The sequence below is a fragment of the Salvelinus sp. IW2-2015 genome, linkage group LG11, assembly GCF_002910315.2.
Source record: "Salvelinus sp. IW2-2015 linkage group LG11, ASM291031v2, whole genome shotgun sequence".
Classification (NCBI taxonomy): domain Eukaryota; kingdom Metazoa; phylum Chordata; class Actinopteri; order Salmoniformes; family Salmonidae; genus Salvelinus; species Salvelinus sp. IW2-2015.
In genome coordinates, this window is record NC_036851.1 from 725746 (window position 1) to 1130586 (window position 404841).

At 42.2% G+C, this 404841-nt stretch overlaps 8 protein-coding genes and 1 long non-coding RNA gene across 21 annotated transcripts; 6 read left to right on the forward strand and 3 right to left on the reverse strand.

Moving 5' to 3' along the window:
- Positions 1 to 11531: 11531 nt before the first annotated feature.
- Positions 11532 to 35436, forward strand: LOC111969633 (RNA-binding protein 39). 5 transcript variants are annotated; one of them, XM_023995775.2, is made up of 17 exons: positions 11532 to 11845; positions 12329 to 12391; positions 12574 to 12637; positions 14185 to 14234; positions 14368 to 14553; positions 21847 to 21912; positions 22019 to 22114; positions 22466 to 22583; positions 22920 to 23078; positions 25618 to 25755; positions 27321 to 27386; positions 29087 to 29291; positions 33748 to 33834; positions 34131 to 34245; positions 34421 to 34526; positions 34613 to 34691; positions 34814 to 35436. In XM_023995775.2, exons 3-17 carry the CDS (start codon positions 12605 to 12607, stop codon positions 34915 to 34917), a joined length of 1608 nt encoding a protein of 535 aa, XP_023851543.1. In that variant the 5' UTR covers positions 11532 to 11845; positions 12329 to 12391; positions 12574 to 12604; the 3' UTR covers positions 34918 to 35436. The 5 variants fall into 5 exon arrangements, with proteins under 5 accessions (XP_023851543.1, XP_023851541.1, XP_023851542.1 ...); XM_023995773.2 differs by lacking the exon at positions 12574 to 12637 and having other exon boundaries at positions 11538 to 11845; XM_023995774.2 differs by lacking the exon at positions 12574 to 12637 and having other exon boundaries at positions 11538 to 11845; positions 22920 to 23072.
- A 9373-nt stretch (positions 35437 to 44809) lies between these two features.
- Positions 44810 to 49665, reverse strand: LOC111970624 (pyruvate dehydrogenase [acetyl-transferring]-phosphatase 1, mitochondrial). The gene is made up of 2 exons (XM_023997430.2): positions 49468 to 49665; positions 44810 to 48430 (listed from the first exon to the last, which is right to left on the reverse strand). The coding sequence occupies exon 2, from the start codon at positions 48398 to 48400 to the stop codon at positions 46838 to 46840; it is 1563 nt and encodes a 520-aa protein (XP_023853198.1). The 5' UTR covers positions 48401 to 48430; positions 49468 to 49665; the 3' UTR covers positions 44810 to 46837.
- Positions 49666 to 81252: 31587 nt separating this feature from the next.
- On the forward strand, positions 81253 to 97229 carry nfs1 (NFS1 cysteine desulfurase). Its single transcript, XM_023995785.1, has 13 exons — positions 81253 to 81584; positions 82004 to 82080; positions 82265 to 82381; positions 82470 to 82553; positions 82788 to 82940; positions 83139 to 83232; positions 83348 to 83482; positions 83782 to 83939; positions 84274 to 84379; positions 84708 to 84789; positions 95509 to 95592; positions 95777 to 95866; positions 96158 to 97229. Exons 1-13 carry the CDS (start codon positions 81491 to 81493, stop codon positions 96219 to 96221), a joined length of 1338 nt encoding a protein of 445 aa, XP_023851553.1. The 5' UTR covers positions 81253 to 81490; the 3' UTR covers positions 96222 to 97229.
- Positions 97230 to 97455: 226 nt separating this feature from the next.
- On the forward strand, positions 97456 to 154675 carry cpne1 (copine I). Of its 4 annotated transcripts, none has more exons than XM_023995783.2 (16): positions 97456 to 97545; positions 118931 to 119062; positions 119168 to 119347; positions 119681 to 119755; positions 119896 to 119967; positions 120075 to 120158; positions 124313 to 124402; positions 124772 to 124864; positions 128442 to 128525; positions 128623 to 128682; positions 131066 to 131199; positions 134885 to 134939; positions 135021 to 135072; positions 137530 to 137663; positions 151485 to 151721; positions 151968 to 154675. In XM_023995783.2, exons 2-16 carry the CDS (start codon positions 118931 to 118933, stop codon positions 152079 to 152081), a joined length of 1596 nt encoding a protein of 531 aa, XP_023851551.1. In that variant the 5' UTR covers positions 97456 to 97545; the 3' UTR covers positions 152082 to 154675. The 4 variants fall into 4 exon arrangements, with proteins under 4 accessions (XP_023851551.1, XP_023851549.1, XP_023851552.1 ...); XM_023995781.2 differs by lacking the exon at positions 97456 to 97545 and adding an exon at positions 98254 to 98336; XM_023995784.2 differs by lacking the exon at positions 97456 to 97545 and adding an exon at positions 98254 to 98336 and having other exon boundaries at positions 151485 to 151688.
- Positions 97457 to 109205, forward strand: rbm12 (RNA binding motif protein 12). Of its 4 annotated transcripts, XM_023995778.2 has the most exons (4): positions 98255 to 98336; positions 98469 to 98518; positions 103904 to 103990; positions 105520 to 109205. In XM_023995778.2, exon 4 carries the CDS (start codon positions 105545 to 105547, stop codon positions 108176 to 108178), a length of 2634 nt encoding a protein of 877 aa, XP_023851546.1. In that variant the 5' UTR covers positions 98255 to 98336; positions 98469 to 98518; positions 103904 to 103990; positions 105520 to 105544; the 3' UTR covers positions 108179 to 109205. The 4 variants fall into 4 exon arrangements, with proteins under 4 accessions (XP_023851547.1, XP_023851548.1, XP_023851545.1 ...); XM_023995779.2 differs by lacking the exons at positions 98255 to 98336; positions 98469 to 98518 and adding an exon at positions 97457 to 97545; XM_023995777.2 differs by lacking the exon at positions 98469 to 98518 and having other exon boundaries at positions 98254 to 98336.
- Positions 154676 to 156426: 1751 nt separating the features above from the next.
- Positions 156427 to 157873, reverse strand: LOC111970609 (uncharacterized). Its single transcript, XR_002878132.2, has 2 exons — positions 157195 to 157873; positions 156427 to 157046 (listed from the first exon to the last, which is right to left on the reverse strand). It is a non-coding gene; the product is annotated as an uncharacterized lncRNA (long non-coding RNA).
- A 3465-nt stretch (positions 157874 to 161338) lies between these two features.
- On the forward strand, positions 161339 to 270340 carry fer1l4 (fer-1 like family member 4). The gene is made up of 46 exons (XM_023995786.2): positions 161339 to 161543; positions 164345 to 164400; positions 173147 to 173235; positions 181005 to 181104; positions 181290 to 181384; positions 181586 to 181627; positions 181853 to 182020; positions 182119 to 182179; positions 182576 to 182707; positions 183620 to 183682; positions 184443 to 184527; positions 184757 to 184919; positions 188817 to 189000; positions 192411 to 192597; positions 197006 to 197278; positions 197468 to 197571; positions 197752 to 197860; positions 198136 to 198328; positions 198479 to 198599; positions 198713 to 198813; positions 199099 to 199186; positions 199491 to 199607; positions 211341 to 211493; positions 211681 to 211864; positions 212199 to 212323; positions 213300 to 213434; positions 222155 to 222328; positions 222644 to 222754; positions 223344 to 223505; positions 224131 to 224302; positions 238135 to 238244; positions 242514 to 242633; positions 242994 to 243033; positions 244176 to 244270; positions 244484 to 244615; positions 244814 to 244930; positions 245151 to 245278; positions 245648 to 245818; positions 245955 to 246109; positions 246765 to 246946; positions 250782 to 250867; positions 250992 to 251090; positions 251247 to 251488; positions 259584 to 259870; positions 262745 to 262845; positions 268986 to 270340. The coding sequence occupies exons 1-46, from the start codon at positions 161465 to 161467 to the stop codon at positions 269164 to 269166; spliced, it is 6072 nt and encodes a 2023-aa protein (XP_023851554.1). The 5' UTR covers positions 161339 to 161464; the 3' UTR covers positions 269167 to 270340.
- A 10124-nt stretch (positions 270341 to 280464) lies between these two features.
- Positions 280465 to 393942, forward strand: unm_sa1614 (un-named sa1614). The gene is made up of 28 exons (XM_023995787.2): positions 280465 to 280783; positions 298248 to 298320; positions 298596 to 298741; positions 299085 to 299159; positions 299275 to 299324; positions 301679 to 301808; positions 302132 to 302217; positions 303067 to 303142; positions 304247 to 304333; positions 306719 to 306819; positions 309856 to 309925; positions 312624 to 312711; positions 318865 to 318913; positions 319244 to 319407; positions 322762 to 322895; positions 323313 to 323404; positions 324763 to 324949; positions 325359 to 325444; positions 342575 to 342690; positions 348418 to 348485; positions 348845 to 348946; positions 349257 to 349497; positions 380343 to 380534; positions 381341 to 381404; positions 386648 to 386709; positions 386957 to 387132; positions 387731 to 387853; positions 390468 to 393942. Exons 1-28 carry the CDS (start codon positions 280658 to 280660, stop codon positions 390540 to 390542), a joined length of 3039 nt encoding a protein of 1012 aa, XP_023851555.1. The 5' UTR covers positions 280465 to 280657; the 3' UTR covers positions 390543 to 393942.
- On the reverse strand, positions 360028 to 363137 carry LOC111969640 (L-rhamnose-binding lectin CSL3). Of its 3 annotated transcripts, XM_023995788.3 has the most exons (9): positions 363030 to 363136; positions 362680 to 362715; positions 362558 to 362602; positions 362263 to 362398; positions 362015 to 362133; positions 360723 to 360767; positions 360477 to 360612; positions 360293 to 360400; positions 360028 to 360221 (listed from the first exon to the last, which is right to left on the reverse strand). In XM_023995788.3, exons 1-8 carry the CDS (start codon positions 363058 to 363060, stop codon positions 360295 to 360297), a joined length of 654 nt encoding a protein of 217 aa, XP_023851556.1. In that variant the 5' UTR covers positions 363061 to 363136; the 3' UTR covers positions 360028 to 360221; positions 360293 to 360294. The 3 variants fall into 3 exon arrangements, with proteins under 3 accessions (XP_023851556.1, XP_023851558.1, XP_023851557.1); XM_023995790.3 differs by lacking the exon at positions 360723 to 360767 and having other exon boundaries at positions 363030 to 363137; XM_023995789.3 differs by lacking the exon at positions 362680 to 362715 and having other exon boundaries at positions 363030 to 363125.
- Positions 393943 to 404841: the final 10899 nt, after the last annotated feature.

Sequence of the window (404841 nt, forward strand, 5' to 3'; positions counted from 1 at the left end):
AACTTCAACTGTGAGAGACGGAATCTAAAAACAAAAATCCCGAAAATCACATTGTATGATTTTTAAGTAATTAATTAGCATTTTATTGCATGACATAAGTATTTGATACATCAGAAAAGCAGAACTTAATATTTGGTACAGAATCCTTTGTTTGCAAATTACAGAGATCATACGTTTCCTGTAGTTCTTGACCAGGTTTGCACACACTGCAGCAGGGATTTGGCCCACTCCTCCATACAGACCTTCTCCAGATCCTTCAGGTTTCGGGCTGTCGCTGGGCAATACGGACTTTCAGCTCCCTCCAAAGATTTTCTATTGGGTTCGGTCTGGAGACGTCTCTCACAGTTGAAGTGTACCTATGATAAAAATTACAGACCTCTACATGCTTTGTAAGTAGGAAAACCTGCAAAATCGGCAGTGTATCAAATACTTGTTCTCCCCACTGTATGTGGCAGGGTCGACAGACAATCACGGACTACAAAAGGAAAACCAGCTACGTTGCGGACACCGACGCCTTGCTCCCAGACAACCTAAACACGTTCTTTGCCCGCTTTGAGGATAACACAGTGCCACCGACGCAGCCAGCTACCAAAGACTGTGGGCTCTCCTTCTCTGTGGCCGATGTGAGTAAGACATTTAAACGTGTTAACCCTCACAATGTCACGCCCTGATCTGTTTCACCTGTCCCTGTGATTGTCTCCACCCCCTCCAGGTGTCACTTATTTTCCCCAGTGTATTTATCCCTGTGTTTCCTGTCTCTCTGTGCCAGTTCGTCTGGTATGTTTTCCAAGTCAACAAGCGTTTTTCACGTTCTCCTGCATTTTACTATTCTCCTTTTTCTAGTCCTTCCGGTTTTGACCCTTGCCGGTTTCTGGACTCTGTACCCGCCTGCCTGACCTTTCTGCCTGCCTTGACCACGAGCCTGTCTGCCACTCTGTACCTCCTGGACTCTGATCTGGTTTTGACCTTTAGCCTGTTCACAACCATTCTCTTGCCTACTCCTTTTGGATTAATAAACATTGTAAGACTCCAACCATCTGCCTCCTGTGTCTGCATCTGGGTCTTGCCTTGTGTCATGATACACAAGGCTGCCGGCCCAGACGGCATCCCTAGGCGAGTCCTCAGAGCATGCACAGACCAGCTGGCTGGTCTGTTTTACCAACATATTCAATATCTCCCTATTCCAGTCTGCTGTCACCACATGCTTCAAGATGGCCACTATTGTCCCTGTTCCCAAGAATGCAAAGGTAACTGAACTAAATTACTATCGCCCCGTAGCACTCACTTCTATCATGAAGTGCTTTGAGAGACTAGTCAAGGATCATATCACCTCCACCTTACCTGTCACCCTAGACCCACTCCAATTTGCTTACCGCCCCAATACGTCCACAGACGATGCAATCGCCGTCACACTGCACCCTGCCCTATCGCATCTGGACAAGAAAAATACCTGTGTAAGAATGCTGTTCAATGACTTGCAAAAGTATTCACCCACCGTGGCATTTTTCCTATTTTGTTGCCTTACAACCTGGAATTAAAATGGATTTTTAGGGGGTTTGTATCATTTGATTTACACAACATGCCTAGCACTTTGAAGATGCTAAATATTTTTTATTGTGAAACAAACAAGAAATAAGATAAAAAAACAGAACTTGAGCGTGCATAACTATTCACCCCCCAAAGTTAATACTTTGTAGAGCCACCTTTTGCAGCAATTACAGTTGTAAGTCTCTTGGGGTATGTCTCTATAAGCTTGGCACATCTAGCCACTGGGATTTTTGCCCATTCTTCAAGGCAAAACTGCTCTAACTCCATCAAGTTGGATGGGTTCCGCTGGTGTACAGCAATCTTTAAGTCATACCACAGATTCTCAATTGGAATGAGGTCTGGGCTTTGACTAGGCCATTCCAAGACTTTAAATGTTTTCCCTAAACCACTCGAGTGTTGCTGTAGCAGTATGGTTAGGGTCATTGTCCTGCTAGAAGGTGAACTCCGTCCCAGTCTCAAATCTCTAGAAGACTGAAACAGGTTTCCCTCACGAATTTCCCTGTATTAGCCCCATCCATCATTCCTTCAATTCTGACCAGTTTCCCAGTCCGTGCCGATGCAAAACATCCCCACTTCATGATGCCGCCACCACCATGCTTCACTGTGGGATCATGTTCGCGAGGTGATGAGAGGTGTTGGGTTTGAGCCAGACATAGCGTTTTCCTTGATGGCAAAAAGCTCAATTTTAGCCTCATCTGACCAGAGTACCTTCTTCCATATGTTTGGGGAGTTCCCACATGCCTTTTGGCAAACACAATTGTTTTCTTTAACAATAGCTTTTTCTGCCACTCTTCTGTAAAGCCCAGCTCTGTGGAGTGTACGGCTTAAGGTGGTCCTATGGACAGATACTCCAATCTCCGCTGTGGAGCTTTGCAGCTCCTTCAGGGTTATCTTTGGTATATTTGTTGCCTCTCTGATTAATGCCCTCCTTGTCTGGTTCGTGAGTTTTGGTGGGCGGCCCTCTCTTGGCAGGTTTGTTGTGGTGCCATATTCTTTCCATTTTTTAATAATGAATTTAATGGTGTTCTGTGGGATGTTCAAAGTTTCAGATATTTTTTTATAGCCCAACTCTGATCTGTACTTCTCCACAACTTTGTCCCTGACCTGTTTGGAGAGCTCCTTGGTCTTCATGGTGCCGCTTGCTTGGTGGTGCCCCTTGCTTAGTGGTGTTGCAGACTCTGGGGCCTTTCAGAACAGGTGTAGATATACCGAGATCATGTGACAGATCATGTGACACTTAAATAAATTCCACCTGTGTGCAATCTAACTAAGTATGTGACTTCTGAAGTTGATTGGTTGCACCAGATCTTATTTAGGGGCTTCATAGCAAAGGGGATGAATACATATTTTGAAACAAGTTATTTTTTTAATTTCACTTCACCAATTGGAATATTTTTTGGATGTCCAGTACATGAAATCCAAATAAAAATATTTTTAAATTACAGGTTGTAATGCAACAATGTAGGAAAAACGCCAAGGGGGATGAATACTTTTGCAAGGCACTGTAGCTCAGCATTCAATACCATAGTACCCTCCAAGCTCATCATTAAGCTCGAGGCCCTGGGTCTGAACCCTGCCCTGTGAAACTGGGTCCTGGATTTCCTGACGGGCCGCCCCCAGGTGGTGAAGGTAGGAAACAACACCTCCACTTCGCTGATCCTCAACACTGGGGCCCCACAAGGGTGCGTGCTCAGCCCACTCCTCTACTCCTTGTTCACCCATGACTGCGTGGCCATGCACGCCTCCAACTCAATCATCAAGTTTGCAGAAGACACAACAGTAGTAGGCTTGATTAACAACAATGATGAGACAGCCTACAGGGAGGAGGTGAAGGCTCTGCGAGTGTGGTGTCAGGAAAATAACCTTTCACTCAACTTCAACAAAACAAATTAGATGCTTGTGGACTTCAAGAAACAGCAGTGGGAACACCGCCCGATCCACATCGCCGGGACACCAGTGGAGAAGGTGGAAAGTTTTAAGTTCCATGGCATACACATCACCGACAAACTGAAATGGTCCACCCACACAGACAGTGGGGTGAAGAAGGTGCAGCAGCGCTTCTTCAACCTCAGGAGGCTGAAGAATTTAGCTTGTCACCTAAAACCCTCACAAAACTTTTACAGATGCACAATTGAGAGCATCCTGTCGGGCTGTATCACCACCTGGTACAGAAACTGCACCGCCCACAACCGCAGGGCTCTCCAGAGGGTGGTGCGGTCTGCACAACGCATCACCGAGGGAAAACTACAGCACCCGATGTCACAGGAAGGCCAAAAATGACAACAACCATCGAAGCCACTGCCTGTTCACCTCACTATCATCCGGAAGGCGAGGTCAGTACAGTTGCATCAAAGCTGGGTCTGAGAGACTGAAAAACAGCTTCAATCTCAAGGCCATCAGACTGTTAAATAGCCATCACTAGCCGGCTACCACCCGGTTACTCAACCCTGCATCACTGATCACTTTAATAATGGAACACTAGTCACTTTAATAATGTTTACATACTGCTTACTCATTTCATATGTATATACTGTTTTCTACTGTATTTTAGTCAATGCCAGTCTGACATTGCTCGTCATAATATTTATATATTTCTTAACTCCATTCTTTTACTTATGTCACGTTCTGACCATAGTTCTTTTGGATTTTCTTTGTTTTAGTGTGGTTAGGGCGTGAGTTGGGTGGGTTATCTATGTTTTGTGTTTCTGTGTTGGTTTTCTCGTTTGGCCTGATATGGTTCTCAATCAGAGGCAGGGGTTAGTCATTGTCTCTGATTGGGAACCATATTTAGGTAGCCTGTTTTCTGTTGGGTTTTGTGGGTGGTTGTTTTCTGTCTTTGTGTGTCTGCACCAGACAGAACTGTTTTCGGTTGTTTCTTTGTTATTTTGTTATTCAGTGTTCTGTTTTGATGATTATTATGATGTTCAGTTTCGTGTTGGTTTGTATTGGTGCGCGACGGGTCCTCGTACCCACTTTGTTTTATTGTTATTATAGTTTTGGAGTTATGTTTTATTTATTGTTATTAAACAACTCCATTACCTTAAGTTTGATTCTCCTGCGCCTGACTTCCCTGATACCTATACACACGACTCTGACATATTGTCAAACGCTCAAACATTCTCCTGTACTGGGTATGGTTTCTGAGATATGTGTGGGTGATGGCAAGCATCAATCCATCTTCTGATTTAAGAGATGCTGGCACAAATCAAAGCAGATGGCAGAGGAAAGAGTTTCTGCTGACACGGCTTTGAACTGTGCAATACATGAAATTATAATTTCCTCTGTTTTCCACTAACAGACAAAACAAGAAGAAAAAAAGAGAGAAGAGGTGAGAAAAAGAGAGAAAATTAAAGTTGGAAACTCCTGAACAATGCAACAGTAACCGAACCACCTGGGGGAAGTTAAGGTTGTAGCACACCATAGCAATACATTACGAGCCGGTTTCACAGACAAGGCTTAAGCCTAGTCCCAGACTAAAAGGCCTGTTTGAGCTCTCTTAACTCAAAGCGACTTGCACAGACTTATCTTAAAATAGTCATAAATTTAGCCTGTTCTGGATTAAACAAAGCCGATTGCAAGAGGGAGGATAAGAGCTACTCTAGTACTATATTAAAACTTAAATTAATCCTTCAAAGAGGCAGGTTTAACTTCTGCTTAGTGCTGTTTGTGAGGGAGCAAGGACTATTTGGAATGTCTAAATGAAGACCAACATGCACTACAGAAGCCAGCCAGATGAGTACTTGTGGATAGGAGTAATCTATTAAATTACTTTGATGAAATAGCTTTGAGACTGCTTTCGTATGTACAAAGAAAATGCATTGGAGATAATATCTTTGCTTGAGCCTAGACTTTCCTCTCTGTCTCAAAGAGGAAGGCCTTTAGCCAATTCTCTCCAAGTTCTGATCACTGAGGTTTTTGGCATCTGGAATGTTTCATCTTGAAACTGGTGATTTGTGTGGTGCCAGTGAAGCAACTGCATGTACAGTCGTGGCCAAAAGTTTTGAGAATGACACAAATATTAATTTCCACAAAGTTTGCTGCTTCAGTGTCTTTAGATATTTTTGTCAGATGTTACTATGGAATACTGAAGTATAATTACAAGCATTTCATAAGTGTTAAAGGCTTTTATTGACAATTACATGAAGTTGATGCAAAGAGTCAATATTTGCAGTGTTGACCCTTCTTTTTCAAGACCTCTGCAATCCGCCCTGGCATGCTGTCAATTAACTTCTGGGCCACATCCTGACTGATGGCAGCCCATTCTTGCATAATCAATGCTTGGAGTTTGTCAGAATTTGTGGGGTTTTATTCGTCTACCCGCCTCTTGAGGATTGACCACAAGTTCTCAATGGGATTAAGGTCTGGGGAGTTTCCTGGCCATGGACCCAAAATATTGATGTTTTGTTCCCCGAGCCACTTAGTTATCACTTTTGCCTTATGGCAAGGTGCTCCTTCATGCTGGAAAAGGCATTATTCGTCACCAAACTGTTCCTGGATGGTTGGGAGAAGTTGCTCTCGGAGGACGTGTTGGTACCATTCTTTATTCATGGCTGTGTTCTTGGGCAAAATTGTGAGTGAGCCCACTCCCTTGGCTGAGAAGCAACCGAACAGCTAGTTCGGCATGATGGGAGACACCTTTTCATGGTCACTATTTTGAAACAGATTTTCAGCACTTTTTCATGAACATGGGCAAAAATCTTTTTTTAGGACCTATCCAGCATGACACTAGTTCGGCATGACGGGAGACACCGTTTCTGGGTCACGAATTTGAAACATATATTTCAGTCCTTTTTGAAGATGGCTGAAAATATTTTTTTATGCCCTATCCAACTTCCGCTAGTTCGGCATGACGGTAAGGGACCGCTTGTGGTAAAGAATCGCCAGCAATCGCCACCAATGTGAGCGCACAATGACGTCTCACATCTGTAACAACTGGTTACACTTCATAATATCTAACCAATCTCAAGTGATTGGATATCGTTGTCTCGTTCGAATTAACAAGGAAGTTAAATTGGAGACAACCAGGACACAAATAAAAAAGCAGAAAAGGAAAAGATACTACTATCCGAGGAACTGCGTTTGAAAACAGAAAAATTTAAAGAAATGGCAAAAACTTATGACGACGAATGAGCACAAACTGTTCAACAAAATCTTCTAGAGGAACAACTCGATTTAGCCAAAATAAATAAGAAGAAGTCCACGCAAACTAGATAAATCTGATGAGTTAGCTACAAACGGGTGCACAAATTCATAACATGCGTACAGTTGATGAACAAAGCAATAATGGTTGAGTCCAAATGCTGCAGACCAAAGACGATCAGTTAACGAACACAATGTTCAAGTTGGATGACAAAACAGCGGAACTCATTGAAGTCGCTGACCAAATGAATGATGAGAGGACCCAGGTGAGGAAGATGGAAAAAATTTACTTCAAGCAAGCGGAGAAAATCTCATCACTGAATCTCTTGCTCTGCACTCAAGACCTCTACCTGCAAACCATGACAGATAAGTATGAGTCCAAACGGCGCAAGTGCGACACTCACGTGTCTAAAATAAGTACTAAGTGCCCAAGTGGACTCTGCTATGCATAAGAATACCACCCTTCGGCACTGAGTAATATGTCACCTCCTTGCCAACAAAGCCGAAGCTTGGCTTCTCCTCTTGGCCTTTCGGCCCAAAATTCAAAACAGGATGAAGCCAACCCTCTCCGCGCTCTTAGCACGGAGCGCCTTGACAAAATCGTCAAGAACTTTTGCTCCTTTGACCCCATTCCAGGGAAGCCAAACGACACTGAGACGTTCTTATCAGACATAAAATATGTATTGGATGGCTACCCAAACGCTACGGGTACTGAAAGGCTTTACCTGTTGAACAAACATTGAATAGACACGTGACAAGGTTCATCCGTCTACAACTATATTTTAACATTACAGATTACAGTTACAGTTTTTTGGTAATCCCTTACATGTAACTGTCACACTTACATGTAATCCGTTACTCCCCAACCCTGTCCGGAAGTGATCATAATTACAATGTACACTACCGTTCAAAGGTTTCAGGCTTTTTCTTTATTTTTTACTATTTTCTACATTGTACAATAATAGTGAAGACATCAAAACTATGAAATAATACATATGGTATCATGTAGTAACCAAAAAAGTGTTAAACAAATCAAAATATTTTTTATAGTTGAGATTCTTCAAATAACCACCCTTTGCCTTCGACAGCTTTGCACACTCTTGCCACTATCTCAACCAGCTTCACCTGGAATGCTTTACCAACAGTCTTGGAGTTCCCACATATGCTGAGCACTTGTTGGCTGATTTTCCTTCACTCTGTGGTCCGACTCATCCCAAATCATTTCAATTTGGTTGAGGTCAGGGGATTGCGGAGGCCAGGTCATCTGATGCAGCACTCAATCACTCTCCTTCTTGGTCAAATAGCCCTTACACAGTCTGTAGATGTGTTTTGGGTCATTGTCCAGTTGAAAAACAAATGATAGCCCCACTAAGCGCAGACCAGATGGGATGGCGTATCGCTGTAGAATGCTGTGGTAGCCATGCTGGTTAAGTGTGCCTTGAACGTGAACTGACGACCGGATGAACCCGCTAGGTATGTTGACTCTGCCTGTCGGTGGTGGATCAGATAATGTTTCCCTTTCTGCTGGTCTGCATTCAATGACTCGATCTCGGTCTTCAAAGTTTGAATCAGATCCATGTGCACCTTCATCAAATGAGCAGAATGGTACCGCCCTGAGCCCCCATCGATTACAGTGGCCTATGATAGAAACGGTAGATCAATTAAGAATTAAAAGTGACTCCATCACACAAGTACTGCATACAAATTTTAAGAATCTAGCAAAACTAACCGCTTTCTTGGCAACCATGTGTTTTTCGGTGCTGCCTGTTGTCCAGCCCTTTGTCCACTGATCTCCACATATGATTGTCGGCATGGTTGTATGCTCTACAAAAACGCATTCACGTTTTCAGTACACAATGTTTTAAATCTATTTATCCTTTATTTAATTATCGATTTTATTACACAGTATGTGCCACGGCCGTCGTAGGGAGGAGACCAAGGTGCAGCATGATAAGCGTACATTCTTCTTTATTTAAAGAATGACCACTGAACCAAAATGAACAAAATAACAAAACTAACCGTGAAGCTAATATGGCTAGTGCAGACAGGCAACTAAACATAGAATAAGAACCCACAAATACCCAAGGGAAAATGGCAACCTAAATATGATCCCCAATCAGAGACAACGATAAACAGCTGCCTCTGATTGGGAACCATAATCAGGCCACCATAGACATACAAATACCTAGACCTACTAAACCCCTAGACTTACAAAAACCCTAGACAATACAAAACAAGCATACCCACCCTCGTCGCACCCTGACCTAACCAAAATAATAAAGAAAACAGAGATAACTAAGGTCAGGGTGTGACAGTATGCCTGCACATTGATAGGCTATATACCTTTTTTTTAAAGAAAATGCACTGAAACCAAAATACCTTTTAGTTGTGGTGATCCTCTCAGCTCTGGCTCATTTTCAAGCCCTCTGGTGGTTACAGTCCTAACCCTGGAACGGGTAGCACCATAGAAAGAAGCTGGCTTGATGAAAATGATGTAATTTTTTTTTTTTTAGCAAAACAGCTCGTTTTTGAATGGTAACTGTTGAGGGTGGAGTTTGGGGCACGATGAGGAGTACTGGAAAGGTGTGACTTTCACACCTACAGTACAGTAGCCTGGCTATAAAGAGTCTATTGTCCTGCTAATCGGGCTACAAGTGTACTTTTAGAGTTTGGGATTTACAAATGTGTGCTTTTCATGTCATTTTTCATTAATTCCAGTTAGGATTTAAGTATAACATTTGAGTGGTGGCTTTAGTGAGAGGTCTAATGCTTTAATATTTAATAATATCTACCCTCCAAATTCATATCTAAGGGGAATTTTTCACGCCCTTATTAGTTACATTGTTTAAGTCTGAACGTGCAGACTGGCACTAAGAACAGCGGGAACGTTTCCCTAGTCAGCACCATTATTAGCGCAATGCCCTTCCCCATGGGCTAGGTCCGTCTTCTGTGCGCCGCTCTGTGGCCCATCCCATGCCCCCTGCCTTGAACCTTCCGCGCCCACGGCTATTTCAGTGGATACAGCTGGAGAACTGCAAGGCAATCCCATTGTGCGCCACTCAGGAGCCATGACCTATATGACCAATAAATATTGTCCTGCTAATAACAGGGTTAATAATATATCTGTGAGAATATCCAAGGGGCTTTTATATAATTCTAAATTAATCATAATAATCGCTTTGTTTAAAAAAATAATATGTTGGAGATGATTTCGTTTTCAAATAACATAAAATGAGCGAGAAAACGGTCATTCTTGAACATGGGGTGAAACATTGCTACTAATTTGTAATTAAATTATTGTTACTAATTTGTAATTAAAGCCAGTTTGTTATTTAGAATTATTTATTTGGGTTTTTAGAGGAAGAGAAACCAAAAACCTTCAGTCATCTCATGGATCTGCCAGTCGAGGCCGGCATGTGTATTGAACCAGCAGCATCTGTAGCAACACAGCTTGCACTGTGATGCAGTGTCACCGCTGTGCCACTAAGGTGCTGTACAATATAACCGGTCGGGAGTAGGCCACAGTACTACAGCGACACAGTAGCGCGCCTTGGGACCCAAAAGCATAATCAGTGCTCTAACGCCCCCTTGCGCTGGTCTGGAGCAATGAAGTAGTGACTCAGGGTACAGTACTAAACCACAAATTACCTCTAAATCCCAGAGAATAGTCACAAAACTTTAAGTGGAGCAGCCACTGTACTTAGCAGTCAAACGGCTCCAATTTTTCCACCATTCATTTTTCCCATAGGAAATTTTAGAAACACTTAAAATAAGGTCTGTGTTTTGTGTAGGTTTACCCTGGCTTGATGTTTTAATAACCATGTAAATCTCTCTCGGACAAGGTGACTTTTATTATTATATTCGGCTCTATTTACGCTATAGATTCGAAAAATGCTAATTAGCGTCAACGTAGACATCATGCAAGACTACAAATCCCTGCAAGCTCCTTGCACATCTTCTCTAGCTGACACCTTTGCTAACAGGTATTGTGTCAATTTAAAACTTGCACAAGACAGTTCAAAGAATTGTCAATTTAATCCAATGAACCATTGCATTTCTGTTCAAAAGTTTGTATCAAGACTGCCCAAATGTGCCTAATTGGTCTATTAATAACTTTTCAAGTACACTCTCCTCAAACAATATCATGGTATTCTTTCACTGTAATAGTTACTGTAAATTGGACAGTGCAGTTAGATTAACAATAATTTAATTGCCCGTATCAGATAAGTCTATGTCCTGTGAAATGTTCTTATTACTTACAACCTCATGCTAATCGCATTAGCCTACGTTAGCTCAACTGATCCTGAAGAAGTTAAAGAAATGTAGCCAATTTATTAATAATTTATTACTACATGTAACTAACATTAGATAGTTAATCCAGAGATTCTTACCTTTGCCTCGATTCGGCAGTCTCATCCAGATCATCATGGCATTTGCAGCTATTTATGATAGCCACAATAGCATCTAAATAGCGTTTCGGGTTGTTTTTTTTTTGGGGGGGGTAAATACAGGCGAATATATCGCTATTTTAGAGATATACACGGTTATCAAAATGTCACGCCAGGGTAAGCCTACCTACATGAAACACAGCCCTTATTCTGAGTGTTTCTAAAATCCCCTATGTGAAAAATGAATGGTGGAAAAACGATTGGAACCACTTCCTTGTTTGACCTCTAGGGTTTATGGGTATTATGACTCATACTGTGGTACTCTATTGAGTGTTAACATAGCAATCAAAGGTTTTGTCCTTTCATATACAGTATATTGATACATACTGTACCATAGATCTGGCAGACGACTGCAATTAATTTTGTCTGGAACGCGACCACAGATTATTTATAGCATGCGTCATTAGATGAGCACGGCGAAAAAGAAGCAACAACAGTGTTTCGCACTCATACATATTTCTCAGCACATCAAGGTTGTTTATATTGTTGTCTGTTTTCACAGTGTATACTGGTTTGGGATTTAAAACATGTACCTTTGAAGTTACATGTAGCCATTGTTAGTTTGTATTAGCAACGTGGAAGAAAAGATATTCGTAGCTTCAAAACGCGAGGCCTGCTAGCTACTGTTTGCTTGTTGCAACAAGAACACGTTTCAAGAAACCCTCACGAGTTGGTCTTCTTTGAGCAGAAACGTTTTCAACAAATTTCAGGTACGTTAATGTTCACTACTTGTATATCTGAACGTTGTCTTTCGTAATACAACTAGTTAATTAACTTGCATGCAGTATCTTAGTACAGTAACTATCTACGTTTGTGGTCGTAGATTGCTACAGTTGTTACCTCCCCTGTCCATCTGTGCTAGCTAGCTAACCTGGTCAAGTCAAATAGGGTCTCTGGTCAAATGAACAACCTTAGCTAACCAAGATCAGCCTGGTATGTTAAACACACAGGCCGGTCAGATTTAAATAGCTAGTAACGTTAATGTTATGTGGAGTGAACTGAAACGTAACTGTTCGCTAATTAACTAACTATGTTAGCAGCATGTGTTGGCTAGCTAATGTTAGCGTAGGCAGCAAGTTGTGGTTCAATAACTGCAAACAAACTTGCATCAACGGGATGGAAATCCACGGTTCTCGTAAGACTAACGTCGTTTATTATGACCGTGTTTAAATGATGTTTATCTTCCCCTCTAGTGCTCAATCATCATGGCTGATGACTTTGACATAGAAGCAATGCTTGAGGCTCCATATCGAAAGGTGGGTTTTGGCCTAAGGTATTGTTTGTGATTGTAATGTACTTTATTGTAAATACTGTGGTGGTCTATGTCACTTCTTTGCCCCAGACTCAACATTTCTAGCCTATTCTATGTGTGTTTCTGATGTGATGCTGCAGTTCCTTTTCAGACTATGAATAAATGCCCATCTATCTCTTTTTGTAGACTTGCCTAACGATATCTCACCTCTACTTCCATGAATTCCAGTGTGATCTGTCAAAAAATGAAGGTAGTAATTGCCCCAATGTATTGCTGTACTGTGGTCCCCTTGGTAACATAATTGTGGTCATTGAATGGCCAGTCTACAAGGCGAATGCAGTGGATGCACAATAATATTTAATTGAGGGACTGGGTTCTTGATCAGGCCTAGTTGGCATTCTCCTTTATCTCAACAACTGGGCTAATGTTTTGTGCATGGACTATGCCGAACCTGTCAGCAAATGCCTAAACCATCTTCTGAGCATGTGGGTGTTAACCAATAATTTGACAGCTGTCAAACAATGTCTGAGAAGTTTGTCAAAAAGTAGAGAAGTGTTCAGAATAGATTCCATATTTTAGCCTACATGGCAGACGATTGTAGGCCAAACCTTCTGATTGTTTCACCTCACATACAGCCTTTCTGCTTTGTGATAAACTGCAGAACGTTAGCCAGGTCGATTAGAAAAACACAAATGCCCATCGGGCCTGGTCGAGAAGCCAGTTCCTTTAATTTAAAAGACATACCATGGAGACAGTATTCAAATATCTGTATGCATGGTGTGGTTGTTCCACATGATTGACTCTACCCCGCTATTGATTGAAGACCGATTTAGTAAAATCGGCCTCTGTAATGATAAAGGTTTGGTAAGCTGACACATTATTGAAAACATGATTGCATGTCCTTTACTTTCAATACATGAGATGTGTATGGTTAAGTACAGGAAGCAGGTATGTTAGTTCACAATGTTCACTCTCATTTCTCATTCTAGTGAGGGAGGAAGTGTGGATTTTGTCGTTACACTGCATTCATCAACAAGTTATACATTTTACATAACCTGTATAACTGAAAATTGCTTTTTCTCCATGGTTGACCAGAATGTAATTATTTTGCATGCTCATTCACGAGGAGTAAATGTTTATTTAATCATAAGTCCATTATATTTGCCACAATTTGATGTAAGGCCTATATTTAATAGAGTACAAACAGTAGGAAACATGGAACTCTTCTATGCTGCTGGCGACAGTACCAACTAGGGAGTTTCATATACCTCATCTTATATTTAATCATGACTTTCCTTGGTAGTTGATATTACTAAGCAGTGTGAATCCCTGTTTGCTTCAGGGCGAGATGTGTGACAGAGGTGGCATCGAGCTCTTACAGTCCACGAACGAAAATTGGTGAAGATCACTGGAATGGCATCCCCCCACTGGAAATCAATCAGTTTTTGGTTGCTAGCATGGCCACATTGGTCTTAGGCAAAGAATAGCCTTGGAACTGATCTGGATGGGGCTGCTTAAGAAAAATGCACCAGAGATATGACTTTAGATATGGATAATTACTCATAGAGCTTGACTAGATGCTAAATGTCTCATCGACAGTATGATTGGGGAGAGAGAACAAGTGAATAGACACTCTTTAAAAACTCCTAACTGTAGATCTCAGTCCCCATGTAAACTTTGCATGAATACTTTTTTAAACAATTATTATATTTTCTCTTGTTCCCACCCCCGTTTATCCTGACAACTTGAAATGTTGCCTCTTCGTCCTCATGCTGTTCTTCTATCGACCCTGCTTAGGATGAGATCAAGCACAGTAGTCCAAATGGACATAAGGAACGCAGCAAGAAGTAAGTGAAACAGACATGGTTTAGTAACAAGCACCGCTCACCCAAATCTATTTATTATTTTGACAATTGTTCTAAAATGTTTATTGGTCTTTACTTATTCACTGCCTCACATTGAGTCATTCTCTTTCCTCAGGAAAAAAAAGAGCAGGAGCCGAAGCAGAGACAGGAAGAGAAGCAAAAGCCGGGATCGCAAGAAGAGCCATGACCACAAGCGGAGCCGCAGCCACGAGCGAAAGCGGAGCCGCAGCAGGGAGAGGCGCCGGAGCCGCTCTCGGAGCAGAGAGCGCAGCGGCCGCTACAGGGACCACAAGACCACCTTGTATGTATGCATGCCTCATCTGGTGTCAGCATTTCCCTTCAGTCTGCATCACCCTAGTCTTAGAAGCAGCTGCCCTATGTACATAGTCATGGAACACTGGTCACTTTAATAATGTTTACATACTGTTTTACCCACTTCATGTATATACTGTATTCTAGTCAAGGCCTTTCCTATTTAACTATTGCTGTACATATACTATTCTTCAGATATTCTATCCATATTGTGTGTATATATATATATATACACAATATGTGTATATATATATATATATACACAATATGTGTGTATATATATATATATATACACACACACACACAGTTGAAGTCGGAAGTTTACATACACTAAATTGACTGTGTCTTTAAACAGATTGGAAAATTCCAGAATATGATGTCATGGCTTCAGAAGCTTCTGATAGGCTAATTGACATAATTTGAGTCAATTGGAGGGTTACCTGTGGATGTATTTCAATGCCAACCTTCAAACTCAGTGCCTCTTTAGTTGACATCACGGTAAAATCAAAAGAAATCAGCCAAGACCTCAGAAAAAAAATTGTAGACCTCCACAAGTCTGGTTCATCCTTGGGAGAAATTTTCAAATGCCTGAAGGTACCACGTTCATCTGTACAAACAATAGTACGCAGGTATAAACACCATGGGACCGCGCAGCCGACATACCGCTCAGGAAGGAGTCGCGTTCTGTCTCCTAGAGATTACTGTGCTTTTGTGCGAAAAGTGCATATCAATCCCAGAACAACAGCAAAGGACCTTGTGAAGATGCTGGAGGAAACAGGTACAAAAGTATCTATATCCACAGTAAAACGAGTCCTATATCGACATAACCTGAAAGGCCGTTCAGCAAGGAAGAAGCCACTGCTCCAAAACCGCCATAAAAAAGCCAGGCTACTGTTTGCAGCTGCACATGGGGACAAAGATTGTACTTTTTGAAGAATTGTCCTCTGGTCTGATGAAACAAAAATAGAACTGTTGGCCATAATGACCATCGTTATGTTTGGAGGAAAAAGGGGGAGGCTTTCAAGCCGAAGAACACTATCCCAACCGTGAAGCACGGGGATGGCAGCATCATGTTGTGGGGTTGCTTTGCTGCAGGAGGGACTGGTGCACTTCACAAAATAGATGGCATCATGAGGAAGGACAATTATGTGGATATATTGAAGCAACAACTCTAGACAACCAGTCAGGAAGTTAAAGCTTGGTCGTAAATGGGTCTTCCAAATGGACAATGACCCCAAGCATACTTCCAAAGTTGGACAACAAAGTCAAGGTATTGGAGTGGACATCACAAAGCCCTGACCTCAATCTAATAGAAAAGTTATGGGCAGAACTGAAAAAGCGTGTGCAAACCTGACTCAGTTACACCAGCTCTGTCAGGAGGAATGGGCCAAAATTCACCCAACTTACTGTGGAAAGCTACCCGACACGTTTGACCCTTTGACCCAAAGGCAATGCTACCAAATACTAATTGAGTGTATGTAAACATCTGACCCACTGGGAATTTGATGAAAGAAATAAAAGCTGAAATAAGTCATTCTCTCTACTATTATTCTGACATTAAAATAAAGTGGTGATCCTAACTGACCTAAGAGTTTAAATGTATTTGGCTAAGGTGTATGTAAACTTCCGACTTCAACTGTATATGTCCTAGGTATTGCATAAAGATCTTGTTTGTGTTTTCAATAGGAAGTCCATAAGGACTTGCCAGACAGTGACAAAGTGCGTGACTTGTCAGTAGCATACCGAATTGCATCGATAAGAGAGCTGTTCATTTGGCTTTATAATTTGCATACTGATAGGCTTTTTGGCGATTTCCTGCAGATAAATTATGATGAAGATGGTAAATCCACCTCTGCAGGAACATTAGGCAGGCTAGTGGAAAGAGAGCCTCACTTGGGTCGAAAAGATTGAAATGTTTTAAAAGCTATTGATAATTATATGGTATTTTCAAAGATATTGATATATTGTAGGTCTACTGATTTAATCAAAGTGTTGACAATGGAGTAGAAAACTGCTGCTTTTTGCGTAGCAAAGCCAATGTTTAACACCTGCTTCATTCTTCAATCACACCTGTATTGCAGATAGCTGAGATTAATGCCTCTGAAATGGAAGCTTGAAAAAAGTGCAACTCCCAACCCTACCACTGTGTAGTGAGGTCAAAAACAAGAGCCGCTGTATAGTGGATAGGTACAACAAACGTAGAGGAATTCTTCCTTTTCAACCCCTTTCTACCTAGAGAGATGTCTATGCTGAACTGGAGAGAGGGTAGGGCAAGGAGCATGGAGTTCTTTGTGAACTGCCTCTTATAGGCTAGAGTGCTACTCCTAGGCTTTCCAGTCCTCCAGCCTACCATGGGTCTTGAGAGGTCGGAATTTCACTGTGATAGCAGCAAAGGACTGTTTGTGTCCGTGCTGCCCTGGTTCTGGGACTTCGCCTGGGTATTAAAAGTCGGCTTCTCCGTTGTTCGCTTCCAAACAACCCCACAGGACCCCAAAATCCGCCACGGAGCCCGTGTCTGCAGGGTATGCAGAACTATAAAACCTTATCCTCCGTCCTACGGATTTTGCATTTCTGACGCATGTCGATGACCGATGCCCCCAAACAACCCACTGGGTGTAATAGGTGCATCATAGAGGCCAGGTTTTTCCTGACCGTAAGACTTGCCAAGTCCAGCCAAAGGGCCCTCTCTCCTACTACCTACAAGGCTCATGTTACGGCCAAACCGTCTCGAGAGGTGCCTTGTCATGTTTTCCAGCATCTCGGATTGATAAGCCGTTTGTAAGGTGGACACGTTAAGTGCTCTGACCGAGTGGACTGCATTTCTGTACATCTTATGACAGATGGTGGCGAAAAAGCATCCCATCTTGTCCGTGAGGGAGGTGTTAACCCACTGGAGGAGGCTTTTGGAAACCGGATTCCTCCATACCCTGAATGTTCAGGGGACCACTAGGAGTTAGTCTACTTGAGAAAGGATTTTCCCAGAACCTTTTCACCTCCCTTAAGCAAGCCGCGACCACCGTAATGCTAAGTTTGGTCGGGCCATTTGTGGTGGGAGTCTCCTCCCATCGTACAAATCCCTTCCTCCCCCTTGGTCCGGCGGGACATTGGACCACTCGATGCTGAGTTTGGCCGCGGCTTGCTTGCAGATGTCGATGAGCGTGTAACCTGGGAGGGGATTGGCAACCTTGTTACTGTCTGTGCCCTTGGCTAGGCGCCTGGGGACAGGTGCTGTGCTTGGGAGGGAGGTTGCGGGGGCTCCCCCTCACTTGCTCCATCCTCAGGCTCAAAGTTGGAGAAGCTGCTATTAGCTTCAGCCTCCTATCTCGCCTTCTCACGAGATCGTGTCTTTGTTAAATGAGGGAAGAGAATTAAGGTTATCCATCTCCTCTGCCCAGCTTTGTACAGATGAGCGCTTGTCCCCTATCCTGGGGGGTGGCTCGGAGGCGGGGGTGCCCGGAGCAGGAACAATCTTTTTGATTCTCCTTCTCTTGCTAACCTTAGACCGTGTGCTGCTGTGCAGACACGACTCTGGGTAGTCGACTGCTTCTTGAGTATGCTTGTGTCCTAAACAGGCAAAGCATAGAGAATGCTCTTTCTCTGAGATGCGAGAGCAGCAGGGGGTAGAGCTGGGGCTCAGGTGCCTGTCTTGGGTCATCCTGGCAAGGGTAAGCGGTAGCAATGACTCTGTGGCGAGGCTACAAGCCTGTTGTAAATGGCACCCAGTAAGCCGGAGAGCACCGCAAGGTGGAGTTGCTCTGGAGGCTAGCAGTGGTGTAAAGTGCTTTAGTTAAAATACTTTAAAATACTACTTAAACTTCTTACGGCTGAAATCCCGTTAATGGGATCGATATGACAACAGCCAGTGAAAGTGCAGGGCGCCAAATTCAAGGAACAGAAATCTCATAATTAAAATTCCTCAAACATACAAGTATTATACACCATTTTAAAGATACATTTGTTGTTAATCCCACCGGTGTCTGATTTTCAAAAATGCTTTATGACGAAAGCGTACCATGCGATTATATTTGGTCAGCACCTAGTCACAGAAAAACACAGCCATTTTTCCAGCCAAAGAGAGGGGTCACAAAAAGCAGAAATGGAGATAAAATTAATCACTAACCTTTGATCTTCATCAGATGACACTCATAGGACTTCATGTTACACAATACATGTATGTTTTGTTCGATAAAGTTCATATTTATATCCAAAAATCTCAGTTTACAGTGGCGCGTTATGTTCAGTAATGTTTTGCTTCCAAAACATCCGGTGATTTTGCAGAGAGCCACATCAATTTACAGAAATACTCATCATAAATGTTGATGAAAATACAAGGGTTATACATGGAATTATAGATATATTTCTCCTTAATGCAACTGCTATGTCAGAATTCAAAAAAGCTTTACGGAAAAAGCACACCATGCAATAATCTGAGTACGGCGCTCAGAGACCTAAGCAAGCCATACCCGCCATGTTGTGGAGTCAACAAAGTCAGAAATAGCATTATAAATATTCACTTACCTTTGATGATCTTCATCAGAATGCACTCCCATGAATCCCAGTTCCACAAAAAAATTATGTTTGTTCGATAAAGTCCATCATTTATGTCCAAATACCTCCTTTTTGTTTGCGCGTTTAGTTCACAAATCCAAATTCACTAGGCGCAGGCCAGATGAAAAGTCAAAAGGTTCCAATACAGTTCGTAGAAACATGTCAAACGATGTATAGAATAAATCTTTAGGATGTTTTTATCATAAATCTTCAATAATGTTTCAACCGGAGAATTCCTTTGTCTTTAGAAAGGAAAAGGAACGCAGCTACCTCTCTCGGGCGCACTTTGCTCATGGCATTCTGCCAGACCTCTTAGTCAATCAGCTCTTATTCTCTCCCCCTTCACAGTAGAAGCCTGAAACAAGGTTCTAAAGACTGTTGACATCTAGTGGAAGCCTTAGGAAGTGCAATATGACCCCATAGACACTGTATATTGGATAGGCAAAGACTTGAAAACCTACAAACCTCAGATTTCCCACTTCCTGGTTGGATTTTTTCTCAGATTTTTGCCTGCCATATGACTTCTGTTATGCTCACATACATCATTCAAACAGTTTTAGAAACTTCAGAGTGTTTTCTATCCAACTATACTAATAATATGCATATCTTAGCTTCTGGGCCTGAGTAGCAGGCTGTTTACTCTGGGCACCTTATTCATCCAAGCTACTCAATACTGCCCCCAGCCATAAGAAGTTATTAAGTAGTTTTTTGGGGTCATCTTTACTTTACTATTTCTATTTGACAACTTACTTTTACTTCACTACATTCCTAAAGAAAATAATGTACTTTTTACTTCATACATTTTCCCTGACACCCTAAAGAACTTACATTTCAGATGCTTAGCAGGACAGGAAAATGGTCCAATTCACACACTTATCATGAGAACACACTGAACACAGGACTCACTGAACACACATGCTTCGTTTGGAGATTATGTCTGAGTGTTGGAGTGTGCCCCTGGCTATCCGTAAAAATATATAAACATATAGTGCCGTCTGGTTTGCTTAATATAAGGAATGTGAAATGATTTATACTTTTACTTTTAATATTTAAGTATATTTGAGCAATTCTGTTTACTTTTGATACTATATTTAAAACCAAACTCTTTTAGACTTTACTCAGGTAGTATTTTACTATCACTTTTACTTGAGTCATTTTCTATGAAGGTTCTTTACTTTTACTCAAGTGTGACAGTTGGGTACTTTTTACACCACTGTAGGCTGAGGGCTTTCAAGACCGCAGTACCGGAAGGTAGGATCAGTCAGCCTAGCCAGTGCTGGTAATTAAAATAAAAAATAAAAACATTTTTTTTTTTTATTGAACCTTTATTTAACTAGGCAAGTCAGTTAAGAACAAATTCTTATTTACAATGACGGTCTACACCGGCCAAACCCGGACGACACTGGGCCAATTGTGCGCTGCCCTATGGGACTCCGAATCACGGGCTGTTGTGATAAAGCCTGCTAAGCTAGATGATAGAAGAATACTATTTTGCAGGTAGAGCGAGCTAGCAAAGGAGCTTGTTCTAGTTGTGTGCTTTGCCGATGCTTAGCTGTGTAGCCAGCTAGTCCTGGCGTTTAGCTAGCCAGTTATGTGGAGTTCACCTCGAGGGTTAGTAGCCTAGCTATAGCAAGCCCACAACTAGCTGAATAGAATTTGCATTCTTCATTAGCAAGCTAGGTTAGCTTAGTGTGGCTAACCAAATCTAAAAAGTATCTTTCCTTTCTTTCACCTTGGTGGGAATAGGCAGCACAAAGCAGGTAGCTAAGTGGGCTTGTAGGGCGATAGCTAGCTGTGTGGCACTAGCTAAGCCAGAGACTGAGAAGTAGCTGTCGTGTGAGCTCAATCCGCTTGACGAGATGCTGCTATCCTACGCTCGGCGGGGGAGTCCTTGAGGGTCCACCTGTGAACAGGTAAGTAGTAGAGCAGAGGTCCAAGTCAGTAGCTGAAGAGAATAGAGGCTCTTAATCAAATCCGTAAGGAAGACGAAATAATGGAAGCTGGGAACGGACTACGGACCCTAATGTGAAGTGGAGTGGTCCAGTATTGGCCGTTGCTCCTGTCTCTACGAGAGATGTGTGATTGGATATTCCTGGACTCCGCTCCTAAAAGGGGACGCTACCCATAATTGAGAGACCTAACGAGTAATTGAAATAGAATTACTCATTCTAGGTAATGCAATACAACGTCAACGTCACACTGGCTTCTTGTCTGGTGAGCTCTCATTGGCTATTGCTTACCACCGTTGTCAAAACTTGTCGTTGCACATCTCACACTACAAGAGCATTGCATATTTTGTGCTGATAAAATAAAAGGTTGGAAAATATCTGGACGGTTCTAAGACTGGATCAGTGGCACTCAGATTGCGTCTCTGAGGGAGGAGAATTAACGCTTACATTAAACGAGTGTCGGTGACGGCCGCGTGCCTCGAGTAGGCAATGACATGGGGATTTTGTCTTCAATCTCTAAAACTTGTCTGGCAAAAATTGTGTAGTGTACGTCTGACTTAAGGGTTTTGTTCAAGAGAAGAGATACGGAATAAAGAGTTCCGACCCTCAGAATTGACTTGGCCAAGATGGCTCTGTTCTTTCTAAACACTTCTATCACATGGTCCCCAATACCCCCCACTCCCGCCTACAGTGTATTGACTGGCATACTTTAAGGTCTGGAGTGCCTTTTCCCTCTTATGAGATCAGAAGTAGTGGACTGAGATTAACCTTGTTTTCAATTGCAGCTCTGGGCCGAAATTTAACGGTGGTTCCAGAGGGAAGATTGGCCCCCCACCTGTCATCAAGCTAAGGTTTCTATTACACTATTTTTCTGTTGTTTGTGTGGGTAGTTTTGTGCTGTGTATGTGTGAATGTGATGAATCAACTCATAGATGCTAATGGAAGCCTTTCTTTCAGCCGAAGACGTTCCAGAAGCAAAAGCCCTTTCAAGAAAGAGAAGAGTCCTGTGAGGCAAGTGTTCCTTGGGGAGATGACGCAAAAGAGTTCAATCAGGTTGACGTTCCACTTTTAAAGCTTGTGTACCCTTGTTCGACAAAGTAGGCTTACCATTTTGATAATACCTTGTTGACAGACATATGTAACGTAGATGGTATCGTAACATATGTCACCATACTGGGATTTAAAACGTAGGCCCACAGTAGATTTGACCGAAACTTGCAGGCACAAGATTTTAGTTCTGGGTTATCCAGATTACCATTTTGCTGACAAAATATAGTGAAATAAATACACAAATGCTTTTACAGTGCTTTTACAACTTTTACAGTGATGATACAAGATTGGGGCCACTGGAAAACAAAAAATGGCTTTACCACATAAGAGTAATTCAATGCTTTGTTTCTACAGGCAGCCAATAGACAACCTGACTCCAGAGGAAAGGGATGCTCGCACAGTGTTCTGCATGCAGCTGGCAGCTAGAATCCGACCACGAGACCTGGAGGAGTTCTTCTCTGCAGTGGGAAAGGTGAGTGTCTTTACTTGTAATGTCATTGTCATTCCTGCCGAAAAAAAATGTGGCCACCGATTTGCTAAGGATTTGCACCAGGTGAGAAGTTTGCTCCAGTTTTTTTCAGAAAGCTATTTAACACCAAAGTAAACATGAAACTTGCAATTTACAATAGTTCTTTATTTATTTATTCTAACCTTTTTGTTCAAGCCTCAATATTTTATTTACAAAAGATGGGTGTTAAAAAAAAACTGTATTTAGGTGTTATTCACAGCCAAAGAGCAATGGATTTAGCAATGTCTTCTCTTCTTATGCTCCATCCATTATAAAACAGATTATTTTTTATTTTTCAAGGTGAGAGATGTGCGCATGATCTCTGACAGAAATTCGAGGAGGTCGAAGGGGATTGCTTACATCGAGTTTGTGGAGGCCAACTCGGTGCCTCTGGCTATAGGATTGTCTGGCCAGCGACTTCTGGGGGTGCCGATAATTGTTCAGGCCTCACAGGTAATGGTCAGTAATCATCTCACAGAGATTTTACATTTTCTATTTATTTTAGCTAGGGCTGTCAATGTTAACGTGTTAATTACAGTTACATTTTGAAATCTTCATGCCATAATGAAAAAATAACAAATTTAAATAGCAACTGCCCATAAAAAACAACTTCTCATTTAGAAAACAGTCATCAATATGAGTCAGAAACATTTATTCTGTCAAAATGGACTACTAAGTGTAAATAGAATAATTATATTTCATTCAAAACCGCTACTGGTCTTGACTGCTTCATAACATAAATGAAGGTTGTAATACCTGATCGTAATACCTGTGGTAAATTTGAGTTGACTTTGGATATCCTTATTGGGCTAGTTGGGAACCATTGGCAAATTACACAATGTACATGGGACAATGTGTAAACTATAAATTGTAGACATGCCTATACAAATATTAAAAGCATTTAATGAGAACTAAAAGGTGTGCAACATGAATAGATTGTCTCATATACATTGTGTAATTTATTGACAGTCCTTAACTAGCCCCGGAGATGGTCTCTCCAAAGTTAAATTAATTTTGCCACGGTCGCACATCAACCGGCTGAAGCTAATTGGCTAAATAAGTTGGCTAACTCGTCCCACCTACGAACACACACATGAGTCACCCACATCAAACCACCCCCTGAAACAAACTCACGTTTGAATTGTCATGGCCACTAACTAGCATTTCTTAATTAACCAAATCTAAAACGAGGCCAAATTATGAAGTGCAGTCACCCTTTAATCGCATATCAATTTTTTTAGACCAAAGTCTGTTTCCGCACACATTCCTTTGAGCTCACACACTCTTTGCTCTCGACAGCTAGCAACCTTTCTTGTGGTGGAGAAACCATCCACTATGCTTTCAGCTACAAATGTTAAGGAAAACTTACAGAAAGTTCAACCATAAACACTTTCTCAGGTATTTCTTTAGATCACAGCAAAAACGTATTTGCACAGAAGTAGCTAGTCAGTTATGCTAACATTAGCTAGCTGGCTAACCAAACAAGAATGTTTAGAATGCCATGGCTGATTGCCTCTAGATTCAACACTAATTTCCCACAATAATTTGAATTTAAACAGAACTTCAATTCCTTTTAGCTATTGTTTTTGTTGTAGTTCTCAGGTCAAAAGATTTAAGCAAATGATCCCATTTCTAGTACAGTAGCAGCTTGTGACTAGTTCAATGTCGGGCATGGATAAGAAGTAGCCTAGGCAAGATCTAATAGCTGTATGATATTTTACATTTATATCACACCTGAGGCGAGTTCAACAAGGCTACTGTTTGTGGTGAACATGTTGCCAGAGTAACACTTTTAGTTGAATGAACATTGCAAAATGTTACGGTGAAGCATAAAACATTTACTTTTTGTAAGGATTACTGTGACTTTTTAGCGACAATGTTCAAACTGAAAATGACTTCGCTATTCCTACTAAATATCGTGGGAAGTCTACATAGCCAATTTATATATTTTTTTGTGGCAGTTAAATGGAAGAATGATGGAACCACCAAGACTCTTCCTCGAGCTGGATGCCCGACCAAACTGAGCAATCGGAGGAGAAGGGCCTTGGTCAGGGAGGTCACTAAGATCCCAATGGTCAATCTGGCAGAGCTCCAGAGTTCCTCTGTGGAGATGGGAGAACCTTCCAGAAGGACAACCAACTCTGCAGCACTCCACCAATCAGGCCTTTATGGTAGAGTGGCCAGACGGAAGCCACCCCTCAGTAAAAGGCACATGACAGCCCGCTTGGAATTTTCCAAAAGGCACCTAAAGACTCTCATACCATGAGAAACAAGATTCTCTGGTCTGATGAAACCAAGATTGAACTCTTTGACCTGAATGCCAAGTGCCACGTCCCTTGGAAACCTGGCACCATCCCTACGGATCAAGGGAAAGATGAACGGAGCAAAGTACAGAGAGATCCTTGTTGAAAACCTGCTCAGGACCTCAGACTGGGGCGGGGCGAAGGTTCCCCATTCCAATAGGACAATGACCTTAAGCACACAGCCAAGACAACGCAGGAGTGGCTTCGGGACAAGTCTCTGAATGTCCTTAAGTTGCCCAGCCAGAGCCCGGACTTGAACCCAATCGAACATCTCTGGAGAGACCTGAAAAAAGCTGTGCAGCAACGCTCCCCATCCAACCTGACAGAGCTTGAGAGGATCTGCAGAGAAGAATGGGAGAAACTCCCCAAATACAGGTGTGCAAAGCTTGTAGCGTCATACCCAAGAAGACTCGAGGCTTTACTCGCTGCCAATGGTGCTTCAACAATGTACTGAGTTAAGGGTCTCAATACTTATGCAAATGTGAAAATTACAAAGCAAATAACGTGATTTCTTCCCCTATAATCAAAATATATTATACCTAATTAGCTTCAAATTTGAACAATTTCTTCAAGTTACGATTAATCTCTGCGGTTAACTCGGTTCATTCTTTTAAATCATTTGACAGCCTTTATTTTAACAGCCTGAGGCAATCTGCACCGTTTCCCTACGTTCACTTTGTGTGTGCTTTCTCTAGGCTGAAAAAAACAGGGCTGCTGCCATGGCCAACAACCTGCAGAAGGGCAACGCTGGCCCGATGAGACTCTACGTCGGATCCTTACACTTTAACATCACAGAGGAGATGCTACGAGGAATATTTGAGCCTTTTGGAAAGGTGAGAGGCATTGTACAATGTACCATAGGCGTCGCATGAATTTCAACTTTGGGGAAGCTGTTTTTTCACACACACAACAAAATCACCTTTCTAATAACGCATTGCATGCATCCATCACATTTGCAGACTAACATAAGGTAAAATGCCTAATGTGATGAGTAGATTTGTGGACCGTAGGCCAAGTCATTGTTATAAGTATATATATAACTCACTCAATGTTTGCAAAAATTACTGTTCTGAACAGAATGCAGGTGAGCGATTGCAGGGGTTAAAATTCTACGTCACTGCAATAAAAATCTCTGGGGGGTGGTTTAGAGATGACAACCTAATCCAGAAGCATCCAGAAGCATGTCTGTTCTACGAAATATATTCCCAAATATTTATTTTCTCTGTTAAGCTGTGTACACTGAACTGACATGTGTGATTGTTACTGACGAACGGCTCTTTGCGCAATACCAAGTGTCGGCTGGAGTGGTGTAAAGCGCACCGCCTTTGGACTCTGGAGCAGTGGAAACGTGTTCACTGGATGGTGATGAATCACGCTTCACCATCTGGCAGTCCGACAGAATAATCTGGGTTTGGCGAATGCCAGGAGAACGCTACCTGCCCCAATGCATAGTGCCAATTGTAAAGTTTGGTGGAGGAGGAATAATGTTCTGGGGCTGTTTTTCATGGTTCGGACTAGGCCCCCAGTGAAGGGAAGTCTTTATGCAACAGCATACAATGAAATTCTAGACGATTCTGTGTTTCCAACTTTATGGCAACAGTTTGGGGACGGTCCGTTCCTGTTTTAGCATGACAATGCCCCCTTGTACAAAGTGAGGTCCATACAGAACTGGCCGGCTGCGAGCCAGGCCTTACTTGACACTACGATGTTCAGAAGAAGGGAATTAAATAGTCTATAATGTGGCGCTCAACTCAACTGTGTAGCCTACTGCAGCTGCTTGCAAAGCAATTCAAAGCCACTACTTTTAGCATTCAGGTCAGGATATAACTTTCCAGTGCTACTGTTTTGCTGTTAATAAAACAAAATCAGACAACCCCATAGTAGAATAGTTTACCTATTTACCTAGTCGGCTTGTGTGTTCTGTAAGATATATTTCTCTCGAGGCGCATTCAAGTTGCGATAGGGAGGCGAACCTGCATTCTGACAAGCAGTCAATGCACAACAATTCTTAATAAATGTACAAAATGATCCTCTTTCCCTAAAAGCATGATGGTCATCACTTTCTTACATGGAAGGGGAGGTTAACCCTGCTCCGTGTGTTGCATAGAGCAGACCTAGAGCTGAGCAGAAGTGTTTATTAGGATATGCATGCAGGGCCTGGGGAAAATATATTAACCCAATTCATCCAATTCTATGTCATTTCACATGACTGGAGACATGAGCATCTTTTTAATACCACAACATGACCGACAAGACAGGCTACCCGACAAACTGAGATAAATAAAAACGACCTAGTCTTGAATACAACCAATAGCGTAGTCCTACAAAAAGAGGTGGTAGGTCTACAATATATCAGTGCTATGTCGACTTTAATCTGTTATCCATTTCCTTCTACCAGATTGAGAGTATTCAGCTCATGATGGATAGTGAGACGGGGAGATCCAAAGGATATGGCTTCATCACTGTAAGTAGCACATTCAATCCAGTCAATGGATGCACACAATAATACGATTAATGTGAATACTCAGAATAACAAAATGGTTCGATTAAAACGTTTACATGCTTTGCAAATAGAACAATTTCCCTTACAATCCGGTTTCCATGGACATATATTATAATCTGATGGGAAATAAACGTTATCACAACGACCATATTATTTATGGCTGGGAATTCCCAGGGTTCTCATTATACGATGTTATCACGATAATTAGGTGCTGATACGATATATATTGCGATTCTATATGTATTTAGATTGTATATGGACACTATTTATACAAAGGTATGTGGACACCCCTTCAAATTAGTGTATTTGGCTATTTCAGTCGCACCCGTTGCTGACAGTTTGCACACATGCAATCTCCATAGACAAACATTGGCAGTAGAATGGCCTTACTGAAGAGTTCATTGACTTTGAATGTGCCACCGTCATAGGATACCACCTTTCCAACAAGTTAGTTTGGCAAATTTCTGCCCTGCTAGAGCTTCCCTGGTCAACTAAGTGCTGTTATTCTGAAGTGGAAACCTCTAGGAGCAACAACAGCTCCGACCGCGAAGTGGCAGGCCACACAAGCTCACAGAATGGGGGTGCTGAAGCGTGTAGCGCATAAAAATTGTATGACCTCAGTTGCAACACTCACTAACGAGTTCGACTGCCTCTGGAAGCAATGTCAGTACAATAACTGTTCGTCAAGAGCTTATTGAAATGGGTTTCTATGGCCGAGCAGCCGTACACAAGCCTAAGATCACCATGCGCAATGCCAAGTGTTGACTGGAGTGGAAACACGTTCTCTGGAGTGATGAATCACGCTTCACCATCTGGCAGTCCGACAGAAGAATCTGGGTTTGGCGGTTGCCAGGAGAACGCTACATGCCCCAATGCATAGTGCCAATTGTAAAGTTTGGTGGAGGAGGAATAATGGTCTGGGGCTGTTTTTCATGGTTCGGGTTAGGCCCCCAGCAAAGGGAAATATTTAAGCTACAGCATACAACGACATCCTAGACTATTCTGTGCTTACAACTTTGTGGCAACAGTTTGGGGAAGGCCCATTCCTATTTAAGCATACCAATGCCCCTGTGCACAAAGCGAGGTCCAATCAGAACTGGCCTGCACAGAGCCGTGACCTCAACCCCATTGAACACCTTTGGAATGAATTGGAATGACAGCTGCGAGCCAGGTCTAATCGCCCAACATCAGTGCCGACCTCACTAATGCTTTTGTGGCTGAATGGAAGCAAATCCCCGCAGAATTGTTCCAACATCTAGTGGAAAGCCTTCCCAGAAGAGCGGAGGCCATTATGGCAACAAAGGGGGGACCAACTCCATATTAATGCCCATGATTTTGGAATGAGATGTTCAACAAGCAGGTGTCCACATACCTTTGTCATGTAGTGTTTCACGATATATGTATTGCAATTCAATACTGCAGTTTTATTGCGATTGGGAAGACCATTCATTATTCTTTTTGTTAATGCATACTCTTTTGCATGCATTTTTGGGGGGACTGCTTTTTCTAAATTACTACAATTAAATATATAATTGAGGTCCTTGAAAAGGACAATTAAGTACTTGAGAAACTCCTTGAATTTGACTCTTCAATGTCTTTATGAATCCTGATTAGTGTGCATGTAAACATAGTCAATTAATTTGCATGTGTTTTCTCTCCAGTTCTCAGACACAGAGTGTGCCAAGAAGGCTTTGGATCAGTTGAACGGCTTTGAGCTGGCTGGCCGGCCGATGAAGGTGGGCAATGTGACTGAGCGCACAGACGCCTCCACCGCCAGCTCCTTCCTGGACAGCGACGAGCTGGAGAGGACAGGGATCGACCTGGGCACCACTGGGCGCCTGCAGCTCATGGCCAGACTGGCTGAAGGTAAAGCCAGAGAGAGCCCAGGGCCTGTATTCACAAAGAATTTTGAGGAATCATGTAAGGGATGGTTCAAAATGTACAGAATGGGGATCTGCAAGGAAAGGGGGAGGGTCATGTCATTTGTAATTGATGAAAGCAATGTCAGCACAATAATAATTTCAACATTTCTCCGAGTTTTAGAAATAGTTGCTTATTAGGCCTGACGCCGCCCCTCATCTCTGATTCTGAGCTGGGCACGCAATATCAAGTGCTCCTTTAGGGTATTTAGTGTGGTGTCATTGAAATGATCCATAGGCTATACGAAGTGCATGCTCGGAGAAGCAGAGAGCAAAGTAATATTTTGATGAAAATGAACTTAATTGAGTCATTTGCACTGCTGGTATGGCGTAAATATAACGAGGCTGCATTACACACTACAATGGATATTCCAACCCTGAGCCCGGACTGCTTTTTTGCGTGCTGCCTAACCAGTGGCTGTGCAGTGTAGGCCTTCAGTCGCAGTTCAGGCAGAGAGACAAAGGCTTTTTCCCCAAATATACAAAAAAATTGTCATTCTAAATGCAATATCGTGCATGCGGACTAGCCTCTATATTCTGTTCAGTTTGAGAAGGAGAGCGCTTTAGATGGTAAGTAGGACTGGAGGTGAACTTTGATAGCTTGCTACTACTATAATTGATGTGATTTAAAAAACAATGTTTCTTGCTCATGATGTATTTATCAGCGTTATTGACCTCACAATAAGCCAGATTCGAGTAACTTACATTGTGGTGCTGAAACTTGAAGCGGCAGCGTGGCGAAATCTAGCGGAAATCGACAGCTCATCAAATCAAATTTTATTGGGCACATACACATATTTAGCAGATGTTATTGCTGGTGTAGGGAAATGCTTGTGTTCTAGCTCCAAAGGTGCAGTCATGTCTAACAATGCACAACAATACACACATCTAGAAGTAAAAGAATGGAATTAAGAAATAGTGGGGCAAAAAAGTATTTAGTCAGCCACCAATTGTGCAAGTTCTCCCACTTAGAAAGATGAGAGAGGCCTGTAATTTTCATCATAGGTACACTTCAACTATGACAGACAAAATGAGAAAGAAAATCCAGAAAATCACATTGTAGGATTTTTAATGAATTTATTTGCAAATTATGGTGGAATACATTGGTGCCTTACGTTCAGAAGTTCCAAAACATCCTTTGATTTTGCATAGAGCCACATCAATTTACAGGAATAAACATTGCTAAAAGATACAACTGTAATGCATGGAATTTTAGATCCACTTCTCCTTAATGCAACCGCTGTGTCAGATTTCAAAAAAACTTTACGGAAAAAGCATGATCTGAGAATGTCGCTCAGAGCCCAAACCAGCCAAAATAAATATCCGCCATGTTGCGCAGTCAACATTAGTCATAAATAGCATTATAAATATTCACTTACCTTTGATGATCTTCATCAGAATGCACTCCCAGGAATCGCAGTTCCACAATAAATGTTTGTTTTGTTCGATAATGTCCATCCATTTATGTCAAAATAACTTTTTTTGTTAGGGCGTTTGGTAAACAAATCCAAAAGCGCGTTCAGGTCCAGTCGGACGAAAATACCTGTAATATACAGGTCGAAGAAACTTGTCAAACTAAGTATAGAATCAATCTTTAGGATGTTTTAATCATAAATGTTCAATAATGTTCCAACCGGAGAATTCCATTGTCTGTAGAAAAGCAATGGAACGAGAGATACCTCTCATGTGAAATGCGCGTGACTGAGAACGAGGCTGCTGGCAGACCCCTTAGTCAAACAGCTCCCATCCGGCCCCCCTTCACATGAGAAGCCTGAAACAACGTTCTAAAGACGATTGACATCTAGTGGAAGCCTTAGGAAGTGCAACATAACCCATATCCCACTGTGAATTCGATAGGGGCTGAATTCCCACTTCCTGGTTGGATTTTTTTCTCAGGTTTTTGCCTGCCATATGAGTTCTTTTATACTCACAGACACCATTCAAACAGTTTTAGAAACTTCAGAGTGTTTTCTATCCAATACTAATAATAATATGCATATATTTGCATCTGGGACTGAGGAGGCAGTTCACTCTGGGCACGCTATTCATCCAAAAGTGAAAATGCTGCCCCCTATCCCAAAGAAGTTAAGCTCCCTTCCCCTGCTTTTGATCAGCTCCTTTTGTCGGTAGTGTTCAAATTTTGCGATGATTGGTCGGGGACCCTTGGTCTTGTTGCTCCGAGCTCCAAGTCTGTGTACTCGGTGGAAAGCCACCTTGTTTCAAGTCTCTATAGGAAGTTTCAAGGCGAATTGCGTGAATTCTCTGATCCCATCCCTCTGGATTATTGGATGCGTCCTCAGGAATGCCAGAAAAATATATATTTTCACACATGCTATGACTTCGTATGTCTAGTAGCGACTCCTTCATTACCCTGTTTTCCTTGAGTAGACAATCCATGTTGGAATCGTGGATTTTTACCTTGGCTGTGAGTGCCCTGTTTTCTCCTTGGAGCGTGAGAATTTCACTCTGAACTCCAAACTCCCCCTCAGCCCTGCTACCTCCTCATACAACTTTTCCAGTGTTGCATGGATTCCAGCCAGAGCACTAGCCTCTACTTCAACGGTAAGTAAATCATCCATGTCTGTAGTTAAATCTGTTTTTCTTTTTTTTGTCGGGTTAAAGTTATTTTGTGAGGTAGTCGGATCTTTCCATGATGGGAGTATGTTGTTCCTCCATAGCGTGAAGCTGTTGGTTCTCGTCGATTTTCCTCAGGATGTCCTTAGTATCCAGATTGGCTCTTTACTGCAACCAGTTGTTTTACGAAAGATAGCAGTGAGTCTTTCCCACGACAATGACAGGTGTCTGTAGTACAGCCAGCTATCACTCACGGTATTCACGCAAAAAAATGGAACACAAACTTGCGGTCCCAGCCGTAAAGGCTAACCGCATCGTGAAATCCTTAGCAACAAAACTTTAGTTTTAGGCTCTCAAAATACCCAGATAATTTACAGGGGATGCTCAAAGACGATCTGGGCTTTATAATACTGTACTTGTCCTCTTGCTTAGTTGTGCACCGGGGCCTCCCACTCCTCTTTCTATTATGGTTAGAGCCAGTTTGCGCTGTTCTGTGAAGGGAGTAGTACACAGCGTTGTACGAGAGCTTCAGTTTCTTGGCAATTTCTCGCATGGGATAGCCTTCATTTCTCAGAACAAGAATAGATTGACGAGTTTCCGAAGAAAGTTCTTTGTTTCTGGACATTTTGAGCCTGTAATCGACCCCACAATTGCTGATGCTCCAGATACTCAACTAGTCTAAAGAAGGCCAGTTTTATTGCTTCTTTAATTAGCACAACAGTTTTCAGCTGTGCTATCATAATTGCAAAAGGGTTTTCTAATGATCAATTATCCTTTTTAAAATGATAAATTTGGATTTGCTAACACAACATGCCATTGAAACACAGGAGTGATGGTTGCTGATAATGGCCCTCTGTACGCCTATGTAGATATTCCATAAAAAATCTGCCATTTCCAGCTACAATAGTTATTTACAACATTGACAACGTCTACACTGTATTTCTGATCAATTTGATGTTATTTTAATGGACAAAAAATGTGCTTTTCTTTCAAAAACAAGGACATTTCTAAGTGACCCCAAACTTTTGAACGGTAGTGTATGTGGATAGCAAAATATGTTTCAATTTCAACCGTTTTCTGGAAGAAATTGTGCATTATTTGGAAAAAGTGCAAGGGTGCCAATATCTTTTCAACAGAAAATAAATCTTGTCTTGGTCAGATTTGAGTTGAGCTAGCTAGCCCAGTTTGAATGCAAATCCGAGGTTCAGTATTTTTGGGCTGGTTTCTAAGGTTATTTTGGTGTGGCAGGTAACCTAGTGGTTAGAGCGTTGGGCCAGTAACCGAAAGGTTGCTGGATCGAATCCCAGAGCTGACAAGGTAAAAATCTGTCGTTCTGCACCTGAACAAGGCAGTTAACCCACTGTTACCCCGGTAGGCAGTCATTGTAAATAAGAATTTGTTCTTAACTGACTTGCCTAGTTCAATGAAGGTTGAAAAATAATAATGTTTTCTGTTTTTGCCTGTTGGCTCGCCAAAGTTCCCAATTTATTTGTGTTCGATTGCGCAGCTGCCATACACTAGCGAAAGCGAAGACTCTATGGCCCAAATATATTAAATTGCGTCAGCTGAGCTCATAGTGGAACTCATCATTCATTACGTTATTCAGTATGCGCAGCACTAAATCTGGTGGGAAAACTGACAGGGAAAATGAATGGAGCCGTTTCCAGGCAGGCTGGTGGCGCAAAATTATCACAGATGAAACACATTGGCGACTTATTATAGCTTTTGAGCATTAAAAAATACTAAAAGCTACATAATTCAGCTTTAAGAACCGTATCATAAAGTGTGAACAAGGACGTATGTCGAGCCCAATGTCTTCTGTCTTTCAGGCACGGGACTGCAGATTCCCCCAGCAGCACAGCAAGCCCTGCAGATGAGTGGGGCCATTGCTATTGGTGCCATGGCCGCTGTATCAGGTAATAAAAGGATGATCAATTGGACAAGCCTATCTGACTGCCATGATTGCTTTTCTCTAAGCTATTTGGAGAAGGCAGATATCATCCAGCATTGATCAAATCTGTTGGTTTGCAAGTAAGACACTGATTGGTTGATTTGGTGCGAGGAGCTGGTCTGTTGTGAGACTCGTGTCAGAATTGGGCTGGATTGAACATACATTTATTCATGTTTCTTATTATTTATTTAACATTTCTAGCACATAGTTCAGTTAGTTTAATGTGATATGTGTTTTGACACTTTCTTTTTAAACTTTTAGCTGCCATGAATCCTGCTATGAACATGAATATGAACATGAATACAGCTATGAAACTACCCTCACAGCCACTTGCTACACACTGTTTCCAGCTGTCTAACATGTTCAACCCTCAGTCGTAAGTATTTAACATTTAATCAAGTTCAATCTAGCGTATTTGTATCCCAAGGGGGCCAGCTGATGAAAGTACACAAACTTAAGACTTCTTAGACCTTAAGATGTTATTTGTTCCCATAGACTGGTTCCCAATCACTAGTCCATTGTGGGTGATAATTTTCCATCTGATTTTACAGTGAAGATAACCCAGGCTGGGATGTTGACATTCAGCATGATGTCATTGAGGAATGCAACAAACATGGAGGAGTTGTGCACATATACCTTGACAAGAATTCCACTGAAGTAAGACTTTTAAGTGTATTTGAATGGTTTTGAAATGGTTGCCGTCCTAAATAGCAACTCATTAAAGTTATTATCATTTTTTTTAGGGCAACGTGTATGTGAAATGTCCATCCCTTCCTGCTGCCATGGCTGCAGTAAACGCATTACATGGTCGATATTTTGCAGGTAAGAGGGACTGACTAAAGAATGTGGTACTCAATTATGAATTGTCATTGACGCAGTCATTTAAAAAAATATATATATGTTTTGTCTAAACTGTCATCATTTCCTTAACATTTTCTTCACAGGTAAAATGATCACAGCGGCATACGTCCCTCTCCCAACATATCACAACCTTTTCCCTGACTCTGTGAAGGCTATCCAGCTCCTGATCCCTCCTGCTCTCCGATGATCTCCCACAGCAAGACACGAAAAACCCAGATTGGTGGGACACTGTATAATAGATATTTTTCCCCCTTCAATTTTCTCTCTTTAAAAGTTAGACTTTTTACAGTCTGTGGTCGGTTTTTCATTCCTGCAAGTTATGGCAGTATGTCTTTCTTTTATGTTAGTAGATGAAGTAAAATCTTCTTTTTTTCCCGCAACATGTTTTTTTGACTTTCCATATGTTGGCTTTCCATACGCAAAAATAATCAAAGCTTTACTTGCATAGTCACATCCAAACATGTGTTGGGCATTGAGGGTGGAGTTTCAGCCAGTCTAATAAAGGGATTATAGTCCCTGAAGAGTTTTATTGGTTGAGCTGGACAATTTACCATTTTATATTTTGTAAAGCTTATTCTTGTTCATACATTCTTGTGCTTGAAAGCTTTGATGGGCATGTTTTCCCTGATGAAGTATACAACTTACAGTTGAAATCGGAAGTTTACATACACGTAGGTTGGCGTCATTAAAACTCGTTTTTCAACCACTCCACAAATTTCTTGTTAACAAAAAAAAATGATAGACCTTCACAAGTCTGGTTCATCTTTGGGAGCAATTTCCAACAAAATAGATGGAATCATGAGGGAGGGAAAATTGTGGATATATTGAAGCAACATCTCAAGACATCCGTCAGGAAGTTAAAGCTTGGTCGCAAATGGGTCTTCCAAATGGACATTGACCCCCAAGCATACTTCCAAAGTTGTGGCAAAATGGCTTAAGGTCAACAATGTATTGGAGTGGCCATCACAAAGCCCTGAACTCAATCCTATAGAAAATTTGTGGGCAGAACTGAAAAAGTGTGTGTGAGCAAGGAGGACTGCAAACCTGACTCAGTTACACCATTTCTGTCAGGAGTAATGGGACAAAATTCACCCAACTTATTGTGGGAAGCATGTGGAAGGCTACCCGAAACGTTTGATCCAAGTTAAACAATTTAAAGGCAATGCTACCAAATACTAATTGAGTGTATGTGAACTTCTCACCCACTGGGAATGTGATGAAAGAAATAAAGCTGAAATAAATCATTCTCTACTATTATTCTGACATTTCACATTCTTAAAATAAAGTGGTGATCCTAACTGACCTAAGACAAGGACTTTTTACGAGGATTAAATGTCAGGAATTGTATAAACTGAGTTTAAATGTATTTGGCCAAGGTGTATGGAAACTTCCAACTTCAACTGTAGATACCCAGACATAAGAAAAGAGGATATTGAATCTTTTTGGAGAGCAAAAATAAAATTCAAACATTGCAGTTTCGTTTATACATCAGAATATTATTCAATGTTTTAAGCTCCATGAGCTCTGGAAACGTAATGACTGATTTCATTTGTGGTCGTTTAGAGACTATTTGGTTTTTCAGTATGTTTTCTAATCAAGATTAGATTTGATTAAAATGTATTTTAGTTACACTCAAGTAGTTTCTTTCCTTGCTCAATACTGTCTGTAGCACATCATTCTATTATCCTCCCATTTGGTATAAGCATACATAATATACCCACAAAATATATACACTTCTAAGAAAATCAAAAACTTAATTGGAAAAAATGTCAATGCTGATGAGACATAGAATCCCAAAGATGCAAAACTCGCTCTAGGTATTTACTGGTCAGCCGAACAGGCAATATCGAACTGACTGTTAAAAAAAAAACTTCTGTAGGCAACAGACTAACGTAGAGGTTGCTTTAAAGGGGCAATCTGCGAATATAACTTAGCTTAGTTCAACTGTCATGCCCCATCCCTCATCTCTTTACCAAAACGGTGGTGGGGTGAAACATTTTGTGAGGAAAAAAAACTTGTGAAAAAACAATATTCGGCTAAACAGTTAAAACATGTTAACACAATTTAAGGATTTCCACAAAATGTACTCTGTAAATTTCAAAGTAACAAACATTTCAGTATTACAAACAACCTCCATTACCAATATATCTGAGATCCTACTGTAATTAAGCTTTGGTATGAATTTGGAGCAAAACTGGACTCTATGTAGGCCGTCATTGTAAATAAGAATTTGTTCTTAACTGAATTGCTTAGTTAAATAAAGGTTCAATAAATAAAATAAAAAATGTAATAAATAAAAACATATATATATTAACAAACCTAGCGCAATGGTCAGTCTTACCGCAGCACTGTCGAGTTGTGGGTGTCAAATATATTTTCTTTTTTCAAAGCGGGAATCATGGGCGCAATAGTTAGTTTGACGAGGGCTTGACCACTTACAGGTCAATGAACGTCCTCTATGGCTTACAGTTTTTATTTATCACTTTGGTGCAATTTTCACAACTCTTCACAAAAAACAAAACAGATCATCGAAAAGGCAGTTGCTTCAAAACTCACTTTTTCTCAAGAAATTTTCTCATCTAGAAATACATGTTTCACATTGCAATACATGATCATATAAAGTAATTGCCTCGAATGTACTACTATGATGATTTAACTTCAAATTAAATCAAAGTTTATTGGTTGCATTCAGAGATTAGCTGGTTTTGCAGCAGGTGCTGCGAAATGCTTGTGTGTCTAGCTCCTACAGTGCAGTAACACAATATCAATACAATATCAATATGCAAATAATCCAGAAATTCCACACTGCTTTTCTAAAATTTAATTGGCCAATACAGTACTGTAATACTGTAATATATGCAATTTACGTAGCAGACACATTTATCCAAGTGATAACAATCCACCATTTTGGTATGTGACCCCAGTTGGATTCAAACCCACAACTCTGGTGTTGCTAGTGCCATGCTCTTATCTACTGAGTCACATACAGACCACTACAATACATGCAGTGTCTTCAGAAAGTATTCATACCCCTTGACTTATTCCACATTTTCTTGTGTTACAGCCTGAATTCAAAATGGATTAAATATATTTTTGTTTCTCCACCCATCTACACACTACCCCATAATGACAAAGTGAAAACATGGTTTTTATAAATGTTAGCAAATTTATTGAGAATGAAATAGAGAAATATCGAATTTACATACAGTAACAGTCAAACGTTTTTCTTTATTTTTACTATTTTCTACATTGTAGAATAATAGTGAAGACATCCACACTATGAAATAACACATATGGAATCATGTAGTAACCAAAAAAGTGTTAAACAAATCAAAATATATTCAAAGTAGCCACCCTTTGCCTTGATGACAACTTTGTACACTCTTGGCATTCTCTCACCAGCTTCATGAGGATGCAAAAACCATCAAGCACTAGGATGAAACTGGCTCCAATGAGAACTGCCACAGGAAAGGAAGACACCTCTGGCAGAGGACAAGTTCATTAGAGTTACCAGCCTCAGAAATTTCAGCCAAATAAATGCCTCACAGAGTTCAAATAACAGACACATCTCAACAACTGTTCAAGGAGACTGCGTGAATCAGGCTTTCATGGTCGAATTACATTTACATTACATTTAAGTCATTTAGCAGACGCTCTTATCCAGAGCGACTTACAAATTGGTGCATTCACCTTATGATATCCAGTGGAACAACCACTTTACAGTAGTGCATCTAACTCTTTTAAGGGGGGGGGGGGTTAGAAGGATTACTTTATCCTATCCTAGGTATTCCTTAAAGAGGTGGGGTTTCAGGTGTCTCCGGAAGGTGGTGATTGATTCCGCTGACCTGGCGTCGTGGGGGAGTTTGTTCCACCATTGGGGTGCCAGAGCAGCGAACAGTTTTGACTGGGCTGAGCGGGAGCTGTACTTCCTCAGAGGTAGGGAGGCGAGCAGGCAGAGGTGGATGAACGCAGTGCCCTTGTTTGGGTGTAGGGCCTGATCAGAGCCTGAAGGTACGGAGGTGCCGTTCCCCTCACAGCTCCGTATTCCTTAAAGAGGTGGGGTTTCAGGTGTCTCCGGAAGGTGGTGATTGACTCGCTGACCTGGCGTCGTGAGGGAGACACCAATAAGAAGAAGAATTGATGCAAAGAAACCACTACTAAAGGACACCAATAAGAAGAAGAGACTTGCTTGGCCAAGAAACACCAGTAATGGACATCATTCCAGGCAATCTCTCCTTGGGTCTGGAGTCCAAATTTGAGATATTTGTTCCAACCGCCGTGTCTTTGAGAGACGCAGAGTTGATGGATGATCTCCACGTGTGTGGTTCCCACCGTGAAGCATGGAAGAGGAGGTGTGATGGTGCTTTGCTGGTGACACTGTCAGTGATTTTATTTAGAATTCAAGGCACACTTCACCAACATGGCTACCACAGCATTCTGCAGCGATACGCCACCCCATCTGGTTTGCGCTTAGTGGGACTTTCATTTGTTTTTCAACAGGAAAATAACCCAAAACACACACTCCAGGCTGTGTAAGGGCTATTTGACCAAGACGGAGAGTGATGGAGTGCTCATCCGATGACCTGGCCTCCACAATCACCCGACCTCAACCCAATTGAGATGGTTTGGGATGAGTTGGACTGCAGAGTGAAGGAAAAGCAGCCAACAACTGCTCAGCATATGTGGGAACTCCTTCAAGACTGTTGGAAAAGCATTCCAGGTGACCACCTCAAGAAACTAGTTGAGAGAATGCAAAGCTGTCATCAAGGCAAAGGGTGGCTTCTTTGAAGAATCTAAAATACATTTTCATTTGTTTAACACTTTTTTGGTTACTACATGATAACGTGTAATTTGATAGTTTTGATGTCTACTATTATTCTACAATGTGTAAAATAGTGAAAATAAAGAAAATCCCTTCAATGAGTAGGTGTGTAAAAAATATTGACTGGTAGTGTAAGTATTCACACCCCTAAGTCAATACTTTGTAGAACCACCTTTGGCGGCGATTACAGCTGTTAATCTTTCTGCATATGTGTCTAAAAGCTTTCCACACCTGGATTGTGCAATATTTTCCCATTATTCTTTTCAAATTCTTTCAGCTCTGTTAAATATGTTGTTGATCATAGCTAGACAACCATTTTCAGATCTTGCCTTAGACTTTTAGGTAGATTTAAGTCAAAACTGTAACTCGGCCACTCAGGAACATTCACTGTCTTCTTGGTAAGCAACTCCAGTGTAGATTTGGCCTTGCGTTTTAGGTTGTTGTCCTGCTGAAAGGTGAATTCATCTCCCAGTGTCTGGCAGACTGAACCAGGTTTTCCTCTAGGAGTTTGCATGTGCTTTGCTCCATTCTGTTTCTTTTTTATCCTGAAACACTCCCCCTGAAACACTCCACGATTACAAGCATACCCATACCATGATGCAGCCCCCATTATGCTTGAAAATAGAAGTGGTACTCAGTAATGTGTTGTATTAGATTTGCCCCAAACATAACACTTTGTATTCAGTACAAAAAGTCAATTGCTCTGCCACATTTTTTGCAGTACTATTTTAGTGCCTTCTTTGCAAACAGGATGCATTTTTTAAAATATTTTTTATTTTGTACAGGCTTCCTTTTTTCACTCTGTCAATAAGGTTAGTATTCTGGAGTAACTACAATTTTGTTGATCTATCCTCAGTTTTCTCCTATCACAGCCATTAAACTACTTACAGGCCTCATGGTGAAATCCCTGAGTGGTTTCCTTCCTCTCTGGCAACTGAGTCAGAAAGGACCCCTGTATCTTTGTAGTGACTGGGTGTATTGATATACCATCCAAAGTGTAACCATGCTCAAAGGGATTTTTAATGTTGTTTATTAACATCAATAGGTGTTGTTTTTTGCGACGCATTTGAAAACCTTACTTGTCTTTGTAGTTGAATCTGTGTTTTAAATTCACTGCTCGACTGAGGGACCTTATAGATAATTGTATGTGTGGGGTACAGGGTTTAATAGGCGACCAATCAGCCTGTTACCAACCCTTAGTAAACTTATCGAAAAAATTGTGTTTGACCAGATACAATGCTATTTTACAGTAAACAAATTGACAACAACATTTCAGCATGCTTATAGGGAAGGACACTCAACAAGCACTTACACAAATGACTGATGATTGGCTGAGACAAATTGACGATAAAATGATTGTGGGGGCTGTCTTGTTAGACTTAAGTGCATTTTTTGACATTAAACATAGTCTACTGCTGTAAAAACGTATGTGTTATGGCTTTACACCCCCTGCTATAATGTGACTAAAGAGTTACTTGTCTAACAGAACACAGAGGGTGTTCTTTAATGGAAGCCTATCAAATATAATCCAGTTAAAATCAGGAATTCCACAGGGTAGGCCCCATGCTTTTTTGAATTTTTACTAACGACTTTGAGTAAAGCCAGAGTTTCTATGTATGCGGATGACTCAGCACTATACACGTCGGCTACTACAGCGACTGAAATGATTGCAACACTCAACAAAGATCTGCAGTTAGTTTCAGAGTGGGTGGCAAGGAATAAGTTAGCCCTAAATATTTCTAAAACTAAAAGCATTGTATTTGGAACAAAACACTCACTAAACCCTAAACCTCAATATATCTTGTAATAAATCATGTGGAAATTTAGCAAGTTGAGATTACTAAACTGCTTGGAGTAACCCTAGATTGTAAACTGTCATGGTCAAAACATATTGATGCAGTAGTAGCTAAGATGGGAGAAGTCTGTCTATAATAAAGTGATGCTTTGCCTTCTTAACAACACTATCAACAAGACAGGTTCTTCAGGCCCTAGTTGTCGCACCTTCACTACTGTTCAGTTGTGTGGTCAGGTGCCACAAAAAAGGACTTAGAAGAATTGCAATTGGCTCAGAACAGGGCAGCACGGCTGGCCCTCGGATGTACACAGAGAGCTAATATTAATTAATATGCATGTCAATCTCTCCTGGCTGAAAGTGGAGGAGAGATTGACTTCATCGCTACTTTTATTTATGAGAGGTATTGACATGTTGAAAGCACCGAGCTGTCTGTCTAAACTACTGGCACACAGCTCGGGACACCCATGCATACCCCACAAGACATGCCACAAGAGGTCTCTTCACAGTCCCCAAGTCCAGAACAGACTATTGGAGCCACATAGTACTACATAGAGCCATGATTACATGGAACTCTATTCCACATCAAGTAACTGACGCAAGCAGTAAAATTTGATTTAAAAAACAGATTAAAAAAACACCTTATGAAACAGCGGGGACTGTGAAGCAACACAAACACTGGCACAGACACACACACATACGCACTATACACACACATGGATTTACTAATGTTGATATGTGGTAGTGGTGGAGTAGTGGCCTGAGGGCACACAGTGTGTTGTGAAGTTTGTGAATGTATTGTAATGTTTTAAAATTGTATAAACTGCCTTAATTTTGCTGGACCCCAGGAAGAGGAGCTGCTGCTTTGGCAGCAGCTAATGGGGATCCATAATAAATACAAATACAGATGAAGTAGTCATTCAAAAAGCATGTTAAACACTATTATTGCACACAGAGTGAGTCCATACAATTAGTATGTGACTTGTTAAGCACATTCTTACTCCTGAACTTATTTAGGCTTGCCATAACAAAGGGGTTAAATACTAATTGACTCGGGGACATTTCAGCTTTACATTTTTATTAATTTAATTTAAAATTTTAATTAATAAACATAATTCCACTTTGGTATTGTATGTAGGCCAGTGACAAAAAAAATCTCAATGTTATCCATTTTAAATTCAGGCTGTAACACAACAAAATGTAGAAAAAGTTTTAGGGGCTCCCGAGTGGCGCAGCGGTCTAAGGCACTGCATCTCAGTCCTAGAGGTGTCACTACAGACCCTGGTTTGATTCCAGGCTGTATCACAACTGGCCGTGATTGGGATAGGATGGTGTACAATTGTCCCAGCATCATCCGGGTTATGGTTTGGCCGGGGTAGGCCGTCATTGTAAATAAGAATTTGTTCTTAACGGACTTGCCTAGTTAAAATAAAGGTTAAATAAACGTTGTCTGAATACTTTCTGAAGGCACTGTAAGTACAATACTGTAAAATACAATACACGATTACAAGACGGAAAGTATTCAGATCCCTTTCCCCACATTTTGTTACGTTACAGCCTTATTATAAAATTGATTAAATAAAACAAAGCCTCATCAATCTACACACAATACCCCATAATGGAAAAGCAAAAACTGTTTTTTAGAAATGTTTGCAAATGTCTTAAAAAAAAAAACAGATACCTTATTTACAAAAGTATTTAGACCCCAAAATTGAGCTCAGGTGCATCCTGTTTCCATTGATCAGCTCTTGATCAGCCTAGAAACAACATTCCATTGATGTTTCTAAAACTTGATTGGAGTCCACCTGTGGTAAATTTTAATGACGACATGATTTGGAAAGGCACACACCTGTCTATATAAGTTTTACAGAGTTGACAGTGCATGTCAGAGCAAAAACCAAGCCACGAGGTATAAGAAATTGTCCGTAGAGCTCCAAGACAGAATTGTATCGAGGCACAGATCTGGGGAAGGGTACCAGAAAATGTCTGCAGCATTGAAGGTCCCCAAAACCAAAGTGGCCTCCATCATTCTTAAATGGAAGAAGTTTGGAACCACTAAGAAAGACTCTTCCTAGAGCTGGCGACCCAGCCAAACTGAGCAATCGAGGGAGAAGCGCCTTGGTCAGGGAGGTGACCAATAACCTGATGGTCACTCTGACAGAGCTCCAGAGTTCCTCTGTGGAGATGGGAGAATCTTCCGGAAGGACAACCATCTCTGCAGGACTCCACCAATCAGGTCTTTATGGTAGTAGGGTGGCCAGACAGAAGCCACTCCTCAGTAAAAGGCACATGACAGCCCACTTGGAGTTTGCCAAAAGACACCTAAAGGACTCAAAACAAGATTCTCTGCTCTGATGAAACCAAGGTTGAACTCTTTGGCCTGAATGCCAGGGACTGGGAGATTAGTCAGGATCAAGGGAAAGATGAACGGAGCAAAGTACAGAGAGATCCTTGATGAAAACCTGCTCCAGAGCGCTCAGGACTTCCGACTGTGGCAAAGTTTCACCTTCCAACAGGACAATGACCCAGGAGTGGCTTCAGGAAATGTCCTTAAGTTGCCCAACCAGAGCCCGGACTTGAACCCGATCTAACATCTCTGGAGAGACCTGAAAAAAGCTGTGCAGCAACGCTCCCCATCCAACCTGACAAAGCTTGAGAGGATCTGCAGAGAAGAATGGGAGAAACTCCCCAAATACAGGTGTGCCAAGCTTGTAGCGTCATACCCAAGAAGACTCGAGGCTGTAATCTCTTTCAAAAGTGTTTCAACAAAGTGCTGAGTAAAGGGTCTGAAAACGTACGTAAATGTGATATTTGCATTTCTAAAAACCTGTTTTTGCTTTGTCTTTATGGGGTATTGTGTGTAGATTGATGGGGGTGGAAAACTGTTTAATCCATTTTATAATAAGGCTGTAACACAGCAAAATTTGGAAAAAAGTCAAGAGGTCTGAATACTTTCCGAATGCACTGTATGATTGCCATCCCCATGAGCGTACCACCCTCCCTCAGGCCATGGATGAGGCATGCAATGACTTCAATCAAGATCTATCTCAGGCTTAGATTCGCCAGGCCAAAAATATTTTTTCCCAGGTGCATGAACAATGAGGATATTAACTGCGATTTCAATGAGAACCTATGGCCAAAGGCTCAAGACAGGCTTGATTCAAACTAGTGCCTGTTAAACATAGTTTCATTTCTTTCATTTGATTACATCGTGAAAGATGTCTTCAATGATCATTATGGAAATGTGATGCTCAGTAAATTTGTATGGGTAGTTCAAGTGTATTGCCTAATTTGAAAACGGTGTAATGTACTGTAATTTACAGTGCTGTAGCATACTACTTTCAAAGGCCAATTTAGATAATGTTTTGCTATTGGATTAACTGGTTATTACAATAACTTAATTCAAAATATCTAATATTTATTATTATTTATTACAAATGCCAATGCAGCATCTACTTTTCCTGTGGTCCATGAAAATTAAGGCAGTTATATTCCATTTTTAAAAACATTACAATACATTTCACAACAAATTTCACAACACATTAAGTGTTTGCCCTCAGGCCAATACTCTACTGTCACATATCTGCAACACAAAATGTCTACATGTGTGTGTAGTGCGCATGTTGTCATATGCGTGTGTCTGTGACTGTGTGTGTCTCTTCATATTCCCTGTTGTTCCATATCAGTTTTTAATCAGATTTTACTGCTTGCATGAGTTACTTGTGGAATAGAGGAATAGTGATGTGGAATAGATGTGATATGAGTAGAGTTACATATACTGTGCACCTCCCATAGTCTGTTCTGGACTTGGGGACTGTGAAAAGACCTCTGATGGCATTATGTTCTGTTTTGGTGAATAAACTGTACTCATGTACTCATTATATTTCACAGTAAACATATGTTTTGGATCAATAGTCATGTGGTGAAAGATGTCTACAAAGAAATTGAATGCACAATGAAAGATTTTGAATGTAAGAGCGGCTGCGTTACAAGTGTTACCCGTTTGAAGTTTTGTACAAAGAGTTCACCACATACTTGTGAAAATAATACCAAAGCGATTAAAAAAAACTGTAATACTGATTTGCGGTTGTCTCAAGTTGTGTATGCAATTGACGGTTTGCGTTATCAACTCCAATTTGTCTTGAGGGCATGGAATATTCACATATTAGTGGATTGATGCCTTTATTAAATAGCATACAGTAACGAATAATAGCAACAGTAGAATTGCATCCAGTTTTGCTAAATATGTTTGGTGTTTGCAGTCCACACTGTTAAAGATGGCTTCATTATGTACTGTTGGTATTTTACGCATTACATTCACACATCTCCAAAAGTAAAAATATTAGGCTTCTATAAATGGTATTGTATATGTGAGGTACATTCTCAATAGGCAAGATATCTTTTGTTGATATGGTATTATAGGACTGAACAATGTAAATAAGTTGGATGCGCCCCAGCTAGCAATGAGGAATCGGCCCAGAAGCCTCTTCCGGGGGGCTGGAACTGATTGAATCGGCCCTAATCGGGTGTCGGACTCGGCCAGGAATCAAGATAAATGACTGCTCAGAATCGGCTAAGTACATCAGGCCGTTTCAGTCTATCGGAATTCAGCCCACTTTGTCCGCAACTTATCAGAATCCCATAGCAGCAGCCCGATGCAAATTATCCGATTTAGTCATTAAAAAAATTACTATTAAACCTTTTATACATAGAAATTATACCCATCCACAAAACATTTTGTTGGAGGAAACACCGTACACCTGGTGACCGTGTCAGAGTGCAGGCACCTGGCCCGCCACAGGAGTCACTACAGTTCGATGGAACAAGGACATCCCGGCCGGCCAAACCCTCCCCTAACTCGGACGACGCTGGGCCAATTGTGCGTCACCTCATGGGTCTCCTGGTCGCGGCCGGCACGGGTCTCGCCAGATAACTCACACCGGAATCGGCCCGAGCTCAATCCCCACATCCTAGCCATAAGTAATACTGCCGAAGGCGGCCCAGACTCGGGCCACATGACGTCAGCCGAGTCTGACTCTCAGCCGAGTGCCCCGACTCTCAGCCGGAATCGGCCCAGATCCACTGTGCTAGCTGGGGGGCATATATGAAAATGGGGATAGATGCAGAAACACGCGAAATGAAGAAGGCTATGCAGGTGTGAAAATTGTCTAAACCTCCAAAACGGCACCCACGAGTAGACAATAAAAAAATAAAACATCTTGATAGGCTGCTTGGCATATGCATAGCCAGGATAAAAAAGACGCAATGACGCATTGCTATTGAACGCAGCTTCGTTATAGTTGGTAAGCTTACAGAGGACTTTTTAATCAAATAGAACAGAAAACAACTGAAATATTTAAAAATATGAGGGTCACCGGCATCATCACATCTCTCTTGGAAAATGTCAGAGCCCCAGTTTGACAAGAGCGCCATTCTTAGCGCCAGCCGGAAATAGAGCCCCTTATCCCCCTTTATGTCTGATCTTTGATTGGCTTACATGTTGGCACTATTTAAATGGATTACAACAATTGTTATGTCATCCCTGTACATCCTTGCCAGGTCCTGAGGCAAGCTGAGCATTTTCGACAAGCGCCTTGGGTCCACAGTACCAAAGCCATCACTCCCAAAAGCATGTCGGATCAGATGTGTTGCAGAGTTCTCATCCTCTAAAGCCAAAATGGCTCTGCTTTTCCTCTCCTGGAGCAACCTGTGCATCTGTCCCAGTGTGAAAGACAGCCCAGATACAGGTTTCTGCCAGTGTAGACCAGTCAGATGTTCTCCTATGACCTGCACCACAGTTTGCCTGTGCATCAGCTCCCATAGTCCATCAGTTGCCATGATCAGAAACTTGTCCTTTGGCCTCAGTGTGTGGATTGTCACCTCTGGCTTAGCAATGAGATATGGCGGCGTGTGGTAGTTAGGTGGGAGCATCTTAACAAACTCATTGGCCGACAAGATGTCTGGTCTTGTTTCATACACCCGGTTCAACATTTCACCGCTCCATTTAAACTTCATGTCTCCGAACCCTCTGAAGGGCATGAGGAGGCCCAGTAGCCTGTCGTGTTTGACTACCGTCTTGCGTTCGAGCGCAGGGTGCTCAGATAGAACCCTCTGCAACTCAACTGCGTTTTGGGCATTGTGGTCATTACTGATGGTGTGTGCTGACCAGGTCCCGTTCTCCTCTTGGACTCCCAGCACGGCCCTGCTATCCCCCAGGTTGGCCACATGCAGGTCATCTCCATCCACATGGACGACACATGCTGTGCACCCTGACAGAGCCACTCGAAGAGGGGTGAAGTGGGAAAAGGGGTCCCCAAAGTCCACCTGGGCCTCAAGTGAAATGTCATTGTCCAACCTCTTGAATGCATTCATCAAAGCCGTTTGGACGTCCCTGTCCTCGTCCTCCTCTAGATCGATCCTCTCTTGCCAGTACGTCCTAAGGCTGTTGAAGTAAAGCTTCCCAGAGTCTCTGCTGGTATGGTCATTTGGGTGCTTGTGCCACTGTAGCATGGGTAACACCGGCCTTTCATTCTCAACTGCATCCTCAATGTCCATTAAGGTCTTCACTGGGAGTAGAGCCACAGCAATGTAGTAGAAGAGCCTTTCACTGACTGCCTGGGCGCACGCATAACCTGCATGTCCATCAAAAACCCCAAAAAGCATTCCCCTACTCTGGAGACAAGTCGCTGCACTCCTGCGGTCCTCATTCAGAGCATTTGATGCCAAGATGTTACTATCAAACCCTAAAATTGAGTGAACAGAGTTTCGTCCATCATATCCATTTACTTTATAACTGTACTCATTAGCTTTTAAGATGTGGTTTATTTTAGAAAGAGGCATCTGACTGGTCTGATGGTCGTCTCTGTATTTTCTCCCATTGATTGTTTCTGCTGGGTAGTTGATACCGATCAAATCTACTGGAGGTCTGGAAGAAAGACACAGTCTGGTATCAAAGCCAAGTAATTTAATTTGGGTCAAGCAGCTTTTCCTCATCAGTCTTAACCTGTACATGGCCCAGTATTGTTTGAGGTGTTGAAAGCAAAGCGGAGGTACCATCTTCAGAACAATGGAGTTTGCAAACGTCACCTGTCAATAAAGCAAGCATGTCAATAGAATTTAATTGAATGTGCTCCTGTGATTTACAGTACTCTGAGGGTTCACCTCAATTGAAAAATTCCCCCCCCCCCCCCCCCCCCCCCCCCCCCCCCCCCCCCCCCAGGACTCTTCTTCCCGAGAGCTAAAGAACCATATCACGTTCTGCACATGTGTCGGTATCCTTTGTGGAATGTATTTTAAGACACGATTTGTGTACATTTTTGTTGATTTGATGGTTTCTTACTTCCCATCAGTTGATGTAACCTATGGACCTTGATATAATCGTCATATATATGCTGCCATATCCTACCCTGAAAAGATCATGTTGTTTGTGGTTACAACAGACATGAGACAATTATAAGCGTCTGTGACAGCATGGGCAGTGCCATTGAGGCTACAACTCATAAGAATCTCGACCCAGTTGACGACTTTGACTACTTTTAAAATGCCTGAAGCATGGTGGACCCCCTCAATGACACTGCCCGTGCTAAAATGGCCACTCGAGGCCTCTATCATTCTCTGTGGTTAGGGTAGACAAAGAAGTTTGCACAACATGCCTTCCACCGTAAAGTAGCACATGTGCAGAAGGTACAGTTGTTCAGCTATTGGGAAGAGGCTTCGACAAAATCAGGTCACACAGCCACTGCATTTTTTTTTAAGTACATTCTTTCCAAAAGTTTTTTTCTATCTAAACTATTTGTTCTCGATCTTATTTAATTGAAAGCATGTGTAAATTATTGCCAATGACCCTTGAGACATGATTAGACTATTACATACTAGACTACATGTAGACTGTCGTAGTAAACCGGTGCAACAGACAACAATTGACGGTTCTGTGTACCGTTACAGCACTTTATTTTACTGTCTGAAGTTGAAGTTCTGTACCCATCCTCGCCACATAATTTTCCATTGACCACAGAGCTTGAACTTTTCAGACATTCAACTTTCATGTTTTAAATGTCCTTATACATTTCCAAAGTATACACAAGAACACCTTTAGACATTTGTCTCATACTTTGTCACCTTACCTGCTGTAGCCGATCAGTTACTCTGAGCAGTTCTTGAGAACAGAACAGTTAGGTTATATTTTAACTTGGGTAGACTACTTTGTTCCCATGCTTAATATAACAGATTAATCTGTTTTGTACGATTATAATGTGCTGTCAGAAGCTGATATTTCCTCCCCAAAATGTGACTATAGACAGGCTCTCAATTGTAAGAATTGGTTTGAGTATATACAACACCACATGTGCAATAAAGTGTGACCTTTGAAATGAGCATATTCATATCTGGTCTACAAATAGGTCATCTATAAACCAATGGAAGCTTGAAAGACATGCATTGTAAATATAGCAGAAAATCCATGGGACAATGGACGAATGGCATGTAAGGGCATATCATAATGAGTTTTAAAAGCCTCATATCATCCCAAAGTTCTCTGAATTCTTGACTTCTCTTTTATACATCTGTACACGTTTATTCCTTCACTCACACACAAAATAATCAATTTGGCCAATATTTAAGGACGACAAACCAAACAAAGGGGTTTGCAAACTCTGAACGAATCCATATGACCTCTTTTTCAATTGGTGGATATAATAAACTTCCGTTAAATGCCACGTCCGTAAACGCACAAACATTGAGAATGGACCAATTAAATGTCTACATATAAGCAGTCAGTACACCCATGTCTTGTCCTTTCCGTCTTGTGTTGGGAGAGGCGATTCACCTTATTTAAGGACCCGGAAACAAAACTGCTATGTTTGTTCTTTATATAATGACAAACAGGGGTGTAGGTTTAACTACTTTTAATGAACATATACTTCAGCTAGAAAACTCTATGTTTAGCCATGCAAGGCGTTCTTCAACCACCTGCCCCCCGCATAGCCTGCTGGGTAATGTAGTCTAAATGTTATTAACACATTACAACACATCTTCTATCCTTTAAAAGAAAACTACTTTTCTATGTAACTACACGTCACATCACATTTGTTTACTCAACCTGCATAACGTACCAAATTTCAATAACACACATTTCTTTCCCCCAATTTTTTATTTCTTCATTTTCTTATTTTATATAATTTTTTCAACTAAATATAGTCTGTCCAACAATACTCTATTGTGGCTCTATTTCTTTTCACATAAACAAAACATTCAGTCCAGGTGCCCTTTTTTTGTCCTTTTTGGTCGTTCTGCTGAAGTACTTCCTGAAACAGTTGGACAGCGTTCATTGTCAGTGAGGGTGTTCTGACTGAATTGTCCATTTCTAAAGGCATTTGACGCTTCAGCAGTATCCTCCTGATGATCCTCAGTCCCTTGAGTGAATGGCTGAAGCCTTAGATCCACTCTGTTTCGTCTCAGTTGTGATCCATGCTCCGTTTGGATCTCATAGGATTGCGGTGCAACTTCTCTCTGCACACACCCTTGCTGCATCCAGGTTCCTGTAGTGATGTCTCGGAGTCGTACATGATCTCCAGGTTTCAGTTCAGGTAAGTGTCTTGCACTTTTGTCGTGTCGCTGTTTTTTGTTTGTCTTTCTGTTTTTCCTTCGAGTTTGACTTTGTGAGCACCTCTGGGTGTTAGCAAGTCCTCATGAATGGGTAGGTTGGTTCTGATGCGACGTCCCATCAACATTTGTGCAGGTGAAAGTCCGTTCCTCAGCGGTGCGCTGCGGTAGATCATCAGATTTTTTAGGAAAGCCTCCTTTCCATCGTGTGCCTTTTTCATCAGACCTTTGACAATTTTGACTGAACTCTCTGCTAAGCCGTTGAACCTTGGGTAGTTGGGGCTGGAGGTGTTGTGTCGGAATCCCCAGTCGTTAGCGAACGATCGGAATTCGGAACTTGAGAACTGCGGGCCATTGTCCGAGTACAGTTCAGACGCAACCCCATGTCTTGCAGAGACTGATTTCAGGTAGGTGATTACAGCTCTGCTGGAGGTAGCTGGCAGTGTTGGTACTTCAGGGTAGTTTGAGTAGTAGTCGGTAACAACAATGTGACTTTTGCCATTGCAGTCAAAAAGGTCAACTCCAACTTTGTAGTAGGGTCTGTTGGGTACTGGATGAGGCATTAGTGGCTCTGCTTGCTGCTTTGGCCGGTAGGTCAAACACAGTTCAAATGAAGCAGTGGTCTGGCTGATTTCCTGGTTCATTCTTGGCCAGTACATTACTTCTCGTGCTCGTCGTTTGCATTTTTCCTCACACAAGTGGCCCTCGTGTATTTTCTGTAGCATTTCTTTGCGTAGTGTCATGGGAATGACAATCTTGTTGCCTTTGAACACTATGTCATCCACAAAGGTGAGCTCTGCTCTGCACATCCAGTAATCCTGTATTCTCCTTGGACAGTTGTTTTTCTGTGCGAACCATCCTATCAGTGTTGTTTCTTTCAACTCTGTCATTGTTTGGTTAGCTGCGGTCTCTCTTTTGATCTGCTCCATTCTCTCAGAAGACACAGGCAGTGATGCTACGATCATGTCGACGTAGGCCTGAATCTGTGTTTTTCTGTGTGTCGAAGCTCTCCTTCTTGTCGACTGCTCGAGAAAGAGTGTCGGCGGCGAACATGAACTTTCCCAGGGTATAGATCATCTTCACATCATACTTTTGCAGTCTGATCAACATTCTCTGGATTCTCATCGGACAATCATTCAGTGGCTTAGACATGATTGACACCAATGGTTTGTGGTCGGTTTCTACTTCGAAGTCTCGTCCGTAGACGTATTGGTGAAACCTTTCGCAAGCGTATGTGCTCGCCAGTAGTTCTTTCTCTATTTGTGCGTACCTTGTCTCTGCGCCTGTCAAGGCTCTGGACGCATAAGCGACGGGTTGCCATGTGTCATCATGCTGTTGCAGAAGAACTGCTCCCAGGCCAAACTGTGATGCGTGTGCAGTAATCCTTGTGCTTTTCTCTGGATCATAGAACCTGAGCACTGGCTCTTCTGTGATTGTCTTCTTTCGGTTTTTGAAGCAGTTTTCCTGTTCATGGGACCATTCCCATTCGTTTTTCTGTTCCAGAAGACATCTGAGTGGAGCGGACTGTGCTGACAGTTGAGGTATGAACTTAGCAAGCTAGGTCATCATGCACATGACGCGTCTCACATCGTCCTTGTTCTTCGGGCGCTCCATGTTGTTGATGGCTGATGTTTTCCTCGGGTCTGGTTTGACTCCGTCCTCTGAAAGTACGTCTCCCACAAAGGTAAGTGTTTTCACACTAAACTCGCAAAGTACTCAGTACTCCTCAAATTTAGCCATTAGCACAGTCAATGTCAAGTTTGCCTCGTCTTGCTGAAAGCTATTGTAAATGTCCAATGCATCCTCTCCAATAACATGCAGAAAAATGGAACCTTTCAATTTGTCATCTCCCCCTGCTCCACTGGCTGCTAGGTACATATTGAATCTCTGCTTGAAACGTTTCCAATTCTCAGCTAAATTGCCTGTTAACTGCATAGGAGTATGAGGACTAAGCCTATCCATGACGGAGAACAGGAACAGTGTCAATTTCTCTTACTTCAGTATGTTGCTCATCAACTTGCTTGTCAACAGATTCCAATGCAGCCTCGCTCTCTCTGCTGTCACTCTCGCTGCTGCGGCTCGTTGCCCTCGCTCTTGCAAGCTAGCATCTTCGACTACTCACGTCACTTGACTTGTGGTAGAATGTTAAATTTTTGTTGCGGAAATTTGCAGAGTTACTCCTTTCTTTTCTCTGTCTCGTCATAGCGACTACCAATCTGACACCATGTTATGTTTGTTCCTTATATAATGACAAACCGGGGCGTAGGTTTAACTACTTTTAATGAACATATACTTCAGCTAGAAAACTCCATGTTTAGCCATGCAAGGCATTCTTTAACCACCTGCCCCCCGCATAGCCTGCTGGTGTAACAGTATAACTTCCGTACCCCTCCTGGCCCCTACCTGGGCTCGAACCAGGGACCCTTTGCACACATCGATAACAGCCACCCTCGAAGCATCGTTACCCATCGCGCCACAAAAGCCGCGGCCCTTGCTGAGCAAGGGGAACAACTACTTCAAGGTCTCAGAGCGAGTTACGTCACCGATTGAAGCGCTATTAGCGCGCACTCCGCTAACTAGCTAGCCATTTCACATCGGTTACACTGGGTAACGTAGTCTAAATGTTATTAACACATAACAACACAAAAACAATGTCCGAATGTTCTGTTTTGTTGAGGTCTTCCGTTGTGGCGTTCTTGGCGTTCTTGTCGTTTTGCGAATGTCAGCTAGCTAGCTGAAAACTTTGTGCGGGAGCATCTCTTCCCAAGGTTCCATGGGAACTCAGCAACCACATATGGCAAGGAGAACAAGCAGGTGGCCTGCACATGGATGGAGAGCTGTGAGTTTAGTCTGGAGAGTAGAGGCACAGTAGTGAGTGTCAAGGAGCCATTGCTTTCTGCAAGCCCCGATGGAGTGTTCAACTCTCAAGAACTTCTAGAAATCAAATGTCCTGTTCTGAGTAAGAAGTGTGAGTCTGACTGAACCGTGTGAGTCTGACTGAACTGATTATGTTATCCCTAAACTGAAGGCATTCTATTTCACAGATATGCTGCCAAGGATTGAATAGGAGTTCCAGTCAGGCAGACGAACTTTGTGCTCCAAACATGTTCATTTGTGGTATCTGTGCTTGGGTCATAATACTTTGTTTTTGAATAGTTCTTATTTTGTGCCTAGTAAAGCTCACTCTGTCAGCTCCACCTTATTATCTAAGCATAACTCTTGGTGTTTTTTTTGTCTTCTCATCTTGCTCTTAGCAAATAATGTTGTTAATAAAAACAATGAAATTCCACTTTGTTGACATTTTCTTTGATATTTAACATTTTGAAATGAAGGACGAGAAGACATGTCTAAGGGTTTCAAATGTGTTTTCAGTTTGATTCTGGGTTTGGTTTTCAAGGGCACAAATGAACAAAACAGTGTGGCACTTGATAAACACTTGTCTTCCTTCTTGGTCTGTTAGACATGTTGGTGTTGAAGAAAATGTATTTTAAATAGATTTAAGAAGGCATGATAGTGGCACCTAGTGGATGCCTGTAATTATCAGGAACAGTTACAGAACATTTCAAATGTAGGACCATTAAAATGATTCAGATTTAACAGGAAATATATATATGTATATAGACACACACAGTATCTTATGTGGATGAAATTATAGTGTATAAAGTTACATTTCAGTTGTATGAACATTCTCACGGTTCAGTCGGCATCCTCATGGATGATCTCACCCTGCATGTTAACAAGTGCTGTACAGTACCTGTGTTTGTTAATGTCCTGATGATACGTCGCCTTCTGGTCTGTACTGGAGCATCATAGCCCAGCCACTTATCAGGGAAAGGATAGGCTGGACACATTACATTTTTTAAGCTTTTTTAAAATAAAAACTAGTTCATTGCATCCGCCGTGAAGCCCAGTTCCATAATATGACCATATTTCCCAGATGCTTGCCATCTTTTTGAAGTAATCGAGAAAAAACAGGCCTTATTTCAGGACATTTTTCACCCTGCCAGCTCCTATTATTTATATTGAGCACCTTGACACCAACTCGCCCTTCGAACGCTCAATTCCCAGTTTATTGTTCTACGTCACAATGCCTGCTTCGCTATTGTTGGCAATGAGACTTGCTCACGTTGTTTATAGTTCAAATGTAAACAATAACAACAAAAAATACTCATGGAACTCTGAGGTCGTCCAATTGTTTCTTATAGGAGAAATATAGGCATGTCTGTCTATTTCGCTAAATATCTCGCAATGTGTATATTTAGGTTTTTTCAAGTCGGACGCCATTTTAGTCATGAGAATCTCCTCTTTCTAATTATGTAAGTCTGGGCAGCGAGCTCGGTTGTCATCAAATGCTAGCCCCAAAATACTTTTTGCCCTTGGAACGCTGAGCTGACCCCATTGTTTTCCTAGGTAGAGGCGTGCTGGTCTATTTCGCCAAATATCTCACAATGTGTATATTTAGATTTGTCAAGTTGGGAACCATTTTAATCAAGAGAATCTCCTCTTTGTAATTATGTAAGTCTGGGCAGCGATCACTAGATGGTGTCATCGATCACTAGACCAGAAATAGTCCGAAGTTTTCATTTTCCCCTACTTTCTCATTACGCAAACATAAGCACAGTTGACACCATCGAGGTGCGGATGTTACGAACAGATGGTTGTGGTAAAATAAAAAGGGATACATTTTTTCTGTGCCATTTAAGTGAAATATAATTCTAAGCATCACTCCAGTCAAAACAGGCTCTGCGAACGTTTGATTCCATTCATTTTCTATGGGCTCGTGCTAGTGTTCCAGCTTAGCCATCATTATTTTGCTGTTTTTCAGCCTTGGGTGAATTTTGACTCGTTCTATTCTCCAGCCTACAAAGGATGCTCTTCAGTCGGCCTCTTGTCCACAAAGTGATAGGAACAGATAGGGTCGGTTTGGTGGTTTCTTCAAGTTCAATGCTCAAAGCCAAGAGACTCCTCATCCTTAGGAGGTGGGTGCAAATCAAAAGGCGCTTCACACCTGCACTCCGATCTCAAAAGAGTTTGGTGGTCAAAACCCTCCTGCTCCATAAACAGCTTACATTTCTGCCAGTTATTGTGGCATTGTAACGATCGTCCTGGGAAGAAGGTGACCAAAACGCAGCGTGGTAAGTGTTAATTTCAATTGAATAAATAACCTGAACACTGAAACAACAAAAACAACAAAGAGAGTGAACGAAACGACGAAACAGTTCTGTAAGGTGAAAACACACAAAACAGAAAACAACTACCCACAAAACCCATGTGGGCAAGAGCTACCTAAGTATGGTTCTCAATCAGAGACAACGATAGACAGCTGCCTCTGATTGAGAACCACACCCGGCCAAACAACAAAGAAATACAACACATAGAATGCAAAACATAGAATGCCCACCCCAACTCACGCCCTGACCAAACCAAAATAGAGACATAAAAAGGATCTCTAATTGTCGGAGTAGAGGACATTGTGCATTTCAGGAAAAATAACAACCTAATGTTTAAATCCCAGGACAAATTAGCTAGCAACAGCAAGCTAACTAGCTAAATTGCCATAAATGTTTAATGCTTTTTCGACCTGTCTCCAAATTAACGTCATTGGTTCAGAGTTTGTTTTGATATTTTAACCTGCGTGTCGTGATCCCGTTTGGTGTAGGGGGACAAAATACATTTATGCACGATGTCGTACAATGGCGCACGTACGCAGCCGGTTTGGGTTCCGTGTTAGATTGAAGATATGACAAATAGGAGTGGCAACATCGTCCGCTATTATCCTCAGTAATTTTCCATCCAAGTGGCTTGTCATTGTTTATAGACAGCAATAATGTTTTCACCTCTTCCACACTTACTTTACAGAATTCAAAATTACAACGCTTGTCTTTCATAATTTGATCAGTTATACTTGGATGTGTAGTGTCAGCGTTTGTTGCTGGCATATCATGTCTAAGTTTCCTAATCTTGCCAATGAAAAAATAATTAAAGTAATTGGCGATATCAGTGGGTTTTGTGATGAATGAGCCATCTGATTCAATGAATGATGGAGCTGAGTTTGCCTTTTTGCCCAAAATTTTATTTAAGATGCTCGTAAGCTTTTTATCATTATTCTTTATATAATTTATCTTTGTTTCATAGTATAGTGTCTTCTTTTTATTCAGTTTAGTCACATGATTTCTCAATTTACAGTATGTTTGCCAATCGGTATGTTTGCAGTATGTTTGCCAGACTTATTTGCCATACCTTTTGCCTCATCCTTCTCAACCATACAATATTTCAATTCCTCATGAATCCACAGGGATTCAACAGTTTTTACAGTCATTTTCTTAATGGGGGCATGCTTATTAGTAACTGGAATAAGACATTTCATAAATGTGTCAAGTGCAGCGTCTAGTTGCTCCTCATTACACACCACAAACCAACAAATATTCTTTACAACATAGGAATAAAAAAACGTATTGTATGACCTCTTATACACTATATTAGGCCCAGCCTTTGTAGCTGTGCTTTTCCTAGAAGGGGTGTCTACATACTTCTCTATATATCGTGTACATTGGGAGAATATAAAGGCCATTCTCCTAACCTTGTTAACCCTGTCATACTGTGGTAGCAAGGGAGCCTTGTTACCACAAACAGCTGTGGATAACAAGCAATCTAGAAAACATATTAGGATGCTGTGGCTCATGGCAAATTCATGGCTAAAATTACACAGTGAAACATCTATTTTATTATTATTATTTTCATCTGTTTTACTTTTATTTTACCAGGGAGTCATACTGAGACCAATATCTATTTTACAGATAAGGCCTGAATTACATAAATTACAGAAAATACACACGTCAAAATATAAATCCAAAACGGAAGCAGAAACAAAAACAAAAACAGGGTCATAAAAAACAAACACATTCAGTAATACCCTAGAGCAGGGGTGTCAAAGTCAAATGGACGGAGGGCCAAATAAAAAATTTAGCTACAAGCCGAGGGCCGGACTGTTCGAATGTTCATTGAAAYWTTTTTAAATGACGCATATAGTCTAGTGAACCTAATTGAACCTACTGAAAACCTAACAAATATATTCCTTTTTCACAAGCTGCTCTTTTAGATTGATGGACAACTGGTCTACTCTCTCGGCAATGGTGTTTCTGCTCAGACTCACATTTAAAAAGAGTTGCCTTTTTTCTGGGCAAACTTCGTCACAAACTTTAATCATGCAGTTTTTGATGAAATCCCCCTCCGTAAATGGCCGGGCTGATTTAGCGATCTCTTCTGCCAAAATAAAACTGGCCTTGACAGCAGCCTGGCCTTGTGATTGGCTTTTTTGAACAGAGCCTGTCGAGATTTGAGGCCTCGTTTTAATTCCTCTGCGCTTTTGTAGCCTTTGTTCCATGTCCATATTCTTGTTTTTGTCCGCGTGTTTCGTTTCATAATGTCGTCTCAGATTATACTCTTTCAGTACCGCCACAACTTTCTCCACACAGAAGACACACAGGTTTTCCAGCTACCTCCGTGAACATATACTCCGACTCCCACCTTGTTTGAAACCCCGGTTCTCAGTGTCCACCTTCCGTTTTGCCATTTTTGATGGGTATCTGAAAGTTAATTTTACTGTGATGCTGACGACTGCTGTGCCAATAAATATTGAATGAAGGCAGCCTACTGCTCGGTGCGTCACCGTTGCATTGTGGGAAATGTAGTATTGGTGCGTGTAAAAGATCTGCGGGCTGCCGGCTTGCTGCGGTCTGCGGGCCGGTTCTAATAATAAATCAAGATCATCCCAGGGGCCGTAAAAAACCTTCTCGCGGGCCGGATGTGGCCCGCGGGCCTTGACTCTGACATATGTGCCCTAGAGGGACCAGAACATCACATTTAAGAACATTTTGAAACTCAGTAGAGACCAAAGGATCCCTGAGACCAGGTGTGGTAACTCGTATGTCTAAAGTTTAGTAATGATGTAAGGTACAGTGGGACTTTTTGTAAAAGGGCTTAATACATGGTTGTGGTAGCAAGTTTCTGTTGTCAGACTGGAAGAGATGATGGGCAAACTGGAGGCAGACTGTTGGGTTCATCTCTCAATCAGTGGGTAGAGGTTGAGGGTGCTCATGTTTAGCTGCTGTATCATGGTCCAAGGAAATTCCAGAATGCTCGCTTCTGTATTCCCTCCAATTGTCCAGTCATGGTTGAGGTGTGGTAGTAGCGCCATGCAGGGGCTCTGTATTCTAGTACAGGCCCAAAGTTGGTGGTGTAAATGGTGACTAGGCCAGGTTTGGGAATGGAACCCACGATCCTTGCGTTGCACACCTCGTGGGCTTGTTCTACCAACTGAGCCACAAAGAACCACACCATTTTCTGTATTCCAGCAGTTTAATATCAGATGTTGTTTGCAGTGTCCATTTAGGTACAGGGGTTCCAAAGAGGGTGGGTTGTTTGTAAAGCAAACATGCAGGACTTTGCATTTGTTTGGGTTGAGCTGCATGGAGTGTTCATCCAACTAGGAGCACATCTTTTCCAGACCACGTTGAAGGCTGGAGAGCTGCCCCACCCAAGTGCACTCTGCGATGTTCATGCCATCAATGTATTTCCACCTGTGATCGAACTTCTGAAGTGCGTTGTCAGTGAGGGCCAGGAAGATAAGGGCCTGAATGATAAGGGGTCCAAGAAGTGTACCTTGAGTCACAACACAGCTCAGACGTTGACACGGTGAAAGGGTGCCTTTGTCCCTCACCCTCTGCTTCCTTTTGCAGATGGAGCTACAGACCCAGGGGATAAGGGACTCTCTGACTCCTAGCTGAATCAAGCACTTTGTTACCACTGTAAGGGCAACTTTTTTGAAGACTAAATCTGCTGTTATTATTGTGCCTACAGTATATAATGATCTTAACAGCATCAATGGATTTTACATCATGTCCAGGAGGCTGATCAAGACATCTGTCGCCGACCTACCCTTTTTGTATCCAAGCTGTCTTGGGTCAAGCTTGTGGCAAAACTATCAGCCCCCTTAGCTGCAGTATTACAGAATTGTTCCACTGTTCTACAGCTTTAATGCCTGTAGAACCATTCAGACTGTTTTCATTATGTTTTTTAATTATGTTTTATGAATTATGTTTATGAATTAAGTTCTGGCTGAGAAATGAAGGGCCAGAAACAGCAGATGTTCCATTTCTCACGCTGACAGTCTATTGAAAAATAGGTAAATGTCATTATGACCATTACAATTCCATAGTAGCCTGTCAAGTACAATATTATTTTGTTATTTGACAGATTTAGTGACAATATACAGTAGGTCTGTAAAATAATACATTAAGGTTAACAGATAATTTGACCTTATCTAAGAATATGTTCAAATAGAATATAGCCCATATTTGTGAATTTATAAGTGTATTTAGATCACATCGATAAAAGGACAGGATATCTTGTGGTAAACAAGGTCTTTGAAGTCAAAATATTACCCTTTTTGGTAATGTAGAAAGGAATAACATTCACAAATTTCTCCAAATTAAAGCATGATCATTGTTGGGGTGAGGGTTTGGATGTAATCATGGAGAATATACTACAACATTTGCATTACATAAGATGGCGCCGGAGAAGAAGGAAGACGTTTTACGGGCCCACAACCGATTGTGTTTTTTGTTTGTTTATTTGCAACTTATTTTTTTAACTTATTTTGTACATAATGTTGCCGCTACCGTCTCTTATGACCGAAAAGAACATCTGGACATCAGGACTGAGATTACTCATCACGGACTGGCAGAATCCTTTTTTTCATTTAACGAGTTTGACGAGGCCGACGCGAACGATATACTGCTTTCTCAGGAACAGGCCCAGATCCACGTAATTTGCGTGAAGAGGAGGCAGAGAAAAAGGGGCCGGAGGGTGGGCTGCCTTCTGAGAATTCGTAGGCGATCGAATAAACCCCCACTTCCTTCCATTCTGCTAGCAAACATGCAATCTTTGGACAATAAAATAGATGACCTATGCGGAAGATTAAGGGAAATTCAAAACTGTAATATCTTATGCTTCACAGAGATGTGGCTGAACGACGACACTCAACATACAGCTGGCTGGTTATACTCTGCACCAGCTTGATAGAACTATGTATTTTTGTAAATAACAGCTGGTGCACAATATATAAGGAAGTCTTGAGCTATTGGTCGCATGAGGCAGAGTATCTCAAGATAAACTGTAGATCACACTACCTACCTAGAGAGTTTATCTGTATTTTTCGTAGCTGTTTACATACAACCACAGTCAGAGGCTGGCACTAAGACAGCATTGAATGAGCTGTATTCCGCCATAAGCAAACAAGGAAACGCTCACCCAGAGCGCCTATAGCTCGAGACATCTTTAGATGTCATGCACCAGCTGCTATTTACAAAAATACATAGTCCGCCGCCCCTTGTCTTACTAGACACCGCTATTCTATCCTGCTGGTGCAGTGTATAACCAGACAGCTGTATGTTGATAGTGTCGCCGTAGCCGGGGACTTTAATGCAGCGAAACTTGTCTGTTTCACCAAATTTCTATCAGCATGTTAAATGTGTAACTAGAGAAAAACTAATCGATGACGTCGTCCCAACAGTGACCGTACGTACATACCCCAACCAGAAGCCATGGATTACAAGCAACATCCGCACTGAGCTAAAGGCTAGAGTTGCCGCTTTCAAGGAGCGGGACTCTAACCCGGAAGCTTATAAGAAATCCCGCTATGCCCTCCGACGAACCTTGAAACAGACTAAGCATCAATACAGGACTAAGAACGAATCGCACTACACTGGCTCAGATGCTCGTCGGATGTGGCGGGGCTTGCAAACCATTACAGACTACAAAGGGAACCACAGCCGAAAGCTGCCCAGTGACACGAGCCTACCAGACGAGCTAAACTACTTCTATGCTCGCTTTGAGGCAAATAACACTGAAACATGCATGACAGCACCAGCTGTTCTGGAAGACTGTGATCACGCTCTCCGCAGGTCAACATTCACAAAGCCGCTGGCCCAGACGGATTACCAGGATGTGTACTGCGTGCATGCGCTGACCAACTAGCAAGTGTCTTCACTGACATTTTCAACCTCTTCCTGTCCGAGTCTGTAATACCAACATGTTTTAAGCAGACCACCATAGTGCCTGTGCACAAGACACTAAGGTAACCTGTAAATTGACTACTAACCCGTAGCACTCACGTCTGTAGCCATGAAATGCTTCGAAAGGCTGGTCATGGCTCACATCAACACCATTATCCCAGAAACCCTAGACCCACTCCAATTTGCACACCGCCCCAACAGATCCACAGATGATGCAATCTCTATTGAACTCCACACTGCCCATTCTCACCTGGACAAAAGGAACACTTACGTGACAATGCTATTCATTGACTACAGCTCAGTGTTCAACAACATAGTGCCCTCAAAGCTCATCACTAAGCTAAGGACCCTGGAACTAAACACCTCCCTCTGCAACTGGATCCTGGACTTCCTGACGGGCCAACCCCAGGTGGTAAGGGTAGGTAACAACACATCTGCCATGCTGATCCTCAACACGGGGGCGCCTCAGGGGTGCGTGCTCAGTCCCCTCCTGTACTCCGTTCACCCATGACTGCATGGCTAGGCACGACTTCAGCACCATCATTAAGTTTGCCAATGACACAACAGTGGTAGGCCTGATCACTGACAACGATGAGACAGCCTATAGGGAGGAGGTCAGAGACCTGGCCGTGTGGTGCCAGGTTAACAACCTCTCCCTCAATGTGATCAAGACAAAGGAACTGATTGTGGACTACAGGAAAAGGAGGATATAAAATATTACAAGTCATAAGAGCTTAAAAATGCTTAATTAACAACCTTTGGGGCCCTAAGATCTTGAGAAACATGGCTTTGAAGAGCTTGACATGGAATTTCATGCTTAACCCTAACCATATTTCTGGTTTACATCCCCAAATATATTGTGTTCATTGTTTTCACAGCCCTTTATATAATGAAAATAAGGATTGCTGATCTGAGGACCCATGCCAAATCTTTTTTGTCTCCTGAGGGGGAATAGGCTTTGTCGTGCCCACTTCACAACTCAACCTGCTCCACTACAGCCCCGTCGATTGAGAATGGGAGGGTTACAACTGACAATTTCTCACTAGATATCACCTTTTACACAGATCACAGGTGAGGTTATACAGTAGCTAGAAAAATTATGTGAACCCTTTTTAAATGACCTGGATTTCTGCATAAATTGGTCATCAAATTTGATCATCAAAAGTCACAACAATAGACAAACACAGTGTGCTTAAACTAAAAACACACAAACAATTAGACGTATCATTGTCTTTATTGAACACACCGTGTAAACATGTATGTGAACCCTTGGATTTTCTATGTTCATTAAAAGTAGTTAAACCTACGCCCCGGTTTGTCATTATACAAGGAACAAACATAGCATGATGTCAGATTGGTAGTAGCTAAGACGAGACAGAGAAAAGAAAGGAGTAACTCTGCAAATTTCAGAGACAAAAATTGAACATTCTACCACAAATCAAGTGACGTGAGTAGTCGAAGATGCCAGCTTGCAAGAGTGAGGGCAACGAGCTGCAGCAGCGAGAGTGACAGCAGCAAGAGCGAGGCTGCATTGGAATCTGTTGACGAGCAAGTTGATGAGCAAGATTTTACTTTGGATAAAGCAGTGAATGTGTTGAGCAGCTGAAACCATCAGAGCACAAGCTAAAGAGCAGGGATGAGACGTCAGTGCATGCAATTAAAAGAGAGGAGCAACACACACAATGCCTTACGAAACAAAAACAAAAAAGAGAGAAATCAAAACACCACATGCCAAAAAATTGCTCTGCGTATGGCAAATCATGTAACAACTGTGGGAAAAATAATCATTTCTCAAAATGCTGCAAAGGTGAGGCTACAAAGAAAAAGGTTCACACAGTCAAGGAGGAGATTGAAGAATTCTTTAATGATTCTGGGGAAATATGCAATGCAGTAAAAACTGAATGAATTGTGCCATTGACTGTGAATGAAACTATAATACCATTCAAGCTTGATACTGGAGCACAGGTAAACCTGTTGTCGCTGGATGACTACAAAACACTGAAAGTGAAGAGCAAAATACACCCGGTGAAAATGAAGGTTACTGGTTATACTGGGGAGAACATACCAGTCAAAGGAAGCTGCATAGTAACTTTACAGCACAAAGGAAAACAGTTCAAAGCTCAGCTGCTGATCGTGGAAAAGAGTGTACAGCCAATTCTAGGAATCAATGCATGTGAAAAGCTCAATTTGCTGAAAAGAGTATCTAGTGACATCACAGACTGAAATGACCAAGAATCACTACTGGCTGAGTATGGAGGACGTGTTTGAGGGTCTTGGATGTTTACCAGGAGAACACAATATGTACTGAGGAAAAATCTCAAGGAGGAACTCGGACGCATGGTAAAGATGGATGTCATCACAAAAATGGATGAACCTACAGACTGGGTAAGCTCACTGGTTATTGTGGTGAAAAAGAACGCCGATCTCAGGATATGTCTAGACCCGAGAGATCTCAACAAAGCAATCAAGAGAGAGTATTTCAAGTTGCCAACCAGAGAAGAGATAATGTCGCAGTTTGCTGGAGCAAAGTGGTTCAGTAAGCTTGATGCCTCATCAGGATTCTGGCAAATGAAGTTAGATGATGCAAGCTCAAGGCTATGCCCATTCAACACACCTGAGGGCAGGTACAGATTTCTTCGTCTACCATCAAATCACAAAATCCAAGCATCAATTATATTTGTCACATACACTTGGTTAGCAGATGTTAATGCGAGTGTAGCGAAATGCTTGTGCTTCTAGTTCCGACAATGCAGTAATAACCAACAAGTAATCTAACCAACAATTCCACAACTACTACCTTATAACACAAGTGTAGGATAAAAGTATGTACATAAAGATATATGAATGAGTGATGGTACAGAACGGCATAGGCAAGATGCAGTAGATGTATAGGTCAGTATATACAGTGGGAGAACAAGTATTTTGACACTGCCGATTTTGGAGGTTTTCTACTTACAAAGCATGTAGAGGTCTGTAATTTTTATCATAGGTACACTTCAACTGTGAGAGACGGAATCTAAAACAAAAGTCCAGAAAATCACATTGTATGATTTTTAAGTAATTAATTTGCATTTTATTGCATGACATAAGTATTTGATCACCCTACACCAGTAGAATTCCGGCTCTCACAGACCTGTTAGTTTTTCTTTAAGAAGCCTCCTGTTCTCACTAATATACCTGTATTAACTGCACCTGTTTGAACTCGTCTTACCTGTATAAAAGACACCTGTCCCACCACTCAATCAAACAGACTCCAACCTCTCCACAATGGCCAAGACCAGAGAGCTGTGTAAGGACATCAGGGATAAATGTTAGACCTGTACAAGGCTGGGATGGGCTACAGGACATAGGCAAGCAGCTTGATGAGAAGGCAACAACTGTTGCGCACAATTATTAGAAAATGGAAGAAGTTCAAGATGACGGTCAACTCCCTCGGTCTGGGGCTCCATGCAAGATCTCACTCGTGGGGCATCAATGATCATGAGGAATGTGGTCAGCCCAGAACTACACGGCAGGACCTGGTCAATGACCTGAAGAGAGCTGGACCACAGTCTCAAAGAAAACCATTAGTAACACACTACGCCGTCATGGATTAAATATCCTGCAGCGCACGCAAGGTCCCTGCTCAAGCCAGCGCATGGTCCAGGCCGTCTGAGTTTGCCATGACCATCTGGATGATCCAGAGGAGGAATGGGAGAAGGTCATGTGGTCTGATGAGACAAATAGAGCTTTTTGCTCTAAACTCCACTCGCGTGTTTGGAGGAATAGAAGGATGAGTACACCCCAAGAACACCATCCCAACCGTGAAGCATGGAGTGGAAACATCATTCTTTGGGGATGCTTTTCTGACAAGGGGACAGGACGACTGCACCCGTATTGAGGGGAGGTGGATGGGCCATGTATCGCGAGTCTACACCAACAACCTCTTCCCTCAGTAAGAGCATTTGAAGATGGGTGTGGCTGGGTCTTCCAGCATGACAACGACCCGAAACACACAGCCAGGGCACTAAGGAGTGGCTCCGTAAGAAGCATCTCAAGGTCTGGAGTGGCCTAGCCAGTCTCCAGACCTGAACCCAATAGAAATCTTGGAGGGAGCCGAAAGTCCGTATTGCCGCGACAGCCCCGAACCTGAAGGATCTGGAGAGGTCTGTATGGAGAGTGGGCCAAAATCCCTGCTGCAGTGTGTGCAAACTGGTCAAGATACAGGAAACGTATGATCTCTGTAATTGCAAACTAAGGTTTCTGTACAAATATTAGTTCTGCTTTCTGATGTTCAAATACTTATGTCATGCAATAAATGCAAATTAATTACTTAAAAATATACAATGTGATTTCTGGATTTTTGTTTTAGATTCCGTCTCTCACAGTTGAAGTGTACCTATGATAAAATTACAGACCTCTACATGTTTGTAAGTAGGAAAACCTGCAAAATCGGCAGTGTATCAAATACTTGTTCTCCCCACTGTACATATGAGATGAGTAATGTAGGGTATGTAAACATAAAGTGGCATAGTTTAAGTGGCTAGTGATACATGTATTACATAAAGATGGCAAGATGCAGTAGATGATATAGTACAGTATATACATTATAATATGAGATGAGTAATGTAGGGTATGTAAACATTATTAAGTGGCATTGTTTAAAGTGGCTAGTGGTACATTTTACATAATTTCCATCAATTCCCTTATTAAAGTGGCTGGAGTTGAGTCAGTATGTTGGCACGCCCGCTAAATGTTAGTGGTGGCTGTTTAACAGTGTTGATGGCCTTGAGATAGAAGCTGTTTTTCAGTCTCTCGGTCCTGCTTTGATGCACCTGTACTGACCTCGCCTTCTGGATGATAGCGGGGTGACAGGCAGTGGCTTGGGTGGTTGTTGTCTTGATGATCTTTATGGCCTTCCTGTGACATCGGGTGGTGTAGGTGTCCTGGAGGGCAGGTAGTTTGCCCCGGTGATGCGTTCTGCAGACCTCACTACCCTCTGGAGAGCCTACGGTTGTGGGCGGAGCAGTTGCGCTACCAGGCGGTGATACAGCCCGACAGGATGCTCTCGATTGTGCATCTGTAGAGTTTGTGAGTGCTTTTGGTGACAAGCCGAATTTCTTCAGGCCTCCTGAGGTTGAAGAGGCGTTTTGTTGACGTTGGTATGTGAGTTATTTTCCTGACACCACCCTCCGGGGCCCTCACCTCCTCCCTGTAGGCCGTCTCGTCGTTGTTGGTAATCAAGCCTACCAATGTAGTGTTCATCCGCAAACTTGATGATTGAGTTGGAGGGTGCATGGCCACGCAGTCGTGGTGAACAGGGAGTACAGGAGAGGGCTCAGAACGCACCCTTGTGGGGCCCCAGTGTTGAGGTCAGCGGGTGGAGATGTTGTTACCTACCCTCACCACCTGGGGGCGGCCCGTCAGGAAGTCCAGGACCCAGTTGCACAGGGCGGGGTCGAGACCCAGGGTCTCGAGCTTGATGACGAGTTTGGAGGGTACTATGGTGGTAATGCTGAGTCTAATCGATGAACAGCATTCTCACATGGGTATTCCTTGTCCAGATGGGTTAGGGCCAGTGTGCAGTGTGGTTGCGATTGCGTCGTCTGTGGACCTATTGGGTCGGTAAGCAAATTGGAGTGGGTCTAGGGTGTCCGGTAGGGTGGAGGTGATATGTCCTTGACTAGTCCTCAAAGCACTTCATGATGACGGAAGTGAGTGCTACGGGCGGTGTCGTTTAGCTCAGTTACCTTAGCTTTCTTGGGACAGGAACAATGGTGGCCCTCTTGAAGCATGTGGGAACAGCAGACTGGGATAAGGATTGATTGAATATGTCCGTAAACACACCAGCCAGCTGGTCTGCGCATGCTCTGAGGACGCGGCTGGGAATGCCGTCTGGGCCTGCAGCCTTGCGAGGGTTAACACGTTAAATGTTTTACTCACCTCGGCTGCAGTGAGGGAGCCCGCAGGTTTTGGTAGGGGCCGTGTCAGTGGCACTGTATTGTCCTCAAAGCGGGCAAAAAAGTTGTTTAGCCTGTCTGGGAGCAAGACATCCTGGTCCGCGACGGGGCTGGTTTTCTTTTTGTAATCCGTGATTGACTGTAGACCCTGCCACATACCTCTTGTGTCTGAGCTGTTGAATTGCGACTCGATTTTGTCTCTGTACTGGGACTTAGCCTGTTTGATTGCCTTGCGGAGAGAATAGCTACACTGTTTGTATTCGGTCATGTTCCGGTCACCTGCCTGGTTAAAGCAGTGGTTCGCGCTTTCAGTTCACGAATGCTGCCGTCAATCTCACGGTTTCTGGTTTGTGGAATGTTTTAATCGTTGCTGTGGGTACACATCGTCAATGCACTCCTAATGACTCGCTTCACGATCAGCATATTCGTCAATATTGTTGTTGACGCAATGCGGACATATTCCAATCCGCGTGATCGAAGCAGTCTTGAAGCGGGATCAGATTGGTCGGACCAGCGTTGAACAGACCTGAGCGCGGGAGCTTGTTGTTTTAGTTTCTGTTTGTAGGCTGGAATCAACAAATGGAGTCGTGGTCAGCTTTTCCGAAAGGGGGCGGGGGAGGGCCTTATATGCGTCGCGGAAATTAGTATAACAATGATCTAGGGTTTTTCCAGCCCTGGTAGCACAATCGATATGCTGATAGAATTTAGGGAGTTTTTGTTTTTAGATTGACCTTGTAAAATCCCCAGCTATGATGATGCAGCCTCAGGTGTGTGGTTTCCAGTTTACAAAGAGTCAGATAAAGTTCGTTCAGGGCCATCGATGTGTCTGCTTGGGGGGAATATATACGGCTGTGTTATGATTGAAGAGAATTCCTTGGTAGATAATGCGGTCGACATTTTATTGTGGGAGTTCTAGATCAGGTGAACAGAATGACTTGAGTTCCTGTGTGTTGTTATGATGATCACACCACGTCTCGTTAATCATAAGGCATACCCCCCGCCCCTCTTCTTACCAGAAAGATGTTTGTTTCTGTCGGCGCGATGCATGAAGAAACCAGCTGGCTGCACCGACTCGTTAGCGTCTCTTGAGTTAGCCATGTTTCCGTGAAGCAGAGCACGTTGCAATCCCTGATGTCTCTCTGGAATGCTACCCGTGCTCGGATTTCATCAACCTTATTGTCAAGAGACTGGACATTGGCGAGTAGTATGCTAGGGAGTGGAGCGCGATGTGCCCGTCTCCGAAGCCTGGCCAGGAGACCGCCTCGTTTGCCCCTTTTACGGCGTCGCACAGGGTCGCCGGCTGGGATCAGATCCATTGTATTGGGTGGAAGGCAAAACACTGGATCCGTTTCGGGAAAGTCATATTCCTGGTAGGAACGTTGATGAGTTGACGTTAATCGTATATTCAGTAGTTCCTCCCGACTGTATGTAATGAAACCTAAGATTACCTGGGGTACCGATGTAAGAAATAACACATAAAAAAACAAAATACTGCATATTTTCCAAGGAACGCGAAGCGAGGCGGCCATCTCGTTTCGGCGCCGGATGTTCCATATGGGATTCTCTCAGCGCCAGAGGTCTACCACAAGACAATCCACATGATCTTCGAGCACATTCCAGGAGTGGAGACCATGATGGATGACATCATCGTCTGGGGGTCCACAAAAGAAGAACACGGCGCGAGAGTGAGACAAGTGCTGGAGATGACACGGAAAGTCAATCTAAAACTAAACAAGGACAAATGCGAGTTTGGTGTGAAAACACTTACCTTCGTGGGAGACGTATTTCAGAGGACGGAGTCAAACCAGACCCGAGGAAAACATCAGCCATCAACAACATGGAGCCCCGAAGAACAACGACGACGTGAGATGCTTCATGGGCATGATCACCTACCTTGCAAAGTTCATACCTCAACTGTCAGCACAGTCAGCTCCACTCAGATGTTTTCTGGAACAGAAAAACAAATGGGAATGGTCCCATGAACAGGAAAACTGCTTCAAAAACCTAAAGAAGACAATCACAGAAGAGCCAGTGCTCAGGTTCTATGATCCAGAGAAAAGCACAAGGATTTCTGCAGACGCATCACAGTTTGGCCTGGGAGCAGTTCTTCTGCAACAGCATGACGACACAGGGCAACCCGTCGCTTATGCGTCCAGAGCCTTGACAGGTGCAGAGACAAGGTATGCACCAAAATAACTACTGGAGAAAGAACTACTGGCGAGCACATACGCTTGCGAAAGGTTTCACCAATACATCTACGGACGAGACTTCAAAGTACAAATCGACCACAAACCATTGGTGTCAATCATATCTAAGCCACTGAATGATTGTCCAATGAGAATCCAGAGAATGTTGATCAGACTGCAAAAGTATGATGTGAAGATAATTTATACCCCGGGAAAGATCATGTACGACTCAGAGACATCACTACAGGAAACTGGATGCAGCAAGGGTGTGTGGAGAGAGAAGTTGCACCGCGATCCTATGAGAGCCGAACGGAGCATGGATCACAACTGAGACGAAACAGAGTGGATCTAAGGCTTCAGCCATTCACTCAAGGGACTGAGGATCATCAGGAGGATACGGCTGAAGCGTCAAATGCCTTTAGCAATGGACAATTCAGTCAGAACACCCTGTCTGACAACGAACGCTGTCCAACTGTTTCAGGAAGCACTTCAGCAGAAGGGCTCTGACAGAACGACTGTCAGAGCCCCTGAAAGGCTTATTGAGAATTGCTAAAAAAAGGGGCACCTGGACTGAATGTTTTGTTTATGTGAAAAGAAATAGAGCCACAATAGAGTATTGTTGGACAGACTATATTTAGTTGAAAAAAAAAAAATACATCAGGGGGGCGGAGCAGGTGGTTGAAGAATGCCTTGCATGGCTAAACAATGAGTTTTCTAGCTGAAGTATATGTTCATTAAAAGTAGTTAAACCTACGCCCCGGTTTGCCGTTATAAAAGGAACAAACATAACACTTGTCAAAGCAACATTGGGGGTTAGGTGGTTAACAGTCTAATATTGGCTATCAATGTTGAAATAAACTAACTATAACTTGTTTTAGCGAGCGACATAAGACAAGTTTAGAGTTCGTTTTTGTCAAGTTGAATGGGAAGAACAAGACAGAAAGACAACAGTAGATGGAATACGACGAGAGCCAGAACAGCATGGATACACAAGATGTTGCGAGCTCAAGCAAGAGAAAGAACAAAACTGACCAGGATGAAATCCTTGCAACCTCTTTACCTCAGACTCCATTTCAAAATGAAAAAAAAGTGAAAGAGGACATTTCTATGTCTGAACGTTTCTCTGCAATCCAGTCCCTGTCCACTAAACAAAACGCCACATTCTCCAAAGTGTCCATCATAGAGCGGGCTACCAAAGAAACATCAAAGAAGGTCGATAATTTGTCAGAAACTGTCAATCAGCTTCACAAAATGATGAGCGAGAACAAGGAAAAGATAATGTTCCTAGAGAATGAGCGTAAGAAACTGCAATCCCAGAATAATGAGCTGTGTGAGAATGTAGCTGAACTTCAAAGGTACTCTCGCAGGTGGAATCTGAAAATCCAAGGTGTAAAAGAGGTAGAGGATATTAGGGAAGCAGTCATTAATATCCCAGGAAAGGTCGCTCTGCGCATCAAAGACAAGCTAAGAGACGTGATCGACGTGGTACATCGACTTGGGAAACAAAGATCTGATGGACCCCCTCGCAATGTCATCTTGCGCTTAACTATGCACCATTACAGGGACATCATCTGGAAAATGGCCAAGGGGAACAAGTTTCTGGACGAGAAGAATCAAAGAGGCTCTGATACAGCAGGATCAGACTGACAGGGAGACACTGTGGCCGCTTATACAGAAGGCGCGACAAGAGGGAAAGAAGGCTGGGTTCAAGTGCCTGCACACGTTTATCGACGGAAGAATGATTACTGGGTAACTCTGTTGACATGAACCATACTGGAACTGTGAGTACTGCCAAGAGTACATTTAATGTACTGCCATGAGTTAATGTGGACTACAATTTATGAACACTTGCCAAAAAAAAGAAGGAAAAAAAGAAGAGATTTGTTATACTGTTAACCACTGCTACCTCGGCTGAGCGTAGTTTTCCGTCAGAGTAACCCTCTCAAGGTTCACTGTTTGTTTTATTGTTCACATTACTACTTCTGTTATCTAGTTTGTGTTCTTTCTTTTTTTAATGCAGGAGTTCGTTTTCAACTCACTCAATATTGTTAATCTGAATGCTAGGGGTTTGAGAGATCTTACAAAAAGGAAAGCCTTATTTTTATATTGTAAACGCAGTAACGCAGATTTTCTCCTTCAGGAAACTCATTCGTGTGAAAGTGATGGAAAATGTGGGAAATCACAATGGGGAGACAGCACTATTTCAGTCATGGATCAAACCATTCTGGTGGTGTTCTGATACTTATTCACAAGTTTAAAGGTGACATTCTAAGATCAACAACTTTACAGGATGGGAGATGGGTAATAGTAACTGTTAAATTTGACAATGCTATTTTCATCATTTGTAATGTATATGGACATAACTCACATGCTCCAAATAAGACCCTTTTTACTCAATTTATCAGAAAATTACAGGCAACAAATACTCAGAGGCTTTTCTAATTATTTCAGGGGATTTTAATGAAACACCTGATGAATCTGTTGATCGTTTCCCTCCTAGAACGAGTCAAAATAGCAAAATCATCACTACATTATGCAAGGATCTTTCTGTTGATGATGCCTGCCGTTATTTCAATCCAGACGCAAGGGTTATACCTGGACCAACAAAACGATCTCACGTAAATCTAGAATAGATTTATTCCTAATTTCCCCCGTTTTGTTACAATTTGTTATAGATGTAGATCGGTTGGCTCTCTTTTCTGATCATCACTTGATTTCCCTGAATTTACAAGCTACTAAAAAATCTAAAGGTACTTGAGGATATTGGAAATTAAACAATACACTTCTTAAAAATCCTATTCTCACTGGAAACATCAAATCATTAGCCAAAGATATTTTTGCAAGAAAAGACTTGGGTCATGGAAGTAGATGGGAATTTTTCAAATATAGAGTCAGAGTTGTAGCCATTAAACGTGCCAAAGAGCTGATGCACTTAAAGAACCGTAGAGAAAAATAGTTGATGAGCAAGCTTGACAGTGTTCTAAAGAAAGATAATCTATCTCAAGAAGAAGAGTCTGTATTTAAATCTTTAGATTTAATTAGAACAGCTTTACACGGATCTGGCAAAGGGTGCCTTTGTCAGATCAAGAGCAAAATGGATTGAAGAGGGGGAAAGAAACACTAGTTACTTTTTTGCACTTGAAAAGAGAAACTTGAAAAGATAATCTATAACTGCACTCAAAATAAATGATGTGTTATGCAAAGATCCCATTACAATATCATCATTTGTCAATTCCTTTTATGAAAACCTTTACAACTCACAATTTCCGGAAGATGGTTGTGAAAGGTACATTTGCCACATTCAGAATTATGTCCCTGTAATTGAGGATGATTTCCACTCAGTTTGCGATTCACCTGTGTCAATTGAAGAAATTAGAGAGGCCATGAATTCAATGAAAAAAGGGAAATCACCTGGCCCCGATGGCCTGTCAGTTGAATTCTATAGACAGTTTTGGGAGTTACTAGAAGACCCTATTCTTAATGTTTCAAGATTGCATTGAAAATGGGGAAATGGTCTCCACTATGAAACACGGCCTTATTTCACTGATTCCGAAGCCCGATAAAGACACTTCTCTCATTGACAATTGGAGACCAATTACTTTATTAAATGTTGATTACAAATTGATTGCTCTGGTTTATGCCAAAAGATTAAAGAAAGGAATAGATACCATTATAAATGAGACTCAAACAGAATTTATGAAGGTCCGTCACATAAGCTCTAACATTCGTTTAGTCTTGGACCTTCTAGATTATTCAGATGCAATTGACTCAGATGCGGTTGTCTTATTTTTGGACTTCTGTAAAGCCTTTGACACAATTGAACACAAATTTCTCTTTAGGTCACTTTAACATTTTCACCAAAGCCAAACAGTTTATCTGTATTGCTCGTCGTTAGGTGGAAGAGAGGAGGACCAAGGCGCAGCGTGGTAAATGCTCATGATGATGAATTTGAATGCTAATCCAACAAACAGAACACTAACAAAATACAAAACAACAAACGAACGAAACAGTACCGTGTGGCAAACAAACACTGACACGGCAACAAACACCCACAAAGCTAAAGTGAAACCCAGGCTGCCTAAGTATGATTCTCAATCAGGGACAACGATTGACAGCTGCCTCTGATTGAGAATCATACCAGGCCGAACACAAAACCCCAACATAGAAAAACACACATTGACAGCCCACCCCAACTCACACCCTGACCATACTAAATAAAGACAAAACAAAGGAAATAAAGGTCAGAACGTGACATTATCAAAGTCATTCGCATGTTTTACAAAGATATAAATAGTTCTGTGTTACTGAACCTTAACCCATCCAAAATATTCAGTATGAACAGAAGTGTATGACAGGGATGCCCAATTTTGCCATTTTTATTCATTTTGGTTGTGAAACTTCTATCTCTACATATTCTGAATAATGTAACTCTGTATGGCTTAACCATTTTTAACAAACAAATCAAAATTTCCCAACTGGCTGATGACACTACTCTTTTTTTAAGAGACAAAGACAAGGTCGCTCATGTTCTTAATGCTATCACTGCATTGCATCAGGTTTAAAACTAAATGTTTCTAAATGTGAAATATTATGTTAATTTGACTGTGATGATAAAGAAATAGAAAATATTCCTGTAAAGGACTTTGTTAAATATTTAGGAATACATCTGTCAAAAAAAAAACACTTAGACAGACAACATATGAATTTCTCTCCTAAAATTAAGAAAACAAAAAATATGTTTAATAATTGGCTACAAAGATCTTTTTATACTTGGGAGAGTACTTCTGTCCAAGGCAGAGAGACTGTCTCTGTCACGTCCTGACCTTAGAGATCCTGTTTATGTCTCTATTTTGGTTTGGGCAGGGTGTGAGTTGGGGTAGGAATTCTATTATTTGTATTTCTATGTTTTGGCCGGGTAGGGTTCTCAATCAGGGACAGCTGTCTATCGTTGTCTCTGATTGAGAACCACACTTAGGTTAGCCCTTTTTTCCACCTGTCTTTGTGGGAAGTTGACTTTGTTTATGGCACATAGCCTTTAGCTTCACGGTTTGTTTTGTAGTGTTTATTGTTTTGTTCGGCGTCTTTTTCAAATAAAAGGAAAATGTACGCTGACCACGCTGCGCCTTGGTCCTCTTCTTTTAACGGCTGTGACAGTCTCGCTGTCACGTTCCTGACCTTATTTCCCTTGTTTTGTATTTATTTAGTATGGTCAGGGCGTGAGTTGGGGTGGGTTGTCTATGTGTGTTTTTCTATGTTGGGATTTTGTGTTCGGCCTGGTATGATTCTCAATCAGAGGCAGCTGTCAATCGTTGTCCCTGATTGAGAATCATACTTAGGAAGCCGGGGTTTCACGTTTGGTTTGTGGGTGTTTGTTTCCTGTGTCAGTGTTTGTGCCACACGGGACTGTTACGGTTAGTTCATTTGTTATTTTGTATTGTGTCTTGTTTTCGTGTATATTAAATCATGGAAACTTACTACTCTGCACATTGGTCCTCCGATCCTTCTCGCCTCTCCTCGTCCGAGGAGGAGGAAGAAATAGACTGCCGTTACAGAAACACCCACCACCAAAGGACCAAGCAGAGTGGTAAAGAACAGCAGCAGCAGCGGCAGAAGACACAGGACTCATGGACTTGGGAGGAGATGCTGGACGGCAAGGGACCCTGGGCTCAGCCAGGGGAATATCGCCGTCCCAAAGCAGAGTTGGAGGCAGCGAAGGCAGAGAGGCGCTGGTATGAGGAGGCAGCGCGGCGACGCGGTTGGAAGCCCGAGAGTCAGACCCAAAAATTTCTTGGGGGGTGGCACATGCGGAGTGTGGTTAAGCCGGGTAGGAGACCTGAGCCACCTCCCCGTGTTTACCGTGGAGTGAGAGGGCGTCGTACTGGTCAGGCACCGTGTTATGCGGTGGAGAGCACGGTGTCCCCAGTACGCGTGCTTAGCCCAGTGCAGGCTATTCCATCTCGCCGCACTGGCCGGGCTGGTTTGGGCATCGAGCCGGGTGCCATGAAGCCGGCTCAACACATCTGGTCTCCAGTGCGTCTCCTCGGGCCGGCGTACATGGCACCAGCCTTACGAATGGTGTCCCCGGTTCGCCAGCATAGCCCAGTGCGGGCTATTCCACCTCGCCGCACTGGCAGGGCTACGGGGAACATTCAACCAGGTAAGGTTGGGCAGGCTCGGTGCTCAAGAGCTCTTGTACTCCTTCACGGTCCGGTATATCCGGTGCCACCTCTATGTACCAGTCCTCCGGTGGCAGCCCCCCGCACCAGGCTGTCTCTCCGGGTTCTCTCTACAGTTGCTCCCGCCTGGCCAGCGCTGCCAGAGCCTTCCTCTTCTCCAGCGTCGTCTGAGCTGCCTGCCTGCCCAGCCCCGTCTGAGCTGCCTGCCTGCCCAGCGCCGTCTGAGCTGCCTGCCTGCCCAGCGTCATCTGAGCCGCCCGTCTGTCCCGAGCCGTCAGAGCCGCCCGTCTGTCCCGAGCCAGTAGAGCCGTCCGTCAGTCAGGAGCTGCTAGAGCCAGTCAGCCAGGACCTGCCAGAGCCGCCAGTCAGCCAGGACCTGCCAGAGCCGCCAGTCAGCCAGGACCTGCCAGAGCTGTCAGTCAGCCAGGAACCTGTCCAGACTGCCCAGCCAGCCGGTGACACGTGCCAGATACCCTGGTCAGTGCAGCCCAGGGAACTAACCTGCGCGGGCGCGCGGTCAGCTCAGCTTCGGTCTGGCCGGGACCTGCCGGAGCCGTCAGTCAGCCGGGGCCTGCCGGAGCCGTCAGTCAGCCGGGACCTGCCGGAGCCGTCAGTCAGCCGGGACCTGCCGGAGCCGTCAGTCAGCCGGGACCTCCCGGAGCCGTCAGTCAGCCGGGAGCTGCCGGAGCCGTCAGTCAGCCGGGAGCTGCCGGAGCTGCCTGTCAAGCCGGCGATGCCGGAATTGCCTTTTACTCCGGCGCTGCCGGCGTCGTCTTTCACTCCGGTGCTGCCGGAGTATCCTGTCCATTCGGGACCCATGGCTAGGGTCCCCAGGCCAAGGTCGGCGGCGAGGATCGCCGCTCATAAGAGGCCACGGGGGCGATTAAGGAGGCGGAGAAAATCAATGTTGAAGTGGGGTCCACGTCCCGCGCCAGAGCTCACGGAGGCGAGCTCACGGAGGACAGAAACCTCACGTGGAGCAGAAGGGCAAAAGGGCACCGCGGACAGACGCCAACCCAGACCCTCCCCTAGAGTTTTAGGTGGTGCGTCCGGAGTTCACACCTTGAGGGGGGGGTTCTGTCACGTATTTCCCTTGTTTTGTATTTATTTAGTATGGTCACGGGCGTGAGTGGGGGTGGGTTGTCTATGTGTGTTTTTCTATGTTGGGATTTTGTGTTCGGCTCGGTATGATTCTCAATCAGAGGCAGCTGTCAATCGTTGTCCCTGATTGAGAATCATACTTAGGATGCCGGGGTTTCACGTTTGGTTTGTGGGTGTTTGTTTCCTGTGTCAGTGTTTGTGCCACACGGGACTGTTACGGTTAGTTCGTTTGTTATTTTGTATCGTGTCTTGTTTTCGTGTATATTAAAATCAAGGAAACTTACCACTCTGCACATTGGTCCTCCGATCCTTCTCGCCTCTCCTCGTCCGAGGAAGAAATAGACTGCCGTTACACTCGCTTTGTGTACATCTCATTATCTTTATTTGTAAATCCCTCTACTTGTAAAGAGATCAACAAGACCTTTCTTGACTTCATCTGGAAAAATAAGTCTCACAAACTAAATTAGTCAGTCCTCTTCAATGAAAGAGCTTAAGGCGGTCTGGAAGTGTTGGGTTTTGTTGACATAACACTTTCAAGATCAACTGGTTGAAAAGATGTTTGATCAATACTGATCCAATATGTAACGTCCTGACCAGAGTTATTATGTGTTTTGCTTGTTTAGTGTTGGTCAGGACGTGAGCTGGGTGGGAATTCTATGTTGTGTGTCTAGTTTGTCTGTTTCTATGTCCAGCCTAATATGGTTCTCAATCAGAGGCAGATGGTAATCGTTGTCCCTGATTGAGAATCATATATAGGAGGCTTGTTTTGTGTTGGGATTTTGTGGGTGTTTGTTTCCTGTCTCTGTGATTGTCTGCACCAGATAGGTCTGTCTCGGTTTTTGCACATTTGTTATTTTGTATGTTGTTTGTAGTGTTTCACTTGTTCTTTTATTAAACATGTTGAACACTAGCCGCGCTGCACTTTGGTCCTCTCGTTCACCTATGGAAGAAAACCATTACACAATATGGTATTTCATTCCAAATAAAGTGTTTAATAAGTTGGGAGCTCTTCAATTTTTTTCTGAAATGTAATTATATTCCTGAAAGATAACCCGCTAAATTGGCTAGGTTTCAACAACAAGCTTTAATGGCTTGGAAAATGTTTCCTGCACAATGTTTCCCCACATAAAGCTCTTTTTGTGGAATAATTCAGACATAACTGTAAGGAATAAGTAATGATTCTACCCCAGCTGGCATGAGAGGAATATTGACTTTGTTCTTGATGTTTTCGACAATAAGGGTAATATTCTTACATATGAACAATTTATAACATTGAATGAGTTTCCAATACATCAGAGAGTTTATTTCTGTGATCAAAGCCATTCCCAGTGGTCTAACTACACGAATGAAAACTCATCTTAGCTTCGGTAATGATCACAAAGCTTATCCAAAACTCAATTTCGAAGGCGTGGGCTTACTTGAGAAATCTTGTTGTAATATATTTATAAGACAAATTCTCCATTCACAGAAACAACTTACGCCTAGAGGAAAATTTTTCTGGAACAAATATTGTAGACAAAACAAATTTAAGGAAGTGCACTTTAAAATTCTACGTAATATCCATGTAATTCTATGTTGTCCAAATTTGTGGCTATTGATGATTTCTGCGTTTTCTGTGAAAAAGGTGAGAATCTGACTCACTTGTTCTTTGAATGTTTATTTGTGTCAGAATTTTGGGAAAAACTTGCAGAATACTTATTTAACATTATGAACACTACCCATGTTTTTGGCATGCAGGATATATTATGTTACTATTGCAATGACAACAAGACCATTGAAATGATTGGAGCAGCAGGTAGCCTAGTGGTTAGAGCATTGGACTAGTAACAGAGAGGTTGCAAGATCAAATCCCTGAGCTGACAAGGTAAAAATCAGGCCTGGTTCCTAGGCCATCATTGAAAATAAGAATTTGTTCTTAAGACTTGCCTAGTTAAATAAAGTTAAATTGTGATTTTTTAAATTCTTGTTGCCAAATACTTTATACACAAACAAAAATTCCAGAAATTTATACCAAAATTAAACACATTTCTGATTTAATTTAATTATCTTAAGACATTATCCCTAGTGAATAACAACAAGAAAAACATGAGATTTGAGTGAATACAATTGCACTAGAATTGTTTATTTCTTTTTTATGTTTTAGTATTTTGTTGTTAATGCCTGTTTTGTTTTGTTAGGCATGTTTGATGTAGCAATGTAAATATGTATTAAATGTAAATATTATGAGTAAAAATGTATTTAATAATAAAAAATATAAAAAAGGTATGGAACGCCCTTTGGGTCTTTGCGTGTAAAAAAAACAAAACACTATTTGACCCGTTAAATAAGCTTTTCATTTGACACAATCCTATTATAGAATGTCGTGTGTGCAAGCCAAGCGCCACCACTATGATCAGTAGCACTGTCAAAGATGTAGAAAAAAAAGTGCACACACATCGGCCATGATGTTTACAATACCGCGTTGCATTATTGCATAAGGCATTATTTGTTCGACCGAATGGGGAAAACGTCTGTGTGAGCATTTGAAATAAGAGCAGGATCAAAAATGTTTGCAAATATAGTTGATACAGATGTTATTAGAAAATTCTGGGGTAGCTTTTTTATGCGTGGTACCATCCTAGCTTGCACCAATGCAAGCAGCCTGAAAACAATGACAAGAAACTGCAATCATTTTCAATGTTCATAGCAATGATTTAGGAATCCACGTAAGTATTAGCTAGGTAGCCACTTGTGGTAGCCACTTCCATCTCCTATGGAAATTGAACTTCAATTTATGAAAAGAACTACCCTAGCCAGCTACTAAACCTTTTTACCCAAGCTCACGTTATAAGCAGCCAGCTAGCTTCAGTGAGGCTTGACCCTACCGGGTTATGTGTTGTAAAGGTAACAACAATAAGGATTAACCACAATAGTGGAATTGGCGGTATGCCTTCAAAGTAAAAGTCCCCCTTTGAAAGTGACGCAAATGGTTACTATTTATGGAATCAAATCAAATGTTATTTGTCACATGCGCCGAATACAACGGGTGCAAACCGTACCGTGATATGCTAACATGTTAGGGCTTTGTTGTCTTGCTCACTTGCTGCGCTTGAGCACAGACACACTTCCCCAAACTCTGGGACAGTGCTGGGAATACAAAAAGGAAGCTAGCTGATGCATGCAAATAATGTTTTTCCCCAAAAACATTGCAAAACGACATCTGTTTCAGTAGTTATAGTTAACTAGCTAACTATCTAGCTAGGTGTCTTAATCTAAAATAGCCCTAACATGTTTCAAACAAACCACCATAGTCCCTGTGCCCAAGAAAGCGAAAGGTAACCTGCCTAAATGATTACTGCCCAGTAGCACTGACAGCATCATAACAATCGTTGTGACATGAAATACGAGGGACAGTGTAATCTATGTGCAATAACTACGTACAAATTGTATGAATGTGTTAAATTATTATGTCACGTGCAGCCATATCCCGGTCCTGATTGGTCAACAAGCTTATGAAACGTCAAACAGGGTTATTTGATGTATCTTTTTTTGACAAGCAAAGACCCAAATGGCGTTCCAAAGTATGGTAATGAGTATGAATCTGTGTTTACTCCTGCAAAAGTGATTGCTTTTCATATAAAGGCTTTATCTACCTTCCCAATGAAAATACGAACATATAGTTTATGGAAAAGAGATGTATGTGTCTGGACGATGCACCATGCTGCCTTGTTGACAACATGACCAAGCGGTGCAGATTACTGTTCGATTTGAGATTGGCGCGCCTCCCTCGCCGCTTTTGCCCATTCCCGTCACTGGCCACAGACCGGTGCACCGCGGCTCAGGTTAATAGAACTCCCTCGCTGCCATTTTGGCTATGCCTCACATGATGACTGTGTCGACAAGGATTTGACGCGTCTTAATAATTAAACCAGCCTGTTAATCGAATACATTGTTATACCTGGGTCTCACAAAACCAGGCAAACATAGAGATCTACAAGCTTATTTTCCTCGCTGCGAATCCTGTTTATCACTGGTGAAGGTTAGCTACAACTGTATAGCAAGGTTAGCAAAACATTACCCTACTGTGAAGATGATGAGGAAGACTGTTACGACGAGGCTTCTGGGATCCATGCGAGGGTTCCCAAGCCACCGAATGAACTATGCTGTGAATGCTGTTGCGAGAGGTATTTTAGTTTATGCGGCATTTTTTACACAATGTTTTATTAGCTAATTATCATCTAGCTAGCTCGCGAGCTAATGACACTCATTCGATGACGCAGAAAGTTAGTTAGATAATGCCCTGTTTAAAATAACTGGGAACTTTGGGAAAAAACGAGCTCCGACTGGGAAAAATCGATTTCAACGGTCAGCCAACTCGGGAACTCTGACCTCTTTTTAGAGCTCAGGTTTTCCGACTTGAAGGTCGTATTTGTCCGATTTCCTAGTTGTTTTGTAACCAGTTACTCAACTTTTATGCCGTTACATCACGTCCGTGTGACAGTGTCTTTCTGCCCTGAATGCATATTAGACATTATCCAATGAATTCCCAGATCTATGTGTATGCTTTTTGGACCCAAATGACACTATTATGGTGTTTTTACAGAATCGATCAAAAGTAGGGAACTGGAGAAAGATGAGTTGCGACCTCTGTACATGGATTTTCAAGCAACAACACCAATGGTATGTGGCTCTTTAACGTTAGCTGCCAGCCTATAGCCCCTCCCACGATAATTATACCAAACTGGTGGCATGTCAAATCTGTAAAACATTGCATTTAAGCAAATTAATAAGATCCAATGCCATCTTTGAGAAATGCAACCTGCACAGAATCTTCAACTCAATATATTTTATCTCATGACTCTAGGATCCAAGAGTTCTGGATGCAATGCTTCCCTATCAAGTTAATTATTATGGTAACCCTCACTCCAGAACACATGCATATGGCTGGGAAAGTGAAAGTGCAATGGAAAAAGCTAGAAAGGTAATTAATTTACAATTAATTGAGTAGCTATTGCATTATGTCATTTGATGATAAGGCTAACATATCTTCATTTGATTTCTCCTTACAGCAAGTGGCAGACCTGATTGCTGCAGATCCTCGTGAGATCGTGTTCACAAGTGGTGCCACTGAATCCAATAATATGTCAATCAAAGTAAGTCTCCCTTTTACCGCTTTAGTAGTCAGATTAACGGCAAGGATTTCGGAGGGTGAATAATACATGCCAAGAACTGCCAGCTGATGGAAAGATTAAGACATAAGAATGAGCTAAGGTCAATCAACTGTTCTGCTGTGTAATTTATTTGTAAATGAGGATACATGCTAACAATTAAGAGGAAAAGGAATTGAGTGGTTGTTTTTGTTTCTTCGTACAATGCATTCCTCCTAGGGTGTGGCCCGATTTTACAAATCCAAGAAGAAGCATGTGATCACCACTCAGACGGAGCATAAGTGTGTGCTGGACTCCTGTCGAGTCTTGGAGGCAGAGGGCTTTGACATAACCTATCTTCCCGTGAAGACTAATGGCTTGGTTGACCTACAGGCAAGCTCAATTGTTTGGTTGTTTTATCTAAATGTGGCAATGTGCTATGTTTTATACAGCCCCATTGTATGAATCCACTCCACAATCTGCTCTTGTACCAAGAATAAGAAATTAAGTTCTCATGGCCTATTTCTTCAATACGTTTGCATGTCTTGAATACCTCACATGCTGATATAAAAATGTTGCTATTTTTTATAGCTACTGGAGGAAACGATTCGTCAAGACACAAGTTTGGTGTCTGTGATGACCGTGAACAATGAGATTGGTGTGAGGCAGCCTGTCGAAGACATAGGTAACCTTTTTAGCCAAAATAGATTCAGAAGTATATCCACTATGAAATTGAGACATTTCGTTTTATCTTTGTTTTATCTTTATTAATCCGCTATTATTTTCACACACTTCTCCAGGTCGAATCTGCCGGTCAAGGAACGTGTTCTTCCACACTGATGCAGCTCAAGCTGTGGGAAAAATCCCCATCAATGTATCTGATTGGAAGGTAGACCTGATGTCCATCAGCGGGCACAAAATATATGGTCCCAAAGGTACATTGTTGAATATCAGATACTATCAGTGTTGGGGTTCAATTCCATTTTAATTTAGGAACAAAACTGAAATTCCTGTTTTCATCACTGAAAAGCAAGGAGAGAAGATGTAATTGATATGTCGGTTTACTTCCTGAATTGATATGGAATTGACCCCAAGCCTGACTACTACATTGAGTGAACTCTTTTGTCCAGCCACATATTAAACTCCTTTAATTGTTGGTGTTTTATGTAAGGACTGTGCGAGCAATTGAGTGACTATAAATAATTACAAGTGAAGTATGTTTATGATTTGACAGGGGTCGGGGCACTGTATGTGCGGCGCCGGCCCCGTGTTCGAATGGAGCCACTGCAGAATGGTGGAGGCCAGGAGAGGGGGCTTCGCTCAGGGACAGTGCCCACTCCTCTGGCTGTGGGACTGGGAGCAGCCTGTGATATAGCCCAGCAGGAGCTAGAGGTAGACAACTCATTACTGCCTGAAACAAACTTACACAGGATGTTGTTCATCAATGCTTGCTTCTGTTTGTTTTTACAGTTTTTTTTTATTAAAAAAAAAAAATTAGCTTGTTCAAAAGATTGGAAAAAACAGTCGGAATGTTGAGGCTTGCACAGCAAACTGATGTTCTTTTATCTGACAAATCCCCACTGCATTATATGAAAGGTTCCATCATATTTTTTGCTGCATGTTGTGTTGATGGGTAAATGAGAAGTGTTTACTGTAGTGTATTCTTTATAGTGAAAGAATAAGTTCACATTATTTTTGTTGCTTATTGATCTTCTCTCCTTTCCAGTATGATCACAGCCGGGTGTCCATGTTGGCAAACCGCCTTGTGAGCAAAATCATGTCAGAGATCCCTGATGTTGTGATGAATGGTGATCCAGAGCAAAGATACCCAGGTGAAGCACAGAACAAGGGATTTGTGGACAGAATAATAGACACAGGCATATAAGTGGGTGGAAGTGGAATTCATATTTTTCATAATAATCTTTTGATGTTATTGGCTGGTAATCTGTTAAATATATTCCTTATGAGTTGTGTATGAGTTAAATCAAGTACTGTGCTGGACATTATCATAATCACATTAGAGCAATAGTATTTTGCATATGCCTACAGATGAAGTGAAACACATAGTTTGTGGATTGTACTTTAGTCAGTTGATGAATCGGTGAAGAATTCCTTAAATGTTTATGCTCTATTATTAACTTGAATCTTTGTCGGACACAGGATGCATTAATTTGTCCTTTGCCTACGTGGAGGGAGAGAGTCTGTTGATGGCCCTGAAGGATGTCGCTCTATCATCCGGCAGGTCAGTAGCAAATAAAGAGCTATTAGATGCTTTTATTTATATACAGTACCAGTCAAAGGTTTGGACACACCTACTCATTTCAGTGTTTTTCTTTATTTTTTACAATTTTCTACATTGTAGAATAATAGTGAAGACATCAAAACTATTAAATAACCCACATGGAATCATGTAGTCACCAAAAAAGTGTTAAACAAATCAAAATATATTTGAGATTCTTCAAAGTAGCCACCCTTTGCCTTGATGACAGCTTTGCACACTCTTGGCATTTTCTCAACCAGCTTCATGAGGAAGCCGGAATGCATTTAGATTAACAGGTGTCTTGTTCATTTGTGGAATTCCTTTCCTTAATGCGTTTGAGCCTATCAGTTGTGTTGTGACAAGGTAGGGATAGTATACAGATGATAGTCCTATTTGGTAAAAGACCAAGTCCATATTATGGGCCAAAATTCACCCAACTTTTTGTGGGATGCGTGTGGGATGCGTGTGTGTGTGTGTGTGTACACATATATATTTATTCATTAGAGATGAAACCGTATGAAAATTTCATATCACGATTAGTGACAAATTATCACGGTTATCAGTATTATAGCGGTATTATTAAAATGTGCCGGAAATGTTAAATGTACTGATACACACACTGAAATCATTTCACCAAGTTATATTGAAAGCCAACAAACAACAAATAAAATTAGCAGCACTTTGTGCATAAACATGAAAGATGGCGTCATGAGAGTCAAGTTTCCCTAATGCATGTTTTAATGAACACAACCTTTTTAAGTAAATAAAATTTGCATATAAAAGCAACACAAGCAATGTGCAAGTAAGATCAATACAACTATGTAAACAAATCCAATGTGCAGGTGTTGACATTAAAATAACACTATGTAAACAAGTCAAATGAACAGCACTGATTGTATGTCTGTTCTCTCCTTCATAAAGAAATAAGGTGCTGCTGGTCTAACATCCTGTATGTCTGTTCTCTCCTTCATAAAGAAATAAGGTGCTGCTGGCTTAACATCCTGTATGTCTGTTCTCTCCTTCATAAATAAATAAGGTGCTGCTGGCTTAACATCCTGTATGTATGTTCTCTCCTTCATAAAGAAACAAGGTGCTGCTGGCCTAACATCCTGTATGTCTGTTCTCTCTTTCATAAAGAAACAAGGTGCTGCTGGCCTAACATCCTGTATGTATGCATCTTTGTTCACTTGAGATTGCAAATTAAATATGCTGACATTTTTACATTTCAATGTAATATGAAAGGGCTGCAGTGAGGTCTTGAGCATTTTTTGATGTGGGTGCATCAAAAATAAGCAGCGTGCCTTTTTAAATGCTTGCTTGAGTTCTTGTTTCACAACTGTAGATGAGGTACCAGTAGCATCACTGGGTTTGCCTGCTGCACGCCCGTTCTAAACAAGCGAATAGCAAATATATTATTATTATTAGTGTTACATTATAATTATTCACTTACCCACACAGTCTATCTTCTGTGTTGCATTCGAGTATATGCTATGACCCCATGCACAATTTACATAAATACAAATGAGTCTTAAGACAGTGATAATAATTGCAATGAGCCCAAACAATTTACATGAATTCAGGAGTCTTGTAAAGGAGTCTATAGTGTTTCTCCTGTTGGAACACTTTTACAACCAAGTCGATGACTGACGGATTTTAAATGAACAAAATTTGTTGGTTGGGTGACTAAACTACATAACGTGTTTTCGTGTGCAATGGGTGAATAGACTCTGCAGACACACGACGCATACAGCAGCAGAACATGTAGTGTTTTACAAGAGTAGGTTTCACTGAAAGCTTCAGTTTACATTATTGACAAGCTATTAGCAAGTTACAGACAAACCATGACATTTTCCCCCATTCTGAAGTCCCCACATCATGCATTGAGCTAAAAGTTAACTTACCTTGCATTCTCTATAAAGTAGTGGGTGGTGGTCACAAAGATGACTCGAGATTTGAAGTGTTGCCCCCTTTCACAGCGTTTTCTTTTTGTTGCTTGTTCTGCAGACGGGGTGACCATCTTCAATTAAGTTTCCCTCTGCACTAATGTAAAACCCAAAATACGACCACACTTCAGATTTGATCCTCTAAGAAGGCTGAAAAATCTCCCGAGCGCTATCACTGCCTTCCGCCATGTTTTCACACAAAACAAAACCCACGTTGCATGCTGAGCCTGCATCAGACTGTTGCTAACTGTGGTTGATGCTGGACAGTATTTACCGTGAGTTTTTCAAACCACGGTAATCAAACACGGTTTTAATCATAATAAAAATGTGAAATTATAATACTAACCTTCTGGAATTTTACCTTGGATTATCGTGAAACCGGTAACCATTTCATCCCTAATATATACATAGAGTACCAGTCAAAAGTTGACACACCTACTCATTCAAGGGTTTCTTTATATTTACTATTTTCTACATGTAGAATAATAGTGAAGATATCAACTATGAAATAACACATGGAATCATGAAGTAACCAAAAAAAGTGTTAAACAAATCAAAATATTTTGAGATGCTTCAAAGTAGCCACCCTTTGCCTCGATGACAGTTTTGCACACTCTTGGTCTTCTCTCAACCAGCTTCACCTAGAATACTTTTCCAACAGTCTTGATGGAGGTCCCACATATGCTGAGCACTTGCTGGCTGCTTTTTTTTTTTCACTCTGCGGTCTAACTCATCCCAAACCATCTCAATTGGGTTGAGGTTGGGTGATTTGTGGATGCCAGGTCATGTGATGCAGCACTCCATCACTCTCCACCTTGGTAAAATAGCCCTTACCCAGCCTGGAGGTGTGTTGGGTAATTTTTCCTGTTGAAAAACAAATGATAGTCCCACTAAGCACAAACCAGATGGGGTGGCGTATCGCTGCAGAATGCGGTGGTAGCCCTGCAGGTTAAGTGTTCCTTGAATTCTAAATAAATCACTGACTGTGTCACCAGCAAAGCGCCATCACACAACCTCCTCCATGCTTCACGGTGGGAACCACACTTCCGGAGATAATCCGTTCACCTACTATGCATCTCACAAAGACATGGCGGTTGGAACAAAAAATCTCTAATTTGGACTCATCAGAATAGAACAGATTTCCACCGGGCTAATGTCCATTGGTCGTGTTTCTTGGCCCCATCAAGTCTCTTCTTCTTATTGGTGTCCTTTTAGTAGTTAGTGGTTTATTTGCAGCAATTCGACCAGGAAGGCCTGATTCACGCAGTCTCCTCTGAACAGTTGATGTTGAGATGTCTGTTACTTGAACTCTGAAGCATTTATTTCGGCTGCAATTTGGCTGGTAACTCTCATGAACTTATCCTCTGCAGCACCGGTAACTTTGGGTCTTCCTTTACTGCGGCGGTCCTCATGAGCCAGTTTCATAACGCTTGATGGTTTTTGCAACTGCACTTGAAGAACTTCCGAAGTTCTTGAAATTAAATGTATTGACTGACCTTCATGTCTTGAAGTAGTGATGGACTGTTGTTTCTCTTGCTTATTTGAGCTGTTCTTGCCATAATATGGACTTGGTCTTTTACCAGATAGCCCCATCTTCTGTATATCACAACTGATTGGCTCAAATGCATTAAAGAAAGAAATTCCACAAATTAACTTTTTGCAAGGCAAACCTGTTAATTGAAATGCATTACAGGTGACTGGCTCATGAAGCTGGTTGAGAGAATGCCAAGAGTGTGCAAAGGGTGGCTACTTTAAAGAATTTCAAATATATTTTGATTTTGTTTAACACTTTTTTTGGTTATTACATGTGTTATTTCATAGTTTTGATGTTTTCACTATTATTGTACAATGTAGAAAATAGTAAAAATAAAGAAATCAAGGAATGAGTAGGTGTCCAAACTTTTTTTTCTTTCTTCATGTTACACAATACATGTATGTTTTGTTCGGTAAAGTTCATATTTATATCCAAAAATCTTAGTTTACATTGGTGCGTTATGTTCAGTAATGTTTTGCCTCAAACATCCGGTGATTTTGCAGAGAGCCACATCAATGTACAGAAATACTCATAATAAACATTGATAAAAGTATTAAACATGGAACTTTATCTAAACTTCTCCTTAATGCAACCGCTGTGTCAGATAAAAAAAAAACTTTACGGAAAAATCACACCATGCTATAATCTGAGTACAGCGCTCAGAGCCCAAATAAGCCATAAAGATATCCGCCATTTTTTGGAGTCAACAGAAGTCAGAAATAGCATTATAAATATTCACTTACCTTTGATCTTCATCAGAATGCACTCCCAGGAATCCCAGTTCCACAATAAATGTTTGTTTTGTTCGATATAGTCCATCATTTATGTCCAAATACATTCATTTTGTTTGCGCGTTCAGTCCAGTAATCCACATTCTTGAGGCGCAGGTCAGACAAAGTCAAACAATTCCATTACAGTTCGTAGAAACATGTCAAACGATGTATAGAATCAGTCTTTAGGATGTTTTTAACATGAATCTTTAATGTTTCAACCGGAGAATTCCTTTGTCTTCAGAAATGCGATGGAAAGCAGGTCGCTCTCACGTGAGCGAGCATGTTCAGCTCGTGCCAGACACCTGACTCAAAGAGCTCTCCTTCCCTTATTCTTCACAGTAGAAGCATCAAACAAGGTTCTGAAGACTGTTGACATCTAGTGGAAGCCGTAGGAAGTGCAAAATGATCAATATCCCTCTGTATATTGGATAGGCAAACCTACAAACCTCAGATTTCCCACTTCCTGGTTGGATTTTTTCTCAGGTTTTTGCCTGCCATATGAGTTCTGTTATACTCACAGCCATCATTCAAACAGTTTTATAAACTTCTGTGTTTTTATCCAAATCTACTAATAATATGCATATCTTAGCCTCTGAGCCTGAGTAGCAGGCAGTTTACTCTGGGCACCTTTTCATCCAAGCTACTCAATACTGCCACCCAGCCATAAGAAGTTAAAGTGACTATGCATAGATGATAAGAGTAGCAGCGGAGTAAAGGGGGGGAGAGACAATGCATATGGTCTGGGTATCCATTTGATTAGGTGTTCAGGAGTCTTATGGCTTGGGGGTAGAAGCGGTTTAGAAGCCTCTTGGACCTAGACTTGGCGCGCCGGTACTGCTTGCCGCGCTGTAGTAGAGAGAACAGTATGTAACTAGGGTGGCTGGAGTTTTGACAATTTTTAGAGCCTAACTCTGACGCCGCCTGGTATAGAGGTCCTGGATGGCAGGATGCTTGGCCCCAGTAATGTACTCGGCCGTTCGCACTACCCTCTGTAGTGCCTTGCGGTCAGAGGCATAGTAGTTGCAATACCAGTCAGGATGCTCTCGATGGTGCAGCTGTTGAGTCTTTTGAGGATCTGGGGACCCATGCCAAAGTCTCCTGAGGGGAAATAGGTTTTGTCGTACCCTCTTCATGACTGTCTTTGTGTGCTTGGACCATGTTAGTTTGTTGGTGATGTGGAAACCAAGGAACTTGAAGCTCTCAACCTGCTCCACTGCAGCCTGGTTGATGAGAATGGGGGCGTGCTCGGTCCTCCTTTTCCTGTAGTCCACAATCATCTCCTTTGTCTTGATCACATTGCGGGAGAGGTTGTTGTCCTGGCACCACACGGCTAGGTCTCTGACCTCCTCCCTATAGGCTGTTTCGTCGTTGTCTGAACAGGCCTACCACTGTTGTCATCGGCAAACTTAATGATGGTGTTGAAGTCGGGCCTGGCTGTGTAGTCATGAGTGAACAGGGAGTACAGGAGGGGACTGAGCACGCACCCCTGAGGTGCCCGTGTTGAGGATCAGCATTGCGGATGTGCTACCTACCCTTACCACCTGTGGGGCGGCCCGTCAGGAAGTCCAGGACCCAGTTGCAGAGGGAGGTGTTTAGTCGCAGGGTCCTTAGCTTATGAGCTTTGAGGGCACTATCAAATCAAATGTTATTTGTCACATACACATGGTTAGCAGATGTTAATGCGAGTGTAGCAAAATGCTTGTGCTTCTAGTTCCGACAATGCAGTAATAACCAACAAGTAATCTAACATGACAATTCCACAACTACTACCTTATACACACAAGTGTAAAGGGATAAAGAATATGTACGTAAAGATATATGAATGAGTGATGGTACAGAACAGCATAGGCAAGATGCAGTAGATGGTATAGAGTACAGTATATACATATACATATGAGATGAGTAATGTAGGGTATGTAAACATTATATTAAGTGGCATTGTTTAAAGTGGCTAGTGGTACATTTTTACATAATTTCCATCAATTCCCATTATTAAAGTGGCTGAAGTTGAGTCAGTATGTTGGCAGCGGCCACTAAATGTTAGTGGTGGCTGTTTAACAGTCTGATGGCCTTGAGATAGAAGCTGTTTTTCAGTCTCTCGGTCCCTGCTTTGATGCACCTGTACTGACCTCGCCTTCTGGATGAGTAGCGGGGTGAACAGGCAGTGGCTTGGGTGGTTGTTGTCCTTGATGATCTTTATGGCCTTCCTTTGACATCGGGTGGTGTAGGTGTCCTGGAGGGCATGTAGTTTGCCCCCGGTGATGCGTTGTGCAGACCTCACTACCTCTGGAGAGCCTTACGGTTGTGGGCGGAGCAGTTGCCGTACCAGGCGGTGATACAGCCCGACAGGATGCTCTCGATTGTGCTCTGTAGAAGTTTGTGTGGCTTTTGGTGACAAGCCGAATTTCTTCAGCCTCCTGAGGTTGAAGAGGCGCTGCTGCGCCTTCTTCACAACGCTGTCTGTGTGGGTGGACCAATTCAGTTTGTCCGTGATGTGTACACCGAGAACTTAAAACTTTCCACCTAATCCACTACTGTCCCGTCGATGTGGATAGGGGGTGCTCCCTCTTGCTGTTTCCTGAAGTCCACAATCATCTCCTTTGTTTTGTTGACGTTGAGTGTGAGGTTATTTTCCTGACACCACACTCCGAGGGCCCTCACCTCCTCCCTGTAGGCCGTCTCGTTGTTGTTGGTAATCAAGCCTACCACTGTAGTGTCGTCCGCAAACTTGATGATTGAGTTGGAGGCGTGCATGGCCACGCAGTCCTGGTAAACAGGGAGTACAGGAGAGGACTCAGAACGCACCCTTTTGGGCCCCGGTGTTGAGGATCAGCGGGGTGGAGATGTTGTTACCTACCCTCACCACCTGGGGGCGGCCCGTCAGGAAGTCCAGGACCCAGTTGCACAGGGCGGGTCGAGACCCAGGGTCTCGAGCTTGATGACGAGTTTGGAGGGTACTATGGTGTTAAATGCTGAGCTGTAGTCGATGAACAGCATTCTTCACATAGGTATTCCTCTTGTCCAGATGGGTTAGGGCAGTGTGTGTTGTGATTGCGTTGTCTGTGGACCTATTGGGTCGGTAAGCAAATTGGAGTGGTCTAGGGTGTCAGGTAGGGTGGAGGTGATATGGTCCTTGACTATCTCTCAAAGCACTTCATGATGACGGAAGTGAGTACTACGGGGCGGTAGTCGTTTAGCTCAGTTACCTTAGCTTTCTTGGGAACAGGAACAATGGTGGCACTCTTGAAACATGTGGGAACAGCAGACTGGGATAAGGATTGATTGAATATGTCCTTAAACACACCAGCCAGCTGGTCTGCGCATGCTCGAGGACGCGGCTGGGAATGCCGTCTGGGCCTGCAGCCTTGCGAGGGTTAACACGTTTAAATGTTTTACTCACCTCGGCTGCAGTGAAGGAGAGCCCGCAGGTTAAGGTAGCGGGCCGTGTCAGTGGCACTGTATTGTCCTCAAAGCGACGCCAAAAATTATTTCGCCTGTCTGGGAGCAAGACATCCTGGTCCGCGACGGGGCTGGTTTCTTTTTGTAATCCGTGATTGACTGTAGACCCCTCACATACCTCTTGTGTCTGAGCTGTTGAATTGCGACTCTACTTTGTCTCTATACTGGGACTTAGCTTGTTTGATTGCCTTGCGGAGAGAATAGCTACCTGTTGTATTTCAGTCATGTTTCCGGTCACCTTGCCCTGGTTAAAAGCAGTGGTTCGCGCTTTCAGTTTCACGCGAATGCTGCCATCAATCCACGTTTCTGGTTTGGAATGTTTTAATCGTTGCTGTGGGTACGACATCGTCAATGCACTTTCTAATGAACTCGCTCACCGAATCAGCGTATTCGTCAATATTGTTGTTGGACGCAATGCGGAACATATCCCAATCCACGTGATCGAAGCAGTCTTGAAGCGTGGAATCAGATTGGTCCTATACTTAGTGTTGAAACGCTGAGCTGTAGTCAATGAATAGCATTCTCACGTCGGTGTTCCTTTTGTCCAGGTGGGAAAGGGCAGTGTGGAGTGCAATAGAGATTGCATCATCTGTGGGTCTGTTGGGGCGGTATGCAAAATGGAGTGGATCTAGGGTTTCTGGATAATGGTGTTGATGTGAGCCATGACCAGCCTTTCGAAGCACTTCATGGCTGCAGACGTAAGTGGTACGGGTCAGTAGTCATTTAGGCAGGTTACTTTAGTGTTCTTGGGCACAGTTACTATGGTGGTCTGCTTAAAACATGTTGGTATTACAGACTCAGACAGGGAGAGATTAAATGTCAGTGAAGACACTTGCCAGTTGATCAGCGAATGCTCGGAGTACACGTCCTGGGAATCCGTCTGGCACTGCGACCTTGTGAATGTTGACCTGTTTAAAGGTCTTACTCATATCGGCTGAGGAGAGCGTGATCAGTCTCCAGAACAGCTGATACTCATGCATGTGTCAGTGTTATTTGCCTCGATGCGAGCGTAGAAGTAGTTTAGCTCGTCTGGTAGGCTTGTGTCACTGGGCAGCTCTCGGCTGTGCTTCCCTTTTGTAGTCTGTAATGGTTTGCAAGCCCTACCGCATCCGAAGAGTGTCAAAGCCGGTGGAGTACGATTCGATCTTAGTCCTGTATTGACGCTTAGCCTGTTTGATGGTTCGTCAGAGGGCATAGCGGGATTTCTTATAAACTTCTGGCTTAGAGTCCCGCTCCTTGAAAGCACCACCACTAGCCTTTAGCTCAGTGCGGATGTTACCTGTAATCCATGGCTTCTGGTTAGGTTGTTGGTAGGTCACTGTGGGGACGACGTCATCGATGCACTTATTGATGAAGGCAATGACTAATGTGGTGTACTCCTCAATGCCATTGGAGGAATCCCAGAACATATTCCAGTCTGTGCCAGCAAAACAGTCCTGTAGTTTAGCATCTCCTTCATCTGACCACTTTTATTGACCAAGTCACTGGTGCTTCCTGCTTGAATTCTTGCTTGTAAGCAGGAATCAGGAGAATAGAATTGTCAGATTTGCCAAATGGAGGGTGAGAGAGCTTTGTATGCGTCTCTGTGTGTGGAGGAAAGGTGGTCCAGAGTTTTTTTTTCTCTCTCTCTCTTTCTCTCTTCTGGTTGCACATTTAACATAACATGCTGATCGAAATTTGGTAAAACGGATTTAAGTTTCCCTGCATTAAAGTCCCCAGCTACTAGGAGCGCCTCCTCTGGGTGAGCGTTTTCCTGTTTGCTTATGGTGGAATACAGCTCATTCAATGATGTCTTCGTGCCAGCCTCTGACTGTGGTGGTATGTTAACAGCAACGAAAAATACAAAAACTTTAAGTAGTTAGTGTGGTCTACAGCTTATCATGAGATACTCTACCTCTGGCGAGCAATAGCTCGAGACTTCCTTATAGTGCTCTGGCCTTTGTCTTACCAGACGCCGCTGTTCTGTCCTGCTGGTGCAGAGTATAACCTGCCAGCGGTATGTTGATAGTCTCATCGTTCGGCCATAACTCCGTGAAGCGTAAGATATTACAGTTCCTCGTAAGTCATCTAGTTTATTGTCCAAAGATTACACATTTGCTAGCAGAATGGAAGGAAGTGGGGGTTTACTAGATCGCCTACGAGTTCTCAGAACGCAGCCCGCCATCCGTACCCTTTTTTTCCGCCTCCTCTTCACGCAAATCACTGGGAGCTGGGCCTGTTCCTGAGAAAGCAGTATATCGTTCGTGTCGGCCTTGTCAAAGGGAAAAAAGGATTCTGCCAGTGTAATCACAGTCCTGATGTCCAGAAGTTATTTTTGGTCATAAGAGACGGTAGCGGCAACATTATGTACAAAATCATTTTAAAAATTAAGTTATACAATGCAAATAAACAAACAAAAAACACAATCGGTTGTGAGCCCGTAAAACGTCTTCCTTCTTCTTCAGCGCTACTTGCCTCAGCGTTGTACGAGCTCTTCAGTTTCTTGGCAATTTCTCAACAAGAATAGAGCCTGTAATCGATCCCACAAATGCTGATACTCCAGATACTTAACTAGTCTTTAGAAGGACAGTTTTATTGCTTCTTTAATAAGCACAACAGTTTTCAGCTGTGCTAACATAATTGCAAGAGGGTTTTCTAATGATCAATTAGCCTTTTAAAATTATAAACTTGGATTAGCTAACACAACGTGCCATTGGAACAATGGAGTGATGGTTGCTGATCATGGGCCTCTGTACGCCTATTTAGATATTCCATAAAAAATCTGCAGTTTCCAGCTACAATAGTCATTTACAACATTAACAATGTCTACACTGTATTTCTGATCAATTTGATGTTATTTTAATGGACAAAAAATTTGCTTTTCTTTCAAAAACAAGGACATTTTCTAATTGACCCCAAACTTTTGAACAGTAGTGTATATCAAATAGATTAACAGCTATTAAGTTGGATCCAAATTAAAATACTGTACGTTGATGATGCTATCTTCCTGCAGTGCCTGCACTTCTGCTTCATTGGAGCCTTCATATGTCCTGAGAGCAATTGGAACAGATGAGGACCTGGCCCACTCCTCAATCAGGTGAGTAACGGTTAGGAACACAACTCAAGAAGCTCAAATGGATGGTCATGGGATTTGAAAGATTTAAATATTTTTATCATTCCTAATTACAAAAGAGCAGGGTCAAGAATAACATGTTGCAGCTGAATGGTATTATTTTGGTGTTTTACCTAGTCTGTTTTTGTTGTTACTCCATAACCTATAGATTTGGAATCGGACGATTTAGCACAGAGGCAGAAGTGGACTATACAGTGGACAAGTGCATTCAGCAGGTCAAACGCCTGAGAGAGATGAGGTGAGTGAAAAAGAGTAGAATAGCATACATACAGTGGTTACCAGACACATTGAATGTGCTTTTTAGTCTAGGACTAGGCTTAATCTGTGTCTTGGAAACCACCGCAAAATGTACATGATGAATGTCACTTAACTAGGCTTTTACTGGTGGAAAGACATTTTAATATTTTTTGTACACAGTGTTAATGATCTAATGAAATACTTTATAATAAATAGCCTTTTAACTTGCAATATTATCAATGCACTCATAGGTTAATGTATTCATTGTTGTCCAACTTCTTTTTCTCTTCAGCCCCTTGTGGGAGATGGTGCAAGAGGGAATTGATCTGAAGAGCATCAAATGGACGCAGCACTAAAGAAAGCCTTCAGGAAACATACCTAAGAGCATTGTGAATACTAAACTTGTTTAGTTTGCTGCATACTATGCCACTCCTGTGATGACTGGTAATTATTTCTACTGTCAAGAAACACGCACAACTTCCTGACTTACTTTAGTGTAGGCTTATAACTAGATTTTGTATTGGCAGACCTGAATAATTTGTTCCTTTGTATTTGACAAAGTATTATTATTGATGCATATATTGTGCTCTTAAGTAGTTAGAAAAGTTTGTGTTCATACGCACATCCTTAAAAATGTGTGTGCTGGGCTAATAAAGAAACCTTGTAAAGAACAGAAAGTCCCTTAAAGCATTGAATTGGGAGCATAAATTTGTGTGCATACCTTCCTGTTCTTTACAAGTGCTCTTAAGTAGTTAACATAATTTATCAGCTGCTTTGACCATGGGATTTCATGACTGAGAGCAAGTTACAGAATGGTTCATTCATGTAGCATGTGCTACATTCCATTTAGTTCATGGATAAGTCATTATTCGTTGACAACATACAGCATGCTAACAAGGTGAAAGTCAACAGTACAGGTTTCCTTCCATAAGGACGAAATTGATAAAATATTTCCCTAGGTCTCAATGTGTGAAATTTAATGCCAATCTTGTGGGTTAATAGTCTTCCAATCATGGAAATTCTCCCCAGTTGGTTTGTATACAGTCTCTGGCAAAATGTGTATTGTTTGTATGAATCTTGCATGTTATCATTTAAACTGATTTGAATATTTCTTGTGAGGGAAGAATGCAAACCAATTTACATGGCCAGCTGTTTTATGACATCAGTATAATCTACCACCACCGTGACTGAACATTTACAGTGCTTGTTGTTTTTGCTTTGTACATGCAGCAGATAGCACAGCAGACTCATTACTCTTCCCAAAATGTCTTTCCACAATGTCCAACAGCAATCTAATCTCACATAATGTATACATACATGCATATGTTTGTAGCTAGCGCTCCAATAAAAATTTTACTCGGCCATGATCCTGAATTATTATGTTAGTATTTTATGTAGTTGGTCGATTGGTCCTTAAATTATTCTCCACATGATCTGATTGAATTATAGTATCCTGGGTTAGTACAGCATTTTGACAAAGATATAATATGTTCTGTCTAAAACATCATGTTTGAGTCCACTAGATGGCGGCATTATATCATGAGAGCTGAGAAGTTCTACGTCACCATTCCAGTTCGTCGCGCGACCGACATTTTACTACCAGCTACAAGAAGAGAGAAGAGCACGGAATGGAGAGAACGCAACACAAAATAAAATAAAGATCTTTTAACAGATATTTCGGTAAGGACAAAAGAAAAACAGCAAACAAATGCCACTAATGTTGAAAATGTTATCCATCAGTGAAATATAATTCTGCAGACATGCGGGGACTATAGCGAGAATGAATGGTTAGCTACCTAACAGCGTATTTTTTTATCGGCATTTTAGATGGTTGGCCTGCCCAAATGGGGTAGCTAGCTATGTTTTTAGCAAACAGGATATATATAATGTTAACTACCACTCTGATCCTAGCCATGGTTTACGTTTAGAATGGTTGTGGGGAAAGATTTAGCTTCATTGTTATGTCTTGTTTTGGTTGTTTAGCTAGCTAGCTACTGTGATGTTACTAATCTGAAGTACGTTGAAGTGCAATTGTTCTGTTTTTAGCAAATGTTGCTGCTAGTAACTACCAATCTTGTTTGGCCCAGTTTCCCATAAGGATCTTATGGCTAAGTTAATCGTTAGAACCATTCAATGGTTCTAACTCTGATCTTAGCCGTAATATACTTTTGGGAAACCAGGCCCTGGTTAATTAACTAGCTAGCTTCTATAAAGCATTTTCGATGAAGGACCAGCGCCATCTTGACTGTGCTCTTTTACATGAATCAGACTAGCTATCTAGCATGACGCTTGGCCAAAGTAAATATCAGTGGTGCACATCCAACTGGACAATAATGGCTAAAATGATTAAACAATTCTGGATGTAATTTGTATGCGGTCTTCCTGTAGTTTTGCAGAATTTGCGGTCTACCTGCAGCCCTTCAGATTGGCAACTGCTTTTGTACTCTGACGGACTGAGCTTTTAGCTAACGGTACGTTACTGGCGAATGTGTTTTACAATGAAGTCTTACAGCGTTGTTCATGTTGACAGCGTTTTTGTGTACATACAATTTCATTGCTGCTATTTCATCAACTTACCTGTGTGTGCTATTTGTCCTGTGTAGAGATTGGGGGACAACAAGCATGGATAGGGCAGCCCAGGTCCCTCTTCAATGTAAGAGGTTTTAACGTCAACTCTAATGCCTTTGGAGACCTCAAGTCTGGGTTGTTGTCTACCACTTATTTGTATGGGCAATAACCTTGATGTTTAATTGTTACGTACACAGGCTATTCTAGGTCTAGTTAACATCAAGATGGAATACAGATAGAAACATACTGGTATGTGGATCATCTGAATCAATATGTATCCCTCCAGTTACCCTAAGAATAGGCCAACATTTTGAAATGATTTCATTTGAATGGCAAGACTAGAAGAAAAGCCCATATACATTTGCCAGTGGCACACGGGGCCAGTACCAAGTGAAAAGGAGTGGCCCGAATGAGAAATGAACTTGCCCAGGCCAAGTATACAGGAAAACAAGTTATGAACCAGATTTTCAATCATGGGTTTTTTCATGTTTAATTTGCAGTCCATTTTTTTTCTAAAAATGAATCCAAACAATTGTTTGGAAAATAAAAATACACTCTCCCGAGCCCAATAACATATTGATGAACAGTATTTTTTTTTAGGTGCCTGTACATGGTCCATATTGCAGGCTGGTGTGCTATTTTAGAAATGAGCATTATCACATGTAGGGGAATATTACATTTTTAAACTGTTTTCAGCATAGTGGCCACATGGCTGAAGCATGGGGATGCTCATCTGCATTTACCCCGATCATTAGCTAGATATCGGACTCTAAATATGACCTTGTTTCTTGTTTAATATCCTAAACTTCCACTAGCCTAATAAAATCATGTGATTTTACAGTGTTTAAATAGTGTAATTGTGTGAATTTTACATTCTAGGCCTACTGTTTACACACTCTAATGACTATGATGCGCTTCCTGCAGTTACTTTTTTTGTCATGCCAGACACTCGGATTTTAAAACGCTGCAATTGTGCAAAAATTGGAGTTGTGAAATAAAACTGCATGGGAAAGCTGGGTTCCCGCTCTTTTCTATAATTGCCATCTATTTTCCCTAGATTGCATTTAGGAATGTTACACAGTGACTGGGTTTATTAGAACACGTTTCTTTCCATGCCGCAATCGGCTGTATGAGGAGCTGCACGCTCTTGCCACCCGACAGTGGATATTCCGCGGATAAACGACAGCTCATTAACAGCTTCTGTAAATTTAATCTGGTTTTTAAACAATTCTATAGACTACAGAGAGCAGCATTAGAAAATATATTTGTATTTTTTTACCAACAAGTGATTTTGTGTAAATCATTTTCATGTTTTGACAATCAGGCAGCTATATAGTATATGACTAGGCCTACGAAAACCTTTCTTTGTTAATAAAGACATTGCTCTGTAGGATGTATGATATGAAAAAGGGGAGGTGGAGGACTCTGATTCTGTGATTGTGGAATGTGCGTGCAGTTCAACTCTGCGGGTCTGGAGCGAGTATCCAGGCCGTACTAAGGCGGGGCTCACTCGAGACAGAGAGGGAAGGCTTTGACGTTCTTGCCTTCGCTTAGAAACCGTATGCTGATTGATAACAAGTGTGAAGTGTCACGTAGGGAAGATTAAATAGACCCCATTTTCTGTTTTGGAGTTTGAAAATGTACTGGCCCAAGCGGGCCATATGAAAGCTTGATTAACTGGCCCGGTGAGCTCGGCAGATGTTTCTGGGCCAGCGGACAGCCCTGAATGTCGAACCCTGCCATATGGCATTAGTAGTCGTTTTAAAGTCGTAACAGTGGATAGGCACTACTTGCATAGACTTACAGCTTATCTTTTGATCTCCATGGTCAACATTTTCAATCAACGATACTTCCTTTTTCTCGATTTGGAAGACACTGTTGTCTTAATTTGTGTTTCCAGGAGTGGTGGAACTCCCATAATGAGAGAATATTAAACCCCCCCCCCCAAAATGGCGGCATATGCATTGATGGATTATTTTATGGCGCAACAAACCTTTACTTGGCAATACTTCCTTAAATATTAACCGTAGCTAATATTAATCTGTTGCTAATATGGCATGTGCATTAAAGTTAACTTTCTCTCTTCTAGTTTATTTCTAGCGTATTATAGTTGCAAATGACTTCACATTTTGTCATCCGAAGGGTTATGTTCTGCTTTGTCATGTTGAAGTGCACACGTGTTTTAAAAGTAAGCCAGTTGATGACCTCTCTCATTGTCCATTGTTGCTGATGTGTACCAGGTGGTTAGGTGCTCTCAGGAGTGACCTTTGTCTCCTGTATGTTTTGTAGAAAGATTCCCACACAATTGAGAGATTGTAGTGTGCTGAAGCTTTGAGGTTACATTGATGAGTGTTAACGTGCAGGTGGTTGTTTTTTCTCTAACATTTTGTATACGATATAAGGAATATGGGCGGCTGCATTCCATTGTAGGCCCAGGCTTATATTTTTCATGGGGCAGGCTCTGAATACAATCCTCAGTGCGAGACTGACACAACGGGCCTGATTCAGGGTTTGTCCATAGACTGGCTGGTTGTTTAGCAACAAAACCGACTCATGGGCAATAGTGATGCGCGGGTTAACTCATAACTCGCAGTCCCCGTGGTGATATCCGCGGGGGGGATTGGTTTCGGGTAATTAAATATTGTGTGGCTGAAGGGCGGGTGGATGGCAGGCGAGTTGAATATAGAGAAACAATGCCTTAAATAAACCATAAATGTATCATTTATTATGCAATTTATTTAGCCTACGTTAATGTTTTTCCTTCATTATTTTAGGCTATCTAGTATTAGTGCGTAAGCTTTAGGGCTTAACTGGCAGAAAAAGACAACTTCAATCCACGGTGGCAAAAAGTTGAATTCAATAAGACAAAAGCTGTGAATGGAGAGTTTAAAATAAGGAGATGGTAGGTCCAGAAAAGTCATGTTCGGAAAATATTTGGTAAAGTGGTAAAAGAGGATCATGTTATGTGTGATGATTGTGAGGCGCTATACAAATTAAACAGTCACAAGACGGGACTTCAAATAGGCCTGTGGCATTTCAAGGAAACAATGGCCAACTGTTTAGATGGGTTAAATGGAAACTGAAATCTGGACATTGACTAACCAGAATAACCTACTGTTTATTGGCAAACTCCAAAGTCCTCTAATACTAGCCCAGTGTGAATCGACATCCCTGTGGTTTGAGAGGTATTGCTCGCGGTTTGAGCAAGAGAACAATAACTGATTCAATAAATTGAACGAAGTGCTGCCTATATATATATATATATATATATACACACATACATACATATATATATATGAAGGGCCTACATGTATTAACTTTTACAGTGCGTGCTTTTGTTTATACGTTTTGTGCAAATTTAATTGAACATCGCCAAATGCATCATAAAAAAACCATTGCGCCTATTTAATGCAAACCTTGCTGTTAATAGATCGCAAAACGCATACAACTGAGCTAAACGTTTGGAACAAGTTCACTTTCTCATCCATAGCCCCCCCCCCCCCACCACCAAAAAAAGCATATGAAGTGCAAGTTAGCTGTTTAGCTCAAATCTGAAGGCTGGGGGGCATTTCGGAAGTCTTCTACTGCGGATCGCTAAAATATCCTAATGATTATGATCACACTTCCTCAATTCAAATTTTATGGTGACACTATACCAAAGATAGTTTAGAAACTTGAGCTTGGTTCCCAAGTTATCAGTGTAGCCTGTTGTGGCTTGGATTTGTTGAAATATCTAAACACAAAAAATCTCCAGACTTCCATCAATTTATTAAAAAAATATAATTTAAGGGGGCAGTTTGGGGAAGAGAAAAAACGTGTCTCGTCCTAATCGTCCACTGGAATGGCAGACATTCTGGGGTAATAAACACATAGCCAACGTTCTCTAATAGTACTAGTCACGTGCGAAATAGGGCTATAGCCTTAACTCCTGCAGAATTAAGCATTTCTTGCAGAAAAAAATGTACACAATGTAGGCAAAATTTGGACTTGGGAACAGGAGTGGAGAAATATAATTGATTTATTTCTGTATCTTGAGAGAATGCAGTGCTCAGTTATTAGATATGATCTGTAGAGGTGCTGTCTTCATAAAAGCTGATACTATTTCAACCACATAATATTGCAGTTCAGCTTCGATGCATATTTTTTTCAGAAACGTGTCGTTTTCAAAACGTAATTTTTCCTTACAACCAGCCAAACTGTCATTTTTGGACATTTTTTTACAGAAAATCTTTCCTGTTTGTTTTTGCTTTATTGTAATTTCTCCCCGTCCCTAAACGTCTTTGCTCCACAAAAGATGACAGATGTCCAATGTCAGATTACCAATGTCAACTTGATTAAAGCATTCATTCTTTTGATCTATTACATTATTCTGTTGAGCAAGGGTTTATTTAGTAAATAAATTAATCTTAAATTATGCTTTTTTTTTTATTGACTGAGGCAATTAGGGTTAGTTATCACTAATGGTTATGATAAATTAGGTATTGTTGCTCACTGTTGGCATATACTGTATATCGCTAGAGGTTGGTGGGAGGAGCTATAGGAGGATGGGCTCATTCTAATGGCTGGAGTGGAATTAATGGAACGGAGTCAAGCGTGTAGTTTCCATATGTTGGATGCGTTTGATACCGTTCCGTTCCAGCCATTACAATGAGACGTCCTCATATAGCTCCTCCCACAAGCCTCAACTGCTGTAGATAAATGCGCAAACACTTTTCCAGTGAGAAATTCCACCCTTGTTCTAAAAACAGCTTATTTATTATAATTGTTGTACTTGAGTAAAAAATAAAATAAATCATGCACGTGCTCAAACAGCCACAAATGGTCAAATGCACATCCCTACTCCCGACCAGCGAACAATGAACTGAAAACTCGAAAGAGCCATGGTTCTACAAACCTGTTCATAGGGGGCTTTTTTAGAGGTGTCATTTGTGACTTATACTTGCAAAACTGTGCTTTAAACAATGTACAGTTGATTGCTAGGCAATCTGCACATTGCTAGGTGAACTGCACATCCCTCATTTACATTTAGAGATGTTATCATTTACGTTTTATATAGAATACTTTAGAAATGTACCTAAGAATAATCTATTCCGTTAGAATGGGGGAAATTCTGTATTTCACTGCTGAAGTTTTTCAATGGCATGCAAGTTTTTTTTTTTTTTTTGCTGTTATGGATTGCTGTGATGAATGAAATGTCTCTTTATGCTTGATGTCAACATGAGAAATGATGAGATGCATGATTTGTATTATTGTTGTGTGGCTTTTGGCAAGGCAGCCATTTCAAAGAGTTTGTGCTCTTATTGTTGATGTCAATTTACTACATTTCTCTGACCATCTACTGACGCAAAACAGCTGATATGGTGCTGGGGCTGAATCAAGAGTGTTTTGTACATGTTGTTCACTAAGGATGCCTACATTTGCCTGCTGTTTGCTCATGTTTTTGCTTCCATTTCCTATTCTTTTGTTACAGTCTAGAATTGATTTAAATTGCTTGCCGTCAGGATTGGCTTGGATATCCTGTGCCACAGTTTTAACGAAGCACCACTTATTATTACAGGTAAGCTTGTAAATATGTCTTGAACATAGGTTCATTCAATTGACTGCCAGTCCAACTTTCACAGCCTCCTGTGGGCTCTTGGTGTTTTTTTTACCAGTAATTATTCGCTTTGTTAGGCTATATTCATTGACCTTATTGATTCCCTTTGGGCTCGATGTTCACTATTGTGGAAACCTATGAAGGTGAGGAGAGATAAGAATGACCTACCAAGGTATGAGTGGTAGAGGGAGTGCATGGTATGTTAGTGGATTTCTTTGGCAAAATACCGCATCCACAAAGCCTTAAGTAAATGTCTCCACTTCATGACCTGACTGCCTTCTGTGGACCACATTCTCTCTACTTGCTTTTTGTCCAACACTTGCTCTAAACAATGCTTGAGACTCAGGCCTAAGCATAGGCTAATTGTTCTGCTCTTTTAATGTTTTAATATGGTTGGTGTCGTGATCAAACAACATTTTTGACTGGTATTTAAATTATTTTTATGTTTACCAGTTGCTACTGAGATGGCACAGTGTCGTCCAATGGCTTAGAGATACTGCATTGCAGTAATATCAAATTGACACGTGTTTATATTTTAAAGGTTGAGTAAGTAGTGTTTTCGTCCACAAATGTACCCAAATTCCTATTGTATGTAAATCATTTAGAATTAGTGACTGCCATAGTGTAGTTATTTTGTTAGATACTTCTCCCTATTAGCTGAGGTCTTACTTTTTCAAAGCCATTTTAGCTGTCTTGCTAATTGTTCGATACAAATCTAGCATAGAATCATGTAAATTTGTCGCTCTGCCAGCATTGTCTCCTTTTCGAGGAACTCTAGGCAACACTGGGAATTTCCTGTACAGGCCTGCTGACTAAAGACAGTGTGAAAAACGTGCTAGCCAACGTTTGCACTATGTAACTAAATACTGCACTCTGAACCACGGAACTTCTTTTCTACTTTCAAGATAGTGTAGTTAGACAAAGGAAAGTCAACTAAAGAACGTGATGTAGTTTTATTAGGATTTGTCAGCTGTTGTTGTTGGTAAGTAATGTGTCCTGCAAGCTTCGAAACTTACTTACTCAGCCTTTAAATTCAGGGACCTTCTTCCACCTGACCTTTACTGGACATAGACCTCATGATGCATCAGATTGATAAATTGGAAGTAGGGCTACAGGTTAATCCCGAATTTACAGCATTGAAATGTGTGGTACTCTGGGTCTAGTTATGAGCAAGATTTAGGCCTACGAGCGAAATTTCTCAACGATTGGCGTATCAGACCTTGGGCCTACATAATCTCCTTGAGCCAAGGCTGATGTATGTGGTAAATGAAGCAATGTGTGGATGGCTGTGTAAGAGTGGTGATGAGTAGACCGACGGCCTAATACTTGCACATGTATTTTGAATTCCTCTATTGATGCATTGGGCTCTCATCGAATACCTCAAAACGTAAGCTGTTTCCTAAATCATGGTTTGTCTCCTGCTCTTTTTGTTTTGTCTGTTCTTTACTCTCTCCTCTAGTCTTACGGTGGTTGCCTTTTTTCACCTGCAGGTGTGTGTTGTTTCGCCTCAGCAGCATGGCTGTGGTCATCCGCTTGCAGGGTCTCCCGATAGTGGCGGGCACCATGGACATACGCCATTTCTTCTCTGGATTGACTATCCCGGATGGTGGGGTGCATATTGTAGGGGGTGAACATGGTGAGGCTTTTATTGTTTTCGCCACAGATGAAGATGCCAGGCTTGGCATGATGCGTACAGGGGGAGCAATCAAAGGTTCTAAAGTGTCACTTTTGCTGAGCAGCAAGACAGAGATGCAGAATATGATCGAACATAGCCGCAGGCGTTTTGAAACAGGCAATGTGAAGGGAGCCGCGGGAAACGGTAGCAGGCCAGGCCCCACGATAAGCTCAGGTGGGAGGGGCAGTTTACCCACCACTTTACAAGTCTTCAGCAACACCACACCAACTGCAGTCACCACAGCTGCATCTGCACATGAAACTATAAGCAACAAAAATGTGTCCACGTTTGCCACAACTAGCATGGGAAACATGCCTCCCAGTTTCAGCAACAACTTCAGCAGCCCAAATCTTACCATGGGATCCACTATGACAACAGCCATGTCCTCCCTCAACTCTATACCACCACCTATCCCCCCTTTGCCAACCATGCCATCCCTGCCACCCATGCCTTCCATACCCCCCATGCCACTTCCACCACCTGTGTCCTCTATGCCTCCTCTTCCCACTGTGTCACCTTTAACCCAAGGCCCCCCTGTCCTTCCCATGAGTCATCTGTCCCACATGGGCTCAATGCCACCATTTAACCCAGGCATCCCACCCCCTGGTGGACTGGTCTCAGGGCTGCCTCTGGGAACCCCAAACCACATGTTTCTGGGCCATATGAACCCTCTGTTAAATCTCCAGGCACACATGAAGGCAGCAATAGGTAATCCAGACGAGTTATATGTCCACCTTCAAGGCCTGCCATTCTCAGGTACAGAAATGGATATTAGGGAGTTTTTCCGTGGGTTAGCGGTGGACTCCATCCGACTGGTCAGGGACAACATGGGCCGGAGTAGCGGCAGGGCSCTGGCCAAGTTCTTTTCCCCTCAGGACACTTTTGAGGCACTCAAAAGAAGCACCGGAATGTTAGGGCAGAGGTACGTGGACATCTCTCCGGCCACAGAGAGCCAGTGGATGAGTGTCAGCAGTGGGGGCAACGGGGTTGGAGGGCAAGCCCACTCAAAATCCAGTAATGTGCCCCAAGACCAGCACCGCCGCAGCAACATGAGTTCAGTGTCTCCTTCAACCAGAGATCATGCAAGGTCTCGCTCCCCTCACAACAAGGAGTTCTGTGTCTACCTAAAAGGCCTGCCCTACGAAGCAGTAAATAAACAGATCTGTGAGTTCTTCAAAAACCTGAACATTATGGAAGACTGCATTTACATTGCTTATGGACCCTCTGGCCGAGCTACAGGTCAGGGCTTTGTCCAGTTAAAAGATGAAATGGATTACAAGGTTGCCCTCAGCTGTCACATGCAGTATATGGGAAGCCGATTCATACAAGTTCACCCCATCAGTAAGAAAGCTATGTTTGAAAAGATTGATTCCATTCGTCAAAGGATGCAGGGTGTTGATAAGAAAAACAATTCTGAATCAGGCAAGAACCCTAGAAACTGTGCACACATCTCAAATATTCCATATAATGTGTCAAAGAAAGATGTCCATCTGTTTCTGAAAGGCATTGCGGTATTTGAAGAAAGTCTTAAAGTTCTGGTTGACAGCAGTGGTAACGGTTTAGGTCAGGCTGTTGTGCAGTTCAGGGGAGAGGAGGATGCGCTAAATGCTGAGAGACTACACAGGCAGAAGTTAAATGGCAGAGATGCCTTTGTGGATTTGGTCACCTTTGAGCAGATGAAAGTTATCGAGAGAAACCCACCACCACAGGTTAGGAGAGTCAAGAAACTTGAAGGGAACTCTCAAGGCCAGGCACACGGCCATGCTCAGGCACAGAATCCTATTCAAGCCCAAGCTCACCCCTTTGCCGGTATAACAGGAGAAGAGTTCAACTTCCTCAGAAACACTGTTGGCAATTTAGGCAATGGTCCTTTTGCTCAATTTACTGTCCCAGGTAATGGACTCGTGGGCCCTCCACCTCTACCCCCATTTGCAGCCAGTCTAGAGAATGTAGCCCTTAGCATTCCCCCACCCATGGTTGCCGGTCACTTGCCTGGAGCAGTTCTGGCACCCCCAAGCTTCCGACCAGGTAGCAACAATGGCCCACCTGGCTTTGGACCAGAGGGCTTGAGGGGCAGGCCACCTTTTGACAATGGCTCTAGAAAGAGCGGAGGCCATAACAACCGAGGAAGTGGCCAAGGGCGTTCAGAAGTGCGCCCTCAGTCTGCCTTGGGCCGTGGCCCTGGCTCTGACCCTCTGAGAGAGCAGTCAACCGGAGGCCCTGGTAACCCTCGTGGACCAACCATTGTAAAGATCCAAAACATGCCTTTCGCCGTAACAGTCGATGAGATCCTAGATTTATTTTATGGGTATCAAGTGCTGCCTGGTTCAGTCTGTCAGCAGTTAAGTGAAAAGGGCCTGCCCACTGGTGAAGCAATGGTTGCCTTTGAGTCACACGAGGAGGCATCATCTGCTGTCATGGATTTAAATGATAGGCCTATTGGGGCTAGGAAAGTGAAGATAACCCTAGGATAAGACTCCAATGTTCCCCTCTACCAATAATGATTAAGTGAAACATCCGGTTTCATTAATGCAAAGGTAAGAACTTGCATTTAGGATTTAAGCTCCCAACTATCTTTACCAAAGTTATCAAGTTGTTAGTAGCGTAAGAATAAAATGGAACGCTGCTATATTGATTTGATGTATAATATGATAACTAAAGTGGGATGGGGCGGCAGGGTAGCTTAGTGGTTAGAGCATTGGACTAGTAACCGAAAGGTTGCAAGTTCGAATCCCCGAGCTGACAAGGTACTAATCTGTCGTTCTGCCCCTGAACAAGGCAGTTAACCCACTGGCCGTCATTGAAAATAGGAATTTGTTCTTAACTGACTTGCCTAAAAATAAAATAAATTTTTTGGGATTTTCCAAATGGCAAAAAGCCTACTGTTGCCATGTTGATGTAGCTTGAGTCCAATCATATTTAGAGTAAGAGCCTTGAATGATATGGTTGGAGAGGATAGTCTTATTGCTGTGCTGAGATGTCACTTTTACTTGGAAGCATGTATTATTTTCAAATGCCCTGACACGTTTTGTGTTCTTGTATTTCTTCCATAGATTTAACATTTTCTTTGTGATGATTTTCTAAAGGGGGTACTCACCAAATGCTGCCATGCATGGTGTTAGTACAGAGAACACTCATTGTGTCATGGTTAAAGCATTTGCTTATTTGCTCTATGCTGTTTTTCACTGTTAATAAATGCAAATGTTAATGTTAGCTATGATGTGAGATTGTACTGCTTGTTTCTGAGAAAAAAATGTTGCATTTGGTTTAATGGTCTGCAGAGCTCTTTAGAACGTTTTGTATCTGCCAACCCTCCCACTGCGATATGTTCTTTTTGAAAGTATGAGCTGTTTGGAATGTCTTAGATTTGTAGTGTTGCCTGACAAGATACATTTTTATGTTTCATTTTTGGGGACGTTCCAGTTTATTATTTCACAAGTGTGTATATAGCCTACTGTTTAGCTTACACTTTTGTCAATAAAATGACATTCCTGACATAGATCTATCTACAAGGCATTCTATTTTTCTCCAATGCTTTTTCATTGCTTGCTGATTTTCCATATGAACAATTTAAATGGTTTTGGAAGGGAAGGCACCAAGTTTTCCCCAAACATGTTCCAGGTATGAAAGAAAGTTTAGATAGGCCTAAGTATTGCTGTTAGGGTTAGGTTAACCTTAAAGGGTCATATAGGCTTGGCTATATCTAGGTTTTGCAAGTGAACATATAGGATATATAGGGGTTGAATGGGAAATTCAATCGGATCTTACCAAGAAACCTATTTACCCGGTTTCCCAGACCCAGATTAAGCCTATTCCTGGACTAAAATACCTTTTCATGGCAATTCTGTTTAGAATAATTTTTAGAACAGGACCAAGCTTAATCTGTTATAGAAACCATCCTTTAAAGTAACTCGCCAATGAAAATCTCACTTTTAAAAGTTCATTCTATTAACTTGTACCCAAATAATGTTTTTGACCCGTCTTATACTTGTATTTGTGGCCAAAGCATATATTAGAGAGAGAAAAAAATTAATCCCCAACTCAAAGTTGCATCTCAAACAGACTGTTTAAAAAATGCTTGCTATTTCCTCATAGAACATGTCATGTTGGCTGAGCTGGCCAATCAGCGGGCTACTTGCATGAATATTTGAGAAGGGGGGGATTATATAAGATACTCTTTGAAGAGGTAGGGTTTCAGATGTTTTCGGAAGATGGGAAGGGACTCTGCTGTCCTAGCTTCAGGGGGAAGCTGGTTCTACCATTGGGGTGCCAGGACAGAGAAGAGCTTGGACTGGGCTGAGCGCAAGAGACCAGAGGTGGCAGAACGGAGTGCTGTGGTTGGGGTGTAGAGTTTGAGCATGGCCTGACGGTAGGGAGGGGCAGTTGCTCTTGCTGCTCCGTATGCAAGTACAATGGTCTTGTGGTGGACCATCCAAACCCATAAAAGCTGCATTTTTAGCAAGGCCCAATGCAGCGGTTTTTAGCTCACTATCAAATCATTTCTGAGTAACAATTACTGTGACTTTTCAATTAAAATTGTCAAAAAGAGCTTCTTAGCAAGCGCAATTTCTCAAGCAAGAATTTTGCTAGGAGTGGAGGGGAAAACTGAAAACTAGCTCTTATTGGCAGAGTTTTCGAACTCCCTTATTGGTCTGTTAACTAATTTACCACCTGGCAATGTCACCAGGCAGGCTAAAACTCCATCCCACCAAAAAAGCATGATATTTCAAGAGGTCTTTTCAAACCGCTCTTACACTAAAAGGGCATTCTCTTTTCCACAGTATTATTCCAACCTCGTAGTGTGGAAATATATAACACAGGAAAATCTACATTTAGACTGCACTGGGCCTACAAGTACCTTTTTTTATGGACAGAACTATTTGGCTCATATTGTAATTTAATTATAGGTCAAATTTCATAGAAATCTGGAAACACTGGACAGTTACTTTAAAACACGTGTCAAACTCCAGTCCTTGAGGGCCAAGTTCTGCTTGTCTTCACTCCTCCCTTGTACTTGATTGATCAATTAAGGTCATTGATTAGTTAAGAACTAGTTAAGTACTAACCTCACCTGGTTGTGTAGGCCTTAATTGTACAAGAATGAAAATAAAAAACATCAGACACATGGCTCTCGGAATTTAGTTTGACACCCTTGTCTTTACAGGGATACTTCAGGATCTTGGCAATTAAGCCCTGTCTAGTTCCACAGAGTCAGATGAAGCCGTGGATACTATTTTTGTCTCCGCGTGCAGTTTGAAGTTAGTTGCTAACTAGCGTTAGCACAATTGCTAACTAATGTTACCGCAATGACGAAGTCTATGGTAACTGCCAGCATGCCAGTAGATACCATAGACTTCCAGTCATTGTGCTAATGCTAGTTAGCATTTGCTCGCCAAACTACCTTTAACCGCCTTCATACTGGATGTAGAAAGACACACATGATATCCATCCATGAGTTTGTTCATCTGGGGAAGTAGATAAAGGGCTTCATTGCCAAAATCTCAAAGTATCTCTAGGGATCACTTCACTCAAATGTTTTTTATTTAAAGTATTTAGTAAGCCACTGTTGATATGGTCCCAAACATGTTACATTACAGCAGTAAAATTGTCAAGATGGAGCACTGTATATAATTCTGTTCATAAATTGTATCTGTGTTTGTGTTGAGAGTGGAATAAATCGTGTACTGTCACAAGGCCCACTTTCAATCCCACAATAGATGCTAGTGGCAAACATGCCTACTGTAAGGCTAAGAGAGTCTTTGTTTCTTGTGTGTTACAAGCTAGCCTACCGCTAAACCTACATTTGTCTTGTTTTTATAATGCGGTTTAATGGAAATTTATTGACTGAGTTCATATAAGTTCTCTGAACATGAATTATATATGTTTTAAATGTCATTATGTATACAGCCTTGTTTTATTTTTGGTCTCCATAAATCAGGCAGAGTAATCATATAGGGTGCTCATCAAATAAGTTGTTTACTTCGTCATGTTTGAAAGAAGAGGGAAATGCTGGGGGTTCTAACGAGTCCACGGATTGAGAAGGGCCTAGTATACAGCACTGGGGTGAAGTGGTGGGTTGTTGGGGACAGACATGACAACCTAGGGCATGGTGTGAACTAAATTGGCCTGAAAGATGCCTTTGTGTCTGTTAGAGAAAGCCGATGGAAAGAGCTGATGAATTGCGATGCAAAGCAAGTTGGGACTTACCAGTCATTCAGTATTCATACATGCCTATTTTGGTTTGCTTCCTTTCAAAGTCACTGAGTGTGCTTCTGGATTGAACTTTTTGAATATTATGCATTACACCTACTTTTTGTGTACCAAGCTGTTGGGTATAAGGCAATATTAGCAACTTGGTTCACTATTGGATTTACATGCAAAGGTAAGTACTAGTTATTTTTTATCAATTGTGCGAGGTGACACGTGGTGTGTAATAAATTAAGTATTTGAGCCATTATGCTTATCTAGGTTTGCTGGACTTGCTTTATTGTGGTTTGACATAAGACGGGGAAAGCAGGAATATAGTTCTCACACTCTTGAAATTAAGCAGTCAACCGGATTGTTACCTAAAGCAGTAAGCTACACTATATATACAAAAATATGTGCACATCCCTTCAAATTAGTGGATTCAGCTATTTCAGCCACATGTATAAAATCGAGCACACAGCCATGCAATCTCCATAGCCAATTATTGGCAGTAGAATGGCCTTAGTGAAGAGCTCAGTGACTTTCAATGTTGCACCATCATAGGATGGATCAGCCGCAAAGTGGTAGGCCACACAAGCTCACAGTACGGGACCACCGAGTGCTGAAGTGCGTAGCGCGTAAATATCCTCAGCTGCAACACTCACTACCGAGTTCCAAACTGCCTCAGGAAGCAACGTTAGGACAAAAGATTATCATTTGCAATGCTAAGTGTTGGCTGGAGATTCTGTGCTTCCAACTTTGTGGCAACAGTTTGGGGAAGGCCCTTTCCTGTTTCAGCATGACAATGCCCCCGTGCACAAAGCGAGGTCCATACAGAAATGGTTTGTTGAGATCGGTGTCAAAGAACTTGACTGACCTGCACATACATATCCCTGGCCTCAACCCCATTTAACACTTTTGGGAGGAATTGGAACACTGACTGTGAGCCAGGCCTAATCGCCCAACATCAGTGCCTGACCTCAGTAATGCTCTTGTGGATGGATGAATGGAAGCAAGTCCCCGCAGCAATGTTTTAACATCAATCAATCAAATGTATTTATAAAGCCCTTCTTACAACAGCCTATGTCACACAGTGCTGTACAGAAAACCAGAAAAATCCCAAACAGCAAGCAATGCGGGTGTAGAAGCACGGTGGCTAGGAAAAACTCCCATGAAAGGCCAAAACCTAGGAAGAAACCTAGAGAGGAACCAGGCTATGAGGGGTGGCCAGTCCTCTTCTGGCTGTGCCGGGTGGAGATTATAACAGAACATGGCCAAGATGTTCATAAATGACCAGCATGCTCAAATAATAATAATCACAGTGGTTGTCGAGGGTGCAACAGGTCAGCACCTCAGGAGTAAATGTCAGCTGGGTTTTAGCCGATCATTCAGAGTACCTCTACCGCTCCTGCTGTCAATAGAGAGTTGAAAACAGCAGGTCTGGGACAAGGTAGCACATCCAGTGAACAGGTCAGGGTTCCATACCTGCAGGCAGAACAGTTGAAACTGGAGCAGCAGCACGACCAGGTGGACTGGGGACAGCAAGGAGTCATCAGGCCAGGCAGTCCTGAGGCATGGTCCTAGAGCTCAGGTCCTCCGAGAGAGAGCGAGAGAGCATACTTAAAGTCACACAGGACACTGGATAAGACAGGAGAAATACTCCAGATAAAACAGACTGACCCTAGCCCCCCGACACAAACTATTGCAGCATAAATACTGGAGGCTGAGACAGGAGGGGTCGGGAGACACTGTGGCCCCGGCCGTCAGATACGGCCGGGGCCGTATCTCTCCCCGGACAGGGCCAAACAGGCAGGATATAACCCCACCCACTTTGCCCAAGCACAGCCCCCACACCACTAGAGGGATACCTTCAACCACCAACTTACTATCCTGATACAAGGCTGAGTATGGAAAGTATGGACACGAAGAGTGGAAAGCCTTCTCAGAAGAGTGGGGGCTGATATAGCAACAAAGGGGGACCAACTCCATGTTAAAATTTCACATTTACATTTTAGTCATTTAGAAAACACTCTTATCCAGAGCGACTTACTCTGGATAAGACACACTTATCCAGAGTGCATACATTTTTTGTTAATGCCCATGATTTTGGCATTTGGTGAGCAGGTGTCCACATACTTTTGGTCATGTAGTGTATATCAAATATTGCCATAGCTGGTATTTGTTGATATAATAGAGGGCCACACAATCCTAAATCCTGATTGAATCTGACATGGGACACTAGGACAGCCTTCTGCAGAATAAGCCACGGTTCCATCACTTCCAACTGACACTGGATTTCAAATGGGGATTCTTTTCCATTAAATTATTTTCCTTATGTGTCGTTCCCTATTAGAAGTCTCAATCAAATCTACAATGAAATAAATGTAACAAAGTGTTGGTCCCATGTTTCATGAACTGAAATAAAAAATCCCAGCATGATCATTACAGAGGTGCACTTTGTGCCGGGGACAAAAAAAAGGCCACTTTTTAAAGTGTGCAGTTTTGTTACACAACACAATGCCACAGATGTCTCAAGTTTTGAGGGAGCGTGCAATTGGCATGCTGACTGCAGGAATGTCCACCAGAGCTGTTGCCAGAGAATTTAACGTCATTTTTGAGAATTTGGCAGTATGTCCAACCGGCCTCACAACCATAGACCACTTTCATGGCCTCGTGGGGGAGCGGTTTTCTGATGTCAACGTTGTGAACAGAGTGCACCATGGTGGCGGTGGGGTTATGGTATTGGCAGGCATAAGCTACGGACAACAAACTCAATTAGCATTTTATCTAAGACAATTTTAATGCACAAAAATACCTAGATGAGATCCTGAGGCCCGTTGTGAAGCTCATTTTTTTAAGGTATCTGACCATGGATGCATATCTGTATTCCCAGTCATGTGAAATCCCAAAATTAGGGCCTTGTGAATTTATTTCAATTGATATATACAGTTGAAGTTGGAAGTTTACATACACTTATGTTGGAGTCATTTAAACTAATTTTTAAACCACTCCACAAATTTCTTGTAAACAAACTATAGTTTTAGCAAGTCGGTTAGGAAATCTACTTTGTGCATGACACAAGTCATTTTTACAACAATTGTTTACAGACAGATTATTTTACTTATAATTCACAGGATCGCAATAACAGTGGGTCAGAAGTTTACATACACTAAGTTGACTGTACCTTTAAACAGCTTGGAAAATTCCAGAAAATGATGTCATGGCTTTAGAAGATGCTGATAGGCTAATTGACATCATTTGAATCAATTGGAGGTGTACCTGTGGATTTATTTCAAGGCCTACCTTCAAACTCAGTGCCTCTTTGCTTGACGTCATGGGAAAATCAAAAGAAATCAGCTAAGACCTCAGAAAAAAATTGTTGACCTCCACAAGTCTGGTTCATCCTTGGGAGCAATTTCCAAAGGTACCACTTTCACCTGTACATACAATAGTACGCAAGTATAAACACCATGGGACCACGCAGCTGTCATACTGCTCAGGAAGGAGACACGTTCTGTCTCCTAGAGATGAACATGCTTTGGTGCGAAAAGTGCAAATCAATCCCAGAACAACAGCAAACGATCGTGTGAAGACGATGGTGTAAACGGGTACAAAAGTATCTATATCGACATAACCTGAAAGGCTGCTCAGCAAGGAAGAAGCCACTGCTCCAAAACCTCCATTAAAAAGCCAGACTACGGTTTGCAACTGCACATGGGGACACAGATTGTACGTTTTGGAGAAATGTCCTCTGTTCTGATGAAACAAAAATAGAACTGTTTGGTCTTAATGACCATCGTTATGTTTGGAGGAAAAAGGGGGATGCTTGCAAGCTGAAGAACACCATCCCAACTGTGAAGCACGGGGGTGGCAGCATCATGTTGTGGGGGTGCTTTGCTGTAGGAGCGACTGGTGCACTTCACAAAATAGATGGCTTCATGAGGAAGGAAAATGATGTGGATATATTGAAGCAACATCTCAAGACATCAGTCAGGAAGTTAAAGCTTGGTCGCAAATGGGTCTTCCAAATGGACAATGACCCCAAGCATACTTGCAAATTTGTGTCAAAATGGCTTAAGGACAACAAAGTCAAGTTATTGGAGTGGCCATCACAAAGCCCTGGCCTCAATCCTATAGAACATTTGTGGGCAGAACTTAAAAAGCGTGTGCGAGCAAGGAGGCCTACAAACCTCTGTTACACCAGCTCTGTCAGCAGGAATGGGCAAAAATTCACCCAACTTATTGTGGGAAGCTTGTGGAAGGCTACCCGAAACATTTGACCGAAGTTAAACAATTTAAAGGCAATGCTACCAAATACTAATTGGGTGTATATAAACTTCTGACCCATTGGGACTGTGATGAAAGAAATAAAAGCTGAAATAAATCACTCTACTATTATTCTGACATTTCACATTCTTACAATAAAGTAATGATCCCATCTGACCTAAAACAGGTAATTTTTACTAGGATTAAATGTCAGGAATTGTGAACATCTGAGTTTACATACACCTTAGCCAAATACATTTAATCTTCCGACTTTTACTGTAAACTGTAACTTTGGAATTGTTGCATGTTGCGTTTTTATAAATTTTGTTCAGTATACATTGTGCAATGTTTCCAACAATGTTTAATGTCTGTTTATTGAGTGACGTTGATAGGCCTACAATACTAGAAGGTTTGCTGTATTGGGTTGTAAAATGGCTACATAATTATTATTGAGAAAAATAATTTGCCTCCTCAGTAATGCAGTGAAAGGCTAACACTACAGTATTGCTTGTATTTCATGAACTTAATTCCTATACTTATTTGCAAAGTAATTGATTAACTTGCTGCACTGTCTGTTGCCCTGTATCATTAGAGCTGAATAGACCAACTGTCCAAGGATATGTGCAGAAATCTATGTATAGCTATCAAATGTATACTGTAGGTGTGGAGAAATGGATGTGTGGGAATGTTAGTAGGCCTACATAGGAAATGCAGCCTTGCTATATACAGAAAGTGAATTGTTTGCCCATTGTGTGTGGTATAACATAACACTAACTGTTATTTGTAAGTATGAATATTGTCCTTTATTGAAATGTGATAAGATTGTTTTTAACATTTAGACGAGTAGTAGTGCAGAAATTTGTAGTTTCACGTTCTCTGTTATTTGTATTAATGATTTTGATAAGGACCGAATTCATTTGCAAATTCGCAAAGCATGAGTGATCCAACAATAAAATAAATATTGTGCAGTTACGCATACATTTGTATCTGGTTTAGTTAGCTACGTTTCCAACGGTGATTATGGCTGTTTATTGAGCGGAGTTTATACGTTAACATTGTATACCAGAACATCGCCTGTATCGGCTAATTGTAAAAGGCTACATTTGTATTATCTCTAGGGGTGCAACAAAATATTTGAGTGCAGCCTGAATAAGGTATGTGTGTGTGTGTGTGTGTGTGTGTAGTCACTTCCTGCACTGGGGGCACAGCGTGAGTCACGTTGCATCTTGTCCAATAGGAACGTTTTTATGCTGGCGGCTTATCCAATTGTTGAGCTATCATGCTCACTTGACCATCTGCCACACCTTTTTGTCAGATAGCAAATTTAGTAAATCTTAGCTCGACTCGACATTTATATCGCGTTACGGCAGAGTGTAGTTTAGAGTTGCATGGCAAGTACAACTGTTTCATAGGTCACCCGATATATTACCGTTTCGTGCGACAAGGTAATATTTGTAACATTTGCCTACTTATATTTTTAAAGTTAACCAAAGCTTGATTTGAGTTTGAAGAGGCACATCCGGTGATTGTAATGTTATGGGCGTTCATGTGCCCATGGAATTCTTGTCAGTCTCTTCAAAATGGGTTTTTGATGAAAAATGGTTGTTGCCTTTATAGAAAGCTCTCTCTCCTCCAAGTCGAGTCTTTACTGTAAAATACGCACTTGGTAGGTTGCATGCAATGTGTCTGGTTCAATGACAAGTTGACAGATATGAACTAGTAGGAAGTAGGCTACCTGTCCAGTTTTAATTGTCCCTGTGCTTATCAGGGTGAGAAGCGTTTATACGCAAAATTGCGATTTTACTGAGTAGTGTACGTTAAAGCTTAGCCTGGGATATGGGAAGCTATTTTAATGTTCATTTCAATTCATAATTTTATTTTTTGTATTTAACCTTTATTTAACTAAGCAAGTCCAGTTAAGAACAAATTCTTATTTACAATGATGGCCCACACCGGCCAAACCCAGATTACTTTGGGCCAATTTTGTGCTGCTCTATGACAGTGGAAATGCGTTCTCTGGAGTGATGAATCATGCTTCACCATCTGGCAGTCCGACGGGTGAATCTGGGTTTGGCGGATGCCAGGAGAACGATACCTGCACGACTGCATAGTGCCAACTGTAAAGTTTGGTGGAGGAGGAATAATCGTCTGGGGCTATTTTTCATGGTTCGGGCTAGGCCCCTTATTTCCAGTGAAGATCAATCTTAATGCTACAGCAGACAATGACATTCTAGATGATTCTGTGCTTCCAACTTTGTGGCAACAGTTTGGGGAAGTCCCTTTCCTGTTTCAGCATGACAATGCATCTGTGCACATAGGGAGGTCCATACAGAAATGGTTTGTCTGCATAGAGCCCTGACCTCAACCCCATCAAACACCCTTTGGGATGAATTGGAATGCCGACTGCGAGCCAGGCCTAATCGCCAAACATCAGTGCCCGACCTCACTAATGTTCTTGTGGCTGAATGGAAGCAAGTCCCTGCAGCTATGTTCCCACCTAGTGGAAAGCCTTCCCAGAAGAATGGAGGCTGTTATAGCAGCAAAGGGGGGACCAACTCCATATTAATGCCCATGATTTTGGAATGAGATGTTCGACGAGCAGGTCTCTACATACTATCTATGAATTTGAGAGGATTTTCCTTTCCCTGGCCCTATCCCTCAGCTTTATACCAAAACAAGTGGCAGGGGCCCTATTGTTTATAATTGCAGAGCAGACTGTGGCTTTAATATACAGTCATAATTGATCCATTTTTTTTTCTTCCTGTGTTTTTCAGATGGATACTCAATGTGTGTCAAAAGTAGAGCTTTCCATCTCATGCAGCAATCTCCTCGACAAAGACGTTGGATCCAAGTCCGACCCCCTCTGCGTGATGCTGCAGAGCATCGGGGATGACAAGTGGACCGAGGTAGGGAGAAAGCACTAACTAATTCAAACATCTAATAATTGTTCATGTATATAATGAAATGGCCTATGGTTTGTTCATGAAGATGCTTTCTGTCTCACTATACAGTTGGACCGCACGGAGAGGGTGAAGAACTGCCAGGACCCTGAGTTCTCCAAGAAGCTGCTCCTGGACTACCACTTTGAGAAAGTGCAGACGTTGAAGCTGGGTGTCTATGACATAGACAACAAGTCTGTTGATCTGAATGATGATGACTTCCTGGGGGGTTTTGAGTGCACACTGGGACAGGTTAGTATATAAGAAAGTGTTAACCAATTATTCTCACATCATTGTGTCCTTGTGTTGAATCTTTTATTTTCTCAGGTAATAACTTAACCAGTAGATGCTGCTGAGGGGAGGACAGCTCATAATATTGGCCGGAACGGAGCAAATGGAATGGCATCAAACACATTGAAACCTTGTTTTTGATGTATTTCATACCGTTCCGCTCCAGCCAATACCACGAGCCCGTCCTCCCACATTTAAGGTGCCACCAACCTCCTGTGAACTTAACCCAATGTTGTTTTGGAATTTCTTTACGTATGGTGGTGTGCCTCCAACGAACAACCATTTGCCTTTCAGATTGTGTCTAGCAAGAAGCTTACCAGACCTCTACAAATGAAGAAGGGTAAGCCTGCAGGCAAAGGCACCATTACTGTAAGTATTTAAGTGGCTGTGTAAATGTAAAATGGTCCCACTTATGTAAATTTTGTGATAACAACCATAAGGTAATGCAAACAGTGTCTTGAGATGATCATATGAATTCCCTAATTTGTGCTTTATTGTGTGTGTTAAAGATTACTGCTGAGGAGATAAAGGATAACAGGGACATCGTGCTGGAGTTGGAGGCTAAAGGCCTGGATAAGAAGGTACAATAAATGTTCTACATTTATTAAGGAGTAATAAACAGTTTTCTAAATTCTCTCCCGCCCATTATTCATTTGCCAGTGCTCCTATTTGTCTCTCTCTCTTGCAGGACTTGTTTGGGAAATCTGATCCATTCCTAGAGTTCTTTAAGCAAGAAGATGATGGCAAGTGGCAGCTGGTTCACAGAACAGAGGTACTTATCACAATATTTGTTTGTCTTAAGTACCCAATGGCTACCGTTGACTGGGTGTGTCGAAAGAAATGGGGGTGTAGAATACAGGTGTATCGAATGCGCAAATGTAATTGGTCTGACTTTGTCAGTTCTTGCCAGCGATGGCAGAGATTTGTGGAGACCAGGCTTGTAGAGAAAGGCGCATCAAAATAAAGTTGTGGAAACTCCGAATGAACTTGTCATAAAATCACTCATACTGTGGGAAAACAAGCATGTAAATTAGCACTGACCCCAATTAGTTGACAGGTTGATATACAGTACCAGTCAAAGTTTGGACACAGCTACTCCTTCAAGGGTTTTTCTTAATTTTGTGACAATTTTCTACATTGTTGAATAATAGTGAAGACATCAGAACTATGAAATAACACACAGAATCATGTAGTAACCAAAAAAGTGTTAAACAAATCCAAAAATATTTTATATTTGAGATTCTTCAAAGTAGCAACCCTTTGCATACTCTTGTCATTCTCTCAACCAACTTCATGAGGTAGTCAACTGGAATGCATTTAAATTAACGGGTGTGCCTTGTTGATTTGTGGAATTTCTTTCCTTAAAGCGTTTGAGGCAATCAATTGTGTTGTAACAAGGTTGGGGTGGTATACAGAAGATTGCCCTATTTGGTAAAAGACCAAGTCCATATTATGGCAAGAACAGCTCAAATAAGCAAAGAGAAATGACAGTCCACCATTACTTTAACACATGAAAGTCAGTCAATCAGAAAATGTCAAGAACTTTGAAAGTTTCTTCAAGTGCAGTCACAAAAACCATCAAGCGCTATGATGAAACTGGCTCTCATGAGGACCGCCACTGGAAAGGAAGACCCAGAGTTCCCTCTGCTACAGAGGATAACTTCATTAGAGTTACCAGCCTCAGAAATTGCAGCCCAATGAATGCTTCAGAGTTCAAGTAACAGACATCTCAACATCAACTGTTCAGAGGTGATGTGCGTGAATCAGGCCTTCATGGTCGAATTGCTGCAAAGAAACCACAACTAAAGGACACCAATATGAAGAAAGGGCTTGCTAGGGCCAAGAAACACGAGCAATGGACATTAGACCCCAGGAAATCTGTCCTTTTGGTCTGATGAGTCGAAATATGAGAGTTTTGGTTCCAACCGCCGTGTCTTTGTAAGACGCAGAGTACGTGAACGGATGATCTCCGCATGTGTGGTTACCACCGTGAAGCATGGAGGAGGAGGAGGTGTGATTCTGTGGGGGTGCTTTGCTAGTGATACTGTCTGTGATGTATTTAGAATTGAAGGCACACTTAACCAGCATGGCTACCACAGCATTCTGCAGCGATACACCATCCCATCTGGTTTGTGCTTAGTGGGGCTATCATGTTTTTTTCACAGGACAATGACCCAACACACCTCCACAATCAATTGTGGCCTCCACAATCACCCGACCTCAACCCAGTTGAGATGATTTTGAATGAGTAGGACCGCAGAGTGAAGGAAAAGCAGCCAACAAGTGCTCAGTGTATGTGGGAACTCCTTCAAGACTGAAAAGCATTCCAGGTGAAGCTGGTTGAGAGAATGCCAAGAGTGTGCAAAGGGTGGCTACTTTGAAGAATCTCAAATGTAAAATATATTTTGATTTGTTTAACACTTGTGTGTTATTTCATAGTTTTAATGTCTTCACTTATTCTACAATGTAGGAAATAGTAAAATTAAGAAAAACCCTTGAAAGAGCAGGTGTGTACAAACTTTTGACTGGTACTGTGTGCATACAGATATATATATCTGAACTAATGCATTGCAGAAGCCTAGACTAAAAGCCAATTTTTGTTCGGTTTGAAAATGTGGACGGAGGCTCCATATGGAGGGTGTGACGCAATTGTGGAGCCTCTAGAGGCATGCGGAGGCCAAATCAAACTCTTTACCGCATTGCCATGCGCCTCCTAAATTGTGTAACAATGCGGAGGGCTCTGTATATACATGATTGGTTGACGGTAGTTGGGGGCGGTACATCCTGTATAAACTCACTTCCTTGACAACAGCTCTGCACTGCTCCGCGAAGCACAAGTAGTATGAATGCCCTGACTTCTGCTTAGGCCATACCACCGTAAATGCTGCATGGCCAATGCAGATGTCGGATTGACCATGCGCCCAGAATGCACTTCTCTCTCCAGAATGCGCTCTCTCCCGCCAATTTGTGCACATTCATTGTTTAATAACTTCGTAGTGTGAATTGTTTGCATTTCATCGTTAGTGTATATTAATTCCCCATTACATATATCACCAGTCGTACATTTACTGTTAATTCCTGTAATTTGTAATCTACAATGTTTGCTACTTTGGTTATGGTCACTTTATTTTAATGCATTCAATATTGTAATTATAATAATAATAGTCTTCCTGTTCTCATTGTCTGAGTGGACACATTGTTTGCAGAGAGCAGAACCTATGCCACACTTGTGAGAAACAAGTTTATTCTATGAGCTCCTGCCAAATTCAAGCATGGATTCTTATCCCTTGAGCAAACAGCCTACAGCTGTGTCTGTCCAGAGCTCACTGGCATGCTAAACTCTGAGGGCACAGAATATTTTATGTGATGTTGCAAGTTCGCTAGTGCAAGCTTCAGGCTGGACCCAAGTTAATAGTTGATACAAAGTTTCAAGTTCTTTGCAGACAGGCCATGTATAGCTAATGTGATTTATAGGATGTTTATTTTCATCAGGATATTTTCTACTTGCAGGCTGCAATGTATTTCTTTGGCTTTATGTAGGCTATCTTTACATAGTTGGCAATATAAGTGACTTTTTAGGTATTTCATTTTTGATAGAATTTTGATTATCCACATGACAATGATTTTGAAATGTTATTATAAATTTTAATTAAACTGTTTCACGAAAATGTGCATATGAATACCGTAACTGGCACGCAGATCGGTAGAAATGGTAAGATAAATTGGCGTTCACATGAGGAAGGTTGCCTACTCCTCATGTAGCCTATTACTGGCAACTTCTGGAGAGTAATGGCAAGAGTCTGTGAAAGCCAACAGGAGCGGTAGGAGGGTTAAGGTTTTTTCTTCTGGTTATCTAGATCTCTGGCGCCCTCTTGAGGCATCAAACTGTAAGCTTAAATGGTCAGACAAGCTCAATGTGTACAGTTGATTTTATTTTATATGGAAAACTACACGTTCGAAAAATGTACAGAAATTGATGGGTCGAAAGAACAGACGACTTTCGGTCGAACAATATATTTTTTGTTGTCGGGGCAGCCCAATTTGTAAATGCTCGTACCATAACATGCTTTGGTGTTGTGAACATTTTACATTATCACGTTTCATTGCGGTTGTGTAGGTTACTGTGCCTAATGTTGAAGGTTAAACTTGTCAATGTCCCATTTCTAAACACCAATAGCAAGCTTGCGCAAGGGTAGACCTATTGGTTTGCCCGGCTAGAAGTTTGCTGGCAGAAATAGCCTACCGTCTGATATCAAGACATTTTGATATCAGGAAATTAAAATTAGATTACACATCTTCATGTTTCATCACGATTGCGTATTTTTTAATTTTTTTTCATGTGAACTCATCCTCTTTAGCAGTCATGCATTTCCTCAAGGAAATTGACTAGGAGACTGAATAAAATACTCTTCGGATGTTCATGATGAATAGTGTACCGGTAATAATTTGTCATGTTTGCTTTCATAAAAGTTTGAGTTGTGTATGTAATTAAAACTGCTTTTGGCAGTTAGTTAACCTCCATGCATTTCCTAAAGGAGAGGGAACAAAATAGGATACTCTTCTGAGCAGTGATAACAACGTTCAATCAAGAGACCATCCAATAACGGTGCTCTTTCGCCACGCCCATTTCTTTTGATACACTCACTTCTTTCCACCCGCCCATTACTCCGAGGCCAATCAGGGACACAGCTACCGATACTGTATTTTTTTATTATCTTTCTGATGAAGTTACTTTGACTTGAACGGTGTGCTTGAAACATTCTCTAATAAAGTGGAATTTGTTTTATGGTAAAGCGTATCGTGCCTGACCTTGTAATTTGTCTGTATTGTTATTTTGGCATAGTACAATTTGTAATTTCTATTTGTTGTGACGTGTTGCTCTCAGCCATTTTGTAAAAAAAAACTTTTTTACTTTTTTTTTTTTAGGTTATCAAGAATAATCTGAGTCCATCATGGAAGAAATTCAGTGTGGCTTTGCAAACATTCTGCAATTGTGACATGAGCAAACCAATCAAGGTAAAAGACCATGGCATTTAGACCACATACCCACCCAAGCAAATCATGTAGAGACCTCCCCAAAAAACTTATGGTGTCCTATAGAACCTGTTGAATGACAGATATTGTGACTACTATGTTATGGGGAAAATGAGAGTTCCTCAAAGTTGTGTGTACCTTTTTGACTTAACCTACAGCCCTTTTGTTATGTTACTGGCAGGTCACGTGTTACGATAAGGACAAAGACACAAGTTCAGATATTATAGGCGAGTTTACTTGCACATTCGCCCAGCTTTTGCATGCTAAAGACCGTCCAGCGAGCCTAAGGGAACCACTCTCCGTCCTTTCTTCTCTCTTAAACTCCCTCTCCTGTCCCTCTTTCTTCGCCAGGTCCACTGCTCTGATTATGATAGTGATGGCTCGCATGAACTTATCGGTGTTTTCCAAACTAATGTGTCGGAGCTACAGAAAGCTGGTTTGCCGGTGAGACCATATCTTCCTTTTTCTTCTAGCAATCTTAAACTTTTTGGTTACCTTACTATTAAGTTTCTGTCTCTTTATGTTGTAAAGATACCATGTTACGTGCATTTTTAAAGTTTTCTGTGTAATCATAATTACACAAACTTCACTATTTACAAATTGGGACAGTTTCTGTTTACAATTGAATTATTGTTCTATGTGCCTTTTACAGTATAAATATCATATGTTTTACATTGCGTTTGGAAAGTATTCAGACCCCTTGACTTTTTCCACATTTAGTTACATTACAGCCTTATTCTGAAATGGATGAAATACTTTTTAATGACCAAGAAAACTGTTTTTCAGTTAGGTTTGCACATTTATTTAAAATCTAACTGAAATATCACATTTGCATAAGTATTCAGACCCTTTACTCAGTATCTTGTTTTAGCACCTTTGGCATCGATTACAGCCTCGAGTCTTCTTCGGTATGACGGCAGCGTAGCCTAGTGGTTAGAGCGTTGGACTAGTAACCGAAAGGTTGCAAGATCGAATCCCCGAGCTGACAAGGTACAAATCTGTCGTTCTGCCCCTGAACAGGCAGTTAACCCACTGTTCCTAGGCCGTCATTGAAAATAAGAATTTGTTCTTAACTGACTTGCCTAGTAAAATAAAGGTAAAAAAAATAAAAAAATAAAAAAAATGACGTTACAAGCTTGGCACACCTGTATTTGGGGAGTTTATACCATTCTTCTCTAGAAGTCGACCGAATATGATTTTTCAACGCCGATACCGATTATTGGAAGACAAAAAAAGCCGATACCAATTAAATCGGTCGAGAGATATATATATATATTTGTAATAATGACAATTACAACAATACTGAATGAATGAATGAATTTTAACTTAATATAATACATCAATAAAATCTATTCAGTCTCAAATAAATAATGAAACATGTTCAATTTGGTTTAAATAATGCAAAAACAAAGTGTTGGAGAAAGTAAAAGTGCAATATGTGCCATGTAAGAAAGCTAACGTTTAAGTTCCTTGCTCAGAACATAAGAACATATGAAAGCTGGTGGTTCCTTTTAATTATAGAAATTATAGGACTATTTCTCTATACCATTTGTATTTCATATACCTTTTGACTATTGGATGTTCTTATAGACACTTTAGTATTGCCAGCCTAACCTCGGGAGTTGATAGGCTTGAAGTCATAAACAGCGCAATGCTTGAAGCACAGCGAAGAGCTGCTGGCAAATGCAGGAAAGTGCTGTTTGAATGAATGCTTACGAGCCTGCTGCTGCCTACCACCGCTCAGTCAGACTGCTCTATCAAATATCTAGACTTAATTATAATTATAATAACACACAGAAATACGAGCCTTAGGTCATTAATATGGTCGAATCCGGAAACTATCATTTCGAAAACAAAACATTTATTCTTTCAGTGAAATACGGAACCGTTCCGTATTTTATCTAACGGGTGGCATCCCTAAGTCTAAATATTGCTGTTACATTGCACATCCTTCAATGTTATGTCATAATTATGTACAATTCTGGCAAATTAATTACGGTCTTTGTTAGGAAGAAATGGTCTTCACACAGTTCGCAACGAGCCAGGCGACCCAAACTGCTGCATATACCCTGACTCTGCTTGCACAGAACGCAAGAGATGTGACACAATTTCCCTAGTTAAAAGAAATTCATGTTAGCAGGCAATATTAACTAAATATGCAGGTTTAAAAAATATATACGTGTGTATTGATTTTAAAATAAGGCATTGATGTTCATGGTTAGGTACACATTGGTGCAACAACAGTGCTTTTTTCGCGAATGCGCTTGTTAAATCATCACCCATTTGGCGAAGTAGGCTGTGGTTCGATGATAAAATAAACAGGCACCGCATCGATTATATGCAACGCTGGATAAGCTAGATAACTACACATGGTTGATGATATTACTAGTTTAACTAGTGATTATGTTAAGATTGTTTTTTATAAGATAAGTTTAATGCTAGCTAGTAACTTAACTTGGCTCCTTACTGCACTCGCGTAACAGGTAGTCAGCCTGCCACGCAGTCTCCTCGTGGAGTGCAATGTAATCGGCCATAATCGGTGTCCAAAAATGCTGATTACCGATTGTTATGGAAACTTGAAGTCGGCCCTAATTAATCGGCCATTCCGATTTAATCGGTCAACCTCTATTCTTCTCTGCAGGTCCTCTCAAGTTCTGTCAGGTTGGTTGGGGAGTGTCGCTGCACAGCTATTTTCAGGTCTCTCCAAAGATGTTAGATCGGTTTCAATTCCGGGCTCTGGCTGGGCCCTTCAAGGACATTTGAGACTTGTCCCGCAGCCACTCCTACATTGTCTTGGCTGTGTGCTTAGGGTTGTTGTCCTGTTGGAAGGTGAACCTTCGCCCCAGTCTAAGCTCCTGAGTGCTCTGGAGAAGTTTTTCATCAAGGATCTCTTTGTACTTTGCTCTGTTCATCTTACCCTCAATCCGACTAGTCTCCCTGTCCCTGCTGCTGAAAAACATCCCCACAGCATGATGCTGCCACCACCATGCTTCACCGTAGGGATGGTGCCAGGTTTCCTCCAGACATGACGCTTGGCATTCAGGCCAAAGAGTTCAATCTTGGTTTAATCAGACCAGAGAATCTTGTTTCTCATGGTCGGAGAGTCCTTTAGGTGCCTTTTGGCAAACTCCAAGCGTGCTGTCATGTGCCTTTTACTGAGGAGTGGCTTCCATCTGGCCACTCTACCATAAAGGCCTGATTGGTGGTGCTGCAGAGATGGTTGTCCTTCTGGAAGGGTCTCCCATCTCCACAGAGGAACTCAAGAGCTCTGTCAGAGTGACCATTGGGTTCTTGGTCACCCTCCTGACCAAGGCCCTTCTCCACCGATTGCTAAGTTTGTCTCGGCAGCTAACTCTAGGAAGAGTCTCGGTGGTTCCAAACTTCTTCCATTTATGAATGATGGAGGTCACTGTGTTCTTTGGGACTTTCAATGCTTCGGAAATGTTTTGGTACCCTTCCCCAGATCTGTGCCTCGACACAATCCTGTCTTGGAGCTCTACGGACAATTCCTTTGACCTCATGGCTTGGTTTTTGCTCTGACATGCACTGTCAACTGTGGGACCTTATATAGACAGCTGTGTGCCTTTCCAAATCATGTCCAATCAATTGAATTTACTTCAAGTGGACTCCAAGTTGTTCAAACATCTCAAGGATGCTGAATGGAAACAGGATGCACCTGAGCTCAATTTCGAGTCTCATAGCAAAGGGTCAGAATACATATGTAAATACATACATGTTAATATATGTATTCATATATTAATTTGCGAAAAAGTATAACCTGTTTTCACTTTGTCATTATGGGGTATTGTGTGTAGATTGATGAGGAACATATTTAAGAATAAGGCTGTAATGTAACAAAATGTAGAAAAAGGGAAGGGGTCTGAATACTTTCCGAATGCACTGTATAAGATCTGAGCAACTTAATGTAAAGGGTTTCCACCTCATTTATCTAATCATGGTGAAGGTAGTTTATTATTTGAGTTAGGTTTATATTAAACCTTTTTTATTGACGTTTAATCAGGTGGAGTTTGACTGTGTCCATCCAGAGAAGCAGAAGAAGAAGAGTTACAAAAACTCTGGAATAATCAGTGTCAAGGGCTGCCAGGTAGGTTATAATTCATTGCACAGTAGCTTATCATTAGCCCTTAGATTTTACCTTCTAAATTGTGTTACTTCTAAAGCTATTTATAATTTCCCTCTAGATACAGGCACGGTACACATTCCTGGACTATGTCATGGGAGGTTGCCAAATAAATTTTACGGTAAGTGCAAGCGCTTCAGACACAATCAGAAATAATAGGTTGAAGTTGTGCTTATTAGTTAATGTCCAAAACTCAAGCGTTATATTTACATTTACATTTACATTTAAGTCATTTAGCAGACGCTCTTATCCAGAGCGACTTACAAATTGGTGCATTCACCTTATATAGTGGAACAACCACTTTACAATAGTGCATCTAACTCTTTTAGGGGGGGGGGGGGTTAGAAGGATTACTTTTATCCTATCCTAGGTATTCCTTAAAGAGGTGGGGTTTCAGGTGTCTCCGGAAGGTGGTGATTGACTCCGCTGACCTGGCGTCGTGAGGGAGTTTGTTCCACCATTGGGGTGCCAGAGCAGCGAACAGTTTTGACTGGGCTGAGCGGGAACTGTACTTCCTCAGAGGTAGGGAGGCGAGCAGGCCAGAGGTGGATGAACGCAGTGCCCTTGTTTGGGTGTAGGGCCTGATCAGAGCCTGAAGGTACGGAGGTGCCGTTCCCTCACAGCTCCGTAGGCAAGCACCATGGTCTTGTAACGGATGCGAGCTTCAACTGGAAGCCAGTGGAGAGAGCGGAGGACGGGGTGACGTAGAGAACTTGGGAAAGTTGAACACCAGACGGGCTGCGGCGTTCTGGATGAGTTGTAGGGGTTTAATGGCACAGGCAGGGACCCAGCCAACAGCGAGTTGCAGTAATCCAGACGGGAGATGACAGTGCCTGGATTAGGACCTGCGCCGCTTCCTGCGTGAGGCAGGGTCGTACTCTGCGAATGTTGTAGAGGCATGAACCTACAGGAACGGGTCACCGGCCTTGATGTTAGTTGAGAACGACAGGGTGTTGTCCAGGATCACGCCAAGGTTCTTAGCACTCTGGGAGGAGGACACAATGGAGTTGTCAACCGTGATGGCGGATCATGGAACGGGCAGTTTCCCCGGGAGGAAGAGCAGCTCCGTCTTGCCGAGGTTCAGCTTGAGGTGGTGATCCGTCATCCACACTGATATGTCTGCCAGACATCCAGAAGATGCGATTCACACCTGGTTATCAGAGGGGGGAAAGGAGAAGATATAATTGTGTGTCGTCTGCATAGCAATGATAGGAGAGACCATGTGAGGATATGACAGAGCCAGTGACTTGGTGTATAGCGGAAATAGGAGAGGGCCTAGAACAGAGCCCTGGGGGACACCAGTGGTGAGAGCACGTGGTGCGGAGACAGATCTCTCGCCACGCCACCGGTAGGAGCGACCTGTCAGGTAGGACGCAATCCAAGCGTGGGCCGCGCCGGAGATGCCCAGCTCGGAGAGGGTGGAGAGGAGGATCGGATGGTTCACAGTATCAAAGGCAGCCGATAGGTCCTAGAAGGATGAGAGCAGAGGAGAGAGAGTTAGCTTTAGCAGTGCGGAGCGCCTCCGTGACACAGAGAAGAGCAGTCTCAGTTGAATGACTAGTCTTGAAACCTGACTGATTTGGATCAAGAAGGTCATTATTGATGGATTGAAAATGCACTAATGAAGATAAGTTAAAGGGGCAATCCGGGATTCAAAAAAACACCCCACCATTTGTCTTGGTAAACAGCTGAGGGGTGGGGCTGTGGAAATGTAACCACTCAAAATCATAGACTGAGTACAGTTTTTGTTTACAATTACATTGATTATAAACAATGGCGTAAAACAAGCTTATATTTTGGGTTCGGATGGGGTATGACAAATGGACTAAGATCGTAAGGTATTTACATGTTATATTCTTTAAAGGGCAATTTCATAATTTTTCAACCTTCTTTTTAAGTATCTCCAGCACAATACCAGTGTTTACATATGTGAAAACGGTGCATTTCTACATTGTGCCGAAAAACTATGAAGTTCTGCCCGAAGACACCATCAAAAGTTAAAACATTTTAGAAGCACTGTGACATGGGGAGCAAGAAAATACCCTCGCTCTGGCTAGAAACTCGTTGCAGGTTTTGAAAGTCACTGTGTAAGTGGGACCACTGTCTTACTTTCTTTATTTTAATCCTACCCTGTGAGCTGGTCAGAGGATGGATGGGAGGGAGGGAGGGAGGGAGGGAGGGAAAGGGGGATATCTAGCTAGTTGTACAACTGAATGCATTCAACTGAAATGTGTCTTCCGCATTAACCCAGTGAGGAAGTCTGCTGATTGTCTTGTGGAGGGCAGCCACTTGACTTCTAACCACAGATCATAGAACCGTGTTGTTTTCACGTATGTAGACACTGGTTTGGTGCTGGAGATAAATAATGAGTATGAAATGTGGCGGAATTGCCCTTTTTAAGAATCAATGGCTACATCGTTTAAACATTGCTTATTTTAAATTAGTATTTTATATTTTTTGTGCCAATTGGACTTCATCACTCAGGGTTCCTATATTTCTCTAAGGTGGGCATTGACTTCACTGGGTCAAACGGCGACCCTCGATCCCCACAGTCCCTGCATTACCTGAGTCCTGACGGTCTGAACCAGTACCTGGCGGCCACCTGGTCAGTGGGCCTGGTGGTCCAGGACTATGACACGTAAGAAGAACACTCTTTCTGCTCTGTAGAACGCCCAAGAGGGAAGAGGCCATGAGTAAATTAATAGACGTTCCCATGCTTGTTCAATGAACCATAAACAATTAATGAACATGCACATGTGGAACGGTCGTTAAGACACTAACAGCTTACAGACGATAGGCAATTAAGGTCACAGTTATGAAAACTTAGGACACTAAAGAGGCCTTTCTACTGACTCTGAAAAACACCCAAATAAAAATGCCCAGGGTCCTTGCTCATCTGCGTGAACGTGCCTTAGGCATGAGGACTGCAGATGTGGCCATGGCAATAAATTGCAATGTCTGTACTGTGAGACGCCTAAGACAGCGCTACAGGGAGACAGGATGGACAGCTGATCATCCTCGCAGTGGCAGACCACATGTAACAACGCCTATACAAGATCAGTACATCCGAACATCACACCTGCGGGACAGGTACAGGATGGCAACAACAACTGCCCGAGTTACACCAGGGACGCACAATCCCTCCATCAGTGCTCAGACTGTCCGCAATACACTGAGAGACGCTGGACTGAGGGCTTGTAGGCCTGATGTAAGGCAGGTCCTCACCAGACGTCACCGGTAACGGCATCGCCAATGGGCACAGACCCACCATCGCTGGACCAGACAGGACTGGCAAAAAGTGCTCTTCACTGATGAGTCGCGGTTTTGTCTCACCAGGGGTGATGGTCGGATTTGCGTTTATCGTCGAAGGAAATAAGCGTTACACCGAGGCCTGTACACTGGAGCGGGATCGATTTGGAGGTGGAGGGTCTGTCATGGTCTAGGGTGGTGTGTCACAGCATCATCGGACTGAGCTTGTCATTGCAGGCAATCTCAACGCTGTGCTTTACAGGGAAGACATCCTCCTCCCTCATGTGGTACCCTTCCTGCAGGCTCATCCTGACAAATACAAATATTTACACATGTTAAGTTTGCTGAAAAAAAATGCAGTTGACAGTGAGAGGATTTTATACTCCCATAGTAGCCTCCCATCGTCTGTTCTGGGCTTGGGGATTGTGAAGAGAACTCTGGTGGCATGTCTTGTAGTTAAACAGAGAGCGCGGTGCATTCAACATGTCATAACACTGCATAGAGAGAAATCTAAGACGACAACATAGCATGGCAGCAACACATGAAAACACATGACAACAGCATGGCAGTAGCACAAAACATGGTACAATCATTATTGGGCACATACAACAGCACAAAGGGAAAGAAGGTAGAGACAGCAAACCATCTTGGCTACGGTTGCATCAACATGTTTTGACCATGTAACACTGCATAGCTAACACTACATGAAGAGAGACCTTAGACCACAACACAGCATGGCAGCAAAGCATGGCAGCAGCACAAGCATTATTGGGCACATGCAACAGCACAAAGGGCAAGAAGGTAGAGACAACAATACGTCAGGGACGACAAACCATCTTGGCTGCGATTGCATTAACATGTTTTGACCATGAACGTTTACAGTCCAGGGTTACTCCCAAGCAGTTTAGATACCTCAACTTGCTCAGTGTCCACGTTATTTATTTCAAGGTTTAGTTGAGGTTTAGGGTTTCGTGAATGATTTGTCCCATATACAATGCTTTTAGTTTTGGCACTAACTGTTTTTTTTTTTTTGCCACCCGTTCTGAAAACGGACTGCAGCTCTTTAAGTGGTGACTGTTGAGTGGACATACACAGGCTTTACTCAAAGTTCCATTATAGAACACCCTTTTGTGTTCTGTCAGACAGGTAGTTCTTCATCAACAATATAGCAGGGGGAGTAAAGCCATAACACATACGTTTTTCCCAGCAGCAGACTATGATCAATAATGTCAAAAGCCGCACTGAAGTCTCACCAAAAAAACTCCCACAATCTTTATAATCAATTTCTCTCAGCCAATCATCAGTCATTTGTGTAAGTGCTGTGCTTGTTGATTGTCCTTCCCTATAAGCATGCTGGAATTCTGTTGTCAATTTGTTTACTGTAAAATAGCATTGTATCTGGTCAAACACAATTTTTCCATAGGTTTTCAGAGGGTTGGTAACAGGCTGATTGGTCGGCTATTTGAGCCAGTAAAGGGGGCTTTACTATTCATGGGTAGGGGAATTACTTTTGCTTCCCTCCAGGCCTGAGGACACATACTTTCTAGTAGGCTTAGATTGAAGAGATGGCGAATAGGAGTGGCAAGTTGTCAGACCCAGGTAGCTTGTTATTGTTGATAGACCACAACAAAAAATGATCCTCTTCCACACTCACTTTACGGAATTCAAAATTTCAATGCTTGTCTTTGATAATTTGGTCAATTATACTTGGATGTGTAGTGTCGGTGTATTTAGCTGGCATGTCATGCCTAAGCTTGCTAATGTTGCCAAAGAAAAAATCTAAGTAGTTGGCAATATCCAGTAGGTTTTGTGATGAATGAGCCATCTGATTCAATGAATGGTGGTGTTGAGTTTGCCTTTTTGCCCAAAATGTAATTTAAGGTGCTCCAAATGCTTTCGATTTCCACGGCGAGTGACATATCCATGGCTGGATGGTAGGATTGATGTGCTTTTATTTTTATCCCAAAAAACTGCCTAGTCCTTGATGACAAGCATACCCATAGCATGATGCAAGCACCACCATGCTTGACAATATGAGGTGGTACGCAGTGATGTGTTAGATTTGCCACAAACAACGACTTGTATTCACAACATAAAGTTCATTTATTTGCCTCATTTTTCTACAGTTTAGTGCCTTATTGCAAACAGGATGCATGTTTTAGATTTTTTTATTTTTTATTCTGCACGGGCATCCTTATCACTATGTCGTATAGGGGAGTATTGCAATGTTGTAGATCCATCCTCAGTTTTTTCTTACCACAGCCATTAAACTCGAACTGTTTTAATTGGCCTGAAGGTAAAAATCCATGAGGGGCTTCCTTCCTCTCCAGCAACTGAGCTAGGAAGGATACCTGTATCTTTGTAATGACTGGGTGTATTGATACACCGTCCAAAGTGTAATTAATAACACCATGTTTAAAGGGATATTCAATGTCTGCTTCTTTCCTTTTTACCCATATACAAATGGGTGCCCTTCTTTGCAAGGCATTGGAAAAACCCCTGGTCTTTGTGGTTGAATATGTTTGAAATTCACTGCTCGACTGAGGGATATGTGGGGTAGCAAGATGAGGTAGTCATTAAAAAAATCATGTAAAACACTATTATTGCACACAGTGAGTCCATGCCAGTTATTAAGAACCTTTTTACTCCTGAACTTATTTAGGCAAATGAACTTATTGAACTTATTTGCCTTATTTGCCTAACTTATTTGCTTTAGGCAAATGGGTTGAATACTTTTTGACTCGACATTTCAGCTTTTCATTTTTTTAAATTAATTTGTAAACATTTCTGAAAACATATTTCAACTTTGACATTATGGGTAATTGTGTGTAGGTGACACAATCTCATTTTAATAAATGTTAAATTCAGGCTGTAACACAACAAAATGTGGGAAAGGTCAAGAGGTGTGACTAATTTCTGAAGGCACTGTAAATGGACTAACATGGCAAGTTTGCCCTGTTACTGTGTTCCTCTCTTGTATTGAGGAGTGGACAACATCCGTCCAATGTTTTCATGTTTCCTCTGTCATTGTGATAGTCTACTCAGATCTCATGTTGTTTTATCTGCTTTCTCAGTGACAAACTCTTCCCTGCCTTTGGATTTGGAGCTCAAGTGCCCCCAGAATTCAAGGTAAAACATAAACTATTTAACTAAAAAAAGAGAAAAACAGGTTTTGTAAGTTAGTTAATCATTATGTTATTTACCCTGCAGGTATCCCATGAATTTGCACTGAACTTCAACCCAAGTAATCCTTACTGTCAAGGTAAATATTTTCCTTCCGTGAAGTGTTTGTTAATATAATGCATGTCTATCGCCTCATGTTTTTTAATCTGGCTAGATACAATTTAAAATTGAACCCATACTCGTTGCTTGTTGTTAGGCCAGATGCAGAATTATTTATTCATTATTTATATTTTTTTGCCATTTGCAATTTTTAACAAATATACCTACAGGTGCCATACTCAATGCGGACCATACCCAATACGGGCCGAATAACACTGGGTTTTGTGTTTTCTTCAGTCAACTGAATGCACCGATTAGTTCATAGAACCATGGTTTCTTTATGATCATTCCTCATGTTTTCCTGAACTTTCCAGTAACTTTCTGTGCATTTTAATCACCCAGGAACAGAGTTTGTTTACTTCATAATATGCTTACTTTTGGCACAGAGAGGAGTTAGCATTATTAGTATCATCCCAAAAATGTATGTAATCCATGGTACCGACGTTAGCAAAACTGCATAGCAGGCCGAAACTTACAAAGTTTAGTAGCATTGATACTCGAGAAAAACCTGTTCAAGTTTTCTTCCCTCAGAGAATGTCGTTATTTTTGCAGTAATATCTGAATATTCCAATGGTCCGTTAGTTCCATCAAGCCAGCTGAAATTTGTTCACAGCTGGTAATCAATCTAATCTAAGTGCCCAATGGAAGATTAAATTACAATACAATAAAATTGTATTGTCCATGTTACAGCAAACAACAAACAGATGTGGCTGTTTGTTGTTTGAAATAGTTAATAAGAAATAGTTTGTTTTGAATAACAAAATTACAGCAATTATTTCAGCAGTGTAGGAAGAGCTAGTTAAAAAGCTAAGATTTTTCCTAATCTTCTTTAGAAACAGATCTTGCATCTCTCTAAACAGCAGGAAACAGATTGTACAATTAACGTTCTTTCCAGTTTTGGACTACGGTGACACCATTTATCAAAATGCAGCAGACCTAGGGCTGTTACGGTGACTGTATTAACGCCACACCGGCGGTCATGAGTCATGACAGCCGTCAAATTCCATGTGACCATTTAGTCACGGTAATTAGTCATTTCCAAGCCCCGATGCTGCTTTTGGTCATTAGTAGCAAACCAAACTTGATAACTGCCTGGTCCTCTGCACTCTTGTCCCTCTAATCACTCTGACATCAATGCAAATGTAATCGGAAATCTAATCAAACACTTAATGTGAGCTCATGTTGGTCAACATTTCTATAGGCTATGCAATTGTGTGAGAACCAGAGTGATGGCTTCTATTGTCGATTATGGCAGCCTCTCTGAATCAGAGAGGTTGGGTTAATGAACTGCATATGAAATGCATAATGTGTTGCAAAGAAAAAGCCATATCTCAGACTGGTCAATAAAAATAAAAGATTAAGATGGACCAAAGAACACAGACACTGGACAGAGGAAGTCTGCCTAGAAGGCCAGCATCCCGGAGTCGCCTCTTCACTGTTGACGTTGAGACTGTACTATTTAATGAAGCTGCCAGTTGAGGACTTGTGAGGCGTCTGTTTCTCAAACTAGGCACTAATGTACTTGTCCTCTTGCTCAGTTGTGCACCGGGGCCTTCCACTCCTCTTTCTATTCTGGTTAGAGCCAGTTTGCGATGTTCTGTGAAGGGAGTGGTCCACAGCGTTAAACGAGATCTTAAGTTTCTTGGCAATTTCTCGCATGGAATAGCCTTCATTTCTCAGAACAAGAATAGACTGACGGGTTTTTCAGATGTTAAGTCTTTGTTTCTGGCCATTTTAAGCCTGTAATCGAACACACAAATGTTGATGCTCCAGATACTCAGCTAGTCTAAAGAATGCCAGTTTTATTGCTTCTTTAATTAGCATTAATCAACAGTTTTCAGCTGTGGTAACATTATTTCAAAAGGGTTTTCTAATGATCAATTAGCCTTTTAAAATGGTAAACTTGGATTACCTAACACAACGTGCCATTGGAACACAGGAGTGATGGTTCCTTATAATGGGCCTCTGTACACCTATGTAGATATTCAATAAAAAATCAGCACAATTTCTGATCAATTTGATGTCATTTTAATGGACAAAGTGACCCCAAACTTTTAAACAGTTACGTATTTTTTTAGTGATCATTTTGTATTGTTGTGCTGGTCTCAATGGGTTTCCCCTGACTAAAAAGTAGAATAAATGTGTTTTTTTAAAGTTAGAAGTATGTACGTTAATAAATCCCTGCAAACTCCAACTACCGAACATAGATTTTTCTAGGAAGTTCTGGCTTGCAATGCGGCTTTGTTAACATCGGTACCATGGATTACATTCATTCTTGTGGACAATGCAAATCATGCTTACTCCTGGCTGTGCCAAAGTAATTCATTGTGCATGCTGTCACTGCTGGACCTTCTCAAATAGTGTTTTGGTACCATTGCCCTACAGTATATACAGCAGTTTAGCTCAAACTAATGTGGCCCTACGTGTTGTGTTGCAGGGGTCCAGGGGATTGTGGAGGCCTACCGCATGGCCCTACCTCAGGTGAAGCTCTATGGTCCCACCAACTTCTCCCCCATCATCAACCACGTGGCAGGCATCGCGTCAGGGGCGGCACAGCAGAACAACGCATCGGTGAGTCTAGACCACTTTAGAATCCTGCATCGGGTTTCGACCCACAAAAAATGAAAACGTACTTTCAACCCGCAGGTTGGCTCGCGGTTAAGAACAATTTTTGCACGTTGGAAACGTTTTAAATAAAGGTTTAAAAAAAATAACACAGGAGCTTGTTGCATTTTGTTGAGAATTCCATCCTGTGAGAGGTATGGCAGACATATGCTACCAGCCATGCACGTAGTGTATTGTCAAGTATTTGTGTGGAGCTGAAACTTATGTTTCCCCCCCCCCCCCCACGTGAGAATACGTTGCCAAGTTTATTTTCCCTGGCTAGCCTAGCTCACACGAAAATGGCTAACGTCAACGCAGAAATAAAAAAGGTGATGATAGGGAAATAGCCTACACCCCTCAAGCTCAACTCCAGACCTCGAAGACAATTACACTGCATTTTGTAATTGTTTCCTTCTAATGAGGGATAGATTTAGACCTGGGACACCAGGTGGGTGCAATTATTTATCAGGTAGGGGGGGGGAAACACCCGGAAGATGGATACACAGCCTGCAAAAAAGTGCAAGTTGGTAGGCTATTTGTTTACGATAGGCTAATTCAGTTTATTATCAGTTAATTATAGTGGCTTGCGAAAGTATTCACCCCCCTTGGCATTTTTCCTATTTTGTTGCCTTACAACTTGGAATTAAAATTGATATTTTGGGGGTTTGAGACCTTTTTATTTACACAACATGCCTACCACTTTGAAGATGCAAAATATTTTTTTGTGTGAAACAAACAAGAAATAAGGCAACCTGAGTGTGCATAACTATTCCACCCCCCCAAAGTCAATACTTTGTAGAGCCACCTTTTGCAGCCATTACAGCTGCAAGTCTCTTGGGGTATGTCTCTATAAGCTAGGCACATCTAGCCACTGGGATTTTTGCCCATTCTTCAAGGCAAAACTGCTCCAGCTCCTTCAAGTTGGATGGGTTCCGCTGGTGTATAGCAATCTTTAAATCATACCACAGATTCTCAATTGGATTGCGGTCTGGGCTTTGACTAGGCCATTCCAAGACATTTTAATGTTTCCCCTTAAACCACCCGAGTGTTGCTTTAGCAGTATGCTTAGGATCATTGTTCTGCTGGAAGGTGAACCTCCATCCCAGTCTCAAATCTCTGGAAGACTGAAACAGGTTTCCCTCAAGAATATCCCTGTATTTGGTGCCATCCATCATTCCTTCAATTCTTACCAGTTTCCCAGTCCCTGCCAAAGAAAGTATCCCCACAGCATGATGCTGCCACCACCATGCTTCACTGTGAGGATGATGTTCTCGGGGTGATGAGAGGTGTTGGGTTTGCACCATACATAGCGTTTTCCTTGATGGCCAAAAAGCTAAATTTTAGTCTCATCTGACCAGAGTACCTTCTTCCATATGTTTGGGGGAGTCTCCCACATGCCTTTTGGCGAACACCAAACGTGTTTGCTTATTTTTTTCTTTAAGCAATGGCTTTTTCAGGCCACTCTTCTGTAAAGTCCAGCTCTGTGGTGAGTATGGCTTAAGGTGGTCCTATGGACAGATACTCCAATCTCCGCTGTGGAGCTTTGCAGGTCCTTCAGGGTTATCTTTGGTCTCTTTGTTGCCTCTCTGATTAATGCCCTCCTTGCCTTGTTTTGGTGGGTGGCCCTATCTTGGCAGGATTGTTGTGGTGCCATATTCTTTCAATTTTTTAATAATGGATTTAATGATGCTCTGTGGGATGTTCAAAGTTTTGGATATTTTTTTATACCCAAACCCTGATCCCTTGCTTAGAGGTGTTGCAGACTCTGGGGCTTTTCAGACTTAGATTGCACACAGGTGGACTTTATTTAACTAATTATGTGACTTCTGAAGGTAATTGGTTGCACCAGATCTTATTGAGGGGCTTCATTGCAAAGGGTGTGAATACATATGCACTCACCACTTTTCCGCTTTTTATTTTGGGGAATTTTTTAAAACAAGTTATTTTTTCCATTTCACTTCACCAGTTTGGACTACTGTGTATGGCCATTACCGTACATGAAATCCAAATAAAAATCCATCTAAATTACAGGTTGTAATGCAACAGAATAGGAAAAACACAAAGGGGGATGAATACTTTTGCAAGGAATTGTTTTATGTTAATTCCGGCTTTTGTTAATTTAGACCAGGGATGGGCAACTTTGTAGGGGGTGGGGGCCACACCCAAAAAAATCGGGGCTGCAGTGGCTCGTGGGTCTTCCTACATTTATACCCACACATGCAGTCAGAGCCGACCGTAACCTTTTGGAGGCCCTAAGTAAAATTTAGTTGCGAGCAAAACATTTCAGTTTTAGAGTTAATTTCCTGCAATTCCACACATTTTGTCGTAGACATAGAGAGGATTTAGCCTTTTTTTATTTATTTTTTACCGCTGCGGCCCCTGCCATTTCTATTTAATTTCATGCAATTCTACAAATTTTGCCATGGAGCTGAGAGAAAAAATTTGCAGCACATTAGCTGCAATTCTATACATCTAAAAATGTTTTGCTAATTGAGTGACTGTCAGTGACTGACACACAACAACAGAAACTGCTGATGCACAACCACATTTCGAAATTGCACCTTGTGTATTCTAACTCTCAACATTAAGTTGAGAACCACAACTGAGTTCCAAATAAATAATTAATAGAACGCCATTTGCCCATCCCTGATTTAGACCATATCAATTTGAAACCGGTGCGGCTGGTAAAAGTTTGAGTAGGCAATAGCCTTCAAAATACATATTTTTGCATCCTGTATATGTGTGTGGGAATTTGTTTATTTCAGTTCAATTAAACTATTTGATTATCTAAACAAAATGGTGGTGTTTTATGACGGCTATAGGCTTTCTGTGAGAATGATGACGCATCCTCACTAAAATACTGAACATTCCACATTTTGTGTGTGAATTTGTTATTGTTAAAGGACCCTGTTTTCAGTCATTTTTCATATCCCGCCATAAACACGTTAACCAAGATCAGTGGGTCCCCCGCAGGACGGTTGAGCTAACGTAGGCTAATGTGATTAGCATGAGGTTGTAAGTAACAATAACATTTCCCAGGACACAGACATCTGATATTGACAGAAAGCTTGAATACTTGTTAATATAACTGCACTGTCCAATGTACAGTAGCTATTACAGTGAAAAAATACCATGCTATTGTTTGAGGAGAGTGCGCAGTTATGAACTTAAATGTATTAATAAACCAATTAGGCACATTTGGGCAGTCTTGATTCAAAATTTTGAACAGAAATGCAATGGTTCATTGAATCAGTCTGAAATTTTGCACATACACTGCTGCCATTTAGTGGCCAAAATCTAAATTGTGCCTTGGCTGGAATAATACATTCTACATTCCTTTCTCTTGCATTTCAAAGATGGTACAGAAAAAATACCCAAAAACAATTTTCTTTGTATTATCTTTTACCAGATCTAATGTGTTATATTCTCCTACATTAATTTAACATTTCCACTAACTTCAGTGTTTAATTTCAAATGGTATCAAGAATATGCATATCCTTACTTCAGGTCCTGAGCTACAGGCAGTTAGATTTGGGTGTGTCATTTTAGGCAAAAATTGGAGGAACAAAAAGGGGCGGATCCTTATTATCCAGAACTGGTCCTGCACCAAAGAATTGCTGCCCCTACAAGAATAGTCCCAGTAAGCAGAATTACATATTTTCCCAGATGTTAGTTAGGTTCTGAATGAAAGGTGAAAATACTTAATTTCCGGACGTTGAAATCGGGTTCATTTTCGATTCTGAATGAAAGTTGAAAATATGTCATTTGTGACCCGATTCATGAAACTAGGCGTATGTTGCAAGTCACTACTTCACAGGAGAGCTGTTAGAACAAAACATTTTTTATTTTATTTTTACATCAAAATGCGTTTTCTGGCAGAAATGTCTTCTCGAACATGTGAACTTTCATGTGCCTTAATATCAAACTAGTATGTCATCTGTAAATATGAATACAATTGTTAAATTACGAGCCTAGTTGGTTTAGCCACAGAAAAAGAGCGCAACCTTCCCACTAGCCATGGTTGGCTGAGATAATGAGTGTGCTGGATATTAAGAGAGATGAGTTTGTATTGGTCTGCCGTATAGCACATGTCTGTCTATTGGAGCTGGTCACTATGTCTAGGTAATCGTGTCAAACACAGCTTTTTTTCAATTGTATCGCATAGTAAAACTGCATAAACCTAATGCAAGTTAAAGTGTAATGTTACCTAGTTAGCTGGCTGGCTCGTTAGCTAACGTTATGTGTGTGCTCTCCACTTTCTGGAAGACCGAGTTTTGAAATCAGTGGAATTTGAGTAAGATGGCTAAGGAGATGGAGAGAACACCAGTCTGGATTACATCGTCAAACTAGTAAGGGCAACCATGAATGGCATCAGACAGGAGACGCGTCCAACCATGATGTATACTGGTAAGATAGGCTAGCTAGCTACATTTTCAGATATTACACGTTTCTAATTTTGACAGTGGTTTCAATTCAAGTGTACTGTTAGATAGCTAGCGACCCCATCAGCTAATATTAGCTAACGTTATGCGTATGATCTTATTCTTCGTATCTCAGACACATTTGCTTGATTAGTTATAGCCATATAACCTGGTTGGTTAGAATAACTGATTTAATTTTTGAGCGCTCAACACCGGTTGAATATGTCCTGTGTCAGTAAACGTTGGCAACAAAGCGTAATTCAATTGTAGCCAGCAGCACTGTTAGTCACCAACACTCTGGGTAACGTGAAAAATGCCTAACCAGCTCTGCTAGGGTGAGTAAAATGGTCAGAGTGGGGTGTTCTCTCATTATGTGTATGGAAGTAGCTAGCCAATGTTAGCCAGCCTGACTGTCGTTGTGAGGTCAGAGCTTTTGGAACAACCCTACTTATTGGCCAGAGAGCACAGAGAGCACAATCTGACAGCACAGTTGCCGTCACCAACGCTCTGGATAACAAAGCAGCCTAACCAGCTCTGCTAGGGCGTGTAATGTTCAGTGAGCTGTTCACTCACTCACTCTCATATATTTATATATAGTAGCTGGCAAGTTAGTACAGAACGCTCGGATCAACCCTTAAAGAGATGGGTGGGGCTAAGGCTTAAGAGGGTGTGAACAATGCTGAATGGGTGTAGACAAAGGGCTCTCCAATAGTAGTGCCAAAACATTGAAAGACTTTCTCAAAAGGGAGTTTACAAGTTGATCAACTTTTAAAGCATAATTACTTTCCCATTGTTTCCTCAAATGCTGTGTATGATATACCATTTTGTAGCTCTGCGTCTCTATTTTTATCCAATGTAAAAAAAAAAACAGATTCATATGTTGCTACATAAGATCGAATCCAGGCGGTGAGTCATATTTTTTTAGGAATGCCCATCTCTGTGGTAGGCCTACCTTTTGTAAAACCCCCCAAAAGACGTCCAGACAGTACCAAAAAAAGACGTTTGTCTGTGCTTACTGGGGTCTAGCCTACCATGTCGGTCCGCAGTTACATTTTATAAATGCCCATCCATATGGTAAGCCCACCGTTTGTAAAACAGGCCATTGCATTGGCTTTATTAGTCCTGATTCCTGTGACTAATCAATTTGGCTATTTAAGCTCTGAATATCAGCTACCCAACGTTATCAGAAGGAGTTATCTTGAGCAATATGTTTACACGGTGGGAAATGCAGAAGTTTTTTAAAATGTTTTTCTCTATGATCAGCTCGTAAAATATTTATGGATACAAACTTGAAACCACTGATCATGACAAAGTAGCCCACTAGATGAAACCCACTAGATGAGTAGCCTGATTGTTCATTCCATATTGTAAATTTTTACTTTGTCCTGTTTTTAGGATATGTTAGTTAACATGTCAGCTCGTGTTATATTTCATTGGGCACCATTTTAGGTTAGGCTATTTGATCGTAGAAACCTGCATGATGCAAAAAGTTTCCGTCTCATTACATTGACATACATTTTATCTCCAGCGTGTAGGCTACAGAAAAGGCCACATATTCTTTCTACCATATGCTATATGATTTATGGTCATTTCTTTGACGGAATGTTGGTGGAGCATCACAGTGCTGCGTCTCCAACAGCACCCTGGAGAGGCGCGCTGGGAATGGACAAGATAAATCATTTGCATCCCTGCCTTTGACAAAATGGGCAATGGTTATCATAGAACATCACTCACCTAAAAAGCCCATATGCCACTGGTTGAGAGAAATTATCATTGTTTTTGGGCAGAATTATGTGAAGTTGTTGTTGGAGGTGCGTCTTGGTCAGTTTAGCCCTGATGTTTAACATGTTTTTTCACCATTTCAACTGCAGCAGTTAATTGAATGTGTGTGTAAAATCAGGATTGGCTGATTGTAACTGTGTGCCCCTCCCACCAATTTGAGTTGATGAAATACAGGTCTATATGTCTTTGGAAGGAGAGAGGTAGTTGGAAGCAAGGTTAGAGGAGAGCGGTAGTTGGAAGCAAGGTTAGAGGAGAGCATGTTTGCTAGATTGAGCTTTTTGATCTTCTAATCCTTGTTTTAGCTCTTAGCCTAATTTTTTACCTGTTGTATTGATCTAATTAATGACAAATTTGATATTTTTAGAGAGAAACTGTTCCTGACTTCAAGGAAACTTTTTTATGTGTACAAGGTAACCGCCAACTTTGTCACATTTTCTTTAGTCAAGAAGGCTAATTTAGAAAGCAATTTTTTCCCTAAGCGTTTTGAGTTGTCAATGTGGCGTATCTCATTGTGGGGGGGGGGGGGGGGGGGGGGGAATATATATATATTGTTCTTAAACCAAATGTTGAATAGACATGCACACAAATTAATTAATGCAGGGAAGGGGAATAATAGCCTACTAAATAATACATTTAAGGGTTCACGGATCGGCTCTCGGGAAACAATTCTATGTGAATGGGTCGGGTTATGGAGAAAAATCTGTCCTGATGTCGGGTTTTGGGTGGTGCTTGAAATGTGGGTGCGGGTGCGGTTTAAAACAAAACGGACCCATGCAGGACTCTAGACCACATGCAACACCTCTCTTCCACCCTCCTTCCTCTCATGAAAGAAAATAGACTGGAGACCAGGAGAAACCGTCATCCATGGTTCCGGTTTTCTTAAACTGAGACTCTGGCATATGATGTTGCCACGAGCAGCATGATACTGTACATGAGTGTGATGTAAAATGTTGCAATATCAGAAGATGTGCGCGTCATGCTTTTTGAAAAGTGATGGCCGCAAGGCCAAAACAGTTGACGTTTAGCCCCGCGCTTCAACACTCTTAGTCGTTTTGGAAATCGACCCCAATGTTGGGGTTTACTTTGCATTGCTGGCTCCACCTTTTAAATGGCTACTGCTAAGTTGAATAAACTTTAGCCACTGCTAATCAAAAAATAATGGGTGTGCGAAGAGCAGAGGCAGAAGCACAGTGGCAAAAAAATAAGTAAAGGAACCTAGGAGGAAAACCTAGAGGAGAAAAAGGGAGCTTGATCAGCACGGGTCCGGGATAAGGTAGCACGTACTCCGAAGTCAGGCCATGGTTTCAAAGCTGCAGTCGGAACAGCAGCACGGGATCAGCAGCACGACAAGGTGGATTGGGGACGGGAACAGCCAGGAATCATTGTGCCAGATTGTCCTTAGGCACGGTCCTAGGTGCTCAGCCTCCTGGAGGGGAGACTGGGAGAGAGCAAAATGGAGTGGATTGATTTATAGTTACTGTTTTGGCTACACAGTTCGAACATAACGACTTCCAATCAATCCTATTGTTTTTGTGCAGTGTTGGATAAAGTTGACTCAAGTTAGCGGTGACTATTTAAAATAATCCAAACCATGAATGAAAGTTAATCCTAGCGCTATAGACTCCCTTCAAAAAATAAAATATATTATTTAGCTATCTAATAAACTGATCATGGCTGGGGTCATATTTTTCCATTTAGAAAGAGGATGCCCAATGCAGATGACCCTCTTAGTGCCTTTATGGTAGTCAAACAATAGATACATTTTGAGATATAGTGCCTTCATAAAATATTCACACCCCTTGACTTTTTCCACATTTTGTGTTAGAGACTGAATTTAAAATGGATTAAATGTTGTCACTGGCTGACACACAATACCCCACAATGACAGAGGAATCATGTTTTGTTGAATTTTTACAAATGAATAAACCATTTAAAGCTGACTCAATAAGTATTCAACCCCTTTGTTTTGGCAAACCTAAAAATGTGCTTAATCAGTTGCAATAATAGTATTTATTTTTATTACTTTTACCCCTTTTTCTTCCCAATTTCGTGATATCCAATTGGTACTTAGTCTTGTCCCATCGCTCCAACTCCTGTACAACTTCAGGAGAGGCGAAGGTCGAAAACCAATGCGTCCCCCGAAACATGACCCTGCCAAGCCGCAGTGCTTATTGACACACTGCTCGCTTAACCCGGAAGCCAGCCGCACCAATGTGTCAGAGAAAACTCTGTACAACTGGTGACCGAAGTCCGCTTTCAGGCGCCCTGCCCGCCACTAGGAGTCGCTAGAGCGTGATGGGACAAGGACATCCTGGCCGGCCAAACCTTCCCCTAACCCGGATGACGCTGGACCAATTGTTCGCCGCCTCATGGGTCTCCCGGTCACGGCCGATCGAACCCGGGGCTGTAGTGACGCCTCGTGCACTGCGATGCAGTGCCTTAGACTGCTGTGCCACTCGTGAGGCCCCAATAATAGTGTTTAACATGATTTTTAATGACTACCTCATCTCTGTACCCCACACAATTATCTGTAAGGTCCCTCAGTTTAGCAGTGAATTTCAAACAGATTAAACTACAAAGACCAGGGAGTTTATTTTTATTTTTAAAGTAGACATTTCAGCATGGTGAAGTTATTTATTACACTTTGGACTGTGTATCAATACACCCAGTCACTACAAAGATACAGGCGTCCTTCCTAACTCGGTTGCCGGAGAGGAAGGAAACAACTCAGGGATTTCACCACAAGGCCAATAGCAACAGTTAGAGTTTAATGGCTGTGATAGGAGAACTGAGGATGGACCAACAACATTGTAGTTACTCCACAATACTAACCTAATTGACAGAGTGAAAAGGAAGTCTGTACAGAATAAAAATATTCCAAAACATGCATCCTGTTTGCAAAGAAGGTACTAAAGTAAAACTGCAAAAATGTGGCAAAGCAATTCACTTTTTGTTGTGAATCGAAACTATTATGTTTGGGGCAACTCCAAGACATTACTGAGGAACACTCTCCATATTTCCAAGCGTAGTCGTGGCAGCATCATGTTATGTGTTTGCTTGTAATCTTTAAGGACTGTGGCGTTTTTCAGGATAAAACTGAATGGACCAAAGCACAGGCAAAATCCTAGAGGAAAGCCTGGTTGTCTGCTTTCCACCAGACACTGGGAGATGAATTCATCTTTCATCATGACAATAACCTGAAACATAAGGCCAAATCTACGCTGGAGTTACTTATCAAGACACTGAATGTAGGGCTGGGCGATATATCGAATTAGAGTGTATATTTTTGCGCGATATTCCAAATGCCTCTATTGCAGAATCAATTTTTTGTTTTTATGAGCGTTTATTATATGTCCGCTTGTTCTCATGTCTTTTTGGTCTTGTTCGCTCCTTCTGTGCTGGGCACCCTCCCATTTACACCAGATATATGTATATAATGACAAGAAGCCCATGTCTCCGCCCTAACAATGGGAGTCGTTGTCCGAAAGGCAAGAAAGCAGGTGACCAGCTTAGTTTCAAAATAAGCGCATATAAATAGATTGGGCTTATTTTGAACAGATTTTGGTGAGAGTGAAACCTCTGGCTCCTCCTTGTCCCAAGCCCTCCCCCTACCACTCACAACAACAAAGATGAGCGATCACGGGGGGCGCTAGTGCGCACTACATGGAGTAGACGCTTCTCCGACTAACTCCTCCTCACCCTTGCTTAAATTTGATTTAAATTCCACTTACACGACCAAACTGATACAATGAGCAACTCCATGAGAAACACGACCAAGGGTAAACTAATTAATCCAAAAACAACCGGAAAGAAACACGGCAAGTCTCCACCACAGCACGAGGAGGCTTGCGTTAGCCTGGCCATAATGGCTAGCATGGCTAACCCTGACTCGGAGCCCTCACCGACTATTATATTAGCAGCTATCAAGAAAATGGAAGAGGGCATGAACGCTCGATTTAATCATCTCGACTCATCCATACAGTCAGTGCAAGCCTGCCTGGCTGAACATACAACCCGCATTATTGATCTGAAAGGAAACAGGTGACCACGAGACACGAATCACCACCCTCGAGGGACAGAATGAAAAGCTACTAACAGCAAACAAAGCTATGAAACTCAAGCTAATTGACCTAGAGGGACGTTCAAGGCGTTCGAATATCAAAATCACAAGCTTGGAAGAAAAAATTAAGAAGGGCAGACTAACACAGTTCGTGGCAGAATTTATACCAAAACTGTTAGGGATTGACAATTTCATCCAAGGCCTAAAAGTGGACTGAGCGCACCACATCGGTGTGCGCTCCGCTACGCGGCCCCGCGTCATGATTGCCAAAATACACCACGACCCCGAAAAGGAAAAGATTCTGCGCCTGTCCCGCCAGCAATTCCCCCTGTCCTTCAACGGAGCTCAGGTTAACATATACCCAGACTACACTGCTGAGGTAACCAAGCAGCGCCAGGTCTTTGATGGAGCTAGGAAGAAACTCAGAGATGTGGGAATCAGACACGGTCTCCTCTTCCCTGCTTGGCTGATTCTTACCCATGGTACGGTAGAGAAGGTGTTCGAAAAACCACAGGATGCCTAGTCTTTCATTGACAGGATTACTACTATAGCCACCAACTCCTAGGACCAATAGGGCTGTCCCGAGTAGCTGTTCACTGTGATGCGTAGGATGGATTATCCCACCATTTTCAGATATGACAGCGCTTTCATAGTCCTACCGGTGGGTAAAACTGCACCTGACTGATTTCCCTGTTCCAGTAGGGACATGTTGACTACATTGTTTGGCTCAATTCAGTTATTTTATAAGAGCAATTGTTATTGACATAAGGGTGAGGGGGCCCAGTCGGCCCACCTGAAGGTACGCTAAATTAGTTTCATTATAAATTGGTTAGCAAGCCTATGCCTCCCTGTAGTGTCCAGCAGTTCCACAGTGTTTATGGCGGAATTTATATTTTTCATGTGTCCTTTGCTCTTTATGTGTTGCTCCAACACTACTGCTACAATTGTAATGTATTTGAGGACCAAATAATTATTTCTTATGGCTATTGATATCTCTACTACTTTGCCACAGTGTGGCGACATTACCCTTTCGTGGAATGTACGAGGTTTGAGAACGAATTTGAAGAGTTTTTTTCCCATTTGAAATCTTTATCTGGAGATATGTTTCTACAAGAAACTCACATAAAGCATACTGAGCAATGGAGATTAAAATGTTGTTGGGTATCACAGATTTATCAATCAACTTTTTCATCCAAGGCTAGAGGTGTAGCCATATTATTTCGAAAAACTGTCCCATTCAAACATATTTCAACTATAAGCTCTTTATTATAGTAATAGGCCATATTCTATCACGACATGTAACATTTTAAAATCTTTGTGTAACAGTATAACTTTAGTCCGTCCCCTCGCCCCGACCCGGGCGCGAACCAGGGACCCTCTGCACACATCAACAACAGTCACCCACGAAGCGTCGTTACCCATCGCTCCACAAAAGCCGTGGCCCTTGCAGAGCAAGGAGAACCACTACTTCAAGGTCTCAAAGCGAGTGACGTCACCGATTTGAAATGCTATTAGCGCGCACCACCGCTGACTAACTAGCCATTTCACATCCGTTACATATGCACCGAACTTTGATGACCCAGGGTTCTTTCGCAATGTCTTCAATCGCTTACCAGATTTATCAACCACACGTTTAATTACAGGCGGAGATTTTAACTGCATTTTGGATCCTTATATGGATAGGCTTCCTACTTGCCCTACCACTTCAAAGAATTTCACTACTGTCTTGAATCATTTAATTGGTGACTCCGGGTTGCTGGCCTTCTAGGCAGAGTCGTGAAGAAAAAGCCATATCTCAGACTGGCCAATAAAAAGAAAAGATTAAGATGGGCAAAAGAACACAGACACTGGACAGAGGAACTCTGCCTAGAAGGCCAGCATCCCGGAGTCGCCTCTTCACTGTTGACGTTGAGACTTGTGTTTTGAGGGTACTTTTTAATGAAGCTGCCAGTTGAGAACTTGTCAGGCATCTGTTTCTCAAACTAGACACTCTAATGTACTTGTCCTCTTGCTCAGTTGTGCACCGGGGCCTCCCACTCCTTTTTCTATTCTGGTTAGAGCCAGTTTGCGCTGTTCTGTGAAGGGAGTGGTACACACCGTTGTACAAGATCTTCAGTTTCTTGGCAATTTCTCACATGGAATAGCCTTCATTTCTCAGAACAAGAATAGACCGACGAGTTTCAGAAGAAAGTCTTTGTTTCTGGCCATTTTGAGCCTGTAATCGAATCCACAAATGCTGACGCTCCAGATACTCAACTAGTCTAAAGAAGCCCGTTTTTATTGCTTCTTTAATCAGGACAACAGATTTCAGCTGTGCTAACATAATTGCAAAAGGGTTTTCTAATGATAAATTAGCCTTTTAAAATGATAAACTTGGATTAGCTAACACAACGTGCCATTGGAACACAGGAGTGATGGTTGCTGATAATGGGCCCCTCTACACTTATGTAGATATTCCATTAAAAATCAGCCGTTTCCAGCTACAATAGTAATTTACAACATTAACAATGTCTACACTGTATTTCTGATCAATTTGCTGTTATTTTAATGGACAAAATATATATATTTTAAATTAAAAAACAAGGACATTTCTGAGTGACCCCAAACTTTGGAACGGGAGTGTATATATTTTTGTCTTTGTTAGAACAGAGTCTCTGGCACACTTATTTATTTAATGTTTACAATTTTTTTTAACCATTTATAACAGTGTAATCTAACAGCAACCGTTCGGCGAACATAATACTCAAGAAACGCTTGCTTGTATACCCTCCTTTTTCTTGATCTCCAGTATTTTACTTTGTTGTGGAAACTGTCTTCCACAGATCTGACTTCCCCATTCCCTCCTGAGCAACCAGTAAACATACACCCGTTTCGAGTTTCTTATTCACGTCCTCCACATCCATTTTGCTGTCACTTGTTAAAGCATGTGTTTGACGTTTGTGATAACCAATTTATTGATGTGATTATGACAGGATAGGACAGGACCTGTTGGTCACATGCATGCGATGCTTCCATGTTTCACGTAAAGAGCCGAGGGTTGCGGGAATAGGAATTTCTGCTATTTGGAATTTATGTTGCAGCTTCAGCATGGACAGCACAATAAACACTTGCAGTGGTGCCTTTTTTGCTGCAGTAGGGAGGAGAGCAAGACAATTCATTATTTAAACAAACAGTGTGCTTAAAGCATCAGACAAGCTCAGTGCATATGTAGTTGATTTTATTCAAACACATACTGTGTGTGTCTATATATGGAAAAATATGTTTAAATATTTCGACCAATCAATTGGTCGAAAGAACAGAACGACTCTCGGTTGACCTAAGATTTGTTGTTGGGGACAGCCCTAATGTACAAACATGATACAAATCAGACATTTGCAGTAGACGGGCTACGCAACCATTTTGAAAATAGTGTCTCAGAATGAACACAGTGGATAGTGGAAGAATTTGCCTTGTCTACCTCGTGTTCATTGCAAACTGAATGACATTTAACAAACTTTTCTGTCCGCTGCTTTTAATTTCCCTCAGCAATACTTTGTCCTGCTCATCATCACCGATGGGGAGATCACGGACATGGACCAGACCCGGGACGCTATCGTCAAGGCCTCACGCCTGCCCATGTCCATCATCATCATCGGGGTGGGCGAAGCCAACTTCAAGGCAATGGAGCTGCTAGATGGAGACGAAGGCATACTCAAGTCCCTGAGTGGCGAACCCGTGGCCAGGGACATTGTACAGTTTGTGCCCTTCAGACAGTTTGCCAATGTATGTTTATTTTAGTCTGTGGTTGTGTCATTGTGCAGTGTGCAGTGTGTTGTCAGTACCACTGAGAAGATTCTCGATGGAACATCACTTTAGTCTGTAATAGTATCAGTGGGTAGTGAAGCACCATTCCATACCACTTTGGTAAAATATTGACAGATTTGACATACTTTTCTATCTTGAGTTTGTTTGTTTTGTTGCCCCGCTGTTGGCACTCTTCCCATCACACTGTTATTCTGTCCTCTGCAGGATCCTAAGGAAGCCCTCGCCCAGAGCGTCTTGGCTGAAGTGCCAAATCAACTCGTGTCCTACTTCAAGATGCTGAAACTAGATCCAGTCAATGTTGCTGCCCTCAAGGCTTAGTGGAGCAAGCAGAACTGCAGCGCTTCCCCTTCCTAGCCACACGAGGGCGCCAACACACCACACAGGGAAATGAGTAGGCCCACTATCAGAAGTGTAAATCACATCCTGGAATTACTGTGTCAATGCTCATTGTGCCTTTTTGATACCAATTATGACCACATGTAACCGTATTTTCTATTTTATTTTCTACAATCATAGATATTTCTTATTCTTTTCTGCTTCAGATATTCTTCTTTCATTCCTCTGAGTCTGGAATTAACAAGGAGTTCAACAATGGTGATGATCCAAAATTGGGGAAAAGGAGGGCTTTAATGCATTTCATGAAATGCACCTTCAAAACATTTGATGGAATAAAGTAGGCTACTCGCGCAACAAGAAAGGTTTAACTGGTGGTGTGTGTAATATATACACTACCGTTCAAAAGTTTGGGGTCACTTAGAAATGTCCTTGTTTTTGAAAGAAAGGCACATTTTTTGTCCATTTAAACTAACATCAAACTGATCAGAAATACAGTGTAGACATTGTTAATGTTGTAAATGACTATTGTAGCTGGAAACGCCAGATTTTTTAATGGAATATCTACATAGGCGTACAGAGGCCCATGATCAGCAACCATCACTCCATTGTTCCAATGGCACGTTGTGATCGCTAATCCAAGTTTATCAGATTAAAAGGCTAATTGATCATTAGGAAACCCTTTTGCAATTATGTTAGCACAGCTGCAAACTCCGCTACCAGATGCCTCACAAGTCCTCAACTGGCAGCTTAATTAAATAGTACCCGCAAAACACCAGTCTCAACGTCAACAGTGAAGTCTTCTAGGCAGAGTTCATCTGTCCAGTGTCTGTTCTTTTGCCCATCTTAATCTTTTCTTTTTATTGGCCAGTCTGAGGTATGTTTTTTTCTTTGCAACTCTGCCTAGAAGGCCAGCATCCCGGAGTCGCCTCTTCACTGTTGACGATGAGATTGGTGTTTTGCGGGTACTATTTAATTAAGCTGCCAGTTGAGGACTTGTGAGGCGTCTGTTTCAAGTCCGTTAAGATCAAGTTCTTACAATGACTGCCTACCCCGTCCAAACCCGGACGACGCTGGGCCAATTGTGCGCTGCCCAATCACGGACAGTTGTGATACAGCCTGGAATCGAACCAGGGTCTGTAGTGATGCCTCTAGCACTGAGAAGCAGTGCCTTAGACCGCTGCGCCTCTTGGTAGCTATCTTATGTGCCTTTTACTAAGGACTGGCTTCCATCTGGCAACTCTACCATAAAGGCCTGATTGGTGGAATGCTGCCGAGATCGTTGTCCTTCTGGAAAGTTCTCCATAGAGGAATTCTAGAGCCCTGTCAGAGTGACCATTGGTCACCTCCCTGGTCAAGGCCCTTTTCCCCCGATTGCTCAGTTTGGCCAGGCGGGCAGCTCTGGGACGAGTCTTGGTGGTTCCAAACTTCTTCCATTTAAGAATGATGGAGGCCACTGGTCTTGGGAACCTTCAATGCTGCAGACATTTTTTGGTATCCTTCCCCAGATCTGTGCCTCGACACAATCCTGTCTCGTAGCGCTATAGACAATTCCTTCGACCTCATGGCTTGGTTTTTGCTCTGACATGCACTGTCAACTGTGGGACCTCATATAGACAGGTGTGTGCCTTTCCAAATCAATTGATTTGACTCAAATCAAATTGTAGAAACATCTCAAGGATGATCAATGGAAACTGGATGCACCTGAGCTCAATTTCGAGTCTCATCGCAAAGGGTCTGAATAGTTATGTAAAGAAGGTATTTCTGTTTTATTTTTTATAAATGTGCAAAAATATCTAAAAACCTGTTCGCTTTGTCATTATGGGATATTGTGTGTAAATTGATGAAGGAAAAAATCTATTTAATCTATACTGAAGTGTCATACCTACAAAAATGACTGTCCCCAGTTATGTTTACATGTTGGCGTTTGTGACGTATCCACTTTCCAAGCATATTAACTGCAAGGTGGTGTATAACATCAGCTCTCATACAGTGCATTCAGGAAAGTAGTCAGACCCCTTTAACTTGTTCCAAGTTGTGGAAACAGTCAAGGAGTCTGAATAGTTTCTGAATGCAGAGAGCTGATGTTATACACCACCTTGCAGTTAATATGCTTGGAAAGTGGACGTGTCACAAATGCCAAAATGTAAACATAACTGGGGACACAGTCATTTTTGTAGGTTTGAAAGAATAGCTAGCAAAATACAGGTAACTAACTCGAAATCAATCTAGCCAGCTAACTAACTTTGAAACAAAACTGACGATGAAGTGAACGTTTTGGATGTATCCACTTTACAATGGTGTTCTCATGCTTGAGTTAGAATATCATAGAATGCTAAATCATTTTGATACATATGCTGCAATAGAATGTATGCCATGGATTATACCAAAGACGAATGAGAATTGCCTTAAGAGTAGCGCTGTAGAACTTTTCATGGATTGTGTACTACTCCCATTTAAAAAATGTATCATTATCAGGAATTGCTATTGGTCCAAATGTTGTTAGATACTTTCAACCATTCTATTTTCTTACTTTACAGAGTTGTTCCACATGAATTAAATAAAGTGGCTATGTTTGAGCGTGCTCCATTTGATTAGAACAAAACTTGCACGCATATTTACTAGGGGTGAAACGGTTCACAAAACTCACGGTTCGGTACGTTTTCAATATATCGACAAAATAAATGCCTGAGAAATATGTAATTTGTATTTAGATTTTCCATTTGTTGTGATAGTAAACATGGGTAGCTTGAATTCCCAGGAGCATATGGAAACAAAGGGACATCAAAAGACAGCAGTGCCTGCCTTATAATGTGAAATAAGATCGTAATTTAAAACAGAACTTAAACAAGAGTGCATAGTCCAGCAGCATATATCAAATAACATTATCAGATTTAAGTTTCTTTTAAGAAGATTAGTTTATCCACGTTTAAGCCCCTCGCTTTTTTCAATTTTTACTAACGACATGCCACTGACTGAGTAAAGCCAGAGTGTCTATGTATGCGGATGACTCAACACTATAAACGTCAGCTACTACAGTGACTGAAATGACTGCAGCACTCAACAAAGAGCTGCAGTTTGAGTTGGATGCAAGGAATGTTAGCCCTAAATATTTCTAAAACTAAAAGCATTGTATTTGGAACAAAACACTCACTAAACCCTAAATCTTGTAATAAATAATGTGGAAATTGAGCACGTTGAGATGACTAAACTGCTTGGAGTAACCCTAGATTGTAAACTTTCATGGTCAAAACATATTGATGCCATAGTAGCTAAGATGGGGAGAAGTCTGTCTATAATAAAGCGATGCTCTGCCTTGTTAACAACTTTATCAACACGCAGGTCCTACAGGCCCTAGTTTTGTAGCACCTTGACTACTGTTCAGTCGTGTGGTGAGGTGCCACAAAAAAGGACTTAGGAAAATTGCAATTGGCTCAGAACAGGGCAGCATGGCTGGCCCTTAGATGTACACAGAGAGCTAATATTAATAATATGCATGTCAATCTCTCCTGGCTTAAAGTGGAGGAGAGATTGACTTCATCACTACTTTTATTAATGAGAGGTATTGACATGAATGCACTGAGCTGTCTGAACTACTAGCACAAAACTCGGACAGCCATGCATACCCCACAAGACATGCCATGAGGTCTCTTCACAGTCCCCAAGTCCAGAACAGACTATGGGAGGCACACAGTACTACATAGAGCCATGACTACATGGAACTCTATTCCACATCAATTAAACTGATGCAAGCAGTAAAATTTGATTTAAAAAAAACATAAAACTTATGGAACAGCAGGGACTGAAGCAACACAAACATTGGCACAGACACACGCGATAACATACATATACATGGGTTTAGTACTGTAGATATGTGGTGGAGTAGGGGCCTGAGGACACACAGTATGTTGTGAAATCTGTGAATGTAATGTTTTAAAAATTGTGTAAACTGCCTTAATTTTGTTGGACCCCAGGAAGAGTAGCTGCTGATGGGGATCCATTACAAATCTGCAGTGAGCAGATTGACTTGCTGTGACAATGTCAGCAGCTGTGGAGAATACTTTTGCTAGGGACAGAGGTCCCAGGTACAGCCAGGGCAACATGAGGGTATATTAACTCTTTGGTTTTCCACCATGTAAGTGGATCAGCATCCAGGGGAATACAGTCCACTTCCCTGTATGAGGACACCTCTATGACCTTGACCTTTGACTTGGTTCCTGTCAAGAGAATTATGTTCTCGATGTTCATAAACTGAACTTCAATTAACTACTCAGTCTGCTAATCAGGATTTGTAACATACTGACTGAAATGAAACAGACAGAGGCCCAGCTAAAATAGTCAATAAGGTTTATTCACGGGCACGCTGGTTAGTTGTACAAAACCATTCATTTTATACTAGCTCCTTACACACATACTCTTGCAATCAAACAGAATTCATACGCACATACATTTGCACACAAACATTAGATATCCTATGCACACACTGTCCTGCTACCCAGCCGACAAAGATTAGGGGAGTCCGTGAGAATCACTCCCCGTCCTCCCTCACGATAGGGAGACCCTGGGAAGTACTCTGTGGCCCCCAGCCAAGGTCGGCACCGAATCTTGCTCAAACAGTCTGTTTTTAAGATACTATAGACATATTGTACAGATATATTGTTATACCCTAATTCTGACTAAAAACTACACTCACAGATATATAATTCTACTGACTAAAACCACACCCATCATGAATTAATTATGATTCTAATCAATTTCATACAATTATATGGTTTCAGGGTGGAGTATTCTAATCATTAATTTAAACCTATAAATTCCATCAACAGTTCCCTGCTCCTGGGTCGTGAACAACTTCCCCCAAAAGTTCAGCCATGTCAGACTTATTTTCTGGAAGAGAACCCCTGCTGTCTCTGGAGAGGGGTTGGCTCCTGTGGTATCTGTGGCTTGACCCTGCAGAATTAAATTTGATAAATTACTTTCTGAAGTGGCTTTAAAAATATGATTTGTTGTTAGAAATATCTATCAGACACTATGACAATTACAATTGTTACTTTATAATTAATTGTTAAATGACTAATTAATAAAATAAATACAACACCTGTTGTATATTGGTCACAATCTCTGCTGTGAGTTCATTGTAGACTCTCAGATGAGCAGCAGCATCCAGGTGCAGCAGAGACTTGAACCGGGGGTCCAAAGCGGTGCTCTTGTGCAAGAAGTCTTGGACACCAGGGTCAGCATATCTAGGCTCCAGGTTAACTCTGATAGCAGTCTTGACATCCCTTACTGCGGGTTCATCTTCATCAGATGCCACCATTGATTTCAGGATCATTGTTTTCATAGGCAGGACCATGGAAACTGATGGAATGATCTCAGTGCATATCAGAGTTGTAACTGTTTCGAGAGGTTTAAGTCACAATATATTTAACATTCTTCCTCACAGCTTGATCAGTCAGTGTAGAATACACTGCAACTTTCTGCTCAAGGTATCTCAACCATGTCATGGCTTGAATTCCATCTAGTAGGGACATCTTGGATTAGTTTGTGGTTTGGTAGCTTCAGCATCTCCTGTTTTGTCTTGAAAACATGTGCAGCAGTTGTGCTTTTATGAAAGAAGGATGCCACCTTCCTGATCTTTTGCTAGGAGGCGAGAGATTGTACTCACCGACGTTGCTTTTCGAGATGCTAGATTAATAACGTGAGCAAAGCATCCTATCTGTGGCCTAGAACAAAAACAAACAGTCCTGTCTGGTGCAGACACAAAACAGAAACCTTCTACCCACAAAACACAGGTGGGAAAAGGCTACCTAAGTATGGTTCTCAATCAGAGACAACGATAGACAGCTGCCTCTGATTGAGAACCACACCCGGCCAAACACATAGAAATAGACAACATAGAATGCCCACCCCAACTCACGCCCTGACCAACCAAAATAGAGACATAAAAAGGATCTCTAAGATCAGGGCGTGACAATCTTGGTCATTGATTAAGACAAAACGTTGATTTTGAGGTCATTTTGAGGTTTTAAATAATATTCTCAATCTTCTATAGGAAACATACTTATATGATAGAATTGACATTCCCATTCAAGTTGACATTCAACAGTGGGAGGACCGGTGTTGTGCCGAAAATCTCCCCCCTGCCAGAATTCCCCCATTTAATTTCCTTAATTTTGTGGCTAGAGTCAAATACTTTCTATAGAACAAGCTTCACGTCAGGATAGGCAACCGAAATTAATAATTAATGTGTGTGTGTGGGGGATAACTGGTAAACGAAAGGTTGCAAGATCGAATCCCAGAGCTGACAAGGTAAAAATCTGTCGTTCTGCCCCTGAACAAGGCAGTTAACCCACTGTTCCTAGGCCATCATTGAAAATAAGAATTTGTTCTTAACTGACTTGCCTAGTTAAATAAAGGTAATTAAAAAAAATCTAAACTGACAACGGAGTAATGAGCAGAAAGCAAGTCGCAGCACTGAAGAACGCGAAGGGGGCGAGTATTCTGGCAATGGGGAGATTTTCAGCACAACACCGGCAGCCATCTTTGTGGTAGTAGTTGGAAGTTAAGATGTCAATGCTATTTCAAGTTCAATGGTGTACCAGCTAGGGTCTGAAAGGATAGGTCCAATCTGTGAATTATATTTGTCGGATTGAAATTACACCTACCCTGTATTCAAGAGTATGCTGTGTTACAACAAAGTAATGTGTAATGTGCTTTTGAAGCCAAAGAAGGGGATTTGACGTTGTTGGTGATACACACACAGTGCATTCTGAAAGTATTTAGACCCCTTCCTCTTTTCCACATTTTGTCACGATACAACCTTATTCTAAAATGGATTAAATTGATTGGACATAATTTGGAAAGGCACACACCTGTCTATATAAGGTCCCACAGTTGACAGTGCATGTCAGAGCAAAAACCAAGCCATGAGGTCGAAGGAATTGTCTGTAGAGCTCCGAGACAGGATTGTCTTTAGGCACAGAGCTGTTGAAGGGTACCAAAAAATGGCTGCAGTATTGAAGGGCCCCAAGAACACAGTGGCCTCCATCATTCTTAAATGGAAGACGTTTTTCAAAGAGCTGAGCCGCCGGGCCAAACTGAGCAATCGGGAGAAGGGCTTTGGTCAGGGAGGTGACCAAGAACTCGATGTTCACTCTTACAGAGCTCCAGAGTTCCTGTGGAGATGGGAGAACCTTCCAGAAGGACAGCCATCTCTGCAGCACTCCATCATTCAGGCCTTTATGGTATAGTGGCTGGACGGAAGCCACTCCTTAGTAAAAGGCCCATGACAGCCCGCTTGGAGTTTGCCAAAAGGCACGTAAAGGACAAGATTCTATGGTCTGATGAAACCAAGATTGAACTCTTTGGACTGAATGCCAAGCGTCACGTCTGGAGGAAACCTGGCACCATCCCTATGGTGAAGCATGGTGGTGGCAGCATCATGCTTTGGGGATGGTTTTTAGTGGAAGGGACTGGGAGACTAGTCAGGATTGAGGGAAAGAGGAACAGAGCAAAGTACAGAGAGATCCTTGATGAAGACCTGATCCAGAACGCTCAGAACCTCAGACTAGGGCAAAGGTTCACCTTCCAACAGAACAACGACCCTAAGCACACAACCAAGACAACGCAGGAGTGGCTTCGGGACAAGTCTCTGAATGTCCTTGAGTGGTCCAGCCTAAGCCTGGACTTGAACCCGATCTAACATCTCTGGAGAGACCTGAAAATAGCTGTGCAGCGACACTCCCCATCCAACCTGACAGAGCTTGAGAGGATCTGCACAGAAGAATGGGAGAAACTCCCCAAATACAGGTGTGCCAAGCTTGTAGTGTCATACCCAAGAAGTCTCGAATGTAATCGCTGCCGAAGATGCTTCAACAAAGTACTGAGTAAAGGGTCTGAATACTTATGTAAATGTAATATTTCAGTTTATTTGTAATACATTTGCAAAAATTTCTAAAAGCCTGTTTTGGCTTTCTCGTTATGGGGTATTGTGTGTAGTTTGAGGGGGGGAAACAATTGAATACATGTTTGATTAAGGCTGTAGACAGTGATGGACCCATTAGATTAGAAAAAAGCACTTATTGACTTGTAATTCCACAGTAGCTCAATCACCCAAATCAGTGCTGCTATGAATATGCTAAACTTGTTGGGATGTTTTTTTTGGTTTAATTTAAAGGGAATCAGTTTTGCTTCTACTTCTACTGAACAACAATATAAACACAAAATGTAAAGTGTTGGTCCCGTGTTTCATAAGCTAAAATAAGAGGCCAGACATTTTCCATATGCACCAAAAGCTTATTTCTCTATTTTGTCAATTTTTATACATCCCCGTTAGTGAGCATTTGACCTTTACAAAAATAATCCATCCACTTTACAAGTGTGGCATACCAAGAAGCCAATTAAACAGCATAATCATTACACAGGTGCACTTTGTGCTTGGGACAATAAAAGGGCACTCAAGTGTGCAGTTGTCGTCACACAACTCAATGCTACAGATGTCTCAAGTTTTGATGGAGCTTGCAATTGCCATGCTGACTGCAGGAATGTCCACCAGAGTTATTGCCAGAGAATTACGGGATTGTCTGAGGAGGGGAAGGGGGGGTGCTCAGGAGTATTTCTGTCTGTAATAAAGCCCTTTTGTCGGGAAAAACCTATTCTGATTGGCTGGGCCAGTAGGTGGACCTGGCTTCCAAGTGGGCGGGCCTATCCCTGCCCAGTCATGTGAAATTCATAGCTTAGGACCTAATGCATTTATTTAAATTGACTGATTTCCTTTAATGACATCATTAAAATATTTGAAATTGTTGCATGTTGCGTTTATATTTTTGTTGAATATACTTATGAACTCAAGCCTTGAGGCGAAGGAAGCTGTATCTCCAGTCATAACTTTAAAAAAAAACGTTTTTAAAGACACCCATGTGTTTACACCAGTCGTTCTTATATGAGCAACTTAATTTATTCTAAAAACATTATTTGGAATCCAGTTGACATGGACAGACCCTCAAGGTAGGCAGGCCTATTCGGTACCTTTTTTTTATTACTATTTGGTCTTTTGATCAGATCAGCTCTTGAGTCAATAATTGAGTAAAAGATCAGATTGTGCTGCCTGTGTAAACGTAGCCTATGTGTTCTGTCTGATTGTGACTAACCAGGCTGAACAACTCCTACCTCACATTCCTCAAACATCAGGAACTTCCCCTTTAGAAAAAATACACCGTTATAGTCCCTCATTGAATCAACACCTATGTGGATAGGAGATTTCGTTCGAGGTTCAGTTGACAGCATGTGAGCTACTGGTCTCCACACTGAAACAGATCAGAGCTGTACGATGATATCTATTGGATATAGTTACATACTCAAACAGAAACATGTCTATCACTGTCAACCTGAAGAGGATCACCAATTTACCTGGGACGTATGATCGAAAAGTGGAGTTATCCTTTAGAGGTACATACGTGCAGTTATTTTGAGCTTTCAGGGATTCAGCTTTCATGAATATGTTTGATGTGATTGTTTGCCATGGATGCAACTTATCCTCTGAACATTTATTGTATTTGATTGACATGAAAGTAAATGTTTGCTTTACCTGGATATGAAACCTGAGGTTTAACTAGATGAAAGAGGATAGTTTCATATTGGGTGGTGGTGTACATTTAGTAATCTTGTCGATCCACAAGTGTTTTACAGTTGTTCTTGAATTCTGGTGACATTTGAAGCCATAAAGTGTTTGTTTATAATTACATTGTTAACAAACAATGGAGTGAATGCAACTTATCCACAAGCTTTTGGGTTCTGATCAAGTTAGACAGTTGAACTAAGTTATATTGTTTAAGAATCAATGGCTATATACAGTTGAAGTCGGAAGTTTACATACACTTAGGTTGGAGTCATTAAAACTCGTTTTTAAATCACTCCACAAATTTCTTGTTAACAAACTAGCATTTTGTCAAGTCGGTTAGGACATCTACTTTGTGCATGACACAAGTAATTGTTCCAACAATTGTTTATAGACAGATTATTTCACTTATAACTCACTGTATCACATTTCCAGTTGGTCAGAAGTTTACATACACTAAGTTGACTGCCTTTAAACAGCTTGGAAAATTACAGAACATGATGTCATGGCTTTAGAAGCTTCTGACAGGCTAATTGACATCATTTGAGTCAATTGGTGGTGTACCCGTGGATGTATTTCAAGGCCTACCTTCAAACTCAGTGCCTCTTTGCTTGACATCATGGGAATATCAAAAGAAATCAGCCAAGACCTCAGAAAAAAAATTGTAGAGCTCCACAAGTCTGGTTCATCCTTGGGAGCAATTTACAAATGCCTGAAGGTACCACGTTCATCTGTACAAACAATAGTACACAAGTATAAACACCATGGGACCACACAGCCGTCATACCGCTCAGGAAGGAGACACGTTCTGTCTCCTAGAGATGAACGTGCTTTGGTGCGAAAAGTGCAAATCAATCCCAGAACAACAGCAAAGGACCTTATGAAGATGCTGGAGGAAATGGGTACAAAAGTATATATCCATAGTAAAACGAGTCCTATATTGGCATAACCTGAAAGGCCGCTCAGCAAGGAAGAAGCCACTGCTCCAAAACCGCCATAAAAAGACATACTACGGTTTGCAACTGCACAAAGATCGTACTTTTTGGATAAATGTCCTCTAGTCTGATGAAACAAAAACACATCATTGTGTTTGGAGGAAAAAGGGGGAGGCTTGCCAGCTGTAGAACACCTTCCCAACCGTGAAGCACGGGGGTGGCAGCATCATGTTGTAGGGGTGCTTTGCTGCAGGAGGGACTGGTGCACTTCACAAAATAGATGGCATCATGGGGGAGGAAAAGTATGTGGATATATTGAAGCAACATCTCAAGACATCAGTCAGGAAGTTAAAGCTTGGTTGCAAATGGGTCTTCCAAATGGACAATGACCCCAAGCATACTTCCAAAGTTGTGGCAAAATGGCTTAAGGACAACAAAGTCAAGGTATTGGAGTGGCCATCACAAAGCCCTGACCTCAATCCTATAGAAGATTAGACTCAGTTACACCAGCTCTGTCAGGAGGAATGGGACAAAATTCTCCCAACTTATTGTGGGAAGCTTGTGGAAGGCTAACCGAAACGTTTGACCCAAGTTAAACAATTTAAAGGCAATGCTACCAAATACTAATTGAGTGTATGTAAACTTCTGACCCACTGGGAATGTGATGAAAGAAATAAAAAATGAAAGAAATAATGATCGCTACTATTATTCTGACATTTCACATTCTTAAAATAAAGTGGTGATCCTAACTGACCTAGACAGGGGATTGTTTACTAGGATGAAATGTCAGGAATTGTGAAAAACTTAATTGTGAAAAACTTAAACTTAAATGTATTTGGCTAAGGTGTATGTAAACCTTTGACTTCAACTGTATCATTCATTTAAAACTCAGAACATTTATGTAGCTATAGCAGATTGCCCCTTTAAATGACGATCAAACCATTAACCACTTAAAAATAATTTAATAGAGTGATATGATTAAGAATTTTGCTCACAATGTAATTTCCCTTCATTTAAATTGAGTTATACCAATGGCAATCAATTAAGACATCAAATGATCAATGCGATTAGCTAATAATCCTCTTTAATATAGACACCTCCCCCGATAACAGTTTGCCACTCAAGGTCCTTGTATATCTTTGTAATAGGTGATTTTCAAGGCGATAACACCAACAACAAAATCTAGGGATGATTTATATATATTTTTTAAACAAAGGTATTTTTAATAGGATTTTGTTTTTATTGATCTGTACAATACTTACTTTCTTGCATTCAAAATGATAGATATACTATAAATTCCCTAATGTCAGTACAACTGTACTGGATTACTACTGGGATGAGCCAAGTACCTTAAGCAAATCATAATGTTTTGTAGTATAAAGGACTTGCATTATGTTGTATCAATGGTAAACAGTTCAATATAAACAAAAACATGTATGATGTGTAACTATTTGCCATTTTAAAGTGTGTTTCATGGTTGCAAAGGAGGGGGACGCAAATGCCACTGCAATTCAAGAACTACCCATTCAATTACTTACAAGAAAACAGTGTCTTATTAAAACTACGGTGGTTAATATACTTATTTTCGAGTTTTTCCAGTGTAATTATGTCTACTGTTTGTTTTCTGTCCTACAGTATATTCATACAGTGTGTGTAATATGTCTCCAGTCTTCTCAGCATATTTATCCATTTTCTAGGTTTTACCCACAAAACCAAGATTCTTCAGTGTGAAAATTTAGCCATTTTCAATGAGGTAAGATCCTTCTTGAATTAAATATTTGGCCCAGTATCAGGGTTGTAGTCAATTTGAGTTGGAACATTCAATTCAGGATTTTTTTTAAATTATTTTTTTAATAAAACAAAAAACAAAAAAAATCAGTTTATTGAAAAGAGGTGCCTTTTTCAATTATTGTAACGGAATTTCAGTTTACTTCCTAAATGGACTGATTTCAATTCGAATTGACCCCAATCCCAAGCCTACAGTAGGTACCAGTCTCTTTAGCTTATCCACTCCCTGTAATCCATATCATGTGCCAAAGAGACTGGCCTTTTTGCTATCGTTAAATATAAACATTGATTATCCAAATATTTGAACTCATCACTTTTTTCTCTCCACAGAACACGTTGGTATCTGGTTGCGCTAAGCAACCATTTGCTTGTCCAGACGAAACCAGTTTGTCAAAAGTTGCTAGCTCACGTTTTAATTCTCAAACAAAATAAATACTGCAATTCCAACCACAAAACGTCTTAGTTTTAAGCCTCAAAATACAGATTAATCCATCAGCCAAGCAATTTATTAACTTGATCTCCACTATAAAAACATATAGACATGATCTCACATTTATTTTAGACTAATATTTAGTTTTCAACAGCGGAGATTTGTGAACAGATTTTCTACGGCAGGCGAAATTGTGCCTCATTAGCTCATTGTAATGGATGTATCCAAATAAATGTCACTAGAAAACAGTTTAAACAAATGCAAATGCAGCTACTTTGCTGTTATTCTGGCTGCACTTTTTGACGTGACTAAGTTAGCCGTGGTTGGCTAGCTAGCAAGCAAGGGATAAGAACTTTGCCAGCAAGTATATCAATGGAATTTTTAGCCAAGATTTAGAACGAACGACTGGGATACAGTCCATGGATACAGAACAAAAAGACTGAAAGACTGGGTCGCGTCTCTGGCAACCAGCCGGCTTGGGTAGCAACCCTAGATTTGTGTCGGGACTATATATTGTGGACGGATGAAATAGTATGAATACTGTAATGACCTGACTAGATCATAAATGAACAATTGTCCAGACAGAGGCTTGAGTTTGCGAATTGACGGTTTATTAAACCAACTTTACACAGGCTACTGTTTGGGCCGTAGCACACGCCAAATAGATGACAGATAACCCACAAGCCAATCGTGACCTTCTCTTGTGAAGCCCAGACGTAAGAGAGAGAGAACAAAGGCTGAACCTGGTCTTAACTTCCAATGCTCCACCCCCCTGCCCAACCCCCCCTCCACGCCACTCCGCCAACCACCAGGATGCCCGGCATCAGAACATTCCAGGCATTCCCGTGATTGGCAGATAGCAGGTTGATTGACATGTCGGACCCCGCGAACACCGGGTACTGGTCAGTACAACACAACCACCTCCTAGCCTAACACAGCTGTCTGTGCGGGTCGGGGTCGCGTCTCTGGCAACCAGCCGGCTTGGGTAGCAACCCTAGATTTGTGTCGGGACTATATATTGTGGACGGATGAAATAGTATGAATACATTTATCAAAATAACGTTTTAAATGAAAATATGTCTATCATTATTTGAATATATTGGTAACCCGTTGTATAAAAGTGATAATGCCCTTGGAGCCGGTGTTTGGAGGATATATTGGCACGGTTTGCCGCACACCCGTGCCAATATATCCTACCAAGCACCTGCTTTTCGGGCTTTATCACTTAATTATATCATGGTATTGTTGAATACTCGTTTCTGATTGGATGGAAGGGAATTCTAGAGCATGCATTATTTCCCGATAACGCACAGTATATCAGCACGGTAGAATTAAATGGCTATAGTTCAATCTTACATGTTCTATGTTTAAGCTGCTTTTGAAAGCAAAAGTCGGATTGAAAACATTATTGGCATTGTTGAATTCAATTTTCATTATAGCAAGCTAGGACTGATGGTTTGGTTACCAAAACAACTACTGTAGCTAGCTATCTAGTGAACCTGCTACCTACTTCAGTGGATGTTGAACACATTTTTACCTGCAAAATAACATTTTTCTTGCAGCAAATGTGTTCAATTATAGTCATGGTATAATGGGGATAATCAACTCGGGGCTCTATGCATTCTCTGGAAAATAATGCAACTTCTGTGGAAAGTTAGTTCCACTCCGTTATGGTGTTGTGGAACACCAAATTGTTCATTATTTTCCATAGAACACATAGCCAGCCCCTCGTTGATTATCCCTAACGCCTCATGTCCACCAGATGCATCAAACTCTTTGCCTTCAGGTGGAAGTCATTCATTGTAAATGGAGCAGTCCAAAATGCTACGTAGCACTAGTCGCGGTGCGTTCTGTGCCTGCATGTATTCAATATTTTCAACTCGTGCATTGTTTTACCCTGCGGTGGTACAAACGGAAATACACACACAGACTCCAACTAGCTAGCATTTAGCTAGTTGATAAGCAAAGCACGTGCGTCGTACGGAAAATGTGGGTTAGACATCTGGCAGAACAAAACGCAAATGCAGCTGGTGAACATCGAGCATATTACACGACGCAACTTGCACACAAATGTAGTTGCTTTTTGATTGCTATGTGAAACACCCCCCTGCAACTAATAAGCAACTTATCTGCAACTTGGTTGGATTCAGTTGAAACTTTTCAACTTTGGGCAACTAGTTCCACTACTTTAATCTGATCCTACCCCAGGCCAATGGCCTGAGAGGACAGGACACTACCACTCAACACACTCTGTAACTCTTCTTAATTAAAATCTTGTACCCTGTCACGAGAATTATGTTCTCAGTGTTCATAAACCCAATTCAATTAACTACTCAGTCTGCGACCCAGAATTTGTAAGATACTGGTTGAAATGAAACAGACGGAGGCCCCAGCTATGATAGTCAAAATGTTTATTCACGGGCGTGCTCCCTCGTTGTACAAAACCATTCATTTTATACTAGCTCCTTACGCACATACTTTTGCACACAAACAGAATTCATACGCACACACATTTGCACACAAACAGTAGGTATCCTACGCACATACTGTATCAATACCCAGCCGACAAAGATTAGGGACCGTGAGAAGCACTCCCTGTCCTTTCCCAAATCTCTCAGTGGCCCCTAGCCAAGGTCGGCACCGAATCTTGCTCAGACAGTCTGTGTCTAGGACACCTTAGAGACATATTGTACAGATATATTGTTTTACCCTAATTCTGACTAAAACAACACACATAGTTTATTATAATTTTACTGACTAAGACTACACCCATCATTAATAATAATTTGATGATTCTAATGTATTTCATTAATGATTCTAATCAATTACATACATTTATATAGTTTCAGGGTGGAATATTCTAATCATTCATTTAAACATATAAATTCCATCAACATACCCCCAAGTACTTCTCTGCAGCTGCCACAACACCTAGTTTCTGTGATTTAAGTTCCATTTCTGCTGTGCAGTTGATAACCATTGCTATAAACGCTAAGAAGCCAACCTTACTGAAGCATATTTCACTCATTGGCTTATCCCTCTGTGTTCGCACAGATCTACTATTCACAGGGATCCTCTCAGAATCCCTCACCCTTGACGCATCATCCTCTACTTTCATCACTGCTTCAGCATACCACACTTTTTGCACTACTTTGACTTTAGCCACCTCAACCTGCCTCTCTCGCTCCGATAACTTCCGATCCCCAGCAACATGTGCAGTTGACACACACAAATTTATCCACCGAGTCTACACAGTCCTCTATCCCATGCCCTCCTGCACACTTCCCACATCTTAGAATCTCCCTCCTACACACTGCTGTGACATGACCATAAACGTTGCCCTTGAAACAGCGCAGTGGATTCGCCACAAAAGCTTTAACAAGATAACTGATATGTCCTAACGTGACCTCTTCTGGTAAAGACTGACTCAAAACTCAAAAGGACTGACAGTGACTCCTCTGTTTCACCATGCTCCCCACCGGGTCAAACGGTGGGCATCACGAACATCAGGAATCTTCAACTTGAATTGTTCCACCTCCACACTTAACACTACTACAGAAATCACTCCCCTCAATGGTGCCCTGTACCTAAGCGCAAAGCAAGATACAGGTCTTTCCCCAAGTTGCATCGCACGGAGCGCCTGCTCCCTCTGATCTGAAGACACACAAACAAACATCACAAGTCCACTTTGGATTTGTGCAACTAATTGCAAGCAACAGCCAATCAAAACGAATGCTTTTGTCACATGATCCATTCGAAGGTTCGGAACTCCGGCCCAGTTGTCATGTCAACAACACAGCTGTCAGTGCTGCAGAACCGTAATCAAGGTGGACATATGAGACATTACCCAAACGGAAGCTGTATAAATAAATACTGGCATGAGGGCTAGTGAAGGTTTATGTACTAGGTTTGGAAGTCAGTAGCTTTCCATCCAATTGGCGACGGATTTTCATGAGAATATTCTAGAATCTGCATAAAGAAAATATGAGCACTTTCCACCAAATGGACTTGTTGCAGATAAAATCAGTGCGTTACGTTCGATATGCTTCCATTGTATTTTAAAGTCTACCGATAGTTTTGTCACAAAAACGGTTGCATTAAATAGCAAATGTGCCTACTCTGGTCTTGGCACCTGCGCTCTAGACAGTAGCTCGCAGATACAGTGCGGGTAGGCTGTGCGGGTTGTCTAGTCTACATGGGGATATTATTACATATCTGACTGTTAATCTAACTCCACTGTCCCATTTACAGTAGCTATTACAGTGAAAGAATACCATGCTATTGTTTGAGGAGAGTGTGCAATTATGAACTTGAACATGTATTAATAAACCAATTAGGCACATTTGGGCCGTCTATACAACATTTTGAACATGTATGCAATTGTTCATTGGATCAGTCTAAAACTTTGCACATACACTGCTGCTATATAGTGGCCAAAATCTAAATTGCGCCTGGGCTGGAATAATACATTATGGCCTTTCTCTTGCATTTCAAAGATGATGGTACAAAAAAATATATACAGTGGGGAGAACAAGTATTTGATACACTGCCGATTTTGCAGGTTTTCCTACTTACAAAGCATGTAGAGGTCTGCCATTTTTATCATAGGTACACTTCAACTGTGAGAGACGGAATCTAAAACAAAAATCCAGAAAATCACATTGTATGATTTTTAAGTAATTAATTTGCATTTTATTGCAAGACATAAGTATTTGATCACCTTCCAACCAGTAAGAATTCCGGCTCTCACAGACCTGTTAGTTTTTCTTTAAGAAGCCCTCCTGTTCTCCACTCATTACCTGTATTAACTGCACCTGTTTGAACTCGTACCTGTATAAAAGACACTGTCCACACACTCAATCAAACAGACTCCAACCTCTCCACAATGGCCAAGACCAGAGAGCTGTGTAGGACATCAGGGGAAAATTTGTAGACCTGCACAAGGCTGGGATGGCTACAGGACAATAGGCAAGCAGCTTGGTGAGGAAGGCAACAACTGTTGGCGCAAATTATTAGAAAATGGAAGAAGTTCAAGATTGACGGTCATCATCCTCGGTTGGGGCTCCATGCAAGATCCACCTCGTGGCATCAATTGATCATGAGGAGGTGAGGGATCACCAGAACTACACGGCAGGACCTGGTCAATGACCTGAAGAGAGCTGGGACCACAGTCTCAAAGAAAACCATTTGTAAACACACTACGCCGTCATGGATTAAAATACTGCAGCGCACGCAAGTCCCCCTGCTCAAGCCAGGCATGTCCAGGCCTGTCTGAAGTTTGCAATGACCATCTGGATGATCCACAGGAAGAATGGGAGAAGGTCATGTGGTCTGATGAGACAAAAATGAGCTTTTTGGTCTAAACTCCACTTGACGGTTTTGGAGGAAGAAGAAGGATGAGTACAACCCCAAGAACACCATCCCAACCGTGAAGCATGAGGTGGAAACATCATTCTTTGGGGATGCTTTTCTGCCAAAGGGGACAGGACGACTGCACCGTATTGAGGGGAGATGGATGGGCCATGTATCGCGAGATCTTTGGCCAACAACCTCCTTCCCTCAGTAAGAGCATGAAGATGGGTCGTGGCTGGGTCTTCCAGCATGACAACGACCCGAAACACACAGCCAGGGAAACTAAGGAGTGGCTCCGTAATGAAGCATCTCAAGGTCCTGGAGTGGCCTAGCCAGTCTCCAGACCTGAACCCAATAGAAATCTTTGGAGGGCGCTGAAAGTCCGTATTCCCAGCGACAGCCCCGAAACCTGAAGGATCTGGAGAAGGTCTGTATGGAGAGTGGACAAAATCCCTGCTGCAGTGTGTGCAAACCTGGTCAAGAACTCCAGGAAACGTATGATCTCTGTAATTGCAAACAAGGTTTCTGTACCAAATATTAAGTTCTGCTTTCTGATGTATCAAATACTTATGTCATGCAATTAAAATGCAAATTAATTACTTAAAAATCATACAATGTGATTTTCTGGATTTTTGTTTTAGATTCCGTCTCTCACAGTTGAAGTGTACCTATGATAAATATTACAGACATCTACATGCTTTGTAAGTAGGAAAACCTGCAAAATCGGCAGTGTATCAAATACTTGTTCTCCCCACTGTATATGCATGTTTTTTTCTTTGTATTATATTGTCTTTTACCAGATCTAATGTGTTATATTATCCTACATTAATTTCACATTTCCACAAACTTCAAAGTGTTTCCTTTCAAAATGTATCAAGAATATTCATACTTGTTACTTTTATCTCTTATTCTTATCCGTATTTTTTTAAACTGCACTATCGGTTAGGGGCTCGTAAGTAAGCATTTCACTGTAAGGTCTACACCTGTTGTATTCGGCACATGTGACTAATACAATTTGATTTGATTTGAAGAATATGCATATCCTTGCTTCAGGTCCTGAGCTACAGGCAGTTAGATTTGGGTATGTCATTTTGGCGGAAAATTTAAAAAAATGGATCCGATCCTTAAGAGGTTTTAAGCATTGGTCATCATGACATCAAAAAGTATTGGAAAGCAGCATCAAGCTGTATTTACAATGGTGTTTGTTCTTCACTGGTTGCCCATTTCTTGTGAGAACAGGTCACAAATCTTGCTGCCGTGATGGCACTATGGGAGTTTATCAAAATTGGGTTTGTTTTTTAATTCTTTGTGGCTCTGTGTAATATGAGGGAAATATGTGTCTCTAATATTTATTTATTTATTTATTTTTCCGTTATTTTACCAGGTAAGTTGACTGAGAACACGTTCTCATTTGCAGCAACGACCTGGGGACAGTTCCTGGGGAGAGGAGGGGGATGAATGAGCCAATTGTAAACTGGGGATTATTAGGTGACCGTGATGGTTGAGGGCCAGATTGGGAATTTAGCCAGGACACCGGGGTTAACACCCCTACTCTTACGACAAGTGCCATGGGATCTTTATTGACCTCAGAGAGTCAGGACACCCGTTTAACATCCCATCCGAAAGACGGCACCCTACACAGAGCAGTGTCCCCAATCACTGCCCTGGGGCATTGGGATCTTTGTTCAGACCAGAAGAAAGAGTGCCTCCTACTGGCCCTCCAACACCACTTCCAGCAGCATCTGGTCTCCCATCCAGGGACTGACCAGGACCAACCCTGCTTAGCTTCAGAAGCAAGCCAGCAGTGGTATGGTCATATGGTCATACATTGGGCAGGAGGTTAGAAACTGCAGCTGTTTCCACCACATTTTGTGGGCAGTGTGCACATGGCCTGTCTTCTCTTGAGAGCCAGGTCTGCCTACGGTGGCCTTTCTCAGTTGCAAGGCTATGCTCACTGAGTCTGTACATAGTCAAAGCTTTCCTTAAGTTTTGGTCAATCACAGTGGTCAGGTATTCTCTCTGTTTAGGGCCAAATAGCATTCTAGTTTACTAAGTTTTTTTGTTAATTCTTTCCAATGTGTCAAGTAATTATCTTTTTGTTTTCTCATTATTTGGTTGGGTTTAATTGTGTTAATGTCCTGGAGGTCTGTGGGGTCTTTTTGTGTTTGTGAACAGAGCCCCAGGAACAGCTTGCTCTCTCTCTTCTTACTTCTCCAGGTTCTTTGTATGATCTTTTATTAGCAATGCTATCACTACTTGTAGGTTGGATGGAGCTCAAGGCTCTTCTCTCTGTGAGTCATCAAGTTGTCATTTACCTTACTGGTAATGGGTGGACATTCTCCACACATAGCAAACATGGGTGTTACGCTCACAGTGGCACTGGGTGACACAAGCTTGCACACACAAATACAGACAGAGAGAGAGAGAGACTGGGGTTAACCTTTCACAAACACAAATGGAAGGTGGTACTGAATCAACATCAGGAGTCTCCATGTCCCTTGTAAAGAAACGTATTCAGTTTCTTGTTTGCATTCGCAGTTGTTGAGGGTTAGTTAGTGGCAGTTATCGACTGCTAATGATGTTTGATTGATGCTATTATACAATTTGAACAGACACATGCATGATCCCATTTTATGGTGTTACTGTTTTCCTGAACAGTTTTTTTTACAAATATATTTACAGCGGAACAACAATGAACTAATGCCTGAAAGGTTTTGCAGAAATTCCAATCATGTTGGTCCCTCTTTAGCAAAACTTTAAATACAGATGTCATCAGTGACTTTTAAGTGTTTTGTTTACAAAATACAAAGTTCACTTCTGTCCTGGGATCCTGGAAAGGGCAAGCAAATGTGTGATTGATGAGAGAATATCGCCCCCTCACAAATTACTAACAGCTGTTCCATACTCTTGAATGTCTCCATTTCTGCAGCACTTCAGGTGGCCACACTATGGGAAGGTCATCAAGCACGAGGTACTCTCTGTCAGTGTGTACAACTGCAGCAAGGTTTTCAGCAACAGGTCAGTCTACAGATCATATGACGTAACTGTGAAATGCAAGGCCACACATATCAATAGTGGTTCTCTTTCAAATAATTGTTCGATATCTCACGATATCTCTCTTTGGGCTATCACCACTTCTGTCGAAGACAGACAGGCTGCGCTGCGACCGGGAGGGACTCTCCTGACCCTCCCCCTTTATAAGTCGTTGCGTGTGAAACAAAGAGGCTCTCGAAACTAGGCTAGCTAACACTGCAAAGCTAAGATAACTCGGCTAGCTAAAACTGCAAAGCGAGCTAACCAAGCTAGCTAACTCGTCAAGGCAAACTAGCTAACGTAAACTCACCCCATTCCGTACAAATGTGCGCAACCGCGACATTCAAACGAGGCTGCAAAGAAAACTAATGGGACTGTAGCGACTGTGTTGACTTCAAAATCTGGGGTGTGAACTACGTTTCTATTCAAGCGTTGATCGACATGGTAATGGCTCTATACTATTGGAGAAAAGTTGAAAAAACTGACCGTTACATTGTGACGTGTCATGCCGTAACGTACAGCACGCATAAAGCAACTATTTCTGTCTTACAATCTCTCTCCACCAGGTGTAGCACTTCTCTCATTGTTTAAAAACAAGAAATGGACAGTGACAGGGGTAAGGGGGGGATACCTAGTCATATTTTGTGTCATCACTGCAAGCGATCAGGACTCTCAAAGCCACTGTTTACTTCTGAAGATCACTTTAGCACCGCCCTAAAAACCCAATTCAAATTCATAATGACACATTATATAAACTCTTTATAGTGTTTTATTTACATTTTAGAGGCGATAAGGTGATAAGTTGGACAGATTGAGTGAAAAAAAGCCGTTTCCCCACACGACATCTCTCCTTCTCACTATCATGCATTAGTTTTGCTTCCCCACCCGCCATTTTTAAAAAGACCCGACGGAGCTCATTGCCTTCCTGAATCATGCAGAAACAGGCAGCGTGGAGGACTCGACATCGATTTTGTTGGAAAGGGGAGAAATTGTGCTTTACAATGGTATTGACATTACAGTTGATCTGGAAGTGTTACGTTTTTTGGGAGCTAAAATAAGGTAAATTGTACGATGTACAAAGGTGAGTGAATTTACGTTACCGCTTCTAGCTAGTCCTACTCACCAATGGTGGAATTACTATCCAGCTCCCTTGTTTAGCGCACCTAGCATTCACTCATTTTGTGCTAACTGCCCTGTCCAACCGGTGCTACAGTCAAAGGGACATGCAAGACCAGAGAAAGACAACACCCACGCGGCTTTCTTCGGCTAGCTTTGTGCTAGCTCAAGCTAGGCTACTAGCCCATGAGGCAAATGCCAGCTAGCTAACTACCAGTTTAACTAACTAACAGCTTAGCTAAAACTAAAGCCTCACAGCTAACCTTGTGCTTACTAGACTGACCCACCTCATGGTGATAAGGTCAGAGAAACTCCAAAAGTGAAGGAAGACGCCATCCATGTTGCTTTCCCGCGGCTTAAGCTAGGCTACTAGCCCACACAGCTAACATCAGCCAGCTAACTGCTGTCTAGCAACTGATAGCTTAGCTCTCGTATTTATTTCACCTAGCAATCACACGGTGATCTGGTCTGACGAGATTACGAAAAACAGGCTAGCTAACGCACCAAGGCGAGCTGTGCCACTGCTAGCTTAAGCTAGGCCAAATGCGCACACGGTTTACCTCTGCTAGCACACTACTAGCTTAGCTCTCTTGTATGGGCTAAAGCCCACACGGCTAATGTCAGCTAGCTTACAAAGCTACCAAACTTTCTCCCTGCTATATGGCTACCCTCACCCCATTCACAAGTCAACTCTAACAAGGCTAAGGACCCCGCACCTCGTCCGTGCGCATGCAGGTCTTTGATTTCAGACAAGGATTCATATCCCCTTTGTATTTCATGTCTGGGGGTTGAGCAGGGCCAAGTCTTGTTCAATAACCCCGAATCTTGCTCGCATTGTAGTGTGCTGCTAGAGGAAAAAGTCTACAGCTTTTTGTTTTACCAACAGAGTCCCTGTCAAGGGCTGCTCTAGTTCGGATATGTAATTGAATAAAAGAGCTCAGACTGCTGACAGCTAGCTAAATACTGCTAGCTCAGCTAAATTAAACGCTGTGTGTTACCACGCTCAAGCCCATGGGTAAGGGCATGTTAAAACAGCCCCAGGCTAACACTAGCTGGGCTAACATCACAGTTGTCACCAAGCACTGTTCCTACTCCAAGGGCCTAGTTATTTAAATGTAGAAGGTGAATCTCTAGAACGCCACTAGAGTGTAGGAGCACACCATCTCTGTCATCAAGCTTGTGGACCTCTCACTGCCAAAAGGGAGAATTGATGCGCATGTGCAGTTCATCCCTGTGCACTATCCACGATTGCGAGGGGATGCAGGGTTCAGTTCGCCATTAAACCACCCATTTTCTACCGGATAAATCTTCCATCCTCATCCAGATCAGCTAGCCCTCTGGGCCTGGCCCGTGAATGGATGAATCTAAATGCGACAGGCCTGCCACTTAAGGTTGTTGTGGGTGCCAGGGCCCCTTTCACATGTTCACTGTATGACAATAAGTGCTGTGTATCCGAAGTGATATGCTTTTTACAAAACAATACAGGAGGAAAACATCCACTTGTATGTAATTTTATGAAGGGTGTGCATCGTTTATGCCCAGTTTAAAGCCTTTAGTCCCGCCATGGGACCCCAAGCCGAATACAACAGGTGTAGTAGACCTTACCGTGAAATGCTTACTTACAAGCCCTTTACCAACAATGCAGTTTTAAGAAAAATAAGAGTTAAGAAAATATTTACTAAACTAAAGTAAATAAATGTAACACAATAAAATAACAATAATGAGCTATATATAAAGCATTGGGAAAGTATTCAGACACCTTGACTTTTTCCAGATTTTGTTACATTTCAGCCTTATTCTAAAATGGATTAAATAAAGAAAGATCTTTATCAATCTACACACAATACCCCATAATGACAAAGCGAAAACAGTTTTCTAGTTTTTATTTTAGCAAATGTATTAAAAATAAAAACAGAAATACTTTATTTACATAAGTATTCAGACCCTTTGCTATGAGACTCGAAATTGAGCTCAGGTGCATCCTGTTTCCATTGATCATCCTTGAGAATTTTCCTCAACTTGATTGGAGCCCATCTGTGGTAAATTCAATTCATTGGACATGATTTAGACAGGTCCCACAGTTGACAGTGCATGTTAGAGCAAAAACCAAGCCACGAGGTCGAAGGAATTGTCCGTAGAGCTCAGAGACAGGATTGTGTCGAGGCACAGCTCTGTGGAAGGGTACTATAACATTTCTGCAGCATTGAAGGTCCCCAAGAACACAGTGGCCTCCATCATTCTTAAATGGAAGAAGTTTGGAACCACCAAGACTCTTCCTAGAGCTGGCCACCTGGCCAAACTGAAGAATTGGGGGAGAAGGGCCTTGGTCAGGGAGGTGACCAAGAACCTGATGGTCACTCTGACAGAGCTCTAGAGGTCATCTGTGGAGATGGGAGAAACTTCCAGAAGGACAACCATACCTGCAGCACTCCACCAATCAAGCATTTAAGGTAGATTGGCCAGACGGAGGCCACTCCACAGTAAAAGGCACATGACAGCCCGCTTGGAGTTTGCCAAAAAACAAGACTCTCAAACCATGAGAAACAAGATTCTCTGGTCACGTCTGCCAAGCGTCACGCCTGGAGGAAACCTGGCACCATCCCTACTGTGAAGCATGGTGGTGAAAGCATCATGCCGTGGGGATGTTTTTCAGTGGCAGGGACTGGGAGACTAGTCAGGATCAAGGCAAAGATGAACGGAGTAAAGTACAGAGAGTTCCTTGATGAAAACCTGCTCCAGAGCGCTCAGGACCTCAGACTAGGGCAAAAGTTCACCTTCCAACAGGACAATGACCCTAAGCACACAGCCAAGACAACGCAGGTGTGACTTCGGGACAAGTCTCAATGTCCTTGAGTGGACCAGCAAGAGCCCGATCGCACATCTCTGGAGAGACCTGAAAATAGCTGTGCAGTAACGCTCCACATCCAACCTGACAGAGCTTGAGACGATCTGCAGAGAAGAATGGGAGAAACTTCCCAAATACAGGTGTTCCAAGCCTGTAGCGTCATATCCAAGAAGGCTCAATGCTGTAATCGCTGCCAAAGGTGATTCAACAAAGTGCTGAGTAAAGGGTCTGAATACTTATGTGATATTTCATTTTTTATTTTATAATAAATGTGCTAAAATGTATAAAAACCTGTTTTTCTTTTGGTCATTATGGGGTATTGTGTGTAGACTGATGAGGAAAATATACAATTTAATACATTTTAGAATAAGGCTTTAACATAACAAACTGTGGAAAAAGTAAAGTGGTCAAGTCAATTTGCGGGGTTATGGACTAGTCGAGGTATTTGAGGTAATATGTACATGTAGGTAGGGGTAAAGTGACTATGTGTACAGTTGAAGTCAGAAGTTTACATACACTTAGGTTGGAGTCATTAAAACTCGTTTATCAACCACTCCACAAAAACTATAGTTTTGGCAAATTGGTTAGGATATCTACTTTGTGCATGACACAAGTCATTTTTCCAACAATTGTTTACAGACAAATTATTTCACTTATAATTCACTGTATCACAATTCCAGTGGGTCAGAAGTTTACATACACAAAGTTGACTGTGCCTTTAAACAGCTTGTAAAATTCCAGAAAATGATGTCATGGCTTTAGAAGCTTCTGATAGGCTAATGTTTAAATGTATTTGGCTAAGGTGTATGTAAACTTCCGACTTCAACTGTAGATAATAAACAGCGAGTAGGAGCAGCATAAAAAAAGGGTGGGGGGGTGGGGGGGGGTCAATGCAAATAGTCCGGATAGCCATTTGATTAGCTGTTCAGTAGTCTATGGCTTCGGGGTAGAAGCTGTTAAGGAGACTTCGGCGCTCTTTTACCGCTTGCCATGCGGTAGCGGAGAGAACAGTCTATGACTTGGGTGACCAGAGTCTTTGAAACATGTTTGGGCCTTCCTCTGACACCACCTGGTATAGAGGTCCTAAATTGCAGGAAGCTTGGCCCCAGTGATGTACTGGGCCGTACGCACTACCCTCTGTAGCACTTTGTGGCGGTGATGCAACCAGTCAGGATGCTCTCGATGGTGCAGCTGTATAACTTTCTGAGGATCTGAGGACCCATGCCAAATATTTTAAGTCTCCTGAGGGGGAATAGGTGTTGTCGTGCCCTCTTCATGACTGTCTTGATGTGTTTGGACCATGATAGTTTGTTGGTGATGTGGACACCAAGGAACTTGAAACTCTCAACCTACTCCACTACAGCCCCGTCGATGAGAATGGGGGTGTGCTCGGCCCTCCTTTTCCTGTAGTCCGTGATCATTTCCTTTGTCTTGATCACATTGAGGGAGAGGTTGTTGTCCTGGCACCACACTGCCAGGTCTCTGACCTCCTCCCTATAGGCTGTCTCACCGGTGTCGGTTATCAGGCCTACCACCGTTGTGTTCTCAGCAAACTTAATGATGATATCGTGCTTGGCCACAGCAGTCATGTGTAAACAAGGAGTACAGCAGTACAGGAAGGGACTGAGCACACACCCCTGTCTATTGTGCTCTAAGCTACAGTATTTCACAGCGGCCTTTAGAGCCGAAGGAAAGCGAGAGTGCCTCTCTTTCAAAGCAGATTTGCTACTTGCCCTTACTTCTGCAAATCAATACGTGTGTGAGCTGCATGCAGTTCATCACTCGTGTCTGCAATTTGCCCTGGGGTTATCTAAGGTTACCCTACAGCCTGTCCTACAATTGCTTCAGATTAGAATGCTTTTCACCCACCGCCTTTCTCCTCTCTGGAGGAAGAACAGCTCCATCATTTTTGTCCAGTGCGCACTTTACGCATCTACAGTGGGGAGAACAAGTATTTGATACACTGCCGATTTTGAAGGTTTTCCTACTTACAAAGCATGTAGAGGTCTGTAATTTTTATCATAGGTACACTTCAACTGTGAGAGACGGAATTTAAAACAAAAATCCAGAAAATCACATTGTATGATTTTTAAGTAATTAATTCGCATTTTATTGCATGACATAAGTATTTGATCACCTACCAACCAGTAAGAATTCCGGCTCTCACAGACCTGTTAGTTTTTCTTTAGACGCTCTGTTTCCATATGTAATGTATTAACTGCACCTGTTTGAACTCGTTACCTGTTAAAAGACACTGTCCACCCACTCATACAAACAGCCTCCAACCTCTCCACAATGGCCAAGACAGAGAGCTTGTGTAAGGACATCAGGGATAAATTTGTAGACCTGCACAAGGCTGGGATGGGCTACAGGACAATAGGCAAGCAGCTTGGTGAGAAGGCAACAACTGTTGGCGCAATTATTAGAAAATGGAAGAAGTTCAAGATGACGGTCAATCACCCTCGGTCTGGGGCTCCATGCAAGATCTCACCTCGTGGGCATCAATGATCTAAGGAAGGTGAGGGATCAGCCCAGAACTACACGGCAGGACCTGGTCAATGACCTGAAGAGAGCTGGGACACAGTCTCAAAGAAAACATTAGTAACACACTACGCTGTCATGGATTGAAATCCTGCAGCGCACGCAAGGTCCCCCTGCTCAAGCAGTGCATGTCCAGGCCCGTCTGAAGTTTGCCAATGACCATCTGGATGATCCAGAGGAGGAATGGGAGAAGGTCATGTGGTCTGATGAGACAAAAATAGAGCTTTTTGGTCTAAACTCCACTCGCCGTGTTTGGAGGAAGAAGAAGGTTGAGTACAACCCCAAGACACCATCCCAACCGTGAAGCATGGAGGTGGAAACATCATTCTTTGGGGATGCTTTTCTGCAAAGGGGACAGGACGACTGCACCGTATTGAGGGGAGGATGGATGGGGCCATGTATCGCGAGATCTTGGCCAAAAACCTCCTTCCCTCAGTAAGAGCATTGAAGATGGGTCGTGGCTGGATCTTCCAGCATGACAACGACCCGACACCACAGCCAGGGCAACTAAGGAGTGGCTCCGTAAGAAGCATCTCAAGGTCCTGGAGTGGCCTAGCCAGTCTCCAGACCTGAACCCAATAGAAAATCTTTGGAGGGAGCTGAACGTCCGTATTGCCCAGCGACAGCCCCGAAACCTGAAGGATCTGGAGATGGTATGTATGGAGGAGTGGGCCAAAATCCCTGCTGCAGTGTGTGCAAACCTGGTCAATACAATAGGAAACGTATGATCTTTTGTAATTGCAAACAAGGTTTCTGTACAAATGATAAGTTCTGCTTTTCTGATGTATCAAATACTTATGTCATGCAATAAAATTGCAAATTAATTACTTAAAAATCATACAATGTGATTTTCTGGATTTTTGTTTTAGATTCCGTCTCTCACAGTTGAAGTGTACCTATGATAAAAATTACAGACCTCTACATGCTTTGTAAGTAGGAAAACCTTCAAAATCAGCAGTGTATCAAATACTTGTTCTCCCCACTGTATATAGACAGGAGGAGAGTTTTAAGGAGGAGTAACCAGGTTTTTGTCTCCCCGGCACCTCCTCACATAAGTAAACCTCTCCGCGGTACAACCTGTCAACCATACAGTATGTAGAGTTTGTGACCAACCTTTCTTCACTGAGGGGAAAAATAAATCCCAACAAAAGACAAATGCTGAATTTAATCTAATGTTTAATTCAATTGATATATATAATATGCATATATGGAGGGGTGGTCCAACGCTGTTTGACCGTGATGTCTCCCTCAGGCTCCTGGGTAAATTAATCATCAGCCTCCAGCATGTGGTGACCTCTGGGAGACTGATACTCCGAGAGCCACTGACAGACAGCAACCACAGCCTGACAAATGTAAGTCAAACACATACACCAGTGGAGGCTTCTGCAGGGAGGATACCGAGAATGAACCTCCACTTTACTGTAGAATGCATTTTTTAAACGTACGATCCTGGTACACACATACACAACACATACACACACACACACATGTTTATTTATCTATAAAGGCACTTTTTTTATATACTTCATGTGTTCAGATATACATTGAGCTGGACGTACGATACCACCCTGTGCAAGGTGCTGCCGGTGGATGGGAGGGTGAGGAATTCCTCAATGTGGAAGACAATGATGAGTGAGTGAAAGAATAGTATGTAGAATACTGCACCATTTCGTCCACCATATTTGTCTATATTTGATAACAGATTGCATACTCACCGACGTTGTTATGTTATTCCTAATGTTGATGAATTAATATATCATTATATTTAAAAAAAAATCTTCAAGTCACATATCAAACTCTCTTCTCATTTTCTCTCCTTTCCCCCTTTCTCAGCTCAGGTCTTGTTATCAGAAACTCAGGTTTTGCTGAGCCTAGGTAAGTCCTAGACACTGTAATTGAGAGATTATTGAGGAGTGCTCAAATTTGATTGATGCCATTCTGAGATAAGATCACATTCAGTGAACTCTAGTCATATGGAAAGTTTCTGTGGACGATTTCTCAAGTTTTAGACATTTTGTTCATTTGTTCAGACACCTGTATTTGTATTTCTTATTGTATTTCATATGACAATGATCCAAATTATGATACTCTGACTCTCAGGTTAAAGCAGAGTCTGCGACCCGAGAAACTCGACCGAGAGACCAGGAAATTAGGGCGCGGTCTGGTCAAAACCGGGGACGAGGATGATGAAGACGATGACGAGGATGATGACGATTATGATATATCAGACATGGAGTCTGCCAACATAATTTTCACTCCCATTTTAAGGTGTTTTTTTCTTCTCATGTTTCTGTAGAGGGATTTTTAGACACAGTAGTTTACGTTGAAAACGATTATATTTTTATGCTGAGTTGTCTTTGTTTTAGTCGTTGCAGACCTCTTTCTAAGCATGTGCTTGCCGCCATACCTCGAGTACAGGGCTTCCAGGTGAGTGAGGAAAGTTATGGAGGAGAAGGCAAAGGCAAAGTTTCCCCCAACACCATTATTAAGAGATGCTTATTTCACCCTTTAAAAAGCACTGGTTTATGTAATATTTGACATAGTGGGTTATGTCACATTTGACATTGGTGGTTATGTCACACAGATGTCACATTTATGAATCCTTGATAGAGCATGACATACAGTTCTAGATGATTTGTGACACAATAATATAGTGATTTTGAAGCCTTTATTAATGCTTGATAAGGCCTTCATGAATTGCACTTAATTTAAAGCGGGACAAAGTTGGGTCCATCTAATCTTTATGATCACACCATTATTTGTCCCATGAAAAACGTAATTTCAAGACCAGCATCTTAAAGTCTCTTTCGCTCTTTCTCTCAGGTTAATGTGAATGTATTGGAGGCCCAGAAACTGGTGGGCGTGAACATAAACCCAGCCGTGTACATCAGAGTGGGAGAAGTGAAGAAGAAAACCGCTACACAGAAGTCCACCAACTGTCCATTCTACAATGAGGTGGACTATTTAACCCTGCGTCTCAGGGGTGTAGAATATACACTCAACACCATTTGTATTTGGACAGTGAAGCTAAAATGTTAAATGTGTCTTTATACTCCAGCATTTTGAATTTGAAATCAAATATTTCATATGAGGCGACATTTCAGAATGTCACCTTTTATTTGAGGGTATTTTCATGCATATCTTTTTCACCAGATATTGTTTTGCTCAATAGGAACTGAATGGTGAATAATGTATTGTGTCATTTTGGAGTCACTTTTATTGTAAGTAAGAATAGAAGATTTTTCTGAACACTTCTGAATACTAGTGCTACCATGATTATGGATAACCATGAATGAACTGTGAATAAGGATCAGTGAGAAAGTTACATAGGCACAAATTCACAATTTCAAATTCACAAATTCCCCCCAAAATGCTAAACTCCTCTGTCATCATTATTCATGATTTATTTGTGATTTTTCTTAATCATGACATTATCAGGATTAATTTGTGTTCAGAAACATCTTATCTACCAAACTTAGAAAAAAAATGACCAGTCATTATTCACCGATCAGCTCCTATTGGGAAAAACATAACCAAAAAACATAACATAACACAACTAAAACAAATTGCAAATACTTATGACTTCTTCAAATGGGGGGACTAGATAATGCTTTCATTTCGAAACAGTAAAACCGATATGTATGAAAATACCCTCAAATAATACCCTCGTATGCAACATTTGATCTCAAACCCAAAATGCTGGAGTGTAGAGACAAATAAAATATGTTTGCTTCACTGTCCAAATACATATGATGTTGAGTGTAATCGAATAAGATCATTTACTTTATATGTGGAGGTGTCCAAGAGACTCTTTACTTAAGGTTTCAATTCCCCACACGTTACTTCAATGTTTCTTTCCTCTCTCAGAACTTCATGTTTGAGTTCCAGGAGACACAAGATGTCCTGTTTGATAAAGTTATTGAGATAATGGTAAGTTGTAAAATTTGTTAGTTGTATGTCTGGACTTGACATTTTTGATCATCAGAATTTGATTCAATATACAGTGGGGAGAACAAGTATTTGATACACTGCCGATTTTGCAGGTTTTCCTACTTACAAAGCATGTAGAGGTCTGTAATTTTTATCATAGGTACACTTCAACTGTGAGAGACGGAATCTAAAACAAAAATCCAGAAAATCACATTGTATGATTTTTAAGTAATTAATTAGCATTTTATTGCATGGCGTAAGTATTTTATACATCAGAAAAGTAGAACTTAATATTTGGTACAGAAACCTTTGTTTGCAATTACAGAGATCATACGTTTCCTGTAGTTCATGACCAGGTTTGCACACACTGCAGCAGGGATTTTGGCCCACTCCTCCATACAGACCTTCTCCAGATCCTTCAGGTTTCGGGGCTGTCGCTGGGCAATACGGACTTTCAGCTCCCTCCAAAGATTTTCTATTGGGTTCAGGTCTGGAGACTGGCTAGGCCACTCCAGGACCTTGAGATGCTTCTTACGGAGCCACAGGAAAACCTGCAAAATCGGCAGTGTATCGAATACTTGTTCTCCCCACTGTATATATCAGTGTAAAGTGAAAGGAGGTATCTTTGTCCTGAAGCAGCATTTGCACACTGGAACCACAGGATCATGTGGTGTGATACATAATGTCCTGGGCTCACCGGATCAGTTAAGATAATGTGATGTTATCCTTGGATATACTGAGCCTTTGTTTTACCACATAGGTTGTTCACAAAAAGATGCTGGGATTTATGATGACACTTATCGGCACCTTCAAAATTGACATCAGCACTGTGTACAGTCAGCAAGGTAAACAGGATATGACACAAAAACTTGGAAGCATGTATTAAAGGGAAGATAAACTCTGTGGTGCCCTGATAAGACTATGATTTAAAGGTTACAGGGAATAGTCCTTATTCTTTCAATATTGTAATTTTAGGGAGTTGGGATAGTCATTCATTTTGACATCACTATTCAATAGAAATATCAGCCCTGTATTTTTTTACTCATTAAGAAGTATATCTTTCTGTCGCAACAGATCACAGGTTCTACCAGAAATGGGCTCCCCTTACCGATCCCAGTGACACCCGGACAGGGATAAAAGGCTTCGTGAAGTGCACCTTGAGTGTTGTGATGAAAGGAGACGCAATGGGAATGCCCAGTTTGCCTCCTTTAGGCAGTCAGAACAATGACATTGAGACGTAAGTCATATGCCTCCTAAGACAAATGCTTAACATTTTATTAGCCATGTAGACTACTCCTTGGTGGGTGGTGTTTATAACTCACTTTAAGCTAAACTCAGCAAAAAATGAAACGTCCTCTCACGGTCAACTGCGTTTATTTTCAGCAAACGTAACGTGTGTAAATATTTGTATGAACATAAGATTCAACAACTGCGACAAACTGCACAAGTTCGACAGACGTGACTAACTGTAACGTTCGTCATATTCCTCCTCCTCGGACGAGGAGCTCCTGTCTGGCGGAAGGCTCTGGCTGCTCCTGTCTGGCGGAAGGCTCTGGCTGCTCCTGTTTGGCGGAAGGCTCTGGCTGCTCCTGTCTGGCGGAAGGCTCTAGCGGCTCCTGTCTGGCGGAAGGCTCTAGCGGCTCCTGTCTGGCGGCGGCTCTAGCGGCTCCTGTCTGGCGGACGGCTCTAGCGGCCCCTGTCTGGCGGACGGCTCTGAAGGCTCAGGACAGACGGGCGGCTTTGAAGGCTCAGTACAGACGGGCGGCTTTGCAGGCTCAGTACAGACGGGCGGCTTTGAAGGCTCAGGACAGACGGGCAGTTCAGGCGGCGCTTGGCAGACGGACAGCTCAGACGGCGTTGGGCAGACGGGCAGTTCAGGCGCCGTTGGGCAGACGGGCAGTTCAGGCGCCGCTGGGCAGACGGCAGACTCTGGCCGGCTGAGGCGCACTGTAGGCCTGGTGCGTGGTGCCGGAACTGGAGGTACCGGGCTAAGGACACGCACCTTCAGGCTAGTGCGGGGAGCCAGCACAGGACGCACAGACTCTGGAAGGCGCACAGGAGCTTGGTGCGTGGTGTAGGCACTGGGTAATGGCTGGAGACCATGCACCATAGGCTAGTGCGTGGAGAGGAACAGGGCTCTGAGACGCACAGGAGGCTTTGTGCGTGTGCCGGCACTGGTGGTAATGGGCTGGAGACACGCACCATAGGGCTAGTCGCTGGAGGAGGAACAGGGCTCTGGAGACCGCACAGAGGCTTGGTGGCGTGGTGTAAGCACTGGTGTACTGGGCTGCCGTGGGACGCGCTGGTCGCCGGAATACCACACGCGACATAGGCACCGAGCACTGCCTGCCTGCACTCACCTTGACCTGCGTTGTCATGCTCCCCGTAGCCCGACCAGTGCGGAGGGTGTAATAACCCGCACACTGGGCTGTGTAGGCAACCGGGGACACCATGCGTAAGCTGTTGCCATGTATGCCGGCCCGAGAGACGCACTGGAGCCAGATGCGTTGGGCCGGCTTCATGACATCCGGCTCAATACTCAATCTAGCCCTGCCAGCGGGGGAGGTGGAATAACCCGCACTGGGCTATGCACACGTACAGGAGACACCGTGCGCTCTACCGCATAACACCGTGCTCGCCCGTACTCTCGCTCTCCACGGTAAGATCGGGGAGTGGGCGCAGGTCTCCTACCTGACTTCGCCACACTACCTTCACCCCCCCCCCCCCCCCCAAGACATTTTTGGGCTTGACTAACAGGCTTCCTATCGCGTCGTCGCTGCTCTCATTCGTCGGTATCCCTCCTCACACTGCGCCAGAGAATCCCAGCGGGGCTCCGGCACTCTCCTTGGGTCGATCGCCCACCTGTCGATCTCCCCCACCTGTCGATCTCCTCCCACGTAGTGTAGCCCAGATCCTTCTCTTGCTTCCGTGCTGCCTCCTCATACCGCCGCCTCTCGGCTTTATGCTGCCTCCAGCTCTTCACGAGGCGGCGATATTCTCCTGGCTGTGCCCATGGACCTTTACCATCCAATATTCCTCCCATGTCCATGAATCCTGCGATCGCTGTTGCTTTCTCCCACGCCGCTTGGTCCTTGTAGGTGGGTGATTCTGTAACGTTCTCATATTCCTCCTCCTCGGACGAGGAGGAGCATGGATCGGACCAACACGCAGCGATATGTAGACATAATGAATATTTATTAAAGCAAAGACGAACATACGAAGAACACTTGAATAGAAACAAAACAACAAAAACGACGTAGACAGACCTGAACTTGAGAACTTACATAGACACGAAGAACGCACGAACAGGAAAGACTAGCCAAACGAACGAACAAACGAAACAGTCCCGTGTGGTGCAAACAGACACAGACACAGAACAATCACCCACAAAACAAACAGTAGAACAGCCTACCTTAAATGGTCTCCAATCAGAGGAAACGTCAAACACCTGCCTCTAATTGAGAACCATATCAGGCAACACATTTAACCCAACATAGAAACACATAACATAGAATGCTCACCCCAACTCACGCCCTGACCAACTAAACACATACAAAAACAAGGAAAACAGGTAAGAACACGCTGACACCATCAGAAAATGGAATAATGTGTCCCTGAGCAAAATCAAAAGTAACAGTCAGTATCTGGTGTGGCCACCAGCTGCATTAAGTATTGCAGTGCATCTCCTCCTCATGGACTGCAACAGATTTGCCATTCTTGCTGTGAGATGTTACCCCACTCTTCCACCAAGCACCTGCAATTCCGGACATTTCTGGGGGAATGCCCTACCCTAGCCCCTCCGATCCAACAGGTCCCAGACGTGCTCAATGGATTGAGATCCGGCGCTCTTCGCTGGCCATGGCAGAACACTGACATTCCTGTCTTGCAGGAAAATCACGCACAGAACGAGCAGTATGGCTGGTGGCATTGTCATCTGGAGGGTCATGTCAATGAGCCGCAGGAAGGGTACCACATGAGGGAGGAGGATGTCTTCCCTGTTAACGCACAGCGTTGAGATTCCTGCAATGACAACAAGCTCAGTCCGATGATCCTGTGACACACTGCCCCAGACCATGACGGACCCTCCACTCCAAAATCGATCCCGCCCCAGTGTACACCTCTGTGTAACGCTCATTCCTTTGACGATAAACACAATCCGACCATCACCCCGTGGTGAGACAAAACCGCGACCTCATCAGTTGAAGAGCACTTTTTGCCAGTACTGTCTAGTCCAGTGACGTTGGGTTTGTGCCCGTAGGGCCGACGTTGTTCCGGTGATGTCTGGTGAGGACCTGCTTTACAAACAGGCCTACAAGCCCTCAGCCCAGCCTCTCTCAGCCTATTGCGGACAGTCTGAGCACTGATGGAGGGATTGTGCGTTCCTGGTGTAGGTCAAGCAGTTGTTGTCCATCCTGTACCTGTCCCCAGGTGATTTCGCATGAACCGATCCTGTGCAGGTGTTTTTACCACGTGTGTCTGCCACTGCGAGGACGATAGCTTTCCGTCCTGTCTCCCTGTAGCGCTGTCTTAGGCGTCTCACAGTACGACATTGCAATTTATTGCCCTGGCTACATTTGCAGTCCTCATGCCTCCTTGCAGCATGCCTAAGGCACATTCACGGCAGATGAGCAGACCGTGGGCATCTTTCTTTTGGTGTTTTTCAGAGTCAGTAGAAAGGCCCTCTTTCGTGTCCTAAGTTTTCATAACTGTAACCTTAATTGCCTACCGTCTGTAAGCTGTTAGGTGTCTTAACGCGACCGTCTCCACAGGTGCATGTTCATTAATTGTTTATGGTTCATTGAACAAGCATGGGAAACAGTGTTTAAACCCTTTACAATGAAGATCTGTGAAGTTATTCAGATTTTTATGAATTGTCTTTGAAAGACAGGGTCCTGAAAAAGGGATGTTTCTTTTTTTGCTGTGTTTATTACTTGAATTCATTGGCTGATTTCCCATTTTATTTTTCTTCTGCCCGTATTGTTAATTAATTCAACAACAAAAAAGTATTGATGCAGGAAAGCTAAAACTGCTCACTATTCCTGGATTTTTCTTTCTTAATTGCCTCTGAGAGGATAACTTAAGTTGTATTGATTTGAATTGAAATTGGGCTCATGTTGCTTTCCTCTCTGTGTAGGAACCTGCTCTTGCCCAAGAGAATGCCAATGGAGAGGCCTTGGGCTAAGTTCCTGGTGAAGATCTACAAGGCAGAAGGTTTACCCAGTATGAGCGCTGGCTTCCTGGGTAGCTTCTCTAAGATGATGGGGGACAAGAAGGTCTTCATTGACCCTTACGTGCAGGTCACATTCGCAGGCCAACAGGTACAGGTTCTTTTAGATTTTGAATAACAAGGTTTTGATCAATTCCATTTCAATTCTGTCAATTCAGGAAGTAAACTGAAATTCCAATTCCATTTTCGTCATGAGGAAAATTTACTTCCTGAATTGACTGAATTTAAATGGAATTGACCCCAATCTGTTGGATATATGCTAGAAATAATGTATATCAAATCAATTTCGGTCGCATTCATATAACAAATAGTCTATTAAATGGTTTTGTTGGTTTTGTTTATTCAGTCATTAGTGCAGGGTTGTCTTTGTTGTGCCAGTTCACATGAGAAAATACTGTAGTATACAATTTTAAGAAAAACATTTATTTAATGGCCTATTTTGCAGATGAGCCCTGCATTTAAGTACTGTAGTATTCACTGTAGTGTTTTTGCTCTTTTTGCTGACTTTACTGTAGTATAAATAAATAAAATAAAACTTCAATATATACTATAGTAATTAATGTAGTGTTTTTGTAGTATACTGTAGTATTTACAGTTAACAGTAAACTATAGTATAAATAATAAATAAAAGAACTGTAGTATATACTATAGTGTAATGTAGTGTTTTTGTAGTATACTGTAGTATTTACAGTTAACAGTTAACAGTTAACTATAGTATAAATAATAAAATAAATAAATAAATAAAATAACTGTAGTATATACTATAGTGTAATGTAGTCTTTTTGTAGTATACTGTAGTATTTACAGTTAACAGTTAACGGTTAACTATAGTATAAATAATAAAATAAATAAATAAAAGAACTGTAGTATTAGTTTTTGTAGTATACTGTAGTATTTACAGTTAACAGTTAACTATAGTATAAATAATAAAATAAATAAATAAAATAACTAGTATATACTATTGTGTAATGTAGTGTTTTTGCGGACTGTAGTATACTGTAGTATTTACTGTAGTGTTTTTGTTTTATTATATGTGACATAGAAGTGGAGGCTTTCTCCTTCAGGAAACCTACTGGAGAAATACTAAAATAGCACATTTTCTATAACCTGTAAGTAGGTTTTGGACATTACTGTAGTATATACTACAGTGATTGTTTTGTGTGGATGTTCTACAATATACTGCAACATTCTATAGTTTTTATTTTTGTATTTTTTATTTAACCTTTATTTTGACAGGGTGTCAATTTTTTATTACATTTTTTTATTTAACTAGGCAAGTCAGTTAAGAACAAATTCTTATTTACAATGACGGCCTAGGAAGAGTGGGTTAACTGCCTTGTTCAGGGGCAGAACGACAGATTTTTACCTTGTCAGCTCGGGGATTCGATCTAGCAGCCTTTCGGTGTCTGGCCCAACACTCTAACCACTAGGCTACAACTGTCTCCTGTGATAAAACGGCATCCAAGGGTTTACAATTAAAAGCAGCTGCACTTTGATAAATAGTATCACCATAATCAAGACCAGGTAGAAAGATTGACTGCACAATCTGCTTCCTGCTGACTAGAGAGAGACAACATCTGTTTCTGTAAAAAAGAAAAAAACACTTTAAATCTTAGTTTCTAAAACAAGCTCAGTCGTATGTTTTTTAAACAATAAATCATTGTCATTCTACATACCAAGGCATTTGTATGCAGGGACTCGTTCGATTAAAGAACCATCCGATGAGTAAAGATGTAATCCAGCTGAGACAATCTTACATGAACTTGAAAACAACGTATTTGTTTTGCACGTATTAAGTACGAGTTTTAAATCAGTAAGGACTTCCTACAACTGAAAAATCAGACTGTAGTCTTGCCACAGCCAGGTCAGCAGTTGGGTAAATTGCGTACATAATAGTATCATCTGCATATAGATTAAATTACATTTTGATTGACCATTAGCATTTATATAAAAAATGAAAAGAAGAAGTTCTAGTTTCAACCCCACGAAACACCTTTACGTACTTCAAGAAATTCGGACTTAAAGGAAAATTCCACCCAAAACGATCTTTTGGTATTTGTTTCATTAGTCCATTGTTGACATAGTCCCCAAGAATGTTTTGCTTGTCAGCAATCACGTTTTCTAAAGAAATAGAAAAATATTGTTTTTGGGTGGAGTTTTCCTTTAACCCCATCAATCACGATGGCGTGAGATCTGTCACTAAGATAATCATGAAACCATGAACAGGCGTCAGAGCTCAGGCCTATCGAGGACAACTTATTTAATAAAATGTTCAATAGTATCAAAAGATTTTGACAGGTCCACAAACAAAGCAGCACATTTCATTTTAGTGTCTAAATCATTGACAAGATCATTAACAACTAAAGTGATTGCTGTAATAGTGCTATGCCTAGGCCTAAACCCTGATTGGTTTACATTCAAAATACATTTCTCAGATAGAAAAGAGAAAAGTTGTACATATACCAAGGATTCAAGAATCTTAGCTAGACAACGAAGCCTTAAATGGGGCTATAATTAGGGCCCAGAGTGGCGCAGCAGTCTAAGGCACTGCATCTCAGTGCTAGAGGCGTCACTATAGACCCTGGTTCTATTCCAGGCTGTATCACAACCGGACATGATTGGGAGTCCCATAGGGCTGCGCACAATTGGCCCAGCGTCGTCCGGATTAGGGTTTGGCCGGGGTAGGCTTTCATTGTAAATAAGAATTTGTTCTTAACTGGAATGCCTAATTAAACATAATGGAGTCTCAGCACAAGAGCTGATTTCCATACTTTTGGAATATTTCTTGACAACAATGTTAATTTAAAAATGTGGGTTATCGAGCCAACATTGATGGGCGTTGCACACTTAAGCAGACCAGGATCCAATGTGTCAATAGTAAGTACTACACATGAACGAGGGACACTACAGTGTGTAGTATAGTATTCTACAGTATACTACATACTTCTCTAGTAAGTACAGCAGTATTATATACTAAACTGTAATATTTTTTAATATGGGATGTCTCTTCCTTATTTGAGTTCCTCTCAACTCTACCCGCCTGGTGTCATACACGCCATCTATGTCCTCCCTGTGATATGCTTGTGTTTCTATGACTCAACTCCCAACAACACACACTCTTACAATACATCCACTATTTGTTTACTGGGTTGTGGTCCCTTTATTTGTACAGTACACTCTGCCTTTCCTGGTAAGGTAATGGCAAACACACCACTGTTTCCAAACAAATGGAGTGTGTCACTGTGGCTGCCTTGTCACCTCATTCACATCATGGCACAACCCTATATTTCCTTTACTGCATTCCTTCTCTTGATGTACTGTAAGAATAGGATTACAATAGCACTAAACCGCTCTCCGGCTTTTGGGAGTTTTTTAAAATAAAATAATTAACCTTTCTCTAAAATGAAACTAGCCTGATTTTTATAATTTAATTGTAAGACCTACAGTATGTGAATGTATCAATGGACTGCTTCAATTGAGAAATACTGCTTTTTATTAAAGGGTGAGACGTCAGTGGAGTCCAACACCAACACTCCTGAGTGGAATGAGCAGATCTCTTTCATCGAGCAGTTTCCTCCCCTTGCCCGGCGAATCAAAGTGCAGATCCTGGATGATGCCAACATTGGCGATGTGGCAGTGGGGACACACTTTCTTGACATGCAGCAAATCTCCAACCCCAACAGAAATGGTAGCGTCTGCAGCAGAAGACCTAAACTCTCTTTTTAGCAGACTACTATCGCCATAGCTTCTTACCACAAGTTGGATCCTGACCACAACTAGGATATTGATGGGACTTTGGGCTTAGATGGATCCTAGTTGCGTGAGGTGACAGTGCCTGCCGTCCGAAATCAGTACAGACCTAAAGTGTGAACGGTTTCATCCCCCCCAAAATCCCTTCAACAAAGGCATATCCATAATCTCTAGGAACAATACTTCCCACCAGGCAGTTTTAAATTGACAGGCTTGAAAATCAGTTCAGTTCGCTACCCAAACCAGATGAAACCAGACACATCTGGTTTCAAGTGGCAAAGTCACGTCATGTGATCTGCTACTGCGGTTAGTGGACGCACTGGGAATTAGACATGAGATCTGATTACATCAGTGAAAAGGTTACGACTTCAGTTTTTCTTCTATGTACTGTAGTTCCTGTAATACGAAAGATTAAGGCATGGCTCGTTGTACAAGCCCTACACCTATGGGAACTGTACATGTTTAGAGCGCCACCATGAGTTAAAAGATGTCACTTTTTTTCCCTCTTAAAAAAAATCTACAATCCTTTTAGAATAGTGATTTACCCTATGCTAAGCCGCGCCCCAGAATTTGTGGCAACCAATCAACTGTTGTTGAGTCCGCAAAAATTGATACATTGTCATCCAAAAAACGAATTGTTTAAATGGCTAAATAATTAAACAGTGCACCAGGGGTACATGCTACTGGGATTCCTGAAATATTCCTGGAATATTTTTTAGAATCCGAAATTATACTTTTGTTACATTGTTTGCTAGCTCAGCTGGTTAGCTAGCGCTCAGTCTTATTGACCACCCAATGTTGCTAACACTAGCTAGCTAGCCAGTTAATATAACTTATTTAAAAAAAAGTATATTAGCTAAGTTATTCATGTTATGAATACAACTTTTATCTGCTGTCGACATTAGGATACAATTTGAGAGTCCCAGTTAGCTCCAAAAGTGGTTAGTAACTTTGGCTGGATGCTAAGCGCAAACCAGATGGGATGGCGTATCGCTGCAGAATGCTGTGGTAGCCATGCTGGTTAAGTGTGTCTTGAATTATAAATAAATCACACACAGTGTCCTCAGCAAAGCACCCCTAAACCTTCACACCTCCTCCTCCATGCCTCACGGTGGGAACTACACATGCGGAGATCATCTGTTCATCTACTCTGCGTCTCACAAAGACGCGGCGGTTGGAACCAAAATCCTCAAATTTAGAATCATCAGACCAAAGGACAGATTTCCACCGGTCTAATGTCCATTGCTCGTGGCCCAAGCAAGTCTCTTCTTCTTATTGGTGTCCTTTATTAGTTGTTTCTTTGCAGCAATTTGACCATGAAGGCCTGCTTCACGCAGTCTCTGAACAGTTGATGTTGAGATGTGTCTGTTACTTGAACTCTGTGAGGCATTTATTTTGACTGCAGTCTGAGGTGCAGTTAACTCTAATGAACTTATCCTCTGCAGCAGAAGTAACTCTGGGACTTCCCAGAGACAGTTTCTTCATAGCGTTTTACGTTTTTTTAAACTGCACAAAGTTCTTGAAATTTTCCGTATTGACTGACCTTTATGTGTTAAAGTAATGATGGACTGTCGTTTCTCTTTGCATATTTGAGCTGTTCTTGCCATAATATGGACTTGGTGTTTTACCAAATAGGACTATCATCTGTATACCACCCCTACCTGGTCACAACACAACTGATTGGCTCTAACGCATTAAGGAAAGGAATTCCACAAATTAACAAGGCACACCTGTAAATCGAAATGCATTCCGGCTTCCTCATGAAGCTGGTTGAGAAAATGCCAAGAGTGTGCAAAGCTGTCATCAAAACAAAGGGTGGCTACTTTGACGAATCTCAAATATATCATATATTTTGATTTGTTTTAACACTTTTTTGGTTACTACATTTGGTTTACTATGTTACCTAACCCTGAGTCCAGGTTGAAATTCCAGCAAAATTTGGAGAGGACAGTTACTTCTGACTAAGAGCTACTAAAGTAAGTACATTTTAGACTGAAAGACAAGTTAATTTTGTCAAACTTGTGAGGCTCTCCATGCTCATTAGTTGCTCATTCAACATATTTGCTGCTGCTTTACTCAATCCCATTTCGAACGTCTCCATTCCTAACTGTTTTACATTCCCTGAGACCAACCAGAAATATTTCCTTGGCTAAATATTCCCAGATTTTCATAAAACAGCCACACGCTGTCTCTCGTTTCTGTATCACCAAATTTTGTGCAAGGCAAAATAGTAGTACTTGGTGCTCATCAATTAGCTTGTTTGGTGCAGCAGGAACAGGGGTGTGATGCTCCTGGAGCGCACTGCACCCTCACAATGGTGCTCATTTAGTAAAGTTAGATCAAAGCTGAATCAATGTCTTGGAAGATCACATAATGATTATGAGTGTTCTACATAACAGAATCAGATATAATAGCATAGCCTTACTGTTACATCAAAAACACCACCTCGTTTCTAATTATATTTTAGGATGGTTAGCCGTATAGTCCAGAAATTATTTGCATGCGTCCAAAACTCAGCAGTGTGCCCCACTAGGCAGAATGTGCTTTAATTTAAACAAAATACATAAAGGCTATATAGTTTGTTAACGCCATCTGCTCTAATTGGCTTACAAAACAGTAATTCCAAGAAGATCTAAATGCATATTCCCATAAAAATGATTGAGATCAAATGATTGGCATGCAGATGTAGCTTGGATGTTTCACAGCAAAACGTGAAGAATTATCATTTTGAAATTAGGTATGCCTTATTTGGGGTTTGAGGATGTCTTATTATTTTAAATATATTTTTTTACTATGTTTGGGCATAGGCAGACGTTGCAATATATGTATGCGTTTTATGCATCTTCCAACGGGGGGAGTGCTGCTTCTAAAAATTATTCATGTTGGATACACTGGCCCACGAATGTCCCACAATATCATCATGTTGTCCCCCATTTGGGTATTTTAAATGTGGTCACCCTAAGTTAGTGAGATATTTTATTTAAAACCTAGACTTTCAACAACAAAAAATTCCCCAACATGGTGACAAAAATGTAAAAAAAATTAATAATAAATAGCTTTTCTTTGCATGCTGTTGCTCTGGCTCTGTAATAGTCAAGTTGTGGGTGACACCTGTATCAGAATCCCATGGTTCTTACCTTTCTAACAGTACTAAGCATGTTTTGATACGATTTATATAATCTAAATGTATCTAATGAGTCAGAGTTGAACATGTTGCCTGGTGGTAAGTATTGTTCTTGGAGATTATGAATATGCCTTTGTTGACAGGAAACATTTTTGGGGTGAAACGGTATACTTTAGGTCTGTATTGATTTCAGACGCCAGGCACTGGAGCTTCGCACAACTATGATACATCTAAGCCCAATGTCCTGTCAAGATCCATGTTGCGGTCCAAAGCTACTATCGACAGAATGATAAAGGTTTTTCTTGGGGGAAGGGATTTACTATAAAAATATAGGAATTGTCTTAAGTAACACTTACCTTATAATAACTTCTTTATAATGCACATTTATATTCTAATCTGCATAATGCTATGCATGCACAACACGGTTGTTTATAACTGCGGATAAAGATGTATAATCAGGGGTGGAAATGGAGAAAAAAAATACTCTGGGAACCAATTCTTACGAATCAAAATTATTTCACTAATTGAATTCAATGTAGAATTCCCATTTCTTTTTGCATGTCAAAAGGATTTCCCAGGGTTCTCCCTGGGATTTCACTCCCAGAACCCGCCCCCCCCCCCCCATTTCCACCCATGTATAATACAATATGTACTGTCATAATGCCTTATAAAAATTATAATCAAGGGATATATTCACATTCCACCCTCTTCCTCAACAAATATGTATCACAATGTTAATTAGGCAAAATTTTGCCTGTTCATAATGCTGTATGATAAAATTACATAACGGAATTATTATGCTGTGTATTATATTGCATTATGCATAGCTCATAACATTAATGCACTTATAATGCATGATGGAGATGGTATTTGTAGGAGGTGTTACCGTCTTTGGTCCTGTCTATTACAAATTTGATGTAAACATCCATCTGTCAATTATACTGTATCTCTCAGTAATGACATTATCATTCCCCTCTCTCTGGTGTGTTCGGAGACACCTGAAACCCCACCTCTTTAAGGAATACCTAGGATAGGATAAAGTAATCCTTCTAACCCCCCCCCCTTAAAAGAGTTAGATGCACTATTGTAAAGTGGTTGTTCCACTGGATATCATAAGGTGAATGCACCAATTTGTAAGTCGCTCTGGATAAGAGCGTCTGCTAAATGACTTAAATGTAAATGTAAAATGTCTCCCTGTGTTCATCCTTTCCATCCTCTCCAGGGTTCAACCCCACCTTTGGCCCGTCCTGGATCAACCTGTACGGCTCCCCTCAGAACTCTGCCCTGGGCGACATCCACCAGGTTCTGAACGAAGGTCTGAGCGAGGGCATCTTCTACCGGGGCCGCATGCTGCTGTCTCTCAGTGTGGAGGTCTACTCCTCCCCCAACACTGCTGCCGGGGAGAACAGCAAGGCCACAGCCGGTGCCAGGAGCGCCCTTGGCAAGCTCTCCCTCAAGAAGAAAAGCCGGAAGTCCAAGGAAAAGAAGCAAGAAGGTAGCAAACAGTTATTGTACAAGTTACAATGGTTGTTGTATTTTTGATTGCAGTTTAGTATGTTGTTAGTTGGTCTGTGTGATGTTGTTTTATGGTATAGTGCGGTGCCATCAGTTAAAGGCTAAGCATAGGAAGGGATGGGTTGTTCTGCAAGCTTTGGTGATTTGTTGTTGTTGGTGTGATGTGTAGCAGCACCAGGCTCTGGGGGGCCTGCAGAGGAGTCTGAGGAGGCAGGTACAGAGGTACCCGGGGCTGTGACTGTGGAGGTGGAGGAGATTCATCCCTTGCCTGAGGTCAGCACCGCCTACATCCCCCAGAAACCTAACACGATAATAAACCCACTCTGGCATACCATTTGCTGCATTATTAGTGCCTGATTGTTTAAGTTTGAGTACTTAAGACCCCTCTTCTTGTGTTCTTGTTACAGAAGACTGCCTGGTGTATTTGACAACTTGTCTCATTTTGTCTTACAGAATTTCTTTGGAGAAAAGGAAGAATTTTTGCTGTTCGCATCCCTCTTTGAAGTGACCATGATTGATCCCATCATTGGAAGCAAGCCAGTGACCTTTGAGTTGTCCATTGGTAATACTGTGACATTTTGCCCACTTTTTCAAGATAAGAAACTAGACATTGCTGGGATTAGTGCCAAGTTAATTAGCAATCATCTAACTATAACCTATGTAATGAAATACATTACTGAAATCTGCCCCTGGTGGTGCAGTTACATCCACCTTGAAGTGTTGCAATACAGGTTCACTTTTCAGTGCCCATAATTGTTTTTCTATCAAACATGGATTTTGTCAAGGTCTTTTCACTGAGATATAGTCTGTGTGTTGTGTATTTTTGGATGTGAACAGGGAACTACGGTAAAGCAGCAGAGGTGGTAGTGAATCCAAAGAAGAGTCAGAGCAGAGAGGATCTAAGCAGTGAGAGACAGTCTCTGTTGGAATCATCAGAAGATGAACTGGAGAGGGAGGATATTCCAAGCCCTGGGTCACAGGACAGTTCTATCACTGCTCCGAGAAGACCACAGTTTACTGAGTATGACAGGTAACTCAAAGTCTTATTCATCTGATAAAATATCAACAGACAAACTAACAATGGATGCACCCCAGCCATCTTCCAGATAGATACCAGGGCAGTGTAAATCTTATATATATATTTCTTATTTTTTATTTTTTTATTTTTTTACATTTACAGATCATATAGCTGTGTCCCGATGGCACATGAGAAGCCTTGTATGTTTCTGTGGACCCATTTCGAGGACCACTGCTTCCGTTACCATTATGCCAACTGGCTGCACAAGATGGCTGATAGGCTGGTAAGTGCTCAGATCTAAATACTGTAACCTGTGCTTAACTTGTGACCTGATCTCCATCGGTTTCCTGGAAGCCGCAAAGATACTGATGTTGAGGGCTGTTCCCTCTTCATTAGGAATATGGCATTGATGAGGTGGAGAAACTTCTAAAGAGACCAAGGAGCAATGCCAAGGAGCGCTTAGGGGAGGTGCTTTTGGAGTTTGTCACGAGTTGCAAGTGAGTTGCCACAATACCCTCTCAGCATTTGGAAACAACAAGTGGACAACCTGTAGCATTTTAGTCAATTGCTTACAGTAGGTTACCATGATGCTTTTAAATGTTTATCAATCATCCCCAGCTGACAATTGGCTCATTCATCCCCCCTCCTCTCCCCTGTAACTATTCCCCAGGTCGTTGCTTTATATGAGAATGTGTTCTCAGTCAGCTTACCTGGTAAAATAAAGGTAAAATAAATAAAACTATTTAATAATAAAAATGACCATGTCTCTCCCTGCCCTGAAGGCAGTACAACGCCAACTCAGATAGGAAGACACCGGCGAAGCGCAACAACCTGGACAAATTCCGCAAGGAGTTTATCAAGAAGAACATTGTGAGTGAGGCAAAACCATGAGCCACTAATCTCATCCGTTATTATCTCAATCCACATTACAAACACAATTCTCACGGATTATATCGATACTATGTTTCTATCCTGTGATATGGTATCTATGAAGAGACACACACAGGTACAGACACATGCATACGCACTCTACACACACGTACATTGTAATATTGTTGTATGGCGGTATTATGCATTTTGTATTGTAGATATGTAGTGGTGTAATGATGTTATATGTTATATGTTGTACTGTTTTATCTTTTTTTTATGTAAATATATACATATCTTTCCTCAGATTGTCCTAGCCAAGCAGTCTCTGCGAGTGAAGCGGAAGGTGACCAGACGTACAGTGAAGGAAAGACTGACAGACACCAAGAGGATCCTAAAGAGGCTACAACTCCTGACGAAAGAAGTGAGTCGAAGCGAGGGCTTTGCAGGGGTGGGATTGGTTCTTTCAATCGAATTCAAACAAATGTATTTATAAAGCCCTTTTTACATCAGCAGATGCCACAAAGGGGACAGCCAGGAGTAATTAGGCCAGACAGTCCTGAGGCATGGTCCCAATGCTCAGGTCCTCTGGGAGGGGAGAGAAAGAGAGAGAAATGGGAGAATTAAGAGCATACTTAAGTTCACACAGGACACCAGATAAGACGGGACAATTTCACCAAATAGAATAGACTGACCCTAGCCCACCGGCACATAGACTATTGCAGCATAGATACTGGAGGCTGAGACACAGAGTTTGACAATACCCCCCGGATAGGGCCATCCAGGCAGGATATAACCCCACCCACTTTGCCAAAGCACAGCCTCCACACCACTAAAAGGATATCAACAGACCACCAACTTACTACCCTGAGACAAGGCTGAGTATAGCCCACGAAATTCTCCACCACCACACGAGCCCGAGGGGGCACAAAACCGGACAGGAAGATCACGTCAGTGACTCAACCCACTCAAGTATAGTGTATAGTGAAGAAAACCTGGCGTGATACATCCCTCCTAGGGACGGCATGGAAGAGCACTAGTAAGCCAGTGACTCAGCCCCCTTAATAGGTTCAGAGGCAGAGAATCCCAGTGGAAAGGGGAGACGGCCAGGCAGAGACAGCAAGGGCGGTTCGTCACTTGCCATTCACCTTCGCACCCCTGGACTAGACTACACTCAATCATAGGACTTACTGAAGAGATGAGTCTTCGGTAAAGACTTAAAGGTCGAGACCGAGTCTGCGTATCTCAGCTGGATAGGTAGAGCATTCCATAAAAAATGTAGCTCTACAGGAGACAACCCTGCCTCCAGCTGTTTGCTTAGAAATTCTAGGGACAATATGGAGGCATGTGTCTTGTGATCATAGTTTACGTGTAGGTATATACGGTAGCACCAAATCGAAGAGAGAGACTACATGACCAAAGGTATGTGGACACCTGCTCGTCAAACATCTCATTCCAAAATCATGGGTATTAATAAAGAGTTGGTGCCCCCAGTGCTGCTATAATTGTCTCCACTCTCCTGGGATGGCTTTCCACTAGATGTTGGAACATTGCTTGCTTCCATTCAGCCACAAGAACGTTAGTGAGGTCGGGCACTTGATGTTGGGCGATTAGACCTGGCTCGCAGTCGGTGTACCAATTCATCCCAAAGGTGTTCGATGGAGTTGAGGTCAGGCCTCTGTGCAGGCCAGTCAAGTTCTTCTACACAGATTTCAACAAACAATTTCTGTATGGACCTTGCTTTGTGCACAGGGGCATTGTCATGCTGAAACAGGGAAGGGCCTTCCCCAAACTGTTGCCACAAAGTTGGAAGCACAGATACGTCTAGAATGTCATTGTATGCTGTAGTGATTTCCCTTCACTGGAACTAAGGGGCCTAGCCCAAACCATGAAAAACAGCCCCAGACCATTATTCCTCCTCCACCAAATGTTATAGTTGGCTCTATAAATTTGGGCAGGTATCGTTCTCCTGGCATCCGCCAAACCCAGATTTGTCAGTCGGACTGCCAGATGGTGAAGCGTGATTCATCACTTCAGAGAACGTGTTTCCCCTGTTCCAGAGTCCAATGGCGGCGAGCTTTACATCACTCCACATAATTTTGTATTTACACTACCGGTCAAAAGTTTTAGAACTCATACTCATTCAAAGGATTTTCTTTATTTTACTATTTTCTACATTGTAGAATTATAGTGAAGACATCAAAACTATGAAATAACACATATGGAATCATGTAGTAACCAAAAAAGTGTTAAACAAATCAAAATATATTTTATATTTGAGATTCTTCAAATAGCCACCTTTTGCCTTGATGACAGCATTGCACACTCTTGGCATTCTCTCAACCAGCTTCATGAGGTCGTCACCTGGAATGCCTTTAAATTAACTTCTTATGGCTGCGGGATCGATATGGGGATCGATAACGGGATCGATATGACAACAGCCAGTGAAAGTGCAGGGCGCCAAATTCAAACAACAGAAATCTCATAATTCAAATTCCTCAAATATACACTTATCTTATGCCATTTTAAAGGTAATCTTGTTGTTAATCCCACCACAGTGTCCGATTTCAAAAAGGCTTTACAGCGAAAGCACCACAAACGATTATGTTAGGTCACTGCCAAATCACAGAAAAACACAGCCATTTTTCCAGCCAAAAACAGGAGTCACAAAAAGCAGAAATAGAGATAAAATGAATCACTACCCTTTGATGATCTTCATCAGATGACACTCATAGGACTTCATGTTACACAATACATGTATGTTTTCTTCGGTAAAGTTCATATTTATATAAAAAAATCTCAGTATACATTGGCTCGTTATGTTCAGTAGTTCCAAAAACATCCGGTGATTTTGCAGAGAGCCACATCAATTTCCAGAAATACTCATAATAAACATTGATCAAAGATACAAGTGTTATACATGGAATTTAAGATCCACTTCTCCTTAATGCAACCGCTGTGTCGGGTCCAAAAAAAAAGAAGCTTTACGGAAAAAGCAAACCATGCAATACTCAGAGCCCAATCAAGACAAAAAGATATCCGCCATATTGTGCAGTCAACAGAAGTCAGAAATAACATTGTAAACATTCACTTACCTTTGATGATCTTCATCAGAATGCACTCCCAGGAATCCCAGATCCACAATAAATGTTTGTTTTGTTCGATAATGTCCATCATTTATGTCCAAATAGCTACTTTTGTTAGAGCGTTTTGTAAACAAATCCAAAGTCATGAAGCGAGTTCACTAGGAGCAGACGAAATGTCAAGAAGTTCCGTTACAGTCCGTAGAAACATGTCAAACGATGTATAGAATCCATCTTTAGGATGTTTTTAACATAAATCTTCAATAATGTTCCAACCAGAGAATGCCTTTGTCTTCAGAAAAGCAAATGGCACAGAGCTCGCTCTCACATGAACGAGCGTCACAAGCTCAAAGCATTCTGCCAGACCTCTGACTCATTCTCCTCTCATTCGGCCCAATCCACTTCACAGTAGAAGCATCAGACAAGGTTCTATAGACTGTTGACATCTAGTGGAAGCCTTAGGAAGTGCAACATGACCCATATCCCACTGTATCTTCAATAGTGAATGAGTTGAAAAATGACCAACCTCAGATTTCCCACTTCCTTTTTGAATCTTTTCTCAGGTTTATGAGTTCTGTTATACTCACAGACATCATTCAAACAGTTTTAGAAACTTCAGAGTGTTTTCTATCCAAATATACTAATAATATGCATATATTAGCAACTGGGACTGAGTAGCAGGCCGTTTACTCTGGGCACCTCTGTGCACCTTTCATCCAAGCTACTCAATACTGCACCTGCAGCCATAAGAAGTTGACAGATGTTTGTACTCCGACGTCCTTGGGTAGGCGGAGGGAGTCTGGAAGGCCGTCTTGGAATCTTTGGCTTGTCCAATAATTTATAGCGCAACTTTTGATATTCCTTGGTTGGGGGTCAGAGCAGATTATTTGTTACGATTTCAAAATTAATAAAATGGTGGTCCAGGTTTATGAGGAAAAACATTTAGATCCACAATATTTATTCCATGGGACAACAATAGATCCAGGGTTTGAATGTGGCAATGTGTAGATTTGGAGACAGTGGGTTTTGTCCGATGATGATGGCTCCAATAGCTTTTTGGAGTGGGTCTGTGGACTTTTTCATGTGAATATTGAAGTCATCAAAATGATCTGCCATGACTACGAAGTCCGAAAGGAATTCAGGGAACTCAGTGAGGAATGCTGTATATGGCCTAGTAGTTCCCTCTATATTTATTTCTTCAACGAAGTCATAGGTTTTCCCATATGTGGGAGTCTGACCAGCCGCTGTATATTTACAGGCTTCCTTTTCTCTGCAAGATTCTTCCTCCCTTCTTCCTGCTGCCAAAGCAGCAGCTACTCTTCCTGAGGTCCAGCAAAATTAAAAACTAGATCCTGTAGGACCTACCTTGTTGATAGTTTTGTTAAGAAGGCAGAGCATCGCTTTATTATTGACAGATATCTCCCCATCTTAGCTACTACTGCATCAATATGTTTTGACCATGACAGTTTACAATCTAGTGTTACTCCAAGCAGTTTAGTCATCTCAACTTGTTCAATTTCCACATGATTTATTACACGATTTAGTTGAGGTTTAGGGTTTAGTGAGTGTTTTGCTCCAAATGTTGATTTGTAACAAAAGGGTTTAGGGTTTAATGAGTGTTTTGTTCCAATGCTTTTAGTTTTAGAAATATTTAGGGCTAACTTATTCCTTGCCACCCACTCTGAAACTAACTGCAGCTCTTTGTTGAGTGTTGCAGACATTTCAGTCGCTGTAGTAGCTAACGTGTATAGTGCTGAGTCATCCGCATACATAGAAACTCTGGCTTTACTCAAAGTTAGTGGCATGTCGTTAGTAATTTTTTTTAAAGCATCAATATGATAAAAAAAATAATAATAATAATTTAAGGTGACCCAAAGCTTTTTACTATCATTCTTTATATGATTTATCTTTGTTTCATATTGTAGTTTATTTTTATTTAGTTTAGTCACATGATTTCTTAATTTGCAGTATGGTTGCCAATCAGTTAAGCTGCCAGACCTAATTGCCATACCTTTTGCCTCATCCCTCTCAACCATACCATTTTTCAAGTCCTCATCAATCCAAGGGGATTTAACCGTTTTACAGTAATTTTCTTAATGGGTGTGTGGTTATTAGTAACTGGAATAAGTAGTTTTATAAATGTGTCAAGTTGTCACGATCGTGTGGAAGAGATTCGGACCAAAACGCAGCATGAGGAAAATAAGCCATCTTCTTTTAATTAAATGAACGAAGATGAACATGAAACGAAAACACTATACAAACAAACAAAACAACAAATGATCGTGAAGCTAAATAACGCAAGTGCACAGACAAGCAACAAACGTTAAACAAGACAACTACCCACCAAAGCCTACTGCCTATGGCTACCTTAAATATGGCTCCCAATCAGAGACAAATGAATGACAGCTGTCTCTGATTGAGACCCAATCTAGGCAGCCATAGACATAACTAGACAACCTCACAATTATCTATCCCATACACAATACAACACCCATAGACTAAACAAAACACACACAACATACAATGCCCACCCCAACTCACGCCCTGACCAACTAAACATAATCAAAATAACATAAAAATAGGTCAGGAACGTGACACAAGTGCAGCGTCTGGTTGCTCCTCATTACACAGAACAAAATACGAATCACTACAAAACTTATTGTATGACCTCTTACACACTAGGCCCAGCCTTTGGAACTTTGGTTTTCCTAGATATGGCTACTATATTGTGATCACTAAATTCTATGGGTCTGGATACTGCTTTTAAGCAAATATCTGCAACATTAGTAGAGATGTGATCAATACATGTTGATTTCATTCCTGTGCCGTTTGTAAATACCCTGGTAGGGTGACTGACAACCTAATCCAGGTTGCAGGCACTGGTTACAGTTTGAAGTTTTTTTCCTGAGTGGGCAGCTTGATGATAGCCAGTCTATTTAAAGCACCCATAAAATATACTTCTCGGTTGATATCACATACATTATCAAGCATTTCACACATATTATCCAGATACTGACTGTTAGCACTTGGTGGTCTATAGCAGCTTCTCACAAGACTGGGCTTTAGGTGAGACAGATGAACCTGTAGCCATATTACTTCAACAGTATTTAACATTAGATCGTCTGTAAGCTTTACAGGGTGTGGTTCTGAATATAGACCGCAACGCTGCCTCCGATGGCATTTCTGTCTTTTCGGTAGATGTTTTAACCATGTATTGCTACCACTGTATCGTCAAAGGTATTATCTACTGTAAGTAAGTTTCAGAGATAGTCAGAATATGAATGTCATCTGTTACAAGCATATTATTGACTTCATGGACCTTGTTTCATAGGCTACATATGTTAAAAACCTCTTTGGGCTAGACGTGGCGCTAGCGACCCACCTCGACAACATCTGGTGAAATTGCAAAGCGTGAAATTCAAATTTCAGAAATAGTCATATTTAACATTCATGACAATACAAGTGTCATACATCAGAAAAAAGGGTAACTTCTTGTTAATCCAGCCGCTGTGTCAGATTTCAAAAAGGCTTTACGGCGAAAGCACACCATACGATTATCTGAGGACAGCGCTCAGCACACAAAAGCATTAAAAACATTTTCCAACCAGGTAGGTGCGCCACAAAAGTCAGAAATAGGAATAAAATAAATGCCTTACCTTTGAAGATCTTCTTCTGTTGGCACTCCAAAAGGTCCCAGCTACATCACAAATGGTCCTTTTGTTCGATAAAGTCCTTCTTTATATCCCCAAAAACTCAGTTTAGCTGGCGCGCTTCATTCAATAATCCACCGGTTTCCCTCCTTCAAAATGCATACAAAATGAATCCCAAACGTTACCAATAAACTTCTCCAAACAAGTCAAACAATGTTTATAATCAAACCTCAGGTACCTTAATACGTAAATAAATGATCAAATTTAAGACGGAGAATCGTTATTGTCTTTACCGGAGATAAACAACAAAGTACGCGCTCTCATCCACGTGTGTGAAAACACTACAGACAAAATGGGAGCCACTTAAAAAACTACAAATTCGAGCTCATTTTTCCAAAAACAAGCCTGAAACTCTTTCTAAAGACTGTTGACATCTAGTGGAAGCCATAGGAACTGCAATCTGGGAGGTTTTCCCTTCATACTAAAAATGACAGCCATTGGAATCAGTGGTGGGCTGAATTATTTAAAAACAATTCTGGATGGTTTTCACCTGCCATATCAGTTTTGTTATACTCACAGACATTATTTTAACAGTTTTAGAAACTTTAGAGTATTTTCTATCCTATTATATGCATATCCTAGCTCCTGGGCCTGAGTAACAGGCAGTTTACTTTGTCATTCAGACGTCAAAATACTGCCCCCTAGCCCAAAGGGCTATTTTTAGCACTTTTCTGGGTTGCTTGATTGATTTTATTGCTATACTGAGAAGCTTATCAGAGGTAGACCTACTCATGGTATTTACATTGGAGCTGATAGTGCAGGGTGAGCTGCATAAAGTGGTCTTCCTACTTTTGCACACCGCCTCAGTGCTAACAGTGTAACTCTGGTTTATAGGCTCATGATTACTGCTTACAATAGCTGTAGGATAAACAGATGTATTCGGTGCAATTAGGGGTACATCAATTAAATTACTTACATTGTGTTTGCCAGTGCCCCTAAGATCATGTACATTTGATGCAGCATTATGACGACTCATTGTCACAATGGTAGGGATTAACTGAGCTGGTCTTGGGTCATTGATAAGTCATTGTTTTAACGCAGCCTTGAAATGTGTGGACAAAGTACAGGAGCCAAGATGATTTGGATGGACTCAGTCATTCCTGGAGAGAATCTTGTGATGTGTAATGCCAGCCGTCTGCTGAATCTTTCACACCCGCGGCCCAACGATGGTACTGGACCATTTGCATTAAAATAAAAAAACTTTTGGAGACTATTAATACTAAAATCAGTTCTTTAAATCAAATCAAATCAACATTTATTTGTCATGTGCACCGAATACAACCTTACAGTGAAATGCTTACTTACAGGCTCTAACCAATAGTGCAAAAAAAGGTATTAGGTGAACAATAGGTAAGTAAAGAAATTAAACAACAGTGAAAAGACAGGCTATATACAGTAGCGAGGCTATAAAAGTAGCGAGGCTTCATACAGACACTGGTTAGTCAGGCTGATTGAGGGAGTATGTGATTAAAATTACATGGTTAAAGTGACTATGCATAATAATGAACAGAGAGTAGCAGTAGCATAAAAGAGGGGGTGGTAGGTGGTGGGTGGGGGGACAAAATGCAGATAGCCCGGTTAGCCAATGTGCGGGAGCACTGGTTGGTCGGCCCAATTGAGGTAGTATGTACATGAATGTATAGTTAAAGTGACTATGCATATGTGATAAACAGAGAGTAGCAGCAGCATAAAAAGAGGGGTTGGGGGGGGGGGGCACACAATGCAAATAGTCCGGGTAGCCATTTGATTACCTGTTCAGGAGTCTTATGGCATGGGGGTAAAAAATGTTGAGAAGCGTTTTTGTCCTATACTTGGCACTCCGGTACCGCTTGCCATGCGGTATTAGAGAGAACAGTCTATGAAGGGGTGGCTGGGATCTTTGACAATTTTTAGGGCCTTCCTCTGACACCGCCTGGTGTAGAGGTCCTGGATGGCAGGCAGCTTAGCCCCAGTGATGTACTGGGCCATACGCACTACCCTCTGTAGTGCATTGCGGTCAGAGGCCGAGCAATTGCTGTACCAGGCAGTGATGCAACCAGTCAGGATGCTCTCGATGTTGCAGCTGTAGAACCTTTTGAGGATCTCAGGACCCATTCCAAATCTTTTTAGTCTCCTGAGGGGGAATAGGCTTTGTCGTGCACTCTTCACGACTGTCTTGGTGTGTTTGGACCATGACAGTTTGTTGGTGATGTGGACACCAAGGAACTTGATGCTCTCAACCTGCTCCACTACAGCCCCGTTGATGAGAATGGGGGCGTGCTTGGTCCTCCTTTTCCTGTAGTCCACAATCATCTCCTTTGTCTTGGTTATGTTGAGGGATAGGTTGTTATTCTGGCACCACCCGGCAAGGTCTCTGACCTCCTCCCTATAGGTTGTCTCGTCGTTGTCGATGATCAGACACTGTTGTGTTGTCTGCAAACTTAATGATGGTGTTGGAGTCGTGCCTGGCCGTGCAGTCGTGGGTGAACAGGGAGTACAGGAGGGGACTGAGCACGCACCCCTGGGGAGCTCCAGTGTTGAGGATCAGCGTGGCAGATGTGTTGCTACCTACCCTCACCACCTGGGGGCGGCCCGTCAGGAAGTCCAGGATCCAGTTGCAGAGGGAGGTGTTTAGTCTCAGGATCCTTAGCTTAGTGATGACCTTTGAGGGTACTATGGTGTTGGTTGCTGAGCTATAGTCAATGAATAGCATTCTCAGATAAGTGTTCCTTTTGTTCAGGTGGGAAAGGGCAGTGTGGAGTGCAATAGACATTGCATCATCTGTAAATCTGTTTGGGCAGTATGCAAATTGAAGTGGGTCTAGGGTTTCTGGGATAATGGTGTTGATGTGAGCCATTACCAAAAACATTCAAATCACTTCATGGCTACGGACGTAAGTGCTACAGGTTGCCTTTGTGTTCTTGGGCACAGGGACTATGGTGGTCTGCTTGAAACATGTTGGTATTACAGACTCAATCAGGGACAAAATCAATTTTCAACTGTTTTGAACTAGCCCTCCTGATGTCGTTTGACCCCACATGGACTATGACAGTGTCAGCTTCCAGCATCTGTGATAGAACAGTCGTAAGCATCCTTGTTATGTCCTGTACTCATGCTCCTGGGTAGCACCGGGTTTTTGCCTTGGGGACCGAGATGTTTCTCACCATAGAGCTGCCTATGATGACAGCTGGTGATGTTGAATGGGCCGATCTCTCAGGCAGCCTTACGGTCTGGTGAGGCTGGGAGCTCTGAGGATCTGAACCCGAGGTAGAAGCCAACGGAGAGGGAGACAGAACCGAGGACGAAGACGCAGGTACCTCCGGATCCAATCTTGATTGTGAAGCCACCAAGGACGAAGGCGCCGGAACCTCTGGATCCAACGCCTTCCAAAGTAGTTTCTGGTCTGTGTCAACATCTCCATGGAGAGCCCTGTTGCCAGAAGACGCCTTCTTCGACTTCCATGGCGTGTGACATACCTCCATGGCTGGTTGGTTGGATCGAGATCAGCTCTGTTCTCCAGGGAAGGGGGAGACCCCTTCGGGATGGAACTCTGCCTAGCACCGGCCAGTCGGCTGTGGAGAGCCGACACGGCGGCAAAACTTCCACCAGACCAGAGCGGCGTCCGGCTACTTGGGTGGAAGAAAAATAAAAAGTAGGTGGGCGTGGGTTCCCCAGTAGCTTATGTAGGTTTTCTACTTGCTTGCTAAGAGTAGCTACTTTGCTCCTGTAGTCCTCCGCAAGCAAGCAGTTGCTACATTGAAAGTCAACGCGGTCCACATTGTCCCAGAACAAAGCAAAGTAAACACAGCTCCTGCAACGCTGGAAACGTTCAATAGCGGCCTCCATTTGAGACTCCCGAGCCAGCTAGGCTAGCTGGGCTTTCGCGTCTCTCCCCTTATATGGAATCTGACAGGATCCCGGGACAGATAGCAGCGCTCACAGCAATTTAGCCCAACAGAGCCGCAGGATTCAAAATAAAATACAAGTATATAAAAACACTGTCAGCTTTTAAACCGAGGTCTTTAGTTCAGGTTTCAGCGTAAGACAGGTTTCAGTTTGTTGTTCAACAACAACAAACATACGACGCGCTCTGATGACGTGCTCATGTTATTTATAATGAGGAGAGACCTCATTTAACACAGTAAATTAATTAGGCTTGAGCCATGTTTCAGTCAGGCCAATCACGTCAAGGTTACGATCAGTGATTAGTTCATTGACTGTGACTGCCTTGGAAGTGAGGGACCTAACATTAAGTAGTCCTATTTTGAGATGTGAGATATAGTTAGAGCCTTGTCTATTTTGATAGATAAAATGAGAGCACCCCTCCAGCTTGGATGGAGTCCGTCACTCTTCAGCAGGCCAGGCTTGGTCCTGTTTGTGTGGGAGTCCCACAAAGAGGGACAGTTATCTACTAATTCTGTCTTTTGGGAGGGGCAGAAAACAGTTTTCAACCAGCGATTTGGTTGTGCAAGTCTGCTGTAGCGCTCATCACTTCCCCAACTGGGAGGGGGCCAGAGACAATTACTTGATGTCAACACATCTTTTTAGCTAAGTTACACACTAATGTTATGTTGCGCTTGGTGACTGTTTCATCCTAACATTGTTAGTGCCGACGTGGATAACAATATCCCTATACAATCTACACCTGACAGTTTTAGCCTTAGCCAGCAACATCTTCAGATTAGCCTTTATTTTGGTAGTCCTGCCCCCTGGTAAACAATGAATGATCGCTGGATGATTTTTTAAAAAGCATAATATTGCGGGTAATGGAGTTGCCAATGACTAGGGTTTTCAATGTCAGAACTAATGGTGGGAGGCTTCAGTGGCTCAGGACCCCGTAATGGGTGGAGAAGGCTCGGGCTCTGAAACCGACTCCTTGCTTAGTGGGGGAAATCGGCCTTTGCCTAACGGTTGCGTCTGAAGCCGAGCTTGCAACTCGGCTATCCTCACCGTAAGGCGATAGTTCTCCTGTATATTAAGAGTACAGCAACTGCAATGAGACGGCATCATGTCACTTAGCTTTTTTTCGGCCTGAGGACGTCCTGCAGATCTATGTTCAGATAAAGCGCCCAGGGTGAAAAAGTTTAATTAAAAAAGATGTGTGAGGACAAAACTAAGACGTTGGTAACCTTGTTAAATAAAGAGTTTGATTAAATAGTTATTAAGAGTAAAAAAAGCCACTCAAAAAGTTGGGCAGGTCAGGTAGCCAAGTAGCAGCAAACAGTACAGCAGTAAGGAGACAATGAGGAAGTGCTCACGTGATCAACAGCTCTTACTGACTTTTAGATGTTAACTATTTCTATGTGGGACTTTTTTTTTCTCACTCTATTTCTATTTTTGTCTTCCTGCCTGTCTGCCTCTATCTCTTTCACTCTCTATCTGCAGCCTCAGAGCACCCTGCCAGATGTGTTTGTGTGGATGATGAGTGTAGGGAAACGGGTGGCCTTTGCCAGGATCCCCTCTCACTCCATCCTCTTCTCTTTGGTGGAGGAGGAAAGGGGGAAAGACTGTGGGAAACTCACCACCATGTACTTGAAGGTATCTCCCAAATCTCTATATGGTGTTCTATACTAACTGTATTAATGTACAATATGTATCACTGTTTAATTTAATTCATACAAGTATCATATTACATTTGAATGTTATTCTATGGAATTTCGAGAACTTTGTATTCCTGTGTGGAACAATCAACAAACTCCAAATCAAAGTTCTCTTGTGTCTTTAGGCTCCAGGTTACCCAGTGGGGGAGATCTTTGCTAAGCTGGAGGTGTATCTATGGCTTGGTATCACCAAATACTCCAAGAACTGTGTTAGCAGCCTGCCAGCTGAGTTCAAGCCTGTGTACGAGGAGGCTATGGGCATCATCCCTGTCCCTATGAACATGGCCCCCATCAAACTCTCCTGCGAGGGTAAGAGTTCCACCTTTACCTCTGATGACTCCCTCGGATGCAATACACACACTCAAACTCACTCACACACATATGCAGCCTGACACATGTAGTGGACATGAGTTGGGCTCATGATCTGATGAGGTAGCCCGCCTTGCGACTTCAAAATCAGTGTCACCCTCGGCCCAAGGGGGAATTCCCTCTTGGACTAATGGCCAAGATATTGTTATTCACCCACACACACCATTACATTGGCATGCACGGATGGGCACACATACAGATGTCGGATCTTAATTAGACCAGTTTCGTTGCACAAGTAAAATAATCAGTTTCTCCGTCTTTTCTGTATTTCTAGACAGCCGCTATTTCCAGTTGCGTGCCCATATCTACCAGGCGCGTGGCATCGTGGCAGCAGATGACAATGGACTGTCTGACCCCTTCACCAAGGTGGTGTTCTCCACACAATGCCAGGTCTCACGGGTGAGTGAGTCACAAACTGGAGGCACTTGTTAACCCACCACTAGAGTGCCACCTGAGTTTCAATGGGAGGAATGGAGCTCCTATACTTCTGGGATAGAAGATAATATACAGTGGAAAATTAAACAACTATAGGATGGCCAGACAGAATACAGGACGAATTGAACAGTTTACTATCATATAAATGATCTATCATGATCTACTGTAAAGGGGATATTCAGGTGAACAAAATATATTGTCAATCATAAATCAACCTGGTTTAATACAAGTTGCAACAGGGAGACACCTCTAGCACGGAAGCAGAGAAAATGTCTGACTCGCCTTCTCTCAGCAGGCCTTTATATTTTAATCTCACAGTACCAATGTTCTGTAAACATCAGCCCGAGAGGCTGACACAATCAACACAAAAGACACTGACGACTTTGCCAGCTGCTACAGAATCAGAGTGTTCAGAATCACACGAGGTCATCAATACAATCACATATCGGTGTCCTTGTACAGCTAGTCTGGCGTCCGTCGCTATCAACAGATATTAGTTTAGTACATAACATACCGCATCGAGTCTCGTGAACATCAACCCCGAGTCACAAATAGAACTCTGGAAATCATGTGTATTACAGAAAGGGAAAACAAAATATGCTTCGCATCGTGTTAATCATTCTTAACCGAATATGAACTTTTACTCATCTTAAATATTCCCCATTACATCTACTATCTACTATCATGATCTACTATCATGGAAAAGCAACAGTTTGTGCACTAACAAAATCCCAATTCAACCTTCGAAATCACGGAACAATCTGGAACAATGCAGTTTACAATTGGCTTTTGGACGATGTGTTTGATGTCTGGCAGTACCCATAATAATACAGTAATGATGTCTTTAGTAATGAAATGCAAACATGCACAAATAAGTACCCATGTATGTACAGTAGGTCTATATGACTGCCTTTGTTGTTTTTTTGTGGTTGTATTTTAGGTGATGGAGGAGACTCTCTCCCCGACCTGGTGTGAGCTGCTCCTGTTTGACCAGATCCTCATGGAGGGTAGTAAGGACCAATTAAGAGACGACCCCCCAATAATCATCATTAATGTCTATGATTACGACAAAATGGTAAACTCTGTTAATGCTATGAATCCAGTATGGCTCTTTTTGTAAACTTTAGTGTTGTTGTGAATTATTTGTCCTACTGCCTGGGTTGAGTGCTAAATGTCTGACCTCTTTTGTATACGTGAGGTGGTAGAGAAATAAGTGGAGCCGATCCTATGCCAACACATATTTAAACCAGAGCACGGGGAGCTTTGCCTAACCGTACAATACAGGTTCTTAGATCTGGTGGCAGGGAAGAGGCTGAGACTGGAATGACGTTCTGATGTTTATTATACAGAATGTCTCTTCATAAAATGTATAGGAAGTATTTCAATGATTGGCAAAGGAAAAATAATTATATGAAACAATGAAAATACAATAATGTTGACGCTGCCACTGTAATTTCGGATGTAGTCCAGATTAGCAGTAGTGCACTCAAGGAATGGGCCGTGGCAAGAGTTAAGAGTTCTAGGGGAGACACGTCTATACCACCCACAACATCTGCATAAAGAACTGCAACACAGACAAAACTGGTGAGAGTATGATGCCTGAATCACTGAATAACTATCAGTCTATGTTCAATTGTCAGGAACAAAAGCAATACATTATGCCCAAGGACTAAGGCAAACCAAAAGAGTAAAGGTGTCTGCATACTAGGTTGGATTGCTCCTAGCAGAACTCGGCTAGGCGAAGTGAACGTCTATGCCTCGCATACTCCCTTAAATGACCTTTGCTTAAAAAACAATTTTAAAAATGCAATAGTACTGTTGGTCCCTCTTGAGACACTGTAGCCAGTATACTGTACACTTCCAAAAAAGTCAGAATGAATCTAATATAGCTCAAGAAATCTGTAATACATTTGGACATTTTTGCCAAGGAGGTCTTAGTCGCGCAAAAGTACATCAAATCAAATTTATTTATATAGCCCTTCTTACATCAGCTGATGCCACAAAGTGCTGTACAGAAATCCAGCCTAAAACCCCAAACAGCAAGCAATGCAGGTGTAGAAGCATGGTGGCTAGGAAAAACTCCCTAGAAAGGCCAAAACCTAGCAAGAAACCTAGAGAGGAACCAGGCTATGAGGGGTGGCCAGTCCTCTTATGGCTGTGCCGGGTGGAGATTATAACAGAACATGGCCAAGATGTTCAAATGTTCATAAATGACCAGCATGGTCAAATAATAATAATCACAGTAGTTGTCGAGGGTGCAACAGGTCAGCACCTCAGAAGTAAATGTCAGTTGGCTTTTCATAGCCGATCATTGAGAGTATCTCTACCGCTCCTGCTGTCAATAGAGAGTTGAAAACAGCAGGTCTGGGACAGGTAGCACGTCCGGTGAACAGGTCAGGGTTCCATAGCCGCAGGCAGAACAGTTTAAACTGGAGCAGCAGCACAGCCAGGTGGACTGGGGACAGCAAGGAGTCATCATGCCAGGTAGTCCTGAGGCATGGTCCTAGGGCTCAGGTCCTCCTCCGAGAGAGAGAGAGAGAGAAAGAAAGAGAGAAGGAGAGAATTAGAGAGAGCATACTTAAATTCACACAGGACACCGGATAAGACAGGAGAAATACTCCAGATATAACAGACTGACCCTAGCCCCCCGACACATAAACTACTGCAGCATAAATACTGGAGGCTGAGACAGGAGGGGTCAGGAGACACTGTGGCCCCATCCGATGATACCCCCGGACAGGGCCAAACAGGCAGGATATAACCCCACCCACTTTGCCAAAGCACAGCCCCCACACCACTAGAGGGATATCTTCAACCACCAAATTACCATTCTGAGACAAGGCCGAGTATAGCCCACAAAGATCTCCGGCACGGCACAACCCAAGGGGGGGCGCCAACCCAGACAGGAAGACCACGTCAGTGACTCAACCCACTCAAGTGAGCACCAGTAAGCCAGTGACTCAGCCCCTGTAATAGGGTTAGAGGCAGAGAATCCCAGTGGAGAGAAGGGAACCGGCCAGGCAAAGACAGCAAGGGCGGTTCGTTGCTCCAGTGCCTTTCCGTTCACCTTCACACTCCTGGGCCAGACTACACTCAATCATAGGACCTACTGAAGAGATGAGTCTTCAATAAAGACTTAAATATTGAAACCGAGTCTGCGTCTCTCACATGGGTAGGCAGACCATTCCATAAAAATGGAACTCTATAGGAGAAAGCACTGCCTCCAGCTGTTTGCTTAGATATTCTAGGGACAATTAGGAGGCCTGCGTCTTGTGACCGTAGCGTAGGTGTAGGTATGTAAGGCCGGACCAAATCGGAAAGATGGGTAGGAGCAAGCCCATGTAATGCTTTGTAGGTTAGCAGCAAAACCTTGAAATCAGCCCTTGCCTTAACAGGAAGCCAGTGTAGGGAGGCTAGCACTGGAGTAATATGATCAATGTTTTTGGTTCCAGTCAGGATTCTAGCAGCCGTATTTAGCACTAACTGAAGTTTCTTTAGTGCTTTATCCGGGTAGCCGGAAAGTAGAGCATTACAGTAGTCTAACCTAGAAGTGACAAAAGCATGGAGGAATTTTTCTGCATAATGTTTGGACAGAAAATGTCAGATTTTTGCAATGTTACGTAGATGTAAAAAAGCTGTCCTTGAAACAGTCTTGATATGTTCGTCAAAAGAGAGATCAGGATCCAGAGTAACGCCGAGTTCCTTCACAGTTTTATTTGAGACGACTGTACAACCATCAAGATGAAATGTCAGATTCAACAGAAGATCTCTTTGTTTCTTGGGACCTAGAACAAGCATCTCTGTTTTGTCCGAGTTTAAAAGTAGAAAGTTTGCAGCCATCCACTTCCTTATGTCTGAAACACAGGCTTCCAGCGAGGGGAATTTTGGGGCTTCACCATGTTTCATCGAAATGTACAGCTGTGTGTCATCCGCATAGCAGTGAAAGTTAACATTATGTTTTCGAATGACATCCCCAAGAGGTAATATATAAACAATAGTGGTCCTAAAACGGAACCTTGAGGAACACCGAAATGTACAGTTGATTTGTCAGAGGACAAACCATCCACAGAGACAAACTGATATCTTTCCGACAGATAAGATCTAAAACAGGCCAGAACTTGTCCGTGTAGACCAATTTGGGTTTCCAATCTCTCCAAAAGAATGTGGTGATCAATGGTATCAAAGGCAGTACTAAGTTCTAGGAGCACGAGGACAGATGCAGAGCCTCAGTCTGACGCCATTAAAAGGTTATTTACCACCTTCACAAGTGCAGTCTCAGTGCTATGAATGGGGTCTAATACCAGACTGAAGCATTTCGTATACATTGTTTGTCTTCAGGAAGGCAGTGAGTTGCTGCGCAACAGCTTTTTCAATTTTTTTGGAGAGGAATGGGAGATTCGATATAGGCCGATAGTTTTTTATATTTCCTGGGTCAAGGTTTGGCTTTTTCAAGAGAGGCTTTATTTCTGCCACTTTTAGTGAGATTGGTACACATCCGGAGGGGTGTGGGGGGAGGGCCAAGCACAGGAAACAGCTCTTTCAGTAGTTTAGTTGGAATAGGGTCCAGTATGCAGCTTGAAGGTTTAGAAGCCATGATTATTTTCATCAAGAGATATAGTACTACTGTCAAGAGATATAGTACTACAACACTTGAGTGTCTCCCTTGATCCTAGGTCCTGGCAGAGTTGTGCAGACTCAGGACAACTGAGCTTTGGAGGAATACGCAGATTTAAAGAGGAGTCTGTAATTTGCTTTCTAATGATCATGATCTTTTCCTCAAAGAAGTTCAGGAATTTATTACTGCTGAAGTGAAAGCCATCCTCTCTTGGGGAATGCTGCTTTTTAGTGAGCTTTGCGGCAGTATCAAAAATACATTTTGGATTGTTCTTATTTTCCTCAATTAAGTTGGAAAAGTAGGATGATCGAGCAGCAGTGAGGGCTCTTCGATACTGCACGGTACTGTCTTTCCAAGCTAGTCGGAAGACTTCCAGTTTGGTGTGGCGCCATTTCCGTTCCAATTTTCTGGAAGCTTGCTTCAGAGGTCGGGTATTTTCTGTATACCAGGGAGCTAGTTTCTTATGACAAATGTTTTTAGTTTTTAGGGGTGCGACTGCATCTAGGGTATCGCGCAAGGTTAAATTGAGTTCCTCAGTTAGGTGGTTAACTGATTTTTGTCCTCTGACGTCCTTGGGTAGGCAGAGGGAGTCTGGAAGGGCATCAAGGAATCTTTGGGTTGTCGGAGAATTTATAGCATGACTTTTGATGATCCTTGTTTGGGGTCTGAGCAGATTATTTGTTGCAATTGCAAACGTAATAAAATGGTGGTCCGATAGTCCAGGATTATGAGGAAAAACATTAAGATCCACAACATTTATTCCATGGGACAAAACTAGGTCCAGAGTATGACTGTGGCAGTGAGTAGGTCCGGAGACATGTTGGACAAAACCCACTGAGTCGATGATGGCTCCGAATGCCTTTTGGAGTGGGTCTTTGGACTTTTCCATGTGAATATTAAAGTCACCAAAAATTTGAATATTATCTGCTATGACTACAAGGTCCAATAGGAATTCAGGGAACTCAGTGAGGAACGCTGTATATGTCCCAGGAGGCCTGTAAACAGTAGCTATAAAAAGTGATTGAGTAGGCTGCATAGATTTCATGACTAGAAGCTCAAAAGACAAAAACGTTTTTTTTTGTTGTGTAAATTGAAATTTGCTATCGTAAATGTTAGCAGCTTTTGCGGGATGCGCATGATCACTAGTGTAACATTTAACACAGTAAATTCATCAGGCTTATGCCATGTTTCAGTCTGGCCAATCACATCAAGATTATGATCAGTGATTAGTTCACAGACTATGACTGCCTTGGAAGTGAAGGATCTAACATTAAGTAGCCCTATTTTGAGATGTGAGGTATCACATTCTCTTTCAATAATGGCAGGAATGGAGGAGGTCTTTATTCTAGTGAGATTGCTATGGCGAACACCGCCATGTTTAGTTTTGCCCAACCTAGGTCGAGGGACAGACACGGTCTCAATGGGGATAGCTGAGCTGACTACACTGACTGTTTCATTGTGGAGCTAGGGGAGTTAGAGCTGTTCGTAGATAAGATGAGAGTACCCCTCCAGCTAGGATGGAGTCCGTCACTCCTCAACAGGCCAGGCTTGGTTCTGTTTGTGGGTGAGTCCCAGAAAGAGGGCCAATTATCTACAAATTTGATATTTTGGGAGGGGCAGAAAACAGTTTTCAACCAGCGATTTAGTTGTGAGACTGCTGTGGAGCTCATCACTCCCCCTACCTGGGAGCAGGCATGAGACAATTACTCGATGCCGACACATCTTCCTAGCTGATTTACACGCTGAAGCTATGTTGCGCTTAGTGACCTCTGATTGTTTCATCCTAACATCGTCGGTGCCGACGTGGATAACAATATCCCTATACTCTCTCTGCTTGCCAGTTTTAGCTTTAACCAGCACCATCTTCAGATTAGACTTAACGTCGGTAGCCCTGCCCCCTGGTAAACAGTGTATGATCGCTGGATGATTCATTTTAAGTCTAATACTGCGGGTAATGGAGTCGCCAATGACTAGGGTTTTCAATTTGTCAGAGCTAATGGTGGGAGGCTTCGGCGTCTCAGACCCCGTAACGGGAGGAGTAGAGACCAGAGAAGGCTTGGCCTCTGACTCCGACTCGCTGCTTAATGGGGAGAACCGGTTGAAAGTTTCTGTCGGCTGAATGAGCGACACCGGTTGAGCATTCCTACAGCATTTCCCTCCAGAACCCATGAGAAAGTTGTCCGGCTGCAGGGACCGTGCGAGGGTATTTATACTACTATCTGTACTTACTGGTGGCACAGACGCTGTTTCATCTTTTCCTACACTGAAATTACCCTTGCCTAATGATTGCGCCTGAAGCTGGGCTTGCAGCACAGCTGTTCTCGCCGTAAGGCGATCGTTCTCCTGTATATTATGAGTACAGCGACTGCAATTAGAAAGCATCATGTTAATGTTACTACTTAGCTTCGGCTGGTGGAGGTCCTGACGAACCACGTCCAGATAAAACGTCCGGAGTGAAAAAGTTGAATGAAAAAAAGTTCAGTGAGGGAAAAACAAAAAATATAAACGTAATTAAAAGTAAAAACCGTAAAGTTGTCAGGTAGCAAAGTAAGGTTAGCAACAAAACGCACAGCCGCACGTAAACCACCAACTAACTAAGATATCTTTTAGGGGGTAGATCAGCTTCAATATTGCAGATAGAGCGTGGCTTTAATCAATGTAATGGTCTGCATCATTTCCAATCCTCCATTTCCATTATTATTTTCCCCTAACCCTACCATATCTCCCCTCATTGGAGTAAACTAATGGACAACAACACTTAGGCTTATACTTCCACTTTATACATACTACACTGCTCAAAAAAATTAAGGGAACACTAAAATAACACATCCTAGATCTGAATGAATGAAATATTCTTATTAAATACTTTTTTCTTTACATAGTTGAATGTGCTGACAACAAAATCACACAAAAATTATCAATGTAAATCAAATTTATCAACCCATGGAGGTCTGGATTTGGAGTCACACTCTAAATTAAAGTGGAAAACCACACTACAGGCTGATCCAACTTTGATGTAATGTCCTTAAAACAAGATCAAAATGAGGCTCATAGTGTGTGTGCCTCCACGTGCCTGTATGACCTCCCTACAACGCCTGGGCATGCTCCTGATGAGGTGGCGGATGGTCTCCTGAGGATCTCCTCCCAGACCTGGACTAAAGCATCCGCCAACTCCTGGACAGTCTGTGGTGCAACGTGGCGTTGGTGGATGGAGCGAGACATGATGTCCCAGATGTGCTCAATTGGATTCAGGTCTGGGGAACGGGCGGGCCAGTCCATAGCATCAATGCCTTCCTCTTGCAGAACTGCTGACACACTCCAGCCACATGAGGTCTAGCATTGTCTTGCATTAGGAGGAACCCAGGGCCAACCGCACCAGCATATGGTCTCACAAGGGTCTGAGGATCTCATCTCGGTACCTAATGGCAGTCAGGCTACCTCTGGCGAGCACATGGAGGGCTGTGCGGCCCCCCAAAGAAATTCCACCCCACACCATGACTGACCCACCGCCAAACCGGTCATGCTGGAGGATGTTGCAGGCAGCAGAACGTCTCCACGGCGTCTCCAGACTCTGTCACGTCTGTCACATGTGCTCAGTGTGAACCTGCTTTCATCTGTGAAGAGCACAGGGCGCCAGTGGCGAATTTGCCAATCTTGGTGTTCTCTGGCAAATGCCAAACGTCCTGCACGGTGTTGGGCTGTAAGCACAACCCCCACCTGTGGACGTCGGGCCCTCATACCACCCTCATGGAGTCTGTTTCTGACCGTTTGAGCAGACACATGCACATTTGTGCGCTGCTGGAGGTCATTTTGCAGGGCTCTGGCAGGGCTCCTCCTTGCACAAAGGCGGAGGTAGCGGTCCTGCTGCTGGGTTGTTGCCCCTCCTACGGCCTCCTCCACGTCTCCTGATGTACTGGCCTGTCTCCTGGTAGCGCCTCCATGCTCTGGACACTACGCTGACAGACACAGCAAACCTTCTTGCCACAGCTCGCATTGATGTGCCATCCTGGATGAGCTGCACTACCTGAGCCACTTGTGTGGGTTGTAGGACTCCGTCTCATGCTACCACTAGAGTGAAAGCACCGCCAGCATTCAAAAGTGACCAAAACATCAGCCAGGAAGCATAGGAATGAGAAGTGGTCTGTGGTCAACACCTGTAGAACCACTCCTTTATTGGGGGTGTCTTGCTAATTGCCTATAATTTCCATCAACGAACCGCCCTTGCTTGTTTATTCCATTTGCACAACAGCATGTGAAATTTATTGTCAATCAGTGTTGCTTCCTAAGTGGACAGTTTGATTTCACAGAAGTGTGATTGACTTGGAGTTACATTGTGTTGTTTAAGTGTTCCCTTTATTTTTTTGAGCAGTGTATATACACTACCGGTCAAAAGTTTTAGAACACCTACTCATTCAAGGGTGACCTCATGAGAACCTCCACAGGAATGGAAGACCCAGAGTTACCTCTGCTGCAGAGGATAAGTTCATTAGCTTTAAAGTTGCAACAACAAAAAATCTCTGCCCCCTGACAAAATGTGTAGAATTGCAGGAAATTAGCTTGAAAACTGCAAAAATGTTCTCTCTGATATCAAGAGGTCGGTCTTTAAAATGTTCCTATCCCGGGCCCCGAGACTTGATTTGTCTGGCCATGCTCTGCCGAAGTCATAGTAAAACATCTTGTATGCTATTTTTTATCTCACTTGAGTTGTGTACTGATTATGACTGAGGGGTCTCTGATGAATTTGTGATCACAAAAGGACTCAAAAAGTTTGATAACCCCCAGGTGTAGGCCACAGTCGCCGCACTCGTCCTCCTAAGGCACGCCAGCCTGCAAATAGTAAGGGACAAACATTTATACCTTGGGCCATGTTCTTAATTACAACGAGGCACACCTGGGAACCAACAGGCCAAGAGACAGGTTCAAGCATACAATTAGGAATTAGAATAGGATCTCTATGGGTTCAAGAAAATTCAGCAGTTCTACCCTGTTACATCTTTCGCATATACAAGGACATTTGCCGACCCTAAAATGACAGGACATCATGATGCCAAATAAGTTATCCTAATATCCAATTAGGATAACAGTTTGTCAATAAAATCAGTTGAAAACATGCATACACAGGTGGTCATCAGGCACTTCACCCAGGTCTCATGTATTTCTCTGTGTTAACGATGTCACAGGGGAGCCCTGAGCCCCTCGGCCGAGCGTTCGCTGAGCCGGAGCTGAAGTTTGTGGAGGAGCCATATAAGAAGCCCATGCTGAAGTTCTTTGACATCAGCCGAGGCAAAACCTCAGCGGGGGAGCTCCTGGCGGCCTTTGAGCTGATAGAGCTGGACTACTCAAGCTTTGGAGAGGTCAGACACTTAAAGCATTCATTTCTTATGGAAATAGCAAGGTCAGAAGCCCTGCTTTATCAGGAAAACAATATAGTGAGTGAATGAGTGAGTGAGACTGGACAGGGGGAGATGGAGAGAGAGAGATTGGAATGTCAAAGCAAATAGAGACTAAGAAATACTATCTTATACGTTATTAATCCACTATGTTTACACTTATAGTGTGGTAAATAAATGAATAATTTAGATGTATATAGGCCCGACGAAGGTAGCATTGCTGCTGTGGTTGGGAAAGTATACTCTTTCTGACTTTATTTCTCCTCTCTATCTACCCAGCCATCACTACCTGCTGATGTGGACCCCAGGGAGCCTGAGTATCTAAAGGAAGAGAAGTATTACATCATCCCAGATGGGGTTAGGCCTGTACTGAAGAAATTTCGTATAGAAGTAGGTGAAAACCTTTCCTCTATAAAATGTGTATGACATTATAATTTGTCACTTTATAAAAGCTTTTTATCCAAAGTGACTTATACAGTACAGTGAGTGCATACAGTATTATGTGTATGTGATCCAGAATGTGGGATATGAACCCAAAACATTCGTGTTGCTAGCGCAACACTCACCAACTGAGCTATATCACTGAACAATGTGATGTGGGACACAATACCTTTTGATGGCTGCTGTACTACAGTATGTTGAGTGTGTTTCCTATCATGTGATGCTGCTGCCTCAGTGCTATGGTGTGTTGAGTGTCAGTTGAAACCACTGTGATGCTTGTGTCCATTTGAACCTCTTGGCCATATTCTGTTATAATCTCCACCCGGCACAGCCAGAAGAGGACTGGCCACCCCTCTTAGCCTGGTTCCTCTCTAGGTTTCTTCCTAGGTTCTGGCCTTTCTAGGGAGTTTTTCCTAGCCACCGTGCTTCAACACCTGCATTGTTTGCTGTTTGGGGTTTTAGGCTGGGTTTCTGTACAGTTGTGACATCAGCTGATGTAAGAAGGGCTTTATAAATACATTTGATTGATTGTGTTCAGGTGCTGTACTGGGGTGTGCGAGACCTGAAGAGGGTCAACCTGTTTGAAGTGGAGAGGCCTCAAGTGAGAATGGAGTGTGCGGGACAAAGGATCGAGTCAGAGGAAATCGAGGGCTACAAAGTCCTTCCCAACTTCAAAGAGGTTGTCAAACACTTTGATGTGGTAAGTACTTATTTTCCACTGCCAAAACGGAACCACTGTGTTTAATATTGAACTGTAGCTCCAGGTTTTATTTGTGAATTATTAACATGAGTACTTGTAGTACAAGCTAAATTGACCAGAAGGATTACTTCAAGTGGGGTTGGACACATTTGCTGCCTTTAGTCCAGCCATTCATTTAGTGTAAAGAGTGCAAAAGTCTGATGCTTGATGATCAGATTGAATGCTGGTTTTTGTCCCCATCTGGCGTCCTTTAATCAGAGACCAAATTATACCGATCAATGACACTAATTGATCAATTAATCTCATAGACAAATGACAAACAGAACTGTGGCCCTCAAGGGACAATTTCTTTTTTTTACCTTTATTTAACTAGGTAAGTCAGTTAAGAACAAATTCTTATTGACAATGACGTCCAAACCCTAACCGAACGACGCTGGGCCAATTGTGCACCGCCCTATGGGACTCCCAATCCCGGCCGGTTGTGATACAGCCTGGAATCGAACCAGAGTCTGTAGTGACGCCTCTAGCACTGAGATGCAGTGACTTAGACCGCTGCGCCACTCGGGAGCCCCCAACTAGAGTTGTGCATCCCTGATCTCCAGTTTTTTGTTTTATCCCCCTATAGGACCTTCCAGAGCTGACGTACCTTCACCCTCCTCTCACCATCTTTGTGATGGAGCAGCGGGCGTTCGGCAGGCTGGTACTGGTGGGCACACACGTGGTCCAAAGTCTGATGCAATTTGCACCAAAAAACCTGGAGGAATGGGGAGACGATGAGGAGGAGCCTGAACTTTTGGGTACGAGCGACTAACATTTTAGTCCTATCTTTTACCCTAGGTCTTTTTTTGTTTACAGACTTAGGATATCAGGACTTAGGATAAGACTCAGATGCAGACACAGGAGGAGGATGGTTCAGTTCTCAGATCATTCATTATAACACAGGGAGCAGGCAAAGGGCAGGTCGAAGAGGCAGAGGTTCGTGACCAGATCAGAGTCCGACAGGTACTGGACGGCAAGCAGGCTCAGGGTCAGGGCAGGTTCCGACAGAACCGGAAAAGCTAGAAACAAAAAACTAGAGAGCAGGGAAAACAGGAAACACGCTGGGACGACCTGACATTACAAGACGTACTGGCAACAGACAAACAGAAAACGCAGGTATAAATACACAGGGGATGAATCAAAATCAAATTTTATTGGTCACATACATGGTTAGCGGATGTTATTGCGAGTGTAGCGAAATGCTTGTGCTTCTAGTTCCGACAGTGCAGCAATATCTAACAAGTAATGTCAAACAATTCCACAACAAATACCAAATACACACAAATCTAAGTAAAGGAATGGAATAAAATATACAGATGAGCAATGTCAGAGCGGCATAGGCTAAGATGCAATAGATAGTAAAGAATACAGTATATACAGTGCTTTGCAAAAGTATTCATCAAACTTGCCGTTTTTCCTATTTTGTTGCATTACAACATGTAATTTAAATATATTTTTATTTGGAATTCATGTAATGGACATACACAAAATAGTCCACATTGGTGAAGTGACATGAAAAAAAATTACTTGTTTAAAAAAATATAAGTGTTGCGTGCATATGTATTCATCCCTTTGCTATGAAGCCCCTAAATAAGATCTGGTGCAACCAAGTACCTTCAGAAGTCACATTATTAGTTAAATAAAGTCCACCTGTGTGCACTCTAAGTGTCACATGATCTCAGTATATTTACACCTGTTCTGAAAGGCCCCAGAGTCTGCAACACCACTAAGCAAGTGGCACCACCAAGCAAGCGGCACCATGAAGACCAAGGAGCTCTCCAAACAGGTCAAGGGACAAAGTTGAGGAGAATTACAGATCAGACTTGGGTTATAAAAAAATATCAGAAACTTTGAAAATCCCACAGAGCACCATTAAATCCATTATTAAAAAGTTGAAAGAATATGGCACCACAACAAACGCCCACCAAAACTCACGGAAGAGACCAAAGATAACTCTGAAGGAGCTGCAAAGCTCCACAGCGGAGATTGGAGTATCTGTCCATAGGACCACTTTAAGCTGTACACTCCACAGAGCTGGGCTTTACGGAAGAGTGGCCAGAAAAAAGCATGTGGGAGACTCCCCAAACATATGGAAGAAGGTACTCTGGTCAGATGAGACTAAAATTGAGTTTTTTTGGCAATCAAGGAAAACGCTATGTATGGTGCAAACCCAACACCTCTCATCACCCCGAGAATATCATCCTCACAGTGAAGCATGGTGTGGCAGCATCATGCTGTGGGATGTTTTTCATCGGCAGGGACTGGGAAAGTGTAAGAATTGAAGAAATGATGGATGCACTAAATATAGGGAAATTCCTGAAGGAAACCTGTTTCAGTCTTTCAGAGATTTGAGACTGGGACGGAAGTTCACCTTCCAGCAGGACAATGACCCTAGGCATACTGCTAAAGCACCACTAGAGTGGTTTAAGCGTAAACATTTTGTCACGAATCCCGCTTCCTGAGTCTGTTTTTGCCTGTGTTCTGTCTGGAGTGTTTTTCCGGTGTCCTGGAACGCACCCTGTCTGGTTGCCGGGCGACGTAGCTAGTTGGGAGATCTCTGATTACCCGCACCTGTATCCCATCAGCTATCTGCACACCTGGTCCTGATCATCACCCCCTCACTTCATAAGCTCTGACCTGACATCCATTCCTGCCGGATCGTTAGCCATGAACATCATTCACCCGGAACACTCATCCATCCCTACCTGGTCGTCGGTGACTTCAGTTACTTCCTTGGATCTGCTTACTCAATTCCATCAACTCACCTCCGCTGCCCGCTCCGCTACTTGGATTTTTCTATCACTACATTTAAACTTGTAAATAAATACTCACCTTCGTCTTACTCTCCTTGTCCTGGTCTGCTTCTGGGTTCTACTTTAGAGACCGTGACAGAACGATCCGGCCAAGGATGAACCCAGCGGACCTGGACTCCGTTTGCCATGCCATTACCCAGCAGGAGAAGATATTGGGACAACACAACACGGCGCTACAGGAGATAGCGTTTTCAGTCCGGAACTTCTCTGCTAGCTTGACGGAGTATCCAGGATCAGCTCAGTTTGCCGGTGGGTCATCCACCACCTGTTTCACCTCTCTCACCTGCCGCTTCTGGAGCGGTTTCCTTCCGTGAGCCCAAGGTTCCGACGCCTGATAAGTACGAAGGGGATTTGGGAAGATGCCGTTCATTTCTTATGCAGTGTTGTTTAGTTTTTGATCTGCAGCCCTACTCTTACGCCACAGAGAAGGCTAAGATAGCTTTTGTTATTGAACTGCTGCGTGGTAGAGCTCTGGAATGGCTTCAGCGTTTGGGAACGACAGGACACCTGCATGGCGTCATACCAGGAGTTCACGGCAGAGATGAGAAAGCTTTTTGACCATCCAGTCCGAGGTAAGGACGCAGCTAAACGTTTGTTCTCTCTTCGCCAGGAGCTCGCAGTGTGGCAGACTTTGTGATCGAATTCAGGACATTGGCTGTGGAGAGTGGTTGGAATGAGGAGTCACTACAAGCGGCTTTTTACCAGGGGTTGTCGGAGCATCAAGGACGAGCTGATCTCCTATCCAGAGCCTAGTGACCTAGACAGTTTGGTCACATTATCTATTCGGGTGGATAAAGAGTCCGAGAGAGAAGGAGGGAGAAGCAGTGGGGCCGTCCAATCAATCAAGCACTCGGTTACCATTCGGGTCAGGAAGTGGACCAGAACGTGTTGATCATTATTCCCCACACGGGATTAGTGGAGGTGTCTTGCCGCCAGATCCTGAACCCATGCAAGTGGGGCGACACGGGTTAACTAAGGAGGAGCGCCAACGTAGACGTGAGACCAACAGCTGCCTCTACTGTGGTAGCTCGGGACATTACATCTCCGCTTGTCCTCAGCGCCCGTTAAACTGCCCGGCTCGCTAGTTTTGGGAGGACTTTTAGCGAGCCAGTTTCAACCTCCCAAAGACCCTGTCAGACCCCGTTTTCCTGCGACCCTCATGAATAAGAATCAGAGTTTAGCGATGAACGCTTTTATCGATTCAGGTGCCGATGAGGCTTTATTGATGCCGACTTGGTGGAACAGCTGGGGCTTTCCAAGGAGCAATTGCCGGAAGCCATTGAAGCAACCACTCTGAACGGTAGTAGTCTGGCACGGATCACTATGAGGACTGAACCGGTTAAGATGTTTGTTGTCGGGGAATCATTCAGAGGTTATCTCTTTCTTCATTCTGCCTTCGCCCCATGTTCCTCTGGTTTTGGTTACCCTGGCTGAGAGAACACATCCCTCGTTTGATTGGGTGACGGGTAAGGTAACTAGTTGGAGCATTGAGTGTCATGCTAACTGCCTTAGGACTGCCTGTTCTCATGCTGTTCCCAGTCAGGTCAGTGAGTCTGCTCCTCCTGATTTGTCCCTGGTTCCAGAAACATATCACGATTTGGGTGAAGTATTCAGTAAGCAGAAGGCTCTGTCACTTCCTCCCACCGACCTTATGACTGTGCGATTAATCTGTTCCCTGGAGCTGCCTTTCAAGGACGGTTATACAGTATCTTTCGACCTGAGCGTGAAGCCTTGGAGACCTACATCAAGGAGTCTCTAGCTGCAGGTCTCATTCGCCCCTCGTCATCACCCCTGGGAGCAGGATTCTTTTTTGTGAGCAAGAAGGATGGCTCTCTTCGACCGTGTATTGATTATCGGGGGTTGAATGATATTACGGTCAAAAACAAGTATCCCCTGCCCTTGTGAGCTCTGCTTTCGACTCTTTACAGGGTGCTACGTGTTTAAACGAAGCTTGACCTACGCAATGCTTATCATTTGGTTCGGATCAGAGAGGGGGACGAGTGGTTGACTGGGTTCAATACACCTATGGGACATTTCGAGTACCAGGTGATGCCGTTTGGACTGACCAACGCTCCTGCTGTGTTCCAAAGTATGGTGAATGACGTGCTGAGAGATATGATTGGTATTTTTGTGTTCGTTTACCTGGATGATATCCTCATCTTCTCGAGGGAGCTTTCTAGCCACGTCCAGCATGTCAAGCAGGTCCTGCAGCGGTTATTGGAGAACCGCCTGTTCGTGAAGGCTGAAAAGTGTGATTTTCACGCACACACTACGTCCTTCCTAGGGTACATCATCTCCAGGGGAGAGATCAAGATGGACCAAGAGAAGGTTCGGGCGGTTCGGGACTGGGCCCAGCCCGGTACGAGATTGCAGCTCCAGAGATTCCTGGGGTTTGCGAACTTCTATCTGAGGTTTATCCGTGATTACAGCCGGGTGGCCGCCCCTTTAACTGCCCTGACGTCTTGCACCAGAAATTTCTGTTGGACTCCTGAGGCAGACCGAGCATTTCTGGACTTGAAGAGCCGATTCACCAACGCCCCGATTCTCTCTCAACCTGACACTTCCCGTCAGTTTGTTGTTGAGGTGGACGCGTCTGATGTGGGGGTGGGCGCCATCCTGTCCCAGCGTAGCTCCACTGACGGTAAACTCCATCCCTGCGCCTTCTACTCTTGTCGTCTTTCACCAGCWGAGAGAAACTACGATGTGGGTAACCGGGAGCTTCTCGCTGTGAAGCTTGCCTTGGAGGAGTGGCGYCACTGGTTGGAGGGAGCGGAGCAACCGTTTGTGGTCTGGACTGACCACAAGAATCTGGCTTACGTGCAATCAGCTAAACGTCTCAACTCCCGTCAGGCCAGGTGGGCTTTGTTTTTTGGACGCTTCAATTTTTCCCTGACGTTCCGACCTGGGTCGAAGAACGGCAAGGCGGACGCCTTGTCCCGGATGTTCTCCAAGACGGAGGAGAGTGGGGCCAAGACTGAGACGATTCTTCCCCAGAACTTTGTCGTGGGAGCCGTTACATGGAGGATTGAGGAGGATGTGATGGCGGCCCATCGGACGCAGCCCGGCCCCGGTAACGGTCCACCCGGTCGGTTGTTCGTGCCTGAGTCGGTCCGTTCTGCTGTCCTTCAGTGGTCCCACGCCAGCAAGATAGCTTGTCACCCTGACGTTGCCCGGACTATGGCGCTACTGCGCAGACGATTTTGGTGGCCTGCCATGGGAGAAGATACCCGGAGGTTTGTTGCCGCTTGTCCTGTTTGTGCGCAGAATAAGAGTACCAATCGGCCCAGCTCTGGGCTTCTTCACCCCCTACCTATTCCCCGGCGACCTTGGCCCTGGACTTTGTCACGGGGTTGCCCTCTTCTGTTGGGAACACGGTCATTCTGACCATTGTGGACAGATTCAGCAAGTTTGCTCACTTTGTCCCCATCTCCAAGCTTCCATCTGCCACTGAGACGTCCGAGATCCTTGTTAGGGAGGTTTTCAGGGTCCACGGGTTGCCCAGTGACATTGTTTCTGACCGTGGTCCTCAGTTTACCTCTGCTGTCTGGAGATCCTTCTGTTTGGCCATTGGAGCTACAGTCAGTCTCACCTCTGGATTTCACCCCCAATCTAATGGTCAGGCGGAGAGAGCCAACCAGAAGATGGAGTCCACGCTGCGCTGCCTTGTCTCCTCTGATCCCACCTCTTGGTCCTCTCATTTATCCTGGGTCGAGTATGCCCATAATACTCTCCCTTCATCTGCCACTGGGATGTCTCCCTTCCAGTGCCTGTACGGTTACCAACCTCCCTTGTTTCCTTCTCAGGAGAGGGATCTCTCGGTTCCCTCTGTCCAGGCCCACATTCGTCGTTGCCACCGGACCTGGCATCGGGCCAGGAAGGCCCTCCTTAGAGTTTCTGACCGGTATCAGATCCAGGCGAATCGTCGCCGTATTCCTGCCCCCGCTTATACCGTCGGAGATAAGGTTTGGTTGGCTACACGGGATCTTCAACGCTTAGAGTACACCCCACCTTTCATGTCTCCTGCCTCAAGCCGGTTCTCCTCAGTCCTCTGTTGCCCCCTCCTCCTCGTCCTCTTCCTCCTCGGATGATCGGAGGTGGTCCTGCCTACACGGTGCGCCGGATCATGGACTCCAGACGGCGGGGTCGAGGGTTCCAGTATCTCGTGGATTGGGAAGGATATGGCCCAGAGGAGAGGAGTTGGATTCCTCGGCGTCAGATCCTTGATGCTGACCTGCTTCGTGACTTCTACCGCCTCCACCCTGGCGCTCCGGGTWGTCCGCCCGGTGGCGTTCGTCGGAGGGGGGGTACTGTCACGAATCCCGCTTCCTGAGTCTGTTTTTGCCTGTGTTCTGTCCTGGAGTGTTTTTCCGGTGTCCTGGAACGCACCCTGTCTGGTTGCCGGGCGACGTAGCTAGTTGGGAGATCTCTGATTACCCGCACCTGTATCCCATCAGCTATCTGCACACCTGGTCCTGATCATCACCCCTCCACTTCATAAGCTCTGACCTGACATCCATTCCCTGCCGGATCGTTAGCCATGAACATCATTCACCCGGAACACTCATCCCATCCCTACCTGGTCGTCGGTGACTTCAGTTACTTCCTTGGATCTGCTTACTCAATTCCATCAAGCCAAGCTTATAGAGACATACCCCTAGAGACTTGCAGCTGTAATTGCTGTTAAAGGTGGCTCTACAAAGTATTGCACGCTCAAGTTTTCAGTTTTTGTGTGTTATTTCTTGTTTGTTTCACAATCAAAAATACTTATTCAATCAAAATATTCAACAATATCAAAAGCTTTTGACAGGCCCACAAACAAAGCAGCACTTTTATTTTAGTGTCTTAAAGCACTGACAAGATCATTAATAACTAAAGTGATAATAGTGCTATGCCCAGGCCAAAACCCTGATTGGTTTACATTTAACAAGTTAATAAGTTAATAAACAGATTACTGACCATCTCGAATCCCAYCGTACCTTCTCCGCTGTGCAATCCGGTTCCCGAGCCGGTCACGGGTGCACCTCAGCCACGCTCAAGGTACTAAACGATATCATAACCGTCATTGATAAAAGACAGTACTGTGCAGCCGTCTTCATCGACCTGGCCAAGGCTTTCGACTCTGTCAATCACCATATTCTTATCGGCAGACTCAGTAGCCTCGGTTTTTCTGATGACTGCCTTGTTAAACCCTTTACAATGAAGAGCTGTGAAGTTTTTCAGATTTTTACTAATTATTCTGAAAGACAGGGTCCTGGAAAAGGGACACTTCTTTTTTTGCTGAGTTTAGTGAACTCCTCGTACACAAAGGCTAGCCGAGGGAGGATGGTAAGACCCCTATAACCATTATGAATAAATTTTTTCCCAGACAAAGCCTTAAAGTAGAACTGACAGCATTTTTGCAGTATAAAACCCCTAAAATCTGTTCATATACACCCCCAAGAAGAATATGACACTTTTTGATCATTTTCTGACAAGCGAGCACTTAGATATGTTAATTTTCACGTTTTCAGAAATTCTTAGAATGTTTGGGTTTTACATATAGTAATGCATTTGTGAAAATTCTATCGCAGTATGAAGTGGGAAAGCGGCCGTGAATTTTGGACAATTAATAGACACTGCAGTAAATAAAACCTAATAAAAACATCTGTCTCATCCATTACCGGAGTCTATGCAGACCAGTGCACCATAGCCAACCAGAACTAAAGTAGGCTTTTTTGCAAGCAAGCCATTTGCCACACAGGCCTGCCATCATTCACTTTGAACTTGACTGTGTTTACAGACAGTTGCGTGACTTTAGATAATTCGAACGCATTCGCCAAAAGCCACAATACCACGGGAGTCCTCTTACATTTGGGAACTTTAAAGTCCTACTGACCATACAACCATAAAAATGTATTTCCCTGTATGCACATCAACAAGATCAACAACTAATGCTAGCCAGAGTAAGATGAGTTAAAATCTAACGAATGAACATTAGATAAAACCTCTCAAACTTTTCCAGCTAGTTGGCTGTCAAAATTGCACTGATAAACAATGGGGAATTGTAGCCTACTCATCCTTCTGCAGCTTGCATGCAACCAAGCAGCCAAGCTAACTGACCAGCTAGTTACTTCCAGACACAAATGAGAGAACACCTCACTCTGACCATTTTACTCACCCTAGCAGAGCTGGTTAGCTAGGCTGTTTACATTTAATAATGTTCATTTAGCAGATGCTCATATTCAGAGCATACATTTTCGTACTATCTCGTACGGGTCCCCAATGGGAATTGAACCCATAACCCTGGTGTTGCAAGTGGCATGCTCTACCAACTGTTATCAATAACTGTTATTGAGTGTTCATTACTTTTTTTGCCTGTGTTTACTGACACGTTCATATTCAGCGACTGTTGCGTGTTCGTAAATGTATAAGTTATTGCTCTGGCACACTCAGACGAGAGTGCTCTGAAATCCGAGTAGATAGCCAGAGTGAATTTGTGAATGCAAGAAATATGCTATCTGGATAAGTCATTCAAGTTCTTGCTAGCTAACCAATTTACATCTGCATCTCTAGCTGTGTATAGCCACCGAAAAACAATGAGGGGAAAAAGTCAGTAACTCAGCCACTCCTCCAATGACATGACATGATACTCCTAGCAGCTAGATAGCTAGCTAATGTTAGGCTCCCTGTTTTTAGCTTGCTACATAAATAGATACGCTAGCTGATTAGCTACATTATGACTGACTTGTGAACATTGCCCTTGCTATTTTGATTGTATTGACATTCTCAGCCTTATTTACTGGACATTTGTCTGTTTTTGTCCAAAATATTGAGTGTTTGAAACTGAAACAAATGTACCAGGCCAGCTATGATTTACAACCTGATAGCAATATTTTTTGGAATACCAAGAAATGTATTGGTGAATTATATTAATCATGCATTGAACTGTATTCATCTATTCTGCCGACAATGCCTTAGTGTACGTCATGGAATGTTACGTCAGATACAACCTATTTTTAAAACTCTTATTTATTTATTTATTTTTATTTTTTTATTTAACCTTTATTTAACCAGATAGGCTAGTTGAGAACAAGTTCTCATTTACAACTGCGACCTGGCCAAGATAAAGCATAGCAGTGTGAACAGACAACAACACAGAGTTACACATGGAGTAAACAATAAACAAGTCAATAACACAGTAGGAAAAAACAAAATGAGTCTATATACATTGTGTGCAAAAGGCATGAGGTAGGCAATAAATAGGCCATAGGAGCGAATAATTACAATTTAGCAGATTAACAATGGAGTGATAAATCATCAGATGATCATAAGCAAGTAGAGATACTGGTGTGCAAAAGAGCAGAAAAGTAAATAAATAAAAACAGTAAGGGGATGAGGTAGGTAAATTGGGTGGGCTGTTTACAGATGGACTATGTACAGCTGCAGCGATCGGTTAGCTGCTCAGATAGCAGATGTTTAAAGTTGGTGAGGGAAATAAAAGTCTCCAACTTCAGCGATTTTTGAAATTCGTTCCAGTCACAGGCAGCAGAGAACTGGAAGGAAAGGCGGCCAAATGAGGTGTTGGCTTTTGGGATGATCAGTGAGATATACCTGCTGGAGCTCGTGCTACGGGTGGGTGTTGATATCGTGACCAGTGAACTGAGATAAGGCGGAGCTTTACCTAGCATGGACTTATAGATGACCTGGAGCCAGTGGGTCTGGCGACGAATATGTAGCGAGGGCCAGCCGACTAGAGCATACAGGTCGCAGTGGTGGGTGGTATAAGGTGTTTTAGTAACAAAACGGATGGCACTATGATAAATTGCATCTAGTTTGCTGAGTAGAGTATTGGAAGCTATTTTGTAGATGACATCGCCGAAGTCGAGGATCGGTAGGATAGTCAGTTTTACTAGGGTGAGTTTGGCGGCGTGAGTGAAGGAGGCTTTGTTGTGAAATAGAAAGCCGATTCTTGATTTGATTTTGGATTGGAGATGTTTAATATGAGTCTGGAAGGAGAGTTTACAGTCTAGCCAGACACCTAGGTATTTATAGATGTCCACATATTCTAGGTCGGAACCGTCCAGGGTGGTGATGCTAGTCGGACGGGCGGTGCAGGCAGCGAACGGTTGAAAAGTATGAAAGGCATGAAAAGCATTATGAAATTTGGATTTGATATTTTGATATTTTTTATATTTTTTGACTGATATTATGATTGTCTCTGTTTCATATCTGCAAAGTAGTTAAAACGCTGTCAGCTCCACTTTAAAGATAGTGACTATATAATTTTTGGGCAAGGGAAATGGATTTCAGTAAAGAGAGAAATTATTTTTGAATGAGAATGGCCGCTTAACCGTTCTCAACTAACATCAAGGCGGTGACCCGTTCCTGTAGGTTCATGCTCTACAACATTCGCAGAGTACGACCCTGCCTCACACAGGAAGCGGCGCAGGTCCTAATCCAGGCACTTGTCATCTCCCGTCTGGATTACTGCAACTCGCTGTTGGCTGGGCTCCCTGCCTGTGCCATTAAACCCCTACAACTCATCCAGAATGCCGCAGCCCGTCTGGTGTTCAACCTTCCCAAGTTCTCTCACGTCACCCCGCTCCTCCGCTCTCTCCACTGGCTTCCAGTTGAAGCTCGCATCCGCTACAAGACCATGGTGCTTGCCTACGGAGCTGTGAGGGGAACGGCACTCCGTCCCTTCAGGCTCTGATCAGGCCCTACACCAAACAAGGGCACTGCGTTCATCCACCTCTGGCCTGCTCGCCTCCCTACCTCTGAGGAAGTACAGTTCCGCTCAGCCCAGTCAAAACTGTTCGCTGCTCTGGCACCCCAATGGTGGAACAAACCTCCCTCACGACGCCAGGTCAGCGGAGTCAATCACCACCTTCCCGAGACACCTGAAACCCCACCTCTTTTAAGGAATACCTAGGATAGGATAAAGTAATCTTTCTAACCCCCCCCCCCTTAAGGTTAGATGCATATTGGTAAAGTGGTTGTTCCACTGGATATCATAAGGTGAATGCACCAATTTGTAAGTCGCTCTGGATAAGAGCGTCTGCTAAATGACTTAAATGTAAAATGTAAATGTAACCACCTATGCTAGCTGTTAGTCTGTTAGCTCTGAACACATGAATATCCTCAATATTAATATCAGAATCCAGAATGTCCACAGATATCCAAGTTTCAGTCAATACCAGAATGTCCGGATTTTTCTGCATAGCCCAGATCTTGATGTAATCCAGTTCAGGAAGTAAGCTCCTAACGTTCAGATGCATCAACCCATGTTCTTTATGATTTTTAAAGTCACATGGAGTCTCCAACTCAATTAAGGTTGATATTGATAAAGTTGGTATGGCTATAAGGTTGCATGCAACTGTACCATTTGGTTTATTCCTATTTGTAATAGAGGAGAGAGGAGACATTGAAATTACTTTTCCAAGATTGGCACCAATGGGGCCTGAGGCCGCAGCCAATGTCAGTATGAGGAACTCTGATTAACCAATGACGAAATGTTTAACACTGACTTACAGTACCAGTCAAATGCTTGGACACACCTACTCATTCCAGGGGTTTCCTTTATTTTCTGTGTTGTAGAATAATAGTGAAGACATCAAAGATAGGAAATAACACATATGGAATCATGTAGTAACCAAAAAAGTGTTAAACGAATCCAAATATATTTTATATTTGAGATTCTTCAAAGTAGCCACCCTTGCCTTGATGACAACTTTGCACACTCTTGGCATTCTCTCAACCAGTTTCATGAGGTGGTAACCTGGAATGCAATTCACTTGACAGGTGTGCCTTGTTAATTTGTTAATTTGTGGAATTTCTTTCCTTCTTAATGCGTTTGAGCCCATCAGTTGTATTGTGTCAACGTTGGGGTGGTATACAGTAGTAGATAGCCCTATTTGGTAAAAGACCAAGTCCATATTATGGAATTAACAGATCAAATAAGCAAGGAGAAACGACATGTCCATAATTACTTTAAGACACGAAGGTCAGTCAATACGAAAAAAACGTTGAAAGTCTCTTCAAGTGCAGTCGCAAAAACTATCAAGTGCTATGATGATACTGGCTCTTATGAGGACCTCCACAGGAATGGAAGACCCAGAGTTACCTCTGCTGCAGAGGATACGTTCATTAGAGTTACCAGCCTCAGAAATTGCAGCCCAAAGAAATGCTTCACAGAGTTCAAGTAAAAGACACATCTCAACATCAACTGTTCAGAGGAGACTACATGAATCCGGCCTTCATTGTTGAATTGCTGCAATGAAACCACTACTAAAGGACACCAATAAGAAGAAAGGGTTTGCTAGGGCCAAGAAACACGAGCAATGGACATTAGACCCCAGGAAATCTGTCCTTTGGTCTGATGAGTCCAAATTTGAGATTTTTAGTTCCAACCGCCGTGTCTTTGTAAGATGCAGAGTACGTGAACGGATGATCTCCGCATGTGTGGTTCCCACTGTGAAGCATGGAAGAGGAGGCGTAATGGTGTGGGGGGTGCTTTGCTGGTGACACTGTCTGTGATTTATTTAGAATTCAAGGCACACTTAACCAGCATGGCTACCACAGTATTCTGCAGTGATACACCATCCCATCTGGTTTGTGCTTAGTGGGACTATCATTTGTTTTTCAACAGGACAATGACCCAACACACACCTCCAGGCTGTGTAAGGGCTATTTGACCAAGAAGGAGAGTGATGGAGTTCTGCATCAGATGACCTCACCTCCACAAACCCATTTGTGATGGTTTGGGATGAGTTGGACTGCAGAGTAAAGGAAAAGCAGCCAACAAGTGCTCAGCATATGTGGGAACTCTTTCAAGACTGTTGGAAAAGCATTCCAGGTGAAGCTGGTTGAGAGAATACCAAGCGTGTGCAAAGCTGTCATCAAAGCAAAGGGTGCCTACTTTGAAGAATCTAAAATATAGTTTGATTTGTTTAACACTTTTTTGGTTACTACATGATTCCATATGTGTCATTTCATTGTGTAGAAAACTGTCATGGTCAAAACATATTGATACAACAGTAGCTAAGATGGGGAGATGTCTGTCCATAATAAAGCGCTACTCTATCTTCTTAATAGCACTATCAACAAGGCAGGTCCTACAGGCTCTAGTTTTGTCGCATCTGGACTACTGTTCAGCTGTGTGGCCAGGTGCCAGAAAGAGGGACTTAGCAAAATTGCAATTGGCTCAGAACAGGGCAGCACTACTGGTCCTTGGATGTACACAGGCAGCAAACATGAATAATATGCATGTCAATTCTCCTGGCTCAAAGTAGAGGAGATATTGACTTCATCACTACTTGTATTTGTGAGAGTTATTGACATGTTGAAAGCACCGAGCTCTGTTAAAACGACTAGCACAGTACTACATAGAGCCATGACTACATGGAACTCTATTCCACATCAGGTAACTGATGCAAGCAGCAGAATCAGATTTTTAAAAAACAGATAAAAATAGACCTCATGGAACAGGGGGGACTGTGAATCAACACAAACATAGACACTGACACATGCATACACACACATGATAACATACTTACTATACACACAAGTACACATGGATTTTGTGTTGTAGATATGTGGTAGTGGAGTAGGGGCCCGAGGGCACACACTTAGTGTGTTGTGAATTCTGTAATGAATGTATTTTAATGTTTTTAAAATAGCATAACTGCCTTCATTTTTGCCAGACCCCAGGAAGAGTAGTTGCTGCCTTGACAGCAGCTAATGGGGATCCATAATAAATACACATAATCAGTCCCATGTCCTCTCTTTATTGCCTTCAGAAAATAACCCCCTCGTGAAGACATCCCTTCTCAGTACAGTGAAGCAAATGGACCTGAGTGGCCTTCCGATCAAAACCTCCAAGATTCCCATCAACCCCCTAAACTTCACTGTGAGTAGTTGTACCTTAGCCCATCGCATCTGTCTGCTCAACTGAGCCTTCTGCAGCTCCTCTCTTTACCGATCAATCAACCCACCTACAAATGCTTTTTCCCTCCTCCATAAAGACTAAAAAGGACAAAGGTTGCCATTTATGCTAAAGCCCTGTTTATACCTGGTGCTAACATGCATCCTTTGTCCTGATCCTGTCCACATTCTGATTGTGCCCAAATGTGTGCCTGAGCTAGCCAGACGTTGTGCAGTGGGGTTCGCTGTAATACTGGTGCCAGTCGTTTATCTCAGAGGTCACTGATTACTGTTGGACTAAATGCACATCATGCTCACAGCAGGTGTCCTGTTGATTCCCCACTGAGGAGCAGTCAATCCGTTTCACACTCTCTCGCCCTGCACCTCGGCTGGGTATCTGTGCTCGGTGTACTGTCAATGCTTGTTTGTTTACTGGCGCTTTGGTAGTCCCACCATGACGCTGGCACGTTTTGGACTTCTAACCCCTTTTTAACATTGTGTGTTTGAGCTACAGACTATCTATTTCTTCTGCATCCATTGATTTCATTAGTATGTGTGATTATAGCAGGGGCTGAGCTAGAGCGGTGTTTGTGAGAGAAGGGCGGATCCCGAAAACAGTTATTGTTCTCACTAAAACATCTGTAAATTCATAACGGTTTAAGCTACAAACAATCATGACCCATCTATGAAAAGCTGAGACTCATGAACGCTCAATAGTTTTCAGTGGTGGCAAAAATACCCAATTGTCATACTTGAGTAAAAGTATAGATACCTTAGTAGAAAATGACTTAAGTGAAAGTCCTCCAGTAAAATACTACTTGAGTAAAAGTCTAAAAGTATTTGATTTTAAATATACTTAAGGAACAAAAGTAAAAGTATAAATAATTTCACAACCCTTATATTAAGCAAACAAGATGGCAAGATTTGCTTTATAAATGTTATATATATATATATATATATATATACAGTGGGGAGAACAAGTATTTGATACACTGCCGATTTTGCAGGTTTTCCTACTTACAAAGCATGTAGAGGTCTGTAGAGGTCTGAGACGGAATCTAAAACAAAAATCCAGAAAATCACATTGTATGATTTTAAAATAATTAATTTGCATTTTATTGCATGACATAAGTATTTGATCACCGTACCAACCAGTAAGAATTCCGGCTCTCACAGACCTGTTAGTTTTTCTTTAAGAAGCCCTCCTGTTCTCACTCATTACCTGTATTAACTGCACCTGTTTGAACTCGTTACCTGTATAAAAGACACCTGTCCACACACTCAATCAAACAGATTCCAACCTCTCCACAATGGCCAAGACCAGAGAGCTGTGTAAGGACATCAGGGATAAAATTGTAGACCTGCACAAGGCTGGGATGGGCTACAGGACATAGGCAAGCAGCTTGGTGAGAAGGAAAACAACTGTTGGCGCATTATTAGAAAATGGAAGAAGTTCAAGATGACGGTCAATCATCCTCGGTCTGGGGCTCCATGCAAGATTTCACCTCGTGGGGCATCAATGATCATGAGGAAGGTGAGGGATCAGCCCAGAACTACACGGCAGGACTGGTCAATGACCTGAAGAGAGCTGGGACCACAGTCTCAAAGAAAACCATTAGTAACACACTACGCCGTCATGGATTAAAATCCTGCAGCGCACGCAAGGTCCCCCTGCTTAAGCCAGTGCATGTCCAGGCCTGTCTGAAGTTTGCCAATGACCATCTGGATGATCCAGAGGAGGAATGGGAGAAGGTCATGTGGTCTGATGAGACAAAAATAGAGCTTTTTGGTCTAACTCCACTCGCCGTGTTTGGAGGAAGAAGAAGTATGAGTACAACCCCAAGAACACCATCCCAACCGTGAAGCATGGAGGTGGAAACACATTCTTTGGGGATGCTTTTCTGCAAAGGGGACAGGACGACTGCACCGTATTGAGGGAGGATGGATGGGGCCATGTATCGCGAGATCTTGGCCAACAACCTCCTTCCCTCAGTAAGAGCATTGAAGATGGGTCGTGGCTGGGTCTTCCAGCATGACAACGACACGAAACACACAGCCATGGCAACTAAGGAGTGGCTCCGTAAGAAGCATCTCAAGGTCCTGGAGTGGCCTAGCCAGTCTCCAGACCTGAACCCAATAGAAAATCTTTGGAGGGAGCTGAAAGTCCGTATTGCCCAGCGACAGCCCCGAACCTGAAGGATCTGGAGAAGATCTGTAGGGAGGAGTGGGCAAAATCCCTGCTGCAGTGTGTGCAAACCTAGTCAAGAACTACAGGAAACGTATGATCTCTGTAATTGCAACAAAGGTTTCTGTACCAAATATTAAGTTCTGCTTTTCTGATGTATCAAATACTTATGTCATGCAATAAAATGCAATTATAATTACTTAAAAATCATACAATGTGATTTTCTGGATTTTTGTTTTAGATTCCGTCTCTCATAGTTGAAGTGTACCTATGATAAAATTAACAGACCTCTACATGCTTTGTAAGTAGGAAAACCTGCAAAATCGGCAGTGTATCAAATACTTGTTCTCCCCACTGTATATATATATATATATACAACAAAAATATAATTTGTGTTTTTACCCCTTTTTCTCCCCAATTTCACGGTATTCATGGTGGTAGTTACAGTCTTGTCCCATCGCTGCAACTCCCGTACGGAGTTGAAAGGTCGAAAGCGAAGGTCGAAAGCTGTGCACTCCAACACTCAGACATCATTTACAAAAAAAAGCAGTGGTGTAAAGTACTAAAGTAAAACTACTTTCAGGTACTACTTAAGTGTTTTTTGGGGGTATCTATACTTAACTTTACTATTAATATTTTTGACAACTTTTACTTTAACTTCACTACATTGTACTTTTTATTACATACATTTTCCCTGGCACCCAAACGTACTAGTTACTTTTTGAATGCTTAGCAGGATAGGAAAATGGTCTAATTCACACACTTATCAATAGAACATCCCTGGTCATCCCTACTGCCTCTGATCTGGTGGACTCACTAACACATGCTTTGTTTGTAAATTATGTCTGAGTTGGAGCGTGCCCTTGGCTATCTGTAAATAAATAAAAAACTAGAAAATGTGTCCATCTGCTTTGCTTAATATAAGGAATTTGAAATTCTTTATACTTTTACTTTTGATACGTAAGTACATTTTAGCAATTACATTTAATTTTGATACTTAAGTATATTTAAAACCAAATACTTCTAGACTTTTACTCAAATGGTATTTTACTGGGTGACTTTCAAGCACTTATTTTAATGGGTGACTTTCAAGTATTTAGTGAGTCCGCCAGATCAGAGGCAGTAGGGATGACCAGGGATGTTCTTGTAATTAATAAGTGCATGAATTGGACAACTTTCCTGTCCGCCTAAGCATTCAAAATGTAATGAGTACTTTTGGCTGTCAGGGAAAATGTATGGAGTAAAAATTACATTATTTTCTTTAGGAATGTAGTGGAGTAAAAGTTGTCAAAAATATAAATAGTAAAGTACAGATACCCCAAAAAACGACTTAAGTAGTACTTTAAAGTATTTTTACTTAAGTACTTTACACCACTGCCGGTTGTTGGGGAATCGGCAGAGGCGAGTACCCTATAGGCAGAAGTTCCGGTTTTCAGGGGAAATGGAAAGAGAGCTTGTTATGAGACTTCTACTTTTGGACATTAACAAGGTGACACTCAATCTTAGCTCCTCTTCCACATTTACTGGATTGGTTGAACAGTGCAGCAGAGAACCTCCACCAAAAGTTTTTTCTTCTTCTTGTCAAGACCATTATGTAGGCGATCTAGTTTCAGGTGTTTCTTTAACACCTGCTACGTTAGGTTAAAGGTTCTTCGACAGTACACAGTTAAAATATAAGCACCCCCTATTTGACCTTCAACCTTTTTTGAAGATCATAGGAAATCCCAGGACAGAGTGTATTTAAGCTGTCACAAACTCCACCATTGTCTCTGACTAGTTGGATATTTATATTTACATACAGCATTCTTATAAATGTATATTTTTGTATCAGGTTTTTGCTGACATCATTGGTGAAATGTAAGCAATGCAAGCAATGAATGAAAGAAGTGAATTTCACTGTGGGATTTCCTGGGACTGATAAGGTTAAATGTTCCTACTACTGCTTGTTTTGAATAATACAAAGCAGCAATATGGTAGTATTGTCTATTTCCATATTTTACTGCAAAGGCACGGGGTCTTATAGTGCAGTATGAGATTTGTGACAGAATAAATCCACTTTCTCATCCTCAGTCTCCACTGAACAAACTAAAGAAGAACAAAGTGGAGGAGCTTGAAGAGGAGACCCCAGAGAAGGAGGAGCTTGATTGGTGGTCCAAGTACTATGCGTCAATGGAAGAGCTTAGAAACCAGGTATATAGTGAGTGTAACTAAGCAATGTTTTTATACCAAGGGTGGGCTTGGTGTGCTGAAATGTAATCCAACAGTGAGCTGCAGGCCAACAAAAAAAAAGACAACATTGTTCATAATTACATCAGATGTTTCTGGAAGTCTCTGGTGGGCCAAACCAACATTTGTTGTTGAGGGCCAGGTTTGTTGCAACTTTATACAGCATCAGCATACAATCAAATCACTCTTTTAATTCGTTTTGCAATACATTCTTCATTCACAGGAAATGTCAATATTTGGTTTTGCTACAGTACTATCATAGTAGTGAAGCCAGTAATGTTTATCTGTTTTGATGATAGTGAGACATATTTTTATTATTTCCAGACTGAGAACGAGGAGGACATGGATGAACAACAGGAAACAGGTACTCCACACAGCTGAGAGTTGTTGTCTGTCTAATACAGATGTCTACGGCCCTGTCTTAGTTAGATGCATAGGAGAATGAAAATCGTCACAGACTATTTGATTTTATTCTTACCACTTATGCTCAGAATTGCAAGTCTATATTGTGTGAACTCCTCCTTACAATTGTTCAATTCAACTGGGGGGAGTTTCCCAAAACCTCATAGCTACAATGGGAAATGCAACCATTTTAAAATCAATATTTGACTGTCAATCTTAATGAAGTCTTAAGTACTTTGCTGCTCTACCAGTGATGTAGGTGTGGTTCATCAAGAAAAACAGTACCTTTTACTTACGAAGCTTTTGGTAAAATCACCCCAGAGCTTTTGAAATTAAATCATTCTATGTATACTTTACTTTCTTATTTGTGCCCTGTTCTTCATACATTTTTGGCGATTCTAATATTTTATACAAGAGTTTAATATAATGACATTTCCAGCATCCATTAATACAATGTTAGGTTCTAATTTTCAGAGTAAAAACTCTACGGACACTATGAAAGCTCAACCAAGTTTATTCTTCCAAGAGGATCAATACAGCTGCATTAGACAAACATTTTCACACAAGCACTGATATTTAACCCTTTCTCCTAGGCTGAATCTCCTCCTACCCATCTGAACAAACATTATCTTTACTGCTAGGCAGGAAACTAAGAAATAGGCCATACACTTTTCTTTCTCCCTTAATGTGACCTGACCTCGACCCCCTTCAACACGAATCCATGGCTCTCTGCCCTTATCAATGCCTGCCACGTGATCGCTTCCTTGCACTCAGCACATTCCAAGCTTAGTTGCACCCACTCTATACCTTCCTCCTACAGATAACCATTAACCTCTGGTGTAGACCCTCTAACCCTAAGCACTCAATATTTCAATAGGATCGCTGATATAATGTAAACGTTACACATTACCCCCTCTCCCTCAGTGACATGAATAAGTATGTTTGATGTTCTCAGAACCCAACAGCAGTAATGCATCAGCCATGTGTGCCAAGTGATCCTTTCCCCATCTCAGTGTGGAAATCTGCACACGCTGTATCTCATTGAAGGCTTCAATGCACAGAGCAATTGTAATCTCTGTGTTAAAAGTCATGTTTTTTCAACAGATGTTGGCACATTAGAGGCAGAGGAGGAGGATGCTGTGATAGTGGAGATAGAGCCACCGCCCAAACCGAAACGAAAAAAGATAGCAACTCTGCAGGTGACAATTTTCTCTGTGAGAATTTGATGACGCCTGGACAGCACTATGGCAGGTGTAAATGGTGGTGTAGATTCAAATCCGGCCACGCCCTTCTAGCACACCACACCTCCTCCTTACTTTCTTCTATCTCCTCATTGTGTCTGTCCAATATACTTGGAAATGTGAGCAAAAAATACAGTGAGGCTACATTAAATAACCTGGGTGTTTTCTCAGCTCTATAAATCAGAACTGGAGGATGAGTTTAGCGAATTCATGGATTGGCTGCACACGTTCCCCATCTACAAAGGCAAAACCAATGATGAAGAGGATGAGGATGAAGAGGAGAGAAGCATGGGGAAATACAAGGTGAGCGAGATAAGAACAAATTGTTACTCTAGACCTAAAAGAGAAATGTGTCTCCCTCAATAAATCAAATCAGAGCGATTTTTACTGTCATAAGTGTCTTAGAGAGTGACACGATTGTGTCAAAACCACTCTTCAGTACTGATACTGTGTGGTTGGTTGAGACAGTGTTAGTAAAAAAAGTGTTTTTTGTTGCCACAGGGTTCTTTTTTGATTTATCCCATCTCACCTGAGGACGAACATGCAGAGCGCCAGATTACCAAAGGAATTCCCCAAAATACACCCATTAAAGTACTTGTGCGGGTGTATGTTGTGAAGGTAGGCTTATAAGCTAGCATGCTTTTGTTGCTTACGTTTTCAAGACATGTGAACTGAATTCGAAAAACCTCAGCACAACTCCATTGCTATGCAATTTCAAAGTAATTCATAAATTACTTTTAATATGTTAATACAATGTTATTACTCAAGTAATAGCAACCTTACTACATAAGAGCAAATTAAAGGAACAATGTTATCAATCTCCCCCATGAATTTCCAGGCCACCAACCTGGCCCCTACTGACCCTAATGGAAAGGCAGATCCCTATGTGGTGGTGAAAGTTGGTGGACAGAGCATGGACAGCAAGGAGAGCTATATTCCCAAACAGCTCAACCCAGTGTTTGGCGAGTGAGTGGCAACAGGAAGAATTATAAATATTCAACTACCGAATATGATTACACAGAGTTAAATCAAACATCAAACCAAAAACTCTTGCTTGTCGAACTGCTGACATGAATGATGTCATTGTGTTTTTTAAGGCGGAACCATTTTCAAGGAGTATTGCAAGAAACGATCACTATTTAACAAACACATTAAAGGCCCAGCGCAGTCAAATTCATATTCATATCCTCTTTGTACAATAGCTGAAGAATCTGTGAAAGTGTGACAACATGATTAGCGTTATTTTACCACCGTTTACGAAAGTTTGCTTACACAGGTCCTTTTTCAGGAGGTTCTGCATGTATGGAGTTTTTACATGTTGCACTTCTCCTGTAGAGTGTTTGAGCTGACCGTGTCCTTCCCACTGGAGACGGAACTTAATCTGATGGTGTTTGACCACAACTTGGTGGGCTCTGATGACCTCATCGGAGAGACGCGAATCGACCTGGAGAACCGTTTCTACAGCCACCACTACGCAGGCTGTGGCATCGCCCTCTACTATGACACGTGTGTCTGATATTCCTGTCCATACAGGACATTACATCTCAATAATGGCACAAGATATTACGGTGCATCAAAATGGCATAACCTCATCACTGGTCTCTGCAGCATCATTTAAGGCAGCTGTTTTCTGTGATTGCAGAGACGGATACAATAAGTGGAGAGATGCCAAGAAACCATCTGCCATTCTGGCAGAGCTCTGCAGGAAAAATGCGATTCCCTCTCCGGAATACCGTGAATGGGAAATCAAAGTTCTAAACAAAATCTTCAAAGTGCCTGATGAAGCGTTTCCTGAAGGTATGTTTCCTTTAACATGTGGGTCGTTCTGTACGAAACTGAAGGGAAAAAAAGACCATGTCCAGAATTCAATCAGATCAGCGGTAACCCGGGTTAGCCGACAACCGCGTAGCTTTTCATTGCTTTTGTTTAGGCGGTGTCGGAAGTGTAATTGCGTTGGAACTGTCAAATTGGTGAGCAGTTGCTCTTGTGGCCGTTGTCACGAAACCACAGTCGTCCTTATATCCCACAAGCGTTTAAAGTTTAGAATGAGAAAGTGTAGGCTATATAGAGACAATGATACTCAAATTGAAAATCATTAGACAAAATAATAAGGATTTATAATAAGGATTACATCACACATTCCAGTTTTCAAACTTGTAAGGAAATGAAATGTTGTAGAGTCTAGATCCAAATATCAAATGTACAGCATATACCAAATATCCTTGCTCCAGAGGACATTTTCATGTATTACATTTCAGAATGATCCAAAAAGTAATTCGCTTTTTTTTTTCTTTTTCTTTTTTTCGTGTGGAACAACCCATAACTGATTTACACAGATAGCAATCATGTGCACATAGACAATATTTGCAGCTGCATTATTAGCATGTTAATAACTAATCCATAACATGAACAAGTGGCACTATCATAATCATGTGTCCTTTGTGTCCTTCAGAGTTGCTGAAGAAGAACAAGAAGACAGAAGAGGATCTGCATGAGCTGGATGAGCACAAGGCCCTGAGTGTATTGCACCGGTGGGGGGAGATGAGAGAGTTTTGTGAGGGAGCCTGTCCCCTTGTACCAGAGCACTTGGAGGTGCGCTCCCTCCTCAACTCTGAGAAACCAGGACTGCCTCAGGTGAGGGCACATTTCTTGCCACAAATGCAGTTCAAAGTGCTTAACAACAAATCAAATAAAAGGTGAGAAATATAACAAAAACTTTACGTTTCTATACAAATATAAAATTAAGATATAACAAGATCAAGATCACAATAGTATAACAATAGTAAAATAACAGTGAATATGAGAGACTAATGCAGCAATAAATTAAAGGGGATAAAATAAATAAGATATACAGTATGGGATAAAATAAATAAAGTCAATTATATGGCTAAGACAACTAAGAACACCCTTGGTAAAAGCACAGCTAAAGAGAAGCTTTTATTTGTTCTTATTTTTTTTTTTTTACAGTTTCTGAAGCCATCAAAATCCTCATTAGTCCAAGGGCCAGTGGAAAAATGTGTCCACTTTGGTGGATAACCGATATGTGAAATTTGGCCGGCTGGCCCATGGACTATCTGGCAGGCTGTTCCAAAGGCTAGGACCATAGTGACTAAAGGCAGCCTCACCAAAAGTTTTTGGATAATCCTGAATGAATCGTGAATAATGATGAGTGAGAAAGTTACAGATGCTCAAATATCATACCCCACCAAAAATGCTAACCTCCCCTGTTATTGTAATGGTGAGAGGTTAACATGTCTTGGGGGTATGATATTTGTGCGTCTGTAACTTTCTCAGCTGACAGTCTGCACTTTAACATCATAGTCTTTGTATCATTTCAAATCTAAAGTGCTGGAGTACAGAGCCAAAACAACAACAAAATGTGTCACTGTCCCAATACTTTTGGAGCTCACTGTGTTTTAAGCCTGGTTCACACTGGCAGTTTGAAGTAACTCAAATCCTATTTTTTTTGCATATCTGATTCGAATCTGCACTTTTTCCTGCAGTATGAACAGCCGAAACGCACATGTAACCAGATATTTCAAGCCACATTTTAAACTACCTTCATAGGTGGTTTGAAATCAAATACAAGTCTGATTCCTGTCAATACGATCTGTGTCTGAACTGTCAAATCTGATTAATTTGCCATCAAGTGTTTTTTTTTACTGTTATTTGGCATATCTTGTCACTTGCTAGCTACTCTGTTGACAGTTTGACAAGAACACGTGGTAGCTAACTAGCTTGTTAATTGTTTACAAACAAATGTGTGAATGTTCTAGCGAGCTAAACAGCTAGCTTAAAAAGTGATCTTAAAAGGCCTTTGCAGACTGTATGTCGGATTCAATCTTTTACGATTATCCCGTCACACTGTGCAATGTTACCAAATGAAAATCTTGCTATCAACCTGGTCAGTTCTGTCGGCGATTGGCTTGCAAGGCTACGCCAGCCGATGTATTTGATCTGCGCATGTGCCAGCAGCGTAAGCATCACTCTATTCTTATGGGCGAGTGAAGTGAGTTCGGAAAAACTGAAAGTATGCATCTTATATGTTCGAACTCAGAATCAAATAGGCTTCCCCAAAATAACATGTGGTAGAACGTTTATTTTCATTGCTGATTTTGTGCATCCAAGTCCCATCAGGTAGCCTGATTTCAGATGTGTCATGTAAACAAGATTAGTAGGGAAATGGTTATTCTGGCACAGCATGTAGGCTAAACGTTTAAATCAAGCTATTATATTAATCTGACCATTCATAATAATTGTATTATTGTGCGCATACTCAGTGCCGATGTAACGATCTGGGTGTCGTGGGTGTGAAGTCAGGCGCAGGAAACAGAGAGTTCAAAATCGTGCTTTTTAATGCACAAACGGCGGACATAGGCCACCCCACGAAACACTGGGTGCCGAAAAACAAATGCCCCAAACACAGGGACTAAAACAGTCCAGCAAAACCCACGAACAGGAACAAACACATTCGTCTCCAACATACACAAATGTTACCACAAACAATCCCGCACAAAGAAACAGGCGGGCCGGCTGACTAATAAAGCCCAACTAATCACCACAAACTCAAAACAGGTGTAATCAATAAACATACAAGGAGGGGGAGGAAAGAATCGGTGGCAGCTAGTAGGCCGGCGACGACGACCGCCGAGCGCCACCCGAACGGGAAGGGGAGCCACCTTCGGTCGGAGTCGTGACAGCCGACAGTGTCCCTATTGGTCAACACCAGCCACACTACACGATAAAACGCAAAAAAAAATCTGACACTGCTAGGACTTTGTCGGAGCCTACGACTGCACATGTCGGTACTTCGTAGGCAGACCTAGACCCTGTCACACTGAACGAGCCAAGGAGTTACAACCTAAGAATTTGCCTACGACAGAGGCATCTTGGCTGGGACAGCAAAATCGCTGCATAAGACGGCTAAAATCATACAGTCTGCAAAGGCCTTTACACTATGATTTCGAACATGCAACGTAACTGGGAAACTTCCATGGCAGGCATTGTTGTCAACTTAGCTTGCTACACAACAACTTCTGAGTGAGAGCACCACCCTACACCACTGCACACACACCACCAGTACCATGACATGTAGGGTAGCCATGTCAGCAAATTACTACAGTCTGAACACACACATATTCGATTTGGTCACTTGTAACTAAAAGCATATCAGACATGTATTCAAATACATCATCTTGAAACAAAGTGCTGGTGTGCTTTCCTCCCACGAAAACAAAGTGAAAATTGCAATGCAAATAAGCCTTGTCTGCGAATTTTGTGACTACTTTTAAGAACTTTGCATATGGCCGCCTTGCTCGGTCTCCTTTACCTCTGCTCCTTGGTAAGCCACATGTCACACGAACAGATCAAGGAGGAGGTATACAAAGGGCTCAAAAGTTGTTTATTTAGGATTTTTGAGAAATGACACCCCAGCGCCTGGACAGAAAAGTTTGTCAGCACTCTAGCAACGTTTTATTTATTTAACCAGAAAAAAAACCTTGAGGGTGTACATAACACAAGAACACAATGCAATACATGGTCTTAAACTAAGCAAGCGACACCCTCTCCTCCAGTTTTAAAGTACTTTGCAGATCGTTCCAAGACCAAGGAGCAATAAAGGAAAATTTTATTTTTCCCATATTTAGTCCTGGCCTTAGGAACTGTGAAAGATAGTAGTATCTGAGACAGAGACTATACGTTTGTGATGGCCTTATTAAAAAGGAGCATAGATAAGTAGGCAGTAGTCCTTCTTGTGGGAAGGGAGGGCCACTTCACCATGTCGGATAGATCACAGTGATGGGTGTGTAGTCTTGCATTTGTTGGAAATCTAAGCGTCCCTTGATGCACAGTGTCCAGTATCTTATGAGTGAATTCAGTCCCAAAACAAAATTCCTCTATGGGGCATTACGCGAGGTGCTTCATGGTGCCTGGGAGACATAAACCTTTTACTGCAGTGGGCTAAATCAGGGTCGCAGTGTTTCTTGGTAGTCTTAAACATTTATACTTTGAAACAAAAGTATACACCTCACACACACATGGTTATGGGATAAAAAAAGAAGACAACTGCACCATGTCAGATATAGAGTTGAAATGTATTGAATTTTGAGTTTGCATCCCAATATTACACTTTATATACATCACAGAAGACTGAAATATAACAAAACCATTTAACATAGGAACACTAGATTTTTTGGCGTTTACATTTTTTGTATGTTTATTAATTATGAAAGGATGAAAAAGATTAATACAATTACACCCATGAGGCCAAGGGCCAGTTGGCTGCAGGAAACGGCTACAGAAGCTGCACATGACAGCCTGGACCAGAGGTAGTGGATGCCCTGATTTGTGTTTAATGTAACCACAAGTTTTAGACATGGCGATATTGGTGTTCCAGTGATTACCCCTGAACACTGGTTCAGGTTTCTTTCATGAGTCCTTGTCCTGACTGCTCTGTGCCCGGTGCTTTCAGGGCTACGCTCACATGTGGATCGATATGTTTCCTATGGACGTACCAGCACCTCCACCTATCGATATCAAACCACGGCTGCCTATAAGGTAATCCAGACTAGTGTTCAAAGTTAAATGTTAGTGTCTGTGAGACACCATGTCATACTACTACATACTAGGATCCACAACCTAAAGATAACTCAGCAACACCCACTTTTCTCTCTCACTAAAGCTATGAGTTGCGCGTGATCATATGGAATACTGATGACGTCGTCCTGGATGATGTCAACCCCTTCACTGGAAATCCATCCAGTGATATATACATGAAAGGGTTGGTAAAAATCACACACACACACACACACACACACAACACACAACACACACACACAGTACAGTAACTGGATTCGGATTTTATGGATGATATATAAAGATTATTTGTAGAAAGTTGTGTGAATTGACTTTGAATTGTTTGTCACTCTGAATACAGCTGGATTAAAGGCTTAGATGGGGACAAACAGGAGACTGATGTCCACTTCAACTCCTTGACTGGGGAGGGGAACTTCAACTGGCGTTTTGTCTTCCGGTTTGACTACCTCCCCACAGAGAAAGAGATCACCTTTACAAAAAAGGAGTCTATCTTCTCTCTGGAGGAATCTGAGTTCCGCCAGCCTGCCGTTCTTGTGCTTCAGGTCTGGGACTATGACCTCATCGCCGCAAACGACTTCCTGGGTGAGAGGTCATGATGAGTTTGTATCTTTGTGGTTCTGTTGTCCTGTGTGAGCATGGAGCTTGCAACGCCAAATGTCGTGGGTTCGATTACGCTGGAGCCACCCATACGTATAATTTATGCAGACATAAGGTCGCTTTGGGTAAAAGTGCCTGCTAAATGGCATAAGTATTCAATTATTTAGATTTTTTGTTTTTCCTCTTCTCAGTTCATATTGGCTACGAAAACAATACCAGAACGACTGATGAACATACCAACTACTAGTAAACATAAACTATAAATTAGCACTTCATTTTTGTATATATTTCTTTTTAACCTTTATTTCAACAGGGAGTTGAGACCAAGGTCTTTTTCACAAGGGAGCCCTGCATTTTACAACGCTTACAGCTTTTACAAAATACAGGAAAATACAAAAATATAGATGGATTCAAGAAAAACAATCACATTTCTCAATAAAGAGGTCCTCTACATTTTTATTTGCCCGAGAGGCACCAATGTATCCAGTTTAAATAAATTCACTGGCCCAGGCACTAACGTAACAACTTAACGTTTTTAGTGGCCCAGACAATAACGTAACAACTTACATTTTTTACTGGCCCAGGAGTTTTAATGATGACTTAATCAAGTATTGTCTGCTTGTAATGAAGTAGAACAAAAGCAAATATGAAGAGTTAATGGTGCTGTTGACAAAAAAAATCACATAGGGTATGTTTTTCATAATACATAATGGTTTGTTTCTAGATTGTTTAGTAGAATTCAACACAGTATATCCCTTACAAGTAAACATATACTAATAGAGAAATGAAGGCAAAGGCTGCTAAAGGTTCAGATCTTAGTCGTGAGAGTTGGCATGACAAACATTGGTCTATATTCATACTGTCCAAGCAGAAATTCATAAATAGTCATACAAAGAAATTACCTCAAAGTGACAGCTTCCTGACATCTTAACCATCTTCTTACCTCAGAAGGAGACCAGGAACGATTTATCTCAGCAATCAACTAATGTATTTAATTACAATAGTTTGTCACGTTAGCATTGTCGTGTCTTTGCTATCATTAAATTGAAGACTTATAGTTTATATCAAAGATTCCTGTAATTAGGGATTACGCGATCAACTGATTAATAACGTAACTAATTAACTATGAATTTTGGGGGCACCAGGGAAAGTAGTCAGATTACAAAGTTATAATTTCCCAATATAACCTTTCAGATATTTTCATATCTGATCAATAGTCTTCTGATTAATGATTTATTTGATTTATTTATTTGGTTATCTGCACGAACCCAGTCTTCACTATGAGTCATCCATACATCAATTGTCTTAAATCATTTATTTATTACTAAGTAATTCACAGAAATGCATAAACAAACAAACAAACTTAAAATGGTTACATGAAATGATGGGAGAAATATGCCCTAGTGGGCTGAACCGGCATGGCGGCTTGTTAGACAAAGGGAAAATTGGGGGTCGACAAAGAAGTCACTACAGAGTTCATAACTATAACAATTGACATGCTAATCCTTTACACATGAACGCTCACTCATTCGGGAACAATTGCAATCAATATATATATATTTACGCCCAGTGTGTCGTCTTGATCGCTGGAGAAAGGTTAGTTTCTGTTGGAGAGATTCGTCCGTCTCTCTCTGTTATCGTGGATAGTTCAGAGTGACATTCGTTATAGAATGGATGTTTCGGCGGTTGTCKTTCTTCGCGTTCAATGATACCGAATTCCTAGCTGCAGACTAGTCGTCAATATCAAAGACTTGTTCTTATTCGTCTAAGAGTTTAACCACGTGGTATGGTTAAAGATTCAGCAATGGTACTTAACCTTCGTTCTCCTCCTATGGAGAAAAACATGGTCTGCTGATAATTTCTCAGAGTTGGGTTTTTATTCGGATTGCAGAGAGGGGCTGTCCCAGGATGTCTGAGCCAACTGGCTCAGGGGCGGGTCCTCGGATTTAGTTCAAATCAAAAGGGATTTGTATTTTTCTTCATTAAACAGTCCAAAATCATATTACACAATTATACAAACAGTATCATACTCACCCATTCATTTTATACAACAATCAGATGTAAACCTCATATCTGAGGTTATTATATAAACAGCGGTATGGTAATGTAGCCACACAGTCTCCCATGAGTTTCCAACGTGGTGACAAACGGACATGTTAATAGCTGGAATCTTCACCGATCTTTTATACTTTTTCCGGAACATGAAACTGTTCATACCTCAAGTTCTGTGAGGTGGAAGAAACCCCTTTGTCCTGAAAGTTTACCCTCTCTCTAATACTGTTTGGCCATGAGGAGATTCTCAGGAATTTTACGACGTCTCTCTGTGACCACAGCATGGGTTGTAGGGGGCAGGGAGAGGCAGGGAGAGGGGGGTGGGGCTTGCTATACCCAACCAGGCAACGTCATGACAGCATAATGTGACCAGTTGAAGGTTGTAGCCGCTACATCACCTTTTTGGAGAGGCGATCGGTCCTCTGATAATTACGTAAAGATCTAAAACACTATAAAGCACACAGGTTCTTTATCAACAGGGGTGGAATGTGGAAATAACAAAAAATAACAAAAAGAATGCTTGGTGCATTCAGCATGTCAATACTTCTTTAAAAATAAGTATTGATGATTGCAATAGAAGTCATTTTATTTTCAGCAGCAGCAATTAATTGTTTTAGCATCAGCTTTATATTCAATAGATTTATAGTTTCACACATCAATAATCAACATCGGAGTGCTCAGCATATAAGCATAAAAGGCACAGTCACCGCTCTCGTCCTCCCGAGGCACGTCAACCTTCACAGGTAAAGTGAAACTGCTGAGCACATGGAAACACTGGCATTTCTAAGGCAATCCCCACTACCCAATAATAAGATGCAAATAGGTGCAATCAGTCTAGATGTGACGCATGTCACATATTCCCCCTGCAATTTCAAAATGTGTCCTCACATTTTGGACAATCATAAAAAATAGCATGCAATAAAAATAAGAAAATATGCATGCAAAATATTAAGAAATCAAATCTTCACTTTTTTCTATACACGAGGTGACCTCAGGATTAAACTAACACACACAGGTTCTTTTAATCAGAGGTGGCACATGGGAATAGCGATCAACAACGGTCTTTTTTTTGCATGGGTGTCCGAGCTATGTGCTAGTTGTTTAGACAGACAGCTTGGTGCATTCAGCATGTCAATACTTCTTTAAAAATAAGTAGTGATGAAGTCAATCTCTCCTCCACTTTGAGCCATGAGAGATTGACATGCATATTACTAATGTTAGCTCTCCATGTACGTTTAAGGGCAAGCCAGGCTGCACTGTTCTGAGCCAATTGTAATTTTCCCTCTTTGTGGCACCTGACCACACGACTGGAAAGTAGTTCAGGTGCGGACAAAACTACGGCCTGTAAGACCTAATTTATTGATAGTGTTGTTAAGAAGGCAGAGCAGCACTTTATTATGGACAGACTTCTCCCCATCTTAGTTACTATTGCATAATTTTTTTTTGACCGTGACAGTTTACAATCCAGGGCAGCGGTGTTAAATACTTAAGTACAAATAATTTAAAGTACTACTTAAGTAGTTTTTTGGGGTATCTGTACTTAACAATGTATTTTTTGGACTACTTTTACTTCACTACATTACTAAACAAAATAATGTATTTTTTACTCCGTACATTTTCCATTTCCATTTGACTCAATTAGTATTGTACTGGGTGATTTTTACTTTTACTTTAGTAACTTTCTATTAAGGTATCTATACTTTTACTTAAATATCACAATTGGGTACTTTTTATAGCACTACTCCAGTTACTTGAAGCAGTTTAGTCACCAATTTCCACATTATTCATTTCAATATTTAGTTGAGGTTTAGGGTTTAGTGAATGATTTTTCCCAAATACAATGCTTTTAGTTTTTGAAATATTTAGGATCAACTTATTTCTTGCCACCCATTCTGAAACTGACTGCAGCTCTTCGTTAAGTGTTTCAGTGATTTCACTCGCTGTGGTAGCTGATGTGTATAGTGTTGAGTCATCCGCATACATAGACTCACGGGCTTTAGTCAAACATATACAGTACCAGTCAAAAGTTTGGACACACCTACTCATTCAAGGGTTTTTATTTTATTTCTACTATTTTCAACATTGTAGAATAATAATGAAGACATCAAAACTATGAAATAACACACATGGAATCATGTAGTCACCAAAAAAAGTGTTAAACAAATCAAAATATATTTTATATTTGAGATTCTTCAAAGTAGCCAACCTTTGCCTTGATGACAGCTTTGCACACTCTTGGCATTCTCTCAACCAGCTCATGAGGTAGTCACCTGGAATGCATTTCAATTAACAGGTGTGCCATGTTAAAAGTTAATTTTGGGAATTTCTTTCCTTCTTAATGCGTTTGAGCCAATCAGTTCTGTTGTGACAACTGATAAAGAAGATAGCCCTATTTGGTAAAACACCAAGTCCATATTATGGCAAGAACAGCTCAAATAAGCAAAGAGAAATGATAGTCCATCAGTACTTTAAGACATGAAGGTCAGTCAATCCTGAACATTTCAAGAACTTTGAAAGTTTCTTCAAGTGCAGTCGCAAAACAACATCAGGCGCTATGATGAAACTGGCTCCCATGAGGACTGCCACAGGAAAGGAAAACACAGAGTTACCTCTGCTGCAGAGGATAAATTCATTAGAATAAACTGCACCTGCGATTGCAGCCCAAATACATGCTTCACAGAGTTCAAGTAACAGACATCTCAACATCAACTGTTCAGAGGAGACTGCGTGAAATACCCGCCTCCATGGTCAAATTGCTTCAAAGAAACCACTACTAAAGGACACCAATAATAAGAAGAGACTTGCTTGGGCCAAGAAACACAAGCAGAGTAGGTGAATGGATGATCTCTGCATATGTGGTTCCCACCGTGAAGCATGGAGAAGGTAGTGTGATGGTGCTTTGCTGGTGACACTGTCAGTGATGTATTTAGAATTCAAGACACACTTTTTATTTATTTATTTTAACCTTTATTTTACCAGGTAAGTTGACTGAGAACACATTCTCATTTACAGCAACGACCTGGGAAATACTTACAGGGGAGAGGAATGAGCCAATTGTAAGCTGGGGATGATTAGGTGACCATGATGGTATGATGGCCAGATTGTGAATTTAGCCAGGACATGATATGTGCCATGGGCTCTTTAGTGACCACAGAGAGTCAGGACACCCATTTAATGTGGGGCAGCAGGTAGCCTAATGGTTAAAGTGCTGGGCCGAGAAACCGAAAGGTTGCTGGATTGAATCTCCGAGCTGACAAGGTAAAAATCTGTTGTTCTGCCCCTGAACAAGGCAGTTAACCCACTGTTCCCCGGTAGGCTGTCATTGTAAATAAGAATTTGTTCTTAACTGATTTGCCTAGTTAAATAAAGGTTATTTAAAAAAAAAAGTCCCATCTGAAAGACAGCAACCTACATAGGGCGATGTCCCCAATCACTGCCCTGGGGTATTGGGCTATTTTATTTATATATTTTTTGACCAGAGGAAAGGGTGCCTCCTACTGGTGTCCAGCACCATCTGGTCTCCCATCCAGCAATAACCCTACTTAGCTTCAGAAGCAAGCCAGCAGTGGGATGCAGGGTGGTATGCTGCTGAATAACCAGCATGGCTACCACAGCATTCTGCAGCGATACACCATTCCATCTGGTTTGCGATTAGTGGGACTATCATTTGTTTTTCAACAGTACAATGACCCAAAACACACCTCCAGGCTGTATAAGGGCTATTTGACCAAGGAGAGTGATGGAGTGCTGCATCAGATGACCTGGCCTCCACAATAACCCGACCTTAACCCAATTGAGATGGTTTGGGATGAGTTGGACTGCAGAGTAAAGGAAAAGCATCCAACAAGTGCTCAGTTTATGTAGGAACTCCTTCAAGACTGTAGGAAAAGCATTCCTCGTGAAGCTGGTTGAGAGAATGCCAAGAGTGTGCAAAGCTATCATTAAGGCAAAGGGTGGCTACTTTGAACAATCTAAAATATACAATATATTTTGATTTGTTTAACACTTTTTTGGTTACTACATGATTCCATATGTGTTATTTCATAGTTTTTATGTATTTGATCTACAATGTGGAAAATAGTAAAAATAAAGAAAACCCCTTGAATGATTCGGTGTGTCCAAACTTTTGACTGGTACTGTAAATATACATTTTGTAATGGAAAACTATTTCTAAAATGCATACTTTTTCCGAACTCACTTCAATCATGCATAAGAGGGAGGCTTGCGCTGCTGGTGCTGGCACATGCGCAGATCAAATATACCGCTTGAACTCCGATTAAGAAAAAACAGGTGTTTTAATCAGTGTATGCTTACTTCAATTAGGACATTACGCCGATTAAGATAAACAGAGTAAGGTGTTTACATGACTAATGCCATACTCGGCCTATTGCCATAATCAGTTTAATATCAAATTACTAGTGTGCATGGTAACATACTCAATCGACAACCTCTCCTTTTCCTTGATCTCCATCTTATTCTTAAGATTGCCTATTATGATTATCATTATAATAATAAGTAATGTCGTTATCACTAGTAGGCTTTGTATAGTAGCCTTGTACAACCACCATCGAGCTGTAGGCCAAAGAGCGTGTATTGTTTAGTTTTAATACCGTAACTTACTTAGGCTTATATTTCAATATATAGGCTACGGTATCAATCAATCATTCATTCATTCGATCACACAGCATACGAGACATTCATGCTTTGAAATGCAATCAAGCATTTTAGTTTTCAAATGAAATAATAAAGGGAGCTGTTTTCAGTCTGCTGTAACAAAGGCTTTCTATATCTTTTTTTCCCCGTTAGAACAGGCTCTCTGTGTTCGTGCGTATATTATGACTATATTTTGGGAAGTTTTCCTTTCGGCTGTTCAGGCACACAACATATTTTTTGGAGGTAACGCCCCTTCGTCAGTGATTGGTCATCAGTAGGGTTTCTTCAATAAAGTCTTTGTTGTCATTTAACGAGAGACGACTACTTTTCAAGCAACTTTTTCCATTGAGAAATACTGCACCAAACATCTTCGAGATCTTAGTCGTGCAACTTTATGTCTTCGGCAAAAAACGATCATTAATGATAGAGTTCTTGAGTCATCTTCGATTCATTCTGACTATTTTGAGGAAGTGTATACTGGCTACGGCATCTCAAAATGGACAAACAGTACTATTGCCACTTTTTTCAAATTTTTGAAGGGAAGGTCTTTTAAGGGAGGACAACTTTGAAAAGGGGTGGATCCCGTTTGTGAAGTCGGTCACCATCGTTGGTCACCCCTTTTCAAAGTGTGTTGCATTATGGTTATAAAAATTGTCCAGCATGGCCTTTACAAAAGTAATGTGATCAAAGGTCATGCAGTTTTCGATTAAGCCAAGGTGCTTCTCACCAACTGCACCCATCACCTATATTGTGGGAGGCACTATTTGTCAACCAAATCATTAGTGTGTTTTGTTTGACCCATTCGAACGTGGCCAAAGAGGTGACTGAAACAGGAACCAACTTTGCAGCTGTTCTAAAGCTACAGCAGATCCAAATGAAAGTGATATTTCAGACCTCTCTCTAACCAATTCATTGTAGACATGTTATGTTTTCAGTTTGTGATATGGGGGTATAGAAAAGTTTATTTCAACATTTATACAGATACGCTTTTATAAACAATAGCAGATATGTTGAAACTGCCATATTGAACTGAGCCTTGCTGTTGGAAAACCACTACAGTGTCCAACTAACGGCTGTCGCAAATGCACCTCCCGAATTGTCTACAGTTGGCTTCGTTAGGATGACCACTCAAACAAACCATTGTTAAAAACATGACCTTTGGGGCCTCCCGAGTGGCGCAATGGTCTAAGGCACGCTTGAGGCGTCACTAGGGACACAGGTTCGATCCCAGGCTGTGTCACAGCCGGCCCTTATTGCTGTGATGTCGACTCCTTTGGTGGTGTGTAGATATTAAAATGTCAGGAAAACTATTACTTAGCTTGATACTCTTCAGCTGCTAAAGGTTGCTCTCGCCCCTCTGTCACCTCTCTCCCAGGCTCCATTGAGCTGCGTCTGAACGACATGGTGCGGGCAGCCAAGACCTCAGGGCAGTGCAGCATAAAGATGGCCAAGGACAGGGCCAGTCCCCGCTTCTCTATCTTCCTTAACAAAAGGATGAAAGGATGGTGGCCCCTCATCAAGCTCAAGAGTCAGGAGGACATTGAGAGGGAGGAGAAGGAGGCTGAAGAGGCAAAGAAGAACAAGAAAAATACCAAGCGCAGAAAGATGAAGCCGGAGGACCTTCAGTTTGTAGACAGCAGTGGGAGCACTTATCTCCTCATGGTAATGCATTATGAGATTATAATTGACCTGGAGGGTTGGGCAGGAGTAAATCCTGTTGTGGGTCACACATGAATAACTGAGGTTATGGGGAGGATCCTAGTTAGCCCAAACTCCATGCAAGTTTGGTATTTTATACATTACCTTCCTCTTAATTGTCGTCCACTTAATTGTGCCGTTGTTGAACTTTCCAGACACTTTTAAAGTGTATGGCAATTATCCTTAAGAGTCTATTGTGCATCATTCTAAGAAACATAATTTTAAAAATCCACATCAACATCAGACAGTTTAATCAGCATGACTATCTTGGCAAAGGAGAAATGCTCACTAACAGGGATGTAAACAAATTTGTGCACAAAAGTTAAGAGAAATAAGCTTTTTGTGTGTATGGAATATTTCTGGGATCTTTTATTTCAGCTCATGAAACATGGGACCAACACTTTACATGTTGCATTTATATTTTTGTTCAGTGTAGTAAAGGCCAAATTAAATATAAATAAACATATTTTTATACCTGAAGCAGTACTAAAATTAAAAATCAAATAGCTGAATGTTAATTACTTCCAGCAGCTTTGGTTGAGCCTCCAATGACTATAGTGGAATCAGATTAGAGTGAGGGTATGGGTTAGTCTCGAATTGGTGGTAGTGATAAGTGTAGAACTTAAATATAACCTTTCTGTATGTGTGTTGTGATTAGGGCCCTGTGTTTTGCGCAATCATCTGACATAGTAAGATTGTATCCTGTATTTTAAGCCTTATCCCAAAATTTGAATTACACAAAAAAATTAAACCAATTGTCTGAGGATGGTGCTGGACCATCTGACATTACATTTACATTTACATTTAAGTCATTTAGCAGACGCTCTTATCCAGAGCGACTTACAAATTGGTGCATTCACCTTATGATATCCAGTGGAACAACCACTTTACAATAGTGCATCTAACTCTTTTAAGGGGGGGGGGTTAGAAGGATTACTTTATCCTATCCTAGGTATTCCTTAAAGAGGTGGGGTTTCAGGTGTCTCCGGAAGGTGGTGATTGACTCCGCTGACCTGGCCGTCGTGAGGGAGTTTGTTCCACCATTGGGGTGCCAGAGCAGCGAACAGTTTTTGACTGGGCTGAGCGGGAACTGTACTTCCTCAGAGGTAGGGAGGCGAGCAGGCCAGAGGTGGATGAACGCAGTGCCCTTGTTTGGGTGTAGGGCCTGATCAGAGCCTGAAGGTACGGAGGTGCCGTTCCCCTCACAGCTCCGTAGGCAAGCACCATGGTCTTGTAGCGGATGCGAGCTTCAACTGGAAGCTAGTGGAGAGAGCGGAGCGAGCGGGTGACGTGAGAGAACTTGGGAAAGTTGAACACCAGACGGGCTGCGGCGTTCTGGATGAGTTGTAGGGGTTTAATGGCACACAGGGAGCCCAGCCAACAGCGAGTTGCAGTAATCCAGACGGGAGATGACAAGTGCCTGGATTAGGACCTGCGCCGCTTCCTGCGTGAGGCAGGGTCGTACTCTGCGAATGTTGTAGAGCATGAACCTACAGAACGGGTCACCGCCTTGATGTTAGTTGAGAACGACAGGGTGTTTCCAGGATCACGCCAAGGTTCTTAGCACTCTGGAGGAGGACACAATGGATTGTCAACCGTGATTGGCGAGATCATGGAACGGGCAGGTCCTTCCCCGGGAGGAAGAGCAGCTCCGTCTTGCCGAGGTTCAGCTTGAGGTGGTGATCCGTCATCCACACTGATATGTCTGCCAGACATGCAGAGATGCGATTCACCACCTGGTTATCAGAGGGGGGAAAGGAGAAGAATTAATTGTGTGTCGTCTGCATAGCAATGATAGGAGAGACCATGTGAGGATATGACAGAGCCAAGTGACTTGGTGTATAGCGAGAATAGGAGAGGGCCTAGAACAGAGCCCTGGGGACACCAGTGGTGAGAGCACGTGGTCGGAGACAGATTCTCGCCACGCCACCTGGTAGGAGCGACCTGTCAGGTAGGACGCAATCCAAGCGTGGGCCGCGCCGGAGATGCCCAGCTCAGAGAGGGTGGAGAGGAGGATCTGATGGTTCACAGTATCAAAGGCAGCCGATAGGTCTAGAAGGATGAGAGCAGAGGAGAGAGAGTTAGCTTTAGCAGTGCGGAGCGCCTCCGTGACACAGAGAAGAGCAGTCTCAGTTGAATGACTAGTCTTGTAACCTGACTGATTTGGATCAAGAAGGTCATTCTGAGAGATATGCAGGAGAGCTGGCCAAGGACGCGGCACGTTCAAGAGTTTTGGAGAGAAAAGAAAGAAGGGATACTGGTCTGTAGTTGTTGACATCGTAGGGATCGAGTGTAGGTTTTTTCAGAAGGGGTGCAACTCTCGCTCTCTTGAAGACGGAAGGGACGTAGCCAGCGGTCAAGGATGAGTTGATGAGCGAGGTGAGGTAAGGGAGAAGGTCTCCGGAAAATGGTCTGGAGAAGAGAGGAGGGGGATAGGGTCAAGCGGGCAGGTTGTTGGGCGGCCGGCCGTCACAAGACGCGAGATTTCATCTGGAGAGAGAGGGAGAAAGAGGTCAAAGCACAGGGTAGGCAGTTGTGAGCAGAACCAGCGGTGTCGTTTGACTTAGCAAACGAGGATCGGATGTCGTCGACCTTCTTTTCAAAATGGTTGACGAAGTCATCAGCAGAGAGGGAGGAGGGGGGAGGAGGGGGAGGAGGATTCAGGAGGGAGGAGAAGGTGGCAAAGAGCTTCCTAGGGTTAGAGGCAGATGCTTGACATAAAATGAAAAGTGGAAAAAGCTTTAAATAGGGTAAAAGGTTCAAGTCCAGGCATGTCACATGATTGTGCAAGACACCGGGCCCTATATGATAACTCTTTGTATTTTCTTTGTTGTTTAGGGAAAAGTGGAGGCAGAGTTCCAGTTGGTGAAACTCGAGGAGGCAGAGCTGGCTCCTGTGGGAAAAGCCCGCAAGGAACCTGAGCCACTTGAAAAACCAGAGTAAGTGACTAAAATGATGTTATTCAATCAAAAATATTGTGCAACAAGCTCTCATGGTCATATAAAATGAAATGCTTTCCTTTTTTTAGAATGTGCTGAGTGCGTGGGCAGACCTTTAAGCAGTAAGGCCAGAGGGGATGTGGTATATTTAAGCAATAAGGCCTGAGGGGCTGTGGTATATGGCCAATATACCATGGCTAAGGGCTGTTCTTAGGCACAACATGTTCTTAGGAACGACGGCTAAGGTTTGGATACAGCCCTTAGCCGTGGTATATTGGCCATATACCACAAAACCCCAGAGGTGCCTTATTGCTATTATAATCTAGTTACCAACTTAATTAGAGCAGTAAAAATAAATGTTTTGTCATGATTGTATGGCCACAGGGCAATTCCATGGTAACGGAATTTTTACATCCGGTAACAGAATTGCATTAATGGAATTTCATCATGGGTCCCTGATCTGTAGTAAACAGAAATGCATAATTATGGATATGATTGTCATAAATGGGTACACCAAGGCAGAAACCTGCAATATCCTCCTTTGCATATTTGGGTATTATTCTACACAATGGATTATTTTTAAGACCAAATCTGGTTGGTACAGACCGGACCAAACCTGAACCAATCATAGATGTCCATGTTTCACAAGTTTGGACATCAACATACAGCACAGTATAGTTCTGCATAGAACAGTAAAGTAGAGTTCAGTTCAGTACAGTATTGTTCAGTACAGTAGAGTATAGTACAGTACATTATGGTGTACTAAACTCTAGTGTGATCCACTGTGTACTATACTGAACTCCACTCTACAGGACTGGACTGTACTGAACTATACTCTACTTTTATTCACCATACTGAACTATACACCACACACTACTTTTCTTTACTGTACTGTGCTGTAATGTACCACCCCCCACCCCCCCTTTTGCGAGAAATTTTGTTAGGCTACATTGTTTCTTCTTCAAAGTGCACTGGCAACATTACATGTCATTTTCCAGTGCTATTTCATTTATTCATATTAACTGTTTTCTAATTTCCATCATCCCTTTGACTGTCCTGATTAAAATACATTTCATTCAGTTCAGCATTTTGGGCTATTTCGGGATGAACATGCTGCCATCTTCGCCACAATATTGCAATAACTATTTACCTATTGCGTACTAAACTGCGGGCATATATTCTGCATAGGTTTATTGCCTATTGTGATGGGTGTGAATGTGCTCGTTGCGCGCAGTGCCCAGCCCAGCTGGTGGTGCGGAAATAGCAGAGGCAGCACTTTTTGCATGACTTACAGTAATGTCTGTGGTCCTAAAACAATAGGTGTGCGCTTTTTTAATGTAGGGTTACCATCAGTAATCTGGGGGCTTCTCCCTATACTTAGCCTGCAACATGTCAAAGTTGAAGTGTATTGCCGTTGTATTTCCCATTATAATAATCTTCCTGCTTTGGAAACATTTTAATGACGACTTTATTAGCCTACAAGCAAACCAATAGTGAAATTTGCGGCGATTATTATTATATGAACTTGCATTTGATCATGCTGGGTAGGTCACGTAACCCTAACATGCAATATTTGCTTTGGGGACTTTACCAAACAGATTTTTCTCTCCGGTTTTAACTGTGATAAACACAAATAGCCTAGGCTATGTGGTTGAATTTATTCCGCCACTGTTTAGGCCAACTGGAACAGTGTCTGTAAAAGCTAGGTCACCTGTGATACAAGTCAGTATTCGATGTCCATCCATGCCTGTGGATGTCGGGAGATGATGTGGAAACAAGCCCGTATGGGCAACAGTAAGCACTGTTACCTTCAAGTAGGTTTTGGTTTTGCTAGGGCATTGTGGACAGGGATGGTGGATGCATTTGCCTCTGTTGCGAGTTCGAATCCAGCAATAGAAAGTTGTTTTTTAGATTTTTATTTTAAGTCTATCCCAAACCTTAACCCTTACCTTAACAATTCGGAGTTCATGTCTAAACCTAAGCTTAAACCTAAGCTACAAAATGTGACGTTTGCAACAACTTTTGAAATTTTACATTTGAGTAACATGGATGAACATCTAATTCTGATGTGAGACTGTGTGAGCTAGATAGGTCTCTAAACGATGTATGGCTTGTCGGCCTTACTGTACATAGCACGGTGGTGTATGAATGCAATTGTAATGTATTGTAGAGAAAACAACGCAATTATCACAACCGGTTGTATATTTTAATATTCATTCCATTGTGTTGTTGTAGGTAGGATAGGTAGGATAACTGTCTTGTCCCTAAAAACGTAGGTCTAATCAGTAGGGGTGTTTTTTCGGGGTCTGGAAGCGCAGCCTGGAGAGCTCACACAATGCACCTGTCATTTCATAATCTGATATCTTTTTTTATTGCGACAAGATTATCTGCAGTAGGCCTAGTCTATACTCTTTCAAAAATACCTATATCAAAATATCAGAAATAACATTGCCAATAGGTTACCGGATAATGCGAAGACAAAGTGTTGGCATTAAGAAAGCTCGCTAGACCACCCAAGAGGTGGGGCAAGTACTGGATTGAGCAGAGTAGAGTGATGCTGCCACCACCTTTGTTTGACCGGTATGGTCCAGCATCAAAGTATAGGACACCAAAACTCAATACAGATACCAGCAAACAATTATCTTTATTAACTAAACAATTTCTAAAGAAAGCATGCATGAAATGCTAGACGACCTCCTAAATTCCTGCAATCTCTTTAACCCTATCAGAAGTGCTGCTATGACCCGAAGAAGGTGCTAAAAAAGTAACACTACACACATCAGTGAGGTATACGTTAAGGAGAACGGAACATCCAAGGTTCTACTACTATTCACTGCAAACCGGGCCTAGCCCAATGAAACACAATTGTAAAAAAAATATTAAAATGCTAATTCACTGCACACAGGGTCATAAAAGTTTACACATGGACCAGAGACCCACACCTGATTCAAAAAGTAATAAAACATTTAAGGTTCTACTAATGCTTCACTGCAAACCTGGCTTAGCCCATGAAACACAATTGTACAAACATGCAAATTCACTGCACACGGGCACAATAGCCAACAAAAATACTCTGATCTTGTAGATTATTTACGCACATTTTAGGGTTAGGAAAGTATGTATGAATCATTAAGAAAAACTGGTTTGGAGAGCCTTTACGCACAAAATATATTGATGAATCAAAAACACAGTGGTTTGATTCATCCTGAAAGTTGTCATACTCAAGTTCAATCCATGAAATATTGGAAATGGAAAAAAGTGTATAGTAGTCATATAACTCTGCCCTAATTCTCACTAATCATGGAACTATAGGACAAGGGTCCAGTTGTGGTGACCCAGGCTTCAGGTTCAACCTGCTACATGTGATCTTGAATTCCATAATGATTAAAATAGGCTACTTGTCCCGAATTATTGCACAACGTTAGCCTAATATAATCCAGTAATGCTAGCGACCCACAGGAATAATTTACACGGAAGTGACAGAGGAAGTAAAAGGTCAACAGAATGGAATGATGCAAAAATGTAATCTACAAAATGAAGAAAATGAACACGGAAGTGACAGTTATAAATATATGTGGGTATTACTGATGGTGGCTAGTATTTAACAAATTGTATGATACAAATTGTAAAATAAAATGGAGAAAAGCCTGGGCATACTGTAGACTATCATCAAAAGATTCTAAAGCGCATACATCCATTTGGCAGGTTCAGCCCTACAGAAGCCTGTAGCTTTGGTGTCCAGATTTCATCCATTCAAATTATGAGGGCACACAATAAAAATTATGTACCGGCACAGCTACAGTGCCTTTCACTTTTTCCACATTTTGTTACGTCACAGCCTTATTCTTAAATTGATTAAATTGTTTTTTCCCCGTCATCAATCTACACCCAAAAATCATCATTATGACAAAGCAAAAACAAGTTTTTAGAAATGTTTGCTAATTTATTAAAAATCAAAAAACATATCACATAAGTATTCAGACCCTTTACTCTGTACTTTGTTGAAGCACCTTACAGCATCAAGCAATTAAAGCATGGAGTCTTTTTGGGGTATGACGCTACAAGCTTGGCACGCCTGTATTTGGGTAGTTCCTCCTATTCTTCTCTGCAGATCCTCTCAAGCTCTGTCACGTTGGATGGGCAGGGTCGCTGCACAGCTATTTTCAGGTCTCTACAGAGATGTTTGATTGGGTTCAAGTCCGGGCTCTGGCTGGGCCACTCAATGACATTCAGAGACTTGTCCCAAAGCCACTCCTGAGTTGTCTTGGCTCTGTGCTTAGGGTCGTTGTCCTGTTGGAAGGTAAACTTTAGCCCTAGTCTGAGGTCGTGAGCGCTCTGGAGTAGGTTTTCATCAAGGATCTAGAGTTCAATCTTTGTAGAATCTTGTTTCTCATGGTCTAAGAGTCTAGATGCTTTTTGGCAAACTCCAAGCGGGCTGTCACGTGCCTTTTACTGAGGAGTGGCTTCCGTCAGGTCACTCTACCATAAAGGCCTTATTGGTGGAGTGCTGCAGAGATGGTTGTCCTTCTGGAAGGTTCTCCCATATCCACAGAGGAACTCTAGAGCTTTGTCAGAGTGACCATTGGCTTCTTAGTCACCTCCTTGACCAAGGCCCTTCTCACCCGATTGCTTAGTTAGGCCGGGCAGCCAGCTCTAGGAAGAGTCTTGGGGGTTCCAAACTTCTTCCATTTAAGAATGATGGGGGCCACTGTATTCTTTGGCACCTTCAATGCTGCAGAAATGTTTTGAGACCCTTCCCCAGATCTGTGCCTCGACACAATCCTGTCTTGGAGCTCTACAGACAATTCCTTCGACCTGATGGCTTGGTTTTTGCTCTGACTTCCACTGTCGTCTGTCGAACCTTATATAGACAGGTGTGTGCCTTTCCAAATCATGTCCAATCAATTGAATTTATCACAGGTGGACTCCAATCAAGTTGTAGAAACATCTCAAGGATGATCAATGGAAACAGGAAGCACCTGAGCTCATTTTCGAGTCTCATAACAAAGGGTCTGAATACTTATGTAAAACATGTGAATGGTATGTGCATTTGTATTCACTTAACAACAAACACATGTTAATGCAAGATCAAATGCGCTCAATGGCCCCGATTAAGCACACGTAAATGTAACATTATTCCCTGTTTATGCACTCTATGCGTATTCTGACCTTGATCTTAAGCTATTCACCCGCTATTCGTTCAGGGTGGAGATCTAAGAAATGAAGGTGTGGTAGAGGTGTCTTCAAATAAGCCGTATTCTGATTTTAACTTACTTCCACCACCTTTACGCACAAGGAAACCATGAATAAGGTTTTGCGAACCTACCGGTTCCAAGTGGAAAAAGCATATACTTTATTTTTTCCGAAACAAATAACAGCATTATCCATGCACTGTCATTTATAAATGGTTAACAGCTATTGGTAAGAGCTAGGTAAATGAATAATCCGTTTGGAGAATGGGGATTCTAAATACACATAGCAATTGTTTTCGATGATTTTTCCTTAATGATCCCTGTGAAACCAGACATATGGAAGCAAACTGAAAATCATATCAACATGCCATGTATTGTGGCCCCTTTTCTACAGTGAAATTGGCAATACAGTGCCTTGGGAAAGTATTTAGACCCTTTGACACGTTATAGCCTTGTTCTAAAATAGATTAAATAAATAAAACATCTCTACAATCTACACACAATAGCCCCTTAATGACAAGGCAAAAAAAAAATTATTGCAAATTTATTGAGAAATAAAAACAAATACCTTATTTATACAAGGTGTATATGGGGTCACAGACTGCATTTAAACATTGCTACAGTTTAGAAGGTTTGATTGAATCCGATCCGTGGGCACACTTTGTGCAATTCGCTAAGTTTACACTGAAAACAAAGCTAAAAGATGAACATGTATTCATTTATTATTTACCTTAATGCCTTATCCCTTTTATTCTACTTTTACTTGACCTTTTTTCCTATCTTCTATTCCCCCTGGAGAAATCGGTGCACTTTTTTCATATGAGTCCTACTGCTCACACTATGTCATAGCCTACCGAATAAAAAAATGTAATTAAACAAATCCATGAAACTGGGAAACATTAACTTTTTTGTTCATTTTGTCTCTTTCCTCATTCTACCTTATAATAGTCGCCCCAAGACAACCTTCAACTGGTTTATCAACCCCATGAAGACCTTCATCTTCTTCATTTGGAAAAAATACAAGAAGTACATCATCGCTCTACTCATCCTGGCAGTCCTGCTGGTTTTTCTCATCCTCATCCTCTACACGCTCCCTGGACAGATCAGTACGCTCATCGTAAATGGATGAACAGTCAACAAGTGCATAAGGATCAGACGGAGAATGAAACATCTATATGAGAAATGTACTTTGTTATCATTAAGTTCCATTTAATTTGTGTTAGGACATTGTGTGTGGTAGATTTGCTATTGTGATATACTCTATGCAAGTGCTAATTTCCTTTGTACAAGTCTTGTAATTTTCAAATACTTGGTTATTATTAGACCAATCTTAAACATATATTGAACAATCAAAGCTACTGATGAGGAATTCTTTGCACTGACTTGGCTCAGAACAGAGCAGGGCGGCTGGCCCTTAAAAGTACACGGAGAGCTAAGATTAATGACATGCATGGCTCAAAGTGGAAGAGCGATTGACTTCATCATTACTTGTTTTTGTAAGAGGTGTTGACAAGCTGAATGTACCGAGCTGTACCGAGCTGTCTGTTTAAAATACAGCGCGGACACTCATGCATACCCCACAAGACATGCCACCAGCGGTCTCTTCACAGTCCCCAAGTCCAGAACAGACTACAGGAGGCACACAGTACTAGATAGAGCCATGACTACATGGAACTCTATTCCACATCAGGTAACTGATGCAAGCAGTAGAGTCAGATTTAAAAAGAAGGTAAAAATACACCTTATGGAACAACGGGGACTGTGAAGGGACACACACAAAGGTACAGCCACATGCACAGGCACACATTTTGATATTGTTGTATGGTGATATTGAACATTTTGTGTTATGGATATGTGGTGGTGTAGGGATGTTATATGATGTACTGTTTTATCTTTAGCTCATTCAGTACAAACATAGTTGACTGTTTTCTCTTTTGTTTCATATGTAATGTGGGTGCTTTGGTGTGTTTGGACCCCAGGAAGAGTAGCTGCTGCCCTGACAGGAACTAATGGGGATCCATAATAAATACAAAAACAAAAATACAAATACTATTCAGGAATGTTAGTGTTCATCAACCACATTATTTACAATATGTACTTTTTCAATACATTTCTGTCAGTGAAATAACCTGCCTCATGTCATTCTTAATATATGGAATGTTTAGGCTTTGCTCTCTTCTGGTTCACTACTAGGTCATGAAGGTTATTGCAGAATTTCTGTTAAAGGGAAATGGAAATACTAGGCTTTAGAACACCAGCTAACTGTAACCATGGAGATCCTATTAAATTACTTTTTTTGTATATATTGTTTTATTCTAATTCCTAATTCTATGACTAACTGTAAATCACCATTTTAGTATTTTTGCATCATCGGTAGAAGAGTTGTGGAATTCCTGAATATATTGAGACCATGACCCCTGTGTACATTAATTAGCCTACTTTTCTGGTGTCAAACCACATATGAAAACATTATACATATTTTTAATGCTGAAAAACAGCCCTTTCAAATTATATGGCATACAATAGCACCACATCAATCAAATGGCAATCAGTCAACAAAAAACACCATCTTATATGCTTTTTTCCAAAACAACTGCCATTTACACAACTTCCTAATGAAGAGCATACTGTGGCTTCCTTATTTTCTATGGATTGATAATCTGCGATCAGCATAGCAATTCCTTTTACTGTGAATGAGTTACAGCAGTTTTAGTGACCGGTGGTATTTTTCTAGAATTCTATGGAATGTTCTGTGATCAGACACTTTCTTATGTGGATAGTATATTAATTATATATTTTGGGGCTACCGCTAGGTAGCCTAGTGGTTAGAGCTTTTGGCCAGTAACCTAAAGGTTGCTAGATCGAATCTCCGAGCTGACAAGGTACAAATCTGTCATTCTGCCCCTGAACAAGGCAGTTAACCACTGTTCCAAGGCCATCATTGTAAATTAGAATTTGTTCTTAACTGACTTGCCTAGTTAAAAAAAATATTTAAAAAATTAACACATACACTAAGTGTACAAAACCATATGAACATCTGCTCTTTTCATGACAGACAGACCAGGTGAATCCAGGTGAAAGCTATGATCCCTTATAGATGTCACTTGTGAAATCCACTTCAATCAGTGTAGATGAATGGGAGGAGACAGGTGAAAGAAGGATTTTTAAACCTTGAGACAATTGAGACGGATTTCGACTCTCTCTCTCAACCTGCTGTCTCGAACTCTGAATGCTTGTCTATGAAAAGCCAACTCACATTTACTCATGAGGTGCTGACCTGTTGCACCCTCTACAACCACTGTGATTATTATTATTTCACCCTGCTGGTCATCTATGAGCGTTTGAACATCTTGGCCATGTACTGTTATAATCTCCACCCGGCACAGTCAGAAGAGGACTTGCTACCCCTCAGAGCCTGGTTCCTCTCTAGGTTTCTTCCTAGGTTCCTGCCTTTCAAGGGAGTTTTTCCTATTCACCGTGCTACTACAATACATCTGCATTAATTGCTGTTTGGATTTTTAGGCTTTGAACGGGGTATGGTAGTAGGTGCCAGGCACACTGGTTTGTGTCAAGAACAGCAAAGCTGCTGTGTTTTTCACGCTCCCATGTGTATCAAGAATGGTCCACCACCCAAAGCACATCCAGCCAACTTGACACAACTGTGGGCAGCATTGGAGTCAACATGGGCCAGCATCCCTGTGGAACGCTTCAACACCTTGTAGAGTCCATTCCTCGATGAATTGAGGTTGTTCTGCAACTCAATACTCTGAGTGTAAAATAGTTATCTCTGCGGCACGGATTCTGTTGCTATGTAGAGACATAGCAACAGAATCTGTGTTGCAGAGACAACTATTTACATGGAGGCTTCCCAGTTCAGAGGAACATTTTTGCTTTTGTGCGCTGCAGGAGCTGTATTTACTATGCTCTCTTCTGGAACAATGTGGACCAACTGGAGCTCCAATGCATCAATTGTTTACTAGCAGAGGACTATAGAGAAGAAGTGGCTACTCTTAGCAAACAGATTAAGAACTTACACAATCTACCAGGGAAAGCACCCCGCCTACCTTCTCTACTCCACAGGCTGGACGCCGTTCTGATGTGTTAAAGGTATCACCGCCATGTCAACATTCAATGACTGATTGGCCATTGCCTTCCAGGGACCCCTTCCCGAAGAAGTCTCCCACTTCCCTGGAAAATGGAGCAGGACCGTCACTTCTGATGGATATAGTAGATGATACTGTCACCATGGAAGCATGTCACCCACCGTAGGCCAAATGGAGGGAAGCTGCCTGGGCTTCTCCGGCTTTGGAGGTTCCAGCGCCATCATCCCCTATCCTGCCTCGGATTCTGCTTTGGACTCGGATCACCGGACCTCAAGGTTGGCTGATGCACCGGCTCCTCCGTCAGCCATAATGGGTTTTGTGACCAGCTCAAAGTGCAAAAACTGCCGTACCTCCTTTGCCACCTCACCAGCCATTTTAATCAATCAATCAAATTTATGCATCAGACGATGTCACAAAATTCTATACAGAAACCCAGCCTAATACCCCAAACAGCAAGCAATGGTGAGAAAAATCTTGGTTCCTGGGGCAAAAACCTTGTGCTATTCTGGGGCTCGGTACAGGACATTACTAGGCTGCTTCTTACCATTTTAGGGCTGTTGCTATCGTAATCCATGTGAGATCTAATGACATTAGGATAGCTAGCTCAGCTCTTCTGAAACTGAATTTATAGAACTGATTGGCACTCTGAAAGACTCCAATACATGTCCAAGATTCAGTAGGTTGCTGGCAGTACACGACTGGCTACTTTAGCTCTGTTGGAGTTACTTTTGTGGATAACTTTGACACCTTTTGAAACAGAAGATGTTCTACAGAGAGGATGGGGTCCATCCAAATCATCTTGGTGCCTGGATCCTGTCCTTGCATTTCAAGGCTGCGCTGAGACAATGACTTATCAACACCCCAAGTGTCACGTTCCTGACCAGTTTTCTGTTATTTTTGTATGTGTTAGTCGGTCAGGGCGTGAGTTTGGGTGGGCAGTCTATGTTATGTGTTTCTATGTTGGTTAATGGGTGACCTGATATGGTTCTCAATTAGAGGCAGGTGGTTTACGTTTCCTCTGATTGAGAGCCATATTAAGGTAGGTGGTTTCACATTGTTTGTTGTGGGTGGTTGTCTCCTGTGTCTGTGTTTGTCGCGCCACACGGGACTGTTTCGGTTTGTTTGTCCGTCCGTCCGTTCGTTCGTTCGTTTGTGTAGTCATTTTTCCTGTTCGTGAGTTCTTCGTTGTATGTAAGTTCTTAATGTCCAGGTCTGTCTACACTCGTTTTGTTATTTTGTTGATTATCAAGTATAGTTCGTTTTTCGTCTTGTTTAATAAATATCATGTCATTTCACAACGCTGCGCTTTGGTCAAATCCCTACTCCTCCTCTTCAGACGAAGAGGAGGAGAACACGCGTTACAGAACCACCCACCTAACCAGGACCAAGCAGCGTGAGTTCGAGCAGTGGCCTACGAAACAGGAACCTGGACATGGGAAGAAGTATTAGAGGGAAAAGGACACTGGGCTCATATTGGGGAATATCGCCGCGCGCGTGAGGAGATCGAGGCAGCGAGAGCCCAAGAGCGGTGGTATGAGGAGGCAGCAAGGAGACGTGGCTGGAAGCCGTGAAGAAACCCCAAAAATTTCTTGGGGGTGGCTAAGAGTAGTGGGCCGAGGGCAGGTAGGAGACCTGCGCCCACTTCCCAGGCTAACCGTGGAGAGCGGGAGTACGGGCAGACACCGTGTTACGCAGTAGAGCGCACGGTGTCTCCTGTACGTGTTCATAGCCCGGTGCGGGTTATTTCCACCTCCCCGCACCGGTAGGGCTAGATTGGGCATTGAGCCAGGTGTCATGAAGCCGGCTCAACGCGTCTGGTCTCCAGTGCGTCTCCTCGGGCCGGCATACATGGCACCAGCCTTACGCATGGTGTCCCTGGTTCGCCTACATAGCCCGGTGCGGGTTATTCCACTCCCCCGCACTGGTCAGGCAACGGGGAGCATTCAACCAGGTAAGGTTGGGCAGGCTCGGTGCTCAGGGAGCCAGTACGCCTGCACGGTCCGTATTTCCGGCGCACCTCCCCGCCCCAGCCAGTACCACCAGTGCCTACACCACGCACCAGGCTTCCAGTGCGTTTCCAGAGCCCTGTTCCTCCTCCACGCACTCTCCCTATGGTGCGTGTCTCCAGCCCAGTGCCTCCAGTTCCGGCACCACGCACAAGCCACCTGTGCGTCTCCAGAGCCCTGTACACACTGTTCCTTCTCCCGTACTCGTCCTGATGTGCGTGCCCTCAGCCCGGTACCACCAGTGCCGGTACACCGCACCAGGCCAAAGTACGCTTTGAGAGTTCAGTGTGCCCTGTCCCTGCCCCGCACTAGCCTGAAGTGCGTGTCCTTACCCGGTGCCTCCAGTTCCGGCACCACGCACCAGGCCTACAGTCGGCCTCATCCGGCCAGAGCCATCCGTCTGCCCAGTGCCATCTGAGCCATCCGTCTGCCCAGTGCCATCTGACCATCCGTCTGCCAGTGCCATCTGAGCCATCCGTCTACCCAGCGCCATCTGAGCCATCCGTCTACCCAGCGCCATCTGAGCCATCCGTCTGTCCGAGCCATTAGAGCGCCGTCTGTCCCGAGCCGTCAGAGCCGTTCGTCAGTCAGGAGCCGCTAGAGCCATTCGTCAGACAGGATCTGCCAGAGCCGCCAACCAGACAGGATCTGCCAGAGTCGCAACGACAGGCTCAGAGGCACAGACAGGATCTGCCAAGCCGCCAACCAGACAGGATCTGCCCGAGCCGCCCAACCAGACAGGATCTGCCAGAGCCGGCCAGCGAGGCCATGAGACAGCCGAGCCGCCAGCGAGCCATGAGCGCCAGAGCCGCCAGCGAGCCATCGAGCGTCCTGAGCCGCCAGCGAGCCATGAGCGTCCAGAGCCGCAGCGAGCCATGAGCGGCCAGAGCGTCAGCCAGCCATGAGCGTCCAGAGCCGTCAGCCAGCCATGAGCTCCAGAGCCGTCAGCCAGCCATGAGCGTCCAGAGCCGTCAGCCAGCCATGAGCGTCCAGAGCCGTCAGCCAGCCATGAGCGTCCAGAGCCGTCAGCCAGCATGACGTCCAGAGCGTCAGCCAGCCATGAGCGTCCAGAGCCGTCAGCCAAGCCATGAGCGTCCAGAGCCGTCAGCCAGCCATGAGCGTCCAGAGCCGCCAGCCAGCCACATGAGCGTCCAGAGCCGTCAGCCAGCCATGAGCGTCCAGAGCCGTCAGCAGCCATGAGCGTCCAGAGGCCGCAGCCAGCCATGAGCGTCCAGAGCCGTCAGCCAGCCATGAGCGTCCAGAGCCGTCAGCCAGCCATGAGCTGCCCCTCAGCCTAGAGCTGCCATTAATCCAGAACTGCCCCTCAATCCTGAGCTACCTCTCTATCCTGACCTCCTGCTCTGTCCTTGAGCTAGCCTCTCTGTCCTGAGCTACCTTATCTCGGTGCTGCCCCTTGTCCCGGTGCTGCCCCTTATCTTGATGTTACCCTTTAAATTAAGTGGGTGTAATAGGAGGGTGGTCATTCGGAGGGGAGACGTAAGCTGGGATTGACTATGGTGGGGTGGGGACCTCGCCCAGAGCCTGAGCCACCACCGTGGTCAGATGCCCACCCAGACCCTCCCCTAGACTTTTGGTGGTGCGTCCGGAGTACGCACCTTGAGGGGGGGGTTATGTCACGTTCCTGACCTGTTTTCTGTTATTTTTGTATGTGTTAGTCGGTCAGGGCGTGAGTTTGGGTGGGCAGTCTGTTATGTGTTTCTATGTTGGTTAATGGGTGACCTGATATGGTTCTCAATTAGAGGCAGGTGGTTTACGTTTCCTCTGATTGAGAGCCATATTAAGGTAGGTGGTTTCACATTGTTTGTTGTGGGTGGTTGTCTCCTGTGTCTGTGTTTGTCATGCCACACGGGACTGTTTCGGTTTGTTTGTCCGTTCGTTCGTTTATGTAGTCATTTTTCCTGTTCGTGAGTTCTTCGTTGTATGTAAGTTCTTATGTCCAGGTCTGTCTACATCGTTTTGTTATTTTGTTGATTATCAAGTATAGTTCGTTTTTCGTCTTGTTTAATAAATATCATGTCATTTCACAACGCTGCGCTTTGGTCAAATCCCTACGCGTTACACCAAGTCCCGCTCTCGTAATCCCAACCATAAATTATCAGCATTATCATCATACAGCAGGCCCGCAACAAGTACCATTACTGACTCTTGTTTTAACCCACGTCCTCGCTCGAGGCATCGGCCTAATGGTACAGTTCGACAATCTATGCCAATTCAAGGTAGCCCTATGGTATTTTCAAATTAGGGGTTACCAACTGAGCATAGTTCAATGCATAGGCCTACTGGTTCAGTTCTAGGCAATATTGTATCTATTCCAATTCAACCCCATGGTATTTTTTAGTAGGGGGATACCTGTTGAACATGGAATGTGTGTATAAAGAAACTCTGTTTGATCTGAAATCCCGCAGCTGGACTGATTCATGTAAATGCCAGAAGTTTGATTTCAAACTTTATTTTATTGTAACTCTGGCTTCTCAAACCAACGCGGACTCTCTGGTTATAACTGAATCTTGGCTAAAGAAGTCTATGCCGGACTCTGATGTGTATCTGACTGGTTATAATGTTTTTAGATCTCATAGAGTTGGTAGAGGAGGGGGTGTCACCATATAGATAAAAAGCTATTTAAATGTTCTATATCCACCACCACCCCTGTCCTTAAGCAATTTTGAATGTCTAGTCCTAAATGTGAAACTTTATCGCCCTCCCTCGGCCTCCATATGTGCTCTCACCAAATTGTCTAACCTACTGTCGAACTATGATCAATCTGAATTACTGATAGTGGGTAATCTTAATTGAGATTGGTTGATGCCAATATCTGGGATATTTGTACTGAGCTAAATCTAACTCAGCTGATAACTAAACCAACTATCCTCAACTTTAAACACCCCGAAAAATCTACTCTATTACATATGATTCTAACTGATGCCTCTTAAAGGTTTTCAGCCAATAGGTTATTTGTGACCAACCAGCTCGATTCCGAAGTCTTATGTAGCAAAATTTGAAATTGTGTTTTTTATATTGAATAAAAGTAGAGACTCAGAGCTAGAGAATGTTATATCATACACTACAGTTGAGGAACAATGGGAAAGTAATTCTGCTTTGAAAGTTGATCAATTTGTAATCTCACTTTTGAGAAAATTGGCCTTGAATGTTTTGGTAAACTTACTGGGGAGCTCTTCTTTGTCTACACCAATTCAGCATCATTCACACCCTCTTAAGCCTTAGCCCCACCCATCTCTTTAAGGATTCACATGTGAGGCCATGTACTAAACAACCAAAGATTTCAAGACTAAAGACTGGTTTATACTATGGGTGCGTTCGTGAATTCAATTTGGAGTGCCTGAGTGCGCTCTTGGCTCAGTGTTGTCAGATTGTCCGTTTGTAAATTCATAGCTTTTCGCTCTCGGAGAATTCAGAATGCACAGTGGATGCTCTGGCTGTGGAGGAGGGTTGATCCGAGCGTTCTGACCTTACAACAGCAGTCAAGTTGGTATGGCAACTGCTTGGCATCTGACCGTAAGGCGCTACAGAGGGTAGTGCGAACGACCCAGTACATCACTGGGGCCAAGCTTCCTGCCATCCAGGACCTATATAATAGGCGGTGTCAGAGGAAAGCCCAGAAAATTGTCAGAGACTCTAGTCACCCAAGCTATAGACTGTTTTCTCTGCTACCGCACGGCAAGCGGTACCGGAGCGCCAAGTCTTGGACCAAAAGGCTCCTCAACAGCTTCTACCCCCAATAGCCTTCTGTGTGTTCTCTTTTCGACTCCCTCTGCATAATTTTCTCCATCTCCTTAGCTATCATACTCAAATTCCACTGATTTCAAAACTCGGTTTTCCAGAAAGTGGAGAACAACACTTTTGCAGTTCTACACTACTCGATATCTTTCAAAAAATAAGCAATAGAAAGGATTACCTACACATACTGACCAGCTCATGTTATAGACAGAAGCAGGCTACATAGCAGTCCAATCCAAACTCATCTCTGGCAAGTCCAGCCCATCCATTATCTGAGCCAATCATGGCTAGCAGGAAGGTTCCTGACTTTTTCCAAGGCTCAACCAACTAGGCTCGTAATTTAACAATTTTATTTGCATTTACAGATGGCATACAAGTTTGTAATTAACGAGTCAGACGCAAGGGATTTACTCTAGACACCCGACAAGGCCCTCATCCCGATCATTCGCAGGACAAAGAGATGGAGATATCGGGGACGAAGGTCGGGGTGCCTCGTAAGGATCCGGCGGCGAGTGGGTAATGTGCCTTTACCATCGGTCCTATTAGCCAACGTACAATGATTGGATAATAAAATAGACAATCTACGAGCACGTATATCCTACCAACGGGACATTAAGCACTGTAATATCTTATGCTTCACCGAGTTGTGGCTGAAGGACGACATGAATAACATACAGCTGGCAGGTTATACACTGTATCGGCAGGATAGTAGCCTCTGGTAAGACAAGGGGTGGCGGTCTATGTATATTTGTAAACAAAAGCTGGTGCACGATATCTAAGGAAGTCTTGAGGTTCTGCTTGCCTGAGGTAGAGTATCCCATGATAAGCTGTAGATCTCACTATTTACCAAGAGAGTTATCATCTATATTCTTCGTAGCTGTCTATTTACCACCATAAACCGATGCTGGCACTAAAACTGCACTCAAGTGAGCTGTATACAGCCATAAGCAAACAGGAAAACGCTCATCCAGAGGCGGCGCTCCTAGTGGCCGGGAACTTTAATGCAGGGATACTTAAATCCGTTTTACCTAATTTCTACCAGCATGTAAATGTGCAACTAAAGGAGAAAAAAAATTACTCTTAGACTACCTTTACGCCACACACAGAGACACGTACAAAGCTCACCCTCTCCCTACATTTGGCAAATCAGACCATAGTTCTATCCTCCTGATTCCTGCTTACTAGACTGACTAGACTTAATGGACTGTTCTCTCTGCTACCGCATGGCAAGCAGTACTGCAGCACCAAGTCTAGGTGCAAAAGGCTTCTTATCAGCTTCTACCCCCAAGCCATAAGTCCCCCTACTATCTGATCAAATGGCCAACCCGTCTACTTTCAATACCCCCCCCCCCCCCTTATTTTATGCTGCTGCTACTCTCTGTTTGTTATCTATGCATAGTCACTTTAACTCTACCTACATGTACATATTACCTCAATCGCCTCGACTAACCGATGTCCAAGCACATTGATTGACTCTGTACCGGTACCTACCCCGTATATAGCCTCAGTACTGTTATTTTACTGCTGCTCTTTAATTATTTGTTACTTTTATTTCTTATTTTTTACGTATTTTTCTTACAACTGCATTGTTGGTTAAGAGCTTGTAAGTAAGCATTTCACTAAGGTCTACACCTGTTGTAGTCGGCGCATGTGACAAATAAAATGTGGAATTCAAGTTTTTTTCTGTCAATAATGTTTGGCTTGTGATGTGATTGGTCTGAAGCCAAATCCAAACGGGCTTCTCTTGACCCTTTTTTAAATTATTTTTGTTAGGTGCACCAGGACTATTCACAGCTGAGCTCACTCAGTTTAGTGCATTGCTGATTGGCTATTATTATTATTTATTTTTTTTATCAAGGGACGCCAAATAGATATGCTACACATACTAAGACAGAAGGTCGCTATTTTGTTTGCTAGGATGCTTTCGTCGGTGAGAAACATTCATCCTCCTGTGAACTGAAGAAAACGAATGAAACACAGCGAGACTAAAGATAAATAATTTTGTATGTTTTTTTCTTTATACATTTTTGGGGAAAGTCTGGCATCCCTTGGCATCCGCTGTTGATGAGAGGAATCATTTGAAGCCATTGCGGTCTGGTCAGTTCTTTCAGTTTTGCCCAAAGGATTTTGGGTGTGTGAGTCCGCTTCCCTTTCAAAAATGCCTGCCTTGGGGGAGGGACAGGCCACAGCACGAAGCATGTTCAGATCTCCTCCCCCCCCCCCAAATACACTGGAAGTTGTCATGGGGTGAAGGCCTATTGTTTGGTGCGCAAAACCCTCTTCATGGCCAATTATGTGTGAAACACATCTCACTGACTTAGAAATCCTTAGGACATGATTAAAACAAACCCAGGTGTCATAACATAAAATTGCTTTGATATCATGTGAAAATTAGACTACAAAAGGAGCATGAAAAAAAGGAAATTGTGGGAAAGTGTTTATGATATAGGCCAAGGTCATTACAATGTAATTTGTGGTGAATTTTTCTCCACCAAAAAATTCAATTATTGAAGGTGCGTGTTCGGGCATGCGCGCATCCATGCCATCAGTGCGAGTCTGACGATGATGCACGCGCACAGGAGAGTAGCCTCGGTTCCTCCCTCCTTTCGAATGTAGTATGGATTTTAGATGGGTTGTCGAAAGGATAAACAATAACATGACTTACTTAGCCTATTAAACGCCGCATGTTTAGTCTATCACGTTGTGAATTCATTTACATTTTTTTATTAAATTCCGTGCTCTTTTTAAGATCAAAATGCCGGAGTTTATCTCTGTCGACGGGTTTATCGCCGAGACCTTGGAGGACTATAGCTCTCCAACAACCTCGTCCTTCACAACCAAAATGTCAAGTTGTAGAAACGCAGTAGACAACATCGAGGAGGTAAGTTAATCGTTTCTGTACATTATGGCTGTCGTAACCTGTAATCATTTTGAGAAACACTCTTTTCACGTCACTTCGATACAGAAACGAATGGGAGTTTTTGGGAGGCTTGCCAAGGTAACGTAACGTGCACAGCACAAAGGTGTGCTATACAATTCAGGCATCAACCAACTGACGTTATCGCTCAATCTATGGACTGGGGTAGTAGACAAAGCGCCTGACGGCTTTCTTTGTGTCGGCCGCATCTTTTTTCTCGTTTGTTCATGGATTAATTTAATTCCACAATACATAAGCATGGTTTTTGTCACGAAAAGGCTCAATGTTGCATTAGATTTCACCAATATGCGTAAAAGCATCTACATTGAGGTGATGTCCTTTGTTTATCAGATTGTGGCGCTCGTGCTCATTGTATGGAACGCGAGGAAAAACATTCAAATGTATTCTATATCAATAACCATAATAATAACCACTACTATTATTTGATGGTGTGCAGGCAAAACGTCCTATTCATGTTGCCTTTGAATCCATTGTCACTGGTTTTATTGTTGGACTGAGAACGTCATTTTACCACTATACTCAACAGTAAATCGACTGCTGTAGCACAGTCGATTCATTAGGGAAGTGATGAAATTAACCATTTAGACAAATACGCCCATGGCATAGAAAAATGACAACACAACTTTGTCTTCTCCGTTTATCTATCCTAGATATCAATTCAATAAAGTTATTTTTATAATAGTCATAATTTACACTACTGCAGTTTTTATGATTTTGATTCAAGCTACTTCTCATAATAGGAGGCTATCAAGGCCCATATAGCAATATATATATATATATATATATATATATATATATATATATATATATATATATATATTTTTAAAACAAAACCGGGCAGTTCTTTTAAAGATTAAGATGCTTAATCCATAATTTTAAAACCATTATTTAGTGGAGGCCTACTGTATATCTATCCATGCTTAGTCAATGATCATAAATGCTGGACAGCTGTTTTTGACCAGCAGTATTTGACCAGCCGTATTTGACATCCCAGATACCTCAGAGGTAATGTTTTTATTTTTTAACTTTTACCCCTTTTTCTCCCCAATTTCATAATATCCAATTGGTAGTTAGTCGCTGCAACTCCCGTACGGACTCGAGAGAGGCGAAGGTTGAGAGCCACGTGTCCTCCGAAACACGACCCTGCCAAGCCACACTGCTTCTTGACACACTGTTCACTTAACCCGGAAGCCAGCCGACACCAATGTGTTGGTGGATGAAACACCGTACAACTGGCGACAAAAGTCCGCTTGCACGCGTCAGTCATCTAAACCCTCCCCTAACCTGGACGGCGCTGGTCCAATTGTGCAATGGGTGTCCGAGCTGTGTGCCAGTAGTTTAAACAAACCACTTGGTGCATTCAGCTTGTCAACACTTCTTACAAAAATAAGTATTGATCAAGTCAATCTCTCTTCCACTTTGAGCCATCAGAGATTGACAAGCATATCATTGTTAGCTCTCCGTGTACGTTTAAGGGCCAGCCATGCTGCCCTGTTCTGAGCCAATTGCAATTTTCCTAAGTCCCTCTTTGTGGCACCTGACCACACGACTGAACAGTAGTCCAGGTGCAACAAAACTAGGGCCTGTAGGACCTGCCTTGTTGATAGTGTTGTTAAGAAGGTAAAGCAGAGCTTTATTATGGACAGACTTCTCCCCATGTTAGCAACTGTTGTATCAACATGTTTTAACCACGACAGTTTACAATCCAGGGTTAGTCCAGTCAGTTTAACTTCTCTGGGATATGTGGGACGGTAGCGTCCCACTTGGCCAAAAGCCAGAAAAAATGTAGCGCGCCAAATTCAAATATATTACTATAAAAATCTATCTGTCATGAAATCGCACATGAAAGACACCAAATTAAAGCTACACGTTGTGAATCCAGCCAACATGTCTGATTTCAAAAAGGATTTACGGCGAAAGCACACCAAACGATTATGTTAGCTCAGTACATAGCCACAGAAAAACACAGCCATTTTCCCAGCAAAAGATAGTAGTCACAAAAAGCAGAAATAGAGATCAAATTAATCACTAACCTTTGATGATCTTCATCAGATGACACTCATAGGACATCATGTTACACAATACATTTATGTTTTGTTCGATAATGTGCATATTTATATCCACAAATCTTGGTTTACATTGGCGCCATGTTCAGAAATGTCCGGAGAAATTGCAGAGAGCCACGTCAAATAACAGAAATACTCATCATAAACTTTGATGAAAGATACATGTTTTACATAGCGGTTGCATTAAGAACAAGTGTATCTTTAATTCTGTGTCAGATTTTTTTTAAACTACGTAAAAAGCACACCATGCAATAATCTGAGACGGCGCTCAAAAATAACAACATTTCTCTGCCATGTTGGAGTCAACAGAAATACGAAATTACATCATAAATATTCCCTTACCTTTGATCATCTTCATCAGAATGCACTCCCAGGAATCCTAGTTCCACAATAAATCGTTGTTTTGTCCGATAAAGTCCATTACTTATGTCTAAGTAGCTACTTTTGCTAGCATGTTTAGTGCACATGTCCAAACGCTCGCGCAGATGCAGGCGAACTCGGACGAAAACTTCAAAAATGTATATAACAGGTCGAATAAACTGGTCAAACTAAGTAGAGAATCAATCTTCAGGATGTTGTTATCATAACTATCCAATAACGTTCCAACCGGAGAATTCCTTTGTGTCTCTAGAAGTTATGGAAAGCAAGACAATATTGTTTGGAACCCGCATGACCAGGAACTGGCATTCTGCCAGACCAATGACTGAAACACCTCCCATCCGGCCCCACATCACTCTAGAGGCTTCATTCCACGTTCTACAGACTGTTGACATCTAGTGGAAGGTGTAGGAAGTGCAAACAGATCCATATCTTACAGGGAATTGAATAGGCGATGAGTTGAACATTGTGAGTTGAACACTGTTTGGATTTTTTCTCAGGTTTTTGCCTGCCATATGAGTTCTGTTATACGCACAGACATCATTCAAACAGTTTTAGAAACTTCAGAGTGTTTTATATCCAATAGTAATAACAATATGCATATATTAGCATCTGGGACAGAGTAGGAGGCAGTTCACTATGGGCACGCAATTAATCCAAAAGTGAAGTTAATCACCTCTACTTGCATAATTTCACATTATTCATTACAATATTTAGCTGAGGTTTAGGGTTTAGTGAATGCTTTTAGTTTTTTTTTTAAAAACCTCCGAAACAACCCAACCAAGCCGCACTGCTTCTTAACACAGCGCGCATCCAACCCGGAAGCCAGCTGCACCAATGTGTCGGAAGAAACACTGTGCACCTGGCGACCTTGGTTAGCGTGCACTGCGGCCCGCCACAGGAGTCGCTGGTGCGCGATGAGACAAGGATATCCCTACCGGCCAAACCCTCCCTAACCCGGACGACGCTAGGCCAATTGTGCGACCAGAGTCTCTGGTGGCACAGCTAGCGCTGCGATGCAGTGCCGTAGACCACTGTGCCACCCGGGAGGCCCTGCAGCTCTTAAGTGTTGCAGTCATTTCATGTCGCTGATGTGTATAGTGTTGAGTCATCGGAATACATAGTCATTAGTGAAGTAAGGGGCATAGACAGCTGCCCTGGGGAATTCCTGATTCTGCCTGGATTATGTTGGAAAGACTTCCATTAAAGAACACCCTTAGACTGATGGATGCCACCCTTTAGATAAAATGCCAGCAGCTCTGCTGTTTATGAATTCAAGCCTATCAACTCCCGAGATTAGGCTGGTGTAACCGATGTGAAATGGCTAGCTAGTTAGCGGGGTGCGTGCTAATAGCGTTTCAAACGTCACTCGCTCTGAGACTTGGAGTAGTTGTTCCCCTTCCTCTGCATGGGTAACGCTGCTTCGAGAGTGGCTCTTGTCGATGTGTTCCTGGTTCGAGCCCAGGTAGCGGCGAGGAGAGGGATGGAAGCTGTTACACTGGCAATACTAAAGTGCCTATAAGAACCTCCAATAGACAAAGATATATGAAATACAAATCGTATAGAGAGAAATAGTCCTATAATTCCTATAATAACTACAACCTAAAACTTCTTACCTGGGAATATTGAAGACTCATGTTAAAAGGAACTACCCGCTTTCATATGTTCTCATGTTCTGAGCAAGGAACTTAAACGTTAGCTTTCTTACATGGCACATATTTCACTTTTACTTTCTTCTCCAACACTTTGTTTTTGCTTTATTTAAACCAAATTGAACATGTTTCATTATTTATTTGAGGCTACATTTATTTGATTGATGTATTATATTAAGTTAAAATAAGTGTTCATTCAGTATTGTTGTAATTGTCATTATTACAAATACATTTAAAAAAACGGCCGATTAATCGGCATCGGCTTTTTTTGGTCCTCCAATAATCGTTATCGGCGTTGAAAAATCATAATCGGTCGACCTCTAGTAACAAGCGCATGTGAATATTAACTACTAAGCCAGAAGGCTCATAAAGTTATGCAACAAATTTCTGCCCTGCCTAAGATCACCGTGCGCAATGCCAAGCATTGGCTGGAGTGGTATAAAGCTCGCCGCCATTGGACTTTTAAGCAGTGGAAACGTGTTCTCTGGAGTGATGAATCACGCTTTACCATCTGGCAGTCCAGTGAACATAAGTCGGTGCTTGCATCTGTAGCAGTTTGTATGAATTTGACTGGTTACATACAATGCATGGTGTCATATCTTTATTATCCTTAATGTGATGACATGCTATTTTATCAAATCGATTACCTAACATTTAATTGATTCCACAATTGAATTAAATCATGCAACAATTAACTCATTATTAACCTGGGGCACCACAGAGAAGTTTATTTAACCTCTCTGGGATATGTGGGACGCTAGCGTCCCAACTGGCCAACATCCAGTGAAAATGCAGAGCGCCAAATTCAAATAAATTACTATAAAAATTAAACTTTCATGAAATCACACATTCAATACACCAAATTAAAGCTACACTTGTTGTGAATCCAGCCAACGTGTCAGATTTCAAAAAGCTTTACGGCGAAAGCAAACAATGCTATTATCTGAGGATAGCAACCAAGCAAACAAACACAGACCATCATATTTCAACCCTCCAGGCGCGACACAAAACGCAGAAATAAATATATAATTCATGCCTTACCTTTGATGAGCTTCTTCTGTTGGCACTCCAATATGTCCCATAAACATCACAAATGGTCCTTTTTGTTCGATTAATTCCGTCGATATATATCCAAAATGGCCATTTATTTGGCGCGTTTGATCCAGAAAAACACTGGTTCCAACTCGCGCAACATGACTACAAAAGTTACCTGTAAGCTTTGTCCAAACATTTCAAACTACTTTTGTAATACAACTTTAGGTATTTTTTTACGTAAATACTCGATAAAATTGAAGACGGGATATACTGTGTTCAATACCGGAGGAAAAGTGTAGCTAGCTTTCAGGTCACGCGCCTCTAACAAAGAGTACACTTCCCTCTCCCCTCATTCTGAACAGTGTTACTTCTTCATTTCTCAAAGGAAAAACCTCAACCAATTTCTAAAGACTGTTGACATCCAGTGGAAGCGATAGGAACTGCAAGAATGTCCCTTAGAAATCTGGATTCCCAATGACACCCCATTGAAAATAGTGACCTAAAAAAGAAAAATCTGAATGGTTTGTCCTCGGGGTTTCGCCTGCCAAATACGTTCTGTTATAGTCACAGACATGATTCAAACTGTTTTAGAAACTTCAGAGTGTTTTCTATCCAAATCTACTAATAATATGCAAATCTTAGCTTCTGGCTTCTGAGTAGCAGGCAGTTTAATTTGGGCATGCTTTTCATCCAAAATTCCGAATGCTGCCCCCTATCCTAGAGAAGTTAAAGGTCTTACTCACATCGGCTGCGGAGAGTGTGATCACACAGTCTTCTGGAACAGCTGGTGCTCTCATGCATGTTTCAGTGTTATTTGCCTTGAAGCGAGCATAGAAGTAGTTTAGCTCGTCTGGTATGCTCGTGTCACTGGGCAGCTTTCGGCTGTGCTTCCCTTTGTTGTCTGTAATGGTTTGCAAGCCCTGCCACATTCTGGACACAGAAGATACTCTTCAGGAATGACAGAGTCCATCCAAATCATCTTGGCTCCTGGACTCTGTCCACGCATTTCAAGGCTGCGTTGAAACAATGACTGGTAAATGAACCAAGACCAGCTCAGTTAATCCCTACCATTGTGACATTGAGTCGTCACTGCATCAAATGTACATGATCTTAGGGGCAATGGCAAACACAATGTAAGTAATTAAATTTATGTACCCCACATTGCACCGAATACATCTGTTTATCCTACAGCTATTGTAAGCAGTAATCATGAGCCTATAAACCAGAGTTAGCACTGAGGCGGTGTGCAATAGCAGGAAGACCACTTTATGCAGCTCACCCTGTACTATCAGCTCCAACGTCAATAACATGAGTAATTCTACGTCTGATAAGCTTCCCAGTAAAGCATTAAAAACAATCAAGAACCTCAGAAAAGTGCTAAAAATAGCCCATATTAACATACACTACCGTTCAAAAGTTTGGGGTCATTTGAAATGTTCTTGTTTTTTAAAGAAAAGCAAATTTTTTGGTAAATTAAAATAACATAAAATTAATCAGAAATACAGTGTAGACATTGCTAATGTTGTAAGTGACTATTGTAGCTGGAAAAGGCACATTTTTGAATGGAATATCTACGTAGGCGTACAGAGGCCCATTATCAGCAACCATCACTCCTGTGTTCCAATGGCACGTTGTGTTAGCTAATCCAAGTTTATCATTTTAAAAGGCTAATTGATCATTAGAAAACCCTTTTGCAATTATATTAGCACAGCTGAAAACTGTTGTGCTTATTAAAGAAGCAATAAAACTGGGGTTCTTTAGACTAGTTGAGTATCTGGAGCATCAGCATTTGTATGTCCAGGCTCAAAATGTCCAGAAACAAAGTCCTTTCTTCTGAAACTCGTCAGTCTATTCTTGTTCTGAGAAATGAAGGCTATTCCATGCGAGAAATTGTGATTTTTAATGTTGACTGGCTATTATCAAGCTGCCTACTCAGGAAAAAACTTCACCCTGTAACCAGTGCCTGCAACCTGGATCAGGCTTTCAGTCAACCTACCAGGGTAGTTCCAAACAGCACAGGAATTAAATCGTCAACATGTATTGATCACTTCTTTACTAATGCTGTAGACATTTGCTTTAAAGCAGTATCCAAATCCATAGGATGTAGTGATCACAATATAATAGCCATATCTAGGAAAACCAGAATTCCAAAGGCTGGGCCTAATATAGTGTATAAGAGGTCATACAAGAAGTTTTGTAGTGATACATATGTTGATGATGTAAAGAATATTTGCTGGTCTGTGGTGTGTAATGAGGAGCAACCAGACGCTGCACTTGACGCATTTATGAAACCACTTATTCCAGTTACTAATAAGCACGCACCCATTAAGAAAATGACTGTAAAAACGGTTAAATTCCCTTGGATTGATGAGGAATTCAGATATTGTATTGTTGAGAGGGATGAGGCAAAAGGTATGGCAATTAAGTCTGGCAGCCTAACTGCTTGGCAAACGTACTTCAAATAAAGAAATCATGTGACTAAACTAAACAAAAATAATCTACACTATGAAACAAAGATACGTTATATAAAGAAGCTTTGTGGCACCTTAAATTAAATTTTGGGAAAAAAAGCCAACTCGGCTCCTTCATTCGTTGAATCAGATGGCTCGTTCATCACAAAGCCCACTGATATTGCAAACTACTTTAATGACTTTTTCATTGGCAAGATAAGCAAACTTAGTGATGACATGCCAGCAACAAACCCTGACACTACACATCCAAGTATATCGGACCAAATTATGAAAGACAAGAATTGTACTTTTGAATTCTGTAAAATCAGTGTGGAAGAGGTGAAAAAAGTTGGCTATCAACAATGACAAGCCCCCGGGGTCTGACAATCTGGATGGAATATTACTGAGGATAAGAGCAGATGATATTGCCACTCCTATATGCCACATATTCAATTTAAGCCTCCTAGAGAGCGTGTGCCCTCAGGCCTGGAGGGAAGCTAAAGTCATTCCGCCACCCAAGAAGAGTAAAGCCCCCTTTACTGGCTCAAATAGCCGACCAATCAGCCTGTTACCAACCCTTATTAAACTTCTGGGGAAATTGTCTGGGCAATGCTATTTCACAGTAAACAAATTGACAACAGAATTTCAGCATGCTTATAGGGAAGGACACTCGACAAGCACAGCACTTACACAAATGACTGATTGGCTGAGAGAAATTTATGATAAAATGATTGTGGGAGCTGTCTTGTTAGACTTCAGTGCAGCTTTTGACATTATCGATCATAGTTAGGGTTTTACACCCCCTGCTATAATGTGGATAAAGAGTTACTTTTCTAACAGAACACAGAGGGTGTTCTTTAATGGAAGCCTCTCAAATATAATCCAGTTAGAATCAGGAATTCCCCCAGGGTAGCTGTTTAGGCCCCTTGCTTTTTCAATTTTTACTAACGACATGCCACTGACTTTGAGTAAAGCCAGAGTGTGTATGTATGCAGATGACTCAACACTACCCACGTCAGCTACTACAGCGACTGAAATGACTGACTCAACAAAGAGCTGCAGTTTGAGTGGGTGGCAAGGAATAAGTTATCCCTAAATATTTCTAAAACTAAAAGCATTGTATTTGGAACAAAACACTCACTAAACCCTAAACCTCTACTAAATCTTGTAATAAATAATGTGGAAATTGAGCAAGTTGAGATGACTAAACTGCATGGAGTAACACTAGATTGTAAACTGTGGTCAAAATATATTGATGCAGTAGTAGCTAAGATGGGGAGAAGTATGTCTATAATAAAGCGATGCGCTGCCGCCTTAATAACACTATCAACAAGGCAGGTCCTACAGGCCCTAGTTTTGTAGCACCTTGACTACTGTTAAGTCGTGTGGTCAGGTGCCTCAAAAAAGGACTTAGGAAAATTGTATTTGGCTCAGAACAGGGAAGCACGGCTGGCCCTTGGATGTACACGGAGAGCTAATATTAATCATATGCATGTCAATCTCTCCTGGCTCAAAGTGGAGAAGAGATTGACTTCATCCCTACTTTTATTTATTAGAGAGATTGACATGTTGAATGCACCGAGCTGTCTGTCTAAACTACTGGCACACAGCTCAGACATCCATGCATACCCCACAAGACATGTCACAAGAGGTCTCTTCACAGTCCAACTCCAGAGCAGACTATGGGAGGCACACAGTATTACATAGAGCCATGACTACATGGAACTCTATTCCATATCAAGTAACTGACGCAAGCAGTAAAATTAGATTAAAAAAATACCTTATGGAACAGCAGGGACTGTGAAGCAGTACAAACATTGGCACAGACACATGCATACACACGATAACATACGCACTATACATACAAATAGATTTAGTACTGTAGATATGTGGTAGTGGTGGAGTAGGGGCCTGAGGGCACACAGTGTGTTGTGAAATCTGTGAATGACAAACTTTGATTTGATGTATTGTCATTTTTTAAAAGTTGTATTAACTGTCTTAATTTTGCTGGACCCCAGGAAGAGTAGCTGGTGCCTTGGCTAATGGGGATCCATAATAAATACAAATACACCCGACGAGTGTTAGAGCCGGTGTAGTACGATTTGATCTTAGTCTTGTATTGACATTTTGCGTGTTTTATGGTTCATCAGAGGTCATAGCGGGATTTCGTATAAGCTTCTGGGTTAGAGTCCCGCACCTTGAAAGCGGCAGCTCTACCCTTTAGCTCAGTGCGACTGTTGCCTGTAGTCCATGGCTTCTGGTTGGGGTATGTACGTACGGTCACTGTGGTCGATGACATCGTCGATGCACTTATTGAGGAAGCCAATGACTTATGTGGTGTACGCCTCAATACCATTGGAGGAATCCTGGAACATATTCCAGTTTGTGCTTGCATCTACTTCATCTGACCACTCTTTTTTATTTATCTAGTCACTGGTGCTTCCTGCTTTAATTTTTGCTTGTAAGCAGTAGGGTTGGGCGATATGGCCAAAATATTATATCACAGTATTAAAAAATAAATGGACGGTATGACTGTTTTTGACGGTATTTTTTTGTTTTTTAATAATAGAAGTTCTATGTTTGCTTCATTAGTAATGAGTGATCCTAGGGTGGCAACACATACATTCTTAGTGATTTCAATGAGTATTTCTCCATTGTGATTTGTTTTATACTGTTCAATTCAACTACAACCAAAACAAATTTCAGCACTTTTATCATTATATGATCATTATATGTTAATAGAAAATTACTCAAGTAAAAGTGAAAGTCACCCAGTAAAATACTACTTGAGTAAAAGTCAAATTATTTGGTTTTAAATATACTTAAGTATCAAAAGTAAAAGTATAAATAATTTCAAATTCCTAAGCAAAGCAGATGGCACCATTTAATTTTCTTATTTTTTATTTACGGATAGCCAAGGGAACACACTCCGACATAATTTACAAACAAAGCATTTGTGTTTAGTGAGTCCTCCATATCAGAGGCAGTAGATGACCAGGGATGTTCTCTTGATAAAAACTGTTCGCTGCTCTGGCCCCCCAATGGTGGAACAAACTCCCTCACGACGCCAGGACAGCGGAGTCAATCACCACCTTCCGGAGACACCTGAAACCCCACCTCTTTAAGGAATACCTAGGATAGGATAAAGTAATCCTTCTCACCCCCCCCCCYWWAAAARWTTWRRWKSMMYWWTKKWAARKKGSYKKTCCACTGGATGTCATATGGTGAATGCACCAATTTGTAAGTCGCTCTGGATAAGAGCGTCTGCTAAATGACTTAAATGTAAATGTAAATGTAGTGGTAGCATGAGTCTACAACCCACACAAGTGGCTCAGGTAGTGCAGCTCATCCAGGATGGCACATCAATGCGAGCTGTGGCAAGAAGGTTTGCTGTGTCTGTCAGCGTAGTGTCCAGAGCATGGAGGCGCTACCAGGAGACAGGCCAGTACATCAGGAGACGTGGAGGAGGCCGTAGGAGGGCAACAACCCAGCAGCAGGACCGCTACCTCCGCCTTTGTGCAAGGAGGAGCAGGAGGAGCACTGCCAGAGCCCTGCAAAATGACCTCCAGCAGGCCACAAATGTGCATGTGTCTGCTCAAACGGTCAGAAACAGACTCCATGAGGGTGGTATGAGGTCCCGACGTCCACAGGTGGGGGTTGTGCTTACAGCCCAACACCGTGCAGGACGTTTGGCATTTGCCAGAGAACACCAAGATTGATAAATTCGCCACTGGCGCCCTGTGCTCTTCACAGATGAAAGCAGGTTCACACTAAGCACATGTGACAGAGTCTGGAGACGCCGTGGAGAACGTTCTGCTGCCTGCAACATCCTCCAGCATGACCGGTTTTGCAGTGGGTCAGTCATGGTGTGGGGTGGCATTTCTTTGGGGGGCCGCACAGCCCTCCATGTGATCGCTAGAGGTAGCCTGACTGCCATTAGBTACCGAGATGAGATCCTCAGACCCCTTGTGAGACCATATGCTGGTGCGGTTGGCCCTGGGTTCCTCCTAATGCAAGACAATGCTAGACCTCATGTGGCTGGAGTGTGTCAGCAGTTCCTGCAGGAGGAAGGCATTGATGCTAGGGACTGGCCCGCCCGTTCCCCAGACCTGAATCCAATTGAGCACATCTGGGACATCATGTCTCGCTCCATCCACCAATGCCACGTTGCACCACAGACTGTCCAGGAGTTGGCGGATGCTTTAGTCCAGGTCTGGGAGATCCCTCAGGAGACCATCTGCCACCTCATCAGGAGCATGCCCAGGCGTTGTAGGGAGGTCATACAGGCACGTGGAGGCCACACACACTACTGAGCCTCATTTTGACTYGTTTTAAGGACATTACATCAAAGTTGGATCAGCCTGTAGTGTGGTTTTCCACTTTAATTTTGAGTGTGACTCCAAATCCAGACCTCCATGGGTTGATACATTTGAATTCCATTGATTAATTTTTATAAGAAAAAAGTATTTAATAAGAACATTCAGCTCTAGGATGTGTTATTTTAGTGTTCCCTTAATTTTTTTGAGCAGTGTAGTTAGAATATAACAGTGGGCACTTTGAATACAGTGTTGTTTGAGATGACAACGAATTAAAATGCTAGGGAGGTGTTATTGTGACCGGGTAGGAACTTAATTGTTGATAAGTGTTTCCTAGGGGACCCTATAAGCTTTGGCTACATTGCATGTTTTCTCTAGCTACTTCTTGTAGCTAACATATTCTTGCTTTGCATATTCCTCTTTAGAAGATTTAGAAGATACTGTTGCACAAACAACATCCTGATTTAGGTTGTATTAGCTAGCTATGTTTGCTCTTACTCAGTACATTTATTAACTAGCTAACGTAAACTCACCCCATTCCGTACAAATGTGCGCAACCGCAACATTCAAACGAGGGTACAAAGAACTAATGGGACTGTAGCGACTGTGTTGACTTCAAAATCGGGGGTGTGAACTAGGTTTCTATTCAAGCGTTGATCGACATGGTAATGGCTCTATAGTATTGGAGGAAAGTTGAAAAAACGGACCCTCCGTTACCTCGTGACGTGTCTTGTCGTAACGTACAGCACGCATAAAGTAACTATTTCTGTCTTACAATCTCTCTCCACCAGGTGTAGCACTTCTCTCATCGTTTAAAAACAAGAAATGGACAGTGACAGGGGTAAGGGGGGGATACCTAGTCATTTTTTGCGTCATCTTTGCATGCGATCATCATTCTCAAAGCCACTGTTTACTTCTAAGATTACTTTAGCACCGCCCTAAAAACTTTAGCACCGCCCTAAAAACCTGATTCAAATTCGACACAAACCTTCAAATAGGTATGTAATGACACATTATATAAACTCTTTATAGTGTTTTATTTACATTTTAGAGGCGATAAGGTGATAAGTTGGACAGATCCAGTGAAAAAAAAGCTATTTTCCCACAACATCTCTTCTTCTCACTATCACGCATTAGTTTCGCTTCCTCACCCGCCATTTTTAAACGGACCCGACGGGGCTCATTGCCTGCTTGAATTATGCAGAAACGGGCAGCGTTTAGGTCATGTAATTGATTCTGTTGGAAAGGGGAGAAATTGTGCTTTACAATGGTATTGACATTACAGTTGATCTGGAAGTATTACGTTTTTGGGGCACTAAAATAAGGGCAATTGTACGGACCAAGGCGATGTATGAGTTTACGTTAGCTAGCTATTAGCATTAGCGTCTCACAAGTTTTTAGGCAACTTGCGAAGAAAAGACAAACTAGCTGTTTGCTGATGTAAGAAACACAAACGAATAGTGTCACTTATAGAATGCTACTGGATTTATATTAAGAAGCAAAGTGAAAACAGCATTGTTGTCATCAACATTATTGCATGTGCTGCATTGAGGTCTGTGTGGAAAGAGGCACAGAGAGAAAGAGCGGAGTGAGATGACTTCAAGTAGCGAAGTAAACTATAACAATTAACATTACACATGGCGTATCACATTTAACAAACCAAACATTCAAATACCGGCAGTGAAGGTAAAGTAAAAACCCAAACCGGTCCCTGCATCAAAACCGGTATATCATAAAAAAACGGTATACCTCCAATCCCCAGTAAGCCGGAATCAGGAGGATAGAATTATGGTCAGATTTGCCAAATGGAGGGTGAGGGAGAGCTCTGTATGCGTCTCTGTGTGCGAAGTAAAGGTGGTCCAGAGTTTTTTTCCCTCTGGTTGCACATTTAACATGCTGATAGAAGTTTGGTAAAATGGATTTAAGTTTCCCTGCATTATAGTCCCCGGCTACTTGGAGCACCACCTCTGGGTGAGCGTTGTCTTGTTTGCTTATGGCAGAATACAGCTCATTAAATGCTGTTTTAGTGCCAGCCTCTGACTGTGGTGGTATGTAAACAGCTATGAAAAATACAGATACACTCTCTAGGTAGATAGTGTGGTCTACAGCTTATCATGAGATGCTCTACCTCAGGCGAGCAATTGCTTGAGACATAGTCCGCCGCCCCTTGTCAGACGCTGCTGTTCTATCCTGCCGGTACAGCGTATAACCAGCCAGCTGTATGTTGATAGAGTCGTTGTTCAGCCACTCTAAGGTAACCTGCTTAATTGACGTCTTTAGCCATGAAGTACTTCAAAAGGCTGGTCATGGCTCACATCAACACCATTTTCCCAGAAACTCTAGACCCACTCCAATTTGCATACCACCCCAACAGATCCACAGATGATGCAATCTCTATTGCACTCAACACTGCCCTTTCCCACTTGGATGAAAGGAACACCTATGTGAGAATGCTGTTCATTGACTACAGCTCAGCGTTCAACACCATAGTGCCTTCAAAGCTCATCAATAAGCTAAGGACCCTGGGTCTAAACACCTCCCTCTGCAACTAGAACCTGGACTTCCAGACGGGCCGCCCCCCAGGTGGTAAGGGGAGGTAACCCCCTCAGGGGTGCGTGCTCAGTCCCCTCCTGTACTCCCTGTTCACTCATGACTGCACGGCCAGGCAGGACTCCAACACCATCATTAAGTTTGCCGATGACACAGCAGTGGTAGGCCTGATCACTGACATTGACGAGACAGCCTATAGGGAGGAGGTCAGAGACCTGGCCGTGTGGTGCCAGGACAACAACCTCTCCCTCAACGTGATCAAGACAAAGGAGATGATTGTGGACTACAGGAAAAGGAGGACCGAGCATGCACCCATTCTCATCGACGGGGCTGCAGTGGAGCAGGTTGGGTGCTTCAAGTTCCTTGGTTTCCACATCACCAACAAACTATCATGGTCCAAGCACACCAAGACAAATTCCTATTTGAAAAGGGCACAACAAAACCTATTCCCCTTCAGGAGACTGAGAAGGTTAGGCATGGGTCCTCACATCCTCAAAAGGTTCTACAGCTGCACCATCGAGAGCATCCTGACTGGTTGCATCACTGCCTGGTATGGCAACTGCTCGGCCTCCGACCGCAAGGCACTACAGAGGGTAGTGTGAACGGCCCAGTACATCACTGGGGTCAAGCATCCTGCCATCCAGGACCTCTATACCAGGCGGTGTCAGAGGAAGGCCCTAAAAATAGTCAGACTCCAGCCACCCTAGTCATAGACTGTTCCTTCTGCTACTGCATAGCAAGTTTTACCGGAGCGCCAAGTCTCGGTCCAGGAGGCTTCTAAACAGCTTCTACCCCCCCAGCCATAAGACTCCTGAACAGCTAATCAAATGGCGACCCAGTCTATTTCCATCCCCACCGAGCCCTCCCCTCCTTTACACTGCTACTATTCTGTTATCATCTATGCATAGTCACTTTAATAACTCTACCTACATGTACATTGACCTATTCGCACATTGACTCTGTACCGATTTAAATTGTCTACTTAGCTACCTTTTTTTATTTTAAGCCCTGTCTATACCTTGGTCTAACATGCATCCTTTTTCCTGATCGTGTCCACATTATGCATTGTTTGACAAGTATATACGATTAAAAGACTCATTGTGATCAGATCTTTCTGATCACCTCCGGAGTATATACAGACCTGAACAGTGAAACCATTTAAATCATCATTACTCCACCTTCTAAAGTCATTATCAGGTGACACCGTTGACTTATGGCATATGTTTCTTAAAATAAATAAATACATGTTATTTTGAAGGAGTAGCGGTCGAATAATTTCCATAAAGGGAGGGACCAGGATATCTGGTCCCTCCCACAGTGGACAGATGAGACACTTTTTACTACCATGTGTAGATGCAACGATAAGATCAGGACAAAGGACGCATGCTAGCACTAGGTGTAAATGAGGCTATATAAATATCTTTCCACACCGCCAGCCTCATTCGCATACCTCATTGTTAAAAACTCCCAACTACCATTTATCTTGCCTTGCTCGCTTATGGGCTCCAAAATTGCCTTGTGATGAATAGCAGTGATGGGGGCATTCTTTGCAAGGGCACACCAAACCCCCAGTGCTCTTCACATCACACATTTCTATTTCTCTCTATGTGTGTTTGTGTGTGCACGAGTGTGAAGAGGGGCCTATATTACGGACATGAACATAGATTTTAGCATATGCTCCATTTTAATCAAGCATAATTAGGCTAGTGTTATGTAACAGTGAGAGCTTTGTAAATTAACGGATTTTTTGTTCAACCATATGAATATGATGTTCATTGAATTTGCATGATGGCACATCATTGTGGTATTCTTAAGAGTTTCTACTGTAAGTGTTATAACTGCTGCCACAACATGATGTATCAGACTCAAAAATATGTCTTTGGGTGAATTGTTTTACCTTAAACAATAACATACTATACACACCATACTATGTCACATTCTTAGTGTACGTTTTTGTTTGGGTCTGTCTTATACAGTCTATGTGTTTGGTGTTCTGAATTAGGCTATGACATGTTGAATTGCCTCTTTATCAACGGTAGAAACATGTTTCATTGACCATAGCCTTCTATTCACAAGCCTCTGCACAAGTCACCACTTTTTTATGGATGCGATCAATCATCAAGCCATGCACATCAAAGAACAAAGTTTTAAGATTAGCTGTGCTGGTTTATTGTTGGGCTTATATATGGTGAAATGCATGGTTAAAAGGGGAAAAGAGCAGTGAATTCTTGTAGGGCTGGGCGATATATCTTATTTTAAAGGGATAGTGCGAGATTTTGGCATGTAAGGCCATTTTTGGCTTTGTCTCTGCATGCTTTGAAGGAAGTTGAAATTAGTTTCATGAGCATGCTAGCTGTTCAGGTAGACTTCCAGTCATTGCGCTAATGGTAGTTAGCAATGGCTCGTGAAACTACCTTCAACTTCCTTCAAAGCATGCAGAGACATAAAGATGGTATCCATGAGCTCATCTGACTATGGGTAAGTAGAAAAGGGGCTTAATTACCAAAATCGTGCGCTATACTTTTAGAGGCGGTTTCCCGGACACCAGAATAAAGCCAAGTCCTGGACTAATAAGCAAGCTCAACGGAGAATATCTATTTTAAAGTGTTTTTTAGTCTAAAACTAATCTTAATATGTATCCGGGAAAGCGCCCCTCAAGGTGTACCAGTATGGATACACATACCGGTATGAATTTTTACAATACTATTTATAATTATATTTTGATACAGTTACTAAATAAATGAAAATTCGACACATTGGACTACTTCACTGTCAATTTTAGCCTAGTTTGGTTGAGAACCAATCAGAATAGAGAAAGCCCATTAAATCCACTAAGCATTAATTTGTTGCCATGCTAGGGTCATGTACTACTCATAAAACATATATTTAGAACTGTTTTCAGAAACATAAAATACAATTCTGGCCAAGCCCTAAATTATTGTTTTGTATATGTTTTACAGGCTTTGGACTGTGACAGAACAGTCTTGCAGAAAATGAAGAAAGCTGCGAAAGCCAAGTATGCTTCAGGTCAAGGTAAAACACAATCATATTGAATAAATCATCATTTTGTTTGGTACATTTAATAGAACTGGGGAACAGTGCAAAACAAGTGCCAATTGTGCCTATTATTCTATGTGATTTGCAGCACACAGAATAGCACATTTTATCCAAGATCTATAGCACAAATGGTAGCCGTTACCTAGAGTACCGTGTAGGAATCATGTGGGCCTGTTAACACTGATCTAGTGAAACCTGTCATCTGCTGTTATGTATGTGTGCTAAACGTATTGTCCCTTTCCCCCTTATAGACCATATCTCCCATCTGGAGCTGTACATCAGTTCCATGGAGAAACTGGTTGTGAATTTCCGCTCCAATGGAGAGAAGGAAGTGGCCTCTGCCTTCACTAAGTTTGCTGAATTTTCCAAAGAGCTGTTGACGCCAATAAAGAACTTGGTGAGAGAGAAGATTGCTTTCGAGAGTATAAACAAACAAAAAACGATTAAAAAAGGTCAGACATCTCATTAGGCGAGAAGAGAACTCACTTGGCAGATAATGTGCGTTGCTTTTTACTTCAGTCCTCTTTCAGCTCTCTGTGATAGTATCTGTGATACTTTGTCTCATTCAAAGTTCTGACGTAAACCTCTTTTGTGAAAAAAAACCAACAACCTCAAACTTGAATAATCAGTTAGAATGTGTTTCTGTTGTGTCTACTTCAAAGCTCCTCAGTGACAGTGTGACATTGTGCGTATTGTAACCCACCACAACTGGACGTGAACTGAGTGTGTCTTCCCATCAGTTAAAGAGCATGCTGCACAACATCAACTTCTTCCTGGACTCTCTAGTAAAAGGAGACCTGAAAGAGGTCAAAGGGGTAAGTCTAAAATGTCAAATAGCTGATCTTGCCTCGCTCAAATATCATTGTCGTATTGCTTATTTGTGATGACCCCTCTAAAATAATGCAACGTTTCTGTTCTCTTCTCCGTCAGGATTTGAAAAAGCCGTTTGACAAAGCATGGCGGGACTATGAAAATAAATTGTGAGTGTACATCTGCCCAACAGCTAAATGGTCCTGGTGAGGGACCAATGATTTTACCTGGCTTTTACATTTTCACACCAGTGCCGAATGATGCATTTGCTCCATATCAATACAATGCATTGCATTCATACTTCCTACAGTCAACTGAAATATTGCTGTATTTTTTAAAATTCTGTATAGCTGTTTTAATTAAGTAGACACAACAGGCTGGTTTATTGCCAGGCCAATGGGCTGGAGGATATTGTTTTGATTTGTGGTGCAAGAGTTATTGTTCATGTCACAAATTTGGTCCAAGAGACAGAAGTTATATCCTCCACCAACAAGACAAAATGGACCTGTTCCTATTTAAAGAAGGTTTTAAGTGTCATAGCAACCAGCTTTGAATTACTGTACTCTGTGGGGCTGTTTTCAGTCGGGCAATTTGTCCATGGTGGGTTTTTATTTGTCTGTGTGTCTGCTCCCACTAACGGGGTCAGAGGTACAGCTGCCCTTGACACCACATTCACATCCCCTGTACTGGAAACAGTGGTTGAGCCGTGCATCATTTGAATGATTCTCTATATGCTCTTATTACAAGCCATTCCTGTTCAAGCTCCCCACAGTCTCGTTTTCCCCCAAGGCCTGAATCCAATCTTCTGATTTTCGATGCAAATGACCTCAAAAACATCATATGACAACAATACTGTACAGCCCAGCACCATTACATAATATTACGTAATATTAACCATTACATAATGATTTACCATTCATATGATTTTTTGCATTAATAGTAGTCATACTATTTCTCATGTGAAATATAATCAGTATCCCTTATCAATATCACATTCTTCCCTATGGTATGATCGCAAACATAGAAACTCAGCAAAAACATTTACTTCCCCTTTTCAGGACCCTGTCTTTCAAAGATATTTCGTAAAAATCCAAATAACTTCACAGATCTTCATTGTAAAGGGTTTAAACACTGTTTCCCATGCTTGTTCAATGAACCATAAACATGCACCTGTGGAACGGTCGTTAAGACACTAACAGCTTACAGACGGTAGGCAATTAAGGTCAAAGTTATGAAAACTCGGGACACTAAAGAGGCCTTTCTACTGACTCTGAAAAACACCAAAAGAAAGATACCCAGGGTCCCTACTCATCTGCGTGAATGTGCCTTAGGCATGCTGCAAGGAGGCATGAGGACTGCAGATGTGGCCAGGGCAGTAAATTGCAATGCCCGTACTGTGAGACGCCTAAGACAGCGCTACAGGGAGACAGGACGGACAGCTGATCGTCCTCGTAGTGGCAGAACACGTGTAACAACACCTGCACAGGATCGGTACATCCAAACATCACACCTGCGGGACAGGTACAGGATAGCAACAACAACTGCCCGAGTTACACCAGGAACGCACAATCCCTCCATCAGTGCTCAGACTGTCCGCAATAGGCTGAGAAAGGCTGGACTGAGGGCTTGTAGGCCTGTGTTAAGGCAGGTTCTCACTAGACATCCCCGGCAACAACGTCGCCCTGTCTCACCAGGTGATAGTCAGATTCACGTTTATCGTCGAAGGAGTGAGCGTTACACCGAGGCCTGTACTCTGGATCAGGATCGATTTGGAGGTGGAGGGTCTGTCATGGTCTGGGGCGGTGTGTCACAGCATCATCGGACTGAGCTTGTTCAGTCCTGTGCATTACAGGGAAGACATCCTCTTCCCTCATGTGGTACCCTTCCTGCAGGCTCATTCTGGCATGACAATGCCACCAGCCATACTGCTCGTTCTGAGCATGATTTCCTGCAAGACAGGAATGTCAGTGTTCAGCCATGGCCAGCAAAGAGCCCGGATCTCAATCCCATGTAGCACGTCTGGGACCTTTTGGATCGGAGGTTGAGGGCTAGGGCCATTCCCCCCAGAAATGTCTGGGAACTTGCAGGTGCCTTGGTGGAAGAGTGGGGTAACATCTCACAGCAAGAACTGGCACATCTGGTGCAGTCAATGAGGAGGAGATGCACTACAGAACTTAATGCAGCTGGTGGCCACACCAGATCCTGACTGTTACTTTTGATTTTGACACCCCCCCCTTTGTTCAGGGACACATTATTCTATTTCTGTTAATCACATGTCTGTGGAACTTGTTTATGTTTCAGTTGTTGAATCTTGTTATGTTCATACAAATATTTACACATGTTAAGTTTGCTGAAAATAAACGCAGTTGACAGTGAGAGGACGTTTCTTTTTAAGCTGAGTTTAGAATAGCAATTTTGTCCAATTCTCTCAACTGTATGAATCAACCAACCGTAATGAGCGGTACCAGTGTGTTTATCTCTTTGACTGACCTGAGAGGAACTACTATTATATTGTATCACTCAGCACCAAGATCGAAAAGGAGAAGCGGGAGCTGGCCAAGCAGTACGGCATGGTGCGCACAGAGGTGAGCGGGGGAGAGATCGCAGAGGAGCTGGAGAAGGAGCGCAGGATGTTCCAGCTACAGATGTGTGAGGTGAGCGGGATCTACTGTATAGAGGGGTTCTTATTCAAATTATATGGGGGAGTCTCAAAGTTTTGACATCTGATTAACAGTTCTGGCTTTGAGCTTTGGCCAACATTTGTGCCTTCTGAGAATGGGATGTTACCTCAGGGTTTGACCTCTTATCCCGTAATGACGTAGAGTTTCGGATATGAAACCTTTCTGAATAGCTCCAAGGTCTTCCATTGGAATCTGTAGTTTCTCTGTCTTAACGATTGCTCGACGGACACATTGGCTTATTCAATGGATGAGTAACTCAACCATAAAAACGTTTGCTTCTCCTGTGTTTCTTGTAGTACCTCATCAAAGTGAACGAAATCAAGACTAAGAAAGGTGTCGACCTGCTTCAGAATCTCATCAAGCACTATCACTCCCAGTGCAAGTAAGGCAATGTGGTCTCTGTCTAACTAAAGGTCAGGGGGAGAAATTAACTTCTCAGCTAAACGTGAGTGTGTCTCTCTGTTGCTCTGAGGTTTATTGAGCAAAAGGAGAACCTCAGGTGGTAAAAATAATGGGGAGAGTGGAGTGATTGTATACTGTACTGTAAGTACATTGAAAAAAAGCTATTGCCTAATGATCTTACTTCTGCTTTCCTGAAAAATCCAATAACTTTTTCAATCATATGACTTTATATCTTATTGAAATATGTAAATCATGTCTGTCCCACATACTGTATTACTGTGCTAGCTCAAAGTGTTTTATAAAATACATAACACTTATGGTTTATCTAGATTATGATATAATAAAACCTGTTGGGGAAATTCAGGCTTGGACTCCAGAGGGTTGATAGACATATTGATGCATTATATTGAGTAAAGGGTGATTTATTAAAAAATGCTTTTGAACAAGATAAGTGGTTGCGAAATGAGTTGACATAATGGTTGCGGTTTTAGATTTGCCCGAGGGTCATGCAGTAGCAGTATGATGGCATGATCATATACAGATAACCAGATGAGAACCAGCCTATTGTAGAACTCATTTTCATCTTTCAGTAGAGCTTCAATTGCGTGTGCCAAACACATCAGTTAGATGTTAAACACAATATCCCCTGTGACTGACTCTCCCTCCCCTCTATGGCCGCCATGCGCCATCATATGTGACCAGAATCGGGAAACATGCTAGCCCATCCTGCAACACATCCAAACACTCACTCACTCATTCTCACACACACTCACACATACTCTCACATACACACACAATGTGGCAATAAACTGATATTTCCTTTTGTCAGTTTCTTTCAGGAGTGCCTGGTGGCCACAGAGAAGCTCAAGCAGTATATTGACGAGCTCACAGGAGCGCTGGGCACTGTGAGTGGCATTCCACAATGAATGTGTGTCTGATTCATTTTATTTAACCTTTATTTAAGCAGGGAGTATGTTGAGACCACGGTCTCTTTCACAGATGAGCCCTGCACATTCTGGTGTTCGATCAAATGGCAACTTGCAAAGGTGATGTTCACTACAAACACCCCCTACTGCAGTCTCAGAATGAGCCGTTTGCAATCAACTGCGGTTTTGGTTTTCTGTTGCAACCATCCCCCACACAACTGATTGATTTTGGTTTTGCTACAAACCCGCCTTGAACAGATGTAAGGATTCTCTCCAGAAACCATATAAAAGATATAATCTGAACTGTTAATTTCTTTACTCCTGTCATCAGTAGTCGGTGACTGTCCTCTCTCCCAGCTGTTGGGTTCCATTTAAGATTCTATTGAGATAAACAGCCCACGCTGTTAGCCCTTTACTCACATTTAGTGTAGATAGAGATAATCAGCTCAGTTAGCCTCAAACCACTACCGCTCTATTCAGAGAGCCATTCATGCTGCGCTATGGGCAGAAAACTTGCACATGTGACTGAAGCAGGGCATCTGCATTCTGAACACTCTCCCCACCCTACAGCTCACACAGACAGTACCCTTTGATCAACATCCAACTGGATCAACTCCATCAGAGTAGACACTGCACAATGGTTGTTCATGTAGATCATAGTGATCCAGTAAACGACCAAACGTGCTCTGTTTATGACTACCCTATCCTGCACGGTGAAGGGCTATGAGGACTTTTGCTGTCGGAACACCTGTAATGCCTCTGGCAGATTTCCTTGGGCTAAATTACAAATGTTTTACCCCTAGTCTCTAGCTCTTACCCCTAAACACTGCTGTAGAACTGAAAAGTTTGGATGGGTTTAAGCAATACATTTTCACAACCATTGGGTATTAAAGGAAGATTTTTATACTCAACGAGATTGTTTTAAAGCAGCCATTCACGCAATCAATTTGTGCGACCTGGAATGTGTTTGGAGGGAAAGGATGTGAGGGGTGGGTGGAGTGTGTGTATGGGAGGTCTAGAGTGTGTGTGTGTGTTGGGTGGTGATGATGAGGGTATTATTGAATGTGCTCTGTCTCTGTCCAGATCAAACACAGACAGGACGAGGAGAAGAGACAACTCTGCTCTCTGAGAGACCAGCTCCGGCCCTCACTGCAGCCTGAGCTCAAAGAGGTGAGGGCACACACACACACCATACATACAGGTTTGATTGAAATTCTAAATGTGCCTGTCTATGTAAAAAATGTGACATTTGAGGTTGTTTAAGAGTAATATATATATATTTTTAAATGCTTCTTGAGTAAAGCATTTATCTTCCATGCTCATATGGGGTGAGTATTATCTCACTAAATGTGGATGTTGTAATTCATTATATAGAAGTATTAACATTGGTTTTATTTCAGTCCTGCAAGTCGTCTAGTCAAGGAGAATAAGTTGAATTTGATTTACTTGATATGTACAGTACTTGCATATGATAAAAAATAAAGTTAATAACCAAAAACCTGGAAATGCAGTGCATTCGGAAAGAATTCAGACTACTTGACTTTTTCCTCATTTTGTTACGTAATAGCCTTATTCTAAAATGTATGTTTGTTTTTTTCCCCCTCATTAATCTACACACAATACCCCATAATGACAAAGCAAAAACAGGTGTTAAGAAACTTTTGTAAATGTATAAAAAATAAAAATGGAAATAAGACATTTACATAACTATTCAGACCCTTTACTCCTTTGGCAGTGATTACAGCCTCAAATATTCTTGGGTATGACTCTACAAGCTTTGCACACCTGTATTTGGGGAGTTTCTCACATTCTTCCCTGCAGATCCTCTCAAGCTCTGTCAGGTTGGATGGGGAGCGTCGCTGCAAAGCTATTTTCAGTTCTCTCCAGAGGTGTTCAAGTCTGGGCTCTGGCTTGGCCACTCAAGGACATTCAGAGACTTGTCCCAAAGCCACTCCTGTGTTGTCTTGGTTGTATGCTTAGGGTCGTTGTCATGTTGGAAGGTGAACCAGTCTGAGGTCCTGAGCGCTCTGGTAGCAGGTTTTCATCAAGGATCTCTGTACTTTGCTCCGTTCATCTTTCCCACGATCCTGACTAGTCTCCCAGTCCCTGCCTCTTAACAGCATCCCCACAACATGATGCTGCTACCAACATGCTTCACAGTAGGGATTGTGCCAGTTTTCCTCCAGACGTGACGCTTTGCATTGAGGCCAAACAATTCATTCTTGCTTTCATCAGACCAGAGAATCTTGTTTCTAATGTTCTGAGAGTCCTTTAGGTGCCTTTTGGCAAACTCCAAGTGGGGTGTCATGTGCCTGCCAAATGCCTACTGAGGAGTGGCTTCCGTCTGAGCACTCTACCATAAACGCCTGATTGGTGGAGTGCTGCGGAGATGGTTGTCCTTCTGGAAGTTTCTCCCATCTCCACAGAGGAACTCTGGAGGTCTGTCATGGGTACCACCTTCTCCCCGATTGCTCAGTTTGGCCAGGCGGCCAGCTCTAGGAAGAGTCTTGGTGGTTCCAAACTTCTTTTAATTTAAGAATGATGGAGGCCACTGTGTTCTTGGGGACCTTCAATGCTGCAGAATTGTTTCGGTACCCTTCCCCAGATCTGTGCCTTGACACAATCCTGTCTTGGAGCTCTACGGACAATTCCTTTGACCTTATGGCTTGGTTTTTGCTCTGACATGCACTGTCAACTGTGGGACCTTATACAGACCGGTGTGTGTTTTTCCAAATCATGTCCAATCAATTGAATTTACCACAGATGGACTCCAATCAAGTTGTAGAAACATCTCAAGGATGATCAATGGAAACAGGATGCCCCTGAGCTCAATTTTGAGTCTCATAGCAAAGGGTCTGAATACTTATGAAAATAAGGTATTTCATTTTTTAAATTAAAAATAAATACATTTGCAAACATTTCTAGAATCCTGTTTTTTGCTTTCATTATGGGCTATTGTGTGTAGATTGATGAGAGAAAAATAATATTTGATCAATTTTAGAGTAAGGCTGTAACGTAACAAAATGTGGAAAAAGTCATCAGGTTTGAATACTTCGAATGCACTGTACACCTGTGGTGGTTCTATTCAGTCCTTGTGCAACAAGCTAAATGTTTTACATTCAAGGGCTATTTGTACTTTTTATGAATCACCCTTTTTTAGAAACTTTTGTTTAGTATGTGTTATGATGTTATGGCTGATCTTAGTGTTATTTGACAAGAAGAGATTGTCTGTCTGACCTACCACTCAGCTACTACTGTACTTGCATGCATACGTTAATCTGTCTTGTTTGTCACATCACATTTCTGCTTTCCGTGTTCCTCACTGCTTGAGTCACAGGATCTAGATATCGAAACTTGAGTCATGATATGTTAATATGGAATATGTCAAATAAAATAAATGTTTATTGGTCACATACACATGTTTAGCAGATGTTATTGCAGGTGTAGCGAAATGCTTGTAAAGGGATAAATGGTGACGCTCTGTACATTATAGAAAATAATGGATGACGTGGTAGGGAATCTTGTAAATGACCTCCATCTCTTTGTCAAACCCAGGACTCCTTGAGCAAGCAGACATTCTACAGCATGCACCAGCTGCAAGGCAACAAACATTATGGCACAGAGAAAGCGGGATACCTCTACAAGAGAAGTGACGGGTATGAACACTTTATCTGTGTGAAAGTCATTATCCCAAGCAGAATTGTCATACCTACAGTGGCATTGGCATTACCTGTATTTCTGCATAAATGTGTCATAGATGATCAGATAACATTTTAAGTCACTACAATAGACAAACACAATGTGCTGAAACTAATAACACGCAAACAATTATACATTTTCATGTCTTTATTGAACACACCGTGTAAACATTCACAGTGCTGGGTGGAAAAAGTATGTGAACCCTTGGATTTAATAACTGGTTAACCCTCCCTTTGGCAGCAATAACCTCAACCTAATGTTTTCTGTAGTTGGCGGAACAGACCTGCACAAAGGTCAGGAGGGACTTTGGACCATTCCTCTTTACAAAACTGTTTCAGTTCAGCAATATTTTTGGGATGTGAACTGCTCTCTTGAGGTCATGTCACAGCATCTCAATCGGGTTGAGGTCAGAACTCCGACTGAGCCACTCCAGAAGGTGTATTTTCTCCTGTTGAAGCCATTCTGTTGTTGTTTTACTTCTGCGTTTTGGGACGTTGTCCTGTTGCATCACCCAACTTCTGTTGAGCTTCAATAGGCGGACAGATAGCCTTACATTCTCCTGCAAAATGTCTTGATGAACTTGTGAATTCATTCTTCTGTCGATGATACTAAGATGTCCAGCCCCTGAGGCAGCAAAGCAGCCCTAAACCATGATGCTCCCTCCATCATACTTTACAGTTGGGGGAGGTTTTTATGTTGGTGTGCAGTGCCTTTTTTTCTCCACACATAGTGTTGTGTGTTCCTTCCTTCCAAACAACTCAAATTTAGTTTCATCTGTCCACAGAATATTTGACCAGTAGCGCTGTGGAACATTTTGCGAACTTCAGACATGCAGCAATGTCTTTTTTGGACAGCAGTGGCTTCTTCTGTGGTGTCCTCCCATGAACACCATTCTTGTTTAGTGTTTTACGTATCGTAGACTCGTCAACAGAGATGTTAGCATGTTCCAGAGATTTCTGTAAGTCTTTAGCTGACACTAGGATTCTTCTTAACCTCATTGAGCCTTCTGCACTGTGATCTTGCAGTCATCTTTGCAGGACAGCCACTCCTAGGGAGAGTAGCAACAGTGCTGAACTTTCTCCATTTGTAGACAGTTTGTCTTACCGTGGACTGATGAACGTCAAGGCTTTTAGAGATACTTTTGTAACCCTTTCCAGCTTTATATAAGTTTACGATTCTTAATCTTAGGTCTTCTGAGATCTCTTTTGTTTGAGGCATGGTTCACATCAGGCAATGCTTCTTGCGAATAGCAAACTCAAATTTTGTGAGTTTTTTTTATAGGGCAGGGCAGCTCTAACCATCATCTCCAATCTCGTCTCATTGATTGGACTCCAGGTTAGCTGACTCCAATTCACTTTTGAAGTCATTCGCCTAGTGGTTCACATACTTTTTCCAACCTACACTGAATGTTTAAATGATATACTCAATATAGACAAGAAAAATACAATAATTTGAGTGTTATTAGTTTAAGCACACTGTGTTTGTCTATTGTTGTGACTTAGATGAAGATCAAATCACAATTTAGAACCAATTTATGCAGAAATCCAGGTATTTCCAAAGGGTTCACATACTTTCTTTCCACTGTACAAGTGAAATCCTATTTATACTAGACGGATGTAGTATTACTATGTGTATAGTGAGAATTTGGCAAACCAGCAAACCTTGCCAATATATCCTCCAAAACACTGGTTTCGAGGGCATTATCACTTTTATACACCGGGTTACCAACATATTCAAATAATGATTGACATATTTTCATTAAACATTAATTTGATTAATTAATTTATACTATTTCATCCTTCCACAAGATATAGTTCAGACACAAATCTAGGGTTGCTACMCAAGCCGGAAGGTCGTTCGTTCTATTGGTCCGGTTGCCAGAGCCGCGACCCAGTCGTTCGTTCTAAACGTTCCATTGCCATACTCGCTGGCAACATTATTATCCCTTGCTTGCTAGCTAGCCAACTACGGCTAACTTAGTCACGTCAAAAAGTGCAGCCAGAATAACGGCAAAGTAGTTGCATTTGCATTTGTTTAAGCTGTTTTCTAGTGACATTTATTTGGATACATCCATAGCAATGAGCTAATCAGGTGCAATTTCGTCAGGACACTGTAGTTCAGAGGAGCTAGGCAACAACACAGCCAACAACACAGCCTACAACACAGCCAACAACACGGCCAACAACACGGCCAACAACACGGCCAACAACACGGCCAACAACACGGCCAACAACACGGCCAACAACACGGCCTACAACACGGCCTACAACACAGCCTACAACACAGCCTACAACACAGCCAACAACACAGCCAACAACAGAGCCAACAACACAATCACTTCAAACTAGCTGCACTTCATTTGACCTTTTTTCAATTCACATTTATTTGAATATATCCATAAAAATGATGCCAGCTGATTCATGATTTTGACTCTCTGAGAAACGCTCCCTGCCTGTGTCTCGTCCCAACTCCCGACACGTTCATTACTACGGGACAGCTGGAGATCCAATTTCAATATTGAAAGAATGTTGCAAATGTCAGAGAGACAAACAGCAAGGTTTATACAAATGTGCTCTACTCACTGTGCTGTACTGTACTCCCGGGTGGCGCAGTGGTCTAGGGCACTGCATCGCAGTGCTAGCTGCGCCACCAGAGTCTCTGGGTTCGCGCCCAGGCTGGGCTGGGTTCGCGCCCAGGCTCTGTCGCAGCCGGCCGCAACCGGGAGATCCGTGGGGCGACGCACAATTGGCATAGCGTCGTCCGGGTTAGGGAGGGTTTGGCCGGTAGGGATATCCTTGTCTCAGTATGTATAAAAAATAAAAATAAATGTATGCACTCTACTGTAAGTCGCTCTGGATAAGAGCGTCTGCTAAATGACTAAAATGTAAATGTAATGTAAATGTAATTTCATTTGAGCTTCCATACAATTACATCAGTACCTCAGTCAGTTTGTAGGCTGAAAAATGTTCACTCTTGTTATTTGTTCCGTGCAGGTTGAGAAAGATGTGGCAGAAGAGGAATTGCACGGTGCAGAACTGCTACCTAACTATTGCACATGGAACTGTGAGTTCAGTGTTGTGGATTATCTTCTGACACAATTGATGATAACCTGGTACCAAATAGTGCCTGGTGTTTTTTTTTTTAATGAATCCCAAAGAATCAAACGTGATAGTAATAACCTATGTGATAACCATTTTACCATGTTATCTCTTAGTAAATACCTGCCAATTTCTGTACCCTAAAGTAAAGTGCAACTTTAATGCTTAAAGTGCAACTGACAGCATTTTAGCAACATTAAACATTAAACAAATCTGTTCAATTACACCACCAGGAAGAGTATGACAATTTTGTTTTTGTTGCATTTTCTGACAAGCAAACACTTAGATATGGTCATTTTCACGTTTTCATAAATTCTTAGTATAAGTAAATCCTAAACATTCTCAGGCATTTGTGAAAATTCTATAGCAGTATAGAGTGGGAAAGCGGCCGTGCATTTGGACAATTGACACTGCAGTAAGTAAATAACACCTAATAAAGACATCTGTCTCGTCCAGAACCAGAGTCTACGCAGACCGATGCGCCATAGCCAATCAGAGGTACATTAGGCCTACAGTGGGGCAAAAAAGTATTTAGTCAGCCACCAATTGTGCAAGTTCTCCCACTTAAAAAGACGAGAGAGGCCCGTAATTCATCATAGGTACACTTCAACTATGACAGACAAAATTAGAAAAAAAATCCAGAAAATCACATTGTAGGATTTTTTATGAATTTATTTGCAAATTATGGTGGAAAATAAGTATTTGGTCACCTACAAACAAGCAAGATTTCTGGCTTTTTCCGTAAAGTGTTTTTGAAATCTGACACAGCGGTTGCATTAAGGAGAGGTATATCTATAATTCCATGTGTATAACTTGTATTATCATCTACATTTATGATGAGTATTTCTGTTGAAGCGATGTGGCTATGCAAAATCACTTGATGTTTTTGGAACTAGTGAATGTAACGCGCCAATGTAAACTCAGATTTTTTGTTATAAATATGAACTTTATCAAACAAAACATGCATGTATTGTGTAACATGAAGTCCTATGAGTGTCATCTGATAAAGATAATCAAAGGTTAGTGATTCATTTTATCTCTATTTCTGCTTTTTCTGACTGCTATCTTTCGCTGGAAAAATGGCTGTGCTTATTGTGGTTTGATGGTGACCTAACATAATCGTTTGAAGTGCTTTCGCTGAAAAGCATATTTGAAATCGGACACTTTGGTGGGATTAACAACAAGATTACCTTTAAAATGATATAAAACACATGTATGTTTGAGGAATTTTAATTATGAGATTTCTGTTGTTTGAATTTGGCGCCCTGCACTTTCACTGGCTGTTGTCATATCGATCCCGGTAGCGGGATGCAGCCATAAGAAGTTTTAAGACACTAACAGCTTAGACTGTAGGCAATTAAGGTCACAGTTATGAAAACTTCGGACACTAAAGAGGCCTTTCTACGGACTCTGAAAAACACCAAAAGAAAGATGCCCCGGGTCCCTGCTCATCTGCGTAAATGTGCCTTAGGCATGCCTCAAGGAAGCATGAGGACTGCAGATGTGGCCAGGGCAATACATTCCTATGTCCGTACTGTGAGACGCCTAAGACAGCGCTACAGGGAGACAGGACGGATAGCTGATCGTCCTCGCAGGGGCAGACCACGTGTAACAACACCTGCACAGGATCGGTACATCCGAACATCACACCTGCGGGACAGGTACAAGATGGCAACAACAACTGCCCGAGTTTCACCAGGAACGCACAATCCTTCCATCAGTGCTCAGACTGTCCGCAATAGGCTGAGAGGCTAATACTAAAAGAGGATTTACCTTAATTGGTCGAGATCAGAGGGACCTCGAGTTAACCCGCTCGCAGGATTGGTTTGGTTCTTTTATACGTTAGCAATGAAGTTAGGAAAGTTGGAATCTTGGGTAGTATGGCTTTTGTAAACAAAAAGAGTGTAATGAATTGATCTACTGGCCTTTAATGAAGACCAGCCAACCTTTTGATACACGATGTAGTGGTTAGTATTAAAACTGTCACCAGTGATAAAACAAATGCTGCTATGGTAGACGGCATCCAAAGGTTTAAGAGTAGTGGCTGCTGCAATCTGGTAAATGGTGTCACCATAATCAAGAAATGGCAGGAAAGTTGACTGTTCAAGTTATTCTTCCTGCTATTTAGGGAGAGGCAAGATCTATTTCTTAAAAAGAAGCCCACTTTAAATCTTAGCTTTTTAACTAGCTCATCTGTATATCCTTCAAAATGTTGGCTGCGGCCCACCCGTTGCCCTTTCCTGCTCTTATAGTGTTCACAATTTCCAGCCATGAAACAGCATTTGAATGTCATTGAAGCAGCGTTTTTTCACTGTTGGTCACTTTAATTGCTGAAAATAACGATAAACCCCATGTTTAATCATTACCATGTTCTATTAGAGAACGGTGTCTTGCACTCCTGTCAAAGCAAAACAGAATTGACAAAGAGATAGAGATGATACTAAAGAGACCCTGGTGAAAAAGAGCAGTGTGAGAACTAGAGAACATGTATTTAGTCTTGCCTGCATTAAGTACACATTTTAAACCAACTAGGGCTTTCTGTAAGGTAACAAAGTCAGATTTCAGCTTTAACATAGCTTGGTCAACAGTTGGGGCAATGGCATACATAATTGTCATCTGCAGGAGGGACTTCCCTGGGAGTAACCATGCTATCCTTTCCTCAGCCCAACAAACCACCAGCCAAACTCAACCTGCTCACCTGCCAAGTCAAGCCCAGTCTGGAGGACAAGAAGTGCTTTGACCTCATTTCTCGTAAGTCAGCCTCCCTAACCAGGTTTGAAAATATATGTACAATGTAACTTTACGGTCTAATTTGCATTTGAAATTTGTTCTCTGTTAGTCTAACAACCATATGGCGTATGCCATATAAAACACACACATACACTTTGTCATGCAGACTTTGCTATGTTCCGGGTACCCTCGGATAATAACATTGATGTATACACGGACAGAGTGACATAGTTCATCAGGAAGTGTATAGGGGATGTTGTTCCCACTGTGACTATTAAAACCTACCCAAACCAGAAACTGTGGATAGATGGCAGCATCGGCGCTAAACTGAAAGCGCAAACCACCGCACTTAACCATGGCCTGGTGACTGGGAATATGGTTGAATACAAACAGTGTAGTTATTCCCTCCGTAAGGCAATCACACAGGCAAGACGTCAGTACAGAGACAGTGGAGTCGCAATTCAACGGGTCAAACACGAGAGGTATGTGGCAAGGTCTACAGACAATCACGGACTACAAAGGGGAAACCAGCCACATCATGGATAATATCTTGCACCCAGACAAGCTAAACACCTTCTTCGCCCGCTTTGAGGATAAGACAGTGCCATCGCCGCGACCCGCTCCCAAGGACTATGAGCTCTCGTTCTCTGTGGCCGACGTGAGTAAGACGTTTAAGCGTGTTAACCCTCGCAAGGCTGCCGGCCCAGACGGCATCCCTAGCCGCCTCCTCAAGCATGCACAGACCAGCTGGCTGGAGTGTTTACGGACATATTCAATCTCTCCCTATCCCAGTCTGCTGTCCCCACTTGCTTCAAGATGTTCACCATTGTTCCTTTATCCAAGAAAGCAAAGGTAACTGAACTAAATGACTATCGCCCCTTAGCAGTCACTTCTGTCATCATGAAGTGCTTTGAGAGGCTAGTCAAGGATCATATCACCTCTACCTTACCTGACACCCTAGATAGATCCACAGGCGATGCAATCGCCATTGCACTGCACACTGCCCTATTCCATCTTGACAAGAGGAATACCTGTATAAGAATGCTGTTCATTGACTATAGCTCAGCCTTCAACACCATAATGTTGATGCTCGGGGCCCTGGTCCTGAACCCCGTCCTGTGCAACTGGGTCCTGGACTTCCTGATGGGCCGACCCCAGCTGGTGAACATAGGATACAACACCTCCACTTCACTGATCCTCAACACAGGGGCCCCACAAGGGTTCGTACTCAGCCCCCTCCTGTACTCCCTGTTCACCCATGACTGCGTGGACACTAGAGATGAAACGGTATGAACATTTCATATCACGATTATAGTGACCAAAAGTATCATGGTTATGAGTATTATCACGGTATTGTTCAAATGTGCTGGAAATTATCAAAAAGTACTGATACACACACTGAAATCATTTCACCAAGTTTTATATTGAAAACCAGCACCCCACAGCAAACAACAATGCAAAAAATTCAACAAAATAATACATTTAAAACAAAGGACAACTGAAATTGTAACAGCAATGCCAACTGTATATGTTTGTGTGCATGTCTGGCACTATTACATGTATGTGTGTGTTCTTGTATGTGTTTGTTTGAATGAGAGTGTGTGTATATGCATGTGTACAAACACCTGCAAGGCATCAGCCTCTGGCAAACCGGCATTAGTAGTAAAAACCCTGCCACTTAGTGTCATTCAAATGTACTTTTGTAATGTTTTATTTTGACTTTTTTTCCCTTTATCTTTTGACCATCACTCTCTCTCTCACACAGCAACTCCACGCCCACTTGTCTCCAATTCCACATACCTTCCCTCAGCCCATCCCATCTATCTCTGCTGGCCACCCACTTCGTGTTTCTACGCAACACATCTTTCAACTGTGCTATGATGTTTAACGTACAATTTCATTTTATCTAATCGAATAGAATCTACAGATTCCGTGTTGAAAATAAATACTTTTACTAAGAGTATTAGTAATTGACTGACCCGGTCTCTCCAGATCTCCTAACAGTACTATTTCTAGGGTCAATTTTAGATCAATGCATTTTCAACCATTCCTGAACCTGAGACCAGAAACAAGCTACCTGAGGGCAATACCAAAATAAATGGTCTATTGATTCTGTATCCTCACAACAAAATCCGCAGAGCTTCGATGATTTTATGCCCCAAATATTCATAATTTTGTTGGTGGCAAGAATTCTATATAATATTTTCAGCTGAAAAGCACGAAGTCTTGCGTTGTTTTATATATCAACTCATACACCCTGTACCATGGAATCGGTACATCAAAAATCTCTTCCCAACTATTTTGCAATCTGTATGGCACAGTTGTCAACATCCTGGTCCTCAAATGAAACTGGTATACATTCCTTTTTATGCTATTTTTATTCCTCTGCCAGTTTTGATCCTTTATATTGTGCAGACAGACCAGTTCACTACCTCCTCCCGCTGCCACCCGCCTCTTCCATTTTTGGGGCAATGCTGTAATCAATTGGTTGTACTCTTGGATTGAGCAGACCTTCCCGTACAACTCTGATAACTCCATGAAGGTCATAACTCTACCATTACAATTTACAATATAATTTAAGAACAAAATACCCTTTTCAAACATCTTTCCCATAAATACAGGTATCTTATCAACCAGCACATTTGGTAACCCTGCAGACAGAGTTACCATCTTCGATTAACTTTTCCTCTGCACTAATGTAAAACCCAAAATAGGACCACACTTCAGATTTGGTCCTCTCTAAGAAGGCTGAAAAATCTCCCGAGCGCTGTCACTGCCTTCCTCCATGTTTTCACACAAAACCCACATTGCATGCTGCGCCGGCGTCAAACTGTTGCTAACTTTGGTTGATGCTGGACAGTACTTACCGGGAGTTTTTCAAACCGTGGTAATCAAACACGTTTTTTAATGATAATACAAATTTGAAACGGTAATACTAATCGTCAGGAATTTTACTGTGGATTATCGTGAAACTGGTAACCGCTTCATCCCTAGTGGTCACGCGCCTCCAACTCAATCATTAAGTTTGCAGACAACACAACCATAGTAGGCCTGATTACCAACAATGACGAGACAGCCTACAGGGAGGAGGTGAGGGACCTGGGAGAGTGGTGCCAGGAAAATAACCTCTCACTCAACATCAACAAAACAAAGAAGCTGATTGTGGAGTTCAGGAAACAGCAGAGGGAGCACGCCCCTATCCACATCGACGGGACCACGGTGGAGAAGGTGGAAAGCTTCAAGTTCCTTGGCATATACTGATGAGGGCCCTGGTGGAGTGGTTTTAATTTTTTATTTACAAATCAATACAGGAAGTACATGTGGGAACACAAGTATATATAAATAATATACAAAGGACAATTGAGATAGGGGGTACAATATCACATTACACAAGGACCTTAAGGGACATACATACACTTATTATTCTAACAGCTTTTTTGTTAGTAGAGTATTTAATTGTCTTAAGCCCTGGTGGAGTGGTGCCAGGAACATTACCTCTCCCTCTACGTCAACAAAACGAAGGAGCTGAGCATGGACTTCATGAAAAAGCAGAGGGAGCATGCCCCTATCCACATGCAGTGGAGAATGGAAAGCTTCAAGTTCCTCAGCGTACACATCACTGAAAACTGTAATATCTTATGTGTTACTTTTTATTATATATTTTTTTACTTTTGTTTATATAGTAAATATTTTCTTAACTCTATTTCTTGAACTGCATTGTTGGTTAAGGGCTTGTAAGTAAGCATTTCACGGTAAGGTCTACACCTGTTGTATTCGGCACATGTGACAAATCACATTTGATTTGACTATCTGAAATGGTCCACCCACACAGACAGTGTGGTGAAGAAGGCGCAACAGTGCCTCTTCAACCTCAGGAGGCTGAAGAAATTTGGCTTGTCCCCTATGACCCTCACACACTTTTACTGATGCACAATGGAGAGCATCCTGCCTGCCCTCCAGGACACCTACAGCACCCGATATCACAGGAAGGCCAAAAATATAATCAAGGACATCAACCACCCGAGCAACACGTGCACCCCGCTTTCATTCAGAAGGCTAGGTCAGTACAAGTGCATCAAAGCTGGGACCGAGTGACTGAAAAACCACTTCTTTCTCAAGGCCGTCAAACTGTTAAATAGCCATCACTAGCCGGCTACCACCCGGTTACTCAACCCTGCACCTTAGAGGCTGCTGCCCTATATACAGTTGAAGTTGGAGGTTTACATACACCTTAGTCAAATACATTTAAACTCAGTTTTTCACAATTCCTGACATTTCATCCTTGTAAAAATTCCCTGTCTTAGGTCAGTTAGGATGACCACTTTATTTTAAGAATGTGAAATGTCAGAATAATAGTAGAGAATTATTTCTTTCAGCTTTTATTTCTTTCATCACATTCCCAGTGGGTCAGAAGTTTACATACACTCAATTAGTATTTGATAGCTTTGCCTTTAAATTGTTTAACTTGGGTCAAACGTTTCGGTTAGCCTTCCTCAAGTTTCCCAAAATAAGTTGGGTGAATTTTAGCCCATTCCCCTGACAAAGCTGGTGTAACTGAGTCAGGTTTGTAGGCCTTCTTGCTAGCACACGCTTTTTCAGTTCTGCCCACAAATGTTCTATAGGATTGAGGTCAGGGCTTTGTGATGGCCACTCCAATACCTTGACTTTGTTGTCCTTAAGCCATTTTGCCACAACTTTAGAAGTATGCTTGGGGTCATTGTCCAATTGGAAGACCCATTTGCGACCAAGCTTTAACTTCCTGACTGATGTCTTTCAATGTTGCTTCAATATATCCACATAATTTTCTGCCTCATGATGCCATCTATTTTGTGAAGTGCACCAGTTCCTCCTGCAGCAAAGCACCCCACAACATGATGCTGCCACCCCTGTGCTTCATGGTTGGGACGGTGTTATTCAGCTTGCAAGCCTCCCCCTTTTTCCTCCAAACATAATGATGGTCATTATGGCCAAACAGTTCAATTTTTGTTTCATCAGACCAGAGGACATTTCTCCAAAAAGTACGATCTTTGTCCCCATGTGCAGTTGCAAACCGTAGTCTGGCTTTTTTATGGCGGTTTTGGAGCAGTGGCTTCTTCCTTGCTGAGAGGCCTTTCAGGTTATGTCGATATAAGACTTGTTTTATTGTGTATATAGATACTTTTGTAGCTGTTTCCTCCAGCATCTTCACAATGTCCTTTTGCGGTTGTTCTGGGATTGATTTGCACTTTTCGCACCAACGTACGTTCATCTCTAGGAGACAGAACGCGTCTCCTTCCTGAGCGGTATGACGGCTGCCTGGTCCCATGGTGTTTGTGCAGATGAATGTGGTACCTTCAGGCATTTGAAAATTGCTCCCAATGATGAACCAGACTTGTAGAGGTCTAAATGTTTTTCTTCTGAGGTCTTGGCTGATCTCTCTTGATTTTCCCATGTTGTCAAGCAAAGAGGCACTGAGTTTGAAGGTAGGCCTTGAAATACATCCACAGGTACACCTCCAATTGACTCAGCCTAATAGACATCATTTATCAGAAGCTTCTAAAGCCATGACATCATATTCTGGAATTTTCCAAGCTGTTTAAAGGCACAGTCAACTTAGTGTATGTAAACTTCTGACCCACTGGAATTGTGATACAGTGAATTAATCTGTCTATAAACAATTATTGGAATAATTACTTGTGTCATGCACGAAGTAGATGTCTTAACCGACTTGCCAAAACTATAGTTTGTTAACAAGAAATTTGTGGAGATGTTGAAAAACGAGTTTTAATGACTCTAACCTAAGTGTTTGTAAACTTCTGACTTCATCTGTACGTAGACATGGAGTCACTGGCCACTTAAATGATGGAACACTAGTCACTTTAATAATGTTTAGACACTGCTTAACTCATTTCATATGCATATACTGTATTCTATTCTATTGTATTTTAGTCAATGCCACTCCGTTGCTCATCCTAATATTTATATATTTCTTAATTCTATTATTTTACTTTTTAGATATTACTGTACTTTTGGAGCTAGGAACTTAAGCATTTCACTACACCTGCAATACACATATTTAGCAGAAGTTATGTGACCAATAACATTTGATTTGATGAGAGCTCCTTTCATTTAAATGTGAAACATGTTCTTTGGATGCAGACATTCTGATTTAACGTATTTTCTCTTGTGTTCTAGATAATCGCACATATCACTTTCTTGCTGATGATGAGCCAGTGTGTGTTGCGTGAGTAACCTTTCTATAGCAGGGACAGGCAACTTAGTTGGGGGTGGGGGCCACAAAAAATCTTAACTCATCGTAAGGGGCTGCAGTTGCTCGCTGGTCTTAAAAAAAAAAATATCGAATTTTTACCCCGTTTTTTTTCTCCCCAAGTTCATGGTATCCAATTGATAGTTACAGCCTTGTCTCATCGCTGCAACTCCCATATTTTTTGTTCTGGGCCTAGGTAACCACAGGTTGTTTTCCTCACAGGCAAGCGGGCCGTGACATTCTATCTAATACCGACTGGGACTATGGAATAGACCTTTTACTTTCCCTCTTCTTTTTATCATGCAGGTGGATCTCAGTGCTAACCAACAGTAAGCAGAAAGCCCTTAACGTGGCTCTGGATGAGCGGAAGTCCAGTGGAGACAACAGTGTCGAGGACCTGACCAGAGCCATTACCGAGGATATCCGCCGCATGCCCGGCAACAACATGTGCTGTGACTGTGGGGCGCCAGGTCAGACCATGCCTACAATGTGCTGCAGCCGGTTAGGTGTCAGTTCTATTTCAAATCAGTCAATTGGGAAAGTAAACTGAAAGTACAATTTCTCAAACAGGAGTTTACTTCCTCAATTGAAATGCAATTGACCCCAGCTCTGGTGTGCTGTCAGAGGAAGATTAGATTTGTCAGAGGAGTTTGGTTCCCAGCAGTTAGGGTGCAATGTATTTCTATTTATTATGGATCCCCATTAGGGCAGTTTATACAATTTTAAAACATTTCACAACACACTGTGTGCCCTCAGGCCCCTACTCCACCACTACCACATATCTACAGTACTAAATCCATGTGTATGTATAGTGCGTATGTTATCGTGTGTGTGTATGCATGTGTTTCTGCCAATGTTTGTGTCTGTTTTTCACTTTCCACTTTCAGCCAGGAGAGATTGACATGCATATTAGTAATATTACCTCTCTGTCGACATCCAAGGGCCAGCCGTGCTGCCCTGTTCTGAGCCAATTGCAATTTTCCTAAGTCCATTTTTTTGGCACCTAACTACACGACAAAACTAGGGCCTGTAGGACCTGCCTTGTTGATAGCGTTGTTAACCTCTAACGCCTACCAAACCCGGATCCGGGATCCCCCCCATCACAAAAGCTGACTAGCATAGCCTAGCCTAAAGCTACAGGGATATCATATAATAAAATGTTCATGAAATCACAAGTCCAAGACACCAAATGAAAGATACAGATCTTGTGAATCCAGCCATCATTTCCGATTTTTTTAAATGTTTTACAGGGAAGACAAAATATGTATTTCTATTAGCTAACCACCATAGCAAAAGACACAACTTTTTTTTGTCCACCATTTTTCCCTGCATAGGTAGCCATCACTAAATTCGACCAAATAAAGATATAAATAGCCAATAACCAAGAAAAAAACTTCATCAGATGACAGTCTGATAACATTTTATTGTATAGCATATGTTTTGTTAGAAAAATGTGCATATTTCAGGTATAAATCATAGTTTACCATTGCAGCCACTATCACAAAAACTCACCCAAAGCGACTAGAAAATAACTACAGAGAGCAACGTGTATTACCTAATTACTCATCATAAAACATTTCTTAAAAAATTCACAGCGTACAGCAATTGAAAGACACAAGATCTTGTGAATCCAGACAATATTTCAGATTTTCTAAGTGTTTACAGCGAAAACACAATATAACGTTATATTAGCTTACCACAATAGCAAACATCACAACAGCATTGATTCAAGCAAAAACATAGCGATTAGTATAAGTCACCAAAATATATTAATTTTTTCACTAACCTTCTCAGAATTTCTTCAGATGACAGTCCTATAACATCATATTACACAATGCATATAGAGTTTGTTCGAAAATGTGCATATTTAGCGGCACAAATCGTGGTTATACAATGAGAATAGTGGCCAATCTGTCCGGCGCCATCTTGGATTAGCACCTATTCTAATCGAAAACTATTCATTAACTGACTAAAAAAATACAAGTTGGACAGCTAATGAAGATAAATTAGTTCTTAATGCAATCGCTGTGTTAGATTTTTAAAATTAACGTTACTAGACATACAGTGTGCGTTACAGCCAGACCAGTGCCGCAATAACGGCGACCAAACACTTTTACATTTTTCCACATAAATACGGAATAACATCATAAATAGCTCTTACTTTTGGACGAGCTTCCATCAGAATCTTGGGCAAGTTGTCCTTTGTCCAAAAGAATCGTTGCACAGTTGTAAAACGTCCTCTTCACCCTCTGAATTAGCAGCTAACAATAGCTATGTCGCACAGACATGCCCAAATGGCCAAAGTGCAATACTAAGGAAATACCGAAAATAGCAATATACTCGCATAAACTGATATAACTCGGTTTAAAATAACTTCGTTATGATGTTTCTAACACCTATATCGAATTAAATTACAGACGGACATATCTAAGGCCGATAACTGAGCGTTTCAAAATGCTATCCTGAGGTCTTGCGTTGCGTAATGGCGGAAGTTCGAAAAGAGAGCGCACTTCGTTCCTTGGGGCTTTATAAGCTCTGAGAAATACGTAGAAACACCATTCCACTTCTCATTGGTTACTGACATCCAGGGAAGGCGGGTGCAGTTCATGTCGACCCATAGGACACATACAGAGCTTTAAACTGATCTGAGAACAGAGTCTAGTTTTCAGTGTTCGCAGTTCCTGTAATGAATCTCGCTGCAGAATGAGTTCTGTTCACCCACAGACATAATTCAAACGGTTTTAGAAACTAGAGATTGTTTTCTATCCAATAGTAATAATAATATGCATATTGTACGAGCAAGAATTGAGTACGAGGCAGTTTAATTTGGGAACGCTAAATGTCGAAGTTGAAACAGCACCCCCTGTAGTGTCAAGATTAAGGCGGCTGAGCATCACTTTATTATAGACAGACTTCTCCCCATTTTAGCTACTACTGCATCAATATGTTTTGACCATGACAGTTTAGTCATTTCAACTTGCTCAATTTCCACATTATTTATTACAAGATTTAGTTGAGGTTTAGGGTTTAGTGAGTGTTTTGTTCCAAATACAATGCTTTTAGTTATAGAAATATTTAGGGCTAACTTATTCCTTGCCACACACTCTGAAACAAACTGCAGCTCTTTGTTGAGTGTCGGTCATTTCAGAAACTCTGGCTTTGTTCAAAGTCAGTGGCATGTTGTTAGTAAAAATTGAAAGAAGCAAGGGGCCTAAACAACTACCATGGGGAATTCCTGATTCTAACTGGATTATATTTGATAGTCTTCCATTAAAGAACACCCTCTGTGTTCTGTTAGATAAGTAACTCTTTATCCACATTATAGAGGGGGTGTAAAGCTTTAACACATACGTTTTTCCAGCAGTAGACTATGATCAATAATGTCAAAAGCTGCACTGAAATCTAACAAGACAGCCCCCACAATCATTTTATCATCAATTTCTCTCAGCCAATCATCAGTCATTTGTGTAAGTGCTGTGCTTGTTGAGTGTCCTTCCCTATAAGCATGCTGAAATTCGTTTGTCAATTTGTTTACTGTAAAATAGCATTGTATCTGGTCAAACACAATTATTTTGTGTATGGTGCAATGTGCACCTAGCTCTGTTGACCCTTCTTAAGAACTGACCTCTATTTGTTTGGATTGAAAATGTTGGTGTTGCTTCATGGGCCTTTGCACCCTGACCAGAAAAAATAACCTTGGAGAAACACTGTAAATGGTTTCTCACAAGTGTTAGCGTGCAACTGTCTTCCACAAGGCATCGTTTTGCAAATGACAAACCTTATACTGTCGGCATACTATAAACTATGCCCACGTCTCTCTTTAGACCCAACCTGGATCTCCACAAACCTGGGCATTCTGACATGTATCGAGTGCTCTGGGATACACAGAGAGATGGGCGTGCACTACTCCCGGATCAAGTCCCTTTCCCTGGACAAGCTGGGTACCTCAGAGCTAATGGTGAGTGCCTCTGAATCTTTAGTTGGACAAAACAACTATGAATGTTAAGAATACCATATGAAGGGTAAGACTAGGTAAAGGGTGAATTTGAAAAGTACTCTCAGAATAAACGGTTGGAATAGTTCCCCAAGGGTGTTCATTACTCTCCTCAATTTGTGATGGGGTAGAATGTATCAATAGTGATTTAAACGCAATTAAATATGCAGCAGACGTGGCATTAATTGCATGCTTTAAGGACAAATAAGTTAGGGATTTCTTAAATCTATTCAACAACAACTCAGTGATTGTCACCAACTGGATCAGTGTCCTTTATGCTTCAGTGTTTGATGTGAAATCAGTTTTAGTAGTTGGTCAAGCTCCTCTCAACTCTATTGTGAATGGTTTTTCATGATCCCCCCCCCCCCTTCTCTTTTTAAGCTGGCAAAGAACATGGGCAATTCAGGCTTCAATGAGATAGTGGAAGCCAATGTCCTGAGTCCCTCACTGAAACCCACGGCAGAAAGTGACATGTGAGTGACGAGCAGGGCTGGAATTAATCCCCAGTCCTCAAACTGCAGCCAATCACCTACAGCTATATGATTCACTAGAACTGCTCAGCTTGCTATGGGAATTTAGAGATGGCTATATCAAAGTTAAGCCTAATCTTATTCCTCCGAACTCCTTTCAAAGATAACTCGTGGAACATTTTATACATGACATTTTTATAAATACATTACGTTTTGGAGCATGCATTGAGATTTAATAGTGTGCTGTGTTGAAAAGCTCACTGTCAAAAATATATTCTAATTGTATTTTGATATTTACTATTTCAAACTATGAGAAAATAATTAAGATGACAGTGTGTTGTGATAACACAAAAATGCTTGACATGTCTGTGAACCCCTTATTAGTAAGGTCCTGTCTAGTGGTTACTGTGTGTAAGAAAAGCATAACTACAACCTTGTTACATGTGGATGTGCGCCATAAGCACAATCCATTTCCATTAAGAGAGTGACACTTCCCCCCCCCCCMCCCMMCCYCAGTGCCGCCAAGCGTTTTTATATGGGGAGAAATCAGCAAGTTGACGGTATGTTCTCTCACCAAATGGCATTGGCTGCTTTTGTCATGGTAGCCTGTCACAGCCACGTTCTCACTGCATCAGAACAGCTGGAGCCACTTCTCACTGTAACCTTAAAGTTTCCCCAGTGGACTTTTATCACACAGAGAACACAGCCACTGCTACTTGTTCAGAGCAAGGGCCGGAGATTGGGCTACACAGGGACAGATTAAGCAATTTGCTGACAGAACACGGACCTGGTGTAGGCCCTATGCAAGTACTGACCTTGGAGACCCTGACCCTGCTAGTCTTAACATTAATGGCAGAATTGTGACTCACACACTGATGTTCAGTTCATATTTGCATGAGTGAATGTACCCATGAACTGAAAATGTCATTCTTTCAGTGCTTTTACGAAATAGTAGTTTCAACAGGGGCTCCCGTGTGGCACAGTGGTCTAAGGCACTGCATCTCAGTGCCAGAGGCGTCTCTACAGACCCTGGTTCGATTCCAGGCTGTATCACAACCAGCCGGGATTAGCAATCCCATAGGGCGGCGCACAATTGGCCCAGCGTCGTCGGGGTTAGGGTTTGGCCAGGGTAGGCCGTCATTGTAAATAAGAATTTGTTCTTAACTGACTTGCCTAGTTAAATAAAATAAAAAACAGACTTACTGTTTGTCTTAGATGTTGATCATAGTAGCCTACTATATCTCTCATTGAAATGTATGAATGGCTGTTTTTTTACTCTTCATATGGCTCTGATTTCCTAATTGCAATACCCATCTGTATCGTGTAATGAGTGCGTCCTCCCTGCCTCTCTGTATCATTAGGATGGTGCGTAAGGACTTCATCCTGTGTAAGTACATGGAGTGTCAGTTTGCCCAGCACAGCAGCAGCTCCTTTTCCACTTTGAGAAGGAATTTACAGGAGGCGGTGTGCAGCCGAGACATCTTCAGCCTGCTCCAGCTCTATGCCGTGAGACTGGACCTCAGCCAACCTCTGGCCAACCCTGTGCAGGTAGACCCAATGACTAATCTAAACTCTAACCTGATAAACTTAGTACCTAACACTGACCTCATCCAGCCTTTAGCCAGCCCTGTGTAGGTACATACTGTAAGTATACTTACACAATGACTAACCATCACCCGAGACAAAACCTTACTCCATACCCCTGTGCATGTCGACCCAGGCCCTGTCCAGAAACAACCCCTACCCCCAAGACACCTGTGGAGTTCTGAAAGTATTTGATAGGTTTACATATATGGTGATAGCTCCACCCTGTCCTCTGATAGGCTAGGTGGAATTTTAGCCATATTGCTTACGCCTGTCCTTCCCTCTGTGTCGAGGGGGTAGGGGATAGGGATTGGTTCTGGACAGGGCGCCGGACTCTTAACATAACCATAACTCAACCCTCCCATGTTTGTAGGAGAATGGGGAAACTGCACTCCACCTGGCTATCCTGCTGGCTGATAGGACCTCGCTTCACATTGTGGACTTTCTTGTTCACAACTGGTAAGTCATTTTATGCAGCATTAATACAGATTTTTTATTTCAAGGGACAGTCAAGAGAGCTGTAATGCATGAAAAAGGAAACGGAAGAATGCCATTAGTAATGTCTCTATATTCCTATAGCTCAAAGGGACAATCCCATCCAATGTGGCCCATGCCCTTTGTTAATTCTAAACTGTTAACTGTGCTCTGAACTCTTGCATGATGTTTGTTGTGGCTTTAAAGAGATTCTCTGGTACTTTTGTATACTTTGTAGACAGTAGTTCTGAAAGTAGCACCCACGAGCCAAAGGTGGCCCCCCAAAAATTGCGTACTACGTCACATATGTGCTGATATGTGCGCCACGTCATTGCTCTCTCTCTCTCTCTCTCTTACTCTCTGCTGTTTCCTGTTGTTGGGCCCGCCCTGCAACCTCATTGGATAACGCTGGGCAGGTATCTTGATAGCTGCTACTCTTTATCCACAATATAGCAGGGGGTGTAAAGCCATAACACATATGTTTTTCCAGCAGCGGACTATGATCGATAATGTCAAAAGCTGCACTGAAGTCTAACAAGACAGCCCCCACAATCATTTTATCATCAATGTCTCTCAGCCAATCATCAGTCATTTGTGTAAGTGTTGTGCTTGTTGAATGTCATTTTCTATTAGCATGCTGAAAATGTATTGTCAATTTGTTTACTGTGTAATAGCAGTGTATCTGGTCAAATACAATTTTTTCCAGGAGTTTACTAAGGGTTGGTAACAGGCTAATTGGTTGGCTATTTGAGTCAGTAAAGGGGGCTTTACTATTCTTGGGTAGCAGAATTACTTTAGCTTTCTTCCAGGCCTGAGGGCGCACACGTTCTAGTAGGCTAAAATTGAAGATGTGGCAAATAGGAGCGGCAATATCGTCTGCTATTATCCTCAGTAATTTTCCATCCAGATTGGCAGACCCCGGTGGCTTGTCATTGTTGATAGACCACAATAATTTTTTTACCTATTCCACACGGATTTTACTGAATTCAAAAGTATATTTCCTGTCTTTCATAATTTTGTCAGATATACTTGGATGTGTAGTGTCAGTGTTTGTTGCCAAGTGGAATAATCAATTTCAAAAAAGTGTCAAGTGCAGTGTCTGGTTGCTCTTCATTACACACCACAGACCAGCAAATATTCTTTACATCATCAACATGTGAATCGCTACAAAACTTACTGTATGACCTCTTATACACTATATTAGGCCCAGCCTTTGGAACTTTGGTTTTCATAGATATGGCTATTATATTGTGATCACTACATCCTATGGATCTGGATACTGCTTTAAAGGAAATTTCTGCAGCATTATTAAAGATGTGATCAATACATGTTGATGATCTCATTCCTGTGCTGTTTGTAAATACACTGGTAGGTTGACTGACAGCCTGAACCAGGTTGCAGGTACTGGTTATTGTTTGTAGTTTTTTCTTGAGTGGGCAGCTTGATGAGAGCCAATCAATATTTAAATCACCCAGAAAATATTATTCTCCGCTGATTACACATGCATTTCACAGATATTATTCATATACTGACTGTTAGCACTTGGTGGTCTACAGCAGCTTCCCACACGAATGAGCTTAAGGTGAGGCAGATGAACCTGTAGTCCTATTACTTCAACAATATTTCACATGCTTTACAGGAATGTGGTTCTGAATATAGACCGCAACACTGCCCCCGTTGGAATTTCCGTCTTTTCGGTAGATGTTATAACCGTGTATTGCTACCACTGTATCATCAAAGGTATGTAACTAAGTGAGTTTCAGAAATAGTCAGAATATGAATGTCATCTGTTACTAGCAAGTTATTGACTTCATGGACCTTGTTTATCAGGCTCCGTATGTTAATATGGGCTGTTCTTTTGCACTTTTCTGGGTTGCTTGATTGTTTTTAAGGCTTTACTGGGAAGCTTATGAGAAGTAGACTTGCTCATGTTTTTTTTTGTTGTTTATTTATTTTTATTTATTTTATTTTTTTGGGGGGGGTGGATCAGCTTAATATTGCGGAAAGAATGTTGTTTCCAATGTAATTGTCTGCATCATTTCCAATCCCCCATATTTTTGGGGTAAATATATATATCCATTCACGTATGCATACATATACACATATATCATCACATACCTACATAGACATACATACTTTTTTTTTTAAAGAGTATACCTTTTATTATTATTCCCTGCAACCCTACACGATCCCCCAATTGGAGTAAACTGATAAACATTCTGTTCTTACCTTCAATTTATACATCTTATACACATTTACAGACACATCTACTTTATAATAGTTCCTCTGTTGTTCTTAGTCCTTCCTCATTTCTGTGTCCATCCAGTTGATTTCCACTTGTAACTGTGCTATTTCACAATAGCTCCGCACCTATACACATTTCACAGATCCCATATGCCCTACATTGTTTATCTTGTTATTAGTCCACCCTCAGCTCCACCAACCTTTCCATCTATCTTCCAACATCATCCATTTCGGATTTTTATTTGACATATATTTTTCAGCTGTGCTGTGATGCTTCACAAAAGATTTGAATCTTCCTATTCTCATAGCTTCCACGGATTGTAAATTAAAATAACATTTTTGCTAAAATAATTATTATATTATGATTGATTGACATATGTTTTCAAATCCCCCAGTATTGCTTATCTGTAGCGTTAGTTTCTACGCAAATGTTCAATTCTTCAACCATTCCTGGACCTGTGACCAAAAAACGAGCTACATGCGACAATACCAAATAAATGTCTAATGACTCTGCTCCTCACAGCAGAATCTCAGAGTGAGAAGATTGATCCCCATATATATAAACATTCTATTAGTTGCAAGATTTGTACAATAATTTAAATTGAAAAATTCGAAGTTTTGAATCCGCGTGTTTGCGTATCATTCATAAACCATGTCCATGGAATGGGTACATCGAAAATCTCTTCCCACTATTTGCAATTTATATGGCACAGCTGTAAGTTTTTTGTCTTAATGAAATTGTATATGTTTTTATTTATCACACTTTTCTTTAACCATTTATGTTCTTTAATATAAGGCCGACATACCAAGTTCCTACTTTATCCTCTTCCCACTGCCTCTCCCATGTTTGTCGGTAATGCTGCAATTAATTGGTTGTAAATTTTGGGTAGAGCAGACATTCCATATGTCTGTGTTAGCTGCATGTGTGACATTACTCCACCAGTCCTATTTATGATATCATTCAAAAAATTATACCTTTTTTAAACATTTCTTCGATAAATACGTTTTTTTATCAATTACTATATTTGAATTTAACCACAAGATTGTTGTACTATTTGTTCTCCTTTCAGGTGGATTAAACTAAATTGCAACCACTTTCAAGCTTTGTAAAAATAAAAATTTTGGAGAATTATTTCCTTTTCAGCAACGAAAGTGAGCAGTTAATCTGAATAAAGGAAAAAGCCCTCTTGAACATAGAGAAGAACATTCGTACCAACTACATAGAGAACCAGTTTGGATTTAAGTATAACTTTGTATGACGATGCCCTTTAGTGAGAGTCTAATGCTTTAATATTTAATAATTTCTGCCCTCCGAATTATATTCTTATATAAATAGCCTTTTCAAATTTTATCTGGCTTACCGTCAAACCTAAATTGAATATGTTGTTGCTTCATATAATTAAAAAAGTCACTACGAGGGTAGGCAAAACACCATAACAATAGGTAAACTGTCGATATGATTAAAGAGTTAATCAGGGTGATTTTCCAACAAATAGACAGGTATTTTCCTTTCCATGGTAGCAAGATCTTATTCTATTTTTGTCGCTGTTAGTATCCTATTTTTTGCTAAGCTTCTATAAAAATTTATTGGAGTGAGATCACTTTCTTTCTTTTGGGATTTGTATACGAGTATGTCCACATCAACCGTCAGACCATTTTAATTGTAAACTACATGGCAATGTAAAATGTGTATTTTTTAGTGATCCAATACGGAATATGGTACACTTTTATCATAATTTGGTGTTTAATGCCAGAGAGATAGCAAATGTATCTAGATCCTCTAAGAGGCCGTGGAAGAGATTCAGTTGTGGTTTTAAAAAGAAAACATGAATCATCACGTACCAATGACACCTTAGTTTTTAGGCCCTGGATTTCTAAATCCCTTAACTATTAATGTTTGATCTAAATTTTAACAGCTGAATCATTTCGATGCAATATAAATATAAAGATATGCCGATAGTGGACAACCCTTGTTTTAGCTCTCTAGATAGTTTAAAAACTTTCTGAGATGTAGCCATATTTACTATTTTACACACTAGGGGTTACTATACTAATTTTACCCATTTTATTAAGAGATTCCCCAAAATTGAATATATTCTAGGAATTTATATTAAACTCCAGTCGTACTTTATCAAAAGCTTTTCAAATCAGCTATGAAAAACCAGGCCCTGGTGTCCCCGATATTTCCCATAGTGTTTCTATTGTTTCCAACGTACATGCCTTATATTAATCTCCACATGTATCGTCCATAGTAAACCTGTCCTGATTAAGGAACTGAAAATATCTGACAAACTTGTTTTATCTATGCGGCCAAGCATTTTGCCTAGGATTTTTGCATTCACGAACACTGAGTGTAAGAGGTCTCAATTTTAAATGGACTGGATCTTTATATAACCACTGGTCCTGTTTTCAGTAATAATGATATCACACCTTCTTGTTGCCATGTTGATAATCTAATCAATTTCATATGGAGTGGTTAAAACAAGCTAATAGTGTCCTTTGAAGTATATAAAAAAAATGTTCTGTATAGCTTCCACTGGTATGCATCCAGTCCTGGAGTTTTTTCCATCCTAAAGGGCCCCAATTGCCATCAAGTAGTTCCTCCTCTTAATTAGGCCTTCACCATGAAGTCTTTCTGACGATGTTAATTTACATTATTATTAGGAAAAAATCCATACAATAGTTTCAGTTACTTGGGATGCCTGGAGATGGAGGGGCCGAAAACGAAAAATCTATATTACATTTTAAGCCTACTTTGACTTTCCTCTTTCTAAAAGTATCATTTGGTGACATCATTGCGTGACTCATATTGTAACAAGTATTTAATACGGTTTTTTTTGGTAGCATTTCTATTTGAAGATTGAAAAATAATTGTGCATTTTCCCCCATATTCCTCCAGTTTAGCTTTATTTTTGTAAATAATTACACTGGATTCCTTTTTCTTGAAATAAGTGTCCTCCATTTTCTTTTTGTTTTTTCCTCTAATATTCTGTGCCTCTATGGTACCGTTTTTATTGTTAGTCTAACTGTAACTGTTAGTCCTTCATTTTCCTTTGTTAATATGTGACGCTTTTGATCGAAAAATTGGCTTTTGATTTTATAGATAGTTAACTGAATTTGCATGCTCTAAAGGCACACTTAAAAGTGTCCCCATACAATAGTGGGGATCTGCTGTAATTACCTATGTTATGTCCTAAAAAGTCAGTTATAATTCTTCTGTCCTAGTTCTAAAACAATTATCATCGTAGTAGGCTTTGATTAAATTTCCACATATCCTCGCCCACGTGGAAATTCTGTAAGGAAGTATATATGATGCCAATTATGTGGATGGTCCGAGACGCGCCACGCCCGGCCCTCGCGCCCCCGGCCAATCTGTCCCCTATCAAACACTTTTTAACTTTTGGTGCCAGATGAGACATGATATATAGAAGTAGTCAAGGCGACTAGCTTGTATTAAGCCTCCCCATGTATATCTCACTAAGGTTCAGGTATTTAGTCTCCATAATCACTAATTCCAATATATCCATGAATTCCTGATTTCCTTAAGTGCCTGAGGGTGATAGTTTGTAGTGTGATTTCCTTTCCGGTCCATAGAGGTATTTAAGACCGTATTAAAATCTCCACTATAATAATAGAGTCTAGTGTTGCTTGTAGAGTTGATCATCTTAATAGATATAGATTTGTAAGAAGCTTGGATCATCTTATTCGGACCGTATAGGTTAATAAGCCATATATGTTTATTGTCCAATAACATATTTAAAATAATCCATCTACCTTGAGGAATCTGTTTGGACATAGTTAGCACATTTGGATCAAAGTATTATTAATTAAACACACCCCATTTTGAATTTCTTTGCCCATGGGAGAAATATATTTCGCCCCCCCAGTTCTTTTTTCCACAAAACTTCATCTAAAACTGTTGAATGGTTTTCCTTAAAGACAAACAGTAGATATTATAAGTCCTTCTCTTTTAGCCAGGTAAATACTGATCGTCTTTCTTATTATCTGCTACCATTACAATTGTAACTGGCCTATACTTATTCACCACTTACCATAATGAGACACACCTTTCAATTATTTTTATCAAAAATATATGTTTGTAAACCGTCCTATTAAAAAGTAACATAATGATTGAGTGTCTATATAGTTGTACCATGACATTTGCATCTCCACTAAGCAAACCTCAATTGGTCCCACTATTCCACCCGCCAAAAGCCCCATCTCGAGTTGGGTTGTCATCCCAATGCCCGGCAGACCACCCTGACCCCCCCGCATCGCACAGCCCGGACCGACTGGGATCCTCCTTCGAAAGTGCACACAGCACATCCACCGAACCGACCGAGCAGATCCATTGCCAAATGCATTTCCATCGCCCTCACCTCGATTTTTATTACATATTGCTGTGAATCATCCTCTATAGTCCCTAACATCTTTTACTTCTTCCTCGCAACAGTTGTGGGATACACACATACACCCACACACATTCAGCCTCTTACCCCCACACAACCATAAGCTCACCCTCTCAACAATTGCACCATCCCAGAGCCCAACTCAAGATGGGTCATGATTTACAAATGTACTTGCAGTTGCAGCTGCATGAGAAGGCCTGCAAGACCGCGCAAAAAAATGAGCATAAATGTAGAGATTTATTTACCATTGTCACATCCTAGATGATGGAGGTCAAATGTACACCTTCTTCCTGAAACCCCACAATACGGTCATCCATTTTGACCATGTTCCCAAGCCTCTCCATGCAGTCCGATTGGTTTCGTGCCACCAGGGCCACAATAATATACCCCTCTCTGAATGTCCGAGTGTGACCCCTCCCATGGGTTACTGCAGCTAGTGTGCCAGCACTGCCACTGCCTGGTGGGGGCACCCCACCGGAATCCCCACCGCTAGGTACAAGGTCATCAAGGTTCTCATTAGCAGCTTTGAGAATTTCCTTGTTTATTATGCTCTCCCTTTAGGGGGCTTTGGCTTTGCAGGACCAACCCTGCCAAGCAGGCTCAGAATCTTGAGGGGGCAGTGCTGCTCTTGGTCCCTGACCTCATTTTGGCTGCATACAGCCCCGCATACAGCATGCACATAAAACAGTTAGGGACTTCTCCTTAGTATCTGGGCTATTCATGTGGGTGTCTAGGGTATAGGGCCATGGACCGTACCATTAAAATAGGATAATAAATAATTAGATAATAATTATTTAAAAAATGTAGTTCCCCATGATAGGACAATAAATAAATAAGACGTGTAATTCATTATAAAAGTATATCCATCATCTGAACAACATTGAAAGCCTCTCATACCCGGCCCACAGCAATACACTGGCTCTGGGATAGCAACTATTTCATTACTCACTCACTCAACTTTTCAAACATAACAAATAAAAATAAACAACACCACACCATCCACACATACTGTCTTCTGTTTTTACTAGTTTTTATCTTCACTATAATAGAATAGTGCTTGTGTTCAATTAGTTAATTGTGAAGATTTATAGAAAGCTATATTTGTATTGTATTGTTACAATCAGTAACCGGGCTTGAATTGTGTTTATTTTCCTCATCTATGAGAACTTTGTAATTTTAAAATAACCATGGAGTAATCTTTGTGTCTCTGAACAACTGGTTATCAATATATAGTTTATCAACGACGAGAGCTACTCGTTTCGCTTTTATCTATTTTTTTGAAAATTGGATACAGAACTTTGCGCCGTTCTGCAATTTCTTTCGGAAACTGATCATTCATGCCAATTTTGGTCCCAGCAAGTTCTTTTACCCAGGTTTTAACCATTATTTTATCTTTAATGAAGCAAATTTGGCAACGATTGGGCGTTCGTACCTCTGCCCTCTCTGTCCGAGGCGGTGTACACGTTCAAGTTGGATCTTATCGATAATTCGCGCGGTATCTGAAGCGCTGCAAAAAGAACTCTCTAACTACAGATTCAGGAACCTCTCCTTCTTTCTCTTGGATACCTGTAAGTACCAAATCTCTCTCATGGATCTAGTTTGTATGTCCAGTAAGCATTCCTTCAGAACGTTGTTCTCCTTTTAAATTCATTCATTTCGGTTTCAATCTTATTGACCGTCCCTTTTAGCGCGTGTGTTTCCTTCTCCAAAGCCGCAGCTTTTTCATCACTCATCTCTAGGCTTGCCTTCAACTCTTTTATATCTTTACTAACTAATTCAAGTATACCCAGTTTGTCATTTTATTGATTTTAACAGATCGGTTTCGACCTTTACCATTGCCGGTGTTGAGAATATTAGATCATCCGTGTCGGTTGAGGAGTCACGTTTTCGTTTTTGATTCGGTTCCCCTGTCTTATTCTCCGTCATGTTTGGGTGTTGCTTGTTTTCGTAATATTTGTCGATAAATGTCTCTAGTCTTAGGATTTGTTTTGTGTTATTATCCAGATGAAAGGTTATCACCCACCAGATTATTTAGTGCTAATATTTTAGTCTAATTTAGCAGATATTTCGAATATTATGTTTTATCTTGAGGTGCTCTACATAACTTCGTTCCAGTCCGCCATTACCTTTACGTTATCCTTTACGTCCGCCGTCTACGTCCGCCGTCTACGTCCGCCGTCTACGTCCGCCGTCTACGTCCGCCGTCTACGTCCGCCGTCTACGTCCGCCGTCTACGACTTGCTCATGTTACTTATTTTGGAACTGATAGTGCAGGGTGACCTGCACAAAGTGCTCTTCCTACTAGGGCACACCGCCTCAGTGCAAACCGTGTAACTCTGGTTCATAGGCTCATGATTACTGCATACAATAGCTAGCTGTAGGATCAACAGAGGTATTCAGGGCAATTAAAGGGACATAAATTAGGTTACTTACGTTGTGTCTGGCAAAGCCCCTAGGATAATTTACATTTGATGCAGCATTATGACGACTCATTGTCAAAATGGTAGGGATTAACTGAGCTGGTCTTGGGTCATTGTTTCAACGCTGCCTTGAAATGCGTGGACAGAGTTCCAGGAGCCAAGATGATTAGGATGGACTCCGTCATTCCTGTAGAGCAGTGGTTCCCAAACCTTTTATAGTCCCGTACCCCTTCAAACATTCAACCTCCAGCTGCATACCCCCTCTACCACCAGGGTCAGCGCACTCATAAATGTTGTTTTTTGCCATCATTGTAAGCCTGCCACACACACACAATATGATACATTTATTAAACACAAGAATGAGTGTGAGTTTTTGTCACAACTCGGCTTGTGGGAAGTGACAGAGACCAGGGCACAAATAATATAATATCAATAATTTTGCTCTTTTATTTAACCATCTTACATATAGAACCTTATTTGTTCATCGAAAATTGTGAATAACTCACCACAGGTTAATGAGAAGGGTCTGCTTGAAAGGATGCTCGTAACTCTGCAATGTTGGATTGTAAATCATTTCCCACACACAGTCTGTGCCTGTATTTAGTTTTCATGCTAGTGAGGGCTGAGAATCCACTCTCACATAGGTACGTGGTTGCAAAGGGCATCAGTGTCTTAACAGCGGGATTTGCCAAGGCAGGATACTCTGAGCGCAGCCCAATCCAGAAATCTGGCAGTGGCTTCTGATTTTAATTAAATTTTCACAGAACCGCTTGTTGCATTTTCGATGAGGCGCTCTTGTTCAGATATGGGTAGGTAGACTAGAGGCAGGGCATGAAAGGGAAAACGAATCCAGTTGTTTGTGTCATCCATTTCGGGAAAGTACCTGCATAATTGCACACCCAACTCACTTGGGTGCTTCGCTATATCACATTTGACATTGTCCGTAAGCTTGAGTTCATTTTCACACACAAAATCATACAATGATGGAAAGACCTGTGTGCTGTCCTTGTTAATGCAGACAGAGTAGAGCTCCAACTTCTTTCTTGCCCGTCAGAAAGTCCAGGATCCAGTACCACAGGGCGGGGTCCAGACCCAGGGTCTCGAGCTTAATAACGAGTTTGGAGGGTACTATGGTGTTAAATGCTGAGCTGTAATCGATGAACAGCATTCTCACAAGAGGTATTCCTCTTGTCCAGATGGGTTAGGGCAGTGTGCAGTGTGATTGTGATTGCGTCGTCTGTGGACCTATTGGAGCGGTAAGCAAATTGGAGTGGGTCTAGGGTGTCAGGTAGGGTGGAGGTGATATGATCCTTGACTAGTCTCAAAGCACTTCATGATGACAGTAGTGAGTGCTACGAGGCGATAGTCGTTTAGCACAGTTACCTTAGCTTTATTGGGATCAGAAACAATGGTGGCCCTCTTGAAGCATGTGGGAACAGCAGACTGGTATAGGGATTGATGGAATATGTCCGCAAACACACCAGCCAGCTGGTCTGGGCATGCTCTGAGGACGCGGCTAGGGAGGCCGTCTGGGCCGACAGCCTTGCGAGGGTTAACACGTTTAAATGTTTTACTCACATTGGCCACGGTGAAGGAGAGCCTGCAGGTTTTGGTAGCGGGCCGTGTCTGTGGCACTGTATTGTCCTCAAAGCGAGCAAAGAAGTTGTTTAATTTGTCTGGGAGCAAGATGTCGGTGTCCTCGAAGGGGCTGGTTTTCTTTTGCCACATACGTCTCGTGTCTGAGCCATTGAATTGCGACTCTCCTTTGTCTCTATACATATAGCTTAGCTTGTTTGATTGCCTTGCAGAGGGAATAGCTACACTGTTTGTATCCGCTCATGTTTCCGGTCGCCTTTCCATGATTAAAAGCAGTGGTTCACGCTTTCAGTTTTGCACGAATGCTGCCATCAGTCTACAGTTTCTGGTTGGGGAAGGTTTTAATAGTCACCGTGGGTACAATATCACCGATGCACTTGCTAATAAACTCGCTCACCGAATCAGCGTATACATCAAATCAAATGTATTTATATTGCCCTTCTTACATCAGCTGATCTATCAAAGTGCTGTACAGAAACCCAGCCTAAAACCCCAAACAGCAAGCAATGCAGGTGTAGAAGCACGGTGGCTAGGAAAAACTCCCTAGAAAGGCCAAAACCTAGGAAGAAACCTAGAGGAACCAGGCTATGAGGGGTGGCCAGTCCTCTTCTGGCTGTGCCGGGTGGAGATTATAACAGAACATGGCCAAGATGTTCAAATGTTTATAAATGACCAGCATGGTCAAATAATAGTAATCACAGTGAAAAGGTCAGGGTTCCATAGCCGCAGGCAGAACAGTTGAAACTGGAGCAGCAGCACGGCCAATGTTGTTTGAGGCTGTCCGGAACATATCCCAGTCCACGTGATCGAAGCAATCTTGAAGCGTGGAACGACCAGCGTTGAACAGACCTGAGCACAGGCGTTTCCTGTTTTAGTTTCTGTCTATAGGCTGGGAGCAACAAAATGGAGTCGTGGTCAGATTTGCCGAAAGGAGGGAGAGGGAGGGCTTTGTGTGCGTCGCGGAAGTTAGAGTAGCAATGATCCAGAACGCTGCCAGCCCGGCCGCGCATTCGATATGCTGATAAAATTTAGGGAGCCTTGTTTTCAGATTAGCTTAGTTAAAATCCCCAGCTATAATAAATGCAGCCTCAGGATATATGGTTTCCAGTTTACATAGAGTCCAATGAAGTTCTTTCAGGGCGGTCGAGGTGTCTGCTTGGTGGGGGGGATTTACAGGGCTGTATTTATAATCGAAGAGAATTCTCTTGGTAGGTAATGTGGTCGGCATTTGATTGTAAGGAATTCTAGGTCAGGTGAACAAAAGGACTTGAGTTATTGTATGTTGTTAGGATCACACCATGACTCAAATCATAAGGCATACACCCCGACCCTTCTTCTTACCAGAGAGATGTTTGTTTCTGTCGGCGTGATGCGTGAAGAAACCGGGTGGCTGTACCGATATGATATCATATCCCGAGTGAGCCATGTTTCCGTGAAACAGAGAATGTTACAATCTCTGATGTCTCTCTGGAATGCAACCCTTGCTCGAATTTCGTCTACCTTGTCAACATAGTAGTATATAGTAGTATACGTCTGCACCTTCTGCGGCGTCGTTGTTTTGGGTCGCCTATTGGGATCCGATCCATTGTCCTGGGTGGTCGTCCAAACAGAGGATCCGCTTCGGGAAAGTCGTATTCCTGGTCGTAATGTTGGTAATTTTTTACATTAATTATTTTTTTTTTAATTCTCCCCAATTTCGTGGTATCCAATTGTTAGTAGTTACTATCTTGTCTCATCGCTACAACTCCCGTACGGGCTCGGGAGAGACGAAGGTCGAAAGCCATGCGTCCATAAACACAACCCAACCAAGCCGCACTGCTTCTTAACACAGCGCGCATCCAACCCGGAAGCCAGCCGCACCAATGTGTTGGAGGAAACACCGTGTCCCTGGCGACCTTGGTTAGCGTGCACTGCGCCCGGCCCGCCACAGGAGTCGCTGGTGCGCGATGAGACAAGGATATCCCTACCGGCCTAACCCGGACGACGCTAGGCCAATTGTGCGTCGCCCCACGGACCTCCCGGTCGCGGCCGGCTGCGACCATAGCCTGGGCGCGAACCCAGAATCTCTGGTGGCACAGCTAGCACCACCCGGGAGGCCCGTAATGTTGGTAATTTGACGTTGCTCTTATATCCAATAGTTCTTCCCGGCTGTATGTAATAAGACTTAAGATTTCCTGGGGTAACAGTGTAAGAAATAATACATAAAAAAACTAAATACTGCATAGTTTCCTAAGAACACGAAGCGACCATCTCTGTTGGCACCATCTTCTTCAAGATTATGTAAGGATCCGGCGGCGGGGGGGTAATTTGCCTTTACCATCGGTCCTATTAACCAACATACAATAATTGGAAAATAAAATAGATGAACTACAAGCACATATATCTTAACAAATGGACATTAAAAACTGTAATATCTTATGTGTCGTCGAGCCTGAACGACGACATGAATAACATTAATCTGGTGTGCTATACACTGTATCGGTAGGATAGAACAGTAGCCTCTGGTAAGACAAGGGGTGGCAGTCTATGTATATTTGCAAACAACAGCTGGTGCACGATATCTAAGGAAGTCTCGAGGTTTTGCTCACCTGAGGTAGAGTATCTCATGATAAGCTGCAGACCATACTATTTACCAAGAGAGTTTTCATCCATATTCTTCGTAGCTGTCTATTTACTACCACAAACTGATGCTGGCACTAAGACCGCACTCAATGAGCTGTATACAGCCATAAGCAAACAAGAAAATACTCATCTAGAGACAGCGCTCCTAGTGGCCGGGGACTTTAATGCATGGAAACTTAAATCCGTTTTACCTAATTTCTGCCAGCATGTTAAATGTGCTACCAGAGGGGGAAAAAAAATCTAGACCACCTTTACTCCACACACAGAGACGCATACAAAGCTCTCCCCCTCACTCAACGAGCTGTGTAAGGCCATAAGCAAACAAGAAAATGCACATTCAGAGGGGCCGTTTCTCTACATTTTATAAAATGCTTGCTTCCATTCAGCCGCAAGAGCATTAGTGGCTCGCATTCGGCCAGGCCTCAGTGCTCAATCTCAGTGCTCAACCTCACTTCCAATTCATCCCAAAGGTGTTCAATGGGGTTGAGGTCAGGACCCTAATCTGGATGTTTATAAGTAATCCCATTACGACCTCCGTCGAACCATCAAACAGGCAAAGCGTCAATACAGGACTAAGATTGAATCCTACTCTGCCGCACGATGGATGTGGCAGGGCTTGCAAACTATCACGGATTACAAAGGGGGACCCAGCCATGAGCTGGCTCACTTGTTTCAAGCATAGTCTCCATGCCCCAAAACACCAAGGTATCCTCCCTAAATGACTATCGCCCCGTAGCACTCACATCTATAGCCATGAAATGGTTTGAAAGGCTGGTCATGGCTCACATCAACACCATCATCCCAGACACCCTGGACCCACTTCAATTTGCATAACGCCCAAACAGAACCACAGATGATGCAATCTTAATAGCACTTCACATTGCCCTCACCCACCTGGGCAAAATGAATATCTATGTAAGAATGCTGTTCATTGACTACAGCTCAGCATTCAACACCATAGTCCCCTCCAAGCTCATCACCAAGCTCAGAAATCTGGGAGTGAACACCTCCCCTGCAACTGGATCCTGGTCTTCCTTACGGGCCGCCCTCAGGGGGGTGTACTTAGTCCCCTCCTGTACTCCCTGTTTACCAACGACTGCGTGGCCATGCACGACTTCAACGCCATCCTCAAGTTTGCTGACGATACGCCGGTGGTTGGACTGATCACCAATGACAATGAGGCAGCCTATATGGAGGAGGTCAGAGACCTGACCGTGTTGTGCCAGGCCATAACCTTGCCCTCAGCTTCAGCAAGACAAAGGAGCTGATCGTGGACTACAGGAAATGGATGGGCGAGCACGCCGCCATCCACATCAATGGGGCTGTAGTGGATTGGGTCGAGAGCTTCAAGTTCCTTGGTGTCCACATCACTAAGGAATTAACCTGGTCCACACACACCCACAGTTGTGAAGAGGGGACGACAGCGCTTCTTCCCCCCTCAGGAGGCTGAAAAGATTTGGCATGGACCGTCAGATCCTAAAAAAGTTCTACAGCTGCACCATTGAGAGCATCTTGACTGGCTCCATTACCGCACCCGACTGCAAGCCACTACAGAGGGTGGTGATTGTGGCTCAGTACATCACTGGACCCCTCTATACCAGGCGGTGTCCGAGGAAAGATAAAAAATGGTAAAAGATTCCAGTCACCCAAACCATAGACTTTTCTCTCTGCTACCGCACAGCAAGCAGTACCAGTGCACCAAGTTTGGAACCAACAGGACCCTGAACAGCTTTTACCCCCAAGCCATAAGACTGCCATAGATAATCCAATGACTACTCGGACTACCTGCATTGACCCCTTTTGAACTACTTCTCTTGCACTGACTATGCACACACACCAGACTCTATGCAAAAACTCACACATACTTAACTGACACCCCAACACACACACTACATATTTTTTTGTAAATATACACTGAACAAAAATATAAATGCAACATGTAAAGTGTTGGTCCCATGTTTCATGAGCTGAAATAAAAAAATCCCAGAAATGTTCCATTGTTATTATTATTTCTTAAAAATGTTGTGTACACATTTGTTTACATCCCTGTTAGTGAGCATTTCTCCTTTGCCAAGATAATCCATGCACATGACAGGTGTGGCATATCAGGAAGCTGATTAAACCGCATGATCATTACACAGGTGCACCTTGTGCTAGGGACAATAAAAAGCCACTTTAAATTGTGCAATTTTGTCATAACAACCACCAACCCTAATTGTAGTAAACTAATGGACAACAATACTTAGGCGTCTACTTCCAGCTTATACGTACTATATACATTTTAAGGACAGTATATTTTATATTAGTTATCTTTCGTTTGTTTTTTTGTCCCAGCCTCCATCTATCTCTGAAGACCATCCAGTTATGATTTCTAGCAGCCATATAGACTACATGACCAAAAGTATGTGGACACCTACTCATCGAACATCTCATTTCAAAATCATGGGCATTAATATGGAGTTGGTCCCCCCCTTTGTTGCTATAACTGGTGTAAGGATTTCCACTAGATTTTGTAACATTGCTGCGGGGACTTGCTTCCATTCAGCCGCAAGAGCATTAGTGAGGTTGAGCACTGATGTTGGGAGGTTAGGCCTGGCTCGCAGTCGGTGTTCCAATTCATCCCAAAGGTGTTCAATGGGGTTGAGGTCAGGGCCCTGTGCAGGCCAGCCAAATTCTTCCACACCGATCTCGACAAACCATTTCCGTATGGACCTCACTTTGTGCAGCTAAATGACTTAAATGTGCACAGGGGCATTGTCATGCTGAAACGGGAAAGGGCCTTCCCCAAACCGTTGCCACAAAGTTGGAAGCACAGAATCATCTAGAAGGTCATTGTATGCCACAGCATTAAGATTTCCCTTCACTGGAACTTAGGGGCCTAGCCCGAACCATGAAAATCTGCCCCAGACCATTATTCCTCCTCCACCGAACTTTACAGTTGGCACTATGCATTCGGGCAGATAGCGTTCTCCTGGGGTGTCCACATACTTTTGTGTGTATATATAGTGTATTTTCAACTGTGCTGTGATGTTTCACAAAAGTTCTGAACGTTTCTATTCTCATAGTTTCTACAGATTGTAAATTAAAGATAGACATTTTTTGTTAAGAGTATTATTATATTATTGATCGATTTGACTATGACATTTCAAATTCACCTGGCAGTGCTTCAGAGTTCAGAGTTCAGAGTTTCAGAGTTAAATCCAAGTAAATATTGAATTTTTTTTGCCACCTGCGATCAAAAACAAGCAACATATGTGCAGTACCAAAACAAGTGATCTAATGATTGTCTCTTCGCAGCTAAATCTGCAGAGATGGGTTGGTTGTATCCCCATATACAGTATATAACATTATATTGGTTGCAAGGAGTAAATGATAGTTGGCATTTAGAGGTCTGAGCATAGCTGAGCATTTAGAGGTTGAGACAACAGGTGAGGTGGGGAGGGAGAGGGAGTGAGTGGTTCAAAAACAGCAGGTTCGGGACCAGGTATCACGTCCGGTGAACAGGTCAGGGTTCCATAGCTGCAGGCAGAACAAGAGTCATCAGGTCAGGTAGGCATTGGCTCAGGGCGAGCGAGAGAGAAATACTTAAGTTCACACAGGACACCAGATAAGACTGGCGCATAGATTAGATTTACTGCATGTCTTCTAAGTTATGGTACCATGTCAAGGATGCTGGCCAAACATGCCGAGTAGATAGTTGTTATTCATCATGGAGTTGTCAGACAGTGGCTCCTGTGTTCTTCTTAGTCAGTCTAACATGTCAAAGGTTTATATCCCAGTGTATTGTATGAGTATAACTGTGTTGTGTTTTGATTTTATTACAGCAACAATCTGGATGTCCAGACTGCCAGGGGAAACAGTGCGTTGCATTACTGTTGTCTGCACAACAGAACAGAGTGTCTTAAATTGCTTCTCCGAGCCAAGGCCAACATACATAACAGTGAGTGTTATGAGTCGTCCCTTGCTAAAGACCAGGCCTGCACCCTAGTGGTCCTCTCCTGAGATCAGAAATGCCTTCTCTATTCAATGTCTATCCATGTTCTATCCATGCTGCTCTGTGTGAGGCATAATTCACTTTGACTGTAGTCCATGTCATGCATTGATGTCAATGGGACTGTGATTTTTATTTTTATTTTTTACTGTGAATTAATCTTCTCTTAATTGATCTTCTTTTTAAAAAGCCTCAAGGATTTTATTTAACATTTTAAGGTCCCTTTTAGATGAGCCCTGTATAACACAATACACATCAAAATACAATATACACGTCAAACTACACATTCATATACACAATACAATACACGCAAAACACAATCATAAAAAACAGACATTCTTCAGTAAAAGGGTCCCCTAACAACCATCTGAAATGCCCTAGAGGCACCAATTCTTCAAATTTTAAAGTGTATTGTAGATCATTCCTCACATAAGGTGAGGAATAGAAGTCAGTTCTATTTGTGTCGCATATCGCGCTGCAAGTCCCGCCTCTCCCATCTCCTCATTGGATTATAGAAGCAGGTACCCACGTGCCATCACCTCATTGGTTATACCCACGTGGGTGACTGAAAGACGAACGAGGTCGGTGGCGGTAATAAACCTAATTTATGAAAGTTGCCAATCGCAATATAAAGTCCAGAGAAGAAAACTAGAAACGATTTGGTTGACCGTTTTATGTATGGATTAATTGTCGGAGTAGAGGACCTTGTGCATTTCAGGTAAAATAACAACTCATTGTTTATATCCCAGGACAAATTAGCTAGCAACAGCAAGCTATCTAAATAGGACAAATTAGCTAGCAAGTGCAAGCTAGCTAGCTAAATTGCCATAAATGTATAATGCTTTTCGACCTGTCCCCAAATTAATGTTATTGGTTGAGTTTGTTTTGATATTTTAACCTGTGTGCCATGATCGTGTTTGGTGTGGGGGGACACAATACATTTATGCAGGATAGCGCACGACCGATTTGGGTTCCGTGTCACTCTGTAGACACCAAAGGAGTCTCCAGAGTTAACCAACCCTGTGAACAGGTTTGATAACTTGTCATTTTAAAGTCGGAAGTTTGTGGAGCAGGGCTTTGTAATCTACGTGACTTCAGAGGTCCAACCAACCTTTTGGTAAAGAATACAGTGACGAGTAATAAAACTGTCTCCTGTGATAAAACGAAGGGCGCTATGAAAAAGTGCATCCAAGGATTTAAGTAGAGGCAGCTGCACTTTGATAAATAGTATCACCATAATCAAGAACAGGTAGAAAGGTTGACTGCACAATCTGCTTCCTGCTGACGAGAGAGAGACCAGATCTGTTTCTATAAAAAAGAAGGCCCACGTTAAATCTTAGTTTATTAACAAGCTGTTGTATGTTTTTTTTAAACGATAAATACCAAGGTATTTGTTTGCAGCAACTTGTTCGATTATTTAACCATCCGATGAGTAAGGAGAATGCAATTGAGACAATCTTAACAGAACTTGAAAACAACATGTATTTTGCCCGTATTAAGTACGAGTTTTTAAATCAGTAAGGACTTCCTGCACAACTGCAAAATCGGACTGTGGTCTTGTCACAGCCAGGTGAGCAGATGGGGCAATTACGTACATAATAGTATCAGCCGCATTTAGATTATATATTTTTTTTACAGATTGACCAATAACATTTATATAAATAATGAAAAGAACATGTTCTAGTATCGAACCCTGCGGAACACCTTTATGTGCTTCAAGAAATTCTGACTTAACCCCATCAATCACGATGTCCTGAGTTCTGCCACTAAGATAACCATGAACATGTGTCGGAGCTCAGGCCTATCGAGGACAACTTATTTAATAAAATGTTAAACAGTACCAAAAGATTTTCAAAAGGGTTATTGAGCCCACAATGAATGGATCCAGCAAACATGGATCCAATTGGTTAGCCCTGTGGATTTTTTGTTGTCTATTGCTAGCAAAGCATCCAGGACTTTTTTTCTTCTGTAAATAGCCTAAAAGAAAAGCTTTGAAAAGCATTTATCTTATCATTCAGCAAGTTTTCCCTATCAAAATCCAGCCCGGTATCATTGTGAATAGACTTAGAAGTTATTTCAAAAAGAGAGCTCGCTGAAATAAAATGGTGATTAAATACATCAATGATAGCAATTTTTTGTGTCTGAATTAATGTCTTGTGGCAGAGAGGAAGAAGTAGAACCCTTTAGGGATTTGACAGTTTTCCAGAATTTTGCCGGGTTCCCATTACAATCCGAAAGAGCGGTTACATAATCAGATGTAGCCTTTCTGATTTCTTACACAATGATTCCTCAATTGCTTAAACGCTTGCTAGTCCAGACCTAATCCTGTATTCCTGGCCTTGACCCAAGCATCATCTCTTTTATGAATGTCTTCTGATAATTCTGGAAAGTACCATGCATTTGATCTACCTATAACCCTTCATTATTTGAAGGGAGCATAATTATCCACAATAGCATAGAAAACATCTGCAAAAAGGCTGAGTGCTAAATCTGGTTCAGGGATAGCTGAAATACAATCCGGGTCATTAAAAAAAGATAATGTAAAAACAATCCTGTTCACTGAAGTTTTTAAAGTTCCTCTTTGTGATGACACAAGGCTCTCTGACACAAACAACTGGTCAATGGTCACTAATATCTTGGGCAAAGAAACCAGTAGAAACATATTTCTCTGGTGTATTCGTTAAAACAAGATAAATCAGAGTTGACTTTGAAGGATCTTTAATGTTGGGCTGTGTCTGAAATTCCTTATCTATGAAATGCCCTGTCTGAAATGCCCTTAAGGCATTTGGAGATCATTCCACACGTAAGGTGCAAAAAAACTGAATGCAGATCTACCGTCAGTGGAATCGAAGGGATCTCCAGCGTTCGCCATCCCTGTGATCGGGTCTGGTGACTCGTATATCTGTAATTTAACAATGGAGTTTGGTATGGCTGAAGTTTGCACAAGATGGCCTTATAAACGAAAAGAGAGCAGTGCATTGATCTACGAGACTTGAGAGGGCCGAACCTAACAAAATGGCACTGATAGGAGACATGAACAGGGCGACCATGTCTAAGTGTTATTTCTCACATTATCAGCTCAGAACATCCTTTGCACTATTACTTACAGCCAGAAAGAACTTTTGGAGATGAGAGCGGCTGTAACTCCCCAGAATTTCTACAAGAAATATGACTTTCCTGAATTGGACCCTTTATTCGTACCCCCCAAGGCAATTCCACTTATCCCAGAGACTGCTCTAAGACTCTGATTCAGGAGGCGTGCATCCCATCCAACGCTTACCAGTATATTACTCGCTAATGGTCAGGCCCTGGACAATAAAGTAGACAAGCTCAAGGTGAGAATCTCCTTCGAGAGACACCAGGGACTGTAAAATACAGCCGTGGCCAAAAGTTTTGAGAATGACACAAATATAAATTTTCACAACGTCTGCTGCCTCACTGTCTTTAGATATTTTTGTCAGATGTTACTATGGAATACTGAAGTATAATTACAAGCATTTCATAAATCTCAAAGGCTTTTATTGACAATTACATGAAGTTGATGCAAAGAGTCAATATTTGCAGTGTTGACCCTTCTTTTTTAAGACCTGCAATCCGCCCTGGCATGCTGTCAATTAACTTCTGGGCCACATCCTGACTGATGGCAGCCAATTCTTGCATAATCAATGCTTGGAGTTAGTCCGAATTTGTGGGGTTTTGTTTGTCCACCCGCCTCTTGAGCATTGACCACAAGTTCTCAATGGGATTAAGGTTTGGGGAGTTTCCTGGCCATGGACCCAAAATATCAATGTTTTGTTCCCCCGAGCCACTTAGTTATCACTTTTGCCTTATGGCAAGGTGCTCTATTATGCTGGAAAAGGCATTGTTCATCACCAAACTGTTCCTGGATGGTTGGGAGAAGTTGCTCTCGGAGGATGTGTTGGTACCATTCTTTATTCATGGCATTCTTTATTCCTTGGCTGAGAAGCAATCCCACACATGAATGGTTTTAGGATGCTTTACTGTTGGCATGACACAGGACTGATGGTAGCGCTCACCTTGTCTTCTCCGGACAAGCTTTTTTCCGGATGCCCCAAACAATCGGAAAGGGGATTAATCAGAGAAAATGACTTTACCCCAGTCCTCAGCAGTCCAATCCCTGTACCTTTTGCAGAATATCAGTCTGTCCCAGCAAGACAAAAGAGATGATCTTGGATTACAGGAAAAGGAGGGTCAATCAGGCCCCCATTAACCCGCTCCACTACAGCCCGATCGATGTTACATCACCAACAAACTATCAGGGTCCAAACACACCAAGACTGTCGTGAAGAGGGCGGAGACTGAAAAGATTTGGCATGGGTCCCCAGATCCTCAAAAGGTTCTACAGCTGCACCATCAAGAACATCCTGACCGGTTGCATCACCTCCTGGAATGGCAACTGCTCGGCATCCGAGCATAAGGCGCCACAGAGGGTAGTGCATACGACCCAATACATCACTGCCCAAGCTTCCTGCCATCCAGGACCTATATACTAGGTGGTGTCAGAGGAAGGCCCATAAAATTGTCAGACTCCAGTCACCCAATTCATAGACTGTTCTCTCTGCTACTGTACGGCAAGTGGTACCGGAGCGCCGGATCCAAAAAGCTCCTTAACAGCTTCTACACCCAAGCCATAAGACTGCTGAACAATTAATAAAATTGCCACCGGACTATTTACGTTGACCCCCTGTGTATAGCCTCGTTATTGTTATGTAATCTTATTGTGTTACTTTTTATTTTATATTTTACTTTAGTTTACTTAGAAAATATTTTCTTAACTCTATTTCTTGTTAGTTAAGGGCTTGTAAGTAAGCATTTCATGGTAAGGTCTACCTGCTGTATTTGGCGCATGTGACAAATAAAATGTGATTTGATATGGATATCTCATTGGAGTGTGTTAAGTCTCTATATCCACTTTTTGTTGGATTTTCATTTCGAGAGGTCAATTGAGATTCTTTATTTTTCTGCCTTGGGTTTCTCAATGAAGGGCAGCATCAAATCCAAATAGCATTTATTCAAGACATGTTTTCATTTGCGCAAAAACTCTTAATAATTTTTGCCAAAAGCTGGTGCTTTGTGAATCCGTAAACACCTCTGAATTTGTTTCTAAGTCAATAGTATGTCTAGGAGCTCAATACTCATATTTTTTTGTGGATTCTGCACGTTCAGGTACTTGTGCCAGGTCATTAAACAGGGAGTGCGGTAGGAAAGTGTTTTGTGCTTATTAATCCGTAAAGGATAAAGGTTCTGCCATATTAGCTCTGATTTCAGCAAACTAAGTCATTCTTCATTAATTAAAGTATATTCCAACAATAGTGGTAGATCCTCCTTTATGGTTAGTCAGAAATTGTGAGCGGCGTCAGGCCAGATAGACTGTCAAAATGCCAATAAATAGGTAAGCGTTCAGGTGGGCCTTCAGCAAACAAAAGAAAGGAGGGGTGCTCAACAACAACTGACAAAAATCTTGAGAATGGTTTACCAAGAAAAACTTCCAAAAGGACTAATTTGAGATAAGAAGGAGTTGTAATGTATTGCATTGTTGTGTTGTGCCACATGACAATGAAGGCTTCATATATTGTGGCTCTGCATACAAGTGGTTGTTGTGCCAGCCATTAATGCTTGATGATGATCCCAGCTGTGCTCTTTGTTGTTTCTCAGAGAATGAGGTGGGCGAGACTGGGCTGGATATTGCTAGCAGATTAAAGAACACGCACTGTGAGGAGCTGGTGAGTCCACCCTGACTACAGCTGACTCACAGCTACACTGTTCAAGGACTAGGCGCTTTAAGTAATTTACTAAACCAATTCACTCGTTATTCATAGCACCTCCTTATCAATATATATTTTTTCTCCTTAGTCTGTGGACACCAAAGGAATCTTGATTTATTTTGTATTGATAGATTGATTTCCATAGCTTAGACAAAAAAATTGTAAATTGCTTAGTGCAGAGGCAGTGACGGTTCCAGTCCAAGTTCATGCTATCCCCAATGTGATATATATATTTATATATGGTAGGCAGTGGCTGCGTTTCTATATAGTATGATACATGATGATTGACACGCGGCAATTCTCCTGTTGTGTACCAGATCAACCAGTCCCAGAGTAACCAGTTCAACATGCACGTGGAATACGAGTGGCAACTGCGTCAGGATGATCTGTACGAGAGTGATGATGACCTGGATGACAAGGTCAGCAATATTATGGTCGTGTTCATTTGGTACCAAATGGAGAAAAAAACTGAGTAAAACAGGGAGGAACTATTTGGTAAATTAACACTTTGTTTGGTTATTAAATGTTTTTAAATGTTTTCAGTTGCATGCACTAATCAATACGACCCAGTCCTTCACAACTCTATGTTGTCTGCTGCGATCCTGATTCTGAGGCGTTAGTTAGTCAGAAAGATTATTTGTAGCAGTCTATTATTACTGCCTGTTATGACTGCTGAGTATAGAGAGCGAGACCGAGAGAGTGTGTTTTGTTTGTTTGTTACTTACTTAGACAGGTCCAGTACAGAAGGGCCGCTCTTCTCGGCCCTTCAATCTGTACCAGACCCACACCAGCTCCTCCACCCTGGACCGAGGAGGAGGTGGACTCTTCAGTGTGGGTCGCAGGCTAGCACTGGCCCACAATCAGAAGCGGGAGGTGTACGCCAGTCCATGCTCTCACACGCGCAGCTTGGACAGCCCCCCGCCCGCTCCACTCTCCTCACCTGCCCCGTCTCTCCCTTCTAGAGTCAAAGGTGAGTCCCACGCCGTCTTCTCTTCTAGGATTTAGAACCGTACTATATCTATCCCATATTAATAATTATGTATGCATTTATCTCTCTGATGAGATAAATGCATAAATAGAACTGGGATGGCTTTCGACGAACTCTGACTGCTTTCCCAGTTTATTCTACCTGTTTGCCTTTTACCAGGGTGGGTGTGAACCGTGTTTACTCAACCTTTACCAGGGTGTGTCAGAACCGTGTTGTCTCAACCTTTACTAGGGTGTGTGAGAACTGTGTTGTCTCAACCTTTAAGTACAGTTGAAGTCGGATGTTTACATACACCTTAGCCAAATACATTTAAACTCAGTTTTTCTCAATTCCTGACATTTCATCCTAGTAAAAATTCCCTGTCTTAGGTCAGTTAGGATCACCACTTCATTTTAAGAATGTGAAATGTCAGAATAATAGTAGAGAATTATTTTTCAGCTTTCCCAGTGGGTCAGAAGTTTACATATACACTCAACTAGTTTTTGGTAGCATGGCCTTTAAATTGTTTAACTTGGGTCAAATGTTTGACAGCCTTCCACAAGCTTCCACAAGCTTTTTCCCACAAGGATTGAGGTCAGGGCTTTGTGATGGCCACTCCAATACCTTGACTTTGTTTTCCTTAAACCATTTTGCCACAACTTTGGAAGTATGCTCCGGTCATTGTCCATTTGGAAGACCCATTTGCGACCAAGCTTTAACTTCCTGACTGATGTCTTGAGATGTTTCTTCAATATATCCACATAATTTTCCATCCTCATGATGCCATTTATTTTGTGAAGTGCACCAGTCCCTCCTGCAGAAAAGCACCCCACAACATAATGTTACCACCCCTGTGCTTCATGGTTGGAATGGTGTTCTTCGGCTTGCAAGCCACTCCTTCTTCCTCCAAACATAACGATGGTCATTGTGGCCAAACAGTTCTATTTTTCTTTTATCAGACCAGAGGACGTTTCTCCAAAAAGTACGATCTTTGTCCCCATGTGCAGTTGCAAACCGTAGTCTGGCTTTTTTATGGTGGTTTTGGAGCAGTGGCTTCTTCCTTGCTGAGTGGCCTTTCAGATTATGTCGATATAGGACTCGTTTTACTGTGGATATAGGTACATTTGTACCTGTTTCCTTCAGCATCTTCACAAGATCCTTTGCTGTTGTTCTGGGATTCATTTGCACTTTTCGCACCAAAGTACGCTCATCTCTAGGAGACAGAACGCGTCTCCCTCCTGAGCGGTATGACGGCTGCGTGGTCCCATGGTGTTTATACTTGTGTTCTATTGTTTGTACAGATGAACGTGGTACCTTCAGGCATTTGGAAATTGTTCCCAAGGATGAACCAGACTTGTGGAGGTCAACAATTATTTTCTGAGGTCTTGGCTGATTTCTTTTGATTTTCCCAAGATGTCAAGCAAAGAGGCACTGAGTTTGAAGGTAGGCCTTGAAATACATCCACAGGTACACCTCCAATTGACTCAAATAGATGTGATTTTCTGGATTTTTTAAATTACAGACCCTTACATGCTTTGTAAGTAGGAAAACCTGCAAAATTGGCAGTGTATCAAATACTTGTTCTCCCCACTGTATATGGCCGTAACCACGTGACAAATAAAATAACTCAATCACTTTTTTGACGTTTGCCGTCTACTGTATTCTCTCTTATGAGTAATGTAAGATATGTAAACATTATTAAAGTGGCATTGTTTAAAGTGACTAGTGATCCATTTATTAAAGTGGCCAGTGATTGGGTCTCAGTGTAGGTAGCAGCCTCTCTGAGTTAGTGATTGCTGTTTAGCAGTCTGATGGCCTTGAGATAGAAGCTGTTTTTCAGTCTCTCAGTCCCAGCTTTGATACACCTGTACTGACCTCGCCTTCTGGGCGGTAGCGGTGTGAACAGCAAGTGGATCGGGTGGTTGTCCTTTGTTGTCCTTGATGATCTTTTTGGCCTTCCTGTGACATCGGGTGCTGTAGGTGTCATGGAGGGCAGGTAGTTTGGCCCCGGGTGATACGTTGTGCAGACCGCACCACCCTCTGGAGAGCCTTGTGGTTGAGTGCGGTGCAGTTGCCGTACCGGGCTGTGATACAGCCCGACAGGATACTCTCAATTGTGCATCTGTAAAGGTTTTGGCTGACAAACCAAATTTCTTCAGCCTCCTGTCGTTGAAGAGGCGCTGTTGCACCTTCTTCACCACACTGTCTGTGTGGATGGACCATTTCAGTTTGTCTGTGATGTGTACGCTGAGGAACTTTAAAACTTTCCACCTTCTCCACTGCTGTCCCTTCAATGTGGATAGGGGGGTGCTCCCTCTGCTGTTTCCTGAAGTCCACGATCATCTCCTTTGTTTTGTTGACGTTGAGTGAGAGGTTGTTTTCCTGACACAACACTCCGAGTGCCCTCACCTCCCTGTAGGCTGTCCCGTCGCTGTTGGTAATCAAACCAACTACTGTTGTGTCGTCTGCAAACGTGAGGATTGAGTTGGAGGCGTGCATGGCCACACAGTCATGGGTGAACAGGGAGTACAGGAGGTGGCTGAGCACGCACCCTTGTGGAGCCCCAGTGTTGAGGGTTTATCTCTGTCGGCGCGATGCATGGAGAAACCCGGTGGCTGAACCGATTCCGACAACCTATCCTGAGAGAGCCATGTTTCCGTGAAACAGAATTTTACAATCTCTGATGTCCTTCTGGAAGGCAACCCTTGCTCGAATTTTGTCTACCTTGTTGTCAAGAGACTAGACATTGGCAAGTACTATACTCGGGAGCGGTGTGCGATGTGCACGTCTACGGAGCCTAACCAGGAGGCCGCTCCGTCTGCCCCTTCTGCGGTGTTGTTGTTTTGGGTCGGCTTCCGGGATCAGATCCATTGTCCTTGGTGGTGGTCCAAACAGAGGATCCACTTCGGGAAAGTCGTATTCATGGTCATAATGTTGGTAAGTTTATGTCGCTCTTATATCCAATAGTTCTTCCCGGCTGTATGTAATAAGACTTAAGATTTCCTGGGGTAAGAATGTAAGAAATAATACATAAACAAAATACTGCATAGTTTCCTAAGAACTCGAAGCGAAGCAGTCATTTCTGTCGGCGCCATCTTGTTGCTCCATTGCAACACTCACTACCGAGTTCCAAACTGCCTTTGGAAGCAATGTCGGTACAAGAACTGTTCGTCGGGAGTTTCATGAAATGGGTTTCAATGGCAAAGCAGCCGCACACAAGCCTGGGATTACCATGCACAATGTATGGAATGGTGTAAAGGTCACCGCCATTGGACTCTGGAGCAGTGGAAATAAGTTATCTGGAGTGATGAATGACGCTTCACCATCTGGCATTCCGACGGACTAATCTGGGTTTGGCGGATGCCAGAAGAACACTACCTGCCCGAATGCATAGTGCCAACTGTAAAGTTTGTTGGATGAGAAATAATGTTCTGGGGCTGTTTTTAATTGTTTCCCTTAGTTCCAGTGAAGGGATGTTTTTACGCTACAGCGTACAAGGCCATTCTAGACGATTCTATGCTTTTAACTTTGTTGCAACAGTCTGGGAAAGGCCCTTTTCTGTTTCAGCATGACAATTTCTCTGTGCACAAAGCGAGGTCCATACAGAAATGGTTTGTCAAGATCGGTGTGGAAGAACTTGACTGGCCTGCACAGATCCCTGACATCAACCCCATCGAACACCTTTGGGGTGAATTGGAACGCCGACTGCGAGCCAGGCCAAATTGCCCAACATCAGGGCCCGACCTCACTAATGCTCTTGTGGCTGAATGAAAGCAAGTCTCCGCAGCAATTTTCCAACATCTAGTGGAAAACCTTCCCGGGAGAGTGGAGGCTGTTTTAGCAGCAAAAGGTGGACCAACTCCATTTAATGCCCATGATTTTGGAATGAGATGTTCGACGAGCAGGTCATGTAGTGTACACCTGTATGCAGATGGCACTGTTGTGTATGCTATTGCCCCCACGGTTGACCAGGCTTTCCCGGAGCTTGAGTTGTTTATTTTTATTTTTACAGGGACAGTGCACATTAATCAACATTTCAGTAAAAGTGCTGGTTTTAGCCAGCCGGCTAATTTTCAACTACAGTCCCTGGACAGGTTATTAAAAACAATTACAATACAGACAATCAATGAGCAGTGAGCACACGCAGAGCAACATAGGACAAGCAAGACATAGCATGCAGACAGAGCAACATAGCACAAAAAGCAACAAGACAAAATCCATAAAAGCAACAAAGTGTTTCCACACCTCACAAGCTACAGAGACAACATGGAAAGCGGCAATACACAGCTCGGGATTATGTTCACAAATCTGATTGACCTTTAGCCATGTCTTCATGTTTTTTGTGAAAGTGTGATAGGTGGTGCAGTGTATTCCAGACATGGGAAGCGCTAACAGAGAAAGCAGATTGACTTAAGGTGCTTTTCCTTAAGGGAACTATACAGTCACCTCTCATGGCAGACCTTGTGGATCTGCTGCCATATGTTTGGGTTTTCTGTTTAACAAAAGTACTGAGTGGAGGGGGAGCCAGGCCATTTATGATCTTGAATACAAGACATGCGGCGGTGTATTGCACAAGATTTTCCCAACTCAGGAGTTCATGCTTTCTGAGGATGTAACAGTGATGATGGCTATTGGCCTTCCTATCAAGCACTTTGAGAGCCTGTTTGTAGACCGACTGAATGGGTTTTAATGTTGTACAGCAAGCTTGCGCCCACCTAGTCAAGCAGTATGTTAAGTGGGGGAGTATCATAGATTTGAAGTACAGTTTTGCTACCTCTGTAGTCAAACAATTTCGTAAAAATCGGAAATTAGCTAGGTTGAATTTTGTTATTTGAATTACCTTTTTTCACATGCTTTTTAAAAGAGAGGTTGGAATCAAGTATGATGCCAAGGTACTTAAAATCGGATACCACCTGGAGCTTCTCCCCTGACACATAGAAATCTGGCTCAGTAGCATCTGTTGCCCTCTTTGTGAAGAACATGCAGACATTTTGTTTCACATTGAGATGTGCAGCTTGTTGTTTGCTCTTTGCATGCACATATATCACTGTATCATCTGCATACATTTGAAATTCAGACGAGGAACAGACAGAAGGCAGATCATTAATGTACAGGCTGAACAGGAGGGACCCCAGTATTGACCCTTGGGGCACACTTACATCTCACCTCTTTAAGGAATACCTAGGATAGGATAAAGTAATCCTTCTAACCCCCCCCCCCCYCCCCCTTAAAAGAGTTAGATGCACTATTGTAAAGTGGTTGTTCCACTGGATATCATAAGGTGAATGCACCAATTTGTAAGTCGCTCTGGATAAGAGCGTCTGCTAAATGACTTAAATGTAAATGTAATAGCTAAGAGTGGGCGACAGCTCATTTCTCACTTTGACACACTGAGTTCTGCCTTCAAGGTCTGATTTCATCCATCTCAAGGCATCGGGGAAAAGTTGACCTTGAACAATTTTGTGATGAGAACCTCATCACAAAACCTTTTTTATCAACATGTGTTTTTTGTCAGAAAGGCCTTCTGGAACATGTGAACTTTCATGTGCCCCAATAACAGACGTGTATGCCATCTGTAAATACAAATAAAAAGCCTAGTTGGTTTAGCCATGGAAAAAGCCAGGAACCTTCCTGCTAGCCATGATTGGATGAGATAATGGTTGTGATAGACATACCGAGAGATTAGTTTGGATTGGTCTTCCATTAAGCACACTTCTGTCAATAACATGAGCTCCTTAGTTTGTGGCAGGTAATCCTTTCTAACACATTTATTTTGAAAGATAACACAACTGCATAAGTGTTGCTAATGCTCTCCACTTTCTGGAGGACTGAGTTTTGAAATCAGTGGAAGAGAGTCTAGCTAGTTACATTTTCAGATATACATTTCTCATTTGGTCAAAGTCCTTTTCATTGTAAGTTGAACCGTGCTGTTAGTTAGCTAGCTAGCTAATTTTAGCTGGCTGGCTCGCTAGCTAACATTACGTGTATGATCTGTGTAGTTATGTTATTTGTATCTCAGAGCCATTTGCATTGCTAGTTATAGCTTAATGTTACCTAGCTAGCTAAGATTGAACCTAGCTAGTTGGTTAGCTTTATCTACCAGCAGATTCATGCAGGGTAGTAACGTTATGAGTTGGGATTATGGTTAATTGTTTAGCTAGTTATCTACATGTCTAAACAAAATACTCCACTATGCAAGTAACCATTTCACTGTACTGTTTACACCTTCTGTGTCCTTTGCATGTGACAAATAAACTTTGATTTTATTTGATAGTGTGTGTGTTAGGTTCTAAATAAACAAGAGTAAAACTTATGGACGACTAGTAAAGCTAAAACCAAGTTTATTCACCCACTGGGTCAAACAGCTGAAAAAGACAGACATGTTTACGCAAGTACATATATTTATACCCTCTACTGGGCGGAGTCAACTCCTTGCACATCTAGACAGCCAATACATCTCTGTTACTAGGCAGTAACTTTAGTGGTTCCTCTCATTGGTGTAGTCATGGCCCTGCCTCCTATGTGTGTATGTCATAGGACTGTTCCTCTTCACTTCATCTGACCTGACCTCTGCCCACATTCCTCACTCCTCCCTAACTCATGGCTGTCCTACCTTATCAGTTACCTGAAACCAGACTGTGGCCCTGTTCCTTTCCGTAGGATACCTGAGATTTAACAATAACATGTTCTTCCTGCACTCCCTTTTCTCACTCAGTAGAGAAATACCCTCAGTTCTAATATGGTAACATAAATAAGGATATTTCATATTTCAAGTTTAGAAGTTAAGAACCAACAGTCCCCCCTTTTTAACAGTAACTCCATACTGTTATATAAACTTGGAAATCACAACATTAACAAAATAATAAAACATGATTAACATTCGCAACTGATTTGTACAAACTCAGCAAGAAAAGGAACATCCCTTTTTTAGGACCCTGTCTTTCAAAGATTATTCGTAAAAATACAAATAACTTCACAGATCTTCATTGTAAAGGGTTTAAACACGGTTTCCCATGCTTGTTCAATGAACCATAAACAATTAATGAACAGTTGTTGAGACACGAACCTCTTACAGACAGGCAGGCAATTAAGGTCACAGTTATGAAAACTCAGGACACTAAAGAGGCCTTTCTACTGACTCTGAAAAACACCAAAAGAAAGATGCCCAGGGTCCCTGCTCATCTGTGTGAACGTGCCTTAGGCATGCTGCAAGGAGGCATGAGGACTGCAGATGTGGCCAGGGCAATAAATTGCAATGTCCTCACTGTGAGACGCCTAAGACAGCGCTACAGGGAGACAGGAGGGACAGCTGATCATCCTCGCAGTGGCAGACCACGTGTAACAACACCTGCACAGGATCAGTACATCCGAACATCACACCTGCGGGACAGGTACAGGATGGCAACAACAACTGTCCGTGTTACCAGGAACGCAAAATCCCTCCATCAGTGCTCAGACTGTCCGTAATAGGCTGAGAGAGGCTGGACTGAGGGCTTGTAGGCCTGTTGTAATCACCGGCAACAACAAACCCACTGTCGCTGGACCAGACAGGACTGGCAAAAAGTGCTCTTCACTGACGAGTCGCGGTTTTGTCTCACCAAGTGTGATAGTCGGATGGTCGGATTTGCGTTTATCGTCGAAGGAATGAGCGTTACACCGAGGCCTGTACTCTGGAGCGGGATCGATTTGGAGGTGGAGGGTCCGTCATGGTCTGGGGCGGTGTGTCACAGCATCATCGGACTGAGCTTGTTGTCATTGCAGGCAATCTCAACGCTGTGCATTACAGGGAAGACATCCTCCTCCCTCATGTGGTACCCTTCCTGCAGGCTCATCCTGACATGACCCTCCAGCATGACAATGCCACCAGCCATACTGCTCATTCTGTGCGTGATTTCCTGAAAGACAGGAATGTCAGTGTTCTGCCTTGGCCAGCAAAGAGCCCGGATCTCAATTCCATTGAAGCACGTCTGGGACCTGTTGTATCGGAGGGTGAGGGCTAGGGCCATTCCCCCCAGAAATGTCCGGGAACTTGCAGGTGCCTTGGTGGAAGAGTGGGGTAACATCTCACAGCAAGAACTTGTAAATCTGGTGCAGTCCATGAGGAGGAGATGCACTGCAGTACTTAATGCAGCTGGTGGTCACACCATATACTGACTGTTACCTTTGATTTTGACCCCCCCCCCCCCTTTGTTCAGGGACACATTATTCAATTTCTGTTAGTCACATGTCTGTGGAACTTGTTCAGTTTATGTTTCAGTTGTTGAATCTTGTTATGTTCATACAAATATTTACACGTGACGTTTGCTGAAAATAAACGCAGTTGACAGTGAGAGGATGTTTCTTTTTTTGCTGAGTTTATTTACACTTCCGAGACTTAAGGCCTCTGATCTATAATTACACTATACACACTCTTATTTCCTTCTCTTGTCGAACAACTGATAACATTTCAGCTCTAGCTTTTGACTTTCTCCATTGTTTCCTAAGATAGTTATAGCACAAGACTTGAAAAGCAAAACAAAACACAAAACATAACAAGTATTAATAATGCGTTAAGCTGTGCAGAATTATATATGCAAAGAAAAAGCGAAGTTTGATGTCATGACGATTCCCACTCTCTCTTCTCCGGACTCTATGCCTTCGGGATAATTTTCTGCTGGGTGCCAAAAAAATGAAGGCCCTAAAAAACCTCATGCTTTCACCAAGGTCTTCCCCCCTGGTGGGGAAGAGGGAAGAGGTAACCTGTGGCCAGGTCATGGCCACAGCCAGGTCATGCCTGGTCAAGCCAGGTCATGTTCACTTCACTCCCCATCTCCTCCTTCCTCCATGGTCACCCGATATACACGTGTGGTGGCCTTAATCAACTTTACCTCATTTTGAGGTAACTCAGCACTGTATATACGTTTCATCATCAATGCCCTCAGAAGATGATATCCCAACAATGCTAGCAAGGTAACCCCTCCTACTAATAACACAGCCCATGATGCATACTTCACAATACCCCTCATTTGCGCCGTAGTCAAGTTCCATGCTGTTACTATAGCATCCTTCACCACTACTACTGCTTCTTCAGTTACTGTCCCTACAGCGACTGCCGTAAGAATAGTTATTACATTGACTCTGCCTCCTGTTCCTGATCTCCTATTGCCTTTGTGGTTCACTGATAGATCTAGGACTGAATCTTTCAGATTCTCCCAACTCATAACCGGTTTTCTAGCCACCAACATCTCCAATGTCAACTTACGTTCTGCTACTGTCGGTATGTGTGGATAATACTTCCCTGTGCTTAGGTTAAGTACACTTCTCATCAAAAGGCCGATCTACACCGCACCCCTTTGTGAACACCTGGTTAGTGTACATTTTAGGTCCCAACGGTTGATAAGCAGCCAACTTCTGTTTACCGTCACTCAGTCCCAATATTCTGGGAGAGTGTTTGCTGGCTGTGGGAGAGATTAGTGGCGTTGGAAGAGTATCCAACCTTACAAAACTCTGAGTCACACTGCAGGAGATGTGATGCTGTTAATACATCGAACTTCCCTTCCGGTGAGGTGGCCTCATGTGTACAGGAATCTGTGGCTATTCTTTCAAGCGTTGTACAGGCCTTTTTTTGTAACCTTTTATTGTATTGCATATATACCTGACCCAGAGTTGGCTCTGAACCACTTCTCAAATGTATTGTAGATAAACCATGCTCCCTTTAAAATAAGTATTTCCCTTGGTTCAGTCCAGAGCTACCTGAAGTCATACACAACAGAGATGCTGCCTGAGCCAAAACTAGATACAGACTCGGGCCCAGGCTGGCAGTCTTTCAGGTGATTGAGAAGTCGGTGTGTAAAACTAGTTAATAAAGCTCAATCAGATTATGTTAATACACTATTTGAATGTACAGGGAACCCAGCTACATTTTGGAAAGCTGTCACTGAAGTGTCTCCTCTTCTCTCCCAAATAAATTAGTTTAGGTTCTGGCCCTATTACTGACAAAATTGACGTCATGAATGCATTTAATCACAATTTTATCTCTGCAGGCTATATATTTGAATGTATTTCAAAGCCAGCCCTTAAATAGTTTGGATGTTAATGGTGAAAATCTATTAAATGATACTGAAAATGCTGGTCAGGAGTTTTCAGGAAATTCACTGATAGTCCTAGATGCCACCAGGGGCTGATCATTTCGAGCCGGGTCTGCTTAAGCGAGCAGCTCCCCTCATTGCTTGCTTAGGAGCCCACCTTTATTTAACATTGTTATCAGGAAGTATTCCTTAAGGTTGCTGATGTCATAAGTACTACCTGTCAGCGATGAGACTCAGGATCAATTGATTTAAAAATAGTTTGACCATCCAGAACACCACCTGAGGTGGTCAGGAAAGTGATCAAAGAGTATTAAACTTGTCTACAACTGCCTAAAAGTGGGCACAGGTTACAGACATCAAGACAAAGGCACGTTAGCCCCAGGTACAAATGAGTCTGGTGAACACGTGTAAGAGAATACCGGACACATGGTCAGTAATATTGGTGTAATATACAAGAGGCAACCAGTATCATCTTCCAGCCACATCATTTAATTCAGACCAACAACCACAGTTCAGAAATTGTTTAAGAAATGTTTAAGCACAAAATGCACAGGTTTACAATGGTCATTGAAGTTGATTTGGYGGTTGGAGGAAAACAGCACGACCCGATGAAAATGTCCCAGAATCCTTGTACATCTTCAGGTTCCCCAGGAAGATATCCTGCAAGACAAACATTCAGTACAAGCATTCTAGTTCCCAGTCATGTGTACACGAACATATACAACACTCACATTCAGTAACAGGTGTAAGCCACATCCAAGTACTTATAGGTTCCGACACAGGGGTCGCCGAACACGGAGTTGGATACCTTGACGATACACTGGCGCTCTCCGTCACACCTGTGTGAAACAGGTAGAGGTTAACATCTCAGCCAATGAGTGCCTAAAGGTATTTGCACACTAAAGGTTTCAGTACCTTTCTGCCATTGTGCTGGTGGTGGATGGGCTGAGGCAGTTGGTGTTTTTGAGTTGTTTATGTGGGCGCCCAATGGAACACACATCGTGTTGACGACGACCATAGTTGGCACGCTGAATATGGATCTCACCCCGATCTGAGGAAGAGCACGAAGAAAAGGATTACCAAATCTGGGTGTTTGTGTGGGATAGTGACTAACATACGTCACCACATGAATACACGGTACGGTAGTGTTGACCAGCTTACCACATAGTAGTTGAGAATCAGAGCCTTCACATATGATGCTGCTTACTGCAAGGACAAAACAGGAGTTACACCACACAAATTAAGACACACATTAGCCTGGTGTAGTGTTAGTGATGGGCACTAATAGGGAATGTTGATTTCAGGTGCATTTTAAACACGTTGACATGAACTAAAGTCTAAATAGTTAGGCGCGTCATCTTGTAGTTTCACTTCCTTATGAACAGTTGGTAAGCTGGTGAAACAGGTCAACCCACTACACCAAATCTGTATTTCTATGCAGTTTGTGCTGTGCCATCTGTCAGATTAGCTATAGTCCCTACCAATCTGTGGGAGTTGCGCTAGCTAGTTACCGTTCACTGAAACATTCAGTGGTAAACCAGATTAAGTGTGCACAACCATCAAATAAGCTCGAGACACTTCCCTTCCATGTTCTTGCTAGCTAATGGAGCGAGATATGTACATATAACAAGGAACAGCATATGAGACAAGTCAATAAAGTTCCTTCAAAAAGGGTCGTTGCAGATAGTCGACTCAGCAGTTTTATGGCTTGGAGGAAGTAGAAGCCATTCAGGGTCCTGTTGATTCCAGACTTGATGCACCCGTACCATCTGTTATGGAGTAGCAGAGACCAGTATGACTTGGGTGGCTCGAGTCAATGAATATGTAGGGCCTTCAGACACACGTGGTGTCGAGATCCTGAGGGCAGGGAGTGCGGCCTCAGTGATGTACTGGGCCGTACGCAATACCCTCTGTAGCACCTTGCTGTCAGATGCCATACCTAGTGGTGATAGAGCCAGTCAAAATACTCTGTTGCAGCTGTAGAATTGAGGATCGGAGGGCTGATACCAAATCCTTTAGCCTCCTGGTAGGGAGGGGCTCAGCACTCCGTTTCCTGTAGTCCACTATCAGTTCCTTTGTCATCTTAGCACCACACCGCCAGGTCTCTGACCTCCCTATAGGCTACATAAACTAAAGTTGTTGCATATCCACATTTTATGTGCTTGCTAGGGTTAGTTAACAGGTGGTTTACACGTGGAGAAACAAATGCCTGCATGAAACACGTTGTGGCCATAAAACAGCATTTAATCCAATAAAGTTAAGCTGGTACCATAGGGGAACCAACCCATTATATTCCTTTTCTAGCTATCAGCAGAGCTAACTTTTTTACAAGAGAGTAAAAGTGGGTAGGAGTATTAAACAATATGCCAAAGTCATACCGACATAACGTTAAATCCAAATATGGACATTGGTGCCCACCACTAAGTATTTTTAGCACAAATTCAGAGACTGACTTGTTTCTTGCTGTTGGACACAGGAGTATTTTATGTCCAGGTACTTGTAAGTCCCGACACAGGGGTCTCCAAAAACAAAATTGGATGCCGGCACAACACACTCGCTCTTCCCACCGCATCTGTGTGTTTCAAAGACAGGTAGAGGTCATGAGTTCCTACAGGTAAACACTACAGGTTCCAGTACCTTTCTGCCATCTTGCTGGTGGTTGTTTACACCACAGCCAAGGAGTTTCTACAGGTTCTAGTACCTTTCTGCCATCTTGCTGATGGTGGATTGGCTGAGGCAGTTGGTGTTGGAGAGTTGGTTATCGGGGCGCCCAATGGAACACACATCGTGTTTACGACGACCATAGTTGGCACGCTTGATTTGAATCTTACCTCCATCTGAGGGAGATGGGGAAGAGAGAATGAAAAGGAGAAAGGTGAGTGACAACGGAGAGCCAAGCCTGGGTCTCTATGGTGTAGGCTAGTGACCCTAATCTACAGTAGAAACTATCATAGGTGGTCGGTGAGTATACTGTTCAGCAGTGTGGACTAGCTTACCACATTGCAGTAAAGCATCAGAGCCTTCACACGTGATGCTGATTGCTGCCAGGACAAATAAACAGGAATTACACACCACTCACATTAGCTTGGTTAAGTAGTATCATTATTACATACAGTACCTCCATCCGTTAGTGTACAGCAAGCTGCAGCCAGGACTGAAACAACATTACACAGCTAGTTCAACAACATCTCACAACATATGCACTTGGACCATGAAGCTAGAATTCAGCATTGGTCTCTATACTCAAGCATTTCAGTTATACTAAGTGTATTATAGTCAAGTTGAGCATTTGGTCTCTTATTCCAGGCACACAAAGTGACATTTGTTATATGATTTTGTTTTGAATATTTTTTTGCCCAATAGGAACTGAATGTCCCTCAAATCATATGACAAGTACTTCTATTACAAACATTTGGTCATATATATGTAAATTCTAATCTGCATCAGATACAGATTTTGTGTACTCACATGTGACCACCAACAGTCTGAATAGGCGCATGATTCCAGGTACAGGAGTGGTAGTAACAGAGAAAATGCAACTGATGATAACAAGACCCAATACACCTGTATTTATGTTATGTGACATGTCTTAATTAACCCAGGTGTATCTCTTTGTCTCCAGGTGCACCTCATTGCAATTTGGGGCCCGGCGTTTGCTGGTCTGAACCTGGCTATTGAGTCAGTCTCATGGAGTTAGATAGAGGACTCTAGATGGATGAAATCCATTTTGTCATGAACACTGCCATTGAGGGCTTCCAACATTTTAAAGTAGCCATCTAGGTGGTGCTTCTTCGTTAAGGAAGAATTACATGGGCCACGTTCAGTCAAAAAACCTYCGATCATTGCARATATACATTTCAYGMATAGAGACAACGTATTTCCTTAATCTACATGTCGGAGAGASATATTTGTTCAAAATAGCATATTKTTATCTGAACCTTCCAAAAGGTTGCATCCTGCTGAAMRCACCCCAWTATTCAATCCGGGTCATCAGGAGGGATCAGCCAATTAATTATACTCTTGAGCAAACATTGCATAACTGTATGTGCAGTAAATTGCCTTGAATTGCCTAAATTACCTCTTCAATTCTCAGGGCYGCWGGACAGGTGCCTTGCCCGTCAACGTGMGAGCCCTTTGGGTGTTGCACTTATCAGGCTTTACCGCCACGGTCCAGAAAGGCTGGTCCGAGTGATTTTGTTCATTTATATGTTCCCAGTTGCCACTCCTGTGAAGGGAGACCGCTGCGCTTGAAGGCAGTTTGGTGACCAAACACTATGTACATATGACAGCAGTCTCTATGGTACAGGGTAGAGTACCAGTTTCTTATCAGCCCAGTACCCTGCTTTTAACAGAGACTAAGTTTGGGCAGGGTTCTGGGCGGAGGACGGCTAGAGGTTACTATTTCTACGTCCGATGGCCTGGAGTAAGAAACTTCTATCTCCAGTTTCTCAGTCTCTTAGGGTTAGCTTTGATGCACCTGTACTATCAACTCCTTCTAGATGGTAGCGGGAAGACAAGGCCATGGCTCGGGTGGCTGAGGTCCTTGATGATCTTCTTGGCCTATCTGTGACACCGAGTGCTGTAGATGTCCTGGAGGGCAGGCAGTGTGCCCCCGGTGATGCGTTGGGCTGTCCGCACCACAATCTGGGGAGCCCTGTGGTTGCAATTGCCGTACCAGGCGTTGATACAGCCCTACAGGATCCTCTCAATGGTGCACCTGTAGAARTTCATGAGGGCCTTACAKGACAAGCCACATTTCTTCAGCCTCCTGAGGTTGAGTAGGCGCTGTTGCGCCTTCATCACATTGTCTYTGTGAATGGACCATGTCAGGTTGATTGTGATGTGCACGCCAAGTAACTTGAAGCTTTTCATCCTCTCCAGTGCGGCCCCGTAGACGTGGATGGGGACTAGCTCTCTCTGCTGTCTACTGTAGTCCACAATCAACTCCATTGTTTTGTTGACATTGAGGGAGAGGTTATTTTCCTAGCACCATTCCGYCAGGGCCCTCACCTCCTCCCTGTATGCTGTCTCGTCGTTGTTGGCAATCAGGCCTACCACTGTTGTCAGCAAACTTGATGACTGAGTTGCCACTCAGTCATGGGTGAACAGGGAGTACAGGAGGAGGCTGAGCACACACCCTTGTGGGGCCACAGTCTTGAGGATCAGCATGGCGGAGGTGTTGTTGCCTACCTTCACACCCGAGATCGGCCCATCTACCCAGCTGCAAAGGCCGGGGTTGAGACCAAGGGCCCAAGCTTAGTGATGTGGTATGATTCTGCTATTTTCTTTACTTTTGAACCGGAACCCCCATCAGAAGCTAGCCAGCTAACTAGCTACTAGCTAGTAGTCAGCAAGCCACTGCTAGCGGTCATCAGCTACCTTTAGCCAGGACATCTCTCGCCAGTCTGCACAGCGCGACTCAAACCAGAGCAAATCGGGCTTATTTTCTCCATATCTCCGGATCCCTACCGCAAGCTCTGAAACTTTTCACCTGGGTCATCGCAGCTAGCTAGCTGCTATCCGATTGGCTTCTCCTGGCTAACGTTTCTGTCCTGAAGCAAGCACTAATTAGCCTGGAGCTAGCCTATGCTAGGCCCATCTCCCAGCTAGCTGATGAGGTCCATCAGCCACTCCTTAAGCTACAATACCTATTTTGCCAATTGGCCTGGACCGATCCTTCACGACTGGACTTCTGACATAGTCCGCCCGAGGGCGTTTCAACTGGCTCTCCCGTCGCGACGTCCCCTGAATGCCCATCTGCTATTCTGCTATCTGCGGCTCGCTAGCTGTCTAGAGCACACCGGACTGTTAGCTGAAGAAGTCCATAAGACAATTTTTGGGGGGCTACTATACATATTTTGATAATTGGCCTGGACCCTTAACTACACAGAGTCCTGCTGATCCATTATGACTGATCTGCAAACGTAACCGCATGAAGGGGCTACAAAATGACTTCTTCCTTCGTGAAGTCCCTCTAAGGCCCTTCTGTTTGCCTGCAAGCCCAGGCCCGCAAGCTGTCTGAATCGCTGTATCTCCAGCTCGCCCAGCTACTCAATGGACCCGATGATCACTCAGCTAAGCATGCCTCTCCCTAATGTCAATATGCCTTGTCCATTGCTGTTTTGGTTCGTAATTATTGCCTTATTTCATTGTAGAGCCCCTAGACCTGCCCAATACGCCTTAGCTAACCATCTAGTTCCACCTCCCATTATGTTTCTAGAGACAATATCTCTCTCATCGTCACTCAATGCATAGGTTAACCTCCACTGTATTCACATCCTGCTATACCTTTGTCTGTACATTATGCCTTAAATTTATTCTACCTTGCCCAGAAACCTGCTCCTTTTACTCTCTGTTCCGAACGYACTAGACGACCAGTTCTTATAGCATTTATCCGTACCCTTATCCTACTCCTCCTMTGTTCCTCTGGTGATGTAGAGGTTAACCCAGGCCCTGCAGTGGCTAGCTCCACTCCCATTCCCCAGTCGCTCTCATTTGTTGACTTCTGTAACCGTCAAAGCCTTGGTTTCATGCATGTTAAGATTAGAAGCCTCCTCCCTAAGTTGGTTTTATTCACTGCTTTAGCACACTCTGTCAACCCGGATGTCCTAGCCGTGTCTGAATCCTGATTTAGGAATATCACCAAAACCCCTAAATGTCCATCCCTAACTATAACATTTTCTGAACAGATAGAACTGCCAAAGGGGGCAGAGTTGCAATCTACTGCAGAGACAGCCTGCAGAGTTTTGTCTCACTATCCAGGTCTGTGCACAAACAATTTGAGCTTCTACTTTTAAAAATCCACCTTTCCAGAAACAAGTCTCTCACCGTTGCCACTTGCTACAGACCACCTTCTGTCCTCAGCTGTGCCCTGGACACCATATATGAATTGATTGCCCCCATCTATCTTCAGAGCTCGTGCTGTTAGGTGACCTAAACTGGGACATGGTTAACACCCCGGCCATCCTACAATCTAAGCTTGATGCACTCAATCTCATACAAATTATCAATGAACCTACCAGGTACAACCCCAAATCCGTAAACACGGCACCCTCATAGATATCATCTTAACCAACCTGCCCTCCAAATGCACCTCTGCTGTCTTCAACCAGGATCTCAGTGAGCACTGCCTCATTGCCTGCGTCCGTAATGGGTCTGTGGTCAAACGACCACCCCCCATCACTGACAAACGCTCCTGAAAACACTTCAGCGTGCAGGCCTTTTTAATCGACCTGGCCCGGATATCCTGGAAGGATATTGACCTCATTCCAACAGTAGAGGATCCCTGGATATTCTTTAAGCATGGATATCCGCGTATGTGCTGCCACTCCATAAATTATCTTGACCACGCCCCATTTCAAGACTACCTCGTTTAGCTAAGATTCTTGAAAACGTGGTTAATGTACAACTTTGGTTCTTTTTATCTGATAATTGTATTTTTAATATAAACCGGGGTTTAGGCCTGGGCATAGTACTACCACAGCAACCACGATAGTTTTAAGTGATCTTGTCAATGTTTTGGATGCTAAAAAGAGCTGTGCTGCCTTGTATATTGACCTGTCAAAGGTGTTCTGTTGATTCATTCTGTTTTACTGAAGAAGTTATCAAGAATAGGCCTGGGAAAAACAGCCTGTTTATGGTTTCAGAATTATTTTAGCGACAGAACTCAGGCCATCTTGACAGATGTGGTTAAATCTTAATTTCTTGAGATTCACAAAGGTGTTCCTCAGGGTTTGGTTTTGGGTCCATTATTGTTCACCTTGTATATTAATGACATAGGAAGCAGTGTTAATACTTGTAACGTTAATCTCTATGCAGATGACACAGTGCTGTATTCCTGTGCCACCTCAGTTTTTTTTTTTTTTTTATTCTTTATTTTAACAGGGAAAACAGACTGAGACCTGGATCTCTTTTACGGCTGTGCCCTGTGTAAACATGTTGACATGTACAGTTTTAGACATACAGACAAGAACATTTCAAAACATACACAATTCAACAGAAACAATCACAGACAACATCATATTGATCCTCCATAAGCATTTTAAAATGGGCAAGGGACACCAGAGTGTCTAACTTAAGTTGGATCTGCAGTTTGTTCCATGAATAAGGTGCAAAGGAACTGAAGGCAGTCCTACCCAACTCTGTGGAGACCGCAGGAGTCTCTAGTGTAATCCACATCTGTGATCTGGTTTTAAAATTAGTACATCTTGTGGAAATTAATGATGATATATATGGAGGTAGTTTTAAAAGAAGTGCTTTATAAATAAACAAGAGAGCATGTTGCTCTCGCCTCACAGATAGAGAGACCCAACCCACATGTTGATATAGGATACAGTGATGAGTTCTGTAACTATCACCCGTGATAAACCTGAGTGCACAATGGTAAATAGCATCCAGTGGTTTTAATGTGTTTGCCGATGCATGCATATAGATAATATCACCATAATCTAAAACGGACATAAAAGTAGCCTGCACAATTTTTTTCCTATTTACAGAGGACAGACAAGCCCTGTTTCTGTAAAGGAATCCTATCTTGAATTTGAGCTTTTTTCCCAATTCAGTAACATGTTTTTTAAAAGAAAGCCTATCATCTAACCATACCCCTAAGTATTTATATGCAGAGACCTTATTGATTTGAGTACCATCCAAGCTAGTGATTACAAACGTGTTTCTAACTGRGAGTTTAGACCTAGAAAAAAACATGACATTTGTTTTCTTAGCGTTTAAAACAAGTTTAAGCTGTAAAAGAGACCCCTGTAGTATCCTAAAATCAGACTCCAACTGCATTAAAGCTTGGTCCGCTGTTGGAGCAATAGAGTACATMACTGTGTCATCTGCATATAAATGGAATTTACAATATCTGACATCATCACCAATGTTGTTTATATAAAGTGAGAACAATAGTGGGCCAATTATTGAACCCTGAGGGACCCCTTTAAGTAACTGTAAGGGGTCAGACTTGACCCCATCGACCATGACGGCTTGAGTTCTATCTTTAAGATAGTCATAAAACCATCGGCAGGCATCAGTGCCCAGTCCTATAGATGACAGYTTACTCAAMAGGATAGCATGGTCTACAGTGTCAAAAGCTTTTGACAAATCTACAAACAACGCAGCACAGTGCTTTCTATCGTCTAAGGCATTTGCAATATCATTTACAACAAGCATAGTGGCCGATGTGGTACTGTGTTTAGATCTAAAACCAGATTGATTGGTACTAAGAATACTGTTAGCAGAAAGAAAAGATTGTAACTGTTTGTTGACTATAGATTCTARAATCTTTACCAGACAAGGGAGCCTAGARATGGGTCGATAGTTATCCAAATCACTACCGTCACCTCCCTTATGTAATGGCAGAACAAAAGCTGCTTTCCACACCTTAGGGATATTTCCTGTGCTTAATGTTAGATTAAAAATGTGTGTTACTGAACCAGCAACAATAGGTGCAGCACACTTAAGTAAGTACGGGTCTAAATTGTCAGCGCCTAAGGATTTCTTAGTATCAATGGCACACAGGGCAGCAGGCCATTCGTGAACTTCAATATGACTTAAGTACAAGTGTTCAATACAAGTAAAACCGAGCTCATGCTGCTCTCTAGGTCACGAAATGTTGACCATGAGGACCTGCATATTTGCACTACAAATGGAGCCCAGATTGAGCTTGTTTCTCAATATAAGTACCTGGGTGTCTGGATGAATGACAAATTGTCCTTCGTAACGCATATAGAAAATCTGACTAAGAAGCTAAGATCCAAGATTGTTTTTTTATTTCAAAAATAAATCATGCCTCAGTATTGAAAATAGGAGAAAGATTGTTCAAACAACGCTTCTCCCTGTATTGGACTTTGCTGATATTGTTTACATGCATGCAGCAAACCTCAAACCAATGGACGCAGTCCTCCATTCCGCAATACGTTTTATCACAGGCGACCATTTTAGAACTCATTGTAATCTGTATACAAATGTGGGATGGACCTCTATGTAAGAAGAGAGCTGCGTTCTCTTTTATTTATTTACAAAGCAATCTTACAGAGACTCCCTCTATGTAACTTCATTAATTAAGTTAAGATCATAAGTTACCTAACCTGTTCTCAGGAATGGATAACACTAGAGATCCCTTCAGTCGCCAACAGTTCTTTTGCCCCTAATCACTGCAGTTAGATGTGCTGGTGCCACTCGGGCAGTTTAAATTATTGTTTGAGGACCTCTATGTAGTTGAATGGGATTGCTTTTTATTAAATATGTTTATTTTGTGCTTAATGTTATTGTTTTATATACATGTATGTTATATTATTTCCATTTTATTGTAATGTATACAGGGCTCTCTGTAAAATTTAGATTTTTAATCTCAATGTGACTCCCAGTTTAAAGGTCAAATAAAATAGAAACGGCAACACTATCTTTACTACTCCCACCATGATCAATTTGTATTTGTCACATACACGTGTTTAGCAGATGTTATTTTGGGTGTAGCAAAATGCTTGTGTTTCTAGCTCCAACAGTGCAGTAATATCTAACAATTCACAACAATGCACACAACCTAAATGTAAAATAAGGGAATTAATGAATATATATAGATTAGGATGAGCAATGTCGGAGTGGCATAGACATTGCGCCTTCTTCACCACACTGTCTGTGTGGGTGGACCATTTCAGATAGTCAGTGATGTGTATGCCGAGGATCAGCTCCTTTGTTTTGTTGATGTTGAGTGAGAGGTTATTTTCCTACCACCACTCTCCCAGGGCCCTCACCTTCTCCCTGTAGGCTGTCTCATCATTGTTGGAAATCAGGCCTACTACTGTTGTGTCGTCTGCTAACTTGATGATTGAGTTGGAGGCGTGAGTGGCCACGCAGTCATGGGTGAACAGGGAGTACAGGAGGGTGCTGAGCACCCACCCTTATGGGGACCCTGTGTTGAGGATCAGTGAAGTGGAGGTGTTGTTTCCTACCTTCACCACCTCGGGGGTGCTCGTTAGGAAGTCCAGGACCCAGTTTGCACAGCACGGGGTTCAGACTGAGGGCTCCGAGCTTAATGATGAGCTTGGAGGGTATTATGGTGTTGAATGCTGAGCTATAGTCAATGAACAGCATTCTTACATAGGTATTTATCTTGTCCAGATGGGATAGGGCAGTGTGCAGTGAGATGGCAACTGCATCGTCTGTGGATCTATTGGGGCGGTAAGCATATTGAAGTGGGTCTAGGGTGTCAGGTAAGGTAGAGGTGATATGATCCTTAACTAGCCTCTCAAAGCAATTCATGATGACTGAAGTGAGTGCTACGGGGCGATAGTAATTTAGTTCAGTTACCTTTGCTTTCTTGGGTACAGGAACAATGGTGGACATCTTGAAGCAAGTGGGGACAGCAGACTGGGATAGGGAGAGATTGAATATGTCCGCAAACACCCCAGCCAGCTGGTCTGCCATGCTCTGTGGATGCGGCTGGGGATGCTGTCTGGGCTGGCAGCCTTGCAAGGGTTAACATGCTTAAATGTCTTACTCATGTCGGCCACTGAGAAGGAGAGCCCACAGTACTTGGTAGCAGGCCACGTTGGAGGCACTGTGTTATCCTCAAAGTGGGCGAAGAAGATGTTTAGCTTGTCTTGAAGCAAGACGTTTTTGTCTGCGACGTGGCTGGTTTTCCCTTTGTAGCCCGTGATTGTCTGTTGACCTTGCCACATACGTCTCGTGTCTGAGCCGTTGAATTGCGACTCCACTTTGTCTCTATACTGACGTTTTGCCTGTTTAGTGTCCTTACGGCGGGAATAACAAGTGTTTGTATTCGGCCATATTCCCAGTCACCTTGCCACGGTTAAATGCTGACATCTATCCACGGTTTCTGCATCTGGGTATGTGTGACGGTTTCTGATCTGGGTATGTGTGACGTTCAATTTACTTCATAGTAGTCTCTATATTGTGCACAGTTAGCAGTCCTTCCTCTCCTACAAGCTATCCCCTGATATCAGTATACACAGAGGAGTGGTATTGTTCCCCAGAGACTCTATAATACCACTTTCCTTAATTTATGAGCCACGCAGATCTCCACCCCAGTCACATTCCATTCCGCTTTCCCAATAACGTTAACGCCTTGGTTTTTGGTACACTGATGTCAGTCCTGCCAGACTCTGCAACTAACACCAATATGCAAACAGTCCTAAACACATGCCCTGTATGTACTTAGCCCCGGCTTCAAATACATTTGTACATAAATCATTCCATCTAACCCATAACACGTTAGTCACTACTGCTAGTCCACTTATATAGTTATAAACATACTAGAACATGCTCAAGTCAATTAGTCAATATCCAACAATCCCTCATCTGGAACAGTGATCACGCACATGTTCCACAACACCTAGAAAACATGTTGACTTGAACAGGCAAAATGCATGTTAAATAATTTCACACCACCCTTGATTCAAATGAGGTTGGGGGCAAGAACCATCCATCGTTCTGTTCTATGCCAATGGGATGCTAGTCTCCATGCCAGGGTCCTTCATCCTCCTCAGGTGTCAAAGCAAGACACAGACTATGAGCTTCATACTTATTAATTGTACTGTATCATCCAGCATGCCATATGTATTGATGCGCTTTAACATGAGGATTTTGATGACATGGTAAAATGAAACCCCTACTATCAATGTCCCATCATGGTTAGCCCGAGCTATCATCTGGTGGGTTCTCTAATAACCTCCCTCTCGGAGGACACGACAAGATAAGATTTCCCTAGACTGAATAGATTTGAGCAGTGCACCCTCCCCTCACTTTATGCTCTCCTCACAGCTTAGGGGAAGTGCGCTCTCTCTCTCTCTCTCGTTCTCTCCTTTCCGAATCATAATTAAAACAGTTGATAAATGATCCAACCCAAATTTAGAATGACAGTCCTTAGTGCTCACGTTGAGTCTATCACTCGAATTCGAGACGCTCAACTGAGCACACACCGACACGGTTAGAATGTACATTTACAAAAAGGGGACTATATGTGGTCGGTATGTACTACTTATATTACCAGGATTAACTTTTCTCATTAAGGCCCCCGTTTCTCCCTGTTTTACTGTTGCGATGTTAATGACAGATCGGTATCTGAATGCATTTTAATCTAAATTACAATAAACTTCCCAGCGTGTAGACCTCCTAAATCAACCTGATACCCCATATATACAGTTTAGGGCAACCCTAAATCAATGTACGGGTACAGTTGACCACCCCCCTCCTTCCCGGCACATCTTCATTGTTTTTCTTCAGATAGGGTTACAGTTCATCCTCCCAAGGCACATACAGTGGGGAGAACAAGTATTTGAAACACTGCCGATTTTGCAGGTTTTCCTACTTACAAAGCATGTAGAGGTCTGTCATTTTTTATCATAGGTACACTTCAACTGTGAGAGGCGGAATCAAAAAAAAAAGATCCAGAAAATCACATTGTATGATTTTTAAGTAATTCATTTGCATTTTATTGCATGACATAAGTATTTGATCACCTACCAACCAGTAAGAATTCCGGCTCTCAACGACTGTTAGTTTTTTTCTTAGAAGCCTCCTGTTTCCACTCATTACCTGTATTAACTGCACCTGTTTGAACTCGTTACCTGTATAAAAAAGACACCCGTCCACACACTCAATCAAACAGACTCCAAACCTCTCCACAATGGCCAAGACCAGAGAGCTGTGTAGGACATCAGGGATAAATTGTAGACCTGCCAAGGCTGGTGGGCTACAGGACAATAGGCAAGCAGCTTGGTGAGAAGGCAACAACTGTTGGCGCAATTATTAGAAAATGGAAGAAGTTCAAGATGACGGTCAATCACCCTCGGTCTGGGGCTCCATGCAAGATCTCACCTCGTGGGGCATCATTGATCATGAGGAAGGTGAGGGATCAGCCCAGAACTACACGGCAGGACCTGGTCAATGACCTGAAGAGAGCTGGGACCACAGTCTCAAGAAAACCATTAGTAACACACTATGCCGTCATGGATTAAAATCCTGCAGCGCACGCAAGGTGCCCCTGCTCAAGCCAGCGCATGTCCAGGCCCATCTGAGTTTGCCAATGACCATCTGGATGATCCAGAGGAGGAATGGGAGAAGTCATGTGGTCTGATGAACAAAAATAGAGCTTTTGGTCTAAACTCCACTCGCCATGTTTGGAGGAAGAAGAAGGAATGAGTACAACCCCAAGAACACCATCCAACCGTGAAGCATGGAGGTGGAAACATCATTCTTTGGGATGCTTTTCTGCAAAGGGGACAGGACGACTGCACCGTATTGAGGGAGGATGGATGGGCCATGTATCGCGAGATCTTGACCAACAACCTCCTTCCCTCAGTAAGACATTGAAGATGTCGTGGCTGGTCTTCCAGCATGACAACGACCGAACCACAGCCAGGGAACTAAGGATGGCTCTCGTAAGAAGCATCTCAAGGTCCTGGAGTGGTCTAGCCAGTCTCCAACCTGAACCCAATAGAAAATCTTGGAGGAGCTGAAGTCCATATTACCAGCGACAGCCCCGAACCTGAAGGATCTGGAGAAGTCTGTATGGAGGAGATGCCAAAATCCCTGCTGCAGTGTGTGCAAACCTGGTCAAGAACTACAGAAACGTATGATCTCTGTAATTGCAAACAAAGTTTCTGTACCAAATATTAAGTTCTGCTTTTCTGAGTGTATCAAATACTTATGTCATGCAATAAAATGCAAATGAATTACTTAAAAATCATACAATGTGATTTTAGATCCGTCTCTCACAGTTGAAGTGTACTCTGATAAGAATGACCGACCTCTACATGCTTTGTAAGTAGGAAAAGCTGCAAATCGCAAGTGTATCAAATACTTGTTCTCCCCACTGTATGTAACTCATGCCTGTCAAAGTGGATAGCCCTTGATAATGTCCTGACGAAGATCGTACTTTTGGAGAAATGTCCTCTGGTCTGATGAAACAAAAATAGAACTGTTTGGCCATAATGACCATCGTTATGTTTGGAGGAAAAAGGGGGAGGCTTGCAAGCCAAAGAACACCATCCCAACCGTGAAGCACAGGGGTGGCAGCATCATGTTGTGGGGGTGCTTTGCTGCAGGAGGGACTGGTGCACTTCACAAAATTGATGGCATCATGAGGAAGGAAGTTTATGTGGATATATTGAAGCAACATCTCAAGTTATCAGTCAGGAAGTTAAAGCTTGGTCGCAAATGGGTCTTCCAAATGGACAATGACCCAAGCATACGTCCAAGGTTGTGGCAAAATGGCTTAAGGACAACAAAGTCAAGGTATTGGAGTGGCCATCACAAGCCCTGACCTCAATCTTATTGAAAATTTGTGGGCAGAACTGAAAAAGTGTGTGCGAGCAAGGAGGCCTACCAACCTGACTCAGTTACACCAGCTCTGTCAGGAGGAATGGTCCAAAATTCACCCAACTTATTGTTGAGTGTATGTAAACTTCTGACCCACTGGGAATGTGATGAAAGAAATAATAGCTGAAATAAATTATTCTCTCTACTATTATTCTGACATTTCACATTCTTAAAATAAAGTGGTGATCCTAACTGACCTAAAACAGGGAATTTTTACTCGGATTAAATGTCAGGAATGGTTTAAAACTGAGTTTACATGTATTTGGCTAAGGTGTATGTAAACTTCCGACTTCAACTGTATCTCCTATTCTCCAAGGTACCCACTTCCTGCCTTTGTCTCTCTACATGGACTACTTCTCTATAACCTATCGTACTAGCACATGGATGTGCCAACATCTTCATATAGCCTAGAGACACTTAAAACAGACTCCAACCCCTAATCTAACCTATTACGTTGGGCTATTTCCCTCCTGAACACGCTGTGCCCACAGTGCTCAAGTCTAACCTAGTAGAGGGCTAAACCCTCCTGAACACGCAGTGCCTACTCTAACCTTCCAGTGGCTAAACCCTCCTAGGCACGCAGTGCCCGCAGTGCCTACTCTAACCTTCTGGTGGCTAAACCCTCCTAGCCCCGCAGTGTCTAGTCTAACCGTCTGGTGGCTAAACCCCCCTAGGGGCCTCAACCCCTATGTCTACCGGGAGTATTTACAGTGGGCTTACTAAATAAACTTAGGCTTTTCTAGGTCTGTATCCTATAATTGTTCAGCCTACGATTCACATCCCCCCCAGGATGTCAGAATGAGTGGTAACAGGTGTAGGAACTGTGCCTACCTTGTTTTTAAAAAAAATGGTGCCGGCTCCTGCTCCACTGATTCGGACTCTCCAGTTCGACTGTAAATGGTGGTGAACCCTGCTCGCAGCGCCAACTGTTAGGTTCTAAATAAACAGAGTAAAACTCACGGATGACTAATAAAGCTCAAACCAAGTTTATTCACCCACTGGGTCAAAAAGACAGACATGTTTACATGACTACATACAGTACCATTCAAAAGTTTGGAGACACCTACTCATTCAAGGGGTTCTCTTATTTTTACTATTGTCTACATTGTAGAATAATATTGAAGACATCAAAACTATGAAATAACACGTGGAATCATGTAGTAACCATAAAAGTGTTAAACAAATCAAAATATATTTTATATTTGAGGATTTTCAAAGTAGCCACCCTTGATGACAGCTTTGCACACTCTTGGCATTCTCTCAACCAGCTTCATGAGCTAGTCACCTGGAATGCATTTCAATTAACAGGTGTGCCTTGTTAAAAGTTAATTTGTTGAATTTCTTTCCTTATTAATGCATTTGAGGCAATCAGTTGTGTTGTGACAAGTAGGGGTGGTATACAGAAGATAGCCCTATTTGGTAAAATACCAAGCCCATATTATGCCAAGAACAGCTCAAATAAGCAAAGAGAAATGACAGCCCATCATTACTTTAAGACATGAAGGTCAGTCAATCCGGAAATCAAGAACTTTGAAAGTTTCTTCTAGTGCAGTCGCAAAAACCATCAAGCGCTATGATGAAACTTGCTCTCATGAGGACCACCACAGGAAAGGAAGTCCCAGAGTTACCTCTGCTGCAGAGGATAAGTTCATTAGAGTTACCAGCCTCAGAAATTGAAGCCCAATTAAATGCTTTTTGAGTTCAAGTAACAGACAAATCTCAACATCAACTGTTCAGGGGAGACGGTGTGAATCAGGCCTTCATGGTTGAATTGCTGCAAAGAAACCACAACTAAAAGACACCAATAAGAAGAAAGGGCTTGCTAGGGCCAAGAAACATGAGCAATGGACATTAGACCAGTGGAAATCTGTCCTTTTGGTCTGATGAGTCCAAATTTGAGATGTTTGGTTCCAACCGCCGTGTCTTCGTGAGACGCAAAGTAGGTGAACGGATGATCTCTGCATGTGTGGTTCGCACCGTGAAGCATGGAAGAGGAGGTATGATGGTGTGGGGGGTGCTTTGCTGGTGACACTGATTTATTTAGAATTTAAGGCATACTTAACCAGCATGGCTACCATAGTATTCTGCAGCGATACGCCATCCCATCAGGTTTGCGCTTAGTGGGACTATCATTTGTTTTTCAACAGGACAAGGACCCAACACACCTGCGGGCTGAGTAAGTGCTATTTGACCAAGAAGGACAGTGATGGAGTGGAGTGCTGCATCAGATGACCTGGCCTCCACAATCACCTGACCTCAACCCAATTGAGATGGTTTGGGATGAGTTGGACCGCAGAGTGAAGGAAAAGCAGCCAACAAGTGCTCAGCATACGTGGGGAATTCTTCAAGATTGTTAGAAAAGCATTCCAGGTGAAGCTGGTTGAGAGAATGCCAAGTTTGCAAAAATGTTATCAAGGTAAAGGGTGGATACTTTGAAGAAACTTTCAAAGTTCTTGACATTTTTTGAATTGACTGACCTTAAATTTAAATGCACTCCAGGTGACTAGCTCAATGAAGCTGGTTGAGAGAATGCCAAGTGTGCAAAGCTGTCATCGAGGCAAAGGGTGGCTACTTTGAAGAATCTGAAATATAAAATAAATATAAAAACACTTTTTTGGTTACTACATGATTCCATCTGTGTTATTTCATAGTTTTGTTGTCTTCACTATTATTCTACAATGTAGAAAATAGTAAAAATAAAGAAATGCCCTTGAATAAGTAGGTGTCCAAACTTTTGAATGGTACTGTATATTTATACCCTCTACTGGGCGGAGTCAACTCCTTGCACATCTAGACGGTCAATACATCTTTGTGGTTAAGTGGTTCCTCTCATAGGTGTAGTCGAGACAGTTTCCAAGTTCTACAATTCTCAGGTAGAATGCCCTGCTTTTATTTTGTCACACTCACAACCATAAGCTATTTTCTGTAATTAGTGTGCCATTAACTTGTAAATAGTGATCTTTCTGTGAGTTCCCTTCGATCTCCACTGAGTTAGGTACATTTGCTTTGTTTCCTTGCACCCCATGTATGGAATGATCTACAGAGTTCCCTGCAACTTGATGTTCTGGTACCTCTGGGGCAGTTCAAATTGTTGATTTAAAGACTTCTTTGCTGAGGAATGGCTTGTAAATCCTGTTTTATTATGATGTAATTGTAAATTGTTCTTAAACTGTTTCAGCATGGGACCCAAATGAGAAATTCTGTGTTTTCCTGGGCCCCAAGCTTAGAAAATATGCAAATATTCGTAAATATCGATACATTTCATTGCCCTAATGCCTAAAAGAATATAAACAAAAACAAATACCAATTAAATACCCATATCTTTTCATGTTTTTCCCCCCCATTTAAAAACACACTTACATAACTGTCTAGGTTGGAACTGTTGCTGTTAAAATACAATACATAATTTAATTCTGAACTGGAATGGATTTATCACATCACACAGATGTACAACAGAACACACACACAGGCTTTTTGATCGTGCAACCCTAAGTAACAGTACAAAAAAAAAATGAGCAGGTCTACTGTACATCTTACTATATAAATTATTGTTGATAGAAAGTCTAGGTTGGAACTGTTGCTGTTAAAATAGATTTTTTATTCTGAACTGGAATAAACTGATTGATCACATCACACAGATGTAGACCAGAGAACACACACACACACACACACACACAGTCCTAATGAGAGGTGTATGGCTGGTTGAAGGTTTCAACAAGCATGTCTATTCTGGGCTCAGTTTTTCACAGTGCAACACTGAGGTCATGCTCAGCATTGACACTGTTTCTGTACTTGAGAACCCTGACTTGCATAGGTGTATGTGGTGCCAAACTGGATCAGAACCTCTACTGCTTTCTCAGTCAGGCAGGAGACTGCTTCCTGCTGCAGATGAGCAACCCAGAACTGTGTGAGTGTTTGCGTCAAAAAGCAGCTTGCTTCAATCAGGTTATTCCAGTTCAGAATAAAAATTATTACTTGCAACAGTTCCAACCTAGACTTGTTTTAAACAATAATTTCTACAGTAAAATGTACAGTTTCTTAGGGTTGCACTATCAGTAGTTAGTTAGCTTGCTTTGGCTAACGTTAGCTATTAGCTGTGTAACGTTACAAGGCCAGGAGATTGTTTGAAAGAGAAACTCACATCTACTACTATGAGAGATAGTACTCCCTTATTTATACTTATCATCACCTGTTATAAAATGACAACAATGCCTTGCTAGTTGACTTACTCTTCCACTTTCGAAGCACTGTTTCCTGAAGAATTCTGCCCTGTTCTGAAAGAACTCCCTGGGTTTACCGTCATGTTGTGCCTGGATGTTTGATCAGGACGTGTCATTTTATTAATTTGTTAGTTTTGAGACTCATTACTAAGCACTTCCCCACACAAAACACATTGTGGGCGCTCCTCATTATTTCTCAAAGTTTGTAAGAAAGAGACAAGAAGTCATCACTGTATTTGCGTTTCATGACCATTGAGCTCAGTCAGAACTTGTGGCTAGCATGAGTCCATTTCATGACAGCGGTGAGTGATGGCTAGTGGGAATAACAAGTCAGTGACTTGAATGACATCGCTGCAGCGTGTGGGTCGCGGAGTGATCTTCAAGAAAACTGCAGAAAAAAGATCCGATAAACCGTGAAGAACACAGGCATCATCCTCTATCTCTCCCACTCACGCAGCTGCCAAACTGAGCAGGGAGCGCTGCTATGCAGAGAGCACACTGAACCGAGTTCGCAGTTGCACTTGGCCAAATCAGTTCCAGTAATTAATGAAATAATTATACATTTACGTCGCGACCCACCATTAACAGGTCCGCGGCGACCCATACTTTAAGAAACGCTGGTATAAATTGTGTATATGAAGGGCTTCCTTTGGGAATAGAGGCATTGGTCTCAATGGGACTCCCTGTGAAAATAAAATGCATTTTTTTTTATCTCGACCCGGGGTGGGAAATAATTAAATAAATCCGGGTTTCAAAATTCAACGGAGGGTCGAACAAATCATTTTTGGGGGCTGATTTGTTCATCAAAATCAATTTGTGTGCTGGAAAAATAGTGTACGTATTATAGGTGTATTATAATTTCTTCATACTTTCTATGTGGTTTTAGACGCTCAAGTGTAACATTTAAAAATACATTTAATTGGCTTTATGGGCCGCAAATGTGCTTTGTTGAAAAACATAATTTAAAAAATCCTCATAGGAGATCAGACAATATTATTGGCACAGTCACAGGGGCATAAAAAATGGGACACTATTTTATGTGAAGTACTTTAGTCCTTTTAGCTCCTAGTGCAAAAAAGTGCTTCAACAATCAAACCGTCTTGTGCAGTTTTCTTCAATTCTATTCCAGGTGGTTTCTGCATCAATCTGCTCTTCATCAGATCCTCTGTCTTTTATGGATTGCCAATGCTAAAACCATGTTATTATAACTTGTGTTTTCCAGCTCCAAATGTCCCACCCCCTCCTCCCCCGGTTAGCCCACCAGTGGCCTGGGGTGATGTCATCATCCCCACCACCAGTAGCAGCAAGAAGAGGACCCCCCCTCCGCCTTTGGTTATCCGCCACAAGCGCACCTACTCAGAGCCCACCCCCCAAGTGCCCCACAGCCCCCATTCCTCCCAACAGAGCCACGCAGGTATGTCACATCACAGCAGCACCTTGTAATTGTAATCAGAGGGCTAATATTAATACTATGCATGCCAGTCTCTCTTGGCTAAGAGTTGAGGAGAGACGGACTGCATCACTTCTTCTTGTTGAAAATCCCAAATTATTTGCGTAGTCAACTTACACACAGCTCTGACACACACACTTATGCCACCAGGGGTCTTTTCATAGTCCCCAAATCCAGAACCAATTCAAGAAAACGTACAGTATTATATAGAGCCCTTATTGCATGGAACTTCCATCTCATATTGCTGAAATAAACAGCACACCTGGTTTCAAAAAACAGATAAAGCAACACCTCGTGCACAACGCCTCTCCCCGCCTCTGACCTAGATAATTTGTGTGTATGCATTTATACGTAGGCTACGTGTGCCTTTTTAAAAATGTATGTAGTTCTGTTCTTGTCTTATGATGTTCTGTATTATGTTTCATGTTTTGTGTGGACCCCAGGAAGAGTAGCTGCTGCTTTTGCAACAGCTAATGGAGATCCTAATAAAATACAAAAAAATACAAAAAATACAAAAAAATGAGCATACTGTTTGTGTAAACAGTATGCTCACTTCTGAATGATAGGAAGTCTCTGGGTGTACGGTGCTAAAAAGCACATAATAACAGGGGAAAAACCTGCACTCACTGGTAATAGTCTTGTAAGATTAAATTTATTTTTGGCAGTATGTCCGTTGACGTCTTTTTTTTATCTCTGGGGCAGGGACCTGTGGAGACAGAATGGTGGGCTCTGACTTACTGTTAAATGTGATCTGTTAATCCTCTGTATAGATTATGGGGTACCATCAAATTCAACAGGCTACAGTGGTCCAGAGTCATCCTTCCAGAAGTGTGTGTGAGTATGCCAACTTCATTTAGATATTTTGTTAAGATATAGACCAGGGGTGAAAGTAGATTTAATTTCTTCCCGGTACAGGACCTCCTATGCTTGAAGAACTTTTGGGGGCGTAATTATAGAATTCAGTGGCGGTCAGTGCCGTTTAAGATGAGGGAGGATGATTGAGCATGGTCTTGTTTCTATTACATCATATTGGATGACTGTCATTCATATTCCATTCACCTAGTTCAATGTAACAGCGATAAGTTTAGGCTACTACATGATACTTGAATTTTACTCTTAAATGGAAGATTTTTGTAAATACTAAGACTCTTCCTAGAGTCTTGGTGCAATCTGGGGAGAAGAGCCTTGGCCAGGTAGGTAACCAAGAACCCAATGGTCACACTGAGTTCCTTTGTGGAGATGGGAGAACCTTCCAGAAGGAGAACCATCTCTGCACCACTCCACCAATCAGATCTTTATGGTAGAGTGGTGAGATGGAAGCCACTTCTCAGTAAAAGGTGCATGACAGCCTCCTTGGAGTTTGCCAAAAAGGCACCTAAAGGACTCAGACCATGAGAAACAAGATTCTCTGGTCTGACGAAATCAAGATTGAACTCTTCGGCCTGAATGCCAAGCGTCATGTCTGGAGGAAACCTGGCACAATCCCTACTGTGAAGCATGATCGTGGCAGCATCATGCTGTGGGAATGATTTTCAGCTGCAGTGACTGGGAGACTTGTCAGGATCGAGGGAAAGCTGAACGGAGCAAAGTAGAGAGATCCTTGATAAAAACCTGTTCCAGAGCACTCAGGACCTCAGTCTGAGGTGAAGATTCACCTTCCAACAGGACAATTACCCTAAGCACACAGCCAAGACAACGCAGGAGTGTCTTCGGGACAAGTCTCCCAGCCAGAGCCCGGACTTGAACCCGATCAAATCTCTGGAGAGACCTGAAAATTGCTGTGACGCTCCCCAACCAACCTGACAGAGCTTGAGAGAATCTGCAGAGAAGAATGGGAGAAACTCTTCATACAGGTGTGCCAAGCTTGTAGCGTCGTACCCAAGAAGACTCAAAGCTGTAATCGTTGCCAAAGGTGCTTCAACAAAGTACTGAGTAAAGTGTCTGAATACTTATGTAAATGTGATATTTCTGTTTTTAATTTTTAATAAATGATTCAAACATTTTTACAACCCTTTTTTTTGCTTTGTCGTGATGGGGTATTGTGTGTAGATTGATGAGGGGGGGGGGAAACAATTTAATCCATTTTAGAATAAGGCTGTAACATAACAAAATGTGGATAAAGTCAAGGGGTCTGTATACTTTCCGAATTCACTGTCCATATATCCCAAGATTTACGCCCATTGGTTGAGAGAGAGAGAAAGGTAATATTTGCAAGAGTGTACCAACAGGTTAAACAGCAAGCGTGAGGAATGTACGTGATTTTGCCGTGCTCATAGGCTGTAAGGTAGATGGGTGAATGACATTCCCCACGTGGCTAATAAAAGATAAGGGACATTACGCTATGCTGATGATACATTTGTATACATTCTCACAACATGCCCGTAGAACAGAAAATGTCAATTATATTATGCTTACTATAAATCAAATCACATTTTATTGGTCACATACACCTATTAAGCAGATGTTATTGCGGGTGTAGCAAAATGCTTGTGTTCCTAGCGCCAACAGTGCAGAAGTAACTAACAATTCACAACAATACACACACATCTAAAAGTAAAAGAATGGAATTAAGAAATATATTATATATATATATATTAGATTGAGCAATGTCAGAGTGGCATTAACTAAAATACAGTAGAATAGAATACAGTATATACAGTACCAGTCAAAAGTTTGGACACCTACTCATTCAAGTGGTTTTCTTTATTTTTAAGATTTTCTACATTGTATAATAATAGTGAAGACAACAAAACTATGAAATAACACATATGGAATCATGTAGTAACCAAAAAAGTGTTAAACAAATCAAAATATATTTTATATCTTAGGTTCTTTAAAGTAGCCACCCTTTACCTTGATGACAGCTTTGCACACTTTTGGCCTCCTCTCAACCAGCTTCACCTGGAATGCTTTTCCAACAGTCTTGAAGGAGTTCCCACATATGCTCAGCACTTGTTGGCTGCTTTTCCTTCACTCACTGTGGTTCAAACTCATCCCAAACCATCTCAATTGGGTTGAGGTCCAGTCATTGTGGAGGCCAGATCATCTGATGCAGCACTCCATCACTGTCCTTCTTGGTCAAATAGCCCATACACAACCTGGAGGTGTGTTGGATCCTTGTCTTGTTGATAAACAAATGATAGTCCCACTAAGCGCAAACCAGATGGGATGGCGTATCGCTGCAGAATACCGTGGTAGCCGCGCTGGTTAGATGTGCCTTGAATTCTAAATAAATCACTGACTTTGTCACCAGCAAAGCAACCCCACACCACCACCTCCATGCTTCACCGTACGAACCACAAATGCGGAGATCATCCGTTCATCTAATATGCATCTCACAGACACGGCTGTTGGAACCAAAAATCTCAAATTTGGACTCATCAGACAAAAGGACCGATTTCCACTGGTCTAATGTCCATTGCTCGTGTTTCTTGGCCCAAGCATGTCTCTTCTTCTGATTTGAGTCCTTAGGTAGTGGTTTCTTTGCAGCAATTCGACCATGGAGGCCTGATTTACACAGTCTCCTCTGAATAGTTGATGTTGAGATGTGTCTATTACTTGAACTCTGTGAGACATTTATTTGGTCTGCAATTTCTGAGACTGTTAACTCTAATGAACTTATCCTCTGCAGCAAAGGGAACTCTGGGTCTTCTTTTTCTGTGGCGGTCCTCACGAGAGTCAGTTTCATCATAGCGCTTGATGGTTTTTGCGACTACACTTGAAGAAACATTCAAAGTTCTTGACATTTTCCAGATTGACTGACCTTCATGTGTTAAAGTAATGATGGACTGTCGTTTCTCTTTGCTTATTTGAGCTGTTCTTGCCATAATATGGACTTGGTCTTTTACCAAATAGGGCTATCTTCTGTATACCACCCCTACCATGTCACAACAGAACTGATTGCCTCAAACGCATTAAGGAAAGAAATTCCACAAATGTACTTTTAAGAAGGCACACCTGTTAATTGAAATGCATTCCAGGTGACTAGCTCATGAAGCTGGTTGAAAGAAAGCCAAGAGTTTTAGCACTCCCGAGTGGCGCAGCGGTCTAAGGCACTGCATCTCAATCCTAGAGGCGTCACTACAGACCCTGGTTCGATTCTAGGCTGTATCACAACCTGCTGTGATTGGGAGTCCCATAGGGCGGCGCACAATTGGCCCAGCATTGTCCAGGTTAGGGTTTGGCTGGGGTAGGCCGTCATTGTAAATAACAATTTGTTCTTAACTGACTTGCCTAGTTAAATAAAGGTTAAATAAATAATGTGCAAAGCTGTCATCAAGGCAAAGGCTGGCTACTTTGAAGAATCTCAAATAGAAAATATATTTAGATTTGTTTAACACTTTTTTGGTTACTACATGATTCCATTCGTTATTTCATAGTTTTGATGTCTTTACTATTATTCTACAATGTATAAAATAGTAAAAATAAAGTGTCCAAACTTTTGACTGGTACTGTACAGTCATGGCCAAAAGTTTTGAGAATTACACAAATATTAATTTCCACAAAGTTTGCTGCTTCAGTGTGTTTAGATATTTTTGTCAGATGTTACTATGGAATACTGAAGTATAATTACAAGCATTTCCTCAGTGTCAAAGGTTTTTATTGACAATTACATGATGTTGATGCAAAGAGTCAATATTTGCAATGTTGACCCTTCTTTTTCAAGACCTCTGCAATCCGCCCTGGCATGCTGTCAATTAACTTCTTGGCCACATCCTGACTGATGGCAGCCCATTCTTGCATAATCAATGCTTGGAGTTTGTCAGAATTTGTGGGTTTTTGTTTGTCCACCCGCCTCTTGAGGATTGACCACAAGTTCTCAATGGGATTAAGGTCTGGGGAGTTTCCTGGCCATGGACCCAAAATATCAATGTTTTGTTCCCCGAGCCACTTAGTTATCACTTTTGCCTTATGGCAAGGTGCTCTATCATGCTGGAAAAGGCATTGTTCGTCACCAAACTGTTCCTGGATGGTTGGGAGAAGTTGCTCTCGGAGGATGTGTTGGTACCATTCTTTATTCATGGCTGTGTTCTTAGGTAAAATTGTAAGTGAGCCCACTCCCTTGGCTGAGATGCGACCCCACACATGAATGAATTGGTCAGACCAGCGTTGAATAGACCTTAGCACATGTCCTTCCTGTTTGAGTTTCTGCCTATAGGAAGGGAGAAGCAAAATGGAGTCATGATCAGATTTGCCAAAGGTAGGGCGGGGGAGGGCCTTGTATGCATTTCAAAAAGGTGTGTAGGAGTGGTCCAATGTTTTTACAGAGCGAGTACTACAGTTAATGTGTTGGTAGATCTTCGGTAGCATTTTACTCAAATTTGCTTAGTTAAAATCCCAAGCTACAATAAATGTATCCTCAGGATATGTGGTTTCCAGTTTGCATAAAGTCCATTGTAGATCTTTGAGGGCCGTCGTGGTATCGGATTGAGGGGGAATATACACAGCTGTGACTGTGTATAGAGAATTCTCTTCGGAGGTAATACGATCGGCATTTGATTGAGGTATTCTATGTCTGGTGATCAAAAGGACTTGAGTTTCTGTATGTTATCACAATCACTCCATGAGTAGTTAATCATGAAACATACATACGCCTTTCTCTTCCCGGAGGAGAGTTCTTTATTCCTGTCAGTGCGATGTACTGAGAACCCAGCTGGCTATATTGACTGTGACAGTATATCCCGAGAGAGCCATGTTTCCGTGAAACAGAGTATGTTACATTCCCTTGTGTCTCTGGAAGGAGATCCTCGCCCTGATCTCGTCTACTTTATTATCCAGAGACTGAAAATATTTGCAAGTAATATACTCGGAAGAGGTGGATGGTGTGCACACCTCCTGAGCCGGACTAAAAGCAGCCTCTGGAATAAGTTAAATTCCCCTATAGGAACAAAGGATCCAATTCAGGGAAGTCCTAGTCGTAATGCTGTATGAAATTAAATGGAGCAAGCCATTCAGACAAGCCTTACTGATTGAGCCATCGTAAACTACATTCAGTAACTTTCACCAGATACATCAATTTATTCTGTCATAACACTGTGCCAAGTACTGTATACATTGTCTTTCCCCGTCCATTTCAGCTCAGGGTCTCCAAAATACTCTGTGACTGCCCTCAACTCCCTATCTGAACTGCCAGAGAGAGGTAAACTATTCTATCTGTATTTTACAGATTGAATCTATTTTACTTATGTTTGTATCACACATATGAAAGCACATCCTTTTCAGGAGCAACATTGGGTAACACCTATTTCTTGAAGTGGTTGCTAGTTGTAAAACCACACATGATCATTCTCCATAGTATGCTCTCTACATAGAATTCAACCACATTTATTTCACAGACATAACGGGCGAGTGTCTTTATTGATCGCTCTCCCCTTTGTGCCCCCCAGGATTCCGCGCAGATGGAGAGAGCAAAAAGTCCCACTTTGTCTATCAGATGCCTCAGCCCAGCAGCAGACACCCTCCTCTAAACTCCCCCGTGGCCCCCCGCTCCATCAGCCTGCAGTCCAATGGGGCCTCCTCCCACCAAGGCGATCCCCCACACCCCATGCCCAGGAGAGCACTGGTGAGAGGGGGCAGACTGACTCTTTTCCTTACATTATTTTTGTTAGGGAGGACAACAATTCATTTTCATTAATCCCCCCGCTCCAAAGTTTAATTTGTCATCAATTGTTTGATTTGGTTGGTATTTCCATTTAGTAGAGGTCAAGTCATAGCAGACTATATTTAGGTTGGAATTTTACTGTATACGTCCAAAGGCCAGCTATTTTTATTCTGTTTCGATAATGTGTTTTTTAGGCAAACAGACCTTGGATACTTCAAGTTGGCAAAAGCTCTATCTGCTGGGATGCAAAGGCTCCGGCAAATAGTTGGCAACTCCAAGTCTTAGTCACCACACCAGGATTAGATGCTCAGTTTGAGATCTTTACTTACTCTAATGACAGAAAAATACGTATTTTGACATTTTCCCTGAATCATTACTGTGGGGCATACACCTATTTATCTCTACTGGGTGTTTTCCCCCTCAGAACAAATATGTTATTTTGGTTAAGCACAGGTTTGGCTTAGTCACCCTTAGGGATGGTGTAATGTTTTTATTTCCTTACTGGTGTGGTGTTTTTCACTCAGTAGTGCTGTTGTGTCTCTATCTGCTTGTTTCCCAGCCCAAGCCAAAAGTGATGCGGGTCCAAGCCATCTATGGCTGTGTGGGTGACCACCATGATGAGCTCACTTTCAACGAGGGCGAGGTATTGGTTGTGCTTGGAGAGGACGATGCTGATTGGTGGGTAGGTACCTCTCGGTTACAGATAGAAGTTGCCCTCAGACACAGATTTAGTATCAGATTACCCTCCATAAATCTGTTTTTGCAGTAGGCCTTCTTCAGTGTGTAGGTTCAAAGTTTTGAGGCAACAGCTTAATTGATATAGTAAACAAAATGTGTAAACTGTACCTTTATTTTGACAGGGAAGTCATACTGAGACTAGGGTCTATTTTACAGATGAGCCCTGCATAAATACATCAAACATAAACAATATACAAAATATGTTAAGAAAAACAGACACAGTTAACTCAGCTGCTTGCAATTAGCGCTGACCTTAACCATTCATTGAAGGGGTAAACCATTTAGTGATCGGTCTTTAGGAAGGGACTCGTACATTCTGTGTTATCCAGTCTGGTCAGTCGTGCATAGCCACAGGATTGGGTCTGCTCTTCTGTTTTTGTTGTGTAAATAATCCCAAGGTTTACAAGCTAACATGCACCATTAGAGAGCCAGGGGGGTCAATCTTGTTTCCAAACCGTAACATCTGTATAAAAACACTGGACCCTCAGACTTTTACTGTTGTTACCTCCAGTATCATATTTCTTCTGTCTGTAAAAAGCCAAGTGATTTACAGTAAATCCTCCTCGTGAATTGTGACACAAATCCCTGTTCAAATCACAAGTTTCCCTTTCCTGTCACCTAGAATATCTGTGTGATAATTGACAGAATCATTTACTGATTGAGTAAGGAGATGGACATCCAAAAGAGATGCTTGTCAGTTTGCGAAACAAGGTGAATAGTTCGCAGACAGACAGCGGGACAGCTGGAATTGGTTCCGACCAGATTCTTCTCCGTTGACATTGTTTCATTCAGTCTCCATATCTGCATCAATGAGTCGTCGACAAAACTTTCAACCAGGTCCTCATAATGCCTTCCAGATGAGGTTTTTACCCTCGACAATATCCTACAGATTGCCCTGGCGTAGAAATACACTACATGGCCAAGAGTATGTGGACGCCTGAACATCTTATTCCAAAATCATGGGCAGTAATATGGAGTTTGTCCCCCCTTTGCTGCTGTAACAGCCCCCACTCTTCTGGGAAGGCTTTCCACTAGATGTTGGATCATTGCTGCGGGGACCTGCTTGCATACAGCCAAAAGAGCATTAGTTGGGCACTGATGTTGGGCAATTAGTCCTGGTTCGCAGTCGGCATTCCAATTCATCCCAAATGTGTTCGGTGGGGTTGAGGTCAGGGCTCTGTGCAGGCCAGTCAATTTATTCCACATTGATCTTGAAAAACCATTTCTGTATAGACCTCGCTTTTTTGTACGGGGGCATTAAGCTGAAACAGGAAAGGGCCTTTCCCAAACTGTTGCCACAAAGTTGGAAGCACAGAATCGTCTAGAATGTCATTGTATGCTGTAGCGTTAAGATTTCCCTTCATTTGAACTAAGGGGCCTAGCCGGACTCCACCAAACTTTACAGTTGGCACTATGCATTTGGGCAGGTAGCATTCTCCTGGCATCCACCAAACCCAAATTAGTCCGTCGGACTGCCAGTTGATGAAGCGTGATTCATCACTCCAGAAAACGCGCTCTCACTGCTCTCCAATGGCGGCAAGCTTTACACCACTCCAGCTGACGCTTGGCATTGCGGATGGTGATCTTAGGCTTGTGCGCAGTTGCTAGGCCATGAAAACCCATTCATGAAGCTCCTGAGGAACAGTTATTGTGCTGACATTGTTTATCTATGGAGGTCGTATGGTTGTGTGCTTGATTTTATACACCTATCAGCAATGGGTGTGGCTGAAATAGCCGAAGGGGTGTCCACTAATTTCCAGGGGTGTCCACACTTTTTTTTTTTTTTTTTTTACAGAAGAGTTACAGATTCCGCAATAAAAATGTTAAAGTCATTTCCGATTGAGCCGACATGCAGAGTTTACCTTGTAAAGCTGAACTTCTGCAATGTGGATTGAATAGTTAAGAAAGAAAACAAAAGTAAGATGGAAAGACAAGTATAGAATGTCTAGTCCAACCCAAAGATCCCCTTTCATACAGGATACAGACCTGGGTTCAAATACATGTGTATTTGAGTATGTGGTATTCAAAATACTTTTTTCTGTGTATTTTAGTATTTTCAAATACACAGCCCGAAAACAAAACAAATACTTTTATTAAGAGTTCTTGAATGGTTATTTGTAAAAGCAAATAAATGGGTTAAACGCATGGGACCGTATTTGAGTCAGTATCTTGTATTTTCAAATGCTTTCCATGTGTATTTCCAAATACATTCCAATATTCAACTACTTTTTTCTTTTTTTTCCAAATGTGAAAGTAATTGAGATATTTGAAATAGTACTAGAACCCAGGTCTGACAGGATATTAATGTCCATTGTATTCTTTATCTTCTAGAGCTGTGATATAACTATGCCAGAAACCCTATATAGAAGGGCTATAGGATAAACAGCTTCCTCCTCCTCTGGATACTCAATAGGCCATCTGGTTTTCCAATGGAATCTCCCCCCGTAGTCACAAAAGCAGACAACCTGAACTAACAAACATACAAATGGGGTGTAGATGGGTCAACGGTCAATTTTTGTTGTGCAACCCATCAATATTTTGTTCTTTTGTCCTCACAGCATGGATACGTTGAGGGCCAGCCAAACAAGAAAGGCCTGTTCCCTTCATCTTTCGTCCAATTGTTGTCTGACTGACACAAGCCAAAAGCTGGAGGACATGTTCTGTAAAGTAACCTGGCAACCTGCCACCCTTCCCAGTGACTTCAGGACCAGGCTCAAACTTATTCCATACCTTAACTAACTGTTAACCTATAGATGTAGGGGCTACCGGACCTGGGCTCAGAGATGGTTAACTCTGGACATTCCTTTGATCTCCACTGAGTTGTTAGGGGACCTTTTTTCCTGAACAATGTCTGTTTTTTTCTGGTTGTGTTTTGCTTTTCGCGTGTTGTGTATTTTAAATGTGTAGTTTAATGTGTTTAGTGTATTTTGATGTGTATTGTGCTATACAGGGCTCATCTGGGAAAGAGACCTGGGTTTCAGCCATGACTCCCTATCAAAATAAAGGTTTTTCGAAAAAATACACAAGGATCATGGGGCACTCCGGGAACTTTGGTTCTGATCATGAATGTACGCCGATGGAGAGAACATTGTTTGAACATCACCGCTCAAGTTTTCCTCATCTTGGGGAAGCCATATGTTTACATTTTTTGCTTTAGTTTTTTTGTGTGACCAAATCTTTTTTTTTTTCTCTCTTTTTTTTTTCTTGAGGGGGTGGGGGGGGCTACACGCACAATACATATATTCATATTATTGAATAGTTAAGTCGCATCCAGACGTGGGCTGCCAATCAAAAATAAGAAATAAGAATTTTAAAAAGCAACACAAATACAAACTGTTAATCACCATGATTATAACACAGAGCCAACAAGTAACAATACATTTAGTATGTAAAAAATGAAATAAGTAAGTGAGCCTGTTTGTATGTTTGGACTTTATAGATTGTTTATTTGGATGTGTTGGGCTTTAGCTGAGGTTATTCTTTAGAGTCAAGTGTATTTGTCCAGGCCTCAATTGTTTCTTAATTAGCACCATTCATTCTCTCCGTAGATCATTCTAATGGTATAACTTCTAATAGTAACTGTATCTTCTGAGGAATCTGGAGAGAGTGAGGCGATTGCCATTTAGGAGCCAAGATCTTTTTTTTGCGGCAGTGCTGCATGCCAGCAGTGATCATCTCTGATTTATTGAGAGATTCAAGGACCTATCATCGTTAAGTAACATAGTATATGCAAAGCATTGAATATTTAAATTCATGCACATACATTTTGTAGCTTCGTCCCAGCAGCATTTAGCTGCAGGCCACTCCCACATCAGATGAAAGAATATGCCTACCTGATTTAGGGGACACAGTGGACAGTTGGGGGTTGGGGCCTGTTTCATCGTAAAACGTTTTCTTGGTGTTAAATACAGTCTGTGAACAAACTTAAAATTTATAAATTGATGGTTTCGGATTGCCGGATGCCGAGGTCATATTTTTAGTTCAAATTCACTTAGATCTGTGGACAATACTTTTTTAATGGCTCACTCAGAATGAGTGAGTGAGCTTTCCAAAAGCTTTCCAAAAGTTCGGAAATTATTCAGACCCCTTGACTTTTTCCATATTTTGTTACGTTCCAGCCTTATTCTAACATGGATTAAGTATTTTGTTTCCCCTCATCAATCTACACACAATACCCCATAATGGCGAAGCAAAAACAGGTTTTTAGACATTTTTGTAAATGTATTAAAAATAAAAACTGAAATATGACATTTACATAAGTATATTCAGACCCTTTACTCAGGACTTTTGTTGAAGCACCTTTGGCAGCGATTACAGCCTTGAGTCTTCTTGGGTATGATGCTACAAGCTTGGCACACCTGTATTTGGGGAGTTTCTCCCATTCTTCTCTGCAGATCCTCAAGCTCTGTCAGGTTGGATGGGGAGCGTCGCTACACAGCTATTTTCAGGACTCTACAGAGAGATTCAATTGGATTCAAGTCCGGGCTCTGGCTGGGCCACTCAAGGACATTCAGAAACAAGCCACTCCTACATTGTCTTGGCTGTGTGGTTAGGGTCGTTGTCCTGTTGGAAGTTGAACCTTCGCCCTAGTCGGAGGTCCTGAGCGCTCTGGAGCAGGTTTTCATCAAGGATCTCTCTCTATCTCTCTCTTTGCTCCGTTCATTTTTCCCTGGATCCTGACTAGTCTCCCAGTCCCTGCCACTGAAAAACATCACCATGATTCACCATAGGGATGGTGCCAGCTTTCCTCCAGACATGACGCTTGACATTCAGACCAAAGAGTTCAATCTTGGTTTCATCAGACCAGAGAATCTTGTTTCTCATGGTCGGAGAGTCGTTTGGGGGCCTTTTGGCAAACTCCAAGCAAACTGTCATGTGCCTTTTACTGAGGAGTGGTTTCCATCTGGCCACTATACCATAAAGGCCTGATTGGTGAACTGTTGCAGAGATGGTTGTCCTTCCGGAAGGTTCTCCCATCTCCACAGAGGAACTCTTGAGCTCTGTCAGGTTCTTGGTCACCTCCCTGACCAAGGCCCTTCTCCCCCGATTGCTCATTTTGGCCTGGGCAACCAGCTCTAGGAATAGTCTTAGTGGTTCTTAACTTCTTCCATTTAAGAATGATGGAGGCCACTGTGTTCTTGGGAACCTTCAATGGTGCAGGCATTTCTTTGGTACCCTTCCCCAGATCTCTGCCTTGACACATCCTGTCTCTGAGCTCTACGGAGAATTCATTCGACCTCATGGCTTGGTTTTTGCTCTAACATGCACTGTCAACTTTGGGACCTTATAAAGACAGGTTTGTGTGTGTACCTTTCCAAATCATGTCCAATCAATTGAATTTACCACTGGTGGAATCAAATTCTAGAAACATCTCAAGGATGATCAATGGAAACAGGATGCACCTGAGCTCAACTTCGAGTCTCATATAAAAGGGTCTGAATACTTATGTAAATAAGGTGTATTTTTGTTTAATAAATTTGCAAACATTTCTTAAAACCTGTTTTCGCTTTGTCATTATGGGTGAACTGATGATCATTTTTTTAAATCCATTTTAGAATAAGGCTGTATGAAGCAAAATGTGGAAAGGTCAAGGGGTCTGAATACTTTCCCGATATGCACTATATGATATAGAGAGATCAGTCCTTTCGGCAACCCAGATAATTTATTCATAAATCCCATTATTGGATGGTTCGGTAGTTGGGTTTCCCAAGGGACTCCATAGGCTAGCATAGTTGAACAAAATTGTAATTAGGAAAAAAATGAGTTGCCTGGTAATGTGTATGTTTTTCAAATCTTGGAATGTTCTCAAAGCATTACTGTCCATGACATCGGCAAGGGTACAGATTCCACATTTGACCATGGGGGGGAATGCAAAAAGGTCACAAGGTATTATTGTGAAATATTGGAGTATGGGCATGACGTTTTGATTCCCAGTTACACTGAACAGAATTATGAATGCAAGATGTAAAGTGCTGTTCCCATGTTTCATGAGCTGAAATAAAATATCACAGACATTGTCCATATGCACAACAATATTATTTCTCTCAAATGTTTGTGCACTAATTTGTTTACATCCCTGTTAGTGACCTATTTTATCCTTTGTCAAGATAATCCATAAAGAAGCGGATTAAACATCACTACACAGGTTGCACCTTGTGCAGGGGACAATAAAAGACCACTCTAAAATGTGCAGTTTTGTCACGCAACACAATGCCACGTGCAATTGGCATGCTGACTGCAGGAACGTCCACCATACCTGTTTCCAGATAATTGAATGTTAATTTCTCTATCATAAACCGCCTCCAACGTCGTTTTAGATCATTTGGCAGTACGTCCAACCGGCCTCACAACCGCAGACCACGTGTAACCACACCAGCCCAGGACCTCCACATCCAGCTTCTTCAACTGCGGCATCATCAGAGGGGGAGGTTGGGGTGCTGAGCAGTATTTCTGTCTGTAATAAATCTCTTTTGTGGGAAAAAAACATTCTAGTTGTCTGGGCCTGGCTACCCAGTGGTTGAACCTGGCTTCCAAGTAGGCCTATGCCCTCCCAGGCCCACCCATGGCCGCGCCTCTGCCCAGTCATGTGAAATCCATAGATTCATTAATTAATTTCAATTGACAGATTTTCCTTATATGAACTGTAAATTGTTATGTTTATATTTTTGTTCAGTAGACATTGTTTCAAAATGTTGCACCAAATAGAGATTGTGTGAGCAATAATGGGACCAAAGAGTAGTTGAGGGATATGTCAGTGAAACTGCACAATAGCCAGAAGGGGGAGACAAGAGAAGCATTGACCTACATAAATTCAGCCATGGCAATATATATTTATTTTGACAATAGATATTCTGCTGACTAACACTAGAACCATCATAGGCCACTGACGTTTGATTTCGTAAATTTTAAATGAAAAAATCACACCCCAAATAACCTTTGTCCTGCTCCTTCCCTGACTTTTCCGAAATGTTTGTATTTTACATTTTGATTTCAAAATTCTGACAGTTGAGCAAAAAAAAAAAGTATGTAGAGCCTTTTCACCTGTTTTCTTCACACCTATCTACTTAACATGCCAAGACAATGCACTAGGATGTTGGTACCCAGTCAGGAACTAAAGCGTCTCTCTCTCCTCACTGAATGAATGACGAATGGATTATAATTGTGCACGTTACTTCACAATTTAATTTAAATTAAGCCTAACTGGATGATGAGGAGCGTGAAGAGGTTGTTTTAATTTAGAAATACAATAGTGTATTGAGTTTGTTATGCCTATTTATCAGCGTTAGCACTTATGTTTATAGCAAATAATTATATTTTCTTTTACGTTTTACTTTGTAAAAATAAGCTATTACGGGACTGTTTTATTTACTATACCTATTACTAATCAAATTTATTGTAAGGTAAAAATGAAAACATGGTACGTGTTGCAGTAGTCCTTCAGAATAATGCAAAATATATCCTTGACTCTTGTTATCCAAGTTGATGAGCAAGGGGAAACAAACGATGCCAGTCAGCCGGCCCATCGAAACTACACCTACGCTATACCAAAACGAATTCCACACAAGAGTTTGCCTATAGACAAGATTAAATTGGCAATAGTCTGATGACTGACAGTATTATCAGTTGTCAAATTGCACATGAAGAGAGGGGTGCAGCTTGTAATGCACTTTATCAAATCCTCCTTCAGTCACATGCAGGTAACTTTTTGATTTCCATGTAGTATGAGAAACAGCATATTCTGCAGTTTCTATGACACTTACCTTTGTCACATAGTTTCCAGCTCTATTTCCAAACTTCACTTTTTCCAAGAGTATCTGCGCTGTCCATGCGTTTAGGACATGACCGCTTGTGTGGCAGCATTGCTCTGGCTACTAGGCAGACCAACATAATACACGTAAAATTCACTATTCTGTTTTCTTTTAAACACATTTTCTCATTTCCACATGTTTCTTTAGACCTGGCAAAATGAAATTATAATGGACTTCTTGAACTAGTGTTTCTTTTAACTTATAGCCCTAGACTAATACATGCTATGTTATTTGAAAGAATAGTTTTTTAGTTTTCTAATTATTCTTCCCATAGCATGTATGAAATGCATGTATGACTGTTAGAATGTTGATACGCCATCGGCCAGGATGTGTCGAAAATTGGCTTTAGGCCTACGTGTTTAATAGGACTTTGTAGAATTATACAAAACATATCATTGACTATCTGAACGAATAACTATTGTTTTATTTTTACAATAATATATTTCCACAAATATTTCTTCATACAAGTCATGCTTTACAATTGTTTAAGCACTATTTATCAAGCCTTGGTGCTTATGTTTGCACACCTGCGGTTTCATTTGCATCCGATGCGTATGGTAAATGGGACGCCCGACAATGTTCCCAACGTTCTCAGACGGGTACTCGGTTCTAGTATTATAAGAACTGGGATGTTAGTCTGTCTACTGAGGTCGGATTGAATTCAGCGTGCTGTTAAAGTTTCTGGTTGTATCTACGGAAGGAAATATGTCTATTCCTAAATATTTAATATGGGAACCGATTAGGATTCCGTTTAGTAGAGATGGAGTCCTCCATCGGTGTCTTGAGAAGCAGTAGGACAGATTTGGTTGGATTTATTTTATAACTTGAGGTGGAGATTTTAAAAGCATTTGGGAGGGATTGAGATATATTGTCAGTGTATAATGGGATGATGTGATCCATAGAGTTGAGCGATATTGGTGTAATAGTTTAACAAACCGGCTTTGGCACGGATGTATCAACTTGGTAAAGTCAGTTGCCAGGCTGTATCACATCAGGTCGTGATTGGGAGTCCCATAGGGCAGCCCACAATTGGCCCAGCGTTGTCCGGGTTTGGCCGGGGTAGGCCATCATTTTAAATAAGAATTTGTTCTGAACTGACTTGCCTAGTTAAATAAAGGTTACATTTAAAAATAATAATAATAATTAAATTCGGTACGGGACGACATAATAAATAAAACACGTTTATTTATCAACGCTAGGGGGCGATAGTGAGAACACTGGGTTGCATCCTTACCTTTTTTATTTTACAAAAGCGAAATTAGTGTTGTATTTACATTCCTTCCGAATGAACCGTTGTGAACAGCTGTGTTAATAATTTCAAGTAACAGTGGACCTAATTGGTTTGAAAATGTTAAATAAACCTCAGGAGGAATACCCTTCCAACCAGATGATATGCCTTTATTCATGTTATCCAATGCCCTTTTTGAGTTTATGGAGAGAGATTTGAGCTCCCAGCAAGCACGCTTCCTCAGTTGAGAGGAGGAGTTCTTATTTCTTTTAAAAAGGACTCGTCTGACTTGGTGTGGATTTACAATCAGAGGTGTACAATTCTTTATAAAAACGGGAGAATCTTTGGTTGATTAATTTGGGTTCTGATAGTAATTCATTGATCACAAAACCCACTGATATTGCCAATTACTTTAATGATTTTTTTTCATTAGCAAGATTAGCAAGCAAACCAAGGCATGACATGCCAGCAACAAACGCTGACACTACACATCCAAGTATAACGGATCAAATTATGAAAGACAAGCGTTGTATTTTTGAATTCTGTAAAGTGAGGGTGGAAGAGGTGAGAAATTATTTGTCTATCAACAATGACAAGCCACCGGGATCTGACAACTTGGATGGAAAATGACTGAGGATAATAGCAGACGATATTGCCACTCCTATTTGCCATATCTTCAATCTAAGCCTACTAAAGAGCATGTGCCCTCAGGCCTGTTGGGAAGGAAAAGTAATTCCGCTACCCAAGATGAGTAAAGCCCCCTTTACTGGCTCAAATAGCCAACCAATCAGCCTGTTACCAACCCTTAGTAAACCTTTGGGGGAAATTGTGTTTGACCATGTACAATGCTATTTTACTGTAAACAAATTGACAACATACTTTCAGCACGCTTATAGGGAAGGACATTCAACAAGCATGGCACTTAAACAAATGACTGATGATTGGCTGAGAGAAATAGATGATAAGACGATTGTGGGAGCTGTTTTGTGCTACTTTGGCATTATCGATCCTAGTCTGCTGCTGGAAAAACATGTGTTATGGTTTTACACCCCCTGCTATATTGTGGAAAAATAGTTACTTGTCTAACAGAACACAGAGGGTGTTCTTTAATGGAAGCCTCTTCAACATAATCCAGGAGAAATCAGCAATTCATCAGGGCAGATGTCTAGGCCCTTTACTTTTTTCAATCTTTACTAATGACATGCCACTGGCCTTGAGTAAAGCCGGTGTGTCTATGTATGCGGATGACTCAACACTATACACGTCAGCTACTACAGCGAAATCACTGCAACACTTAACAAAGAGCTGCAGTTAGTTTCAGAATGGTGGCAAGGAATAAGTTAGTCCTTAATATTTCAAAAACTAAAACCATTGTATTTGGAACAAATCATTCACTAAACCCTAAACCTCAACTAAATCTTGTAATAAGTTATTTGGAAATTGAGCAAGTTGAGGTGACTGCTTGAAGTAACCCTGTCATGGTAAAAACATGTTGATACAGTAGCTAAGATGGGGAGAAGGCTGTCCATAATAAAGCGCTGCTCTGCCTTTTTAACACTATCAACAAGGCAGGTCCTACAGGCTCTAGTTTTGTTGCACCTGGCACTTAAATGTATACAGAGAGCTAACGTTATTAATAATATGCATGTAAATCTCTCATGGCTCAAAGTGGTGAGGGATTGACTTCATCACTACTTGTTTTTGTATGAAGTGTTGACATGCTGAACGCTTTGAAGTGTCTGTTTTTAAGCTACTAGCACACAGCTCGGACACCAATGCATACCCCACAAGACATGCCACAAAAAGTCTTCACAATCCCCAAGTCAAGAACACACTGGGAGTCGCACAGTACTACATAGAGCCATGGCTACAGGGAACTCTATTCCACATCAGGTAACTAATGCAAGTAGTAGAATCAGATGGGAAAAAACAGATACAAATACACCTCACGGAGCAGCAGGGACTGTGAAGAGACACATACAGGCACAGACACACATACACATGATAAGACACACACTACACGGGATCCTTAATAAATACAAATGCAAATTCACTTGATTCCAATTCAATAGTTGCAATATCTGCTAATTTATCATTACGGTGTTTAAGTTTAACTCAGTGGATGGCAAATTCTGCTCTGTCTTATCAATAGATTTAGTTGTGTCTTGACTTTGTAGAAAGTATACTCTACCTGGTCTGAAATGTGTGTTTGTTGAGAAGGCTCTTACGTCATTAACAACTTTTCCAATACTGAAATCTTCTTTAATTGTGATTTATTCATCCCAGATGCAAATGCAGTGGCATTGTTTTTAATAAAACCTTTGATGGCGTTTCATAAAATCCAAGGATCATCAACTGAATTTTTGTTAATCAATTCTATTTTCTTGATGAAGGAAATGCAGGAGCCGATAATAGTACGAAATCCATTCGGGAGAATGTTTTGTGCCTGTTTGAATAAAAATTATTATTTTGCTTTAGGGTTATGAGCTCCCCAGGTATCAATGAGGTGGTAATTGGAGAGTATATGTTGGAGAACCTTGGTTGCCTGTGGATTGTTGGTCTTATTAGATGTGTCCCGCATGTCCAGAATGGCATTCATATCTGTCTCAATAACTAGTTGGAATTAAGTTAATTCTAACAATATCCAGTTCAGAGAATAAAACAATTTAGGATCATTTGAATTTGGAGCACACACATTAATAAAGGACATTTCCTTTCTATTATGGATACATTTAAGGAAAGTTATTCTGCCTTCTTGGTCTTCGCTTTTAGAGGCAGAGAATCCCAGTGGAGAGAGGGGAACCGGCCAGGCAGAGACAGCAAGGGCGGTTCGTTGCTCCAGTGCCTTTCCGTTCACCTTCACACTCCTGGGCCAGACTACACTCAATCATATGACCTACTGAAGAGATGAGTCTTCAATAAAGACTTAAATGTTGAGACCGAGTCTGCGTCTCTCACATGGGTAGGCAGACCATTCCATTAAAATTGAGCTCTATAGGAGAAAGCCCTGCCTCCAGCTGTTTGCTTAGAAATTCTAGGGACAATTAGGAGGCCTGCGTCTTGTGACCGTAGCATACGTGTAGGTATGTACGGCAGGACCAAATCGGAAATATAGGTAGGAGCAAGCCCATGTTGTCACGCCCTGACCTTAGTTTTCTATATTTTCTGTATTATTTTGGTTAGCTCAGGGTGTGACGAGGGTGGGTATGTGTGTTTTGTCTTGTCTAGGGTTTTTGTTTATCTATGGGGATTTTTGTATGTCTAGGTTATGAAGGTCTATGGTGGCCTGAATTGGTTCCCAATCAGAGGCAGCTGTTTTTCGTTGTCTCTGATTGGGGATCCTATTTAGGTTGCCATTTTCCATTTTGGTTTTGTGGGTAGTTGTCTATGTGTTGTTGCATGTCAGCACTCGTTGTAATTAGCTTCACGTTCATTTTGTTATTTTTGTTAGTTTGTTTAGTGTTTTAGTGATCTTCATTTATTAAAGAAGAATGTCTTCAAATCACGCTGCGCCTTGGTCTCCTCACTACGACAAACGTGACACATGTAATGCTGTGTAGGTTAGCAGTAAAACCTTGAAATCAGCCCTTGCCTTAACAGGAAGCCAGTGTAGGGAGGCTAGCACTGGAGTAATATGATAAAAAAATGTGATTCTAGCAGCTGTATTTAGCACTAACTGAAGTTTATTTAGTGCTTTATCCGGGTAGCCGGAAAGTAGAGCATTGCAGTCGTCTAACCTAGAAGTGTCAAAAGCATGGATACATTTTTCAGCATAATTTTTGGACAGAAAATTTCAGATTTTTGCAATGTTACGTAGATGGAAAAAAGCTGTCCTTGAAACAGTCTTGATATGTTCGTCAAAAGAGAGATCAGGGTCCAGAGTAACGCCGAGGTCCTTCACAGTTTTATTTGAGACAACTGTACAACCATCAAGATTAATTGTCACATACAACAGAAGATCTCTTTGTTTCTTGGGACCTAGCACAAGCATCTCTGTTTTGTCCGAGTTTAAAAGTAGAGCATTTGCAGCCATCCACTTCTTTATGTCCGAAACACAGGCTTCCAGCGAGGGCAATTTTGGGGCTTCACCATGTTTCATCGAAATGTACAGCTGTGCGTCATCCGCTTAGCAGTGAAAGTTAAAATCATGTTTTCGAATGACATCCCCAAGAGGTAAAATATAAAGTGAAAACAATAGTGGTCCTAAAACGGAACCTTGAGGAACACCGAAATTTACAGTTGATCTGTCAGAGGACAAACCATCCACAGAGACAAACTGATATCTTTCAGACAGATAAGATCTAAACCAGGCCAGAACTTGTCCGTGTAGACGAATTTGGGTTTCCAATCTCTCCAAAAGAATGTGGTGATCGATGGTATCAAAAGCAGCACTAAGGTCTAGGAGCACGAGGACCGATGCAGAGCCTCCAACGATCTGCTCCTGCTCCGCATCAGATGACCCAGCTTGGTACACCCCACGCCTCAGATGGTAAACCATCGATGCCAGGGGCTCGGCCTGATGAGAGCTGCATAACTGCTGTGGACAGCTCTTGCAGTGTAATGTCAGAGTCCAATGCGACTCTCTGCTCATGTCCCAATTGAGGAAGACCGTGTAACAACTGTTCAGTACACAGAGAGTCACAATCCTCCGCCTTATAGAGGGCAGAGTAGAAATCCACGGCATGTTGACGCATTTCAATGTCATCCGTGGTCACCTTCCCATCAGGGAGACGAAGGCAGACCATCTGTTTACGTTGCAATGTCGACTGTCCTAGGTTTTTTTAAAAGCGCTAGGAGCATCCATATCCTTGAGGGAAGCGAAACGAGACCTAATCAAGGCACCCTTCACTCTTTCATGCAGAAACGACCTCAGTTCATGTCTCTTGTCCTGTAAGTTCATGACTACTCCAGGGTAGTTCTGAGTGAGCAGCTTCAATTCAATAGATCTGATGTCCTGTTCAAGGGCCTTGATAGTCTCTTTAACTTCAATTTGAGACAGAGCAGTATACTGTTGACAAAATAATCGTATTTGGGCCTTCCCAACCTCCCACCATTGTCTCAAGGACTCAAAATTCCCTTTTGTAACCCTCCATTTTTCCCAAAACAACAAAAACCTTTCACAAAACATGACATCATGTAACAATTTAACATTAAAATACCAGTAAGGTGATGACCTTCGTGGACAGGACAAGTGAATATCAACAGTAACAATATGGTGATCAGAGAAACCCACAGGAGTAATGTCACACCTTCCAACCCTACTACAGTATTGCTCAGATACATACAACCTGTCTAACCTTGCTGCACTGACACGACCTTCATTAACTTTTAGCCATGTGTACTGCCTAACTTTTGCATTCCTAACTCTCCACACATCAGAAAGCTCAAACTCAGTTAATAGACCAGACAGGCAAGTGGCTGACCGCAGGTGAGGTTCTTCAGCGGTGCGATCAACAGTAAAATCCACTGTACAGTTCCAGTCCCCCCCTAAAACCATACACCTCTCTTGGTCACACTGTCTTAAGGTTTCCTTAATTTTATCAAAAACAACAATATGCTCTGTACCCTCATAAACATTCAGAAAAACAAACAAAAACCCCATAACATCCACCTTGACCAATAAAACCCAACCCTTGACAATCTCTGTTGTAGATACCACAGTCACCCCTAAGCCTGAGGAAAACAAGATTGCCACCCCAGCACTGAAATTAGTACCATGACTGAGTATATGCTGCCCCTCCCACCACATACCCCAGTCAACCTCATTTTCCTCATCACTATGTGTTTCCTGTAGGAAAACTACATTAAGCCTTTTCTGTTTTATTACTTATAATACCCAAGTCCTCTTATTCCTGTCCCTTCCCCCATTAATATTGAGAGAACCTACCCTTAGTACCTCCATATAGAAAAGAGAAAAGAAAAGCAGAAGAAACCACAGAGAAACCAAAGAGAAAAAATACACCCTATGAAGCATGATCATCATCATTATTTAAATTTTCTCTTATTAACCTGACTACGTTTCCCACCACCTTTTGCTGCTGCAACAGCAGTAACAAATTTTCTCAAGCAAGACTGCTTCTTCTCACTCAACTGGTCTAACCCCACTGTCTTCTGTAACATCACAGCTGACCTCACAAACTTATCAACATCAAAATAATCTGTTTATTTGACAGATTTCCCAAAAGTCTGATCCAGAAACCCATTTTCCTCCTCTAGGTCGTAAATTGAGTCCTCACCAGCTGCTATCATATCAAAAGAGATATCCATATCCTTCTCCTGATCCTCCTCAGCTGAGGCCACAGACCCCTGACTCCCCTCTACCACATCCCTTTCAACACTCCCACTTGCACCCAATCACTCGTACCAGGCATCCTCCACTACCTAGGAGACTAGCCCCACCTGAACCCATTACTTGTAGTGGGCATCTCCTCCACTACCTGGGAGCCTAGCTCCACATGAACCCCCTCCTGTACCCCATTACTCATAGTGGGCATCTCCTCCACTACCTGGGAGATTAGCTCCACATGAACCCCTCCTGTACCCCAGTACGAGTGCTGGGGTACAGGAGGGGTTCATGTGGAGCTAATCTGGGAGTCTGAGGAACTGGCTCTTCAGATCCATCCTTACCTTCTACAACAATATTTTTCTGTTGCATAACATTTCCCTCTAATACAAGTTGCAACTCCGTGCCCTCAACACGGATAACTTGTTCCTCAGCAACAGGTGCTTGTGGCTGCTCAACCACTGTCGGCCCACCTCTCCCTACATCAGTGGGCCCAGACGTTACGATGACCACCTGCGCCCCTCCCTCTGCCTTCTCCCTTTTCGGGCAAGCATGTCGCTTATGACCAACATCCCCACACTCAAAACACAGTTGACTACCCGTACTAGCATAAGCCATATACAGTCTATTGTCATACTTGACAAAAACACCTGTCGCCGAAACGACATAACCTGTTTCAACGCCGGGTGTTTGCAACCCAACGGGACAACCTTAATTGAACTTGCAAACTTCCCAAAGCGCAATAACTCGCGCTCCAATAGCTCATTTGGAATAAACGGCGGTACATTTGAAATCGTTACCCTTGTTGACGGAGAAAAAAGCGGCGTAACTTGAATAAACATTCCTTTAAGAAGTACGCCATGCTCAACCATACGATCTACAAGGCGCTCTTCTTTAACCTCTTTCAGCTAGGGGGCACTATTTTTATGTTTGGAAAAATAACGTTCCCAAGGTAAACAGACTATTTCTCAGGCCCAGATGCTAGAATATGCATATAATTGACATATAATATTAGGATAGAAAACACTCTAAAGTTTCCAAAACTGTCCAAATATTGTCTGTCAGTATAACAGAACTGATTTTGCAGGCAAAAACCTGAGGAAATCCAACCCGGAAGTGCCTTTTATTTGGAAAAATCACTGTTCCATTGCCTGCCCCTCCTCAATTTAAAGGGGTATCAACCAGATTCCTTTTCCAATGGCTTCCTCAGGCTGTGACCAGGCTTTAGACATAGTTTCAAGCTTTTATTTTGAAAAATGAGCGAGATTTATCAAAACGCGTCAGGTGTCCTTTGATTAGTTCATGCGCGCGAGAGTTGTAGCTCGACATTTTCTTTCTCTGTAGTATTGAATAGTTTACCGTCCGGTTGAAATATTGTCGATTATGTATGTTAAAAACAACCTGAGGATTGATTATAAAAAATGTTGACATGTTTCTACGAACATTACGGATACTTTTGGGAATTTTTGTCTGAGGAGATGGCAAAGGAGTTGTTTGTCATCAAGAGGGTGCTACAGCACAGAGAACAGACTGTAGAGACTCCCAGAGAGAAGCTGCAGCCCCTCACCACCCCTAACAACCCCACTGACCCACCTTTACCCACAATCCCCCCC

Bases quoted from the DNA above. Each gene is read 5' to 3' on its own strand.
- LOC111969633 (XM_023995773.2), top strand. From the start codon at position 12,341: ATGGCTGATGACTTTGACATAGAAGCAATGCTTGAGGCTCCATATCGA. The intron at 23,079-25,617 runs GTCAGTAATCAT...TGCTTTCTCTAG, and splicing joins TTCAGGCCTCACAGGTAATG to GCTGAAAAAAACAGGGCTGC. The intron at 34,246-34,420 runs GTAAGTATTTAA...CTGATTTTACAG, and splicing joins AACATGTTCAACCCTCAGTC to TGAAGATAACCCAGGCTGGG.
- LOC111970624 (XM_023997430.2), bottom strand. From the start codon at position 48,400: ATGGTACCTCCGCTTTGCTTTCAACACCTCAAACAATACTGGGCCATG.
- nfs1 (XM_023995785.1), top strand. From the start codon at position 81,491: ATGATGAGGAAGACTGTTACGACGAGGCTTCTGGGATCCATGCGAGGG. The intron at 81,585-82,003 runs GTATTTTAGTTT...GTGTTTTTACAG, and splicing joins TGTGAATGCTGTTGCGAGAG to AATCGATCAAAAGTAGGGAA. The intron at 95,867-96,157 runs GTGAGTGAAAAA...TTTTCTCTTCAG, and splicing joins AAACGCCTGAGAGAGATGAG to CCCCTTGTGGGAGATGGTGC.
- cpne1 (XM_023995783.2), top strand. From the start codon at position 118,931: ATGGATACTCAATGTGTGTCAAAAGTAGAGCTTTCCATCTCATGCAGC. The intron at 120,159-124,312 runs GTACTTATCACA...TTTTTTTTTTAG, and splicing joins AGCTGGTTCACAGAACAGAG to GTTATCAAGAATAATCTGAG. The intron at 128,526-128,622 runs GTAGGTTATAAT...ATTTCCCTCTAG, and splicing joins TCAGTGTCAAGGGCTGCCAG to ATACAGGCACGGTACACATT.
- fer1l4 (XM_023995786.2), top strand. From the start codon at position 161,465: ATGTCTATCACTGTCAACCTGAAGAGGATCACCAATTTACCTGGGACG. The intron at 198,329-198,478 runs GTAACTCAAAGT...TTACATTTACAG, and splicing joins CAGTTTACTGAGTATGACAG to ATCATATAGCTGTGTCCCGA. The intron at 213,435-222,154 runs GTAAACTCTGTT...ACGATGTCACAG, and splicing joins TCTATGATTACGACAAAATG to GGGAGCCCTGAGCCCCTCGG.
- unm_sa1614 (XM_023995787.2), top strand. From the start codon at position 280,658: ATGCCGGAGTTTATCTCTGTCGACGGGTTTATCGCCGAGACCTTGGAG. The intron at 302,218-303,066 runs GTAAGGCAATGT...TCCTTTTGTCAG, and splicing joins CACTATCACTCCCAGTGCAA to TTTCTTTCAGGAGTGCCTGG. The intron at 304,334-306,718 runs GTGAGGGCACAC...TGTCAAACCCAG, and splicing joins TGCAGCCTGAGCTCAAAGAG to GACTCCTTGAGCAAGCAGAC.
- LOC111969640 (XM_023995788.3), bottom strand. From the start codon at position 363,060: ATGCGCCTATTCAGACTGTTGGTGGTCACAT. The intron at 362,134-362,262 runs GTACTAGAACCT...TGAAACACACAG, and splicing joins ATCAGCAAGATGGCAGAAAG to ATGCGGTGGGAAGAGCGAGT. The intron at 360,768-362,014 runs GTCAGTCTCTGA...TTGTCCTTGCAG, and splicing joins TGTCCAACAGCAAGAAACAA to TAAGCAGCATCATATGTGAA.